Source organism: Diabrotica undecimpunctata, chromosome 7 (assembly GCF_040954645.1).
Source record: "Diabrotica undecimpunctata isolate CICGRU chromosome 7, icDiaUnde3, whole genome shotgun sequence".
NCBI lineage: Eukaryota > Metazoa > Arthropoda > Insecta > Coleoptera > Chrysomelidae > Diabrotica > Diabrotica undecimpunctata.
In genome coordinates, this window is record NC_092809.1 from 157,378,771 (window position 1) to 157,950,849 (window position 572,079).

The 572,079-nt window shown below is 33.2% G+C and overlaps 10 protein-coding genes across 14 annotated transcripts; 4 read left to right on the forward strand and 6 right to left on the reverse strand.

The window, feature by feature from the left end:
* Positions 1-12,531: 12,531 nt before the first annotated feature.
* Positions 12,532-44,830, reverse strand: LOC140447054 (uncharacterized). Its single transcript, XM_072539638.1, has 3 exons — positions 44,564-44,830; positions 18,469-18,802; positions 12,532-13,039 (listed from the first exon to the last, which is right to left on the reverse strand). The coding sequence occupies exons 1-3, from the start codon at positions 44,802-44,804 to the stop codon at positions 12,904-12,906; spliced, it is 711 nt and encodes a 236-aa protein (XP_072395739.1). The 5' UTR covers positions 44,805-44,830; the 3' UTR covers positions 12,532-12,903.
* A 52,806-nt stretch (positions 44,831-97,636) lies between these two features.
* Positions 97,637-153,354, forward strand: LOC140446075 (proton-coupled zinc antiporter SLC30A2-like). 2 transcript variants are annotated; one of them, XM_072538596.1, is made up of 6 exons: positions 97,637-98,155; positions 122,847-122,966; positions 130,335-130,519; positions 133,981-134,112; positions 150,563-150,975; positions 153,118-153,354. In XM_072538596.1, the coding sequence occupies exons 1-6, from the start codon at positions 97,934-97,936 to the stop codon at positions 153,264-153,266; spliced, it is 1,221 nt and encodes a 406-aa protein (XP_072394697.1). In that variant the 5' UTR covers positions 97,637-97,933; the 3' UTR covers positions 153,267-153,354. The 2 variants fall into 2 exon arrangements, with proteins under 2 accessions (XP_072394697.1, XP_072394698.1); XM_072538597.1 differs by lacking the exon at positions 97,637-98,155 and adding an exon at positions 115,489-115,649.
* Positions 140,083-146,208, reverse strand: LOC140446074 (NF-kappa-B-repressing factor-like). Its single transcript, XM_072538595.1, has 2 exons — positions 145,802-146,208; positions 140,083-143,325 (listed from the first exon to the last, which is right to left on the reverse strand). The coding sequence occupies exons 1-2, from the start codon at positions 146,118-146,120 to the stop codon at positions 142,307-142,309; spliced, it is 1,338 nt and encodes a 445-aa protein (XP_072394696.1). The 5' UTR covers positions 146,121-146,208; the 3' UTR covers positions 140,083-142,306.
* Positions 153,355-178,542: 25,188 nt separating the features above from the next.
* On the reverse strand, positions 178,543-312,968 carry vlc (disks large-associated protein 2). Of its 4 annotated transcripts, none has more exons than XM_072538598.1 (9): positions 276,537-276,680; positions 240,243-240,504; positions 234,603-234,903; positions 200,246-200,399; positions 196,785-196,949; positions 195,708-196,060; positions 191,743-192,066; positions 186,245-186,456; positions 178,543-181,792 (listed from the first exon to the last, which is right to left on the reverse strand). In XM_072538598.1, the coding sequence occupies exons 1-9, from the start codon at positions 276,584-276,586 to the stop codon at positions 181,451-181,453; spliced, it is 2,163 nt and encodes a 720-aa protein (XP_072394699.1). In that variant the 5' UTR covers positions 276,587-276,680; the 3' UTR covers positions 178,543-181,450. The 4 variants fall into 4 exon arrangements, with proteins under 4 accessions (XP_072394699.1, XP_072394700.1, XP_072394701.1 ...); XM_072538599.1 differs by lacking the exon at positions 276,537-276,680 and adding an exon at positions 312,798-312,968 and having other exon boundaries at positions 178,554-181,792; positions 240,323-240,504; XM_072538600.1 differs by lacking the exon at positions 234,603-234,903 and having other exon boundaries at positions 178,556-181,792; positions 240,323-240,504; positions 276,537-276,677.
* A 1,579-nt stretch (positions 312,969-314,547) lies between these two features.
* LOC140446078 (U3 small nucleolar RNA-associated protein 6 homolog) lies at positions 314,548-319,362 on the forward strand. Its single transcript, XM_072538602.1, has 3 exons — positions 314,548-315,786; positions 317,343-317,686; positions 318,965-319,362. Exons 1-3 carry the CDS (start codon positions 314,729-314,731, stop codon positions 319,321-319,323), a joined length of 1,761 nt encoding a protein of 586 aa, XP_072394703.1. The 5' UTR covers positions 314,548-314,728; the 3' UTR covers positions 319,324-319,362.
* Positions 319,363-326,933: 7,571 nt separating this feature from the next.
* LOC140446702 (zinc finger MYM-type protein 6-like) lies at positions 326,934-339,311 on the reverse strand. Its single transcript, XM_072539300.1, has 2 exons — positions 339,144-339,311; positions 326,934-327,509 (listed from the first exon to the last, which is right to left on the reverse strand). Exons 1-2 carry the CDS (start codon positions 339,309-339,311, stop codon positions 326,934-326,936), a joined length of 744 nt encoding a protein of 247 aa, XP_072395401.1.
* A 1,234-nt stretch (positions 339,312-340,545) lies between these two features.
* On the reverse strand, positions 340,546-449,720 carry LOC140447055 (uncharacterized). The gene is made up of 6 exons (XM_072539639.1): positions 449,556-449,720; positions 352,517-352,579; positions 351,812-351,973; positions 350,413-350,560; positions 346,262-346,475; positions 340,546-341,244 (listed from the first exon to the last, which is right to left on the reverse strand). The coding sequence occupies exons 1-6, from the start codon at positions 449,718-449,720 to the stop codon at positions 340,968-340,970; spliced, it is 1,029 nt and encodes a 342-aa protein (XP_072395740.1). The 3' UTR covers positions 340,546-340,967.
* Positions 354,397-441,794, forward strand: LOC140446079 (pancreatic triacylglycerol lipase). The gene is made up of 6 exons (XM_072538603.1): positions 354,397-354,760; positions 408,087-408,332; positions 412,498-412,791; positions 425,422-425,604; positions 438,815-438,965; positions 441,051-441,794. Exons 1-6 carry the CDS (start codon positions 354,598-354,600, stop codon positions 441,112-441,114), a joined length of 1,101 nt encoding a protein of 366 aa, XP_072394704.1. The 5' UTR covers positions 354,397-354,597; the 3' UTR covers positions 441,115-441,794.
* A 23,097-nt stretch (positions 449,721-472,817) lies between the features above and the next one.
* Positions 472,818-513,650, forward strand: LOC140446081 (cytochrome P450 6k1-like). The gene is made up of 7 exons (XM_072538605.1): positions 472,818-472,975; positions 481,640-482,017; positions 482,130-482,325; positions 482,584-482,871; positions 496,643-496,849; positions 502,382-502,630; positions 513,419-513,650. The coding sequence occupies exons 2-7, from the start codon at positions 481,640-481,642 to the stop codon at positions 513,580-513,582; spliced, it is 1,482 nt and encodes a 493-aa protein (XP_072394706.1). The 5' UTR covers positions 472,818-472,975; the 3' UTR covers positions 513,583-513,650.
* A 2,073-nt stretch (positions 513,651-515,723) lies between these two features.
* On the reverse strand, positions 515,724-557,052 carry LOC140446080 (cytochrome P450 6k1-like). Its single transcript, XM_072538604.1, has 7 exons — positions 556,858-557,052; positions 537,418-537,795; positions 526,647-526,842; positions 523,882-524,169; positions 519,558-519,764; positions 518,479-518,727; positions 515,724-515,981 (listed from the first exon to the last, which is right to left on the reverse strand). The coding sequence occupies exons 1-7, from the start codon at positions 557,035-557,037 to the stop codon at positions 515,812-515,814; spliced, it is 1,668 nt and encodes a 555-aa protein (XP_072394705.1). The 5' UTR covers positions 557,038-557,052; the 3' UTR covers positions 515,724-515,811.
* Positions 557,053-572,079: the final 15,027 nt, after the last annotated feature.

The window sequence follows — 572,079 nt, forward strand, 5'->3', positions numbered from 1 at the left end:
GTAAACAACTCTTTTTTGTTTTAATGCATTTCATTGACAATAAAAGTAAACAACTTTGTTTTAAAAACGCCATTCAAACAATATTTATTAGCATCTTATGTTGCTCCGAACGGCTCCACTATAGAAAGTTAATGTTGTAGAAAACTACATATTCATATGTATGCACAGTATTATTGTTGTTGGATATAACGAGATCCGCTTATAGCGGAGTAATTACTCTGCCATTTCAGTTCTCGTTATAGAGGGAGTCTACTATATATTTTAGCTAAGTATTGAGTTAGATTGTATGATAACTAATCAAGGATGTATTTAGAGAGGGGCCCATGCCCCCCCCTCCCCGAGGAAAAAAATATAAATTTAAATATTTGTAGTTTCAATTTTAGAGTTTTGAGCGTCTACGTCTGCCGTCCCCCTTCCATCCTTCCATCTGTGATGATGGCCTTCTGCTTCCGGACGAAGATGCTGGACCTAGCAGTGAGTGGAATTTTAATGAATTGTTATGGTTTAATATCGCATCAGGAGATGAGATGTTAAACAAAATCTATCTACAGCATCTTCCCGAGCAACATATATTAGTAGCACCAGTCAAAATCAATTGATAACATATTGTGGTGAAGAAATAATGGAACTAATAATTAATCAGGCTTACAGTGCAAATTATTACTCTGTCATATTTAACGAAAAGACCGACGTGTCCCATGTGCAACAGCTTTCTCTAAGTTTAACATACATACACAATAACAACATTCGTAAAGACTTTGACAAGTTCATTGTAGCTCATGAAAATATAAAAATAATTAAAACAAAAAGAGATATCAAACGATTTCTATCTAGCGAAACCGAATTCAAATCTTTACCACTGTGCTTTCTAAAACTTGCAAAGCAAACAGCTTGATAAATTACTCGGCAAGACTACAGCATAGTCTGGAATGGATTCTTGAGAATCGAAGGAAGATTTGATCTTGCTGGTTTCAGCCTGACGTTTTTCAGAAAATTGTTTTCTCAAACCTGCATATGATAGAAACAATAAATCTGTTGTCTTTTTCTGTTTTTTTTTCTGCCTTTAAAATAACTAATAATAGAGTCAAAGGAAGTTGTTGGTTTCGTATTTTGTACATTTCTCACTTTTCGTTTTTTTTTTTGGTTCTGGTTCTACAATATTGGTGGTGACATTAGCACAAGTAGTAGACTCTTTATTTTTTGTAGGTAACGGTACTTCAGATAGATCATCAAGTTCACTCACTTCGTTATCCGAAACATCTACATCATCATCTTTTGGTACAGTTGAAGAGGATTTCGCAAAAAGCAAGAAAAGTTGGAACATTTTCATACTTTCAGCACATTACCATGTTTTATTTTGTGGAGCTTGCCCAGTTCTTGTTTTGAATACTCTTAAGTATCGCACATAAGAATCACGTAAACTTCTCTACCTTCTCTTCAGTTCCTGACCTAAAAAATATACTGTTTTAGGCTTTTAACAACAGGTGATAGCTTCAGTACAATAGGGCACAGTTATCGTGTTGGATTTTCAACTATTGCTACAATTATAAATAAAGTATGTGAAGCTATACGTAAAAGATTAGCTGAAGATTTTCTAAACATGTGGCAGTTTCCAAACTGCATCGGTGGTTTGGACGGAAAACATATAACTATAAAATGCCCTGGAAAAACCGGGTCAAACCATTTTTGTTATTTGAAAAAATTCTCAATAGTAGGTACTGGTGGCTACTGTTGATGCCAATTACAAATTTATATGAATTGATGTAGGAGGTTACGAGAAAAATAGCGATGGAGGCTTATTTGAAAATTCAAACATGGGCCAGAGATTTGAGGTAGGTTTAACGAATGTTCCTGAAGATAAAAATCTTCCTGGGCAAGTAGAACCTTGTCCACACAGATAAGATGAGGCCTTTGCTTTGAAATCTTTTTTAATATGAATTTTTCCCTACAAACAATCTAGAAAGGACAGACGAAAAGAAAATTATAATGGCGAGTTAGCTCAAAAATGGCGAGTATTTTTTAGGTCAATTGGGAACAAAGTTAAAACGACAACTTCAATTATTGAAACTTGCATTTTGCATAATTTTCTACATACTAAAATAAACCAACAAGGACTAGAGTTTTCAGAAACCGAAGACAGAGCTTTTATTAATATAGAAAGAGACCCAAGGCGTGCAACAATTTAGCATTTTCAACTAGAGAAAAAATTATTAACTAGTTTAATAGTTGAAATGTAAATAAAAACTCTAAATATTAATAACTAAAGTGAATATATAAAAATAATTATTTAAAAAAATAATTAAAGTTAATAAAAACTCTTAAATTAAAATACTTACGGAATTTTTTCATCTCTTGGCCAATTGCACCCCATCCTTCTTTCTAATGTTTTTGTAGTATAATCCTCGTGTGACAAACAAATCATGAAGCATTGGATATTTTTTACCAGTTCTCTTAATTTCTCTGTTGGAACCATTCTAAATTCGCAACCATAACGAGAGAAAACGCAGCCGGCTCCGTTAACAAAATATAAAGCAGAACTAACGTTATCGGTGCGAGATTTCGTCGCACAAATGTGTTGGTTCTCGTTAATCGCCATGGCCGTTCGTCTCGCGAAAATTTCGCATGGCGATGTTGTCGTCGACGCACCGATTAATCGCAGCAATCTGTTCATACCTTAACCATATCTTGATTTGCCGTCTTAACGTATGTTAAGCTTTGTGAGTGGCGTGGCTACATATTTTTATTTGAAAGATATCTCTATAATCTAGATAATTTGAAAGATATCTAGAATAATTTTCTATTATCGTTGAAAAAAGTTGTACAGGTTAAGTAAAGGAAAACAATGAAAAGACTTTTCATATTCAACATGTATATTACAAATATGTACATCTTATATTTAACACTGGTTCAATATTTGGTTTTATTTATTTTAGAGGAGATTAACAATATCTAAATCACAAAATAAATTTGCAGAGTATTTTACAAAATAACCATTTTATATTCACATTTCAACATTTGGTGATTAAATACTGATTATGAATAAGTATAAAGTACTTATGGCTATTAACAGGCTGGAGATTTCAAATCCGAAAACATTTAGAGATGCATTAAAGGAAACTAGTATGTTGAGCACACAAGACAACCCAGAAGAAATGTTGAAAGATTTCAGAAATTATATAGAAACCTCTGTAGAAAGAACCAGAACCGAAAAAAAGATCATCAAAAGAAAACACTGAATGACAAACAGAACGCTGCAACTTCTCGAAGAGCGAAGGAGAATCAAATCTCTATCAAATAGCGAGGTTAAATAGAAAAATTAAAAGAGCATGTAGGGATGATAAAAATAAACATATAAAGAATGCGAAGAACTAGAGAGACATGCAAACCGGTATGAATCCCATGAGCTATATAACAAAGTCCGATATCTATCCAGGGAATTTAAACCAATCACACAAACAATAATGGATCAAAACCAACATATTATAAATGACGAGAAAGGGATTGCGGAGGTATGGAGAAAATATTGACAAAGTCTATATGCAGATGATCCCCGAACGACGAGTTCGCTGCAGAGAGAGAACCAAACATTCTAAGTCAGAGGTAGAAAAAGCAATCAAAAAGTTAAAAAATAGAAAATCTCCTGGCGAAGACCAGATCACCGCAGAAGTTTTAAAAGAGACTGGAGATGTTGGAGTCAATGTTATGCATATGATCTGCAAAAAGATTTGGGAAACCGGAGAGTGGCCCAACAACGGGACAACATCCACTTTCATCCCTATATTCAAAAAAGGAACTCCGCTAGATTGCAGCAACTACAGAACGGTAACCCTAGTCTCCCATGCAAGCAAGTTTCTACTTCATGTAATACATGAAAGATTAAACTATTGCCTCATATATCAGAAGAACAAGCGGGATTTGTCCCAAGAAAAGGCACCAGAGAACACATCCTTAATATCCGACAGCTAATCGAAAAAACTCGTGAATTCAATACTCCTCTGCTTATGTGCTTTTTGTGGATTACACAAAAGTCTTCGATAAAGTCAAATGGCAGCCGCTATGGTCCATACTATCGGAAATGGGAACACCCCACCACGCAATTCAACTAATTAGAAGTCTATATGAAAATAATAAATGCACAGTAAAAATAAACAACACCCATTCCGATCATTTCAGAACAAAGGCCGATGTCAGGCAAGGATGCCTAATCACGCCAACTCTGTTTAATATCTACAGCGAACACATTATGCGAAAAGTACTAGATGGATGGAAGGGTGGAATATCAGTAGGAGGTCCAAAAATCAGTAACTTAAGATAAATGCTGATGACTCTTTAATAAACGCGGCAAATCAAGAAGAAATGGAAGGCATAATGAGATGTCTGGATGAGAAAAGCAAAACATGTAAGTAGATCAAAATAAGACAAAGATCATGATAGTAGATAGAGCTTGGAATAATCTTCAACACATTAAAGACATTGGGGGCTTTGAAGTAGTAAATAGTTTCATATACCTGGGGTTCCTAATAACAAATGACGGAAGGTGTGACAGAGAGATACGTAGAAGGTTGATTATGGCTAGAACAGCTATGATGAAACTGGTAGCAATTTGGAAAAATTCTAGTATAACAATACACACAAAACTAAGGCTGGTAAGGGAGCTCATTTTTCCCATAGCCACATATGCATCCAATTTTTCCCATAGCCTTAGCGGGTCATACAATTCGGTTTTAAGGGAGGACTAGGAACAAGAGAGGCAATTTTATGTTTGAACACCTTAATACAAAACTGTTTAGATCAACGAAAAGATGTCTACCTCACCTTCATCGACTACGAGAAGGCATTTGACAATGTTAAACATGATATCATGATGGAACTATTACATAGGGCCAACATTGACCAGAAGGAGATCAGAATTATTCAGAATCTATACTGGAACCAAATGGCAAAGGTGAGGATTGATTAAGACCAATATACGGATGAATTTGAAATCCGGAAAGGTGTCCGCCAAGGCTGCATACTCTCTCCGATGCTTTTTAATTTATATGTTGAAAATATATTTGCGGAAGCATTAGAAGACACGGAATTAGGCATTAAGGTGAACGGCATACCAATTAGCAACCTACGCTATGCGGACGACACAGTGATTATAACTGATAATTTGGAAGATCAGCAGTTATTACTTGATAGGGTGAATAGCATAGGTAAAAAATATGGCCTCAAAATCAACATTTTGAAAACGAAATATATGGTCATTAGCAAAAACCCTCCAGAAAACCCGATAATATGCATAGGTGACGATCGCATAAAACGCGTGAAAACTTTTAAATACCTTGTCACCACAATCAATGACCAATCGGATCCACAACAAGAGATAAAAACCCGAATACAAATGGCAAGACAAGCTTTTGTGAAATTCAGACCGCTCCTATGTAATCAAAACCTAAATTTCGAAATACGCTACAGAATGGTCAAGTGCTACATATGGTCCATCTTGCTTTATGGCATGGAAACGTGGACTTTGAAAAAAACATCTATCAACAAACTTGAAGCATTTGAAATGTGGTCATTGAGAAGAATGATGCGCATACCTTGGGTGGATAGAGTTCGAAACGATGACGTCCTTAAGAGAGCCGGCGTGGAAAGAGAACTCTTTGAATTAATTAAAAAACGCAAGATTGGTTACCTTGGGCACATATTGAGAGGAGCAAAATATGAAATACCACAGTTAATCCTACAAGGGAAGATCGAAGGTAGGAGAGGAGCCGGCCGCAAACAATTATCCTGGTTAAGGAATATTAAAGAATGGACAGGAATACACAATACAGGCGAGCTGTGTCACGCCGCTAAGAACAGAATTCTAGTAATGAGATAGTCGCCTACGCACTTTGGTGTATGGCATGTTAAGAAGAAGAAGACATATGCATCCGAAACGTGGACCTTAAAGAAAGTGGATAAAAATAAACTAGACGCTTAAAATAGATTTAAGTAAAATTTAAAAAGTTTACGTGTTGTATAGCGGACTTCGCTAGTCGCTTAAATGGATTCTTCCAACTGTTTATTGTCACTAAGAACCACGAACGGCTATTATATACTTCGTGACGGTAATTCCGTGACGCTCGCCTCAGCATTTTACTGTAGAGAAAAAGTAATACAACTCCAGTATGCTTTGCTTCAATATTCTTTTTATAAATTTTAGATAAAATCATATCAAAAATGTTCAAAAGTTAAAATTAAAAAATGTTTACATGTTGTATAACGGACTCACTCGTTGCGTAAATGGACTCTTCCAACTTCTTACAGCGCCTTTCCAATGAGTTTCTGTAGTAGAACTAGCGCCACTTAATACGCTATTTCGTAGCTATTCTTCCTTGATGCTCACCTCATAGCATTTTACTAAATGAAAAAAATAACACAACGGCGTATAGAAGCTTCGCTTCAATAACAGAAAAACTTTATAAGACTGATTTAGATGCAGTTTTGAGTTACTACGCAGCGTGCAAATGATAAATAAAGAAGGTTCACACTATACCCATAAATTATATAAAATAACTTTTAAAGAATGTTTATGATTTGAATTGTTTATCTCCTCTATTTGATATATAATCATACAAGTATAATTTAGTTATTGCACCTTTGTTTGTTTGATAAAATCATATAATAGGAATATTATTATTTTAAAACTCTATGTTTCTACCCAATAATATTGAAACAAATCAAATAATATGTCAAAAATTTACAAAACTGTTAGATTCCCAAAAACACCAAAAAAAAGTTGTTGGATCTCATTAATATTTGATGAAAATCGACATGATACAATTAGACTAGGCGGGATCTGTAGAAATTCAGGCCATAATGGACATTTTTCATAGGAAGCTATTTTTTTGCTGGAATCCCTTCAGGATGTGCCCAATATCGATAATCACGATATGCGCCAGTCGCAAACCCTGTGCTAAATTTTTTATTTAACAAAATCTGAAAACAATTGAAAATTTCTCATGTTTTTGCTCTTATTTTCGTTTATAATTCGGAAAATATTGATCCTAGAAAAAAAATTATAAGAAGTTAAAAGTTTCATTATTCAATTTTACACAATATTTTGTTAGCTAGAAATTGAAAATTTAATGTTTATTTTTGAAAAAATAGCAATAATTGGAAAAAAAGTACAAAAAAATGAAGTTAATCCTTTAAATGTTTTCGACTTTCTAAACTTGACTTACAAGCTCCATATTCCGCCTAGAAAAACTTTTTAATATGTTTAAAACGTGTGCTAAATTTTGTTAAGATCGGTCGGATAGGTTTTGCATAATAATTTTGCAATCCAGCCTACTGGAAAAAAATCGCAAATTTTCAAATTTATAGTAGGCCCTAAATAAGGCCCTCAGATAGATGCAAATTTTTTTACACATAAAAGAAGGCTCAAACTTTCAAACGCTTTTAGTAAAATTCAAATCGGTTCACTAGGAGAGCCTAGAAAAAGTTTTAAACATTTTTTAGGCTTATAAACAAATTGAATAACTTTACGAGCTTTAAACATATCAATTTCAAAATTTATACACTTAAAGAACATTAAAAGACGCTTCTTAAAAAAAAGATACATTCGGCTTACTGGTTGCCGAGATATTGAAGGTCAAGGTCAGACCTGAAGATTCTTGTCCTTCCAAAAAAAGAAAAATACTTTAAAAAAAATTATTGAAGATTGAGTCAAAATAAAGTTTATTTATGAAAAAAAATTTTTTTTTTTCGTTCGCCTTTGTTTTAACAATTTAAATTATTTATTATCAATTTATAAATACATATTTGTTTACTAAAAGTAACAATTTACTTCAATGTATAAATTGCAAGCTCAAAAAAATGCATGAAAAAAAATGCAATTACTTGTTTAACATACAATTTGCAAATTTCCCAATTTTGCAATTAAAAATGGTATTTGAAAATATGATATTTAAAATCCTTGTCGTCCGAGACTCAAAAAAAAAGAGGAAAATTGGTTAACAAGAAGCAGAGGTAATGCAATTTTTAGCGCGCGCTATGATTTTGAACTCGCCGATTCACATTTCGAGTGAATGTCCTCCACTATTAGTGTATGAGTGAATGACCAGTAAAGTTATTCAATTTGTTTATAAGCCTAAAAAATTCTTAAAACTTTAAAAAAATTTCTAGACTCTCCTAGTGAACCGATTTGAATTTTACAAAAAGCGTTTGAAAGTTTGAGCCTTCTTTTATGTGTAAAAAAATTTGCATCTATCTGAGGGCCTCATTTAGGGCCTACTATAAATTTGAAAATTTGCGATTTTTTTTTCAGTAGGCTGGGTTGCAAAATTATTATGCAAAACCTATCCGACCGATCTTAACAAAATTTAGTGTACGTTTTAAACATATTAAAAGGTTTTTCTAGGCGGGATCTGGAGTTTGTAGGTCAAGTTTAGAAAGTCGAAAACATTTAAAGGATTAACTTCATTTTTTTGTACTTTTTTTTCCAATTATTGCTATTTTTTCAACAATAAACATTAAATTTTCAATTTCTAGTTAACAAAATATTGTGTAAAATTTAATAACGAAACTTTTAACTTCGTATAATTTTTTCTCTAGGATCAATATTTTCCGAATTATAAACGAAAATAGGAGCAAAAAAATGAGAAATTTTCAATTTTTTTCAGATTTTGTTAAATAAAAAATTTAGCACAGGGTTTGCAACTGGCGCATATCATGATTATCGATATTGGGCACATCCTGAAGTGATGCCAGCAAAAAAATAGCTTCCTATGGAAAATGTCCAATCCAAAACAGATCCCGCCTAGACTAAATATGAAGTAAAATTTCCGAAAATACCTGATTATGCTCCCTAAGTGGACCATAATTAGGTACTTATTTCAGTTTATTAAATATATTTTGGGAAACAGAGTATTTTTCACAGATATTTTACGTATTAACTCTGCATTTTTATTTAGGTTGTACTATCATTTTTATTGTTTAGCAAGTACTAGCAAACAACGCCGAAAGCTTTCAATTTGATGATTCCTTTTTCCAATTTTTTGAAAATCTACATAGGTTAAAGTAATAAGGTAATAAATTGGTATCTCCTTTATGTAACTAATCAGCTTCAATACAATACTAAAGCGATTTCTGCTGACGAACATTGACAGTCATGATTTATTCTTCTTTTCTCCTTGAAGATTGTCCTCTAAATCGATTTTTACTCTATGATGATATATACAATTATATGTAAATAAAGTATTTAATATAAGTAAAAAATAGCACTTTAGTTTACTTAGTTTCCAGTTGGAAAAAAATCTATTCCAAATGAACAGCTTCTTCTACAAAAAAAGAACATCGGAGGTAGACGTGGCAGAGCCCGAATGGAAAAACTAAGAACGAGATCAATTTTATGATCACTGATAAGAGGCAAAGCGTTAAGGGATGTTACAGTCCTGAACCGCTGCTTATGCTGACGACCTGGCCATTGGCTTCCAAGATAATAGTAAAGAAGCAGGAGAACGAGCTCTAAACGAGGACTTAACTACACTAAGTAACTATTTTAAGAACTGGCGCTTACGTCCTAACACAAGCAAAACTGAAACCTGTCTCTTTCACCTGTCGAATCAACTTGCGGGCGATACTCTCAATGTAACTCTAAATGATACAGCTATCAAACATAACAACAACCCCAAATATCTAGGCGTCACACTTGATAGAACACTCACCTTCAAAAGTCATCTTACAAACACAGCCGGTAAACTAAGAACAAGAAATAACTTAATATCAAAACTTGCTGGAACAACTTGGGGTGCTTCTGCAGATACTCTTCGGACCTCTGCTCTAGCTTTGGTTTTTTCAGTGGCAGAATATTGTGCACCAGTATGGCTAAATAGTGCACATACAAGCAAAATTGATGTCCAACTTAACCAAACCATGAGAATAATCACTTGAACAATAAAATAAACGCCAGTGAGATGGCTGCCTACTCTGAGCAATATTGCTCCACCAGATCTACGCCGTACAGCAGCATTAGTGAGAGAGTACCAGAAAATTGTAGCCAACGTACAATTACCAATACATCAAGATATCCCAGACATCTCAAAAGAGCACCAGCGACTGAGATCTAGAAATCCTCCAATACGATCTGCCCGAAAAATTGGTAATTCCTATGATATACATAGGCAATGGACAACAAGATGGATGCCAACAGTAGAATCGGACTATATTAAGATATCCACCCCAACTCAGGGTTTCATCGGATCAAATCTGCCCCGGTCCACTCGGGCAAGGCTTAATCGTATACGTACCGGATATGGTAAATGTGCTGATTCGCTGTTCAGGTGGGGTCGTGCAGAAAGTCCACAGTGCGATTGCGGGCAATCTAGACAGACCATAAGCCATTGTGTTTCAGACTGCTTGAATCGTGCCTACCGTGGAAACCTCCAGGACTTTGCGGAATGTTCCCCAGAAGCAATTGAATGGCTATGTAAATTGGACATCAATATTTAGTGTCATTCATTCTATCTTTAGTGTTTAAATAATGTATTTAATATATATGTATATATTATTGTATTTGTATATTTATCGTACTATAAAAGTCCATACGCTAAATAAAAAAGTCCTGAACCAGTTTTTAACAGGTAGCGACCACAGAATGTTGAAAACGTCATTAGAAATAGATCTTGGAAGAAAAAGATATCGCATGATCAAAAGGAAATCTACTAATACCTGCACAGAGCCTAATAATATAAATGCTTTTGAAGAACACATCAACACCATTCTCGAAAGCAATAAGAATACATACACAAATAAACTCCCTGAATGACATAATAATAGAAGCTATACAGGAAATCCAGAAGATACACTGTCAAAAGAAACAAAAGCATTAATGTAAGAGATGAGAAAATGCAAAATAAAATCTATTAGGATGGACAACCGAAAGCATAAAAGTGAACAAATCCAACAAAGCATTGAAAAAAACAATAGTATCATAGTTCTCAGGTGACAATTGAAAAATGATAAAAAGAAATAATGGAATTAAAGAATAAAGATGGAAATAGCATCACCAATAAAGATGAATTACTAAGGGTAGGAGAAGATTTCTATACAGAATTGTACAGAAGTGTTGGTCAGATAGCCAAGCGGGCTAGGCGGCCGCTTTTCATTCGCTTCACTTTCGAATGGTTCAGTGGATGTGGGTTCGAGCCCCAGCTTGGTGTACAGAAAAATAAAAAAGATGACATAGTGTACTTGCCATTTTATTACACAAAAAGGACAATCCAACAGTCCTCGAGAATTACTGACCTATATGCCTGCTAAACCACCTCTTAGTTATTCACAAGAATATTAACATAGAGACTGTAAACAAAATTGGATTTTTACCAACCTAGGGAACAGGTAGGATTTAGGAAAAACTTTGACACCAACGACCACATTCACTACACAAAAGGGATTATAGAAAAATCCATCGAATATAACCGACCATTAATAATAGTTTTCGTAGACTTTCGCAAAGCATTCGATACGATAGAAATAAACAGCGTAATGAGAACGTAGGAGGAAAGTCGTATAGATTATCCGCACTCCAAACCAATTGCGAATATATACAACAATGCAATCATGACCGTAAGACTACACAAAGGTACAAAATGTATAAAAGTCAAGAGAGGAATCAGTCAAGGAGACACGTTATCTCTTTCTATCTCAAACTCTTTATTGCAGTCTGGAACATGCTTTCAAAAAATTAGATTGGGACGCCAAAGGAATCACTGTCGACGGCGAAATGATCTCTCACCTACGATTTGTTGACGACATAGTTATTATAACAGATATCTTTAAAATAGATTGAAGCTATACGTACTGAGTTAGATGCCGCCTATAACGAAGTTGATTTGTACAAAAATTTTGGATAGACACAATACATGACAAATTTGGTACCAAGCGAGAATCCAACAGTCAACTGCAAAAAAATAAGATTAGTTCAAAAATATAAATACTTAGGTCATAAACCAAATTGCAAGCGACAATCAAACTGCTGAACTGCAAAGAAGATTCACCTTCTTCACCTTTACCAAAGAAGATCACCGAAACATTATCCTTAGCCTAGGCTACAGCAACCAAACTTAGAATAGCCCAAAGATGAATGAAACGCTCGCTACTTGGACTGACTCTAAGAGACAAAGTTAGAAACGAAGAAATAAGAAGGATAGGCGACACAGATATCATACATAGTGCCTATAGCATGGCTCAAGTGGAACTAGTCGGGCTATGTGGCCAGAATGAATGACAGGTGGTGAACCCAAAAAACTACAGTGTGGATACCACGAGCTGACAGAAAAAGCAAAGGTACACCACCTACATGATGGACAGACGAGGTTAAAAGATTCGCTGGGAATAGCCTCTTGTGTTGAATGATTATTTTCCTTTAACTATTTTCTTTGTTTCTTTGTTAGTGTTTTTTTAGATCTTACCTCCTTCATTATATACGTACACAAGATATTAACATTTTTGTTTTGTAGTTGTAGTGAAGAAATAATTTATTTCTCAACCATGCCATCGACGCCAATATTGTTGTTGTAGAAAAGGTGTATAATAACACATAATTTTAGAAAATACATATGTAAAGTAAAATGCCAAATTAATATTGTTGTCAAAAAGTTTTCAGTGTTTTTGAGAATTTTAAAAATTCGTGGTTATTATACAGGGAATTTCTTATCTCCGTGTCCTATTCGAATATTAAAAAAAATTAAACAAATGTTTAATTATGTACTATTCAAGCAAAAATATAGCAAAGAAATACCCTGTAAATAAAGCTTTTATGAAATTAAATCATCGTACTAACATATCAGTATTCACAAGAAACACATGATCTTTGAGCCGTACTTTTACATCACATCTGAATCACTAGTAGCTATAAATCTAGTTTTATATCTAGTGGGGCGGAGGTTGAGTATGGAATCCATGTAAGTCTAAACCAGCTCTTAATGCTGCATGACTAGCTAATACTCTACCTGCCAAATCACCAAGAGCTCGTTCTAACTGCTGATGCTGACTTCTAACTGCAAATCTGCAATTATTAAGAAAAAAAATATTGTAGAAGGATGTCTTCAATTGTTTAAGAAATAAAAAATAATACACAATGTCGTTCACATAACTTTATTCCTACTTCGTGTCTATCTGTTTATCATCTGTCATCTGTCATTACACCTTGACAGAGCGTCAAACTCAAATAAAAAAGGCTGTAACAATAAGAAACCTACAACTTGGCCAAGCCAACAAGAGCGCCCTGGCTCTTCCATAAACAGAAATACAACTATTTGAAAGTTAATAATAATTATTTTTATTAAAAAATAATACTTTTGTCATAAACATGACAAAAATCATAACATTCATAACCATTTGTCTTTAATTGTTTCTAATAAAGAATATTTATCATAAGCACCTTTCACGAGTTCTTCCTCATAAACGTAATTCATCGTAAGTATAAGTTCTTAATTGTAGACATAATGGGTAATAGACATTAATTGTTTTGCACAAATATTTGTTGTAGTTTCTTAATATAAAGTAAGTAATTTAGTGTGAACAAAAATGTTAATAAAATAAGAATCGTAATATAATAGGTTAAAATACTAAATAAAATTGACAACGTAAATGGATGAAGTCCATAACACACAATGAACCATGAAGTCGTAGTGGAAGACTTAGTTTAGTGTGATGGTTTCATCCATAATCTGATATGATCAGCATCAAATACACCTTCGAATGGTTTCTGAGTCACCTGAAACCCGTTAACATCAGAAATTAGATATATGTCATTTGGTAGTATTTTCTTAATAACATCATCATCAGCCTCTCTCAATCCACTGCTGGACATAGGTCTCCCCTGTTTGTCTTCAAACTGTTCTATCTTGTGCTTGCTGTATCCAGTTTTTGTTGTCTTTCGTAAGTCGTCTTGCCATCGTGTTGGTGGTCTTCCTCTGATACGTTTATCGGCTCTTGGTCTCCATTCAACTAGTTTGCGAGTTCATCTTCCGTCCTTTATTCTGGCAACGTATCCAGCCCATGTCCATTTTAAGTTATAGCTTCTTTCAATGACGTATATGACTTTGGTCTTAGCTCTTAGATCTTCGTTTCTAATCCTGTCTCGCAGAGTGGCCCCTATCATTGATCGCTCCATTCTTCTCTGCGCTACTCTTAGTTTTTGTGCGTTTTTCTTTGTGAGCGATAATGTTTCCCCACCATAGGTCATCACCGGTAGCAGGTAGCACGCATTGGATGAAAACTTTTTTCTTCATATTAGTTGTGATGTCACTCTTAAAAACGTTCCTAAGAGCTCCGTATGCTGCTCATCCTTGTATTATTCTTCATGATACTTCGGTTGTTTGATTGTCTTTACTTATCTTAATTTCGTGACCCAGATATATATATATATATATATATATATATATATATATATATATATATATATATATTTGTCTACCAGTTCTATTTCTTCATTTTGTATTTCAAGGTGTTTACTTGGTACTAAGTTCGTCATATATTTTGTTTTTGCGATATTCATTTTTAAACATATTTTATGACAGGCTGTACTAAGTTCTTCTAACATTTTCTTTATTTGTCCCAAATCGTCTGCAATCAGGACTATATCGTCTGCGTAGCTTAGGTGGTGTAGCGTCTCTCCGTCCACATTTATGAGGGTTTTGATCGCTTTTTCTAGAGCCGATATATATATATATATATATATATATATATATATATATATATATATATATATATATATATATATATATTTATATATATATATATATATATATATATATATATATATATATAAATATATATATATATATATATATATATATATATATATATATATATATATATATATATATATATATATATATATATATATATATTAACCTCGAATATCGGCTATCAATGCGCCTCTCGTTTAGTGCTTCTATAACACTGTCGAGTTCTACTGAGTCTAATACTTTGTGGAAATTTCATTTTGGGAAAAAAATGAGAAAATAAAAGGGAAAAAGCATTCAGGATATTTTGTAGCCGCAATATCAGAAAAGGTGGACGAAACAGAGAGAAATAAAATATTTAAAGAAAGCTCATTCCTTTGCACATGGCTATACATTTACGGTTGAAGATGAAAAGAAGTATACAACTAACATCAGCGATATTATACAAAAACTTCCTCAACCACGCACAGCAGGTTCATCCTCTCGACAATCAAACACATTTATCTTTCCAATATGTTTTGATAAATTTAATTTAGGGTAGTCTGTGTATTATTGGCAGTTTATATTTTCAATATAATTTTTACGAATATTAGGAAGTATTTTTGTTTTACACATTAAATTCTGGTTGTACAGGTACTTCAACTCGTGTCCCTAGGTACAAGTCTTCGTGTCCGTAGGTACAACAGACCGGTTGTTCCTAGGGACACGTACATACATACAAAAAAATGTGATAAAATGTGTAGAAATATATAAGTTGGAAAATTGGCATTTTCCAATTAGCTTTACAAAGGTATGATCAATTGTCCAGATTTTATTATTTTTTAATATCTTTATTTGTCAAATTTATAAAAATCAAATTGTACAAATTGTCCGTAGGTACAACATGTTCCCTATGCATTCATTTGTCAACCATTCTTTAATTTTGTCTACATTCTACGAATAGTTCAGGAAATGAAGCTCGAAAAAAGTTAAAACCTCGCAATTTTTTCGTCCTGCATGGATTGAGTTGAAATTTTAACAGAAGGTAGGTGATAGCCCAAGGATCAAAATCTATATCGAACCGAAGTGCGCTGAAGGGTTTTAGGGGTGAAAACTACCCCTAATTGTCAAAAATTATAAAATAACATATTAAACCTGAATATGGGTAAGATTTGGTTTGAATTATTTAAATAATGATTATTTTATACTTTTGAATAGAGTTCCATCATATTTCAACCCCTAAAAAGCAACCCTTGTTAGAGATTAATGTAAAAAAATTACTAATTCTAAAAAAATGATTTCGCCTTGGATCGATTTGGATAAAAATTTGGATTTAAGCTCAACTCACCCTCTGCTTTATAGTTTATGTCATGCCTATGAACCCTGATTGTTCTTAGGGGTGAAAACTACCCCTAATTTTCAAAAATTGTATAATAACATTACAAATCTTAAGATGAGTGAAATTTGGTTTGGATTAGTTAAATAGTGATTTTTTTATACTTTAAAATACAATTTCATAAATTTTCAACCCCTAAAAATCAATTGTTATGAGTGCTATAGGTGAAAACAATTTTTTGCCAAAATTTTGCAACTTTTCAACTTTTGAAAATCACCCTTTACAACATTGCAGTTTTTATAAACTAATTTAATAGATATAAATTGAAAAAAGTAGAATTAAATACAAAAAAATTTATCAACATAAAAAGGCACCATATATTCTTATACATTTACATAAATAGTTGAAAATAGTTACATTTATAGGTAAAACAATTATAATATTAATTTTATTCGTCATCAATTACATCTTCATCGTGATCTATGTCATCTTCATCTTCTTCAATTATTGGTGGACTATTATTGCACCCTTCACCTGAGCACCCAGAACAAGTAGACTTACAGTATAAACCAACTTTTCTGCACCCACATGAAACGCCGCATCATTTTTTGCATTGGCAAAAAATAATTTTCAAAAGTTCATCGGGTGCAGGTTGTTTGTTCCCCAATCTGTTGCTCTGATATTTTCATTGCCAAGCCACTGTTGAATTTGGTAATAGCATCTTTTTGAATGCTCATCTAAGGCATCAACAGTGGGCAGAAGGGATGATAGCTTAACCGCACAGTTTTTCGTTGTAGCTTTGATGAACTGTTCGAGAAAAGCTTCCAAATCTTTTATTTTTTTTAACTTGGTAAGCTGCGTGTCTTTAACAGTTCCGTACAACATTATTGCACAGTATCTGCCATCTAAAATATCTTCAAGCTTAGCAGTACTACTGTAAAAAATTTCGGCATGTTCCCTCATGCAATAAAATTTTTTACCTTTATTGTAAAAAGCAGATACAGTATCACAGCCAGTAAAAGCATGGGAAAAAGCTATTAATTTTGAACTATCTGGGTACCCTATTTCAAAAAATTAATTGGTTTTTTAACGTATTTCCTTCATTTTTAACGATAGAGTGTTTCTTCGAAAACGATTTTGTAGAGGTTTATAAGAGCTACAAGGATCTGTGAATTAAATCTTTTTGGAACCCTTGGTTTTTAAATGGGGTGAGTTTAAAGGGCTCGAAGAATATTCATTGTACAACAAATCCAAATAAAGGAAAATTTTAGAAAATTTTAAAAAAGCTACAATTTAGTACATTTTATTTTTTTCATATATTCAGTATTTTCGGGGATATTTAAAAAAAGAAGGGTAAAAAATATGAAATTGTAAATCATTTCTCGCTTTAAGCTGTACTTTTTCTAAAACTAAGCATTTTAAATGGGTCAAACTTCTTGGACGTATTAACAATACATGTACAAAGAGAATTGCAGAAGGGTGAAGATCGATTTTAATTATGGGCGTAGTTAGGGGGTTGTTTTCATCGATTTTTTCGTAAAAAAATGAGGTATTGACCTTATTTTCATCATAACTCACTCAATTTTTGAGCTTTTTTTATGATAGGTCTATTTATGCTCTTTAAAAAAGGTTCTATGAGTTTTCTTCCAAAAATGCATCATTTTTTTGATATTTGACTTTGAATCTTTCAAATTTGGCATTTAAAGAAAACCGCTGAACATTGATAGGCCGTATTTCGGTTCCTATTATATCGCAAAAATATTTTAAAAAATGAATTGTATTTGTCTTTTTAAAAGCTACAAATTTGTTTTGTACAATTTTTTTGATACAATGCACCATTTTCGAGTTATTCGCGAAAAATCGATTAAAAACGTCGATTTTTTCGTCTAAAAGTTGTTACTTTCAATCGCGAATAACTTGAAAAATATAAGTTTTACAAAAAAAAATGTATAGAACATTTTTTGTTTAGAATCACTTTTCTAATCGAAACCTGTGGTTAAAACGTAAAAAAAAAATTTCACCCCCGAGATGGGGTGGCAACCACCCCCAAGGCTTTGGCGCACTTTGGTTCGATATAGATTTTGATCCTTAGGCTATTACCTACCTTCTGTTAAAATTTCAAGTCAATCCACGCAGGACGAAAAAATTGCGAGGTGAAATGCTTCATTTCCTGGACTAGAATGACCAACGACAGAAAATCATATAATATAGAAAAAATTAAAGTTCCAATGAATTTCTAAACTATAGATAACTCAGAACAATGAATAATTTATTAGACCTTCATATTTCACAGGGATCTAAATGGGTTTATTTCTTAAACAACATGCAAAATGCACATTGGTTAACATTTTAGGGTTTAAAAAGATCATGTTAATTGAAAATTAAAATTACAAAATGCAACTTTTTTAATTCAGCCTAGAATAAACTTACCTGTTAACATGTACTGGAATGGGTACTACAAGTTTACTTTTCTGGTGGGAATTCTTGACTCCTTGGTGCGGCCCACTACCAAGGCCGGCCTTTACTCTTTTCCACTTCGCTCTTCGATTCTGGAACCAAATTTTAACTTGAACTTCGCTCAATCGAAGTGCAGAGGCTATTTGACTTCGTTCTGTAAGCGAAAGGTATTTTTTCGCATGAAATTCTCTTTCTAGTTCTAATAATTGCTCACTTGTAAACGCCGTACGTCGTCTGCGAGCTTTCGTAGCGGCTGAGCCTTCTGCTGAATGGGATTCATCTAAATCGTCGTCTATATCCGAATTACCTGCAAAGAAACAATGTTTTAAATTATAAATATTTACAATGTGTTAATAAATCATCATCAAGAAATTGTATTTTCACAATTTCACAATTTGACTTTAAAATAAGTTTATTTTGACGTTTCGATTTCCACTCTGGAAATTGGTCTCAAAATACGAAAAATTAATGTGACTGACCTTATTAACCTGACTTAGATTCTGTTAAAAAGATACGCCTAGAAAATGTTGGGGCTACCAGTGTGGCTTCAGTTACCTGGAGGGTCGATAATTGATCAAATATTTACTATTCGACAAATGGTCGAAAATTATTGGAAGAGGTATACCAAATTTTTATAGACTTTAAACAGGGATATGATTCAATTAAAAATACAAGTTCGGCCAAAAATTCTAAATGTTCGGAAATGCTAAACTACCAGACAAAATAAAATTAATTTTTGAAAGCCAATTAAAATACAGAGACCAAACCTACAATTATTGAAGAATTTAGAGTCCACTTGAAGTCTTCTGAAAAGTGCAATCTTTGATGCACAAGAAGATATACCTACGTACAAAAAAACAACATAAATCATGAATGACTTTAATTTAAGATAATAAATTTGATGGAATAACGGAGAAAATTTAAAAAGGAGTAGATGTAAAAGTATAAAGAAACTCAGGCATATGTTTGAACAAAAATTAGAAATGTCAAAGAAGTATGAGTGACGGAGAGAAGCAACGTTCGTAGCCAAAAACAGACACGGAGCCAAGTATACTGATTTCAGAAAATAAATGGCTCTACAGAGATTACAAAATAACAAAGCAGCTAGACCGGATCAGAAGATAGAATATTCTTCTTCTTCAAGTGCCATCTCCGTGGCAGAGGTCGGCAATCATCATAGCTATTCGGACTTTTGAGACGGCTGCTCTGAAAAGTTCATTTGATGTACATCCGCACCACTCTCTCAGGTTGCGCAGCCATGACATTCTACGTCTTCCTATGCTTCTCTTTACCTGGATCTTTCCCTGCATAATCAGTTGGAGCAAGGTGTATTTCTCTCCACGTGTAATATGTCCAAGATATTCCAATTTTCTTGTTTTAATTATATTTTAAATTTATATTTCTTTATTCATCCTTCTCAGAACCTCTTTGTTTGTGACATGTTCTGTCCACGATATTTTCAGAATTCTTCTATACACCCACAGCTCGAATAATTTCAGTTTTTTTATTGATGCCGCATTCAAGGTCCAAGATTGCATTCCATAAAATAAAGTCGAAAAAATATAGCACCTCGCCAACCTAACTCTTAGTTCCAATTTTAAATCCCTTGTACATAGCACTCTTCTCATTTTGTTGAAATTTGTTATAGCCTTTTCTATTCTGATTTTGATCTCCTGAATGTAATCATTTGTGGAGTTAATCATTGTTTCCAGATATGCATGTTTGTCCACTTGTTCAAATTGGTTCCGTTTATTAGAAGATTCTCGTTATTTCTTTGAGTTTTCAATATTCTCATAAATTTCGTCTTCTTGACATTCATTATTAGACCATACTCTTTTCCATACTCCGCTATTCTGGTCACCAGTCTCTGAAGATCTTCAATATTTTCGGCTAATATCACAGTGTCGTCCGCATATCTAATGTTGTTAATCGGAACTTCATTTACCTTTATTCCAGCTGTTTCACCCTCAAGATCGTTTTTCAGAATCTCTTCGGAGTAGGTATTAAAAAGAATTGGCGACAATACGCATCCCTGTCTCACTCCACATCTAATTTCAATTTCTTCTGACAGCTGTTCGTTAACACGTACTTTTGCTCGATGTTTATAGTATAAATTTAAAAACAGTCAATCTTTTTTGATTTCAGGACATTCATTAATTGATTATATCGTACTTTATCGAATGCTTTATTATAGTCAATAAAACAGTTTGTGATATATTCGGTTATGGATGACTTTTAGTAGTAACTTTAGCACATGAGACATCAAGCTAATGGTGCGGTAATCGCTGCATTCTCTTGCGTTTTTCTTTTTGGAAATATAAATAAAAATCAACGTTAACCACTCTTTGGGTAATACATAATAATAAATTTTGTTCAAGAGTGTCACTAAAACATCAATGTGCTTCTCATCTAGAATTTTTATAATTTCTATAGGAAGCATGTCAGGTCCAGGGCTTTTCCCACTCTTTATTGTTTTTAATGCGTGTAATATTTCTTCTTTTGTAATATATGGACCTATTTCTTCTGACGTAAGTTCTATGTGCTCCAGATCTCCTCTTTCATCATCAAACAATTCGTCGATATATTCTGCCCATCTTTGTACTTTCTCGTCTGTATGTATTATAGTAGTCCCGTGTCCATCCAGAATTGCACGAGTGGGATTTTGTTTTCTTTGTCCTGCCAGTTCTTTAACTTTCTTGTGTAGGTTAAACAGATCAAATTTGTTTTGAAGGTCTTCGATCTCTTTGCCTTTCTATTCAAAGTATTTTTCTTTTGTCTGCTTTATCATCTTCCTGATCTCGTGGTTTATCACTGTGTATTTATTGTTGTCTTTGTTTTTAAATTGTCTCCGTTGTTCCATCATATTGAGTATCTCGTCATTCATCCATTTTTCTTTTCTCCTTGCGGAAGTCTTTAGTATTTCTTTACAGGGTTTCAGTAGACAATGTTTTAGTCGATCCCAGTACTCGTCAATATCATTGGTGTTTGTGTTCAATTTGCTGCAGTTCACATGCAGTTAATGTTGAAGGCATTCTTTTACTTTAGGTTCATTAAGTTTTCTTGTGTCTATTGTAGGGATTCTTTGGATGTCTTTTAATATCTTTAAGAGTGAGTATAATCTTGGCGATAAGTGGATTGTGATCTGAGGCCACGTCTGATCCAGGATATGTTTTCACTTCTTTAACAGCATTACAGTATCTTTCATTGATCATAATGTAGTCTATCTGGTTCCTGACTACTTTCTTCGGTGTATCTGCGGGCGATCGCCATGTATGCAATTGTCTGTTTGGTAACTTGAAAAATGTGTTTGTAATAATCAAGTTCTGCTCTTGATAGAGTTGAAACAGATGGTCTCCTCTCTTGTTTTGATTTCCCAGACCACAGTTTCCTAAACACTTTGTCCCTTTTCAATCTTTACATTGAGATCACCTAGTACTATCGTGATTTCTCTGGTTTTCGTTATTCTAAGTGCCTCTTCGATATCTCAGTAAAATAATTTCACTTCTTCTTCATCGGTGTTTGTTGTAGGAGCATAAACTTATATCAAATTCAGTTTGGCATGAGATGTCACCAACTTCAGTACCATTATCCTTTCTGAGATAGGGAAATAGCATTCCACCGCTCTATTAGATTTTTTATTAACTATTACTGCCACGCCGTGTCTGTGTTGGTTATTCCCCCTACCAGAATAATATATTGTGGCTTCGTCTGTTGAAAAACAACCTGAGTTGGGCCACCTGGCCCAGTTCTCTGGAAGAACCGCGTTGAGAATTTAATGTTCGACGTTTCAGTACCCATTTTGGAGCCATTTTCAAGATAAATACAGTTCCTTCCGAGTTCGGGGTCCCAATCTGCCTACTCCCCTCACTCGTGACGTACCAGTATCGTGTTCTGTATAATTACAAGAACCGTCAAACGGCACTGAGGTCTCAATCTGCCTACACCGTGACCCAACTGCATCTATTATTTCTTAATTTCTTCTACTTTTAAATTCATTTTGCCCTAGGCTAACAGCCCCATTATAATTCTCATTTTATTCCTCTTTGCTATTCTCAGCCTTTTTTCTTACATTTTTACTCTAGAAAAAGTTTCAGTGCCATACATCATTACTGGTCCAGTCATTGTTTTGTATGTTTTTATCTTTATGCTGTGTTAGTAATTTGAAATGCAAAATTTATTTTAGTTGTTTGAAAGGTTCTATTCGTTATCATAATCCTTTTATTGATATCACTTGATTCATATCTCATATTTGTCATATTAGACATGACACTCCGAAAATTAAAATTAGCTACTTCTTCAAATTCTATACTTCCTATTCTTAGCATTATATTTACCATTTCCTTGATAAATCTCAATATTTTTGTTTTGTGTCCATGATGATTTGATGTCAATATTAAGAGCGATGTAAATGCAAAAACTCTTATACTGACTGTGGGATACAATGGAATTATTAACAGCGCAATTTTGTCATTACTGGAGGTAATGTGAAGATTTTAAACAGATATTTTCATTATTTTTTTGACAGGCGTTCTTAAGTTAAAATTGGTTTTATGTAATCAATTGAATTATTCTACAGGAACTCACCTCAAAACTACTCACCATTTTTACTAAAGTGTTACTTAAGTGTTTTACTAGAAAAATAATTGTCGAACGATATCTGGATATAAAATAGCATATTTGCATACTTTAGCAAATTGGAGGAAAAATATTTCAGTTATTTAATACGTTGCGGTTTTTCTTTTTCATGGTACTACTAAACCTTATGTTAACAAGAGATGTATGTTATCGTAATAGCCACTACCTGTTTCTTTAAATTATACAACATTCTGTAGACAAAGGTAATAATTTACGAAAATTGATACTTTCATCCTTTAAACAACGTGGTATTACCTTTAACAAGTTCATTTTAGTTAATAAAGGGAAATACACTGATATTAACGACAAAAAAAGTTGTTAAATACGTCAAATTGAAATAATGGTGCTCTGTTACCGTGCAACGCATTCGTGTAAAAGAAAATTACAATGATTGTTATATGCGAAGCCCTTCAAAAAGCATATTACTTTTACTTTTAAACAGACAGGATTGGTTCTTAGGAAGAAAGTTTATTGTTGGTAAAAATTACTTTGGTTAACTCTATGAAAATGATTAAAACTTACTTTAAAGTCTCTACCTTTGCGTCATTTAGATTAAATAACAACTAATTCGGTATAGAGCGGTACGTTATATGTGAATAATTATCTCTATTGCTTACAATTCTTTACAGAAATAGTATTACTTATTAAGTAAAAATAATTTAACAAAAAGAGAAATCAAACGATTTCTACCTGGCGAAACCGAAAAAATGTTGTAAAAATAATTTCTTTTGCCAATTAATATACAACTCTAGGTTATAACAACTCTTTACGTTAAAATAATCTTTTTTGAAAACAATTTCTGGAGTAGAAATTGAAATGTCAAAAACAAACGTAAAATGTACTTTTCATTACAATCAATTGTGCAATCCCATATAAACACAATATTAGCTTTAACATGCCACAAAATAGTTTCTGAACCTCTTTTTTAATTAAATAATTTACAACTGAAATAATTTCACTGTTATTCGCCGAAGAGTAGTATTATACTTTTTTGTAATATAAACGTCATTTTAGCTGATTATTCGCTGAAGAGTATTATATTTTTTTGTACTATGAACGTAATTTTAGCTGATTATTCGCTGAAGAGTATTATATTTTTTTGTACTATGAACGTAATTTTAGCTGATTAATTTAAATTGGACGTTTTGATATTCATGGAAGAAATTATATTTAAACATTCACTGTACAATAATATTAGTCTTGATTACACAAATACAAAAAACATTAAATAAACGAAAATACTTCTATGCGAAGAACGGTAACAAATTAAGTAAATAATCTATGGGAAAAACATAAGGAAGACTTGCCCAGTACCTGAAACTGCCTAGTACCGGACACTGCCCACTACCAGATAGAGTGTGTTCGATAAAGTCCATTGATAGCAGATGTATGCACTCTAGAGGTAAGAGCTCTATGCCACTTCGTTTCATTCTGCAGGCGGCGGTCATTTCGTGAGAGTCTTATAGTAACATTGAGTTGACAGCTTACAGTGATGCCTGGTAAGTAGTTTATTTTCTTATAAAGTGATATAAGGTTCAATGCTCGAATAAATGAAGTTTAATAGAATAAAAGGCAGATATCGAGCACAGTTTTTTTATTAAATCTTGCCCAATTACTTTCGCACCTAGGGCATCTTCAGGGGCACCTGAAATAAGTCAATAAACGTTTTTTCAACTGACGAAAAATTAATTAACTTTGAAAAAACTCGAAGTTGATACAAAATTTCCTCACACTCAAACCTGTCAGTAATAATTTGGGTGTTCGTTTGGGCACATCTGAAGTAGATATAGAGCGTAAATGTTAGAAATATACTAAATAATTTGTGAGATAATGAGTGGTTGACTACAATAAAAAGGTCTACCAAGCACTATCAATACTGTAGAAAAATAGAAATCGAACTATGTAATTGAAATACTTTGAATTAAAAATCAATGAAGCCCATGGTAACACAGTCCCCTACTTTACAACGTCTTCATCTGAACTACCGTTGGCTGTAACAGAAAGATTTGATGCAGTTTTATCTACCTCTTCTGAAAAACCATTAAAATCGTGTTCCACAGTTGCAGTTGAAGTAGTTTCACTGTGACAGCTCTATCTTTACCTACTTACAGCATTTCTAAATCCTACGATGAACTTCAGAGCCCCAAGTCTCTCTTTTTTTAAATTGTGAAGGACAAAGTTTCAACTGTAACAAACGAGGCCAAAAAGAAAATTATTCAAAGAAAGAGACAAAGTGAGAAGAGTGAGGATCTTGACTGAATCTTTTTATAAAGCTATGTTGGAGAAAGCGTTTATGGAATCACAAGATAATATCAAAAATGCAGCAGAGAAAAAAGTAAAGAAAATGAACCCAGCCAGAAAAAACTAAACCAAACAGTTTGAAAAAAGAAAGAAACAAAAGAAGAGTCTTGATGTAAATAGACAACTTTTCTCATCAACGACACCAAGTAGTGGAAGTTTAGAGATGAACACTAAAGAAGGAGAAACTACCGAGTGTCTCATCTGTGGAGAACTACAAATGAAGATTGGGTACAGTGCACTAAATGCAAGAGGTGGGCGCACGTGGCGTGCATGCATCAAGAAAATCTACTTTTTCCAGTGTCAAATTTCTTGCCATTCAGGATCAGGTTATACCAACCAAAAATTATCTGAAATATATCGTCAAACCATCCAACATGTTATCGGAGACTTCTAGGCACTAACTGCAACTGAATATAAGGAACGGCATGACTCAGTAGGGAAGGTCCTCCATCAAGAGATAGCTTTTAAACGGGGACTTCCACAAATAAACCATCTCCCATATTATCAATACGTTCCTAAGAGTATGCTTGAGAATGACAACTGCAAGCTATACTGAGTTCGCACTGTGCTCACAGACCAAACTGTAGCAAGTAATAGACCAGATCTCGTGCTAGTTAATAAACTAATGAGACAAACAACACTAATCGATGTGGCGATACTTAACAACAATAATCTGCGAGTTAAGTGCAAAGAAAAGATCGCCAAGTACAGAGATCTGAAAATAAAAGTAAGGAGACAATGGAAAATGGAAAGTACCCAGACGATACCTATTATTCTTTCTACCACTGGAGTCATTCCAAAGAAACTCCTAGAAAACATAAAAAATTTGGGCATGAAAGAGTCCCACCAGAGCTTAATCCTTTTGATACCGTAGGTATCTAGGATGAGTGCATTTTCCCCTTACAGGGAGTGTGAGCAGTATGGCTAAATCTGGAATAGCTACTCATTTGGTACTGTTAAGTAGACAAAAACGGATATAGAAACTCTTCAGCGAAAAGTACGAACACACCTCACAAAGGCACAAAAACACCATCCTCGAAGTGCAGTAAAAAGAACGACATTACCGCGGTATTTAGGAGGACGAGAACTTATTGATATAAGTGAGCAACTAGAAAAACATATTACTAATTTAAGAAGTGATTCTCAGGTGCAGGCTAACACCGATTCAACTGAGGAAACCAGATATGCGCATAAACCATCTTACTACGGACAAAAAAATGCGCACCTGGATGTGCAAGCCTCTGCACGGGCGACATCTCAATGAGGTCAGTCAAGACCATGTCGACAATATAGCGTCAAACCATTGGCTGGCATCTGGAAAGATGTTCCCTGAAACAGAAGGTTCAGTACTCGCCATTCACGATCAGGTTATGCCAACCAAAAATTACCTAAAATATATCGTCAAAGACCGTCAGGTCCAAAATGACAAATGTCGATATGGATGTCAAGCTTAGGAAACCATCCAACACCTTACCGGGGGCTGCCAGGTATTTGCTGCAACTGAATATAAGGAACGGCACGACTCAGTAGGAAAGATCCTTCATCAAGAGATAGCCATCAAACTGGGACTTTTCCAAACAAACCATCTCCCATATTATCAATACGTTCCTGAAAGTATACTTGAGAATGACAACTACAAGCTATACTACAAGCTAGTTAATAAACTTAAGAGACAAACTTAATAAACAATACTAATTGATGTGGCGATACCCAACAATAATAATCTTCATGTTAAACAGAACAAAAAGATCGCCAAGTACAGGGATATGAAAATTCAAATACAAAGACAGTGGAGAATGGAAAGTACCCAGACAATACCTATTATTATCTCTACTACTGAAGTTATTCCGAAGAACCTCCTAGAAAACATAAAAATACTCTAGGTCTGACTGAACATATCTACAAGACCATGCAGAAAACTGTACTACTCTCAACGTCCAGATGTGTAAAAAAATTTTTGGTAGATACTTCAGCGTACCAAGTCACCTAGGGCTCGATAACATGAAAGAGTCCCACCAGAGCTCAATCCTTTTGAGAGGGAGTGTGAGCCGTATGGCTAAATTTGGATAATAATAATAATAATAATATGTAAATTTTGCAAATATAGAATAGTATTTCATTTATTTGGATAGGTGAGTATATGACACATAATTTTGAAGTATAAAGAATGTTTATTTGTTAGTAAACACAAACACAAACGTTATGATAATTTATCCGACACATTTTTTTTAGATTTAGTTTATTTCGTAAATTAGAGAATAAAAAAAATCTTAAGCTGCCAGAGGGATGGTGTAATGAGTGTAATGATTAAGATTTTCATAATATATGTATTAGAAAGATTAAATAGTATTAAATATTATTTTCCGTCGACCGTCCATTTATGATCAATTTTAACACCCTCAAAATCATTGATTAATGACCCCTATTAATGAATGATTTTCTATTATTGAACGATTTTATTATAGGCAACACAACATACATTGCTTGCATAAATTAATTTAACCACATTTAATGCTCTGTGATTGGCAGTTACCTGTGGTGTAGGCAACCAAACATACCTATTTATATTCCCACTAAAAATTATTTAAAATGAAGTAGCCGCTGTAAGTACTGTCTGTCATTGTATGTCATTATTTATCGTTAAGTAAATAAAAATTTAAACTTAGATATTTTTATTTCTGATAAGTTCGGCTGACGGAAAAGTTTTGTAACGAACTCGTGAATTAAAATGGCGATTAACAATCTCGAACATTAACGCACTCGCTTCGCTCGCGCGTTAATATATCTCAATTGTTAATCGCCCTTATTAATACACTTGTTGGTTAAATAACTATTAATACTTAAGTGTTATCGAGTAGTTTTATAATTATTTTGTAAATGTGAAGTGTCCAAATTCTTGGTACGAGAGCAGAGTAAGCAAACTTTTGTGTGACACTTCTACATTGAATTAAACAACTACATGTTAAAATTGGAATAAACTGGGTGTCCAAAGATATTTTATTCTCCCTTAGCTGCTTAACATTGAAAACACAATTATTATTCAGAAAACTCTAGACACTAGTTAGAAGATCAATAATGTTTCTCAATTTATGTTATAACCAATCAGTAGGTTTATTATAATAGTAGGTATAATTGCACACTTTCCTTTACAAAATGTTTACTTAAAAGTTGAAAATTTCTAAAGATGGTTATCGACTAAAAGATTTCACTAATTACTTCATTATTACTTTTTTCTAGATATATAAAAAATTTAAGGAACATTAAAAAACACGAACTTTAATTATATTTCCTGTTACAGGTAGAGATAGTGCAAACACTCCTGACCACGGCGCAGTAGACGAAATTTGGTTTAGTCCCCACTTCCATGCGAAACGCACTATATTATGCAATGTGAAAGGTAGGACGTTTCAGTTTGGTTAGTATAATTCCACTTATAATAGAACCTTTCTGCCTTTACGTGAATTTTGACTCCATGGTCAGGAGTGTTTGCACTACATAGATTATATTTATTTTATTTTAAGACACAATTTTCAAAATATACTTCTCCACGAAATATGAAATGTGATAAAAATGTTTATCCTGATGTTGGTTCGTTAAATATATAAACGTAATTTCATTTCTACTATAACAAAAATTAATTTCCACGTAACAAAAATAAATCAAATAATTCAATTTTGAAGTTAAGAATTATACTGTTAGACCAGGTAATATTAACGCGACTCCGAATCGCGGGTCATACGCGATTAATTAATAGCTACGTGTTCTCCAACAAACAAGAACCAAGATGTGACAACTGTGATGAAAAATTAACAACCAAACATATATTAGAGAAATGTCCAGCATTAACGCCAAAGCGCATGATCATGACTAAATCTGCACATGCAAATATCCAATTGACTATTGAAGATACTGCAATTGAGAGTGTTAATAACTATACATACTTAGGAACATGGATAACGTCAGATGTAGACCAAACCAAAGAAATTAAGACACAAATTGAAATAGCACGTGCATCATTCATTAAACTTAAAAAGTTTCTTTGTTGTCGGGATATAAGGTTAGAACTACGCCTGAGAATGCTTCGATGTTACGTGTTCTCTACTTCTCTTTATGGCTTGGAAGCGTGGACACTAAAACAAGTCCACCTAAATAAGTTGGCCGCCTTTGAATTTTGGTGTTACAGAAGAATCCTACGAATATCATGGATTCAAAGAATGTATTACAACTTATTATGCAAAGCAAAATCCGAGGAAAGCAAAATGTGGGAAGACGAAGAATATCCTGGCTTAAGAACTTAAGGGAATGATTTGAATGCAGTAGTGCAGAACTTTTTAGAGCGGCAATCAACAGAATCCGCATAGCCATGATGATTTCCAACCTTCGATAGAAGATGGAACGTGAAGAAGAAGCATGTCGTACAATATACCAAACAAACTTAGCGATATTTTAGGTCTACAGTACAATATTTCAAACATAAAAAGTTTCTTAACGTCAATTAACGTTTTAAATGCTATCTAAACTAACATTATAAATATAATACAAATTATTGTTCGCTATCATTGTTTCGCTAATAGCCAATTTGGCTGATGCGATTTTGTTAAAAAAAAATTATACTGTTATGAATAGTGGTAGTTACAAACTCGCCGTTACCAATTGTCTGTTACCATTTGTAGAGTTATCAATTGTCGGATTACGATATTCCTGTCACGAAAGATAATATATCAATCAAAATTAAAGAATTAGAGAATGAAAGGTTCATCTGATCGTTTTCTCATTAGACAAACAGCAACTGCGAAATCTGAAATAAAAAACTCTAAACTAGTTTAATATTTTTTGAACTACTTAACTAAAAACTAATATTTAATAAAATTGATAAACAAATGTATATTTAGGCGTAAAAATTATTCAGAGAGGTTATTATTAAATACGGTTCTGCTACCCTTGGTCCTTAAAGGAAAGCAATAAAGACTGCTTCATTTAATTACAGCATTCAAGTAACAGGAAACGAGAAAATTGATAGTATTACAGTCCGAACCCCTTCAGCAAACCATTATCATATGCATAATTGAACAAAACGACCGAAAATACCATTTGGGTACTTACCACCCAATATTATATTAAGCAGTGGCGTTTCTTGACAATTTTAACGTTTTTGTAAGTTTTATGCATGTGTTTAATAATGTTTACAGTAATAAAAAATATAATAATGTAAAATTTTCATTTATTATAGTTTATCAATTCACCAAAATATCGACAAATAAATGGAAAAGGCATTTCGAAAAACTCTTTGAAAGTCAACTACTGAAACAAGAGGAAGAACAGCTGGAGGATACCGAAAACACAACTACTAATGAATGGCAAATAACAACCGAAATGATTAAATCAACGCTATACAAACTAAAAACCGAAAAGCGCCAGGGTTGGCCGTGAAAAAGGCGATCCCAAAAACTATCACGAATTGTTATGAAATTGATGCAAAAATCATATCGCTAGAACTGGAAAAAATTAGTCAACGATCGATGCGATATTCATTATCCACCAGATAGTGGAAAAGGCAATTCAATTCAACAAACATGCTCACAAGTACTTCATGGACCTTACCAAGGAGTTTGGCAGAGTAAGACTTGCAGATGGCTTAAACTATTAAGATCTAGAAATATAAAACCCCGGATTCAACAATCATTAAATAATTTTTTTTTTTGTGGAATTGACTTTCGTCATTCAGCCAGTCTCGAAAGGTTATAATATATTCCTTAAAAAAGTATACACAGATAAGTACAGATTATTTCTCTCAGACAAATGCACAGCGATATCCCTAAAACGAAATAGACGAATAATTAATAGAAGAACACGTCGAAGGAAAATACAAGGACACTCGCTTCTCGTCTAGGGGTCCGTCAAGACATTTATTTTAACAGACAAACAATACTGGACCACGGATAAGGTATTGTTACATATAGGATAAACAAAGGGTACAAGTCTAATCCTATACACGCTCATGAACATTTTCATGAACGAGTACCAGATTTATAAAGCTATGCATGTGTCTGACAAAAATTCTATAATTAAATTATATATTGTTACAGAACCTATGGCTAACAAGGACTGTATATTATATGGAGCGTATGTATTGCATTTAGTTAATTTTGTATACAGGGAGTTTGAATGCTGAATAAATTTAGGACATTCAAAGAAGATGTGATCGAGGTCACCTAGCTTGCCGCAATGTTTGCAACTATCATCATCGATGACTTTAATTTTAAATAAATGGCATGGGTAGCATGCATGTCCAAAGCGTATTCGATTTATAGTAGTAATATATTTACGAGGAGCTTTGAAATTCTGAAACCAGGTTGTTTGAGGTAGAGTTGGTTGTAAAGAGGTATACCTTTTATGGTTTGTAGAACAGTAATGTTTCCATTGCTCTTTCCATCTAAGTTGCTGATTTTTTTTGAAAATCGTAGTAACATCTGATGTGTTAAGCATATATTTCAACGTAAAGCCAGTTGTTACACTCATTTTAGCCAAGTGATCTACATATTCATTGTGTTTGAGACCAATATGTGCTTTGACCCAAATAAATTTTATGTTGACTCCAGTCGATGATAAATGATACAATCGGTTTTATTTCAAATATGTAGGGGTTGCTAAATGTTGAGGGTAATTCAATGTTTTTTATGCTCTGCAAAACTAAAAGGCAATCTGACAGAATTAAGATATGTCTATTACAGGTGTTTTTAACATATTTCAGAGCTTCAAGTATAGCTATTGATTCCGCTGAAAAGATTGAAAATTCATATGGTAGTTTATACTTGAATTCTACGTTTGTAGCAGGTAAAAAGTATGCGCATCCAGTCCCTTCTGTTGTTTTTGATGCGTCCGTGTATATTACTGTGGCTTCCCTATAATCCTGCAGTAGAGATATTAGAAGATTGCTACTCATAATGGTGTTCTCACTATAAGTGGGTATTATAACCTGAGTTCTGTGGAATAAAGAATAGTAGTCTAAGCTTCTGTCAACCGTGTCCAATTTCTTGAAAAAAATAGGATTATTCTGTAATGTCATGCATAAAGGCGGGGAAGGTTTTTTCTCCCAATATTTGTTTGTAAGATCTGACTCGTTAAGTTGACGGACGCTTGAAAATAACTGGGAGTTAGTTAATAGAATTTTAAGAAGGCTTTTTTCACTTAAAAAATTTCTTCTATTTTCCAGGGGTAGCTCAGCGGCTTCAACATATAAGGGTTGTATAGGGGTTGATCTCATAGCACCCAAACATACCCTCATAATAGAATTTTGAAACGTGTCGATTTTTCTTAAAAGGTTCTTAGAGGCGGAACCATAAAGAGTAGCACCGTAATCTAGAATAGATCGTATATATGCGCGATAAAACAACAAGGATGTTTCTACATCGCAACCCCACCACGTTTTAGTTGTCATTCTGAGGAAATTGCTGCCTTTGTTACATCTATCAAGCATGTACTCTATGTGTTGTCTCCAAGTTAACTTCTTATCCAAAATAAGGCCTAGATATTTGACATGATTTTGAAGCTTAAAACATTGATCGTTCAGAATGATATTTTCATTTGTAGGAATGTTGTGTCTTGTGAAGATAGATACTACTGATTTTTCTATAGATAAATTGAGACCATTCTCTAAGAACCACGAAAAAAGGAATTCACATACTTTGCTAAGGCTTTGTATACAGGTTTCATATTTTTTGTTTTCTGTATAGATGCAGAAATCGTCGGCATACTGTACGATTTTGAATAAACTGTTATTTATTTGGATGTTATGTATGTCAGAGCTGTATATATTGAATAAGATTGGAGATAAAACTGAGCCTTGTGGTATACCTTGATAATTATATCGCGGTCCAATTAGCTTGTTATTATGATCTCTTACATAGATGATCCTCTTTGTGTAAAATCCAATTATTGTATCCACGAATGCGATTGGCATATGAAATAAATTAACCATTTTATTTCTTAAAGTTGACAAGCAAACTGATTCGTATGCTCCCTCAATATCCAAGAATAGTCCTGTTAAATAGTTGTTTCTGGTTAAGGTATTTTGTACATCTACCACAATGGTTGTTAGAGCATTGTTCCAAAGCTTCTTTTATAACCAAACTGATTTTCTGGTAGCAAATTATTTTTTTGTAACCACCAATCCAGTTTAAATTTTATGAGTCTCTCTAGAGTTTTAAATAAATGAAGTTAAAGAAGATTATTATAAGAAATTAAACAGTTGACACGAATCAAATATTTAAGAAAGAATGGATTGATTATCTCACTGAACTATACAAGGTAGAAGACACGGAAGAATTGTCGAACACTCCATAAATAAAAATAAATGAAAATATCGAAAGTACCTCAAGACATACAATCAGCCCTCCAGAAATTAAATGTAGACAAAAGCTAAAATTTGGATAGAATCGAATACAATAACTGACAGAATTTTATTAATCTAGAAAATCCCATACCAATATAGAACTCCAAATGACTGGAGAACTACCACCATGATACTCATTTTTAAAATGGGAGATAAACAGCTTCCAACCAATTATAGAACAATGAACTTACTAGCAAAACATTAAAAATTTACGATAAAGATTATAAGAAACAAGATTAATGGCCTCATATTCCAAGAGGGCAACCAACAAGGATTTCGATAAGGCAGATCTTGCACAGATGCCGACTTTGTCCTTAAGACAAATAAAAGAAAAATCAGTAGAATACCTGCCTGCCAATATATGTTTCATTGATCTAGTGAAGGCATTCGTCGTTCTCTCTCAGTATTTGCCTTTCTTAAGACTTCCCCCTTTCTCACCCTATCTGTCCATCGTAGGCGGAACATTCTTCGCAACGTCCACATTTCGAAGGCCTTCAACTTATTAATGGAAGGTACTCTTAACGTCCATGTTTCCATGCCGTATAAGAATATGGACCATACATAGCATTTAACTATCCTGTAGCGGAGATTGAAGGAAAGATTGCGGTTACATAGTAGCGGTTTAAATTTAATAAAAGCTTGTCTTGCTTGTTTGGTACGGCATTTTATTTCTTGTTGAGGATCCCATTGGTCATTCATCATCATTCCCAAGTATTTAAATGTTTTCACTTGATCAATTGGAGCATTATCTATTTGCAGTTGTATTCTTAAAAGTTCGTTTTTTCTTATTGACATGCATTTAGTTTTTCCAGCATTTATCTTCAAGCCATATATTTTTCCTACGGTGTTTATTTTATTTAACATCAACTGCATATCATGTTCGTTGTCTGTTATTATCGCGGTGTCGTCGGCGTAACGAATGTTATTTATCGGGAATCCGTTTACCTTTATTCCACACAGAGGCACACCAGTGGCTCTGGAAAAATGTTCTCCACATAGAGATTGAAGAGCATAGGAGATAAAATACACCCCTGTCGCACCCCTCTTAAAATTTCAAATTCTTCTGTGTTGGATGATTTGATCAGTCTCACTCTTTTTGATTCCAATAGAGATTCTGAATAGCTCTTATACAAGCCCTTGGTACAGAAATAACTATTTATTATACTTTTAAAATAAGTAAATCTCCTTTAAAGCTGTCTTTTGCAGTTAACCTGAGTTACTTTTGTAAAAGGTAAATTAAGAATAGCTTGGTAGTCAAATAATATAGCTCTAAATCTTATACTATTACATGAAAGGCAATGAATTTGTTAATCATCTTCTAATGAAATTTTATGAATTGAACTTTTATAAAAGTTAAATTTAGTGCATTGATTATTCTATAAACGGATAGAACATTGATTTTTAACTACCATAATCATTTGTATTTCAGTAAGTATTCCTCAATTAAACCTGTTTGCTTTTATTCTCTTTGTTTTTATCCTTTTTAGGCCCCTGTTATTTTATTTCTTCATCCGTTACCACTATTAATACCCCAAAATACATTAATTCATACTTGCATTATATTTTAATTATGTAAGGGCTACAATGGTGCGCCTATGTGTTAAAAGCAGCGATCATTTGAGTGCGTATATCATGAAAATAACAATCATGTAAACTGTTTAATGTAGGGTTTCTGAATAACGAATGAATCGTACAAATACATTCAGCCAGAATATTAAATTGTTATTCACGTCGCTGACTACCCCTTTTGATGATCATGACGTGCAACGCGTCAGATTTGGAGTGTGTCATGTAAATTTAAGGATCTAGAATCGATAAGCGTTTGCGGACTAAAACAGTCGTCTGTTTATATTTAGTAACTTAGATATTATTTTATGATAAATTAATTAACTGTTCACGACTTGCTAATTATTGAGAATTACGATAAATATCAAACTTAAACAAAAATTTAAGTAGTTCTTGTTGAAATTAAGATATATGCAACAGTATATCACATAGCGAATGTTACAAAGAATCAATTATTATTATCTTTAGCCTTACGACTATCATTCCCGTTAATGGGAAAATTCAGTTATCCCAAATACGTACGATATCAAAAATATTGAGCTCTGTATTATTTCTATGTTATCGAGTCTTAGATGACGTGGTATGCTAAAGTTTTTCCCTGAAATTTTCTTAAGAATCTAAACGTCGTGAGCCTTATCGCTTTCTACATGGTTTTATAGAGGTGTTAACTAAGACCCTGATGTTTGACATTCTCTAGGAGGTTCTTCGAAGACACAAAAGTAGTAAAGAGAATAATAATTCTATCTCAAGATCTCTGTATTTGGCAATCTTATAGTATTTAACACGCGAACTATTGTTGCTAGGTATCGCCACTTCAATGATTCAATCAACAAACAAATAAGTATCATTTCTCTTGTAAGTTTATTAACAAGTATAATGTCCGGTCCTCTCTTTGTCAATCATTTTCCATCCACTCCTGAATGTAGGTCTCTCCCAATTGCTTCCATCTTTCTCTATCTTGCGCCAATCTAATCCACTATTTGCCTGCCATTGTTCTTATGTCATCTACCCATCTTTTTTGAGGTCTTCCCATGCTTCTTGTTGTCGTCCTTGGTCTCCATTCTAGAATTCTCTGTGTCCACCTGTTATCATTATATCGGGCTACGTGACCTGCCCAATGAAATGGCGCTGGGCAGGTCACATGTCCAGTCCGGCGTTATCTAACTGCCCCACGAACTATCTGGGCCATTAATCCCAAGTACCTGCTGCTACATCGCCGATAAAGTGGGGGATTAAGTCTTAATGACCTGAAATTCCAAATTTGATTATAGTTGAAAGTAAGAATATAAATATTTTCAGTTATTCACTTCAGTTGCAAGTATTACGGTATAGTTTTGTCCGTTAGTGTTTAACTTTTAAAGGGCGAATATGTTTAATCAAAGGGGAGAACTTTAAGTAATAATTAAAGAATATAAATATTCAAAGGCCCATGTCTCCAAAGATGAAAAAGTTAGATGACGATGCATCAAAAAAGGGTGTCAACAAAAAGTGTACACAAAGAAAGGTGATGAAAATTACGTTATTCTTGAAAAGCGTCGGTGGAGCATAATCATAGTCCAACGTGGAGTTTTATTTGAAGTTGAATTCTGATATCAGGCTAATCTGATATTTTCTATTTGCGTTCGTATTTTAAGCTCATGGACAAGAATAATTTTAAATTAAATTTAAATTTTAAAGCAATTTGCTTAAAACAATTTCTGAATTTAATAGATGACCACGTAAACATAAAGAGTAAGAGGTAACGGGCAATCTTCCGCATTAGAAACCAGCGGCGTTAGGCAAAAATGCTGGTGATAAGTTTACCTATCTGTGGTGATAAGTTTACGGTTCTCCAAAGGATGCAGGTGATAAGTTTGCTATATCTCGAAGGGTCTAATAATTTTAAAGGGGTTTTTTTTACCTCAAATTTCAGGTGAGTATACAGTACATAAAAACCTGACCGAAAATGGCCTAACTATTTGTAACTTATCAACAAGAACCAATATGGTAATGAGTTTAACAAAAACACCCTAAAATACACTAAGTAACGTGGAGATCACCAGATCAGAAAACGTACAGCCAAATTGGTCACATACTAATTAACAAAAGAAAACGATCATCAATGAAGGATGTAAGAACATTTAGAGGTGCGTGTGCAGTTAAATAGAAATGAAACAGAAAACCCTACAGAAGAGATGGAATGTCAATAAATTGCACAATGCTTTATATTATCTAGAAAGAAATATGAAGAGTAAGTAACAGGGCAAATAAGACAGAAATATAGAGCAAAAGATATAACATCAAAATGGGAGACCATTAAAAAATCAATAAATAGAAGAAGCTGAAAACAGGTAGGCAAACACCAGAAGAAAACAAAAAACCTCCAGTATAACCACGTACCTATCTGAAAAAATAACAGAAAAAAAATGCAAGAAAGAATTAAATGGCTGGGAATAGATAAAGGCAAAGAAAACTATAAACAGTTATGAAAGAACGGTAAGAAAATTATTTGACTAAATAAAAGGAGATATAGTAGATGAAACAATGCAAGAAATAGAACAGAAAAGAACATATGGAAACACGAAAATTTTTTATAAAAAATAAAAAAAACGAAAAAATACAAAAGTTAAATAAACGGAATCAAAAATAAAGAGGGAATAGTTACAATACAGGACACTGAATATAAGCAAGTATGAGAAGAGATATACCAGTAAAAGGAAACGGTAGACGAAAAAGAAGCAGACAAAGAAGACATCGAAATCTCAAAAGAGCCAACAAAACGAGAATTGAAGGAAGTTCACATTGAAGAAGAATAAAAATGAAAAAGCTTCTGGTAAAGAAGAGCTGAGAGAAAAAATACTAAAACTAATGAAAAATATATGAAAAGAAAGGAAGATGCCAGCGGACTGGGAGATAGGGCATATAATAACAATGCATAAAAAGGGAGACCAAAAGGGAGAACAAATTTGTGAAAATTATAGAGGAATAACCTTACCAAGTACGACGTATTTTTTTGACTTCCGCCCTACCATTGCCACTATAATGCAATTAAGTTAGTTTGGGGTATAGCCAAAAATGTTTATGGTAAACATGCATTCAAAACAACAGATGACGCTAGCGTTCTTAGTTTATGAAAAGAATCGCTAGAACAAATAAAGGCAGAACAATGGCAAAATTGTATTAGACATACAGAAGATATAACCGTTCAGTATTTTCAAACCGAGCGAGTTATAGATGAGGTCCGGCCTCTAATTATTCGGATAGATAATTCAGATAGTGACGACTCTGATAGTGAAATATCAGACACTGAATAGGACAAATCGTTTGCTAAAAAGAAGTAACAAAAAATAATTCGGGAATCCAATTCAGACTTTATGGTGTTTTAGTAATAATACAAAGAAGATTGTCAAAGATCGCGAAAAGTAAAATCCGACAATAGTAATGTCAATTCACAGAAGGAAGATCGACAATAGACGCTATATTTACATACAAAAAAAAACAAACAATAGAAAAATCGAATAAATATGTACAAATTAGAATTGGAAATACTATTTATCGACTTCAAACAGATATTTGATTCGATTAAAAAGAAAGAACTAATGATGGCACTGGAAAAATTAAAAATCTCACATAAACTCATAAAATTAATAAATATTACAATGAAAACTAACAAAATTAGCATAAAGACGCAAATAACGGAGACAGATTGAACTCATTATAAATGAATGGATAAAACAAGCAGATACCTTATCCACAACACTGTTTAATCTTAGTATTACGAAATACAAACAAAGGGAACATAAGAACAAAAGGTACGCAAATAATCGCCTACACAGACGATATTGTTATTTTTGCAAAAAACAAAAATATAATCAAATAAATGTCAGAAGAAATAAAAGAGCAACGGGAGAAAATGAGACTCAGATTAAATCAAGAAAAGACAAAATATTACGTTTAGGGAAAAACCAATAAAATAAAAAATCAAAATAGACTAACATTATTATACGCTGCAGAAACAATGAAAATGGCTAAAGAATATGAAGTAAACCTGCGAATAATATATACTGGAATAAATCAAAACAGATTAAAACGAATAAAGAAGCAGAACAAATAATTAGGAAAGTAATGAAAAAAGATATCGTGACCAAAATGAAGCAACGTAGATCTATAAGATGGCTAAGTCACATCTAGCGAGTAGTAGATAAAGCAGAGAAATATGCGATAATATAATAAAATTCAGAAGGAAGAAATAAAAGGGGAAGAGCAAGATCAAAGTGGCCGCAAGAAGATGCAGCAAAAAAAAAAGAAGCAAAGACTTTAATTTTCAGCAAAAAAATAGGAAATTCACTCTCGATAAAGGCAAAGGAAAAATGACTGAGAGAAAAATAAAATTTGACGACTAGTCTAACTCGTCAGTAGATATGGAATATGCTGACACTGATAACGATTCAGAGGAAGAAAGAGATTGCATAATCTGCAATGACAGAGGAAAAGATGAGCTATGGTATTGTTGCAGCAGGTGTAAGGGAATGGGCTCACGCTGAATGTACTGGAATGGATAGTCAAGAAGCAAAGGTAAAACAATGGACTTGTGATTGGTGCTTCTAAAAATGTAGGACCTATTATAAGTGTTGCATTAGTTACAGAATAAATGCATTTTACTTTAATTAGAAGAATAATCTGATCTTTCTTGATCCTCCCAAGAAATAGGGTTTGTAATCTGCTGTCATAAAAACATTTCCAAATCGAATATGTTTGCTGATGCTTTGTGTGTATTTTTACATATTTAATCTATTGCAATTTCGAGTTAATACGAAGAAGTAGCTTAAATCACTGGAACCTCGTGAAAATTCTAGAATAATATTATCACCCGTTTTACATTCAGGTGCAAAAAATTCGATCCATGACATATTTTCTATTTATTGCGAATTTTAAAACTCAGTGAGTTATAGGGCATATATAAATTTAGAGAAATCCTCGGGTGAGTACAATTAATAATTTCTATACATTGTTTTTAATTTGTTTTATAACATTTCTTATAAACAATAGGAATTTATGATTCCCTTCAAAATTTAAGTTAGATAAGATGCAAGAAATTAATTTGTTATCGTACTGATTTTAATAACTAGATCAATTTGGTATTCAAACATTTTGAGTTCAGAATTTTTTATTGTATTATAATGACATTAACACCAACAAATGCTACAAAAGCCGTGGCTTTAGTGTCAGATGGTCGTAGCCGCCCAGGTGCTAAGTGTAAGTCGTTGTGCTGTTCAAAGAGCCATTCGGTAGTTTAATCGAAACAGCAGCTACACAACAGAAAGGTCAGGATCAGGCTGACATACAAAAAGACATCTAACTTCAATTGTGCTGTAAAATTGCCCGAATAAAGTCCGAAATATGCCAGCATATTTATTATCCAGAAGACCTCAGCTATCCGTAAATAACTACAGAGCTCGACTTGCTTTTGCACGAAAATTATAATTACGCAGATTGGAGTAATGTTTTGTTCCAGTTTTGTCTAGTTATTGCTTGAGATCACCAATCGGTCGCAAAAGAATCTGGAGAAGACAAGGAAAACGATTGCCCAGTGCAATATTGTCGACAGAATAACCTATCGAGAAGGCCCAATTATGGTTTGAGCAATTTTCGATGACCGTACTGATTTGATTCTTGTGGATGGAGGTTCTATAACACGAGCAAAGTTTACAAGGTTTATAACAAACAGTTTACGCGCATCCACACCGTGTTAGAATCGTGAATAAATACTTAGAAGACATCGGGACTGTCCGTATAAATTGGCCAGCTTCTGGCACCAACTTTAATCCAATCAAAAATCTATGGGACCCACTAGGAAGACGAATTTAAGTCTGTCTATCTCGCCTAAATAACTTAAGCCTAAGCTTAGCGCGGCTCTTTCAACAATCTGGAACGAATTGGACCAACTTCATGTTCAAATTCACAATGCCAAGACATATGCTGATTATTATATTAGAACAGGCCAAGGACCCAAGAAGGAAACCCTATTAAGTATTAATAATAAATGCCATAAACATTATTTTATTATTACTGTTTTTTATCAACAAAGCTACTTTTATTTTTTTCAATTTTCGAATAATAGCATAATATGTATTTACCTATAATTAAATCATTTTTTCGCATAAATTTTGTTTCTTATTTTACATCTAATGTTTCTACTTAAATATATGCCTGTTTTATAAATGTATATATGCCTAGAAACTAGACTCCGACACAAGAGGGATACAATGGACGTTAACCACACTATTATTAGTGTCGTTATTAGGTCAAAGGTTCCAAGATCTGGCTTACCAATTGGAAACACTTTCCACTGAAGCCAATAAAATAGGTTTGAAAATCAATATTAGTAAAACCAAGTCCATGAGAATAAATGCCAGGAACAACACGTTATTTACTATCGACAATATGCAGATTGAAAATGTGGAAAACTTTACGTATCTTGGAAGTGTCATAACAGAAAACGGGGGTACAGAAGACGATATTCGTATGAGGATACGAAAAGCCCAACAAGCTTTCAGCACGCTCAAGCCTGTTCGGAGATCTGGCGAGTATACTACAAGGACAAAGATCCGAATATTCCGATCAAATGTCATGTCTGTTCTACTCTACGGATGTGAAACCTGGAAAGTGACAAACACCCTCACAGACAAACTGCAGGTCTTTGTTAACAATCGTCTACGAAGAATTGTTCGTATATCCTGGCCTAACATCATCAGAAATTAAGATCTGCTACACCTGACCGAACAAAAGAGGGTACAAAATGAAATTAAGTCCAGAAAGTGGGGTTGGATCGGTCACACACTCCGAAAAAATAGTTCCAGTATCGCAAAGACTGCCCAAGAGTGGAGGGCCCTAGACTTCCCCAAGGGAAAAGAAAAAGAGGTCGCCCAGTACAAACTTGGAGAAGATCCATCATGGACGAGATAAGAGGGCAAGGAAAGTCTTGGAATGAGGTGAAGGCCTTAGCGCAAAATAGAACCCGATGGCGCGTTTTCACTGAAGCTCTATGCTCCACTTAGGAGTTCAAGAACCTTGTCTTCTTCGCTATAAAATAATTGCAAATAATTGCGAATTTTTTGCACCTAGGTGTATTAGGTAATTCAAAGATACATCTATAATTAGGTAATATATTCGTTAAAACTTATTAAAAAAATAGACGAAGCAAAATATCCACAAGTATTCGCAGAGATACAGAACAATAGAAAATGATCTGAAAATTGGTACTGAATTTAAAAACAGATATTTTCAATTAATTGTAACTAGCGAAAGCGGCTTTTTATAATAATATTTTCGTTTTTCTAGAAAATATGAATTGATTACACCTTACACATAGGTAAGAAAATTTAGTTTTTTTTAAATTATACCGTTATTGCCTTGAAGCAGATTAAAAACAATTATAACCATTATTCCCAGAACTATCCTAGTAATATATCATTTATGTGTAGGTAATGGTCCAGACATGGTTTCACCAATTATTACATAATGAGGATTTACATTATAGCAAATTAAATATACCTTCCTGACATAAAATACACCGCCATATATCTAAAAGACTAAAGAAAAGAAATATAGAGAAAATATTACAAATAAGAAACAAAACAATGGAAGATGCCTTCAAAAGTAACTTAACACTATTTTTTTTTTTATTTCAACTTTAACGTGCTCGGCTACTATGGCCACTTACACAGGTCATATAACATAAATTTTCATTACACAAACATTAAGTGTTACATTAAGAATATATTACAATAATACGGAATGATAAAAATATGTTATACAATGTCTAAATTAAAATCTAATTATATTTTTTGATATAAGTGTTCATCTCTAAGGAATTGTAGCACAGCTTTTATTTGGTCAGGGTTGTTTAGGATATCTCGTACTTCACTTTTGAGTTTGTATTGTAATCTTCTGGCCGAATGTTGGTGGCATTCAGTGAGAATTGGCAGCTTTGACAGGAGGGACGGATGCTAGAGGACATTAGGTAGCCGTGTGTGAGTTTTGAATGTCCTATCCGAAGTCGTTTTATTACAATGAGATCTCGTCTTGAGAGGGCTGAATAGCCAAATGTAGGCTGACTGGTTATTGACGGTTGTATTTCGTGTAAGATCGAACGGTTAGAGTTCCAATGCTGCTGCCAAAGGAGTCTGGTTCTTCTTTTAGTATATGATTTTAGGTCCTTACAAATTTGAATTTTATCGGTGATTGCAGGTGATGCTTAGCAAGTTTAGCATAGTGATCTGCAGTTTCATTGCCTTCTATACCAATATGAGATGGCAGCCAAATTATGGTAACTGTTATGTTTTGGGACAAGATAATTTGGTAAGATTCTAGGATCTTTTGGACGATTGGATGATCGGTAAATATATTTTTGATAGAATGGATTGCAATATACTAAAAATTCGTCAGTATACTAAAATTTTAATAAACATTGTAGCAACGAATAACATTGGACTACACGAAGTGAGTAAGAGGTTGTCTAAGTCATTATCATTGGACAAATCGTGGAAGATAGGTATAAAGATACAAGGAAAACGAAAAATGTCAGGATTCCAATGATTGTAAACAAAACACATTAAATTTTTTAATAACATATGACTATGGCATAATAATACGCGATTATAAAGGGATAGAGACTGATTAGTTGAAACAATCATCAACTACAAACAAATCCAATTAGACAGCACGTAATATCACAACCGGCGGAAACAAGTGCAGATACCAGAAAACGTAAAAAATTATTGAAGATATAGGTACTATGAAAAATAACGTAAATAAAGAGGATGTAAAAATCTAGGAAATTAGAAAGATGTGCAAAACAAAAACTAAGATGGAATTACCTACTTACGTAGATATAATTTTATAGAAAACGAAACGAACAAAAACAATGGGATAATTACAGAGAGTAGAACAAAAACTTGAAAGGAAGTCTAGCCTTAACTTTAAATTTCTTTTAAATGAAGTAGATACTTAGTTACTAGCCAGCCTAAGTGTAGATTGGTAGACAGAAATAATAAAAATAGTTTTGGAATAAACCAGATACAATTTTGCGCTCGATCATAATTAAAAATGTCACTATTATCTTAAATATCCGCTTAAATAGGTATCAATATTATCTTACGTATATAAAATTACATGCCAATATTAACTACTTACCATCTTTTTGACTTCTGTTCGACAAATCCTGCACTAAGTCCATTTCTACACTTTCCTCAGAATCAGTGTCTTTAATGTTATTATGTACAAACTGATGTTGCGGTTCCCACGGCACAAAATTTGTATTTCTCCGAGGACCACAGTCACTCATAAGAGCTTCAATCGAAAAAGGCCTAGGCACAGGCTTCGTAATTGGCTCACTGTCCGATTTAATCATGATTTGCTCTGATGGCATTTCCATATTTGTTTATACAAATAATTAATCGATTGTTAACGGTTGATATCCGCCAAGCAAGAAGTTAACGAGGTAACTGTTAAAATTGAGCCTGATCGGTGTCCAACGTGGAAACCTCTAGGGTGGGGCTTACGGAGTCCCGCCTTCGCGTCGTAGTTGGAGACCCCTCGGCCAATGACAGAGTAATAATCTCGGTTTTGTTGTAGGGGCTTAATTAGACGTGGAAGAAAATTAGTGTTTAGAGTGCACCTCAATTTGGAGGCTATTATCTGGTATTGACCAATAAAATTTCTATGAATCAATTGATTTAGTGTTGGATTTGTTGCATTGACGTGATTATATTTAGTTGGAGGCTATTTTGTTGGATTGATTTTAATTTAATTTCAGATATTACTGCTAATACTTCTGTCACGGTGATTTTTGCTGTATAAAGTGAATATTTTCATTTTATTTCATCATTTATATTATTTTACATTAATACTGCTTTTAATACCTACCCATTTCAAAATTTCATGAGTGCTTTAATTACTTAATATTTATAATATTAACATACATTTAAATCGATATTTTTGTGTACATATGTATATATATATATATATATATATATATATATATATATATATATATATATATATATATATATATATATATATATATTAATGTGATATCAAGAATTTTAATTTTAAAACTTTACAAAAAAAATATATAAAACATTCTTTAAATTTTTTATTTATGATTTATATCAAACCTTTTAAGTTTGTTATCCCAGGTTTTACTCGTGCTTCAATATCTATACTTTACAGCTGATGGGTTAGGTCCAAAGAATAACGGAATAAAACAACATAATATGATATGAAAATAATGTAATAAAATAAACTGATTAAAATACCTCCAAAAATTATTAGCATACAATGTTTATTAAACAAAATTCGTTCTACGTACGTGAACCTTCAATAATGCATGGATAAAATAATACAATTACAATCTAAAATCCAGCTCATTATTCTACATAAACAAATCAAGTAATATTCAGTGTCCTTCCTAATGCAATTTTGGTATATCGATTGTACCAAGAAAATTTTGTATGAATTATCCAATTCTCTCCACAGCTCCGTGTCCCCTCTCAGAACAAATTTGATCTCCTTCGACTATCGACAACTTATTCACACGTTACTAATATGATATAATATTATTTGATCCAAAATTCTCAAATTGAATATATTATGAATGTTTCTCCCGTTGAAACGCTTCCTCTGCCTTGAGTTGTCAAATTCCTCGTTCTATGCAAAATTAACTATCAGTTCTCAGCAGCCTCCTATGTAATTGGCAATATTAAATAAGATATTGCAATTTACTGTCTTCAATGCTCTCCTTCGAATGCACGTACCTTTCCAATGATGCCAGCCTCTTTTCCTCTCGCCAAACTTAATCTCTCGTTCCAAAATAAACAGCGATACGTAGAATACAAGTAGGAAAAGTTTACTTACAAATTTGTACCAGACCAACTACCGTCGAACACACTTACTTCACCAACTCACAACTTATTCTTTATCACTTATAAGCCCTGGAGACCACCTCGAAAACCAACCATTCGCTTTAAGAAACTGGAACTAACTACCTCTCTCATCTCATCTATCCATCCATCCAACCTCTCATTATACACACCCATCTCACCACTTTCCAAATTCTCGGCCAATCAGAAATTTTCATATCACTCCCCACATAAAATCAGAAATACCTACAAACTTTCCTAATTCATATTATTTCTACAAGGACACTTAATTTCTACTGGGTATTTACAGATTCCGAAAAACCATTTACTTATTAACTATTTTTATTGTCCTGTTTATGGCGCAAACCCGGATTACGGAACACTTTGTGGCTTATGGGAAAAAACCATCGTTAACTTCTATTCATTGTACCCGCACTATCCACTAGTTATATTTATATAAAAGATTATTTATGACTAAGATTACCTTTGGTTAATTCCAGGCAGTTCGGAGTCTTTTTACTTTCTATAATCTCTGAAATATTGATTTCATCGTACATTTAATATTTTTACTCTTCAATTTTGAATACCACAACAATATATATATATTACCAATTCAAAAGAAAACTCAGATCACTACCAAAGGACAATTGATGAAAGAATACATGATCAAATTGATAGCTCTTAATTATTGGATATCATCCTTGATAGTGCCAAATAAATCGGAAGCCCGCAACAACAAAATCAACATAGTAAACTGTCTGATAAAACTAAAATAATGCTAAAACAAAGAAGGGAAATGAAAGTAAGCAGCAGCATACAGAGAATACAATACACAGAACCTTGTAAAACAATGAGAAAAAGTATTAAGGAAGACATAGGAAAATACAATGAAAAACAATGCAATCGAAAACAGGAAAAACTATAAGAAAACAAGAAAATCATTAATCATTGGGAAGAAGCAAATCGTTGCTCTAACAAACGAAAACACCACAATTACAGACAGAAATGAAACAACTCGTAACTAAATTCTATAGTGAACTATACAAAGCCTCTGACACACTTGAAGAAGTAATCAGTAACCAAGAAAATGTACCAGAATTCCTTCCAGAAGAAGTAGAATCTACAATAGCAAAAACGAAAAGCGGTAAAGCAGCTGGAATAGATGGTATAACAGTAAAACTGCTTAAATACGTTGGCAATAAAACCTGGAAAATCTTAGCATGCATATTTACAAACTGTCTAAGATCAATGCATATCAGACCACTCGAATACAGCAAACATATTTCTCATTCAAAAGAAAGGTAGCAAAGAGGATATCAAAACCTACAGATCTATAAGTTTACTACCAATCGTATACAAGATATTCACAAAGATCATTAACAATAGATTAACAAACGCATTAGATGGTGCACAGCCGAGAGAACAAACTGGCTTCAGAAGTGGATTCAGTATCGTAGATCATATTCATCTTCTTCTTCACGTGCCATCTCCGCGACGGAGGTTGGCAATCATCATGGCTATTCTGATCTTAGATGCTGCTGCTCTGAATAATTCAATTGATGTGCATCCGTACCATTCCCTCAAGTTCCGCAACCATGAGATTCTTCTTCTTCCTACACTTCTCTGCCCTGGATTTTCCCTTGTATAATCAATTAAAGTAGGTTGTATCTCTCATTACGCATAACATGCCCCAGGTATTGCAGCTTTCGTGTCTTGATGGTTTCCAATACTTCCATTCTTTTGTTCATTCTTCTCATGACTTCGTTGTTTGTTACATGCTTGGTCCATGATATCTTCAGGATTCTTCTATACACCCACATTTCAAATGCTTCCAACTTTTTGGCAGTCGACGCGTTAAGTGTCCATGCTTCTATCCCATAAAGCAGAGTCAAGAAAATATAACACCTTGCCAGCCTAACTCTCAAGTCCAATTTTAGTTCTCTTGCACAAAGTACCTTTCTCATTTTATTGAAGTTTGTACGTGCTTTCTCTATTCGAACTTTATCATATTCATACACTTCATATTCACATCATATTCATACACTTCGAGAACTAATGAGTAGAGCTAAAGAATGAAATACCGCTAGCATTAACCTTAATAGATGTCGAGAAGGCTTTCGATTCTGTATGTCCCAAGACAGCAATAGAAGCTTTGACAAACATAGAAATAAAATTAAAAAGACAGTCAAGTTTTCATTTCACGTACAAATCGTCTATGTATCTGTTGATACGTATTTCGCTTTAATAAAACTCATCAGAACAGTTATTCATAGGCGTTCTCAACGTGAAAATTAATCTTTTCTGTCTTTGGGAAGCAACGATAAAATGGCTTCGAAACGGACGCAATAGCGACATCTGATATTAAATCCGTAAAATAGTTTCGAAACACAATTCAGATAACTGCCTTAATCTGGAGCCTTCTAAAAATTGCAAGACATAGCCAGACGTTGATAAAGATGTTAAAAGAGACATGGGGAATCTAAATATTCTCTTTAGATTCCCCATGTCTCTTTTAACATCTTTATCAACATCTGGCTATGTCTTGCAATTTTTAGAAGGCTCCAGATTAAGGCAGTTATCTGAATTGTGTTTTGAAACTATTTTACGGATTTAACGTACATAGAAACTTTAGCAAATATATACAGACAAGCAAAACCAAAGGTAAAAATTTATGAAAACACTCCGATCCAGTGTCTATTATAATTTTAATTGGTTTCTCGTTGACAAATCCATCTACAAATTTTAAATTTATTCCAATTCTTTGATCATTATTTTCTGCGAGTTGCAGCAGTTTCCTGCCTGTTGCTCTTCAGTGCTTCTCCTTTCGTCGCTTTGTCCCTCTTCCTAATCTTCTATCTCAGTATTGTTGACCTCTCGCCTATTTTCTCTTATTTTATTTTCGATCTGTTTTAGAATCATAACAATATATATATATATATATATATATATATATATATATATATATATATGTATATATATATATATATGTATATACATATATATATACAATATATATATATATATATATATATATATATATATATATATATATATATATATATATGTCTTTTATATTTTTGGGCTATACACTATAAACAGTATTTTATTTATTACTTCATATATTTATTACAGTGTGCGACAGGGATGTATATTGTCCCCATTATTGTTCAATACATATTCAGAGCACATTATGAACCTAGCGCTAACGGACATAGACCAGGGAATACTTATAAACGGAGAACGATTGAACAACATAAGATACGCTGATAATACTGTCATTTTTGCAGACAGTCTTAAAGGTCTGCAGACACTTGTCTCCAGGGTGGCAGAAGTAAGTAGCAGGTTTGGGCTTAATTTTAACATCAAAAAAATCAAATACATGGTTATAAGCAAAAATAGGATACCACCTGGTCAATTACTAGTTAACCAACAACCTATAACACACATCACCAACTTTTGTTATCTGGGTGCAAACTTAAATAAACAGTGGGACCAATCGACGGAAATTAAGATAAGAATCGAGAAGGCAAGATCAGCTTTCGTCAAAATGAAAAAAATCTTTAACAGCCACGATATAAAATTGGAAATAAAAGTTCGTTTACTAAAATGCTACGTATTCTGCGTTCTTTTATATGGCGTGGAGTCATGGACCTTAACTGAACCATCACTGAAGAGACTCGAAGCATTTGAGATGTGGTGCTATAGACGCATGTTGAGGATTTCTTGGATAGACAGAGTTACCAACAAAGAAGTACTACATAGAATGGGTAAAGAGCGCGAACTAGTCATAACCATAAAATGTCGCAAACTAGAATACCTGGGCCATATAATGCGCAATGAACAACGATACAACCTACTTCGGACCATACTTCAAGTTAAAGTGCATGGGAAAAGAGGTCCAGGACGAAGAAGAATATCCTGCGAAAATGGTTTAACTTAACCACTACCGGACTTTTCAGGGCAGCAGTCAACAAAGTCAGAATAGCCATGTTAGTGTCCAACATCCGTAACGGATAGGCACCATAAGAAGAAGATATTTATTACAGAAGTTCCCGAAGATGATACGTTAAATAAAGAAACAAATATTTCTTTTAATAACAACATTATATTTAAAATTTACATATTTTGTATATCGTTTAAAATTTTGTTCATTCAAATCTCAACTCGCACAACTCTTTGCAACAAAACAACACTTTTCAAAACATGTTCAAATTTTGCAGGGTGTAGATTGGTGAGGTTATATAAAACCGATTTAAGTGTCACACTTATGTCTTACTTATACCGTTGATAGAATATTCGAAAATTTAATCAACCCTTAGGGGTGTACTGATAGAGCCAAGCTTTATCACGAGTGGCAATGTGCCTCAAGAAATCATCGTCCTCTGTTCGATATCGTACCAAAAGTCTTCCATGTATGTCGAGAAGGTTCGCTTTCTAATCTTTCGTCAAGAGGTGGGTAAAATGATTAATTGGGCATTCCTATACGATATTCACATTTTTTTAGTAATTTCGCATATTGTGAGGGGGCAGTCTCATTTGTTTCATGTGTTTCAAACACTTGTTTCATTGGTGCTTGTCTGCGGTCGTATCTCATAGTCTACTCTTGGTCACTGCTCTACACTTCTCTACTCTGCACTGTCTACTCTTGACCATCGGAAAATCTTTTGTGCCAGTCGTAGACTTGGGCCCTCGAAAGCGTTTTTTTAGCGATCTGTTAGTCGACGAAAAATTTAGGCAGGCCCGCGACAAAAATTTAATAAGTAATATTGCTTTGCTCAAAAAAAAATGAGCACCTCTGACTCAGACATGATGTTACTAATGTTACTAACAACCAATCTACTCTGGAGAGCCGAACCGATTTATTCTTTTCCACTTTACATCCCCAACTAAAATATATCAAGACGAAAACACATTACTGACTTCACCTAGAAAATATTCCTTTGTCAAATTTATTTTTGGGCTTCGTTTGGTTCTTGTTAATATAAGAGCCCTGATGACATGTTTAAAGCATTTCTTGTTTTGATTTGTTATCTATACCATAAGCGTTGAAACTCCTAAAGGGGAAGATATTTAAATTGTTGTTGTTGAGTTTATTGATTCCTTTCTTTTGTTTAGTTTTTTAAGAGTAGTGTGTGTAACTATGTAGCGATAACGGTTCGACTTATTACAATCGATGAAATATTAAGGCATAATATTTTTTTTCTGGATTTCGTCCTTTGAGATCTACTATAGACAATGTTTTACATTTAGAAAGTCAAATTAATGAAGCCTTCTGTAACAAACAGAAATGCATAGCTGTTTACTTTGACATCCACAAAGCATTTGACTTAGCATGGTGACACAGAATATTAACAAAGCTGCAGACTTGGAAAATTTAAGGAAACATGTTGGCATTTTTGAATAACTTTCTAAATGAACGAAAATTTTCAGTACGTAGTAATGGAGAACTTTCTAGTATTAAGTCTCAAGACAATGGAACACCACAAGGATCTGTAATTAGCCCTACACTTTTTTTAATACCAATGTTGGTGTTATAAAAAATCTCAAGAGACCTGCACAGGCTAGATTATATGCTGATGATATGATAATGTTTATCAAAAGGAAAAAATATTAACTCGATGGTCAAACTTTTACAAGAAAAGAACTAAATAAAATTGAAAGTTGGTCTAATAGGAATGGATTCTATTTTTCAGCTGACAAGACACAATATATTATTTTTTTTTACGACGAAACTTTAAGTTGGAAACCACATATTAAAAAATTGGCGATATCATGTCAAAATGGTATAAATCTTCTAAAATGTTTAGCCAACAAACAATGGGGTGCTAACGGAGATACTATTACTGTTGTATAGAAGCCTAATCCGATCAAAATTTGACTACGGATGCATTGCATATTCTTCAGCGTCGAAGTCAAATTTAAAAATCTTAGACATTATACACAACAATGCATTACGCATAATCTCTGGAGCTATAGAACAACTCCTGTTGCAAGCCTCGAGTGGGAACTTGGAGAGCCATCATTCCATGGACGACGGAAATTACTTAGTCTATCTTACGCTTTAAAACAATCATCACTGCAACCTGACAACCCTTTTGTTACTCAGTCACCGTTATTAAATATCAATATAAGAACACATTTGCCATTTCAATTAAGGATCAAAAACATTTTAAACTCTATTGAAATTTTTAACTTTCCTTCAACACATTCAGCAAACGTAAACACGTCACCTCCCTGTTTAATACCTTTGCCAACTTTAAATTTAGAACTATTATCTATCATAAATCTGAAACTAATCCACAAATATTTATAAGCAATTATAATAGAATAATTTTGAATAAAATCCTTTATAAAAAGGTATATAAAAAACCCAGTTGGGCTATGTTGAATTGACAAAACGTTTTCGGAATAAGTATTCCATCATCAGTGTCCTAAAATAGTATTTAACCACTTAATTAAAAAGAACATGAAATAATTTAAGTTTTGACTAAGGTTAATGTAAAATGTGGTTTATCATTTATATTATATATATATTATATATTATTCATAATAAATATCTGATTGGATGTTGACAATGTTTATATTCATGAACTTGCAACTCAAGAAGTTTTACATTTTCCAGGTACCAGATGTTGTTTTTTGACATACAGGGCCTAATATAATTGAGTTATAAGTCAATTTTTACATGAACTTTATATCATAATAGTTTTATTTCATTCATTGAATAACATCCTCACATATTAAATATATCAATTCCTATACTTTTTCAAGAACCCAACTTTCCACATGTGTCTAGTTTCCATTTTCCAGGTACCAAATGTTATTAAAACATAAAGGGCCTTATATTAGATTCTTTTCATCACACCACTTGACACTGTATAGTTGGTTGCCTAACTATAATCACATAATTTTCTCACCACAATTTCATTTCACATACATAATTTACAACAATAACATTGGTGGTTGATACTGTTATAATTTTATTTTATTTCAACTTTCACAATTTTAAACAACGTTGGCTTCTGTCTTAAATAGACATATACAGTTACACTGACTGCTCTGTCATAACTTCCGTCATAACCTGCCAAGATTGTCATTTCAATCAGTTGCTTTGATAAAGTCCTCGTAGACATACCGTCTCAGGACTTGCAACTTAATGTAGAGTCATATGTCGCCATGTTACCAATCCAACGGTAACTTTAACATCTTAACTGTAAATTAGACATAATGTAAACTAAATTTCATTTAATAATTTTTAAAGGGTTTTTACCCACATATTTAGTGGCTATATCCATGTATTAACTAGTAAGTATTAACCACATTTTACATTAACCTTAGTCAAAACTTAAATTATTTCATGTTCTTTTTAATTAAGTGGTTAAATACTATTTTAGGACACTGATAATGGAATACTTATTCCGAAAACGTTTTGTCAATTCAACATAGCCCAACTGGGTTTTTTATATACCTTTTTATAAAGGATTTTATTCAAAATTTTTTAATATATGGTATACAGCCAAATACAGGAACTTTGTTTCCTTGTGGATTATAATAGAATACTTTCTTCTTTCCCTGAATATATTCAAGCTTACACAGATGCATCTAAAATAACTTCTAGTGTAGGATCATCATTTGTTATAAAAGACATAATAAGAAGTTTCAAATTGCCTACAAAATCCACTGTGATAACTGGAGAAATGTATGCAATATACAGAGCTCTAAATCACATACAAACAGTCAAACCAGATAAATTCCTTATTATTACTGACTCAATCAATTCCCTCCATATACTGTCAAAAATGTAAACTTGCAACCCTATTACTAAATTAATTAAAAACAAGATGCAGCAGCTGGAAAACAAAACATTAGTCTTCGTGTGGGTACCATCACATATAGGCATTAAAGGAAACGAACTAGCTGATAAAAATGCTCGAGAAATAGCAAATTCCCCAAATATCAGACCGATAATAAAACCATTAGCAGAAGATCTCAATTCGTACTTTAAATAAAAGCTGATATGTAATTGGACTAAATGTTGGGAAGAAAAATCCTCAAAGTTAAAAGAAATTAAACCAAATTTTGGACGATGGAGTCCCTAGCCGTTTCCTTTAGGTTGTATTAACCAGACTCAGATTAGGACACAGCAAACTCACACATGAATATCTCATGAAGAAGGAACCTCAACCAAAATGTACGAGTTGTGACGTGCCGTTAACAGTGAAACACGTATTAACGGAGTGTCCCAAATATAGTGTTGAAAGACTATATATATTTAGGGATTCTACAGTATTCACTGCCTTCCCCCTCTCAACCGTTTCCATATCTCTCTGTTGTTCCATTCTCCATCGTTTAGGCCTCTGTTACTCATGGCGTCGTCTACTTCGTTCCTCCAGGATTTTCGGGGTCGTCCTCTTTTCCTCCTTCCTATGGGGCTCTATTCGGTTATTCTCTTTATCCATCTACTGTCGCTAGTTCTTCTTACATATCCATACCACTTTAGTCTTTTTTGTTCTATATATGTTAGTATGTCTGTTTCCAATGATGTTCTTTGCTTTATTTCGTCATTACTTCTCCTATCCATTCTTGTTACTCTGAAGTATCTTCGCAGGCATTCCATCTCTGTTGCTACTATCTTACTGCTGTTTTTCTTGTTTATGATCCAATTTTCAGCCCCATATGTCATAATACTTAGCACTAATGTTTTATAAATCTGCGTTTTTGTCTTCATATTTAGGTGTCTGTCCCACCATACTGAGTTAAGTTGTCGGATTGCTGTTCTTGTTTGTCCTAATCTTTGTGTAATTTCTTCCTCTGTTGTTGCCTTTTTCGTGATTATAAACCCCAGGTATTTGAATTTATCCGTTCCTTTGATTGTTACGTTGTCATCAATCTGTATGTCTTCTATGTCTTCTTCACTTGTAGATAGGAACTCTGTTTTCGCGAGGTTAATATCTAGGCCAGCCTTGGTATATTCTTCTTGTTTCTTCATCATGTTTCTTCATCATGTAGTTAAGGTCATCTTGGTGTTGTGCAATCACACTTGATTGTCTGCAAAGCTTAACGTATATAGGTATTCGTTCCGTACCGGTACTCCCATGCCTTCACATTTTCTTTTCCATGTAGTCAAGGCTTTCTCTAAGTATATTTTGAATAGGGTTGGAGATGTGGAACAACCCTGCAGGAGCCCTTTTGTTGTGGTGAAGTCTCCTATGATTCTTGTTCCCATTTTAATGGACACTTTATTTTCTTTATACAGAGCTTTTGTGGCTTCTATAAGTTCCGTCTGTATTTCTAATTTGTACATTGCCTCCCATGGTTCTGACCTCGGTACAGAGTCATACGCCTTTCTCAGGTCCACAAATGCCAAGTGTATACCTCTATTTTTTGCTTTTTTCTTTTCCAACAGTTGTTCCAGTGTGTATATGTGGTCTATGCATGATCTTCCTGCCGTGAAGCCTGCCTGATCCTCACCGATTTTGCCTTTTATCGCTTGCTCTATCTTTTCTCGCAGTATCTTCCCATATAATATTCCTATTGATGATATTACGCTTATTCCTCTGTAGTTTTCGCATCGTTTTCTATATTCTTTCTTAAATATAGATGTCATATATGCCTCGGTCCATTCCTTTGAGAGCTGTTCTCCATTTATGGCTTATGAAATATCCCTTGTACCAACCGGTGTAATTTTTTTGATCGGTATTTTATAAGCTCAGCTCACCTGAGTTGAAAGACTAACTAATAAAATTCCATCAGTTATAAGAGATATTTTTACTGAGTGCACCAGTGAAAATATTGTGAAATTTTTAAGAGACTAACATATTGAACCACATATAAGTATGTTATTTATTTGTCATTTGTAATCATTATTGTTTACATTAAATCCATCCGCTGATAACCAATATGGTTGATCCGGCTGCCTTTAAATAAAAAAAATTAATTTTTCATCCTATATTAGTTTATTTTTAAAGAAAAGTTGGCAAACAAAATATACCCCCAAAATTCTTCTTCAATAAAAGGCAACAAAGACAACGAAGTTAAAATAAACTCTAAAAGTCTTAATTAATATTCCTAACAAAATGAATATAATTCCTTGTCGGCAAGTTTATCAAAATTCATTATATTTCACGAAATATACTTGCCACGAAAATACGCTATGCAAATGTAAATGAACCGTCAAGTTGTGGAGTAGAAAAGAAATACAGAACCGTATCTTTCAAAAAGTAGAAAACGTTTTTTGTCAAATATAAAATTTAATATATGTATCACAGTCTTGTTAATATGTCCTAATTTTTTAAATTTAATTACAAATTAATACATTGATGTCTAGTTGCATTTTTATTTATTAATGCACAGAATATTTTAGATCAGCGTGTTTGTTTGCTGCCGCCAAGAAAATTAGTATAGCCAACGCACAATAATCGAGCTGAGCACATCAAGGAGTCTTGGGGTTGATCTAACAATATAAATTGCTTAGGCTGGCCATTACAGTAGAATAGAAACAAAACCAAAATACTGGAAGGCCACAAAATTAAATGGTAAATGTGAACGTGAAAATAAAAAGTTTAAAAAAAATGAACCAAAGAATGATGGTGGTAGGTAGTCAAATAAAGTCCAAGAAAAAAAATAAAACGGAAAGAGGAAATATGTAAATATTGACAAAAATAAGTTTGATGGAAGTGTTAACACCATTGAACGAATCTTAGATAATTCTGTGGTTAGCATTAAATAGGAATTCCTGGTGCGTACGTTTGTTTGAGACGATTGTAAAAGATATTTTTGACAGATATTTAGATATTTTTGAAGTAACAACTCGTGTTAGAACAGGTGTCGGAGAGAATAATATACGACAATAAGAGTTCTTTTATCATACTGATTATATCTTGATACAAAAGATTTATTCTGATAAGTATTTGACTAGATGGAAATTTTGTGTCATTCGTTAATTCAATGTGGTACTCTATAGATGAGTGACATAATGACAACAAAGAATAAAATTATGAATAAATTTATTGGGCAAGGCAAGATGTGGTAGCAGTAGATGTCAAATTGTTTAGAGCGCAACTTAAACGCCCCATAATATAATGATAATCTAAAAATATACGGATTTGAAAGTTCCTGGAAGGAGGGAAGTCAATGAAGGAAATTAATATAAGTATGACACAAGATAGAAACTTATGGAGAAATGTAATTAGGTATACCCATACCACATGAGGATGTAATTGATTACCTTTATAGAAAAATGATTTTATTCAAATCTTATTTTAAATTTCACTCATGCCAATGTTGTTATCTCGAGTATAATTTTCAAGAAGGAAATCTATACTATTATGTATACACAGGAGCGGATGCAGGGCGGTCTAAGAAGCTGTAGACCCTCTCTATTGTATTTAGTCTATAAATATTATTTTTCTACAGTTTTAAAATTTCCCAACTTCAGCAAATGGACGCCGACAATACGAACGTAAATATTTTAAATTACGCAGCACGATTGATTTAAATTATTAATTTAGGCACCAATAAGTTTTCCACATTTTAAACAATGAACAGTAGGTATGTCAGAATGCATTCGCAACGGCCGAGCCTATGTAACAACATTGGAATATTCCGTACAGTTTGTTTGCCATTATACTTTGGTTCGAGTGTAGCGAAACTAACGGTATTGTTACCCTATTCTCATTCCACAATTCTGCCTGGGTAGGTAGTCTGACTAGAATCCAAAAGAAATCATAAACCTTTTCGCAAGAAAATATCCTAGACGACTCTAACTACGTTAAACTGGAGAGTATATTGTAGCGTTTTTAAATAAAACGAGCGGTTCGAATTTATATAAATATATTTATTTATAAGTTTACAGCATCAAAATATCTTAGCAACTAAACTCTACTGATAACATCGTTATATATATACCAAAAGTATTGTTCTAGAATCATCTTGAGTAGTCCCACCTCTAATTCGTTGTTTGACGAGTCGACCTCTCCCGCGCTCGATACATCTGTGGAAAGTTCTCGGCGCTTTCGAGATGCAACCGTTACATGAGCCACGCCGAATGCATGTTCGTAACAATATAATTGATGTTAAGGATTTAAATTTTAGCAAATCAAATTATTCTTTAAGTTGTTTTTTTTTGATAATTATTCAATTTACAATAATAACTACATTTAACTGTAAGTAGGCTATATAATTATTGATTTTGAGGATTTAAATTATGTAATATTATTAATAATAATAATGTGTTGTATGTGGATCATTTTAAATTAATGGCTTCCGTTCTAAACCACGTAGACTAGATGCTAAAACCTGTAAAAACCTTCTCGAATGATGTTAGTACGCCTCTTGCTTTAGACAAGTTCCGTGTTCTAAATATAGTCAGAGGAAAGGTTCAGCCAGAAGGATTCGGTAAGCAGAATGGCTAAAACATTGAGGCCTTGAGAGAAACTGATAAATATAGATATCTCGGAGTAAAGCAAGTGCGAAAAATTGACCATAGGCAAATGAAAACCAAGATAACTACGGAAATTTTACAAAGGGTAAACAGCTGCTTCGTTCACACCTTAACAGTTAAAATTTGTTTAAAACACTAAACAGCTACGCATGTTCTGCGCTTAGCTATTCATTTGGTATGATTAACTGAACCTAGACGAATATAGAAAATCTTCAGCAAGAAGTACGAACACACCTCACGAATGCATAAAAACATCATCCTCGTAGTACAGTTTAAAAAACGATATTACCGCAGTATTTAAACGGAAGGGGACTTATGGATATATGTAAATGAGCAAGTACAAAAATAGATTGCTAAGTTAGATGACATAGCACCGCTTAAATTGAGGGAATCAGATTTGCGCATAAACTACGGCGTCGAACTGTTGCTTGACATTGGGAAAGATGTTCCCTGAAACAGAAGGTTCCTTGCTCGCCATTCAGGATCAGGTTATTCCAACCAAAAATTACCTAAAATATATCGTCAAGACCCTCAGGTCCAAAACTCATGACTTACTAGGAAAGATCCTTAATCAAGAGTTTGCTATTAAACTGGGACTTTTCCAAACCAACCATCTTCCATATTAATTCGTTCCTGGAATATGCTTCAGAATGACAACTACAAGCTGTACTGGAACCGCACTGTACTCGCAGACAAACAATGGCACATAATAGACTAGATCTCATGTAAGTTAATAAATGAACGAAACAAACAACACTAATTGATGTGACAATACCTAACAACAATAATCTGCATGTTAAATATAACAAAAAGAGACGAGCCCAGAAGAAAAAAGAAAAGGTTAAGAGAAACGAATGAATTGCATTCCGCGTGCAAGATGAGCAAAGAAGAAGAAAAAAATAATTTTGACGAAATGATTGTCTGGAATTCCGATCGACGATTAGTCGCTCTTCGTTTGCATTTGTTATTGTCCACGTTTCACTACAATACATTACTACGGGTCGTATGACGGATTTTCTAAGGTTTTGAGGAGCATAAAGACATCTGTTGCCGACTTGTATCCTGTTGTTTATTTCTTGTGATCCGTTATTGTCTTCAGTTATTGTTATTCCAAGATATTTAAAATCTCTTTCGCTTATTAAAACCTCTCGTTTGCTTTCTAAAAATGCTTTTATATGGCTGTTGTGTAACAACGAAACGGATAAGTAAGAAAGTTACTTACGTACTTTTATTTTAAGCAATATTAATATTTTTAAACTCGTCCTGAAAATTTTGCGCCATGCGATTTTTAAAGTTAATCACTTTTTTTGAAAATCCACCCCTGATTTATAGCCATGGGACCAACAAGCTTATAGCTAAGCGGTTTTCTGTGTTCTCATCAAGGGAATTGCGCCCCCAATTAGTCAACGGTTAAATTTCCTATTTATTTTGGCTCACTCACTTAGCAAAGCCTGCAACTCCGACACCGCCTCAGCCCAAGTTTAAAAATGTCCTTGTGAAACAAAGAGCAGATTATTAATTTTATTTTTTATAATTACGAATAGTTTTTACTTTCTAGTACTAGTTTTTACCAATATCTTCCTTAATTTTATATAATTGAGAAAGACATTTATATAATTGATGCATTTCACAAAATTGAGTTAGCTTAAGATGAAATTTTTTTGAAATAAATATTTGAAATACTTATTTCGAAAACTTTATTCTTATTTTATTTCGCTGATAACACTTTATCTTTTATATATCGACACATTTATTGAATAATGTAACAAAATTTGCAACTTTATAGGAAAAAATGCAGAAATAATTTTTTTTCTAACAAATATATTTTTTTACAAATTAAAGGCAGATATCGAGCACAGTTCTTTTCGACAAAGTACTTTTGATCTCAGAGCATCTTCAGGGACATTTTGTTAAAAAATTTGGCTATCCAGCACATTAACTAATTGTTGCGTAACAACAATATTTAATATTCTTATTTAATTTTATATCGTATCATTATATCACACTGTATATTAGTTTAGATTTATAAAATTCTTTTGTACCATCTAATAATCTGTACGGCGCCGATAGCTTGCATTCCAATAACTTTCTAGAAATAAGCTTCTAAAATCATCAAAGAATCATAACAATGAAGGCATTAATGATTTCCAAATTATCGGTTTGAGTAATTCGAAAATTCCCAACATTAACGAAAGTTGAAAAATACCCTTCTCAGGTAATTTTTCTAATAAAAGGAAAGTCGGAGGTATTTTAAATGTAAACATATCCTTTATATACGTCGAGGGGTTCAGGGGAGAGATTTCTAAATGTTAATAAACAGTTAATCATTAAACAATAGTGCGAGACAGATATTTACATAACACCAAGTGCAGGTTGGTTTACTTTTTATAATATAGAATTCTTGTGACCTTTTCGTATTCTTTTGCATTTAACTTTAATTAACTTTGTTTTATTTGTTATTCATTTTTTTAATTTATTGTACCCGTTATCTCGAGATAAGCCCATACACAGCGAAGGAAGATTTCTATAAGCTTTGGTTGAATTTTTTTTTAAATATTATCAGGCTCTCTTCGCTGATAATTTAATTTGTGCATGATTTTATTATACTTAGTGCATTTGTAGAGTTATTTCTTAATCATAATACTGTTTATTTCTATATGTATACAACCATTCATTAATTGATGGTGCATTTTTTACTTGTTTACATACAGCCGCCTATATAATTGTGTTTTTGAATATATTGTTTTGTTTTATCAATGAATTTTATTTCTCGACTCCTAATAAGTTTCCTGATAAAATAATACCTCTAAATATTTGCTTATTACTTTAAATTATTATTATACCTTCGACAAGAAGAAAGATCAGGCTGATTAAGTTTCGTAGGTAAGTAGGTGGACGGAGTCCACCTAATATATTTAGTATTTGTGTATGTAGTGTGTTGACCAAATTTATTTAATAATTAACTGTTGGTATCTTTTCTTGGATTTGGTCTCAGAACCTAAATATATTTCCTTATCTATTTTCGTTTCTAAGGTTTCTTAACTTTCCCCTTAAACCCCAAAAAGTTAAGTGGCGCCCTTTTCTATCTTATCCTATCTATGGTAATTTGACCCATCAATCTTTTTGTTTATTTCTGTATATTTTCTAATACATCTTATGCTGTCCTATCTTTACTTATTTCGTCCATTGGACCCATTTCCGGTTTCAAAAGCTAGTTTCGAACCCACGACTCGCTCTCCACCAACCATCTGGCTGTCGAGTGTCTCCATTGGTGACCTTTCTAGCACCATCCAAAAAAGGTTTTCGAGGTTACAAGGTAATACGTTAGATCAATCCTCACAATAGACTAGACTGGAATAGAATAGACTGAACTGAATCGATGGAGGAAACGGCAAACAGAATTGACTCAGTGTCATCGAATTGAAGGACGTCTGTACGACAAGAGAGAAAATTTACTATAGGAAGCACTATATGAAGATAGATGAATAATGATGAATTGAAATTACACTTCGTTGGATGGAGACAACCGCATGCAACAGGAACCAGAACAATAGTGAATTTGATATTCGATATTTAGACCAGCTAGAGATAAAAAACAGTGGGAGTATTTGCTGAGGAGTGCTACGCGAAAATGGTAGTTAATTGTGAAGGCCAGTGTGGTCTTATTTTCTATACTTTGCTGCTTTCTCCTGACTGAAAAGATTATTTCATAGAAGACCCACATCTCAGCTTTTCTTAGAAAGTAAGCTGGGTTGTTCGACAATAGGAACGAAATTCTTTGTTAAGAGGAAGCATTTCTATTTAACTAAAGAAAGATAATAGGAGCAGGGACAACATACTGTGAGCTACTTCGTTGTTGCGAACAGGTGTGACAAATCGCTCGTTGCTTAATGGTTATTTTTATTGGGTCTAGCAAAGTATATGGACGTAGGTGGCGTGAAAGTAATTTTCTAAGAGGAATAATTGACGAAATTTTAAACATGCTTCAACATACGGCAGTTTCCGTTCTTCATTAATTGCAGGAGCTGGTTGATTTTCATCTTTATCACTTTCTTTCTTTATTTCTTTCTTCTGTTTTTTGCGAATAAAACCAGAAATATTACTATTAAAAAAATAAACGTATATTTGACGTTTCCGTTATCAAAACTGAATGTCACTTTGACATAACTGGAATTAAATCTAATGAATGTTAAAAACAAGCTTGTATGTCGGTACTAATTTCATATCATATTCGGTCTCTCTCTGTTGACAGAACAACCTCATACTGTTCTTTTCGCACTAATTATGCGTGCTATATGCAGTTTTCAGATTACCACTACTATATTATTATATATTGTTGTGATTTGCTCAAACTGTATGTTTATAATATTTATTTTTTTTTAACAAATTAATATGATATCTCAGGGCTCTTTTACTTATTAAAAACAAAACGTGGCTTCAAAGAAATTTTTGCTAGTTGCCTTTGAGGAAAAAAAGATAGACAATAGGAAAATAAAATTACAGCACAATTATGACTTACAAAGCAAATGTTATATTAAAAAATACCAATCAAATATTAAAAGTAAAAATTTTGAATAAACATAAATATACCATATACAATGATTAGAATCAAAATCTCAAACATCCATCATCCACAATTATCAATACAAATTAATTAAGCTTATAATTATGCAAATCTAAAATTTCTTAATTTTAGTGACTCCCGATAAATTATTAACTATTATAATTCTTAATAAAACCTACAAAAAAACGAATAACTCTAATTTAAATAGGTAGTCGTGATTGAAAGTCACTGTTTCTAAAAATGACGAAACTAACCTTTTGTTCACAAAATTGATGACTTCACCTCTCTCTCCTTTGATTGTGCCTTGTCCACCTTGCTCGTACCTTTCAGTTTCTCCAAAATACTCCTGCTAAACTCCTCTGCTCCAAATCTTTACTACATGAATAAACTCCTCTTCTCCAGACACAAGGATATCTCAACTAATCGACTTGGTCCAGTATAAAACTATACATCTGTTTATTACTTACAGCATATCAGTTATTTCTTCTGTCTGCTACCACAGTTGGAACTCTTTCCACCAAACACAAATACAACTTTTCACAATCTAGACTTAAAAAAAAACTTGGCTAATTAGCTACGTCGTCTCCACAAAAAAAAACTATAGTATACTCGCATGATATTCAATTCACAATGCCTTCCTCTCTCTTGCAAAACTCTATCCAAAATCCTTCCATCTCCCTCCTCTTTTTTCTTAAACCACTCAGAACATATCTCTATCCAAACAAATTTTACTTTCTTCAAAGAAAAAAAGCTAACTTTCTCCTATCCAATAATCTGTCGGCCATCTAATAAACATTTTCAATTTCTAGAGAAAAAAGGATAATTACCTCTCACAAACTATTTACAAACCTACCCTATTGTATAATTCTTGGTAATCCATGCAATAGAAAGTTTAAGGTAGAACTGTTTACAAAAATGTCTATTTAAAACTAAACCGTTAGAAAAACCATTATATTGTCTTCTTATTTTCTGGGAATGTCTTTGAACGTATAAAATTCAGTTTCCGAAAAAAAAACACTTTTTAAAACTAATGCTAAACAGTTTAATATACAGGGTGTTTGCGATTTCTGTTGGTCGGTGATTTGATTTTTGTCTTAATATTTTCTATTTGCTTTTTGAAAATTATGGAACCTTATTAATATCTATCGACGCATGCTTTAAGAACTCACACAACTGACATTTTTATTTTATCTTTGATGGCTCACGTTTTCAACAGCTGGCAACCCTAATTTGTGACCATTTTTTCTCAGCCAACCTTATTCATAATATTAAGAAAAAAATTAGCTTTAGTTTGATATAAAAAAAACATGCATATATGTCATGAGCAGCGTATTGTACTTCATTTAAAAAATAAATGAACGAAATAAAATTTTTGTCAAAAATTAATTGTCTGAAAAACTTATTTTATATGGGCAGATATTAAAAACAGAGGTATTAAATGTTATTTATATTATTGCTTTTGTAATGTACCAGATGGCATGGCAAACTTGCCTTAAGGTGTCGAAATACCACAAAATACCTTTTCAACGAAGCTGTTTTTCACTTTTTAACCGCAAATAACATATATAAATTTATGGAGCTAGTCTTTGAGTTAATGATTATCTTATCTTATTAAAAGAAACAAGTAGTAGTTAACCGAACATTTCGAGCTTATTTTGATACATAATTTTATATCTTATGTGGATACGTACCATTTGATTTGTTGAAAAGGTTGATAATGAGTAGGTAAAATTTTATTTATGTCAGTAAAATATAATTATGTAATAATAGCTCCTTGCTGTTATAAATTTCGTTTACAATGTATTGCAGTTCATATGTAAATAACCGTAAAATAGAATTCACATTGTAACGAATGAGATTCTCTAAATTCTTAAAATTTTTTGTTTTCTTGATATTATTTTAAAATAATGATCTGTTTCTATTTATTTAAAATATTTTTTTGTTAAAATTTGGAAAGATCCTCTTTTATTTCATCTATTTGTACTTTCCAGTGCTTCATCATGAGAAGAGTTCCTTGAAACATGTTGGATATACTTTTGGAATGAAAATGTTGTTTAAGTTGAATAATAGTTTAAGTATTTGGGTATATATTTAAAAAATCTAATTTTCGGACAATTTTTAACAAGTTTATGCTATAATACGAGATAATTGTATTTATCCTTTCGTACCAGCCTACCAGCAATTACGAGAGTGGTCTATGATGATTGCAGTCTGTCCTAGCCATCGAAAAAATTAACATCTGTCTCATATCTGAGACGTGTTTTACAAAGGAAAGCTTCATTAGTTTTAAAGGATATAAAGTATACCATAAATTACATCCTGAAAATTCAACTAGAGGAGATAGTGCTATTTTAATAAGTGAGACTACTACATTACCAACAAATTGGACATAAAACAGAAATGTTTCAAGCTACTTCTGATAATGTCGATACCAAGTGTTTTGAGTTTATCGTTACTGCTGTGTATACTCCATCAAGATATATGCTCTAAAAAAAGATCTATCTAGACTTTACAAGGAAAAATGTTATAATTGGTAGTGACTTGCCAAACACACCTACTGGGAGTCACAATCATAACTAAGGACAAGGAACTCCTGTAGGCAGTTAACCAGTTAAATTGTGAAGCATTTTTAATAGGTAAACCAACGTATTGGCCTACAGATACGAACAAAATTCTAAATAAGATTAACTTCTCCTTCACTGGAAATATTTCTGTTAATTATATGCATATTGAGGAAGCATGGGACATGAATTCCGCCACTCTCCCATACTACTCAAATTAAGCGATACAGATATTCAAAATCAGTTATCCCTAAATTAACTCCTTTTTTTACAAAGCTGCAAACTTTGGAAAACATAGAAGGTAGGACACTTAATCCTCTGTAATCCTAGAAAATCCTTGGAAAGATAATAAATGGAAAAATACAAGATGATGTTGGACATCTAATTAGCGAAGACCAAAGTAAATTTACGCCTGGTAGATCTTGCACTGATAACTTGTTTATACTCCAACAATTAATAGAAAATAGAATAGAGATTAGTACCGAAATACAGACCCAGAAAAGGCGTATGATACATTTTCAAGACTTAAATTGTGGCAAGCTTTACAACAACTTGACATTAGTCCATACCTTTTAGGAATAATCACAGAAGTATACAGGGACGACACTACTTACCTAAAAATCGGAAATAGACGTCTTCTTCTCATTGCGCCATCTCCTTTCGAAGGTTGGCGATCCAAATGGCAATTGTAGTTTTGGAAATAGACTATCAGAGCCAATAAAGATAACTAAAGGACTAAGACAAGTATGCAGTATGTCACCCTTACTGTTTAATTTAAATATTGAGGCAGTTCTCCAAAATTGGAAAAACCACTGCCAGGGAATGGGAATCCTCATAGGAAATGACCTACTGTTCTCCCTGAACTTTGCGAATGACCAAGTCGTCCTAGCTCAAGATTCTTATGATCTTGAATTTATGATAAAGCGTTTATACAGAGAATATGTAAAATGGGGGTTACAAGTCAGTATGAAGAAAACACAATATTTAGTTATCAATTTAGATGCAAGGTTTAAAGTGTTAACAAAAAGAAAATAGGGCAAACCATGTTCGAATCAGTTCTTTGTTATGGCTCTGCAGTATGTACAATTAATGCAGACCTGGAGAGAAGATTGTTGGCAGTTGAAATGGATTATTTGAGAAGTACTAGAACATCAAGGCTGGAAAAGAAGACCAATGAATCTATAAGAAAAAACATGAATGCTACAGAAACGGTCATTGACAGAATAGAAAGAAGAGGTGTAAAACGGTTTGGACACCTATTTGAGAATGCCTGACGAACGTTGGCGTTGACTCCAAAAACTTTACAAATGGAATCCCTCTGGAAGAAGAAAAAGACGTAGACGTACAATTATACGATTTCAGACACTTCAGGTAATGTTACATCTTACATGATGTGGGATGAATCAAAGTCTGGACGTTGGGCAAACGAAATGGCTTTAGGATTTTTGAAGTTTGATGAAGCTATAATTAAGAGCGTAAGAGAGATTACTGTGTGGTCCGACAATTGCCCATCCCAGAACAGAAATATGGTAATGGTCATGCTTTACTTTTGGATAATTCACAAGTATCCATAGATAAATTACAAAGTTTATATATCACAGGTTTTTATTACGTGGACATACCGATTTAGAAGTGGACATTGATCATTTTCTTATTGCAAGTGAACGAAAAAAACACCTTTTTTAAAAATCATGCCTCCCTGGGACCGGTAGCTGCTAGCATGACTTTGTTGTCGTTTTAAACCACTCAATGTAATTAATATGAAACTATCCAGCTCCAGCTATTAGCTCCAGCTTATAGTATAGGCATTGCGCGTACCAAACAGTCATATTTCGACCGTCAGATAGAATTGAAGTACAAAGACTATTAATGTACTTTTTTATTTGCCAGCCTCATATCTTTTTAATCGACACATTTTAAAAAAAATTTCACATATGTAAATATTGCTATTTTTTAGCTAAATACGGACACTTTGAATCACGCTAAGAAGAGAAAGTATATGAAAGAGTATTCAGATACGGTTTAACACTTATGAAAAAGAACGGAGTGAAATGTGATGAAATATGTTATCCAACTGGTTGAGAATAGAATTCAATAAGAAAGTGTGGTGGTTTAGTGGCGAGAACTCATTAAGAAAGGAGTCTTCCGCGTATATGTAAAGATTGTGAGAGACATGTATGAGTAAGTACTGAAGAGAAACTTCTATAAGAGTGCCAAATATATTTCAATCTGATTTAAATAATAATAAATATAACGCCATATAAGACTCTTACAGTTATAACATATCTCCATTTTACTTTTTTTGAAAATGCCAACGATATGCCCATGTAAAGATATTTATATATTAATGACAGTAAACCATGAGATATCAGTCATCAATTTTTACTTCTGTCAATTCATTAATGTCAGTGTCCCGTTTTACGTTTTGGTGAATTTATTTATATATTTTAGAATAACTTTTTGTTCCTAATCTTGTACACTTTAGAGTCTTGACAAAGGCAATGGTTACCTGCCGAAACGTTAATTTCAGTGGCATAATAAAATCTAGTTCCAATTTTAATATTATTTATTGAACCCAAACTTGAGAAATACTAATTTTTTATTAAATATAGGATGGTTCAAGAAACTCCATAAAGCAATATAGGGGAGAGGGGGGCAAGTTGTTACATAATTGATTCTATTATTTATTTGGGCAATAGTAGATCTTTTATATGAAAACTAAAATCGGATTAAGGTAGTTGATACATTTACACAAATAATGTTAATTTTAATTTATTTAAAAAATCATATTTAACATTTTGTTATTATCAATTTAACTCAACTTGTAAATTGTAACATACCCCACTACAGGGCAAATTGTTACAGTCCATGGGGTAAGATGTTACAATAGAAAAAAAAATTCTAAAAACTTCCCACAACATTATTTAGTGGTCACAGAAAGAACCCTTGCTTAGCTACAAAAAATATTATAAACATAACACAAAATGAAATAAAATAAAAAATGAAAATCTGAACAAACCTGTTTACAAGAATGTTAAACTAGTCACTATCGGACGAGCAGTGAATACAAATATAAAAGTCATCATCTTTTCCACAAGCAATATGTGCCCACTTTTGACACACAATGCACCGAATCCATTCTTCATTTTTGGACTTCGAAAATGGAGCTAAACATACCAGACACGTCGATTCCTCATCCTCTTCCGAGCTTTCAGAATCTGATTTTTTTAAGGTGTTTTTGGTAATGACGGTCCGTTTCTTACATTTTTTAACAGTAGTTTTTACCTTGTTTCTTGATTCACCTGATATGTTTCTTTTGGTTGCCCCCACATTTTTTTTTCTTTGTCTTGCCTTTTCTTCCTCCTCCAAAGCTGATTTAATGGGAGTATCAGTCAAAACAGCGGAAGTTCTTTTCTTCCGACCCCCTTTGGATTTCCTTGGCATTGCTTTTGGATAAGGCTTCAACTCCTGGGGCGTTATATGAGTAGGTGAATCGACAGGTTCATTTATCGCCAAGTTAAAATCTGTGCTTGTAGAAGGTTGCTGTTGGGAAGGAGTTCTATGTGTTTCGGTGCCAATAGGTGCCGGATCTATGACTACTGTTGCGTTTATAGTTTCTGTTATTGGCCTATTTGTTACCTCTGCAGGCAAGAATTCATCATCTTGAAAAATTTCTCTGTTGTATGGCCAAATTCCTGTCACACTAAATCCTTTTTGTGTATTGAGAGGTGTAACAGCAAGAGGAAATGAATCTTTAAGAACGATAGGTATATCGTAAATGTTCATTACTTTACCGGGATTAGATCTTAACCATGCATCTGCAGCACTATTAAAATATCTTTTAAGTGGGCCAAATACCGTCCTATCAAGCGGCTGCAACTTGTGTGATGTATGTGGCGGGAAACTTAAAAGAACCACTCCATTTTCTTTGCAAAAATTCAACACCGGAATAGACAAATGAGACTCGTGATTATCTAATACCATCAAAATGGGTTTCTCTTTGCTACATCGTACAAACTGGACGAAATGTTTCATAAACAACAAAAAGTTATCACATGTCATCCATCCAGAGGAATGAGACGCACCTACACAACCAGGAGGTCCATTGGCTACCATAACATTTTTGAATTTCTTTCTCGAAAATATTAAAAATGAAGGTACAAAATTTCCAGTTGCGTTGACAGCTAATGCCAAGGTAACAAGTTGACCTCTTTCTCCAGATGTGATAGCACCTACCTGCTTAGTTCCCCTTTTTGCAATGATTTTTGTAGGCCTTTGGACAGTTGTAAGTCCAGTTTCGTCCATATTGTACACTTCTTGGAGCTCAAATTTATATTTATCATAAACTTCGCCGAGATTGTTAAAAAACTGTGACACATTATGACGATTAAACGCGAGTTACAGTACAATGACCGCTACCATCCAGTAAGTTCCACCACGTGGATTCCAACACGAGGCTACCGCTTGAACATTCTGGACTAAATTGCGACGTATTGAACAGCAAGATCAGCAATTAATAAATTATAAAAACACCATGTAAAAATCAATATTTTTCAGTCTGATTTAAAATATAGTCTGATTTAAATTATTATTGTTGTTACTAAAATCTTTGTCAGTCGAAATAAAAGTTTTAATTGTGAAGTTCAGTTTTTAAAAAAGTATTTTTCCCAAGAACATTCATAATTGGCGCAGAGTCAGTACGGAAGTGGAAGAGTCTTTATAGATCCTCGTCACTTTTAAGTGTTTGTCCACTGTTCCAAGAACCAGCCCCAGGGAAACCGTCTGCAGAGTTCACCCGAGGGAATTAGAGAATTAGAATTTAGAAGAAGTCTTCAGGAGCAAAGGAATGCACATCGGCATCGTCTTTATCCTGTAAGCGATTTTATTATTACTTAGAATTAAGAAGATTAGATTTTGAAAGAATTTTTAATAAATCAGACTCCTCTGAGTCCTTAGATTGAATCAGAGCTAAATTAGAAGATAAATAAAACAAAGATTTGAATAGATTAACACAAAGATTAAAGTAATTTAAAAATATCTCCTCTAAGTCCTTAGATTGACTTTAGAGTCAGATTTAGACAAAATTGAATAGCTTAATAAATACTATATATTAATAAACATAGAGATTAATAGATAGAAAATAAGTAGATTAAGATTTATATATTTATATATTGATTATTGAAAATTACTATACCGATTTTTGACTATTGACTATATATTATATTGAAAATTTTTAAAATATGGCAGTTCCACAATTTGACGTTAAAAATTTATGCATTCTTCCAAATTTTGACGGAAATCCAAATGAATTACATGAATTTATTAAAGTTTCTACAATACTTCTAAACCATTATTATGACAGACTTAATGCAGCTAATATACAAAACAAATTTTTGCTTCATGGTATTATCAGTAAATTAACAGGTAGAGCCAAGGAAGTTATATCTGTATATGGATGCGAAAGTTGGGACGAAATAAAAAACGCATTAATTCAAAATTTTGGAGACCAGAGAGACGAAAATTCGCTTACAAGGGATCTAGTAAATTTAAGACAAGGCTCAACAGAATCTATTATGCATTTTTACGAAAAAATCATGGGACTTTTAAGCTGTATTAATAATTACCTAGAATTACATACCATAAATGCCGATATTAAAAGGAGCAAACAAGAATTTTTCCGTCAACAAGCTCTTACAACATTCTTAGCAGGCCTACGAGAACCAATGGGCTCTGTTATCAGAGCAATGAGACCAGGAAGTTTAGCCACGGCAATACAGTACGTACAGGAAGAAAATAATGTTCGATATCTTCAAAAAAATCAAATAAGTCAACCTTCAACATCAGGAAGAAGTGAAAATTATCTATTAAAAATTAAAAATTAACCTCAGAGACAGCAGATGCCTGTACAGATCCAAAAACCATTGTACCAACAGACAAATTTTGCACCTCCACGATGGCAGCAATCAATGAGACAATTCTATCCGCAGAATCAATTTCAGCAACCACATCGGCAACAAAACTTCGATCAATTTAGACAAAATTCAAACCCTCCAGCATTCAGGACCCAGAACCAGTCAAATGTATGGGCACCCAAACCTGGACAGTCAAAACAGTCTAGACCAACACCTATAAGTGGAATATCAGAAACCACAACCAGAGGCCGTCCAAATTTTACACCAAATTACCGAGCACAGCCAAAATTCACCGTAGAAGAACTTTACAATATACAATGCCACGGAGATGAGCAAGAAGAGAATGCCAACTACAATGATTACTACGAACCTGAATACGACAATTTTCTACAAGATACATACGAAAATCAACCAACCGAATACGAAGAAAACATAAATTTTCGAGAGGACCCACCAGAAGCAATCGGAACGTAATCGAACTTCATTCATTTCCCGACAAGAAGGAGCTACCCTACATCGAAATTTCTAAGCCTTCTTTACGACTTTTAATCGATACAGGATCTACAAAGTCATTTCTTAATCCAGAAATAGCTTCTTCATATTTTCCAAGTTACATAAAACATGAACCCTTTGTCGTCACATCAATTTTTCAAAACTATTCCCAAAAATATTGTGCCGAAATTCCTTCATTTTCAGAATTTAATTCTGACAGAAAAATGAAATTTTATCTCTTTAAGTTTCACAAAACTTTCGATGGTCTTATTGGCCTCGACAATCTAAAACTCTTCGAAGCCCAATTAAACTTCCCTAAATCGCTTCTAGTTACAAAAGATTCTACAATCCCCATTAAATATTACGAAACTAATAAAACACAATTTTATTCCATTCATTTGGAAGCAAATTCTATTAGCCAAGTGAAAATTCCTGTCAAAGAAGAAAAAGGAACCATCATTATTCCTACCCAAAAAGTACAAGGCGTCGTAGTACGAGAAGCCCTTACTAACGCCGAGAACCACCTCGCCTGGACCGAAATTGCCAACTTCACGTCAGAACCCATTCATCTTTCTCTTATGGAACCACTCGAAAGCAATAAAATAGACATTCAAGATTTCCATATATATTCCATGGAAACAACCCCCGGACCAGACTACAGACAAGATATCGACGACTTAATTAAAACCGAACATCTTAACGAAGAAGAAGAGGAACAAGTTCGCCACCTATGCCGAAAATTCTCCGATATATTTCACCAACCAGACACTCCTCTCAGCTTTACTAACGAAGTTAAACACCACATCAGAACCAAGGATGAAGAGCCTGTATATACGAAATCATACCGGTATCCGTATGTGCACAAGGAAGAAGTAAAGAAACAAATCTCTTCAATGTTAGAGCAAGGGATCATTCGACCAAGTCAATCGCCATGGTCCTCGCCTATTTGGGTCGTGGCAAAGAAACCAGATTCATCCGGTAAAATAAAGTGGAGAATAGTAGTAGATTATAGAAAGGTCAACGAGAAGACAGTTGACGACCGATACAGAATTCCTCACATTAGCGATATTTTGGACAAATTGGGAAGATGTCAATATTTTACGACCCTCGACTTAGCAAGCGGATTTCACCAAATCGAGATGGCTGAAGAAGACATTCCCAAAACAGCATTTAATGTGGAAAATGGACACTATGAATATTTAAGAATGCCTTTTGGACTTAAGAACGCTCCGTCCACGTTCCAACGTATGATGGACAACGTATTGAAGGGACTTCAAGGAGAAATATGCCTCGTCTATATGGACGACGTAATAGTATATTCAACATCACTACAGGAACATATAGTAAATCTCACAAAAGTATTTCAACGACTCAGAGAAGCCCGACTAAAAATCCAAGTCGACAAATGCGAATTCTTAAAAAAACAAGTTAATTTTCTAGGACACGTAGTCACACAAGAAGGCATAAAACCGAATCCAGCGAAAATTGAAGCAATAGAAAAATATCCAATACCGAAAACAGCAAAAGAAATAAGAGGATTTCTTGGACTACTGGGATATTACAGAAAGTTTATTCGAGACTTCGCAAAAATCACAAAACCTCTAACAAGATGCTTAAAGAAGAATGCAAAGATCGAACATACACCCGAATTCGTAGAATGCTTTGAAACGTGCAGGAAATTATTAATGAATGAGCCATTATTGCAATATCCAGATTTTTCCAAACCGTTTAACCTCACAACAGATGCCAGTAACTTCGCTATCGGTGCAGTACTTTCTCAAGGACCAGTTGGCAGTGATAAACCAATTGCCTTTGCTTCCAGGACACTAAATGAAACCGAAACCAAGTACTCCACAATAGAAAAGGAAATGTTAGCAATGGTGTGGGCAACTAAGTATTTTCGACCTTACCTATTTGGAAGAAAATTTAAAATACTTTCAGACCACCGTCCTTTGCAATATCTATTCTCCCTAAAGGAACCCAACTCCAAACTAGTACGTTGGAGATTAAAATTAGAAGAATTTGACTACGAAGTAATTTACAAAAAAGGCAAAGCTAATACAAATGCGGACGCACTCTCTCGAATCGAAATACACACAAAGGAAACTAAGGACATCGATTCACAAATTAAGGAAGTCTTTGATGATTTAGTAGACATGGAAGACGATGGATGGTCAACGACTAATAATCCAGATGCAGATCGAATAATCGACGAGATTGTAGAAGAAAAAGCAACAGAATTAATTCCAGAAAACATCCCAGAAGATACTGTTGAAAACGAAGATCAAAACATGGACGAAGACGGAAATGAAACAATACATACAGCAGTAGAAAACCCAATTCTTGGTATACCTATTTCAGAAAAACCACTTAACTTCTACAATAACCAAATTATAGTCAAAATCGTCAACTACAATCCACGACCTCCAGCAATTATACAAACCTTTCCGAATAAAAGACGTTATCATATCCAGCTGTCGAAAGATCAGTTAAAAGCTGATACCATAAAAATTTTTAAGGAACACCTCAACCCGAAAAAGAAATATGCAATTTTATTTGAAGCAGAAGAAGAAATTTTTGCAGAAATTTGCGAAATTATCAGGAAAACTTTTAAAAACAACGCATATGACTTAGTAAAGTGCAATCTTTTATTAGAAGATGTTAACCTAGAAGAACAACAAAAAGAGATTATAAAAAACTATCATGAAGGAAAAACGAACCATAGAGGAATAGCTGAAACAGAAAGTCAAATAAGGAAACGATATTACTGGCCTAATATGAAGAAGGACATGGAAGATATCATAAACTTTTGCGATATATGTCAAGAAAATAAATACGATAGACTTCCTCCCAAACCAAAATTTATGGTTACACCAACTCCCACTAAACCACTGGAAATAGTTCACATTGATTTATTCCAGGCTGATGGACAGAAGTTTCTAACCATAATAGACGCATTTTCGAAGTATGGGCAAGCCTACCCAATAAATGGAGGAAATGCAATCAATGTACTCAACGCCCTATTGATTTTTATAACACATCATGGACTCCCAACAATGATAGTAGCCGATAATGGTACGGAATTTAAAAATGGAGTAATACAAGAATTTGTAGACTCTCATAAAATCTCAATCCACTATACAACACCAGAGAATCCGCAATCCAATGGGATGATTGAGAGATTTCATTCTACGTTAATCGAACATCTTCGAATCCTAAGGAACACCAAAGCAAAGCTCTCGATTAAAGAACAAATGCTATACGCTATAATTGGGTACAATAATTCCATACATTCAGCAACGAAGTTAAGACCCATCGACATATTAAACGGACATATCGACGCAAAAGATCCCTTTGACGTTGACATACAGAAAGTAATACTGAACAATTATATCCAAAATCATAGAGAGATAACAAAGGAATTATACAAGGAAGTAAACCAGCAAATACAAGAGAATAAAAATAAAGTCATTGAAAATAGAAATAAATCGAGACAAGACCCTATTACGTATAAACCAAGTACAAAAATCTACACACGGAAAACAGTTACCAGAAATAAATTACTTCCGCGATATTCCGCAAAACATATAAAAAGAAATAACGAAGTGACTGTAAAAACATCAAAAACTACAGTTCACAAGAAAAACATAAAACACCAACCTAAATCAAAAACTAATTCTGAACCTTCCCCACAGGATCACCCTGACGACGGGAGAGGAAGTGAAGATCAAGGACCTGAAAGACAACCCAGGAATAATTCCCCTCAACCTGGGACAAGCAAAGATTCATACTAGTACACACGATTTTATACACCTTTTCAAACTACTACCAATAAAGGAAGAATTAGACAGAATTGAAACCCAGTACGTTGCAGTGACCACAGCAATTCAAAATGGACTTAGCCATCCGTATTTTAGCAGTTTACAAAATTTCGACCAAGCTCTTAGATATCAATTAAAATCAGCTCAAGAAAAATTCTCAACAATTTACCCCTATAGCAGAACAGAAAGAGGGTTAATTAATGGAATAGGAAGCATTATCAAAGCAATTTCTGGAAATCTAGATCAAGATGACGCAGAAAAATACAACAATGCTATAGAAACCTTACAGACGAATCAAGAAAATCTTATAAATCATCTTAATCGTCACATTAGCTTGAACAAGAAGATTATAAAAGAGTTCAACGAAACTATCACATTACTAACACATAACCAAGAAATAATAGCAGAAGAAGTAAATAATATCAGCACGAATCTCAATACATTCATTTTTGACTTCAATCATTATTTGCAAGCAAGGAATGTTCTGGACCAATTAAATTTGACCCTTCAAATTATACTTCAGTTACTTAATGACTTAGAAGAAGCCATTACCTTTTCTCGTGTAAACACTCTCCATAACAGTGTGATCAAGAAAGACGAAATAAAATGGATCATCAATAAAATGCTGGAACACCACAAGGCAGACCAACTTGTGTACATCGAAGAAGAGGACATCCTAAAATACTACGACATCATCAAAGTAGATGCCTATTATTCAAACCGTACTATTATATTTATCCTTCATTTTCCTGTCCTACACCCTGATTCCTTTACTTATTATCATTTATTTCCTATACCTACCGCAAATTCTACTACAATCATTCCTCCGGAACCATATCTCCTCATAAACGAAAAATCCTTTCAATATTTGGAAGAACCATGTGCCCGAATCGACACAAGATATCTTTGCCAAGAGGAAACAATACTAGAAGCAACGAAAACTGATGATTGTATCAAACAAATCCTGCAGTTGAGCACCCAAGAAGCTTCTTGCCAATACACCCCCGTCCAAACTCGAGATGTCATCATTCAAAGATTATCAGACGCCCACTATATAGGAATATTCCCCGAATCAACCAAAATTACAACTCGATGTTCTACAACAAAAATTTTGGGCCTAAAAGGAACTTATCTCATCAATCTTCCGCCAAGATGCGAATTCAAAACCCCAATCCAGAGTTACATAAATTCAAGGACAACCATCCCAGAGCAACCGCTAATGCTTCCCAAAATAAGGACCATAGATATTCAAACAGCGATTAAATTCAAACCATTAAGGATAGATCACATCCCCTTAGACAAACTGCATGAACTCTCTAAGGAAGAGGAACATCTAGAGACAATTAACCCGAAATTATGGAACCATAGCCATAACCATTTTTGGATGACTCCTTTATATATCTTTATTACAATAATCTGCCTCTATATATGTTACAGGTATAAAACAAACAACAAAAAACCCAACTCTAGCGACGAAACTCCAGAAGAGGCCAACTCAACAGTTCTGTTCGTCCCTCACAAAACTTCTTCAGGGGATGGAGTAGTTACAGTACAATGACCGCTACCATCCAGTAAGTTCCACCACGTGGATTCCAACACGAGGCTACCGCTTGAACATTCTGGACTAAATTGCGACGTATTGAACAGCAAGATCAGCAATTAATAAATTATAAAAACACCATGTAAAAATCAATATTTTTCAGTCTGATTTAAAATATAGTCTGATTTAAATTATTATTGTTGTTACTAAAATCTTTGTCAGTCGAAATAAAAGTTTTAATTGTGAAGTTCAGTTTTTAAAAAAGTATTTTTCCCAAGAACATTCATAATTCGCGGTAGCTCGACCCATACTAGTAGCTTCAGGTGTCTGGACTGATAAAGTTCGATGCCTCTTCAAAAATTCATATAGCCAGTCTCTGGAAGCTATTTCATTAACCTTCCAATTTTCCGGAACAGATATTTGGTTGGCTGTTGCATATTGAAATGCAAATTTTCGCAAATCAGAAGTTGTAAGACCGTAATAAATTTTAGCAGAATGCTCAGTATATTCGGCAAGTTCCTCTTCTTCAGCATTGTTAAATATTTTTCTGGCCGTAGCGTAGCCGACTAAGTTCTTGTTACTGTTTTCAGCACCTAAGTTTGATTTTCTTTTCATATAGCGGTGCAATGTCATAAAATTAACTCCATAGCGAGTAGCAGCATCGCTAATTGACAAGTGTTCTTGTAAAACCGATTGCGCCGCCCTTTCAAATTGTTCGGTTGGAATAATACCCCTTGTGGTTTTCTTGGTATACGTTCGCACCATGTTAAGCTCTCTGAAAACAACCAAAACAATTTCATGATAGAAAAATTTAATAAAACCTAATCTGTGTTTCTAACATGCTTTGCGAAAATAAATGTAGGTAGGTATGCTATTCATTACAAACAAATTACTATCTACAAAATATGTCTGATCATAATATTGGATTTTTAGTGAAATCATAAATTATGGTAACCATATTGTAACCATTGTAGGTATTTCGATATATTCTTACATTAACGTGTTCGGGGCAAGTTGTTACAGTAACAACCTGGCCCCAGATTATTGTAACAACTGGCCCCACGTGTACGAAATGAGGTTAAGTCAACATTTTTTGGTAAATATTGAGAATCAATTACTAACAATAGCATGCCAATAACGAGAAATATATACGCTTCAAAACTATATAATACACATATTTATACTACTTACCAATTTCTCACAAATAAAAACAAAAGCCACCTGACAACGGTACAGTTTTAGACCCGAAACCACATTCTAAGCAATATCACTATGATGGATGTCTGACTTGAGTATCAATATCCGTTCACAGATGACGGGTCGGTTGACCCAACTTTACATAAAATATCGGCAACTCATGATACTTGCTGCGTTTTAAAATAATTGTGTAACAACTTGCCCGTGTAACAACTTGCCCCCCTCTCCCCTACTCGATTTCTTGAAATTTAAAATTAGGAAAATTTGAAGTTTGGTAGTGGGATGAATTTGTATGAATGAATGTTGATTGGCTAGAAAGTACTAGGGGAGGAGAATAGGACAGTTGACTTGAAAATTGAACCAGGGGATTTGAATTATTGTGTTTTTAAGATCGAGAACGAGAACTTCACTTTCAGAACAGTGTGTGGAATCGTTATTGTGTTTTTAACAGCCAGAATAAGAAGTCCAGTTTGAGAACAGTGTGTAAAAAAGAAGTATAAGTTTTATGTGTGAGTTTAAGTTGGTGAGCAGATTAGTTAAACCAAACTGTCTTGTAAAAAGTATGATTCATTACTGTTTAAATATGCCCTCATCTTAAATGGATCAAAGACCAATATGGTAACCTTTTCACCTTCTACTGTGCAGATGAGTCCATTAGTAAAACTTGACAATGGGTCAGTGGTAAATAGCCACTCCACTAAGTTGTTAGGTATTTACCTGGATTCTAATTTGTCTTGGAGCTCTCACGTTGAGTATGTAGTGGGAAGATTGTCTGTGCAGTATTATGTTCTATGGCAACTTAGGAATTTTGTCTCTCTGGATATCTTAAAAATTTACTATTTTCCTCATGTACAGCCAATTTTGCAATATTGCTTAGTTTGTTGGGAAAATTGCTCGCGAATTAACGAGGTGCTTGTTCTTCAAAAAAAAAATTATTCCTACCATGACGTTTAGAAGGCGCTTAAATTCCTGTAGACCAGTTTTTAAACAATTAAATATTTTAACTGTAATTTCGCTGTATATTTTTAGTTGTGTTGTTTATGCATAGTCACATAGATGCAATTTTATTGGCAGAAATGATGTTTCCTTAATGAGTGGTTACAATTCTCGTTACAGAAATGATTTAGTGACCCCTGTTCGTCACTTGACCGTTGTAGGCAAGGGTCTTTACACAACATGCGTTCGTTTGTATAATAAATTACCTAATGATGTTAAAGAGTCAAATATTTATGTATTTAAGAGAACAGTTAAGGATTTACTTCCGGTAAACACTTTCTACTCGATAGAGGAATACTGGCAGGCATCTTTTTAAGTTTTATGTTTTTGTGTATATTTTATATGTTTTTATGTTAACTGTATTTATGTACTTATATGCGCGTGTCCATATTGCTCGTTAAACTATGGACTTTCTCCAAGAAGCTGGCGTTAATGTTTTGCCGTGGCCACCCCGTGCTCCGGATTTAAATCCTATCGAACATGTATGGGATATGATGGGATGGAAACTGTCCACTTTGCGGAGGTGCCACAAGCAGACATCGATCATCTCATTTTGTCAATGCCTAGACGTATACAGGAGTGTATTCAGCTACGGGGTCGCCAAACACATTATTACTTGTTCATAAAAATTTTTGACAACGTTATCGTTTCATTCTTGATGTTGCCATGTTGCCAAAAAATTAAGTTCAAGAAATTATTCCTTCTGGGTGTAACACTTCTAATGTCACTGAGTATATATATGCTCACATTTCAAAAAATTGTGTATTTCGGTTTTTGTGACAGTTTTTCTTAAAATAATTCAAAACAAAAAAATGTAATTTCAAATTTTTAATTAACAAAACCCTTTTATAAGTAACGAAAAGAGACAATAATACAATAATGAGACAAATAACTGCCTTGCAACCTCTATAAATATAATTTTTTTAGCCGATAAATTGTCAGTCAAAAAAAACTAACAGCTTATATCAAAACAAATAACTCATTTAAAAGTTTTCCATGACATCATAATATTAACTCGTTTAATTCGATAGGGAACAGCAATAAAGGCAATAAATACATTACCAATTGCTTACAAATTACAGTTTGACGAAGAGCAAGCAGTAATTTTGTGGAGAAACACGATTATTATCATGAATTTTTAACGTGGAAACGGCCACACCGCACTATCAATACTCAATAAAGTAAACTCATAATTATATTATTAATTGTAGTGTCGTTTGGTGGATAAACAGCTAATTACTCGTTGATATGAATGACAAATGCTTGAATTTTCTGTTTATTTCGATAATGAATTCTCAACTAATGATCAAAAGTGGAGAGCCAAACTAATATAAAAAGACTGTGTAAGTTTCGGCCCTATTATTCCATATCTGTAATTTCTGAATATTACATCAAAAATAGCAATATCGAGTTGATTATTGATGAGGTTTTAATCAGAGTTTAATATGCGAATTACTGTCTACTTCTACAATTCTGCATTTGCATCTAGTGGATTGCTTTTTAAAATAACAATATTAACATAAGAAGAGCTAAATAAAATTAATAAGACAATCACAAAGACAATAAGGAAAGACAATAAGGAAAGGAAAGAAACTACAAACTAGAAAAAACTAAACAAGCAATTAGTAAAATAAATATCTGAAAATATTAAGAAGGAGTATACAAAAGGAAAAAGTAGAAATTGACAAATTAAGAAACAGCGCTGGATACGAATCTACGAACAGGAATGAAGTATTAACAGTAGTTGAATAGTTCTACACAGAGCTATACAGATAAGTAGAAACAGATAATATTACTGAACATCCAGTTAGAATAAAAACAGGAGTATTAAACCAAGTATCAGATCTTATGTCTGATATTTCCAAAAAGATAACAGAAATAAAGCGACCAACACTAGCTTAAATTTTTAATCGGATAGGGTACCATGTTGGAGTTCTATAAAGCAGGACTCCCACATGAAGAGCATTTGGCTGATAGTTGTGCCCCTATCTCGCATCATATGGCTATAGGGGGGAAAGGGATGATCTGGAGCATTGGAGCGCGGTGGAGAGGTCCCTGGTAACACGATTCAATACACCTCGCTCCAATGAACTGTTACACCCGAACGTAATTCTAAGGGGTGAACATGTCTCACAGAATCAAAAATAATAGAACCCCAGATCAAGATAAATAATAGTATCCGAAGACATAAAAATTGGTGCAGATAAAATATTACTCGAAAAAATTAAACTACTTTTTAAAATCTGCCTTCACAACGAAAATATTAAACAACGCTGAACTGAGACTATGCTACAATGATTCTACTTTACAAAGCAGGAGACAAAGGCAATTTAAAGAATTATGGACTGACTATGGTTAAAGGAAACTGGAGACTTCAACCAAGAGAACAGGCAGGATTTGGAAAACGTTACGAAACTAATGACCATATACAAAGCATTAAAACGCTAGTAGAGAAAGAAGAAGGATACAGTAAAGCTCCAGTGCAAATATTCAACGATTTTCATAAAGCCTTTAACACAGTTGAGCTAAGTAAGATATTACAGACGCTTAAAGAATGCACACTAGATGGCTAGATTATAGGTATACAAAATTATTATACAATAATACTCCGTCAAGAGTATTTATACTGACAGTAGTCTCATAAAATCAGAACGAGGGTTAGACAAGAAGAACCAATATCACTTAATCTCTTAACGCGGTTCTAGAACATGCTTTTAAAAATTTGGATTGCCTTCTTCTTCTTCGCCTGCCATGTCCTTTAAGACATTGGATTGGTAGACAAAGGGAATAAAAAAGATGGAGAATGTCTAAACTACTTAGATCGACATACGGTACAGGAACTCGTTGTGGCTACAGAAAATGTTAGTTTTTTTTTAAAAAATTTTATTATAAACATCTTGAAAACAAAAATGATTGACAAAGGTAGACAACTAGAACATTAGTATTAGTGGATAAGAAATAGAACTCATAGATAAATACAAATACCTAGGACACAAAATTAGAATAAGCAGTTTAGTAACCTAAGTATACTCGAGTCTACCTAGATTAGTCTTGGGTGGGCAGCGTATAGAAAACTTTTAAAAGTGATTTGCATATATGGATGAAAAGAAAAGCGTTAGATCAATGCGTCATACCAGCGTTGACATAGAATAGAAACACTTATCTCAACAAAAGCTTGAACTATTAAATTAAGAGTCACACAGAGAAGAATAGAACGATCCATGTTAGGAAGAACTCTCCGAGACACAGTAAACAAACGAAGAGATCAGGATAAGAACCAAGGTTACTGACATCATCGAAAGGATGGCCAAACTAAAATGGAGAAGGGTAGGAGTAGGGGTATATGGGCGACGAAAAAAGAGACTATTGGATCGGACAGCAAGAAAAGACAATAAAAGCGTATGTCGACCTTCTACACGATAGACTGACAATTTAAGAAGGCTACTGAAATTGTCAATGTCTTTCGATTTATTTGAAATCTTCATTTTTTGATCTTAGATCTTCTGCTTAGATAATATTAACTATGATTATTATAATTAACGGCATGAAACGAGATCAGTAGCTGATAAAAAAGCTCTATTTAATATTTGTTTTTCGGGCGAATGTTCTTTTTTTCTAAATAGTGCTGTATCATCGACAGAATTCCGTTATTGGGTTGATGAAAATCCTAGAGTTTTTCATGAAATACATACCCAACAGCCATTGAAATTAATCTTAGGGGAATTTATGGTGATCGTATTGTTGGGCTATTGTTTTTGCTCATTGCAATATTACTGTATCCATAATTGTGTATTTATTTCAACGTTTTGCTTCTCCCTTTAAATTTATTTATTTAAACCTATATTTTATTTCTAATTTTTTCATAATATGTTTATTACCTGACTAGAATATGGGTATGTTATCCTCGTTATCATTATACTAATCTAGTCCAAATCACTGATATTGATGATTGCCGTCACGCAAGTACTGTCTGATTTTTTTAAGAAAAAAGTGATTGTGATAAAATTAAAATTAAAATCACTGTTAAAATGGTTTTACTAAAAAAGATCTTTTATTACATGTAAAAAAAGTCTTTTAATACTGATTAATAATATTTTTATTTAATAATTAAACAATAATACACTTTTGTTAATAGTAGTTGCTTTGAACTGGTCTAAAATTTTCCCCTAGGAACAATGATTCCTGTGATATAAGGTCTCAGGGTTGAAGTACTTATGTTTATGTCACGAACCGGATAGTTTATCTCTTCTGGTTTTAGATCTGTCAACTTATATAAAAGTACAAGGCTACTGTAAATCAAGAGATTATTTTAAAACAATCCTGAATGATAATAATACATATTAAAATATCTTTTTTAGACTTGGAAAATGTTTTATTTTGATTAATTTAGGGAAACAGTTAAAAAGAAAATATAAGTAATAGAGTAAGGAGCAAACATTAAAAAAAATTAAATCACAAATAAATTTGGACGACCAAGAGTTATCTTATTCTCTGTGATTGATTTGATAGGGTACTTATTCTGGCGTATTTCTGTCCGCGAAAATAGTGATCATTCCTCGACACCAGTAACTTATGCATAGAAAATGACAATAAGACAGTAAATACTACCAGAAAAAAGAGCCAAGCTAAATTTACTCTGGAAGAAACCAGTGGCAGAATACATTAACAAGATTCATATAACAAAGATTGGAAATGGTAAAACAAAATTCATAGGCTAGCTAATTCTTTACTTTAGAAGAATTTTTATATAAAAACCTTTCTACAAGAGGGCTTTGAGGTGGGTTAATTTGAGGGCTCTACAAAGAGGTAAGTTGACTTGTAGAGCGGGCAATTATATGAACATATATTTATTCAAGAGATATATTTAAGAAATGTATGTAAATGTAGACATTTCTAAAATATATCTCTTGAATAAATAAAAATAAATATAAATAACTTTTAATAATTTAAATAATATAAAACATTACTTTCATTTAACAAACAATCACATATACCTTATTGTCATTATGGTTGACAAATTTGTTCCTCTTTCAGAGCGAATAATGATGATAACTATTAAAAGTAAGATTAATATAAACTTAATACAAGTATACGCTCCTACAAGTAACAGTACAGACAACGAAATTAATGAATTTTACCATGTATTAAAGCAAGCACTAAATAACACAAAAAAACACAAAATTTGTGTAATAATGGGAGACTTCAACGCTAAAGTAGGAGAAAACATAACTCCCGGAGTTACTGGAGGATTCGGTCTTGGGGAAAGAAACGAAAGAGGTGATAGATTGGTGGAGTTCTGCCAAGAGGAAAACTTTGTTATCACCAACACATGTTTTAAACAACCAAAAAGACGTCTCTATACATGGATATCACCGAGAGATGGCCATGGTAGTGTAATGCGTAACCAAATAGATTATATCATGATTAACAATAGATTTCGAAACTCCTGTAAATGTACTAAGACATATCCAAGTGCCGACGCAGCCACCGATCACAATTTACTGGCATCTAGAATCAACCTAAAATTAAAGACAATCAAAAAGCCTTCCATTACAAAGAAATACGATAGACAAAAACTAAAAGAAGAAGAATTTAAACATCACTTTGAACAGACAATGAATGAAAAAATTCGAGACAACATCACACAAGTATACAATGTACCAACAGTCGAAGAAAGATGGGATAACATAAAGAATGGTATCATCGATGCAGCAACGCAAAGTGAAACTGTCACCCATTATAAAAAGCAAGCGTGGATGACAGATGAAATAATCGAAATGATGGACGAAAGAAGACAGCTTAAAAATAGAAATAACTCAGAGTATAAACGAAAGCATAATCTGATTCGAAGAAAAATCAGGGAAGCCAAAGAGTTATGGATGCGAGCAAAATGTGAGGAATTAGAAGAATTGCAACGAAAACATGACGAATTTAACACACATAAGAAAATAAAAGAAGTTACAGTACACAAAAGAAATACACCCATAACATTAACGAATAATGAAGGTCATGCACTATCCCTAGAAGACGAAGTAATGGAGGAATGGGAAAACTACATTAAAGCATTATTTAAGGATGATCGAGGATCACTACCTAACTTAAGTGCAAATACAGGACCATCAATCTTAAACGCTGAAGTGGAAAAAGCCATACACCAAGCCAAAAACAACAAAGCCAGTGGACCAGATCAAATATACAGCGAATGGCTAAAATTACTCTCAAATGACAATATAAAAGAACTCACTGTACTTTTCAATCAAATATATGATACCAGTGAAATTCCATCGGACTGGCTAAAATCGATCTTTATTCCTCTACCTAAGAAACCAAACGTTAAGAAATGTAGCGATTGTAGACTCATTAGTTTAATGAGCCATGCCGTTAAAATACTGTTGCATATTCTTCTAAACCGAATTAACAACAAGTGCGAAGAAATAATTAGTCAAGAGCAGTTCGGGTTCCGGAGATGCCTTGGAACTAGAGAAGCACTATTTTCTATGCAAACACTCCTTCAACGATGTTGGGAGGTAAGAAAACCCGTATATATGTGCTTCATTGATTTTGAAAAGGCATTTGATCGCGTTCAGCATACCAGACTAATTACCGCCTTGCAGAGCATCCAACTAGATGAGAAAGACATCAAACTTATTGCCAAACTTTACTGGAACCAAACAGCCATTATTAATACCAACAACAGAGAATCAAAGCCAATCAGTATTGAACGAGGCGTAAGACAAGGCTGTATACTATCTCCCACCCTCTTTAACGTGTATTCTGAGAATCTATTTAGGGAAGCTTTAAAAGATCAAAAAGGAATTATCATAGGAGGAGAAATAATTAACAATATACGGTACGCCGACGATACTGTGATTCTAGCTGAAAACATCGACGATCTGCAGGAGCTAATCAATAGAGTTAACATGGAATGCACAAATTGGGGACTGTCGATAAATATCGATAAAACTAAATACATGATGACCAGTAAAGTGGATATCGGCGCAACCCAACTGATATTAAACCAACAACCGCTGCAGAGAGTTCAGAGATTCAAATACCTTGGATGTTGGATTACCCAAAATCTAGATCCATCCTTCGAAATTCGATGTAGAATTGAACAGGCAAGAAACTCTATTATCGAATAACTCATTAAATTTGGAAATCCGTGAAAAGTTTACAAGATGTTACGTGTGGTCTGTACTTTTGTATGGATGTGAAACTTGGACTTTAAACGCCGATATCATGAATAAAATCGAGGCGTTTGAGATGTGGTTGTATCGAAGGATACTAAAAATTCCATGGACAAGCAGAACTAGAAACGAAGAAGTTCTTCGAAGAATGGGACATCAACGAACTCTATTAAATATTATTAAGAGGCGTAAACTAGAATATCTTGGACATATAATCAGAGGACCAAGATATGAGTTCCTTCGGCTAATTCTCAACGGTAAAATCGAAGGAAAGAAATGGATAGGACGGAAAAAACTCTCTTGGTTGAAGAATTTGCGGCAGTGGACAGGTTTAACAGCGGACCAATTGCTACACATAGCGCAAGACCGAGATCAGTATAAAAATATTATAAGCATGGTAGTCGCCTACATTCCGTAGGGATATGGCACTCTAAGAAGAAGACATATACCTTATTCCTATTTCATTTGTTAACATCTCTCCCCTCAAGAAACTTCCCCGCTAATTATTAAACAGTTACAATAAAAACCGAAGACCACCCATCATCAGCAATACAGTATAGTTTGAACTATGTTTCCCGAATCATTAACTAATAATTATTGTACCGGCATGTAAGTAGTATTTTGTTTTTTACTAATTGATTACAATTCAATAAATTATCTCTTACCAATTTGTGGGTTTTTACTTTGTCTGCTTAATCAATTTTGTGCATATTAATAAACACAGCCATGTAATATTGGCATAATTACTGTAATTTTTTATTTTTATCTTTATAAAACAGCACCCTAATATGGGCTTTTTATAATTTTAGCATTTCATTTACTTTGTACCATTTGAGCTGAAGATGCTTTGCAAAGTGTAGAAAGCAAAACCGGTCGTTATGGTAGTAAAATTAAATTTATTGTGAGTAAGTCTTATTTTATTTCTTTTACCTTTACACTTTATATGAATTTTTTATTATTTATTTAAGCCATTTTCTGTATTAATAACTCATATAAAATTAAATGTGCGTATCAACAAATTCTCAGTTTTATGTAAGATTTTTAATTGCATTTTTTATATTTTTAAGTACAGATGATAAATAGCTGAAGCCGTTATAGAGTTCGGAAAATGTCTCAAAAGCAAACATCCTTTGGCCTGAAAACTTTTATCTACTGGTCTATTTCTATTATGGTTTGGGGCGGTCATCAGCCATTTGTCACAAACATACCCCAAAACTAGACCCGCATGAGTTAGTGCTTCTTATTCTAGTCGCTACAAATCTACTGTATCATACATTTTTCTGGCAGAAAATTATTTATAGCCCTCTCATTTATTAAGTTATTGTTATTTAAGTGGCAGAATAGAATTTCATAGATTTATTATTTTTGTGATCAACACAAAATGGATGTTCTTGAAAACAGGAAAAACCTGCGGCATATGTACCAATTATCTCTCTTGGCTAAAAAATTATACTGACGAGTTATTTTGTATTTATTCCCATCAGACCATTTTTCTAAAGTTATCAAACAGTTCTTAAAATAACAACCGATTTTCTGTAACTGCAGTAACTGTAATTTGTTCAATTGAGGAACTAGCATTGTACTTTGCATGAAATTATTCACAAGCCTTATGTTTCTTCGACATTTTATTTTAAATAAATTGCACTCCTATTTTTATAATACAGGGTGAGTCATGAGGAACTTTACATACTTCTACCATATGTAGAGTCCCTCAGGGAGCATATCATGTGGCCACTAAAAAATGTCAACTCCTCTTCTTTATTAATTAACAGGGTGATTTGTGTAATTGACCATTTATTTCATTTTACTGTAGTGTTTATACGGCCCATTTGATTTTTTAAATTTTTGCATGATACAGTACACTACTATCAAGCATTCGACTGGTATTAGCTAAACTAAAAAATTCCAGGACTGGCTTTGGAAAAATTAATTTAGGGATTCATATTAAATATTACACCCTGTATAAATTTTTTTTAAAATGCAATAAGTGATTTTCAAACTACATAAATAGCCAATGAAAACGACATATGCGACAATGTTGTCGCACTTTTATTAAATTTTTAGTGAACGATCAAATCTTACCAAAAATAGAACAACCATAATGAAGTATCAAATTATAAGGTATTAATTTAAACAAATGTTATAAATTTCAAACATTTTAATTAAAATGAGTTCCTACAACATAATTCAATACGTAGAAAATTAACATCTTTACTGTCACTTTGTATTATCTCTACGATAGAATCAATTGTTTTTCAATTTTAAATTTTTACTCATAGATCGTATTGGGGCATTATTTTCGATAAATAATAAATTAAATTGATTAAAAAGTCAAACCTCTTGTATGTGTTAGTTTTTGTTGATTGTAAATGATTCAAATTTTATGTCAAATAATAATACATTGCATCAACTGTACTAAATAAAAATAAATCTAAAAAAGTTTAAAATGAAGGTTGGCGTTGACCGTTTGACGTTTCTTGATATTTTATACCCATTGTCATTATTGTCATTATCAATTGTTATTTATGTGTACAAGAATACATATTTTCTGTCATATCTACGTTAAGTACATTGTGTTAGTTTTGGTAGAGCTTTTGTTACTTTCGTTCAAAATGCCACATCAGTTTTCGACCACAGAATATGCAGACATAATATTTGTTTATGGATTCTGTAATGGGAATGGTAGGGCTGCTAGTAGAGAATATCGCAGGAGATTTCCTAATCGTCGAACTCCCAGTCATCCAACATTTGGGTCAGTTTTTAATTATTTGCGAGAAAATGGCACTTTTCCTAGTGGAACAACAGAGCGACATGTAGATGAAGCGCAGGAAGATGACATTGTGGACGCCGTTACTATGAACCCTACAATAAGCACTAGACAAGTAAGTCGAGAACTCAATGTTACTCAATCAAAAGTAAGTAGAGTCTTACAAAAAAATAATCTATACCCATATCACATTCAAATGGTTCAGCGACTACATGCTGGAGATGAGATCGATAGGTTGGAATTTTGTAGATGGATTAACAATAATCGACCAACGCTATACAGGACACTATTTACAGATGAAGCCCAATTTACCAGAGACGGGATAAATAATTCACGAAATTCACATGTGTGGGCAGAAGAAAATCCCCATGCTATTCGAGAACGTTGTTCTCAGTTAAGGTTTTCGGTTAACGTGTGGATTGGTGTCATAAATAACCAATTAGTAGGTCCTCACTTTTTTGATGGTCCTTTAACAGGGCAGGTCTATTTGAACTTTCTACAAAATATTTTGCCGAATTTGCTTGCCAACGCGAACTTTGCTATCCGAGGGATGTATTTTCAGCATGATGGGGCACCCCCACACTTTTTACTGGCAGTGAGACAACGTCTCAATAATGTTTATGGCAACAGGTGGATAGGACCTGCAGGTCCTATTTCGTGGCCTTCAAGATCCCCTGATTTCAATCCCGTTGATTACCATATTTGGGGACGATTGAAGCAACTAGTTTACGCAATGAATATTAATAACCGACAACAATTAATTGATAGAATTATACATTGTTGTAATACTATTAGAAACGATCCCCAGAGCATCCGTAATTCAATACGTCAATTAACAATTCGGCAACAAAAATGTGTACAGGCTGCAGGGTTCCATTTCGAAAATCTATTTTGAATTATTTTTATTTTGTTACCATTATTGTATCTTTTCCAGTTCTAATTTATGGGTTTATCATAACTATGTACATATTTTTAGTTTTTTTTTTAAATTGTTCTTCGTTATTGTTAGTAGTTACTGTTTTTTGTTGTGCAGTGACTCAGTTTATCATTTCAATTAAAATGTTTGAAATTTATAACATTTGTTTAAATTAATACCTTATAATTTGATACTTCATTATGGTTGTTCTATTTTTGGTAAGATTTGATCGTTCACTAAAAATTTAATGAAAGTGCGACAACATTGTCGCATATGTCGTTTTCATTGGCTATTTATGTAGTTTGAAAATCACTTATTGCATTTTAAAAAAATATATACAGGCTGTAATATTTAATACGAATCCCTAAATTAATTTTTCCAAAGCCAGTCCTGGAATTTTTTAGTTTAGCTAATACCAGTCGAATGCTTGATAGTAGTGTACTGTATCATGCAAAAATTAAAAAAATCAAATGAGCCGTATAAACACTACAGTAAAATGAAATAAATGGTCAATTACACAAATCACCCTGTTAATTAATAAAGAAGAGGAGTTGACATTTTTTAGTGGCCTCATGATATGCTCCCTGAGGGACTTTACATATGGTAGAAGTATGTAAAGTTCCTAATGACTCACCCTGTATTACAAGGAAATCTTTTACCACTAGCCCCTTCATATATCAAAATGATTTATTTATTCCATAAAAATGAAATGCCTAATATTTCGGAAAACAGTATCTATGCCCCTGATAATTATTCTCATCACAGGATATATTAAAAAAATACCTAAATCAATTCCCATGATTGTTAGTTACATCATTGTCTTTAATATCCTTATTAATTTTTTATTTCCAAATGATACGTGACTACCGTTTAAGGAGTACTGTAACACAGTCTGTCGGAATTTTGTGAAAATTATTAAAGATGGTCGATGACAACTCATACGTGCCGCAATTCCATTATAATTTCTATTGTTGTAGTAAATTGTCAATTGTTAAACGCTTTATAGTAGAATTGAATCTGATGATGGTTAAATATATTCCATGTCGAAATCAATATTAGTTCGTTCACACCCATTCTCTAATAATTTCTTCATTGGCGTACACCGAAAAATAACCAGTTTTAAAATGAAAAAATATTTTGCCAAATACAACGAAATTAGTACTTAAAAAAATATATTTAAAGGCTTAATCGAGCAATCACCAGTAGGTGGTTGCATGGTTGCAACACTTTACCACATCACCATATAAAAAACTGTGCACTGAGCACTAGTTGATAAGATTATTCAAAAGATATAAAGTAGTTTGATGACCATACCCCACAAGCTCATAAGAACTCGTGTGCTATCCAGTAACAAGCACCTTTTTTCCTTTCAAAGGAAGAGAGCATATCAAAAGACGGCAGTACTGATTCGATGAAGAATGTAGGAATGTTTTGGCAAGAAGAACCAGGGCAAAACTACAAAAAGATAAAGAAAATACCCAAAATGCGATTGAAAACTAAGTGGCAAGAAGAAGGGAAGTGAAAAAAAATTGCAGAAAAAAAAAGAGAACAGCTAGAAAAGCAATTGAAAAACATAGAAAAAGCCTACGTAAACAAAGAAGTAAAGAATTTCTACCACGAAGTTAAGAAATCCAGAGAAACTACAAAGAATAATACACAGTATTGCAGAAACAAAGAAGGCTTACTTCTAGGTGAAACAACAGAAAAATTAAACAGATGGGCGGAATATTTCGAAGATCTATTAAATACAGACCAACAAGAGGAACTTGAGGAAAATGAGAATTGACAAAAAGATGAAGAAGGGACGTGCGAGGAATCAACTTTGAATGAAGTCAAAGAAATAATGAAAGACCTAAAAAATAACAAAAGTGCAGGAGAAAGTGGTATCTCAGCTGAGATTTTTAAAGAAGGTGGCGAAAGATTGAAGGAAAGAATATTTTACTTGACACTAATAATTTGGCAAAAGGAAGAAATGCCGAAACAATGGAATAGCGCTCTTATTTGTCCTATTTATAAAAAAGGAGACAAAACAGAATGCGAAAACTATAGAGGTATAGCACTATTGGGGTAGTCTATAAAATATTTGCAAAAATTATTAGGAAAAGATTAATAAAATATGATAACAAAGGGATTGGAGAATACCAGAGAGGTTTTAGATCAGAAAGAACAACCACTGGTCAAATAAGTATGTTAACATTAATATAAAATAATAGCTACGAACAAAACTTAAGATTACATATTATGCTATTTAAATAAGCATATGACTCCCTAAATCAAACGATGCTATATGAAGCCATGAGAACATTGGAAATGCCAGAAAAGCTTAGAAGAAAGGCTACTGAGAATGACGTTTTATTTTGTTCATATAGTAGTGTTAGATCATTTGAGTAATACCACATCGAAAAAGAACACAACAATTTTAAAACTATTCCATACTCTTGAAATTCCCCGTATATCAAACATAAGTGATTTTAAATTCACGTCGCATGTTCCTGATGATATATCCGAAATCGGTGCACAATTAAATCCTTAAATTCCCTGGATATTTCATAGAATCGTTCTCGCAAACCATAACAGACACGATTGTAAAGTTATCGGGGATACAATAGAGAAACATTAGGCATGAGTGGAGTCAGAATCGCAAACGCATTTGCATAATTTGACAGAGAAATTTACTCCCTGACTAATTTGTGACGCTCGGGGGTGAGTTTATATAACAGACCCATTAAATTCTGCCATAATGCATTCATTGGGGAAAATTAAAATTAAAGCACCGCCGGTTTGGTTTGGATTTTTGCCTGTCACTTTTTGATTTTCACAGTTTTTGTCTGGGGAATGTTGTTCCCGCATTTAAAATGAAACGATAGGGTGATATAAACCCTATAAATGCTGCTTGATGTCCTCTTCTTTTGGTATAATAAAATTATTAGTTACATCAATATACATTAGGAATCTATAATGTATATATATATATATATATATATATATATATATATATATATATATATATATATATACAGGGTGTCTAGAAACTCTCCTGACAAACGAAAACCGGAGATTCCTTAGATAATTTTAAAACGATTTAACTCAATTCACCTAGTCCGAAAATACTTCCTAAGGGAGCTGGAGCTCTTTAAGGATGGCGCCTTGTATGTAATTTTTTTGTAATAAATCCAGAAATCCAAAAGGTACCCGTTTTTATTTAGACGATTTTCCTCCAGAGTTGAATTGATTTGTAGACAAGAAGAAGAGGAGATAAAGGAGAAGCGTAGACAAGAAGAGGAAGAGAAACGTAAACAAGAAAAGAAAGGGGAAAAGAAGAAGCGAAGGGAGGTGAAGGAGAAGAGTAGACAAGAAGAGGAAGAGAGACGTAGAAAAGTAGAGGTAGAATTTATGAATGGTTTATCTTAAATTTACGAAAATTGTAGAATAAATAAATTAGAAGAACAACAGAACAACACAACAAAAAAAAAACGATTTCGAAAATGATTTAGAAAATAAAATAGTACATCAAAATGATTTTAAATTTAATTTAGAAAGACTGAAGTGTTGAAGACTTGAGTTGAATTAGAAAGAAAAATTCATACCCAAGCTTCATCATCTAATACGGTTTTAGTAACTAACTAGCGAACCAACTCGACATCGAGTTTTGATGTAAGTTTTGTTGATATTTAAGAGGGGCGGAGTCTAACGATCCATCGTTTCCGTCGCCTGGTGTAAATGTTCCAAAAATCCTAAAAATAAACTGTATTGACGCCAATTTTTTAAATTGAAAATCGATACAGTAGTTTTTTAGGATTTTCAGGAAGATTTACATTAGGAAACGGAAACAATATGATTGTTAGACTCCGCCCCTCTTAAATAAAAAACGGAAGTAAAACCGGAAGTAACTTTTTTTTTGCATATTTTAGATTGTAAAATCTTTGTATCCTTGTATACCGTAGGCCCTAGATATAGCAGGACTACCCTGTTATACTCCCAAAGCCGCGAAGCGGTATAAAACGGGAGACTATTATTATTATTAGATTGTAAAATGCCACGTTTAAGAAAAAGAAGTCGGTTTGAGAACTCTAACTAACTAACTAACTAAATTTATATTTAAATATTATTTAAATTTAAAAAATACAGAAAACAGTATGATGCTCCGCGCTAGTCTACACTACCGCCTAGTGTTCCACTTTTTTGAGAATACGCCACAATTTTACTTTATAATAAGTTTATTTTTTATTTATTTATTTAAAATAAACCTAATTTAAAGTAAAATTGTGGCTTATTCCCAACAAAATTAATAATATATTTCTAACTAATAAATTAAAAACAAAGTAATGCTTACCTCATTATTTAATTCTTCAAGTATTAAACTCAAAACGTAGTCTAAATCTCTAAATATCAATCACAACATCTCACACACGCTGCACTTGTTGGAAACAGAATACTTTCTAACTACACATAAAAATAAAAAAATACCGACTCATCAGATAGTGTAAAACAGACCCCATAAATTAAAATCGGAGACAGGAGGATCCCAAATTTTGAGTGGTTATTATCGTTATTCCTTAAGTGGAAACACTTGTTGGTGCATTCCAGCATTCGAGAATTGACGCGTTGTTGCATTGTGTATAATATTGAATTCCTATACTTTACTATAGAAAAAATTCATTTTATGGCCGCCATTTTTAAACTGGTTCGAATTTTTTAAATTTTATACCTTAGGGGGAATCTACTCAACAATCTGTTTAATTATTCGAAAAAATGATTCTCCTATCTATCACCGTTTAGGAGGAGTATTGCGCACAAGAAAAGGGCTTAGCCTTTTGGTATATAAGATGTCGAATCTAAACGAACAGCTTCATCATCCTCCATAGTTGAACCAGTCACGATGTCGCTTCGAAGACAGGCAGCAACCGTCTTACAACTTCTTCCCCAGGATGCACCCAGTTATGTCTCTCTCGTTCAAGCTTTAAAGACTAGATATGGCCAGCAGCATCTAAAGTTCGATATCAAAAGCATAATGAAAGCCTGCAAGAATATAAAGCAGATATTAAAAGATTATTGTATTTGGCATACCCTGAGGCACCTAAATATTTTCTGGAACAAATTGATTTACGGGCATTCATAGATGGACTACATGATGTTGAAATGCAACAAGCTCTTTGATTGCAGCATCACCAAACGCTAAATAGAGCACTGGTCTCGCCCAAAATTAAAAGAAATAAGATTTCGAGAAAATAAGAAAGTCACAACCGCAGATAACCAACAGCCTATTTTATCCCAAATTTTAAACATCTTGCAAAATCTTTAACAAAAATCTCGAAATGAAAATAGAAGTTTTAATTACGGCAGAATGGGCATTTGCAAAATAATTGCAGAAGCCGATTATAGGCAAGGACAAAAGAACCAAATAATGAGGTTAGAAAGTCGCCCAGATCGACATTTAGAAGCCCGTCACATAGTCTTACTTGAAATACTAGTAGATATATGTCTCCAAGAAATCGATTTCCTACAACTGACCACAGAACTGAAAAAGATACTCTGGTATCTGAAGTTGCACATCTGAAGGAGCAGCTAGCGATTAGTAAAAATGAAATAGAAAGGTTAAGAGAAAAAGTGTCAATTTTGCAGATTGAACAATTACAGAAATTTCAAGATGCTTTGAACGATGTTAGATCGATGTTACACGATAAGTTAAAAGTCAGTGTCAACCTGAAACATTCGGTTAGCTGCTTCAACTATGGAAATATCTGGATGACTTTCAACTCCATCAAATATTAGTAGGGGAGGATCAGGGGTTCTAAACGAAGAGAAATAGTCAACCTACAAAACAAATGCTTCGTATGTCGTACTACCTTTATTTTTAACAATAGCTTTTGAGCCAGGGGGCAAGTGATCAGATCATTCAGCTTTAAACCTTTTTCCTTTAAAAAGCGCATTCCCGCGATCTACAATTGACACGATTTGCTCCCCATTTAGCAAAAACAATTTGTTGCTCGTGGATTGTCAATCTGCATCCTTTCTTGTCCATATTATGTACTACCAGGTTTATCAAATAGGTTTATCTTGCTTGTAATAGGCATTCCTACCTCAGCTAATCTGTGAATTCTTTCGACAAGATCATTTTCTTGTGCTGCAAATAACACCGGTGACCTTCCAAGCTTTCTTACGGGATTTTATGTTTTATGATGAAGACCTAGCATTAAGCGAGGAATGTTGTATCATTTGGTAGCACCTAGTGGTAGTTGGTAGTATTTCTTAGCTATGGCTTGCAGCGCCGAGCGTAGATCTTCTTCTGACCACTCAGCTCGTTTTCTTGGCATTCTACAAAAGAGTCCCTAATATTGCCATTGGCAATATTAGGAATTATTAGCGATGGCAATATTAGGAACAAATGACGTACAAAAAAAAAATGCGTTTAACCGTTTTTAACTTAAAATTGCATTTTAAATATTCATGCAATTTATAAAATAAGAACCACTGGAGTGTAAGTACTTACCTAAATTTAATTACAGAAATCCAGAAAATTTTAATAGATCTTGTGTAAGGTCGTCAACGGTAAAAACAGATTTATTTATAACGCGGGCTCGAAAAACATATAGCGAGCTTCTACATCTGATATTGTTCTGAAGCTATTTTCTTGTGACATTTTAAAGCAATTATTATTTTTATTAAGAATACGCCACAATTTAAGTTAAAAATGAGTTTAATTCTACATCTGCTGAATACCATAGACTAAAACCAGCGAATAGAAAACACGTTGCTGATAGATAGAGACACTTGCTACTTTTGCCACCTTATGTCCTCTTAGTTGTCTATCTATTAGGATTCGCAAAAAAGGTAAATATTCTCATCTAAAAAATAGGCATATAGTTTTAAATAAATTTAAGTATTTCTTTGTCTATTTAATATCCTATATAATTCAACCAATGGACAAATACAATCATTTTACCTAATAAGAAAACATGAAATATAAGAAAATATTATATGACTATAATATAGGCAAAACCCAAAGCTCATAATAAAGTCAAAGTCACGTGTAGTGGTGTAACAAAAAAATATATTGTGGAAAAGGATGTATTATCGTATTACTTAATTTTTAAACGCTGAAAATTAATTTTAAGTAAGAAAATATAAATTGTGTAATAAATATGTTTCCATATCAGATAAATTATTAAAAGTATGCAACAATCATATAATCTAGCTGCACTTGTGAGGTTATATTTTAGTAAACAATAACTAAGTAAACTTTTTAATATGAACAAATGTGTTCACAAAGAGAACGAAGATTTCCTCTTAGATGATGAAAATTCTAAACAAAGAAAATGCGACAACTGTAGTAGGTTAATTTGGGAAAATGTAAATTCGAATTTGGGTCAAGACTTAACAAATTGTTATAACACTACTGAGGAGTATCAAACCAATATGCTGTCTGAGGAACACTTTGATAATTTGGAGGATTCACCATTGCTCACTAATGTAAGTGTTTATTACTATTTATTTGTTTACTTGTATTTTATTTTTAACATTAGAATAAAGGATGTTTAATAGTGTAATTCAGTTAAGTTTATGTTTTAATAAAACATACTAAAGAAAGTTATTTACACAAATTGCAGACAGCTTTGAACTGTGCATTTTAAAATTATTTACATTATTACCACTACAATGTGTTTTACAATGTTAAGGGGGAAAAAAAGTTTTTTTTTTAATAAAACACTTAAATTTGAACTCAGGTTCACTTTCCCATTACATCAGTATCGTATAATAGTTATAATTGATTTTAAAAGACATTTAAAAAGTTCTAGGCAATTTTTCATGAAAATTATACCAGTGTTATCCTCATGTATACCTAATTATACTTATAAATGTTAAAAAATATTTCATTAATGTTTATTACCTTAATTTTGGGTGACTTTGGCTCTCTAGGGTGACTTTGGTTCATTTTAGGAAAAAGATACTTTAGTAACTAGGCCATTTGTACAATATATTATCAAGTAAATTTCATTATACTGTACCATTAGTACTATAATATGTTGGGAAAAATCTTGGTAATATTATATTAAAAAAAAAAGAATTTCTCATAAGACATTCATTCTCATATCAAAGCCATTTCACATAAGATTTCCTGACTGTAATTTGGCAACCAATAATACTTCTAAGGATATTAAAGATCTGTGAATTCTTAACTACCTAGCATCATTATTTCAGTATAAATATAAACATAGACGCTAAGAAGGTAGGGTGTTATTTGCAAAGTGCTACAGAATTAAACTGTTTTCGGGTGACTTTGGCCCTAGATTTGCAAAGGTGTTATTGCTGCAGCTGGCTGTAGTGAAGTGTCTAAACATAAGATAGTAAAAAAAGCAAAATGTTTAAAGAAAATACAAGATTTTGGATACATTGCAGATACTACATCTAATTCTGCATCTAATGAGAGCAATAGTAATAATGCAGATCTAGAAGAGCTTTTCATTGGAGACTTCATAATTTTATCCTATTACTTCAACAGTTTTCCAGGAAAATTGGATGGATTTGTAAGATGTAATAATAAAGGTTACAGTTTGGTACAAGTAATGGTGCTGGCTAAAAGAGGTTTATGGCAATGACCCGAAATCTACCACTTGGGTAATATTGATTTCACACAGCCATTGGAACTTGGACATAACCAATATTTCTTTCCAGATCTGAAAAAGCTTGTAAATCATTTTATTGTTCATTTTTTGTTAAGAAATGATGATCTATTTGAACCTAAGGCCCTATATAGAGTTTCATGTCAGCTTTTATTTTGTTTAAAATTTAAATAAATATTTTTTATATCTAACAAAATGTGTGTTTCTGATTCATCTTGTAGGGGGACTTAAGCCTAAACAATAATAATCTCAGAGAATAAAAATGTAAAATGTAGCCTTGAAACAAAGTCACCCAACACTAACGGGTGACTTTGCACATTACATTTTTCTTTTTTTATAATAAAATAAAGACTCAAATACAAATAAATTATGAAACATACTTTTATATATAGTGCAGTCATTGAAGCGAAAAATACGGTCTTACCTCCGAATTTTTTTACTGTGAACCGATTTGCATGAAATTTTGGAATTAGGCTTAACCCCTTAATGGAAAAATTGACATTGAGCCATTTTATCGCTAGAAAACATGTCTAATAGTAAGTGATGAAATTGTAAAGTGTTTTCTAACACAATTACCTCATATTAACATCATTTTCAACCCCTTGAAAATCTTACAACCCTTGCAAACAACCCCTAAATTGAAAAAATCACAAAAAATACTTTGGTATGATATAAAAAGATATAAGTATAGAGTAAGTAATATTTTATATTCTCTATAATAATTATCAAATTTTTAACCCCCTTTCAACCCTTGAAAACTACCCCTTGATAAAAAATTGTTTAAAATTTTTTTTTGATAAAATGAAAAGGATTTAAATATTATTCCACACTTTCGAAAATGATTATCCTATTCTTAAGCTTTTCTACCCTTAAAACTGCCCCTAAATTAAAACAGTAAATATATATGATTACATATTTAAAAATAATTTAATTTAGAGTAAATAATTGCCATTTATTGAATAAAATATTTACGATATAGATGAGCCATATTATATATATATATATATATATATATATATATATATATATATATATATATATATACATTACAATAGTTTTGTGTCCCTATTATACTGCGTACTTTCACATTGCTCCAAATATTCACATTCCAAAATTTTCAGTTACTAAGTAGAAAAAAATATGATAAGTTTTTGGACCATAACTCCTTCAATTTTCATGCTATCACAATTTATAAAAAACCATTGTAAAGGTAATTAAGAGAGCTACAACATCCTTTATTGCAATATATAGTAAAAAACCTTTTTCTAAAACGGTGAATGGTTAAAGGGCTTAAGAGAGGCTGTGATTGCGCTGCCACGCGCTCTTTAAACAATCATATCTCCGTCAATTTTTGTTCGACAGAAAAAACAAAAAAACCAAATTGTTTGTCAGAAAAATACCTAAATTTTTTATCCCTACACTTTTATACATATCTGTCGTCATTTTTGAGATATTATGAAAAAAAGGTGGTTTTTTTAAAAATTTGAAATTTTTTTTTAATCGTGTCTTTTTTGAAAAATATGTGTCCTGAAGCAGGCAAACTCATACAATATATCAAACTCTTTATAATAAAGTTAATTCTAGGCGGAATACGATTAATTTTAATTTTGGTGGAAATGGCACTTATGAAACCTATTGATTTAAAAGAAAAAACATTAGATGCTCCTATTATTTGCAATACAGCTCACTTATTTTACGTGCAAAAGACTTTTAATATTGCTCATTTTAAAGCTTATTTCAAGCACTACAAAACCCTTTTTTATTAGAATGCCTAAAATGCATCTGCTCGCCGCTAGATGGCATTGGCCACATCGATTAAATTTCAGACAAAATAAAAAACGGCTTTAATATAGCTCTTTAATATTTAGCTTAATATTACACTTAGAATACTTTATAAAAAACCAAATTGTTTATTTTTTTACCTACTGCAATTTTGTTTTTTATAAAATTTTCGATAAAACGCATATTTTTGGAAATATTTTCAAAAAACCGATGAAAAACATAAAAAAATTGCGAATTTTCAATTGCCAATAACTTGAAAAGTATTGGATTTTTCGAAAAACTTAGTTATTTAAAAAAAAATCACCCCCGAGAAGGGGTGGTAATCATTTTCACTTTTGAAGTTAAGGGTAAGATGAACCTAATTCCAAAATTGTATGCAACTCGGTTCACAGTAAAAAAATTCGGAGCAATAATGCTTCAATGACTGCACTAATATTTAGAAATCTACATTTAAACTTCGCATGTGTACTTAATGTTAACTTTGTTAGTAAATTAATGGCAAAATAAAATGCACTTTCATATGCATAAAATTTCAAACTTCAATATAAAATTAGTTGTGAAAACAACTGTTTATGTAATGTAAATAACTTCTAAATGCAAAAAACAGGACAAAAAAAAACGGCAAAAAATTCAACAATCTGACAGGCACAAGTAAACAAACCAGAAATGTCACAAATTGTACTTAAAATATGAAAATGTCCCCAAGCGTATTTTTTGTATGTAATTATCTCTGAGAGAGATAACTGAATCTCCTTCTGATCGGCCATCATTAACTTCACCTTGAACCAAAGAATTGACATGCACTAACCATATTTATTCATACATATGAAGTGGAACCTCTTCCAATAACACTGGTAACTGATGTACTAAGGGTTTTCTCAGCTCCATCTCACCATTCATATGGCCTTTAAATAAATGTTATCAAATTAGTGGTCACATATATTGAATGTATTAAATATAGATATCTTTATCCTTATAATATATTTTTATGCAAAATGGTTAAGAAATAATTTACTATATTTGTGTTAAAGATGCTAGGTATGATACCAGTAATTTTAAATCACAGAAAACAAAGTCCCCAAACAACTACAAATTAAAATGTAAAGGAACAATTAAGGTCCTACACTATAGTAAGAAGTTTCGCTATAGTTTCGGTAGAACCTACAGTTGCTACCAGAAGGTTAGATGTTACCTTGATACAATAGCCCTGGTAGGTATATAAAAGCTAAATATAAGGTTTATCGTATCTTGATAGATAGTTTATATGTAGCAGGAAGAAAAAAATCTCTCCTTTGCTCTCTGCTGAGTTACTAAATCCACCCAGCAGACATCACAGACGGAGTTTCATTTCTAATAATATCTTGTGGTTAAATTCATGACCTTCTGTAATCAAATTATCGACATTGTGTTTAGTTAGTTTTACGATGTATAAAACTAGTTCTGTATTCCATTATTCGTTTTTTTTTTAACAGTTTTTTCTATCTGAGCTATGTATACTTTTGCGTATATATATATATATATATATATATATATATATATATATATATATATATATATATATATATATATATATATATATATATATATATACCACAAGTGATCTGATGTACTCCTGAAATAATTTTTGGTTTTTTATAGTTACTTTTTAAAAAAAATTAAATGTCTCTTCTGAGGAATCTGTTTTTAGAGTGAGGTATGTTGATGATTTTCTGTGGAAATTAAAAAACAGATTTGCGCTTTTATGTTTCGTTTTATTGAATATATATTTGTATCAAATAAACTACAATTACATATATTTTTTTACTTGCTATGCTGAGTATGTGTTAATTACTTCACGTATTAAAAAAGTGAAAAAGATATATAGTTAGTACATAAAAATTATTTAAATAGCCAACAAAATGTCTCAAGTCGTGACGATCGTGTATTAAGGAAATAAAATAACAGAGTTTTAAAAAACGTAATGATTTCTACATAAAAGATGGTAATTAAAACCTCGTAGGTGACGTACCCATTATCATTAAATTAATTATTATGACGTACATAGTTCACAATACTATACAAATATATTATCTAAATTTCTATTACAGTTTTATTTTACCAATAAAATAAAACTATGTAGGTAATTCAATGTATATATATATTCCGTTCATAGCGTAATCCGCCTTTGGGTTCCCGTTCGCCAAGCCTGTCTATTCTGCCAGTCTTCTTCAGATAGATTTATTGCTGACATTGCTTTTGAAATTTCTTGCATCCATGTTGTTGGTGGTCGTCCTCGTTTTCTTTTGTCTGGTGGTATCCATTCTAATCTTTTTTTTTTTTGGTAGTCTTTCTTCCCCCATGCGTCTAACATGTCCGTACCATGTTAATTGTTGTTTTTCGATGTCTTCTATAATTGAGATCTTTGTACATTCATTTGATTCCTAATGTCCTCATTTCTCATATGTTCTAATCTAGACTTTCCCGCTGCTCTCCTCCAATAATCCATTTCAACTGCCAATAGGTTACCTTTAAATTTTTGTGATAACTGCCATACTTCTGAGCCATAGACGATTACTGGTTTCAATATGGTATTATATATTCTTTTTTTCGTTTCGGGTCTTATACTTTTCTGTCATAGTACTGAATTCAATCCACCTATAACTCGTTTCCCTTTGGTTATTCTGTCTTTTATGGCTTCATCAGTTCTTCCTGTCTTTGTTAGTTTTACCCCCAAATATATACATTGATTGCATTTCTTAATTTTCCCGTCTTCTAAGTCGAGGTCATCTGCAGTATTTTCTCCTCCTATGCAAAGATGGCAGGTAGCGAAGAGATCCAGAGAGTCGACAGATTCACTTACCTCGGAACTACCCTCAACGTACAATGGGACTACGCTCAAGAGATTAGATCCAGAATTGAAATGGCACGGTCTACATTTATTAAGTTGAGATCCTTGCTGTGCTGCAGTGATCTCAGTTTGGGAACCAAGATGCGAATAGTGAGGTGCTACGTTCTTCCAGTGTTACTGTATGGAGTTGAAGCCTGGACACTGACGCAAGCCACTGAAAAACGAATCGAAGCCTTCGAGATGTGGATATACAGAAGGATACTAAAAATATCTTATGTGGACCATGTCACCAACGTTGAGGTCCTACAGCGCATGACAAAAGAAAAAGAAGTGCTTAATTTAATTAAACAACGCAAGCTTGAGTACCTCGGCCACGTGAGGCGGAACGAAGAAAAATATCGAATTCTTCAACTTGTTATGCAGGGTAAAGTATTTGGCAGAAGAGGACCGGAACGCCGTCGTATCTCGTGGTTGAAAAATCTCCGACAATGGTTTGGGATGACCTCAGCGGAGCTGTTTCGCAGAGCAGTCAACAAAACCATGATAGCCTTGATGATCGCCAACATCCGGACCGGATAAGGCACTGAAGAAGAAGAAGAAGATGCAAAGATATTGCGTTTTTTGTAAATTTACTTCGAGGCCTCATTTTTTGTACTCTTCCATTAGTTTTCTAGCCATATACTCCAGGTCTTCCTTGTCTTGGGCAATAACTACCTGGTCATTTGCGTAGTGCAACGTGTATAACATTTCGTCCTCAATAGACAGCCTTATCCCCTTACACTTCTTTTTCCAGTGCCTGAGTGCTTCGTCGATATATATATTGAAATAGTATGGGATATAGACAACAACCTTGCTTCAGTCCTTTTGTTACCTGAAAACCATTAGAAACCTTATTTCCTATTTTAACTTTTGATATTGTGTTGTTATATAGATCTTTAATAGCGTCGATTAGTGGAACGCTGATACTGGTTTTCTCCAATATTTCGCAACAAGCACGGTGTCATATGCTTTTGTTAAATCTACTAAAAGTAAATGCACTTCTCGAGATCTCAGTGTTCTTTTCCCGAGTATTTGGGATATTCAATTCAATTCGATGTATACATTCCTTTTAAATACATATTTACTGGTCTATCACAAATGAATAAACTAAGGTTACAAAGCTACGAGTGTCCAATGGATACTATCTACAAATAGAAACAAGTCAAAAATATTTACATACGTAATTAAAAGTAATATTATTTTATATAATAAAACCACACCAGAACAATTTCGGACATATTGATATTCAGGGGAATATAATCGAATTAATATAAGACTGTCATGTGATAATAGTTAAGCAGTAGTTAAAGACAAGAATATACTGCCAATTGTCTGAATTAATAAAAAAAATTAACACACTATGCGTAAATTAAAAAAAAAATTGAATGAAATAAGACTTATACAATAAATATTCATAGATATAAACGGCAAATTATTGTCTTCTTCTTCTGCTTTTTTTATGTAGACATGATGCTGTCTGTTTTTCAATTGCCTCCAGTAACTTGTCGTTCCATCGTTTTTGTGGTCTCCCTACTAATCGTCTTCCAATTGGGGAACCGTCTCTTGCCGTCTTTACTACCATATTTGTTGTCATTCGGCTTAATATAATCGTTCTATTCTACTTTTCTATTTCTTACTCAGTCCTTGATGTTCTCCACCTTGTATCTACGTCGTATATCTATGCTTCTAACTCTCTCACATAGTGTTTTACTATATATTCAAGTGTTTTCGTCTCTGCTGTTTCTAACATCCTTTTTGCCCTCTCTGTGTCAGGTCGTGTTTCTGCCACGTAGGTCATTATTGGTCTGATGAGTGTTTTGTAAATTCTGCTTTTTTATATTATTTTTTGGATTAGTTGTAATAGTTGTTTAGTCAGATCTGGTCCTTCGTTCTCTAGAAGTTTGTTCGGTATTCTGTCCTCTACTGGTGTTTTTCTATTTTTAATTTCCTCATGCTTCCTTTACCTCTTCCTCCTCAATGGTTCATTATCGTCACCTTTAGTAAATAGGCATCGAAAGAAGGCTATCCGTGTTTTCTTCTGAATGTGTTTCGTTTTTGTTTCGTTTTTCTTAGTTCGTTCATCTCTTTTCTTTGTCCTCTGATAATTCTCCATATTTCTTTTTGTGTTCCGTAGTAGTTTAGTTGATATTCTTCGCATGTAAGAGCAAACAGTTTGGAACCCACCCGTCTTTCGAACCGGCGTGAATTATTGTTATGGGTTTTCATCTATTTGAAGATGCTTTCGTCTGACAGTTTTTACTAGAATCTATCCATCCTTTGCATACTGTACCATGAGTATCAAACCATGTTTCATCCAGATATATGATAGATTTGTTTACTGACTTATACTTCCTAATTTCTGAGAGATACTCAGTTAGTTCTCCAAGTGTGCAGTTTGTGTGATTCCATAACTACTGCTTTTTTGTCTATCTATACTTAAAACTATACTTAAAACCCATTTTAGAAATTACTCTATGGAAGGTGGCACGACTTACATCTATATTTGTTTATTCTTCCTGTAACTTTATCTAACGTAGGAACTGTCTGATTATCATAAAGGGAATATATTATTCTTCTTATAATATCTTGTTGAGTACTGTCCAAATGATGAGACTTAAAATCATTACGTTTTTTTCGTTCTGTCAATGTTTCTTTGCTTACAATATCCTTTATCGACGATATTGGCGTTTTTGTAAGTAAACATTCTTTCACAGCATCTTGTTGGATTAGGCCTTTATCTATTAAAGTATCATACACATTTTTAACTATTTCCTTTGCGTCTAATGATTTTCGATTGTTCATAGTAGATGTCGAGTGATTATTTTTCCACGGACGAAACATATTTGTTACGAACAAACTTCACTAATATACTATACACACGGTACGGTACGGAGGTTGGCAATCATCATAGCTATTTTAATTTTTGAGGCAGTAGCTCTCTAAAGATAACAAAGATAAAGATAAGATAAGATAAGAGATAAGATCTTATCTTTGTCGACTTCCACAAAGCATTTGACACAGTCGGAACAGTTGCTATCTTAAAAGATCAGAATGCAGAATAGATCAAAGGTATGCAAATATTATTCGAAATATATACGAAAATGCGACAACAACCGTTAACCTCCATTGCATGACTGAGAAGATAAAAATTGGCAGAGGGGTGCGGCAGGGAGGTACCTTGTCGCCAAAACTATTTATAACAGTTATGGAGTACGCATTTAAACGGCTAGAGTGGGAATCAAAGGGTATTAGCATCGATGGAAAGATATTCAATCATCTCAGATATACCGATGATATTGTTCTCATAGCAGACAACTTAGGAGAAGCCAGATTATGCTACAACAACTACAGCAAGTAACCCAGAAAGTCGGTTTAAAAATAAACTATGAAAAAACAAAAATGATGACCAATTTCGTCCCCAATGAACTAATAGAAATCGAAAAGTCGCCCATAGAACTTGTGGAAAAATATGTGTATTTGGGTCACGAAATAAGGTTAACGCGAGATAAGTCTGGGTTGGGCTGCATTCGGAAAAATGAGAGACGTATTTAAAACAAATATACCGATCCATTTAAAAAGAAAAGCTTTTAACCAGTGCGTTCTACCAGTCCTCACATACGGAGCAGAAACTTTAACTCTCACAAAAACATCAGCCGAAAAATTGAGAAGGACACAACGAAAGATGGAGAGATCAATGCTTGGAATAAGCTTAAGAAATAGAATAAGAAACGAGGAAGTTCGTAGACGAACCGGAGTGGAAGACATTATCGAACATATTACAAGGCAAAAATGGAGATGGGCAGGACATGTTGAAAGAATAAAAGACGACAGTCGGACAAAAAAATTGCTTGAGTGGAGACCACGGGCTGACAAACGAAGCCGAGGAAGACCCCCAACTCGATTGACCGACGACCTCAAAATAGTCGTGACCAATTGGATAGCAGAGGCACAGAACAGAAGCAGATGGAAAAGTCTAGAGGAGGCCTATGTTCAACAATGGACAACTCAGGGCTGATTGATGATGATGATGATGATGAGCTCTAAAAAGTTGTTTTGAGCTGCATCCAAACCATTCTCTCAGGTTCTTGAGCAATGATTGATACTGCCTATTAATTTTAATTCTCTCAACATAAGCCGTACCTGATTCAACCCTGAACGGTCATGTAGAAATTTAAAACGTGTTTATCTCTTAATAATGGCAATAATACCCCTAATCCATTAACGACGGGAAAGTCAAGGCAATATATTTTGAGACAAGCTATACCTATAGTAAGCAAACCCATACGTTTTCTGTAGAAATTTCGGCGTGGATTTTTAATAAATTTAGTGCGAAATTTTCTCTTACCATTAAAAAGAGCTAAATAATCTAATTATGCTAAATTAGACCAATAATTGTGTCGCAAATTCCTCGGCAGAATTCAGTAGGATCTGGTTACCCATATTAAAAGAGGAAGTTAATAAGTCAATAACATATCGAGGATACATCATTTATGTTTTTTAAATAACAAACATATAAAATCAGAATTGGTGTTTATTGAGAGTAGACTAAATGTAAGACCAAAAATACTTACCATGTTGGGGTAGTATTATGAGGTTTTTTTCATATTTCTGTGCGTTTATTCTCCATAAGTAAAGGATTGTAGTAGTAAAGGAAGTAAGAAAGTCTCAGCCTGAATTTCACTATATGTAGATGCAAAGATGTAGATGTAGATATGCAACTCTAAATGTGCCGCGAGTGGGATTGAACTCATCGGACAAAATACATATTTATGTATGTACAAGTGAGTCTGTACAAAAAATATAATTTACAAATTTATTATGAAACGCTTTATACATAAATCAATTTTTAAATTAAAACAAAATATTAAGTATCCCAAAAAAATTAACTAAACAATTACAACATACTCTCATACAATATACTCTCTTATTAAAAATATAATCTCTGGTTTTTTTCACATATACAGGGTGATCAACTTTTGTGACAAAGTCTGTTATATCTGTTAATATTAGAGATTATAAAAAAATATATTTACAAAAATAAGAGGTAGTTGTAGGTTTTAAATATTTAAAATTACTTAAAAATATACAGGGTCTTCTATAACACTGTATCGGATCAAAGATTTTTTTTTAATGAAAAACCCAGTGTTTAATTTTAAATTTAAAATCCGCTTTACTTCCTACCTACGAAAATACATAAATGTTTTGTATTTACAGGGCATTTCAAAAGTTATAAACTAAATTTCAATGAAAATGGCAACAACTTCAACGCCCTGTATATCTGAAAAGGGGTATAAAAGCAACGATCTGTTGTAGCCATAGTTCTTAAATAATTGTCAAAATTCATAAAAATAGATTTGACTAATACTCTTTAAATCTAATACAGGATAAATCAAAACACAAGTTCACTATTTGCTCAGTATTTTACATGTATCATGCTGTATTTTATACCACCATTATAAACTTAAGTCAATGTAGTTTAATTTGTCCTAAATATTTCTTATGCCTGTGTTTAATAATTTTGGAGATATTTTAAATTTTTGTGGGAAAGGGGTTATTTCATTGATTCAATGAATTATCTTTATTTACTTTACTATTTAGAAATATCTTAATGTAAAGAAAAGAAACAACTTTAAATAAAATGCATGTCAACCAAAACACAAGAGGCATACCATAATACAAGACAATTGAGGAACTCGCGTGCAAAACCGGATATATCCACTTTTTACACAAAATCATGTTTTGGTGGTTTCTGGGTCTAAGCCATGATATCTATAGGTCTACATATAGATTTGCAACTAAAACCGTATGAATCCCTCCAAAATCGTTAATTAGAGTTCGACCTTTGGAGCAAAACTGGTTATATCCAAATTTTGCAGGCAAAAGCGGATATATCCAAATAAACAAGTCTGTGCGTATTCTGTTGCAATTTTTAGTTCGTTACTGACATTGGTTATGATCACACGTGCTTTCAATCGTGCTTAATAAAAGTAGTGTGTTTAAGTTTTACGTTAAAAATTGTATATTATGGAGGAGGATATTAGTGTAAGTGAAGGAAGTGATGGAAGCAGGAAAAGAAAAACACGCGAGAATAAAAGGGAAGCGAGTAAAAGCAAAAGTAAGGTTAGGTATTGTTTTAAAATTGCGATTTTACTAATTTTTTTGTAATTTTAGGTATTTAGATCCCGACCCTAGATTAGAAGGTTTTACACGTCCTTGTAGTCATGATGGTAAAACATATGAATGCTGCAAAGTGAGTACGCAAGATAAGTCTTAGAAAACAGTTTTATAGTAACGAAGAGAAAATCCGCCAGGATATGTTTTTATTATGCAAATATGTGTCTGTTGTGCCAGCTAAATGATGCAGACAAAATAAAGAAATGAAAGAAAGGAACGCAACAGTTTGCTACATGTTAAAGTCTGCTAAAAAAATGGTTAGGGTTTGCAAAACTTTTTTCTCTGCTGTTTTTGGCGTAACTAAACACAGACTTGTCACTGTTACAAAGGTTTTTGAGGAAGGAGGTGTTCCAAGGATAAAAGGGGAGGTGATAGAGTATCCAAGAAAACTGCATCAAAAAAAGAAAAAGTACGACAATTTATTGGTTCTTTGCGTGGTAAAGAAAGCCACTATAATAGAAAAAATTCGAAACGTATATATCTTTCTGCAACTCTTTCTGTGGCAAAGCTGCATAAAATGTATAACAGGCAATGTAATCCTGAAGATCAAGTAACCTACGATATGTTCAGAAATATATTTTTAATGTCGGCTTCTCATCCCCTGCGTCAGATGTGTGTTCCAAGTGCACCAGGTTAATAGAGCAATTAAGATCCACAAGAGACCTACAGCGAACACAAAACCTCATTATGGAGTACCGCGTCCATAGAAAAAGGGCAAACACTTTCTATGAACTCGCCCAAGAAAAACCTGATAATAGCATAACCTTTTGTTTCGACCTTCAGCAAGTTCAACCGCTACCCCGAACACCAATCGGGGATGCGTTTTATTCTCATCAAATTAGTTTGTATGCTTTTTGCTGCGTTCCTATGACGTCTCGTAATCCGATATTCTATGTCTGGACCGAAGATTTGGCTGGAAGAGGGGCCATTCAAATTGGTTCTGCTTTATTTCATCATCTTCAAAGTTTGAATTATGAGGGAGTACATATTCTCAGACTATTCTGCGATGGAAGTGGAGGGCAGAATAAGAATTCACATATCATTCACACCCTAATATATTGGCTTAAAAACCAGTCCCCAGATAATTTGACAGAAATAATAATAACATTTCCAGTCCGAGGACATAGCTTTCTACCTGCGGACCGATCATTCGGTAAAGTTGAGAAAATCTTGAAAATACATAGAAATGTATTCGGAAGTAGGTTCGGTAAAAACACTTGGTTCTGACTGGCAAATGTATGATGTTAAAGAACTGGAAAAAGTGTATAAGAAAATAAATGGAATTTCTGAATGCAAAAAAATCCACTTAAAAAAATTTGTGAATAAAAATAATGAAACTACTATTAAAGTAAAAAAGTTTCAATTTCATCGGTTCACAGCATCAGGTGACACAACTTTTGAGTCGCTTGTCAAGAAGGGAAAATCAGAAAATATACGGCTAAGTATGTTACCATTGAGTAATTCAATACCAGATAAGAAGAAAAAAAGTTTGAATCATTTGATGAAAGAGCATTTTGGTGAAGATCGGCGAAACAGGGAAGACCTTTTGTGGTACAAAAATTTATTAGACAGTAACGGAGAAGAAACCGTAGATATTTCGGAAAATAATGAAACCCAAGAAGATGGAGACAAGCTATGCGATTGCCTGCACGAAGAGACTGCAATACATATTTAAATTTGTTCGTTCTATTTTTGCAAATATTACTTTAACTAACTTGTTTTGTTTATGTAATAAAAAATAAATAATTTTTTTCGCTCACAGTGTGTCATTTTGTGTGCAAAACCGGATATATCCAATGTTTTTTTGCTAATAACGCCGAGTTGTTTACTTTTTTATAAAAAAATATACGTCATTCAGTTAGTCTTCTTCTTCTTCAAGTGCCATCTCCGCGGCGGAGGTCGGCAATCATCATAGCTATTCGAACTTTTGAGACGGCTGCTCTGAAAAGTTCATTTGATGTACATCCGTACCACTCTCTCAGGTTGCGCAGCCATGACATTCTACGCCTCCCTATGCTTCTCTTTCCTTGGATCTTTCCCTGCATGATCAGTGTGAGCAAGGTGATCAAGCAATTCAGTTAGTAAACCCCATTAAATTGAAACTGTTTTCTCAAATTAATATAATTTTTAAATGATCATAAAAAATGATCACTGGGAACACCTTTCGAAAGAAATGGAACATGATTCTTACGGTCTGCAAAAGGAAATATGGTGCTTCATAAGAGGTCAAAGAACGGAGGTAAAGAAACTAATAGAACCAAAACACATACAAAAGGATACGTGGATTGACTACCTAAAAAAGCTATATGCAACTATCAACCAAAATATACTGAGATATTTTGGACACATAACTAGAAGAAGAGAAGGCATGGAGCGAATGATAGTTGAAGTTAACGTAGCCGGTAAAAGATCTAGAAGAAGATCTCCAGTACGATGGTCGGACCAAATAAAGGAGATGACTGGTTACTCATTCTCCGAACGCACAAATTACATGACGCCACTACATCCTTACGAAGGAGAAAATATTACGGAGGAGGTCCATATCATCCAATTCAGTCCAAAACAAGTTGGTAATCATCGACCTACAGCGCTCATCATGGACCGTGATGGTCTGGTCAACGTGGTTCTAAAAAAATATAATCCGATTAGGGCGCTAGCCCAAACTTCACATCAAACATCAAGACTTTTTTGGGATGTATTTGACGCTCTTGGATCTCAACTGGATTGGTATCGTCTCAAATTCAATTCAAATTCGACAATTCTGTTTGTCGACTTACTCAATCATACAAAAATGGGCCCCATGGCTGAAAATGATTTTTCGATCAAAATAAAGGTTAGTTTATAACTGCTCCAGAGCCTATTCAGCGAATACACGTTGTTGTATATGGTCATTTACCTTGAGTGCCATTGTATACTTCATTCACAATTATAAGAACTGACTTATGCAGAATTTAAAAGTATCCCGCTGATAAAGTCGAAGCCATAAAGGGATTTGCCTCTTCAGGTAAATAGTAAAAAGGGCCGGCTTAACGAATTTTATATTTTATTTGTCATTTACATTACATATTTAATTTAAATAAATATCTAGATAATTAAGGGAAAAAATACATAAACTAATGGAGTATTAGAATTAATTAATTATTATATTTTCTGTCTCGATTCTTTATTAAATATATCCAAATTTGAAAGTCATAAACAATTTTTGTTTTGTTAAAAAAATTGCAAGTGAAATAATAAAATGGTGAAGTGAAAATTAAAATGAATTAATATAGATATATACATATAGCTAAATATGATTATATTTTATACCTTATGTAAGGAAAGAAGTGTTTTAATTGTTAGTTAGGTATAAAGTATGTCTGAAAAAGTTGGCAACAAATGGGAAATTTCTTTATTATGAATTTCATGAAAAAAACTATTCTTCATAAACATTTCTGCATTTCATAGAAATCAATAATCAATAATCAAATTTATAAAAGTTTAAGTGGTATACACCGAAAATCAAAAATATTGATTTATGCTTAAAAGTGAAGTGCTTTTAAATTTAGGTGCAGCATAAAATGTTATTTTAATTTGGTTGTAGGAATTAAAAATTATTTTTAAATTTAGATTCATGGCGTTTTAATGATGCATCAGTAGGTGCATTAATTTTTAATTTTATTTCTAATTTACCTTATTCAATATACAAAATCAACAAATAATATAATAGTCTCCCGTTTTATACCGCTGTCGCGGCTTTGGGAGTATAGCAGGGTAGTCTGCTATATCTAGGGCCTACGGTATACAAGGAAGGTAACATGGCCAGTGCTACGCTTCAACCGTCTATTATTACCCCTGGTTTTACCCAAGGTACTCATTTTTATTCAGGCTGAGTCGACCTGGGGCCTATAGACATTTTTAGAATGTCTAGATGTTCTTGCCGGCGGTGGGATTCGAACCCCGGACCACCGGCTTGCGAGGCAAGTATCCTACCGCTTGCGCTACGCAGGCCCTAAAATCAACAAATGCAAAAGTATTTTTTTATTTACTTTTTACTTTAAATGTATTATTTAATTATTAGAAGGCCATGAATCTAAACTTGGACATAATTTTTAATACCTACAAACATTTTAAAATAACATTTTATTGTAAATCTAAATTTAAAATCACTTTCCTCTTCAGTACTTATTAATTAATTATTTTGATTTTCCCTATCTACCACTTAAAATTATCTGTTAATGATTTCTATGTGATGCATAAACTTTAATGAAGAATAATTTTTTTTCGTAAAATTATTAATAAAGAATATTTCCCATTTTTTGCCAACTTTTTCAGACATGAAACGGAAAACTTAAACATAACAAGTCAACATGAATAAATATGAACCTTTTAAAACGAGTAAATCGGTACTCACCGAAGGGACCTCAGACGTTCAGATACAATTAGCGTCTCTTTGTAAAGACAATGAAGTCGACTTTACTAAAGTAACAAGACATTTACTTAACACAGACACTACACAGTACTCCCCTGAGTTAGTGATAAGTTATAGTCTAAAAAAATCATTATGAAATTGACTGGCCAGTGTGAAAACTAGTGCCAATAAAACACAAAACACACACAAAACATTTTCTTCGTTGAGACTTAAAATAATGATTAATAACAATAATTATGGGAAATTTGTATGTTTATAAAAAGAGTTTTTTGACATTATGCTTGAATGATAATATTTGATCTGATTATATATACCTACATACAGTTGTGCTATGCTTGGCTATTATGCCGGTCCTGGCAGCTTTGGTAGCTGTGATAATTATACAACAATAGAGTATTTACAAGGGATTATTCAGTTTTACAGCTGTTATTAAAATAACTTTTATAATGAGACACTAAATTTCTGGATACAGTATACATCCGTCCATTGAATTTTGTACTGGAGCCTGAAGTTGTGGTCTATGAAATGCCGAGAGATAGCGGTGATCTTTTCGACAGATCTTGCGTTTCGTCTCAAAAACACCGCTCTTGATAAAACAATTTTATCATCAGCACGTGTTGTACGCTATATCCATCTACGGTGATTCATATGATTTAGTCTGTTTTATAGTGATTCGTATAACAAACCGAATAAATGACAGCCAAATTTGACAAATGTAGCTTCAAAAATATGGCCGTTACCAACTATGAAAGTTCTGAATTCTCTATTGAAGGACCCTGTATTTATTCGTATTGCTTATTGCTATTATATATAATAACAATTATAACAATTCCCACCGCACTAGCCTACTAACTACCTCATATACATACCTCATTTACAGTTACCAATATAAATCGTTAAAAAATGATTACCTTTAGTAATTAAAGTATTTCATACTACAAATCTTTATCTTTAATCTGAACAGACGACAATATTATTAAAAGTACTTACTTGATAACAATGAATTTAGAACTTCTGAATATAATGTTTTCTTTTTAAAATTCCTAGATAGTGCGTGTAAAAATAAAGCATAAAATAGATTTTAAAAATCATTTGAGAAGTTTTAATATGGTATGTATTCAGTTTTGTATCTATCAATCTTTCATCTTTAACCGAAATTCATAACTGATAATAATATTTTTAATTGGTATAAAACATGTATTTTTGTGTATCTTCTTCTCTAAACTACTTTTACCCGCTAGAGGGTCAAATTTTTTGTTGTGTTGGTGACTATTGTCTTTTTCCATTCTTTTTTGTTTCTCGATATTATTTTTATTTCTGTGCAGTTTATTCTCCTGGGTTTACCTGTTTACATAATTTCATTTAATCCGTTTTGTCTTGGCCTTCCACTCTTTCGTTTCTTTACTATTTTAGTTTCTAACATTCTCTTTAGCCATCATTCGTCTCCCATCCTTTGTACCTGCCCAAACCATTCCAATTGTTTTCTGGTTATTTTACTTATCGATTCTTGCTTGAGTTGTTTTCTTATTTGGTCTCAATGCCAATGAATCAGTCAATGTAAAGAAAAGTTTTTTATTGCCACTACACACCGTCTAGTAGAAATGAAACAATGCTTTATACCAACTTTGAAAACTTTAAGGTATTTTTAAAACGCCAATATTCTCTTTTTTGAAATCTCTTACATTAACCGTTTTTTAAAGAGTTGGCTGTTTCCAATCAATAAATTCAGTCACTACATTTTTGTTATTATTTCTTCTTCTTCTTTAGATGCCGTCTTCTTAGCGAAGGTTGGCGATGACCTTTGCAAAGTCTTCCCTATTTTGGGCTTTCCTTATTAAACTTTGAAAGTCTAATCCTGTCCAATCTTTGATGTTGCGCATCCAGGTCATTTGTCGTCTACCCGGGCCGCGTCTGCCTTCTATTTTCCCTTCTATAATAAGCTGAAGGAAGTTATACATGTCGTGTCTAAATATGTGTCCAAGATAAGACGTTTTACGCTTCTTGACAATTTCTGTGATTTCACGTTCTCTATTCATACGCCTTAAAACTTCTTCATTTCTAACGCGGTCGGTCCATGGAATTTTCAGCATACGACGAAATACCCACATCTCAAAGCTCTCTAAACGTCGTAACGAGCTGACTGTTAACGTCCAAGCTTCCACACCTTGTTATTATTTGCTTTAATTAAATAATAAATTTGTTTTACATTTTTTTTTAGTATGATTTCAAATATTATAAACGACAATTTATTCTTTACGATTTATAAAAAAGAAAATTTAACAACTGTACTATTATTATTACTACAACATATCTACGTGATTACCATTTGTTACAATACATAAATCTGTTATTTTCTCTTATTCTTCCACAAATCGCTATATTTATAAGTCACTCAAACTGTTATGAAAGAACTATTGTATGAAGCCTTGCTGGTTCCTTCAGTGTGAAAAATACACACTTATTTAAACCAGCGGCCTGATACGATTAAATATTTGTGCTGGTCCCATCGGACCAACGCTGCCCATTAAAATAAACTAGTGCTGGTCCGATGGGACCAGTGCGGCAGGGAACGTGTTAACCAAGTAACAAAAAACAAAATTTACATTACACCAGGAGGCCAGGTCAAGGTAGACGAAGAACCGCAAATCAAGTTGAAGATCGCTTTCTTAGGTTACAAGCGGTACGCGATCGTACATTATCAGCACCAGTACTTGTTCAATGATTATATGATGCCCATAGAAACACAGTTTCTGTTTATACCGTTCGAAGACGCTTAAATGAATATGGGTCACGGGACTGACGGGATCTCTATTAACAGCAGATCATCGGAGGCAACTTTTACACTTCGCTCGTGAACATCTTCTTCTTTGTGTGCCGTGCTTGTATTCAAGCGTTGGTTATCGTCATATTGACAAGCTAATGAAATGATTCTCGGTCGGCAGCTAGATGAAACAGTTCCTCGACCGTTCGACCTGTCCATTGTCTAATGTTACGCAGCCAGGACAGTTGTTTTCTTCCGACCCAACGTTTTCCTTCGGTTTTGCCCTGAATGATTAATCGGAGTAAGCGATATTTAGGTCCTCTCATTATATGACCGAAGTATTGGACCTTTCTCATTTTAATAATGTTAATCAATGCTCGCTCTTTGTGCACGGTCTCTAGCACGCGTTCGTTAGATATGTGTGCTGTCCACGGGATTCTGAGCATGCGACTGGTAACACCATAACTCAAACGCTTCCATAGAACAAAGTGGACCAGGCTTAGCACTTCAATACTCTTAGACGTGTGGTCAACGACAGACTTCTACTGCATAATACAGAACGCCAGTTAATAAAGTTTTTCCGTGCGATTTCTATTCTGGTCGAAATTTCCTCGTCACTTTCAACCCTGCAGTCAATCCAGCTACACAGATATCTAAAGTGTTCCACCCTTTCCAGGATTTTGTTATCTAATCTTAGTACTGAGTGTTCGATATTAATTTTTCCGACCACCATCCATTTTGTTTTCTTTGCGTTGATTGTTAAGCCCTTTTCAGTGCATTCGTTGTTTACAGCAGCTGAACATCTTAATTGATCTTAATTTAACAGATACTTATCAGATGGCCGGTCTAACTTCTAAACTTTCGTCTGATGCAAAATAATGCTCGTTCGCACATCGCAAGAATAACACGGGATTACTTGGATGAAGTTAGGAATTGTCTATTACCATGGGCCCCAAGGAGTGCAGACTTAAATCCCATAGAGCATGCATGGGATATTCTGGGACGACGTATTTGACGTAACCATGGTGAGTTTCATGGCTGCGAAATATTCGAGACTGGACAAACATGACTGTAGACGAATTATTCCACGTTGCAAAAGACAGAGAAGCTTTTAAAAATGTGGTCGCCAACCTCCGTTAATGGGGACGGCATAGGAAGAAGAAGAAGAAGATGGTGAGTTTCAAACCATGAATGATTTGAAGCAAGCAGTTCGTGATGAATGAAAGCAAATTCCTCAAGCAGACTTTGCTGCCTTAATCCGAATTATGTCTGATCGAATGAGAGTCGTAATTAGGGCTGGTGGAAGTAATTTTCTTCTTTAAGTTCCGCTCCTATCGGAGATTGGAAGTCATTCTGGCAATTATAATTTTGTTGGTTACGCGCCTGAATAGTTCAATTGAACTGTTGGATTTTTTAAGTGTCCAAGCTTCAACCCCATACAAAAGGGTGGAGAAAATATAACATCGAAGCATTCTTATTCGGAGCGATATATATTGATATCGCGATTACAAAAAAGTTTTCTCATTCTATTAAAAATTGACCGTGCAATTTCAATGCGGCATCTTATTTCTTTTGTCTGATCAGTATCTTCTGTGATCCATGCTCCAAGGTATTTGTTCAATTTCTGTATTATCTAGTACTAGCTTAACTTTAGTACTAGCTGGAAGTAATACACTCTACTAAATATCGTTTTTCATAAAAAAATATTTTTATTTAAAAATGATAATTTTTGTTTCTTTGCAGATTTTCAAATTTTTTTAATGGTTTATTGTTTTTTCTGTGTAATATTCCTGAGTTGTAATATATTTGACTTTTAAATTTTGTTTAATATTAAATACTTGATTGGAAACATCTTAAATTTTTTTAAAACTTCAGTTTTTAGGAAAAATCTGAGTCTCTGGTTAGTTTTGCACCTCAGTGTATAAATAAATGTAATTAGAGAAGCCGACATTGCATTTCTATATATTGTCGAGTAGCCAACCCAATTTCATTCCTTCTGTCTATTCGCTCCGTGCGTGACACAATTGGACCTACCTTTTTACGCATAAATTTTATCAAAAATGTGTGCAAATACATATTGCGTATTTAATTGTGCTAATAATAGCAAAAAGATTAAGTGTAGTTTTAATAGGTTCCCAAAGATTACATATAAATTAGAGAAAAGAAAAAGATGGATCCGTGCTATTAATATGAAAAAGTAAATATCACATAACTTCATTTTTATGCAATTGAAATAGGAAAAATTTAAATAATTTACCTTAAATGATATTTTATAAGGCTTCAAGGCTGCAGAGTGTCTGATGACTTTAGCTTTTATATCTGTTTAGTGCTTTCCATGTGGGATTCGGCAAATTGTGTCCAGCGGCCATTTCCTCTGAGCTCTGAGGGAGCAAAATGTGTTGTAGCTGACGCTTGCCATAGGTGTATTCGGCACGTCTTTGGCTCTTCGGGAAGGCATCGTGATTTTTTCAGAAAGATTTTCCGAGATCTTAATCTACTTGGCTGAAACTGGTGGTCATACAAGGGGTGTCTTCGACCAAATGATAATAATCTTTTTCTTTGCCTTATATGGAAAGTTTTATGAAAATGAAAAAAAATTATCCCGTCTCAATGAAAATTAGAACCATCTGATTGTTTAAAAATATTTTAAATATAAAAAGTACATAAAAACGTTTATATTTTATTTATAGTTTACCCTACATTTGCCGTTAATTATAACAAATATCTCTCTACTGTTTTTAATAAACCTTTATTTGAATTCGGTTTTTCAAGTTATCTCTAAAAAAATAATTGCTTACTAAATAGAATACATACAAATATTGTCAGTTTTATCTTTTATTGGCAATGGAGAACACCTCGGTAAGTTTATTTTGTCGGATCTATCTTTTTACGCTTTTAATTTTTGGATTACCTTTTCTTTTAGCTATAATTTTGTCCCATAGTGGTCTTAGTAGTGAGTTTACGTATCTTTTGCAATGCAAGCTCACCTTTCTTTTGAGTGTTAAGTAAGAACATTTTCTTTCCTTCGTTCTTCATTCTTATTTCCTTCAAATAGTAAAATTATATATCTTTACTGTTGATAACTATGTCCTAAATCTATCTTTTAAACTTTTGATACTGATCTTCAATAACATTTACAATAACTGGCAATCAAATAATTTGCAAATACTAATGAAATCATTTTTTTAGTCCACTTTAATTAATCACGATGTTTCTCTAGCGCGAGGAATGAAAAACAAAATAACAAAGGGATTTATCTTTGTAATGTGAAACATAGCTAATGAAAATGTCATCAGCATCATCATCATTGGTGCTACAGCCCTATAAAAGAGCCTCGACCTTCCCAAGTCTATTACGCCAGTCAGTTCTATCCATTGCCAACTGTTGCCAGTTTGCTGCGCCTATTTGTCTACCATCCTCATCTACACCATCCCTCCATCTGAGTTTTGGTCTACCCCTTTTTCTACTTCCCACAGGTTATCCCACGGGTTATTCTGCTGTGATCTTGCCAGATGTCCTGCCCATCCTAGTCTTCCTATTTTTATAAAGGATACTACGTCTTTACCACAAAATATATGTTTATATCTGTGATATATCTCGTAGTTGTACCTCCTTCTCCAAACACCATTTTTACAGATGCCACCAAATATTCTTCTCAGGATCCTTCGTTCAAATATAAGCAGGATATTTTCATCTGCCTTGGAAATGGTCCATGCCTCCGACCCATATGTCAACACTGGTTGTATAAGGGTTTTGTATATGGTTATTTTTGTTTTTTGACTTAAGTTTCTGCTTCTCATATGTCTACTCAGTCCAAAATAGCATTTGTTTGCTAGGATTATTCTTCGCTTGATTTCTTCCGTCATGACGTTCTCCTTGGTGATCAGGGAGCCTAAGTATGTGAATTTGTCCACCACTTGTAGAATTATCAACCGTGAATTGGTGGCCGATGTTTCTGGCTCTATTGTTGGGTGTTGTTGCCATTATCTTAGTTTTATTTTCATTTACTTGCAGGCCCATATTTTTTGAGGCGTGTGACAAGGTGGTATACATTTCTTCTAACTTGCGTGTTGTGCGGGCAACTAGATCAACATCATCTGCATATGCCAAAATTTGGGATGATTTATTAAAAATGTTTCCTCTGCTGTCTATTTGGGCATCCCTGCCGCCTTTTCCAAAGCTATGTTGAAAAGGAGACACGCCAGCGCATCTCCCTGTCGCAGCCCAACATGCGTTTCAAATGCCTGTGATTGTTCGCCCTGTATTTCGACTTTGCAAACAACTTTACGCATTGTAGCCTTAAAGAATCTTATCAGTTTGTCGGGGATGTGGAATTTATCCATGGCTTCATACAATTTATTTCTTAGGACACTATCATAGGCCGATTTAAAATCTACGAAAAGATGGTATGTGTCGATATTAAATTCATTGGTTTTTTTCCAGTATTTGCCTTAGCACAAAGATCTGGTCTGTTGTTGATCGACCAGGCCTAAAACCACTTTGATATTCGCCAAGAAGCTCCTCTGAATATTCACTCAGGCGACCATATAAAATACTCGAAAATATTTTGTATGCTGTATTAAGGAGGGATATTCCCCTATAGTTTCTACATTCTATTCTAATTCATCGCCCTTTTTGTGTAGCGGGCAAACGATCCCAATACACCACTCTTCTGGGATTTGTTCCTCATTCCAGGCTCTCAGTATGATTTTATATATATATATATATATATATATATATATATATATATATATATATATATATATATATATATATATATATATATATATATATATATATGATTAGTCAGAGTAGCACCTCCACATTTCATAAGTTCCGCGGGTATACCATCACTTCCTGGAGATTTATTATTTTTTAGGTGTTTTATTGCATCCCGTACTTCCCGAATTGATGGAGGCTCCAATGGTGTATTGTTGTTTGCTCCTGGAGATGGTTGATTTGGATCTTCTACTTCGATAGTAAGCAGTTCTTTATAGTGTTCCACCCACCTTTTCAATACTTCTTCTTTTGTATTGAGTATATGCCCCTCCTTATCTTTACATAGTCCGATCCTTGGTTTAAATTCTTTTCTTGCTTTTGAATGCTTTGCTTGAAAATATCAACAAACAAAAAAAGGCAATCGGTTTTAATAGTACAATCTCAGTGCGTTTAAGTAATGGACTAAATAATCTCGGTAATAATCATTCAATAAAACATACAAAAATAGTAGAGACGGATTTAGCAACAAAAGTCAAGAACTAAAACAAGAAAAGATACAAATCATACGGAAGTGAGATGTGGTCAGCCACAAAACTAGAAGACAGGCGGATACAGATACAAGATTCTTCCAGATCAATAATAAATAGATGCTATCTTCATTGAAATCCTATATGAAACCCTATCTTTTGTGACATAAATTCTTTTTAAAATAAAATAATTTTATTTAATTTCGAAAACATTATTTTCATGGAATCTTTTGAAATGAAAAGTGAACTTATATTGTATATTATTAATTACAATTATTTATACTTGTCTTTTAATTTTAGGAATGTTACGAAACTACTATCGAATCGGGGTATCATTGTCACGATGCTTTAAGGTCGTCTGAAGATTCTAGTGCTTGGAAAAAGTTAAGCAGTGCAGCAATATTTTGTGGAGTATTTATGGTAAATATTGATTTTATGTAGTTATAATTTGAGTTCGCAATTAACTTTTGTTGTGGCCTAAATTTTACTTTAGAACAGAATAAATACCAAAAAAAATCAAGTTTTGACATTACGTTAATTAACTTTTTTGCGGTTAATGCAGCTAATCAAGCATTGCGTACCGCAATTTGCGCCGTTACACGCGCTATGAGCAAATCACTCACCATATTTATTTATAACAAATGGTATTGTCTTATCTAATACGATAACCTTGACTATCAAGGAATGCGTTTACATCGTTCATAAGAGGTGATGATTTAGGCGGACGGTATGCTGTGATCCTTAATCGAAGTGACAGTCCTTTTTAGGTGAGGGTACTCCTCACTGCGCGTGAGATCACGTTTTTGTAATTTCAAAGAAGTTTAAGGTATATCTTTAAAACATTATTGATGTTAGGTTAGGAAGCCATTGCCATTTTTATTTTTATCTTTTAGTAAACTGGATCTTCGTCAAGAACCAAGCGACCACTTGTTAATTCGAAATGAAGTAGGTCTCTAGAAAGTAAACGAGAATCTAATAAATGTGCCTCTTATCCTCAGAGGAAGGACCGAAAAGCTGAGACAAAGAACTGAAAGCCAAATTGTGGAAACCCGATTTGTAAAGAACTCACGAAAAATGTTTTTGTAATTCCTGTTATGAAATAGAGGAGGAAGAATCTGTGTAGATACATTAATTATCTTTAGATATGCACATTACCTTTAAAACTTTTCATTTGTTTCTTGATTATCTTATTTATTATCTAATTATATTTGATTTATTTATTCGTTGTTTCTAAACTTTTGATTTACAATATTGCATCATTTTTGTTAAATTAATAAAAATATTTTGGTTGATAAGACTTTCTATTATACGTAAGTATAAACCATTGTAATTTTGTACATGCTGGCATTCATTCTTCCTCGAAATAAGTGGAATTGATATAGTTGAAGGTGACGCTCATACGCGTGTGAATACTTTACAATAGTAGACGCGTGTAACGGCGGGTAAAATAACAAAACTCTGGAATTAAAATCTTCATGGCAATCCTTTTCGTTTATATTTTACGGGGAATACCTCGATTTTATTGTACAATATTTGTTTCAGTTTCGCAACGATACATAAACATTTATTAAATATTAAGACTTTTTGTTAGTTTTCATTCTCCCCGTAGTATATTTAAACGAGATTTGCGTGTACAAGGGTACAGCAGTTTTAAGGGCTAAAGACGAGCCATCTGTTAGATAAGGGACGGATATCTACAAAATCATAGTCGAATTTTATCTCTAAAACCATAAACATGTGTATGGGCGTTTGGGTTAAGAGTACCTGACACTTAGCATCGGTCCTCTGACCGAGAAATTCGTTTTATGCAGAAAAGTTCCATTATGAATTTTGTGGTTCCTGTTGTTCCTCGGTGAAGACATCTTTTGTGATAGCCGGGGTGCTATGTTTTCATTGGGTAAGGAACAATACACCATTAATCAATGTTATTACTGTATATATCAAGTACGTGCATTTGGTATATTTATTTGATATTTGTTTGGAACTTTATCTCATTTGTGCCGCGATTGAACGTTGTCAATTGGACATTTGCATTTGTTTTGTTTTATGTACTATTTACTGTATTCTTATTTTTTTGTATTTTGTCATTACCGATTCTACTTTGAATTGAGTTCATAGAGAGTATAATTCATATATGTTATGTTTGATTGCATTTTGTGTAACTTTATTAACAAGGTTTGTTCATTTTACCACGGATTAAGTATATTATTATATGTGCGCATCTTTTTCACTCGTTAACGTCTAATATCAATGTATGCTTTATTTCTAAACATACTCAATCATAGATCCTTGTTTAGTTATAATTGTATATTGGGTTATGTATATTTATGTTTAATTTCACCTCTTTCTAAAATAGAGTTTTATACAGTCCACTGGCTTTCATTTCTTTTCTTTATTTGAATATACATACCCAATCCGAAAGGGGGAAACCAGCGAGTTCTAGATTGAACAGAATATCATTCCCTCCCCCTTCAGGATGACCCCAATTGTTGTATTGAGGTCATCGTATGTGCAGAACGCAACAATATTGTTATTTTGTTCTTTTTGTTTATCTTTTACGGGGAATTCTTCGACTGTATTGTAAGTCCTTTTTTATTATGTTTTCGTTGTCAGTAATATACAGTTTCGTTGTTAAAGTGGATTCATACTGTAATGACATCAAAAGTTGAAAAAATCCTGAAGCTAGCTTGCAGGAAATTTCTTGCAAATGTTACAACTAGAAGAGTGCATTGAAACGTGTCTTTCCGATTCTTATTTTTGCCGATTGGCTCCAATATAGCCTTGTTATGATTCTGATTTCATTCGAATATATTCCTGCATCTTTGAGGAGTTTTATTAGTTTTTCATGCTTTACAGTATCGAACGCCTTTGAGAAATCTATAACACACAAATACATCCCGACTTATGCCTCTGTATGTTTGTATGAGTACTTGTAAGGAAGAAAATACCCTCTCGGGTCCCAAAACCTCCTTTCAAGCCAAACTAGGTTTCTGTCATCTTTGACTCACATTCTGTGAGTTATCGATAATTTTACTGAATAATTTTGTTATCGTATTTTATCAAACTGATTAGTGGGTATTAATCACAACTCTTTGGATGCGGTTTCTTGGGAATAGTGGTAAATAGTCAGTTGGTCCATTCCTGAGGGAATTTGTCACGATCATATAAGTTGTCGATTAGTGGTAGTACCATATCAATGACAGTTTGTTTCGTAAATCAATTTAAGAAGTTCTCCGTGAATACCGTAGTCCACAGGGTTATATACCATAGGCACAGGTCATGGATGAAATGACCTTTTTGATCTTATCTTTTGTAATAGGCTATCAACCGCTATGCCGCATGGAGGTTCGCTATTTTAAGATAGGTACGAATGTGTTAGACTAGTGTGACCTAGACGTAGTCGTGTGAGAACTATTTGCAAGCGTTTTGAACTCTGCGCTGTTTATGGTCCTAGGTTTGGATTGCGATTAAAACCATTTGCGTTACCATTGACACTTTCGATTTAATATTACCCTATGTGCATTCACACACTATTTCACTGACCGTGACTGCAGCACTCCACGCAGTTTTGTCTTCATCTTCATTACCTTTTATGTTAATGTGTCTATATTTCATATTATTTGCCTATTACTCTAATACTTCCGTGTTTGTTTTCTTTTGCGTACATGCCATTCTAATCATTCTTCGGAAATGCCACACTTCAAATGACTGTAGCGTATTTATGTGCTCTTGCTTAAGTGTCTACTTTTAAGACCATATTATAGTATTAGACTAGGCGGGATCTGTAGAAATTCAGACCATAATGGACATTTTCCATAGGAAGCTATTTTTTTGCTGGAATTCTTTCAGGATATGCCCAATATCGATAATCACGATATGCGCCAGTCGCAAACCCTGTGCTAAATTTTTTATTTAACAAAATCTGAAAACAATTGAAAATTTCTCATTTTTTTGCTCCTATTTTCGTTTATAATTCGGAAAATATTGATCTTAGAGAAAAAATTATAAGAAGTTAAAAGTTTCGTTATTCAATTTTACACAATATTTCGTTAGCTAGAAATTGAAAATTTAACGTTTATTGTTGAAAAAATAGTAATAATTGGAAAAAAAGTACAAAAAAATGGAAGTTAATCCTTTAAATGTTTTCGACTTTCTCAACTTGACCTACAAGCTCCATATTCCGCCTAGAAAAACCTTTTAATATGTTTAAGACGTGTGCTAAATTTTGTTAAGATCGGTCGAATAGGTTTTGCATAATAATTTTGCAATCCAGCCTACTGGAAAAAAATCGCAAATTTTCAAATTTATAGTAGGCCCTAAATAAGGCTCTCAGATAGTTGCAAATTTTTTTACATATAAAGGAAGGCTCGAACTTTCAAACGCTTTTTGTAAAATTCAAATCAGTTCACTAGGAGAGCCTAGAAATTTTTTAAAAGTTTTAAACATTTTTAGGCTATAAACAAATTGAATAACTTTACGAGCTTTAAACATATCAATTTTAAAATTTATACACTTAAAGAACATTAAAAGACGCTTCTTTAAAAAAAAAAGATACATTCGGCTTACTGGTTGCCGAGATATTGAAGGGCAAGGTCAGACCTGAAGATTCTTGTCCTTCCAAAAAAATAAAAAGACTTTAAAAAAAATTATTGAAGATTGAGTCAAAATAAAGTTCATTTATGAAAAAAAAAATTTTTTTTCGTTCGCCTTTGTTTTAACAATTTAAATTATTTATTAACAATTTATAAATACATATTTGTTTACTAAAAGTAACAATTTACTTCAATGTATAAAATGCAAGCTCAAAAAAAATGCATGAAGAAAAAATGCAATTACTTGTTGAACATAAAATTGTTTATTGCAAATTTCCCAATTTTGCAATTAAAAATGGTATTTGAAATCCTTGTCGTCCGAGACATCGGTTAAAAAAAAGGGCAAAATTGGTTAACAACAAGCCGAGATAATGCAATTTTTAGCGCACGCTATGATTTTGAACTCGCCGATTCACATTTCGAGTGAATGTCCCCCACCACCACCTCTCATGCAATCCGATCGACATTTTACGCGAAAACGGTTTTTTATTTGTCTTTTTATGGATGTTGCCATAAAGCGCATTACGTAAAACTTTTCATATAAAAAGTACTTGACAAGACGTGGGTATTTGTTTAAAAACGAGCCCTCTATCACTTATGGTTACACGGCAAATGTATGCCAACTTTGACCTTCAATATTTTGGCAACCAGTAAGCCGAATGTATCTTTTTTTTTAAAGAAGCGTCTTTTAATATTATTTAAGTGTATAAATTTTGAAATTGATATGTTTAAAGCTCGTAAAGTTATTCAATTTGTTTATAAGCCTAATATATATAAAAAATGTTTAAAACTTTAAAACATTTTCTAGGCACTCCTAGTGAACCGATTTGAATTTTACAAAAAGCGTTTAAAAGTTTGAGCCTTCTTTTATGTGTAAAAAAATTTGCAACTATCTGAGGGCTTTATTTAGGCCCTACTATAAATTTGAAAATTTGCAATTTTTTTCCAGTAGGCTGGGTTGCAAAATTATTATGCAAAACCTATCCGACCGTTCTTAACAAAATTTAGCACACCTTTTAAACATATTAAAAGGTTTTTCTAGGCGGAATATGGAGCTTGTAGGTAAAGTTTAGAAAGTCGAAAACATTTAAAGGATTAACTTCATTTTTTTGTACTTTTTTTTCCAATTATTGCTATTTTTTCAACAATAAACATTAAATTTTCAATTTCTAGCTAACGAAATATTGTGTAAAATTGAATAACGAAACTTTTAACTTCTTAAAATTTTTGTCTAAGATCAATATTTTCCGAATTATAAACGAAAATAGGAGCAAAAAAATGAGAAATTTTCAATTGTTTTCAGATTTTGTTAAATAAAAAATTTAGCACAGGGTTTGCGACTGGCGCATATCGTGATTATCGATATTGGGCACATCCTGAAGGGATTCCAGTAAAAAAATAGCTTCCTATGGAAAATGTCCAATCCAAAACAGATCCCGCCTAGACTATATCGAAAACACGTAACAGTGTAACTCAGTTCTAATCTAAGGTCTTTGTTGAAGAGAATGGTTTTTATTTTTAAAAACGCATTTCTTCTTCTGGTTGTTATTTCTGTTGTTTAATGACTATTTTCTGAAATCTAAGTTCCTAGGTATTTGTATTTTTTAACTCTTTCTACAGGGTGTCCAGAAAGTCTCCTGACAAACGAAGACCAGAGATTCCTCAGATAATTTTAAGACTTAACTCAATTCACCTAGTCCGAAAATGTAAACGGGATTTAGTCTGGTCCTACGACTTTGCCATTTTTGCAATGTTTTTTAATGCCAGTTCAATATTTTCTTTTAATATTTTTGAAACTACATCATTTTCTACTACTATTTCCATCTGTTCTGTGCTATTGTCTTTAAGCAACTCTGGTTATCCATTGTTTCTTTTTGTATCTGGTTGGTGTCAGAACTTCTTCGGGCACATTATGCGAAAGAAATTCGGATATTCCGGATGTTACTCAAATATTTGGAAAGAGAGGTCCAGTAAGAAGAAGAATATCCTGGTTAAAGAACCTCAGAACCTAATTCAACACAACATCTGTGCAGCTTTTCCGCGCTGCTGTAGAAAGATAAATATTGCGATGATGGTTATCACCATTCGTCACGGATAGGCACACCAAGAAGAAAGGCAGATCAACAACAGATGCAATTTTCATTATAAGGCTATTGATGAAAAAATAAAGGAATACGAAACAAACGCTCACATGGTGCATCTGAATAAGTTAGCCGCCATTGAATTTTGGTGTTACAGAAGAATTTTACGAATATCATAGACTCAAGAATGTCAAACGCAGAAGTTACTAAAGAATAGGAAATGAAGCTGAAATAATATTGACTATTAAAAGAAGAAAACTTTAGTACGTAGGCCATGTTATGAGAGGGCCAAATTACACATTATTGCAACTTATTATGCAAGGCAATATTTGAGGAAAGCTAAATGTAGGAAAACGAAGACTATCGTGGCTTAAGAACTTAAAGATGTAATCCATCTTCTGTATGATAAAGAAGTTCCCCTAAATATTATAAAAACTTTAAGTGTGTCAGAGAATCTTCAAATTAATCAAACATTTCTAAAATATGTGTTTTACGTATACCTAAGAACAGGAAAATATCATCCGTATAAAATTCATAATGTCCAGGACATCAATTAGGATGTTCCAGATCGTTGAATGCAGTTGTTCGAAGTTCAAGAAGATTGTCGTCGTCTGTTAAGTTGGTAACGCTTGTCAAGAGGTACCTAGGTAGGTGGCAATTTTCACATTTAATTTAAACGAAAAGCAATTTTATTTGTCAAATAAACATTTTTCTGTTTTCTGACAGCAGTAATATCACCCGCGGCTGAAAACCTGACGAGATGGTTTGACCGCTCATTCGCAGAAATCTTTCGTGTAGCAGTTTCCAAAGCTACAATTACCATTTGGACCTCCAACCTTCGAGAGCGCGCAATAATAAGAAGAGTAACATGTATTTTGTATTAAATAAATTACATCAGTACATACTTCTTCGGTAAATTAATTTAATTAAAAAATTCAATATTTTTTGGCCACCCTGCATAAATAATTATGTTAATGTTTATATCACTGAATATAGAATTGTAAAGTCGCCTATTCTCGAAAAAATGAATTTATTTCATAATTTTGTCCCTCACTGTATATAGAAGTGAATACTAAGTTATAAATATATATATATATATATTATATTTTTTGCAGATAGCAGAATTAGTAGGAGGATATCTCGCAGGAAGTTTAGCTGTAATGACGGATGCGGCTCATTTATTTTCGGACTTGATAGGGTTTCTAATATCTTTATTGGCCATATGGGTTGGGAAGAAACCGCCCACAAAACGAATGACCTTTGGTTATTACAGAGCCGAGGTTATAGGTGCTCTTCTTAGGTACGTTTATTTAATGCTTTTAATTAATTATATGCTTGCTGTCATAAATTGTTGTGCTTGTGTTAGGTTGTGTTATTTGCCCAATTATTTCATCTCTCAAAATTCAGAGCGTTCATGATTGTAATGCAGTTTTAAAATTATTACTATTAGAAATCACCGAGCGATTGCCGGTATAAGCAATCCTCCACTTACTGACCAACGACTTCAGGCGGATGAGTTGGTAAGTGGTAGGGCACTCTTTTGTCCCGAGGTTGTGAAATCGGCCTCGAAGGCGGATGAACCAAAGATTTGATCAACGGCATAAGGATGGGGAAGCACTCCATTAAAGATCCACAGCGATACGCCCTAGTCAATCAATCAAGTTTTGAGTTTACCAAAAGATAATGAATTTAAGTGCAGAAAGAATATCAAGATCTGCACATGGAATGTCAAAACTTTATACAAAGCAGGAAAAATCCACAATGCAATACAGGAGATGAAGAGAATGCATATTGAAATCATGGGAATAGCAGAAATGAGATGGCCAGATTCTGGAGAAATAGAAATAGAAGATCACAAGGTATATTACTCGGGAAAAAGTGATGGATCACATGAATATGGAGTCGGAATAATCGTGTCACCCAAAGTTGCCAAATGCCAATATCAGAGAGAGTGATGTTACTACAAGTAGAAGACAACCCTATTAATATCCCCATCATCCAAGTCTATGCTCCCACTGCAGACAAAGGGGAGGAAGAAGCAATTGAGTTCTATCAGAATATCAACAGTATCATATAGAAAATTCCTCGACAGGAAGTTCTCATCATTATGGGCGATTTTAATGCCAAGATTGGGGCTGGAAATAAGACAGTACATTTGGAGCACATGGACTTGGAGTCAGAAACGAGAGAGGAAACCTTCTAGAAAAATTCGCAGAAGACTAGTTGGCACCAACACATTCTTCCAATTACCACCTCGCAAGCTGTACACGTGGAAATCCCTTCAAGACCGACTCAAAGAGGTTCGCGGTATCGCCAAAGCATCTGAACGCTTGCGCGTTCCAGTGGCCGTCATGTTTGTTTTTGATTGAAGTTGTGCCGGTTGCTGGAAGTTTTTAACCCACGAGTTAATTAAATTAACACTTGTGGCACTGAGTAATTTTGTTTAACTTGTAATGCGATCGAAGTATGCGGCAGTAGCGACATGAGAATCATTGTTTTTATAAAAACGTTTTACACAGAACTCGTGTTCCTCTCTCATGAAGCGATTCATTGCGATTACATTTCCAAGAAGCGAGAAACCACACGTTACTGGCCCTGCTTGAATCGCTTGATATCATTACCAACAACATTCCAAAAATGCAAAAATGTATGGTCCACCGAGTATATAAGAGCGGTTTCGTTGCTCACATAAATGCATACATTTAAACTTGCTTGTATATTTATAAGACATTCTCCAATACATCATCTCCGTTGCCTGAAGTCGTTCTCTTGTTCTTTTATTTAACTGCAGAACTTCAGAACATCCGCCAAATAATTGAGAGAATGGTGCCATTAACCTGAAAATCTCGACATAAGACGGACTTTGGTCTTTCAAAGTAACAGATAATATAAAACAATAAAATAAAAATTGAATCATCATCATCCAGCCTCAAGAGTCCACTGCTGAACATAGGCCTCTTCCTCATGTTTCCAACCCCGTCTATCTTGCGCCGCTCTCATCCAATTTTTATTGAGTCTTCTTAAATCGTCAGTCCATCTTGTAGGTGGTCGACCGACGCTTCTCTTGTCTTCCCTTGGCCTCCATTCCAATAACCTCTTTGTCCATCGCCCATCTGTCATTCTGGCTATGTGTCCTGTCCATCTCCATTTTAGTCTGGCTATCTTCTCGATGATGTCAGTTACTCCGGTTCTTCTCCTGATGTCTTCGTTGGTTATTCTGTCTCGCAGAGTTATTCCTAACATGGACCGCTCCATTCTTCTCTGCGTGACTCTCAGTTTGGTAGCTGCTGATTTTGTTAAGGTAAGTGTTTCTGCTCCATACGTCAAGACTGGGAGGACGCACTGATCAAATACCTTTCTCTTTAGGCATGTGGGCAGCTCACTTTTAAAAGTTTCTCTCAGTTTTCCAAATGCTGCCCACCCAAGGCCGATTCTTCTCTTCAGTTCATGAGTCTGGTTATCCCTGCCAATCATAATTTCATGTCCCAGGTATTTATATCTATCTACGAGTTCTATTTCTTTCCCACCAATACTGATGTTCTGGTTGGGTACCAAATTGGTCATGATTTTTGTTTTCGAGATATTTATATTTAAACCTACACTTTCTGTAGTCACAACGAGTTCCTGTACCATCTCTCTTGCCATACCTAGATCTTCAGCTATTATAAGTATATCATCGGCGAAACGTAAGTTGTTTAGATATTCTCCATCTATTTTTATTCCCTTTGTCATCCAATCCAAATTCTTAAAAGCATGTTCTAGCACCGTATTAAAAAGTTTAGGTGACATTGGGTCTCCTTGTCTAACCCCCCGTTCTATTTTTATGCGATTACTGTTAGTATGTAATCTGACAGTGGTTGTTGCCTGCAGGTATATTTTGTATAATAATTTGGTATATCTATAATCTAGCCTGCATTCTTTAAGCGCCTGTAATATTTTGCTTAGCTCAACTGTGTCAAAGGCTTTGTGAAAATCGATAAATATTAGAACTAGAGGTTTATTGTATTCCACTGCTTTCTCTATTAGGGTTTTTATACTTTGTAAATGGTCATTTGTTCCGTAACTTTTTCGGAATCCTGCCTGTTCCCTTGGTTGATAAGTCTCTAATTTTCTTTCCATTCTCTTAACTTGTATTCGCGTAAACAACTTATATATATGGCTGAGGAGGCTAATCGGTCTGTAATTCTCTAAATTTGCTTTGTGTAATAGAATCATAGTAGCGTTGTTCCAGTCTGTTGGAATATTGGCGCTGTGAAGGCAGATATTGAAAAGTTGTTTAATTTTTTCAAGTAATACATCCCCTCCAATTTTTAGTGCTTCTGATACTATTCCGTCTTCACCCGGGGTTCGATTATTTTTCATTTTCTTCAGGGCTTCTTTGATTTCTGATTTTGTTATATCGGGCATTAAATCTGATCCTTGGTTTAATACCCCAGTTTTTAGTGTAATTGGAGGTTCCGTATTGTTATCTTTTTTTCTTGATCTATATAACTCTGTGTAGAACTCTTCGACTATTCTTAATATTTCATCTCTGTTCGTTGTTTCTTCTCCAGTTCTGTTTCTCAGTTTGTTAATTTCTATTTTTCCCTTTTGTACGCTCCTCTTCAAAACTTTCATGTTCTTATTTTGATCTATTGCCTGTTTTGTTTTTTCTACATTGTAGTGAAAATTGAATATATATTTTTATTTCAATTTAACCGCATCAATCACTAAGGATATTAGCGGTATTTATATTTTCTATTAAACATATTTTTCTTACAGTGTCTTAACAATATGGTTATTAACAGCAATTTTATCAGCGATGGCAATCCAGAGGATATATACCAAAGACTACGAAATACAAGCTGATACGATGATGATTATATCAGCATTAGGGCTTGTAGTGAATATTATGTAAGTATTATCTTTTTTTATTACTATTATCAGACATTGCGACACAAATAAATATCTGGGTATGATCATCACAAAAGAAGGGAATGTAGACGACACGATAGAAGAAAGAAATAACAGGCAGAAAAGCAATATACCTTCTACGATCCAATACTAATGTCTCAAAGTGAAGATGATTTACAACGTAGGCTGCGCCAATTTAATATAACTGCCAGAAAATTTAACATGTTCATTTCTCCAAAAAAGACCAAATTCATGGGTATAACAGCAAATTTGCTGAGATATAATTTAGAGGCATCACAGTAGGTATTTTGATATGGAAAATTCCAAATAGAAGTGGAAGATCAACTGAATAGAGTAAACAGAGCCGCAGGTTACCTGAATTAAACAATATGGAGAAATAAAAATATCGGGAAAGAAATAAAAGGAAGAATTTACAAAACAGTGATCAGACAAATAATGACAGCAGAAACAGGACATGACACAGAGAGGACAAAAAGAATGCTGGAAGCAGCAGAGATGAAAACCCTTAGATAAATCAAGAAGCAAGGTGGACAACATCAAGGACTAGTTAAGAAATAGAAAAGTAGAATGGAACGATCATATAAGCTGAATGACGACAAATAGAGTAGTAAAGACGGCGAGGGACGTTTCCCCAATAAGTAGACGATCAGTGGGAAGACCACGGAAACGATGGAACGACAAGTTACTGAAGGTTCATTCAAAAACAGACAGTCATGTCTACACAAAAAGAAGAAGAAGCATCCAAACAATAAATGGCCGTAATGGCACGAGACAACTTACCATCAAACAATGCAGTGGTGACAAACAATATGGGATGCATTTAAATCCTTAAAGTAAAGTGAAAAACTTCTAGTGTAAAATGGCATACAGTGATGAGTGCCTTAAGAACCGGCAAAATAACGCAAAAGATAGAAAACATAATACGTTGTGAAATAAAAAGAGATGAAAGTAGTAGAGGTGGGAAATTATCGATAGAAACCTCTAATTTACATTAAATTACATTAGGACTATCGATAGTTTTCCACCTTTAGACGTTAGCTTATGAGCTAGTTGACTTCAGTCATAATATGACGTCGAACATTTACATGTTTTAAATTTCGCATAAAGTAAAAACTGATTGAAGGCAATAAAACAAATGTAAGTAAACAGTTTAATTAGTAGTAATTTGATAATTAATTCTGTGTTGACGAATACAGAATAACAAGCTATGATAATTCTGTATTGAGAAGAGTGTATGCGACGTCTCAAATCATAGTTTATTATTGATCAATATTTTAATTTTGGATAAAAAAATACTCCTACTTAAACTGTTTTACTTACATTACGTGATACGTATTACTATGACTGAAGTCAACCAGCTCATAAGCTAACGTCTAAAGGTGGGAAATTTTTGGATAATTCTAATGTAATGTAAAGTAAATTATAGGTTTATATCGATAATTTCTCACCTCTACTACTTTCATCTCTTTTTATTTCACGACGTATTATGTTTTCTATCTTTTGCGTTATTTTGCCGGTTCTTAAGGCACTCATCCCTGTATATTTAAAAATTATTTTTATAAAAAATTTAAATTTTTTGAAGGAATTAAAATTTCAGAACGTTTCAGTCTTACCAGATCATCGTCAGTGAAAACATAGTTAGCAATTGAAACTATCCACTTGAAAAGGTGTAATAACCCGTAGATTACATATTAAATGTATTAATTGTATTTTTAATCTATTAAATATTAAGAATTACGTTTAATACATTTAGTAAGTAATCTATGGGTTATTACACCTTTTCAAGTGGCCAGTTTCAATTGCATTGTTGATAAGACTTCTAATGACAGAAAACGTTCTGATGAAATTGTAATCTGTTTGGATTAAATTTTAAATATATACCATTTTACATTAAAATTTTTTGACTTTATTGTAATTTTTTTTTAAACTATGATGTTCAGCCAAACCCTTTTTACTCTTAGATAGTGACATAAAATATAGGGTGTTCTATTTAAAATTACTGAGAAAATAATGTACTTGCGTTTGGACTCACCCTGTATTCGATATAAAGGAAATTAACAATATCAATCATTTTTTAAACTTTTGAGTATCATTAAAAAAATGTGGCAGTAATAAATCATTGTTATTGTGCTCAGGGTAAGCACTAGAACACAGGGCGTTCTATTAAAAAAAAAACCTTTAGTTTGGTCTGCCACTATGTTATCGAATCCTGTATTCTGACTATTTTGTAATATGAACCTCAAAGTTGCCCACAGTTTTTGTTATTAACTTTTATTGCTATCTATTATTATAGCGGATCTACTGAGTTTATCACATTAATCAATCACCCTATATATAAAGGGTGATTGTTCAGAATTTATTTTGAAAAAATAAAAATTAGATATGTATTTCCAAAATATTCGATATTTTTGTCCATGAGTATATATATATTGTGATGATGTAGTATTTGTGAATGATGAGCAATGAGTGTTTTTAATAATATATATATAGGGTTTTTATCGCGGTTCTCAAAGAATTAGTTTGTAAGCACTTTTTGAAATTATCTTTATTATATCTATTATGAAACACACATATATATCTAACATAACCAATGTAAAATTTAAAATAAACTATCTTTAAATTAAAATTCTTATGAAACTAATTAAATTATATAGATAATGTAAATTTTAAACAAACTATCTTTAAAATTGAAATTCTTATGACACTAACTAAATTATATTAACAAAATTTTGTACCTTTCTTTCACTGAATGCCTAAATGAAAATGTTCTCCAAAATAAAGATTTTAATCACCACTCAATGTCTTCGTTCTCAGCCTCGGTTATCCTTGTTTTTGTGAAATTACTTTTTCCAATTATCAGCTTCCACCAATTTAAAATATTTTTCTTCTTAACAGCATTTATATTTATTGTTCTTTTCAATATACCAATATCCAACCACCAAATATATTATATAATTTTAATTTTCAATTAATACTTCTTCCATTATCCAATCACCATTTATACATAACATAATTTTTAATCTTCAATAATATTTTCTTTATATTGTTTCTTAATCTTCATTTAACTCACTATATTGAACATCTGTACCTTCTGACTGACTATCTTGAAACTTACTGAAGAACTAACTGTAACTAACTTTCTTACTAACTCTAACTAGCTTTCTTACTAACTGGACTCGCCATTTTGAATCCAAATCACCGAGTATTTATACCTTTTCAATCTTCCAGAACCATCTGGCAAGAAATCATATTCGATTTGTTCCATTTCCTCCATATCTGAATTTTCTGGAATAGTCCATTTCGCAAACAGGCTATCCTCCGTGATCTAGAGAATTCTTTACTTTTCTATCGAGAATTTTATCGACATTTAGGCCTTTCAGATCAGAATATAAACTTAAATCAGTAACTATATGTAAACTAAACATTTTAAACTAACACATAACCCTATTTCACATTCGCAATTATTATTTTTCTGTCTGTTACTTAAATGTATAGTTGGTTGCCTATGCACATGGCTCACTTAAATATATTTACAATATTATAATTATTAAATATTAAAATAAAACTTTTTACACTTATTATATGCTAATTTCTTAAGAATACCCTCATATAAATAATTTTTATAAAATTCTGTAGTATATAACTTATTAATTAATTTTTTAAACACTATTTTTCCTCCTCCTACGTCCAATATCATTTCAATATATGTATATATATATATATATATATATATATATATATATATATATATATATATATATATATATATACACTCATGGACAAAAATATCGAATATTTTGGAAATACATATCTAATTTTTGTAAGATAGTTCATTCGATTACATGAAATCAACTTTAACTTGAGAATATCCGTCAGAAAAAATCATAGCATGTAATTCGTCTTTAAAAAGACACCCACATGCCATGATGACAGTAAAATTCTCCTGTTAGTGATTCCATAGTAAATCATGAGGAAAAAACCAGAAAAAAAACCTCATAATACTCTTCCGACACGGTAAGTATTTGGTGTTCATTTAGTTTACTCTTAATAAACAACAAATTCTGATTTTATATGTTTGTTATTTAAAAAACATAAATGATGTATCGTCGATATGTTACTGACTTACTAATAGTGGTAGTTTCCTTTTATTAACTTCCTCTTTTAATATGGGTAACCAAATCCTACTGTTCTATTCGGTCGATTGTTGAAAATTCCCTATTTATTAATACATTTTGATGTTTGGCAATATCATTTTAAAGTCGTCTACTTTAAAATATGCAATATATGTCTGAATTGTCAATATAAATGAGTCGGATAAAATTAAATTATTAGAAGAATTTTTCACCAAGTAACAAAAAACACAATTTGTTTAATCTATTAATGTTTGTATTTTGAGAACGATTTCCGAAGTGGAGATTGAAACGGCAATAAACTTCTTTTAACCTTCAATTGTAGCTTATTCCCATTAAAATAGTAATCATGCAATTTGGAGATTTCGCTTAGTTTGCGCGAAGGTGAAAGGCAGATTTGGGTTTTAGAAGAAATTAGGTCTCAGGGAATTCTACAGGTAGTACGCAATCATTGTATTCAAGGCATTGAGTTTATCTTCCACTTTTTCAAAACTGTTTCCTTGAGTAAATATTGTAAGATGGTCAGCATAGAGGAAGTGCTTGGTTTCAGTCGGCGTAGGTTGGTCGTTTATATATATATATATATATATATATATATATATATATATATATATATATATATATATATATATATATATATATATATATATATATTGAAAAGTATTGGTTCAAAAACACTTCCCTGATGAAGGCCGTTGTTTTGAACTCTCCACTTACTTACTTGTCCTCCAGCATGCTTAATTTTGCAGCAAAGACTGCACGATCAGAACAAGATGGCGGTCATTGAGTGTATCGTACAATTTGTAGAACAATGTCTTATTTTATAGGATATAGGCTGCTGTCAGATCTATAAAAATTCGAAGCTGTCTTCAATGTGTTCTTTTAGTGCGAGGACTTGGCCGGTGCAAGATTTGCCGGGTCAGAATCATCCTTGTTGTGGAATGAGGTGCTTGTCAACACGTGAAATAGGTCTATAGTTACTTGGATTTTCCGGGTCCTTCCCTGGTTTTAACAAGGCTATTATTTTAGATTTTCTCCATGATTTTGGAATTTCGCAGGCTTTACAGCACGTGTTATAGGGCCGCAAGATCCATGTTTTGCTCATTGGTCTAGGTGCTTTCTTATGAAGCCTGTTTATATTGTCGTTGAGATCTTTTAGTGTAAATGGAGTTCCTAGGTGGTTTGAGTAGCGACTTGGTTTGCTGTAAACTTGCAAGGTAGTTTATGTTCTTTAGGATCACCGCGAAGTTTTTGAACAAGGTTCCAAGCTATTTTGCTACAGTTTCATGTCCGTATTTTCCAGGGTTTCGATCCACTTTTCCTTTCTAGCTTGCCTCAGCAGTTGGAGTAGGAATGTCCTGCAGTCCACCCTTTCTTGGCTAAAACAGACAGCTGCATAGAGGATTTCGTATGTTCTCATTAGTTCTTTGGACTCACTGGACATCCCGGGAACATATTGTTGTCTACATCAACTGAGGATAACTTTTCTATACAAATAACTATATTTTAAAGTAAAAGTGAAAGAGTGTTTGTAAACTGTATTTATGTACAATTGTAAAGGAGATCTCAGTTGTAGGATCTACACATTTCATGTGCTGTTTTCCCTTTTTTGCTTATATTGCCAATGATCTATCTATCATCTTATATCGTCTTTTATCGTTTTGTCTAATAAAGTGGCATGGGAATTTCGACTTCATTTTACTATTTGCTTATAATAACATATATTAAATTATTAATTAGGAAATGTTCATGTATTAATAGCAGAGGTTATGGTTTCTGAGGAATAACTAAAGGTTTTCGTTTTTACCAGTTACAGCCATAATATTTTATTTCTCTTGAAAAAAAAAACGTTTATTTAGTGAAACAATTACAAAACAAAATCCATTCCTATGAGTAACTGTACAATTTTATATTTTTGTAGAAAGCTAGCCATTGGTCACCTATTTGCATGTTAAGAACATAAATCTTACAAATTTAAAATCCCCGATTCAAGCAAACATTTAGTTTATAATGTAAAATTACTTTGATTTTTAAAACCAAACAAAACAAAAAAGTATACAATATTCGTGTATATACTTCATTACATAACAATCTCACAAATTACGTAAGGAAATAAAACGAGGTCTAAAGAACGGTTATTGTACTATTGTATATAAACTGTGTTCTGTAACATTTGTGTATTTTAAAAATATCAAACTTTTCCGGCTGAAAGTATATAAGATTGTATTATTAAGGCGCTACCATACCCATTGAAAACGTATTTCCGTTATACTCTACTTAAGAATCACCCGATCTCGATGAAATTCCCACAGCCTATGGGAAGTAGTTAAAAAAAAAGTTGTAGTATAAAACATAAAATGTGCGATCCAAAATTGAAAAAAATATTAATATTTTTTACTTTCAAAAAACAAAGCAAATTTTAGAGGTGATTTGGGACATATTTTGTTTTTCAACAAATTTTTTTAAAAAGGTGAAAGAAATGATAAATTAGACTTACAATGAATTTAATTTAACTATCCAGACGACCGGTTTCGCTTACATTCAGGATAGTTTGAACCATGTTCTTTCAACCATCAATTAATAGAGTACCGGCATGTAAGTAATGTTTTATTTATTTGTTCATTCATTAATGTATTACAGTTTAATAGACTATTTTACCAATTTGTTGGTCTTACCTTGTCTGCTTAAACATTTTATTCATTTTGAAAAACCACAGACATGTAATATTGGCATAATTACTGTAATTTATATCATCTATCTTTGTTTATCTTTATTAGACAACACCCTAATATGGGTTTATTATTTCAGCATTTATTTAACTTTGTATCGAGACCTGAAGATGCTTTGCATATTGTAGAAAGCGAAACCGGTCGTCTGGATAGTTAAATTAAATTGATTGTGAGTAAGTCTAATTTATTATTTCTTTTACCTTTTGAAATGGACTCACACAAGCAACACATTCATGATTTAAAATTTTTTTAAATAAACGAGTTTTTCCGGAAATACAATTCGTTTCGACGCACGTTATGGAATAATATATCATCGGTGAATACTGCGTGAAAGTACATAATTCATGTGTATTATTAATTCGTTACAATTTGTGGTTCTATCCCCGCAGGGGGATAAAAGAGGAAATGTTGCGTAGATACACGTGATATGTTAGCGTCTTAAGTAACTTACTGCCTTGAATGTACATATTTTCTATAGATCAATTTCTTAAAACATGCATCTAATTAAAAAACACACCAACACCTGTATATGAAATTTTATAAAATTGTATGAAACAATAGGGATATCTTATTTGCTATTTTGTTTGGCATCGCATTAAAGATTGTTTGGGTAAATATTGGCATTTAACAAAACTAATTGATCTATCAAAATCAATCGATCAAATCAATAACGATGATAGATAGTCTTGTTACAACATTGAAAGAAAACCGGAGACTAAGTGATATTACCTCCCAAAGTGCTTAGCAATGGCCAGTTGCAAAAATTGGTCACATGTAAACAGCAGTTTAAAGAAAACAAAGCGGATGAAGTTCACTGAAGATGGATTAAGTCCGAAAACGTTTGGGATTTTGAAAATTTAATTTGTAATTAAACATACAAATTACAACAGAAGTGTTTTACTTCAGAGTTTTTTATCTTATAGATCTTTTTACATAATTAAAACATACATTTGAATCAAATTAGATTATCCCTAAGAAGATCAAAAATTTTTTTTGGACAATGCTCAGGTGTACTTTTTAATAGTTTTAGAAATCCAATAATTTAAAAACTTAAACTACAATAGCACACACAGTTTATTTGTAAAAAGAATTCTTACAATGTTACACACTTATTAAATATATTAAAAATGCAACTTTCCCAGTTAAAGATAAATAGCTTTAATCTGTTTATGTATTGTGTATGTACAAAATTCAAAATATACATAATTTAATATTAATAGTCTCAATTTAGTTAATGAATTAACATAATGCATCTTTACATTAATTTTCTTAATATTACCACATGCAAACTTACATGAATACCTCATTAATAAACTATTTTTCATCACTTATCCATAAGTGCTGAAACTCGTCTGGTATAGACAAAATATAAGACTCATTTTCAAGACCTGCTCTTAATAATTCTCGAATTAATACCCACTTACTGCATTTTTTGCTAATGGTTATTCTTCTACTATTAAATCCCCCCTCACTCTTAGATTTTAAATGATACTTAGCTGCTATAGAATGAATACGAGCCCTTTCCTCTTTTGTGAAACCAGAATCAAATGCCAGTGTTATGGTTTTTGTCGACTTAGCGTAATCAGCAAGAATTTTGTCGATTTCTTGCATTACACTTTTACCCCCACCTCCTAAACCTTCTCTAGAAATATTTTCAACGATTTTGTCTGCAACACTTTTTTGTTCACCTTGTTCTTTGGTACCGAGTCCTTTTCCACCCCACCCCATTTTTAACATCATTTTCATGGCGACACTATTGCTGTCAACAGTATTATTTTCTGAAATCTCTGTCTTTTTATTATTTATGTCATCCATTGAAACTTCTTCATAGTGCGATTTTGAAGAAATAAAAAAACATTTCATTTTCAAAATATCTAGAGCCATTTCATACAATGCTTCTTTGGCATCTTTCTTTGAAGAATACATGCCCTCACAAATAACTGTATTGTTTATTTTCAATTTAGAAAAGCCTGTTGCTTCATCTCTGTCAATATTCATTACACAATTTTTAACTTGATGTACTGCATTGTTTATCAATACCGGAGGAAGTTCATTATTATTTTGTAGCAATATTAATTCCCCTATTTTGTCAGCCTGACCTTGTACTTCTGATATTAATTTTTCAATTTTTGCTTCCAGTGGACTTAGAGGTTCTGGAACAATGTCATCTGATGATTCCTCTTCTGTATTGCTGGGTCCCTTCCATCTATCATGAGCATCATATCTGTCATTTCGGTTTTTAAAGAATTCTCCTCTGGGTCTATCATATGGTGTCCTTCGTTCCCTAGTAAAATTTCCACGCTCAAAACTGGAACTCTGTTCATTTTGATTACCTACAAATAATTTAAAAATTAATTATTAGTTTATAAAATTCAACAATAGTTTACATCATCAGGGTGCTAAAATGAACAAAATTAGTACAAATTACAAAATAAAAATTATTTTGTATCTTACACTAATTGAGGTTAGTTCTCATAGTGTTTAGAAAATAGAATAAACAACTCATCTGGCTCCTACAAATAATGGCGAAAACTATCCAAAAATTGTTTGTTTTAAAAAACGTTTTTTCACAAAACACTTATTTAAAAAACTTTTTACAGACTACATTTAAATAAAATTATGTTATAAAATCATTATAGAACATGTAGTCATATTATAAAAATTCTAGGTTAAACATATTCTTATCAGAAACAAAACTATTTCAGATAAACTATTTTTATTAGATTTTACTACTTTGAAGTAAGTTTTATACTAATATGACACTCTAATTTAAATTTTACACTGAAATTATATCTCCAAACTTTTCATTCACCTCCAAATTCAAAAGATAGAGTGATATACACTTGTTTGTTTAGTCTTAAGAAAATCTAATAAAATACTATTGTCTGTTTCATGGTTTTTGGCAAATTTGATATTAAAAACCCACTGAACTAACAGTAACATGAAACTGTCTCGTAAATTACCAATGGCAGATAGAAATATATTTTATAAATTAAAATTAATCAGTCACAAATGAATGATGAATATATAAATTGTCAATATTCTCCAGAACCAGAAATAATATTTCCAGGCATTTTTGTTACTGTCACTATGGTTCGACATGTACAAAAAACACTTTATAATTATAATTAACCTCACACATACTGATAAACAGATCGAATGACAATATTAGACAACATTATAATCCTTTTTTTTTTCTTCTGGAAGCCGTTCGTTTTGAACTGGAGGTACTGCAGCCAATTGGCTTATTGTACATCTTTCATTCGTTTATGATACCTATTCCAGAATTTTGAAACTCTTTACTAGCTTATACAGGTCTAGTGAATAGTTACCATATATATTTGGAATCACTTTCGTTGTCTCCAAAAAGTGTTTGCCACCTGCGATCCAATGCCTCTAAGTAATGCAACCTATACTGCTTTTTAATTTAAACAAATGCTTTAAAAATGAGCCATGAGTGACAGCTACTACGAATGTGAATAAAGTAAAAACTTCAGTTTTGAATATTTTGTGCCTTAAGTATAATTTCATTCAACAGACTAAATTTGTGAAATAAATTTTAGTTAGATAAAGTGATGTAACATAAAACTTTATTTGATAGTTAAAATTTGCTGCTTATATCACTAAGTACTGTTTGTTTGAATATCAAGGTAGCAGTTCTGACCAACACATTTTGTGTGGTAGGTAAGATATTCTTACTTCAAGGTTCTTGTTCTGTATTGTTTATTCACTGTGCCTATTATTGACTTCAGAAAAGAAGTTAGATAAAATAAATAAAATATCAGCTGGTAGTTTTACTAAATAATTACAGTTAGTAATATAGCGAAAATATTTTTGGCTAAAGAATTGACATACTATTCCCAATTTAAGGTTACAAAGATCTAATAAAATTATAAATTATTTTTCGAGTTTATAGGATGTGGCCGACAAATATGTATTTGTGATTTTTTGTAAACTAGAGATCAGCCATCATATAACAAACATTATCAAAGCTGATGTGTGCATATGAGACATCAGGAAGAAGCAATTCTAATAAGACCAGAAAAAAATTTATCATAAGGCACTGGCTGTGGAAGATTATATTCCTTAAAGATATCTAATGAGCCATAACAGAATTTCTGCTATAAAAGAATACTAGTGATCTTAATAATAAGTAATAAGCTCACTGCATTCCAAGCCTTTGTATATACTAGCTAGTCAGAAGCGTTATTGACTAAAAGCTGCATGAATAATTCAATATGCTGGAACTGTTAGTAATATAGCGAAAATATTTTTGGCTAAAGAATTGACATACTATCTCCAAGTTAAGGTTGCAAAGATCTAAGAAAATTATAAAGTATTTTTTGAGTTTATATGACGTTGCCTGCAAATATGTATTTGTGATTTTTTATAAACTAGAGATCAGCCATCATGTAACAAACATTATCAAAGCTGATGTGTGTATATGAGACATCAGGAAGAAGCAATTCTAATAAGACCAGAAAAAAATGTATCATAAAACACTGGCTGTGGAAAATTATATTCTTTAAAGATATCTAATGAGCCATAACAGAATTTCTGCTATAAAAGAATACTAGTGATGTTAATGATGTTAATAATAAGTAATAAGCTCACTGTATTCCAAGCCTTTGTATATATTAGCTAGTCAGAAGCGTTATTGCCTATAAGCTGCATTCATAATTCAATATGCTGAAACTATTTCCTTGTGGCACAACAGCTTTTAACAAATATGTCTTTAAGTATAAACCACAAGCTATACAATAAACTCTTTAGATAACTAACATATCAAATAAAGAATTTATTATATACCTGAAATTTGCTTCCAATAACCCCCATCATTATCTTGAGTATTATTGGGCCAGCTTTGCCCCCACACATTACGGTTTTGGTTCCATTGGCCGTTATTTCCATTATTTATCTGTGAAGAACCTCTCTGTCCCATAGTATTGAGTACTGCATTGTATGGTCTATGGGCAGTGTTTTGTAGTGGATTGGATATCCAGGGATTAAAATTGCAGGAATTATTTGAATTAAACTGAGGCTGCCAATGTTTCCTTGAATCATTTCTAAACCTTTGTGAAAACCTGTCCGAATTAGGAGGCCTAAAATTACTTCTATTCCTTTCCATGTTTGTATTTTATTTATTAACTATTATAATATGTATATGCAAACAAACTTTATACAGGTTACATTAAAGACAGCTGACATAAATGACGTTGACGTTAGTTAGTTTCTCATGAAGGAACTAATTGGTTTTAAATTTTTTTAATCGCGTCGTTTCTTTTGAACAACCACTTGAATAAATATTGTTATTCTTTTATTAGGAAATAAAATAATTTTAATATTTAAGTTTTAATACGGAAGTATAATTTTTGACAAAATTTGTTTTTGGTTAAGTTTTTAGTAGTAACATTATTTCACATGGCCACAGACACAGAATAATAAATAAACAGTTGTTTTTTATTCTGTGCTACAGATATGGCCAAAATGTATGTATATTTAAAACTCTTTCTATAAATCATCTTTAAAAACCTTATTTCCATTATTTTATTCTTTTTTACATAATATTTTAAAATATGAACTACATCTCGATTGAAGAATACATATTTTATTTCCATATACGAATTTTCATAGGCACAGAATAATAAACAATCAGGATGCCTACTCTGCTTAAAACAATAAGTAAAAATATGCTTATACTGGCGTTTGACTAATCTTTCCTTTAAGCGCCTCAAATTCTCTTCCATGTCCGTTTTATATATTGACTGTTTTTAATAGTAAATCTCTTTTTGCTTTTAACACCCCAACACGTGTTCTTAGGTTATGTTTCGGCTTTTGTAACTATTATAATGACTCTTCGATATTTGACTTACTTTTTTTTTACTTCTGACACCATGTTTGTTCTACTCTGTGGGCTTTTTGTTATAATAGGCGACTCATTTTTGTATATTTTATGTATTACAAGACAAACTAATACTAATACCAAAGAATATAGACGCTTATAATAAGCGTCTTTATTCTTTGCTAATACATAATTATCTCTAAAGAGCCAAAGACCAGTCTGTCGACTGTCAATGTCTGTCCTTCCCTTTCACTCCCAGGCTTCTTCTATTTGACATGTCACTAATGTTAAGGTATGTTTACAAATATTAAGGTAGATTTAGAAATTAACACAACATAACACTCTTCTACCTCCGGCTTACCCTAAACCTCCCTCTTAAGGGGGGCGGGGACGGAAAAATCGATATTAGGAATCTGTACGCCGCGCGTCGTAGAAAAAAATGTTTCAAACAAGAAATATAGCTGAGATAATTTTAAATTAGCACTTTTTCTGTAGAATGAATCGTTCTCTCAAAAACAACGCTTGAATCGACCGGCGAATTTAAATATCAGTTTATACAGGGTGTTTCAAAAAAAGGTAACCCCGTCTCTAGGGTAGGTAAAAAACTGAAAAATAATTGGGGTTTGCTTAGTAAAAAATTTTTGTAACGCCATCCGTTTTCAAGATACAGGGCGTTAAAGAAAAAAAATTTTACGCAGTTTTTACGATTTTGCCGAAACTACTGGCAACATTGTAATGAAATTTAATACGAATATGTTTTGGAAGCTGATACATCCCATGAATTTGTTTTATATCTGATTCTCATAGAGGGCGCTAGTTACACGGATCGTACTAAGTATTAGTCAATATAACTTTTTTAAGAGTATAATTATTAATCAAAATTTCAAGTAAACTTAAACATCATTCAATTTTACACGAAAAAGTTACTCTTGGTAAAACTCGATACTGTGTGCCGTTTTTGGAATATTTTGATGTGAAAATTATGAAGTAATAATTGATGCTGGTATAAAATAGTTAGTAATTAAACAAAACTCTCAAGAAGAAAATTAAATTAATGACTAAGAACATAAAATAAAATTCAATTACAGTAAGTGTTCAAAATGTCCTCCGTTTTCGCGAATACACAAGTCTATTCTTTTTTCTAAAGATTCCATTAACCTTCTAAACGGTAGGGGATCAGCTATGATGTCATTAAATTGAAGTTGAATTCTTTCTTCCAATTCTTGGCGTGAATTTACCTCTGTAGCATAGACTTTTTCCTTAATATACGACCAAACTGCGTAGTCCAAAGGGTTAAAATCGCATGACCTAGGAGGAAAATGAATCGGAGCTTCTGCACCTCTACCAATCCATCGATTCGGAAAATGATTACTCAACCAATTACGACACCTTCTATCAAAGTGTGGTGAAGCTCCATCGTGCATAAAAAATAAAGATCTTCGCTCGTTTAGCGTTAAATCTTCTAATATCTCGAATAAGGAATTGTTTAAACAATCAAGATACATATCACCATTTAAATTTCCAGGTAGAATATGATAACCTATTAATTTGTTACCTAAAGTTGCTGCCCAAACATTAACTTTAAATGAGTGTTGGTAATGTGATACCCTTTTGACTCGTGGATTCTCATCACACTAGTAGTGTGCATTATGGGAGTTAAACATACCTTGTCGCGTAAAGGTGGCCTCGTCCGTAAAAAGAATGCATTTTAAAAAATTTGGATTGTGGGCTGTCCTTTGTTGCAATGTTTTACAAAAATCCACTCTAACCGGTAGATCATCTGGCAAGATTTCTTGGGCTTGTCTGTAATGATAAGGATGTAATTGCTGTTCTTTCAGTATCCGCCAAGTACTTGAAGAAGAAGAAGTATTTGTTTGTCTTGCTATATTCCTTACGCTAACTGTTGGATCTTGATCAAGTAAATTTAAAATATTATTTTCTTTATTAATTGTTCTTGTTGTTCTTGGTATACCAGAATTTATTTTATTTGGTCTCACATTCCCAGTTTCTCGACAACGTTGTTCAACGGCTCTAAATGTTTTTTTGCTTGGTAAGTTTCTTCTAGGAAACTTTTCTGCATAACGTGTCACAGCTGCACTATAATAGAACATCCTAAACATTCGCCTAAGGTTAATAACATGTCAGTGTATTCAACATTTGAGTACATTTTGATTTAATTTTACAAATAACAAGGTTTCAAAACTCTAATTATTGTTGATTTATCGTCATAACAATCAATAAATGTCAGATTTCCATGGCACACTTGGAGAAAATAGAGGTATACCTATTAGAACTTTATCATTACTACCAGCATCAATTATTACTTCATAATTTTCAAATCAAAATATTCCGAAAACGGTACACAGTATCGAGTTTTACCAAGAGTAACTTTTTCGTGTAAAATTGAATGATGTTTAAGTTTACTTGAAATTTTGATTAATGATTATACTCTTAAAAAAGTTATATTGACTAATACTTAGTACGATCCGTGTAACTAGCGCCCTCTATGAGAATCAGATATAAAAACAAATTCATGGGATATATCAGCTTCCAAAACATATTCGTATAAAATTTCATTACAATGTTGCCAGTAGTTTCGGCAAAATCGTAAAAAATGCGTAAAATTTTTTTTTCCTCAACGCCCTGTATCTTGAAAACGGATGGCGTTACAAAAATTTTTTACTAAGCAAACCCCAATTATTTTTCAGTTTTTTACCTACCCTAGAGACGGGGTTACCTTTTTTGAAACACCCTGTATATTAAATATCATTTTCACAAATCAAAATAAAATGTGTATCAACTCGAAGGTTAAAAATCGGTATCTTTTAATTAGAATGTCCTATCGAAAAAAATCAAACTGCGTTTTAAAAGTAAAGAGTGCAGATTTAGTATGCAATTTTTGTATTTTTTCCGCCAATGAAATCAGTTTTTATAAATCTGTTAAATAGATAGACGTTGCTCGATTTTTGCCATTTTTTACGATTCTCATGAGATCGATAAAATGTATCACTTCCATTGACCGGTCGCTGTGCAATTTCTATTGTTAGAGCCTAATCTTTAAACATAAAATTTAGATTTTTAGTTTAGGTAACAAATTGACATTTGAAATATGTCTAAAAACGCTGAATAGACTGCCGGAGTGATGACGAATTTTTATTGACATCTGTCAGTTTCACTTTCCAAACAAACCTTGTTTAGTGCGGATAATTTGTATTTTTCATTATTTTTTTAAATTTTTTACAGAATCTTTCCGCTTTTTGCAATATCTAAGTATTCTTATAGTTACTACAACAATTTTACAAAGTTGTGTAAATTATAAAGCATGTGGTTTTATAAAAATTGCAATAAAATGCATGTACCAGTAAAGTAAGGTTGGAATTTCTTTAATTTGAACTTTTTAATTATATTTCATAGAAATATAACACCGAATTATGATGGTATCATCATAAAAACACTATACTTAAGAAGAAAAAGCAGCAGAGAAAGCAAAATTTTAACTTCATAGAAATCTTGACATTGGGCAAACCCTGGCTTTTCAACTTTTGTTTGGAAAGTAATAATAACAATATGGCCGCCGTGACGTCGCACTCCGGCTGTCCATTGAAATTTTTATATTACAAAAAAAGCGCTAAAAAAGTTATTTATTGTCTTTATATTAATGAAAATTATAAACACGGTGTAGTTCTAAAATAAACATATTTTTATAGAAATATTTATTTTGTTTTTAGAATGGGTGCTATTCTTCACGGCATCTGTCACACACATTCTCATGGATTATCGAGTCAACATTCGCATTCAGGGTCCTCTTCCTCGAATATAAACCTGCGTGCAGCAACTATTCACGTCCTTGGAGATCTAGTTCAAAGTCTTGGCGTACTTTTAGCTGCTATTATAATAAAATTTGAACCCACTGCGAAGATAGCAGATCCAATCTGTACTATTTTATTTTCAGTAATAGTTATTTGCACGACGGTTAGAGTTGGAAGAGACTCATTCTGGTTTTTACTTGAAGGAAGTCCAGTTGATAGTATAAAATTAAAAAACGAATTAACCAAGTTAGCCGGAATAAAACACGTACATAGTTTACACGCTTGGGCTCTTTCGCCTGGTAAAAATATCATATCAGTGCATTTAGCTGTCGGTAAGTAAATTTATATAAAGTGCATTGCAATTAATTTTTTTTTGTTTAAATATTTTTTTTTGCGAATTACCAAATAGTGATTTTCAATCAATTATTAACTGATAACTCCGATATGGTCCTGTTGGTTTCACATTTTAACGCGATGTTTCGAAAAAGATGAGAAATATTTATCATATAACTCAGCGGTGTACTAAAAAAACGTACATGGTGGCAAAACCCTTTGACAATTGTCGAATATATTGTCCTTGCTAATACTTTTAGGCTAAAAGATTACAGTTAATTCTTCTAGAGAGTTTCATAGTGAAATCAGTATGGATATTATCATCTGTAACTAATCCGTGCTGTACATGCATGTATACTCGTATATGTGTATAATGATGTTCTCTATCCCGACACGGCGACGCGTGCCAATGGCTGATAAGGAACGTCCTATATATAAATGTGCTCGCACCTGCACTGAATTTCCAACGGAAGAAAGTCAGGGCACCCAGTGGGTTAAAAGAATACACCGGACGCCACCAGAAACGAGAAAGAGACAAAATGAGAAGACAGAAATAGATCCAACCCCTTCGGATAAAAAAGAGGTTATGGAATACTCGGACGACGAGAAGACAGATAATTGGCGACTAGTGCTAACAAAGAAAGAGAGACAGAAGCAGCGAAAATAATAATAGTTAAAGCAGCAGTCTAAACAGAAAAACGACGTAGATTAGCGACCAAACCCAATGAACTAATAATCCGCCCGATAGAAAAGGCAAAGTCGTCTTCTTCTTAAAGTGCCTATCCGTTCCGGATGTTGGCGATCATCACGGCTATCTTTACTTTATTTATTGCAGCGCGGAACAGTTCAGTGGTAGTCGTGTTATACCACTTTCGTAAATTTTGAAGCCAGGAAATGCGTCTTCTTCCCGGTCCTCTCTTACCATTTACTTTCCCTTGGAGAATCAGCTGGAGAAGGCCGTAACGTTCTTGATTTCTCATTACATGTTCATCAAAACTAAAAAGTTGGAATATCTAGGACATGTAATGAAAAGGCAAAGTATGCTGAGATATTCTACTGAATCAAGAAGGGCATCCGTGACGAACAGATCCGTTCCACAGTTGATAAGATTCAGAGGACAGTTACTGGGGGCCTGTTGATTATCCTAACTAAGGAGAATACTGATGGAGGTTTAGGGTTAAAGAAAACTATTACTGACTTTCTCAAAAATGACGCTACTGTCATCAGTAAAGGATCGCAAGCAGATCTGGAAATTCGGGATCTTGATATTTTACTTATATTGTAATTGGTATAATATTTGATTAAAAAATTTATTTAAAAATCCAAATGGATTACAATAGTTGATTTTTTTTGTTTAAAATGAACGTTTTTGATCATATGAGTCTTTCTTTAGTGAAGTACTTGTGTTAATAACCGCAAAACCAAACAGTGCGTGAGTTTAAATTGAACTACATACCTACAAGTATTAAATTAAACAACAATGCCGATGAGTATGAATATGTATAACTATCCGGAAGCCTACTGTGTCCCTACTCGAAAAAAACAGAGACTTTTGGTAATTTTTGATATAGGTACATTTTTTGATAAATTTTGTGGAGAGTTAGATTAGTTAGTTTAGTAAAACTGAAACTAGAATTAATTCAGCAGTTATGACTTTTCTTATATATTTGACGAAGCTGTCTTCGCAGACCTAGTAAGGGTTATTGAACTTATTCGAAAGGAAGCTAAGACAATTCCAAGAACCGTATTCTGAATAACGTCTGATTTATTTCGTAAATATTTCTTTGCTGTTGCATCGTATCATTTTGATTAGTGAATAATGAAGTTTATCATTTATTACATGATAAGTATCGGACCGGGTTGTAAATAATAACAACAGTATAGGAAATACTACCGACCTTAATTATCACTCCAAAACGTAATGCAAATAAATATACATTAATTAAACGATCCTCCCGTCTGTCTCGTCCCGTGTTTCTTCCCAGCTGATTGTGACGTAACCGCACTGCATGGTTGCCAATACATCACATTACATATACGATAAAATTTTATTTTTCTGTGTTATATAGTGTATTTTCGAAAAAGGAATACACATTTAGTATATACATACTATTTTTTAATTTTCATTAATTTATTTTTAGATGAATACTGTGATAGGGATGCCTTGTTGAAAAAAGCGGCATCTGCAATACAAAGCCAAATATCCGTTTTAAGTTGTACAATACAAGTGGAAGCCTATAATCACGATTTAATACTTTCTTGTAGTGAATGTCAAAATCTCCAGTGGTGACAAAGTGGTATGAAAATTATTGAGTGTTATGAGAGGACAGGATGAGGCGCTTATTATGTATTAAATTAACTCAGGTTATGTTAGTAAATGTTTTATTTTTATCCTATTTTAACGTTAAAGAGATGATTAAATCCTCTATATTTTCTTTAAACTGCTTAAAGTATTACAGAAACACACTTTTTTTTTGTTGAAACCAAATAATGTTTTTTTTTTTATTTCATCTTATTAATTATTAGAATTTATTAATTATTTGATGTAAAGTAAGCTCCAGAGATATATCGCCTGTTAGCACTCTAGCTTTGTCGAAGATGAGAGCGTGTAATTTCCCATTACAAATAAATGTGATAGTTGGAAAATAACCGAATATATGCATATTAGTACAGTTAAAAACATGTTACGATAAAGAAAAATCCAAAAATAACACGTTCATTTGATATTAGGAATTTTAAATTATTTTGCACAATGTTTTTGAAACATTATTTGGTTTTAAAATTCTCATTTTAGTGATAGTAATTTTTTCAGACTAAACGCATTTTTTTTTTTAAATAAATATCGACCGTCGACAGATCTCTGGAGTTTACTATACAAAATTTATTTTTGGTGTTGATGATAAACAAGTCATGTGCGGTGGTCTCCAAGAAACGTCGTATGTCGCGTATAGCGTTATGCCGCACGCCGCGTCTGTATGCTTGTACAAAAGTTGCACGCTGCGTATGCGTTCAGCGTATAATAAAATACCGCATTCATTATTTTTATTATACAGGGTTGGGATAAAGTATGGAACCAACTAAATATCTTTGAAACAAAAAACTGTATTTATGAAACTTTGTATGCAAGTAGAATGATTTAAAAAATCACTTCAAATAATACAAAAACTCGCCGTTCACCCCCTGACAATATGCAAGCCTATTATTAAATTCGTGAATCACTATTTCCAAGACTTCTCCCTGTAATAATTCACATTCATCAATAATTCTTTGTTTCAAATCTTCCAAACATGTTGACACCTCATGTAAACATGTGATTTTTGATAATACCAAAAAAAATCTAACAGATTCCGGTCGGGAGAACGAGCAGGTCACTCTATGAATTCTCTATGTCTAATCTACCGATTTGGAAAATTCGCATTCCAAAAATTTTTCAACCCGTATGGGTTAAAAACCGTAAAACAAGTTTTTTATCTGCAAAAATATACAGCGTGTTTCATTTATATTAAATAAGTTGAGGGTATTTCCAGTGAAACTGGAAGTAGAGTAGTAACAAAAAATATGGCAATAAATGCATTATGTTTCATTATATTTGCATACAAAATTTCATGAATATCTTCTTTTTCATTTCAAAGATATTCACTCGGTTCCATACTTTATCCTGACCCTGTATAAATCATAAAGACCCGACCTACGGCGTAATAGTATACGAAGCGTGCGGCATTTATTAAAGACCACCGACTTAAAGACCATGCTAGTCAATGTATATACTTACCTCTCTTAGAAATTCCGAAAATTTTAATTATTTTGTAAAAAAATTTATTTAACACTGTAGATTCTTTTATCAGTTGTTGTTCATTGAATTCAAAGAGTTTAAAACAAACTAAGATTCCTTAGTTTAATAATATCACAGGGGTTGGGAAAATAGCACTAATCTTATCATGTGTAATGCACGTTACTGACTAAGTAATACAAATTTTTTTTGGGATATACTTCCGATACAACATCCGGTTGTGGTAATTGTAGCCCAATGGCCCCTATATATTCGCTGGAAAAGCGAAGACAACATAAACAACAACGTAATCAAGACAAATACAAACAGATACATAAAGAAATTCGCCAGAAGGTTAAGAAAGCAAAAGAACGTTGGATGGTGGAAAGGTGCAACGAAATAGAACAATTGCAGGAAAAAGGAGATAGTTTTGGACTACATAAGAAGATCAAAGAAATATCGAATATACACAAAAGCCACCACAGAACAAGAATACGCAACGACAGAAACAAATACATAGAGTCAGAAGAGGAGATAGCAATGGCGTGGAAAGAATACGCAGAAAGACTTTTTAATGACGAAAGACCAACACAACCAACGCGCAAGCTTCCTTCCGAAAACTTATCAGGGCCATCAATAATGCGAAGTGAAATAGAATATGCAGTTAGAACCATAAAGATGCATAAAGCAACAGGTCCAGATGAAATTAATATAGAAGCAATAAAACTAATAGACGAGGAGAATATCGAAATCTTGGTAAAGCTGTTCAATAGAATTTATGATACTGGTTACATTCCGCGAGAATGGCTGCAGTCATCATTTGTGATGATCCCAAAAACAGCTAATGCCAAAAAATGGAATGAACACCGCTTAATCAGTTTAATGAGTCACTTGCTGAAACTCTTCCTTAGGATATTACACTCAAGAATGTACAAGATACTAGAAGAACTTAGCGGGTCAACACAATTCGGTTTTAAGGGAGGACTAGGAACAAGAGAGGCAATTTTATGTTTGAACACCTTAATACAAAACTGTTTAGATCAACGAAAAGATGTCTACCTCACCTTCATCGACTACGAGAAGGCATTTGACAATGTTAAACATGATATCATGATGGAACTACTACATAGGGCCAACATTGACCAGAAGGAGATCAGAATTATTCAGAATCTATACTGGAACCAAATGGCAAAGGTGAGGATTGATCAAGACCAATATATGGATGAATTTGAAATCCGGAAAGGTGTCCGCCAAGGCTGCATACTCTCTCCGATGCTTTTTAATTTATATGTTGAAAATATATTTGCGGAAGCATTAGAAGACACGGAATTAGGCATTAAGGTGAACGGCATACCAATTAGCAACCTACGCTATGCGGACGACACAGTGATTATAACTGATAATTTGGAAAATCAGCAGTTATTACTTGATAGGGTGAATAGCATAGGTAAAAAATATGGCCTCAAAATCAACATTTTGAAAACGAAATATATGGTCATTAGCAGAAACCCTCCAGAAAACCCGATAATATGCTTAGGTGACGATCGCATAAAACGCGTGAAAACTTTTAAATACCTTGGCACCACAATCAATGACCAATCGGATCCACAACAAGAAATAAAAACCCGAATACAAATGGCAAGACAAGCTTTTGTGAAATTCAGACCGCTCCTATGTAATCAAAACCTAAATTTCGAAATACGCTACAGAATGGTCAAGTGCTACATATGGTCCATCTTGCTTTATGGCATGGAAACGTGGACTTTGGAAAAAACATCTATCAACAAACTTGAAGCATTTGAAATGTGGTCATTGAGAAGAATGATGCGCATACCTTGGGTGGATAGAGTTCGAAACGATGACGTCCTTAAGAGAGCCGGCGTGGAAAGAGAACTCTTTGAATTAATTAAAAAACGCAAGATTGGTTACCTTGGGCACATATTGAGAGGAGCAAAATATGAAATACCACAGTTAATCCTACAAGGGAAGATCGAAGGTAGGAGAGGAGCCGGCCGCAAACAATTATCCTGGTTAAGGAATATTAAAGAATGGACAGGAATATACAATACAGGCGAGCTGTGTCACGCCGCCAATAACAGAATTCTAGTAATGAGATAGTCGCCTACGCACTTTGGTGTATGGCATGTTAAGAAGAAGAAGGCCCCTATATATCTACACACACACACACACACACATATATATATATATATATATATATATATATATATATATATATATATATATATACAGTACGTAAATCTTTCAGCTGGAGCTAAGTGTGGCAACCGCGCTTTCTTAAGCCCACTGCTTTCGTCAAGGCCACATGGCCGCAGACTATTTAACTTTTTATTTTTAATTTGACCTTTTTTAGTATCAATTAAGACTCTATTGGGTGTACATCGAGGGAGTTAATTCTGCTAGCTAAATTTACGTAAATAATTAAAAGTTATTGCAATTCTCAACAAAAATAGTAAATATATAAGCCTAATAACGTCGATTTTTAACTGAGATGTGGCAACAGCCGAGTTTGTCACGAAAGTTTTATGAAATTTGAAAATTATGAACTTAAAATTTTATTCTTTCAGTTAGAAAAGAAATAAGAAGACTGTAGATTTGAGATGGCTGTTATTTTAAACTTCTATTACATACCTAATAGTTTTACTCATTACTTAGTCAGCAGACAACACATACAATTTTTAATATAATCTGTAAATATCAATTAAAAGTTGTCACCTAGCAAAAACCACTAGGAATTATGAGCAGTCCTTACCGGGAAAGGATGGAATGGGTATGCTTAAGTGTACAATTAATTGTTTAGTTTGTTTTTGGCTTTTTTGGATTTAATTTCTTCTTTTTTTGAAATTAGACACTGAGATACTAAATATAGGTACAGAAAAAACTAAGAACGTGTTTTCAAGAGTCACGACTATAATTTATTGTAAAGACAATAATATATTAAACAGATTTAGTAGGTAATTCTGAAAATCTTCTTACTTACGTCGCACTTGATGCGACCATATTACCTCTATTTGTAAACGTGCGAACTCCAGGCTGTATCTTATTCGGAGGTGTTTTTCGAGAGTTTCAATGCAATCATTCTGTAAACTCTACACTCTGTACGTAAGACCCATACTTGAATACGCTGGACCAACGTGGTATCCTGATCTGGTTCGAGACAAGACTATGTTGGAAAACGTCCAAAGAAAAGCCACCTGAATTTCTTTGGTACCGAGAAGATCTTCTTATGCAGAAAGACTTAGTATGGCTAACCTAACTTTTTTTTAACTTCGCCGACGACGTGGAGACTTAATTACAACTTTTAAAATACTAAAATTCAATTTTGGAAATCTCGATGAAATGTTTACCGTTAATCAAGATGAACGCCTCAGAGGTCATCAGTTCAAACTGAAGAAAGAAAATTTTTCTACAAGATCAAGGCAGAACTTTTTACCAAATAGAGTTTTTGAGTGCTGAAATAACCTTAACGATAACATTGTCTCTGCTCCCTCTACCAACTCGTTCAAAAACAGACTTGACCGTTTTACATTATAGTTAAAATATTGATTTTCTTTTAAACCAAAAATTGTAATTTTATTTTTTTTTGTAATTTTTGTTTTTTACTAGTAGGTTATTAATGAAATTTCTTTGTTTTGGGGCATAATAGGGACTTAGTTCCTCTGCCCTCGCTTATGTATAATAATAATAATATAACCGTTCCAGGTTTGAATAACTGCTGGTGCTATAAGCGTTTACACATAGTATCAATGCCGTTATCATTTTGATTACGTCATAGTAATTCATTTTTTTACATTTTATATTTAACATTTTTTTTTTAATTTCATCATTTTTCGAGTTGTTGTTTTTAGTTATTTAAATACGAATTTAATTTAATAAACCGGAATAACAAAAAAGTAGCAGGTAAAGACGGGATACCAAAAGAATTACTGAAATATTGTAGAGCAGCAATGACAGAACAATTAACAACATTCATTAATAAAATTATACAACACAATAAAATACCGGATGAATGGAAAACGAGCGAACTAATTCTACTATTTAAAAAAGGAGATAAAAAATAGCAAGAAAACTACAGAGGTATAAATTTGTTAAATACTACGCTAAAACTTACAACTAAAATTTTACAAGTGCTAATAAATCAGAGGATAAGTTTAGCAGATGAACAACAAGGTTTTCGTAGAAGAAGATCGTATACAGATGCAATATTCGTTATAAAGCAAATTACTGAGAAATCGCTAGAGTATAATAGACCAGCATTTCTGTCTCTGATTGATCTAAAGAAAGCGTTTGACAGAGTAAGACTCAAAGATGTAATCCATCTTCTGTATAATAGAGAAGTTCCCCTAAATATTATAAAAACTATCGATAACATCTACCAAAACAACAAAATGGAAGTCAGAATAGATGGACAAGTTACAGAACCTATAAAAAAATGCTACCGGAATAAGACAAGTGGATTCATTGAGCCCCATGCTCTTCAATTTGATCATGGATGAAATCATCAAAACCGTTAACAAAGGAAGAATATACAGAATGGGAAACAAAGGAATCAAAATACTCTGTTACGCAGACGACGCAATAATGATAGCCCAAGATGAATATATTTTGCAAAGACTGGTCCACAGATTTAAAATAAGAGCAAAAGAATTTAATATAACAATCTCATCTCAGAAAACTAAAACAATATTAGTTAGCAAAGAACCAACCAGATGTAAAATAGAAATTGATGGCATCAGCATTAAACAGGTAATGGAAATAAAATACCTGGGAATTACACTGTCTACGAAGTATTATGCGCACCAGAAGACGCATCTCCTGGCTCAATAATCTGAGAAAGTCGTATAATTGCAGTTCCGTCGACTTGTTCAGAGTTGCAATCTCAAAAGTGAAAATAGCTGTGATAATTACCAACCTCCTTAGAGGAGACGGTACCTAAAGAAGAAGAACACTGTCTAGCTATGGAGACCTGGACAAAGGAGCGAGAGATCAAGTGCAAAAAGCAAATAGACTGGTAGGATGCCTTAATAACACTATATAGCGAAACAGACACGTTAACACTGAGATGAAGCCAAGATAGCAGGAGATTCGTCTCCAATCGGTAGAAGAAGTATTGGACTACTGCGCAAAAGATGACGTGACAACTTTCCATAGAGGTATTAATCCGCCAATGAATAAGCAGAATTGCTTATAAAGAGGAAGAAGAAGAACTAATAATGAAGGGAAATAATTGAAAATGTTAAAAATTTGTAGTATCACGTAGCTGCTAAAGCTTTTACAAGTTACATTTTAGATATATAAACTATGAATTCAACGTTTTAATGCATTACGAACTGTATCTAAATAGATATGTCTTTCTTTTATAAAAGAATCTATAATGTTTTTATTTGTGAAGGTTTTCATAGAGACATAACATAATCTGATTTAACATGTTAAAATAAATAAAAAATATTTACTGTGTCGAAATGAAGATCTCAATGTAACAAACATGTAGACTCCCCCTAAATATACTTCAAGGTAAAAATATATGTCTGAATCTCTATCAACTAAATGAACGCTAAAAATTGCATGGTTTATTTGTATATCTATGGAATATTTTGCCAAAGACTTACATTACTTCTACACAGTAGAGTGAAACATAAATCATTTTAATACTAAATCATGAACAAAGACATATTTTAGAATACATTTGTTTAGAAAAACATACATTTTTTTGTTCTTGTATATTATTTCTCAGAAGCAGTACATTATTTAACCCGGTAATTCTTCAAATAGGTAGGTTTTGTATGAAGTTTTTGCTCCAGAAATCGTCTATTCTCCGCCAGTAATAATGCATCCACTTCGCTGTATGTTTGTTTTGATCTACGGGATGTCCTCGGGACTTCGATAGATCTATTATATATGATATCTACGCCAACATTCGATAGAAATTTTATTTGGTCTAGGTATAGCTAGGGCTCTTGTGTTGGGACGAAATACTATCGAAAAATACATGACAGTGCGCCTATACCGTACCAAGGCTATAAACGCAATGGTTTTTGTCAACTCTTTGAGACATATCTTAGGCAATACTTTTATATCTGTACCATACATCCTCTGTAAATGATGGTGGTACCCCTCGGGATTGGAGCCGTAAGGGTAGTAACCGTAGTAGAAATCTCGTGTTAGATAATTCTTCTTATAATTTCAATAAAACTGAAATTGAGCCTCCTGTAATGTATGCCTCCCAAATTGGCTGTATACAGATGATGACATTGTTTTGTTGATCATATGAATTGAGATTTATTGCAATCCCATCTCTATAGTATATTTATTATAATGTTCTAAAACCAATTCTTTGGTTATTTTTTAGCCTTAACCCTCTATGGTACCATGTATATTTAAATATACAAATATTATCTCTCTATCTATCTATATTGCTTTATATCAAGCTTAAAACAAAATTGGTCATTGTATATTCTAAAATACATGTCGCAGCAACTGTATTATGTAGGTTTTCTATAGAAATTCCAAATAACAGCGATAAAGAAAATGGCAACATCGAGGAGGTTGTCTAATGACGTTGCTAGGAGGACCGCCCACTTCAGTGAATTATTTGTGGGGTTTTACGCAGGTAAAAATAGAAATAAAATTTAGTATTTAGTCTTGTAAAGTCTTTTGAATAGCAAGGTGTGTTTTGTGTTTCAATCTTCGACTCGTGAGAAGAAGTAGTGCATATTTTACAACTGTATATTCAAATATACACTGTGCAATAGTGACTGCATTTTTTGGTACTCGGTATTTTTATTTTGATCATGGATCCAACACGTTTTTATGGCAAACAAAAGGAAACAAATATACTTTTATATCTTGATTATAGCAGCGATGATAGCATAACAGATGAAACTTATCTACCAGATATGTTACAAGGTAAGTTTTTTTCCGGCATATTGCAACTTTTTTTAGTAAATTACATCTAGTAGTGATGATGAAACAGTCGAAGGTGAACAATTGAGTCAGCAAGCGGATTCTTCTGATGATGAAGACCGACCGCTACCTCTATCAGACCTAATAAATAATCAAATTCCCATTTGTTCAAATTATGGAAAAAAGAAAATAGTTTTGAAATGGACAAATTCAAAGAATGAGGCAGCTCAAACGCCTCATTGGGGTGCCCACCTACATGATGAAACAGAAGTGAAAACTCCCGTCCAATATTTTTATAAATTAGTTGATAAAGCTTTGTTAGATTATATAGTGGAACAATCAAATTTGTATGCTACACAAACAGATATATCTGGAAACTTTTCTATGGATTCAAAAGATCTGGAACAGTTTTTAGGAGCATGTTTCTATATGTCACTAATATCGGTACCAGGTACTAGAAGGTATTGGAGTAATGCTTGTAGAATTTCTTAAGTCGCTGATGTAATGCCGTTACGAAGATTTGAGCAAATAAAAAAAAATTTACATTTTGCTGATAATCATCAACTACCATCAAATCCGCCAGATCGTGTGTTCAAAATAAGAAACGTGATTAAAATCATAAGGCACAATATGAATTCCATACCAATAGAGCAACATTTATCTGTCGACGAGCAAATTATTCCCTATAAAGGACGTAGCGGACTAAAGCAATATAATCCCAAAAAGCCAAAGAAATGGGGTTACAAATTATTTTGTCTTGCAGGTGCGAGCGGCATAGTATATGATTTTGAGGTTTATTGTGGAGCTCAGAAGCAACCAGATGATTTACCAGATATAAGTACCAGCAGTAATGTTGTTATTCGCTTAGCTGAACGCATACCAAAAAACCAAAACTTTTTGCTATTTTATGACAATTGGTTTTGCAGTCCTGAGTTGCAAATAAAATTATCTGAAAATGGCATCCAGAGTTTGGGTACAGTTCGTACAAACAGGGTTCTCGAAAACAAGCTGCCAGCAGATAAAGTGCTAATGAAGCAAGGTCGAGGGAGTTGTGTGGAAAAGGTTGCTGTCCATAACAGCACAACACTCAGAGTTGTCAAATGGTATGACAATAAGGCAGTGACATTGCTAAGTACATTTGCCAGTGCTTCTCCTGAAACGACTGTCCAGAGGTACGATCGTAAAAAAAGGAAAGTATAACAATAAAATGCCCCAGTATTATTATTTTATATAATAAATTTATGGGGGGAGTGGATTTGATAGATTCTCTCTTGGCACTTTACCGAACAAAGATTCGGTCCAGAAAATATTATCTTAGAATATTTTTTCATCTAATGGACATGAGCGTCATAATTGCTTGGCTTATCTATAGGCGAGCTAGCGATGACTGTGGGATTCCTAAAAAACAACAGCTGTCTTTATATGAGTTCAAGGCAGATGTTGCTCAGTGTTTATGTTGGGCTAGTAAGTTAGCAAAAAGAGGTCGCCCATCCGGCAGTACACCATCATTGGACAAAAAAAAAAAATTATAACTTGTGTCTCCGCAAACGCAGACTGTATTGCTGATAGAATGGACCATTGGCCCCACTATGAAAAAAGACAGGAAGATGTAAGAATAAAAAATGCCAAAAAAATAACAAAAGTCAAATGCACTAAATGTAACTGTTTCCTATGTTTTGTTCCAGACAGACACTGTTTCCTAGATTTTCATCAATAGTTTTAATATTTTTTATTATTAGTAGATTATTTGTAGATATTGTGCCTGCTTTTCTTTATATTATCGTAAGAACCGTCTATAAAAAATCTGTATTGACTAAGGCATAGAATTGCAATTTTTTTTAATAATATATGCACAATGTATATCTGAATATACACTTTTTTTTTCAAAGAAATAAGAACTTTTAAAAATAAATAACTACCTAAAACTAGTCTAAATTACCTTACTTTCCCATATTTACCTTAAAATTTTTTTTGCTGCTGTCTAAAATGGTGTGTGCAATAGGGGGTTAATGGCAATACAAATAAATAAGTAAGTAAATAAGTAATATGATTTATTGTCACTGAAAATTGTACAAATTTTATGGACAAAGCTTATAACAATAAGACAAGAAAGAAGAAAAAAAATCAGAATAAGAATCGTTTGTACTTTTAAATAAAAAAAAACAATCAAATTCTTCCAAACTTAAACATAAAAAATACTACCTAATTAAGAACCTACAAACTTCGTAAAATGTACCCAACAAAAAATAAAAATTAGGAAAGCAGATTAATGAATTAAGGGCTCAAATACAGATTTCTCCTCATATTTTGGAGTAGGGCTGGTGTAATGCTGGCAGAGAAATGAAGTATTTTTGCCCTTAATTCGACTAGGTTTGTGGCCCTTTCAAACTGATGCCTATTAATGTTTTCTTTGAGAAAACCCCAAAAAAAGAAATCGTTAGGCGCTAAGTCACAGGATCTAGCGGGCCATTTAATTGTACCACGTATACTTATCAGTCGATCAGACAACGTTAGATTGAGGAAGTCAATAGTTGCTCTAGAGTTGTAAGCCGAACACCCACCCCTCCTGAAAATTAACGAGAAGCGTCGATCTGCCGGGATGATCTCATTCTGTAAAAGTTGTAAATATTTGGGCCCATTTAGGTTTCCATCGATAAAAAATGGACCGACAATATGATCGCCTAACATCCCAGTCCAAACATTTAACTTTTGCGGATGCTGCGTTCGCACTGCAACACTGAGGTGCTTATTTTTCTGAGAATAATGCAACGGATGGATTGTGTTTTTTATGTAATGAAAATGAAGATTCGGCAGAAAATAAAATATTTTTTAAAAATGTACATTTTCATTCTGTTTATCTAACATAATTTCACAAAACTCCATCCGCCTATAGTTATCTTCCGGAAACAGTTCTTGTGTTGGCTGCATCTTAAAACAGTGACACCCATTCCTTTTGAAAACTCGCTGGATAGTTCGAGCATTCACGTTAACTTCCCTAGCAATTTGTACACTAGTGCAGGGTTTACTAGCTTTCACAAAAGCACAAATATCAATATCCCTGTTTTGACGCTACTCATCGACAGGTCTAATACGTGTTTCATTACCTTCATGACCCTTTTTAAAACTGTTTACACATCCCGAAGTTTGAAAATGTTTAATGGTATTTTTAACTGTTGTAACACTTGGTGGGGGTCTATTTTCGAAGGCAACAATAAATAAATTAATTACTTCACGTATCGAATGACCCTGAAAGTACCATGTTACAAGTTGCACTTTTTCTTGGACGGTATACAACGTAATAGGCATTTTATTAATTATTTGTTTATTATTTCAGAACTTCGTTTGAAATTTTTAATGTCAATGTGACAATTCGTTCCTACTGTGAAATGAATATAGAGGTGGAAACGTGTAACATGTTACAGCGATTGCCGTTGTGTTGTATGGTCAATAAAATAATGTCGTGATCTGTATAGTTCAGCTCGTCTCCAAATTCTAACGTCCATTAATATTTGCGTGTCTGCTGTTAGTTTTTAAATAAAACCATTTTATGGAATGATTTATTAATACCAATTATTAATAACCAATTTAATATCATCAAGATCTGATATGTGTAATGATGTTATTTTCGAAATTTAATTGAATTCAATTTAGACATATATTTTAACTAATCTATGTACTTATTCCTGTTTTTGATAATTTAAGATTTTTGTTGTTTATTAAGTAGAATATATAATGTTAATTTTATTGGTCAGTACAATTTTTTATATTTTGCCTATGGAAAGTGCCTTCTGTTGATAGTTAGTTAGTCTACTTTGAAAATGTCAAGTCAGTTTTAAATCATTCTACAAAAGAGAGAAAAAATGTTTTCATAATTTTGTTAATTTTTTTTTTGTTTTGTGACTTTATATGAAATCAAAATAATTGATTAGATAATAAAATAATTGGACATAGACATCATAGGTAGGTCCACAGAATCTCTGACTGAAGCATTTCGGTCGTTAAGAGCATCTGCACACAGAATGGGACTAAATATAAATGTTCAAAAGACCAAATATATGTGTTGCACTAGGTCAAGCAACCCGACACCTACACGAATAATAATTGATGACCTAGAACTGGAAGGTGTTGACACCTTCATATACTTAGGGTCGCTGCTAACCACAGATAACAACGTCAGTGAAGAAATCAAAAGAAGAATAGTGCTCGCTAATAAGTGTTACTATGGCTTAAGAAGACAGATGGCCTCAAAAATGCCTAGAAAAATTAAACTGACTGTATACAAAACACTAATAAGACCAGTGCTAACATATGGTTCAGAAACTTGGACACTAACACAGAATGACCAAGAATTGCTCAAACGTTTTGAGCGAAAAATACTAAGACGAATATATGGAGGCATAAAAAAACAAGGTTTGTGGCGCAGGTGTTACAATTTTGAGTTGTATAGAAGATTTGGAGAACCTGACGTTGTAAAATTCATTAAGGTAGCACGCCTCAGATGGATAGGTCATGTAATCAGACGCGAGGAAGATGCCATAGTCAGAAAAGTTTTTGACCGAAGAGGGCCGATCGGACAACGAAGAAGAGGAAGGCCGAGTCTTAGGTACCAAGACAACCTAGAAAATGATTTGAAGTCTATCGGAATTAGAGCATGGAGAAGAGTTGCCAGAGACAGGGGCGAATGGAGGATTGTTCTGAAGAAGGCTTTGGCTCATAAAGAGCTGTAACGCCACTGATGATGATGAATAAAATAATTGACTATATCTGATAATAAAATAGTTAACTGCCTATGAAATTAAAGTAATAATTGCAATGTTTTATTGTTGTGCTAATGACCAATTTTTTTTCAGATGACGTTAAAATTTAATAAAACGTAAACTTTTCAAAGTAGGCTGACAATACCTATCCGAAAATGTAACATGTTTAAAAAATAAATAAAGGGAATAATAAAACATGCTGTTTAACGTTTATTTGCCTTAAAAGAGTTGACACAAAAACAAATGATATATCGAATTGTTTTAACACCAAGTTATATTAAAAAAGTAAATTTCACGGTATTGGATAATATTTAAAATATTCTATACTGAATTATATTTAAATATCTTTACTAAAATGTTAACTTTGGTTGTCATTTCCAATACCGAATCTTACTTATAGTCTTGTATAAATCAGCGCGATAAACACTTCAGTATTTTTGTTTAACCTGACCACGCGGCTGAGAAGATTCTGTCCCATCCGATTCAACCCCAGCGCACTGTGGGAGAAGAAGAAGTCTTAGATCAACATCACAGGTACCGTAATTTGATTGCATACACACACAGTATTTATATTAATTGATAAATTTACATATAACTTATTTTCATATTAAAATTATACCAGCACCTAATTAAACAATTATGAGCGAGTGTTTCTCTTATAGAATTTAAAGCTCATTCATTGGTCCTTCAGATCCACATTAAAATTAGTTTAAAGTAATTTATTCAATTAAAAACTTGATCAAATTCTCTGGGGGTGAGATTGATGTCTGCGGTAACCGTTTTGGATGAGGGCTTATTTTAAACTACAGAGCTCAGCGAGTCTACTTACATCATCGCAAGGGCGTATTGATCTGGAGACAAGGGTATTAATGACTGAATTAATTTTTGAAGGTGGATGGTGAGAGTTAGTATGGGTGGGTTTTCGATAGAGTGATGAAAACCTTGGGACTGGTTTTTCTTTATGATTACGTCGAGTAACGGTAGAGATGAATCAGTTTCCACCTCCGTTGTTAACTGGGATGTATACCATTCAGATGAGTTTGAAAAGACACCAAAGTATCCTTGCCAAGAGAGGTTTTATTGATAATGGCTTTTGTTGTTTTCTCCAGAGAGGTTGTTGTATTATTAGGAATTGGTCTGTAGTCTCGAGCATTAATGAGATTTGAGGGTTATAAGAAGAAGTGTTTAGGATGATTTTCATGACATTGCCTTTATCGGCGGGAAGAATGAGTCATTACAGAATTTATTTGTAAAAGAAGATTTAATCTTTTATACATTTCGTATAACCAGAAGACAGAAAACGATATTATTACATCGTTTTTTTTTCATGGCCAACAAAATAGATGGCACCTCTGTATGCTAACCACTGCAGTGGTAAAGATTTAGTAGACATTCGTTGGACTTTCCGAGATTGAATTTGTATCAGCCCGAGTGTCTGATGAAGCAGGGATGCTGAAATAAGTCATAACACTCTATTGATACCGATTCGAGCACGAGAAGTTTAACGAATTTGTCCTTCTAGGCCATATATCTCAGTCAGGAAGATACAAACTCAAACACAAAAAGCCAGCGAATGTGTAATGCTATTTCCACTATTCTAGTGTAAGGTTGCAAAATGCGCGACCTACTTTGGTAGCCTTAAACGAAAACGACTATCGTTTTCTGTCTTTTTGAGTTTGTATCTCATACACGGAAAGTTTTACGAAAATAAATATTAACAGTTTTTTCTATGTTTTATTAGATTTTATTATTATTTTTATTTTGTTTCAGTGGAAAATAAGTTTATCACACACGCATCCACACAACCATAGAACATATGTTATATAGTATACTCACATATGCAAATGGTTCATCACTGAAAACTATTTACTTAACATATTCACAAAAACCTTTCAGTTCTGCAAAATAGTGTCCCACTAATTTATAAAGTATTGGGCTTAGGAGTTTACAATGAAAACAACAAAAAAAGTAGCGTAAATAATTTATTTAATGTAGTTAATATAATAAATAATTATCAAAAATGATATAAGAATGCTGATCGAATGAAAGAGATATAGAGGTGTAATGCAATAAATAAATTGTCATATTTTTAACTTCACCTTAAAAAAACTAACATAGAATATAACATATCTATAGTAATCCCAACTATATTAAAAAATCTCTGTCAACAATACGTACAACATACACCGACTTTTCACAGGGTACATTAACAAATTGAAAATATTACTCCTATTTAACAGCATTTCGATTTTACCTATTTTTTAATAAACACGTTCATTAGCATAACTTTTTAGTTTAGATATCAGTCTTCGTATTTGGTGATATTTTGTCAAATCGCTAAAAAGTGGGAAAAGTTTTGCTATTAATCGGTCAAAATGTTTCTTAATAAATATACACACTGGTTTTAAATTTGCACAGAATTTAGTCTCCTTAATATGTTTTCCTGAAACATCAGCTCTTTAGAAGAACAGTGGTTTTAAACTATTTTAATCTACAAACAGTTTTTATATCTAGCTAACACAAGTTTGTATAACTCTTTTTTCCACCTAACCACATTCCCGTTCGATAGAGTAACTGAGATTTCCCACAGGCGTTATCTAACTGCCCCACGAACTACCTGGAACCATTAATCCCAAGTACCTGTTGCCCCATTGCCAAGAAAGTTGGGGGTTAAGTCTTAATGACCGGAAATTCAAAATTTGATTATAGTTGAAAGTAAGAATATAAAAAATGTTTTCAGTTATTCATTTCAGTTGCAAGTATTACGGTATAGTTTTGTCCGTTAGTGTTTAACTTTTAAATGGCGAATCCAACGACTATGTTTAGTCAAAGGAAGAACTTTTATTAATAATTAATGAATATAAATATTCAAAGACCCATGTCTCCAAAGATGGAAAAGTTAGATGGCGATGCATCAAAAAAGGGTGTCAACAAAAAGTGTACACAAAGGAAGGTGAAGAAAATTACGCTATTCTTAAAAAAGCATCGGTGGAGCATAATCATGTTCCAGATATCCACGTTGACCGGCAAATTTTTAGTAAGTCTACAAAGAGGAAAGCTGTAGAAGATATATGTGAAAGACCTTTAAAGATTGTCCACAAGGAATTGAGGAAAGAAAATTTCAGCAATTTACCGCTGACGACGAAAGACAGTTCTTGCGTTCGAAGAAATATCTATGCTACAAGACGAAAATCCACACCATCATTGCCCAAGTCACAGGAAGAAGTTCTTCAAGTGTTAGTGAACTTAAATTTAAAAACAAATACAGGTGAAAATTTTTATTATCTACGAAAAATAATTCGCTCATGCTTTGGTAATTGGGTTCCTTTTTGAATATAATAAAGTAAAATAAAAAGTATATATATATGTTCACAAAAATATTATCTAAGTACCTAGGTAGCGTGGGGCAGTTCGCTTTTAATTCTACTATAAAACTAACGTGAACTCTACTGGAATCAAAACGCCTCTGTCGGAACTGAAATGGGTGATACTGAAACCATAAACATCCAAAGAGGAGTTAGACAAGGTTGTATATTATCACCATTATTATTCAACTTGTACTCAGAGGACATCTTTGCACATGCTCTAGATGAAGCACAAGAAGGAATAAAAGTCAATGGAAAAATCGTGAACAATATCAGGTATGCCGATGATACAGTACTGATTGCTAGCAGTAAAGAAGAACTACAATTTCTGTTACCATAGTAGTTAGAGAAGGAGAACTAAACGGCCTTAAGGTGAATGTAAAAAAAACCAAAACAATGGTAATTCCAAAAAACAAACACACACCAGTTATAAACATACTAATCACCAACAATCTAGTTGAACAGGTGAAAAAGTTTAAGTATCTAGGCTGTTGGATACATGAAACCTTAGACCAAGAACAAGAGGTTAAATGTAGAATAGAACAGGCAAGAAACACCTTCTTAAAGATGCGACAGTTACTCACTACCCGTAATCTTGATTTGTCCCTACGATACCGCATGATAAAGTGTTATGTATATAGTGTACTATTACACGACGTGGAAGCTTGGACGTTAATAGTCAGCTCGTTACAACGTTTAGAGCGCTTTGAGATGTGGGTATTTCGTCGTATGCTGAAAATTCCATGGACCGACCGCGTTAGAAATGAAGAAGTTTTAAGGCATATGAATAGAGAACGTGAACTCACAGAAATTGTCAAGAAGCGTAAAACGTCTTATCTTACTATACTTACTACGTAAACATATTTAGACACGACAGGTATAACTTCCTTCAGCTTATTATATAAGGGAAAATAGAAGGCAGACGCGGCCCGGGTAGACGACAAATGACCTGGCTGCGCAACATCAAAGATTTTACAGGATTAGACTTTCAAAGTTTAATAAGGAAAGTCCAAAATAGGGAAGACTTTGCAGAGGACATCGCCAACCTTCGCTAAGAGGACGGCACCTAAAGAAGAGAAGAAAAAGAATAAAACTAAACCCATTAAAATTCAGGAGCGTGGGGGAGTTCCTAGTCGTCCCTTCCCACTATTAGTTTCATTACAGAGAGTTGAATCTGTATTTCTAAGGCGCTGAATTTCTAATATTCAACACGAAATATTAGAAACTGTCAGCCTTAAAACCACAGATTTAATTCTCAATTAACAAACAGATATTGTCTATTACTGTTTTTATTTGCTGTTAGGTAGATATATAAATTAGTGGCAAACAAATTCATTTTAAAATTCTTCTGAAGAAGAAGCTGATTTTTCGGAGAAACATGTAAATTTGACTATATTCTGTGGAAATTACAAACTGTGTTGTGTTTTATGAATGAGTGTGTCCTTTAATTTCTTAACTTCAAATATTTTGAATTTTAGACGAACATTTTGACCAACGTATGCATGTTCTTCTACTAATGTGCTAATAAAACCCTGTAGTTGTTACATCTCATTTAAACGGTCAAATGTATAACAAAGAATCTTAATAAAAATTAATAAAAATGCACCAGTAAGTTATAAAAAAGCACTGGGAATGTATCTTCTTTTTTAGTACAATAATTTTTGGTTATTATTGGTAATACATGTTATCAATATTTTTGCTGTTCAGTGTTATTGTTTTATAACTCAGTCTTTGCAGAATTGAAATATAGTTTATAAGATAAAAAGTAAGCTACGAGTATATTACTGATACTTCTAGAAGCAGTACAAACTATTCACCATAAAACCATTGTCAGATTTTTCCGCATATTTATAACCACGTAAACATTTTAGATAATTAAAAAAATTAATACAACAAAACAGCTATCAACCAAATTAATTTATGGTATTAAGAAACTAAATATATCTTTAAATGCCTACATTTATAAATTAAAATTTTGATTATTGTTATTGCCACAACGCATTTGCATAAATCGTATTTATCACATTATATATTTCGAGTATCCAGTCTGGTATAGTAAATAAGGACAGCACACGCAGTACTTAACTTTACTATCTATCATACGTCTACCGATTGCATGACTATGTCAGTGGTGACAAATAATATTGGCTACATTGGAGTCCCTTGGTAAGTTCTACTCAAGAATGAGAGCGTCAATTTGTGTATGGTCCACATTGAAATCGTAGGCTTCACGGCCAGAGTCAGAATTATAGTTTATTCGTCTTCCGGGTTTGGACCGTGTGATTGGTGAGTGACCCAAAAGTGGTTTCATCTCGACGTTTCGCTACAATTGTATGTAGCTTCTTCAGGAGAACAAAAAAGAAAAAGAAAACAAAAGACAGGAAGATGGGTAGTTAGCAACGGTAACTCAGTTACTCAACGCAACCAGAGGCGAATACTAACTACCAATATGGGCATTTGGTCACAGTAACTCAACTACTTAACGCAGCCAGACGTGAATCTCCTGTCCTGGCATTTGGTTTTCACCCTTGGCTGCGTTAAGTAGTTGAGTTACTGTGACCAAATGCCCATCTTGGTAGTTAGTATTCGCCTCTGGTTGCGTTGAGTAACTGAGTTACCGTTGCTAACTTACCATCTTCCTGTCTTTTGTTTTTTTTTTCTTTTTGTTCTCCTGAAGAAGCTACATACAATTGTAGCGAAACGTCGAGATGAACCCACTTTGGGGTCACTCACAAATGACACGGTCCAAACCCGGAAGACGAATAAACTATAAATATGGTCACATTATCAATCAATTTACAATACAACACAGCAGTATAAGGTAAATACTGAGTGTGGATTTTATAATTTGGGGAGCAATAGCCAAACGATTTTACTTTACTAAAATCAACATAGTGTTTAGAAGAGTGTCTCGTAAACAATTAACTAAATCGTCACCAATTTTAGAGTGCAATAAATTAGTCCCGAACAAAAGTGTCATAACTCAAAATTTTTCCAAACCGCACTTATTTACGGAAATATCGTGATACATGATATCAAATCTACAACCAACAAAACCGTAGCAAAGTTACTTTAAAAATTACCTCACAGATGGCGCTTAAAACTATTTTGCTCGGAAGATGTTTCATGAAATTTTCCTTTAAAAACAGTATCAATTCGTGCAAAAGCGTATTATTTCCGATTAACGTTCAGTAATCTTTGCGCAAATTCGAACAAAAGTGCAGTATTTCGTGATACTCATATTGATATTCATTGATCTATTTTCCCGACAAAAGTGAATCATCTGGAATTTATCGGAATTAAGTGTTGTTTAATAGTGGTATGGTTCCGGTCAATAAAGTAATATTTTGAGTTGCTACACTTTTGCACGTAAATTTGTAAACAAGAGTGTTTAGTGTATATATGTATAATAGAGTAATTTTTCGAGTTATTACCGTTTTGCTTGAACATTTGCTATTTTTAAGTTAAACTTATTCCATCAAAAGAGGATATTTTGATTTGCTACAGTTTTTACCGAAGTTAAGTACTACTTAGTTACATTTGATACTAACTGAAGGGCTTAGAATAAAAGGAGTGCAAGTGCAATTTGTGTATGTTCAATGTATTTATCGGATATAGTTGAAGACACATCAGTACAAAAGAATGAAATGTCTTTGGATCAAATGCAATGTTTATCAAAAAATATCCAAACTAAAGGTGCGAGTCATACTAAAGAATCTTATTCTGATATTTCTGAAGATGATGACGATAGTGTGAAAGACCCAAATTACGATAATAATTCTACAAGTTCATCGTCTTAGTCATCTAATACGTCTTCGTCTTCTAGTACGTCCTCGTCTTCTAGTACGTCCGCGTCTTCTGGTACGTCCTCGTCTTCTAGTACGTCCTCGTCCTCACCTGTTCCGCCTTCAACTGGTTTATCTCTGAATGATCAGAATTCCTCTCACGTAACGACAAATGAGAATATGGAAAACACAGCAGACCAAGTACAGAAAAAAAGTTCGGAATAAATATAATTGGCTAAGAAATAAAACCAAAAATTTAAGAAACGCTGGACAGGAGTATTGTTTTCTTGCAAAAAAAAAAATAGTACCAAAGAAATGTATCAAGGACACCTGTGGCGAAAAATGCACTTTTAATTGTAGTACAAACATTACAGAAGATGAACGTCCTGTAATATTTAATGAATTTTACAGTTTGTCGGATCTTAATAGAAAACGTGAATTTATTGCAAGGCATAGTGAATTAATCCAACCAAAGTACTGATATGTCAGAGAAAAAACCGATTGATATTTTGTCAGTTAACCTGAAAAATTGAGGGTCTGCAAAAAATTTTTTAAAGCCACTCTAGATATTAACGATCGAACTATTCAGACCGTACGAGCTAAGCTAACACCTAATGGAACTATTCTCGATGATGGCCATTGAAAACATCACAACCACAAAAAAGTGGACGAAGAAATAAAAGAAAGTGTTAGCAATCATATTATGTGAATACCACGTACAGAGAGCCACTATCTAAGAGCTCAAACAAGTAAGGAGTTCATAGATGGTGGTAAATCAATAGCAGACCTACACAAAGACTATACTATTGTTCGTTCGTACTATTGACGTTAATAGAGCTTATATATAATTAATATTGTCTTCAATTTGCAAAGAAATAAATTTCCAAATAAAGTACCGTAAAATTTTCTTTTGCTGCTCCTGTAAAATTAAGTATTTTTGATTTACAACAGTTTTGTTCGGGATGTGCGACATATATTTCAAGTAATGGTTGTCAAAAGGGTAAGTAGTTGCCAACACATTCCTATTAAAATATCTTTAAAAAAAGCAAAAGGTAAAATAAAAATAATTTTAAAAATCACATCTAGTGCGCAGTGAAAATATCAGACGACTAGTCTAGACTAAATTCCTCAGTAATGACAATGCAAGACTATACAAATACATAAAATCACAGAGAAAAAAAGAGATACCGGCAAATATTGGAAAAATGGAATGGGAAACACACTATAGAGAACTGTTTAAAAAGAAAGACGAGGCTGAAAATGCAGAAAATGAAGAACAAACAGAAAATAGGAATGGAGAACAATCAGAGCCTCCCTCATACAGCGAAGTATTGGCGACCATAAACAGATTAAAGACAAGGAAAGCAGCAGGACCAGACGACATTATAAATGAGTTCTTCAAGAAAGGGGGAGAGGAACTAGCCCACAGAATCCACAACCTAATAGAACGAATATGGGAAGAAGAACGCATGCCGAACGACTGGAATTGTGGTCTGATAACACCAATCCCTAAAAAAGGCGACCAGACGAAATGCACTAACTACAGGGGAATCACGTTATTAAATACAATGTACAAAATATTAACTAATTTGATCAGACAAAGAATAGAAAAAGAAACTAGAACAAAAATAGGTGAATACCAACATGGATTCAGGGAAGGTAAGTCAACAATAGATGCAATACACATTGTAACGCAAATCGTCGAAAAAAGTTACGAGCACGGAATAGATCTACATATACTGTTTATTGACTACAAGCAAGCTTTTGACAGTGTAATAAGGGAGGAGCTAATTAAGGATATGAATCAATTAGGCATCCAAGAAAAACTAATAAGTCTCACGAAAATGACGATGAAGGAATCCAAGGCACGAATCTTAACAAGGGAAGGCCCGTCAGATGAAGTACACATGGAGGTAGGTGTCAGACAGGGAGACTCCCTGTCAACAACATTATTTAACATTGCCATAGAGGGGGCAGTAAGAGCAGCCAAAATTATGGGAACGATTATCGAATCTTCAGCCCAACTGATAGCGTATGCAGACGATATTGCACTGGTTACTAGAGATTTAAAAACCATGCAGAACATAATATTAATACTAGATAAAGAAGCAAAGAAGAGAGGGCTAGTAATAAACCAAAGCAAAACGAAATACCTCAAGTGTTCAAGAGAGAATACGAACATAGAGAAAGAAATTAAGCTTGGTGCATACACATTTGAAAGAGTACACCGTTTTAAATACCTGGGAGTGATGGTGAATGATAGAAATGATAGAACGGATGAAATAAATGAACGCATCCTACTGGGTAACAAAACCTACTGGAATTACCAAAATTTCCTGAAAGAAAAGTACATTAGTAAGAAAACCAAATTAAAAATTTTCAAGACGGCAATCAGGCCAGTGATCACCTATGGTGCAGAGACGATGTGCTTAACACAAAAAGATGAAATGAGGTTGGAAATCCTAGAGAGAAAGATAATTCGACGAATAATGGGACCGGTGGGAATAAGTGTAGGCGAATTTAGAAGATTAACCAATGAAGAAATTAAAGAAGTCATCGAGGGTGAAGACATAATCAAGTTCGTGAAGACGCAAAGGCTCAGGTGGCTGGGACACACAGAAAGAGCTAACCCAGACTCTACCCTAAAGCGAATAACTGGATGGAGACCAACAACAAAGAGACCAAAGGGGAGACCCAAAACAAGATGGAGAGATCAAGTCTTAGGAGACATAAAGAAGCTGAGAATCTACAATTGGAAGGAGCGCTGTAAGGACTGGAAAGAATGGAGGAAAATTGTAGACAGGGCCAAGTCACACACGCTGCTATAATAATAAAAAAAAACAACAGCGGACTGATTCTCCGCAATAAATAAATCAGAGAGCCCAAAAGGGCGGCAAACACTCCGCCAGGAGTGAATAAGCCATGATGATGATGATGAATGTCAAATGTCACTAAAATCGTATTTTTTCTGTTGACTTTTTATCGTCTACTTTTGATGATTGTTTTGAAAATTGACTCACTGGCTATGTATTTGTTTTTGCTCTCTAGGAACTGACACATTAGACGTAAAGATTAAAGTACTACGTGTGAGATAGGCATACAATTAAAAAATGTTTTTAACATATCAAATCTACAATCGCAAATAAAAAAAACAAGTACAGCCATAGACTAAATTATTCGTATGAATCTTTGTTGTCACATATTTAAGTATAAAAAATTATGTAGCTATATCTTTCCTACTAATTTAGTTCTTTGTGATCAATAATAAAACAACGGCATCCTAGAACTCATTTTGATAATTCAAGAACTCATTTGATAAGTCAAGCCGCGTACTTGTAACACCATAAGTTTTGAACATCTTACCGATGACGAAAAACAGATTTAGTAGAAAAAAAACATATATCATGTACTGCTTGAGAAGTTTGGAGCGAGATATAAAACAAAATTGCTGTTCGGTTATCAAGTTTTAGTTTTGTTGATACAATAAAACGTTTTATTAGCTTTGCAGTAAGTGTAATATATTTAGATTGTACAAGTGAGCATATTAAAGTATAAATTAATAGAGTGCAGAAATTTTAATAGCAAAATATTTAGAGGTGAATGTCAAGAAGGTAAAAATTGAACAAGTCAAGAAGAAAATTTCTTTTATAATTTGATTCAACATTTTATCGAGTATTTCTCAGGATAAGTATATAATACAAAGAATAAGTAGATTTTTTAATTTCACAATTATTACAGTAGAACGTCTATTACGACTTCGTCTACGTCTAAGCATTTGTAGTGACATAAATGCAAATTAAAGTTAGGTTTCATGTCGACGTCTTTTTGTGTAGAATACCTATGCACAACTACTCGCGCCCCTGTTTGCTCCAATCCTCCCATCCAACGCACGTTGATTGATTGACATGTAAATCACAGCCAATGCGGTTAAGATGTTTAGTGAGGTTAAGAACTAGTAACCAGCGCTAAAACCAGGTATGTGAAGTGAAGAACTTCTCAATTGTACAAAAAGAGTAGTATTATACCGTTAAGAAACTGGTAGCTCTTGTGAAGGAATTCGACTTGTCTTACTATTTATTATATTATAACGTTCAATGCCATTTGGATGGTTTATCTCCGAAATGTGTGAAGACCTCACCTAACAACAAATAGATCAATCGCTATTACAGGGGTTTAAATGTTAGCGTAACCGAAAACCAAAAAGGGCGACAAGAGAAACTGTAATAATTACCGAGGTATTACTATATCAAGTATTCCTGGAAAGGTATTCGCAAGAATAATAGAAACAAGAATAAAAACCCAAATAGAACCAACTATGGAAGATACACAATGTGGATTCAGGAAGGACAGAAGCACGCAAGACCACATATTCACAATAAGACAAATAGGTGAGAAAGTAATCAATAAAAATAGAGAAATACATATATGCTTTATTGATCTGGAAAAGGCGTTTGACAGAATACAAAGAAAGGATGTATGGAGGACATTAAAGGAAAGAGGAGTTGACAGGATAACAATTGATGTAATAAAGGATATGTACAATAATAATACAAATACGATGAGAACCAACAACGAGGAATCCGAAGAATTTACTACAAGTCAAGGCGTCAAACACGGATGCGTGTTGAGCCCACTGCTGTTCTCAGTGGTACTGGATGAAGCAATAAAAAAAGCCAAGAGAAGAATGAGAAAACTAACATTAGGATACTGGCAAATGAAACAGACTCAACTATCAGAGCTTCTATTTGCAGACGACATGGTTTTGATAGCAGAAAACAGAGAAGACCTACAGAACAACCTTGAAATCCTAGAAGAAGAACTGTCAAACATAAATATGAAAATAAATACAGAGAAAACAAAAACAATGATAATTTCAAATAAGAGAAAGACACACGCAATACAATTAAACGGAAAACAACTAGAACAAGTGGAACATTTTAAATACCTAGGAGCAATAATTGAATCAAACGGTAAACAAGACATGGAAATAAATGAGAGAATGGGACGAACAGGAAGCTTATTTAACACTATGAAAACAACATTTTTGGGGAAAAAAGAAATACCGGAGAAGGTAAAAACGGCAGTCGTTAAATCAGTAGTTAGACCTACAATCATCTATAATAGCGAGTCATGGACATTGACAGGAAGACAAAAATCTCGAGTCAATGCTATGGAAATGAGGTTCCTGAGGAAAATAGCAAACAGAAAGAGGACAGACAAAATACGAAACGAAACAATCAGACAAAACCTAAAACTAGAACCAATAAACGAAAAAATAGTAGAGGGGCAACTAAGATGGTTCGGGCACGTGTGTAGAATGTCGAATGAAAGATTAACAAAACGAGTGTTTGAAACGAGAATGCAAGGGAAAAACAAACGAGGAAGACCAAGAGTTAGGTGGGTAGACGAAATCCGAAAAGAAGTTGAGAAGAAAGGATTGACATGGGAAAGTGCACGAAATCTAACACAAGACCGGATAGCATGGAGACAACAGTGCAAATCTTAACCCCACCAGCCTTACACCTAACGGTAGAAAGGCTTAGGACTAAGTAAGTAAGTAAGTATAACGTTCAATGCCATTTGGATGGTTTATCTCCTAAATGTGTAAAGACCTCACCTAACAACAAATAGATCAATCGCTGTTACAGGGGTTTAAATGTTAGCGTAACCGGATAATAAAGGCACCCAATATGAGAAGCCGCGTTAAAAAAGCTTCTCGTAACCTTTTAGAATTTGCGCCACTCTGTAATGGATTATGAAAATAATCTCCAGGCCTGGATGACCGCTGACATTTTCGCCAGAAGGGTAAGCGCTCGGTATGGGGAAATAACAAAAATTAAAATGCTGATTTTTGGTAGATTTTAGAAGCGTAACTCTGATGTTTTTGTCTCATAACATAAGTTTTGGGCATTGAGACCTGTTGTAAAAACAACCTATTTATAATATTGTAATCGTAATATGGTTATTTTACCAAATTGTACGCCCAGCTCGTCAGCTGTCGTGTTAATGTGTGTTCGACCAGCTCCTTCATAAACTCTCTCCACCCCGCGTTATATACCTTAGGACAGTGCGAATTTGCCTGTCGGCAAGAAAGGACCGGGTGTGTTGTCGAAAAGTGCGTGAGTCATAGATGCGCTAACGGGAACCGGTGTTTTGTGTTAAACCGTTAATAGTTTTGTTTCTCTCAATACTCTGTATTTTTGTAACTGCCTCCTAGCACTGTAAAGCTAATGCTATTTGTATAAATCTTTTTAGTATTATCAGAATTGCGATAATTTCAGTCCTTAAGTTCACTAATAAATCGAAGGGAAAATACGTCTAAGTGTTTTATTGCTTCAGTGGTCCTTAATAAATATTTTAAAGCAATTAGGTGTTCAAGTACGCCTCTCTGAAATGTGGAAAGTTTGGTAATAAATTTATCCTCTCCAACAAGACCAATGGATAAAGACCTGACATCACACTTTTGCAGAAATCTTATTTTAAAAATTATCGAGTGTTTTAACATTGAAGACACTCTGAATATCCAAAGATAACGTTTTCCGGCGCTATTTGACCGATTTGCGATGCGTGGACCAAACTCACGCGGATCATTTTCAACTGCTGTAAAACGCCAGGTTTTTCCGAGCCAATGTAGACTCTACCGTCACCTCAAATGCAGATGACCTACTGCGAACCTTTTAGGCAAGGCTATTGATAAAGTATATTCATTTAGCAAATTCCCATCTGTAAGCAAACGCACGTGTTGATATTCGGCCGCTCATTCGTCAAGAGGCTATTAAATATAATTTATTGCCTTAAGCCAGACGGATTCTCATGTTAAAGATCCAAACTTGCCAGACTGTTTAAATTCAAATTGTAGCGTGTTGCTTTTTAAGTTAATATATTGTGTGTTATATGTACTAGTTATTGTTAAGTTATTTACTGGTCGTGTCATTTAAATGGTATGTTTTTATGCTTTGATAAACTTATGACAATAATACTTCATTCAAAATGTTCACTTTGTTATGTATCTCTCAGTTAATGAATATTTTATTTTAGCAAATTTTTCTTAAATGGGATATTAAATTTTGCACACAATGATTAAATTTCAAGAAATTCAGTTTTAATAGTTTCAAAAGTAAATATTTTTAAAAATCATATAATATACCTCAGTACGACCCTGTTTGGCTTTCACGTGCGTATATTGACAGATGGGAAATTGTAAAATGAATGTAGTTTAGTCAACTACCCACAACATATACCCTGTATCTGTATCGATGATGCTCGACATGTGAAGGACAGTCTTACATAAATGTTCTGCAAAATATCATCGCTATCAGACAAGATAACGACGGCTATACGAACCGGAGGAATTTGTTTCGCTTCGATATAGAATATAGATATAAGAATAAACGATATAGAAAAAAAAAATGGCCACAAACGTAATTCAATAAACAAACAGATGTAATATACAAAAAATCACAGTATTATTTTCCTGATTTGCAATTCGCACATGCGCAATGTTTAACTACTGGTTTAAAAACAATATTAAATTACACGAATGCTCGTGCGTCGTCCGGTTCGTGTGACAAAATGTTGTTCCATTAAAAGTCGTTCTATCCGGATTCTACTGTATATAATAGCAGGTAGTATAAAGTTCAATGTTGTATATTCTCCAAAATAGCTATCTAATATTTAAATATCTTAATAAATTTTAATCAGAACAAAGCATTATTATTTTTAAAAAAATCTGATAATACTTCTTAAATTTTCTTAGGATCTTGAATTGAATGTATTTTTTAAAAATCATCAACAATCATCATGTTTTCATAATTAAAAATTTACCTTCCTAAAATTCACCCCTACCCCTAAAAAAATACCTAAAAAGTTGTCGAATCTCAGCTAGCGTTTTCAGGCACGAAAATTTCGATAGTAGGTTTAGTCTGTTGAGCTGCTTTCATCGCTTTGCGTCTTTCTTCTATCATTTTCTTTCTCTCGATTTCTCTCTGTTTTCTTGCCTCCTCATTTGCAGCTGACGAAGGTCTAGTTCGGGGAGTTAATTTTTTAGGTTTTCCGTTTTGAGGAGTTTTAGTTACAGCCTTGACCGGTTCCTTCCAGTTATTCGCTTTTAGTTCTTCGATTTCCTTAAAGATGGCATCTACTTGGTCCACTTGAAGCATTACCATGTCCCAGAAGCCCTGTAAATCTTCATTTGTAGTAGGGAATGCTTCACCACCCGTCTATATGAAACAGAAAAACATATTAACAATAGTTAATTGAAAGTCAACAATAACGTATTTTTTCGAATCCGAAATAAAACACTGAACACTGGGAGAGCTTCTCAATACAGATGAAAGAAAAGAGATGACGAACTAATAAAAACGACACACATTCAGAAGGAAACATGAGCAAACTACTTTCGATCCCTATTTGCTAAAGATGACGATAATTCTGACGAGATCTGCCTAAATAACTGTTAAAACTAATAGAAAAAATAAAAAAACAAAACAGAATACCACAAGAATGGAGATCAAGCATCCTAATAGCTCTCTTCAAAAAGGGAGACGAACGGACCCGGATAAGTACAGAGGTATTAGCCTATTAAACAGAACCCAAAAACTAACAACCAAAGTGGTATCAAATAAACGGAATGAAAGTGTAACACTAGCAGAAGAACAACAATAGAACAAGGGCGTCCAACAAGCGGTCCGCTGGGTGTATATTTGTGGCTCATGAAGTATATCCACACATTTTTTTATTTTAATGTACAAAAGAACGTTGCCATGTGCGTACTTCATATTATATCTCATATAAGAAAGTATCGCAGTACATATGATTCAACTATCGTGACAATTTCTTCTATGATATATTCGTTTGAACAATCACAATGCTAAGCTGATTTTAAAAAGCGCATCACCGATCTGCTAAAAAAACTCACCGTTGTTAAGTTCGACTATCTATTGGGCTTAACAACAGATGGTTCTCCAGCAATGATTGATAAAATTGATTGAGTAAAAATGAGGCATGCAAAGTTGGTAATAATTCGATGCTAAGGCAGAGACAGGACCTTAAGAAGGCATTTGACAGAGTCAAATTAAAGGACATTAACCACTTATTTTACGCAAAAGAGATAACCCTAGGAATAATCAAAAAGATCGAAAATATCTACCAAAACAACACACTAACAGTAAAAGTAAAAGAAGAACTAACTGGCCCAATTGGAACTGACAATCGGAAAAGACAGGAGGACCCCCTGATATTTTACTATCCGCCAAATCAAAAATATCGTCAGAAAATCAAGGATTATACGAGATTCAATGTGGGAACTGTGACAATTCGTGCATCGGACAGACCAAACGAAGAATCAATGTTAGATGAGAAGTACATCGAAATGCCATCAAAAGCAGAGAAAAACGTCAACTTTTGCACAACATGCCTCAAACACAGGACATACAATAAACCTGAACCAAAGTGAGATGCTAGCTAACATTAAAATTAGACGAAAACGCGAAATCAGAGAATCCACATAAATATAAAAAATCCCAACAGTCTAAACCACAGAGATGATGCTCAAAGGCTTCCAACAACGTGGAACACGGTATTAAAGAAAAAGTCAAAAATACATCAGGCTATAAGACCGGCCAGTAGGACTCCTCCTACCTACACACGGACAGGACCAATCACAAGAAGCCTTGCTAAAGACCGTTAGAGAAAAGCGCGTCTCAATCAGCTATATAAATAACCGCATCGACCATGAGAGTAAGTCTGCCTCAAGCATCAGTAAGAAGCGTTATTAGAACAAGACTATAGTAGCAAGTGCGATATTGCCGAAACCAAAATAATGGTTTTTTTCAAAACCAAAATTATTCAACGCGGAGTCAAACCCGGAAAACCACAGATAGCATATATAACTCCAGCGGAAATATATATATATATATATATATATATATATATATATATATATATATATATATATATATATATAATATATATATATATATATATATATATATAATATATATATATATAATATATATATATATATATATATATATATATATATATATATATATATATATGCTTTCTATTCTATAGACTTGAAATATATACAGACAAGCAAAAGCTAAGATAAAACTTATGAAAATATTCCAGAATTTCCCACTACCAGAGGCGTCCGACAAGGAGACGCAATATCGCCAAAGCTCTTCACTGCAACTCTAGAAAGTATATTCTGCAAAACGAACTGGCAGAACAAGGGCCTATCCTTTGATAAAGAATACTTCAGTCATCTATGATTTGTAAACGATATCGTATTTATTGTAGAGCTAAAAGAACTGATAAGCGACCTAAATGTAGCTAAAAATGAACTTGACAAAAACAATAACCATGTAAAGTTCTCGTCATATAAAACTGGTACACTTTTTTTCCCAATATAAACCTGTGTTTAGATTTGTTCGTGAATCAATTCGTTGTTGCCATCACAGATAACGGAATTGCACTAAATCTAAATAAAAAAGAACGTTCAAAAATGTAAGGTTTTTTAAAAAAACCGTATCTAATAAATTTAATAACCAGAGAGAGAGTTGCGTTAATGCCTAAAATGTTTAAAGGATCCTTAAACGTAGCGTATTGGCACAGGGAACATCGGAATGCATCTACTGTAATTTTATAATGTGTCTGTCTGTCATCGAATGCCATAGTCTGTGGACTAGTACGCATTTCGATGCGCATCGCCCCGCCTCGAATTTTCCCATTGGCTCTTGACCTGGAAATCCCTATTTATCGCGCGAACGGCACATATAAATATTGGCGATTTTCAGGTCAGCCAGGTCAGTCCCTCACGGGCTCTCCGAGAGCTTAGTGCTCTCTGGGCTCTGCTTCCTGCATTTATTCTCCATACTCTGTGGCTGAGAATTGTTTTAACTTAACTTGGTGTTTTTATTTCGACGAAGAAGACCCTTAATTGTTTCCCCGAGGTGACAGCATAACCCTCCTTTTAGCTGATTTCATACAATATTTCGTTGAACTGGCAACGTTGCCCTAGAAATTAAAATGACATATGTGACAAGATCAACTTACACAAACACGATTTTCGGTTATAAGAGTTGTACCAGTTTTTTATGACGCGAACGGTACGAGCTAGTGGATGTCCAAGATGTAATAAACAACACTGTACTTGAAACAGAAGACGAGTATTTATAACTTGAGTTATTTAATACATAAATCTGGCACCTTACTCCCAGAGATCAACAGAAGAATGAAACTGGCTTGGGCAAGTCAAATTGCCATCAAGAGGCCAAGAACAAGTTCAAATTTAAGATAGGATTATGAGAGAAGGAAACAAGCCGGTACAACATGACACAGAAAAGCGAATTTTAGACAATCGTGGGCAGAACTGAAGAACGACTATGTAAGGGAGGTTGCACCATAATCGATAAAATAAGGTAGGCATCAGACTGATCGACCGACCACGACCAACCATCCGACGGCGATCAGCCAACTTTTTTATTTTTAAACTCACATTACTCGATCGTTTTCCATCGACCGACCGTCAAAACGTCAGGAGGCTGTAGCAACATAACCACATTTTTGTAATATTATTTTACTGACATTTTTTTAAAAAGACACCAACAAGGAGAATTATTTGTGCTATATCCCATTCTGTTAAATTTCAAAATTATTATCGCATAAGCAAGCCCAAATATTATAGGTTAATTACAAATTTTGAAATGTCAATGGTCAATGTCATTGCTTAGAGCAGTATAAATGAATGCGAAATGTTCCATATTCATCGACCAACGATCAAAAATTCCAACAAGTCCGAATTTCAAAACTGGACGATCGCGGTCGGTCGCTATAAGTGATGGACGGTCCACCAGTCTGACTCTGCGCATACATTTTCATAGATTCGTAATGTTGGTCGATCGTGGACGGTCGCTTTGGTCGAGCAGTCTGATTCCTCCCTAAGTTTCTAATGATGATGATATATCAAATCAGTCAAAGCATTAATTTTGGATAGATTTTTTCGTTTAAAAACACTTTTATTATGTCAGCGTATACATTTACTAGTGGGTGTAACCTTAGCTAATGATTAGGTGACAAAAAATGAGATATAACCATATAGCCCAGGGAAATAAGCTTTTTTTCGTGACACTCGTCCGGCTAGGCAACCGACAGTTGTTTTGAGTAGTGTGGACCTCTATAACCAGAACCTATATGTTGCCTGCAGTCGATTTTTTCGATAAATTAGAAATAAACAAAATATTTTGTTTATTATCTAATTTATTACAATTCAATGGATTATCTCTTACCAATTTGTTGGTTTTTTACTTTTTCTGCTAAATCAAATTTATGCATATTAATAAACACAGACATGTAATATTGGCATAATTACTATAACCTTTTTGATCTATATCTTTATAAGACAGCACCCTAATATGGGCTTTTTATAATTTCAGCATTTAATTTACTTTGTACCGTTTGACCTGAAGATGCTTTGCAAATTTTAGAAAGCGAAACCGGTCGTTTTGGGTAGTAAAATTAAATTGATTGTAAGTCTAATTTATTTCTTTTACCTATTTGAAATGGACTCACACAAGCAACACATTCATGATTTGAATAACTTATTACCAAAAGTGCAAAATATTGGATTTATTGAGATAAAATTAAAATGATAATAAAATATAAATTACCTGATTAATATTGTTGGTGCATAATCCTTTAAACTGTTGCATCTTCTGTGATACCAACAATCTTGCTTTTCCTGAAGCAGATCTAAGTTTTCCTATAACTTCTTCCGATAAATCAGGAGTTGATATATCATCTTCAACCCTGGCGGCTAATTCCAAAAGTCTTTTATTTTGATCTTCGAGTATTTTTATAAAATAATGACCGTCTTTTTCCACTAAAAAGATTTTAATATTTATTGGGTAGAAAAATATGAGAACTACATTAAATTAATGAAAAAGATTTTAAAAAGCATTTTTTAGAAAAATATAAGATTTAGCAAGTATCGATTTACAGTGGGTGGCCAAATTATTAGGGATACTGCATATATTTTTGTATTTTCTACTTAAAATTATTTTTTTGACCAAAAAAATTGGTGTTCATATCTGTATTTTACTTGGTAATTCTTCTGGTATAACTATTAAAATTTTTGATAAGCGGCAACACTGGCAGACTGCTTATCTATAAAATAATAATTATTGTTGCATCTCAGGTGGTCATCGGCTGTCACCGCAGTGAGGTTTAAAAATATTTGCAAATCGTTTTAAATTGTTTTTGGTCGGTTTTCGTGTCAGATATATTTAACAGGTAAGTAATATTTGTTAGTTAGTAATTTTTGCTACATTTAATGACACGAGTTTATTTAAAAAGATTGTTTAAATTCAAAATTATTTTTTTAGCATGGGCAAAATTGCAGACTTGTCTCCAGGGAAAATTAGAGAAATAAAAACATTATTACTGCACTCGAGGCTTTCCCAGAGAGTTATAGCAACTACTGCAGGTGTTTCAAAGTCTGTAGTTAATCGAATAAAAATAAAAATGAATTCAAACGAGGCATTGGAACCGGGCCGTGTTGGAAAATGTGTCAGGAAAAGGATTACTACTCCTCGTACTGATCGTAAAATTAGGGATATTTGTCTCCAAAATCGTAAAAAGAGTGTGACACATCTGACTACGATGATTAATGATGAAGGAATTAATGTTTCCAGAAGGACAGTACGACGACGACTGGCCGAAGAGAATCTGCTAGGTCGCCGGCCTATGAAAAAACCACGGCTCACCGAAGCCATAAAGAGAAAGAGACTCCAATGGACCAAAGAACACCGAAGTATGACTGTTGAAGACTGGAGTCGAGTAAGTATGACTTTTTTTAACGAATGAAGTTTGTGAACAGCGAATATTATCATTTTTACAGGTATGCTTCTCCGACGAATCAACATTTCAGATTTTGGTGGATAAAAGTGCGTTTGTCCGACGACGTCCTGGGGAGCAGTTCCATCCAGATTGCATTGTGGAGAGAGTTAAACATCCGGTGAGTGTCATGGTGTGGTCTGTAATCTCGGCAAAGGGTATGGGACGCTTATACATCGTGGAAGGGACAATGAGACAGGACCAGTATAAGCGAGTACTTGAAACTCGGCTACTGCCCCAGCTCAAAGAATGGTTCCCTGGTGAAAAAAATTACATTTTTATGCACGATTCTGCACCGTGCCACAAAGCCAGGAGTGTAACTTCATATCTGATCAAAGAAAATATTGCAGTTCTGCCCTGGCCGGGAAACTCACCTGACATGAACCCTATAGAGAGCATGTGGGAGTTAACCAAACGGGAGATCGCCAAAGATGTTATCACCACGAAGCGGCAGTTGATTGAAGCTCTTATTAGAGAATGGCATCATAACCCTAACTTAAAACACAACGCCGGAGTTTGTATTCAGAGCATGCCCCGACGCGTAGAAGCTGTAATTGCAGCAAAGGGTGGCATCACTAAATATTAAAATTAGTCATATTATGTTAAAAAAAATTTTGCGAAAAAAATAAATGGTTTTACTAACAAAACTTAATGTTTTTGTAACCTTAATTTCTCAATCTCTTATACAAAAAATAAATGCAAGCCTTAAAGCCAACAAATTGCAAAAAAAAATCAGTAAAACTAAAAAATTAGAAATCTTTTACTGTCCCTAATAATTTGGCCACCCACTGTAGATAAGTGAAACAATGTGATATATCTATACTGCATTATATATTGTTAAAAACTTCTTTCTAAGAAATCAATATATGATAGTAAGATAAACCTTGAATAAACGATAGTATTGGCATAAAAATGTAGCGAAAATATACAAATAAACTTTATTATAGTTCATAGTTTTAAGAGTACTTACAGAGTACAGTAGTATTTAGTTTAGAATAAACTCTTTTTCTTATTTACAAAAAACCCGCTTTAACCTAATAAGGTTATCAGCAGAACGGTAACAGTTAGTGGGTGTTCTTCTTTTTTAAACAAATGTTCATGAGAAAATTGGCTATGTTCAATTTATAAACTGGTAATAATTATTTGTTTTCGTCTAAATACATCTTTAGTACAAAAATAGAAATCGTGTAATGGAGTATTCAGCACCAAAAGGCATTTGTAAATATTGAATATTCAAGCGGACACGAAATAATCTTAAAAAAATCTCAATTGACTCACAAATTCCTATATTTAAAAAGTTTTAAAGTCGTGATTGATTTTAAAGCCGGTTGTGTTAAGGGAAAATACGATAAAATGAGGTTCTTACGATCATTTTTAATTTTATAGAATATGAGACAGTTGAGATGAGAATATTAGTTTAGTATTTATTGTTATATTATTTCCTAAACTAAATAACAAACTAAAATGACATAAAAAAAATAGGTTTCGAACAATCTTGTGACTTTTAATTCAAACGTCTTTTTTTTTCGTTAAATTTAACAATAATACTTACACATATTTAACGACGACGGCATGTCTAAATAATTCAACAAATTGCAAACTTTAATTATCAAAACAAAACAAATCGCTCAAATTACACTAACGACTGCTACGAAATGATAACATAGGATTCTGATTATTTGGAGACCCAATACATCATGATAAGTACACGCTATTGACCTTGATAGATTAAGGGCTTTACATTATGGATTTAGTTAATAATTAATTGTGTTATACAAGACAATGGGTATTTTATTATTAAATATACACTCATTGTATTAAATTTTTATCAAATATTATATATATATATATATATATATATATATATATATATATATATATATATATATATATATGTATATATATATATATATATGTATATATATATATATATATATATATATATATATATATACATTCCTCATTATCTATATACATTTGTTGTTGTACTTGGTAAAATATTATTATAACTATTATAAAATAGTTTTAAAAAATTATCAATATATTTATTTCTATATGTCTTGTGAGCATATGGCGGATGGTCCATCTTTTTCATTACTTACATATAATTTACAGGACCATGACATTACAACTCACAAAAACAATTTTATCTTCTTTACTGTCTGGTTGCGTCTTATGTATTTACTATTGTTTTCCATTAACGTCTCTTGTTCGCTATCTCTTTCCGCTCAAGAGCTCCAACTCCAACATCTCTTAGATCTTCTATAAAATTGTCATACCACTTTTTCCTTGGGCGCTCTTTCTTCCTTTTCCCTATTGGTCGTCCACTCAAGACCATTTTTGGATTTCTATCTCTATACACTCTTTGCACATGTCCCATGGCATCGATGGGGACATGCATCTTTGTAGTCTTACGAAATTTATGTTGGGCCACTCACACAATACTTCCAATTCGTTATTTGTCCTTCTTTTCCACGCAGTTTCAGTTCTTTTTCCTTTGTAGATTCTTCTCAATATGTGTTGCTTCATATTCTTACTATGATTTCCCATGATTTTCATAACACCTATGTTTCACTGGCATAAGTTCCTCCTCCTCAGTCCTAATCCCTTTTGGGATGTGGTGACACCATCAGGCTTTTACAGCTTTTTCACGATTTCCCTCCATCCTTCCCTATCCTGGGCTAGTTGGTAGGCTTCATGTAACCCTTGGTTAATCAATATTTTTGTTTGATCTACCAATGGCTTGGAGATCTTCCCCTAGGTCTATTTCCTTCAACTCCACCCTCGACTATCAGTTTTTCCATCGTACCTGTTCTTGTAGCAATTTGTTGCTAGATTATATCTTGTTGGTAATTATATCTGGTGTTCAGGTAGATGTGTACTTAGATTTCCCCCTTATCACTGCGAGCTAAACCCCATTGAGCTAATATGGGCACAAGTAAAGGGTGAAGTTGCAAGAAAAAATACCACATATAAATTAAATGACGTAAAAGTTCTTTTCAGCGAAGCACTGAATAGTGTTACATCGGATTCCTGGAAAAATGCTATCAACCATGCAGATGGCATCATACCCAAGATGTGGGAACTAGATTTTATTGTAGAACATCAGCTAGAACCATTGATTATTAATTTAGGTGACGACGAATCTTCATCCGAGGACAGCGATAGTAATTAATGTATTAATTAAGAATAAAGGTAACCTCTTTTTGTCATTTTTTTTTTATTTAAAACGCCCAACAAATGAAAATCGGGCCATTTTTTTTAAATATAGAACTTTAATATCATCATTTTATTGATTATTTAATTTGCATTATTTGCGGCTTCAAACTGATTACTGACAAAATAAATTTTTACATAAAATTATATTGCAACGCAGCAGATTTGATTTTGGTTTAAAGCACGTAATGGTTTAGAAATGACTCATTCGATGGGATTGATTTTAAATAGCGCGAACGAAATCAAGAAGTTTGTTTACTTAAAATGGTTGACAAAACAAAAAAAAAACATTGATCAGCAATCATTACATCGTTGTATGCAGCATGCCTCGTATTATACAGATGATTCGTGTGTATACATGGATTGTTATTGTTTTCGAATCGTCTTTTCAGAAGACGGTAATTAAAATAAAGAAATTTCAATTTTATATGATGTTTCGGACTAGTTGGTCATACTATTCATACTACATAATCAATAATACATTGTAAATTATTACAGCGACAAATATAATTAAGTTTTCAATATGTATATTATGGGTTTTTTTTACATCTTTTTTTTTACTCTATTAAATATTATTAAGAGGCGTAAACTAGAATATCTTGGACATATAATCAGAGGACCAAGATATGAGTTCCTTCGGCTAATTCTCAAAGGTAAAATCGAAGGAAAGAAATGGATAGGACGGAAGAAACTCTCTTGGTTGAGGAATTTGCGGCAGTGGACAGGTTTGACAGCGGACCAATTGCTACACGTAGCGCAAGACCGAGATCAGTATAACAATATTATAAGTATGGTAGTCGCCGACGTTCCGTAGGGATATGGCACTCTAAGAAGATTATGGGTTTTACCGCATTTACTGCTATAATTGTATCTCTCTTCTTGACCTAGTGTAAATCGAACTTATGACGTTGGGAACTGCAACTCGTAACCAGCGCATGGCGTTAACGTGATAATTCTATCTGTTTCGTCATTTTGCCGTAAATTATCGTACAAGTTTTAATTTTCCTATTCATCCTTGCTGAAATCTTACTTTAAAAACGTATAATTAAAAAAATACCTGATCCATTCTTAATATTATTAGCTCCTACAGTTCCGGACTCTTCCTTAACTTCACAGATCGTATCGACTTCATTGACTTTAGAGTGACCATTAGCTTTTATTTCATCTTTTAGTTTTGGTATAGTGATACTTTTTTGGATTGTAGTAGTAGTAACTTCCAAATGTCCTCTCCGAGGGCTTATCACCGGTAATTGAGCTCTGAATTCGGGCCGTAAATGCCTCAAAACTGGAAGAGTAGGACTGCTAGTGCTTTGTTTCATTCCCGGTTCTAGATCGTCCTCTAGTAATTTATCATTCATTGATTTTGAATGCCTTTCACTTCCTACAAAAATAACACAAATTTTAGACATAATTTATTAATGTATTTTAAATTAAAAATCATTAAGTTTTGTAAATTTTCAACAACAAATAGAGAATAAAAAATTGACACAGTGAACCATCTTACTAAATACAAGAAAGTACTAGAGACCTACACTTGTATTTTTAAGTAATTAATTTTTTTATACCTGAGAAATGTCTTAATTGCTGAAATCCAAAACTAAAAAGAAAACGTAACTAATTGCAGATAAATTTAAAGTTACTACAGTATACTCCCTCTATAACTAACACGGTTATTACGAGGTTTTGCTTATAACGAGGTACATTATTATGTCCTGTGAAATTTCTATTGAAATATAATCGTCTATAGCGAGGCAAATTTGGTTATAACGAGAGAAAATAAGATCGAAAAACGTGTTTTTTACGTTTATGACCCGGCTGTGGTTATAAATAAATACCCTTTTTAACTGCCGGCAATAATCTTAACTGCTGCCCGCAATAAACTTCTTTACAATAAATACAAATGTTTCACATCTTTAGAAAATATGATAGAATGATACTAGACAATTTAAAGAAGTCAAGAATGACAGACTTTTTACAATTGCAGAAGCAATAGTTTATGTTATCCTTCAAAATACGCTTTATACATTATGTAGTTGAAAAAAAAAATGTAAGTACAGATTTTTTGTTTTAACGTATATCATTGACAATACAAGTAAAAAAACTTCTTTTTGTTTTAACATATTTCATTGACAATAAAAGTAAACAACTTTTTTTCAAAAACGCCATTCAAACAATATTTAGCATCTTATATTGCTCCGAACGGCTTCACTATAGGAAGCTAATATTTTAGAAATCTACATCTTTATATATATATATATATATATATATATACACAGTATTATTGTTGTCTGATATAACGAGATCGGCTTATAACGAGGCAATTAGTCTGCCATTTCAGTTCTCGTTATAGAGGGAGTCCACTGTATTTATTATCTTTTGAAGAAACTATTGTTTCAGCTAAATATGTTGACTATATTCTTTGAAAATTAAAAAGTGTTATGTTTTATGTTTTATTATAAAACAAAATAACTTCAGAGCAATATAAGTTCTATATCTTAAAGAGAACAGTTATTAGGACACGAGCTACGTTAGTACTAAATGTTACTAAAATTTATATTATTGGAAAGTCTGGACACAAAAAGTGAATTACGATTAAAAATCGCTCTTTATTGATAGTAAAAAGTAGTCGATTTTTAGTACTCACATCAGCAACTGTGTAATCCTTTTATAGAAGAAAGATAATGTTATATATAATTCAGAATTCGGGAATTAAACGTCGGTATAGGTATCGAAGGGGTTGTTCATTTGCTTTAAGAGCAAACCATTAAAATCTCCGTAAATGCCTAAGTGATAGTGACTAATGGGTCACAGCTGATCTAAAAAGTCAGCGAGCTCTGCCAACGGATCCTACCTCCTATATCGTCGAAGACACAAGTCGCGTAATCCCCGGCAATATATGACGTATTATGAGAGTGCGTTATAAAGCAAAAGAAGGAGGGTAAAAGGTGGATTTCGGTGCCTTATAATCGGAACACTCCAACGAACCCTTACCAACCCGCACTGAAGCAGTGTGGTAAGACAACCCTAAGATGAAAACACTTTCAAATCATGGCCCTCATTCTCCGTAGACCAAATGGCCCTGAACTGGGTAGCTTTCGGGATCAAGCCAGAAGGGCAGAGGGTGCTAAGAATCTAAGGAGTCCAAACCGCTTCTTCTTTAAGTTCCATCTTCTATCGAAGGTTGGAAATCATGATGGCTATGCGGGCTGTGTTGACTGCTGCTCTAAAAAGTTCTGCACTACTGCATTCAAACCATTCCCTTAAGTTTTTAAGCCAGGATATTCTTCGTCTTCCCACATTTCGCTTTCCTCTGATTTTGCCTTGCATAATAAGTTGTAATAATGCGTATTTTTGCCCTCTCATCACATGTCCTAAGTACTCAAGTTTTCGTCTTTTGATAGTTAATATTATTTCCGCCCCATTTCCTATCATTCTAGTTACTTCCACGTTTGACATTCTTTGAATCCATGATATTCGTAGGATTATTCTGTAACAAACCTAAACTTCTTCTAAACCATTTTTCTTCTTCTTCTTCTAAACCACAGATTCTTCTGTCTAAACCGCTACCCAAATAAAACAACAACGCTTTAAATACCGACATATAACTGCCTTCTTCTTCTTAACATGCCATACACCAAAGTGCGTAGGCGACTATCTCATTACTAGAATTCTGTTCTTGGCGGCGTGACACAGCTATATATATAACTGCCGCTCGCTATCAAAGCAATCCGGATTTGAAGAAAACGGGAAAAAGGAACTGAAAATATAAAACGGGACGTCGTAGGAACCAGCGAAGTAAGACGGAAAGATGAAGAGCCTTTGCAATTACCGTCAGGAAATCCATTCTATTACCGAGGAACATCAATTTGCAGAACACGCGGTATTGGATTCCTAATCAACAAGAAATGGCAACAAAGAGTAGTAGAAATAACTGGTATCTATATCTCGTATACACAAGACGAAGATGGATCACATACGTACGCTTCGAACTAATGTACTAATGAATAGAGCTAAAGAATATGAAATACCGCTAGCATTAACCTTCATAGATTTCGAGAAGGCTTTCGAGTCTATATATACCAAGGTAGTTATAGAAGCTTTGACCCACCAAGACATTGACAAACCCTACATAGAAACTTTAGCAAATATACACACACAAGCAAAAGCTAAGGTAAACATGTATGAAAACACTCCAGAATTTCCCACTACCAGAGACGTCCGACAAGGAGACGCAATATCACCAAAGCTCTTCACTGCAACTCTAGAAAATATATTCAGCAAAATGAACTGGCAGAACAACGGCCTATCCATTGATGAAGATTACCTCAGCCATCTAAGATTTGTTGACGATATCGTTGGGATTGCTACTAATCCTGCAGAACTGCAAGAAGTTATAAGCGACTTAAATGCAGCTATCAATGAAGTTGGCCTAAAAATGAACTTGGAAAAAACAAAAACCATGTACAACGAGCTAATGGATGTCTAAGATGTAATACAATTAATACATAAATTTGGCTCCTTACTCCCAGAAATCAACAGAAGAATGAAACTGGCTTGGGTATCTTTTGGTAAAAATGCAGTTATATTCAAATCGACGATGCCACTCCACCTGAAGAAAAAAAGCATTCGATCAGTGTATGCTATCAATCATGACATACAGCTGCGAAACTTGGATACGAAAGAAAGAGATAATATCGAAACTGAAAGTGACTTAAAGGTCAATGGAGCGATGTATGCTAGGTATAACAGAGATCGAAAAAGAATAGAATGGATCAGACAGAAAACCGAGGCCACTTATGTAATCCACAGAATTAAATCATTAAAATGGCAGTGGGCGGGATATTTAGGACATAAGGAAACAAGCCGGTACAACATGGCATAGAAAAGCGAATATTAGACAATCGTCGGCAGAAATGAAGAACGAATATATAAGAAAGGCTGCACCATAATCGGTAAAATATACGGAGATTGATGATAATGATGATAATTCACAATTAAAGCTATATATAAAAAACTGTTTACCTGTAGCAGAGCCCCTAGTTTCTGTTTCATACATTCGAGATTTTTGTGGCTTGGTAATAAAAAATCCCTGTGCCAAAGCTCCGGGTCCATAAAGACGTTCCACTCTCTGTTGAATGAATGATTTCGTTTCTGTGCCATTCGTATATTCCTGTTTCATTGCTGTTTCTGATACACATTTTCTTTGACCATTTGTCGCTGTAACGTTGGTAGTTTCAAAACTAACACACTTATTTTGGATACTGTGATGACCATTTTCTAAACAACTATCAGTCGTATCCTTCGAGCTACTTATACTGCTGAATATGCCGGAAGAATAGGATTGTTTACTCATGTACGTAGAGGTCTTTAGAGAACTGAAACAGAAAACACGGGTTAAACCAAAATACACGATAGACTCACGATATAAAAGAATTAAAGAATTAAATTGACTTATTTAACAAAAAATGATTATACGCGTAATTAAACTTAAAAAAAAAGCCAAAATTGCAAATAATAAACTAACAGAAATATTTAAAACTCGTCTAATTGGTCACTGTGTTATATGCATTTTAATATTTTCAACTTCAATTTTTAATTTCAAAATTGAGACAAGAAGTTATACACATTTACATATGAATGAGAGAATGTCACAGTTCAAAATCGGTGTAAATAAAAAAAATTTCTCGGCTTCCAATGGAACAATTTTCTTCTTCAATTTTTTTAATCCGATGTAATTCGAATAGAGGACCTAAATAACGCATTACCAAATATTTTAATTTTTTTATTAATATTCTCGACCAATTTGAGTGGGAGGATAAGTCAATTATTATTACTGAATTTATTCTATTTTCATTTTTTCTGCAAAAATCAGAATGCCACCTCTTACATCCACCCCAAAACAGATCCGCACTGGTCTATTATGTTCTAAGTCAGTAGATTTGAAATATATCGATAAATCTGTCTAAAACCGATATTTACATTCTTTTTCAAGTACTCATACTTCAAGAGAAAATTCGTTTTCAGCAAAAAAACCTAAAAGATGTTTATTTAATTTGTCTCTGTTTTCATAACAGTCGCACTACTTATTTCAAAATATACCTGTAAAATTCATTCCTGTGTTGCGTTAAAGCGTTCTCCATCTTTTGGGATGGTAACGGAACTATATTCGGAGGAGAGAGTAAATTATTTTGTATCGAAAACGTTGCAGGTTTTGCAATAGTTTGCTGGTCACAATCTATCCGGTGTGGAGAAGCATCTCGGGATCTGCAAAAAATAAACAAAATCACTGTTAACCCTTAACTAGTCGCTACATGGTCAAAAAGACCGCACGTATTAAAAATTGCCAATATTTCGGAAAAAAAATTACATTTGGCAACCACGGCCTTCAGTAGCTTACTCATTCGATACAAGGAGCCTCAGTACTAAATCAGAGTAGCGGGAGGATTGTTGATTAGGAGTTATAGCGCAAAGGTCTTAATTTCCGCGCGCGTCTAGTCAGCTTAAAAGTTTTTATAAATCGTTTTATTGTGTTTCTTATCACCTTAAGGTATGTATAAACGCTAGTTTTTTTAAATAATATACTATTATACTTTTGTCTTATTCTTTAGTAACCTTTTGAATATATCTCTCTTTCTTTTACTATGTAATTAGTCATCAAATTTTAAATTACTTTGCAGCAAACTACTATTACGATATTTCATAATTTTCTTTGTTCTATTATTGAGAATCAAATATTAATTTTTTTAAATTTTAAGCTACAGCAAACTTTTATATATAGCTTGTTTGGCTTTATTTTTAGAACGGATTATGAGAAGGAACAAAGAAGACTTTAAGCCCTCACGGAAGAATAACCGCTTGATATAGAATATGACGACGACGATGACGAGAATGAAGTAAATCCGGAAGTTATTGATGAGAGGTCGGAAGATTCGAAAAGCGAACAAGAACAGGATTTAGAGGAAATGGGAGAAGTTTTACTGAATGATGTACAAGAACAAAGTGTTTTTAGGGGAAAAGATGGTACAGTGTGGAGAAAAGAAGAAGCATCAAAGAGAAAACAAAAGGGTACGTATGAGCAAGCCTAATTTAGTAAAACAATCACCTGGGCCTAATAGATTTACGAAAAAGTTGAAAGACATTTATGAAATATGGAGTTATTTCACTGATGAGGGCGTGATTTACATAATTGAAGAATCCACTAATAAATACATTAAAAGTATAGCAAGCCATTTCTCTAGGGAGAGGGATGCAAAACTTACAAACCCATCTGAAATTCGCGCTCTTATAGACTTTTTATATTTGGCAGGGATATGTAAAGCCCATCACCTGAATACAGAAGATATCTGGCAAACTAATGGCGAAGGTATCGAAATATTTAGACTAGTTATGTACTTATAATTAGAAGATAATATAATTATATTATAAGAATTCTGGGCGCAACATTACTCTAGATAATTGGTTTATTAGCATTCCTCTAATAGATATTTAAAAAAAAGAATTTGGATTGACTGGTGGGGATCATTAGAAAGAACAAAAGGGAATGCCCCCTGAATTACTTCAAGGATCTCGTCCTCTAAAATCAAGTATGTTCGCCTTTAGCGATACATGCACCTTAGTGTCGTATATCCCCAAAAAGAAGAAAGTTGTATTGCTTGCTTCAAGTCTACATGATGACGACGCTATAGATAGAGAAACATTTGAACATTATAAACCAGAAATTCTGACGTTTTATAATAAAACAAAAGGCGAGGTTGACGTCGTTGATCAGCTATGCTCCTCTTATGATGTTTCGCGAAAAACAAGACGTTGGCCCATGGTAATTTTGAACACCATACTAAATATCGCAGGCATTAATTCGCTAGTGATTCATGCAAGTAACAACCTTGCTGATAATAAAATGCTTAGAAGAAAATTTTTGAAGCATTTAGCATTTTGTCTTATGGATGAAAATCTACGAGTCCGAGAAACAGTAGACAATTTAAAGAGAGACGTATTAAGGGCATATGTAATATTCCTAACACAGATGGCACTCCAACCTTATCGGAGTAGAAAATAGTTTTTTTAATGTTCTGCCTAGCGTTTTTAACATTAGTTTACTTTTTATATTATTTTGTAATATGTTACTCTAGTTATTAAACCTTAATAAAATCGTGTTTTACTTAAATTGGTTCCGAATACTTTTATTAACACAAACTAAGAAGTATAAGACCAAACGGTCGTTTCGACCGCGCGCGACTACTAATTTTCAAAAATTCCTAGCGACTACTGAAGGGTTAAATAAAGGTCAAGGACGGATCAATGGATAATATTTGGTTTGTTACTGTTCAAAAGTCATTTCTAAGTTTAATAATCTGGGTTTCATTATTTAACTTTAACAGATACTAATTGTAGAAATTTTTACATCTTCCCAAGCTTTTCTTAGTGCAGTAATCTTATTTCAGACGTAATCACAGTTGCAATAAAAAAATCATATACCTATATTTAACTCAAATCTAAGGTCCATTCTGCTTTTTTTACCTATTTCGTTGTGGAGGCGCGACGGCTCGTCGGATCGTGACGTGTGAGGTATCGTCGGAAAGGGGAGGGGTAACGAATACGTTAACAAAAAAAAACAAAGATGGCGGCATTTCCAAAAGGATACTAAGCTTGTAACGTCTAAACAGCTCAACGTATAGCAACGTGCAAGGTATTGATGGAAAGGGGAGGGACCAACATTGCCAAAACGGCACTATATTGTATCCTCGTTGTTATTGGTCCGATTTTGACGTATGAGACGTCAAATGAAAGAGAATGGGATATCGAATATGACAACAATAAAATCAAACATGACAACATTGCTAAAACGGCACTATATCGTATCTTAGTTGTTATTGGTTCAATTACTACGTATGAAGCGGTAAATGAAAGAGGTTGGGCTAATGAATATGTTATCACAAAAAACAAACGCAAAGACAACGCCAAAACGACAACCACGCTATATTAAAATACTTAAACGTAGTTTCAATGCTTAAACATCAGCTAACAGATATCTAACGCGATCTAACATATAGCAGACGTATACCTGACGCTATTTAACTCATATCAGACATATAGCAGACGTATATCAGACGTATAGCAGACGCATATCAGACGTATATCAGTCGTATAGCAGACGTATATCAGACGTATATCAGACGTACATCAGACGTATAGCAGACGTACAGCAGACACAATCTAACGCATAGCAGACGCGATCTAACTCATATCAGACGTATAGCAGATGTATACCAGACGCAAGATGGGACAGAACAATCGCTAAAGAAAATCTCTCGGAAAAACGAAATTTGTCAGAGTAAGAAATGAAAGAATCATAAGAAATTATGTGCGTTAAACACAGAATATTCTGTGTTCTCCTAACTTGTTGTTCGTTTTAGAGAGGCACTGCAGCGTTTATTTGTGACGATGTGGCAGCTTTAGGTTTAAGACTAAGCTGGTTAATGAGTGTTTAATTTCTGGTACATTTAGTTTCCCATTTTAAACCATAAAACCAAAACATAAATTTAATTAATATTAATACTAACCTGGATGCAAGGCGGACTGGATCGTAGTGCGTTGACGTGGAATAACCGTTGACTGTACAAGCAAGACTTAAATAAGACGGCAAATGAGGTTCAGGGGATGGCGACAATATGCTTGCGCTACGTAATGTGCCTGCAGAAGAAGCCTCAGACCAATCTGTAAAAATATGAAATCATCAATATTATATTGCAGTATGAATTATAAATTTAGGTTGAGCAAAAATAGTCCATATTAAAAGTTTGACAAAAAAAGTGCTAAACATGCAATGCTACTGAAGTATATTTGTTTAAAAATTCATTTATTTCATCACAATATATGTAGCAACTAGATGTAATATATAAATGAGTTTTCGTTACGTCTACAGAAAGATTTAAAATTTGATGATTTGTTTTTCGACAGACGTTTGTTGTTATAGCAGGTGGCACTGCAGTCAATTATCTTATTGTACATCTTTCATTCGTATAACCTTCTGGCTCAGGTTTTAGTGTAACGGCTACTTACCTAGGTGGGACCCACGGCCTTACATGACCTCCAAAGTCAGAAATAAATCTAGGAGGGCAAAGTCAGAAAGAAATTTAAGTGAAAATTTGAGTGAAATTTATGTTAAGTTCTGCTAGAATTTAGTTATTTGGGCGATGGGCGGTCCATGGTATGCGCAACATTCTACGGTAGATCCACATTTCAAATGCCGTTATACGCTTTGAATCGGCTTTTTTTATCGTCCAAGTTTCTGAAGCATAGGTGGCTATAAGAAATATCAATGCTCGAATAAGGCGTAATTTTGTGATGTCAGTGTTCTTCAAAATTTTTGTGAGTTTGGCTGTTGACGATCTGGCCATTGTGATGTTGTTAGTATGGCACTGTTAGTAATAACGGAGCCTAAGTAATTAAATTGCCTCACCACTTCGTAACCTGCTATGATTCTTATCTCTGCCTGGATGTTTCTGATTCTATCGATGATCATCACTTTGGTTTTCTGCATATTTATTTTCAAACCATATTCCGTAATCACCGTGCCTAGCCTATTCATAATTTGTTCCAGTTCTTCTGGTGATGACGCCAATAGGACAGTGTCATCAGCATAACGTAGGTTTTTGATTTTTCTTCCTCCTATCGTTGCTCCACCTTGCCATTCCTCAAAAACTTAAAGCATAATATGTTCACTATATACATTGAATAGAATAGGGGATATTATGCATCCCTGTTGAACTCCAGATTTTAATTTGAAGTTTTTCGAAACCACATTATTAACTCTTACATTAGCAGTATTATTTACGTATAGTTTTTGTAATTACTTGAACTATTATCGATGAATACCGATTAATTAGCCTCATGAGCCACACTTTAAAAATACTACTCAAAGTTATTCAACAGCGTATATATAAAAAATGTGAAGAACAATTAGACATCACACAGTTTGGATTTCAAGATGGAATGGGAATAAAAGAGGCATTGTGCGCAATGGCGTTACTATTACCAAAATGCAGGGAATATAATAAAAACGTATTCATATGTTATATAGATTTTCAAAAAGCGCTTGATAGAGTTCAATATGGTTAACTCATACATTGCATTGAAACATACTCATACACCTAGATCCCAAGAATATTAATTGAATGAACAATCTATACTACAATCAAACAACCAACGGTCGTAAGGATGGAAGATAGTGAGAAATTCAAATTCAAGTAGAAATTCAAAGGGGAGTTAGACATGGATGTGTGCTGTCGCCACAATTATTTAATGTGTACTCCCAACAGTCCCAACTAACATTTCAGGAGGCACTATGGGAAAGAACTCAAAATATAAGGATTGGAGGGAGCATCATTAATATGATTTCGCAACTGCAATATGAGGTACAAGCTTTGACTCTGAAAGTTCAATCCGTAAAAAAATTGGAGCCATTCGAAATGTGGTTATATAGGCGTATTCTATGAACATAATTAAAATAAGAACAACATCGTATCTTACGTCGAAACGATAAATATTCTCTTCTACACGTTATCATGCAAGGAAGAGTAGAGGGAAGAAAAGGCTTGAGAAAAAAGAAGAAATCTTGGCTGAGGAATATCAGAGCTTGGACTATCCTTAGTATTGAACAGATATTTCACTTTGAAAAAGATAGGAAAGCGATTAAAGAGGTGATCGCCAACATTCGTTAGAAGATGACACAATAAAAAGAAGAACTATTATCCTTAAACTACAGTGAATTAAAATTTCCTGTTAAATCTTAAAAACGATATCTTTAATAATAATAGACAAATTTTAAAAACACCTAGGTCCTAGTTAAATTCCCGCCTCTCTAAAATACAATATTCAGTTCTAACGATGACAGTAAAGATAATTATTTATGCCTACGTTTAAGGCCGAATAATTACATATGTATAATAAATCACACGAAAATAAATCAGGCATAAAAAGTGAACGGATCATTAAATCAATTTTAATTAACTCACTACATAATACAAATCATGCACGCCAGTTTTGCGAACCAATTTTTTCATTATGAAATAAGATGTAAATCAAGCAAAGCATGTTCTCATTAAAAATATTCATAATTATGGTAAAATTCTCACAGAATTTTAACAAAGAGAAACATTTCTTAAGTGTAGATGACTTGAAGTAAAACGTAAGAGACTTGAATTTCTAATAATACAATACATGTACATGTATACCAGCATTGATAGCTAGTATGAAGTAAAAACTTTGTGACATGGATTGAGATAATAATAAGTGAGGAAATAGGTACACGAAAAGAGAAAAAGATTTCTAGGAACCTTTGGAGCTATAAACAATACAATCGATAAAACAGAAAGGTATATATTAACTAATCGAAAAGGAAGCAAATAATGTGCAGTGCAAGCAGATAGACCGATAAAAATACAAGATTTATTGAACATTTCCCAAAATTTAATCGATTTAAAGAACCTTTAAAAACGCAGTACACGACATAGTTTTCAACATCTTCATAAACAACATGTTCCAAATTAAAACTATCGCGCATTTATTGACCAAATTAACGCACATTTAAACTCAATATACCGATTTACACGACGAGTAACAAGTTTTTGAGCAATTTGGATTTCGGTGTTTATTTATAGGGAAGAAACTAACATCCATCATTAAACTCGGCGGAAAAATTAAGATCAAAATTAAATTAAATCTGTGGACTAGGAACCATGGCATTGCTTTAATGTTTTTTTTTAATTCTCTATAGGTTCTTCTTCTTCTTGATGTGCCTATCCGTTACGAATGTTGGCGATCATCATGGCAATCTTTATCTTATCTGCAGCAGCGCGGAAAAGCTGCACAGATGCTGTATTGAACCAGATTCTGAGGTTCTTTAACCAAGATGTTCTTCTTCTTCCTGGACCTCGTTTTCCAAATATTTTTCCTTGGAGGATTAAAGGAGAACATATCTGGATTCATTTCGCATAATATGTCCGAAGAACTGTAACTTTCGAGATTTGATGGTGGTCAGTACCTCTCGGTTCTTATTCATTCTTCTAAAGACCTCCTCATTTGTGACTCGGCCAGTCCACGGGATCTTAAGTATTCTCCGATATTTTAAATGTTTCCAGTTTTCACATATCTTCGTTTAAGGTCCACGATTCAACACCATAAAAAAGGACAGATAAGACGTAGCATCGCAGCATTCTTACTTTTGTATCAAGAGAGAGGTTGTGATTCTTGAAGAAGGCCCTCATCCGATTGAAGGTGGATCTAGCTTTTCCGATGCGTGCTCTAATCTCCTGGTTGCTGGTCCATTCTTCATTTATTATGGTGCCGAGGTAGTTGTAGTGCGTCACTCTTTCTACAGGGGGATTGGTTGACGTAGCGTTGACCTTCTGTTATCCTTTTCTTGCTAATTATCATAAGCTTTGTCTTCTTAACGTTCATATTGAGTCCATATTGTTGACTGTAATGGCGTGATTTTTTTCATAAGAACTTGTAGGTCTTCTAAGTTGTCCGCAAATACTATGGTGTCATCTGCATATCTGATGTTGTTTAGCCGGTGACCATTTAGTAGAATACCTTTTTCAGTTTCGTGCAAAGCTTCGATAAATATTCTTTCAGAGTACAGATTGAAGATTAGAGGAAACAAAATACAGCCTTGCCTCACTCACGCTTGATTTTCACATAGTCAGTGTGTTCACCTTCAACTCTGAGATTTGCTGTCTGATTTCAGTAAAGATTTCTAATTATTTTCAGATCTTAGTTGTTAATTCCTGCTTCTTTTAGTATTTGCATCATCTTGGCGTGCTGTACTCGATCAAACGCTTTCTCGTAATCAACCACATATGCGTATACGTCGCAGTTGACGTCTCTGCTTCTCTGGAATAAGAGTTGTACTGAGAACAAAGCCTCTCTAGTACCAACAGTATTTGTGAACCCGAACTGTTGGGGAGAAATTTGACTTTCAAACAGCTTGTAGATTCTCTTATGAATTAATTATCTTTAGGAACAATTTTAGGAAATGAATTGAAAGAAAAATTGCAAGAAATATGGGATTCGTTTACATTAGAATTGTGCCAGAACTTGCTAAAAACTATGCATCGAAGAATTGTGGATGAAATTTATTATTATTGTTTAATTACTAGTTTTCGTTACGTTATAAAATATTTTCTATAATTAGGAAATTCAAAAATGTTGTTCGATGCATTAACTTCTTAATTACTATTTAAATGGGAATAAGCCACAATTAAAGGTTAAAGTACGTTTAATATTAACAATATTAACTTCTTAGATTAACCCTTAAGTACCATGGCGAGGTCAAAATTGACCCCCCGCGTTTTTAATGCCAAGTTTCGCTACCGAAACATAGATTGAGCATTGCGCGCTTTCTGCTAATCTTCGACCGGTAGGTGATTTATCGATCTACGAAAATTCCGTTAGTTTATCTGTTACTACTGCAGAATTAGGCACGCATAGGGTCAATTTTGACCCGCTTATGGTATGTGTTTCTAGTGCAATTAACGAGTAATTTGAAATGGCGGGGTGTAGTCGCAATAAACGTCCTCTGACACAGAAAGAACTTGAAGAGGAGGAACAAAAAATTATGGACAATGGACTAGATAGTGACAGTGAGTTTTTAGACCAGGCTAGTGAACACAGTGATCACGAAACAGATAGTGAAGAGGAATGGGACGATGATGACGAAAAAAATTGGCAAATTAATAATTTCGAAACTGGTAGTGAATATTCGGGTGAAGAAAGTGATATAGTTGACTCAAGGGATGTGTTTTATGGCAAAAATAGGTACAAGTGGTCTAAAACTTCTCCCACCTTTTCTCGTACACGTAAGCATAATTTAATTAGTCATTTACCTGGTGGTATTGGAAAAGCTCGAGCTAGTATGCCAGAGAAATCAGTTGATGCTTGGGAATGTATTATTAGCCACGATATATTGTAAGAAATTCTTGAGAAAACCAATGAACAAATAACTAATATGGCTTCTAAATATAATTTACACAATTTATCGTGTCAATATACCAATCATCTTGACATAATTGAATTAAAGGCCTTCTTAGGCTTATTATATTTAGCTGGGGTATTTAAATCCAATAATAAAGATTTAAGGTCTTTATTTGCTACGAATGGTACTGGCCGTGATATATTTCGAGCAACCATGTCACTAAACCGATTTTATTTTTTGCTTGGAAGCCTTTGTTTTGACGACCCAGCTACTAGACAAGAACGTATTGCGCACGGAGATAAACTGGCAGCTATATCCAATATTTTTAATATGTTTATAATTAATTGCCAGTTCAATTATAGCTGTGGTGAATATCTCACAATAGATGAAATGCTTATTGCATTTAGAGGAAGGTGCCAATTCAGGATGTATCTCAAAAATAAGCCAGACAAATACGGTCTGAAAATGCAGTGTTTAGTAGACTCTAAGACACATTATTTGCTAAATGGTTTTATATATACTGGAAAAGATACACGCTGAGCAAATCCAAAAAAGTTATCCATCCCCACTCTAGATGTTTTGACACTTATTCCACCAATTTCTGGTACAAATAGAAACATAACAGCAGATAATTGGTTTTCGTCCATTGAGCTCATAAAAGAACTGAGAAGCCATAAAATTTCATATGTTGGAACTCTAAAAAGAAATAAAAGAGAGGTTCCTGCTGAATTTCAACCCCAAAAAAACAGGCCACCTAATTCTGCCTTATTTGGTTTTACAGGAAGCGAGAGCCTTGTATCTTTTGTTCCAAAGAAAAATCGTGCAGTGTTGTTAGTGTCAACTATGCATCATTCCAATACAATGGTTAATGGAAAGCCTGAGATTATAAATTTTTACAACGAGACAAAAGGTGGGGTGGATTCATTGGATAAGAAATGTGCAATGTGAAATGGCCTCAAGTAATATGGTTTCGCATTTTGGACATTGCAGGATTAAATGCTAACGTAATTTTTAATGGAGTTCAGCAAAATCAAATAATGGAAAGAAGATTGTTTCTAACCACTTTAGGTCAAGAACTTATTAAGGCCCATTTAACTCGTAGAGCTCAGCAAACTTGTTTACCGAGAGAAATTCGTAGTGCCATTTTTTAAAGTTTCCGGACTTCAGGAACCAATGCCTGCCGCAAATCCAGAGCCACAACGACGAAAAAACAGGGGAAGGTGTAAAATATGTCCATATTCCAAAAACCAAAAGAAAGAAAGCTCATCGTGCGATAAATGTCGAGATTTTATTTGCAAAAATCATTCCCGCATACAGATGTTATGCATAAGCTGTGTTGAAAATTAAGGTAAAATCATGCTCGTCATTTTTGAGATACGAAATCTAAATCGATTTTTTTTACTTTAGGTAGGAGCTATGATACCTAGATTTCACCATTGGATATAAAAAAACTGCACATTGTTATTATTTTTCTTATAATTCGAGAAAGTGCATAGCTATGTTAATTTGACTGAATACAAAAGTTTTTTTTAAATAAAGTTATATCTAATTAACCAAATTCGTTTATTTTTATATAAATGTAAAAGTAGCTGTAAACAAAATAATTGAAAATAAAACAAGTTAAAAAAAGAATATTTTTTGATACAAAAAACAATGGGGGTCCAAATTTGACCCTGTCACGGTACAAATGTTACTATTTTTGGCCATGGTAGTTAAGGGTTAAAACTTCTAAAATTTACGCTGTGCTTTTATTTTTGTTCCCTTAAATTTAATTTTCTTATCAATCTAACGTTGGACCAACTGATATGGGAAGGGGCTCGTACCTCTGGGAAGCCATGTTTTATTAATATTGGTGGTAAGTATTAATTATATTAAGTAATATTATGATAATTACATACCTGAACCTTTGCAATACAAAACCACTCTCAATGACACACATAAAACATAAGTATTCCTAGTTACGAATATTTAAATGTAAACTCTCTAATAACCAATCATTTATTTAAAGAATTTGAGAAAGTATGGTTAAACAGTTGGGAAAAAAATATTGGTATATCTTTTAATTACGCAACATTAACACACGATATCATACACGCCGACTCGTACCTATACCGCACACGCTAAATTTTCAACACAACTAATATTTTTTAACTGGTAGGTACTAATAGTACTAACAATTTTGGGGCGTTAGTTAACCTTGAGATGCGCCCACCGATTAAACAATTATGGCTTCAAATTGCCCAAAACAGATAATCTAGTTATGTTAAATAATGAATGAATAATTCGAAATCATTGTAATCTACAATTAGACACAGTATTTATCAATACCACGGATTAAAATAGCTTTTCCAGTTATGTACAATAAGTAGTAGTAAATACAAACAAAAAATCGAATCTATTAATTATCTACATTTAAATTACAATAATAAAATACTTAATGGCTATCGAGAACTAGTCCAAACATAAAAATATATTAAAACACGTAATAGGAAAAATGGAAACAGATAAAGTTGTTGTAATTTATGAAAGTAATATGAACATGAAATAATGGTAATTATCCAAATTCGTAACTATGCCTTTATAGGTTAAGTCGAGAAAGTACAGTAAAAATTGAGCATAAATTTTAATTTGGCAAAAGATTAGGCGTATGGGAAGAATTCGATTTTTTAAATATTCCTATAGAATCTTATTAGATAATAACCTAGATATTTATTCCTCTTTCATCGACTTCGAGAAGGCATTCGACAGGGTCCGACATGAAAAACTAATAGAAGTACTGAGAAACAAAGATATGGACAGACGAGACTTACGAATCATTATCAATCTGTATTGGAATCAAAAGGCCAATATAAAGATAGAAGAACAAAAGTCCGAAAATATAGATATAAAGAGAGGAGTAACACAGGGCTGTGTTCTGTCACCATTACTGTTTAACGTGTACAGTGAAGCCATATTCCAGGAAGCGATAGCGGATCTGGGTGATGGAATCTCTGTAAACGGAAGAATAGTAAATAACATAAGATTCGCTGATGACACCGTTATAATGACAGACACCCTGGAATCGCTACAAGAAGTGGTAAATAGAATTAACGATTATTGCATTAGATACGGACTAAAAATAAATAAGAGAAAAACTAAATTTATGATTTTCTCAAAAACGCAACATGGAAATGAAAGATTAATGATAGAGCAAACCCAAATAGAAAAAGTAGAGACATACAAATATCTGGGAACCTGGGTTGATGACAAAAATGACCAAAGCAGAGAAATCAAAGTCCGAATTGAAACTGCAAGGCAAGCATTTATGAAAATGAAGACAATGCTTACCAACAGAGACCTTCAGTTGCATCTCAGATTGAGGGCTCTAAGATGTTACATATTTTCTATCTTACTATACGGAATGGAAGCTTGGACATTGAAGAAACAACACATAAGAAAAATAGAAGCGTTCGAAATGTGGTGTTACAGAAGAATATTAAAAATTCAATGGGTTCAAAGGATTACCAATGCTGAGGTACTACGACGTCTAAATAAGGAGTTAGAAATTATGAACAGCATTTGGGTCACATAACCAGAGGAAAAAAATATGAGCTGCTGAAAAATATTATGCAAGGAAGAATCCAAGGAAGAAGAATCATAGGAAGAAGACGCATCTCCTGGCTGAGGAACCTTAGAGAATGGTTTAACTGTAGTTCACTACAACTTTTTAGAGCAGCAGCCAACAAAGTGACCATAGCCGTTATGATATCCAACCTCCGATAGGAGATGGAACTTTAAGAAGAAGGAGATAGAATCTTTCGAAAAATCAGTATATGCACATGTTTTTTGGTATGTAACAGTTCTCAAAACTGTTGTTAGTGTGAGCTTCTATTACAGTTTTTAGAGAAATAGATTCATGTTAAACCCTCCATATTAAAAAATAATATTTTTAAAATAAATTGTAAAAACAAAATAATGAATACATGTAATTCTTCTTCTTCTTCTTCTTATGTATACATGACTGTCTGTTTTTCAATGTACCTACAGTAAGTTGTCGTTCCATCGTTTTCGTGGTTTTCCTACTGATCGTATTTCTATTGAGTAACCGTTTCTTGCCCTCTTTACTACTATATATGTTGTCATTCGGCTTATATGATCGGTCCATTCTACTCTTCTATTTCTTGCCCGGTCCTTGATGTTCACCACCTTGCATCTATGTCGTATATCTGTACTTCTAGCTCTGTCCCAGAGTGTCTTACCATCAATTTTTCTAAGTGTTGGCATCAGGAAAGATGCCTCTCCTGATGCCAACCATAATGTAGCCAATCGCATTTATGATACAGGTAAAATACCCCAAGATTGGCTGGAGTCAATATTCATCCCACTACCAAAAAAGCCAAACCCACAACACTGCAATGAGTTCCGTCTGATAAGCCTTATGAGTCATGCAGTAAAAGTCCTACTAAAAATCGTACATAATCGTATCTATAGAAAGTGCGAAACAATCATCGGAGACGATCAGTTTGGATTCAGAGGCGGCATGGGAACGAGAGAAGCCCTGTTCAGTTTACTAGTTCTCGCCCAAAAATGCTACGACCAACAGAAAGATATATTTATATGCTTTATAGACTTCGAAAAAGCATTTGATAGAGTAAGACACGACCCACTATTAGAACGTTTGCAAGAAGTCGGTTTAGATGGAAAAGACATCAAATTCTTAAAAAACTTGTACTGGAACCAAAACGCAAGAGTTAGGATCGAAGGTTCCACATCCGCAGAAGTAGAAATTAGGAGGGGAGTTAGACAAGGATGTGTTCTGTCGCCTCTGCTGTTTAATCTTTACTCCGAGCTTCTATTTAAAGAAGCATTGGAGGATTCCAAGGATGGAGTCAATGTGAATGGCGTAAATATCAACAGTATCAGATACGCCGATGATACAGTGTTAATTGCGGATTCCGACTTAGGTCTACAACGACTCATCGACAAGACCAACTCGACCTGTGAGCAATTTGGTAAAAAAACCAAAGTGATGTCAATCCGAAAAAACCAAAACGTACCTCAACCTTGCACAATAAATGGGCACATTTTAGAACAGGTCAATAGATTTAAGTACCTGGGATGCTGGATCGATAGCAACCTAAATCCTGATCTAGAAATAAGATCGAGAATAGAACAGGCCAGAAAATCTTTCGAAAAAATAAAAAAACTGCTTTGTGATTCTCGAATAAAACTCGAAATTCGACTACGTTTATCAAAATGCTACGTCTGGTCGACTCATCTATATGCAGTTGAAACGTGGACCCTCAAAACATCAACCGTAAATAAATTGGAGGCCTTTGAAATGTGGATCTACCGGAGAATACTCAAAATTTCATGGACATCGCATACCTCAAACGAAGAAGTGCTGCATAGAATAGGCAAGGAAAGAGAACTTTTTAACACAGTAAAAGTTAGAAAAACATCATACCTAGGCCACATACTGAGAAATAATAAGTACCAATATGCCCAACTTATAGTGAAAGGAAAAATCGAGGGAAAGAGAGGCCTAGGAAGGAAAAGACTATCGTGGCTCAGAAATATCCGACAATGGACAGGGCTAAATTTTAAACAGCTAATAAGAACAGCTGAAGATAGAGAAGAGTTTAAAACTGTAGTAGCCAACCTCCATTGAGGAGAGGGCACTTTAAGAAGAAGAAGAAAGAAATTTGACAGGCAAAAACGCTAAGCGAAAAGGTAGACCACGAAAAACATGGGATAGAACCTTAGGAAACATTATAGAAAAAACGGGAACAGCATGGACAGAAGCAAGAATAGTGGCCAGAAATAAGAAGGAATGGGTCAAATTAAATTTGTACATAAGGTAAATATATAATAGAATATTGGTTATTAGATTGTTTGATATTAAATTTGAATTGTATTTGCCTACTCCACTACGTGCTAATAGGGTTTTTGAATATATATATATATATATATATATATATATATATATATATATATATATATATATATATATATATATATTAAGCAATAAAACAGAATTCATTTACCAAAATTTCAACCCGTTAATATCAACTAATATTTGGTTAGTTTTATTGGTAAAGTATAAACGATTTACTCTACTATTAAAATTAATGGTGGAAAATCTACCAGTTAAAGCAATTAGAATACGCTTAAGGTAACGAAACAAGTAAACACAACAAAAAAAACTTTAAAAAACAACCTGTAATTGAATACACTTTTTGCACTCACTCTTGTTTACAGCCAACACGTCAATATTATGCACACTTGATAATTAAACGCACACATGAAAGTCAATACTGGAAGCCATAAATTTGATTAACCCTGTAGAAATTATGGCAAGTAACGGTGCAATGCAGTTCCAAATAGAGAAGTGCCCACGTCCGCAAGCAAAATATTGAATCAACATCCGAATGAAACTATAGACAACGAATTAATGGTACCTATTGCGTTTTCTTCAGGTGACATTTGGAACTGTGGGATTTTTTATTTACACGTGTACAGCGTCGTATCAAGTACGTTTATATAAAGGGGCTAATAAAATAATGGAAATATGTTAAATATTATTATTATTATTCGCATAAAGCATATCAGCCGATTAACTATTTTAGAATTTTTTTAATACAACATTAAAAGAATTGTAATACAGTTAACTATATTTAAGTATTAAAGCTATAACGGTTACTATGCAATTTAATATTTGAATATTAAATAAATAAATAAATAAATAAATATATATATATATATATATATATATATATAATATATATATATATATAAACTAAGGAACACTCGAAGAGTGGTGGGTTTTTCGGTCAGTGGAGAAATAAAAGACAAAGAAGGTGGCTACTTCATCTATTTATTGAAGACGTTTCGCTTTCTACTCAGAAAGTATCATCAGTTCATCTAAAAAGAACAATATGAAAAACCAAACATCCATAGAAAAGTTATAACATGTGTGTTACCTTATAAAGACATGTAGCAGTCAATGATATTAAATGTGTGAAAAAGCTTACGACAATGGACATTTAGAGATCAAGTTGTATAAACAATTAATTGAAACTAGGTACAGTTTACAAATTAACAAACTTAGCACAGCAAAAGAACATGTGATAATCATACATGTATATAAAAAATTATTGTAAAAAACTTAAGTAAAAAACATTAAAATATGTAGAGAACTAGAAAGATCATGATGCACTTCCAACAATATATTATCAGTTACATTTAATTTTGACTTTAGGTAACATTATTGAATAGGTTAAGATTAAAATAATATATTTAAAAGTAAAATGAAGTTACCAGTCTTTAGCTTACTAGGTGCCGCAGGTAAATGAATCTAACAGGTGTAACACCCACGCCAACAACGTGAAAAGACAGTGGCCTTGAGGTCAAAATATGACAGAACAGCAAGGCGAAATACCAAACTCTAGTGCAATAGAGCGGTACATTTAAAGAATATGATAAATTTGGGCGACAACTTGTCATAAAAGCCAAAAAATGAAAGGAAAAGGTGGTTAAGATCACCATTTTCCCCCCAGTGATTGGTTTAGAAAATCAATGAACAAAGCAAGTGAGGTTAATCCAAAATATCATATATTATAATATCTACGTAGTGACTGGTTAGCCAGCCAACAGGTGAAGATTGATTCAACTTCCACAGTTCAAGGTTCATAGCATTTGGAACTGTGAATAAAAAGATTCTATGAATCAGTTTCAATTGATCTCAAAGATGATTGATTGATTTCAAAGATGATATAAGATCAGTTATTCAATGGTTTAACGATTCAAAAATGACTCTTAATGTTAAAAAGTGTGCAGTAGTCTCATATACGCGAAAACTCAATAGTGTTATTGAATATTATTATATTAATGATAATCGAGTTGAGAGAGTGAGTGTTATGAAGGATCTTGGAGCTAAATTCCAAATCAACATCAAGTTCAATATACACTTTTATGAAATAACTAACAGAGCTTATCGTGCTTTGGGTTTTGTCAGTAGAAATCGCAAAAATTTCAGAATAAGCACAATATAAAACTCTATAATGCCCTGGTGAGACCACATATGGAATATGATTAAATCATCTGGTCTCCTACTGCATTTTCAAACTCAGAAATGATTGAAAAAGTGCAAAAACGATTTTTAAGATTTCTATACGTAAGGAAAAATAAGAAATATCTATATGTGGTCTCATACAGGGTAATGTTAGACTCATTTCAGTTGCAGTCACTTGCCACTACAAGTAACATCAGAAAGAAGAAGAAACATCACCAATAAACAATATGTTAAAAATTTGTAATGAAGTATTTAATAGACTGCCTCATGTGGATATATTTAATGTAAAAAGCTGTGAACTTAAGACATTTCCTTTTTTGTGTTTAGGGATAGTCCGTTTTCTTCATTGACTTCTACCACTCTGTCAACCATTTGTTGTAAATCCTCAAGACATTCCGCTAATAAAATAGTGTCGTCGGCAAACCGTATATTATTGATTGGTCGGCCATTTACTTTTATTCCCATAGTTAGTTCCCATAGTGATTTTTTAGGCAAATCTAAAAATGAAGTCCCTGGTCGAGTATCTATAGTTTTTGTGGATAATAAACTTGTTGAAGTTGAAGATGAAGTTTAAATCATCAGCAATTTCATCCCCGCCATAGTGATGAATGAATCACAGTGTAACATTTTTTATCCTCTAAGTATAGGTATATCATAAAAATTTCATAAGGTTTTTATTTAACACTTTGAGATTGCGTTTTAGATTTTCGAACAAGAAAATAATTCAAATTTTTACTTATACTGTCAGATGCCTCTAAGAGGCCAAATCGCTATACTTTTTTTATTTCTCACTTCTCTTTTCATCCGATATAGATTTTGAAATATCCGTATTAAACAACCAGAAAAGGCAAAAACAAAGATCCAAAGTCGAGCACTACAACGTCTTCCACTACAAGATAAATAGATCAGAAGATTCGACACCAAAATATCCAAGGTTAAGGAAACTCACGTTGTTGCGAAAAAAAATATTAAGTCCCTTTTCATTTGAAAGTCGGAAAATCACCCTGATCTAGAGATTTTTGGTTCTAAGCAGCCTAACAGTTTGGTTCGCCCGCCATAAATAAAAGGAGTAGAGTTAGAAGTGTCTTGTGTTTTTAGTTTTGAGGGAAGTATATTAAGGTTACCTTAATTTCTGCTCTACTATTGAAAATAAAAAAAACGTACAAATCACTTCTCTATGACAATGGAAGCGAGATTTAAGCTAGAGCAAGGATTTCAATAAAAAAAACTACCTACTCGTTTGGAAGATGTTTTTAAACACAATAAATAGTCGATCTTGTCTTCCCTTGGCCTCCATTCTAATAACCTCTTTGTCCATCGCCCATCTGTCATTCTGGTTATGTGTCCTGCCCATCTCCATTTTAGTCTGGCTATCTTCTCGATGATGTCAGTCACTCCGGTTCTTCTCCTGATGTCTTCGTTGGTTATTCTGTCTCGCAGAGTTATTCCTAACATGGACCGCTCCATTTTTCTCTGCGTGATTCTCAGTTTGGTAGCTGCTGCTTTTGTTAAGGTTAGGTTAAGGGAAGACAAGAGAAGCGTCGGTCGACCACCTACAAGATGGACTGACGATTTAAGAAGACTCAATAAAAACTGGATAAGAGCGGCGCAAGATAGACGGGGTTGGATACATGAGGAAGAGACCTATGTTCAGCAGTGGACTCTTGAGGCTGGATGATGATGAAATAGTCGATCATCATCAATATAATAAATATGATACACATCACGCAGTGCCGAAATAAATTTCACTTCGTATGGGATTTACATTTCAGACAAAAACCAAAAAAACATCATGATAGATCTAGACAGTAATGTAAATAAAATTGTTGAATTATCTTATTTTTTTCTTCATTCAATTATGAAATATATTTAACATTAAGTGGTCATATATTCGTAGAATAGTATCTGAATGACTAATCATTTTACATTAATGTTTTCACTAAAATAAGTAAAATAGATATATTGTATATCACACTTCATTCCTAAACTAAACATTATTCATTCATAAGATATACTTTATAATCATAGTCACACTCCATATTAATATATTTGACAAGACCTGGTGTAAAAGCCTGATATATGATTATTTTTCATGCAAAATGCACGTGTTTTAAACGTCAGCGTCACTTTAGAATAGGTCAAGATTCAGTCGTAGATAAAACTGCCTACTCAAAAACTATGAATAGTGTATCACAATATTTCGAAACCAGTTTCGTAGGATGCGTAGTTCGAGAAATTGTCGACGAAATAACTCATTTTTCTCTAAGAAAGCTGGATAATATATAGAAATGTTTAAAAAAACATGTTAAAGTAAGTAGGTAAATAACTGGGATACTAAAATTAACATCAATAAAACAATCTGGATGACCAGACTGAAATCCAATCCTAACTACATAATTAGTGGTGTGTAATGAATCTGAGAGGCGATTAAGAAGGTTAAACAATTTAATAAACCTAGAAATGCACCGAGTAATGAATTGTGGAGCAAAAAATATGCAAACCCGTTCTATAAGACATTTATTAATCTCCAGAAACCACTTTGCGATGATGAGCTATGTCAACCAAGACTTCTTGGTGAAGCATATGTCTTAGTAGAGAAATATTTAAAAATCGATCTGAGAAAACTTTAACTTAATGGAAATCAATTTCTCTATAAAACATATATCATCATCAGTGGTGCTACAACCCTAGATGAGTCTCTCTCTTTCAGAGTCTATGTCGCCAGTCGTTTCTGTTCATCGCTAACCGTTGCCAATTTGCTGCTCCGATCATTCTCGCGCCCTCGTCCACACCGTCCGTCCCATCAGAGTGTTGGTGTACCTCTACCCTTATTTCCTACTGGTATCGCCAATAGGCTTCGTCTACCTATTTTTATTAAAGATATTACATTTCTACCATTTACTATTTCTCTAAACTTCTCGTACGGGCGAAATTATATTGCGTTCTCCAAATACCATTCTCACATATTGCAACCATTATTCTTCTTAGTATCTTCCTTTCGAAGACGAGCAGACGGTTTGCATCTGTCTTGGAGGTGGTCCATGTTTCTGACCCATATATTGTCATCGCTGGTATGATGAGTGTTCTATATATTATTAGTTTGATTTTTTGGCTTAAATTTCTATTTTTTAGCTGCTTATTTTTCCAAACGATGATGGACACAGTGGCTCAGATACAGATACAATGCGAGATGACAGATCATTTTAAATAACACAAGGATTAAAATAGGGTGATGGGGCTGGCACCAACACCTTTTAATTTAGCACGTAGAATTTAGTTTAATTTAGTAGAGCAGAACCAAAGCAACAAATGAAAATACGTAGAAGGAACTTAAATCACATGCTAAACAAATAGATCTGTCGATAAAAACAAAAAATACTAAAATCCTAGTACAAAGCCGACCGGAGACAGGAACACGACGTTACCTGATAGTTGACGACTTATAAAAAGTAGATAGATTTATCTATTTAGGAGTCAACATCACAAAAACTCAGATGATGCAGAGCTTAGCAGAAGAATAATCCTAGTCAATACGACATACTTTACTATTAACCAGATATTTAAATCACCACATGTACCTCAAAGGACTAAAATACGAATCTACAAGACCATAATTCGACCTATAGTGAGCTACTGATGTGAAACTTGGATATAGACTAAAAAATCTGTAAACGGCATGTATATCTTTGAAAGTATAGGTACTGAGACGAATACTGTACTGAGAACCGTTATCTCAGAATGTTCGCCTGCACTAGAGCGTCCTCAATGGATAGGCCATGTATTTACAATGTAAGAAAACAGGCTTCCAAAAAACTGTTGAATGTAAGAATGCAGAAGAAGAGACCTATTGGGGGACCGAGAAAGCGATAGGTGGATAGATGAGGACGCAAGAAATTTCCTTGGGAGGAAAAATACTACAGACCGTAACCAATGAAGACGTTTGTTGAGGCAGGATAGAGGCCAGGGCTGCAGAGCCATAGGATGGATGATTTACAGACAAAAAAAAAATCGGTGAGATAGCCAAGCAGGCCAGGCGGATGAATTGCATTCACTTCGATGATCTAGTGGTCGATGGTTCAGATCCTGGTCAGAAAACAAAAGCTAAGGTATCAGTTAAAATTCTAAATTGATCTACTTTTAATAGAATATGCGGAGTATCGGATCGACTTAAGCATGAGCAGTGTGGGGAGAGATGGGAGCTTGAGTCCCGATGTTACTCCATAGATACCTAGCGACCGAGCGCGTACGCTTAAAGACCGGCATATAGTAGTATTATAGACAAAATCATGAAATTTGGCGATCATGGGAATAAAGGAGAGGAATAGAAAGACCTTGAATGAGATGGCATTCTTAAGAAACGTGCTGGAACAAGATGGATGGCCATGAAACTATTGCCTTGCGGCATTTTTATATTACCTACTTTATTTAATTGAAATTAAAAATTCGAGGTAAGATGAAAACGTCAAATATCATGTTTAGCTATAATAGTAGTTATAATTACAATTATGTTTTATTTCCATTAACTGTAACAATTAAGATAGGTGCAAATTACCATGGGGTATGCTATAGTAGTCTGTACTGTCTCTACAAAAAATGAAGTTGATCAACTGAGTAATATTCCCAATACCGATGTGAATCTTGACCATACGACAAACGAAAAGAAAAAAGATGGACGCCACTGAAATGTTCTACTGGAGAAGAATGTTACAAATTCCGTGGACTGTCCATAGGACAAATAATTCAATTTTGAATGAGCTGAAGGTCAGCAAACGGCGCTCCGTTTAACGAAAAAGACTTATTATCCAAGGAAAGGAAAAAGGTGAGGAAGACCTATGCATGAGTTAAAAGAAATAACCAGAGACGAATATCTTTGGAGACGGGCAATACACGACATTACGATGACAACTATCGCTCAGGGGAGTCAGGACTGAAGAGATAGATTACGAAAACAATCTAGAATGCAAACGGCGTATGTGAAATAAAAATGTAACACTACAAAGTAGTGTATTGTATACGAACAGTCACTTAAAGCCAACTTTGACTACCTCACTAACTCTGACAGCATTGAATAACGTCTAAATTTCAGCATTTGTACATTTTTCGGAGACACATGTATTATAGACGGCGGTATTATTTACAATAGATCGATACAAATCTTAGCATACGTTGATGCCATTGGCATGATAGGACGTAGCAAGCGAGATGTTGAGAAATATTTCCTAGAACTGCAAACGGTGGCGAAACAGGTCGGTTCAACGGACAAAATAAGTACATGTAGGTTACTAAGGATCTTATAACAAATGAGGAACGTGAAACATCTTTTGGAAGTCATATCTTTGAACGTGCTGGCAGCTTCACATTAAAGGTCGAATAAACCTTATAAATAGGGCATACTATAGACTCCAAAAACAATTCCACTCAAGAAATATCTAAAAAAACCACTAAAATTATTACATAAAAAACACTGCTAATTCCGGTCCTCACATATGGTACACATGACAGTGCAGACTGACGACATACTCACATGGATAAGAAAAAGACAAAAGATTGGAACCAGCATGCCATCAGAATTAATAACGTAGTACACTGTTGCAAACAAACCGGATATAAACATTTTTACCACCAAATATGAACTGCTAGATACGAATATGAAACTACGGAATATAAAAAAGTCCACAACTAATCCCATCACAAAATATGTATGGCAATCGTATATGTACTATAATAATACAAAAATATATCAGCCTTCTTTTTAAACATAACTTTAAACGATTACTGTACAGACCATTTAAAAAATTGGCGATAAACTTAATATATTCTGAAGCCTATTATAGAAAATATGTATGAATACTTTAATGTCAATGACCAAATTAACAGATAAGAATCATGAATATTTTGCTTTGATATAAGTAAATAATATATTAACCCCACAAATTCAAAATCGGCTATTGTTTCACCCACGCCACTGCCCAAATTTGCTAGACTTATTATGAACATCCTTGGAATTAAAAACTAGTGTCACCAACAAATACTACGAAATTTCACTTTCAATAAATATTGCTTTTATACCTTATTTAAATATTGATAATTATTCATGTATCAATAAATAAAATATCTTTAGTCAGAGTTTATTTATGTATACAAACGTATGTATAGGCAAAATAGGCAATGTCGAACTTATCATCATTCAAAGTTCAACCAATTCGAATCTATTCATCGGCTAAAAATAGGTCATAGTTATATTCACAGAAAAAGAAAAGTAGAAAATATATTTTTTAGACAATTGAGAGTAAAATTTTGTTTAGAAATACTAAAAATAAAAAACATCAGTAAAATAGGAGAAAGTATTAAATCTGAGAATTAACACTATTCCTGGTATTTAAAGGACTTGTATACCTAGCAGTGAGTGGGAGAATAAACTATTATACCTCGATATACGAGCGCTCTAATATACGATATTTTGCTTTGAGATGAGAGCAAGATTTGAGATACGAGGAATCGGTTTTTATTCAAATTCATACCTCTTATTTGACTACTTCTAATTTGTTTTGTAAATAAAAGGTAGTTTTACTGGTAATAGATCTTTACGGCCTCGCCATCAAGATCAGTTTACGGGTCTGTATGTAACTATTACTTGGACCGACAAATTAAATGGTCATTGGAAGTTAAATCCGAAAAAATTTGGATTCTAATACTAACCATATTGCACTCTAGATGTCGATGTAATTTACACTGTGGTGTAAATTTTTACTATAGACCTCAGTCTGTCTGCCTTGATTGTTTCCCTCATTTTCGAAGTATTGTTGATAAGTTGGGTTCGCGTTTTGTGCTTTTTGTACATTACAATATTACATTTATTTTTACAACCATGGGTTCGAAGAAGAAGATGATGACTATTGAACTAAAACGTGAAATCATTCAAAAACATGAGTAAGGTGTACGAGTAACTGACTTGGCGAGGATGTACGGACGTATCACATCAATGATATGTACTGTACTTAAACGGAAGGAGGTGATAAATGGTATAATGCCAGCACAGGGCGTTACAATAATTTCTAAGTTCCGGACTCTTCTCCATGAAAAGATGGAGAAACTACTAATGGTATGACACAGAGGCAACTTTAAGGAGGAACCTTAACACAAAGCATCATATATGAGAAGGCAAGAGCGATTTACGAAGATTTGCTGAAGCAGATTCCACACACTTCCACAAATGATGAATCAGAAGACTCGTTTAAAGCCAGTCGGGGCTGGTTTGACAACTTTAGGAAAATGACCGGCATTCACTCCGTCGTCAGGCATAGTGAGGCAGCAAGTTCGGATGATAAAGTAGCTGAGGTTTACATCAAAACGTTTTCCGAACTGATAGAAGCCAAAGGATACATCCCCCCGCAAGTCTTCAACTGTAACGAGACAGGGCTTTTCTGGAAGAAGATGCCGAATAGGACTTACATAACGGCAGAGGGGAAGACGATGCCAGGTCACAAACCTATAAAAGATAGATTAACTCTACTACTTTGCGACAATGCGAGTGGCGACTGTAAAATCAAACATTTTCCAGTGTACCATTCAGAAAATCCCAGAGCCTTTAAGTCACATAAGATTTAAAAAAAAACTGCCCGTTATGTGGAGGACAAATCCAAAGGCGTGGGTCACCAGGAAAATCTTTGTGGAGTGGATAAACCTAGTGTTTGTCCTTTCTGTTAAAAAATATCTACAGCAAAACAAGCTACCCATGCAAATCCTTCTTGTCCTCGATAATGCCCCTTCTCACCCACCAAATCTCGAAGATGATTTACTCCAAGAGTTCAAGCTTAAAATGATTCTCTACCTACCAGCCAACACCAATCCTCTCTTGTAGCCCATGGATCAGCAAGTGATTTTTAATTTTAAGAAGTTGTATACCAAGCACATTTTTCGGCGCTGCTTTGAGGTGACGGAGAACACAAACCTTACCCTTCGAGAGTTCTGGAAGGACCATTTTAACATAGCAATATGCCTAAGAATTATTGAGCACGCCTGGCTAGGTGTTACAACAAGGACCCTAACCTCTGCATGGAAGAAGCTGTGGCCTCAGGCTGTAGATGAAAGGGCCTGCGAAGGACTGGAACCCGAAGTGTCAGTGGTAGATGAGATTGTTTCTCTTGGAAAATCCATGGGTCTGGAGGTGGATGAGAGATATGTGTTGTTATAATTATAGGTATTGTTACGAACATGCATTCGGCGTGGCCCATGTAACGGTTGCATCTCGAAAGCGCCGAGAACTTTCCACAGATGTATCGAGCGCGGGAGAGGTGGACTCGTCACAACGAATTAGAGGTGGGACTACTCAAGATGATTCTAGAACAATACTTTTGGCATATATATATTATATATATATATATATATATATATATATATATATATATATATATATATATATATATATATATATATATATATGAATGACGATGTTATGAGTAGAGTTTAGTTGTTAAGCCTATCGAACTGTAAACTTATAAATAAATATATTTATACAAATTCGAACCGCCCGTTTTATTTAATCTCGCTACAGTGGTGTCCTGTGTGAGATTTGGTGTGAGAAAATAAATTCAGCAGTGATTGCTAAATAAAAAAAAGACTTTTGAACTTTTGAAAAGTATTGTTCGTCGGGAACAGCCGCGTAGTTCGGTAGTGATCTTTGTAAAAAAAAGAACATTTAAAAAGTACGTGTGTGCCTGATCAAAGATGCTGCTAGTACAACTTTCAGTAAAACAGTTGCGTGAGCAACTAGAAGAACGCGATGAAGACTGCAACGGGTCCAAGAAGATCCTCCAAGAACGACTGAAGAATGTTCTTAACAAGAATGGAGATGACCCAGAGACATTACATTTTCAATCAGCAGAAGAAGCAGTCTTAATTAAGATCGAAGAAAGTTCTAAAAAAATAAATTTGACGACGTCTCGCAAATGATTAAAGTATCTTCTAGAAAAAATGATGATAAATTAGAGAACGTTTCCAAAAGATTCGATGAAACATTCGAAAATGTATCTAGAAGATTCAACGACACTTCACAAATTATTAAAGAAGTAGCTAGACAAAACGACGAGAAACTCTAAAGTTTTCTAGAAGATTTGACGAAGTATGTACTCGAACAATGAGAAATGTTGAAGTCTCTAAAACATTCGATCAGATACAGAAAAATGTAAACAACGTAGAAGAGAAGATCAAACAATTAGAGACCATGATAACTATAACGAAAGTGCTACCACCAGTTAATGCAGTAGTTCTAGATCCGGTAGTAAAAGAAGAAGCACCTAGAGACGAAACGACACATCATATGCGATTCAAATTGCCACCATTTGAGGGAAAGTCTTCTTGGTCCATATACCATAGACAATTTGAAGCTGTAACGACAGCCAATCATATGACAGAACAAGAAAAAGCTGTTTCCTTGACTGCTGCTTTAAGAGGTGATGCTGCGGATATCTTAAGATCGATTCCTAAGGGTCAAGAAAAATGTTACCAGACCCTGTTCACTCGACTAGACAAACGTTACGGAGATGCCCATCTACAACAAGTCTACAAGGCGCAACTAAGAAGTAGAATTCAACGAGCAAATAAAAATTTGCAAGAGTTGCAAGTTTTAGTTGATAAGGTATTACCGAACTGTAAATTTATATTGTTCTGAAGCTATTTTCTTGAGGCATTTTAAATTAATTACTATTTAAATGGGAATAAGCCACAATTAAAGGTTAAAATACGTTTATTGACGTTTCAATTTCCACTTCTGAAATCGTTCTCAAAATACAAACATTAGTAAATTAAACAAATTTTGTTTTTTGTTACTTAGTGAAAAATTCTTCTAATAATTTAATTTTATCTGACTCATCTATATTGACAATTCAGACATACATTATACATTTTAAAGTAGACGACTTTAAAATGATATTGCCAATATTGTTGAGTTGCGTTCCTGGGACGACTTTACTTATAAGATACTTTAACTTAAGAATATCCGCAGAAAAGATCATAACATGTAATTCGTCTTTAAAAAGACAAATACATGCCATGATGACAGTAAATAAACACCAAATTCCTATTTTATATGTTTGTTATTTAAAAAACATAAATGATGTATTCTCTATATGTTACTGACTTGCCAATACTGGTATTTTCCTTTTAATAACTTCCTCTTTCAATATGGGTAACCAGATCCTACTACATTCTGCAGAGGAATTCGCAACACAATTGGTCTCATTTAGCATAATTAGAGCCGCTTCTTTGATTTTTCGCTTTTTACCATCCGTTTCTTTTAGGACTATATTTGAATCATTCCATTGAACCCTATGTTCATTATCCCATGCGTGTTTACATATTTAAGATCTATCAAATTTTCTATTTTTAATATAGGATTGATGTTCACTTATTCTAACATTTAATGGTCTTGATGTTTCACCTAAATAAAACTGATCGCATTCACAAGGTATTTTATAAATGCAATTATAAAAACAACAAACACGTTGAGATCTATTTTGTCCAAAACCAAACCTAACAATGAACAAGAAAGGACAAAGAATTGCATTTATAAAATACCTTGTGAATGCGATCAGTTTTATTTAGGTGAAACATCAAGACCATTAAATGTTAGAATAAGTGAACATCAATTCTATTCTAAAAATAGAGGATTTGATAGATCTCAAATATGTAAACACGCATGGGATAATGAACATAGGGTTCAATGTAATGATTCAAATATAGTCCTAAAAGAAACGGATGGTAAAAAGAGAAAAATCAAAGAAGCGGCTCTAATTATGCTAAATGAGACCAATTGTGTCGCGAATTCCTCGGCAGAATGTAGTAGGATCTGGTTACCCATATTGAAAGAGGAAGTTATTAAAAGGAAAATACCAGTATTGGTAAGTCAGTAACATATAGAGAATACATCATTTATGTTTTTTAAATAACAAACATATAAAATCGGAATTTGGTGTTTTGGAACTTGGAATTTGGAAGGTAAACTAAATGCACGATCAAATACTTACCATGTCGGGATAGTATTATGAGGTTTTTTCCTGGTTTTTCCCTCATAATTTACTATGGAATCACTAACAGGAGAATTTTACTGTCATCATGGCATGTATTTGTCTTTTTAAAGACGAATTACATATTATGATCTTTTCTGACGGATATTCTTAAGTTAAAGTTGATTTCATGTAATCGAATGAACTGTCTTATAAGTAAAGTCGTCCCAGGAACGCAACTCAACAATATTGGCAATATCATTTTAAAGTCGTCTACTTTAAAATGTATAATGTATGTCTGAATTGTCAATATAGATGAGTCAGATAAAATTAAATTATTAGAAAAATTTTTCACTAAGTAACAAAAAACAAAATTTGTTTAATTTACTAATGTTTGTATTTTGAGAACGATTTCCGAAGTGGAAATTGAAACGTCAATAAACGTATTTTATTCTTTAATTGTGGCTTATTCCCATTTAAATAGTAATTAATGTAAACTTATAAATAAATATATTTACGTAAATTCGAACCGCTCGTTTGAGAACTGAATGAGAATGAGAAGTCTGTTTTAAAGTAATTAGGCTAGTTTAAACCTCAAAATAACAGTCACCCGATAAACAGAAGTGTCAAATTTTTGCAAGGTGGTACAAGGAAAGACTAAAGACGTGGTTGGAGACAGACAAAACATGTCCATGAAGGAGATTCAAATTATTTGACCCAAATTAAACACCTTTGTAGAAATATAATAAAAAAAGCAAATGATACTAATGATGAGAACCACAAAATAAATTTCTAGATTCAAAATTAATAGAAAATATATATTATGCGATGTAATTTTAAAAATAGGATATTTAATCCGGATTTATGTTTTAAAAATATCGCAAACTCTATAATTTGCACTCTGGTGACATATTATTTTTATTCCGTTATCTTAAAGGACATAATAGAATATTAAAACAATATGTATAATGATTTTTATACTATAAAATCTAAATTTAATAGAGACAGTTATTTTACATATCTTACCAATTCTTACAAATACTACCAAACTACTCTATTGTTATGGAATACTATGCGTTTATTTCTTCTCCGGACTAACTCTTTGTTTTGGAATTAAACAGAATATATTGACATGTATAAATTTATTATATTAGAGGATGAAAATTACACTCTGCTTGTTATTTCTTAAAACTATGAATATATAAGTTCTGTTATCTACAATTATTTAACGATGTTTCTGGATGGATTTGAGTACAAGAGATTGGACTCAAATATTAATATTAAAATAGCAAATACGGATAGCTTATCGAACAAAGAAATAAGAGAAATAAATTATTATTATTCCATAGATACGAAGTATTAGGTGAATAAACTAGCGAAACTTATTTATTCTAAATAGGAAAATATTTATGAAGAGTATTGATTCTGATTTCTAACAGCAAATAATTATTAGTGATTATACATGAGAACTTTTCATAATTGTAAATAACATATACCAGGTGACTAAAAACTATATAGAAATACATAGATACTTTAATTATCTTACATGTGAGTAGGTAGGTACATTACACCTCCTTTTGTAAGAATGAAAATAATTGTAAAATGAATTTTCATTTAAATGGTATAAAACATTTGTATACATTATTATTTTATTTTAACACATTTAAATAGTTTCTTTTAGTCTCGATAGTCTTTCACTTCGTCTTATCGGTGTAGTCTCTGTGAAACTAGTCTCTTCACACTTTTTGGATTCACTATAATTATTGTCTTTATTATGTTTACAATCTATACTTAAATCTGTCTCATGTACATGTTTTCGTTTACTTTGACATATATTTAGTGTTAAACAATTTGTAATTTGTTGACAACTATGTGACGGATTTCTACGAAATCGTCGGTAAAAATATTTAATTATCCTGTATAAAATATAAAGTAACATACATTTTATCAAAAATAAGATTGCATAAGTGAAATAAGAACTATTTTTTATTGTGTCTGAAAAATTAATATTTGTTTCTGAGGTCATTTTCTCTAAATTATCTAGTTTATGGCTTGCTAAATTTAATGCATCTCGATCGAGATTATTTAATTGTAAGGGAACAAGGTGTAATTTGGATTCATTATTTATCTTAATATCATCACAACAGACTTCTGGAAGGGATAAATCTGGAATGATAGACTGAAAATTACTTTCTTTTGGATTTGAGACAGATATCAAAATAGTTGATCCGGTGTAAGTTTTGCAATTATTCGAAGTAGAAAAAATACCTGTGTTTGAAAGAACAATAGATATTGGCGTACTAGTCTGACAGCTTAAAGTTAAATCTGTTGGTTTGGGTAAAACATATATCCAAGAATTTGGTTTGTTTAATTTATGCCAAATTTCATATTCTGTTTGAATTATACGAGTATCGCAACTAGATGGTATGTTTGTTATTGAAGTTAACAATTCAGTTTCACAAATTGGATTAGTGTGTGTAAATCGGAAAGTATCAGGATTTTTGCAAATAAGTTTTTCTTCATCTAATGAATAACAGTCTTCTAATGTATCAATAGTAACATAAATGTTTCTATTTTCTGAAAGAACAAGATATTTGACAGATGGAAGAATAAAGGTAAGTCTCTTTAATGTTGGATGAATTATAGGAAGAGATATTAGTTTAAAAAGAGAATAAGGAGTATTACTAACCAAAGGTATACTAACCGTAATTAAAATCTTGTTATCAAAATATATATATTTAAGTAAAATGATATCGAAATATTTATGAGCATAATCGATAGTCAATGGAAATGGATAAGTCGATGTACTAGGTAAATGCGTTACCGTTTTAGATAATTCTTGAATTAGTTGCTCAGGTGTTATAACAGAAGGATGAAGGTTATTATTTCTTGCAAATAGAATAACGTTTATTAAAGTAGAATATTCTTGTTGTAATTCTGTTATAAAGAAAGTTAGTAAGGTAAAATGTTCTTCAATTTTTTGTTTTAAATCTAAATTAAAATATTTATTATTCATTTTATCTGTGTAATTGGTAATTGATTCAAAATTTTTATCAAAAATCACTTTGTTTCGGTCTAGATTTGTAATAGAGTTATTAAAATTTGCAATCGTGGCTTTTACTACATGAATTTGTTGTTTTAGTAAATCAAGAAGATGATTTTCGTTACTTTCAGCTTTGTTAATAGCATTATTGAAATTTTCAGCATCATCACTGTCTAAGGTACCGAATAAGGTCCTGAAAACAGATCCAATTGCATTAAATAGAGCGCGTTTTGGTCTAAAATGTTCATGCAGAATTATGTTTTTTAAAGTTTGTTCATCTTGAAAGAGTCTAGGTATGATTTGTCCTAAGAGTTTTAGTGAAGTATCGCATAATCGTAATTCAATAAGAACTGGTTTGTTTTGACACAGTCTTAATGTTTTTTGATAGGTGAGATCTACAAAATTTAATTTGTCTGTAAAAGGTTGTAAAGGAATATGACTTAATATGTTCCAATGAGTTTCAATAAATTGAACATTTTTTATGTGTTCGTAATAGATTCCAGGTGATTTGTTGATAGGAGTATTGGTATATTTCTTGTGAATTTGTTCACTATTTGTCAGCCATATTATTGCATACCTGAAACAAAAGCATGTTTCAATCTATTCATGTGAACTTTTATTGGTTTTTTATTTACTAAAATTGTGCAATTGACAGGAGAATTTATCTCTAGAATTTTATAAGGTCCATTATAATTTTGTGTAAGTTTTTTGGTTTGACCCTTCTTTGTTTGCTCATTTTGGAGATATACTAATTGTCCTTCTAAGAAAACGGTGTCATTAATCTTTTGGTCATAATATTTTTTACTGACTACTTTAGATTCTAATAGATTCGTTTTTGCTAACTCATGAGATTTTCTAAGCTTAAGTGTTAAATTATCTAAATAATCTTCATATGTATATTTGAGTTCTACTGGTCGTATTATACTGCTAGGTAGATTAGGTGTATATCCAAATATTAGTTCATATGGTGTGAATTTGGTTGAAGTATGATTAGTTGTATTATATGAAAACATAGCAAAATCTAGCCATTCGTCCCAATCGGATTGATCAGCTTTAATATAATGTTTAAGGTAGTCTGCTAAAGTAGCGTGACTCCTTTCTAATGCAGCATTTGATTCTGGATGATAAGCAGTACAATTTATATGTCTGATTTTAAAAAGCTTGGCGATTTGAGAAAATAATTTGGAAGTAAAATCTCGGCCTTGATCAGTAACTATTATATCGGGTTTTCCAAACTTGCAAATAAATCCACGAACCAGATTTTCAGCGATAGTCTTGGTTTCATGATTCGGAATTGCATAAGCTTGAGAAAATTTTGTTAAGTCATCTTGTAATGTTAATATGAACTTATTACCTGACTCGGTTAAAGGTAAAGGACCTACTATATCTAAAAATATTTTTTCTAATGGATTTGAGCTTGTTGTTGTTATCTCCATGGGCTTTACGAATTTTTTTCTAACGAGTTTATTTTTCTGACAAGATTCACAGGTTTTTATAAAGTTTTTAATATCATTTTTCATATTATTCCATTTGAAATGTTTTTTTATACGATTGTATGTCCGATGAAAACCAGAGTGTCCAGCCGTAGGACTAGTGTGATTCTCTTGTAATATTGTAGTTATTTCCTCAGGTTCAGGATTTGTTAGTATATCATGATAAATGATAATAGATATATCAGTTTTTCTAAAAATAAATCTAATCATAGATCTAATTTTTCCCCAACTTAATTTATCGTAGCTAAAAGTTATTCTGGGTAGGCAAATTTTTAATATTTTATCGTTTAATAACCAGTCTCTTAATTTTATTAGGGAATTAAATATATCTTCATAAGAGGTATTGTCCCAATAATTATTTTTTATAAATATGTAATAAAAGTTTTTATTTTGATCAGAAATATATATAATGTCATTTAGTCTTGGATTTTTGGCTTTCAATTTTTCTATATGACTGAATTGTTTATTTATTTGTTTCTGAACGATCTCATTAAAATTTAAATCTACGGAAACAAACAATGCTAAATTTTGTGAAAATGATGTAATCTTTTCATTTGTTTCTTTTATATTATCATTTGTTATTAATATAGTTTCGGATTTAGATAAGAACTGTGAATAAGTGTCATTATTTTCTTTACTCATTTTGTTTATTTGTAAGGTGATTGTTGCCGGGTTTTTGTTTTCTTCGCAAATATTTGTTTCAGATATGGTTAAAGGAGGACGACTTAAACAATCAGCATTTTGATTTAATTTACCTGGTTTATAAATAATTTCATAGCTATATTCTTCTAATGCTAATCTCCACCTAACGAGTCTTGATCCGGGATCTTTTACATTAAATAGCCATGTGAGTGGTTTATGATCCGTATAAATGAAAAATTTATTTCCGTACAAATATGGTCTAAAGTGTTTAACACTCCATACAATTGCAAGTAATTCTTTTTCTGTTGTGCTATAGTTTGATTCCGCTTTGTTCAAGGTACGACTAGCATAAGCAATAGGTAAATCATCTGGTACTTTACCTTGAGAAAGTATGGACCCTATTGCATAATTACTAGCATCCGTTGTTAAGACAAAGGGTTTGGTAAAATCTGGATACTGAAGTATTGGTTCTGAACAAAGTATTGATTTCAGGTTCTCAAATGACTGTTGTTGAATGCTTGTCCAATTAAATTCAACATTTTTCCTCAGCAGTTTTGTTAAAGGTTGTGTTAAAGCACTGAAATTTTTTATAAAGCGTCTATAATAACCAGTGAGACCCAAAAAGCTCTTAATATCTTTTTGTGTTCTGGGTATAGGAAAATCTGTAACAGCACATACCTTTTTTTCGTCCGGTTTGACACCAAATTCAGTTATTAAATGTCCTAAATACATTACTTCGCGACGAAAAAATTCGCACTTATCTGGTTGTATTTTTAAGTTGAATGTAGACAATTTTTCGAATACTTCTTTTAATCTTTTATTATGATTTTCTAATGTATCGGCATGAATGACTATATCGTCGAGATAGACAAAACATCTGTAATTTTGTATTCCTGAGAGGACAGTATTCATTAGCCTTTGAAAAATACTGGGAGCATTTTTTAATCCAAATGGCATTCGTGAATATTGATAATGTCCAGACGGAGTTGAGAAAGCAGTCTTTGGAGAATCCTCAGGATCCATTTTGATCTGGTGAAATCCTGATGTTAAATCTATTGTTGAAAAATATTTTGAATGACCCAATTGGTCTAATATATCGACTATATTCGGAAGTGGAAATGAATCTCCTATAGTAATATCATTTAGTCGTCGATAGTCTATAACAATTCGCCATTTCTTCTTTGCTGAAGCATCGGCCTTTTTTGGCACAACCCAAAGGGGCGAATTCCATGGCGAAGTTGATTCTTCGATAATACCTTGATCTAGCATACCTTTTATTTGAGTTTCGACTTCATGTTTGTGTACTTCAGGATACCTGTATGATTTAGTGCTAATAGGTACATTAGAATTTAAAGGAATTTTGCAAGTTATGGCATTTGTACTGGTAAGTTGATCTCCTTCCAGATAAAAGATATGATTGTACTCCTTGCAAATAGAAATTAAAGATGATTTTTCTTCACTATTTAAATGATCTGTTCTCAAGGCATTTTTTAATTTAGCAATTCTGTTAGAATTCGTATTATCTTTATAAGAAGACATTTTTCGTATATTTGCATTGTTTTGTAAATTTGGAATTTTTTCTATTGCTACTTGAATATCGTTTAATTCAACATCCGTTTCAGTAGTGTTTACGATTGAGGTTAAAAAGAAATCATTTTTTACTTTAACAACACTAGGACATAAAAATACACCTTTAAAGATTTCGCGTTCGGGACATAATCCTTCGCTTAATTCATTATTTATTACTTTAATTTGAACAATTGTTTCAGTTCTTGCGGATAGAATAGTTTTATTACTTCTTGAGTTAGAATTAGAGTTTTGATTTAGTATAAGATCGTCTGAACAGGATTTTTCTTCTGAACAGGATTTTGATTTATGATTTCGTGAAGAGTTACAAGTTTTATTTGTGCATATCTCAGTGGATTTTACACATTTTGGACTTGAATTTTCTTTGGATTTAGAGTTAGATTTAGATTGAATTGGATTGGATAGTAGTTCTTCACTACTTAAGGTTATTTGGATATCATTGGTTTCTAAATAAGAATGATCCTCTATGGATTTAGCATCATAAGGAAATATTTCATCGATATTAGAACTTGTCTCGATATTTTGATCTCTCAGAAATTCGTCATTGTCATTGTTTAATGGAGATTTTATATATTCGATTGAAATAGAACAATTTTTAAAGTTTAATTTATTTTCTTTATAATCAATTTGGCATTTATTTATTTCAAAAAAATCGCTACCTAATATACCGTCGAAATGAAGAGGAAAATCGTCTTCTACGACATAGAAAACATGAGTTTGGACAAAATCTTTTATCTTGAAATTTACGTTACAACTACATATAGTTTTATTTGGATTTAAGACATTTTTATCAATGCCTCGTAGAGTAATAGACTTAGAATAAATTTTTGGAATGTTTAGTATTTTTGAATATTTAATTAAAGAAATATCTGCGCCTGTATCGATTAGAAACTTGCAAGAGGATGGATTAGAATTATTTACTAAGGGTAAATCTACATAGGAAGTGACTGAGAAGTTGATGGTTGTGATACGGCCTGAACTGAACGAACTCCTCGAGAATCGACCGTTGGTTGTCGAGGATTCTGGAAGTTTAAAGAATTTGTTGGATTTTTGTTTTTATTGTTAAATTCGCGTTTTCTACATTCTTCTATAACGTGACCTGGTTTTTTGCAGTATCTGCAAAAACGTTGGGAAGTGTTGGTATTTTCTTTTCTTAAGTTTGGAGGAAAATCAGAATTGGAATTTGAATTTGAAGGTTTATAATTTTGATTTTGAGAATTTGACCTTTGAAGATTTGAATTAGGATATTTTGGGTTTTGAAAACTAGAATTTTGAAGATGTCTAACATTTCTATCTGAATTGTTTTTATATCGACAGTTATTTGAGGAATGGTTATTTCGTTTGCAAATATTACAGAATGGTCTGAAAATTTCTTGTCTTGATAACTGTTCTTGTTCTTCGGCAATTGCTATAGCAACAGCTCTTTCTAAGGAATCTGGATTTCGGGCTTTGATTAAAATAGAGAGGTCTTTGTTTAATCCTCTAATAAAGACATTTAGTGCTTGAGTTTTTAAGAGTTTAGTACATGCATTTCTTGCATCTGGAGATAAGTCTGGATCAAGTGTATTTATTAATTTTATATAGCAATTTTCAACTTTATTTGCAAATGACATTACATTTTCACTGGGCATCTGACGTAAGGAATGTAATTCCAATTGCCACTGACCTTCAGTTCGGCGTTCAGAATAAGCATCTAATAAGAAGTCTTTTAAATCTTTCCATTCGTCAAATGTTCTGTTTCTAGTTATGGCCCTAGCTTTATCGGTTAATTTAGTTTCTATAATGGCTAATAAGATGGGTTTGGATTGCGGATTTACTAAATTGTATGCTTTATCACAATTGTCTATGAATTCGTATAATTTTGATTTTGTACCATCAAATCGAATGAGAAGTTTTTCAGCTATTTCAATTGATACTGACATTTTATTTGAATTAGAAGTAGAAGAATTTGAAAGAGAATTTGAGTCGGGAGAAGGTATTTGTTCGTCAAATAAGTTACTTATATCAGGATATAAAGTAGACATACGTTTACAAGATTTTTAAAATATGAGACAGAATTTAAGATAGAATGTACTTACAAGTAGAATATTGTTGTTGGTCGCATAGTCTATTATTCCACGGGTTCACCTCTACTTCCGATGGAACTACAATTGGGTTATGACTGGAACTGGATTTCGAACTGGATGTACTGGACCCCAATGTAATTAGTTGTAGTGGCGATTTTTCCACACTGACAGTTTTTTTTGAATGATTCCTCGAAGGAAACAAGTCAATTCAAAAATTCCTCAGCTCTCCTTCTATCAGCAATCAGAGGAACTCTGCTACTAATATCCCACGTTCTGACACCAAATTTTGTTATGGAATACTATGCGTTTATTTCTTCTCCGGACTAACTCTTTGTTTTGGAATTAAACAGAATATATTGACATGTATAAATTTATTATATTAGAGGATGAAAATTACACTCTGCTTGTTATTTCTTAAAACTATGAATATATAAGTTCTGTTATCTACAATTATTTAACGATGTTTCTGGATGGATTTGAGTACAAGAGATTGGACTCAAATATTAATATTAAAATAGCAAATACGGATAGCTTATCGAACAAAGAAATAAGAGAAATAAATTATTATTATTCCATAGATACGAAGTATTAGGTGAATAAACTAGCGAAACTTATTTATTCTAAATAGGAAAATATTTATGAAGAGTATTGATTCTGATTTCTAACAGCAAATAATTATTAGTGATTATACATGAGAACTTTTCATAATTGTAAATAACATATACCAGGTGACTAAAAACTATATAGAAATACATAGATACTTTAATTATCTTACATGTGAGTAGGTAGGTACATTATACTATTCAGACACATGCAAGATATAATCATCAACAAAAAAATTGAAGCCATTCAAAAAGAAACTAATCACAGAAAAGAAAATAGAAATAAACACCATTTATATTTAAGTAATTTCTGAGTTTGTAAAAAATAATTACGTATCTACCGCTCGGTGTGGTAGTATATAAATATTTTTTGACAACTAGAATTGTTAACAAAAGTGCAATTTAAATTTATACATCTACAAACTACCACAAAAGCCAACAATTCTTCTCAAACCTGAAAAATCGACTGAAGCTTCCACATCCAACGAACAAGTTCCAATCGAGTCCACGGACCTCTCCATGACGTCATTTGGCGCCGTTGTTGACATAACGGCACTAGCTGCTGTGCATCTGGACAAAGGGGACGCCTTCGGCGTCACTACGTCACTGGCGTTGGAGATTTCGTCTTGTTGATCGGCGGCTGTAATAGGGGCCGGATTTCGAGGAAATTGTTCAGAAACTCCTTTGGTTGCGGAGGTGCCAATTGATACCTGTGGACGGATGATATCCACGTGGTGTATGCTGATCGCAGGTACCTTGACCATAAATACGTTTTACGATATTAAATTAAGAGACGACCGGAATGTTTACTAATGATGGCAAAGAAAAGTGTTTTACCACCTGATGTGTCAAAGTACTTATTTACAAAAAGTATTTTTATGAGTTAAATTTTAATTTTTTTTATGTATTAGCATTGAAAATATTTTTTATGCGGTTACATATTTTTATTTACGTTTTATTCTTTTACAAAATTAAATTCCCAAGATATAATGATTTGTTTCAATATAGGTATTCTGATCACGGAACTCAATTATGGTATTTTATTAATTTTGTTTTGAAAGCTTTGCTACTTTGCTTAATACAAACAAAACATGTTTGTTTCAGAACGATTTCCGAACTGGAAATTGAAACGCCAATAAACTTACTTTAACCTTTAATTGTGGCTTATTCCCATTTAAATACTAATTACTTTAAAATGCCACAAGAAAATAGCTTCAAAACACATTTATTTTGTACAATACAGTAGTCCCTCTCTATAACGATTCCTTATATAACCATAATTCCTCTATAACGATGAAAATAGTAAACGTTGGTTGGTTCGTCATAAGAACAATCTATTAATTCTTTCTCTATACAGATATCGTTCTCTCTTTATAGCGATAACTTTTTAGCGTTCAATATTTGATGACAAATGTGTTATTGTGTTCAGAGTTCAGACTACCTGAGTCACGAGTGGCAAGGTGGCTTAAGGAATGCGTCCACCCATTGTACTCTTTCTTATCAGAGAATTAAGTGACTCACGTTTATTGTTCGGGCGGCGTACCTAACTGTTATCATCTATTGACGACTTTTGTTGTCATCTATTGACGACTTTTCATTTCCAGTTTGAGTTGTGTCTTAGTGTGTCAACAGTCAACATGTTTTCGAAAAAGCGTAAAGTACTCTCGGTGGAGGAAAAGTTATCGATAACTCGAGCAATAGAGAAAGGTGAAAAGCAATCGGATGTCGTTCGCCGGACGGGGCTGTCTCAGTCAACTGTGGCTACGATATGGAAGGACAGAAAAAAGTGGCTTAAAGCGGAGATGGAGGGCGGTAGCAGGAAGACGTTGCGGAAACCTCAGCACGAAGATTTAGATCGCGCTATGCTTCAGTGGTTCCAGCAGCAGCGTATGAAACATATTCCACTTTCTAGGCCTGTGGTCAGGACAAAAGCCGAGTTTTTTGAAACTGAACTTGGAATTGAGAATTTCAAGGCATCTGAGGGTTGGCTGAGCAAGTGGAAGCTGCGGCACAAGATCAACTAAGGGCAAATCAGCGGAGAGGCTCGCGATGTTAACAAAAACGTAACGGATGATTGGCTAGAAAACGTGTGGCCTGGACTGAAGGCACGATATGCGTCAGACGACATTTTCAATGCGGATGAGACTGAACAGAACTTAAAATTGAAATTGGAAAAGTGCGTTGGTAGAAAGCTCTCTAAGGAACGCAATACAGTTTTAATGGCCGCTAACATGACAGGTTCGGTGCTTTAAAAAAACCCGCGTTGCTTTAAAAAAATAAAAAATCTACCGATGACCTATAAAGCAAACAAGAGTGCGTGGATGACTTCGGAAATTTTTGAAGAAGCGATAAGAAAGTGGGATATCGAGCTTAAAGGGAAAAAAATTCTTTTGCTTGTAGACAATTGTCCTGCTCATCCTGTACTGCGTGACCTTCAAAACATCGAACTCTGTTTTCTGCCAGCAAACACAACGAGTGTCCTTCAGCTCATGGACCAAAGTGTCATCAAGAGTTTGAAGAGCCATTACAGGAGAAGACTTTTGATGGAATTGGTTGAGAATAATGGAGATCTTAAACTAAACATTCTTGACGCCATCCTAATGATTAGTAAATCCTGGGACGAGGTGACGAGCAATACAATAAAACATTCCTTCAAACAGGCAGGATTGCTGGAAGATCAAGGATTGACTGATGATGAAGATAACCTGCCATTAGATGTTTGGGCCAGACAGTTTGAACTTACTATCACCTACGGACCGGAAGAGCTAACAGATTTTGAAGAAGTTGATGAAAATGTAGCTACAACATCTGGACTTTCTGACAAGGACATCCTGCAAGCAGTTCATGTAGAAGAAGAAAACAGTGACCTGGAAGTGGAAGCAGTGCCAGAACCAGCTCTGACCCCTCAACAGGCATTTTATGCGGCAAATGTACTGCATCGATTCTTCATCCACCAGGAAGACGATATGAGTGCTGTGGAAGATTCGATGCGTCTTCAGGACAAGGTCAGGTCAGTTCTGTGGAAAGAGAAAAGAAGACAGACCAAGGTGACAGACCGCATTTTGTCTCTCTTTGTATAACGATCTCTCCTTATAACGATGAAAATTCCCGGTCCCTGGCATATCGTTATAGAGAGAGAGGACTGTATATGTATTGAAAATACCTAGTTGCAGCTTTTATTTACGTTTTTAGTCGTTGGTGTACAGAATACACCGCGCACGTAGTTACCACTAATGGACAGGCACCCGTAGTTAAAGGTTAAAATGTGACCATATTTTCCTCTTTTATAAAGATCGAACAGCATATTCGCTGCTCCTCTGTGTTATTCGAACTTACATAATTTAAACATTAAACATAATGCCTTTTTTATTCCATCATAATAAACCGATTTACTGTTTTCACCTTTCACTTATTTTCTAGACTTTTTAGTACTAGTTAGCATAAATTGTTAAAAAAATATTTTTTACTACTAATTAACATATTATATATTATCTCCGTCATAATGTGATAAAAGAGTATAATTACTTTACCATAATGGTGAATAGGTTTCTTATAATTAACTTCTGCCTTTTTAGTATCTTCGTTTCGAATAATTTTGGTTTACAATTTCTTTTCCATCATTTTTATATACACAAGCTGGCTTGAATATCTGATAAATTGAAAAACATTTATTTTAGTACATTCGAGTGAAAATCTAACCAATTAATTTAACGTTATATGTTTTACCAACATTTACTGATAATAAACTTCTCAAATGACAGCTACGTTAGTAAAAAGTATGTGTTAGAAAGATAAAGTACTTCATGAATAGGCAATAAACTTATCTCCATGAAATATTATACCATTTAATATACAGAATTAATTTACCATAGTGGTAATACTTTTCTTATAATTAACTTTCGATTTTTAGTGCCTGTTCAAATAATTTTCTTGTAGAATTTCTTTTTCATCACTGACAGTGAGTTACTGAAACTGATCCAAGACAAGCATATTTTCGTACATTTTAGTTAACAACTACTATTGAAAACTTAAAAATTAATACATACAAATACGTTTTACTATTACTAATTGATCATGAAATTCGCAAATAACATCAAGATCAAGATTTCAGTAGCAGAAATTGAAAATTTATACATGCGTAAAAAGGACGTTTTAGCTTAAAATGTCGCTCGAAGTGCATGGGAGGTAGGGTTAGTTAGCCCCAATCCCGCTTGGACGATTTACAAAATATCTCTTACTGCCTCTTCAAAAATGTAAATGGGTCAAATTGCATTTTACATTATAGATCTTTTTAATAAATAAATTGTTTAAAATAAAGAGAACAAATCAAAAGTTTGTAAGAGAAATGTATGTGTAAAGAAATGAAAAGTGCCTATCTACTTAAAATTTTAGAAATTTTGATCGTTTTTTTGCAATTGATTAAGCAAAATATGAACCAATTTTGGTCAAGCATATCAAAAATTATACTCCGTTTAAAAATTACTGATAGCAGAAATTTTATAAAACGGGCAATAGAATATGCAATCCATTTAAGACGACAAAGGGACTACTACAGGGTAGCTCCACAACATCCCCTACCCTGTTCAAAATATTCCTGGAAAAAACCCTGAAACCATGGAAAAGAAAGTGCGAAGGAATGGGTATACCAGTAAGGAACGAATATCTATATACGCTAAGTTTTGCCGACGACCAAATAGTGATCGCACAAGACGAGGATGACCTCAGTTTTATGATGAGAAAACTAGAGAAGGAATATACAAAGAATGGGATGGAAATAAACCTAAAGAAAACTGAATACCTAACAACGGAGAATATAGAAATAAAACAGCTGGAAATAGACGAAGGTAAACAAATCAAAGGAACAGACAAGTATAAGTATTTAGGTTTCATAATATCAAACAAAGGAACAACGGAGGAAGATATAAAAAATAGACTAGGACAAACAAGAGACTGCATACGAAAATTGAACCCGGTACTATGGGATAAGAACATCAGCACGAAAACAAAGAAAAAAATATATAATACCATGACAAGAAGTATCCTCACTTATGGGTGTGAAAATTGGACAATAAATAAGAAAACCAAAAACAAAATGAGAGCAATAGAGATGGAATTCTTAAGGAGAAGCTGCAGAGAGTAACAAGAAGAGATAGAATAAATACCATGGAGATTAAGAGGAGAATGGGAATGAACTCCGACATAATAGACTACATCGAACAGAAGAGGTTAACCTGGTACGGACATGTCAGAAGAGCAGACCAAAATCGGTGGATAAATAGAATATCAGAGTGGAGCCCGATAGGAAGAAGAAAGAGAGGCAGACCCCGAAGATCTTTCAGAGATGAAGTGGACGAAGCAATGAAGTAGAAGAAATCTACAGGAAGGGGACTGGCTAAACAGGAAAAATTGGAGAAAACGGTTGAGTGAAGGAATACAGTGAAAACTGTGGAAATCCTTGTATATATATATATACATAGAAATTTTATGACAGCTCATTTCCACTTTATATTGTCATCGAAGTTTGCCAGGGTAGTTAGTTTCATAAATTCTTGTACAAAACTGAGACAAAAAACGTCGATATTTATAATTTTTTGCTTTTAACAGCCCTGTATAAAGACCGTTGTGATCTTCTGCCATAAGAACTGTGCTATCTGTTATTTCTAAACCGAGTATAAGCATTTTGAAGTCCTTCAAACAGCAAACAAATTTTGAAACTCCCGTCTCCAAATAGAATTACATCAAAAAGGGACGATTTTGGAGTTTTTTTTAAAATTAAAGCATTGTCTCAACACTGTTCTTCCACTTCATCAAAAGTAAAGAAGAAGGGAAGAAGTTAGTTCTCGTGTTTTGTTATAGAATTAAAAGTTATCGAATTCTAATACTGAATTACAATACATTTTCAGTAGTTTTTGAACAAGACTGGATTAATATATTTTACAGCTAGAGACATACAGAGTTTTATTATTTCTTATTAAAAATTTCTGTTCCGAGTTACTGGTGACAGTTTTTACTTAAAATATTCAAGACAGCTTGATTACTACTAACATCAAACACAACAAAAGCAACACCAAACACAAAAGCATTCCAAATGTACCTGGAACCGTCTACCGACACCAACACCACCACCACTCTTCTTTAAAGAAGAATTTCTTCTAACTACAACGTTCTTCTTACCATCCGATATGGATGATCGACGAGACTGTCTACCGCCACCGCTTTCACCCCCAACAAAATCACCCTTTTCGCTAAAGGCGGCAGAAGCGGGTAAAGAACAAGGACGGCGATTTGGTACTGGAGATGTAGGTATTCTCGTCACCCCCAGTAGCAAGACCGTACTAGGTTCTTCTGGAAGATCACTGTGACCAAGAAAACGAAAATGTAGTCTTAACGTTGAACAATAGTTGTAAATAAAATTTTTTTAATACATATACTTTTCATCTAAAATGAATTATTTTCAAAAATATTAAGTACCTATACAGTTTTAATGACTATTATGACTAAAATGAGTACAAGAATGTTTCTATATAAAAAATTAATACGTTCTCTAGATTGTGTTAGTTGAATAATCTCTACTATCTAAATATAATATAAGTTGTGAATTATTAAATATTATGGTCAAGGTTTATATTACAGATTACAGAAAATAGTGATAGCGTCCACCGATAATGGACTCTCTTGTAGACAGTGCAAGAAGAGTCTTATTTTCTGTTGCAGTTTGCGGTACAATCATATCTAGTAATTAATTCAAATATTACTAGCTGTCATAATAGACCGGAAGATATTAATATGAATTAAAATAATATTTCTCAAAATGTTCATCATTAGTCAGCGAATTCCTCTTTTATAGCTTTGAAAATGTATAATACTTATGATAAATCAAGCACTCAGAGTTGGCATAACGATTGAAAGGGTCCAACATGAAGGCATAAGTCCCAAGTTGGATAAGAATTTTCTTAATTATGCCATTTTGCATGTACATAAAAATCATCAATATGTATACATAGCACTAACAGGCCTATACCCTTTTTCAAATTAAAAACGTTGCACGTCACAATTTATATAAAGTGACGTCACTTATATTTAAAATTTCCAGAACGTCAACCTTAGAGTTAAAATTTTACTAACACAGCTAATAATACGAAACCCATACTGAACTGCTCGATCTTTCATAGACGTCAACATGGTATAATAATCAGAAAAATGTAATCATCATTATATTGGGAATTTTAGAATTACATTGATTAAATAACCAAAAACATTTTTGTTATTATTAATAATATAAATTTTATGAAATAACTCTTTAAGTCTAATATTCAACAAAATAATAATTTTAATTAAACATATTAGACAATTGTACGCAACTGATACGGGAATACTTCAAATTTTAATGACAGCTTAGCGTGTGGCAAAATTGTTTAAAGTGTTGCCGCTTTTTTAGAGTAAGAATTTTGTTTATGTTTGTTTATGTTTATGTAAATCTTGAATGACGGGCAATCATTTTTATATGAAAAATTCTATAGTTGACCTAACATGTGTTATTTTTAACCATTTCTTTTTGTCCTAGCTCTTCCAATTTCGAGCTCCATCTATGTTTCGAGCTTCCTCTCCTTTTTTCCTCCAATACTTCTTGCTTTTATCACTTTCAGTATTCTTTCTTGTGCCATTATTTAAATACATACGCCCCATCCACCTAATTCTGTTCACTCTTGCAGCCGTTATACTCGGTTCATTGTACATCGGTCTTAATTCTTGATATGTTCTTTACATTGTACAAAAAATGTTTATGTAAATCTTGAATGACGGGCAATCATTTTTATATGAAAAATTCTATAGTTGACCTAACATGTGTTATTTTTAACCATTTCTTTTTGTCCTAGCTCTTCCAATTTCGAGCTCCATCTATGTTTCGAGCTTCCTCTCCTTTTTTCCTCCAATACTTCTTGCTTTTATCACTTTCAGTATTCTTTCTTGTGCCATTATTTAAATACATACGCCCCATCCACCTAATTCTGTTCACTCTTGCACCCGTTATACTCGGTTCATTGTACATCGGTCTTAATTCTTGATATGTTCTTTACATTGTACAAAAAATGTTTATGTAAATCTTGAGTGACGGGCAATCATTTTTATATGAAAAATTCTATAGTTGACCTAACATGTGTTATTTTTAACCATTTCTTTTTGTCCTAGCTCTTCCAATTTCGAGCTCCATCTACGTTTCGAGCTTCCTCTCCTTTTTTCCTCCAATACTTCTTGCTTTTATCACTTTCAGTATTCTTTCTTGTGCCATTATTTAAATACATACGCCCCATCCACCTAATTCTGTTCACTCTTGCAGCCGTTATACTCGGTTCATTGTACATCGGTCTTAATTCTTGATATGTTCTTTACATTGTACAAAAAATGTTTATGTAAATCTTGAATGACGGACAATCATTTTTATATGAAAAATTCTATAGTTGACCTAACATGTGTTATTTTTAACCATTTCTTTTTGTCCTAGCTCTTCCAATTTCGAGCTCCATCTATGTTTCGAGCTTCCTCTCCTTTTTTCCTCCAATACTTCTTGCTTTTATCACTTTCAGTATTCTTTCTTGTGCCATTATTTAAATACATACGCCCCATCCACCTAATTCTGTTCACTCTTGCAGCCGTTATACTCGGTTCATTGTACATCGGTCTTAATTCTTGATATGTTCTTTACATTGTACAAAAAATGTTTATGTAAATCTTGAATGACGGACAATCATTTTTATATGAAAAATTCTATAGTTGACCTAACATGTGTTATTTTTAACCATTTCTTTTTGTCCTAGCTCTTCCAATTTCGAGCTCCATCTATGTTTCGAGCTTCCTCTCCTTTTTTCCTCCAATACTTCTTGCTTTTATCACTTTCAGTATTCTTTCTTGTGCCATTATTTAAATACATACGCCCCATCCACCTAATTCTGTTCACTCTTGCAGCCGTTATACTCGGTTCATTGTACATCGGTCTTAATTCTTAATATGTTCTTTACATTGTACATCGGTCTTAATTCTTGATATGTTCTTTACATTGTACATCGGTCTTAATTCTTGATATGTTCTTTCCTATTCTCCGTTTACTTGTTTTCAAAACAAAAAAAATCAAATTCTGCTTTAAAGACCCTCCGCGAGTCCTTAGAGAATATCAATAAAAATCGGCATAGGAACCTATCGGAAGATGACCTGCAGCACTGCTTCGCACAGTAGAAGTGGTGTGTAGGGACGCGGAAGATGTATTGAAAGGTGAAAATGAAATTTTTTTAAAATTGTAACCTATATAAAGATTTTATATTATTATCAACAGCATCGGAGAGAGTTGTTACAACTATCTACTTTACCGTGAAATTTCTTGAGAAAAATATTTTTTTAAGCTAATAATAAGAACTAATATTTTGCAACCTTTAAATTCACATTCACATTTCTTTTTGTCCTAGCTCTTCCAATTTCGAGCTCCATCTATGTTTCGAGCTTCCTCTCCTTTTTTCCTTCAATACTTCTTGCTTTCATCACTTTCAGTATTCTTTCTTGTGCCATTATTTAAATACATACGCCCCATCCACCTAATTCTGTTCACTCTTGCAGCCGTTATACTCGGTTCATTGTACATCGGTCTTAATTCTTGATATGTTCTTTACATTGTACATCGGTCTTAATTCTTGATATGTTCTTTACATTGTACATCGATCTTAATTCTTGATATGTTCTTTCCTATTCTCCGTTTACTTGTTTTCAAAACAAAAAAAATCAAATTCTGCTTTAAAGACCCTCCGCGAGTCCTTAGAGAATATAAATAAAAATCGGCATAGGAACCTATCGGAAGATGACCTGCAGCACTGCTTCGCACAGTAGAAGTGGTGTGTAGGGACGCGGAAGATGTATTGAAAGGTGAAAATGAAATTTTTTTAAAATTGTTACCTATATAAAGATTTTATATTATTATCAACAGCCTCGAAACTTATATGCCAGAACTCGTATATAACAGACTACATTAAACAAAGAGATCAACACGACAGTTGGACGGTGATTGACTGCCACTGGGAATTTCGACAAGCGCCAGTGCATTTGCAGTATCTTTTTAAACCTCCTTGAATTTCCTTGAATTTATAAATGGTATCGAAAAGAGTTGTTACAACTATCTACTTTACCTTGATATATCTTGAGAAAAATATTTTTTTAAGCTAATAATAAAAACTAATATTTTCCAACCTTTAAATTCACATTCACATTTACTATATGACATTCCCTACTTTTTAAATTAACTAATGTTTGAAAAAGGTTTTGAAATAAAATTATAAATATGAATGAAGACGTTTATGCAACAATTTATCGAATATATAGTATGCAGAGAACTTACTTAATATAAACACAAACCTTAATATACACATAATATAGTAATGTACGAATTTTAAACAGAACATAGATAGCAAAACGTTGTTGGCATGAAATGAAAAATATTTTATGGTCCAAATTAACATGCATTTAAATTCAAACTCCAGATTGTATGAACATATGAGATTTGTAATGTACACTAACGTATATTGTTTGTTCGTATCACTTTTTATTATAACAATTCCTACACTCCTATTACAATTCCAGTTCTCGGTATTGCACATTACATTGAAATATATATCCCGTATAAGAATTCAAGGTAAGACCAAAGAAACTTAATATTCTCATTAATACATTATAGTTTAAATTTTCCCTAAAAAGCTATAAATATTTTTCGAAATAAGTTGAGATAACTCTAGATTCTTAATAAACAACAACAAAAATATGGTAAATAATTATTTTCCCCCTTTTGTTTTTATGTTATTTTAAACTATAATTTAAAAACTATAACCAAAAAATTGTGAGGTACTCCGGGAATTAGCGAGGAGAAAGACATGGTAGTATAGATTTGTTATCTCTCTCTCTCTCTTGTCGTTTCCTCATTGCTGAGGATCGTGATTTCCTACAATGATCGTCAATTCTCTCCATCTCTTGCGATTTTGGGCTGCTCTCATGGACTCGGAAAACGTCTCTCCAGTGGCTTTCTGTACTTGATCTGACCATCGGATAGGTGAGCGTCCTCTGCCTCTACGTTCTTCTACGTTTCCGCACACAATTAGTCTTTCTAAGTTGTCATTGTCTCTTCTCGCAATGTGGCCAAAAAACTTTAAAACATTTGAAAGACACTGAGAGGAGAGTCTGGTCTGAATGTTTAGCTCTTCGAGAATCGACTGATTGGATCTGTGCTCCGTCCACGAGACGCGTAGCATTCGTCTCCAGCACCACATTTCGAATGCGTCAATCCTTTTCCTATCCTCTGATTTTATTGTCCATGTTTCGGCACCGTCTCATTTTGAGTTTTTTGGATAAAGAGCGGTCCTTCCATATTTTTGACAGTCGACTCATCGCGTTCTTGGCCATCCCTATTCTTCTGCGAATTTCCGTATGGGAGGAGGCTGCATTGCTTAAGGAAGATCCTAGATACGTGAACTCGTCTACTTTCTCGAATTGATTTAAGGCGCCTGTTGTTTGGAGGATATTCGCGTGGTCCACAATCATGATTTTTGTTTTCTGATTATTAATCTTGAGCCCACACTTGTTGCTTTCGGTTTCTACTCTCTTTATCAGTCTCGACATCTCCTCTTCAGATGTTGCTATCAGTGATTTGTTATAGCATACTACAATTGGATGGAAGCTTTAAATGTTATTTTTTAGTATTTTTCATTGTGAATTAATAACAAAAATGTATTGTTTCTATAATTACATTTACAAATAGTTTTTTCTAATTGTTATTTTTGTTCTTTAAATTAACCCAAATATGGACGGTATTATAATCTTCAAAAATGGGCCACTATACAAAATAAAACTAAAAATTTTAAGCTAAACCTAGACTGTGTTGATGCTCAGCATTTTCCAATTTAATTTGACATTTTTGTTTTTCCTCCCAAGTTCCAGTAGACTGCATTATAACCGTTTATTTTTACTCTTCGAGGGATAAGCATAGAACGTTTTTCCAATTAACGTATATGTACCTCTCGTATACAAAAAATTACGTAATGATACCCATTAAATTGAATAATTAGCCTTTCAGACTAATTTTAATTTAGTATACTCTTCAAGCGACCTCGACCGTCGAAAAGCTCTAATCAAAACCTAATCTATTATTTTAATAGTACAGTTAACTTCGGGCGAAATATGTGGACAAGATAAACTATAGCAGATAACGAAAATCAGAACAAACTTATGAACAAATTAAATAATTATTTAGCCTTTCGTCTTTCAGAGTAAGTACTAGCATGAAAATAAAAAAAAATAAGATTGCAGTGTTCTATCTAACCTGACGAAGCTATATATCCAACTATACATACATTATACACACTACAGTGCCAAAAAAATCTTTACACAGTGAATAAAACACACACAATTCAGTTTATTACAATTACAATTGTAATTACAAATTAATAAGGAGTAAAAGACCGTTAAGATTTGATTTCACGTATAGTGCGTCTGTGTATCCGCTCATACGTATTTCGACCTAATAGGCCTCTTCAGAATGGCTTTCACAGTCGCTCTCAACGTGAAAATAAATCTATTCTGTCTTAGGAAGCAACTCTAACATGGCTTCGAATGGACGCAAATAGCGACATCTGATATAAAATCCGTAAACTAATTTTCGAAACCAAATTCAGATTTTTGCTTTAATCTGTACCTTCTAAGAATTGCAAGGCAAAACAGACGTTGATAAAGATGTTATTAGAGACATGGGGAATCTAAAATTTGCATTCCACAACATATCTCCTCAACTAAGCAAAATCCTAGCGAATTGGTCTCTAGTACTCGTACAGAGTATATCGGAATAAAAAGGAAAAGACAATTAAGATTTGATTTCACGTATAGTGCGTCTGTGTATCCGCTTAGTATAAGCGGATATAAATCAAAATTTTTAACTTTTTAGGAGAGCGAAAAAACTTCGATGTTTAGTACATATTTTTTCTTTCTTGGCATTTATTTAATTATTACTATATTCTCATAAATCTAATGAGGTTTCGACATATATATATATATATATATATATATATATATATATATATATATATATATATATATATATATATATATATATATATATATACAGATTCGGCAAATTTTCAACTACCGTATACGTTATTCAGTATGTGGAACAAAGATAACACTAAATTGTTTGAATAGAAGTGAGAGGCAGTCACCATCTCGATGGAGTAGGTATGACTTTTAAACAGTGTTGCTATTATTTCTGTTACATCTTTCCTTCTAAAATTTTAGTCCGATACATGAGTCTAAAATAATATTTAAATCCACTACAGTTCATTGTAGAATAAAAATTAATATTGTCCCAAAAAAATTCCAAAAAAAATAAAGTAGCCACGTAATTGTTATTTTCTAATCGATTTTATCAATTACTTTATTAGTTAACAAAGAACAGTGATTTAAGTAATTTATGTGTGGCAACAAAGCATTATTCCCCTGAAGAGTTTAAAATTTTAAGCAACGCCTTCTTTTACAGTGCGAAGCGGCATAAAAATACACCGATGACCGACAGTAATTATCGGACATTGATGGGGTGCAGTTCTTTGCATAAAATTATTTCGTCGCCAACTTTCCGTCGGTAAATCTTTAAGAAAAACTCAAACACTTATAGGTATTCGAGTTTTAAATATAATTTTTGTAGATTTTTAGCTGTGGTAGCTAGGAAATAAAACAATAATTAACTTAACAAACATTAACTAAATATAAATATTATTTTTATAAGAAAAAAACCAATCAAAAAAATTATTCTAAATAATTAAAATTAAATGCATTTTTAAAAAATCTCTAACCAATTAAATGTTCAAACAAACCACCATTTTAAGCTAAACAAAATCCGAATTTATCAATTAAAGCAAGTCTCATTGCATTTAGCTGATTTGGTTGTACTCGACTACAAAGTTGAACAATTTTTTCTTACAATTCTGCTAAATTGGTGGCTCGTTCGAATTCATGCCGATATAATTTTGATTTTAGTATTCCTAAGAAATAAAATACCAAAGGTGCTAAATCTGGTGATCTAGGGGGCCATTTTATTGTTCCTCGTGTAGAAATTATTCGTCCAGGAAATGTTTGTTCCAAATAATTTGTAACTTCGATTGCATTATGTGCTGGGCAACCATCCTGTTGAAACCAAACATCATCGAAGTTGACCGCAAGGTTTCGAACTGCTGGAATAATCTGATTGCGTAATAAATCTAGATACTTTCGTCCATTCAGATTTCCCGTAATAAAAAATGGACCAATTATATTATCGTTATAAATGCCAGTCCACACATTTAATTTCTTTGGGAATTGTGTTTTCACAGCAATACTCAAATGTTTCTTTTCCCTAGACCAATAGCGGACGACAGATGGATTATGACGTTTATGGATTGTGAATGAAGATTCATCGGAAAACAAAACATTTTTTAAAAAGTTATTGTTTTTAAAAAGCAGCAATAAATAACTGTATTATTTCTACAATAGAATGGTTCCCATGTTCCATGTTCCCTTCCCATCGGAGCCCAAAACCTCTACAACTTAAAATACACAATCTCGATAACTTAAATAAATAATATCAATATTGGCCCTCAGTAACTTAAAGAAATGTTTCCACAATCTCTATAACATAAAATTGTTTACCAATGACAGCTGAACAGCTTACTGTATCATAAGTTTTGATCACTGTTCTAGAAACATCGATTTAGGTACTGTGTGATATCTTGCTTAAATTGAGTTCAAAAAGAAAATTAACAACGCTAACATATGCTGATAAATTAAAAGCTATAGAAGCAGTGAAAAATGGATTCAAAAGAAAAGAAGTTGCGGCTCAGTTTGGAATACACGAGAGTACATTATCAATCATCATAGAAAAAGAAACCGAACTATTGAAAAAACAAGAATCAGGAGACAAAAATTGCAGAATTCCCTAATTTGGAACAGTGTTTGTTTACGTGATTAAAACAGTATCGAAACAAAAACATCAGTATCAGTGGACCCATACTGAAAGAAAAGGCTGTAGAGTTCGCTAATTCACTAAAAATCGATAATTTTAAAGCCAGCAATGGCTGGTTAGAGAAATATTCAATAACGAATGATTTAACCTTAAAAAAATGTGCGGCGAAAGTACGAGCGTAAGCAAATCAGTCTGCCAAGAATGGAAATCTGACTTGCATAATTTAATGAATAATTATGATCCCAATGATGTTTTTAATGCTGATGAAACTGGTCTGTTTTTTAAATGTCTTCCCGAAAAAACATTAACATTCAAAAATAAAAAATGTCATGGAGAAAAACACAGCAAGGAACGACTTATGATTCTGCTTTGTGCAAATTCTACGGGAACAGAAAAACTCAAACCTTTAATTATATAGGTAAGTCAAAAAAACCTCGGTGTTTTGCAGGTTTAAAATCACTACCCATGGATTATGAAGCCAATAAAAAAGCATGGATGACAGCAGAACTTTTTAAAAAATGGCTGATTAATATAGATTAGCAAAGGGCAACTTGAAATAGAAGACGATGAATTTAATGACGACCCACAAACTTCATCTAAGAGCATATCAATCAACGAAGCAAGAGTGCTATAACGACTGTAAGATCATTTATAGAGCAGTGTAGAAACATAAAAGATAACGTATTTTCTTCTCTATGTTATTGAAAATCAAATCGATTTAGAATCTATGAATTGTTTAAAACGAAAGAAAATCACAGACTTTTTTTAGTAGACTATACCTTTAATAATTGCTTTAACTTTTTGTAACGAATATAATAAATGAATGTAGTGTATGTAGTAATGTAGTGTATAATAAATGCCTATATTTTAATGAACTTCTGACCTATATTAATCCATCACAACATAGACCCTTGATAACTTAAAACCTCTGTAACTTAAAATATTTGGTTTTTCCCTTGGAATTTAACTTATCGAGGTTCTACTGTATACGCTTGGCATGTTAATTATTTGTTTTCAACCTTTTACCACGACAGCTAAAAATCAAAGAAATAGACCTTACCTTATTGACCTGACCTTAAACCTGCTGTACAGATAAGCACCGCCTATTCTTTTGAGGGGAAGTCGTAGAGAGGGCAAATGGTTTATACTATTTGCCTGTCTACTGAAGTGCGTTATTTCTTTAGCTCACGCTGTTGTCGCATCTCAATTTCTCAATTCAGTATTCTGTGTTAATTAATCAAGTAGTGATATAATCGTTTAAAAAATAATACTTACATGATTACTTCATGTAAGGTTTGTTGGGGCAATATTAATTTTCATTCTACAATGAACTGTAGTGGATTTAAACATTATGTTACACTCATGTATCCGACTAATGTTTTAGAAGGAGTTATGTTACAGAAATTTCGCAACACTGTTTAAAAATTAGACTCGCTACTCCAACATGCGTTAATTGTGTCTCACTCGTATTCAAACAATTAAGTGTTATCTTTGTTCCACATACTGAATAACGTATACGGTAGTTGAAATCTTGCCGAATCGGTATATATATATATATATATATATATATATATATATATATATATATATATATAAGAAATACTGGATATTATTGACTGTCGATATAAACAAAGAAAGCAGTTTATTAGGGATGCAGTCAGTAGGTTTGGCCGATATGTTTCTGTAACATCCCGGCCAAACCTACTGACTGCATCCCTAATAAACTGCTTTCTTTGTATATATATATATATATTGTGACAATTAGGGTTTATAGAAAATAATTTATAAGTTATATACTACATAATATTAGATATTTGGTTGTTTTAAATAAGTTATATACTAGAGAATTTAATAAAAATATATTTATGTGAGGGCATTTTTAATAAATTAGAATAATAATTGTAAAAAGTTGTATTTTAATTTTGTAAATAGATTTAAGTGAGCCATGTGCTTAGGCAACCAAAAATACTCATTGCTCATCATTCAAACAAAAAACACATCATAACAATATTGGCACCCAACGCGGTGGCTCTCTATTTAAAAGAATTAGTTTGGGAAGATAAGTGCTCTCATATAATTAAATTAATTATCAGTAGAAAGGAAAAATTATAGATTTTATTTTTAATTATATTTGAACAAGTAAAGTCTCAAAATGTCTCAAGGAAAGAAAGGTACAAGAAGCAAAAAGAATGAAGAAGATGTGGAAGTAGAAACACAACCTATACAAGAGGAGAGTTTAGTTCAAGTTCCACAAGATACTGCAGAAATGAATCCAGAAAGAGAGGAAAATGTCAATATGGCAGCTTTGATGTCATTAATGATGCAGATGAACAAGACAATGGAAGAGAATTCAAAAGAAATCAAAGAAGACATGAAAAAAATGGAACAGAAAATGGAAGAGAATTCAAAAGAAATCAAAGAAGACATAAAAAAATTGGAAGAGAATTCAAAAGAAGTCAAAGAAGACATGAAAAAAAATGGAACAGAAATTGGAAGAGAATTATAGAAAATTAGAAAAGAAAATAGAAGATAATAATAATAAAATTGTAAAACAAATGGATAAAAAACTTGAAGCTGCAGAGAAAAAAGTAGCAAATGAAATAAAAAGTATACGGAATGACTACAAGAAACGGATAGACAATGAGAGGACAGAAGTAAAGAGGATTATTCAAGATAATAAGATAGATATAGAACAGAAAATAGAGTTACAGAAATGTAACTTAGAAGTAAAAATTAACGAAGACAGGAGAAACACAGAAGAAAAATTAGACGATATACAACAAAATATCCAAATAAATTGTAATCAAATAAGAAATGTGGAACAGAGAATAGATGATATTTCACAAATGAGAGACATAGGGAGACCTTACTTAAATTTAACAAATGAGACTGGGATTAAATTCTCTGGTAATATAAAAAATTTGCATCCTAGAGTATACATAAATAGTTTAAAACATAAATTAAGATTTGTGAATAATATTAATGATATTAAAGATTATATTAGAGTGACATTAAATGACAATGCAGCAACTTGGTTTGCTAGTATTGAGAATGATTTAGATAATTTTCAAACATTTGAAAATAAATTTTTAAATTATTATTGGGGTGAATTAGAGCAAGCCAAGTTTAGAGAAATTCTATATTTTGGAAAGTATAATCAAAATTTAAAATCAAATATGGTAGATTATGCATTGAAATTGATAACAGTTGCAAAATATTTAGAACCACCACTTAGAGAGGATGAAACAGTCTTAAATGTATCTAGACATTTTGATGCTGATGTTGTGCAAACCGTAACTGTACAAAATATTCAAACAATAGATAGTTTTATTAATTTTATTCAAAGAATACAAAGAGGCAATATGACAATTAATAATAACAACAGAAAAAACAATAATAACTTTCAATATAATAAAAATGATATTCAACAATATAGACAATCATATAACATTAATACTAGGTATGGTAATAATTTACAAAATTTTAATAATAATAACAGTAATCCAAATAGACAGAACTTTAATAATAATACTAGTTATAATAGACAAAATTTTAATAATAATACTAATTATAATAGACAACATTTTAATGACAGTACTAATAATAATAGACAAGATTTTAATAATAGAAGAAATACAGAGCGACCTAACTATAACAGACAGGTAAATTGTGTTCGAAGGAATAGAAGCTGTGAAGACAGGGAACAAAATAGTACAAGGCAGGAAAATGTGAGTAGAAGTCATAGTAGGGAAAGACATAGGACATCAGATCCAAGTGGTCAGATACAATCTGACAATTCTAATAATCAAAATTTTGTGCAGTAAACTTTCTGAATTACAAGTTAGGCCATTGCTATTATGAAAAACCTTCTGAATTTATTTCTTTAGATGAAGAGAAAATTATTGAATCTATTAATTTAATTTATATAAATGCTTTGGCCAAAAATAAAATGATTAAGATTATGATAGATACTGGTTCAGAAAGTACTTTAGTCTCGGAGAATTTTATTTTTAATACATTAAAACTATCAGATATAATAAAGATTCCAAAAATTAAAATTATTGGTGCAAATAATAAGAAGTTGGGTGAAATTGATAAACTAGCCAATTTTAAAATTAATATTCTTAATAAAGAAATTAATATGCAAGGATTTATTGTCAAGGATTTATGTGTTGATATATTAATGGGAAATGATGAATTGGAAAAGAAGAAAGTAAAGATAGATTTTGAAGAAAGAATGGTAACTTTGGAAGGGCAAATAATTAAATTTATGCAGAAAGATGAGGTAGAAGAAGGAATAAGAGTTGATAGGATATTATTAAAAGAAAATAATGATGTTTATGAAGAAGAAATGTATTTTGATGATAGGGAAATGTCCCAAAAGAATGTAAAGAATAATTATTGTAGTGAATATTTAAGGAATGGAAATTTTAAGCAGATGGATGCCTACGAGGCGGAGTGCGTAAAATTGGAAGCAAGGAATAATGAGTACATAATGAAGAATAATTTTATTTGTAAAGAAGAAGATATGATAAAAGTTTTAAATTGCCCTGAAGAATATAAATCAATAGTCATTTCCATATTGCAGCAACACAAGGGACTTGTCAATAAAGAAAATAAAATTGCACAAAATTATATCCATAGTATAAAAGTTAAAGAAGAAAAAGATTTTAAAACAAAATCATACCCAATACCATATAAATACAGAGAAGAAGTAAACAAAACAATTAATAATATGTTAGAAGATGGAATCATTGAGAAGGCAGACACACGTTTTATAAATCCTATAGTAGTAGTACGTAAAAGATCAGGTGAAATCAGGTTATGTTTGGATGCAAGGAATATTAACAAGATTACTGAAAAGCAATTTGAAGCACCAATGAGTATAGATGGAATACTAGGAAGAATTACAGGAATGTCATTTTTCACTAAAATTGATTTACAGCATAGCTTTTGGTTAATACCTCTAGAAAGAAAAAGTAGACAGTATACAGGATTTCAGATAGATGGAGTAGTATATCAATTCAAAGTAGTACCATTTGGACTTCAATCATCTTGCAGTGCTCTATGTAGATGTCTTCATGATATTTTGGATCAATATGAACATTTTGTAATTCACTACATTGATGATATATTAATTTTTTCTAAAACGGCTGAAGATCATGAGAAACACCTAAAAACTATAATAAATAGATTAGACAAAGTTGGACTAAAAATAAATCAAGAAAAATGTACATTTTTTCAAAAAGAAGTCATATATCTAGGTTATAAACTTAACACTAAGGGAATCGAAATGGATCCAGAACGGACACAAGTCATTCAGGAATATAAAACACCACATAATTTAAGAACTTTAAGAGGATTTATTGGAATAATTAATTATTATAAAAGGATGATACCAGATCTAAGTATAAAAGAAATTCCATTACTTGAACTACTGAGAAAAGGTGTAAAATGGAGATGGGATCAGAGAAGAGAACTAGCATTCCAAGAGATTAAAAACATTTTTCTGTCAAATTTGAAAATATACTATCCTGACTATACACAGCCATTCATATTAAGAACAGATGCATCAATAGAGAGATTATCAGGGGTATTATTACAAATACATGATGGGGTCGAATACCCAATACAATTCATTTCAAGAATCACAAAGCCACATGAAAAGGGTTACTCAGTTTCAGAATTAGAACTAGCAAGTATAATACACTGTGTCACAAAATTAAGATTTTATTTGTTGGGTAATGAATTTACAATAGAAACAGATCACCAAGCTTTAACATCTATATTAAATAACAAATATGGAAACAGTAGAATACATCGGTGGAGTCTAATATTGAGTGAATACTCATTTGAAATCAAATACATTTCTGGAAAATCCAATATAGTGGCAGATGCTTTATCAAGGTTAGAAAATACACCACAAAAAGGGCAGCGAACAATAAAAATTGGATTAAATCAATTAGTAGACAGTACTGGATTATATTCTAGAGAAGAAATTATAAGAGATCAGATCAATTTGAGTGAAAAACAAAAAGTCCTTAGGAAAGATGGAGTATATTATAAAATAATAAATGGAATAGAAGTATATGTAATAACTAGAACTTTAGCAAAGAAAATATTGAAAAATTTACATAACAATTATATGCATATTGGTTCAAGAAAGCTATGGATGCTATTTAGGGACAATTATTTTGCAAAGAATGACATAAGTATAGCAAAAGAAATTACTACCCAATGCCCAATATGTCAACTAAACAAAGAAAAGAATTTCAAAAACCAGAACACATATAAATCTAATGTTGTATATGAAAAACTAAATACAGTTTCCATGGATTTTATTTCAAATTTAGTTCTCAGTCCAACAGGAAAAAAGCATATACTAGTGATAGTTGATTTATATACAAAATTTATTAAACTATATCCCTGCTCTAGAACAAATGTTAAAACATTAAAATTATATATTAATCAATTTTTCGAAGAAATAGGACCATTTAGAAATTGCATAATAGATAATGCTACATATTTTAACAACCAAAAATTTCGGACATTTTGTGAGAAAAAGGGAATCAAAATTCATTTTACAAGTATCAGACATCCTCAGGCAAATCCTGCAGAAAGATATATTAAAGAAGTTATAAAATATTTAAGGATACTGTGCCAAAACCAACATGAAACTTGGCAGCAACATATACCACAAGTAGAGTATTTTTTAAATAATACACATAATTTGAATACAGAGGAAGTACCAGAATATTTAATGTTTGGCCATATAGGAAACAGAAAGTGGATTAGTGAATATAATCAGGATATGTTAGAACAAGTAATGCAGAAAGTGAATAACCGAATTAGGAGGAAAGCTGAAAAATATATCAGAAGACAAAATCGAAATATAAAAAAACCAATCACATTTCAAAAAGGAGACCTAGTGTTAATTCGTTCACTTAGAAAAAGTAATGTTAAAGAAAACCGTTGTAAGAAATTACAACCAATGTTTGAAGGTCCATATACAATTGAAAATCAGAATGGACTAAATAGTTATGTGTTAATAGATGCAGAGAACAGACTAAGAGGCATATTTCATATCAACGACATTTTTCAATATCATGAAGAGATTGAATAACATTTTCTACACCTTTAACACAAATATAATAACACTAATAACTTACTGATATATCCATTTTATTCAATAGACTTGATTTGTTAAATGGTAGATGGTAGATTTCATTATTTTGAATCAATTTGACATCATACTTGTTGAATTTTGTATATATGGAAATTAATTTGTACCCTAAAAATCATAATTTGGGGTTAGACACAAAATTGATACTATAATTGCTATAAAAATGTCTTTCTAATATAATAAAGTGAAAAAAAAAAACTTACCAATTTATATTGATGAAGTTATTTTGAATGGAAATAATTCCTATATTTTGTCTATAAATAAACAGAACACCATATCTATTATATTTTTAATTAAGGTTATATTTTATTCTCTGATAAAATCCATTCTCCAATTGACATGACAGTTTGACCATAGAATAGCCGAACTGTGCAGCGTTGTTCTCTGCTTTGACATAGACAGCGAACAGGGATGTATTTAACACATTTTAAATAAAAAAAAAAAAAAAAAATTGATTTATTAAATTTAATAAGGTATGAGAAAATTAATATTTAAAGAAATAATAAGTAAATTATTTATTTTAAATATTATTTTTGGGGTATTGTGACAATTAGGGTTTATAGAAAATAATTTATAAGTTATATACTACATAATATTAGATATTTGGTTGTTTTAAATAAGTTATATACTAGAGAATTTAATAAAAATATATTTATGTGAGGGCATTTTTAATAAATTAGAATAATAATTGTAAAAAGTTGTATTTTAATTTTGTAAATAGATTTAAGTGAGCCATGTGCTTAGGCAACCAAAAATACTCATTGCTCATCATTCAAACAAAAAACACATCATAACAATATATATATATATATATATATATATATATATATATATATATATATATATATATATATATATATGTATATATTACTTCTTTGGTGGATAACTTTCGGGAAAGCGTCTTGCTGAACAAATTGCTCTTCCAAGATATGCCAACGGCAAGAACACACCAAAAACAAGAATTACAAGGAGAATCAGTAGAACTTTTCTATGGGAGATTGCCTTACATCAGGGGTTTATCACCACAGATCACAAACTTCTTCAGACAGTTTAACATAGTGATAGCAAGTTCAGTGTACAAAAGATCGGGGACATACCTCACTCACCTGACAAAAACAATTAAAAAACTGTTAATATAACCTTGTTACATATGAGATATTGACAGAAGATAGCAAGATTTTCAACAAAACAGAAGAATTCTTCTATTCTACTTCTTCCTTTTGAGGCGTCTTTGACATGAAGTTGTAGTTTTTGTTGTTTTTAGATGTTTTTGTGTTGTATTTGTAAAAATACCCTTTTATGTTGTAATGTTTTGATTTACAACTTTAATGATTTTTTTAACATAAATTACTAAATCAAACATTTTAGGTGTTTATAATCTACTAAATCCAAAGCATAGACAACCATTTACTGTGCTAAATTTAAAATCTAATCTTCCCTAATTCGATTTGGCCGCCTCCATTCACGGTTCTCCTCTTAACTGTAAACACACATTTCTTTTATAGCTTCAGTAAACAACTTCCCTACCGAATATATAAGAAAAAAGAAAGTTTATGGGTTTTGATGAAATATTGAGACCCGCGTGCCATGTGTCGAATAAGGAATTACGTACCATGCTATCGCTTCTGCCTTTGTCGTTTAGAACTTTTTTATAACGTCGAGCTTTTATATGCACCACAAGATAATTGGTTACATTCAAACGGATGTTACTGTTAACTCCTATTTAAGAAAAAAATTAAGGCTCCTACGGATCAATAATTTAAAATTATTTCTATTGGGTATGAGTAATATTAGTTTTGCATTTGTAGTTGTTTCCCCCAATTAAATAATATTTAATTAATTTATTATATTAATTACTGTTTAGTAAATTTTACTGAGATTTATTTATTTCATTAGATGCTATTAAATGGGAATAAATTACAGTTGCAAAATTGTCGTTCTCAAAGTTTTATGTTGCTCATAATGGAAAACAATTATTATGTTCTTTAAATATATTAATTTTATTGACTTTTCAAAGTTATTGTTTTATAACATTTCAAAATTATCACTGACTGAATTCTTATATTCCAGAATATTAAACGCATATCATAGTAGGTCTGCCGTTTTATGTTTAAATCATCTGCTAAGCTCTATTATTCTTCGCTGTTGATCCAATGTAAAAAAAATTAAGTAAAAATAAATAACAGCTACAAAATATACTCGTTTAACAACACATTAAATCACAAGAGTTACAAAAAAATGTTTTAAACATTAAATCAAAACTACGAAATATCACACAAGTGAAGTAAGAAATTAATTTATATATACTAAAAAGCTATATTAAAAAACGAAATATATTTTCAAAATCTACGATTTATTTAATGACATTTTGAATTTTTTATAATCAAGATAATACAATAATATATTTAAGTAAATACCTACATTAAAAAACATAATTTTCAATCATTCATTCATTTAAAAGTAAAATAATTATTAATTTTTGTATTTTATTCATCATTCGCCCATAAAGATATTTTACATAATAATAATTGTTTTGTAAAAGGTTCGTTGATACCGAAAGTGCTATTGTGATTAATACGAAATTTTGTGAAAATCTTTCCCTGTATTATCAGCCTTATCAGTTAATATCGCTGTCCACTCATATCGTGTCCCAGATATTGTAACTTTCTTATTTTCTTCTGTGTCCATGCTAGTCTAAGCATCCTCCTGTAACACCACATTTCAAAAGACTGTAACTTATTTATGTGTTCTTGCTTTAATGTCCAGCTTTCAAGTTCATATTGCAGTATCGAAAACACGTAGCATCTCAGTGCTCTTACTCTCAGTTCTAATCTAAGGTCTTTGTTGCAGAGAATTGTTTTCATTTTTACAAACGCATTTCTTGCTATTTGTATCCTGGCTCTTATTTCGGTTGTTTGATCATTATTGTCTGAAATCCAGGTTCCTAGGTATTTGTATTTATCAACCCTTTCTATCGGTACATTTCCCAAATGTATGTTTGTTGGTATATTTGTTTTATTTGTTATTATCATGTATTTGGTCTTTTTATATTCATTTTTAGTCAACATTTTTCACAGAAACTGCTTGTTTTGTTTAGCAGTTGTTCAGCAGAGCTTGCCATAATCACGGTGTCATCTGCATATCTTATGTTGTTAATAGATCTTCCGTTAATTATTATTCCTTCACTTTGAGATAGTAATGCTTCTTCAAAAATGGCTTCACTACATACATTAAATAGTAATGGGGAAATAATACATCCCTGCCTAACTCCTCTCCTGATTTTAATTTCTGGACTGGATTGGTTATCTATTACGATTTGTGCTCTTTGATTCCAGTAGAGGTTTGTTATTATTCGTAAGTCCCTATGGTCTATGTTTTTTGTCTTTAGAATTTGGACTAATTTTTTATGTCTTACTTTGTCAAATGCTTTTTCAAAATCAACGTAACAAACATGCACATCAACATTCATAACCATGCATCTTTGAGCTAACACATTAAAAGCAAATAACGCTTCTTTGGTTCCTAGTCCGTTTCTGAACCCAAACTGACTATCATCTATTTCTTCTTCCAGTTTTTTATTTATATATACGACCATGTATTATTTTCAGGAATAATTTGAGAATGTGACTTATTAGTGATATTATTGTTCTGTATTCACTGCAGTATTTTTAGGGATAGCACAAAAGGTGGAGAGTAACCATTGTTTCGGTATGTGTCCTGTTTTGTATACTGAGTTAAATAAGTCTACTATAATGTCTAAGGTTTCATCATTTATGCATTTTAAGGTTTCTATAGGGATTTGGTCTGGACCTATTGCTTTACCATTTTTACTGTTTTTTAATTCTTTAATTTTTTGTGTGTTAAAACTATCATGTCTTTTCTGGTATTGGTAATTCTGTATTTTATTTGTTTATCCACTTTTTTGTACATCTCATTATCTTTGTTTTTATATTGACGTTTTTCTTCCATTAAATCTAAAATTTCTTCCGTCATCCATTGTTTCTTTTTATATCTGGTTGGCATTAGAATTTCTTTTTGACTTTTATCTATTTCTGTCTTTATTAATAACCATTTTTTATCCTTCTTAGTATTTTGTAGAATTTGTTCTTTAACATTCATTAATCCGTTGTTGATTTCACCTGCCAGGCGTTGCCTTATGTGTGGGTTCCTTAATTTACTTGTATCGATTTTTGCATTTGTTGTTCTTCGTTTTATTATTTTCATTTATAGCCTAATTTTGGTCACTACTGGGTTGTGATCTGCTCCGATGTCGGCACTTAAATAGATTTTTGCGGATATAATTGCGTTCCTGTATCTTTGTCTAACTAATACATAGTCTATTTGGTTTCTTACAATACTCTCTTCTTGATCTGCTGGTGACTTCCAGGTATATAGTCTTCTCTTTGGCATTTTGAATAATGTATTAGCTATAACAAAATTATTCCTTTGGCAAAATTCGATAAGCCTGTCACCCCTTTCGTTTCTGTTGCCCAGACCATATCCTTCTGTACATTCTTCTACTTTTTCTTCCCCAACCTTTAAGTTAAAGTCTCCCATTATAATTGTTACATCTTGCGTTTTAATGGATTTTAAAATGAGAAAGGCTCCAGAAATAGTTCTTAAATATTTTGAATGGACTCTCCCTTTTGTTATTCAGCTTTACAACTTTGGGAAAATTGGGATTTCCGGCAGCAGATTAAATGAAAATATTAATTTTAGACTAACGACTAGCCTTCTATGGTCGTTATTCACTGAAAGATAGCATCCTATAAACAATAATTTGTACATATGGTCAGTTGAATCATTACGTATGTACTTAACCCGAAACCCTTGTAAAATCACCGAATAAACTTTACTACCATTAAGTGTTCCTGCAATTGTTCTTTTATATTCATACTTTCTTTAATGATCCTTGCAAAAGACGATTTATTACATATAAATAGGTGTATAGATATTTCATAAATCAAAACATATTGCTGAAAAAGAGTAGCCCTATTATCCTATGTTCGTGTTCTCAAAAGTATTATAAGAAGAATTCAATCATTCGTTTAGGTTAATTTGTAGCTTTGCGTGACGTTGAAAATGCAATTTTTAGTATGACTTACAGATCAAAGACTAAATTATTTCCTAACTAATGTAGCTGTTGCGTGAGTCGCTGATTTATATTTTATTACAATAGAATGTAAACATAAACGAATTGCTGAAAAATTAGTTCCTCCTCGTAATAATTTTATTGAGATATTTTAACGCGTGAGCGAAGCGAGCGCGTTAATGTTCGAGATTGTTAATCGCCATTTTAATTCATGAGTTCGTTACAAAATTTTTCCGTCGACTGTACTTTTCAGAAACAAAAATATCTTAGTTTAAATTTTTATTTACTTAACGATAAATAATGACATATAATGACAGAAAGTACTTACAGCGGCTACTTCATTTTAAATAATTTTTTAGTGGGAATATAAATAGGTATATTGGTCAAATAAAAGGCATATATCGAGCACAGTTTAATTTAATCTTGCCCAAAAAGCAAGATGAAATTAAACTGTGCTCGATATATGCTTTTTATCTGATCAAAGTTCATTTATCGGAGCATTCAACCTTATATTTAAATAGGTATATGTTTGGTTGCCTACACCACAGGTCACTGCCAATCACAGAGCGTTAAATGTGGTTAAATTAATTTATACAAGCAATGTATGTTGTGTTGCCTATAATGAAATCGTTCATTAATAGAAAATCATTCATTAATAGGGGTCATTAATCAATGATTTTTAGGGTGTTAAAACTAATCATAAATGGACGGTCGACGGAAAAAACAATTTAAATTTTAGTAATAACTGAAGATATTATTACATTACAGTGTATTTATTACAACGGTTATAAATAAAATTAATAACATGTAAAAATTATTAACGAAATTTAAAAAAAATGGAATTAATTTCCTTGCTGTCTTATTAACTACTCGCATTTAAGAATTAATTAAAAGAAAATACGAAACGTGAATTTTGATGTGTTTTGATAAGCTTGATACTTTGTTGTGAACATTTTTAAAAATAAAAGACGTAAATGGGTGTTTTGCATACAATTCTGTGGTCGGGCCAATACATTCCAAAGCTTTCACACAATTCTTACTTAGAGATCTTACTTAAAGTGACTAGGTCTCGCTTCTGTATATCTGGATGGTCATACTTTTTAAAGGCACTTCAATTGCCACCGAAGGAGGTAGTTATTTTTAGCGAAAACAGTTTTAGCCGTAGATAGTCTTATTTTCACTTCTTTGTGTCAAACCATATTTCCTATTTAAGGTAGTCCAAGGTACTTACGTATGGATGTCAGCAAAACGGAGTTATAACCAACGAACATCACAGCGTATGGAATAGAGTTAGAAAGAGTCCACAATATTACCTATTTGGGCGCAAACGTTAACGATAACTGGGATATAAATAAAGAAATAAGAATATTCATTGAAAAAACCACAAGCGCCTTATATAAATTAAAGAAAATTCTAATTAATAGAGATATTACGTTAAACCTTAAAATCAGATTAATACGCTACTAGATATTCTCCACATTGCTGTATGGTATGGAGAGATGGACCCTTACAGAGACATTAATGAAAAAATTGGAGGCCTTTCAGATGTGGATTTATCGACGAGTATTACCGATAAGTTGGATTGATCGAATAAGAAATGAAATAGTTTTACATCGAATGAAAAAGAGCACACAAATTACAAAAACGATAAAAATTCGAAAGTTACATGTAATGAGAGAGAAGATAAGAGATAAAGAAGAACATCCTGGCTCCGAAATCTTCGAGAATGGTACCAAGAGACCACTGCTAATTTATTTAGAGCCGCCTAAACAAAGTTATTACTGCCAATATGATCGCCAACGTTCGATAATCGGACAGGGTATTGAAAGAAGAAGAAGGTACTTACATTTTTTAACCGGTTTTATGGCTTGATTATTTTAGTTTCTACTGAGCTTCTATATGGAGCTGTCTACTAATTCATCACTTCGTTCTGATGTGCAAGCTGAAATATCTTTTCTACATAAATGTTAAACAAAAATGGAGAGAGAATGCAATCCTGTCCAACGCCCCTGCTAATATCTATTTGTTCTGTACACAGACCATTAAGTATAGCTGTTGTTTCATTATCATGTCTTGGCCATCGAGCATAATTTCTCTTACCATATATATCAATAGCTCATGCCTTGTATTGTCAAAAGCCATATATTGTCAAATGAAGGAAATGAAAACATCTTTCCCCTAATGGTAACATTTTTGAACAAACAGCTTCATGCATATGTGTCTTCATAAAAAAGTGTGGGCAGTGTATTTCAAATTATCCAAAATTATTTACTTAACATTCGAAATGTTTTCGGTCCTATAGAATCATTATCAGTAATACTTGACACAAACATACGTGCAGCCACTTATAATATGGGTGTAAAAACTCTAGTTGCATTGTAATACTTATATTAAAATTAAACACATTAAAATTGTACCGATGAATTTGGATTTAACTGGAAGAAGACATCATGACACCATACTTGATAAAGAGTTCACGCTGTATGTTAACCATACAGCGGCTGTTCTCCTAGTACTGGAGTTTGCAAAGACTTTCGGTCCAGAATAAAGCTGCGTTGACATGGGTAGTGAACCACGAACGTGAGCCACGCTTTCGTAAGCTACGCTCTGTGTAAACAAATACATTCGTGAAATACGAAGATTAAATTCTCTTCACGACTCGAAATCATTGCCATCGTAAGAAGATCAAGCTTTTTGGATCGTGTAGTGAGTCGTGAGCAGTGAAAGGTCGAGGACAATATCCACTACAAATTATAATAATAATAATAATAATAAATTGCCTTTATTTAGTCTGTAAAAATTTACAAACAAGAGATACATGAGGCGAAGTCTAGCTAGAGCTACTCCACTTAACCTCAAGTTTACAAAGTCAGTTTGAAATAAGTAGAACATGAAAAAAAAAGATTTATAAATTGACATAAATAATAATATAATACTGAAATGGTAGAAATAGTCATGTGGCTACTAGAAAAATAAGATAAAGAAAATAATTTGTGATGTTATGTGAAAAATGATATTAATGATAAATAAAAACAAAAAAAAATTCTAAAAATTCTAATGGTAACAATTACGACAACAATATACTATATAATAATAATAACATTACTGCGATTGTAGTAAAAATTTCTTATAATGCCGCTTCATGAAATCAAGAGATTTAAACTAGAAGAGAACTATTAAACACTAAAACAGCATTGTAAGTAAACGTGTGTTATGTGTGTTTATAATAAGTATTGAGTTTCCTTTCCTATCTTTATTTCGTTTATTATTGGTAGATATTTCGGCACAGTGTGAATATTATTTTGTAATAAATAAATAAATAAGTAAAATATTATTTTAGTTAATAAAATTAGAAAGAAAAATAGCATTATCCAAAAGCAATGTTTGAATGCATTTTAATAAAATTAATAAAGAGCAACATTGCTGCAATTTTTCCTCCAAAGTTTAAATACATCAGGAAAGACCTCTAATGTGTACGCCCACTTAATACAAAAACATGGTGTAGCTTTTAATCAAGTAAGCAAAAGGAAATAGTGAGAATACGAACAAGAGTGAAGGACATGCATCGAAAAGCAATGAAGTGGCTGATGACGATAAAACTGAGAATAAAAGCAATGAAGTGGCTGATGAAAATAAAACAGAATTTAGATATATGAAATACCGCAATACCTTGTTTGAGTAAATAATGGTTTTACTAACTAGGATAAATTATTTTAGAGCATGACAATTTTGTGGCTTGTTTGAAGACAGACAAAACACCAGAGTGGTATGGCCCACAGAACCTACATACTTCCATGGTGGAGACAGACTCCCTATGTTGAATTCCCATTCAATGAACGTGGGTGAATCAAATCACAACCCAATTTTATTGACCTTCGAAGCAGTAGAAACAAACTGCTTGCAAACCTACACAAGAAAAAACGAACAAGTTATCCTATCGAGGTATCCTAAAATACTATCGAGGCCAGCACCAGAGATAAAGCAACCCACCAGTAAAATGAAGATTCAGAGAAATCAGCAACGAGTTGAAAGAACTAAAAAAGGAAAAAAAAAACAGGATGAGAAGAAGAGCCAACAAAACAAGAACCCAAGAGGACAAAAGAATTGTTAATGAGCGAAATAGGGAAGTCAAAACATAATTAGAAGAACATAGAAACGAAACTTGGGACAACTATATCCAGCAACTAAACCCAAATAAATCTACGTTCTATAAGCTATCTAAAATACTAAGAAAAGATAAAAAACCAATTCCACCTCTATATAAAGAAAATGGAATTGTGTACGCAGAAGAAGACAAAGCGCAAGTTATGAAAAACACGCTAGAAAGAGGATGTAGGAAAAACTAACATCCCGGTGCAGATCTAGACTTCACAGATAAGTGGAAAGAAGATACGGAGCAATAAAAAAAAAAAGAAGGGACAGCATAGGTATTACCCACACCTCCCCTGAATAGATCAGACAGTGATCAAACGCACCAAAGTCAAAAAACCTCCAGGATCGAACCATATTACGAAGATCTATTTAGAGCTCTGAAGAATCTGCCAGCAAAAGCAATGGTATACATAACAAATTTAATCAACATGCAAAGATTAAGACATTTTCCTGACAGATAGAAGGAAGCTCACGTAATAAAGATCGAAAACCCAAGGGAAACCGCACATTTCCACATACTTATTGACCGATAACCTTATTACCAACAATAAGCTAAATTGCAGAGTTAGTCATACTAGCTAGGCTAAAAGAAGAATTAGAAGAAATCGGAACAATACCTGAAGCACAGTTCGGATTCTGATTCAAACGGATCGGAACCCGAAAGGGTTCAATGGAAAGCAGGGGCGGACTAAGGTCTAGGCAACCTAGGCACGTGCCCAGGGCCCGTAATTTTTGGGGCCTGAAAATTAGGTTTTCAATTTTTATAATTAATTATGCCGAGTCGTTTGATAAACAGTTTGATAAAGTCTACAAGTGTTGATGAGCGTTCCCGTGCTTATGCATCCACACCCGCAAGTATCGATGTCGATGTGTCTATAGAGTTTAAAAAGTCAAACGTAGCTATCTAAATCAGTCTCCTGAATTTTACGTATTGTATCTTATGCGAGTTTTGATTGAAAATTGTGCAATTAAAACTTAAGTCCTAGACTTGATTGCAAATAAATTGTTTTGGATTCTTAGTTAATACTTTGTAAAATTCCTAAATATCAAAAACCGATCATCAGTCACTTCAACTACGCCGTAATCTTGAACGCCACAAACACCTTTACTATCCAAAAATGAAAGGAAGGCAAAAAATCCAAAAAGAGGTGGTTCTTATTTTCAAGCTATCAAGAAATATATCGCTGCAAATTACAAAGTAGATGCGGAAAAAAAATGCACCGTTCATCAAAAAATATTTAAAAGCTGCAGTTGCTACTGGATCGTTGGTGTAAACAAAGAAAAGAGCGTCAGGATCTTCAAGTTCCTGATGAATATTTTTCTAATGAATTATACCGCAAACAATAATATTATTTTTTCATTATATTTAAAATATAAAACGAGAATATAAAAAAACACGAGAATATAATTTTTCTACTGATTTCCCTAGATATTCCAGTTGAAAAATAGCGCCCAGTAATTTTTCGATTTTTAAATGCTTCGTTTCCTTGTGTAATATTTTTTATAATGAGGCAAGTGCAAGAGAAATCACTAAAATACAACTAACCGGCATATTTATGTTTCGTGGACTGTAAAAAGCCATTGGTCAGGGGAAAATTAAAGGACGTTATTCACTTATTGGACGCAAGAGAGATATTTCTAGTTATAATAAAAACGCTCGACAATATATACCAGAACAACACAATAACAGTAAAAGTAGAAGAACTAACTGATCCAATTGAAGCTACCAACGGGTTAAGATTTGGTATCCTTTTTCGTTCTTACTTTTTTTTTATTATTTCATCCATGATCAGGTTAAACATAAATACATGTATTTTTATACGTACGTAATGTATTTTGTCTGTCACTCACAATATCTTTTATGAAAAAAATCCAAGTTATAACTTTTAAGTAAGATTTAAGTAGCAAAATTGTTTTTGACCATTGTCCATCATTTTAAGTATAAATAAGTTACACCTCCAGAAGGCATGTTCGTTTTTTATTGGTAAACCAGTTTATCAAATAAATTTCAGCTTTACTCACACACCTGCAAAAAACAATACATTCGACAGCTAGGTATTCGTTAGTGGTGTGACTAGTAAGAAATAGCCGTACCCAAAATTATTGATTCACCAATAAAAATGTAAGAACTTAAAACTAGTTTTACTGATAAGGGCCAGTAAAAAACCTGTCCCAAATTTATTTGACTAATAGCAAGTTTTGGGTGTTATCGATTTGGACGAATCACACTGGTATAATTAGTTATTTTCGAACAATTTTATTTTTAATAAGGAATTAGACATTTTTCGCTAAAGTTATGCAAGATCTGTTGACGACTTTAACAAATATCGTGAAAGCAACAAATTTATTGATAAATTTTTGGGTGATTCTCCCAAAATGTATGTTATGGTAGATTTTCTCGTAGTTTAATAGGTAAAGCATGCGACACCTCATTTCCTAAATAATAAAACTTGGACTACGTTGTTTTCCTTGATAGATTTCTACAAAATTTCTTTGTAGACAAAATAACACTGTATATGAATTCCAAAGTTGTTATTGCACTCCAGCACCATTATTTTATCACCAATTGCTTTAAACAATATATATTTTGATTATTGTTGGAAAGAAGGCCATTATCAAACATACCCTCCGTTACATAGGCAAGTGTTTCAACCTCAAGCAGAAGAATCTGGTATTCTATCCTCAATTTTCCACGGATTAGTAAATTATTTCGGATAGTTTATAATCGTACTGTAAGAAAATATATCATCGAAAGGTTATTAGAAATAGGTGGTGTACAAAATAATCTACTTTTTCGATATCCTTAAATTTGGTAGGTTAAGTTAATTTATTTATTATTTTTATTTATATGCACTGTTTTTAAAGTTAATACACGTTGTTACATGTGATATTTTTATTTAATACCTTCCTAGTCCACAAATTTGAATGTTTTTTGTAGGTATTTTGAGCAAGCCGAAAATGTTGGAAAAAATGACAATATTATTTCTTCCTGCGTGAGTAATACTGGTTGCCTAAACTGGAGGCGAATGAAAATGTAGAACTAGCTAAGAACACAGTCGGAAAATTTTGAGAAAACTCATGTTCAGAACTTAACACGAAGCGTCTATCTCATCGTATTCTGGATCTACAAAGTCTAGTTCAGAAGAAAAATGAAAGCTAGAGGAAAAACTAAACCGAAAAAAACTGCCACCGCTGAAAAATTTTCTGCTACCAGAGGAAAGGTAAAATTTGTAAAGAAAGTAACTAAACATAAAGAAGCAGCATCAAAGACAGAGAAAAAATCGACAAAGGCGAAGAAAGTTGAAAAGAACTCGTCTCCTAAAACTGCGTCACCTTCATCCCCAGTTCCGACTTCCACAGAGGCCAGAGTGAAAACACCAACCAAAGCGAAGAAATCAAATAAAGGCAGTCCTACAAAAAAGACCAAAGGGTCTTTCGAGCTTGTGTTCGAAACTATTATGCAAAAAAAAACCAGCAGGAAAAACCAAGCAATTCCGATTGTGAAGATGAAATAAAAGAAAAAAATATAAATTTAAAATCCTCTCAAAAAAATAATGAAACTAAAAGTTTTTTAAACGACATTGCATTATGGCCAGATACTTAACAGACGCCATTCGAGAGTATTATATAAAAAATTCACTAAACTCAATAAATGAATCTTCGGAATCATCTTCCATTTGATGTAACCAAGGGTCAAAATAAATGACAAGGAAAAGTTAAATGAGATTGGTTGGATTATACTAAAATCAACAACTTACTGTACTATTAAGTCTGTATATTATTTTCCAAGCAAACAACGGTAATGACAAAACGGACGAATGATTGGAAAAATGTATATAAAAAATATCAAGAACATAGAAACTTTTCTGACCACATTATCTGCGGTGATTAGTAAATTTAAAACAATTTTCATGATCGTGATATCAATAACTCTTAATAGAGGAATAAAAATGTTATGAACAAGATTTAAACCTAGCAGAACCGAATACATGAAGTATTACAATAATTTAAGACTTTTATAAGTAAAGAAAATATTATTTCGCCTGTATCCATGTTGTCATTTATTAAGAACAATAATATTATTACCACAATAACAACTTTAAACAAAACTCTGAGAATTTCTTTAACCTTTAAATTTTTCTTTCTTGGAATTTGATAATTAAATAGAATTATATACTATATGCTTTGAAACCAAACACAAAATATGTGTCATGATGACTGAAAAATAGGCCCGGAATTACAATGTTGCCTAGGGCCTGATTTAGCCTTAGTCCGCCATTGATGGAAAGAAACAGAAGCCGCATTTCTAGATGTCAGTAAAGCATTCGACAGAGTCTGGCACGAAGGCCTGCTTTATAAAATGAACCAATATGGTTACAGTGAGGCGATGGCATGTCTTCTCTCGTCATACCTAGCCGACAAACACTCTATCCCTATTTTCGCTATTTTGGGATGCCACTATCTGTACGCTATCTGTATCAATGACGACTCGAGATGAAGAGTTACTGCGAGTCTTTGAAAGAAAAGTATTGAGGACCATATATGGCGGAGTAAACGAACAGGGTCTGTGGAGAAGGCGATATCACTTTGAACTCCATAGACTTTTTGGTGGTGCAGATATTGTGAAGACCATCAAAATAAACCGCCTAAGGTGGGTGGGCCACATTATGCGGATGGATGAGAGTGATCCCACTAAAATAACTATGCTAAACTGGCCGGTCGGAAGAAGAAGAAGGGGGCGACCTAAACTCAGATATGTGGACGATGTACAGGAAGATCTGAGGGAGATTGGACTGAGGGCCTGGAGAAGACAGACACTCGATAGGGAAGGATGGAAGAATGTTTTGAAGCAGGCCAAGGCTCACGAAGGGCTGTAGCGCCAACTGATGATGATGATATCTGTACGCAGTATAATGACCTATGGAGCAGAGGATTGGGTAATAAATAAACGAAACAGGTCCAAAATCACAGCAACTGAAATGGAGTTCATGAGAAGAAGCTGCAGAGTGACAAAAATTGATTGCATCAAAAATAAAACGAAGAATGGCGGTAGAACAAGACATCCTCGGCTACATCGAAGAAAAACGTTTAATTTGGTATGGACATGTGAGAAGAACAGATAAAACAAGGTGGATAGCAAAGATTTCGGATTGGAGTCCAATAGGAGGGAGGAAAAGAGGTAGACCCCGAAGATCATGGAGGGATGAAGTGGACGAGACCATGGAAAGACGAGACCTTAGAGATGGAGAATGGCAGAACAGAAAGGACTGGAGACGTTGGCTGAAAGAAGGAAAACGGCGACAGCTGTAAAAATCCTTGTATAGATAGATAGGTATCTGCCAATATCCATTAACTTTGAGTCGTTCGTTTTTTACATTCTCCTGTTGTGACCTTTATACCTTCGAAAATTTCCATTTCCTGCATGATTTCCCTTCCCACATCTTTCCCCGATCCCAAACTTTCTATTCGATCTAGTTATAATGCTAATTGAGAGAAACACTGAAGCTATATTGATTTTCCAGAATGAAAAAGTTGTTAATAAATGCCAACTTCTGTGTTAATAATATGCAGTAGTACTAGATAAAAAAGATATTACCAAGAAATAATAACAACTAACAGTTTCTGAATCTACAGTATGACGACAGAAGATACGCCACCAAAAAATTTAATTTTCTTTGTTGAACCAATTTATGAAATGCATTTTGTCTTCGACTGGGTTAAAAAATATAGACATTAATACAAACAACAGTTATTAATACCACGCGATACTGTGACATTCAACCCACTTTCACGAACATTCGCAGACAAACTCGTAGATATTATAATACGAACAGTTGGTAATAATGAACGCATTCATCTTAACGATCTTAAATACTGACTAAGAGGATGTAGCATAAAATCTTTAAAAGCGTAATTTACTTTTAATTATTTAGTCTTTATAATTGAAGATATCATTAATGAGTCCTTAAGGAAACACACGAGGGGATATTTCCTGTTCGCCAAATGATGAAATATAATTTCCCCATATATTTAATTGAAATATGTTTTAAAACAGTTGGTGCTATACTCGCGAAGTATTTTATGAGCCAAATAGGAAATAATTGCAAGGCTCTATTTCGCGGCCAATATTTGAATACTTATTAAATATGACATTGTTGTTCCTCTATGGTTTAAATGAGAAACGGTTTTCTGTTATACAAACGATAAACTCTAAAGTCAACTTTCGATGAAAATTTTAAATGCCGTTGCTTTATTGGTCAGAATTTTATATAATCTAATACGAGCCCAAACGCATATGAATTGAACCAAAACCAATATGCAAAATTGCGTATTTTCTAAATTATAATTTTTAAACAATAATGAACATTGTATAATAATGAACACCTGGTTTAAGCTACACCCAAGGAAATTGTACACCTGGAAATGTCCACAGGATTCTGTGGGAAGGATTGTAAGAAATCAGATTTATTACATGCTAGTAAATAAGAGGTATAGGTCAGCTACACGTCTGTCAAAACATACCCGGGGCAGACATAAATTCTGATCATGTACCAGTTGTAGGTAATTTCAAAGTCAGAATGAAGAAGGTTACAAGAAAGTCGATGAAGAAGTATTATGTTAGAAAACTAAAAGATCCCAATGTTCGACTAAAGGTGAGTGGAAACCTCAAAACAACGGTGCTAAAATGCAGAAATGCGGGAACTATAGAGGAAAGTCTGACCATCATACAAGAAACATTGAGAGAAATAAAAGAACAACGCCTGAAGAAAGACACAGAGAAACGGAAATCGTGGATGACCGATGAAATACTTGAACTTATGGATCAGAGAAATAAAAACAAAGAAACCCTCCAAGAATATAAGAGAATACATGCCATCGTCAGAAGAAAGATAAGAGAAACCAAAGAGAAACGAAAAACGGAACAATGTCAAGAAATAGAGGAGTATCAGAGTCGATATCGATAAAGGTGAAGGAAATAGCTGGAAAGTTCCGAAACCGCAACAGAGAAAAAATAACAGATGATGAAGGCAATCTTGCCATAACCAAAGAAGATAAAATCCTTTATGAAAATGATAAAGATAGATATTTCATCTATCTTAATCATTTTCTTTCTATTTAATCATATTTTAGATCGGCTGAGAATTATATGTTCTACAGTAGTTCTTTATAGAATGAACTACCGTATCGACGACTCGATGTAAGTCGCTACAAGTTGCGTTTTTCTGGAAACTTTGTTTTTCCGTGCGGTAGGAACGATTTCTCGAGTACGAATTGACCGATTTTGCTAAAAGTTTGCACAGTTCATCTTTGTAGTATTGTTTCATGATTAAAGAAAGGTATTTTCAATCGATCGACTCGTTCTGGACTTATACGAAAAAAATGTTGAAGTTAAAAACGCTGAATCCGAATAATACTAAAAATCAGGAGACAAAAAACTATATGAAAATTTTCGATGAACTTGCACCGAAATAATCTGCCTACCGCAAAAAAAGGAGGGACGAGGAAAACTGCAGGAAAAAATCAATATGGTATTTACCATCATTATGCAAATATAATAAAGCTTATCCGATCTCAAGAAATAAGGCCAACATATCTCGTAAATTGTTACAGAATACCTTAATACCTCCATAAAAATTCATCATTAGAATACATATTAAATAATAGATGCCTTTGTTTCAAGGACTATTTCACTCATCTTAAAATTTTCACATAATCTGACCAATCACAAACCAAAGACAGCTTGTGTTATCGGGAAAACACCAACTGTCTTTCAATTCTGATTGGTCTATCAGCTTCGTGTTTTCAACGACGTAACCATGGATACCGATCGCAAAGCAAAGTTTGACGTTTGCCAAAAAAATTATTGTAGCTGTATACGTCAAAATGAGTCGTTTCGGTGGTACTTCAAACGAAGTTATAAAGCAAAACATTGAAGAAAATATACCGAGTAACACAAGAAAATCTAAATCTTATATATGGAGACAATTTATGATGTTCTGTGTGGATCGCAACTACAAATTAGATGCAGAAAATAACAACGAGAGACTAACTAAATTCCTTCCTCTCATTCTACTGAATTTTTGACCTATCACTTTGTTCATGAAATAGTCTAATAAAATACCACTAGCGATTTAATTTAGCTTATAAGTCTGTCTTTTATTTCTAAACTCAACTGAGTTTCTTACAGAAAACACCACTCGTCCTACGGACTCGTGGTGTTTTCAAGCAACTCAGTTTCGTTTAGAAGTAAATCGACAGACTTATCGCGAAAATTGAATCACTAGTGGTTTTACTATTGATAATATTGACTGAATATTATCAAGGATAATAGCAAATATTTTAGAGCACAATAAAATTTAAAAGCTAGGTGAATTACTTTAAATTCGCTATTTTAGAGAATTAACCTAATAAGAGTAAGTAATTAAGTTACGTCATACAATGAAATTAAAATTCATAAATGCAATTCCTTTAATTGTACTAAATAGCGAATATATTCACAAAAAGGCTAGTCCCAAAATACCGTATTAGACATGACGTAAATTAAAACTAACCTCAGTAGCAATAATTCACAATTATTCGGGTCATCCACGAAACAGTACTATAGAACAAAAGTTTTCGGAGGACATCTAAGAATATTTGATTAGTGAGACTAGGTAAAATAAAAAGCAAACCAGACATAATTTAATATTCGGTTTTAGATCGACAAATTGGATATAGGACGGTAAATAAATTATTAAAGCTTGATTTCAATAAAAACCTATAAGTTAAATATTATGTTTATATGGGATAACGCTACGATTAATTGCAATGAAAATTGCATTTTTAACTACTGTTTACCATTTATATTTCCCCTCCGGAAATCGTTAGAAAAACAACTTGAAAAACAACTTTCATATAATCCGCTAACAACTTATATTATTTTTCCCACATTTTTAAAATAATCTTTCTTGAGTTTGTTTTTAATTGCCTGTTTCACCTCTGATATTAGAATTTGTATATTTTCATTAGTTGGTTATTATTCATTTATTCTTCCCTATTATCTGTAAATAAGTCCTTGATGTATTTCTCCCAAGTTTGTTCTTCCTCTGATATAATTGGAGTTCTCCTTTAGAGTTTCTTTTGACTTGCGGTTTGTGGTATTCTCTTCCTAGCCCAGTCTGGTTAAAAAAAAAGGTCGAGGATATCTGAAGCTTTTAAGACATAGGTAGGAGTTAATAGGTGACGAATAGATGAAAAAGTACTCGTATTCTTACCTTGCGTTTTTTTTAAACAATAATTTATGGTCACAATTTAATTTTTTGTTATAAGTTTTTTTCCTTACATTTTTTATTGCCGTTTTTTAAATTAAAATTGATAAATAATTTACAAAGATATTTGCAAAAAGCAGTTTTTTTGCACTAATTTATAATTTTTATTAATTTTTTTATTGACGAAATAAAATCTTATAAATACATTTGAACATCGAGAAATTACCGTCTTTTAAATTTGTGCGAAATTTCGCCCCGGTCGGTCAAATAGTTTAAAATTTATTTAATTTATTTATCCCTGAGACTAAATATTTAAACTATTGAACTTGCTCTATTAATGATGCTAGACACATTTAGCAAATTTCATAGGATTCTTTAAGACTTAAACTATCTCAGAAGTTAAATGCATATTGTGTTTTCGTCGAAATTATTTATAAAATAAACGTTTGAAAAAGGGGTATGTTTTTTACTTATAACTTCTATATTTTTCAAGCTACTGACTTGTACGTACAACCATTGGATAGCTGGTAAAAAACACATTAAAAAAAAGCTATGATCAATAGGAACGAAGTTAGGGACTATTTTAAAAAAAATCATATCTTCGTTGTTTATCAACATTAAGAAGTAAAATTTGCACAAATTTTGAATGAAAACCTAAACTTTTTATTTCGTATCACACAACAAAGAGTTAGAGCAAAAGGACAGTAATGTACCTATTGAAAGAAGGGGTGGAGACAGAATTGCAACAAAATTTTTAACTAAGAAGCAAAGTGTTAGGGCTTTTATAATGAAGCTAAAATGTATTAAGTTACATTATTGCCGTAGCAAATCCGAACGGATATATCTAAAAACTTAAACATTACTAAACTCTACCGTTTTTACTCAAGTGATCCGTCAAATGAACCTGTTAAGAGAAGCTTTTTCCTGGAGGTGTCTAAAAAAATTGCAATTTAGGCTTTTGTACACCACGTACAGACATGTTGTCGAAAAATTTTTATCACGAGAGGACAAAATTAAACGATCTGAAGGAGGTAAGAAAGCTAATCTTATATGTCAAAAAAGAATCCACAAGCTACGAGCCAGGGCATTCTAGAATAAGGACAGAAATACCTGTCCTTACCAAAAGTCCCAAACCAGCAGGCAGCTTTTTTCACATGATCTCACTGTCGTTCAGGTATACTCAAAGGCTGCACTTGGGCCTCAGAACTCATTCAGCTATTGCTGGACCAAGGACCAATACGTAAAATCTTCCAGCCATGTAGCCTCTGAAATCCGGCACCGTATATGCCATATATATATATATATCAAAGGTAACTATTGTAAGACTTGTGTGTGACGGATGTAGCGGTCAAAATAAGTACAGGTTTATGCTAACTATGGGCTTGACATGGTGATGCAAGCGAGTTCCAGTGAACATAAAGACAATGGAGCTATTATTCCCTGTTAGAGGATACTCATTTATCCCTCCCGATAGGATATTCGGGTTGATTGAAAGAGAAATAAGTAGAACATACTCCGGTACTTATGTTTTAAAATATGCGTTTAAAAAAATATTTTATATTGAATGGGGATTTGTTAATATATGTATATATGTACTATACTATTTATCTAAATAAACTTATTCCTAAACCTAATTATTATCCAACCAGATAACAAAATAAGCACAGAGAACTTAAAAATAAACCATGTATATAACAAACCTTTTAATCCATTTAGAAATAAAACGATTCAAACGTCGTTTTTTACCCATATTGCCAAGGAAACTCACAATTTTACACGTTAATTTTCCAACGACTCAAAAACTACTACCTAGTGCCTAGTAGTGCACAAAAACCGCGGCGACACAATCTTATTTAGAGCACGAGTTGCAGGCCAACCAACGTTTGGAATTCTCTTTCTCTCTGTTTAAATTTTATTTATAGCCACCCCGAGATAGAAGTATTCGGTAGGATGATGGCACCGAGATTTAGAAGCGACTCTAATCACCGTTTTGGAAAATTAAAAAATAAAAATTAACCTTTTGGCAAGCGACTGAAAGTTGGTCAATCGAAAAAACAACAAAAAAATAAGTCTTGAAAGGGCAAATACCCGAACACAGAGGCGTATCGTTATATTTTATAGAAAATTTTACATAAAAAAATTAGTTTAATTTTATTTGATGGGAAACTATTAATTTTAAGTAATGTACTAAATTTTATTCTATAATGAACAAGCGTTAACATAGATTTGAAGTCACACTGCAACTTGCAAGTTTTATTTGGCTCCTTATTTTATTGGTATTTCTTTTATGAATTCTATTGCTACTTCCTTGATTACAATAATTGTGACCGACCTGCCGATATCAAGATTAAGATGTTTTCCTTCATCAAATCTTGCATACTGCTTTATCGGATAGTTGTAGTTCAGAAATGTCGTGAGTGTTTCTGTCGTGTATGATGAAAAATTAATTAAAACCTAGAATCCACACCGGAATCAAATTGATGGTGATGTAGAACAACAGTGGCAATTCTTTAAAAATGCAATTATCGAACCAAGAAGCAGAGAACTCCCAACAATCAGATGCAAGAAAGGAGATTGGATGACAGAAGAAATCTTGGAAATGATGGAGGACAGAAGGAGGCAAAAGAATATCAATAGCTGCATATTCAAATAAGAAGGAAAATAAGAGAAGCTAAAGAGACTTATTTCGCTGGAAAATGCCAAGAAATAGAAGACTTACAAAACAAATATGATAACTTCAATCTCCATAAGAAAGTTAAAGAATTAGCTGGGGTAGTAAAACAAAAAACCTCAAGCATACTATTGGAAGGAAACATTTTAGTGGAGACAGAACAAAAATTAGGAAGATGGAAAGAATATATAGAGGAATTATTCCATGACCAGAGGCAGGAAAATATATATGAAGATAATCAGAGTAAAGACGAGGGACCCGAAATAACAAAGTCAGAAGTTATGCATGCAGTAAAGTCCATGAAAAATAATAAAACTGCTGGTCCAGATGAAATACCAAGTGAACTGCTAAAACTGGTCAATGGAAAAAACATAGATCTTTTAGTCCAACTACTAAACACAATCTATTCCACTGGAATCATTCCACGTGAAACGCTGACATCAACATTTATTTTTCTACGAAAGAGAGTAAATGCCAAAGAATGTTGTGATTATCGAACAATCAGTCTAACGTCACATACCTTAAAAACCCCGCTAAAAATCATCCATAATAGAATACACGCTAAGCTGGAGATGATTCCCAGTTTGGATTTCGGAGTGGCCACAAGAGTGGCGCTATTTTCTTTTAACGTGCTGACTCAAAGATGTTTGAATGTTAATCGAGATCTTTATGTATGCTTTATAGACTACAACAAGGCATTCGATAAGGTAAAACATGACCGACTTATAGAAGTACTCAAAAACAAAAATCTAGATGTGAGGGATGTAACATTGATATCAAATTTATACTACAGCCAACGATCAAATGTGAAAATTAGAAGAGGTGTCAGAAGAAGTGGAGATAAGGAGAGGGGTCAGACAAGGTTGCATACTGTCGCCGTTATTGTTTAATGCTTATTTTGAAGAAATCATACGATACAGTCATAATATAGCCGACAACTTGGAAGACAAAAAGAATAATAAACAAAATATTAAGATATAGTGGAGAATACGGACTCTCTCTTAACATCAAAAAAACCAAATTCATGAAAATTAGCAAGAATAATACAAACGAAATATTAACGGTAGGCGGCCAGCAGATTGAGAGAGTAAAAAGATATACTTACTTGGGAACGATAATCAAAGGAAATACCGATTATACTGCAGAAATAAGAGTCAGAATTGAAAAAGTACTCTACTATGGGAGCTGAATCATGGACATTAAACCGGAATACAATAAATCGACTTAACGCGTTTGAGTCTTAGATTCGAAAGTGTTTAGGGGTGTATGTGTGTTTATACGGTAGTAAATGTCTCATAATATAGGATGTACATGGAAAGAATGAATAGATGACCAAATATTAAAAATATTGATATTTTTGATAGTGTTGATAGCTAGCTGGTCTCCAAGAATTTGGGAGATAGAAGAAAAACAAGTATGGTGTTTGAGTTTTAGAAATTTGGGAATTACTTTATGGTCTCGGCAGACTTAAAGGAATGTTAAATCACAAAGACGATTCTTACGTAGCAGCACATATATATATATATATATATATATATATATATATATATATATATATATATATATATAGGCCGAAAAAATTCCATTTCTGTTCGCAACTCCGATTCAATTTCAGTCCTAAGTCAACACCATCTTCATATAGGTCAAAAAATTGATTTTGAAAACTCCAAAACCATAACCCATCATCGGCTTCTATTAACGAAGAATTATTCGAGAAACCCTAGAAATTGAAAAAAGGTCAAATTGCCTCAATAAAAGAGATGGCGGCATAGAGACCTCTCATAAAGAAAATGCCGTTCGCCCACCCGCCAATCAAAATCCTACTGTCAGAAATGTTCGCGCCAACCCCCGCACCAATCCCCATGCTAACCTCCACCCAAACCACGTCACCGTCGACGATATAAATGAACCGTCCGCTGATCCCAGTAGCAGTAACGCATTGGTTAGTGATCAGCGTAGTAGTGTGTGGAGCCTCGGGAGACTGAAAACTCGGAAGCCCTGAAGTAAGAAAAAAGAAGTACTTGAGTCATTTGGAAAAGATATAACTATGTTTGGATGGGATGGAGTCAATAAAAAGGGACTATTAGATAGCTATTTTTTACTACTCGAGCTTTCAATTGTGCTTACAAATATTTTCAAATGGTGACATAAAAATATAAAACATATCAAAAAGTGGAACGAATAATTGTAAAAAAGTTGTAACTCGCCAAATAAAATTGGGTTTGTTAAAGAAATTGGCTGCAAAACATATTAAAAAAGAAACATTATTATAAAAATTCTTTGGTGAGATAAATGTTTCTCTTTCTTTTTTGAATACTTTTAAAAAATTATTTGACAAAGTTTTTTAAACAAAAAAAAAAATGAATTTTGATAAATTATAAATAAATTAGAATAGCAACCAATAGAAAATAACTCTTGATGTCATGAATGCCAACTTCTAGTTTATATTTTAATTTATTTTTGACAATTATATTCCCAACATGAAAATTTTGTTAAAAATTCTTTTTTATTTAATGAGAAAAAATAATTTATTTATTATTCACAGATTAATACTATTATTTAAATATTTTCTTCTGGTAGTTATTAAACACATCGAGTTTTTTATATTCTCCATTATATGCACAAGAAATATTAAATCATAACCACATGGAGCAGTCCCGAAAATAGTTCCTAAAAATACGCCACAAGAAGAATGTAGGTAAAGGTAGCCAGTGTAGACTTCTTTATTTTTGTATCAGATTATTTATGAGGACCAAGTGGAAAAACGTCATCGAATGATGAATCATCAGCATCATTTGAATTTCTAAAAATGTTTTAATTTTTATGAAGTATATAAATGGACAGAAACATTAAAGTATCTTGAATAAAAAATAATATATGTCCGACATTAGCACATTCCGGTATGTAAATTCTCTAGATTGGAATAACAAAAAACAAATATTTATAAAGCAACTGACTGTTAACTTTTTAAAGTGTCAACTTCTGTAAAAATATTAATAGTTCAGGAAATCAAGCTCGAAAAAAGTTAAAACCTCGCAATTTTTTCGTCCTGCATGGATTGAGTTGATATTTTAACAGAAGGTAGGTGATAGCCCAAGGATCATAATCTATATCGAACCGAAGTGCGCTGAAGGGTTTTAGGGGTAAAAACTATCCCTAATTGTCAAATATTATAAAATAACATTTTAAACCTGAATATGGGTAAGATTTGGTTTGAATTAGTTAAATAATGATTATTTTATACTTTTGAATAGAGTTCCATCATATTTCAACCCTTAAAAAGCAACCCTTGTTAGAGATTAATGTAAAAAAATTACTAATTCTAAAAAAATGATTTCGCCTTGGATCGATTTGGATAAAAATTTGGATTTAAGCTCAACTCACCCTCTGCTTTATAGTTTATGTCATGCAGATGAACTCTGATTGTTCTTAGGGGTGAAAACTACCCCTAATTTTCAAAAATTGTAAAATAACATTACAAATCTTAAGATGAGTGAAATTTGGTTTGGATTAGTTAAATAGTGATTTTTTATACTTTAAAATACAATTTCATAAATTTTCAACCTTTAAAAATCAATTGTTATGAGTGCTATAGGTGAAAACAATTTTTTGGCAAAATTTTGCAACTTTTCAACTTTTGAAAATCACCCTTTAAAACATTGTAGTTTTTATAAACTAATTTAATAGATATACATTGAAAAAAGTAGAAATAAATACAAAAAAAATTATCAACATAAAAAGGCACCATATATTCTTATACATTTACATAAATAGTTGAAAATATTTACATTTATAGGTAAAACAATTATAATATTAACTTTATTCGTCATCAATTACATCTTCATCGTGATCTATGGCATCCTCATCTTCTTCAATTATTGGTGGACTATTATTGCACCCTTCACCTCAGCACCCAGAACAAGTAGAGTTACAGTATAAACCAACTTTTCTGCACCCACATGAAACGCAGCATCCTTTTTTGTATTGGCAAAAAATAATTTTCAAAAGTTCATCGGGTGCAGGTTGTTTGTTCATGCGTACGGGTAATAACAAACCATCTTTGGAATACCATCCCCAATCTGTTGCTCTGATATTTTCATTGCCAAGCCACTGTTGAATTTGGTAATAGCATCTTTTTGAATGCTCATCTAAGGCATCAACAGTGGGCAGAAGGGATGATAGCTTAACCGCACAGTTTTTCGTTGTAGCTTTGATGAACTGTTCGTACCGCATCTGCTCGAGAAAAGCTTCCAAATCTTTTATTTTTTTTTACCTTGGTAAGCTGTGTGTCTTTAACAGTTCCGTACAACATTATTGCACAGTATCTGCCAGCATCTAAAATATCTTCAAGCTTAGCAGTACTACTGTAAAAAATTTCGGTATGTTCCCTCATGTCCGGTCTTTTTTGAAGAATATCAAAAATTTTTTTTTACCTTTATTGTAAAAAGCAGATACAGTATCACAGCCAGTAAAAGCATGGGAAAAAGCTATTAATTTTGAACTATCTGGGTACCCTATTTCAAAAAATTAATTGGTTTTTTTAACGTATTTCCTTCATTTTTAACGATAGAGTGTTTCTTCAAAAACGATTTTGTAGAGGTTTTTAAGAGCTACAAGGATCTGTGAATTAAATCTTTTTGGAACCCTTGGTTTTTAAATGGGGTGAGTTTAAAGGGCTCGAAAAAGATGGTGCTTGATCGTAAATCGATGCTTTAAACGGCTATTATCTCGCCAAATATTCATTGTACAACAAATCTAAATAAAGGAAAATTTTAGTCGTTAAAAAAGCTACAATTTAGTACATTTTTATTTTTTTCATATATTAGAAGGGTAATTATGGGTCTATAAAGGGTAGAAGGGTATTATGATTATCATCATAAAGAAGGGTAAAAAATATGAAATTGTAAATCGTTTCTCGCTTTAAGCTGTACTTTTTCTAAAACTAAGCATTTTAAATGGGTCAAACTTCTTGGACGTATTAACAATACATGTACAAAGAGAATTGCAGAAGGGTGAAGATCGATTTTAATTATGGGGGTAGTTAGGGGATTGTTTTCATCGATTTTTTCGTAAAAAATGAGGTATTGACCTTATTTTCATCATAACTCACTCAATTTTTGAGCTAGAGTCTTTTTTTATGATAGGTCTATTTATTCTATTTAAAAAAGGTTCTATGAGTTTTCTTCCAAAAATGCATCATTTTCCCGATATTTGACTTTGAATCTTTCAAATTTGGCATTTGAAGAAAACCGCTGAACATTGATAGGCCGTATTTCGGTTCCTATTATATGGCAAAAACATTTTAAAAAATGAATTGTATTTGTCTTTTTAAAAGCTACAAATTTGTTTTCTACAATTTTTTTGATAAAATGCACCATTTTCGAGTTATTCGCGAAAAATCGATTAAAAACGTCGATTTTTTCGTCTAAAAGTTGTTACTTTCAATCGCGAATAACTTGAAAAATATCAGTTTTACAAAAAAAATGTAAAGAAGATTTTTTGTTTAGAATCACTTTTTTAATCGAAACCTGTGGTTAAAACGTAAAAAAAAATTTTCACCCCCCGAGATGGGGTGGCAACCACCCCCAAGGCTTTGGCGCACTTTGGTTGGATATAGATTTTGATCCTTAGGCTATTACCTACCTTCTGTTAAAATTTCAAGTCAATCCACGCAGGACGAAAAAATTGCGAGGTGAAATGCTTCATTTCCTGGACTATAAATAGAACTACGAAACTACAACTAATTCTTTAATTATGTTCTCGTTGAGAATAAAAACCACAAATTCTTTCTTTAACGTCTCGGATTCTAGATCGGGGGCTCTTTCCAAAATGTAATTTTTTGATTGAACTAACGATCTTGTTGTTGCATTGAAAACAAAACAAACAAATTAGAACTGTTCAAATAGGTAGAAAACATTGTTATTAAATAACTTCATAAGAAAAGTGAACGTAAAAACCACAATAATTACCGTGGAATAATCCTAGTATACATCACTGTAGATCTAACAACAAGAATACTAGCAAAGAAAAGAAAGAATAGCATCAGAAAAATGGCACCTATGGTTCAAAACAGGTCAGTGCATTATTTGTAGTAAGACAATTAAAAAATGAACCTCGATTGATTTGCCTTATAGATTTAACTAAAGCATCTGACCGAGTCCAAATATAAGATCTAAAACATTTATTATCTGACAAAAGCATACCAGTGGAAATCATTTAGACAGTGCAAAAAAATAAATAAGGACAACGTAACAAAGTAACTATAAAGCTAAAGGGCCGAAATAGTAGAACCAACTACATATACAACAGACATAAGGCAAGTGAACTCCCTTAATCCTCCCTTATTCAATTTGATACATAGTAATTTCAAAGACCCCATTCGTTACAAATTGGCAATTCAAGACAAAATAATTGGAAACAGGTAACGGAAATAGAGAATGTATAAATTAATAAATTATAGAGAGAAGACATAGAGCAAGAGGTCAAACAACAAATAACTAAAGCGAGCAAAATATATGGATTCCTGGACACTCTATTTTTGGAGAAATCAGTTCATAAAAGAAAGTGAAGATTATTCTGGATACGATGACTTTGTTGGTTGCTATACCTACTATAGATTGCTAATAGCTGTGTGTTGAGGTCTTCTATACCATGCTCTCAAGTTATCAAACCAGGATATTCTTCTTCGTCCTGGGGCCCTTTTTCGTACAATTTTACCTTGCAAAATGCATTGGAGTAGCTCATACGTGCCTTGATTATCTGCCTGCTTACGGCACTTCACGATGTTGACCAAATACGCGGTTGTGTTCAGCCTCCGCAGTACTTCTTCATTGGTGACTTTGTCTCTCCATGATATCTTCAGGATCCTTCTGTATAACCATAGTTCAAAAGCCCGTGGCTTTGAATGGCTGTGAATACAGTAGTGAAAATAGCAAGGAATAAATGACTAACTGAAAGGAGATCAACGGAAAGACCAAGAGAGCGATGGTCAGACAATCGGTGACAGTGAAAAACCTTAAACTGGAAAATAATCCAATAAAAAACAGTAAGAAGAATAAGAAGTTCTTACAATTATATTGTAAATATTTTTCGAAACTTTCTTCTTAGTTATCCCGATGCAAGGAAAAACTTGTGATACTATCACTAGATCGTATTTAGTTTATTACATAATTTTTCTCCAAAATCGACATCAATTTTTTTATTTTATCATTTATTTTATTCTAAACTTCATATAGTGCTCAGAAGTACGATCAATAATTCATCATTATTTACAGATCAGATAAAAAAAAACTCTATATTCTGTCCTCTGGAGCTTGATAGCACAGTACCTCATTATAAATTCAAAAATGTGTCCGAAATACTAGAGGGTCGTTCAAAAAATTTAAGCGACCTGTAAGCATTTCTTCGTTAGAAATGTGTCTTTACTCAATATCTTTGGTTGTATCCTATATAATAATGTATTGTGAAATTCAGGCTATCTCCCATCTAGGGATTCATCATTTTTTAAGTGGAAATATTTTTAAATATAGTCCATTTCCATCATATTGATAGCACATTATGTATGCAAATCCCTAAACTGTTGATACGGGTGACTCAATGAAAAATAGATATTTGTCAACAAGTTTACAGAAGTATGTATATAGGAAAACAATTTTAAATTGAGTATGACCAGTAGGTATAAAGGTTGAAGCAGAATAGAATACAATAGTTTTGAGGGTTACTAATCCCTAAATAAAGTTGCCAGTGTCGGAGTGATGGAGATTAACAGGTACTAATGAATTTGCAAGAAATGAATTTGTTTATTTTATTGGTTATATATAAAATAATTTGTGGCCGTAACGGGGGCCGAATTGTAAAAAAATGAATATTATTTTAATCAAATTCCATTTCAGATTCACTGCTTTCTTCAGAATCTAAGGAATCTTCAACTCCAATGTTAATTATTACCGGTTCCAGCATTGCATCAGTCATATTATCCAAATTCCACATTTTATTTTCTTCCTTGTGAGCATGACTAACAGCATTTTTCCAATTTTCTGGAGTTACTTTTGATAAGGAATGTTCTAATAATTGTTTTAAGTCTTCTAATTTAAAAGTTTTGTTGTTGCGTCTGACTTCACCCTTTACTTGAAACCATATATTTTCTATCGGATTCAGATCACAGTGGTATGGGGGTAAACGTAAAATAATTACATCACGGTTTAATGCCATTTCATCAATTATATATTTTTTATAAGCTGCTTATGTTGCCTTACAATAGGTAATAATTCCTTTTTTGTCGAATTCTCCTTGTACTCAATTGCGTGTTTATCCAACTATTCGATTATCTCTCCTTTTTTCCATGCCGTTGTTGGCAATTTTTCTGCTAGTCTTGAATGGTAACTAGCATTATCCATGACTATGACAGAATTTTTTGGAATTAAATCCAACATTTGCTCAAAATATTCTTCAAAAACGTCAGCAGTTATTTCCTCGTGGTAATCTTTGGTTGATTTTGAGGCAAAACTTAATAATCAACCATTGACAAAACCGTATTAGTTTCCAATATGGGTTATCATGAGTCTGCGTCCTTTTCCAACAGGAATATTGTTTATTCCAGTAGATACACCTTCGATGAATGCCTGACGGGAACTTTTCACATTTGTATCAACCCATAGATATGGTACAGTATGACCTTCATTTAGCCAAGTCTCGTCCAAATAAAAAATTGTTTTCCCTTCTTCTCGGTACTTTTTAATAGTTCTTAGATAATCTCGTCTACAACATACAATGTAATCTTTTTCAATTAAAACGGATTTTCTTCTATTCTTTTGCCAACGAAATCCCATCTCTCTCAATAGTCCCCATAATTTCTTGTTGCTTATGATTGGTAACTCTTCGTTTTCTCTAATTAATGTTTGGATTTTGTCCAATGTTGGAAATTCTTTGTTAAAAAAAAAATGAGTGAACGCTGCGTCTTATCATGTTTTTATGTATTTCTTCAATTTCCAAGGGTTTACTACCTCCACTCTTCTTGGGAGATGAAACAGTTCCTCCTTTTCTTTCTTTTAGGAATCTATAAATTGTTGCTTCTCCAACCCCTGTCATATTTGAACACATGTTAACGATTTCACGAACATTACTTAAAGGGCGTTGATGTACAAGTGCATTGTGTACATTTAATATTATATTTTTCTCTCTTAGACTGAAGGCACCTTTAAAACTACACTTAACCGGGATAAAACCTGTTGTCGACGTCATTTTTAAATGCAAATAACAAAATATCGACACCAAAAACGTAGGTAGGTAAGACATGAACAATGTACATCTACAAACTAAATGGAAGATGCAAACAATTTCTAATTTATATTATTGGCATAAGCTGTAATGTGGTATAAAAACTATCATTAGTGAAGCCTTATCAGTAATTGCAGGTAATCGTTCAAAGAAGGTATTCTTTTTGTGTCAGGCGATAACTTCTATAGAAAACAATAATCACCTTTAAATTACTGTTTACATTAATTTATTTCGTGAAACATTGAATTCTCTCGTTAATCACCCGTGTATAATTAACAATAATCGTGTGGCATATATACCGACGTTTTTTACGCACAAAAAAGGTATAGTGAGATTAGTGGACACTTATTTTACAGAAGATTTTTTAAAAGATAATGAATTGTTGACGGCATCTTAAAATATTAATTTTTTTTATTTATTTCAAAACAAGTATAGGGTGACGCCTATGGTTTTTTGACCTGTTGAGGATTTGCATACATAATGTACTATCAATATGATGGAAAAGGACTATAGACAATCGAAACGTCAAACTCATTATTTTGCTCATAGTTTAGAAACTTGTCTATTTAGAGATTTGATGTCAATAAACAACTTTTTCAGAAAAGAAGATACACACATTGAGATACGCTAAAATAAAATCATTTAATAAACAAAAAAGGTATTGCAACATGAACAACAAAATCGCTGTTTTTGAATATTGTTAATAACTTTTTTATTATTCATAAAAATTTATTTAAATGAACTTGACGGTTTTGTCGTGTTTGATTTTTGTGCAAAAGATGGGCCAAATCATATGTCATATTTAATGACCTCGTATGTAGGTCTGGCTATTAAATACCGAGACTGCTTATGAAAAAGAGTTTTATTTTAAAAAATTATTCTACAATCGAATGCTATCCTTCAATATATTTCCCTTTTTTCGCCACACACCGTTCCATTCGTTTTTTCCATTGGTCAAAGCAATGCTGAAAGTCTTCTTTTGTTAGAGCTTTTAGGAGCTGTGCCGTTTTTCGCTTCACCTCTTCCATCGACCCGAACCGGATTCCTTTTAAGGCAGACTTGATCTTCAAAAACAGGAAAAAGTCACAGGGTGCTAAATCAGGCGAGTACAGCGGATGTTCCAGCACTGGAATGCCTCTAGCGGCTAAATAACGCTTCACAGACAGCGCGTTATGGGCAGGTGCGTTGTCCTGGTGCAACATCCACGGCTTGTTTTTCCACAACTCCGGCCGTTTCTTACGAACTCGAATATACGAATATGTAATTAAACTCCAGGTCATGATGCAATAGTTAGAGAAATACTTAACGAAAACAACGAAGGATAATTGTAGATAAAGACAGTAAAGAAATATATTCAGAGTCGAGTTTCTAAAAGGACAAGGATATATCAGGATTTGATCACGATATAATACTCGTACTGAAAATATTACAGTAAATAGTTCCCACTCCTCATCATTACTAAAAATTAAATTTCGTCCAATAGTATTAACCTAATCTTAAGGAATTGATATTGTTTGGCATGCTAAACTATTTGGCCTTACCTTAATCATTTCAACGTTTTAAGACACACACTATAACTGCACCTTTGACTATAATTTTATTAATTCATTCTTTAATGGTGTTAACTGTAATGATGTGTTTTAAATTTATTCTTCATGACCTAGTTGCGAACTATATTCGACAAAAATATACGCAGCATACAAACGAGCATATTATCAACTGCAATTACATCATTAGAAGTACATCCGTCTTAGGGAAATTCTTTATCATAAAATTTTTTATTATTGTTAATTTTCTTAGAATGTAATAGGTATATAATGGTAGTATAATGTAATAGGCCCTGATTATCGTACAAATCAATAAAGCCTATCAACAAAACTTAATACATCTTATTTCATAGTTTGTAATTGTTTTTAAATAATTTTGCGACACAATGGCTTTAAAAAGAAAAATTTGCCAGTCTTGTAGTCAGATTATATAATATGATAATTATATATTTTTTTTGTTAAGAAGAAACATTGCCGCATCCACCAAAAGGTTATTAGCGGCATTACTCAGTAAACAAAACTTTAAATCTGATACAAAATATTAATTGACCTTAGGAATTTAACAAGTTTTTTACGTGACAGTTTTCTCCTAATAAACCTGGTAGAGTATTTGGTATATTGTTTATTGAACGTTCTCTATGGTATTTTGGACACTCAATTAACAAATGGACGACAGTAAGAGGCGTAACACATAGGTCGCACAGCGGGCGTTCACTGGCCGAAAGTAAATACGAGTGTGTTATCTTAGTGTGTTCTATACGTAGGCACGTTAGAACCGTTTGAATAAACCGTGTACTACTAAAAAACGTTTTGAGATCTTTACATACACTCTCACGCACTAATTCAGATTCCGCACTTGTTGCTGTATCACGAGCACTACTGTCTGCCCCTTCATTGGCGATAATTCCTATATGCGATGGGATCCATATAAATTTAGGAGTTATGTGGTTCTCTTGGGCGATTTGGATGAATGGCTGTTTAGGATACAGATGCTGTATTGCAAGAAGAGAGCTGAGAGAGTCGATGATAAACAGAGGTTTTGAAATTTTTGAGAGGTTTGCATGTTTTAGGGCACGGTACAAAGCAAACAGTTCTCGTTCAAGAATCTCATTTAGTTTGTTTTTGATTAGTATGTTGTTATTGCATTTTTTGGAGAATTCTATTAAAGAGGTGTTGCAATTTGGGATGCTTATCAACCATGGAGTCGGATGTTGGATGTTACAGTGAAATACATCTGGGATTGTTATGTCAAAATTATTCAGAATTGATCTTACTCGTGTTTAATAAGGTTTTCCAGTACGAGGTTTATTAAAGAGAAAGTCAAGATTATTTTTAAAAAAAGTATTTTCGAAGAGTGGATGATCCTTATTAGCAGCTACAGAAGAAGCGTGTGAAAGTGTTAAAAGTGCCCGCCTATATTGCAATGATGGTTCTCCAGTTTCGGAATGTAAGCTTTCCATGGGTGAAGTGTGAAAAGCTCCGAGAACGATCCGAAGTGCAGCATTCTGGATTGTATCTAACGGTTTTAGGGCACTCTTGGTTGCGGAGGCATAAACAACTGAACCGTAATCGAGCTTGGATCCAACTAGTGTTTCATACAGAAGGAGTAGTGTAGAGAAGTCGGAACCCCAGAAACGATTTGATACGGTTTTAAGCAAATTGAGTCCTTTGTTGCATGTCAGCGCCAAGTGTTGTATGTGCTTTTTCCAGGAAAGTTTTTGATCCAGCCACTCACCAAGGAACTCCACGGAGCCTTGGAAGGGAATGATGCCGTTGTGAAGACAAAGGACCGGTGCAATGCATGATTTTTTCGTAAACACCATACCAGCTGTCCCTGCAACGGAGAACTCGAAGCCCGTACCAGCTGTCCATTCATCCAGTTGGGTCAAAAATGTCTGTACTACTCCGCACATAGATTATTCTTGCGCTCCCCCAATGTACGCCACGAAATCGTCGGCATAGAGGCGAGCTTTGAGAGGTTCATGTAATTTGCTCAATATGTTGTCTATGGCAACCGGGAATAGGGTAGGACCAAGTACTGAGCCTTGTGGGGTACCGCCCTCTGCAGTACAAAAATCAGAATAAACGTTATCAACTCTCACTTGGAAAGAAAAATCTTTTAACAAACCCTCGACATAGGCCAATCAGTGTCCTCTAATATTGGATGCGTGCAATTTTTTTAATTATATTGTTCTGAAGCTATTTGAAGACTTTTACATGTACCCACCGGTATTGAGGAAATATGACAATAGCTGAACCTTATTAACAATAGCAGATTATTATTGCAATCCCGTTTAAGACTCTGCCGGGCGTACTTCTGGTAAGATTCTGGGGTATTCGTATGAATTATTTATTTTTTTGTAACAATTTTAGACCCTGAAAATCTGAAGACAAATCTATCACACACATTTTATCGATGGCAGTACAGCACACCGCTAAAAACTTGAAATTAAGACATATCTTTTATTATAAACTTGCCAGCCGCCATTTTTCTAATCCAACAGCTGAGAGCCACGCAGAACGGAACCAATAATCAAGAGGTGTGGAGAATGACAGAAGATGCGAAACTTTAAATATTAGGTAGACACTTACACTTAATTCTTTAAAAATGCATCTATTTCGTAAATAATATGGTTAAAAAACAATTATTAAAACGATTTAATTGAAATATGAAACCCTGGTGAATTAAAGAAGAGGACACAAAATTGGCATTAAGAACTCTATCAAGGTCTCAAGAAAAGTATAGTTAAGGGTTATTATTATGTAATTGAAACAGTGAAAAAAATTTTAAAAATTAAAATGATCAAAATCATTTGAGTTGTTCAAGGTTGAAGAAGTTAGGAATGTGACACATTTACAAGGAATGTATGTAAAGTGCATCTAATTACTGACTATTACCGCACAACAACAATAAATTTTTATTAAAATAATCAACAATCATCTAAGGTGTTAATGGTTGAAGAATTTTTAGAATGTGACACATTGCAAGGAATATGTCTAACATTGTCTAATTAGTGACCGTTATTCTACAAAAATAGCAACAAAGTTAAGGTGTTCTGATGAATTATTAAAGCAACCTTGATATATTCTTGATATATTCTGAGAAAAGAAAGAAGAAGGTACTGAAGAATTCTACCCAATAACTCTGACAGAGGAATCCATAGTAAAGGTGACGTGAAAGTGAAAATCCAACTTGGCGAGGATGTGAGAAAATATCACCCGATTCCTTTCATTAAAAATTAAAAAAAAAAAAACTACGGTATGTTGGCAATTTCGAAACATGTAAGGAAAATATCAGAAACCATCTCAAGGTTGAAGCGAGCCTATGGTTTGAGAGTAAAGAAGATGAATTTCCAATTTTTGTTTTTTTATTACATAAGTATATTAAATATATTTTAATTGCAATACATATTGTTAACTCGCGTGCGAGTTCCAATTCGCTACTAAAAGGAGAGAGTTCCGAGTAAAGAGGGGAGTCATTCGGCGCATCTATAGTTCTTCCCAGTACTCACCGAACACTAAATGGAAGCGTGCTCACTTTGAAGTACCGAAGTTCGCTCCTTAGGCTGCTGAGCAAAACAGGGCAAAAGAATGCCCATTTAGGGCGAATGCTCAATTCTGTGTATGGCTTTAAGAGACAACCTGCTCTTAAAATGTCCTTAGAATACTTGCGACTTACTGAACTACTGAACTTTCAGTTCTTGTCGCTTCAAAAAAATGATAAATTGAAATGTTCACTTATATCCATCTGCTAAGCTCCGCCATGAATAATATCAACAGCCTACTAAACCATAACTTCCTACTGAAAATGTACCGATATTATAGTGTATTTTTATGTATGAGAGAGTAATAAAACAATAAATTATGTATGCAAATCCCTAAACTGTTGATACGGGTGACTCAATGAAAAACAGATATTTGTCAACAAGTTTACAGAAGTATATAGGAAAACAATTTTAAATTGAGTATGACCACCAGGTATAAAGGTTGGAGCAGAATAGAATACAATAGTTGTGAGGGTTACTAATCCCTAAATAAGATTGCCAGTGTCGGAGTGATGGAGGTTAACAGGTACTAATGAATTTGCAAGAAATGTAAGATGTTTATTTTATTGGTTATATATAACCAATAAAAGTTTAATAAGTACCTACCTATTTGCAAAATAAAGTTTAATTCTTTAGATAAAATAAAACGTTTTATTTTATCTATTTGCAAAATAAAGTTTAATTCTTTGCCTATTTGCAAAATAAAGTTTAATTCTTTAGATAAAATAAAACGTTTTATTTTATCTGAAATGAGTGCATTCCACGAAGTAAGGGTTTCAACAATCAAACATTTAATATCTGTAATTCCAGGAATCTACGACAGTAATTGACTAGATAATTACCTTCTAAACTTATTCCACAGAAAATGTGATAGTGGGTTTTTCCATTTTGTATATAGGAAGGTCCAAGTGGCGTATTCAAAATTCTTAACAGTTCACTAAAAGTAAGTACTTCAGTTGCAAGGTGCAGTTTATTGTGTATACTAGTGTTATGGAAAATTTGGAAGTGCCGTGTAAACGCCGAAAAATTGGTCCTCTAACAGTTAATGAAAAAACATTAATATTTAATTGTTTTAAATCATTTACAGACAAACGTTTATGTGAAAGTGTTGATGAGACCGTTGAGTTAGTTAGCAGTACACTTGGTGTTGAGAAATCTACGATTTACAGAGTTATTAAAGAAGAGAAATGTGGTAGTTTTCAAATGCCACGTAATGCTCCAGGGAAACCAAAATTTCAAATAGAATATCATTTTAAAGAAGGACTTCGACGGAAAGTGCATGAATTCTTCTTTAGACAAGAATTTCCAACATTGGATAAAGTTCTTGTCTCAGTTCGAGATGATAAGGATTACCCAGAAATGAGTCGAAGTACGTTATGGAAACTTTTAAAAGAAATAGGCTTCCGCTGGAAAAAGAATCCCAGAAAGTCTATTTTATTAGAAAGAAGCGATATTGTCATATGGAGAAGACATTTTCTAAGAACCATAAAGGAAATGAGAAACCAAAAAAGAAAAATATTTTATCTTGATGAAACATGGATCAACGAGGGTCATACACCAAATAAATTTTGGCAGGATGAAACTGTTACAAGTCAAAGGCACGCTTTTGTAAATAACTTATCTACTGGTTTAAACCCACCATCAGGAAAGGGACGCAGGCTGATAATAGTACACATTGGCAGTTCAGACGGTTTTGTTGAAGGTGGTTTATTAACTTTTGAATCAACTCGTACCGGTGACTACCATGAAGACATGAACGCTGATGTTTTTCAAGAATGGTTCGAACAAATGATAGATCTTCTTCCTAAGAACTGTGTAATAGTAATGGATAATGCAAGTTATCACTCCAGACTTATAGAAGGACTGCCCACAACCAAGTGGTTAAAAAAAGACTTGCAGAATTGGCTGAGTTCAAAAAATATTACGTACCATCCCGGATCTATAAGAAAGGAACTTTATTCGTTGTGTGCCCTTCATAAAGAAAAATTTAAAAAATACGAAATTGATGAAATTGCCAAAAATCGTGGAATGACAGTACTTAGATCCCCACCATATCATTGTGAATTAAACCCGATTGAACTGGTATGGGCACAGATAAAGAGTGAAGTTTCAAGAAAAAATACCACTTTTAAAATTCATGATGTTAAACAGTTGTTTTTGGAGGATGTAAATAATGTAAAACCTGAAAACTGGGAAAAGGCAGTAAATCACACTATTAAAGAAGAGGAAAAAATGTGGAAGCTGGACAATATTACTGATAAAATGATCGAGCCAGTTATTATAAATCTTGGTTCTGAAAGTTCATCTTCTGAATCTGATTTGGATTTGTAACAAGTAGCTGTAAGTTTTATATTAATATTTTTATTCATCTATTTAACATACCTTAGACGGTTTTAAAAACTCTTTTTCTCTTTTGTAATTTTTAAAAATTAAAAAAAATGTGAATTTTTTAAAACCCTTTTTAATGTAGGCCAGTCAGTTCTAATATAGTGTGTGATAAAAGAGGTCACTTTTGTTTACATACACATAACACTTTATAACACTGAAATAATTCATTTATTTTTTTACAATTATTCAAAGTAATTTTTCAATTAATCTTGAGCACGCCCATGGAGTTGTCGGAGCTACCAGTTAAAATTATGCTAATTACTCTCTCGTTCATAAAAATAAACTATAAAAGCATAAAAATATACAGGGTGTTTCATTAAAAATTAGGATTATGGACTATGCCGGACTTGCGTGGATCGCCCTGTACATTTAAATTTATGATTAAAAAGAGCACATTTAAATTTAAAAGTTAACGTGTCCCAGAGTTTTGTATTATTTTCTATAAAAAGGACACAAACAGTTTTATTCCATAAGTGGTTTCCACACTGTATAATGTATAACATAATTATAAAACTTCATATCCGCTTTTAAAGAACTTCGGTTAGGTGTTGAGGTTAACAATACATGCCTCCAAATATGGTCCATACAAATCCACTTTCACCGCTTTAAATAAAACAAATTTCTTCTTACTCACCTGAACTACAGACACAAAAGTCAGATGCACACACCGAAAACTATTCTAGTAAACTAAACAAATATAATCGGCCGGTCGGTCGGTCACCGTCATCTGTGGCAGGTTCGCAATTTCTTATTCTTAAAATAAATGAGAGTCACTACCGATGCCGATAACTGTCATTATATCATTAAACAGATCTATGAACTTGTAATTAAATAAATCGTTACCAGCAAGAAATAAATGGAATTCTTCGTGGTTGCAGACCCGATGTTGCGTTTACAACAGTTGGAGGTCCACTCGGGATCGAGCATTGGCTGAAAGTCGTACCGTTGGTTGCACCGTAAGGTGCTTTACTGACGGTGGTACCGGTGTGTTAAACGCAATTTAGAATAAAAAAAGTGTTAAGGTCACGTCAAAAAAGTATCATCTATAAAAGTTAAATTTTCGATAACCTCTAAAATTTTATTATTTATTGTAAAAATTGAAAAGTATAATTTATGTAAAAATTACTGCTGAATGCCGCTTTGTAAGTGAAACTTAATATAAAAAGACACTTCGAAAATTAATACATACGTAAAAAAATTAAAAAACAAAATGTAAGACGACATGTTAAAACAGTCGTCGTTGCAAACTTGATTTCAGTCACATTTCACGAGCAGAAAGAGAAAGTGGGAGGACAATTATTGTTTAATAGTTTGAAGAAAATACAAAAAACAACTTTCAAAATAATGTCTTACAAAATACTGTTTATGAATTTTGAGTACTACCAACTGTATTACCAACTTGAAATTGAGCGGGAAATTACAAATATTATTTATAACATAAACAATAAAAGGAAAGTAGTATTTAGTAAATAGGTTTAGAAAAAACAACCAAACAAAACAAAACTGAATTAATAACTGAAGTTTGATCAAAACAATTCAATCAATAAAGAAATTTTAAAAAAGAGAAAAGAAAACTCTGAGATGCAAAATAGCTCAGTCACAAGTCAATATAAAATTGTAAATTTTGCTAGGATTCTGGATCTCAGATCTTTTATTCAGATTGTTATTATCACTCTTGCTCTCTAAGAAAGTTCTCTTAAATTTATTTTTCTCTCTGGCTAATATTTTTACATTGTTGAAATCTATCTTATGGTCTAGATCGATAGTATGCTCTGCCAAAGCACAAGTAGGTTTGTTTAATCTACAGTCACTCTTATGAGAAATGATACGACTAGACAGATTCCTTCTAGTCCAGTTACTGTGGCATTTTCCCTTTAAATTTTTTATAACTGCACCGATTTATCTGAAATTTTTACAGTGGGTAGTAAATTACTCAAAAAACATAAGTTATATGGTGCCGATATGTGCTTCTACCCCTGGGGTGGTTGGCACCCCATCTAGGAGGTTGAACTTTTTACACTCAAAATAACCCCGGGAATTGATAAAGAATCAAATTTTAAACAAAAAATGTCATATAAATTCTTTTCGCTAAATTAATAATTTTTGAGTTATACGCACTTGAAAAAGTAAACTTTTCGCAAAAAAGAACATGTTTTCCAATGATTTTGTACGAATAACTCAAAAACAAAGCGTTTTATTGAAAAATCTATAATGAGCAAAAATAAAGCTTATAAAAAAACAAAGAGTTTGCTTTTTTATTAAGTTTTATAAGTACAATACTAAGCGATTTATAATTGTTTGAAGATGACTTTTTGTTTTTGGGATACTATACTCGATGCATTTAACATCAAATATCGGGAAATGGACATCTTTTTTGATAAAAACTCATACAACACTTTTTAAAGAGCTAGAAAAAACCTTTAAAATGAGCTATGTTAAAAGCCATTTCGATTAAAACAAAGCGAAATACGAAGGAAAGAATTTGAATTACTCTAGCGTTTTAAAAAAAAACGAGCAGTATAAGTAACACTATTTCGATCAGAATTGAAATTAAACGTATATCTTCTACAATTCATTTTATTTTAGTGTTATTTATAAGTTTTAAAAGTTTAGTCTGTTTAAAATGCGTATTTTTTGAAAAAATCATGTTTAAATTAAAAAATCTTTTTTTTAATTATCTAAAAATTTACATTTTTTCAAAATAAATCTAAAACTATAAGAGATACGTGAAAAATGGTTCTATACCAAAATGTAGTTTTTTTCTTAACAAACATTATGATTTTTTTATTTTTGTTGTAGCTCGAAAAATAATAAAGATATAGCCAATTGAAGTTTGAGATACAGCGGCTGACACACCTGTAATCAGCACTTTGGCCCTTTACTATTTAAAAAGAAAGAATTTTAACATATTTTAATCTACTTAGTGTTGTAGCTTTTGAAATTACCTTCAAAATATTTTTTTAATGGACACTGTAGCTTAAAAATTAACGGAGTTATTCTAAAAAAATTTTGGAGCATGTTATTTATATTTTGGAGCATCAACTTATTTTCTGTATATATAAATGCTTTATTCAAGTAAGTTCGAAAAACTGGTAACAGACACACTAACACTCACACAAATATGTATATAATACATACATACATACATACATATATATATATATATATATATATATATATATATATATATATATATATATATATATATATATATATATATAGGCACCTCTAAACTGAACATTTGCTTCAGAGAACTAACGAACACAGAGAAGCGACACTCCTTTGAAGTTGCGTGGGCAAGCCGCCAATGAGTGCCAATGACAGGAGTACTTCAGATCTCGAAGACATTTTAGAAGCTGGGAGATACTGTACAATTTTGCTGTATGGCCTTGCCAAAGACACCCACATGAACAAAATGAATAAGGTCGAAGATTATTCATCATTACTTGAACAAATGCGATACGAATCGTTTATTAAAGCCACAACTAAAAATAGTGCAGATAAATTATCATCTCTTGAACCACTGTAAGTGCCCTGAATGAGCATATCAAAAGAGTTTATTTACAAACTCAGATATGGCTTGGAAACAAAGAGATTGATATAACGGATTGGGCATGGTTCAAGAGTGATGATATTTTACAACCAATAAAAATGAAAAGTTCACCTGCACCAGAAGAACTATTGAAACTGATTTTTTGCAATTGCAAAAAGGGTTGCGGCTCAGCGTGTGGCTGTCGTAGACTAGGTCTATTTTGCAATGCTACGTGTGGAACATGCTCTGGCGACAATTGTCAAAACTGTCCTGCAATAGACGAAGAGGTGGAGTTAGAACACGACGAGAATGACGCTTCAGACAATGAATAATTTGATATATTGTAAATCATTTTTATTTTTGTAAATATATTTTGTATACTTTCTAATGTAAAGTATTTTCATGCATAATTTTTTACAATAAAAACATCATGAGTATACTTATTTTTTTATTTAGACATTTACCAAAGAAGAATTTGTTTCGTGAGCATAGAGATGGTTTTTAAGGGTTGAAAATAAGCAACCAATCAAAAAATATTTTATTGATAAGAAAGGAATTTTTGAATATAAATGTACATTAAAAAGTTTTGAAGTTGTTTAAAAATATTTTTTTATATATTTTGACATAGGGGGTAGTTTTTAAGGGTTGAAGTGTTGCAATCAACCAAAATTATTTTATATAAGCAGAGAATTACATTGTAGATGATATAAATGCACTACAAAAGCGTTTGAACCTGTTAAACGATTTTTTACAATTATTTTTATTAAAAGGGGTGGTTTTTAAGATTATTTAAGGGTTGAGAATGTACACAATATCCATTAATATAATTCACAATATTTCAATTACCTAATTTAACACGATTTAAATCCATAAAATGCTTTAATATAAATTTTTTTCATCAATAAGGGGTGATTTCACCCCTTAAAAATAAAAAGCTCACCTATCGCATATATAACTTTTGAAGAGGGAGGTAAGATAAGCCTAATTTTAAATTATTAGCAAAATCGATTCAGTTATAAAAAATTTAGAGGTATTGACCTCTTTTCCTCCACAGTGACTGGAGTATTCCAGTTTTACCAATGTACATGGATGGACATTCAGTACATTGAATGCAATAAACAACATCCGTAGTCTCTAAAGTAGTTAGGGGTTGTTTTATTTTACTATACAGCTGACGTATGGTTTTGATGTTCTTGTTAGCTATTTTGATATTCTTAAATTCTTTGAAAATCTTAGTGAGTTCAACGGTTAGTTTCGGAATATATGGAAGGGCATAAAAATACACACTTGTTGGAGCAGAATTATTTTGTGCTGAGGGCACTGATTGTGACATAGTAATAATGTTATTTCTATTAACAAAAGGAACATTAAAAATTAATTTATTAATCAGTCTTAGAGGATATGACTTTTCAACAAAAATATTACGTAAGAGGTTGAGATCATGTTGGAGATAATCCGGATGTGATAACCTTTTGACACGTTCTTTCATCGCTAGGACTAAATTAGTTTTCAGCCTAGTAACATTTTTAAGGTTAGTTGCAATTTCAGTACATATCATGTTATTTAACGTTGTTATTTATGCCACGAATCTTACATTCGGGTAAGTTTATTATAGCTTTTTTATTGCATCATTCAAATTGTTACAACATAGTAATTTTCTTTGTAGACCTTGATAAAGGTGGCAAAAAAACACCGAAAGCTTGGATTCAGAATAAATAGTACGCCTTAGCAAAGCTCTATTTTTTATTGACTACCACACACAAAAAGAAAAAAGTATTTACATATTTTTTCCAAACTAGATATATATATATATATATATATATATATATATATATATATATATATATATATATATTTATATATATATATATATATATATATATATATATACACTTACATATAATATAGAATATACTACATTTATCATCTAACCTAATTTACATGCTATTTACTATCCAGAACAAAAATTGGATTCTTCTTCTATTCTTTATATCAGTGGTTCCCAACCTTTTTCCCATGATCGCCCCCTTAGACAAGTTTCACCAGTTATGAATACTACAATCGCCCCCCCTCCCCCACCCAATTAAATTGAAACAACTAATGAGTCTATACAAAAGGTAAGTATCCCTATTTATTTATTTTTACATTTCGTAAAATGATAAATGGTTATATGTGTGTAAAAGAATTGTTAATGGCTTCCTTGGGCCTGGTGTCCCTCACATAATCTCTTTATGTCTGGCTCAATGTTGTTTAATAACAACCTCAAATCCCCTCTTTCTATTATGCCGAGCCTATTTCTTTGTCTGTTTTTCAATATACACACAGAACTAAAACCTTTCTCCACTAGATATGTTGTGGGAAATGCCAATAATAATAATTTGATTGCATTCCACAAGATTGGATACACTTTTTTTATCCGCGGCCAAAATCTTTCGTACCCACACTCCCGAAACAAACTTTCAATTTCAATATCTTGTCTCAAATCAATCAAGTTTTCTTGAAGAGAAGGACTTACCGTTGAAACTTCCACGCTGAAAGGATTGATAAACCAAGTTGGCACTTTCAGACTAGTCAAATCTTGGAATCGGGACTGCAGATCTTCTTTCAGTATTTGAAGGTGGAGGCAGTATATTTGAAGATCCTCAGAATCACCACAAGAAGATTTCAAGTTGGGGAATTTGGTCAGATCTCTTCTCTGCATATTTTCTTCAAAAAAAGATAGTTTGTCAATTAATGCTCCGACTACTCCCTTCGCTTTGGCCATATTTATGTTCTTCCCCTGTAGTTGCAGGTTTATTTCATTTAATTTTTGAAAAAAATCTGATAAATAAGCGATGTCATTTCGCTTCTCTTGTAGTTCTGTACTCAGTGTGGGGTCAGTAGTATTAAGAAATTCAATAACAGTATCGATGAGACTGAAGAACCGTCTTGAGCAATTGCCTTTAGAAAGCCAGCGGACTTTCGTATGTAGTAGTAATGTATTAAATATCACATCATTTTCTTCACAAAGTGTACGAAATATTCGATCATTCTTTGGTTTTGCTTTAATTTTATTTACCGCATCTATGACAAGTCGAAGAGAATCGTGTAACCTCCCACTCAAATTCTTGGCAGCCAAATGCTCTCTGTGAATGACGCAGTGAACACACAAAATTCCAGGTACTGCTTGTTTCAGATGTGCAATAAATCCCCGATGGCGTCCTGTCATTGCTGCTGCACCGTCAGTAGCACAGGTGATCATATTTAATAAGGGAACCTCTTTTTCCTCAAAAAATCTCTTAACGACCTCAAATATGAAAGATCCTTTTGTATCAGTAATCAGACTTCTAACAAACAGCATTTCCTCGGCCATTTCTCCATTGTCGTCAATGAATCGGACATATGACAGCAGCAAAGCTGTGCTCTCAGGGTACTCTCGTCAAGTTGCACAGTAAACTCTCTGCTTTTCAATTTGTTGCAGAGAACATCTTCACCGTCCTCTTCAAGTGATCCATAAGCCGAGACGGCTTCACGGCTTCGTTTGACAAAGATTTTGCACAAATGAGACATAATGGTAGATTCTTATTTTCTGACAATTCAATGAATCCATATTTCAAATTCTCCGTTGAGTACTGCCGGCACTTTTTTTTTAGGTGCTGACATTTTGAGAGCAAAACAAAAGAGTAATTAATTACACCTTATTGAGAAGGCAAAGAATAAAAACACTATCTCGCAATTCTCAATAAATAATTATATTGCCACGCGTCGACGTCTCTGTCCGAATTCTAACATTGTGACTAATAATGATTCTAATATTGTGACGCCTCGTGTTCGAAAGATAAGTGGTTATGTCCGAATTGAAAGACAGACTTAACAGTTTCACAAATAAATCACAGTATCTTTATTAAAATAACAATTCACTGAACACAATGACTGTCAGTTGAAACAAAACAACTTTATATACCACACTACAAAACTAGGGAACGAAAGAGTCCACATTTGAAGTGACCACAACCGACAAACGTACTTCTCATCATTCTTATTCCACTTCTCTCTCTTTCTCTTTTGTGCGGATGATCGCACAATACGAAAGCTCGATCAAAGGAGAATGCAGAATTCGTTATAATGTATAATTATAACGATAATGTATAGAATTAAATTGTATTATGATTCATAGCTCTCTGTGACTAGACGAGATGTTTGTGTTATTATTACCTGCATTGGTATACATATATTTACTTTTTATTATCCTATGGATATCCGATCGAAAGTATTGTATTTTTGTTCTCTTTTCTTATTTTTCTCAATTACCCATTTCTCGTTTTCCGGATGCTAAACGCCCCCCTTATTGCCCCCTTTTCTCTGTCGCCCCCCTGAATATCTCAAACCGCCCCCCGGGGGGCGATCGCCCCCAGGTTGGGAATCACTGCTTTATATGTTTTGTCTGTCGTGGGATATGTTCATTAGTAAATTTTTTAACAAAAATGTTTTTCGTATTTTCTAAATGGCTTTATGACTTTAATACAACAGTTAATTGAAAGATTATCGTCCTTTTTTGTACAAATTTCTACCCTTTGACCACTTTCTAATTTAGTGGATAAAGGAACTATTTGTCCATTTATTTTTGCTGTTCTACACCTGTTTTCTGTTAGAGTATGTATAGCATAAGCAAAATCTACAGGAGTAGAGCCGTAAGGTAAACATATAATTTTTCCGTGGGGGGTTAAAGTATAGATATTATCTTTAAATAACTCATTTTTAAAAATAGAAGATATGTTATTATTGATGAGTTCGAGGTTTTTTCTATTTTGTAGTATATATCGTAGTTTCGCGATTTTTCTGTCGTAGTCTGCGTTATACTTTCCCGCTTCTTTATATTTCCAGTGTGCAGCTATACCATATTCCGCAAATTTATGCATTTCAAAAGTTCTGATTTGAATTTCTACACTTTTATCTTCAGGGCCCACAACTACTGTATGAAGACTGCGGTAATTATTTGGTTTAGGGTGGGATATATAATCTTCAAATTCATTAGCAACGGGTTCCCATAATCTATGGACTATACCTAATATTTTGTAACAATCGCTAATAGTACTGACTATTATTCTTACGGCTCTAATATCGTACAAATCATAAAAAGATAGTTTTTTCTTTTGCATTTTTTTATAGACAGAATAAATATGTTTTGGTCTTCCCGCTATTTCTAATTTTACATAATTTTTTTCTAATTCATTTCGTAAAATATTATTAAAATTTTGAATATACTCCAATATTTTTGTTCTATCTTCATTCATCTGTTTCGATATCTTTATATATGCTTCAGGTTTGTAGTGTTTTAATGCTAAATCTTCCAATTGCCATTGTAACTGCCAAATACCTAATCTATTAGCAAGGGGGGCAAAAATATATAAGGTTTCTTTTGCAATTCTTTTCTTAAAAATAGATGTAGATGATAAATTAAAAAATAGTAATGTTGAGGTTCTTAATGCTAATATTATTAAAACTACCCTAAAGTCATCAACTACAGCTAATATCATTTTTCTAATAGTTTCTATCTCTTGCTTTAATTCCTGTTTGTTAGTTTTGTTAGTATTCTGAATAGTAATTGATCTGTATATAGATTGTAATTGATTAAATCCTTCTATTATGTTTAAAACACTAGATCCGGCTATATCTTGAATATTTTCTTTCCAATTTTTATCATATTTATATGAGTAAATACATAAAGTAGCTAATACAGTGTCATTTAATAGGTCTAGTTTATCAATAATATGTGCAGTATAGATAATAATTTCAATAAAAGGTCTTCGAATAATATGACTGATATTTTTAGGATGAATTTTTCTAATATATTTAATGACATTATTAAACTTGGTTAATTCTTTATTACATAACTTTTCTTTATAATTATTAACCCAAGTAGTAGTTACTTCATCAATTTTTACTTTTGTATATTTAGTATTATTATTTTGCATATTGTGTATTAAATTATATTTTGAATGTTATTATTTCCAATATAATCAATGTATTATATAATTTATCGAATGTTAACTGGTAGCTTTATTTCCTAATATTAAATATATTTATAACAAATAAAAAAAATTATAAATAAAATGTACTAGATTTAGAAATTCATTTTTTTTTTAATTTCAAATTAAACTCATTACTTAAATATTATATTTTTAGTTAGAGTAGATAAAGCATATTTCGCAAAATATAAGTAATATTGGTATATAAGTGAAAAAGTATATTTACTATAGTTTTATGTGAGAATAGTTATTAAGAGAATAAGTTTGAAATAAAAATATAGAAAGAACATATTTGCAATTCCAATAAAATTTGATGTAATAATATTAATTAAAATAATGCCAATTGTAAAGTCATAATCCATTCAGAATTTTTGGTTGTTTACCTAAGTGGTTGGTTACTTAAGTTTAAATTATTTTTTGATTTATTTGAAATACTGTAAAAAATAGTAATATTTCCATCCCCTTTACAAAATATAAATACGATTTTTTTATTAGTTATCATAATAAATTTAAATAACAGAATTATTCTTATGCCTTGCTACATACGTCATATAAATTGAACAGCATATTTAGTAACAAATATATAAATAAATTCTTAATAATTTTAGTAGGTACTATCAGCTGTTGGATCATTTCAAGAAATATTTAATATCGAAGGTGATGGTGATGGATAATTATTTTGTTTTTTGATGTAATATGGCAGATTTACATATAACACTAGCGTAGCAAATTACACTAAATAAAATACATTTAATTCCTACATATCTCTAACAAAATTAATGTTCTGCATTAATATTAGAATGATAATGATAAATTGGCTTCTACACACTTTCTTCCGCAAAATGACTTATTCCTGCAAAATGAATAAAGAAGTCAAATTTTTATTGATCAAATAATATGTTTTTACTATAGCTCAATTCTCTACTATTCTTTATTTCATTAGATATTTTTCTGGTATAGAGATTTCGTTGAAAAAGAATTTTCTATTTGTTCATGTTTCTTTAAGGGGACTTTTACTTTCCAAATTGGAAAAAAAGACAAGTTTGAAATATTAACCAAAAAAAAAACCTATTATATTTATGGTCATATTTTTTTCTATTTATTGTTAAGAAGAATTTGAGGTAGGTATACAAAAAAAAAATTTTGACTTTTTTCTGCATGTTGCATGACAAATGTTACATGGGAGACACTTTTCTGCTCCCATGTAACATTTTTTTTAATTCCAACGGGATTCAATTCTTGAGACTACAACTAATAAATATATAAAGTATCAAAAAAAAAAAAATACGTAAACTAATTTTCGAAACCAATTCAGATTTCTGCTTTAATCTGTGCCTTCTAAGAATTGCAATTCAAAACAGAGTTGATAAAGATGTTATCGGAATAAAAAGAAAAGACAGTTAAGATTTGATTTCACGTATAGTACGTCTGTGTATCCGTTTATACGTATTTCACCCTAAAAGGGATCTTCGGAGCGGTTATTCACAAACGCTCTGAACGTGAAAATAATCTTTCCTGTCATATTAGAAGCAACTATAACATGGTTTCGATCTAGACGCAATAGCGACATCTGATAAATAAATCCGTAAACTAATTTTCGAATGAGAAACCAGTTCGCTAAGGATTTTTGCTTAGTTGAGAAGATATGTTATGGAATGCAATTTTAGGTTCCCCCATGTCTCTAATAACATCTTTATCAACGTCTGTTTTAAAATGCAATTCTTAGAAGGCACATATTAAAACAGAAATCTGAATGGGTTTCGAAAATTAGTTTACGGATTTATTACGGATATTTCAGTTATGAAAAATGTGATTTCAAGGAAAAAACGTTTAAAGTACTTTTACTACAACTTTATGAAATAAAATAACCATATTTATTTTTTACCTTTAATCAGCGATTCTTGGTGCATATTGGGTGTATTAGGGGTAGCGGGTGACACTCCTTTACGATCCCGGTAGAGGATAGGCTACTACAGGGCTTGGCGACCCTGCCCCATGCTAGCCCCTGACATCCCTCCATCTCATTCGAGGGAGTCGGGTCCTTATACCCTTTCCTGTCTTTCCCAATTCATCCTCACCTACATCCTTGTCAACTCGCCAACCCGCTCGGCAAGCGTGGCGTTTTAATTGCCATTTTCCCTTCAATATATCCATGTATACATCGAGATTCAAAAATAAAGTACCCCAGGTGGGTAGAGTTTATAACTCAGAATCCCACTCCAATATGGACTGCCTCACGGATTCTGGGGGAGGCAGAAGATCGAAAATACATGACAATAATAAACAAATTAATTCTCAAAAATTTAAATTTGCTACATACAACATTAGAACCATGAGAACGAACGACCATCTAGAGGAATTAGAGCAGGAACTAGGGGCTATTAAATGGGATATTGTAAGCTTATGTGAAACGAGACTTCAAGGAGAGAAAAAGACCACCCTAAAATCTGGGCACACTTTATACCAATATAATTCAGAAGAGAACCACGGTCAAGGAGGAGTGGCTTTCATGGTCAACCGAAGAATAGAACACCAGATTGTAAAATACTCAGCAGTGTCGGAAAGAGTGATATATCTTGTATTAAAACTGAATAAACGATATAGCTTACAAATAATACACTGCTATGCTCCAACTTCCACTGCGGATGACGAGTCAATAGAACAACTCTACGAAGATATAACGCGAGCTAAAGACCTAGAAAAAACACATTATGTTATCATCACCGGAGATTTTAATGCAAAAATAGGGCGGCGAATACCAGGCGACTCAGACTACATAGGAAACTTCGGTCTAGGCAACAGAAACACCAGAGGAGAGACATTAGCAAATTTCATAAGAACCGAAAAAATGTTTTGTCTGAACACGTTCTATAAAAAACAAATACAAAGAAAATGGACATGGCGTAGCCCGAACGGCCATGTTAAGAATGAAATAGATTTTATCCTTTCCAGTGATAGATCAATATGTAAAAACATCGAGGTGCTGAACAAATTTAATACTGGCAGTGACCATAGACTAGTTCGTGCCGATATACATATTAACGTAAAGAGAGAAAGACGAAAACTATTAACAACAAACCCTTTACCGACGGCAGACATCCTAGCCAATAATAAAGAGAAATATCAAGAGGAATTAGCACGGAAACTAGTAGCAAATACCTTTGAGCACAAGAATATAGATGAACTAGCTGAGAAAATAACTAAAGGCATACAAACAGTCACTAAGAAACTTTGTTGCAGAATAAGAAAACAAAAAGAAGCTAAACTAAAACCCGAGACTCTAGAACAGATAGAGAAAAGAAGAAGAACGAACAGAGATAACCCGGACTATAAAGCGCTCAACAGAAGCGTTAAGAAAAATATTCGAAAAGACCTCAGAGCTTATAGAACAAACCAGATTCTTGAAACCAAAGAGAACAATAAGAACATGAAAGTACTAAAAACATGTAAATCCGCTGGCAGGAATAAAATCATAAAGATAAAAGACGACCGTGGAACATTGTGCTCGCATAAGGAAGAGATCGTTAGAGAAATCCGAAAATTTTACGAGAAGCTGTATACTTCTACTATTCCGAACCCCGGTATACCAACAAAACATATCTTAAATGTGGGCTCAGAGGATCTCCCTGAAATAATAACATCAGAAATTAGAGCCGCCCTAAAACAAATGAAAAATGGAAAAACACCAGGAGAAGATAAAATTACTTCAGAGATGCTAAAAATGGGAGGCACTGCATTAGAAGAGGCAATGAGAGCATTACTGAATAAATGCCTATTGGAAGGACAAATACCAAAAGCATGGAAAAATGCGGAAGTCATTCTACTCCATAAAAAAGGAGACGCCGCAAATATAGAAAACTACCGGCCAATAAGCTTGTTGTCACACCTTTACAAACTACTAACCCGAATAATAACAAATAGATTGACAGCTAAGCTAGATGCATACCAACCGGTGGAGCAAGCAGGCTTTCGTAAGGGTTTTAGCACTATCGATCACTTGCAAACAATCCGGACAATTATTGAAAAAACAATAGAGTACAACATACCACTACATCTGGCATTTGTCGATTATCACAAAGCATTCGACAGTATCGAGAAATGGGCTTTCTTAACAGCATTGGACGACGCCAGAGTAGATTCAAGATATGCTGCCCTCCTTAAGAATATATACGATGATGCTACTTTTCACGTAAAAATAGATGATGATCTGGAAACTATGAAAATAGACCTTGGCAAAGGCGTGAGACAGGGTGACACCATCTCACCCAAGTTATTTACTTTGGCATTAGAAAATGTCTTCAAAAAACTAAATTGGGTCGAAAAAGGATTAAAAATAGATGGAGTATATCTTAACCATTTGCGTTTCGCAGACGACATAGTACTAATAAGCACAGATATCCATGAACTAAAATCAATGCTACAAGATTTAAATCACAAATCGAATCAAATATGATTAAAAATGAATCTCGACAAAACAAAGATATTAAGCAACAGCCTAGAAAACATCACGATAGATAACATCAATGTAGAAAAGGTAGAACAATATATATATCTAGGACATGCAATTAAAAACGAAAAGGAAAATCAAACCCTAGAAATTAAAAGAAGGACACAATTATCATGGGCTGCTTTTGGGAAGTTGAGCTTCATTTTAAAAGACAGAAAAATCCCAATACACTTAAAACGAAAAACCTATGACACTTGTATACTACCAGTTGCAACTTATGGATTGGAAACTATGGCAATAACAAGAAAAATGGCTGAACAATTAAGAGTAACTCAACGGGCCATGGAGAGGGCCATGTTAAATATAAGCCTCAGAGACAAAATTCCTAACACCGAAATACGTCGAAGAACTAAAGTAACCGACATCATGGAAAAAATAGCGACATTGAGATGGCAATGGGTAGCACATGTAGCAAGACAAGACACCAACAGATGGTCTCATAAAGTGACATTCTGGAGACCTCGAGAAACAAAAAGAAGCGTGGGAAGACCCAAAAAGAGATGGATAGATGATATAACAGCTGTAGCTGGAAAGCAGTGGATGAGAATTGCAAAAGATAGGGAAGCGTGGAAACAATTGGAGGAGGCCTATGTCCAACAATGGATGAATGAAGGCTGAAGAAGAAGAAGAAGAAGAAGAAGATTGGGTGCCACTGTCAGTGAAAGCTGTAAATGGTTGGTCAAAGCTTTTTTTCGTAACTGTGTCCCCTTTTGTCTTGCTGCTCCTTCTATTGGCTTCAGCCAATGAGGCTCAAATTGAGGCAATGACTCGAGCCTTGAGCTTCGTCAATATTTTCAGACCAACTTGTTGCTATTTCTCCAATTTTTAGTTTTATCCAATTTTGCAGAGGAGCTGAGTAATTTAGAATTATTTTCTGCCGTAAGTAAGCTGATTACCTTTGAATTTTATTTTCATATGCTTATTTAAATGTGTCCCCTTACTTCGACCGTCTTTTAAATGACCACCAAATCCATACTTTTTTTTCCAATTTCCAAAACAACAATAATTTTCGATAAATTTCAATAATATAAAACAAGTTTTAGAAAGCAATTGTTACAGCTGTAACTTCGTTTCTATTTTGAATTTTTTAATAAAATTTTAGGACAATATTTCTATGATAATAAGCAATGTTTTTACGTAAAAAAATAGATTTTTTGAAAATTTAGAAAGTAAAAGTCTCCTTAAGACTCTCAATCAGCATGTGAGCAACGATAAGCTATTCCATTTATTGTTAAAATTATCATTTATTTGTTTCCAATTATAATTATTCCAAAAAACTTTGAGAGTTTTATTAGCAATAACCCTATCATCTCATCAACTATTTTAGAAAATTTTAAACTGTACTATTGATCATAAATATTATATTATTTTATAACTTTAGCCATTTCACCTGCAACTAAATCTGTATTTTATGTCTAAATATCAGTTCTAAGAGTTATCATTCTAGAATGTATTGTTGGTTTGATAAATGAATTCCTAATATCAATTCTGAAAAACATATATCTAAACTAGCAACATTTTTCTTTTCTTCAACTTGAATTGTATTAGTATGACCATAATTAAATGCTATTAATTTATTTATTTAAACTGTAAAAATAAATCTGTCTGTATACTAATTGTGTATTAAGTGGACAGAAGCAAAAAATTCAATTTTTTAAAATTTTTTTTCAGACAAAGAAATCAAATGTTATATGGGTGGTTTCATATCAAATAGTGATCTTTTTCATAGTCAAAATTTTACCTTTAATCAATTAATTTTAACTTTAAAACTCAAATTTGGACATGTCTGCTTTCGTCTGATAACCACACAATTGATAATAACACCATTTCTAAATTTGGTATTTCAGCATTTCTTCACATGCCACCGTTAAACCTGATTATTATTTGTTATTTACCAATATATTCAATAAATTATATATCTGTGTAAGAAGATTATTGTCTTAATATTAGCCAATTTTTGAAGTATTTTACATTTATTAATATACAATAAAAACAAACAATAAAAAAATAAAATGGTGGCTGCTAAAAGAAGCAATCCAACTTCTGAATTTCTTATTCAACCTACATTAAGTATTATAATTAAATTCGATTTTTAATTTGAATTTGAATTGATTTACCTTAACCTTACTTACTATTCTGTAAAATAGTAAGGTTAACTGTAGTCTTAATAAGACTGTTGATATGTTTTGTACTTACTTATATTGAGATTTTGTTATAATTTGAAAATTAAAATCCACTACATTATATATTTCTCACAATGGGTATAAAAATTCAATATTTGTGTAGCAAACTATTAATTATCCAAAATAAGGGATAATTATTAAGCTATTTCAAAAAATAAAATAGTTAATACAAGTTTCTGTAATGCAAGAAATGTAAAAAATAGTCCATTCTATCTGTAATAAATCAAATTTCAATAATATATAAATTATTAACTTATTTATGGCCAAAAAGACCTTATTAACCACTTAATACACAGTTTACTGTAAAAAAATATTTTAAAAAGCACAATAAGTGTATTTTTCATGACAGGGGCTATTAAACAAATATATAATTTTTTTAGTATTTTTATTTTAGTAAATATTTTTTTTTAATATTCTTACTTTCGGAAATTTAATATTTATGTATAATTAAAAGCAAAAACATATGAAGGGAGTAGAATTATAGAAAGGTTATGAATAAAAACAATTTCAAAAAACAGGTCAGAAAAGGTCATAAAACATTTTAATAATGAAAATAAACTAAACTGCAAATATAACACAAAATATCTACTACTTTACAGAAACGAAAATAGACTTAAGTACAGCTACATAGGAATAACACTATATGTTAATTGTGAAAAGGAGAAAAAAATAGTAATTCTAATTCTTGGAAAAAATAAAAATAGAAAAAAAAATTAAATAATAACATAAATAATACATTCCTCATGAATAGGTCAAAAACTGCCATAAAATGTTTGAATAGCAGTGTACCTACACTCTGTGTCAGATGGGATAACTCCTATTAACACTTTAAATTGCAATATACAATATCACAGTTAGGTTAATAACAAAATATTTAGGTTTATTAGGCATTAAATTAAGTTGGTCCATAATTTAAAAAAAGATCACTTAAAAATGACAAGAAAGTGATTAGGTGATTCCTCTTACAAAAACTCGCTACTTTTGAGATAGATGAAACCTTGCAGATTTCTATGGTAAGAATTAGAAACAGGACACAATTTCTATTAAGAAATACACCAAAAGACTTACATAGAGATCAAGTAATGATAAATATTGTTTATGATAGCTGAAATTTTAAAAGTACAAAAAAAGGTGCTAAAAATATAACTTGTTACATATTTTCTTACATGTGTGGATAAAAATTTTGTATTTCCAGAAACTTAACCCTTTTTTATAACAATTACCTATAATCATATGCATATAATACAAGATAGACTTACTGCTGCAATACAGAGACATTCCTCCAGTGCAACAGAGAAAACTAAGGCAAAGCAGTCCCTGCATCTCTGTCTAATAGTCTAATGGGCCGGGTTTATTGACCACATGACCTTCTCATTTGTCATTTGGGTCACATAGTGCAAAAACCTAGCAAATTATAAAGAGATGCAGGGACTGTTTTGCATCAGTTTTCTCTGTCGCCCTGGGGGAACAGGCTGGTATTGCAAGAATCAGTCCATATTGTATTATATGTCTATGCCTATAATATACAATAATAGCCTTTAATCTTTTAAAACAACATTAAAACACATTTTCTGGTGCTTAGAGCAAAAAGCTATAGGTGTATGTACTGTATATTTAAAAATGGGTAAATTCCATTGCTCTTGAGAAAACTCATTTCAATCATAGATATAACTGTACAAAATAATTGGTTTAATGTAAACACTCTTTTCAGACCATATTTAAAGATATCATTTTTACAGCTTGATTCCAGATACTAAAGCCATTATTGAATAACAAAACCTTGGGCAGCAATGATATCTAGGGAAACAATAAGTAATCACAGAGTCAGAAAAACTTCTCACTCAATATTTTTTATTCTATGAATAGTACACAGTACTAATAATTCAATAGAAGGAAGTTTACCAACCTGTCCTAAAATAATAATTGTTGAACTACACAGCAGGTGTCAAAATTAATTTCCATGAATTTAAAAATTAAAAATCTGTAGATGTGCTGGTAGATTGATATATTTACAAGTATATTATGCTTATAAATGCATTATGCACATTACAAGTGAACCAAAATCATTCCATTATTATAATTAAATTAATCATTTGCCCCTTGCCCTAGATTAATACATAATGTAGATTAATTAATTCAAAGCCAAACAGACAATTTCTGTAAGAACCAGACAATATAGAAAAAAGCTTGCAAAAAAGCTGAAACAGTTCACTTAAAAACAACAAAAAGCTCAAGTATGTTTAAAAAACATGATATAGCATGAACCATGACATTTCTTAAATTGTATATTAAATTAGGACTTACCAATATAAAACAAATATCTTGAAATAATTACACGTAATTTTAGAAAACACTACACTTTTTTAAAACAAACACTACAAAAATTAATGTATATCTCGTCTACAAATTGAACTGCCCACAATCATCAATCAGAGACGTAGACATATTAATAAATTTTAATTTTAGTTTATTTTCAAGAAAATGACATTGACAGAATAACAAATTCAGAAGTCGGTAAGACAGATTTCTTTTTCAGTTACGAATTTTAATATACCCAACACTACAATCCTATGAAAGTTAAATCCTATAAATATTGTATGAGCGATTTAAAATTAAAATTTAAAATATTATGAAAACGTACCTAAATATAACTATAAATCGTATTGATGGTGTAAGTATATTCTACAATATATTACACATGCCAATTCTATTAGTTCCAAAATTACTTAAGAAAATTAAGTTGAAGATTACTTTGGAATAAATATTGTTTGTTACTATATTTGAAGAGTATGCCAAATCCTAAGGCACAGAACAAATAACAATAGGAATAGGGAACATCCATAAACTAAGTCATAATTAAGGGGGTGGGGGAACTTTGCTTATTACGAAGGTATACGGTCGGACGTTGGGGGGACATGAATGCACATCCGATGTCGGTTGGTGTATTTCAGTTTATCGCTATTGTTTCTATAAATATAATTTTTACTAGCTCTTATGAAACATTCGTAAATACATTTTTATAGTTAATTTTAAAAAATGTAGAAGTAACATTAAATTAAAAATGAAATATAGGCTCGAATTGAGAAATTTGAGACAAGCTACGACAGAACTGGAATTAAAATTTTTAGAGATTAATAATTTAGTAAATTTGAAATGATTTAATCTATTCTTCGGTACTTTAAAAGTACGACATAAAATATTGCATATTACGTCTGTGGTTGCCGTAAATAAATTAAACCGGGTTAATTTTTCTGTGCACACCAGATAAAATGTCAGTGAACAGCATTGGTTCCGTTTAAAACATGGCTGCTTCCGTCTGCGGGAGAAATGGGGAAAAAGAAGAGGGCGTCCAAAGAAGAAGTGGTTGGAAGCAGTAAAGCAAGACTTGTCAGAAATAGGGCGAGAAATTGGAGGGAGAAAGTAAGGGAGCGAAAAAATTGAGGGAAATAACCAAGTTTTTAGAAGCCAGCGGTCTACAAGGCCTGTAGCACTGTTTTAATATTATATTATTATTTAGTTTTTATTTTGTGTTTTATCAGTTATGTTTATAATATTAGTTTCGATGAATTGTCAAATCTATCCGCTAATCTATCAAAGGGCAATTGACAAAAAAATGTCTATTAACTGCAATTAATTTCGAACGAAACAAATATTTACTCCTTGTTTGCAAACACTTCAAAGCCGAAAATTTTTGTTCCATGGTTAACATTTGCGGCTAAGTTCTGCTTACCTTGTTATTTTTATTTATTCTGCGGCTTGTCCAAGATGCAAGATGTCTCATATTTCATAAAAAGCCTTTATTTCACTTTTTTCTCCGAGTCCCAGAAAAATTGTAAAAAATAGCCTTTTTCGGTGTACTAGATTTTTACCCTGTTTTTATAGTAAAAGTAAAAATTATTTAAGGAAAAGGTCTCAAACTAGATCTCTTTTATTGTCTCAAATATTATAATTATTAAGATCTCAAATTATTACAATTTTGTAATCTGGAACACAGCATAGCATATGTGTCTATGCTGTGTATGGAAGAAGAAAGAAGATCTACAACACCATGACTTATGACAGTTATGTCAAGTGTTGTGATTTTTATTTAACCCTATTTATTTGAACATGTATTTTGTAGTTATTTTCGTTGAATAGTAAATCAAAAAGGTTTTTTAAATCATAGCTAAGTAATTGTACGAATTGTATTAATATAAAACCGAAATTAGCTAGATCAAGCAATTACTGTCGGCACCATGGGTGAAATTGTAGAACGCAGAATGGAATCAATGTCTGAAGAAATACTAGAAATGCGCAGACTTAAACTATTCTCAATACTAGAAACGAAGGAAATTATAAAAAAACGAAAAGCTTTCGAATGCAAGCTGAATGGCGTAGAGAAAAATTTACAACATTTTAAGGATTACATAGATTATGAACTCTCCTTATTAAAAGACATAAAATTAAGAAGAAAGAAATTGAAAATATCTGAAAAGAAAAATAAAATAGAAATAAGAATACTAAAAAATATAAAAAGTCGATATGAAATAGCCTTACAGAGATTTACAAATGAAATGAATCTTCATCTTGAATATTTCAAATTTTGTAGAGAATATAACTTTCATCAAGCTGCATATTTATGTGTTCAGAATATGATTAAAGCTTATGCACATGTTCCTGATATTTGGCAAGTTGCAGCAGCCTGGTATGCCTCCACAGATACTAAGCAATCTTTGGCTCTGATACATAAAGGTATTACAATTCATCCCAGTTCCCAATCATTACAATTAGAAGCTATTCAATTAGAGCTCTTACAAAGACAAAAAAATCAGTGGCCCAGTGATACTCAAGGGGATACCCTAGATGAGGCCTATTACAAAAAAATAGAACAATATATTGATGCTATAGAGAAAAATATTCACGACTATGCTTGTTTAATTGGTATATTGAATATATTAGATCCTCATAGCTTTACGAAAAATATTCAGCACAGAATTATAGAATTGTTAATGTCTAAATATTCCAATGAACCAGATGTATGGCATTTTTTGGCTGAAAGAGAACTCAATGGAAAACACTATCCTTTGCCAGATGAGCTTAGAACTTCAACAAAATTTAAATTACATAGGTCAATAGATAAATATGAACTCGGATTAAAAAAAATTAGCAATGAAAAAAAAGTTGTATTGTGGAAATCTTACCTAGATTTTTTGATAGAAGTAAATGAACAGAAAGATATATCAAACCATCTGATTAAGACTACTTTAAAGGAAAAATTTGAACAAGCTAAGAGGGATTCAGTATTGAATGAAAGGTAAAAAGTAATGCATTTGGTTTCCAACAATTTTTATTATTTTGCAATTTTTATTTTATAACAGTTTATTATTATTAATTATTTTAATTTATCTTGAGTACTAGAGTTATATTATCAAACTTTGAACTGTTTGACATTCCCAAATTGAAATTATCATTATTTTCTTTCTTTTTTGGAAGCTTTCAAAGCTGTACTTGCTGCTCTTCAGCTAATTAGCACATTTTACATATTCTATTGACTATTCCATTAAGTCATTGATATTTTGATAGACCTTGTACCAACACCTAATAGGCCTTTTATGTGGTCCTGTTATACCCTATCTATATTATATCTCTTGTATCAATGTAATATGGAACCCTCTGATAGCAACAGTAAGTTTAACAGAAGGTGCATTACAGTACTGTACTGTAAGTTTTCCTGTAGGACTCTGATTGGCATCATTGGGACCTATTTGGGTCAGGGACAGAGTCAGCAACTAAGTTACCTATCTGCTTATTCCTTCTAAATTTTTCATTCTTTTATTCAGAAGTCACTCATTTCCCAGTGACCATCAGTTTTTGTCTTGTATCCATTTTATACTGTACCAAGATTTTGTCAGGGGTCAAGGGCATACCTTATTCAACATTTTTCACCTTGTGCTATGAATCCCATGGGTCTGATGGTGGTATCTCTCAGGATTAGGGAGCACAGTAGATGCAGAACAAATCTGACACTATGTTCAGGCAGTTGTAGTGTGACTGTTGACTGGTGATTTGGTAGGTGTGCATGTGTGTATGTGTGTTTTGTGTTTAGGTGGATGTATGCACATATGTTTACATGTGAATGTGTGTCATGTTCAATCAACTAATCTATAGTTAATGATGTAACTACAGCACCTATATTCTATTCTGAACTGATTTAAGGATCTTTATTTCGTTAAACTATATTCATACCTGTTATATTGTCCTACATACCTATATGACCTATAAACATTAGGATATTTTGTATTAGGAGTTTACTTCTCTTTCTAGTTGTTGACTTTAAATAGAATATTTATGTTGTTTTCACTACCTATCTATCTTCCCATTGTTATGATGTGGTTAAGTTTTTTTATGGCCTATAGTTTATTTGAATATAGTTTTTAATTTGGACACGGATATTAATATACTTCTTCTGACATTTTTAATCATTCTTTTATCATTTGCAATGCCAAAAATACTTAGGAAAGATTTTTGTCAATCAGGTAAAAACAGCTCCAAAACGGAAAATAGGCTTTCTTAGAAGTATAGATCTATTAGATTAAAGTATGTATACTGTACATAAATATCCTTCAGGACGCAGTGTGGAAAGGTCTATGTTGTCAAACAACCTGTTTGAATTCTCTTATATAAATTTACAGCTTTTCATTTTATATACTTTTCTAAGATTAGACCTTCACAAATATACCTTAATGTATGTATATTATGGGACAGTGGAAATAAGGTGGTATTTCTTAGCATGATTCTGAGATATTAATTTATTACCTATTATTAACATTTATATTTTAAAATTTTTAATTATCTTCCTCCTTATTTTAGGTATTATTTGAATTGGGCAAAATTATATACAGTGGAATCAGACATGTTGCAAATCATTGAGGATGGTTTAATTGCTCTTCCTAATTCAGTGGAACTGTGGAAAATGAAGTTAAGATGCATGATAATGCGAGATGACACAAAAGCATTAAATGTAGAATTTAAAAAGGCACATATGACACTCAAAGAAAAAGCTACTCCACTCTGGATAATTCTTATAAAATATCATGTCTTGTCTTCCCCAGAAAAAGTTGTTGAAACTGTCTACAGAGAAGCTGTACAGCAACACGGATCAATAGCTAATGAATTCAAGGCTGATTTTCTTGAATGGACTGCCATGAATAAAGGTAATTAGGAATAGTTTCTATTTTTCGTGATAGATGTTTGTGTATCTTGGGTATAGAGTGTAGACTATCAGACCATCTTTTTATTGGTCTTCCCAGTTTGAATCTCTTAAGAAGATGTCTAGAACAACTTTAATTTAATAATTTAATGTAGGTAGCAATAATTTACGAAAACAGTTTGGGGTGTCATATAACTGTAACTCTTTTGGTTCAATAAGGAGACGAGCTGAAAATAGAGACGGTTAGAAAGAGAAGCAATTACTTCAACAACATGAAGGAAGAGCAATATCTAGATCCTCCCAGGATAGGGAGTGGTACTATACCATAGTAGTAATACCGTGAAGTAATACCTTAGGGTAGTACTGTGGGGGGAAACAGAGGCAGAAGGGGACGAATTTTAGTCGGTATTGTTTCGTCAGTATAGTATTGTAATATACGAGTCTGACATACCCGGCAGTACATCTAGTTCTGATGATACGTAAAAGTTTTTTCAAACCGAAAAAAAAAACAAACACACACACACCACATAATGCAATTTAACAATTTAATTAATGTTAAATTAATGACATAGTCAGTGTTTCAACTATGGAACCAACCATTTCAAGTTACATAGCCAGTTTGGTTTGACCTAGACTAAACCCTATTCATTCTACAAATTCCCAATCGATGTACGACCTATGTATCATATGATTTTTAAAAATATTTACTTTTGAAACTGTTAGTGTAAGAATTTCTTGAAATTTAATCATTATATCACAATTAAACTAAACTCTAAAAAATAACACGACCAGTAAATAACAACAATAACTATAACATAAATATAACACAATATATTAACTTAAAAATCAACACGATACAATTAGAATTTAAAATGATAGCAAGTTGGGATCTGTACCATGAGAATCTGTCTCGCTTACGGTAATAAATTATATTTTATAGCCTCTTGACGAATGAGACGGCGAATATCAACACGTGCTCATGTTTACTGATGGGAATTTGGTAAACGAATAAACTTTATATTGCCATTTTAAGTAAGGGTCAGTTTTCAATAAATTTTTAAGTAATTTTACTTTTTGCTAATGCTTCGTATCACTTATGATGGTCTGATAGGATCGAAACCGTTAGGAAATTTGTAATCCTTTTGGATATTGTTATAATTTTATTAATTTTGTAAATTATACCAATTACGCTAGAAGTATTACACTTCCATTGTAAGTTTTTTAAATTATGGTATACAGCCAATCACTGTGAATTTTCCCTTTCTATGTTATTATATTTTAGGTATCGAAGATGCAAGAAAGGTTTACCAAGACTTGGCTGTGCTATCTCCATTTTGTAAGGATTTACATATAAAAATGGCTAAACTTGAAGAGACAGAACTAGTTTGCAGTATCAAACACCTGGAACGCTGTCTTTATCTATTATGCGAGCAGTTTGGCAAAGATGATCCGGATTCTTGGATTGTCTTTAGAGATTGTTACTTAAATCATCAAAAGCAGTTTGAAGAAGCTTATCCAACGTTTAATATTAACACCAAACTTGCTGAGATTAGAACAAAGGCTCTTCAAGCTATAGGAGTTAATGGACCAGCTGTAACTGAATTTTTAGACAAATATGATACTGCTTCATTCAATTTATAAATTTCATGAACAGGGAATAAATGTATAAAGTTAAAATAAGTTGTTTGTTTGTAATTACCTTTTCCTAATTGTTCAACTATTAAAAAGGACTGGTCTAACGGAGCAAATATGTGTTAGATGGCTTTGGAGCTTGAGTTATATTTTTATAGTTTAACACCTTGACTGCGTCACGTATCCTAAGGAGCATGTGCGTAATTTTTCAACTGTGCTGTAGTAAAATCGGTCTAACCGTCGCATTTTGCGGTAGCGATAAAAATGGTATTTGTACCTTGTTTTAAGTGTAACAAATAGCTATCGATAGCAAATTTTTAATTCTCGCTACTGTTGTCGGTAATATGAGACATGCCCCCGGAGACACGGGCCGCACATAAACAAAAATTTATTGTTACTATGCGTCCCAGAACCCGGGAGGCATGTGTCATTGCCATTCGTTTCAACTTGTTGGTACTTTTCGCTGTATAGATTCAGTTTCAGTTTATTGGAGTTCATTGAAGTGTGAGCAGTACTTGTTAAAATGTCGAAAAGGGTTGATATAGTGAAACAAAAGGTGATAGAAGTTGCAAATGAGCAAACAATCAGTGATCATAAAAACTTTGGAGAGAGTTCTGAAACAAATACGATTTTAAATGAATTACATGATAATACAGGGTTGATTGAAAGTTATGAAAATTTTAATAATAAAAACGAACCTCAGTTTATACGAACAGAAATAGAACACGAATTGGATAACGAATAGGCCTATGAACTCGATATGGAGAATGAACAGACAGCAACTCAATCTTCATCTGATGCCCACAGTATTGAAGATCCCTTTGACAGTGACGGTTCATTTCTAGATAAAACTTATTTTCCTTAACCTTCTTCATCCTCCGATTTAAATTCTTCTATTGATAGTGATGACGAAATTATTACTACACCATATGAGCAAGTTCCATCAGATAGTAAGAAAGAATACATTAGTTCTTATTGAACCACATGCGGTACAGAAACCAATAGACGTTTTTAGTCATTTCGTAACTGATGAAATATTGGATATTATTGTTAATGAAACCAACATTTATGCTGTTCAACAATTAAGTATGCGACACTCAAGAAAATCCATGTTAAATTTATGGACAGCCACAAACAAAACTGAAATAAGAGCCTTCCTAGGGGTAATAATCGCAATGGACCTCACTCAGATACCACATTTAAATTCATATGGGTCTAAAAATGATATATTTTATAATAAATTTATCGCAAAGGTTTTAACTCGAAACCGCTATTTGCTTTTATTGAAACTTCTTCATTTTGAAAATAATGAGACATCTGATTTATAGATTATGCAAAATAGAAAATTTAGTTACGAAGTTGATTCAAAATTTTCAAAGAATAATGAAGTCCGGCAGCATTCTCGTTATAGATGAATCTATGGTACTTTTCAGAGGGGGACTCGACTTTCGTCAGTACATCCCCAACAAGACTCATAAATATGGAGTGAAACTATACAAACTCTGTTCTCCTGAAGTCTATACTTTCAATGTAAGTATTTACACATGAAAAAATGAACAACAACCAGTTAATGTAGCAGACTCTGAAGCAGTTGTTCTAAAATTACTTCAGTGTATCACAGATAAAGCTGGCAAAATATTATTTGCTGATAACTTTTATTCAAGAATACCTCTCCTTAAAAAATTGTTAGCAGAAAATATGATGTACTGTGGGACTCTAAGGGGAAACAACAAGGAACACCACCTATTTTTAACCAATCCAAGAAGATGAAGCCAACAGAGGTCATTGGAAAAAAGAAAGATGGACTAAGAATTATTAAGTGGATGGATACGAGACCTGTGTTAATGATTTCAAGTGTCCCAGCCCATACTAAACAGTTGATCCAAGAGGAAAGCAGAATGGGCAAAAAGAGGATATTGTGAAACCGAAATGTATAATTGATTGCAACTCTGAAAAGAAAGGCGTACACTATTCTGACCAGGTGTCATCTTACCATACAGTGTTACGTCGAAGCTTGAAATGGTACCGGTAAGAAAAAAAAAAAGTTGTAATTTTAATACCTCTTTTTTATTATTTTTTTTTAGGAAAGTAGTATTTGAGATGATACCCGGAACAGTTATTGTTAATAATTTAATTATATTCAATATGTGCTACGAAACAAAAAGCATTACAGAATTTAGACGTCAGTTAGCTTATAATTTAATACAATCCCCTGAAGAAGAACCACTTCCAAGTGCAAGAGTGCATACTTTTATTAAACCTGAAGGACCTGGAAACGACGAAATCCATGTAGAAGCTGTCGTCAAATATTAAAATCTTCAGGTTTAAGTTACCGTGAAGTGGATAAAAAAGTTCGTAGGATTATAACTTTTTGTTTTCTGATTGCCATGATCAACCTGGATACTGTTTGCCTTGTTTTAATTAGGCACATACTTAATAAGAAGAAGCAGAAATTACCAATCAATTTTAAAATGCGTTTGTTCTGTTTATTTAATATAATATTTGGGGCACACTGAAACAAATGAAATGGTAATAAAAAAATAATAAAAGATAGGTAATATTATTAGGTAATTCAAACCAATCGCTGCTATAATGACAAGTAATGTCTAATATTTGCGATATTAGAAACAAATTATACAAAAATCTAATTTTTCTAAAAAAAAAATGTCATTTGAAAAAAAAAATGATCCACTGTGGAACACTCTCCCCTAGAGTGTACGAACAGCATATACAAGGGACTTGCAAAATATAACGTTAATTTCTTGAAGAAGTGTATTATAATATGATTATATAATAATAATTATAATTGATATACAAGTTGCCGATACTTGTGTCAATAAAAAATTATAGCCGTGTTAATCAAGAAACGAATTTCTAATATGCACAACTTAAAATTGGAAAATAAAACTTCAGACAGATACAGCAGTAAAATACATTATAATTTTATTAATATTGTCAACATTAAAAACATTTCATATTCACTTTGTATAAAAACAAATTCATATTTTTGTACTGATTGAACTTTAGATTATAAATTATATAGATTTACAAATTTTATTGTATTCGCTATTTTGATTTTTGGATATGTTTTTCTACATTCTAAGACATGTTGTTTATACACAGAGTGATATTACGGATCGGAATACGAAACTACTCTCAATAAAGTATTTTTAAAACTTTTAAGTGAAATATTATTTTTCTACTCTAAGTAACTGGACAATACTTGGGAATTTTTTTAAGTTAGCAGAATAAATACAGTGTGGCTATATTGAAATTTGGTTAGGCTCAAATACTAACTTAAATCTCCTAAAAATAACAGTTCACTTTTACAAGAAGTAGTATTATTTTAGAACTACAAAATGAATTATCATATTTTATAGATACAGCTCATGTTATAAATCTGAGATCATTCAAACAGGAACATATAATATATATATATATATATATATATATATATATATATATATATATATATATATATATATATATATATATATATATATATATATATATATATATATATATATATATATATATATATATATATATATATATATATGATTGTGAAATTAATTAGAAAATTAAATAAAATTTCGATTGTAATAAATTCAAATATAATTAACAAACAAAAAAAATTATTGAGTTTTATAATTCATATATTTGGATAATTTTTTATATCCACATGTACTCCTACCTCGTGTGGATATAAAAAATTACTATTACAAAGTGACGACTCCCATTATTTAATAATATACAGAACGAATTGTGAATTTTGCCTGAAATTTCTATTCGTCATAATTTTTGAACGGTAAGGTCGCTGTTTGTCATGTTTTTCTCAAAAGTTACACTACTACCACCTAATTAACTTACTTATTTAAACTAGAAGAAATCAGGCCTAGTTTTAAAAAAATAGTTCCTTTTGTACTTAAAAAATTTCACCCTGTATACTTTTTTTTAATTAATAAGAATTCTACAAATTAGACAAATAGGCAATTAAAATGGCATATCTATTTGACAGAGTGAATCATAAATTAAAAAAAATTAACTTTTCTCTTTCTACTAGTCGTTTTGAATAATATTAAAACATTGCCCTGTATAGTATTTATTTAGTGATTCATCGGTAGTGTCATTTCATTAAATTCTCTATTGTTTCAAATAAAAGAAATACACTTTAAAATTGTTGAGGTTTATAGCAAATTTTCGACATGAAATCAACCTATTTCGATACAAAGTCTTTGTCGGACCATCAAATATTTAATTGACATCAGAGTTAAGGGATCATTTCTAATAATTTCACAAAAATCAAATGAGTTCTTAAAGTGTATTTCCATTTAATCGATAATAAATTTCTTCCAATCGGCCCCATAAGAAATAGTCGACAGTATTATAATTGTAACGGATAGCTCTGTTCGATCGAGCAATACTCGATCCGGGGGCAGGAAGTGACTAATCAATACTTAGTCACGGTACGGTTTGGTCTTAGATCAATACTCTAAGACTAGGTTAGGAAGCTGCTACTAGATCAATTTGCTTGCAGAAGCGGTTAGCCTTCAGTCAATATCCAAAGACCCGGGTTGTTCCTATCAGATCAGTACCCTGGAGAAACTCCCAGGACGGTTGGCCTTTGGTGAATAACCAAGGACTCAATGGAGTTCCCACCAGATCAGTACGTTGTTTAATACCGTTGCCGATGTTCCATCTCCAGCGCGTATCCAGCAAGCCTTAGGCGACAGCTGGTGATGACATTATTACAAAATCAGGCGATCTAGGTGGCCATGCATGAGACCCCCGCGTCCTTTCCACCTATTTCGTGGTGGAGCCCAATGACGTGATGACCAATCGTGCATAAAGTACATATTTCTGGAGGCTACATTGGCTACTAGATTCGCAAAATATTTTGTAAGACATTTAAGTACACAACAACTGTTAACGGGGCAATAAAAAAATATGACCTATTAATTGTCTGTCTATTATTCCTGTCCAACCATTCACTGAAAATGAATAATGCGAACAAGATTAACGGGCCCCATGGGGATTTTCGTTTATCTAAATGTAAAATAGAGTTCTAGAGAAAAGTCAAAGTATGTACCCAAACAATGAAAATGTCAAATTATGATAGCTGCCTAAGATTCACATCTACTTTCACATTAATAGATGGTGAGAAGTAAGTGATACAAATTACTGCAACAATATTTATTTTTGTTTAATTTAGTTTTATTTATGCAGGTTATTTTAAATGTTAATTTTATTTTTCAGTACATCAAAAATCAAATTGATTAATACTGTAGCAATTTCTTTTAAGCAGATGTGTAATAAAATTCTGATAATCGACAGTAAAACGACACTACAGATAAATCATTAAATAAATTATTATCTAGAGCAATGTTTTAGTATTATTCAAAACAAATTGTACCTTTTGAAATTCTGGAAACTGGCAAAAAGGGTAGTATTATTTAAAATGTAGGTATAGCATGAATTGTGGTAGTATTAATGGGTAATTATAAATTAAATAACAACAGGATTTCCTTCTTGGCGGTGAATTATTTCGATAATTATTGTCCTAAGACGGGATAGATTTTGTTTCGATTCAGAACAGCAGCATATGCCGCTCTGATGAGACCTAAAGAGGTTGAAATACGTATAAGCGGCTTGCCGCTGCCCTGCATCGAAACAAAAATCTAATACCGTCATTATATTATAAATTAAATGTTTGTTTAACAAAAAATTATTTTTGCAAGAAAACTTACATTTTATGGTTTACTTTGCCAATTTCAGTCAAAATTCGTCAGCTCATCAATTATTAAGAAATGGGAGCAGACATCTTTTAATAGTCGTTTGTTATTCTGCATATGGGCCTCCACACGGGGTAGGAGTATGTACATTACTCCTTACTTACGTATTCCCTCCCTGCGCGTAAGAGCTCGAAGAGAGCTATTTATCTATTACGGTAACAGAGTGGACTTTACTCCAGGATGTCCATGTATTCATCAGGGAGTTCGTTGCTGGACAAAGTCAGCAATTCAGTGGAGAGGAAGGGGAGTTTTCTTTTGGGATGTCTAATGAATACATTGCTAACGGATGATCAGTTAGTTTTGATGATGTTTTAGACTCTGAAGTTTTGGCTTCGAATGGTTTTGATTTTATAACTGCTGCTCAGAGAGGAGAGCCTCTCATTTATGAGAGATGTTCGATAGTTGATGTATGAGGGGGTACGGGTAGTCGGGGCGTTTGTAGTTTACTCTATGCCAGATTCCCCTTTCCAATCACAGCAATTGTAAGGTCGAGATTGAACATGGCATATATGTTAGCACTATATTCAATCACGGACCTAATGTATGTTTTGTATGTATGTATGACTCTTCTCCTAACCCTGTTACGGGTTATAGCCAGATCAGCCCTCCAGTGTAGTGTCTCTGTGTACACCACTAGGTATTCAATCTGGTTACGGAGCTGGAGCCGATCCCCCCATAGTCTAAGGTCGATTCTTTCGGCTATGTTGTGAATTGTGTAACTGCTGAGATTGGGATGTCTAAAGAGAACCATTTGTGTTTTATTTGGATTAGGTATTACTCTCCATCTCCCGCACCATCTATCTACCTGGTCACTCCCTTTGTTTGATACTTTAAACGATTTTATTAATGAAGCAAACATGAAGAGGAAGAACTGCGTTGGAACATGCACTGGTCGTGCTTGTACAATGTCTTAAAGATTCCAATGTGTACAAGCACTTGACCCATTTTGACCCACAGAGAGGCTCTAGTCTCCAAAGAAGTAATTCCTAAAGACTTTACTGGAAGCGATGAAATCAAGAAAGAATTTAGTAATAAATCTCTGCTTGAATTTTGCAGAAGTGGATCATGCCATTTCTCTACTCAAACAAGAGCATTTCGTATAAGTATTATTGCCGTTTTAACATCAACCTTTGCGATACCGGATTTCTTGCGGTGTCTGCTTTAAAGATCTTGAGTAAATATAGATACAGAACTGAGAGTGGCTATTTGTAATATAAAACTTTCTTTTGAAACACTTTGCTGTACGAGACAGGCCCAAGGGAGTCACTAATAATTATTAAAACTACTTTTAATTTATAAGTACTAAATAAACTCATATTATTAGTTTCATTTGGCATTTGACAGTACCTATTGATACAATCATTTATAATGTTGAAATAGTATGTTAGTCTAAACCAGTGGTTCTCAACCTTTTCACCACTGAGGACTACTTGTACTTGTACACTTTCAGAATTCTTGGCGGACCACTTAGATGTTATTATTAATATTTCCCAATAATAGGTAAAATTAGATGAACACTGAAGTTTTACTAATGAATTTATTATTTACAAAATATATGATGTTTTAGTGTAAAACATCCTCATTTAAACATCCTCATTTTCAGAGATAAAATCTGAAAACAAGTTGAACATTTCAAACGATCCTTTTCCAGCTTCGGACTCCCATAGCAACAATTTTTTGTTAAATGAATCAATTTTTTTCCAAAGGTCAAATGCGGTTTTAGATGGTCCCTGCAGGCCTAGATTCAATATGTTGAGTTGTTCAAAAATATCTGCTAAAAAAGCTTACTGGGCCATGAATTCTCCGTCACGCAGTGTTTCCGCTAAATCAGGTTTTTTCATCAAGATACATACACACTTTTTCCCGAAGTTCATAAAATCTGGCTAAAACCCGGCTCCTGGACAGCCACCGAACTTCGGTATGTAGAAGGAGATTGGAATGGATGGATCCCAAGTCCTCGCATAACAAAGCAAACAATCTCGAACTAAGAGCATTACTTTTTATAAAGTTCACGGTCTTTACCACAGTAGTCAAAACCTTGTTTAGGTTGGGACTTAATCTTTTGGCAGCAAGCATTTCGCGATGAATAATACAGTATGTTAAAACAATATCACGGTTTCCTTCTTCTCTTACAAAACTTGGCAAGCCTGTTTTGTGACCTGTCATTGCCGCGGCACCATCAGAGCAAAGTCCTACACAGTCTTTCCAAGAAAGATTTTTAAGTGTTAAATATCCGTCAATGGCTTTAAAAATGTCTTTTCCGGTTGTGTTACCTTGAAATACAATCGAGGTCAGGAACTCCTCAGATAATTTTTTGTTGTCTTTATCTATGAATCGTATATAAACAAGAAGAATAGCTGTATTGGTAATATCTGTAGATTCCTCAAGTTGTACAGCAAAAATCTTTGAGGAATGAATTTTCTTTAGAAGTTGGAAGATATGGCATCTGATGCCATATCTTCAATTCTCCCACTAACGGTGTCATTGGAAAGAGAAATATTTTGCATTTGCTTAGCGTATTTATCACCATAAATTGCTTTAGTTGCATCTACGATACATGGTAAAACTAATTCCTCACCAACAATAAAGGGTTTTTTGGTTTTTGCCAACAATAAAGGGTTTTTTGGTTTTTGCGATTCTAATTGAAAGTTGATATGATGCCTTCAAAGTAGCTTTATCATAAGTTGAGTATGACTTAAGGATATTTTTTGACGATTTTAGTTCCGTCTCCTTCCTCCTAAAGAAATCTACATGTTTTCCGGCAAAACTTTTATGCTCTGTTTCAAAGTGTCTAGTTAATTTTGCCGGCTTCATTGCCTCATTACTTAATACCTCCGCACAAATTACACATTGTAGTAACTGGACACCAAATTCTTCAATGATTGTAAATCCACATGCTATGTAGTCGGGATTGTACTTACGGTTAGCAACCTTTCTTTTAGGACCAGTTTGAGTTAATATGGTGCTATCACTGGTAATATTACTGATATAACATCCTGCTTTAACGTTGTCACTATCCGTCTTAAAAAACCCGAAAGTTTCATCTGTTTGCTCATTTTAGTAAACTACAATCACCAAGCAAAAAACACGCACGCTCCTCACTTGACAGTTGAGTCAGCACTGAGTCACTGATTAGTGGCGTGGGCGTGATCAAAGACGCACTGTCCTGTACGTACACGACAGCGGCCGACTTAGATTGAGGTTAATGAACCTATGTTCAGGCGCGTTTGGTCGTCTGGAAATGTTTTGAGTTAAAAAATAGGCCGACGCATTAATTGCGTCTCAAGAGCCAAGATTTAAATTAATTATTATTTTATGACTGTTCACTTCTCGGACCACATGAAAACCGTTCGCGGACCACAGGTGGTCCGCAGACCACAGGTTGAGAATCACTGGTCTAAACGTGTACTGTAATTACTTAATCTTTAGTAATAGAATGTATATTATTTTGCTTTTCTTTCTGTGAAATAATTTTTTTTATTAGTTTTTTTATTATGACATGCTGCGCCTCCCACGTTGAGTTCTAGCACCCCCCTAGGAGGCGCACTCCACAGGTTGAGAAACGCTGCTATATGTATACACTAACTGAACCAAGATTTGATAAAAATATCTTTAACACTGCCCTTATATAAACATGTAGTAAAACTAGAGGAAATAGGTCTCTTTTTACTAAAAGTTACTAGTAGAAGCTATATAAAAAATAAATTAATTAATTTGAAAAGTCTTCCTTCAGACCTTTACAATAATTGGATTTACATCACAATAAATTAAAATTAGGTAAAGTCGGTTCGCTATATTTACGCGGGTTTCGAATTAACAAAATTATGCTAATGACTCATTGATAACCAGTTGCAGTAAACGACTTCCCAGAAAATTAGGTAAAAACTGCATTAATGGTCATATTTTAAAATACATTAAAATAACATTAGGGTAGGTATAAATTTGTTACAATATTGCAGTTGAATTGATTCTTTGCCAGTGTTGACATTGTATGTTTGGTGGAAATATTTAAAAATGCCTAGACGTGTGTTAGATGTAGATAGTCTAATTTGTAGTGTACATAAGTATTTTACAGATGAAAAAGAAAATGGCGGTCCTTTAAAATCGGTAATGTCTGTTCAACAACGCGTATGTGATGCTCTAGGAATTAGTGAAACCAAACTAAGAGGAGTATTACAAAATCGCAATAATGAACGGCCGAAAGAAGATCACCGAAAAACTCGCCTATCATTGAAAACGAAAGATATTCCAGATGGAAAAAAATTTGAAATTCGTGATACCATTTATTGAATGCGAGCCAACAAGGACCTTTGACCTTAAATACAATTCTCTCGGAATTAAAAGATAGAAAATTTGACGAAATTGGCAGAACAAGTCTATGGCAAGTGATACATAATTTGGGTTTCAAATTTCAAAAGGAGGATAACAGAAAAGCCCTTTGCAAAAGAAGTTCTGTTGTGCATAAAAGAATTAACTTTATAAGAAAATATTCTAAATTAAAAGAAGAAAGGGCAAATTTTATATATTTAGACGAAACATGGATATTTTCTACGGGTGCAACCAAGAAAATATGGCAAGATGATAACGTAAAGTCTATCAAACATACTGATGGAGAAAGGAAGCGACACATAATTTTACATGCAGGAGGGAAATAGGGTTTTATAGAAGGTGCTGATTTAATATTTTCATCTAAATCAAAATCATGTGACTATCACGATAATATGAATACAGAAATGTTTGTAAAATGGTTACATGAAAAACTTTTCCCAGGTTTAAGTGAGCCCAGCGTAATTATTTTAGATAGTGCACCTTACCATTCTGAACTATTAAACAAAAGTCCAGCGAATTCTTGGACTGTTAATAAAATTAAAGAATGGTTGACAAAGGAACATATACCATTTACACAACATATTTTAAAATCAGAATTATTACGCTTGGCAAATATCCACGCAAAACCAAAAACCTTTGTTGTGGATCAGATTATTGAAAGTTACGGTCATCAAGTTTTACGTCTGCCACCGTATCATTGCCAGTTTAATCCCATCGAATATATATGGGGAATAGCAAAACAATATTATGACAACCATATTGGGCCTAACGGTTATAGCGACGACGCAGTTCGGGAAACTTGGCGAAAGGCACTTTCAATTGTAACTCCAGAAGTGTGGTGCAACTGTATATTCAAGTGCGAGAAACTTATAGAAGATTGGTGGACTCGTGAAAATAAAATAAACGAAATAAGTCCAATCATAATAACAATTAATGGTGATGACAGTGATGATGATGACGATTATGATATTTTTGATGATAATGACTGATTTTCATTTTTGTTGGCAAGTTAAATTTTTTTATTTTTCATTAGAAATTCTCTCCATGGAACAAATATACATAGACCATATTTTCTGTGTGAAGTGTAATATAAAATTATTATTAGGTTTATATTAGCCACATTAGACTCCATTAATGAAGTAATTCTCCTTATTATACTGTCAATTATATAAAAGATTTTCCATTATTATTTAATTAAAAAAAGTTATGGATTATTTTTCATTTCATTTGACCAGTTGATATTTCCCCAAAGAGCAGGTAATTAAAACTGGGTACTTACAATAAAATTTTTATTTCGAAACCCGCGTAAATATAGCGAACCGACTATATAGTTTGTTTCAAGATATAAGAAATTTGGGCTGTTGCTGGTGGTATGACCCAGTCGACCGCAGTATTATAATAATGAACAACACCTATTGATGTTACTAATCTCTCAATCGTCTTTGCGACGGGTAGCAATAGTTTTGGAACAGCTTATTAGGACCGGACTTTATATTATTTACAGAGCTGACTCGTTACCTATCAGTGCAAATAAATGATTAAAATTAAAATTTCTACACAATGTTTCGTATTAAAAAAAATTTTGTTATACACGAATTAGTCATCTTTGGATACTTATCTGATTTACTCATCTGAAATTAAGTTGCTTGGAATCGATTATTATAAACAATTTTTATGTTCAACGGGCTTATTACTTGAATTTTATGGAGTTAGAATAATATCCGTTTCATGTCGTTTTCACTTTAAATAAAATGGAGTTTTGATAATGAAGCTTTCTATCATTAAATAAAGGAAAATTAAAAAATCATTTGCAAATATATTAGTTAAAGATAAAGTATACCTCTTATTATTATTCTCTAGCTTTACACATTATAATTCTCGTGCTAATAGGTATTTGGGTATAATTAGGTATCATTTATTTATCTAGAAAACATAATTTATGAAAAATTATAAAAGGGGGCAAACATATTTAAGTTTAACATTTGCATATTCAGGCAGTTATTTTGTTGCATTTAGATCGGTGATTCATCATCATCATCATCATCCAGCCCCATTTTCACATCCATTGTTGGATATAGGCCTCCTCCAAACGTCTCCAGTTCTCTCTATCTCTAGCTGCTGCAATCCAGTTTGTTTCTATTCTCCTTAGGTCGTCGGTCCATCGGGTGGGTGGTCTGCCTTGACTTCGCTTGTCGGCTCTTGGTCTCCACTCCAATAATCTCTTTGTCCATCTTCCGTCTTCCATTCTGGCACCATGTCCAGCCGACCTCCACTTTTGTTTATTGATTCGCAGTATAATATCGTTTACGCTAGTTCGTCGACGTATCTCCTCATTTCTCACGCGATCTTTCAAGGTCAGGCCCAGTATTGATCTCTCCATTCGCCTTTGTGTTACCCTCAGTTTTTCGGCAGTAGCTTTCGTTAAAGTTAGGGTCTCTGCTCCGTAGGTCAAGACTGGTAAGATGCATTGGTTAAATGCCTCCCTTTTCAGGTGAATTGGGGTATTTGTTTTAAAAATGTCTCTCATCCTTCCATATGCCGCCCATCCCAACGTGATTCGTCTATTTAACTCGCAGGTTTGGTTGTCTCTGGTTATTTTGATTTCATGACCCAAGTATGTGTATTTATCGATTAATTCTACCTTGTTGTTATTGATCTGTATCTCTTCGCTGGGAACCATACTGGTCATCATTTTGGTTTTCTCGAAATTTATCTCCAGCCCAGTTTCTTGTAGTATGTCATTCAGTTCTTGGAGCATGTCTTTGATCTCTCCCAGATTATCTGACAGAAGCACGATATCGTCCGCAAAACGTAGATGGTTTAATCTTTCTCCAGCGATGGATATTCCTTTCTGTTGCCCTGTTAGTCTTTTAAATGCATACTCAAGAACGGTAATGAACAGCTTTGGTGACATGGTATCACCTTGCCTGACTCCCCTTTTTATCTTTATTTTATTAGTTGCTGAATGTAGACTTATGGTTGTTGTGGCATTTTCATATATATTTTTAACTATATTACAATATCTGTGGTCGACCCTGCAATCTTGTAGTGCTCTTAAGATGGACGGTAATTCCACTGTATCAAACGCCTTTTTAAAGTCTACAAATATCAATGGCAAGGGACGGTTATATTCGTTAGTTTTTTCTATCAGTGTTTTTAGGCACTGCAGGTGATCGTTTGTGCCGTAATTAGGGCGGAAACCGGCTTATTCCCGAGGTTGGTAAAAATCCAGCTTTGTCTCTAATCTGTTCGTTATTATTCGGGTGTATAATTTATAAAGATGGTTTAGGAGACTGATTGGTCTGTATCTTTCCAGGTCTGCTATATCTCCCTTCTTGTACAGTTATTGAATTATTCCACTTTGTTGGGATATTTTGATTCCATAGGCATAGATTAAAGAGCTTTTGAATTTTGGTTATTAGTACTGAGCCTCCTATCTTTATCGCTTCCGTGACGATACCGTCCTCCCCCGGAGCTTTGTTATTCTTCATCTTTTTTAGAGCCTTGTAAATTTCGTCCAAGGAGATTTCTGGGATATCTTCGGAACCCTGATTTTGAACCTTCCTCTGCTGATATTCAACTATATCTAAAGTCGATTGGTTGCTATATAATGTCTCATAGAATGATTCCACAATTTGTAACAAATGTTCTCTGTTTGATGTGATGTTGCCATTTCTATCCTTGAGTTTGACTATTTGTTTATTTCCATTTGTGAGTTTGCGTCTCATTATTTTCATACTCTTATTTTCCTCAATAGTTTTGATGATTTTCTCATCTTTGTATTTTCTCAGGTCTTTTCTGATTTCTCTTGATACTTCCTTGTTCATTTTATTTATATCGTCGTTACTAGAGTTTTCGTCGCTTCTCTGTATTCTTCTTTGTTCCATTTTTTTCTGTGTTTCTAGACTAATTTTTTCTTCCTTCACGCTTTTTGGGCAGCATTTCTTTTGAGCTTCTGTTATTGCTTCTACTATTATGTCATTTTGGTGATTAGGTCAAGATTATTCCAGTAAAATGTCAGGAATCGGTGAAGCCACTGCTAAATGTAAAACACACACGTTTACATTTATCTGATGATGCCAAAGAAATTATTAGGAATGTGGAAAATTTGAAATCTTCCTTGAGCACTATTGTTTTTGATATGAATTAAGTACCAAACTTATATAGGTAGAGAAAACTAAAAAAATGGTAGAGTATATTTATAACTATGATTTACCTTGTTAATGCCATTTTTTACAGTCAAGGTAGTATTGCAATCGTTTTAGTCCGAGATCAAAATTTACAATTACAAAGGTATTGACTATTTAAATTCTAATTGACAATAACAGGATAAGTTTAATAATTTAAAATCTATTCTCGGGCTTTTAAAATTCCTAGTTAATCTATCTTAAAACAATTTCATAGTATTAAAAATTTTAAAAATATTACAAAGCTTGTATTGTCGCGGAATGAAAGAAAATAACAAACATTAGAGATTAAATTTTCATTGTCACTTAGGAAGTTAAGTTACCGAAGTATGAGCCTTATTGTAGGCAAAATGTTTATTTAACAAACTATAACCAAAGTTTGAAATAGTTGTCAGTGACGTCACTTGAAAATAAAAACATTTTTTAAAAGCAACCTAAAATATTATCAATATAAATAACAGTGAATTGACAAATAATCTGAAAAGATTACATTTCAGGTACGAAATAGGTCCAGATGCGTTCGTTGCATATGCGGTCAAGGTAATTTTCGTTGCAAAAGCGGTCAATCCAAAATATTTTGGCAGGTAACGTTGGTCAGACATTTTACTTAAAAGCTAGAAATCTAAGAAAGTCGTAAATTAGTAACCACCCGAGTTAATAGCAGGTCCGTTCGACCCTATTGAAATATTTTAATTCGCTTATCTATATTTCGAACAATAGGTAATGAAAACAGTAATGACTAAATCACAATAATCCCCTCATTACGGATTTTTGGAAAGTTTGTATTTGCCTAATTATAAAGGTTGGACACAATACATAATCACAATAAAAAATATATGTACCAGAGTCATTTATCTTAATTTTAAATTAAACCCAAGATACAAACTTAAAATTATACAGGCTTACGCACCAACTACGAGCCACTCGGATGAGGAAGTTTATCAATTTTATGAAGATATCAGAGCAGCTATACAAACTTCAAAAACACATTACACATTGATAATTGGATATTTTAACGCCAAATTGGGATTCAAAGAAGATGATGCAGAATCTGCTATGGGAAACTTTGGATTTGGTGAGAGAAATGAGAGAGGTAACAGGCTTCTTGACTTCTTACATCAGGAAAATCTCTTTGTGATGAACTCATTCTTCGGAAAGAAACCCCAACGTAAGTGGACATGGAAGAGTCCGAACCAATGAACAAAAAATGAGATTGATTTCATAATATCAAATCGGAAAGATATTGTTCAGGATGTAACAGTATTGAATAAATTTTCAACAGGGAGCGACCATAGACTAATTAGAGCAAAAACCACTTTTAACACTAGAGTTGAAAGAACAAAAATGATCCTCAAAAAGAAAAGTGGAAAGTGGCTGTTCCCAGAAGATATAACACTTTACGAAGAAAATATTAAGACTAGTTTGGATACACACGACTTAGAGAATATCAGCATCAATGAAATGAACAATAATATTACCCAAATATTGAAAGAAGCTGAAAAGAAATACTGTCCTCGTCCTGAAAACAATAACAAAAAATTAAGCCACAACACAAAACATCTTCTAGAGGAAAGAAGAAAACTTAGGGAAAATCAGGATCATAACCAAAATGAACTAAGAATTTTGAATAAGAAAATTAAAAAGGAAGTTAGAAAAGATCTGAGACGATACAATACGATGGAAATAACTAGAGTAATAGAAGAAAACAAAAGCTTGAAAGTACTCAAGACAGAGAATGCCCATTGGAAGAAAAAACGTCCACAAATTAAGAAATGAACAGGGGCAAATCATTGAGGATAGAGTTGATGAGGATGAACACGATAGAGAGTTTTTATAGACAACTATACAAAGAACAGCAATGTAACCGGAGTGGATCATTACCAAAGATAATCAATCAGGGATCTGAAATTTTACCGGACGTAACACCCAATGAAGTTCGAAGGTCAGTGCAAGAAATAAAAAACAATAAGTCCCCCGGAGGCGATGAAATAGTGGCAGATGCCTTGAAAGTGGCTGGAAAAAGATTATGGCAGGTCCTTGCCAAACTATTCACTAGATGTTTGCAGGAAGCAATAACACCAACCCAGTGGTATAACGCAGAAATTATCATACTTCATAAAAAAGGGGATGCTACCGACCTCAGGAATTATAGGCCCATAAGTCTACTTTCACATATTTATAAACTATTTACAAAAATAATTACGAAACGACTAGAAAATAAATTGGAATTTTATCAGCCCATAGAACAGGCGGGTTTTAGAAAAGGCTATGGAACAAACGATCACCTACTGGTAATAAAAAATCTTATAGAAAAATGCACTGAATATAATAAACCACTAGCTTTAATATTTGTCGACTATGAAAAGGCATTCGACACCGTAAATCAACAAAAAATGTTGGAAGCCTTGACAGAATGCCGAATTGACTATCGGTATATAAATATAATTAAACACATATACCAAAACGCAACAGCCAGTGTTAGAGTGGGTGATCGTCAAACCCAGATATTCCGGATACAACGTGGAGTACGCCAGGGGGACACCATATCGCTGAAACTGTTCACTACGCTTTTGGAATATATATGTAAAAGGGCAAAACTGACCGACTAGGGCATAAACATAAACGGAGAAAAGCTTAGCCATCTAAGGTTTGCAGATGATATTGTACTAATAGCTGATAGGATATATGAGGCCAAAGAACTTTTAAATCAGCTCTACCTTTCCTCGTTAGAAGGGGGATTGAAAATAAATATATCTAAAACCCAGATGATGACAAATCTTGTAGTCAGCGAAGATATATGCGTAGGAACAACATCCATAGACCAGGTAATGGCTTATAAATACCTAGGTCATGAGATTCGCATAGGAAAAGATAACCAAACCGTTGAGCTTCTCCGTCGTATAAGACTGACTTGGGCAGCCTTCGGCAAGCTGAACCATATTTTCAAATCGTCTGATATACCAATATGCCTTAAAAGAAAAACGTGTAATCAGTGTGTTTTGCCAGTGTTAACTTACGGTGCGGAAACGTTGACCATGACAAGGAGAACAGTTCAAAAGATCCGTGTGTGTCAAAGGGCGATGGAGCGTGCTATGTTGGGCGTTTCACTACGAGACAAGATCCCAAATCGCCAGCTACGACAAAGAACAGGAGTGGCTGATGCAGTAGAGAGAGTAGCAACACTGAAATGGAACTGGGCAGTTCACGTGGCTCGAATGACAGATAATAGATGGACAAAGCGGATACTGGAATGGAGACCAAGAGATGATGCCTACCGAAGCAGAGGTCGTCCACCAACACGTTGGACTGACGATCTAGAACGTTGTCATAGGAATTGGATGCAAGAGGCACAAGATCGAAAGAGATGGAAAATTATGAGGGAGATATATGTCCAGCAGTGGATAAGCGAAGATTGAATGATGATGATGAAAGGTTGGAGGGAGAACTACCAAAATCTAAATATAAGAACAAATGCATATTATTTGTATATTGTTAGTTTGAGAGATTGTTTAGTGCAGTACGTAACAAATTTTAATAATGGAAAATTTTGAAGTGATTGAAACCACTAAGGGAAAACCTTCTGCTCTTCACGCTGGATATCAGTATCGAAAATATAGGAAGAATAAGGAAGATGTGTAACTTGGGTATGTGTAAAAGAACGTCACCACAACTGTAAAGGGAGGATGAAGACAAAACTGACGGAATTATTCGAAGTCAACCAACACACCTGTGTCCTCGATGTAGCTCTCTTAGAAGTAAAAAAGGCTACGTACATTTCAAAAAAGAGAGCTCGAGAAGAAGACACTCCAACCCCAGACATTTACAGGGAAGAGTTCAAAAAACTATTTACAAAAGGACTCGATTTTGTGAGTGAAATTCCTTTGTATGCCTCACGTAAGTCTACAATTTGTCGTTCAAGACATTTACAAACTGGTGTCGGACCAGAACCAGCGTCGTCTATTGAAATAGATATCGCACTGGAAATGTTGACATTAGAAGATAGTCAGAGTTTTTTTGTGTTTTGACGACACTGAAGAAGGAGAAAGAATTTTATATTTTTCGACTTTAAAAGCAAAGGAAACGTTAGAAACAAAAACAGATTTTTTTGTCGACAGTACATTTAAGAGGTCCTCCAAACAGTTTACACAAATATATACCATGCATGTTGATATGGGCAGCACCGACGACGAAACAAGAATTGTTCCTGTGTTGTATGCACTTCTATCAAACAATAAAATGAAAACGTGTAGAAGGCTGTTTACAATACTGACAAAAAAACTAGGAGGATGGAAACCAACAACAGTGACGCTTGATTTTGAAGATGCTATTATTCAAACTCTCAAAACTGTTTTCCCAGATGTAAGACTGCATCGATGCAACTACCATTTTAATCAGTCAATAAATGTGTGGCTTATTTCTCATTAAAATAGTAAATTGCAGAATATGCCACAAAGAAATAGCTTCAGAAAAATATTTTATTTATGTGACACTAAGGTTTATTAAATCAACTATCTTCATTTTTAATTAGTGCACATAATCCCACTCAGCTCTCAAAAGAAGCAAGTCTTTTTATATAAAAATACTTTTTGCCGTAATAAAATTATTAGTAAACGTTTTCTCCTCTTATCAACGTCTGTGGTAAATATTATTTAAATCTTACAAAAATTTGGTTATAGAATTATTCATCTTAGTAGTAGAAAAAGGTACTAAAAAACTATTATTTGTTTATTAGGCAATGACCGCACATGCAACGATAAAATCAACATATTTTTGTATGACCGCAAATGCAACGATAATAGCCGTGCAACACATCTGCAACAACACCCTTAGATACATATGTAAAATTTTTCTCAAGATTCACATGACAAAAATACATTTTAAAACAACTTATTCGACATAAGATTCATTTCAAGCTACTGAATTTTCAGAAAAATTCAATGTATAATTTAGTACAAACTACTCGCCATATTCCTGTGTACATAAAATATAACTTTCTACGTTACTTATTACATCTCACTTCTCTATCAGTAAAAGTAATAGTTATAATATTACGTTAGGAATGTCCTACGATTAATTTTCGCATGAGACTCCTGGTTCGAAAAAATACAAAATTAAATTTCTATTACAAAAAAATTACTTTTGTATTAAAATACACAAATGTGACTTTAAAAGTTTTATTTAATTCAGTTTCTTTCGGTGGTACAAATTTGACTCAAAATTAACTTTAAGAGCTCTCTAATGCAAACTTCAATCTGGAGATCCTCTCTGCTAAACCTAGACTGCAAACTTTGAATAATTTTTGGGTAATTGTCGGTTACTGCAGGTAAATTCTCCACTAATCGTCTGGCCTTACTAGACTCTACAGTGGCTTGTCTCAAATAAGCTATCTTATGATGGATTGTCATGCACTACTTTGAACTGTGACCTAAAAGGAAGCCAATCTTTCAAGTCTCCATTAAATTTCTTGAACTCGATTGGAGGTAATTTAAATTACTTTAAATTACAATATACTTTCAAGTACCGCACTTTCCACTTCACAAAGCTCATTGTACTTTACTTCTAAAAGTTCCCACTGTACGCTAATTTTCTGCCAGGGTCGAGTGTCCACCAGTTCAGCTCCTGCTTTCCGCATTGCTTGTAGAATGGTCTTAAAGGGATTTTGTTCGCTGCCGACAGCTGCCGTCCCCATTTTCGTCACTACCTTGGCTATCAGAAGTGTATGTCGGTTCTTTATTTTCTGTGATTCTCTGACATCTCTGATTTTTTTATTATTTAATTAGAAACAGTATTTTCACTTCTTATAAAAATAATATTGAAATATTTTGTTAATTTTACATGATGCAACTTATTTGAAATTGATATTTATGACCGGATTTGTGGGTTTACCACATCACAGCAGCAATTATTTGGGAGCTTGATGTTATTGGGATAACCGACCCTCTAGAAAAAATGACACGTGAGGTGACGGCCAAAGAGGCTAAGATTTTTTTCTATGAGACTGTACGACGTGACAGAGAAGGCAGGTATGAAGTTATATTACCTTGGTTGAACGGACATCCTTTAATTTCAGATAATTTAGTTGTCGCTAGGAGAAGGTTAGATAATACTTTAAATAAGTTGAAAAGGTCTAATTTGTTTGAATCGTGTAACTTTATATTCAATGAGTGGTCGAACGAGGGTGTGATTGAAATAGTGAATAATCCCGAAGAGAATAATTGCGTGCATTATTTACCTCACAGGCCCATTATTAAAAATAATAGTGAAATCACAAAAATTAGGTCAGTCTTTGACGCATCATCTCATAAACAGGGTTAAATCAGTGATTGGAGGTGGGGCCTAATCTTATTGAACTTATTCCTTCTGTTCTATTACGATTCAGACAACAAAAGATAGAAGTTGTGTCGGATATTCGAAAGGCATTTCTTAAAATTTCTATACATTCAAAGGACAGAGATTTTTTGAGGTTCCTATGGGTGAAGGGTTGTTTTTGGAGTCAATTATAGTCCATTTCTTCTGGGTGCCACTATAGAGTTTCATTTAACAAAGGCGCTGGAGAAATGTTGTAACGATAATCCGTATTCTAAAAACACAATTGAAAAGCTTATTACTGGGGTTTTATGTGAATAATTGTGTGACCAGTGTTACTGATAAAAATGAGTTAAGAGTGTTTGTATCAGAAGCAACCGCACTCATGGAGGAAGCTAAGATGGACTTAAGAGGGTGAGAGGCCTCTGGTAATACAAAAACAGTTGTCCCTGTTCTTGGTCTTCTATGGGACTCTTCAAGAGACACTCTGAAAATCAAAAGCAAAACTTTTCAAGTCACATTTGTGTATTTTAATACAAAAGTAATTTTTTTGTAATAGAAATTTAATTTTGTATTTTTTCGAACCAGGAGTCTCTTGCGAAAATTAATCGTAGGACATTCCTAACGTAATACATAACTTCTTGGTATGTATAAAGTAAAAACTTTAGAGGTACAAAAAAGAAATATGGAGAAATAATGATCGACGTCAACAAAACTATAGGACGGATTATCTCACAGCAACACAATACCTCAGCTTAGATACACATGTTTTACATGCTTGCTGTTTTATTTAATTTTTCAATGTTTAAAAAATTCAATATTTATTCCTATCAAGCAACTTTAACAGCGCTCAAAACTTCAAACTACTACAAAATAAGGACTTTATTATTGCTATCCATTCTCGTTTACGAATATTTGTAACTACCTCCTATGTTATACATTATACAACGAAAATTTAGTTCCAAATATAATCAACTTATTTATTGTAAATCGCTTTGTATGAAATTTTTAAAATTCTCAATAGTAATTTTTAACTGTATTATAGCTTCTCTTCTTTAATGTTTGTACTAGCTTCGGTTAACTGTTCGGCCTTCATTAACTTTTCTTTCAGTTCCATATGTTTCTCAACCAATTCGTTTTTCTTGTTGTCAATTTTTTCTTCACTTTTTGTTCTGTCGCTCCACCATCTTTTATTCTTTTCAATAGGCTTAACACAAACAGGAACTTCGGCGTCATCTTCTTGTGGGATCCGTTCGTATTTATGACCTCTTCTCATGAGTGGTAATTCCAGTTGAGTTACAATTTTTTGTGCACATCTAAAAAAATAATCAGTTATAATCCAATAAACTATAAAAAACTACGAAAAATTATTGGTATTATAATAAACTTATAAAATGTTTTCTTTCGTTTAAGTACTCATATGTAAGACTTCGCTGGATAGTCCATATTAAAAAGAAAAGATAGGAATTAGGTATCTGCTACAAAAAAATATATTGGCTGATAAGAAGAAACTCAGCATTGTCTATACATAACAAACGACTGAAGAATCCTGAAGATATCATGGACCGAGCATGTAACAAACAACGAAGTCATGAGAAGAATCAACAAAAGAATGGAAGTATTGGAGACCATCAAGACACGAAAGCTGCAATACCTGGGGCATGTTATGCGTAATGAGAGATACAACGTACTTCAATTGGTTATACAAGGGAAAATCCAGGGCAAGAGAAGTGTAGGAAGAAGAAGAATCTCATGGTTGCGTAACTTGAGGGAATGGTACGGATGCACATCAATTGAACTATTCAGAGCAGCAGCATCTAAGATCAGAATAGCCATGATGATTGCCAACCTCCGTCGCGGAGATGGCACGTGAAGAAGAAGAAGAACAAACGACTATTATACAGTGATATAAGGTTGAATATTGAATAATATTTTGTATATAGAACTAACTTGCTTATTGATCATAGTGAATGATCAGATAGCAATAATCATAAGATTCCTGTTGGAGTTTTAAATAAGAAAAAAAATGGTTGAATGCTCGAATAATTTTGCAACAACATCCTTGGTTTCTTGTTAACGACTCCTTTAACCACATAGAAGATAAGGTCTCTTGCTTAAAATTCACCAAGAAGACAAATCTTACCAACAAATTCAACCATTTGATTTTGCAAAAACAACATACAAGTACCTACCACAGGTCATCAATTTCATCATAGAGTCTTAAATCTAAGTAACACTAACTTTTCAGAGGATAAATTGTATTTTTTAGGATTAGGCCTTAAGTTTTCTTGTCAGAATTTTAGGTTAACTGACTTAGTACTAGGAGGCAAATTGACACACTTCACAAATTCTTGCATTAGCTTACTTTATCAACAAGAATGTAAGTACAAACGTCATATTCATAGAAATCACCATTCTCTTAAAAAACAAAAGGATTTGCTAAAATCAATTAAACAAAAAATCAATAGAGATTCTCTATTACAGCGGTTCCCAACTAATTTTTCCAAGGACCCCTTCATCAAGGTACTACAATGACGAAGACACCCACTATTTCCTAAAGACCTAAACAAACCTAAAGTTACCTGAAAAGAGCCAAAATATGTGAAAACATAAATCAAACTAGTGCTATTTAGGATTTATTTGTGAAAATACAGGGTACCTACACAAGTACATTATTAGTTTTAATTTTCACTCCTCAATTAATGAGATACGTTGAATTTAACCTTCAAATCTATTATTTCTGTAATGTTAGGTTCCAAACTTGAAACTTTCACTCTGAAATCCGACCGCATGTCAAGCCGATTGCTATATTTGTTTTTCATGAAGCACATGAAAGAAAATTCTTTCTCACACCGACAAGTTGTTGCAAACGGAAGGATTTTTTTCATAGCTTTGTCTCCAAGTTCTTTGTAATCCTTGCGTGCTGTTGCCCAGAAATCTGCTATTTTATTGCCATTAAAAATGTCCTTCATCGTACCACAACTCGACAAATCCATAAGCTTATCTTTTTCTTCTTCTATGAGGCCTTGGATTTGTTCAATTGCTTGACAGCTAAAAGGATTTCGAATCCAACCATCGTCAGGGTCAGGTTCAGAGAAGTATATCCTAAAAGTCGTGGCTAGGCTGCGTAGGTGCTCGGCTGCGTTGATCTTTATCGGATCAAGTAAACTCTGCTCTGAAGACTGCAAGAATTGTTTCAAATTAGGAAAGTTAGTGAACGACTCGTTTTCAATCCTTGCCGCCCACAGCTGGCACTTTTTTACCATAGCACTGATCTTATCTTCAACTTTGAACATGTCTACATTTTTCCCTTGCAAACTTAAGTTTAATACATTCAAGTGTTCAAAAACGTCAGCTAAGTAGGCAGTTGAGCAAAGCCAAGAAAAGTCAGTGAGAACATCTGCGTACTTGGTGTCAAGAAGAAAAACACGAACTTCATCTCTAAGTTCAAACAATTTTGTCAATATCCTCATTCGGGAGAGCCACCTTACTTCCGTATGAATAAGCAGGTGTTCATGCTCACTGCCAATCTCTTTGCACAACAAAGAAAATAATCTGGATTGCAGAGGTCGAGTTTTAATGTAGTTAACGATTTGAACTACTTCGTTAAGTATCTTCTGCAAAGGTTCAGGCACTTCTAGCTACCAATGCTTCGCGATGAATACAACAGTGTGTCAATTTCACCTCAGGAGCTACTGCTTTGACACGAGCTTTGAAGTCCTGCTTTTTGGCCAGCCATTGATTTTGCTCCATCCGTAGACAAGCCCACACATTTTGTCCATGTGACGTCATGTTTATTGAAAAAATCATTCAATGCAGTAAAAATATCTGGCGCTGTTGTGTGAAGTAGTTCGCATGAAAAAAGAAAATCTTCCAATATCTGGTCCTCCCACAAAGATCGAACAAAACACAACATTATTGCTTTTTTTGATATGTCGGTGCTTTCGTCCAATTAAAGAGCAAACATGTCGCTCATGCTAAGTCTGACCAGCAATTTATCTTCAATATTATTGGCCATATCTGAAATTCGTTTTTGGACAGTGTTGATAGAGAGCGGAATAGTACTTATTATCTTAACAGCCGCATCACCCAACATTCTCTTGCATAGAATTATTGCTGATGGTAGTATAAGTTCTTCAGCAATTGTATGGTTTTTTCCACATTTAGCGATAAGCTGAGATACCTCATAAGATGCAAGGGTTGCATTTTCATTTACATTTGCACCATAGTGTTTAGGAATGTTTATAAGAGATCTTTTAAGCTCTCCTAGTTTGTTTTTAAAAAAATCGAATGACTTACTCTTGTACTCTGGATGTTTTGTCTCAAGATGCCGTCGCAGTTTTGCTGGCTTCATACATTTATTTGAAAGGCTTTCTTAGCAAATTACACATTGAGGTTTAGGCTGCTGCTCAGTGCCAGTGAACGGGAAACCCATTTCCAAGTAATCATAGTTGTATTTTCTAATTTTTGCAGCACTGATCTTGGTCGAATTAGGTTTAAGAGACGCCGACGAGTTGGGTTCAAGAGACACTGACAAGTTCAGTTCGACAGTCATTGACTCTTTAACTTTAACATTGAATGCATTTCCTCCCTCTTCGTCTGTAGATCTATCCCGTTTTAACGATCCACATTTTAATCAACGGTCCATAACGTACGAGTAATGTACCTTTCCGTGAAAAACAAAGCTTTAAAATATTGCACAAAATCACACGTTTCAACACGGTCAGGGACCGCACTAGCAATGAACTAACTAACTTACTAACAATAGCCGACTGACATCTCTGAAATGCGAATTGGCTGTATAACTGTAATGCAAACAGACAGCGCTGACAGCGACGCATTTTAACGGCATAAAGCCAAAGTAGGGTCCCATCTAGTTCCAGTGCCAGTGGTGGTGAAGAGAGGAGGCTAAATCTGTATTACACGAAAATATTTTTTTTAGGTATATAAACAAAATTATAGTTAACAATCTAAAATTTGATATAACTTTAAGTTTGCGCGATATATGTTATTAGTTTTAAAGATTTAGAGAGAAAAACTTAGTTTTCGTTCTCCTAAAAAAATTGCAAAATGGACTTATATCGTTTTTCTCCCTGGCTCTTCATATATTTATTTTTATATCTTCCGGACCCCTCAGCCATACCTCGCGGATCCCCAGGGGTCCGCGGACCACCAGTTGGGAACCACTGGCTTAGGCCATAAATCACTAGTCGTAAGATTTGAAGATTTCAAGATACCACTGAGATAAAGCAATCCTAATAAAGCGCGAATTTCAACGGGGTTTGTTAGTAGAAGATAACGTTGTTCGGAAGGAAAGCGAGCTTTTTTAATGCATATTTCACAATTTGTGTACGTCACAACAATTTCTAATAGATCCTCTGTAAAACATAACTGCCACAATTTGTCTATATTCTTTTCATTTCGAGCTGCTCCGTTTGGTCCAGAAAGATGGGTAATTAAATTGTGACGAGATGTTCTTGTATTCTTAGAATGAAAAGGTTTTAGATACCATTTGTGACCGTTCTTTGAATGAATTGTTGTGTTATGTTGCGGACTATCTTTACTTGTAGATGGTTCTGGAGTTTCTACCGCTTCTTCGGTCAAAATTTCTGAATTACGTGTATCAAATTCATCTGCCACATGATATTCAGTTTCCTCCAAATCTTCAGTCTCGCTTTCTTCGCTCTCAATACATGTCACCATCGTCAGTGTTATCCAAAAGCAACTTCTCATGTTCATCATGAGTTAAAGGCTGCATTCTTTTATAAAGATGGTTCATGTTGGGGTTGTACTGGTATTTACCTAGTCAAATACAAAATATGTCTTAGTTTTTAGCAAAATAATAAAATAATCGCTCAGATTTCACAACTTTAAAAAATTGTTTACACGTACCCTCTTGCCTGTGTGATCGTTGTCACTGAACTAAAAGATACTGGAAATACAAGCGATGTATGTGCAGAAACGCTTGAGTACACAGCGATTACATTTTTCACCGGTCATCGGCGACGCCACGTTGTTGTTCTAGGGTTATAATTATTTTAAGTTTGCAAATTTTGTAGCAATAACTAAAATTTTTTTAATTTAGAGCAACTCAATTTGGTTACCAAAAAATCTATATCCAACTTTTCCAATTGTATAGTGCTGTAAAAACCATATTACATATTTGATACTTTTTATACAAACACGTCATAATTTTATTTTAGTTTTGATTCATTAGATTTGAAAAGTCCTCAAAAACAACAATATAATGATTGCCAAAAAGTGATAGTTAAAATCGACAGAGCTTTATAGACTACAGCCACGAAAACATACACTCATTGACGATGTACTTGCCTGATCCTTGTAGAAGCCGGAGGAGCAGTATGCAGAGGACTTTGTCCTGGCATTTCTTTTATTGGAGGTAGACGGTTAACATGATTTTTCTCAGGCCTGCAATAATCTTGTATTTTTATTTTCATTGCGTGTTCTTGAGAACGTTTAATCGCTCCTGTAACAGGTTGCCTGGGGTACGCTCCTAGACATCGACCACTGCAACATGGAGCACTTTCTAAAACAGACAATTTTAACTTTAGTAACTTCAACAAATAAAGAATTTATGAAATGTGAATTGATATTAAAGAAATGGAATTTTGTAAAAAATTGGGCAAAATCAAAAGATATACACAAAGAAAATGTAAAAATTGTTTATCAGTGAAATATTATTTTACTGTTTTTGCTAGTACTATTGTATTATTTTTTAATTGAATTATTGTTTATTTAATAATTTTTCACATCAGCTTTTGCGTGTCTGTTGTCACCTCATTTACCAATCTTCAATCAATCCTTGTACGACTTGTATTCTGCTCTACAATTTGTTATATGGGGCTATTTTTGACAATCTACCGTTCATCTTGACAATCTGCCGATAATTTTTATCACTACATGATTATCCCCAAAGTCTCTGATGTCGATTGAATTCTGAGTAAGGCATATATAACATAGAAGTAAAGGGTTCGGTGCAAAAACCAGTCAACTCTATTTTTTTATAATTTGTAGAAAATTAATAAAAACTTTCCAATATTGTTATTTGTAGGAATTTTTGTAACAAAAAAATTAAGTATTGGTATTGGAAAATTATTTATGACCAAATTGATAACAAAATATTGTTTTGAGACTTCGACAAAAAAATTACAGTCTTGGAGTTGACTGTTTTTTGCACCGAACCTCCAAAAGTACACAAGTAAAGTAACATTATTGCGTTCAGCATTTATTTATCATAAAATAAAAAACCTAACTTTATTTTTTAACTCAAAGCAACTATAAAACAACAAGAAACATAATAGAGACCACAATAAAAATAACAAATAATGTGATAAAAATAAAAAAAAACAACTTTTGAGCAAAAAAAATGGTCAACAGAATATAAAAAAACTAGAAATCTTCAGTTTCAGCTTCGCCACTAACTGGCACTGCCACGGTACGTATTTATCTGCCAAATACATCACATTTCCTATCTTTTGGGGTTTATTTTAAGTGGAAATTTGTTGTACAGTTTAGTACTTGGCCAAACTAAAACTGCCTTAGGTTTCTTGATGACAAATGATGAATATAGCGTGAGACCTGGTGTAACACTACACTGTATTGCTTTACTGTATTTTGTTCGGTTGTAACGTTAAAAACGTCACATCTTTTCGAGATATTCGCCCTCTCTTTTTCTGTCCGGTAGACTAAATATTCTGTTCTATGTTGACAGAAAAGCTAATTCCATTATATAGGAACATCCTATGACATCTGTGCTAACTTCATGCAGTCCCTTCCTACTTATCAACCACCTTTAATGGTATGATTATTTTTTGTTTACCTATAATTGAAATTTATAAAAGAAGGTAGGAATTATAATAAGCTGCATTTTATGGTCTGCAACATTCTTTTGAGTTTATTTTTCTGTATTTATCTACCATATTCACGGTTTATTGGCTGTATTAATTGGCCGTATCATTTTACTGGCCGTACTATGAAAATTTATTGAATCTATTTGAGGACTTAACTACTTAATTGGGAGGCCACATACACACATGGAATAACTGCAGCTCTCAGGAAGACCTAACCGTCTAATTGGGAGGCCACACAAGCAGCCCATTGATGCCATCGTTGCCTTAAGTATCACCGTCACTATATTCATTTTAAAGCATTGGCAGGGTTGATTGTTTAATATTTTTAATAAATATGATTAGTTAAAAATTGTTTCATTTGCTATCAGCTAAGGGTTCATGGTTTGATTTCTAGTTTAAGACAAGACGAACTCATACTTGAGATACTAAGCTAGGCGAAGCATAGACGATAAGCTCCCATGGTTGATTAAAGTATTATTTTTATAATAGTATTTCAATTCTCTTTGGTAGTCTTATCGTTACACGGTCTATTGGAATGCTTCCTACGCTTATCGAAAGGTGACATAATACTATTCGCCGTCAGATTTTTTTTTGCAATCTGAGACCCTCTACTATTTGATACTCCATGCAAAGAACATAATGCCTGTTTGCGTTTTATGGTTTCCTGGCTTTACACACGTAGTGCAACAAAAATATTACCTTATATTTATGGGTGCTGTTTTTTCTCTCCCCTCTCCTGTACTCGTGCGTTTTCTTTGCACCTTTGACACACTATTAATCCTCCTAGATAAATGTCTTGTTTAGTTTCATCTCCCGTACTATAAAATTGCAAAAGTATGTTCTGATTGTGGGTATCGTCTATTTTAGTAAAATATCTTTTTCTACAATGGCAATTTGGTCGAATAGTTTTGTTTTGAATGAGTTTTTTTGCTGAATTAATATATTCTTCCCCTCTAACCTGTTTACTTTTCATAACATTTAGTTTCCATTTTCTTTCCATCCTTATCCATTATTTGCCTTTTTTCTTAACGATGTGAATGTTTGAAGTTTCTGTATAATCAAGCACAAACGTTTTTTGCTGTTCATTACTTTTATGATCAAAAATCAAAATCTATAAATCCATCGTCCGACCATATAACATACGAATGAGAAACGTGGATCATGACCAAAGCAAACGAAGAAAAGCTCAGACGCTTTGAACGAAAAATACTTGAAAAAATTTTCGGAACTTACCATGACATCACCACAAACCAGTATAAGATCAGAACCAATATCGAATTAAAAGCACTCTACAATGACGTCGATATTGTCCAAGAAATTAAATCACAACGACTAAGATGGGCAGGCCACATGCACAGACTGCATAACGAGAGACTTGTAAAACTGGTATGGGAGGAGATTTCCATAGGCAAAAGACAACTTGGACGTCCCATAATGCCATGGAGAGATAACATCCAAGCAGATCTCCGGAAAATGAACATTCCATTTGACCCTAGGTTGATGGAAGACGAAACAAATTGGAAAAAAGTTGTACAGTCAGCCAAAACCCATCCAGGGTTCTAGCGCTACGTGATGATGACGACTTTTCTGGGTACCTTTTTTATTAATAACAAAATGCTTTGATCGCCGTCGACTAGGACCTGCAACATCAGAATCGAAGGAATCCGATAACACCTAGTCAGTCCCAGAATCTGCATATGGGCTTTCCTCACTAAATTTACTACTTGAACTAATACTCATAATACAACGAAGTTTTTTACACTTTATTCGTACCTACCATACACTACTGCAATGTTCAAAACAAATAAATGAATTGCTATGCTATTCCGTTTCCCATCGCCCGTGGCCTGATTTTCCGATGCTACCAATATTACCATTGGTGGCAAGAAATAGTCATTTCCTGGAGTTGACCGATTCTTACACCTAAGTACTCACATTGGTTGATGCAATCAACTCGTCAGCCGATATTTACATTCATATTTGTTAGAGATGGCTGATTACTGCACCAAAAGATGTGCAAACATTGTTCTAAATGATGCATATAAAAACTGAATTTGGGTAAAAAATGGAGTTAACTGGTTTTTGCTCCGAATCCGTTTATTGAACCTTTTAAGATTTTATTTTAGTTTTCTGTGTATCATTTTAGAGCGAAATATGTGTGTCAGCAAGAGATAAATAAGATTCGTTGACTCATAGAGACGTGAAGCTTTTTACTGCTATCTCGTCTTCTGCTCTGATTTTGATTCTACTTATTTTTGTTATTGCCAATTTTAATGTTTTTTTTAGATGTCTAGTGATCCTTGTTTTTAGTTATGTATATATTTTTTGTCTACTTCACTCTGCAGAAAATACTGTCATCGGAAATAATATTATTAACTCCTAAATTAACTGTGAGCATTCTCTATCGGATTCGGATATATCAAGAGTAAGCTGTCTTTGAATTAGACAGCTGACTGAGACGAATTATTTCTTATGGAGAGCTTAATTTTACTCTACTGTTTGTTTGTATTTAATATGTTGAGTCAAATTTCTTTGGATTTAATTATACTAAAGCTAATTATAAAGTAACTTGTGGGCTATGTACTTAAATAATATTCAAGTGACTTCACTAACCTTTGTTGCTGTTATTGGAAGAACTTGATGCGAAAGATATGGATGATCCACCACTACTGACACTATAAAGGCTATCGGATTGCGGTACTGAAGATATTCTAGAAGTGATTGAATAACCACTTGCTGATGTTGGAAGAATTGGTCCAGTCTATAATAAATAATATATAATAGGTGAAAAATATTTCCTATATTAATAAAAATAAATTATGTTACAAAAATAATCAGCAAACTGCCTGTGGTAACGTCTTGCGAATGCCCGGGTAGATATTTGCAAGTTCCAATGTTTCTCCTGGGAGATAAAGGGGTAGAATGCGAAAACATAGAGTTGATTTCAGTTTACTTCAATTAGCCTCTTCTACTCAAATCCGGCTCTCAGCTTCACGCTGGTGTCCCCTGTAAACCGTGGAACCCAACTGGAGATCCGGTATCCAACCCGGGTGGAAAGTTGGGTCGGGAACTTACGAGAACGGGTGAAATGGCCCTCCGAGAAGGGGGTTTGGCCTTGGGTTAACTACCCAACGCTGTAAAAAACCTTTTGCAAATTTAAAAATTTGCACGTGGAACGTAATAAGCCTTTATCAGCCTGGAGCCACAGCTCTGTTCATACAAGAAATGAATAAAGTCAAAGCAGATATCATTGCTTTACAGAAAATGAGGTGGACTAGCTCAGGCATTCTGGAAAAAAAATAACCGCACTACTTACTACAGTGGACATCCTACCCGACACTAAGAACATCGTAATAGCTGGAATACGATTTCCCCATAAAGATATACATAAGGGAACTTAGAAATCTCCTGGTAATGAAGAACTCCTGACTCTGACTGACTCCTGAATTTTGACTCCTGTCAAAAGTCTTTCAACAATTGTGGGCAGCAGATTTAAAGTTAAAGCCGAAGAAATGCCACATATTTCGACAATAAGTAAACTTCTTGGGACATATTGTAGCGAGTAATGGTGTAACAGCTTATCCTGAAAAACTTGCAGCAATTAAGGATTGACCAGTACCAAGGGTTACTGCAGAGCTGGACAGTCGTTCTGGGCCTACATATAGGCTTGCTGACCGGGATGCCCAGATCCAAGAAGAGAGCAGTGTAACGAGCCAGCTTATTTCGACGTATTCCATATAACGGTTGCATCTCGAGACGATGATGTGTGTTCGAGAATGTTTCTGACGTATCGACCGGGTGAGAGATCGAGGCGTCAATACAAGCATAAATAGAGGTGGACTATTCCCGATTATTCTAGTACATATAACTTATAAGCAGCGCTGATATTAGTTTAGTTAGTTGATAAGATTTTATCGTACTGTTAACTTATAAATAAATATATTTATATAAATTAGAACTACTCGTTTTATTGGTCAAACGCCGTTTTCTTGCCGTGAAATTTGAAACTTACCTTAAGCCGTAGAATTTTCGCCCTACAAATCACACATCTTAGAGGAAGAAGCCTTTGGGATACAGCAATCTGGATAGTTTTAACGAAACATTTTCTACATACAACTAGATGTCCACAAGGAGCAGTTTGCATTGTAGCTTTAGCATTGATGCAAATCACGCACTAAAACAATTACGGAAAATATAGTCAGCTAATAAAATACGCTTTGGATTTTTATTTCAATATTTTTATCGATTTTTTATTTCAATATTCACAACTATAAAGCAATCGACAAAAAACCTAATTAGAGTAGTCTATTCAATACAAATAACGCAGGTTTGGAATTTCTTTAAAACAACAGTTTAAACAAAGGGTGTATATAAACCATCGATATGATATAATAGGGATGGAACTATGAATAAGTATTTGCTTTTAAATTAGCTAGTAATAATGGCCGATCTTGTTTTCGGAATGTCAGTGGTTTAAGAAAAAAATTATTTTATAAACATACAATATATAATAACAAATATTTTTTAAAAACATTTTTTAAGTATTTTTTATTTGTCAAAAATAAAATATTTTAATTAATTTGTTAAACTATAAAAACTAGTTTATTAAAATAAAAATCTAGAACTCTATTCTCTTATTAAAAGCATGTAAGTACCGAGCTATAAAAAATTATTAATTAACGGCAAAACTTCGTTATTTGATGTAAACAAATCTTACCTCTTCTTCTTGGCATGTTGCTAATTCTGGCTCCGTTTCGTCAAGTTTATTTAATAGCTTTTCCTAAAATAAAACAAAACCTTTTAATAATCTATTAGTTTGTTTTAATTATTAAAATTTTATATTATAAAATATCTTGTAAACCGTTTTGTTACTAATAGGTTAATTTATGGTCCACATCAAAACTAATATACACCATTGGAAGACGTAGAAGTAAATATGAATCGAGATATCTAAAAAATCGTAATTAGAGGAGGCTTTAAATTAAAAATTCTTTTGGGAGTAGGTAGTAGGTAGGTTATGCATAACCTAACTTGTTTACAATTTTTATTTATTTAAAACACATTTAAAAAAATGCGAAAATCTTAAACATATTCATATGTAACCTTAATAAATTTACGCCATACGTAGAAGAGGTATTTGTTAGGAGTATTCATGGACGTTTATACGTCCATGGGAGTATTATACTACTCAGAAGCAAGGTTATTCAAACATAAATCTCATATTTATCTTCTGGTTATTTTAAAGTAACGAAGCACATCAACACTTATAAAATACTTTGCAATCGAAAACTCCAGTGATCCATTTGTGATTGGTACGTGTGTAGTTGTCTGTCTACCATCGAGCGAGTCCCAAGGTGGTGGATAGGGGAATGGAATGGAATACCGATCCTAGGATCATCAGGTAGGTGGAAAATAAAATATTACTCGTGAACCAAAACATACTAAAGTCCGGCAATGCTAATTGGACTTACGACGACGACTCTGCGAACGAAAAATTCAATTGAGATTAAAAGATGAAATACCCTAACTCTGTACCTAGCTGGAGCACTTACGTCTTTACCAGACATAGCGAACATGTATATAGTAGATGTTGTGGCACTGCAGGCTCTATTTCTTTGTTAAATTAAATAGCCGAATATATGGCCTAGGAGGACAAATTCGTTAAATTTTCCGTGTTCGAATCGGTATCAATATATTCATTCAATTCAACAAAGCGAAAGCAGCTTTTGCTAAAAGATTTAATCTTTTATACAATTCGTATAGGCCAGAGGACAGAAAACAATATTATTAAATCGTTTTCGTTTATGGCCACCAAAGTAGGTGGTACCTCTGTACGTTAACCACTGCAGTGGTAAAGTTTTAGGAGACATTCGTTGGACTTTCCGAGTTTGAATTTGTATCAGTCCGAGTGACTTGATACCGATTCTAGCATAAGGAGTATAACGAATTTGTCCTTCTAGGCCATATATTTGGCCATTCAATTCAACAAAGTGATAGAAGCTTTTGTTAACAGATTTAATCTTTTAAATGTTGTTATCTTATATAGGGCTATAAAATTTACCGTAAGATAAAGTAATAAGTCGGCTATTGTTTGTTAATAGTTTTCGGTTGGTACTTTTGTTGTTTTTTCAGAGACAGTTATTTTGTATGTGCGGGCCTTGGAAATTTACATAACTTGAAAAGGTATAATTTTAGATGCTGAGACGGATTTTTACTACCCCTTCTGTCGATATTTTGTGATCCATTTTTATAAGTTGTATCATTTTTGTATCATTATCAATTCAAAGGTGAGCGAGTAAATATCACTGTCGCAAAAAATGAACATTAAATCAAACTATCGTTGTATTTTATTTTGCAATTATAACTCTCGGCAAACTAATATATATGTACATATACATATAACATTGTTTCTAAAATTGATCAAAAAACAATGCTGAATCAAATTAAGAAAACATGAAAAGGAGAAACCGCTGAATTTGTTAACGATAAAAGATTGTATTTATTTTAACGTCATAATTCCTTTAAAAATACGTCTTTGATTCAATTAAAGGTAATACTGAATTTAACTATTAACAACTAATGATATTTATGTGCATGCCTGGCAGTAGCTTTTTACTCTGTATAAACAAGCATATAATAGGCGAGTACAGACAACGCGTGGTACGCGAGTATCGCATATTAGATTCCGCTGCCGAAAATATCAAATACGTATGTTGGTTACAAGTAAAAACCATATTAAACCTTTTCAATCTACTTAAATCTTTGACTTACTTAACGTTTCAACAACTAAAATTTAAAATGTCGTGGTTATCTCAAGTAGTTGGTATTGCGTTAAATTTGTTGAATACACCGTTTTTGGAATTACAAAGTAATAATTTAACAAGGAATGAAAATTCATATGTTCTGTTTGAAGCTTTAAGAAATTTGAAGGGATCATGCACAACTTACACTTTTGAAATGGGTAAGTACTTAATTTATATAGTCTGTTGGTTTTACGGAGGAAAAACGTTTTGTTCAATTTTAAATTAATTACTATTTATAAGCAAGAATTAAAATAAGTTTATTGACGTTTCAATCTCCACTTCGGAAATCGTTCTCAAAATACAAACATTATTAAATTAAACAAATTTTGTTTTTTGTTACTGGGCAAAGAATTCTTCTAATAATTTAATTTTATCTGACTCGATTATATTGACAATTCGGACATATATTATACATTTTAAAGTAGACGACTTTAAAATGGTATTGCCAATATTGCCGAGTTGCGTTTCTGGGACGACTTTATTGTAAGATATTTTATTCGATTACATGAAATCAATTTCGTTAAAAAGACAACCACATGCCATGTTGAAAGTAAAATTCACTTGTTAGTGATTTCATAGTAAATCATGAGGAAAAACCAGGAAACAAACTTATAGTACTATCCCGAAAAGCTAAGTATTTGGTATTACATTTAGTTTACTCTCAATAAACACCAAATTCGGATTTAATATTTGTTATATGGTACTGACTTACTAATACTGGTATTTTCCTTTTATTAACTTCCTCTTTTAATATGGCTAACCAGATCGTACTGCTTTCTGCCGAGGAATTTGCAAAACAATTTGTCTCATTTAGCATAATTAGAGCCGCTTTTTTGATTTTTCTCTTTTTACCATCTGTTTCTTTTAGAACGGTACTTAAATAATTTCATTGAACGCTATGTTTATTATCCGAAGTGTGTTTACATATTTGAGATCTATCAAACCCTCTATCTTTAATATAATATTGATGTTCACTTATTCTAACATTTAATGGCAATGATGTTTTACCTAAATAAAACTGATCGCATTCACAAGGTATTTTATAAATACAATTCTTTGTTCTTTCCTGTTCATTGTTAGGTTTAGTGTTAGATAAAATAGATCTCAATATGTTTGTTCTTTTAAATGTTGTTGAAATGTTAAATTTATTTTCTATCTTTTTAAGTTTTTCTGATAATCCTTTTATATATGGTATTGTTATTTTTCTATTATTCTTTTTGAATGATCTCGTTCTAAATTGTCCTGTTCTATTCGGTCGATTGTTGAAAATTCTCTATTTATAAACGATAAAGGATAATTATTTTTGAATAAAACAGATATTAACAAATGTTTTTCCTCTAAGAACAAATTTTCGATAGACCAAGCAATTTTGGCTCTATCGTATAAGGATTTACTGATTCCCTTTTTAATATTTATATTTTGATTTGATTTTCTATTTAAATATCTGTTGTATGTTGATTTTCTATACACCTGAGTCTCATATCCAATATCGTTCTTAGAGATTAAAACATCCAGGAAAGGTAGTGTGTTATTATATTATTTTTGCATTAAAAGTGTTTTTGTCTCTTTTTTGTCATTTATATTATTCAGGAATGTGTCCAATAACTCTGATCCATGAGGCCATATTGAATATATATCATCTACATATCTCCACCATACTGTGGGTTTTAAATTTTGTTTAGAAATAATATTTGTTTCAAAATCTTCCATAAATATATCGGCTAATAATGAAGATAAACTAGAGCCCATTGCTAGACCAAAATTTTGTTTATAGAATTCATTATTTAGTTGAACATATATGTATTATCAGTACATAAAGTCAATAAGTCCATTATAGCTGATATATTTAGTCTTGTTCTAGTTGCTAATGTATTATCACTCTCTGATTTTGTCTTGATTATATTCAAAGTCTTATTTAATGGCACATTTGTAAATAAACTATTTATGTCAAAACTTACTAAAATATTATTTGAATTGAATTCAATATTTGATAAATTATTTAAAAAATGTGGTGTATTTTTTATAAATGTGTCATTTTTATTTGCGATAAATGGTTGTACAATATTTAATAAAAATTTTGACAGTTCTCTACAAGAAGAATTCATGTTACTACAAATAGGTATAAGTGGTACATTCGTTTTATAAACTTTTGGTACTCCATAAAAATGAGGGGTCGTTAAACTTGAAAACCTACCCGCGTCAATTACCACGCTGGCCTGTACGCCAACCTTCACCGAAGTCACGTCACCATCGACGGTATAAATGATACTTCCTCTATTCCCAGCACCAGCAATACATTGATTAGTGATTAGTGTAGTAGTGTCTGGGGTCTCGGGAGACTGAGACCTCGGAAGCCCCGAAGAAGACATCGAAGAGGATGGCGAAAGCTCGGCGCAATGATAATTGACGCGGTTTAACCCGGAAGAGTGTAGAGTTTAATATTAATTCCTGTAATAGTATTAATCTTAGCTTCAGTTTTAATATATATATATATATATATATATATATATATATATAAATATATATATATATATATATATATATATATATATAAATATATATATATATATATATATATATATATATATATATATATATATATATATATATATATATATATATATTCTTTTCTATCAACTTCTATTCCATGATCTTTTTTTGACTCTAGACCATTTTACATCTTGGATGTTACACAGAGTTCTAATATCGCAATTATCTTTTTAATACAAATTATTTTAATACTGAAGTAATAAATCCAATATAATCCAACATAAATTGGGGATAGACAGATTACCAGAAATACAAAGAAGAGAATTTATAACACCTTGGTACGCAGTATATTGACCTATGGAGCAGAGAATTGGGTAATAAATAAACGAAACAGGTCCAAAATCAAAGCAACTGAAATGGAGTTCATGAGAAGAAGCTGCAGAGTGACAAAAATGGATCGCATCAGAAATGAGGAGATAAAACGAAGAATGGCAGTAGAGCAAGACATACTCAGCTACATCGAAGAAAAACGTTTAATTTGCTATGGACATGTGAGAAGAACAGAACTTCCAATAGGAAGGAGGAAAAGAGGTAGACCCCGAAGATCATGGAGGGATGAAGTGGACGAGCCCATGGAAAGACGAGACCTTAGAGATGGAGAATGGCAGAACAGAAAGGACTGGAGACGTTGGCTGAAAGAAGGAAGGCGGCGATAGCTGTAACAATCATTTTATAGAGAGATAGATAGATAAATTGAGGAAAAACGCCCTGCTCTTGAACATGTTTTGTCTTAAACAGTGCGTGTAATGATCCTAATGCTTAGCTACTCTTTAACAACCGTTTGTCTATTTCTCTTTCTTCGCATCCTCTATTTCTAACTAGTACTGCAAGGTACTTAAATTCTGTTACCTTCACAAATTTCTACTCTCTATCTTTTTCTCTCATCCGTCCTTAGAGTGATCTATTTATTTTCTTCTGCATTTCCCCCCCTTATTTTCATATACTTGGTTGTTTCCTAAATTTATAGTCAGGCCATATTTTCTAGCTTCTTCGTCAAGTTTTGTGAATATTTTTTGAAGTTCTATTATTGTCAGAAATACCAAGTCATCTACGAAACCTCTACGCTGTTGTCTTTTGTTCAGAATCATTTCGCTTGTTTGGACTTGGCATCTCCAATTTTTTTTTTCTAGTACTAGGTTAACTAAGTCTGTTGACAGGTGGTGTCCCTGTTTTAGTTCTCTAATGACGTGAAACTGATTTGAAAGACTTCCTTCTATCATGACTTTATTGAATGTATTATTTATAGTTATTTAAACTAATCGTATCAGTTTTTCTGTGATCTCATTGCTTCGTATAATCCGTTTTGTGAGACGGAGTCGCAGACCTGTTTAAAATCAATAAGAGTATAATCAAACCTAGATTTTATTCATAACTGTTGTTTTGTAATAACATAAATCTTTGATCGGTTTGTTCTTCCCTGTCTGAAACTAGACTGGTATTCTCTTATTATCTCTGTTTCGTAGGATTTTATTTTACTTCTCATAATACTAATTCATACTACTTCTAATAGAGCGATTCCTCTGTAATTTTCAGTGTTATCACCTTTCCTTTGAATTGGACAGATGAGTGCTGTGTTTCATTCCTCTGGCATTTTTTGTTTGCCATATTTTTGTAAAGTCGAGCTGTCTTTTGCTGCAGTATGTCTCCTAATTTTATTATTTCTGCTGGCAATCTGCTTTCTCTCACACTTTTATTATTTTTAGGTGTCTTATTACCTCCCTCTTCATCGGTTGTTTTGTTTGTTGTTGTTTTATTTCTGGTGGTTGTTATTATATTTCTGTTTTTGTTTGACCTATACATTTTAATATTTCTAATTCTGTCCATCTCTTTAGTTTTTCTGTCTTATCTAACAGTACCGTACCATCTTTATTTCTACAAAGCATTGTGCTTTTATTTTTTCACTCGTGCCTTTTTTACTCCTTGTTAAAAATGTCTAACTTCTTTTGGACATAGCTTTTTTTATTATTTCTAGTTGTTTTTCTAGTAAATTTCTCATCTTTTGACTGCACAACCATTTACTTTTTTTCCTTTTGGTTTTATAATGCTCTTTACTTTTTTCTGTAATATTTCTAATATTTTCATGTTAATTTAATGTAAATTTTTAACTGAGGCATTGAGTACGTTGTCGTGTTTTTCTATAAGGCTATACCTGGTACCTGGCCCATTAAAATGTAATGTTAAGAATCATGTTAATTGTATATTAATCACTGACGCCATCTTATGATATGTGGGTATTGTGCGTTTGTCTACGTTAATTATTTTTGTAAAATTCCTATCGTAAATTAGCATCAGTATAATCGCAACTAAACCTTTACCACATACTAATTTACACTGGCATACTATTTCTATTTTTATTAAGGGCACCATAGATTCAATTGATCATAATATTATGTCGAACTTATCTAAATATGCTTTTACTTAAATAGTCTAACCTATCTATATGATCAAGTGTTCTTAAAAACGAAGCAAATATAATTTATAATATAAAACTTAATTTTTTATTGTTACCTGAATTAAATCAATTTATCGAATAAAACCGAAAAGCGCCATTGTTTTTTTAATAGAACATAACCTTAAGGTAGCAAGTAAACATAACACAAGCAAGTGATCATAAATAGATACATAAAATAATCTGAATGTCTCCTGTTAAGAAAACGAGAAACATGTTCTTATTGAAATAAAATACAATAGATCCGTAACTGATTTTAGAAGCCACAGTGATAGTGATTGCATATTGACAATAGTTACATTTAAGCAAGGAGTTCCCAAACAACCAAGAAAAGGAAAACAACAAAAAAAAACCAAGTAGAGCCGTTTTAAGATAAAGAGGTAGCAAAAAGACCAGAGTAAAAAATAAACAAGAGATTGGGAAGAATCACGATGGCGAATTCAGAGGAGAAATGGAAACTAATACAAACAGCCATGACACAAACGTCAGAAAATAGCATTGAGAAAGCAGAAAAAGAATAGAGAGAACACTGGTTTCAAGAGGACTACAAAAGAATTCAAGCTCAGAGAAACAAAGCAAAAATTTAAAATATTAGAAATAATACAGAAAAAAGCAAAACGCATTATAAAACCAAAGGAGATAAAGTAAATGATTGTGCAGGCAAAAGATGAGAAATTTACTAGAAAAACAACTAGAAATAATAAAAAAAGCTATGACCAAAAAGAAGTTAGACATTTTTAACAAGGAGTAAAAAAGGCACGAGTGACAAAATAAAAGCACAATGTTTTGTAGAAATAAAGATGGTACGGTACTGTTAGAAAAGACAGAAAAACTAAAGAGATGGGCAGAATTAGAAATATTAAAATGTATAGGTCAAACAAAAACAGCAATACAATAACAACCACCAGAAATAAAACAACAGAAAGCAGATTGCCAGCAGAAATATTAAGGAGGAGACATACTACGGCAAAAGATAGCTCGTTTTATTAAAAAAAAAACAGAAAAACAAAAAAATGCCAATGCAATCGCTTTATTAGAAGTTGTATGAATAAGTATTATGAGAAGTAAAATAAAATATTTTACTTCTCATTTACTTTTTACTTCAATTTCTACGAAACAGAGATAATAAGAAAATACCTGATCAACCGATCAAATATTTATGCTAAAATTATTACTAAACAACAGTTATGAACAAAATCTAGGTTTGATTATTCTCCTTATTGATTTTAAACAGGTCTGCCACTCCATCTCGTAAAACGGATTATACGAAGCAATGAGATCACAGAAAAACTGATACGATTAGTTAAAATGACGATAAATAATACATTCAATAAAGTCATGATAGAAGGAAGTCTTTCAAATCAATTTAACGTCGATAGAGAATTAAATGAAAATTGAAATGTGGCTGCACAGACGTATACTAAAAATTCCATGGACGGCTATGCTGACAAATGTGGCAGTCCTCGAGAGAGCAAATGCTGCTCGCGAGCTGCTTGATAACATCAAATGTAGAAAGATGGCCTATTTTGGACACGTAGTAAGGGGAGACCGATATAATATTCTTCAACTTATTATAATGGTTAAAATAGAAGGACGCAGAGAAATTGGTAGAAAGCAGGCCTCTTGGTTGAAGAATATCAGGGAGTGGACAGGAATGAGGAAAGCTGAGCAACTCTTTAAAATAGCTCAAGACAGAGACAGTTTCGCCATGTTAATCGCCAACGTCAAGTGGACTTGATAAGGCACGTTAAGAAGAAGAGAATTAAAACAGGGACACCACCTGTCAACAGACTTAATCAACCTAGTACTAGAAAAAATAATTAGAGGAGCCAAGATCAAACAAGCGGAACGATTCTGAATAAAAGACAACAGCGTAGAGGTTTCGTAGATGACTTGGTATTTCTGATAATAATAGAACTTCAAAAAATATTCACAAAACATGAAGAACCTAGAAAATATGGCCTGACTATAAATTAGGAAAAACCAAGTATATGAAAATAAGAGGGAAAAATGCAGAAGAAAAATAAATGGATCACTCTAAGGACGAATGAGAGTAGAAATTTGTGAAGGTAACAGAATTTAAGTAAAATGCGATAGGCTTTCACGGCCATCGTCTAACTTGTTAAACTGTTTGTTCGGGCTGTTAGGCTGTTGTCTTCTGAGATTAGTTTTCCACGTTTCGCCAACACTAGGGGTTGGCATCTTCCGGAAATGTTACTTCTTCTCTTGTAAGCTGAAACTGATGCCGCGTTGTACTGCTGAGGCCATATTTATATTTTCTATCCGCCTTCCCTCCACTGGTTTCGGCATGAGGGGGGTGTCGTCGTTTTAGTAGCTTTGCTTTCTTCGTGTTTTGCGGGAAGGGTTTTTGTGGATTTTAATATTGGTATCTATGTTTTATTGAGTTTTAGTCCTTCTTCTATCCGATTAAAATTATTTGGGTGCTTATATATCTCCACCGCTTCCCTATACAATCGTGGGTAGTACTGTGATGTTTAATCCAGCATCTGCGTTTCTTCAAACAGTATCCGATGTTCTCCGCTTCCCAAAGCGTGTTCGGCAACGGCAGATTTGTCGATATGTCCTAAACGACAAGGGCTTTTATGTTCGTTTATTCTTGTGTTTGTGTGTCTTTTCGTGGCTCCCACATATACTATTCCCCATGTGCATGGTATTCGGTATACTCCGGCCGTTGCTAATGGGTCGCGTTTGTCCTTCACCGATCTTAAACGGTCCTTGATTTTGTTTTTAGGCTTGAAAATAGTCTTTACATTGGCTATTTTAAGTATTCGCCCAATTCTGTCCGTTACCCCCGATATATAGGACAAGAACACTTTGCCTATACATTATGTTTCTTCGCTTTTTCGCTTTATGTATTTCTCTTCTGGTTTAACCATTAGAGGTGAGCGCTTTTTCAATATGAAGAAGTTCACTTTGCAGATGCTGCGGTTCACAAATTCTCTTCGCTGATGATGATTTGATTTCCTGTTTAGGTATCTGTCCATGTGTGTTTTCGATACACTTTATGTCCTAAGTAACCTTCCTTTCGATTTACTAATTAGTAGTACCTTACAATGGGTAGTGATTATCTATTAAAACCTTTGTTAGCAGGTTTTTTCTTCCTGGAATGCATTTTCATTAGAGCGGATGTTTTGGGCTCTCTAATATAATGATTTGATAATTCTCTTTTTGATCTTTATAATGTGTTTTAAGTGGTAATTTAAATATTTGTTAATGTGCGTTGGTTTTCTGTAAAATTTGGTTGCATATCCTGTATCCCCTTTTGTGATTAACACATTCAGAAAAAAAAGTTGTTGGAGGTAAGTTTTTGTTTTCTTATGTCTTACTTATAAGTAATTTCACAACCAACCCTAATTATGATTTTTTAGATGGCTTTATATATCCTCGTCAGACCCGAGCTTATGCAAAATTAATCAGAGAGCTATTTTATTAATTTCTGATCTAAATGAGTTCCAAATAGGTTATAGAAACAAGTTTTTTTTTCTTAAATATAAAAAAAATATGTACACATATGTGACCGTTGGGTTCATATCACACTATATTAACATGAGTACATTTTACTCGTCATTGTATTAGAGGTAATTAAAAAGAAACATTTTTCGCTAAATAGTGTTTATTCTAGAAAAAGTAATACAAAAAAGATTCTACAGCGTCTAAATATTAAAAAAAAGGTAGATTTATTTCGAATGAAATTTCAGAAAACATTTTCAATATGGCATTAAAACCTAATGTACACATCTGTGAACAAATTTTTTTGATGACTGATAACTTTGCAGAAAGTAAAATTTAAATAACACTGTACAATCTATCTTGTAAATTAATATTGTTCTGAAGCTATTTTCTTGTGGCATTTTAAATAAATTACTATTTAAATGGGAATAAGCCACAATTAAAGATTAAAGTACGTTTATTGACGTTTCAATTTCCACTTCGGAAATCGTTCTCAAAATACAAACATTAGTAAATTAATCCTTAGAAAACGATACAACCAGATTTATTTTTTTCGATGACTGACTTTACATGAAATTTAATAAGATTTTCCTCGTGAAGTATCCGTTTTCTAAACGTCCTCAAAACACAAATTTTGCAGTTCAACTAAATATCAATTTAAAGTATTTCTTACATAAACAAGTAGACATGTGCTTCAAGGAACGACATGTGGCGCCAAATTCAAATTAAGAAACGTACAATGAAAAATATAAATTTTGATTAATTTGTACACGTATGTGTACGAGTGGACCGACGAGAATATTATACTGTATTTAATTGACTAGCACATCTGAATTATATTATATCTATTTATACAAGGGTAATCAATTTTATATGCACGTAATCTTTTAATTGGTAAATAATAAAAAAAATTACTTACTTCATTGGTATTTAAAATAAAAATATTTTACAATAACTGTATTTTATCTGTAATAAAAACTTCTCATTGATGAGCAAATAAACACATATGCAACAAAGTGTATCGAGCGTACAGCATTACATAAAAGATTTCAATAATATAAGGAGAAACTCAATATTAATTGTTGGTTTTGAAAATATCCTAGTTGTTGTTTTCATGGATATTGTGTGTTTCATTCTTAGTAAGTAATCTATAAAACAAGAGTTGTTAAAACATAATGTCACTTTTGTCTAGAGTGGTAAATCTAGCATTTAATGTTATTAGTTTACCATTTTTGGAGGATAATGTGATAGGTGAAGTTCTTAAAAGTGATATACTCTTTTTTCCGTTGGATATAATAAGTAGTATAGGAGAACCATGTAAAACCTTTATGTACAAATTCGGTAAGTCTTTACTTTCATTTAATTTCGGATTTAACATACTTGGAAGAAAATATTAATCATTTCTTCTTCTTCAACTGCCATCTTCGTTCCGAAGGTTGGCGATCATCAGGGCTATACGTATTTTCGAAACTGCTGACCGAAACAATTCGTTGCTGCTACAGCTATACCATTCCCGTAGATTCTTTAGCCAGGAGTTTCGTCTTCTTCCTATGGACCTTTTTCCTGCTATTTTCCCTTGCATAATTATTCGAAGCAGGTCATATCTTTCGCCTCTTGTAATGTGTCCCAAGTATTGCAGTTTTCGTTTTTTGATCGTAAATATGACTTCCTTTTCTTTATTCATTCTTCTCAAGACCTCGACATTTGTGACTCTCTCGGTCCATGATATTCTCAGGATTCTGCGATACATCCACAGTTCAAATGCCTCTAATTTTTTGGTATCAATCTTTTTCAACGTCCATGACTCCATTCCGTAGAACAGCACAGAAAGTACGTAACATCTCATCAGGCGAAGTTTCATTTCAAGGCTCAAATCTCTTCCGCAGAACACTCTCTTCATTTTAGTGAATATGGATCTGGCTTTTTCTATTCTTATTTTGATTTCTGCTGAGCTATCGTTGTCTTCATTTATAAAAGTGCCTAAATATTTGTATTTGCTAACTCGATCGATAATTTCATTGTGTAAATATAAATTTTGGACATTTTGTGTTGATTTCGATATTACCATAAATTTAGTTTTCTTTATGTTCAAAGATAGTCCATATTCTTCGCTGCAGTCTGCTATCTTATTCACCAATGTCTGTAGCTCTTCAAGTGTTTCTGTTTAATCTAACACCATTTATTTTAATACCTACGGATTGCTCAGAGAGTGTTCTATTCATTACGTCATTAATCATTTAAGACATGTTAATCTTATGCGATAAAATAGCATTTTAGTTTTGAATTTGATGCCAATTTTTTTTCTGGTTTTTCATTATACTATATAAGTGGTGTAAATAATACAAGTACATACTAACTAAAAAAAAACTTAACAATGAAATAAAATCTTCTAGAGTAACTAAGGGTTGGTCTCAGAGTTAGCTGGTGTCTTCTGACTAACCTAAATATGGGTGTAGTTTCGAGTAGGGCACATAGCGTCCTCGGAAAGTTAATTCTTTAATCATCGGTAATATGTCGTTTCAATTTATAATTTTAAGCTTTTAATGTGAAATCTAAACACATCTACTGCTTGGAGATGAGGTTATTTAGCAATTACTTCAAACTTCACTGAAGATAGTCTGATGAGACCGAAAACAACTAACAAGTCTGAATAATTTGAATAATTGTTATCTATTTGGATTTTTAAATTTATGCTTTATTAAACATATGCGAAATGTGGCGTATGTTTAATAAAACAGTACCAGTAAACAATTACTAAAGTTTTTACTTCATTATAAAGTTTTTAAACTACTATGGTATACAGCCAACCCGCGGAAACTTTCCCACTTTAAGTTTAATACCAACTAAACAGTTTTGGTTAAAAAACTGGATAAATTAGAACGTATTAACAAATAATGTTCTTTATACAGACTTAAAAAACATGTAACACTTACGAACAAAAATTATTTGTAAACACTTTTTAAATAGGTAGATAAGGTCTTCTTCTTCTTCTTTGTCAACCATTTTCCATCCACTCCTGAATGCATGTCTCTCCCAATTGCTTCCATCTTTCTCTATCTTGCGCCAATCTAATCCACTGTTTGCCTGCCACTGTTCTTATGTCATCTACCCATCTTTTTTGAGGTCTTCGCATGCTTCTTGTTGTCGTCTTTGGTCTCCATTCCAGAATTCTCCGTGTCCACCTGTTGTCATTATATCGGGCTACGTGACCTGCCCAGCGCCATTTCATTTTTGCAATTTCTTCCACAATATCCCTAATCTTCGTTCTATGTCTTATCTCGGTGTTTCTAATCTTGTCTCTTACTGATATTCCAAGCATGATTCGTTCCATTGCTCTTTGCGTTATTATTTTTATAAGATTGTTAGTATAGTTTCTATGATCGTTCCTAATTTCTTTCTTCACGTTTTTGTTTAAACTTTTGAAGCTGTCCGAAGTTCGATCTGTTCTGTTTCGTCTAATAAGGTAGCAGGAGGAATCCTTCTCTCAGCGAGCAGAGGTTTGGTCTCCTAGTGAGTTGAAGGGGTCTCCTGCATTTTTGGGCAGCGAAGTGACCATGCCGCGTGTGTACCTTTGCAATTGGGGCATTTAACATTTTTTATCTGGGGACAGTCTGGGGTTTTATGCTTGCCACTACCGCAATTAGGGCAAGTTGATTTTGACACTCAGAAATCTCGTGCTTGTTTTGGCAGCAACGGCTGCAATATTTGGAGGGAGGGCAGATCATTCTTGGATTGTGAGAAGCCTTACAGGGTCTGATAAGGTCATCTATACAGATACCGTTGATCAGATCGTCTGTGAAGTATTCCTCAGAATCGAGGAACATTCGAACTAGCCTTGTTGCTTTGTTGAATTTTTTGGAGATTATACGATGGAGCGATTTAAAAGGAAGTTCCATCTTATTTAGACTTTCGGTGAGTTCCTCGGTTTTAATTGAGGGGTCTATGTCGGTCACTAAGAGGTGGAACGGTGACGGTTTTTCAATATTGGTGCTTGAGCTTTTATTTGGTCTTGAGTTTTTAGGCTCGATGGTTACTGCTGGATCGCCAGTTCGGTTTTGTAACCTCTTGGCTATATCTTTTGCGTCTAAGGTTTTAGATATCTTGAGATAAGCCAAACGGTCTTTTGCCACTATTTTGAGGTTAATCATAATACCCTTGAAAAGTTCCTGGGTGTTGACTAATTGGAAGAGTTTCCTTTGCGTGTTGTAGGTAGTTGGCATAGTTAAAACTTTGTAGGTAAAACGTTGCGGCCGTTTCTGTTCCAAACTGGTGGTTGGTTGTGAGAGAGTGGTAGCCTCGATATTGGCATGTGGCTGTGGAGTAGCTCTTGAGGTATATGGTACTTAATCTGTAAAGGGGACTGTTACCGTATTATTTGCGGGAGTGGCGGCTGGGGTGGTAGCTTTGGCGGCTTTGGTTTTGATGTTCGTGGCGAATTTTGTTTTCCTTACTTGGTTAGACCTGTAGCGAGTCCTTGGTCTAGAAGTAGTGGTGACTAATTGGGCTACGGTGTCGGATTTATCGCTAGAGTGTTCCTCAGCGATGGTGGGCAGAGAAGGGAATTCCTCCTCATATGAGCTATCGAAGTCCTCATCCGAGATATTCGGATTGAGGGATGGTAGGTGGCATTTTAGGTCTGTTAAAATGTTGTAGCATGCATCAGGATACCTGATAAAGGTTTCCTGGAAAAGAGTGGTAAGACGAGAAACGAAATATTTTTCGCCCTTTGGCTTGTTTAGATTTAGAGATTGTGACACCTTCTGAGGCGATGGTATCTCCGTCCCAGGAGTCGAGGTTCTTCGAGAGCCACGGCCCATGCGTTGGGAAGGAATTTTTCAGAAGAGCGGATTTTTTGTCGGCTTATCTTCATATTTATCGACAACAACGGGAGAACTCCGTTAGGAGATAAGTCTTGATCTTTGCAGGATAAGCTGTAGTGCTCGCTAGGCACTCAACGAACGTTTACGCGAGCTAGCTAGGAAGTCTTCCAAGGGACGTCCAAATAAGCGGTTTTTGCCTCTTTAAAACTACCGCTGCCCGAGAAGAAGCTTCGTGGACATATTCACAAACGTACCGCTGTTGTTGTAATGCTCCAGTGGTTTGTTGCTTGAATTTTTGACTTTCTCTGGTATACTGGTGTTGTTGTAGCTGTTTTTGTGCATTGTTCTTGTTTGGTGCTGTTTTTATTTCTTCTAGGGTGGGTTTGCCGCTATTTACACCTACGTTGCACTAAGAACGTTTTAAGCAGAATCGACCACTGACGTAAAGCAGTCCCTATATATCTGTCTAATGGACCAGGTTTATTAACCACGTGACTCTCTCATTGGTCATTTAGGTCACGTGGTCGTTAAGCCTGGCATATTAGATAGAGATGCAGGGACTGCTTTGTGTCAGTTTTCTCTGTCGCACTGAGAGAACGCGCTGGTATAGCAACGATCAGTCTTTGTTTTATATGTCTATTGTATCAAAGCAATTATAGGTAATATTTATATTGTTTATTTTTATGGATTCTAATAAAAACACACCATTTAAATTTATTCGGTATCGGTAAACTCATACAGCAAAGCTAAAACTATCTTCATCGCTTGAATATGTAACGGTGTATTGAAATTAAATATATCAAGCTGGAATTAACTTTGTGATTTGTATAGTATAATAAACTTTAATTTTTTTTAATGATTTTTCTCATGCATTTTTGATATAATTTGGTATTTGAAAATTGTTGAATAGTATACTGTATATTGTCTTGAATTGTTCCCGAATTTGAATTAATTAGTTGATATGAGTAATATTTCATACAAGAACTCATTCAACAAGATCCACTGTCACACTGTAGCATCCTTATCACACTTATAAATCCATTTTGGATAATTTTAAAATATTATTAAAAATTTTAGACCACTTACCACTTTACAAAGTTTTTACTTCATTGTAAGTTTTGTTTTAAATTAATAATATTATTATAATTGGAGATTATGAATTAACTTTGTTTATAACAAAAGTGTTAAATAATAAATCTCATTATAGGAAGTGGCTAAGTATGCACTTAAAAAAATTTTATGCAACAACCTACTATAATTAGATTTTTTTTAAAAGCTCATTATTATACTTATGATAATCATTAGGATTAAAATAAATATATTAATTTTTTAATTTTTTATACAAAATCCTTAGGGATTTCCTAAAGTAGCGAATAATTAACTGACAACTTATATATTAATTAAAATAATATTAAGTAACCAGTGACACATATGGATAAACCTAACAATTTAGTTTGTTGAACGGCAGTTTCAGTAATACTAAAATGTGGTTCCGTAGTAATCACCTATTTTTTGCGTTCATTTTTTGGGTTTTGTGGTGCAATACTGAATGTTCGCTGTTTCGTGATTTTTTAAAGCATCCAATAGACACAATTAAAAAGGAAGTTAAGTTATTATCACCGGCAGCTTTCATTAGACGCTTTAATAATTCCCACATACCAATGAATTTCTTAAACAATGACTCAATTTTTCCGTTTCATATGTTAAAGCTTTTACAGGATCCATGTCAATTTCTTGCCGTTCACGTTGGTATGTTGTATTTTTTATTTTTAACAGTAATGATTTATAGGGCTGTCATGGGTATTATTTATTATCGATTGGTAATTATTAGATGTAAGCAGTACTATAATTTATCATATTAAAAAATCATTTATTAGTCAAATTTATTTATTAATATAAAACAGATATAAATTCTAGGGAATAAAGTTAATAATTATTTGTTGTATGTATATGAGTCGGGATGGCAATTTTATAGCATCGATTAATATTCAACGAGTAATATGTACAAGTATATGCATATATGCAATTAATAAAATTAGTAGATCACAGTATTTGCTTGCCCAAATTCATTTTATTTTGTAGTGATTCATTTTAGATAGACGCATTGCGAGTCGTGGACTCAAAATAATAGAGATAAGGGTCAAACAACTAGTAAAAAAATATTCAAAATCCTTTGTAAAAGGTATATATTTAAAAACCCAAACGGGCTGTGTTAGACAAAACGTTTTCGGAATCCATCATTCCATCATCGGTGTCTAGGAGTACATGAATGTAGCCACTAAATATATGGGTAAAAACCCGTTAACAAATAATTAGTTACATTTGTTTGACATTATATCTTATAAATAATTAGGATGTTAAAGTTACCGTTGGATTAGGTAACATGGCGACATATGACTCCACGCTGAAGTTGCAAGTCCTGATTACACCGTCTCACACCGGCTTTACAGATCATAAACCATCGTAATTTCTCTCTATTCAACAAAAAAAAAACCCTAAAAATTGAAAGATATTACACATGAATTATGCAGTTTAAAGATTGATACACTGGGAATAAGCGACACAAGATGGACACACTCTGAAGAATGAAATATAAAAAAAAGAGTGATTGAATAAAGAGTAAAGTGATTTAATTAAAACGAACGAATCAATCGCGATTGATTCGTATGTTTTAATTTAATCACTTTAAAGTATTGAACGACCGAATCCCGATAGTTCATAACGATCGAATCGTATGGTGACACAAATCTATTGATCGACCGCCGATGGCGCTGATCGAGATTGAACCAAAACAAAATCGCACAGTCAATACTCTCATTACCTTCGGTCCTAGGTCGTTCCTCACTTGCGATGAGGACCGATATAGGCTATGCGGCTGAATGATTGCGTTCGTTTGAATAATTACAAAATTAAAATACTACATATTGAATTAAGAGCGTAGGTGCAAAATTTCGTGCCAATGTTTTTTAAATGAAAGATACATTATTACCGAGGGCCAAAAGTCCCCGAAAACTTTTATAATGTTCATTTTAGTAAGTTACAGGGGTGAAAAAGAAGAGAAAATTTAGTGTGATTTTTAATTTCAAATATCTCATTCAAAAGAAACTTTTTGTTTATTCTAAGGGTTTTTCGACACTCAGTACTAACGCACTTTCATTGTGCGTTTAAATTTTTCCAAAAATATTTATTAGTTTTCTTAAGATTCGAAAAAAATTAATGCATTTAAAAAGTATTGGACATAAAGGGATTGCCGGTAACAATTTTTCTGATTGCCTTGCTAAAGAAGAAGTTGTGCTTTTTATCAGCCATATTAAATTCGGCAAAAAACATTCTATGGTTTCTCAAACGGCAAAATCGTTTTCAAAATTTTTCGAAAATGCCAAAAAAAACTATAGTGCGACCTAATGAGAAAATGTTTTATACCTTAGGTAAACAAAACTTGTAGCTTCAGAAAACTGAAAGACCGATCATGGGTGTTCGCTCTGAATAATGCTTATTTATATAGCATATCTAATCAGAGAGCCATTCTGCAGTGTACCAGATAGATAGATAGATAGATAGTTTATTTGACTGTAAGTTATAGCAAGGTTTACAGCAAGTCAAAACTAAAATTATAAATATTAAACATTACAAAAAAAATGGAAACAATACGTTAAAAATATTTAAAACATTAAACTACATAAAAACGTACAGTATATACATATAATTAAAATAATATTAAATTTGGTTATGTTGCAGCTTGGGCATTCACAGATACACTCTCGTAATATTCACCTAATGTATAAGCACACATGGTCACTACGTACTCTTTGACTTGGTTTTATAAGCTGTAGTTGAATTGATGTTTTTAAATTTTTGAGAAAGTTGATTATACAGTAGTAAACCAGAGATAGTAGATGACTTCCTACTTATTTCTAAATGTCGATAGGGTACTACAAACTGTCTCTTATTTCTTGTGTTGTGTGTTTATTGTATTTATTCGTAAAAAAGTTTTATTTTTACGAATTAGTATCAATAATTCTAAAATGTAAATTCCATACACTGTTAATATATTTAAATCTCTAAATATTTTTTTACAAGACCAACCATACGGAACACCTGAAATACATATGACAATACGCTTTTTGGCCTTGAAAATGTCCTTTATACTAGAAGAGCCACCCCAGACTGTTATACCGTAACTCATTGTCGATTGTACCTCAGCAAAATAAAAAAGACGAAGGTGTTGCAGACTAAGTATTCTACCCAAATTTCTGAATTGATAACATTTAGAATTGAGTTTTTTACATACATTCCAACAATGAGCCTTAAAAGATAAATGAGAGTCGAAAGTCACTCATAAAAACTTCACATTACTACAACTCAAAACTTACTGGATTACTGGATTACTGGACCAATCAGAGAAGGTCTTCAGTGAGTTTGTTATTTTATCTTGTAAAAAATTTGTCTTTATCGCGATATAACATTGTTGAGTCATCCGCATAAACTGATACAAATGCATCAGACATTACATATGGTAGTTCATTAATATACAAAATAAATAATATCCGGCCCAATATGGAGCCTTGTGGTACTCCATTGTTATTAACAATCGAATCAGACATTGAAATCTTGAAGTTATTTTTCACTTTAACTATTTGGTGCTGGTCTTTCAGATAGGAACCAAACCAACTATGGACAACTCCCCTAACACCATATCTGTACAATCTGTCGAGGAGTTCATCGTGTTGCACACAATCAAAAGCACGACTGAGGTCACAAAAAATGGCAGTGGAATTTTCATTGTTTTCAATGGAGATTAAGACGTCCTCATAGAAACTCTTAATGGCTATGGAAGTAGGAATGGCATTTATTTCGAAATCCATGTTGATGCTTTGTGATTTCATGTTCATTGATATCTAAAAATAATATAAGTTGTTTTAGCATTGCATATTCAATAATCTTTGATATCACAGATGAAACAGACAATGGTCGAAAATTTGACATTAAATCAGGATCACCTTGTTTTAATACCGGTGAAATGATAGAAGTTTTCAGCATACTGGGAAAAACACCAGTATTAAAAGAAGCCTTTATAATGTGAGCAAGTGGTGTCAAAATATACGGAATATACGGAACAACATAAATTTGAACAAGCAGCTGGAATACATCTGGGTTGGTAGCTACATGAAACTATTCCTTGACCGTTAGGATCATTTTTTTCTTTCGTCCCAGCGTTTTTCTTCTATTTTGCCCTAAATAATCAACCTCAGTAATTCAGTAGTAAGCTATCGTTTTTACTTCCAAATTTTCAAAAAGAATTCTCCCAATGTAAGCTTTTGTAAGCCTAGAACGGATACCTGTGCTACCTGTGATTTACTGCACATGTAAACAAAAGATCCTACCTAGAAAGATGTTCAATTTAAGTTCAAACTTCACCACCGAAAAGCTTAAGCAGCTGTAGAAGCAATGAAAAAAAAATCGGTTGCCTGTAAAGTCGGTTTTACGGGCGAAGATTTTACGTGACAACGTCTTTTTCTCGGTAGAATATTTATTGATATGAATATTATTAAATTGCACAATAGGAACAAGGAATTGAATGAAAATAAGAATTGCACAAATTTTAACTATAGAAATATATTTTGTTTACTAAAACATTGTACATGTAAACTTAAACTTAACTAATTTCTATTTGAGTGATTTTGTTGAGGATAGGACGATGATAGGAGAAATATGAAATGAAAGGAAGTGTTTCTGCTGTAATGTGTCTTGCGAAAGTCAAGTCGATGGTTGTTCCTTTTAACGTAGTTGACTTAGAAACGTTTGATACACAATCAAGATTATACGTACATTTCATGAAATTTAGAAACGAGTTGTCTGACTTTATAAACTCAGTTTCTCAACTTTTGTGTCAATCTAACAATTAATCAGTTGAACATTTGAAAATATATTAATTTCTAAAACTTGTAAATTAAAATAATTCATTTTAAATAAAAATGATAATAATATCATTAATATTAATTTAATATTTTTTATTTTATTTAATATTTATTTTATATATTATTTTATATTTTTTATATATTATTTTATATATTATATATTATTATATTATTATTTTATATAATATTTATATTTTATATATTATTTATTTTATATTATATTATTGATCTTATTATTTTCTACAAAATTTATTTGAAAATTTTTTCGATATATCAATTAGTTGCGGAGATATCGATCATTGAAGTTATTGTTTGCTACCAGTATTTTATATATTTATTTTTTTCAGTTATAAAAAATTACTATTTCCAATTGTGTCTACCAAGTATGGTCACATGTATTTGCCTACATATTAAATAATAATAAGTACAGATAATGTTATGTGACGTTCACTTCTGATTATATATATTTTAATATTTTTAATTTTAAAGAATCAATTTGAAAATCAAAACACTTATTCAGATCGAAGGTTCAAATTTTTGCTAAATAAATTTGAAATTAATTAAAATTTGTAAATGTAAATGGTAAAGTTGAAAATTAAAACATTTACTAAAATTGGAATTTGAAATTCTTGCTAAACACAGTTAAATTCTAACTCCGCGCGTGGTGATTGGTCGGTTTAGTTCGTTTGTTTGGTCGCCCTGTTTTGACAGGTTAGAAGTTATAATTTGTTATTTTAAATGTTTGACTAGCAATACGCGCTGTTTCTTCTCAATCGACTGAATTACGATTGATTGCAGAGTGATTTAAACTAATAATTTACTTAACACTATCAACATTTGTCAATAGTATGACATAACCTATAAACTCAGTTTCTCAACTTTTGTGTCAATCTAACAATTAATCAATCAATCATAGTTTACGATAATGAAATATTAGTGTACAATTATTTACCTTTATTGTTGTAGTTGTTGTAAATGACGAATCTAAGCACTCCACATTTTCACTACAGACACAGCTGACGATACTTTCAACGATTTTCACCTTTAGCGATTCAACGCGCCTAATTCTCTAGTGCCGCGCGCAGCGGACCGATCATGTTTGAGTGGGAGAGAGACGCAAGGCATTCGCCGGTCCGGCGGGCCTCTCTCTCGTTCGGCGACTCACTGTAACAGACGTGAGCGGGCGTTACACTTTTTCTTAAATGACTCCGAGCCACAACATAATTTAAGACGTTGTCACGTCAAAAGACCATCAGAATTGTCAGCAACCCACGAGTGACACCATGACAGTTTCTATCGATCTACAGCAGGTCTTATCATTGCCAACTCTAACTCATAGTCAACTGTATTATATGCGACAGCTTTCCAACTACAACCTTTGTGTTCACCTAGGGGACAATAACACTGGCTTCATGTTTTTGTGGCATGAGGGTATAGCAGGACGCGGAGGGAATGAAATTGCGTCGTATGTGTTGAAAGCATCCGCTAATATACAGACACAGAAACGAAAAGTAACAATTTGGAGCAACAACTGTGCTGGACAAAATAAAAATAAAATGTTATTGTTTTTATGGATTTATTTAGTTTCCAAGGGGTATTTCGATAACATAAATCACAAGTATCTAGTATATGGTCATTCATTTATGAGTTGCTACAGGGATTTCGCCCAAATTGAATAGCGAAAAAAGCAAGAGAAGTGTGAGGCACCTATGGATTTGGTAAGAATGATGACAACAGTTGTAACGAAAACACCATTTCTTGTTACATTAATGAACCGTGAGGACTTCTTCGATTTTAGAGTTGCTTCTGAAAATTCAATCAGTACACCCAAGCTTCAAATTTCAAAAGCTCAATGGATCAACATTAACCGACAAAATCCGGGATTATTTAAAATACGAGAAACTCTGAATGAATTGGAAACTTGGAAATCAACAAAGGTTTTAAAGACAAATATTACTATTAACACTATTGCAGGAATGAATCTTCCTAACTTGACCTACCAGAGTAGAATTTCTGAAGCAAAAAAAAACAAAACTTGTTGGCAATGGTTTCCTATTTGAAGAAAGAATTATAAAATTTTTTATGAAGACCTATTTAATCCCAATACTCGTTAGAACCTACATGTTTTGTGTTTTTCTTTATTACTTTCCCCAAAATTTTATATTTTTGTGATGGCACTTAGCACATTCTAAAGTTTTATAGCTGTTTTATTTTTTTTTAGAATTATTTTACAAAAAGTTCGCAAAATTATTTATTGCACAAAAACATAATTTACTTGAATAAACCCATTTTTAATTTGGAGAAAGTTATTTCTAATATATTCATTGTGGAAGAAAAAAAATCGATTATTTTGAAATAATGATTTTGGCATTTACCACATTATTCATTTCAAGTCTTCATTTATACTTATTTTTTAAGAACCATTTTTTAAAGTTGTTTTAATCCTTTTCAGTTGTAAAAACACGACTAACTTTTAAAAACAATATTAAATTTTTAAAACTATCTTTTTATCAAATCAGGAAGATAAAAATCGATTTATCGGATACACCCCTTCAACTCAAAATTACTGCAGATATTGCCTGGTAAAACGGAAAGAAAGTACTTTCGTCCTTCTTTTGTAATGCAATCGATGGAATATGGGTGAGACTTCACAGAAAGTCTGAGGGTTTTTGGCTTTAATCCAATATATCACCTATTATATAAAATTCAAATTGGATGAATTCATATATACATATGCATTATTTTGAATACGTCTTTCATAAACGTTTTTGAAAACGTTGATTACTAAATATAATTTTCTACATTTTACAAAAATTATCACAGGACAATGTATACTAATAAATTAAACTAGACACCTTTTTCTTAATATCTCAATGTTATGATTTTGACTTATACAGTGGGATATCAAATTATTAGAGCCATCTAGTAAAATTCAATTTTTTTACAAAAAGAGTATATAATTGAGCTGTTTACTAAATTAATGCTTTTGTTTTCATTTGATTATCTCTGTAACAATTTATGAAAGTACAATAAATAGTCTTAAGCAGTTGCAACACAGTGTGTTTGGCCATACGTGATTCAAATGCCATTGGTTGTTATAGTGTATTTTTATGTATGAGAGAGTAATAAAACAATAAATTATGTATGCAAATCCCTAAACTGTTGATACGGGTGACTCAATGAAAAACAGATATTTGTCAACAAGTTTACAGAAGTATATAGGAAAACAATTTTAAATTGAGTATGACCACCAGGTATAAAGGTTGGAGCAGAATAGAATACAGTAGTTGTGAGGATTACTAATCCCTAAATAAGGTTGCCAGTGTCGGAGTGATGGAGGTTAACAGGTACTAATGAATTTGCAAGAAATGTAAGATGTTTATTTTATTGGTTATATATAACCAATAACAGTTTAATAAGTACCTACCTATTTGCAAAATAAAGTTTAATTCTTTAGATAAAATAAAACGTTTTATTTTATCTGAAATGAGTGCATTCCACGAAGTAAGGGTTTCAACAATCAAACATTTAATTCTTTAATTCCAGGAATCTACGACAGTAATTGACTAGATAATTACCTTCTAAACTTATTCCACAGAAAATGTGATAGTGGGTTTTTCCATTTTGTATATAGGAAGGTCCAAGTGGCGTATTTAAAATTCTTAACAGTTCACTAAAAGTAGGTACTTCAGTTGCAAGGTGCAGTTTATTGTGTATACTAGTGTTATGGAAAATTTGGAAGTGCCGTGTAAACGCCGAAAAATTGGTCCTCTAACAGTTAATGAAAAACCATTAATATTTAATTGTTTTAAATCATTTACAGACAAACGTTTATGTGAAAGTGTTGATGAGACCGTTGAGTTAGTTAGCAGTACACTTGGTGTTGGGAAATCTACGATTTACAGAGTTATTAAAGAGGAGAAATGTGGTAGTTTTCAAATGCCACGTAATGCTCCAGGGAAACCAAAATTTCAAATAGAATATCATTTTAAAGAAGGACTTCGACGGAAAGTGCATGAATTCTTCTTTAGACAAGAATTTCCAACATTGGATAAAGTTCTTGTCTGAGTTCGAGATGATAAGGATTACCCAGAAATGAGTCGAAGTACGTTATGGAAACTTTTAAAAGAAATAGGCTTCCGCTGGAAAAAGAATCCCAGAAAGTCTATTTTATTAGAAAGAAGCGATATTGTCATATGGAGAAGACATTTTCTAAGAACCATAAAGGAAATGAGAAACCAAAAAAGAAAAATATTTTATCTTGATGAAACATGGATCAACGAGGGTCATACACCAAATAAATTTTGGCAGGATGAAACTGTTACAAGTCAAAGGCACGCTTTTGTAAATAACTTATCTACTGGTTTAAACCCACCATCAGGAAAGGGACGCAGGCTGATAATAGTACACATTAGTAGTTCAGACGGTTTTGTTAAAGGTGGTTTATTAACTTTTGAATCAACTCGTACCGGTGACTACCATGAAGACATGAACGCTGATGTCTTTCAAGAATGGTTCGAACAAATGATAGATCTTCTTCCTAAGAACTGTGTAATAGTAATGGATAATGCAAGTTTTCACTCCAGACTTATAGAAGGACTGCCCACAACCAAGTGGTTAAAAAAAGACTTGCAGAATTGGCTGAGTTCAAAAAATATTACGTACCATCCCGGATCTATAAGAAAGGAACTTTATTCGTTGTGTGCCCTTCATAAAGAAAAATTTAAAAAATACGAAATTGATGAAATTGCCAAAAATCGTGGAATGACAGTACTTAGATCCCCACCATATCATTATGAATTAAACCCGATTGAACTGGTATGGGCACAGATAAAGAGTAAGGTTTCAAGAAAAAATACCACTTTTAAAATTCATGATGTTAAACAGTTGTTTTTGGAGGCTGTAAATAATGTAAAACCTGAAAACTGGGAAAAGGCAGTAAATCACACTATTAAAGAAGAGGAAAAAATGTGGAAGTTGAACAATGTTACTGATAAAATGATCGAGCCAGTTATTATAAATCTTGGTTCTGAAAGTTCATCTTCTGAATCTGATTTGGATTTGTAACAAGTAGCTGTAAGTTTTATATTAATATTTTTATTCATCTATTTAACATACCTTAGACGGTTTTAAAAACTCTTTTTCTCTTTTGTAATTTTTAAAAATTAAAAAAAAATGTGAATTTTTTAAAACCCTTTTTAATGTAGGCCAGTCAGTTCTAATATAGTGTGTGATAAAAGAGGTCACTTTTGTTTACATACACATAACACTTTATAACACTGAAACAATTCATTTATTTTTTACAATTATTCAAAGTAATTTTTCAATTAATCTTGAGCACGCCCATGGAGTGGTCGGAGCTACCAGTTAAAATTATGCTAATTACTTTCTCGTTCATAAAAATAAACTATAGTGCTGTCCAGCCTAGCTTGAAACGCGTGTGTTTGGAGTTATAATTAATAGTTTTCATTGCTCTCTAGTGATATTCTCACAGTAGTATACTATTTTTTGTGAATTGTATGTTCGTTACATCAGTAGTATGAGAACATTATGGAAAAAAGCCAAAGGCATCTCACCAACGAAAATAGCGGAAATAAAATCTTTATTATTGAACACTAATCACTTTAACAGAGAAATAAAATCAATTGTGGTGCCATGAAAACAACACCAACTGCTGCAATGGAGTTGATCATTGATGAGACTGCGCTCAGCGGGTGCAAACCTTGATGTAGGAATGGGACAATTCAGAACTCGTTTCTGGCGGGGAGAGCTGGGTGCGCTACCACTGCTACAGACAGGCTGCGACTCAATTGAACCAAAGTTTGTCTTTAACAAACCCTACAAAATTGAAACAAGACAGTATATGGAGACAAACGTGGCAAATGCCTATTGCATATACACCGATGGCTCCAAAATGAAAGAAGGCTCAGGATGCGGGATATACTCCAGATCACTGAACCTAAGAATAAAGTGGGGTATGGGCAAAAATGCCAGCGTAGTTCAGACAGAACTGACTGGTATCTTCATAGCCGCAAAAGAGATATCCCAAAAAGGTATAGCAGGGAAAACTATAATGATCTGCACAGATAGCAGACAAGCGCTACTAACCTTGAATAGACCACATGTCACATCAGGTTTAGTAATGGAGTGTCACGAGTCACTAACTCAAGCTTCGGATGGTAATACCATCATCCTGAGGTGGGTTAAAGGACACAATAGGAATAAAGGCAACCGCATTGCTGACCAATTATCTAGGAAGGCGGCAGGACTCTTAGGACCTGGTAATCTTTTTGGTTGGTCAACTACAACAATCGCGAAAATTGCCAAATGTCACTTCCATACGCAAACCGTAAAAAGATGGGAAGAAGGGCAAGGATGTAAACTGGGTAACACTTAGTAACCTTGAAGAATCAATATCAAATAAGTACTTGGGACTGACTAGGAAAAACCTACGTTTGACAGTTGTTTTTTTAACTGGTCATTGTCAACTAAGCAAACACCTCCACACACTGGGGCTAGCAGACACACCTCTATGTAGGAAGTGTGAACGAGAAAACAAAACTGTAGAGCATATCCTATGTGAATGACCGGAGTTATCGTTAATACGAGAGTACGCGTTCGGCGAGGTGTGGTCCACACCTGCCCACATAAAGGAGATGTCTCCTGGTAACTTGTCCACCTTCCTAGAAATGGCAGGTAGGACAATGAGCTAAAGGTGACAGCTCCCTGGGAGGATGCACAATGGGTCAATCGTGGCCTAAGTGCTGTGAAACTCAACTCGCCCTCCCTACTCTACAGATACAGAACAAAAACTGTAGCTTCATTAGTTAAAAAGTTTTTTTTTTTAATTTTTGGAAAGATAATATTTTACAGTTAAACTGCTCTTGGAATAAAAAATTTATATTTACATTAAGAACGTACAGTTTTATTTTTTACTTGTTATTTATTAACGAGATTTCATTTATTTAACGACCTAATATAGTGTGTTAACCTTGGCCTTCTCGTTTATTAACAATTTCGCTCATTATTTCTATATTCTTATATTATTATAGTGTATTATATGATACGTGTAGTTATTGCACGCCATTACTTTAAGTGAAACTATTTTAATTTACTCTTAAACAAATTTGGACAAAAAAGTAAAATCATAATTTATTTTTGTTGGTAACAATTATTCTCAAACGTTTTTATTTTTATTTAATTGAATTTAATATCAACTGTTTTAATCATTACCACCAGTCAGAGTATACGTATTTTTCTTTAATATTCTGTAAGATTAGGTAGGGTACATATATAATAAAAATAACAGAACATTGCTACATAGACAACAATTTTGCTACATAGAAATCTCAACTTTATTACATTTTACATTTATCTGCGGAAGCACTTCACAGTTCCTTTATGTCCGGAGTAAGGTTACACTGAAGTAGTTTTCCATTAAAGTGATGGCGAAAAAAGTTTGTTTTGAAAGGAATGGAACAATGTTGACAAAGGAGACGTCTTTTTGGTAACGGATAGTTCTATTTTTATTTCATATAATGATGTGATCTGCCTCATAGGCGCTTATATTTGGTTTATATATTGTTGTGAATTTATTAAAAGGTTCAATATCTATAACACTTACGGACTTAATTTATTTCTTTATTTATATTAATTTATCTGACAATAATTTATTATATCCGTACGTACAAATTCGCGAGCGCGGGTCTTGAGTATTAACTGGCCCTCCATATAAAAATGTTGTATTTATATACGAAATCCTGATATACTAGAACAGCATCGAAAGATCGAGAAGCTTAGCCGGCTCATTCACCATAATTTTGGTTCTAGACTTCCACCGAAATTTCTACAATAAAACAGAATAATTAGTCATAAAAGTTAGGCCAGTATATTTATCGTAACATTGCCCCCCTCTTAAAAGATGGTTCCTCCTGGAACCTTGTCGGGACTGGAACCGGAACTGTATGCTGGTATCGGCAACTGGACCCTCTTTTACAACTTCCAGTTGTATAAAAATGACAAGGGACGGTTTTCTCTCCGCACCAGTAACTATGCGGATTGCAACAGACTAACACCTGGACTTCGGTGTCTTTAAAGATCTCCTCCACCATATTTCGGATAACCCTCCAATCTAATTGGCGGCACTCCAACTTTGACATGGCTAACTTTTGCACGTCGGACTCTAGTACGTGCTCTCTCAATTGAAGTAAGGCTTCCCATACATCTCGGTAGGTAGGTTGGTCACGGGCAGTGTCTTTTGTTACCAGGTAGAAAAGGTAACGTGATGCATCTTGGAGTTTCAAGGTTTTACCGGGAGCTGGCACTTGGCATTGAAGTTCTGCAACTCGACCAAACTTCCTTCGAAAGACGCATGCCAACCCTGGTGCGTCTTTGATACTGGCCGGGATGGTAAGGGCCAGCGAGTAGTCATCGGGGAGCGCGAGTAGATCTTGCTTTTCTTCAGTGGTAACACCATGTCTTGCTTTACCGGTACCTCCATAGGCACCCATGAATTCCTCAAACGTGAGGTCAGACACGTCTTGGACTTGGTTTACTTCCACTTCTTCATCTACGTCGTGGTCACCTTCGAAAGACGCCAGCCGGTTATGGTGTACTATCATCGGCTTTCCCTTCGGAATCTTGCTTATTCGGTAGATGACATCGTTGATCTTCTCCATAATGAGGTATGGACCTTCCCAAAACTGCTGCAATTTGGGAGAACAACCTTTTCGCTTCTTGGGATTATACAGCCATACTTTGTCGTTCTTCTTAAAGCAACCCTTTTCGGCTTGTGTATCGTACCGTTTCTTCATTCGGTCGCTAGCGATCTGAAGGTGGGAACGGACCAACTCATGTACATCGTCCATTCTTCTTCGTAATTCGATCACATAATCTTCACCTGCTACATCTTCTCCAGGTCGACACCCAAATTCTAGATCACAAGGTAGTCGCATTTCGCGTCCGAATAGGACTCTGGCTGGTGTCTGGCCCGTTGATTCGTTAACAGCAGATCTGTAGGCCATTGTGAAGAACGGAAGGTATTGGTCCCAGTCTCGCTGATGATCGGACACCATCTTTGTCAAATACTTGCCAACTGTCCTATTCATTCGTTCTACCATACCATCCGATTGCGGATGATACGCGGTAGTTCTTGTTTTCTTCATGCCTAGTCTATCACATATTCCTTGGAATAGATCACTTTCGAAGTTCCTGCCTTGATCACTATGGATCTCCAAAGGCACTCCAAATCGGCTGATATATTCTTGGATCAACTTATCTGCAACGGTGGCGGCCTTCTGGTCTGGAAGTGCGTAAATCTCGACCCACTTAGTGAAGTAATCCATTACTACCAACATGTACTTGCCCCCATTTTCACTTTCTGGAAATGGCCCTGCAATGTCCAAAGCTATTCTTTCAAACGGGCTTCCAACATTATATTGTCTCATAGGAGCTCTCCTTTTCCGGTGAGGCCCGTTACTCGTAGCACAAATAGTACATTTCTTACACCAGTCTTTTACGTCGTCGGAACTGTTCATCCAATAAAACCGTTCCCGAATTCGCTGAAGGGTTTTCCTTACACCAAAATGCCCTCCCGATGGACTGTCGTGTAACTGACGAAGTACTTCGGCTATTCTGCTCTTTGGGATCACCAACTGTCTTCTTTTCTCTGAACCGTCATCATTTTCCAGGACTCGTTTGAGCAAGCCATCTTCGATGATAAATGAGTCCCACTGGGCCCAATACGTCTTAACTACTGAGCATAGGTTTGATATTTCCTGCCAAGGTGGTCGACGGTTTTCCTCTTTCCATTTTCGGATTTTCTGTATAACTGGATCTCTCTCTTGTTCTTCCCTTATCTTAGTAGGCGTCCAGTCGTCGTTGACAATCGTCGTTCTTAGCACTGCTGCTTCCTTGGATTCCGTTTTGTTGCAGTGGGAACACTCTGCGGGGCATGGCCTTCTGGAAAGAGAATCAGCATTTCTGTGGCTAACTCCGGCTCGGTGCTCAATCTTAAAATCGTATTCTTGGAGTCGTTCGATCCACCTGGCTATCTGACCCTCTGGATTCTTAAACTGCATCAACCACTTAAGGGCGGCATGGTCGGTTCGGATTAAAAACTTCCTTCCATAGAGGTATTGATAGAAGTGCTCTACTGATTTAACTACTGCTAGAAGTTCTCTTCTCGTGACGCAATAATTCCGCTCAGGTTTTGAAAGAACTTTACTAAAATATCCGAGGACTCGTTCCTGTCCTCCTTGAATCTGAGACAGCACTCCTCCAATTCCCACATTACTTGCATCCGTATCTAAGATGAACTCTCCTTCTGGCAGTGGATACCCCAAAATTGGTGCTGTTATTAAATGCTTTTTCAAGGTCTCAAAGGCATTTTGGCAGTCTATATCCCAGCGGTATTCTCTTGCTTCCTCTGTAAGTCGCGTTAATGGCTTAGCGATATCTGCAAACTTCTTAATAAACCTCCGGTAGTAAGTACATAGTCCAAGAAAACTTCTCACTTGATGTTTGTCAGTTGGTTTTGGCCATTCCTTAATGGAATCGATTTTTCCCTTATCCACGGCCACTCCTTCTTTACTGACTATATGACCCAGATAATTGACTTTACCTTGAAATAGCTGGCACTTCTTGGGGTTTAGCATCAATTGGGCAGCTTTAAGTCGATTAAAAACGTTTTCTAAATTCCTCAAATGATCTTCGAATGTCTCCCCCAAGACGATTATGTCATCTAAATAAACCAGGCATGTTTTCCAAGATAACCCTCTCAACACATTTTCCATAAGCCTCTCAAATGTCGCAGGAGCATTACAAAGTCCAAATGGCATAACGTTGAATTGCCACAATCCAGATCCTGTGGTGAAGGCTGTCTTTTCTTTATCGACTGGGTCCATTTCTACCTGCCAGTATCCAGACTTTAAATCTAAAGTAGAAAACAATTTACTTCCAGCCAATGTGTCCAATGTGTCATCGATCCGAGGCAGAGGATAACTATCTTTCTTGGTAACGTTGTTCAGCAAACGGTAATCCACACAGAACCTCGTCGTTCCGTCTTTCTTCTTAACCAGGACCACTGGAGAGACCCATGGACTCGTAGAAGGTTCTATCACCCCGTCTTTCTTCATTTCCTGAACAATCGTTTCAGCTTCCTCTCTCTTCGCCTGTGGTAATCGTCGAGCTGTTTGACGAATTGGCTTAGCATTACCAGTATCAATTTTATGCTTAACAACGGTAGTTCTTCCCGTCTTTCCTCCTTTCGGTACGAAAATATCACGATACTGCCGAATAAATTCCCTTAATTTCCTTTTCTCCATCTGATTTAGAGACTGTCCTGCAACTGCAACCATTTGGTCGAATTTGTCGGTGGAATTATCAGATGTTGTCGCCTGACGGATTATGGATGTCACAGGTACACAAGTTCCTACTTTTGTCTCTTTCTTTATGGTCACTGGGTAGTCGTTGACATTGATAAGTCTCACAGGAATTTCTTTAGCCGAAGTCACCAATTCCTTTCCAATTATGATTCCACGGCCAACCTCATCGTCGTGGTTCCAAGGCTCCATCATAACAGGTCTCCCTTCGTCTACAATTCCCTGTAGTCGCGCTACTATGATCGTTTCGCTTCTCGCAGGCACGACTGTATCTTCTGTAATGGCTGCTTGCACAGTGTTGTCATTATGTGGATGGAGAAATACCTCCTCGTTGCCAACTTTGATTACCTTATTCTTAAAATCCAATTGGAATCCATGCATATTCATTACGTCCATTCCTAATATAACATCCTCTTCGATGTCAGCAACTATAACAGTATGGACAAACTTTTCTGCCCCAATTCCCAATTGTACCTGGATTTCTCCATGAATGTTGGCATTTTCACCTGTAGCGGTCCGAAGTCGTAACCTCGTTGGTAACAGTTTCTTTCGGCTGTTTATAACTGTCGGGCGTATAATGGTTCTGGTCGCTCCGGTATCCACCAACAACGTATGTCTTTTACCATTTATTTCTCCATCTACATATACACTATCTTCACGACATTTCAAAGAAGCTATTAGTATAAGAGGGTCTTTGGAAAAGTTCCGGGTCGAAGCTGCTCCCCTAAAGCCGACTCGTTCTGGTTTTCCTGATGGTGAGTTTCTTGATTTTATGGTCTTCGTTTTCTTGCATGTAATAATTTTCATCATATTAACGAGCTGGTCAAGTTTATCTTCATCTCCTTCCTCTTTTACAGTCCTAACTTTACTGTACCCGCCAGAAGCCTGCGTAGCTGACTCGTATTCGAGGGCGGCGGATAAGACATCAACCAGCGTCTTGTGACGAGCTAATCGCAGTGTTCTCTGCATTTCATGATCACAAAGACCATCAATAAACGTTTGAACGGCCAATTTTTCCATCATGTCTTCGGGAGCTGTTGGATAAGCATATCGTACTAATCTGGCAATATCTACCTCATATTCTTGAAGAGCTTCATCTTTCTTCTGTCTACGATTTTTAAGCTGCGACTGATATACATGCTCCAAATGTTCGTGGCCATATCGCATATTTAACCTCTTCTTCAGTTGTTCGAAATCATCGGTCTCCTCTACGGCTATGGTCTGAAGCACATCTAAGGCATCTCCTCGAAGAGCGATAGTCAGGTTTACAGCCTTTTCTTTTTCAGACCATCCATTCGCTCTTGCAGCTGATTCGAACTGTTTCATGTAGTTGTTCCATGACGATTTTCCGTCGAAAGTTGGGACTTTCACATGGACAGAACCTCCACTTCCTTCAAATTTCGGCCGTATTTCCAACTTACATTTCGTCTCGTCTTCTTTTATCTCCACTGTAATCGGATTGTTACCTCTCTCTGCTGTCCCTGTTTCTTCCATCTTCCTTTCCATCTCTTTAATCTTTTCTTCGAAGGCCAACTTATCGGCAGCAACTTGGTTTTTTAACGAAGATATTCTATCGTCCAGGGCAGACATCTCACAAGTGACTTTAGAGATTTCTGAAGAGATGTTAGCAGAAACTTTGCTTTCCAGGGAAGAAATCTCGTTAGAAACTTTGCTTTCTAAAGAAGCGATGTCGCCGGAAACCTTCGAAATATCGCCAGAAACTTTGTTCTCTAATGATGCGATATCACCGGAAACTTTGGCTACATCACCAGAAACTTTGGCTACATCACCAGAAACTTTGGCTACATCACCAGAAACTTTCGAAATCGACGAGAGGACAGCATCTTCAAATATATAAGTCTCTGGATCTAGTCCTTCTTCTAGCAAAGCGTTCTTTAGTCGTTGGACTAACTCAGCCTTTTTTCCGGTGGAAGCTAATTCTCTGTCTTCAAGATGTCTTCTTAAATTAGTCACTGTCAGCTCATAAATCGTAGCCATTTTCACAATTTATTTTATATTCACTTGTAATTTATTTCCGCAATTTATCTTAAGTATTCCACTGTTCTGACACCATTTGTTGTGAATTTATTAAAAGGTTCAATATCTATAACACTTACGGACTTAATTTATTTCTTTATTTATATTAATTTATCTGACAATAATTTATTATATCCGTACGTACAAATTCGCGAGCGCGGGTCTTGAGTATTAACTGGCCCTCCATATAAAAATGTTGTATTTATATACGAAATCCTGATATACTAGAACAGCATCGAAAGATCGAGAAGCTTAGCCGGCTCATTCACCATAATTTTGGTTCTAGACTTCCACCGAAATTTCTACAATAAAACAGAATAATTAGTCATAAAAGTTAGGCCAGTATATTTATCGTAACAATATTTTGGATTTTTCTATATTATATCCTTTTGTAATGCATTTTTAGATCAATCGTAACCTGCATGTTTTCTACGCACATACACAGATACTTATCATGTGTAATATGGTAATTCCAGTGTACAATAAAGACAAAACTTTTTCAATTAAAATTTTCATCACAGCAAGATTCAAACTCGATTTGGTTCGAACACGCAGGCCCGTTTCTAGGGTAGTGAGCGCCTGCATGCAGGATTTTTTGTGCGTCCCCATATTATGTTTTTAAGATACCTATATCATAACATGTTCTTGTGATATGATTAAAAATACGATATGAATGTAAAAAGAAAAATAAAAGAACCATGTTTGAAAAAAAGGTTTTATTTTCAAATTTAAATGAAGAAAAAAGGTCATTTTAAAACAATATTATTATGTTAGTTAACAGTAAGAAAGAAAACACTCAATTCGCAAATTAATAAGACATTCTGCAATATAACATGAAACAATAACGGAAAGGAGATACTCTCAATGCAAAAAAACTTTATTAAATAATACATATATACCAAGTGAAAAATAATTAAATAAAAAATATTGGAATTACAACATGATACGTCGTGCTTTCACAGATGCAAGCTCATTTATCATTTCATTGTGATCATTGGCTTCACAAATTTTATTTTCAATTGAAATGACTGCCAAATCTGATAGATTTTCTTGGCACATTGACATTCTTAGATAATTTTTTATGAGCTTTAGCTTTGAAAAACTTCTTTCGCCAGATGTCACCGAAATTGGAAGGTTCAGGAATATTCTCAAGGCTATAAATAGATTTGGAAACAAGGATTGTAAATTTTTCTTTGTTATATAATTTAAAATATCTATGGGCGAATCCGAAATTTTGCTAGAGTCTGTGATTGGGTTAAGAACTTTGTATGACAGAATTTCATTATGCAAATCAAGACCATCAATATCTTTGCTTACGTTTCCTTCATGTTGAATTTGTAAAGCTAAATCCAAATCCAACATGATCTTTTAATCACATCAGAATCTAGATTTTGAAAATTACCCAAAAATCCAAATAAATCGTGTGAAATAAATATTAAGATGTTTTATTTCTGTATGGCATTCATTTAAAGTTGTATTTGGATTCTGGACCATTTTACTTACTATATTAACTTTTGTTAACACATCATGCCAAATTATAATAGAAAAAATGAATTTGAACGTTTTAATTTTGTCTAATAGTGACCTTGCTGAATGTTTCGTGTTCATATCTCTTGAATTATCTTCCACCAAATCATGTAAACTTTTACAAATTTCGAGGAATTAAAACCTAAGAGGGCGAATGGCTTTGACTCTGCTTTCCCATCGTGTTTCACTTACTGATTTTAAAGTTCAGTTTGGTACATTCCTTTTTAAAATGTCCCATCTGTAGGGTGAAGCAGAAAAAAATTGAACATCTCCTGAATAATTGAAAAAAAACTAGTCTCATATGAAATTTTAGCTGCATCGTTGACACTTCAATTAAAAGTGTGAGCTGAACAAGACAAAAGCATTGCTCTGGGATTAATTTTTAGAATTTGAGCTTGAAGGCCCACATGCTTGCCAGACATATTTGCCCCATTGTCGTAACCCTGACCTCTCATGTCATCAAGGTTTATTTCAAATTTTGATAATATTTCTTCTTTTAAAAAATTAAAGAGCCCTTCTCCTCTAGTATTTAAAATTTTGAAAAATCCCAGAAAGTGTTCTATAATTTCGACTTCATATGGAGAACAATAAACGAAGCGAATTATGACCGTCAGCTGCTCAACATGGCTAGCATCTGGAGACTCATCCAAAATAATTGAGTAATATTTTGCTGTTCTGAGGCAACTCAGAATTTCTTTCTGAATATTTGTTGAAAATAAATCAATTAATTCATTTTGGAAGTGATTGCTCAGGTAATGAGGCATATTTCGGCACAACCCTTTAGACCTTCGAATATTGCTCAGGTGTTCCATCATAATTGGATCGAATTTAGCAATCATTTCAACTAATTTAAAAAAATTGCCATTATTAGTCTCATAAAGATTCGTACTGTCACCCCTAAAAGCTAAATTTTGGCCAGGTAAATACTGCATAATACAAATCATTCTTTTAATGATTCCACGCCATCGCTGTTTTTCAATTTCATAATATTTTTGTTGCTCTTTATCAATAGTACATTCTTTACTCAAACGCGGCGAGCGGCATTAGACGGCGCTTCGTGTGCTGACACTAATAAAATTGTAGGGTGGTAATTTAATTAGTAATTTTGGTATTATAATAGGGAATAGCAATCGGATGAAGTGATTGCTTTCGCGCTTACCGGGGAAGTACTGAACACTGACTTTTTTTGTTTTAGCAGTGAGAATATTTTTGTAATGTTAACCAAATATTTGGTGCCCCTAAAATTTAGCGCCTGCGTGCGGAGTATTCATTGCATTCCCGCCAGGAACGGCCCTGCGAACACGTTGGTTCGATTGGAACTTAGCTAAGTAATTTGAAACTCTTTTAATTTACGTAAATTCTCGTATTTTATTCACAATTGATAGTTGCTATTTTTCGCTAATGTATTTACAGTCAAAATATTGCATTTTTTCTCCATTATTATTTCTAATATCATTTAACCAGCGAATTCTAAGTTTTATACAAAACATTTCTATTTAAAAAAATTAACTAATAAGTGTAATTACTACACCTACACCGGTGACATCATCCCTACTCCATGTACTTTATAACATGGGTATTTTATAACAAAAATCGACATGTTTTGGGATTTCCCTCAAAACTCGACGGTTCTCGAAATAATGATAATATTCCATAATTTAGCCGTTCACGGTATGTCTATGCATATGCCTGACATTATAGGTTATGATTTTAAAATTGCACAAAAGTAAGAAATAATGTATATGACTTCAATTGTATGGATAGGAAACAAGACAAGGAACTAATTAAGGCTATCTATAAAATGCGTCTTTTAAATGAACTAAAACACCGAAATTCTTTCAACAAAAACCTAAACAAACAATCAACATAACCTAAAACCTATTAATTAATAATAATTAATATATTTATGTTATTATAATATTTAGTAGATTTTAAAATTTACCAGACCCAGAGTTTTTGGATTTTTTTATCTTTTATATTGAGGATCAAGGGCTTTCATTCTGTAGACCCCTTTTCCCATTGAGACATGGAAGATGTTTTTACCATTTTTTTTTGCTTTCGAATAGGGTTTAGCGGCTGCTGTCAAGCATGTTTTAAATTGATTTATTTGGTTTACCCATGGGAACCTAGTAAATGGACGGATACTCTCAACGGACCCTCGCATTAGACTCCCGTTAATGAAACCGCTTCCAATCGGTTGTAAACAAAGCTTCAGAAAATTAGCGACGAAAACTGAAAATCAAGCGCCCCTCAATAAAATACACGAGGCAGTATTTTGAGCCGCTGTTGTCTTTATTTCAATAAAAAAACCTTTATCTGACAATAAACAGATCTGTATTATGCGCTGGTCTTCATTTATAATTACTAGAGGTAAAGTTCACGTTTCTGAATTGGACTAAAACCAGTTTTAAATGTTACGAAGATAAATATAATTACCAAAATAAAACCAATTAAATATATGATGACCTAAGTGGACAAATGGAATATTACAAAAACCATGATTTATCATATTGTGTATAATCTCGATTACCTTCAACACGTTTCTTCTAGTGATGAAGCGACATGTTTTTTATTACTAGTCATGTTTATCAACAATACGTTAGGTACAAATGAGATGAAAACTCAAATAATTCGAAAGTATGCCAATTCCCGCACCCCCTTTAACCCATGAAGGACGAAGTTTTCGAAAATCTTTATTTTACATAAATAATACAAATAACTCTTATGAATGGACAAAACTTACTTAGAAAAAGACAAAAATAATTATTAAATATATTAAAACCTAAAAATATTGCCTGTTGCCAAATGGCAACGCTAGGTTCCTATGGCTACATTAACCGAATGAAATAAAAGTAAAAAATATTCTATGAAATTGAGAGATAATCGGCAAAAAACTTTCTATAGCTGTGTATGAAATTTAACATTACACTTTGTGCACAAACCTACTTCACATTTGGCGCATTTTGTTCTCATGATCGACCTGCATTCTTCACCTGCACACCTATTTTCTTTTTATTTGGTACTGGTTCCAGTAAATGCCCAACTCCATCGTATCTAATATCATCAGACACTCTATGAAAGGAATGACTTGAGAGTGAACTAGACGGTCGGCCCCCTTGTTTTGCAGGCACTCCGTATTTGATCAGATAGGCTTGCACAATTTCACGCCTAAACTCTAAGTGTGTCAACTTGTTGCCGGATTTTTTATGTAGCACCCACGCATTTTGTATAGTCGCATCTAGCATCCAGGTAATCAAGCTCCAGTACCATTTTTTTGCCCTCATTCCTATTCTAAAGCGGTTTATATTTTCGTCCATTAGGTCGGTGCCCCCCATTGCATTATTATATTTACCAATCAGGCATGGACTTTGAACCTGGATGATTTTCTTTTCAGCTTGTGAATATCTTTTCACGAGCGATTGTGGTTCCACCCCATAACATGTTGACGCTACACTTACGACGCTGTTATCCAACCATCTTACAACTATAATACCAGTTTCTCTCTCGAGAATCGACTCTACATCACCCCTTTTGCGTTTCTGCATATTAGCTTTCGATTCTATAGGGCAGTTTTTGGGAATGCGATTTTCCCGTATTGTTCAGGTAAGGCTATAGCCACGATCCTTTATATGTTTCAAAAGGTAGAGGCTCGTAAATAAATTGTCGCAGAAAAATTTGTAGGGTAATCTTGATTTATCATTGGGCAGTTCATCGAGCATTGTGACGAATGGAGCCGCACATGCTCCAAAAACTTTATAATAATGATTATTTGCTTTGGGATCGGTTCCTTGGTACATTTTGAAGCTTACAAGATACCCACTTTTAGTGTTGAGGCACCAAACTTTGTATCCGAAACGAATCGGCTTTCCTTTTATGAACTGTTTACATGAGTGGCGTCCAAAGTATTTCACCATAGATTCGTCGTAATTTAATTCGCCTTCAGGGACGTAATATTCTTTATATTTTTTCTGTAAATAGTCAGCTAAGGGTCTGATTTTGTAATATTTGTCCCTTTCATCGATGGCTTCATTATTTGCAAGGTGGAAAAAACGCCAAATTGTAAGGAACCGATCTCTTCGCATAGCGTTCATGACCATTGCATTACCCATATCGCCTTTCGTATCCCAGTAAAATTTTTTTCCCGGGAGCCAATTATACCCCGATAGAATCAAAATGGCAAAGAAACACCTCATTTCTCCTGCGGAAATTTTGGGGTCGGGAAAGTTCTTCTGTAGTGCATAACTCGTGCATTGGTTGAGAATGTAACTAATTATATCCTCGTCGAAAAATAATTCGAACATCTCGACAGGTGTCAACGTATTGAATGGTTCGTAGCTATATTCTGGGAAACTAGCGGCATTGTCGACCAAATCACCCGTTATCCAATTTAGGGACTCGTATTTAATTTTCTTCACTTGAGAGGTAGTTTGTGGGATGAAACTTCCGCTGCTTTCCTGGGAAATATCCATCGCTTGAACTGCATCTTCTTCGATGTCGTCATCCTCCTTGTCTGCTTCTTCGCCATACATTTGCACCTCAACATTTGCTTCCACCTGTTTTCTAGACAGATTGTCGATGAATCCTCCCCCATCCTCCTCGCCAGAATCTTCATCAGTGAGGTCTCCAATATTTGGGGGCTCAACATAAATATTTCTAACGTTGACGTCATCTTCGTAAACCATGTTCAAAGCTTCTTGTAGAAAGAAACCCCGCCTGAAAAAACAAGATGCCTGTAGATACTAGCGTTGCCATATGGCAAAGCGATGAATAAAAACAAAATATTGTAAAAGATCGCTTTTTTTCAAGGGTTGTCAAATATTCACAGAGGGAAAATGACCTTTCTATTAGAGCATAATTGTTACTTTAGCCACTTAGATGTAATAGTTATTCAGAAGTAATTGACAAATTGAGCTACTTACACAAATCTTATATCCATTTTTACAACTATCAAAAACGGTGACTATAAAATCTCACAAACACCAACGAATTAAGTTTTTGTTAGGTGTATATCTTCAAATCACTTATTTTCTGCAGACCGGCACGTTCTTGGAAACAAAGCAAACTAACATAACCTCAAAATAATAAGATTCGTACGTCAATACCAGTGTTGCCATATGGCAACTCCAGTCCTTCATGGGTTAAACATTAAATGTTTGGACAGATATACATAGAATTTATATTATATATTTTTCCTAATGTCCGTATTTTTTTATAATATTACTAGCGGACCCGACAGACTTCGTTCTGTCAAATAGATTTGGAATGTGGCAGTTTATTTCTTTAATTCTCCTGAACAGAACCGTCACCATGATGATAGGGCGGTGTGTGAGGGTCAGCTCGAGTGATCTAAGTATCTTCGCTTCCACGAACTTTGGCCACCCTTTTGGACCCACTAAAAACCAGGACTGGGATGTATGCCAGAGTGCTTCAAACTAAGAGAGGAACTTAAAGTTCAAACCTGATTGAAAAATAATCTAAAGGGATAGTGGGAACGTAAAGGTGACAAATATTTATAAAGTGAGTGCTTCAATGACAAAATATAGAGATAATTAATTATTTATTATTATTATTAATATAGGGTTAATAACCGATGTAATAAAGAATAATGAAATAAAACGTATATAAGTATTTTCAGTAATCGCTTTATTGTAAATCAAGTGAATCATAATTATTAACAAAAATCTGTTTTATTTTTATTGTAGTGCTTTATGATATACAATGTTTTTTGTTTGATTACCTGGTGAATATACAAACAAATCTGATGGTTTTCCAACACAGGAACAGGCAACATACAATTGACCATGTGAGAAACATGGGTTTTCTAGATTAATACCACACACACCTAATAATTGTCCCTGGGATTTATTTATGGTCATAGCAAAAGCAAGCCGCACTGGAAACTGTAGTCGTTTAAATTCAAATGGTACATCAGTCGGAATCATTGGGATGCGTGGTATCAAAACGTCTTCTCCTTTATACTTTCCTTTCAGAATAAAGTAGAAACCCTCAATTCAGAAGAGTGATTTCATAGTTTAAACGCCGAATATCCTCAAATTTAAATGTACACAGAGGCCCTCGAAAACTGTTTGTTTTCTCGATTGCAATTTGCGTTTCCTCATAAGAAATTACAGAATATATAAAGTAGTATATTTATTTGTGCTTCTCTATAGAAAAACTGACCAGGAGTTGTCGTACAGTGTAGCCAATTCTTGTTCACAAGTAGTAATTATGGTCATACAAAACCTGTATTCTTCCACGCAGCGATTATTACCGTCATAAAAATACCAAAAAATATTATTTTTTCAATAGTAAAAATTAAGTACAAAATTGTAATTAAATAAATTTTGTTTATATGTTTCGTTTCGTTACATATTTAAAATTATAAAATAAAAATCGATATTTTAAAACAATATTTTTCAATCGTTTGGCAACTTTGGAATTAGCAACGGAATTCCGACCCACAGAAATCCGTAAAACTAGTTTTTGTCGAGCAAGTGCCCAGCAACAATAGTTCATTTACATTGGCTTTTCTAAGGGTAGGGCATGTGTTGCATTTTGTGAATATGTTTTATGCGATAAGTTTGTGTTATTGATAAAACGTGTTATTGATAATACGAGTGTTATAGTTTATCGTTTTATAGTAAATTTTTAGTTATATTCTGTGATTATTTGGTTTGAGTTTTATTGGAATTGGACGAAAAACCGAGTTGTTCCAAGAGAAGACAGCAAAATTCTGATGTTGATTCCAAAAATGAAAAGCCGCAAAAGAGACGGAAAATGTTAACGTCCGAAGAGAAGGTAATGATACGAAACGTTTATGAAGGAATTGTCGGCAGAAAAATGGCATTAAATGTTAGCCAAGCGGTCGACATTTATAGCAGTTTAACAAAAGTATCCGTTAGCTGTATTTATCGTGTACTTAAAAATACATCGGAAAATAAAAAGCAAGAAAAAGGTAAAACTAGAGGTAGAAAAAGCATTGTTTTCGATGACGAGACAAGGAATATTATACGTCGAAAAATTCATTCATTTTATTTTCGGAGTGAAATTCCAACACTGAAAAAAAATTCTCAAGAGCTCAAAAACGATGACTCTTTACCCAAGATATCTCATAGGGTCTTAATCAGAACCATGCGCGAAATGAACTTTCGATATGTAAAACGCAACAGAAAAAGTATGCTATTAGAAAAAAATGAAATTATTCTGTGGAGAAGAAAATATTTAGAAGAAATACGAAAAATTCGCAGCACTGGATGCAAAATATATTATTTGGATGAAACCTGGATTAACGAAGGTCATACAGTTGGAAAAGTTTGGCAAGATTTAAATGTCAAAAGTAAACGAGAAGCATTTATAGAAGGCTGGTCTACAGGATTAAAAGCTCCATCAGGAAAGGGACGGCGTTTAATCATCACCCATATAGGAAGTGATACAGGGTTCTTTGATGATGGTTTGCTTCAATTTGAGTCGAAAAAAACAGGTGATTATCATAAAGAAATGACTTCCGAAGTATTTGAGCACTGGTTTAAGAGAATCTTACCAAAACTGGAATCTGGGTCTGTGGTTGTTATGGACAATGCGCCATATCATAGCCGCAGACTAGAACAATTACCGACGACGGCATGGCGGAAAGAGAGAATTCAAGAATGGCTTACAGAAAAGGGGATTGCATACGAAGAATCAATGCTCAAAATTCAACTACTTGACATTGCACGGTTAAGGAAAAGTGAATATCTTAAATATGTTGTGGATGAAACTGCAAAAGATTATGGTGTCAAAGTTCTACGTCTAGCACCTTATCATTGCGAACTTAATCCCATTGAACTTATCTGGGCGCAAGTGAAAGGAAAAGTAGCACGCAATAACAAAACGCTCAAATTAAACGAAGTTAAGGAACTTTTGATTCAAGCAATCCTCCATGTAACTCCAGAGAAATGGGCTAAATGTATAGGCCACATAATTAAAGAAGAATATCGTATGTGGGAACTTGACACTCATGTCAAAGTTTTACTAGAGCCAATTATAATTACACCAGGTGAAGATAATGACAGCGATAGCAGCACTGCATCTTCAGATTTAGACAGCGAATAATATTTTCTAATAGTTTAGTAGGCATCAGCATAAAAAACCAAAAACAAAAAAAAACGAGAAGAACATAGTAAGTGTGTATAGTGTTTGTGTTTAAATAGAATAGTACAATGTTTTGTTACATCCAAAATTATTTTTATTTTGTTTTTATAGAATTTTATTTTATTTTATAGGATTTTATTTTGTTTTGTTTTATACTGTTTAAGTGTTTTGTTTATTTTATTTAATGGGACAATATGGCTCTTGGCGAACACCCATTTAAAAAAAGTGACGCGCCACAAGACATACCTCTCGGGTGGTGTGGAAACTGTCTTACAATTTGTTTTAAAAAAATTTCATTGTGTAACTCTTTAAGGACAGGTCACGTCAAAAGACGTTTTAGCGTAACTTCCGCGACAGCCTGGTGGCATCAGTAAGCTTTCTGCAAAATTACTTGTTTTTTATAGCTTTTTGTTTGTGGCATTCTGTATTTTTAGGAGACTGTATGGAATAAGCCACAAAATATTTATTTATAGGTTTAATTTACTGATTTTTCGATCTCTATATAAAGACATCGTTTTCAAATATAAAAGTGATAGTAATATTTATTTTTCTATGGCTTTTTGCTTGCCGTTCTGTATGTTTAGAAATAATGTTGGGAATAAGTAACAATATATTTAATTGAAATGTTTAATTTACTGACGTTTCGATCTCTATATAAAGAGATCGTTTTCAAATATACAAATGATAGCAATATTTATTTTTCTGTGGCTTTTTGCTTGTGGAATTCCGTATTTTTAGGGAGAATGTTGGAAATAAGCCACAATACATCTATTTACATGTTTATTTTACTGACGTTTCGATCTCTAGTACAGAGACCGTTTTTAAAGTTAAGAAAAAAAAAAGAAAATAATATAAGAATATATAAATATATAATAATAAACAAATAAAATAAATATAACTATAATTTATATCTTTGAAAACGGTCTTTGGATATAGAGATGGAAACTTCAGTAAAAACCTGAAGATAAATATATTGTGGCCTATTTTGAACAATAATATTTAAACAATATAATATAATTATCGTTGAAATAAAAGTGAGTGTACGCCACTGGATTTTCATACGTCTTTCCCCACTTCTACGCCTTTAAACGATGACTCACTCTCATAAATAGTGAAATTAGAGTTTAGTTGCTTCTATCACGTTGTTCAATAATTTTTTTTATCGCTAACCGTGTTCCATTGCAAAAACGCGGTTAATTGATATTTCTCAACATTATAACTACCGATCCAACCTTTAATTGAAGATTGTGAAGTGGCAATCCTGGTAAATCCACCGAGTTTAAAAATTCAGGCGGATAGTTAACGACATCATCTTGGTTAGTAGCCGAATCAACTGATTTATATATCCTCAATTCGGCTGTAGTTTGTTATTGAATTTTGAAATTTAATTCATTTACATCTATGTTTTTTGCAGCCAATATAGCCCGTTCGCTAAACCAATCATGGTTTCTGTAATATTATGATGTGCATTAAAGTCTCCACTAACTAAAAAGGGTTTTTTTTTAATATTAAAAAAAATTTTTCAATCATTTTTAGATATGGATAAACCTGGTTTTGCATAGAGTATATACTTATCTTTTTTTCTCAAATTTAAATAAATGGTAACCTTTTTGCATATCACATTATTTATTTTATAAAATGCTGGAGCTGGAGAAAAGCCTGTACCTCTTTTTAGCAATACAGCCACTCCTCCATATCCATCACTTCTATGTTCTCGTAAAATATTGTACCCTGTGAATTTAACATTTATGTTTGGTTTAAACCAAGTTTCTGACAAGGCTGCTTCCGCAGAATTTTCCATTGCTTTGAGAAAGTTCGATGTCGCCTCTCACAGTGACTTGTGTAACAGTTAAAGAGAGCTGTAAAATACGTAAATTTGTTGCAATAAAAATAATTGTCCTTCCGATAATAAAATTTAGCAAATGCGGACATTAAGAGTAGCCACCAAGATTTTATTAAACGATTTATACAATACTAAATTGGATTTTTCTTATAGGTTTTAAAATCCAATGTGTATCAAACACAACCAGAATACAGAATAATCTAAATATCTTCTGGTAGTGATCAAGATATGTTACAAAAAAGAGAATACTAAAGAAGATGTATCACTGTCAACAAGTAAATAATGAACATCTTGAAACTCTTTGACATTAAAATAAGATTTTAATTACAAATCAGTTAACCTGTTTAAATATGACTTCTTGGTTGTTACATGAAATGTGTTATACAATATTCAATAATTAATTTAATTTTTATATACTAAAGCTATTTCTTCCTTCACTAAGAATCCGTAAATATTGAAACCAAACTTATAAACATTTGAAATCGGTATTTCAAAAAATTATAAATGAGATCCTCTATTATAATTTATATACTAATCCAGTGCATCCCTTATTTGTAATGTCCACGTATAATTTACACAATACCAATTTCTTACCACCAATAAAACCTATTCCACTAATTTTAGCACAGACACTTAATGATATCTCTCTTACACATACCCTTCCTCTTTATCTCCCTCCATCTCCTCCTTGGATCATGTCCACGCCCAAATTTAACACCTCGCTCACCAACTTCGATAAAAATAAACATCCGAAAGAGATCATTATAAATGCATTTAAAGACATTATAGATACAAATAAATACGACCTAATATTATACACGGATGCCTCAAAAAATGACACAGGAGTAGGCTGCTCTGTTACAACCTCTCATTCACTAATTAAGTCATCACTTATACCAGCCAACAGCAGCGTTCATACTGGCGAATTATTTAGTATATTGCAAGCTTTTAACCATATATCTCCACCTAATAAGCAGGTTGCCATATGCACAGACTCTTTAGCATCAATCTATTCTATCAAAAATATATTTACTGATCATCCAATTGTCCAAAAGATCCTAGACTCTTACCAAATTATCTTGTCCCAAAACATAACAGTTACCATAATCTGGCTGCCATCTCATATTGGTATAGAAGGCAATGAAACTGCAGATCACTATGCTAAACTTGCTACAGCATCACCTGAAATCACCGATAAAATTTAAATTTGTAAGGACCTAAAATCATATATTAAAAGAAGAACCAGACTCCTTTGGCAGCAGCATTGGAACTCTAACCGTTCGATCTTACACGAAATACAACCGTCAATAACCAGTCAGCCTACATTTGACTATTCAGCCCTCTCAAGACGAGATCTCATTGTGATAAGACGACTTCGGATAGGACATTCAAAACTCACACACGGCTACCTAATGTCCTCTAGCATCCGTCCCTCCTGTCAAATCTGCCAATCATATTTGACAATCAAACATATTCTCACTGAATGCCATCAACATTTGGCCAGAAGATTACAATACAAACTCAAAAGTGAAGTACGAGATATCCTAAACAACCCTGACCAAATAAAAGCTGTGCTACAATTCCTTAGAAATGAACACTTATATCAAAAAATATAATTAGATTTTAATTTAGACATTGTATAACATATTATTATCATTCCGTATTATTGTAACATATTCTTAATGTAACACTTAATGTTTGTGTAATGAAAATTCATGTTATAGTACCTGTGTAAGTGGCCATAGTAGCCGAGCACGTTAAAGTTGAAATAAAAAAAAAAAAAAAAATTTATATACTTATATACTTATTATACGAATAATAAAATTTAAATTTTAATTTTATAAAATTTTATTTTATAAAGTTTTATTTTACTTTTTTAAATTTTACTGCTGATATATTTTTAAATAGGAATTTTCATTAATTAACTCCTAATTTTCATAAATAAGTAGTTAAGATTGTCACGTGACGGTGAATCGTGCAAAGTTGGAAACTTTTATGACATAGCATTCTGTGATCATTTTAAAAATCGACCTGTCTGAACGTTTTGTTTTTGTTCTAAAAATCGATAAGTTAAAAGGTGGATAACACTTATTCCAGAGCACTGTTTCAGCGACTTTCAAATGTTTACAATCGCGAATGCTATTTGATTGATGGAATTTTACATGAATGGAACCGATCTGAATTTTTATGGAAAATCTCTTATTGACAGATCGTTTATGGATAAACTGGCATTACACACAATATGTGAGTTGTAAACATTTCTTAAACTGGTTTGAAAATGTTAATGATATATGTTATCATTTTACGAAAATAAATTTAAACATGAATAATTTATAAAATGTTAAGTATAACTTTGTCTAAATAATATTTATCTATAATTTTATAGGTAGATACGATAATCTAGATCCCAGTAGTCAGTATATGTATATACAGGGTGGCGCACCGAAAACGAAACAGATGCATTTACTGGCAGATGATTCCTTTTAAAAAAAAACGCTTGGACCCGTCGATTTTGTTATCGAGGGGGAAACAAAATTGGCATAAAATCCCATTAACATTTGCAGCCCCCTAAGCGGGGGTGGCACCATCCCTAAAATCTTAAATGGAAAGGGGGGTCGAATGATCCATCATTTAAAAGGTCTTTCAACTCCCTTTACAATGATGTAAAATTCATGTACTTCAATTCATTAGTTTTGGAGATTTATTGATTTAAAGTTTAAATACATCATCGTAAGAGGAGATCAATACATAGCAGCAAAGTTGTTAAAAAATAAAGAATGAACTGACCTGTCAGCCGAGTAAATGTTGAAAATGACCACCATTACTTTCCATGCAATAATAAAGATTTTGCTGAAAACGTTGCCGGACATTTTGCAATATTTGAGGAGTAATTTGATGGCACTCATTCACAATTCTTTGTCGTAAATCTTCTAAGGATGTTGGCTAAGTAGAATAGATTTTGCTTTTTAAGTAACCCCACAAAAAGAAATTCAAAGGTGATAAGTCTGGCGATCTTGGAGGCCATTCAACGGCACCTCTTCTACCAATCCATTGACCTGGAAAGGTCTGATCTAAATAATGCCGAACTCTTAATGCGTAATGTGGTGGGGCACCATCCTGTTGGAAAATCAACATATTCTCAACGTATCGACCATCATTCTGATTTTCAATTATATCTGTTAGCGCAGGATCTATGGCATTTTGCAGTAATTCCAAATACATTTCACCAGTCAAATTTCCAGGTAAGAAAAAAGGACAAACCAAATGATCGCCAAAAATGCCAGCCCAAACATTTAATTTTTGTGGCTGCTGTGTGTGTACCTCATGGTAAATTCTGGGATTAGAGTCAGACCAATATCGACAATTATGACGATTTACTTCGCCATTTAAAAAAAAGGAACATTCGTCGGAAAAGCAAATGTTAAATAAAAATTGTTCATCGTTTGTAATTCGTTCACTCATAACTTCACAAAATTCTAATCGCTTATCAAAATCGTCTTCATTAAGTTCTTGTACATGGTGAATTTTATACGAATGAAAATTATGGGCCTTTAGAATTCGTTGGATAGTACGTCGACTAACACCACACGAAGTTTGCAATTTGCGGGTACTTAATGTAGGATCTACAATAACTTGCCCTAAAACCCCCACTTCTGTTGCTTCGTTCCTTATAGTATTTTCAATATTACGTTTTTTATTGGCGACTGATCCAGTTTCCCGAAATTTAGCTATAAGTTCTAGAACATATTTTCGGTGCACATTATTGTTCTCATGTCGCTCATTAAAAATTTGTGCTGTTCTATTAGCGCACTGATTATTTCCGAAAAATATTTCAATAATTTTAACCCTTTCTGCCGTGGAATATAGCATGGTTAATTTATGTATAAAGCAATAAATGATATTTTAACAACAAAGATTGGTCAAATCAATCGCAAACTAATGTACTATTTCCTATTTAAAATAAGTACGTGGCATTCTCTACTTATCTTTCTTCAAGAAACAACTTTTTTTGTCACAAAGGACACTTCAATTGCTATTTTTATTATTAATAAACCATGGGCGTAGTAAATAAAAGCATTTACTTATCAAGAAAATGTTTTTACTCAAATTTCTTCTGAAAGAAGTACAAACTAACTTGATGTACCTATTAAAGTCTGCTTTAAACTTTAAATCAATAAATCTCCAAAACTACTGAATTGAAGTACATGAATTTTACATCATTATAAAGGGAGTTGAAAGACCTTTTAAATAATGGATCATTCGACCCCCCTTTTCATTTAAGATTTTAGGGATGATGCCACCCCCGCTTAAGGGGCTGCAAATGTTAAAGTGATTTTATGCCAATTTTGTGTCCCCCTCGAAAACAAAATCGACGGGTCCGAGCGTTTTTTCAAAAAAGGAATCATCTGCCAGTAAATGCCTCTGTTTCGTTTTCGGTGCGCCACACTGTATATGCATATTGTTATGGTAAGAAAAATTTAATTTTAAAATACAGTATCTAAATTGATGAACTTACTCATAACTTTGTTTATCTCAGAACTTACTTCCGTGGCTCAGTATCAATTATGTTGTATTTGCAAGTATGAGGACAAAAAGGAATAAAAATATACACAAACAATACCATATGTACCCTTTATCAATTTATAAAATCATGGAAATTCAAATATACCAGCTGTATTAAAATTACAAAAAAAAACAAGATCATATCATATAATTATTAGTATAAGTAACAACAGATCATATGATCCTAATGTTCTCTCCGGTCCTATAAATTTGAATAAAAAAAAACTGTCTCTATTCAATTCTATATCCAAAAACCAAACTTCGCTCCGAATCTCTGGGCCTATATTTTGTTTTCAATAAAACAAACTAAACTTTATGTTGATTCTACTTATGCTGTTTCTCCACACCTCCTGATCTCGTTTACTCTCGTACCCAAACATATGCGGCCTCGCCTCAAATAATTCTTATATTAAAAGAAAGACAAATTGTAGATTTGAAGATCTCTTCTTACACTGCCACGGCTTTCTGCTGCCACAAACAACTTCACCAACTTTCTTTCACGATTCACCACTTTATCTCGCAACGTCCACACTTTTATTTCTCATCACAGGAAACAACCTTTTCTCTTGTAGTTCTATCTTAGACTCCTCGTTTTTCCTTTTCCAAAAAAAAACCAAACCAACTTTTTTTTCTTCTTACTTCTCAAATCCCTCTCTCGAACCAATCAAATCACTCAAAACAAAAATATTTTACCATATCCTCTCTTTATCTCGTCAAACTTTCTTTGACTCATCATACTGCTTTTTATTAGAATCCACTATCAAATTCCTTTGTCAACAAAACCCTAACGCCCGTTCATTGTTTTTTTTTGAATTGAATAGATAGCTTCCATTTTTATACAATTTGCAGTACCTGGAAAAACCGAAGTTTATTTTCATTATGTAATTTCTCCATAATTCTCATTGCCAGTAACTGTGTTATTAAATATAGCTCTTTTCCCTCGATTCTCTTAAAGAAAATGTCATTTTCACTCTCTGATCTGTTTTTTTCTTTTTCTTCTAACCCCCTTTGGTCTGCACGTATCATATTTAATGAAAATATTCCTTCTTTATTTCATAATGTAATCAGTCCCATATATATTTGAATAGCTTCCTTTCTTCCCGTGTCTTCATCTCGTGTGAGAGCGTCTGCCAATACGTTATCTTTGCCTTTTATATATTTGAACTCGAAATCGCATTTCTGCAATAACAGTATTCTTCGATGGATATTATTTACTAGACGATTTTTCATAGTATGTACCAAAGCGGCGTGATCCATATACTTTGTGAATTTAGCGCCCAAAAGATAGAATTGTAACTTCTCACACAAAATAATACACTTGCAAAGTCTAATTCATACTTTTTATCGTGTGTTTTCGTGACTCTTGACACAAAATATAAAGGAATTTCTTGACTATCTTGTATCTGGGTTAGTACTCAAGCAAATTTTTGGATCGAAGCATCTGTCCGGAGTATAAAAGGGCTCTCATATCTAGGATGGTATACTTTAATTCCCTTGAAAAATTCTTCTTTCAAATGTACAAACGCTTCTTCCTGTTCTTCCTTCCAATTCTATTTTATTCCCTTTTTAAGCAGTTTAATTAAAGGTATTTCTTTTTTGCTAATATCGGAAATCAATTTTTTGAAATAATTTACCATTCCAAGGAAACCCCGCAACATTTTCAAATTTTTCGGCATCCGATAATCATTTATAATCTGCACCCTATCGTCCGCTAGACTAACCCCTTTTGTATCCAATTTAAATCCTAAGTACAAAACTTCCTTGTGGAAAAATTTACACTTTTCAATGTTTAGTTTAAGCCCCTCTTATCTTATTCTTCTAATACAATTTTGATGCGTTTCACATGACTCTGAGAATCCGGAGAAAAACTTAATAAATCGTCTATGTAATGTACAACAAAATGTTCGTCACGATTGAGGATAGTATTTAAAGAGCTCGTACGAGTGCTGCACATGCACTCTGTAATCCGAATGGAACCACCTTGAACCGGTATACGATGCCGTCAATTGAAAAAGCTGTAAAATTTCTACATTTCTCTGCTAATTGTATCAGCCAAAAACTATGTTTCAAATCAATTTTTGAAAATATATATTATGGGTTCCTATTATTCTTCCAAAAATAGCCTCAATATTTAACAGTGATTCATATTGTGATACAGTGTGTTGATTAATGTTTCTCGCATCCAGATATAACTTCAAATCTCCGGTACTTTTCTGCACAATGACGATGGGACTTATACAGGGTGTTTCAAAAAAACGTAACCCCGTCTCTAGGGTAGGTAAAAAACTGAAAAATAATTGGGGTTTGCTTAGTAAAAAATTTTTGTAACGCCATCCGTTTTCAAGATACAGGGCGTTGAAGAAAAAAAATTTTACGCATTTTTTACGATTATGCCGAAACTACTGGCAACATTGTAATGAAATTTTATACGAATATGTTTTGGAAGCTGATACATCCCATGAATTGGTTTTATATCTGATTCTCATAGAGGGCGCTAGTTACACGGATCGTACTAAGTATTAGTCAATATAACTTTTTTAAGAGTATATTTATTAATCAAAATTTCAAGTAAACTTAAACATAATTCAATTTTACACGAAAAAGGTACTCTTGGTAAAACTCGATACTGTGTACCGTTTTCGGAATATTTTGATTTGAAAATTATGAAGTAATAATTGATGCTGGTATAAAATAGTTAGTAATTAAACAAAACTCACAAGAAGAAAATTAAATTAATGACTAAGAACATAAAATAAAATTCAATTACAGTAAGTGTTCAAAATGCCCTCCGTTTTCGCGAATACACAAGTCTATTCTTTTTTCTAAAGATTCCATTAACCTTCTAAACGGTAGGGGATCAGCTATGATGTCATTAAATTGACGTTGAATTTTTTCTTCCAATTCTTGGCGTGAATTTACCTCTGTAGCATAGACTTTTTCCTTAATATACGACCAAACTGCGTAGTCCAAAGGGTTAAATCGCATGACCAAGGAGGCCAATAAATCGGAGCTTCTGCACCTCTACCAATCCATCGATTCGGAAAATGATTACTCAACCAATTACGACACATTCTATCAAAGTGTGGTGGAGCTCCATCGTGCATAAAAAATAAAGATCTTCGCTCGTTTAGCGTTAAATCTTCTAATATCTCGAATAAGGAATTGTTTAAAAAATCAAGATACATATCACCATTTAAATTTCCAGGTAGAATATGATAACCTATTAATTTGTTACCTAATGTTGCTGCCCAAACATTAACTTTAAATGAGTGTTGGTAATGTGATAACCTTTTGACTCATGGATTCTCATCACACCAGTAGTGTGCATTATGGGAGTTAAACATACCTGTCGCGTAAAGGTGGCCTCCGTAAAAAGAATGCATTTTAAAAAATTTGGATTGTGGGCTGTCCTTTGTTGCAATGTTTCACAAAAATCCACTCTAACCGGTAGATCATCTGGCAAGAGCTCTTGGACTTGTCTGTAATGATAAGGATGTAATTGCTGTTCTTTCAGTATCCGCCAAGTACTTGAAGAAGAAGTATTTGTTTGTCTTGCTATATTCCTTACGCTAACTGTTGGATCTTGATCAAGTAAATTTAAAATATTATTTTCTTTATTAATTGTTCTTGGTCTACAAGAATTTATTTTAATTGGTCTCACATTCCCAGTTTCTCAACAACGTCGTTCAACGGCTCTAAATGTTTTTTTACTTGGTAAGTTTCTTCTAGGAAACTTTTCTGCATAACGTGTCACAGCTGCACTAGAACATCCTAAACATTCGCCTAAGGTTAATAACATGTCAGTGTATTCAACATTTGAGTACATTTTGATTTGATTTTACAAATAACAAGGTTTCAAAACTCTAATTATTGTTGATTTATCGTCATAACAATCAATAAATGTCAGATTTCCATGGCACACTTGGAGAAAATAGAGGAATACCTATTAGAACTTTATCATTACTACCAGCATCAATTATTACTTCATAATTTTCAAATCAAAATATTCCGAAAACGGTACACAGTATCGAGTTTTACCAAGAGTACCTTTTTCGTGTAAAATTGAATGATGTTTAAGTTTCCTTGAAATTTTGATTAATAATTATACTCTTAAAAAAGTTATATTGACTAATACATAGTACGATCCGTGTAACTAGCGCCCTCTATGAGAAACAGATATAAAAACAAATTCATGGGATGTATCAGTTTCCAAAACATATTTGTATAAAATTTCATTACAATGTTGCCAGTAGTTTCGCCAAAATCGTAAAAAATGCGTAAAATTTTTTTTTCTTCAACGCCCTGTATCTTGAAAACAGATGGCGTTACAAACATTTTTTATTAAACAAACCCCAATTATTTTTCAGTTTTTTACCTACCCTAGAGACGGGGTTACCTTTTTTTGAAACACCCTGTATATGGAGAATCACACTTCTCAATAATCTTGTCTTTTATCATATTTCAATTTTTTTTAACGTCTTCTCGGTACTTATACGGAATCGGGTAAGCTTTTGAATGAAAATTTTTGATGACGCACTTTACCTACATTAATTACATATTCTTAATCTAAAGAAACAGATGCCTGCATATTCCAATTTCTTTATATTACTGTAAACTCTACTTGTGTCAATGATTACTAGCAATGAGACACGTAAATTATAAATATAAAAAATCGTCTACGGCTACAGTAGTACGGTTGGGGTGTCACCTGAACGGAAGATAAAAGTCGAAAAAGGCTAGCAATTGTTGAATAGTATTTAGATCAATATTATTGGTTAATTCGTTAAAATTTTAGGAGAAAATGAGTTAAAACTCACAGCGCTTGCAAGAGGCTTTTGTCCGAATTGTTGTCCAGCAAACATTCATAGAGACATCCGATTTGTGGCGTATTCAAGAAAATTTCCTAAAGGAATACCTATTGAACATTTACGATCGAGTTATGCTGAAAAAGCAGGTATCGATAAAAATTTACCGACTGTAATATTCATTCATGGATTCTCCGAATCTTCTCCAGGGCACAGTGGAAGAACTGTAATAGATGGTAAGTAAAAAACAAGGATTTGCATATTTTTGAAAGTAAAATAGACATAAAAAGAAACTACATACATAAAAAGTAGACTATTGTTAAATAATTTAGAATCTACCAATACGATTAAGCGGTTATCCTTAAAATCTTCGCATGTAAAGGTTTACTTTGAACTTGACAGGTCTTTGTATCAAAGGTTGTAATAATCCTTCTACGAATTATACAATTTTCTTAAATTTTATATAAAATTTTACATTAAAATTTATATACGTCAAGAATTGACTTTTTTAAATAGTTTTTTAAATAACAAAGTATTTTGTCGATGTACATTGGATATATTTAGTAATTTTATTTTAACTTTTGTCCCGTTTACTTCTATGGTATATTACTTTGTAATGCGGTATTCGCCAAAATAAACAATATCGATATTTAGAATTAGGGTAGCGGGTAGGAACTCCTTTGGATAGTCCTATCAGGGAAAATGAATCAATCCCTGCCCTCCGCAGATTCCAGATGTTTAATGACCCGAGAAACTAGTACCTGCTTTGGGTCGCTTGTCCAGGGTTACGGACGAAGTCCACAACGGCAGCCACGGCGGAGAAGAATACTTTCGGTATTCTTCAGGTAATGCCATGTCCTGAGTTGATCCGCGGGTACTTATTTGGCTATGCCTTATTTGTACCTGTTCTGCATATCTTCAGGAACTTTCCCTATCAGCCATTGGGACGCGTCGTGTCGGGGTTGAGGACTTCCCCGTCTAATTTGTCTTACGCAAAGTACTGAAGGGCCCCTACTCAATTCAAAGCCCCTCCCCCACGCAACTTAAGACCAGCCACACCAATCTAGGATTATGGTTTAAAACTATACTTACAGCCAAGTTTAGTTATTAAAAAGTACTTTAACACCAACGAAATACTTAGAAATATTGTTTATATATCGTTGTATTTAGTTGAAATACTGGTTGAAAGCCAAGTATAAGAGGTGGTAAATTATAGGGTGTAAGGTACACGACAGGGATAAGATTATTTCCGTGTTTCTTCGTATCTGGTATTTTAACTACACTGTAAATACAAATAATAGCATCTATAGGTTGAAATAAACAAAATGCATATGACTGTGAGCAGTATAATTACCGAAAAGAGTAACTTTTTAAAAATAAGTTACAACAAAACGTTATGTCCATAGCTTGCAATCTAACGTCTGAATATCAATTGACAGCATCCGGTCATACGTCATCGGGTGGCAGTGATGCCAGGTATTAATTGTGTTACAGCCATAATTATTTTTACTAATTATAGTTCTATGATTACTAATCAGGTTCTAACAATGTTGAGTGAAGACAATATAGACGCCTTGGGAGATCTTTTTAGTGACATTTATGGGTCCGGTCAAATATCACAGGATTGGCTTCAATAAACCTTTACACCAATCCCAAAAAAAGCCAAACGCTAATAGTTGCGACCAATTCCGAATGATCAGCTTATTGAGCCAGGTCCTAAAACTCATCTTAAAGATAATTCATACAAGAATATACAACAGATGTGAAACAGAGAGACATTAGCCCCACACAGTTCGGTTTCAGACAAGGATTTGGCACAAGAGAAGCACTTTATAGCTTAACTGTCCTACTTCAGAAATGCAGAGATCAGCAAAAAGATGTCTTCCTATGCTTTATAGATTACCAGAAAGCATTCGATTGTGTTAAAGTGGCATCTGTGAGAGTAGGACTGGAACTACATCATATTTCTCAATAAAAAAAGATGTACGACAGGGTTGTGTTCTGTCACCCCTCCTTTTTAATCTTTACTCTGAAACAATTTTTGATAGAGCCTTAAGTGACACTGAAAATGGAATCAAAATCAACGGACAGACTATTAGTAATCTTCGCTATGCTGATGATACAGTCATAATAGCTGATAGCCAAGAAGCGCTACAACGACTAATAGATAAAATAAGCACTGAAGGAGAACGACTGGGCTTGAAGATTAATATAGACAAGACGAAGGTAATGGTGGTTAGCAGAACACGAAATATGCAATTAAATATAAGAGTAAACAATAAGAACATCCAAAAGGTCCTTAAGTTCAGATATCTTGGTAGTTGGATAACTGAAGATCTAGATCCAGACATAGAGATATGTAGCAGGATTGAGCAAGCCAGAACAGCATTTCCTAATATGAGAACCTTGCTAAGTAACAGCAACCTTAACTTAACGCTTCGATATCGCTTTGTAAAATGTTACATTTACTCCATACTGCTATATGGTGTAGTAACCTGGACCATAAAGGCCAATGTGATGACCCGATTGGAGGACTTTGAAATGTGGGTATTTAGAAGACTACTATGGGTATTAAATCGAATGGGCAGAGAACGAGAATTGCTATCAATAATAAAAAAAAGAAAAACTGCTTTTCTAGGTCATATATTTCGAAATTCCAAGTACCAGTTGTTTCTGGTATAATCTACAATAGATTATTAGAATACTCCGAAAATATAATTGGTGATTATCAAAATGAATTCAGACCAAATAGAGCCACTACAGATAACATATTCATACTAAGAACGATACAAGAAAAAGCTTATGAATACGACATAGACCTATATAATATGTATATAGACTTTAAACAAGCTTTTGATAGTGTGAATAGAGACAGAATGCTGGAAGGCTTTTGTAATCTAGGTATACCTAAGAAATACATCAGCCTCATAAAAATGACGTTGCAGGGTTCAAAAGCCGCAGTCAGAGTAGATGGAGAACTGACTCCCCTATTTAACATCAACATGGGAGTAAGACAGGGAGATGCCCTATCAACCATGCTATTCAACCTAGTTCTTGAGGCAGTCATCAGAAAAACCAATATAACCGGCCATATAAACTCCAAATCAGTACAAATTACTGCATATGCAGACGATGTAGCCATCATTAGTAGGAATAAGCCACGACTAATGGAAGTGTTCAAACAAATTGATCCTGAAGCAAGAAAAAGAGGTCTCAAATAAACGAAGCAAAAACGAAGTATATGACAGTCAAAAGAATAACTGACAATGAAAATAATATCACAATAGACAACTATACTATCAAACGAGTGGATGCCTTTACATATCTCGGCACAGAAATCAATCAGAAGAACTCCGTAAGTAGCGAAATTAATGCACGTATTTCCAGCGGGAATCGTACATACTATGCTAATAAAAGATTGATGACATCGAAATTATTAGATAAAAGAACCAAAATGACTATCTACAGAACACTGGTTAGACCCGTAGTAACCTATGGATGTGAAACTTGGGTAATGACGAAAAAAGATGAAGCCCAACTCAGGACATTCGAGAGAAAAATACTGAGAAAAGTATATGGCCCGGTACAAGAGGAAGATGGCACATGGAGAATCAGGAGAAACGACGAGGTTAATGAGTTAAATGAAGGTTATGACATTGTAAGATTTGTGAAAAGTCAAAGACTGTCATGGCTGGGATATGTGCAGAGACAAAGCGATGCAAAAACAACAAAGAAAATGTTACAATGGAAGCCCATAGGAAGGCGAAAAAAAGAAAGGCCCAGAACGAGATGGTTGGATGACGTGGAAGACGACCTGAAAACAATGAACATAAGACAATGGAGAAGAAGGGCACAAGAGAGATCTGAATGGAAGGACATAGCCAGACAGGCAAAGACCCATCCAGGGTTATGATGCCAAAAGAAGAAGAAGAAGAAGTACCAGTTGTTAAATCTTATTATGGAAGGAAAGATTGAGAAAAACGGGGCATCGAAAGAAAGAAATACACATGTACTCCTTAGAGCCACCCAAGACCGAGAGGAGTATGCCAGAATTGTCGCCAACATCCACTAGTTCGATAGGGCACCATAATAAGAAGAAGAATCATAATAATTGAAACGAATGCTTCTACGAGTTTTTGACTAAAACTGATAATTGTGAGACAAACATTTTAAACGAGCATTCAAATGAGGATGACTTGCTATATGCTGCCGTTTGAATTAATTTTAAAAGCTGTAATCTTTCCTTTTTTTTAATGACTACGTCACTTAAACATCATAAAAATTTAGCCTAGTTCAGTTACTCAAAACATTTTTAATTGAAAGTTTATTAGTTCAGAAAATATGTTAAGGACTTGTGCTACATATGACATCGTTTAAACATCTTTTGTTTCTTTCTTCTAGCTTATTTAACTCGTCCCGAACCCCGCAATTTAATTTTGCTTGATTGGTCCGAACTCTCAACTTTTCCGTGGTATCAAACAGCCGTATTAAACGTCAAACATGCAGCGGAAAGTTTGAGGAGATTTATCGAAGTTTTCCATGACAGCGGTGAAATTCCAATCAGGACATTACATGTAATTGGCTTTAGTCTTGGTAGCCACGTCGCAGGAATTGCAGGAAAACTACTTAGATATGGTTTACAAATTCCCCATATAACTGGTCTTGATCCTGCTTTGCCTGAATATTCGCTTACAGGTTTGTAAAAAGGTTTTAAAAATGTTTTCTTATGGCATGTCTAAGTTAAATATTATGATTATACGGGACGGAAATCGTTTAAAAAAAAAAACTTCAAATATAAACCATAAAATATGTAATTTTCATATATTCAAATTTTGTGTATTAATCCCATATAAACATAATATATACAGGTTTGCAGTTTTAATAAATATACAATAAAACAAATATAAATAAAATAAAAATATATTAGGTACAGTCTGTCCCAAACCCTTCCTTCAGTGCGTCACTAATTTTGACGTCATATAGGATTTTAAGAATGTCGAGAATTATTGCATGACATTTTAGTTAAATTTGACAGTTGTAGGATCGTAATCTTTCTTTTTCTAATTGAAAATAATTTAATAATTTTAATATTAGTCTTTGTTCTTTCTCGATATATTTCGGTATATATTTTTATGACAATAAATACAAAATTAAATTTTCACTGTAAAATGTCTGATAATACTAACCTGGAATGACAATTATCAGTTGACATTGTGAAAGTACTGTCACGATCAAGACAATCTGCGTCAAATTATATTTATGCGCATCGTTGATTGGATATCTATTTAGCGTATTCTAAACTCCAACCAATTATACCTCCGTAAGCAGAATTAGCTTTACGATAAATAATTTTCTAAGTTCTATGTATAATAATCACAGATACACGTTTTTTCTGTCACTTCTAGCTTAATGTGTTAGAGAGAATTCGATCAACTATGACGCACTGAAAGAAGGGTTTGAGACGAACTATACATATTTTGTAAGACCAAAAAATAAAATTTACTAAAATTTATCTTGGAATAGTTAATTTACGGTTAAGAAAAATAATTTCATTACGTAAAATAAAAACACATAATAAGAGGGAAAAATAATAAATGAGACTAGAAGTTTTCAGAAGAGGTTTTTTAAAATACTATGAAAAGTTTATTGGTAGTCTGAAATATAAATATAAATATACTTTTGAATTAGGATAAATCGGTTTCTTCGCATGGCATCAGCCACTTATTTGTTGTGAACATCTTCTTTCATGTCCCAGTACATCTTTTTTGACGATAAATGGTTTTAGCCGCTCAAAATCAGAATAGCAACAAAACAACGAATTTATGATAGTGTTATTTCGGGATTTATTTAATTTTTAAATTGAGAATATTTCTGAGTTTCTTTAGTGAGTAGTTTCAACATATCACCGGTAAAAAATAACTCGAAAAATTGAATAGCAGACATGTCGTTATATTTGGAATAATCGCCTTTGGAATAATAAAGCGAGCCATGGTCTCTAAATCACCACTAATTTATGTAGTAGAATTCTTTGTAGAAGTTTGTGATTTGTCCACTCTCTGTACTAATCTCTAGATTTATCGGGCTGAGCCATTGCCGATATAGAAGGTTTTGTTATTAGCGGTTGTACCTCCAGTTGTGAAACATCCTATTCACCCACATAAACTCCAATTAGTACATTGTTTGTTAGCATTATTCCAGCTTCTGCCATTAGCTGCTACCAATAAAATATGGTACACAAAACAAATAATCCGATAAGATACAAAGAAACAGATAAACTGATAAAAAAGAAAAGAGAAGCTAGAGAAAGATGGCTAAGTGAGCAATGCCAGGAGTTGGAACAACTGGAGCGAAAATATGACTTTTTTAATGTACACAAAAAGATTAAAGAAATGACAGGAAGGAGAAGAACAACACAGACAGGACAGATCAAAGATACAGATGGTTTACTCATAACAGATTTACAACAAAAAATGAATCGATGGACAGAATACATATCACAACTTTTTGATGACAAAGATAGACAAGAAATCTCAAACGAATATACAGATGATATAGGGCCTGATATAATCAGAGAAGAAATAGATTATGCAATCAAACAAGCGAAAAGTGGTAAGGCCCCCGGTCCTGATGAAATTCCCGTAGAACTGCTCAAACTTATGGACGATGAATCTATTAAAATACTCCTAGATCTATTTAACACAATATATAGAACTGGAATAATACCTAGGGAATGGCTCCGTTCGACCTTTATACTACTGCCAAAAAAGGCAAATACAAGGGAATGCAGCGAATATCGTACGATAGCTTTGATGAGTCATGCTCTAAAACTGTTCCTGAAAATAATCCATAATAGGATCTATAGGAAATTAGACGTAGACATCAGTAACACTCAGATGGCATTCAGAAAAGGGCTGGGTACAAGGGAGGCTCTGTTTGAAATGAACGTTCTCTCACAGAGATGCTTAGACATGAACCAAGAAATTTACACCTGCTTTATTGATTTCGAAAAGGCCTTTGACAAAGTACAACATGAACCACTAAGACAAATTCTAATAAAGAAAAATATAGACAGCCGAGATATTCGAATTATATGCAACCTATATTGGAATCAGACAGCAAATGTGAAGGTTGAGGGTAGGCTAACAGAAGAAATTCAAATCCGTCGAGGAGTCCGGCAGGGATGCATCTTGTCGCCACTTTTATTTAATCTGTATAGTGAAGCTATTTGTGAACAAGCACTTGAGGAAGAAGATCTTGGTCTGATAATAAATGGTGAGACGATCAACAATATAAGGTATGCTGACGATACGGTTCTCCTAAGGGGAACGCTAGTAGAACTACAACATCTCGTTCAAAGTCTCAATATATACTGTAACAGTTACAGCTTGAAAATTAATTTGAAAAAAACTAAATTTATGGTAATCACGAAATCAAAGAACATCAGAGCTAATCTTGTAATAGACAATACAACGATTGAGCGTGTGTCCTGTTATAAATATCTAGGTGCTTGGATCATAGACGATACTGATCAAACAAAAGAGATTAGATGTAGAATATAAATCGCTAGATCAGTCTTTAATAGAATGCGCAAACTCTTTTGCAATCGTGATATCAATATAAAGTTACGAATACGAATGCTGCGGTGTTATGTCTTTTCTACCCTGTTGTATGGAGTAGAGGCTTGGACACTAAAACAGTTGACCACAAAAAACATCGAAGCTTTCGAGATGTGGTGCTATAGGCGCATTCTCAGAATATCATGGATGGACCGCGTCACTAACACGCAAGTACTCCAAACTTTAGACAAAAGATGCGAAATTCTAAATGAGATAAAAACTAGAAAGATGGAATACTTGGGGCACATTGTGAGATGTGAAAAGTACGAACTTTTAAGAAATATCATGCAGGGCAAAATTAAGGGCAAAAGAAGTGTGGGAAGAAGAAAAATATCGTGGCTTCGTAATCTACGTGAATGGTTCGGGTGTAGTTCGATTGATCTTTTCTTTTTAGGCGCGCTGCTAACAAAGTCGCAGTGGCCATGACGATTTCCAATCTCCGCTAGGAGTGGCACGAGAAGAAGAAGAAGAATAAAATATGTGAGCAAATAAAATATAAAATCCGTTATTATCGATTGCTTGTTACCGATTAAGTTAAACATCATTCTCCTTTCGTCTTCGTTAGCTGAATACTCATCTGGTTCTGCACTTACTTCTGGTGGGGTCATAAATATCTCAGTAACTTGCTGAACCATATCGTCATCATCATTTATCATATTTAATGCTTCGTATAGTAAAAACATTTACTAAAATATCAACCATATATATTGCAACTATTATATATAAACATTTTGTCCTTAAGACCCACGAATACCAAATGATCACTCTAATTTGGGGATTCATATAAAAAAAATAAAATTAATTCAAAATATTTATGCTCAAAACAAATATTTGAGAATACAAATACAATATTGAGAATACAATACAGAACTAGTCCACGAACAATCAATAAGAGAACTATACAAACAACGTCTAGACAAAAAATTAATAGAATTCAGACACGACAACATCGAAGAAATATACGAGCATATAAAGTCGAGTATAAAACAAGCAGCATTCGAAGCCCTTGGAGAGAAAGAACATATAACAAATAAACAGCACTATTATAAATAAATGAACCAACAAAAAGAAAAATTAAAGAAAAAAAGCAACTATCCAGAAACTGGCTAACTACAAACAACGATGAAGTTTATAAAGAATATAGACAGAAAATAGAGAAGTAAAGAAACAAATAACACAACAAAAGAATGAAGAATGGGAAAGAACCTGCTTAAATATTGAAACATACATAGGAGGTACAGGAACTTCGGAGTCATCGAAAGTACTGAGAGGATTGAAACAAAACTCAAAAGAAAAAATTAAATTGGGAAATATACAGGACAAAGAATGGAAGGACTATTACAAGGAACTGTTAGGAACTATTAGTAGAACAAAGACCACAATTCATTGGAAAAGAAAACAGGCGAAGACGAAGCAGATCCCCACAACAAGAAATAGAAATAACAGATAGGGAAATGAAAACGACTATAAAAGCAATCAAAAATAAGAAAGCACCGGGACCTGGAGGCATATCACCTGAGCTTATAAAGTACGGCTCAAAAAAATTACACCGGATGATAAAATGGATATTTTAGAAAGCCATAAATGGATAACAGCTCCCAAAGGAATGGACGGAGGCATATGTGACATCTGTGTTTAAGAAAGGAGATAGAAAACGATGCGAAAACTACAGAGGAATCAGTGTAATCATCATCATCATCACTGGCTCGACAACCCTTTTTGGGTCTTGGCTTGTTCCAGGATTCTTCTCTATTCTGATCTGTTTCGTGCTTTTTTTCTCCAGTTTTTTATTTTTAAGGTTGTTGTATCATTTTTATCGGAATAAGCGTAATATCATCATTAAGATTATAATATGGGAATATACTACAAAAAAAGATAGACGAAGCGATAATAAGCAAAATCGGGGAGGATCAGGCAGGCTTCACGGCAGGAAGATCATGCATAGAGAAAGGCAAAAAGGCAAAAGATAAAAATATACATTTGGCATTTGTGGACCTAAGAAAGGCGTATGACTCTGTACCAAGGTCAGAACTATGGGAGGCAATGTACAAATTAGAAATACAGACGGAACTCATAGAAGCCACAAAAGCTCTGTATAAAGAAAATAAAGTGTCCATTAAAATGGGAACAAGAATCATAGGAGACTTCAACACAACAAAAGAGCTTCTACAGGGTTGTTCCACATCTCCAACCCTATTCAAAATATACTTAGCGAAAGCCTACATGGAAAAGAAAATGCGAAGGCATAAGAGTACCGGTACGAAACCAATACCAACACACGCTAAGATTTGCAGACGATCAAGTAGTGATTGCACAACACCAAGAAGACCTCAGTTACATGATAAAGAAACTACAAAAAGAATATACCAGAGTAGCTATCTATAAGTGAAGAAGACATAGAAGATCTACAGATTAACAACAACGTAACATTCAAAAGAAGGGATAAATTCAAATACTTGGGGTTTATAATCACGAAAAAGGCAACAACAGAGGAAGAAATTAAGCAAAGATTAAAACAAACAAGAACAGCAATCCGACAATTTAACTCAGTATGGTGGGATAGACACCTAAATATGAAGACAAAAACACAGATTTATAAAACATTAGTGCGAAGTATTATGACATATAGGGCTGAAAATTGGAGAAAATAGCAGTAAGATAGTAGCAACAGAGATGGAATGCCTGCAAAGATGCTGCAGAGTTACAAGAATAAATAGGGGAAGTAATGACGAAATAAAGCAAAGAACATAAGTAGAAACAGACATACTAACATATATAGAACAAAAAAGACTAAAGTAGTATGGATATGTAAAAAGAACTAGCGACAGAAGATGGATAAAAAGAATAACCGAATGGAGCCCCATATGAGGGAGGAAAAGAGGACGACCCCGAAGATCCTGGAGGAACGAAGTAGACGACGCCATGAGTAAGAGACGCCTAAACGATGGAGAATGGAACAACAAAGAGAAATGGAATCGGCTGAGCAAGGGAAGGCAGTAAATACTGTAGAATCTCTAAATATATATAAATATATACACAAATATTTGATATATTTACATTAGGTTTATACCAAACTTTTACTAAAATATGCAATACTACTGCGAAAATATACTTACGCCCATCGAACATCCATAATTTCGAATAAAAATAAAAACTATCCAGGAAAAAATATTACACACCAATGAAACACATAGCAGTCATCTTACAAATGAGATAGAATAAAATTTATAATGTCTGTTAACTTTGAAACTAAATAAATTCGAATATCCATTAAAACAACTCCGGTGACGCCACCATAATATTGAGAGGGATTTTGATACCATATGGTATCCGTGGACGCTAATGGGATAAAAACGACCACAAAAGTTAAAATTTTGTTCCAAAATAGTGATGCAGGCCTCATTGCAAATAATATCATCATTATCATAACCGTTCAATCCTGTCAGATTAGGGCAATGCCAAAGGCACATATCAATCCTTTTTGAGGCGGATCAGTCCTTTATACTTTATTTTTTATAAATAACTGTGTCTGTCTGTCTGTCTTTGCAACGCTGGTTATTTGTTTGGACTCTTTTTTTGTTTCTGCATTTTATCTTCTAGTCTGTTACGTTCATTGTGTGTATGTCCTCTTCTGTTTGGTCCCAGCATCTCTTTCTAGTTCTTACTCTATTTCTTGACCCTAATGGGATCCATCTTGTAATTCTTTTTATAATTTCTGTCGGTGTTCTTCTTATTATATATCCCAGCCATTCTAGTCGCATTGCTTCATGTTTTACTATGATTTTGCCTCCCATTTCTTGTTCTATTTCCTTATTCTTTCTTTTTTTTCTTTTCTTTTTAATTTTGTCAAATCGTGTTCGTCATTTTTTGTTATGTCGTCATTTCTATTGCGTAAGTATTTATCTGTCTGATCTATGTCCAGTACAATCTGATTTTTGTCTGTCGGCTAATATTTTTGGATTCAAAAAGATGTTTGTTTCTTTCGAAATCGTGGTATCCCTTTTGAATTCTTTTCTTTATTCTGTTCACTCCTCCATACCCTATGGCCACTTCTAGGTAGTTAAAGTTGGTTACTTCTTTCAGTTGGTGATTTTTGGTTATTAGGGGAGCTCTTCTCCCCTCCGTGTCCAATCTCATGTATTTATGTGTTTATGGCTCTTATTAAGTCTTTTTGTTGTTCTGCTACTAGTGTTAGGTCATCTACATATATAATTATTTGAATTCCATTTGGTCGTCCTGTTTCACTCCATTAATGATGTCGAATTCTTCCGATGTCACTCCATGAAATTTGATTCTTGCTTTGGAGTCCTTAAACACTACTGAGAGCCTGGAATGAGGAACCGAGGAGCCCGCTGCACAAAAAGGGTGATCAATTGGAATGTAGAAACTATAGGGAAATAACCCTCCTTAATACAGCATACAAAATATTTTTGAATATTTTATATCGTCGCCTGAGTGCATATTCAGAGGATCTTCTTGGCGAATATCAGAGTGGTTTTAGGCCTGGTCGATCATCAACAGACCAGATCTTTGTGCTAAGGCAAATACTGAAAAAAACCAATGAATTCAATATCGACACATACCATCTTTTCGTAGATTTTAAATTGGCATATGATAGCGTCCTAAGAAATAAATTGTATGAAGCCATGGATAAATTCCACATCCCCGATAAACTGATAAGATTGGTTAAGGCTACAATGCGTAAAGTTGTTTGCAAAATCGAAATACAGGGCAAACCATCACAGGCATTTGAAACGTATGGTGGGCTGATGCAGGTAATGTTAACCTAGTTGCCCACACAACACGCAAGATAGAAGAAATGTATACCACCTTGTCAAATGCCTTAAAAAATATGGGCCTGCAAGCAAATGAGGAGAAACTAAGATAATGGCATCAACACTCAAGAATAGAGCCAGAAACATCGGCCACCAATTCACGGTCGATAACTCTACCTTTGAAGTGGTAAACAAATTCACATACTTAGGCTCCCTGATCACCAAGGAGAACGTCATGACGGAAGAAATCAAGCGAAGAATAATCCTAGCAAACAAAATACTATTTTGGACTGAGTAGACATATGAGAAGCAGAAACTTAAGCCAAAAAAACAAAAATAACCATATACAAAACCCTTATACAACCAGTGTTGACATATGGGTCGGAGACATGGACCATTTCCAAGGCAGATGAAAATCTTCTGCTTATATTTGAAGGAAGGATCCTGAGAAGAATATTTGGTGGCATCTGTGAAAATGGTGTTTGGAGAAGGAGGTACAACTACGAGATATATCACAGATATAAACATATATTTGGTGGTAAAGACGTAGTATCTCTTATAAAAATAGGAAGACTAAGATGGGCAGGACATCTGGCAAGATCACAGCAGAACAACCCTCCTAGAAGAATCCTTATATCACAACCTGTGAGAAGTAGAAGTAGTAGTAGGCTAAAACTCAGATGGAGGGATGGAGTAGATGAGGATGGTAGAAAAATAGGCTTAGCAAACTGGCAACAGTTGGCAATGGATAGAACTGACTGGCGTAATAAACTTAGGAAGGTTGAGGCTCTTTTATAGGGCTGTAGCACCAATGATGATGATGATGATGGATGGCGTTTATTGTTGATCGTCCTGATCGAAATCCGTTCTGGTAATCACCTAATATTTTCTTTGATTGTGCTTTCAGTTTCTGGTTTATTAAGTTAGCTACGATTTGGTAAGTTGTATTAAGAAGCGTTTTTATAATAGTGATGCAGGTCTTATCCTAAATAGTATAAATGTAAGATAGTTAAAGTAACAATTTTTTTAACAATAGATGGCGATTGGAAATGGGGAAGTAGTTAAGAACATACTTTGTATGTATGTTTTTTTATTATCTATAAATGTTAACTATATTTTACGTAGTAGCAAATATTACCTAATAGTGTGCAGATCACATGTTTATTTAAAATAATAAATCATAATAAAGTATCGGATGTCATTTACCGCCACATGCTAACGATCGTAATAGAGGACACGCAACAATACATCTCACCGTCATCTGGAAAACTGTTTTTCCACGCTCAACCTTCAATTTCTATACCTTTATACATTTTTATTACGAATATATAAATAACTTTATTTTTTTTTATATTGACAGCTATAAATTTACACATCGACGTTTCGTGTTTACAGGGTAAACATAAATTTTGCCTATTTTTAAATATTGGTCTGTTTTACCATTTTAAATTTTAGAATCATAAAGTAATTAATATGCTAAACTTTAATATTTTAGTGGGTAACTGACATGTTTATGTATGTAATACCCATCGAGCAAAAAGACAAGTAATATCATAAATACGAGAGGTGTGTTCAGGGAGTAATTTTTAAATTTTTTTCACCTTGTAATTCTTTTCACAACTGTTGAAAAATCTGGTAGTAAATTAAATAAAAGCTAAAGTAATAAAATGAGTTAACCCTCCGGTGTCCACGCAGCGGCACTCCGTGCCGCAATTTTATTATTTTAATAATTTTTACCAATATTCTTTCGTAAACGCTACTGTCTATTTATATATGTGTACGTGACTATAATATATACCTTAAGTGCCACCATACAATGAATATTGTTGGTCCCTGGGACCAATTTTTTTTTGTAATAGTCTCTCTTTGCTAAGGTATTTTATAATATATTTGAATAATATTTTTGGGTATCTGTCTTTTTTTTTGTGAACTTTGAAAGATTTTTTTGTAGCCCAAGGTTTGTGCCACGCTGCCCAAAAAATTTATATTGCTTCTACGGGGTCATGTGGTACATACGTTGTGCCATGGCACTGCCTGGTATTCAAGGACAAAGTAACCGGGTCGAGAATCAAGCGACTCGTGCAAGCCAGTCTGTTGTTAGCTTCTTAGATGAACAGAGTTTTTGAGAATAGCTGAGTAGTAAAGTGAATGTAAACACGGTGTACGCACAATGGGGCATTACGAAAAAGGGCAAAAACTCATTTTACAGTTGTGGGATGAACTAATGTTGGATGAGGAAAGTGATTGTGTAATAATAAGTAACGTTTATTCGTCTGATGCTTACTCTCCTAGTTCGCAAACTTCGAGTGACTCGGAAGATGAAAATAGCGATGTTGGTGCAGTTTTTGTCCCCAAAAAACGTAAATTATATCAAGTAAATGTTACACTTCTGGAGCATCTTCAAGCACATTAAATAGTTTATTTGCTTCTAATGATGTTGGAAATTTGCCGATTAGCTCACAAACAGGGTCAGATAATACCCATTGAAATTTACAAAATGTAGACAATGTTACGTAATTTCCCAGTACAGAGCTGAAAGTGACCCAGAATATAGAAGTAATCATCAATATGACCTAATTGCCTTGAATAAGTTACAGTGGAATCCTGTTGACGGATAATCTTTTAAGAATTTTGACTTTGATGGAAAAGATCAGGAGTTAAAGCTCAAATCTAGGAAGATTATATAATTAGGGATCCCTATAGTTTTTTTAAGTTATTTGTTTGTGACGAAGTGATTACTCTTATGGTTAACGAAACCAATTTCTTTGGCGAAAGAAGGCTGACACAAAAATCGCGCACCAAAAAGTGGACTCCAACTGATCATCTGGATATGGAGAGGTTTATTGGTATCCTATTATGGATGGGTTTGTGTAAGTTGCCCACTATACGATCGTATTGGATAAAAACCTTTTTATATCAAAATGAAATCAGCCGTCTCATGTCGAGGAACCATTTTGAGAGATTGCTAAGTAAATGGCATTTTAGCGATAATAATAATAATGCTTTTGCAGATGACAGACTTCGCAAAATTACTCTCCTCCTTACAGTTCTTTTAAAAAACTTTAAAAAAGTGTTAAAAAAGTCGGCTGTAACTCTCAGTTGGCTTGTAGATCTGGTACGATTTGGATTTTTGAGAAAGGATTCACGATGATCTGTTTTATTTAAAAATCATCGACATTGTGTTATTAATTTTTAAATTTAAATAAGTTTTAATTAATGTCACCTTAATAATTTCAGACACTATAACAATAGACAATAAGACAACTTAATAAAGTCAGTCGATTAAGGTAGGTTTAAAAATTAACTTTAAAAATGTCACGAAAATGAACAGGAAAGTTTTTGAGCAAGGTGTGCTCAATGTGTGTTATATAAATAATGGTGTAATGTGTGTTATATAACTGTCTACGTCTTCTTACGATTTCCAATCTCTAGTGCTTAGAAAGTGCTTGGAAATCTCTAGTGCTTATCTTCTTTACATCTAAACGTTTCCAAAACTAACACTTTAGTATTTTTAAAGACATCAATAAACGTACAGGTGTATGCCAAGGGTCAAATAATAGAACAGGTAAATTCCATAAAATATTTGGGAACAAATATCAATAACCAGTGTAATCCAAAAAAAGAAATCCTATCAAGAATCGAACAAGCAAGGAAAACATTCATGAGCATGAAAACATTTTTTACAAGATCAGACCTTAGTCTACAGCTTAGAATCCGAATGATCAGATGTTACGTTTTTTCTGTCTTACTGTATGGCTGTGAAAGTTGGACAATGGACTCTGAAATAGAAAAAAGAATAGATGCCTTTGAGATGTATATATACAGACGAATGTTGAGGATTCCATGGGTACAAAGAGTTACTAATGTTGAGGTACTTCGTCGTATGTGTAAACAAAAAGAATTACTAAGAATAATCAAAGGGAGGAAAATGCAATACTTGGGTCATGTGTTGAGAGGCGAAAGATATGAATTACTTCAAGTTATACTGAAAGGAAAAGTACAGGGCAAAAGATCAGTAGGAAGACGCCAGAACTCGTGGCTGAAAGACATGAGGAGATGGTTCGACCGCTTATTCGCAGAAATCTTTCGCGCAGCAGTTTCCAGAACTACAATTGCCATTTGGATCGCCAACCTTAGAAAGTAGATGGCGCAATGAGAAGAAGAAGAAATGCTTTCTAATTTGGCACATATTCATATTTAACCTCCTTTCTTGTCTTATTTATACCTTCTACATCTTCCCTGTGGTATCCAATGTAGTATCTGCTTTGGTAATCGATCTTCTCCCATTCTTTGAACGTGATCGTACCACTTTAGTTGTTTGTATTTTATATGATCAATCATTGTCTTTTAAAGATTCATAAATCTGTGGATATCCTCATTGGTAACTTTTTCTCGACGTGATCTTTCAGCTGACTCCCTCTAGAAGTCCATTTGGTCTGGTATATTCTTTTTTTGATTTTTTTTGGAGACATTTTTGCCCCACCGAACACCGTCCATATTTTTGTCTTGTATTGATTCAACCAGGGCTCTATTTACGATCCTCAGCAGTAACATTTACATTTTTGTACAAAAACTAAAGAAAAATCAGAGTAGCTCAACAAGACAGGCTGATTTTGAAATTCACGATATTAAATAGAGTTCCAAATGTCATTATTAGAGCCGGATGAAATAAAACTGGGTCAAACACGTAACGACAATAAATGTTGTTAGCCTGTTGAGTTTAATATTAATTTTTGTAATATAACCAATCTTCGGTTTAGGTTTAATATATTTGTAATATACATATTCTTTAGTTTAGGTTTAGGTGAATTTTTTCTGGATCTATAATAATATATTTTTGTCAGGCGTGTTTAGTTATTGGTTATTATAAATATAATATCACCAAGACTGAGAAAATAATAACATTTATTTCTTTTAAATATAAATATTTTTAGATTCATCAGAAAGACTTTCAAAAGAATCAGCCGAATACGTTGATATTATCCATACAGATGCTGGAATTTTTGGAATTCCTATTTCAATAGGACATGCTGACTTTTTCCCTAATGGGGGTAGAGCCTTACAGCCTGGATGCCAACCAAGTTATTTGGTTAAACAAAAAATTGTTAACCAAGTGTGTAAGTATTAGTAAAAGTAGTATTATTGATAATAACGTCTCGGTTGCACGGCAGTGGTAAGAACGTCAACTTATTGGACCCAAAAACTCAGAGGCCGTGAGTTCGAGCTCACGGAGAAGCAAATTAGTTGGCTGGAGAACCAAATTAGAAATTCTGATCTTTGCCGGATCTACTGCAGTCGTTCGTATATAATAAGCGACTCTGTAAAGACAATGAAGCCGCCTTTACTTATTAATCCATTAGTTATTATACTAATATTAATGTATTGACTATTAATAAAACTAAAATAAATTGATTGATATTGCTGCAGCTCTTAAGTCGATAGAATCGTGGTCTAACAATATTGGGCTCCAGTTTTCCACCACAAAAACAAAAGCTATACATTTTTCACGAAAATCAAATCCACAAAAGCTCCCACAATTATCCTATAGAATATACAAAAGAAATTAAATTCCTAGGAATGCAAATGGACTCAAAATTAAGTTGGACAAGTCATATACACTCGCTAAGAGTATCGTGCCAAGCTGGACTAAACATTATGAAATCTGTATCACATAAAAATTGGGGAACAGATTTTCCAACTCTAATAAATTTATATAGAGCTTTAATTAGATCAAAACTGGACTGCGGATGTGTTGAGTAAAACACCGCAAAGCAAGCGGAGTTTGCTCCGGAGCAAACCACCACCACTTGGTTTAGGAGCATATTGCACCAGTCTTGTGGAGAGTCTACTCTGTAAAGCTGGAGAGCTAAGCTTAAACCTAAAAAGAAAATACTTATCGTATGTCTCAAATATAAAATCTAACCCAAAAAATCCAGTTCTTCATCAAGCTGTTGCTAACAGGTTCCAGGAGGTCTCTCAAAAAAGAAATAGGGGTCCAGTACCTTTCTATGAACGAGCTAATAGATACTTATTAGATTTTAATATTGAACTAACTCCCATTTATCCTACCTGTGAAATAAATTTATATTTTCCTTGGGTTGTTCCCTCTCCGCTTTATAACCTTAAACTTACAGCATATAAGAAAGATAATGTGATACCCATTTTTTTTAATACTCACTTTCCCCATGTTCTTAAACAGTACAAAAATTACCATTTTATATACGCGGAGGCATCTAAGACCATAAATGGAGTAGGGGCATGCTTTGATATATCATATGAATATTCCATCTATAAATTGTCTCCTAAGACAAGTATTTTTACAGCAGAACTATTTGCCATCGATAAGGCGCGAACCTTTATTCCAGAAAAAAAAACTTCCCAAATCTCTTATAATATCACTGAGTTGTTTGACATCAATTCCTCAGTATATACCAAAACAATTTGACAGTAGAGTTCCTCTGGGTACCGTCACACGTTGGAATAGATGGTAACGAAAAGGCAGATAGTCTAGCTAGGTCCGCAGTAACCAATACAGCTGCATCAGTGGAAAATCTAACGGTGCATTTGGATTTAAAACCTTACTTAAAATCAAAATTGCACGATGTTTGGCAAAACCAATGGAATAGAAGCACCACTAAATTGATAGAAATAAAATCTTCCGTCCTTCCACGGAACTTTTGGCTTTCAAAGCGACAACATCAAGTCCTATTAACACGTCTCAGATTAGGACACACTTCTACAACACATGTATTCTGAAGTAGTTCTTTTGAAGTATTCTCTAATTCGTTATAGATTTGAATACATCGCGGTCGGTACGTGCTCTCTCAGTTTAAAAACTTTCTTAACTGCGTTTTTCTCGAAATTTTGTTTTTCTGTGCGGTAGACACGCTTTTTCGAGAACGAATCGACCGATTTTGCTTAAACTTTGCACAGTTCATCTATATAGTATTGTTTCGTGATTGAACGGAGGGATATTTCATTGATCAACCTGATCTTGTTTTATACGAAAAAAATATTTTAAAAACCATGAGAATCGGAAAATATGAGACGAAAATTCATTCAAATTATTTTAAAACTATAAAATTCATTTTTTTTAGTTCCTTCGTTAAATCACGTAATAATATTATAAAGATGAACTGTGTAAAGTTTCAGTAAAATCGGTCGATCCTTTCTTACGAAATCGTGCCTTCCACACGGAAAACAAAGTTTCGAGACAAAGTTTTTAAACTGAGAGCGCACGTACCGACCGTGCTGTACTCAAATCTCTATAACTCCGGTAGTATTGCTCGAATTTACTTTAAATTTGGTGTGAATACTCTTAAAGTACTATTTCCATCGACCGTCCATTTATGATCAATTTTAACACCCTCAAAATCATTGATTAATGACCCCTTCGGTTGAGGACCGAAAGTACAAGCTGAATATAGCCGCAAATGTCAAAAATATTTGGGTTTCGCATTGTTGGGATGTTTTTATAATGCATATTGTATGCTTCAAATATAAAGAGAGAAAGCTTTTAAAAAGTAGATTTTGATTATACTATTATATGAATTCTGCAATTTTTAATTTATATGAAGCAATAATGAGTAAATATTTGTCTCTTTCGAGATTAATTGCAAACATTTGTTTGCAATCTGGCAACTGCTGATTTGGCGATTGCCAAATCTAACTCCTAATCTATCAAAGGGTAATTGCCAAAATAATTTCTAATGATTAACTGCAATTAATCTTCAAAAAAACAAATATTTACTCATTCTTGTTTTATATAAATTAAAAATTGTAGAACTTACAACATAATATAAACAAAATGTACTTTTCTAAAGCTTTATCTTTTTATATTTGAATCATACAGCATCTACATTATAAAAACATGCTAACACTGCTGTACCGACATTTTTTGTTCCATGTTAACGATTTCATTATAGGCAACACAACATACATTGCTTGCATAAATTAATTAAACGCTCTGTGATTGGCAGTGACCTGTGGTGTAGGCAACTAAACATATACCTATTTATCATCATCATCATCAACTAGCCTCTAACGTCCACTGCTGAACATAGGCCTCTCGCATGCTTTTCCACTTAGTCCAATTTTGCGCCATCTGAATCCAATTTGTAGTCACTCTTTTTATGTCATCTATCCATCTCGTTGGGAGTCGACCTCTATTTCTGTTAGCATGTATTCGGGGTTAGCATGTATTTAAAATTCTTTTTGTCCACCGGTCATCAACTGATCTTGCTACATGACCTGCCCAGTTCCACTTTAGTTTATCCTTTCAATAACGTCTGCTACTCCTGATCTCTTGCGTATAGTAGCATTGGGTATTCTATTACGTAGAGAAATCCCTAACATTATTCTCTCCATTGCCTTTTCCGCACCTTGTAGTTTACTCACTGTTGTTCTTGTGAGTGTTAGGGTTTCTGCGCCGTAGGTTATCACTGGCAAAATACACTGATTAAATAGTTTTCTTTTTAGACACATTGAAATCTTTAGAACGAGAAAAGATAGAGCAAGCGATAAAAGGCAAAATCGGGGAGGATCAGGCAGGCTTCACGGCAGGAAGATCATGCATAGACCACATATACACACTGGAACAACTGTTGGAAAAGAAAAAAGCTAAAAATAGAGATATACACTTGGCATTTGTGGACCTGAGAAAGGCGTATGACTCTGTACCAAGGTCAGAAGTATGGGAGGCAATGTACAAATTAGAAATACAGACGGAACTCATAGAAGCTACAAAAGCTCTGTATAAAGAAAATAAAGTGTCCATTAAAATGGGAACAAGAATCATAGGAGACTTCACCACAACAAAAGGGCTCCTGCAGGGTTGTTCCACATCTCCAACCCTATTCAAAATACACTTAGAGAAAGCCTTGACTACATGGAAAAGAAAATGCGAAGGCATGGGAGTACCGGTACGGAACGAATACCTATATACGTTAAGTTTTGCAGACGATCAAGTAGTGATTGCACAAGACCAAGACGACCTCAGCTACATGATGAAGAAACTACAAGAAGAATATACCAAGGCTGGCCTAGATATTAACCTCGCGAAAACAGAGTACCTATCTACAAGTGAAGAAGACATAGAAGATCTACAGATTGATGACAACGTAACAATCAAAGGAAAGGATAAATTCAAATACTTAGAGTTTATAATCACGAATAAGGCAACAACAGAGGAAGAAATTACACAAAGATTAGGACAAACAAGAACAGCAATCCGACAACTTAACTCAGTATAGTGGGATAGACACCTAAATATGAAGACAAAAACACAGATTTATAAAACATTAGTGCGAAGTATTATGACATATGGGACTGAAAATTGGATCATAAACAAGAAAAACAGCAGTAAGACAGTAGCAACAAAGATGGAATGCCTGCGAAGATGCTGCAGAGTAACAAGAATGGATAGGAGAAGTAATGACGAAATAAAGCAAAGAACATCAATAGAAACAGACATACTAAAATATATAGAACAAAAAAGACTAAAGTGGTACGGACATGTAAGAAGAACTAGCGACAGCAGATGGATAAAGAAAATAACCGAATGGAGCCCCATAGGAAGGAGGAAAAGAGGACGACCCCGAAAATCCTGGAGGAACGAAGTAGATGACGCCATGAGTAAGAGAGGACTAAACGATGGAGAATGGAACAACAGAGAGAGATGGAAACGGTTGAGCGAGGGAAGGCAGTGAATACTGTAGAATCCCTAAATATATATGAAATCTTGGACCGAAAATATCCTTCATCTTTCCAAATTCAGCCCAAGCGAGGTTTATTCTTCTTTTCAGCTCGATTGTTTGGTTGTCTTCACTTATTCTAATCTCATGGTTCAAGTATTTATAGGAGTCAACTGGCTCAATATATTTGTCTTCTACTGACTGTTGAACAGTACTTTCGCTTTCTACAGCATCATCAGGGGCATTTCCTGAAATTTGGGCTATCCAGTAAGCGCAGAATGTAATAAACATGAAAATTAAACATAAAGTTGAACATAACACTACACTAAAACAAGGACAAACATTTTAAAATTATTTAAAATTGTTCTACGCTACATTCTTGTCGGCAACAGGAGAGAGAATGGTATTTAACGGAAATGTTAAGGTGACATGTGACAGGTGACATATATTCATGTGATTCATCAATTTTTCCCGAGTAATATACCTTGTGATCTTCTATTTGTATTTCTCCAGAATCTGGCCATCTCATTTCATGATTTCGATATGCGTTCTCTTCAACTCCTGTATTGCATTGTGGATTTTTCCTGCTTTGTATAAAGTTTTAACATTCCATGTGCAAGAATGCATTTTGATCTTCTTTCTGCACTTCAATTTATTATCTTTTGGTAAACTCAAAACTGTCCTCCCCGGAGACCCGATCGGAGGACTTACTTCGGAATTTATTTTAGTACATGATGCAATCCTTTATTGTAACGATATATTTTGCCTACCATAGGGTATTATTATATAGGGTAGAAAATTGGGGGAAGAAACTACTCGGGTGGAGAAGGGTAAGCAAAATAATCGAAACATATGCGAACGGGCACTCAGGGGTTAGTTGGAGAGCTGGGGTCGTGGATAAGTAAAAGACAAGGGGGTCTGGATTGGGGCAACTACAGAAAAATGATATAAAGGGTCATAAATCTCTTGGGACAAATATAATGAAAATAAACCGGAAACACCTCAAGAAATTTAATATAGGGCGCCACTTGAGGTGCCTAATTATACCTATTACAACCAGCTAGTTGTAATTGGAGATATAATTATTAAACATAAAAAACATATCTTTTTCAAATAAAACTCAAAAAGAAAGGGTTTGTTAAAAAAATAAACAGATGTTAGAAACAAAATTTAACATTTATTTTTGTGTCACCACAAACAGTTACAAAATATAGAGAACATAAAAACACTATTTTAATAGTCACAATTAAAAAAAATACAGAAAAAACTTACAATTGTTAATGGGCGACAATTTGTAGCAGAAATAAATTATTACAAATCAAAAAAATATCTTTTTAAGTGAAACTATGCGTAGTGGTTAACCTTCTTTAAAAAACAAAAACAAAATCTCTAATATGATTAGGTATTTACCAAATGTCAAAAATAGTGCTAACTGTCATATGTTAATACTAAATCTTAAAACTAAGAACAATTAAAATGACAGCAAGCTAGGCCTCGCCCTAACATCTACAATTTTAGTTATTACAATATCTTAAACTTTTATGAATTATGAAACTTTTATTATTAGAAAATGTTCAAACCAAAAAAAATTACCTGGGTTTCACTAAAATTTCTGGGGTTAGGAACTTCACTTAAACTGGAGATTTACTGCCACCCAAAAAACTGCATCTATAGTCTGGAACGACGACAAGGACAAACAAAATTGAGGCTAAAAGTTGGCAGTGGGCACAAACTTCGAAAATCTGCTTCTTTAAAAAACTGGAACCATGTGGGTATTTTTCAAATCTGTTGGAAACGCCGCAAATCTCTTAGATACAAATCTTTTTTTCAACAAATTTGCCGGCTTCTTTAAACCACACACACCGACGTCTGCTCTCAATGACCAATCTTTTCAACCTCATTTTAACTTCACATACAACTGCTACTATGCTATACATTTTCCCATGAAAAAAGGCGAAAAACACAAAACATTACGAATTTGAAGGAAAATTCGGACTCCAATAAAGCTAAACACGCCTTTAACAGCGGCCGGCCTTACCGAGACCGAGAGTGACGAAATTATCTAAAAAAATTGCTCACATCAGTTAGAATAAACAAACCACTTTGGGTATAAACAAAACACAACGGAAATTAAGACGTAGATTAATTTGAAAACGCAATATCGGGCGGTTTGAACAAAGAAATATCGAAGAATTTGCGCCTGTGACATAAATAAACAATAAAATGATTCATGATCGACGGCGGCGGCCTAAAACGAACGAAAGATTATATTGGTTATAAATTGAAGGATACGAACTAAGAAACATTGAAAAAATTCTTCGTTATTATAATGTATATATAAGGGGATTTCAATTAACACATATACGAGCGGATTCCAATAAATTTCAAATGCTACATTATTATTAGGTTATTAGGTAGCTTTAAAAAATATTAAAATATACAGAGCGTTTCATTAAAATTAAAGATTATGAACTATGATAGACTTGTGTGAATCACGATGTACATTAAAATTTATGTTTAAAAAACGCGCATTTTTATTTAAAAGTAGACGTGTCTCAACGTTTTATTAAAATTTTTTGAAATAAGGACACACACGATTTTAGTCCATAAGTGCTTTCCACACTGTATATACCTGAGCGTTTGCATGTGTATGTGTGGCAGGTACATTATTATAATTAATTGTAATTTTAATTAGTTATTTAACCCACAATACTGAATGACTCTTCATTTGAGTACAAGTTTAATCAACAACTTCGTGTTAAAATGTTATTTTTGCCAACGTCCCAAATTTTATGTTATTTAGGCTAATTTGGATTCTGATATGTGATTACTATAAAACGTCACGCAATGCTGTACATAATGAGGAAAACTATCTAGAATTCAATTTGTGGTTTTTGCAATTTATTCTAAATACGTGACTTACTTTTGACAATTTGGCAAGTGTAGTGTTTATATCGCAAATAGTTGTAATTGTCAACACTAGGGACTTTATCATGTTGTTTTAAGTGATCTGTACTTTAAAATCATCTGTTATATTAAACAGGTTGATGGTATTGCCTGACCTTATTTATAGAAGAAAACATTAGTTTCGTTATACTCCAGGATCTTAAACGTACCAGTCAATTTGAAAAATATAAAATGTAATATAAACCTCGCTACATTCATTTGAGTAGATTACATTGCAGCAAAGTTGGTTTATTAGCAGATAGCGATGAAATTAACTCAATTTTTTGTTTTCACTAATGGCTTCAATAAACTTTATTTAGTTTTCCTCAGAATACATATTGCAGTGCCGGCCGGTCAGGGTCGGCAGGGTCAGCAGTGCCGACCCACACCTTTATAGATAATATAGATTTTTTTAATATATAATTTAATCAGTATTTCGATAATTGATTGGGGTAGGTAATACGTTGATGTCATTTGTTTCTGCGAAATAAAAAAATATCTTTGAGATAATAAAGACTAAATTTTATTCATGGTTCTTAGAAGCATTAGTCTAATCTAAGCGTTAAGTAAACCCTGCGTAAGACAATTTTCAAATTAATGATCCGAAATCCGAGATATCTATCCGCCTGTGTGAATTCTTAAAAAGACACGTTTCGGGGTTTCGGCAAGACGATCCCAAGCTTGGGAAACATACATTTCTCTCCTTCCGCGAGCGCGGGATGAAATGTTATTTCGGGCAGGATAAGTACTTAATGGCGCGGATTGGCTTTTCTTTCTGGGATTTATTTTTATTTTCTAAAGTAATACTGTGATAAGTTACCACTTATCACAGTATTACAAATCATCACAAATAGTTTTAAAGGGTTTTTTGATATATTAGAAGATTTTTTTAAATTAAAGTGTAAACAAATTCAGGTACATTAATCTTAAAAATGCAAGCTATGGGAGAAACTGTAAGTATTGATAAATCTGATATTGTAAATTATATTTTGCAAAATGTGTTTTCATCTATTCCATACGAAGAACAAATTGTTATTAAAAATAAGGGGCGTCCTTTGCCTAAAATGTCCCGGCTTACAAATATTAGTAAGGGGATAATGGAAGTGATAGATCATTTTTAGTTAATTGGTACAGCAAGTACTCATGGCTTACCGGGAGTGAAATAAAAAACAAACTTTTCTGTTGGCCTTGCATTTTATTTTCTACAAATAGAGGCAAACATTAAAATCCGTGGTGTGAATTTGGTTACCATCTTCTTCTTCAGTGCCTTATCCGGTCCGGATGTTGGCGATCATCAAGGCTATCATGGTTTTGTTGACTGCTCTGCGAAACAGCTCCGCTGAGGTCATCCCAAACCATTGTCGGAGATTTTTCAACCACGAGATACGACGGCGTCCCGGTCCTCTTCTGCCAAATACTTTACCCTGCATAACAAGTTGAAGAATTCGATATTTTTCTTCGTTCCGCATCACGTGGCCGAGGTACTCAAGCTTACGTTGTTTAATTAAATTAAGCACTTCTTTTTCTTTTGTCATGCGCTGTAGGACCTCAACGTTGGTGACATGGTCCACATAAGATATTTTTAGTATCCTTCTGTATATCCACATCTCGAAGGCTTCGATTCGTTTTTCAGTGGCTTGCGTCAGTGTCCAGGCTTCAACTCCATATAGTAACACTGGAAGAACGTAGCACCTCACTATCCGCATCTTGGTTCCCAAACTGAGATCACTGCAGCACAGCAAGGATCTCAACTTAATAAATGTAGACCGTGCCATTTCAATTCTGGATCTAATCTCTTGAGCGTAGTCCCATTGTACGTTGAGGGTAGTTCCGAGGTAAGTGAATCTGTCGACTCTCTGGATCTCTTCGCTACTTGCCATTAGTGCCCCGGGATCTAAATTTGTACGGCTGACAACCATGAATTTAGTTTTCTTAATATTAAGGTTCAGTCCGTATGATGCGCTCACAGTTCGCACTCGGTCTAGTAAGGCCTGCAGATCGTTTAGGCTGGTTGCTAGTAACACAGTGTCATCGGCGTAGCGGATATTATTGATGTATTCACCGTTCACTTGGATTCCCATGTCTAGGTTTGTGAGGGCTTCATTAAAAATCTCCTCAGAGTATATATTAAAAAGAGTCGGCGATAGCACGCATCCTTGCCTTACTCCTCGCATGATCTTCACTTGGTCGGTCAGTTGGTCTTCGACCTTGACTTGAGCACGCTGGTTCCAGTATAAATTCATGATGATCCGAATGTCCTTCTCATCCAATCCTACTCTTTGTAGTGCGGTGACCATCTTCTGGTGCTGACAACTGTCAAATGCCTTGGCGTAGTCAATAAAACAAATATAGACATCACAACTGACATCGCGGCATCTCTGAAGTAGGACTTGTAAGGTGAAAAGTGCTTCACGTGTACCCATAGAATTGCGGAATCCGAATTGCATTTCACCGACATTTTCTGCCCATTTCTTGTAAATTCTGGCATGTATGATTTTAAGAAAAATTTTAAGTGCATGACTCATAAGACTGATAGTTCGGAAATCTTCGCACGTTTTCGCAGATCGTTTTTTTGGTAGCGTTACAAATGTTGACAATAGCCATTCCTCTGGGATATTACCTGAATCGTATATGGCGTTGAACAGTTTAGTTAACTCCTTCGTGCTCACTTCACTCATCACCTTAATAAGTTCAACGGGTATTTCGTCCGGACCTGTAGCCTTACCATTCTTAGACTGTTTTAAAGCAGCCTTTACCTTGCTTTCTAGAATTGACGGCCCTGTCATGCAATTTATTTCCGGAAGGTTGCCGCGGTCGTCCCAGAAAAGTTCTTCGATATATATTTTCCAGGTAACCAACTTCTCATTCACTGTCGTCGCCAGATTACCGTCTTTATTTATGAGGAGGTGTGTGTTTCTCCTCTTGTATTGACCAGTGGCTTCACGAATCCTTCGGTGGATATTTATATGATCGTGTTTCTCTTGGAGCTCCTCGATTAGTTTACATTTTTCTTGCATCCATGTCTCCTTGGCTCTTCGTATTTCTTTTTTAATTGTCTGGTTGGTTTCTTGGTATTTCTTCGCGTCCCTGTTTTTCATTAATCTTCTTTGTTCCATCATCTGCAGAATGTCATCAGTCATCCATTCTTTATTTTTTACTCTTTTTTTCTTTCTCAGATGTTCTTTTGCCGCATTCAGCATGACGTCTTTGATATAACTCCATTTTTGTTCTACACTCTGTTCTTGTTGTTGAGCCGTTTCTAGTTTTTGTCTCATTGTATCTCTCACGTTCTGACGAACTACGGGGTCTTTTAGAGTGTCATAATCCAGGTTCTGTTTAGGTTTATTTTTGATGAGTTTCTTTAGTTTGAGTTCTATCTGGCCCACTAATGGGTTGTGGTCCGATGAGACGTCTGCTCCTGGGAAGGTCTTCGCCGAAGTCAAGCTGTTCTTGAATCTTTTGTTAATGAGAATAAAGTCTATCTGGTTTCTGATGATATTGCTGGCTGTATCTGCAGGTGACTTCCACGTATAAAGTCGTGGTTAGGTAGTCGTTGGTTGGTTACCATATTTAAAAGAAATTATTTAGGGCGTTACAGAAAAATGATATTTCGAGAGATCATACATATAGCCAGATTAAATTAGATTTATTTAGAAAACAAAATATGTATGTTTTATAAGAAAATGTCCAACGGGAAAATACTATTAAACATAACGAAATTATAAAAAATAATCACGCAGTTTTACGTTGGTTAATTAATATTGTAATTTTTTTTAATTGTCAGGAATTATCAGTTAGGGGACACGATGAATCGGAGCATTCGTTAAATCAAGGTAATTATAGAGAACTAATAAAAATGTTTAAGAAATACGATTTGGAATTTTCTAATTTACTTCCTAATTCGAAGACATTTAGCGGTGTATGTAAAACAATCCAGAATGAATTAATAGAATGAATTAGTTACGTTTTGAGTAACGTTATTGAATCTGAGATTCAGGAAACCATTTGCTTTTCAATAGAAGTAGATGAAACTACCTATATATCATGTCATTCACAATTATTATCAATTGTTGTTCGATACACGTTACGTGGTAATATTTATGAGAGGTTTTTAGGTTTTACAGACGTGAGTAAAAGCCATAAGGCAGAATATATTTTTGGTGTTTTAAAGGACAGATTAAAATTTTTTTATAACAAAAATAAATTGGTAGGGCTAACTTATGACGGCGCTGCCGTGATGTCTGGTGAATTAAATGGTCTCCAGGCAAAAGTTAAAACTATTGCACCGCAAGCTTTATTTACTCACTGTCATGCGCATAGAATGAATTTAGTTTTGCAATATACATGTAAAAAAATTAAAGAATGTCGTCTTTTTTTTCCAGTTTAAGCGGATTTGCTTCATTTTTCTCAAGCTCGCCTAAACGGACTAATGTTTTAGAACAGTTTCGAAAAAAATGCCAACAGTTTTTCAGACGCGATGGAATTTTAAATCTCAGTTAGTTCTCACTGTAGCAGATTTTCGTGAACAGCTTTTGGAAGTTTTTGATTTTATATTGAATGCGACGATTTTGAAAGTGAAGATATCTTCAAGTAAAGCAATCGGTTTGAAAACTTTATTAAAGTTTCATATTTTTAATAATTTTTAGGAAAGTGTTTACCCAAACCTATTTGATATTCAATGTTGTTCAAAATCAGTTAACTGACATTATTCATTCCAGAAATAGAATAACAAAACTGGTGCAAAATCTCAGAGATTTTCGTAATGATAAAAATTTCCAGTATATACGCAGTGACGTTTTGGACTCGCTTGATATTTCCGAACCCCCCAAAAAAGACAAAGGCATGACACAGAAACAGATCTCAAAGAACGAGTATATTTTGAAATTTTGGATACTATTATTATGCAAATAGATACCCGTTTTTCCAATTTTGAAGATTTGCAAATTTTTGACCTCTATGGCGATTCAAAATTTAAAAGTTACGCCAAAGAATTTCCAAGATATTTAAGATATTTATTAGACAGGTTAATTAAAAATTATTCATCATTCTTTAATAAAATAAAATTAGAAAATGAATTGAAAGTTTTATATGCTGATCCAAATATTTTCGGAATGTGGGATAAGTTATGTATAATTTTATATACTGCAATTCATTACAACAAATTGTTACCGGAATTAATAAATTATTGTCATTACGAGATTTGCCTTATCTCAAAAGAATCAAAACGTATTGTCAAAACACCATGAAACAAGAGAGAATGTCAAGCTTGTCTCAAATGTCAATAGAAAAAAACTTTTAAAATTCTCCAAAATTTTACGATGACGTTATAACCCATTTTGCTACTTCCAAACAACGTAGACTAGAGTTTATTTGTAAACATATTTAGGTTCTTAATTTATAGGAAAAAACAAAAAGAAAACAAAAAATCTCCTATGATGATTGAAATCTTTCTATTAGACGGTATACACCTATCTGGGAAGACAAAAAAAACCTTGCCGACCTTGTCTCTAAAACCACGAGCCGCCACTGACATATTGTTATTGTTGGTGTATATTGCCATAATATGATTTACTCATTATAAACATTGTTGATACCAAATATGATAACTACATTTTGTTGTCATATTGGCTTTTAATTTCTCTATTCTAAATATTTAGGCCAACATAATATGAAAATAAACATTTTTTAGTGGCCTGCAGTCATATAAGGGCGTGGAAATTATACTCCGAATCAGTTGTTAATCCTCGTGCATTTCCAGCATCAAGATGTACTCTTTGGCGAGGTCCCAACAAACATTGCGAATTTACTGTGGATGCTTACATGGGATTTCCTAATACAAAGTAAGTTTGACTAGAATATATGAATAAGGTTGAAAGTATATTTTATAAATAAGTATATGGGTTTAGAACGATTTTTGAAGTGGAAATCAAAGCTTTAAAATAAACCTATTTTCAATTAAGTTTGTCGTTAATTTTCATCACTTATTAAAAGCAAAGATCACATTTGGAGTAAATAAACCTAAAAAAGAAAAAGAAGGAAATCAAAGGGAGAAAGAAATACAGAAGAGGTATAACCTAATCAACTAATACCAAGAAAGCGTGAGAGAATTATACAGAAATACATTAAAAAAGTTGTAAAATAAACAATTTAATAATAATAAAGAACATTACACTCACATAAAAAGGGGTCTCCAGGAGGCAGCAACAGAAGCCATTGGATACCAAATCCAGAATAAAAGAAAACTTCCATATTGGTTTGACGAAGAAATAGAACAAGAAGAAAAGAGACCAATATCAAAAATTCTTAAATACAAAGAATATAACGGATAAAATAATCTACAAGGAGTCTCAAGCTAAAGTACGAAAAATGATATGTCGGAAAAAAAATGAAGCATGGCAACAAAAGTGTAACATGATAAATTCACATCTAGGAGGACGAAGAAGCACAAAAAGTTGGAGAGTCTTAAAATCATTACGACAAGATAGGAAGAGAGACAGTATCAACAATAACAATGGATGACTGGGACCAATATTTTGAGAAACTCCTAAGGGAAGATAGATCACAATTTAAAGACAGCAATGAAACACAAAAAATAAATATTATAACTTCGCTCATACGAATAACAACGAAAGAAGTGGAAGATGTATGTAGATCTCTAAAAGATAACAAAGCACCGGGTCCAGGTAACATCCCTACATAAACACGGTACAACCAAACTATATACAAGTTTAGCCAAATTGTTAGAAAACTGAATTAATGGAATGACAACCACAGAGGAGTGGAAGACATCATTCATATCCACTATACACAAAAAAGGCAGAAGAGATGAATGTGACAATTACAGAGGCATTGCCGTGACAAACTCGATCAGTACAAAATACGGAAAAGTAAATAAAAAGAGAATAGACAGCGAATATAAAGACCTAGAGGCTGAGGAACAGGCAGGTTTTAGGGCAGGTAGATCTTCTTCTTCTTATGGTGCCGTGCACCTATAGTGCGTTGGCGAATTATCTTAAGGTCAGACGTCTGTCTTTTGCGGCATGCAAAAGTTCGCCAGTGTTAGTTACGCCTGTCCAGTTCTTTATATTTCGCAGCCACGACATTTGTTTGCGACCTACTCCTCTCTTGCTCTCAATCTTTCCTTGGATAATTACTTGAGGGATTGCGTATTTTCCCCCTCTCAGGATGTGGCCCAGGTATCCAATCTTTCGTGCCTTGATCAAGCTGAGCAATTCTCTCTCAGTATTTGCTCTTCTTAGGACTTCCTCGTTTCTCACCCTATCTGTCCATCGTGTGCGGAACATTCTTCGCAAGGTCCACATTTCGAAGGCTTCCAACGTGTTAATGGAAGATATTTTCAACGTCCATGTCTCCATGCCGTATAACAATATGGACCATACATAGCACTTAACCATTCTGTAACGGAGATTGAAGGATAGATTGCGGTTACAAAGTAGCGGTTTAAATTTAAGAAAAGCTAGATCTACTGTTGACCATTTGCTTTGCATTACACAGATTATTGAAAAGAAAATAGCCGTTAATCAAGAAGTAGATTTATTGTATTTAGACCTACGAAAGGCTTATGATAGCGTACCACGTTATAAATTATCGGAAGCGTTAGAGAAAACAAACATAAGCATGAATTTAATAAATGCGACGAAGGAACTGTACGCTATTGCTAACTCAAAGGTAAATCATCATCTCAGTCATTGATAATTTTGCAGTTTTTGCACTACTTTTGGTACAGTACTTTTACTTTAATTTTTATTGCCTGCTTTTATTACAGATAAATATATTTTTACACAGTCTCACCGAAATACGAGGCGACTTTACAGGAAAACTATTATTTTATTATATATTTTAAATTTTAAAACAGTTGTATTATATTTTGTTACTTATATATTATATTGCAATATCTTTTTTAGTACTACGTTTGGATCATTTTACCTTATAACAAATGGGGAAAAGCCGTATGGTAAACCATATTAGGTTCGAGTTCAAGCTACTTGCCAGGAAATAAACAGATGAAAACTGTTCGAACAAATGATACTTAACCTCAGAAGCAACTGTATTCAAAATAAAATTTTTAAAGTATAAGTCCAAATAACTGAAAAATTTACTGATAAATATTTCAACAAATAAATACAAAATAAAAAAAATTAAAGTTTTCCTTCTTGAAATAAATTGGAGTTTTAGGATGAAATACCTTATGTTCAATGTGCTTAGGCTTTTAAGTGATTATATGTTTTTTGATTTAATTTAGGATAAGTACTTGTTTAAAACTAAGAAACTTAGTTTTTTTGTTTTTTTTTTTACAAAATATTTGCTTGTATATATATTTTTTTGGAATATGTATAAAATACTAACAGTACGAATGTGAACTCGACCCTTCAGCATCATAATATATTCTCAATTTTAAAAGTAAAATATTAAATTTCTAGGTAACTGAACTGAACCACCGATCCATAATTTTAATGGCATTTAAGTAATTTAATTATTACAAGTTGGGACGAGCAAAATTTTATAAAATTATTGTAAATGAGCTTATATGACAAGTAATATGTCATTTAAAATCTTAGTTCAAGTTCCTGTTAAGCATAATATACTCCGCCAAAAAAGTATCGCATCACTTATAAAATTACAAATATTTCTGACAGCATTTGGTTAATTTAAATTATTTCTTTCTGGCCCTTAAGAATATTAATGCTAGAATAAATATTAAAAAGAAATTTGTAAATACAGCTTACTGTTTAAGAAAAAAAAAATGTTAATTGCTATTTTGTCTGGTTCTTATATGATCATTCTTTATTTTCCTTTTGTAAAAAGTATACAGTTTGCGTTAAATCTAAAATTTCGTATTAAATATTAAGTATGGAAGGTCATGACAATATAAATTTAAATTTACGAGAGATCAAGTGGTTAGGATAATTTCCCTCATTGAAGACGGAAGGAGTCAGAGATATGTGGGAAATTTAGTGGGTTTAAAACAGTCGACAGTACCACGAGTGGTAGTAAGGTACCGAGAGACTGGTCTTTATGAAAGACGAGCTGTAACATGTCGGCCAAGAGCAACTACGCATGTGGACAATAGATTTTTAGTCCTTCAGGCTTTGTGTCGAAGACATGTGACTGCAAGTCAAGTTCAACATGACTTAGTCGAGACTCGAAATGTACGTGTGTCTACAGAAACTGTTAGGCACATCTTAAGACAGTCTGGAATTAGGGCCAGAGTAGCTGTTACTGCCCCGAGACTTACAAGGGAACACCGTATAGCACGTCTAACATTTGCAAGAGAGCACGTAAACTGGAATATCGACGACTGGGGTAACATACTCTTTACGGATGAGTCAAGATTTTGTTTATACACTTCGGATCGAAGAGTATCTGTGTGGATAGCAGTGCAATAGCAAAATGTGACCACCGATAAGAATCCGACTATACCAGAACTGCCAAACGACACTGTCAAGATTACAGCATATACAACAGATATATACCGCAAACTGATAAGACATTTACGAGAAGAAGAAATAATTCACCACACTAACCAAATTAAGGAAGAACGCGCCTACAGAGTGGTAAGAAGACACATCCATCACTATATACTCACAATAGATATAACAAAGGAACTAGAAAAAGCCGTCCATAAAGTTCGCAATATAACTAACATTCGACACAGACAAACAAAGGAACACTTATCTTTATTTTTCATACATCTTGAACCCAAAAATAACAACAAAAACATATTCAACCTAGAATTCTTATGTCACATCAAAATAGCAGTCGAGGTACCAAATAAGAGAAACTCATTTATCCAATGCATGCGATGTCAAGCATACGGTTATAGTAAAACATATGACACTAAACCCCATTACTGTGTCAAATTTGGAGGACAACACGATACAAAAGATTGTGAAAAACCTAGAAGCACTCCAACTAAGTGTGCACTATGCAAACAAGATCACCCTGCTAACTATAAGAGCTGTGTAGTCTACAGGGAAACTAGCAGAAAACAGACATATGCAGAAAAGAGGAAACCAACACCCTCGAAGAAGAACATTCAACAGCACACATGTATGTACTGAAACAAATCAGCTAAACACCACTCTACAAAAATATCAAAGAACATATGCAAACGTGACAGCACATCAAACCAACCACGATTCAGAACCTAAAACTAATATAGAGCAACAACTATTAACATTCCAAAACGAGTTCAAGGACGCGTTCTCGCAACTTATAAGTCAAAATAGTATGATACTAAACTTACTAACACAAGTCATTATCCAAAGAAAGTCTTAAACATACTTAGAGTTGCCACCATAAGCAGGAAGTAATTACTTTCTTAAACCTGAATAAAATTGTTGTTCTTCTTATTTTAGAAACCCACTTTACCGATCTAATTACATTCAATATTCCGTTCTATACCACATACAGCACACGCTGGTACAGCGTGTTAGAGCATCCCGATGGTACAGCTCATGGTGGCTCGGCGGTAATCATCCGCAGCTGCACATATCACATCATGTATTGTCGAAATATACAACAGAAAAAATACAAGCAGCAATCGTTCAAGTGAATGCAACGCCATGGCACTTTAACATATCTGCAATGTATAGCGCACCTCGTCACGCAATCTCCACAGATGAATATAAAGCCTTCTTCCAATTACTTGGCAGTAAATTCGTAGCCGGGGGAGACTGGAATGCGAAACACATACGGGCTCAAGACTCACAAAAACAAAAGGTCGTAATCTTCTAAAAGCAATGACCGACAACAACTATGATTTCCACATCAACGGAATCCACACGTACCGGCCGAGTGATCCCAGAAAACTTCCAGATCTACTGGACTACTACATAAGCAAAGAAGTGTCCAGAAACAACTGTCTAATAGAATCCAGCTATGATCTCCCATCAGATCATACACCGGTTATTGTGAGTATTACAGTTATAAACAACCCACCACCTCCTCGACTTACGTCAAAAAACACCAACTGCAGATACAGCTGCTCAATACCTCACCACACGTCTTTTTAGAAAGTACCTTCGTAAGTGAAAACCTTTAAGTGGCTACTTTTCACAAAGGTGGTATGTTTAAGTGACATAATTTTTAGTAGAAGTCACAATTTCCAAGTGTATAATTTTTGTATTAGTATTGCTCCATATTTCATCAAAAAATTACTACATCCAATTTATTAATTTCAAAGATTTCGAGAAAAGCTAAGTTTTTCTGTATTTAAATGTTCTCTCTGCAACATAAAAACTTTGTTTTTGTTTATTTTTAAGCGGTCCTTATAGAATTTATTGTTTTGTAAATCTTCACAATCCTAGATATTTCAGTCATTTCGCAATATCAAATACTTATTTCATGTATTCCTAATGGTCTATCGATTTTTATAAAATTTTAAGTTTCAAGCGAATCAATATAGTGAGTTATACAACTTGAAACATAATTTACGAGAAATAGCTAGAGATATATACCTCGTAACACACTCTACCATCGTAACTTTAATATATTTATAGCTATCTTGGGAGATATTAGAATGTGATTAAATTTTTTTAAAAGCATTTTCGCTGATCCGACGCCTGAACCATATCACTTAACCACTAAAAAATTTATTTTCGAGGCGAATATATTTTATTAAAATACATGTACTTACATTGCTAAAAATTGCTACGTACTACAATATATATACAGGGTACGTCAAACCTCTGGTTTTCTTTTGTTACGGTTAAAGTGTGGAATATAATATATATAAAGAATGTGTATAACAAAAAGATGTGTATTTAATAGGTCTTTAATTTAAAATTATATTCGATTATACAGGGTCAGTCGCAACAACTGAATGAACCAATGTTGTTTTTTTTAAATGTAAAACCCTGTATAATAAAGCATTTTTGATTTTTCTTTTTTAATATAAAGTGTTTATCTAAGGTTTTGCCTAATTCTAAAGTTAATATTTTTAAAAATATTTACATTTTTATTGAGAAAAATGCTCCGAGATTATTGCTGTAAGAAATCTGGTAGTAAATAATACTGAAGAAATTTCTACTTTCATTCGTCAACGTGACAATTGATAATCAGAATTTTATAAAAGATGTAAGCAACTGGGATGTGCTGGAAAACCTTACGCAATATACACAATAAATCACATAAGCCACATGTGAAATGGAATTACTTTAAAGACAAGATGTGCTTCTGCGTTCAAAGTTAAACATAGGCCTCGCATAATTTGTTTCAGTTCTGTTGGTCTTGAGCTTCCTGCAGCCAATTCCCAGCGATTCTTTTGATGTTCGTCGTCTGTCTATCGTGTACGTGGTTTCTTGTGTCTGATGGTGGTATCCACGCTACGCTATAATTCATTGGGTGCATTCCTTGTCCATTCCATTATATTCTGGCCATATGGTTCTCCCACTTCCACTTCAGCTATGCTATGTGCTCTATGACATCTGTGACGTCTGCCCTTCTTCTTATTTCTTTGTTGATATACTTGTATCTGGGAGTCAGTCCACGTAGCGAGCGTTCCATACTTCTTTGTGCTACTCTGATAGGCTACTTTGGGTTGGTTGCTGTGGCCATGGTTAAGAAAAGTGTTTTGGCGCCGTAAATCATGACAGGATCAATATGGGTATATTGATCGATCGTCTTCTTTTTCAAATATTTCAGCATGTTGCCCTTAACGATGTTTAATAGAGCTCCGTATGCGTAGGTAGAAGAGCATTTCGCCTTTGACACTGATTTCTTTGACGTCCCACTCCAATTTTTTTAAAGAATGTTTCAGAACTGCCGTAAACATTTAGGGAGATATCAAGTCCTCTTTGTCTGATTCTTCTTTTGACGAGATACCACTTGTAAAGTTATCGGAAAATGGTCATAGTTATAGAGTGTTACGCAAAAGGATAAAAAGGATGCTTTTAGAAATGCAGTATATGGAAAATTATAAAGGATGCTTATAAAACAATAACGCAGAAAGCAGAGCCTACTGGTACAATGAGGAAATAGATAATCAACATAAAAATTTGTATAAAGAGAGAAAAACCTGAGAATCTACTAAGAAACCTGATCCGTAAATCAAAAAGCGATCAGTGGAATAAACTCTATGAGGAAGAAAAACAAACAGTGTAAGAAGCGAGGTTGTCGTAAAAAAGTAAGGTCTCCTCCAACTCAATGACATACCAATGTAAATCCGAAACAGTTAATAGATGCATTATTTGAAATAAAAGACGGTCATATCGAAAGGTATCTACACCAGAAGATGCTGCACCCTTCACATTCAAGGAATTGCAAGATACCTTCACAGTTCTGAAAAATGGAAAATCTCCTGGACTACATGGAATTCTATAAGCTGTTAAGTGGTGGCGCAAATAAATTACACAAACCACAAAAAGTAGCAAAGGTAATCTTGCTTGCTAAAAAAAGACAAAGAACCAGCCCAGATGAAATTAGATAGGCCAATTGTGCTACAGTATATTTTCGGCAAACTACTGAAGTCCCTTATCAGGAAAAGACTCGTGGAAAAATTAGAGGATAAGAAAGTTATAAGCAACGGGGCAATATGGTTTCCGAAATGTAGGTCTACAGTTCATGCCCTAAACAAGATTAAGTCGATATTGGACCAATGTCCAATATGAAAAAGAGTTCAATAGCGCCGACTTGGGAGTAATATCCATTTATTTAAAAAGAAAAGGCCTATCTAAATATTTTAGTAATATGGTAAATGACTGATTGAAAGAAATTGAACCTTACACGGAGAAGAAACAGATCACATAAAAATACTACGTGGAGTTAGACAGGGATGTATCCTATCGCCGTTGATATTTAATATGTACTCAGAGAAAATTTTTAACGAGGCTCTTTACGAAATAGACTAAGGCATCCTTCTAAATGGTGAAAGAGTAAACAATGTCAGATATACCGACGACACCATGGTGATAGCAGATAGTTTAGAGGGACTTCAGAGGCTAATGGACAGAATAAACGAGTACAGTCAACAGTACGGACTAAACATTAATACCCACAAAACGAAACAAATGATTATCAGCAAGGAGAATATAAATGGGGCTATAAATACATTAATGGGACGCAGATAGAGCGAGTAAAACAGTACTGCTACCTGGGAACTATTATAAACGAACAGTGGAGCAATGTACAGGAAATAAAGTGCCGCATAGGAAAGGCAAGAACGGTCTTTAACAAAATGAGCGCCATCTTCAAAAGTCACAACATATCCCTAGATACAACAATGAGACATTTGAGATGCTATGTTTTCTCTGTGTTGTTATACGGGGCGGAGGCATGGACGCTTACAGACACCACTATTAAAAAACTTGAAGCATTTGAAATGTGGCTTTATAGAAGAATGCTGAGAATATCATGGACAGCAAGGATCACGAACAAGGAAGTTCTAGAAAAAATGAAGAAGGAACCAGAGATTGTGTTTACGATCAAACGCATAAAATTGCAATATTTGGGACACGTTATGAGAAATCAGCACCGTTACTCCCTACTGCAGTCTATATTGCAAGGTAAAGTCAAAGGTAAGCGTGGACACGGTAGAAGGAGAATATCATGGCTGCGGAATTTAAGAACTTGGTTTAAGAAAACCACAACGGAGCTGTTTCGAGCCGCAGCAAGCAAGGTCATGATTGCCAATATGATTTCCAATATTCGAAACGGATAGGAACCAGAAGAAGAAGAAGAACCTTACACAAAGGTAGCGTCAACGCAGGTATTCTGCAGAGATCAGTTCTCGGACCCACCTTATGGAACCTTCTTTATTATGGCGTGCTAAGTGTGGGTCTACCAACGGGATCGATGATACTAGCTTATTCTAACCAATTGGTACTTATATTGTCGACTAAGGATAATAGACCACCTATAGATAGATAATAATGCCACCTATGAAGGTAAATGCATGAATGAATAGAATTATCGAGTAGATGACGTCCTAAAAGCTTCAGATGGCGCCACATAAGAGTAAAGTAATTATAATGAAGGGTCACAGAAATAGATGACCGATTTTCACCTAGAGGTCTTTAAGATTCCTGCGAAAAAGAGCTGAAATACCTAGGGATAACCTAATAATAAAAGTCTTTATCCCTGACTTACTTCTGTGATTCTATTCATTAACTCCTGGAGCACCGTGTCGTCCACGTATTTGATATTGATACATTATCCATTAATTCTGATCCAAAACTGATTTTTGTATGAATTTTCTAGCCACTCCCGTGGGGAGCAAGCAATAGCCAACCACACTACCTTAGGAAAAAAATCAGCAACCACCTATACTACCTTAAATGCACTGACGCACAGAATATAATTTGCAAGCCATTTACCAACATGGGGACAAAATGATTGCTTTAATCTAGATCAACAACCCCTCTTAGCCCAACCAACAACCACCGACAGCGGCTAACTTCCACAAAGATCGGAACCCTTCCTGGAGAACTGAACGATTCCTTCAGAACGAACTAAAGATGAGTACTTTTTTATACTTAAATTATTTTATACCGGCAACCGGCAGAATCTTTAAGTCTCAGTTCAAAAATTTATTTTTGTTTCACATTCATAATAATATGAATTCTGTTTATTATTATTTAATAAATATATATACCTTTACTATGACTTCGTAAGTTTTTTTTTCATTTTCTGTACCTTTCTGGGATTGGTGTGGGGAGAGAATGAACAGGGAACGAACCCAGGGCTGAGCAGTCGGGCAGAGCACCATTCTGATGGATGGAACGGTGGGCGTTTTTCTCTTGAATATCCTTAGGGATATTCGAAGAATTTCTCCCCTCGTTTCTTCCAGCAGTGTGGTGATGCGTAAAGTCCTGGTCTTAATACGAATAGACGTTACACTGGTTTCAAACATGAGGTAGAAATGTTCGGATTTTTACTTTTTGCTTTAAATTAGTTATTTATATTAGTGCTGTATTGTAGAATACCTCTAAAGATAGCTAGAAAATAAATGTTCCTACACAAAGAAAAATACTTTTGTTCCATTCTTAGAAATTCAAAATATGTATGCTAAGTAAAATTGAGTATACCTATTATAAGTATATCTAGTCTAAACAAAATTGAATAAAAAGATAAATGATCTTTTGCCATATTTTTTACTTCACTTTTTTATACTTCCTATGATATTAGTAGTCTTTAGAAATGAAAATACAATGTACTCAAATAACAATTTCCCACCGATTACTATGGCTGGTTAAGTTTCAGTCAGATTATTATTAATGATGGTATTGATTCAATTATGGTACATAATAAGTTTCGCTTTCAAAACGAAATTTACCTATTTTCAACGGGGAAATTTAATTGTAGCTAGTAAGGTCAAAATATCAAATAAAGAATATTGATGTAACAGCTTAAAGTAGAACAGTAAATGAAAAATTTATATAAAAAAGCGTTTTATTAAATGTAATACTTACGATTTTATTGTTTAAATGTAGCAACTCTCTTTCAGCAAGGCGTCTTGTGGCATTCTCCTTTCGTTTTCTTTTATACTGATTGTACTTATAGAATAAATACATTCCAGGAAGAGCTAAAACCACGAATGGTTTCATTAAGGGATTTGGCTTCTGACCTTGCGGCATACTGGAAACTGAAATAAAGATAAAATAATCCACTGTAACATTCAGTGTACATTCAATGTATAATGTTAATGGTACCAATGCAGATTAATTGATTAGTTTAGAGCAGCAAGCTAAAAAATAGAAATAACCATTATGATTGCCAACCTCCGTAGGGAGATGTCATTCCAAGAAGAAGACTGTATAATATCTTTAGATTGTTAATTATAAACTGCACAATAAAAGAATAATAAAAGAAGTATGTATTTTGGAACTATTTTCTGGTAACACTTGTGTTCAATTTTTTACGAGCGCAAAATCACGTCAATTTTCATTTTATTGGGTACATTCCAATCAGTATATAAAATTTCATTTCCCAGTTGCCTGACACTTCCACTGCTTGTATCGGATATGCTACTACGACAAAGTAGGAGTAAGTAGAACATCGCTACTGATCCTTTAAATATAGGTGATGTTGTACTAATCAAAGATGAAGAGACTCTCCCACTCCTTTGGCCTCTGGCAGAATTCAACGAATTGCTCCAAGGTAAAAATTCTCTTGCTCAAACAGGTGTATCCACACCTAAAAGCATATACCTTAAGTTAATAAAAAAAGTAGCTAGGTTACTCTTTTACCAATAAGGACACGTTGAGCCAAATATATAGTTTCGTTAGACTTTAATTTCTCTAGATTTAAAATAGTTCTTAGTTATCTTGGTTTAAACAACAATGTCCCTAATGTATACGATAATGTTCTCGAAGTAACTATTTGATACCCTATCCCAGTGGCGTAACTCTTCTCAACCGCTTCCAGTATGTTCAATTTTTAACATGCAAAAAATCATGTCAATTTTTCGCTGTATTAATTCCCATCATTCTTCACTTCAATTATACAATCATTATCCGACTCCAATAGCAAAAGCAACATCCCGATAGCTATGAAACGAAAGATATTTGACCAATGCGTTCTTCCTATTATGACATAAGGAGCAGAAACTCTCACGATCACAAAAACAACAGCACTAAAAATGCGAGTGGCACAAAGGCGCAGGGAAAGATCAATTCTCGGCGTGACAAAAAAAGACAAAATAAGGAATCAAGACTTAAGGAAAAGAACAGGTATCAGTGATGTCGTCAAACGTATAGCCAAGCTGAAATGAAATTGGGCAGGTCATATAGCGAGACTGAAAGACACGAGATGGACCAGAAAACTAATTGACTGGCGCCCACGAAAAGACAAACGCAGCAGAAGACGACCACCAACACGCTGGATGGACGACATTAGACGAATATCCAACAAATGGCAACAAGAAGCACAGAACTGTGAAGAGTGGAGAAAAATGGGAGACACCTATGTCCACCAGTGGACAGAAGAGGTTGCATGATGATGATGATAATTCTACTCCAACCACTTTTAAATCCCACTTCAACCCCACTCCTTTAGAAATACAGATAGTTGTAAAATAACAAACGAAAAAGACTCTCTCTCACCTGCTGAGTTTCGTTAGCAGCAGACGTACTCTCTCTTCCCTGTTGTTTATCGTTAGCAACACACGTAATCTCTCTACTGTTAACTGCCGCTAACAAAAGACATTCTCCCTCTCCCTAAAGACAGCTTCTCCATACGAAGAACAACCGCGAGTGAAAGCCTGTAAATTCCGTAAATTTTTGTACATATTGCATCGAATAACTTAATAGACCCAAAAAGATATTTGGTGCATAATCGTAATATACTTAAACTCCAAAATGTCAGTAGTATAGTACAATAAATTGAGAACTGTGACGCATACATGTAAGAGAATCTACTAATTTTACAAGAAGAAAATTATGTACTTCGTTTACTAATTCTTCTTCTTAAGGTGCCATGCATTTCTGCGTAGGCGTCCACCGTACATCGTCTTGTCAGGTGAGATGTTAAATATTCTGGATTAAATAATTCTGTTTTTAGCAGCATTGCGAAGCATTTCATAGCTGTGGATTCCTGTCCATTGTCGAATATTGCGCAGCCATGACATTTTTTTACGTCCGAGACCTCTCCTACCCTCTATTTTCCCTTCGAGTATCAGTTGCTGAAAAGTGTATCGTTCTCCTCGTATAATGTGCCCCAAGTATGCAGTCTTCTTACTTTTTACATAATTAAAAAGTTCCCTATCCTGTAAGCCCGCTCTTCTGAGTACTTCCTCATTTCTGACCCTGTCCGTCCATGATATTCTGAGCATTCGACGCAGGCACCACATTTCGAACACTTCAAGTTTGTTAATGGAACTGGCCTTTAACGTTCATGCTTCCATTCCATACAGGAGAACAGGCCACACGTAACACTTAAGCATCTTGTATCGGAGGTTGAAGTCCAATTTGCGATCAGTCAGAAACTTACGAAGTCTCAAAAAAGCATTTCTGGCTTGTTCAACTCTGCTCTTTATTTCATTCTCGGGGTCCCAACCCTCATTCAGCAAACATCCCAAGTATTTGAATTGCCTGACTTGTTCGATTTCTTCTCCAGAGACATATATCTTTGCGTTGGGGTAATCATTTCTACTTATAATCATTGATTTTGTCTTCTTGATATTTATTTTCAAACCCCGAGCTTCACTTGCAAGAGTTAGATCATTCAAAAGGCATTGAAGATCTTCGATGTTATCTGCCACTATGGCTGTATCATCGGCATACCTGATGTTATTAATAAATGTGCCGTTAACTTTAATACCCTTATTAGAGTCTTCCACTGCTTCTGCGAAGGCTTTTTCTACGTATAAATTGAACAGCATTGGAGACAGTATACAACCTTGCCTTACTCCTTTTTTAATGGAGAAATCTTCTGTTTCGTTGGAATTTTGAAGACGTACTGTTGCTGTCTGATTCCAATACAGATTGGCAATGATTCTTATATCCTTTGCATCCAATCCCAACTCTTGTAGGTATTTTATCATCAATTCATGTTTTACATTATCGAATGCTTTCTCGTAATCGATGAAACAGATAAAAACATCCTTTCTTTGATCTAAACAATTCTGTATCAATGTTTGCATACTAAAGATCGCTTCTCTCGTGCCAAGTCCATTTTTGAAACCAAACTGACTCCATCCACTGACCTCTTCACATTTCTTAAACAATCTAGTGTGAAGTATTCTCAGGAAAAGTTTCAAAAAGTGACTCATTAGGCTTATTAGTCGGTGGTCCTTGCAGAAGTTCGCACGTGGTGTTTTTGGTAGGGCGATAAATGTAGATCGAAGCCAATCTTTTGGAATCTGGCCCGTATCGTAGATGTCGTTAAAGAGCTTGACAATAATGTCTACGTTTACTAATAAGTAAATCAAAATAATATGGGTTTAGAGTATACTATTAATTATATAACAGCTGTGTTTATATTTTAGTTATATGTGGTCCTTTAGAGTAAGCAAGAGGTAATAACAGAGATAGTCATGATGCGTTTTAGCAAACTAAAATTTGGCCAGCACAAATTGTCCGAATCAGTGGCGTTTCATAAAAGCATATTAAAAGTCCTGACTTCATCGAAAATTAAATGTGGTTGAGAAATTTATTTTAAAAAATAAAAATAGGTAGATAACAACGTTTTTTTCTACTCATCTATTTGGATAGTTAATTACTAAAAAAACAAATATAGCGATTGTTGGTAAAAACGATTTTATTTATAACTTTTATAATTCAATTCTTTAGGCGTAAACACCGACAAGTGGGTATCTATGCAGGGAGTAACACTGGCAGCATAAATCTCTTGCTGTACTGCCCATCCATAGATATATCTGATACACCTTTTTTTGATATCTTTTCTGGGCCGGGTTTGAACCATCGATCTACTAGATCAGTGTTTTCAATATTTCTGATTTCGCGACCCCTTTACAGTTTGAAATATTCTGGCGATCACCATGTGTCATAGAAAGCCAAAAAAATAATTTAATTAAAAGACTACATACGCTAGGTAATGATTAATTCCTATTTTGGTACATTTACCTGATGTTACCACACCACGGTGAGCAACACGTGAAGGTCTTTTTTCACTTAATATACTAATACAAAGATGCCTGGACGTCAATCAAGATATATACGCATGTTTTATTGACTATAATAAAGCATTCGATAAAGTACGACATAAACAATTAATGAATGTCCTGAAATCAAAGAAGATTGACTACAACGACCTCAGGATCATATCAAATTTATATTATAAACAGCGAGCAAAAGTACGTGTTAACGAACAGCTGTCAAAAGAAATTAAAATTAGATGTGGAGTAAGACAGGGATGCGTATTGTCGCCAATTATTTTTAACGCCTACTCCGAAGAGGTCCTGAAAAAGCTCTTGAAGGTGAAACAGCTGGAATATAGGTAAATGGAGTTCCCATTAACAGCATTAGATATGCGGACGACACTGTGATCTTAGCCGAAAACATTGAAGATCTTCAGAGACTGGTGACCAGAATAGCAGAGTATGGAAAAGAATATGGTCTAACAATGAATGTTAAGAAGACAAAATTTATGAGAATATAAAAAACCCAAAGAAATAACGAGAATCTTCTAATAAACGGAACCAACGTCGAACAAGTGGACAAATATGCATACCTGGGAACAATGATTAACTCAAATCAAAATACGAATAGAAAAGGCTAAAGCAAATTTCAACAAAATGAGAAGAGTGCTATATAACAAGATTTAAAAATGGAACTAAGAGTTAGGTTGGCGAGGTGCTATGCTTTTTCGACTTTATTTTATGGAATGGAATCTTGGACTTTGAATGCGACATCAATGAAAAAACTGAAATCATTTGAGCTTTGGGTGTACAGGAGAATTCTGAAGATATCATGGACAGAACACGTCACAAACAAAGAGGTTCTGGGAAGGACGAATAAAGAAATGGAAATTTTAAATACAGTAAAAACAAGAAAATTAGAATATCTCAGACATGTTACACGTGGAGAGAAATACACATGGCTCCAACTGATTATGCAGGGAAACATCCAAGGAAAGAGAAGCATAGGGAGGCGTAGAATGTCATGGCTGCGCTACCTGAGAGAGTGGTGCGGATGTACATCAAATGAACTTTTCAGAGCACCGTCTCAAAAGTCCGAATAGCTATGATAATTGCCGACCTCCGCCGCGGAGATGGCACTTGAAGAAGAAGAACCCACTGCATTGTCGTTGAGGCGACAGTAAGCGTTCCTTCTGCCGCCACCCGCAGTGTTCTTTTGTTTCAACTCTCATCTCACTCAATTAAGCGCAGTTAATGATGAGTAAGGACGTCATTCTTTTGTTTTTTCGCTTGCTACGCGCCTTTGTAAAATGGATAAATTTCTCAAAAGATCACAGTCTTTAACAACTGGTACGAGTGTCAATAGCGGTGGTGCTAAATAAGACAATGGAAAAAATAGACATTACGATGAGATTTATTTAAAATACTGGTAAAAATTACAGTCATAAAAAAAACCTCAATATTTAATTTGCGGCGATGTTTTTGTTTTATCACCTGAGAGTATTAAATCGTCAAAGCTTATGCGGTACCTCACAACTAAGCATCAAAAAGAAGCTGACACGCCGTTGAATTTCTTTGAATGAAAGTTAAAAGCTTTTAGTCAGCAGGAAAATACTATAATTCAGGTAAGTAATAATATAATAATGATTTCCTAGACTCCACGAAGTGTTATTAAGACCCTCAATGCACTTAAGCGATAACCTTTTTCTTCTTATTTTTTCATTTAGCGTCTCTTGTGGAGGTTGCTGATCAACATGGCTATTTGCACTTTTGAAACTGCTGCGCGGAATACTTCGACCGATGTCATTCCTATCTATTCACCAAGGTTACCTAGCCAAGAAATTCTAATGCAGACCACGCTTTTTTGTCTAGCCATTTTTCCTTACATTATAAGCTAAATAAATTCATATCTTGTGCATTTAGAGACGTGACGAAGGATCTTTAAAAATACAATTTCATGTTCAATATTGAGTCTTTCTAGCACTGCCTGATTTGTGACTCTATCCATCCAGGACACTGAGAATTCGTCTGTACATCCACATTTTAAAGAAAAAACATAACACCTAACCATTCCGCTTTTTAGAGTCATAGAGATAGATGGTGTTACCAACAGCTTTTTCATTTTGATGAACGTGAACGTGAACATGAACGAGTTTCTTCAGAATGTTGGTTTTTCTCGTTGACGAGAGCTCCAAGATATTTGTACCGCGAAACTAACTCAATGACCTATCCATTCAGTATTCACTTAGAGACTATTCGCTTTTATATTGTTTGTTTTATTTTCAGGCATTCAGTGTCAACGAATTAACATTATTGTTAATAAGGCGGCATATCGAGTTGCTAAAGCAGGGGAACCACATACAATTGCCAAAAATATTATTTTGCCAGCAGCACGTGATATGGTTGAAATTATGGCCAATAAGCAGGAGGCAAACAAATTAAAAAACATACCACTTTCTGTCAATAATATTTTACGCAGAATAAATGATATGGCCAAGGATATTCAAGAACAAGTAATCAAAAAATTAAAGAACAGCCAACATTTTGCTTTGCAGTTTAACGATCTACAGATGTTTCCGAATGTGCACAGTTTGTATTATTTGTATCACGGAAAAATCTCATTTTACAAAGCACTATCTGCAAACACTATTGGCTGGTGTTTGTAGATATGTTTTTAGAAAACACTTGCGACTACAATATTGATTGTAAAAAATGTTTCGCTATGACGATGGTGCTAAAGCTATGACTGGCAAATATATCGGACTTATTGCACAATTAAAATCGATAATGCCAAACACATCTTTGACATACTGTTTTCTTCATCGACAGACTCTAGCTGCTAAGGTAGTATCTTCTGACTTCTGATTTTAATGACGTGCTTAAGGAGATAATAAAAATTGTGAATTCTTTTAAAGGTAAAAATTTGCAAACTGGGCTATTCAGAATCTATTATGAAGATATGAGCTTGCTTCATCAAAATCTTCTTTATCACACAGAGGTCAGGTCGCTATCCAAAGAAAAGATATTGGCAAGAGTTCCGAAGCTGAGAGCTGAATTGTTAATGTTCTTACAAGATGAAAGGATGTGCTTGTTCAGTTTTCTTAAAGTGTATCTAATTCTAATGCTATTTTTGAAACGATAATCAAATCATTTCTTAAATAGAGTCTATTTCTCTTGTTAGTTTTAATGTCTACCATTGAAACATCAGTTCACACAAGTATAAAGTAGCGAATTGCACTAATAATTTAAGAGCTTCGCTTGTCAGCTCTGGATATTAGTGTTTTCTTTTTATTCAAATTCATATTTCGTATATTCTGTCAATGTCTTCGTTAGCATCAAATTTGAGCATGTGTTGCGTGTTTTGACCTGCAAAAGGTATTAGTTACCCCTCAATCAGAAGTAAGTACATTTTATTATAAAAGTAAAATTGCAACCTATACGACATAGGTAACAATACGTATACGACATAGGTAACAATAATGGATTCTGTTATGTTTTTTATGAAGGGGTGGCGAGACGTAGACCAAATGAAATTAGTGGTTGCTCGTTAGACTTTCTGAGGACACAAAAAACTAAAGGGGTTAAAAGTGCCATCTTATACTCCGACAATTGTGGGGGGCAAAAAACCGTTTTATTTTCTCCATGTTTGCATATGCAAAATTCTCAACATAAAGATAACACACAGGTTTTTGAAGAAGGGGCATACTCAGAATAATAATAGGAACAAGTTATATCAAATATTGCAGAGCTTTAATATCTCTCAAAAATACATCCGACTGGTAAAAACAACAATGGATTCGTCAATAGCAACTGTCAGAGTCCAAAATGAGCTCACTGAAAACTTTACGATAGTCCAAGGATTAAAGCAAGGAGACGGGTTGGCACCGACACTATTCAACCTGACCTTGGAATATGTGATAACACAGCTGAATATAGGAAGAGGTAATCTCCTAACAAATAAATCAATACAGATTGCCTCCTATGCCGAAGATATCAGCATCATGTCTCGCAGAACAGAAGAGGTGGCAGAAATATATTCACAATTAAAAACAAAGGCAAAAGAGACCGGACTAGAAATAAATATTCAAAACACAAAAAAGTTAATACAGGCAAGAGCTAAGGGAAACAGACGCACAGTTGAATTAGAGGACGATATTGAAACGGTAGAAAGTTTCACATATTTAGGAGTTGCATTAAACACGGATGGAACAGAAGAACCAAAAATCAAAAGAAGAATAGTAAAGGGAAACAAAGCTTATTTTTCACACGATCATGTGTTTCGCTTCAAAAACACACACTGGAGATCGAAAATCAGGGTCTACAAATCTATTATCAGACCAATAGTGTGTTATGCATGCGAGACATGAGTGATGACAGAAGAGACAAAAAGAAAACTGAAAGTCTTCGAAAGAAAAGTCCTAAGAAAGATATTTGGATCTTTTAACGAAAACGGAATATGGAGATCCAGGTATAACCATGAACTCTACCAACTGTTCAAAGAGACACTGATCTCAGAATTCTTTAAACTTCAGAGACTTCGCTGAGCTGATCATGTAGTAAGAATGGAGACAGAAAGATTGCCGAAAAGAGCCCTAGATAGTAAAATGCAGGGCGCAAGCCCAAAAGGAAGGCCACGGAAAAGATGGGAGGATGAAGTGGCAGTGGACGCGCAAAATTTGCTAGACGTGAGAACCTGGAGAAGGTCGGCGCGGGACGAACAAGGTTGGAGGCATAGTTTGGAGGAGGCCAAGGCCCGATTTGGGCTGTAGCGTTATTGGAGATAGAGAGAGAGCATACTCAGAATGAAGGAGATAGTATGCATGCAATAATAGAGACAGCTAAAAAGCGACAGGGTGTTGTCTATACTCCCAGTCAATGGACCACATTAATAAAAATGGCAAAAGTAACTGACCAACTCTACACAGTAAAAAATGTCCCAAGCAGACTTTGTAAAATATTCTGACATGGTAAAAAATCAGAACTGGAGAATGGTCGAAACTTTTAATCCAGTAAAATATAATAAAATGCGGGAATTGTCATGGCTACCAGAAGAACCTAATATTGTTCAATTTAAATAGGATTTTGCAGAAACCTCAAGAATTCTATGTCTAAAAAAATATAGGCCTAGTTAACTTCAAACTTAATCCACTGAGTTGCCGAAACTTTATACTTCTTCGCTACCTGTTAATAGTAAGAAATTGAAAGGTTTATTAGAGCTATGCAGATGTGATCCACCTGCAATTCCTCGTTTGTACCATAACTTCTTTTTTCTTTACAGTCAAAGGAGGAAACACAGACGAAGAATGATTTACATCAAGACTCTAAAAGTTCTAGTAGCAGCGAATCTGAAGAAGATGACTTTAAGTAGAAATAAATGTAACCTATTTTGTGAAATTTAAGATATAATTATAAAGTTCGTATTAAAATGTTTCTTTCAAAATGATCGTATGTCATTTTTTTCCTAAATTGTTCCGACAAAAATGTAGTAACTCATATAAAAAAAGAGAATATATTAAGAAAAAATATAATTGCTTAGTGATCAATTTTCTGAACAGCATAACTACAAAAGTTTTTTAATATTGTTCTGAAGCTATTTTCTTGTGACATTTTAAATTAATTACTATTTAAATGGGAATAAGCCACAATCAAAGGTTAAAATACGTTTATTGACGTTTCAATTTCCACTTCGGAAATCGTTCTCAAAATACAAACATTAGTCAAACTAGAATGCGAATTTTGAGAGGCTCCTGAAAAAATATTAATTTTTGGTGGTTTTCTGAAGATATTGTAATTGAGAATTTATAAGAAGTAGTGTTTAGTGTTTTGTGTGGAAAATTAAGCAGCCAATGTGGTAAGCAGAGACGAATGCCAGTAGAAATAGAGGCATTACTGTAAATACAAACAGATATATTTTCGTTGTGTCTGAGAGGAAGCAGTTTGTTTATCTTGGGGTTTGGAGCTTGTGGTAAAGACATCACGACATTTTCACATACTGTTTGCGAGCAGGGAAATTGATAGGATCCGGGAAGTAAATTGCGATCTGGTCAGGGCACAATCCAAGCAAAGGAACCAATAATTCTTTCTAAAATTTTTATGTTAAGAGATATTTGATTTAGAAATATGTGTAGTTAAATTTTATTGATTATTAAGGGATGTGTGATTTGATGGACGATTGATTATATTTTTTTATTCTATTTATAGTGTATGGTGTAAGATTTATCCTCAACGGAATTTTCAATTAATTGGATATATTTTAAAATAAAGAATAATTCTTATAATATCAGAATTGATTGTCTAGTATTTCTTTTTTTTTTGTTGATCTTTCTTAAATGGAACTAGCAGAAGATACTTTGAAGCCACGTTTTAATTAAAAAAAAAATATATAAAAATTATTTTCAGCCCTGAGATATTTTTTTTGCTTTTGATTTGTTTGATAAAGATAAATTTATTACATTTCAGACTATATAAGTAGATTTACAATTATAAGCAAATCACAACAAATGTTCTCAAAATACAAACTAATGTTTGTATTTTGAGAACGATTTCCGAAGTGGAAATTGAAACGTCAATAAACGTATTTTAACCTTTAATTGTGGCTTATTCCCATTTAAATAGTAATTAATACAAAGTTTTGTTTTTAACAGTTTATTTTTGGATATTTTAGAAACTGTTAACGAGTGTTTATACTTGTAAATTAATTTTCTCAAAACTATCTAAAATGACTTAGTACAGTCTTCGTTGCATGAGTCGAAATAATAACATTAAAAAAAAAAGAGTTTGGAAAAATGACAATGAATGATAGTAGGTAGGATAATAAAGGCAATTAAATTAGAAAACATAATTGTTGCTGTAATATATTGAATTTTTCCACATTGATGCACTCTAAGCTGTTAGATTAGACTTTGCTGATCTCGTGTTTTCCGCTAATTATAAAGCAATTTTAGAGGTAAGTATGAATTAAAATAAATTAAAATCCAATAAACTTGAAACTAAGATAATATAAAGGGTGTAAAAAATTATAGATCTGATATTATTTATATAAAGTATTTCTTAGCATGCATGTAAATTTTCGGTGGTATTTTAGACGTAATTATTCAACTTCTTTGGTATTTAACACTGTCAATTTTTTTGATGCATTACAATCCTTGAACTTTAACTTTAATTAATGCATATTTTGATAGAATTTTAATTTTAATTAGGTATTTAATAACGCTAAGTACTTCTATATAGCAGTTCTTAAACTTTTCTTTTGGGAATCAGTGTAAAGTGTTTTTTGATTGTATTTTCTGTAATAAATTAAACATTATTAGACTGTCCACTGAATATTATAAACCACTAGCTTTAATATTTGTCGACTATGAAAAGGCATTCGACACCGTAAATCAACAAAAAATGTTGGAAGCCTTGACAGAATGTCGAATTGACTATCGGTATATAAATATAATTAAACACATATACCAAAACGCAACAGCCAGTGTTAGAGTGGGTGATCGTCAAACCCAGAAATTCCCGATGCAACGTGGAGTACGCCGGGGGGACACCATATCGCCGAAACTGTTCACTACGCTTTTGGAATATATATGTAAAAGGGCAAAACTGACCGACAAGGGCATAAACATAAACGGAGAAAAGCTTAGCCATTTAAGGTTTGCAGATGATATTGTACTAATAGCTGATATGATAGATGAGGCCAAATTACTTTTAAATCAGCTCTACCTTTCCTCGTTAGAAGAGGGATTTAAAATAAATATATCTAAAACCCAGATGATGACAAATCTTGTAGTCAGCGAAGATATATGCGTAGGAACAAGATCCATAGACCAGGTAATGGCCTGTAAATACCTAGGTCATGAGATTCGCTTAGGAAAAGATAACCAAACCGTTGAGCTTCTCCGTCGTATAAGACTGACTTGGGCAGCCTTCGGCAAGTTGAACCACATTTTCAAATCGTCTGATATACCAATATGCCTTAAAAGAAAAACGTTTAATCAGTGTGTTTTGCCAGTGTTAACTTACGGTGCGGAAACGTTGACCATGACAAGGAGAACAGTTCAAAAGATCCGTGTGTTAAAGGGCGATGGAGCGTGCTATGTTGGGCGTTTCACTACGAGACAAGATCCCAAATCGCCAGCTACGACAAAGAACAGGAGTGGCTGATGCAGTAGAGAGAGTAGCAACACTGAAATGGAACTGGGCAAGTCACGTGGCTCGAATGACAGATAATAGATGGACAAAACGGATACTGGAATGGAGACCAAGAGATGATGCCTACCGAAGCAGAGGTCGTCCACCAACACGTTGGACTGACGATCTAAAACGTTGTCATAGGAATTGGATGCAAGAGGCACAAGATCGAAATAGATGGAAAATTATGAGGAAGATCTATGTCTAGCAGTGGATAAGCGAAGATTGAATGATGATGATGATCATGAGACTGTCCTGTTGCCAAGAGCAAATTATTCAAGAAATCATTCATCCTTATTGGTTAATTGATTTCACAGAATGACCTAGTCTCCAAATGTGAGTTCAATTTTATAAAATATTCTAACCCTTCGACGTATGTGGATATAAATTTATCCTACCACATCGGCAACATAGTGTACCGACTATTACCAATTCAACAGAGTTCATACTTGTACTGCAACCTCTATTGATATAATTTAACTTTAACATAATTTAGTACTTAAAACTCAAACTCACCCAGTCACAAAACAGTGTGAATTGCAAAATAAGAACCTAATACTAATTATTGTTTATTAACACACCACGAGGAAAACCAGAGAGTTTTTTGATATAACAATAAGCCTGAACACTAAAATCTCATCTGCAACTAGATAGTTAATTAGGATTTTAAATGTGTGTAATAGTTTTGTATGACCTTTTTATTTATCACAAACTCACAACCTAAAAAAATGAAAATATTTCAAAAAGTGTTATTCTTTTATAGCCTATTTTTGAGCTTTTAAAATAAAGCTACAAAACATTTTAATATCCTCTTTTCTCCTCCTTCTAGTGAATGTATCCAAAATACTGCAAATATCTCTGTTATATTTGTTTAAGCAATCTATCCTTTACTTTATTTCTATCTATCTATGTAAGAATTTTTGCAGCTGTCGCCGCTTTTCTTCTTTCAGCCAACGTCTCCAGTCCTTTCTGTTCTGCCATTCTTCATCTCTAAGGTCTCATCTTTCCATGGCCACGTCCACTTCATCCCTCCATGATCTTTGGGGTCTACCTCTTTTCCTCCTTCCTATTTGGCTCCAATCCGAAATCTTTGCTATCCATCTTGTATGATCTGTTCTTCTCACATGTCCATACCAAATTAAATGTTTTAATTTGGTATGGACACAATTAAAAGTTTTTCTTTGATGTAACTGGGTATGTCTTGTTCGACTGCCATTCTTCGTTTTATCTCCTCATTTCTGATGCGATCCATTTTTGTCACTCTGTAGCTTCTTTTCATGAACTCCATTTCAGTTGCTGTGATTTTGGACCTGTTTCGTTTATTTATTACCCAATTTTCTGCTCCATAGGTCATTATACTGCATACCAAGGTGTTATAAATTCTCTTCTTTGTATTTCTGGTAATCTGTCTATCCCACAGTACCCCGTTAATTTGTTTAATACATGTTCTTGTCTGTGCTAATCTGCTGGTTATCTCTTGCTCGGTGGTATCTAATAAATATTTGAATTTGTCAGTGCCGTTAATTTCCCTACTATCGTCCATTTCCAAGTTTCTTACTGGTTCTTGCTCTGTTGTTAAATATTCGGTCTTTTCTAGATTTATTTCCAGTCCATTTTTTGTGTATTCCTTTTCTAATTTTCGGAGCATATAGCACAGATCTTTTTCATCTTGAGCCGTCACCAGTTGGTCATCTGCAAAGCTTAATGTGTACAAGAAGCTGTCCCGGATTGGTATTCTCATCTCTTCACATTTCCTTTTCCATGGTTTTAATATTTGTTCGAGGAATATCTTGAACAGTGTCGGAGATGTAGATCATCACTGTAATAAGCCTTTTGTGGTCTTAAATTCGTTGGAGTATTTATTGCCGGTTTTAACTTTTACCTTGTTGTTATTGTAAAGGTTTTTTACGGCTTCTATTAACCTCTGAGTTATTCCGATTTCCTTCATCGTGTTTCATAGTTGTTATCTAGGGACCATGTCATATGCCTTGTTTAAATCTATGAATGCCATGTGTACTGGTCTATTTTTTGCCACTTTTTTTTCAATTAATTATTGGAGTGAAAATATGTGGTTTATGCAAGATCTTCCTGCCGTGAACCCCGCCTGATCTTCTCCGATTTTATTTGAGATAGATTTTTCCAGTTTTTCTTTCAGTATTTGTCCATATAACCTTTACTTTAAGTTGTTCTAATACCCCGTATACCCCATTTATTTAACGTGTTGAAGATTATTCCGAGCTCTGTCTACTATCATCATCTTTATCTTACTCCTATTTAACTTTAGTCCATATGTTTTTCTTTTCTGCTCCAGACATCTCATTATGTCTTTCATTTCTTCTTGATTTATGATAATAAAATATGAGTCATATTTTTGAAATTTTCGTGTAAGTCTTGCTTTATAATCTTGAGATACAGATCTCTTAAAAGGAAAAGTGATATACCTTCTAAATTTATCTATACCTTCATAGATGGCAGTAACAATTAAACTAATGAATGAATAGCTGTTTTTATTAACAGACATTTTGGTGCAAGTCAGACATATACCACTATTCCTGCAACTGTTTGTGAGAAGTGTGGTGTACTTGTAAATCAACCACAACTACATTGTATTTTGTTGAAGATGGATCCTCAATCTGGTAAAGATACAAATAGCGAACCAAGTATATTTCAAAATGCAGGATCTAGTGGAGGAAATATCTAAAGAGTTTATCTAAAGGAAGAGGAAAAGAAATTCTGGCATGGCATATGAAACTAACAGAGGAAAACTAGTTCCTAAGAAGACATTTAGTAACGCAAACTGTAACTGCAGATTGAAATGTGTAGAAAAGGTGTCAGAAGAGTCACGCAAGAATGTGTTTATAACATTTTGGAACTTAAGGTCATTTTCTTGTCAGAATGTATTTTTATGTGGGTTAATTAAACAAATGGCGCCTAAACTTAGGCGCCCTAGAACTGGATCAAGATTGCCTAAGTCAACATGCAAAATTAACTGCTGTTAAAGTATGCAAAAAGTATTTCCTTCACACTTTCCAAATTTCAGATGGCCGGATAACGAGAGCACTTAAAAAATTAAAAATAGGAGATCAACCAGGATCAGACAAACGGGATAGTGGAATACCCATAAATAAAATTACTGTTGAAAAAATGAGTGTTGTCCGGAAACATTTCATCATTCCTTCATACCAGTCTCATTATACTAAAGCTCAAAATCCAAATAGAAAATATTTACCTCCTCACCTTAATATATGTTTTATGTATAACGTATATAGGGAGTACTGCACAGAGGAAAATATTTTACCTGTCAAAGAGCCAATTTACCGTAGATGCTTCAACAATGACTTCAACTTGCACTTTCATGCGTCACGTAAAGACACGTGTTTAAAATGTGACAAGCACAAAATAGAAATGTCCATTTTAGAAGATGGGACAGCAAGACACAACTTGGAAGTACAACATGAACTTCATCTTCAAAAGGCAGCGGCTGCTCGAACATCTATGAAGTTAGATGCAGAAAAGTCAAAGCAAGATCAATTGTTTTATGCCTTCACTTTTGACTTGCAGAAAGCTCTACCGTTTCATGTTCTCACCACTTCTGTGGCTTATTACAAAAGAAACATGTACGTCTACAATCTAGGATGTCATGAGCTATCAAATGATTTAGGCTTTATGTACACATGGAATGAGACAATTGCGTCACGTGGTTCGCAAGAAATAAGTTCTGGTGTTAGAAAACATAATCATTACAAGAGCATCAGCATCAGAATATATCACCATGTATAGTGACAAGTGGGTTTAATAATAAACACCAACAAAACAAAATACATGAAAATAGGTACGCAACCACAAACACTACGGCCATTTGTTATAGAAAATGACGTCATCGAAGCAGTTAACGAATTTGTATACCTGGGAACGCTCGTCAATACTGAAAATGACACTACCGCAGAGATAAACCGCAGAATTTGCACGGCTAATAGATGCTATTTTGGGCTTAATCTCCTTTTTAAATCTACAGTTATATCAAGAAATACAAAAGTAAAACTCTACAAAACAATAATACGCCCAGTCCTAACATATGGTTCAGAAACCTGGACTTTAACAAAAAGCAATGAAAACATGTTAGGATGTTTCGAAAGAAAAATACTAAGGCGCATCTATGGAGCGGTAAATGAAAATGGTGTCTGGAGAAGACGATACAACTTCGAACTCTATAGGATATACCAGGAACCAGATATCGTAAAACACATAAAGATAGGACGTCTGAGGTGGGTAGGCCATGTAATGCGGATGGAGCAAACCGACCCAGCTAGAAAAACGCTCCTTGATAGACCTATTGGTCAAAGAAGAAGAGGAAGACCCAGAACAAGATTCCTAGATAACATAGACCAAGATATGAGAAATATGGAAATACGTGCTTGGCGGAGGAAGGCGATGGATAGGGACGACTGGAGAAAAATTCTTGGGGAGGCTAGGACCCACACAGGGTTGTAAAGCCAAAATGATGATGATGATAGTGACAATTGCACAGGCCAGAATCGTAATTGGAAGTTTGAATTGTGTTTTATGAGATGGCTTTAAAGCAGTGATAAGACCAAAATTATTGACCATAAATTTATGGTAAGTGGTCACTCTTATCTTCCTAATGATTCTGATTGTGGATTCATAGAATCTTACGCAAGAGGAAAGGTCATTTATGTTCTGATAGATTGGCGCTACATAATCGCGAAGCCAAGAAAGAAGAAAGCTTTTTTTGTAACACAAATGTCAGGCCAAGACTTTAAGTCTAAAATCTTGAAGCAGTAATTACAAAGAGAAAAAAAAATGTCACAAACGAACAGGTGTCATGGCTCCATTGAAGCCAGTGAAGAACCATTCATGCTATATTACAAGGAAACTCTTAACGAGACCTTTCCATTTTCTGCTCTATGTCTAAAGTCAGCAAATTGGTCAGGAAAGCCAATTTCATTCAGACAAATTGATCTGTAAAATTTATACCCTAAGGCAAGACCTGTGGCAAAGGAAAAGAAGAGATGTTAGATAATGTTAGATGCAAATGTTAGATTTGCTTTCATACATTCCACCTATCAACCATGCTTACTTTCAGGAACTTGTTGAAACAACAGAAACACAAGATATAGGCCCACTGGATTTAGTTGATATTGATCATGATTGAGATGTTTTATTGCAAAGAAAGAACTTTATGATTGTATTAGTGTAGTTATTTGAGTAAAACATAAAATTTGTACCTAATTTTTTCCTATTTTTTTTTTAATTTTAATTTACAACAAATTAACTTTCTTCAAATGCAGTAACGTAAGTCACTTTAACCCTATAAAATACAACAACAGAACTACATACATGATTTTCAATGATTATCCCATTTAGACAAAGATATCTTCTTGCAATGTACAACAAAAAAAGTGCTAATAATCTATTGTGTAATTTAATATAAAGATTTTAACAAAACCTTTTATTTCTCATAATGCACACAACATGACTTACACTACTTTGGGTTTAAACCCTCATATAATTGAATATAATCTAATAATTAATGTCTTTAATGACCCAGGTGGTTAAAGCGACTATTTTTTGTAAATAAAACACATATTGTGTCTATATGAAGTGTTTATGTTTTCTGAATTATTAAATTACAGATTTTTGTCGATAATCAACTAGAAAATGATAAAATAAGTAAATGTGATTATTCTATGGTTATAAAATGACTAATCAATAGGTGTGGATTTAAATCGTGTATAAAGAGGTGTATCAAGGATTGCTGTAAAATAGGATAGTGTGGTCTTTGCATCTCTCTTTTGTTTAATACAACTGCTACTATATATTATGGAGCTACACCGCTATTCATAGTTTACGAACAGTTAACTTAAATACCGCAATGGGTATATTTTCTTTATAACCACTTTATATATGATCTTATAACTTAGCTATATACCTCCGATAAAAGAAAAAGAGGTTATATTAAATCCAGCCTAATGGAAATAAAACTAGAATTACCTAATCATACATCACTTTACCTTAAAAATATTAATCTTTACAATCCAAAAAAGGACATGAAATGTCTCAAAAAATATGTTAACGTTGTTCGTCTCAAAAAAATTCCCAACAAAAACCGATTAAATCTAATTTTGGCACAAAGCAGCCCTTGGAGGGCGAAGGAAATTGTCCCAGTCAATGCGTACAAAAGAGATAGAAAATCGTATTGTCAAAAACATTGCATTCGGTACGCCCACCATGCGAAAAGCATTCCGACGCTCTTGCCGTTGCGACGCCGCTTCACAACGTACACTGCGGGTTGCCGTTCGATAGGCGAAGAAAGCCCTTTCGAATATGCGCGTTTGAAAGGTAATTGTACACTGTTAAAAATAGGCCAAAATATATTTTTACACCGGTACAAATACTTGGTTTTAATATATTTCTTTCTACTAAGGTGATTTGTTTGATTGAAGAAGAGTTTCTGTGACTTATTTTAACAATACACCAGTAATTTATACAAAAAAATAACTCTATTATACAAATAATTAAACAGAACTCTGTGCTGATAGCGTAAAAGCTCTTTAGACACTATAACAACGTAGGCATGAATCTTAGTGTGAGAACTTAACAAGGCCAGCGTTATACTCCAACCGTATATTACTAACTTATTTAACTTGAGCTTGTAAATGTATTTAACCTTATTATATACCTATATCTTAATAGAAATTAATATAAATGAGCAAGAATATATTCAAGAATTGTTCGATGGTTTTAGAGAGGGTATAAATGAAACACAATTAAAACACGGGACCAGATATAACAAAGACAAAAGTGACAGTTGCAGTAATAGTTATTTATGTACCAAGGGTATTAAATAGATGTTTATGCCCAGAGGGCGACGATGTAAGTCACCCGAGGGCATATACATCTATTAATACCGGCGGTTCATACAAACTTTTATGTCATACTAGTTTATTATTGTGTTTTTATTGCTTAGTTACCAACTTCCTAATAATTCCAAGTAGTCCAGTTACTGTGGCATTTTCCCTTTAAATTTTTTATAACTGCACCGATTTATCTGAAATTTTTACAGTGGGTAGTAAATTACTCAAAGAACATAAGTTATATGGTGCCGATGTGTGCTTTTACCCCTGGGGTGGTTGGCACCCCATCTAGGAGGTTGAACTTTTTACACTTAAAATAACCCCGGAAATTGATATAAAATCAAATTTTAAACAAAAAATGTCATATAAATTTTTTTCGCTAAATTAATACTTTTTGAGTTATACGCACTTGAAAAAGTAAACTTTTCGCAAAAAAGAACATGTTTTCCAATGATTTTGTACGAATAACTCAAAACAAAGCTTTTTATTGAAAAATCTATAATGAGCAAAAATAAAGCTTATAAAAAAACAAAGAGATTGTTCTTTTATTTAGTTTTATAAGTACAATACTAACCGATTTATAATTGTTTGAAGATGACTTTTTGTTTTTGGGATACTATACTCGATGCATTTAACATCAAATATCGGAAAATAGACATCTTTTTTGATAAAAACTCATACAACACTTTCTAAAGAGCTAGAAAAAACCTTTAAAATGAGCTATGTTAAAAGCCATTTCGATTAAAACAAAGCGAAATACGAAGGAAAGAATTTAAATCACTCTAGCGTTTAAAAAAAAAAAACGAGCAGTATAAGTAACACTATTTCGATCAGAATTGAAATTAAACGTATATCTTCTACAATTCATTTTATTTTAGTGTTATTTATAAGTTTTATAAGTTTAGTCTGTTTTTTTGAAAGAATCATGTTTAAATTAAAAAATTTTTTTTTTTCAATTATCTAAAAATTTACATTTTTTCAAAATAAATCTAAAACTATAAGAGATACGTGAAAAATAGTTCTATACCAAAATGTAGTTTTTTTCTTAACAAAAATTATGATTTTTTTATTTTTGTTATAGCTCGAAAAATAATAGAGATATAGCCAAGTGAAGTTTGAGATACAGCGGCTGACAGACCTGTAATCAGCACTTTGGCCCTTTACTATTTAAAAAGAAAGAATTTTAACATATTTTAATCTACTTAGTCTTGTAGCTTTTGAAATTACCTTCAAAATATTTTTTTTAATGGACACTGTAGCTTAAAAATTAACGGAGTTATTCTAAAAAAATTTTGGAGCATGTTATTTATATTTTGGAGCATCAACTTATTTTCTGTATATATAAATGCTTTATTTAAGTATATAATACATACATACATACATACATACATATATATATATATATATATATATATATATATATATATATATATATATATATATATATATATATATATATATATATATATATATATGTTATGTATATAATATAGGCACCTCTAAACTGAACATTTGCTTCAGAGAACTAACGAACACAGAGAAGCGACACTCCTTGGAAGTTGCGTGGGCAAGCCGCCAATGAGTGCCAATGACAGGAGTACTTCAGATCTCGAAGACATTTTAGAAGCTGGAGATACTGTACAATTTTGCTGTATGGCCTTGCCAAAGACACCCACATGAACAAAATGAATAAGGTCGAAGATTATTCATCATTACTTGAACAAATGCGATACGAATCGTTTATTAAAGCCACAACTAAAAATAGTGCAGTTAAATTATCATCTCTTGTACCAACTGTAAGTGCCCTGAATGAGCATATCAAAAGAGTTTATTTACAAACTCAGATATGGCTTGGAAACAAAGAGATTGATATAACGGATTGGGCATGGTTCAAGAGTGATGATATTTTACAACCAATAAATATGAAAAGTTCACCTGCACCAGAAGAACTATTGAAACTGATTTTTTGCAATTGCAAAAAGGGTTGCGGCTCAGCGTGTGGCTGTCGTAGACTAGGTCTATTTTGCAATGCTACGTGTGGAACATGCTCTGGCGACAATTGTCAAAACTGTCCTGCAATAGACGAAGAGGTGGAGTTAGAATACGACGAGAATGACGCCTCAGACAATGAATAATTTGATATATTATAAATAATTTTTATTTTTGTAAATATATTTTTCGTATACTTTCTAATGTAAAGTATTTTCATGCATAATTTTTTACAATAAAAACATCATGAGTATACTTAATTTTTTTATTTAGACATTTACCAAAGGGGAATTTGTTTCGTGAGCATAGAGATGGTTTTTAAGGGTTAAAAATAAGCAACCAATCAAAAAATATTTTATTGATAAGAAAGGAATTTTTGAATATAAATGTACATTAAAAATTTTTGAAGTTGTTTAAAAAGATTTTTTTATACATTTTGACATAGGGGGTAGTTTTTAAGGGTTGAAGTGTTGCAATCAACCAAAATTATTTTATATAAGCAGAGAATTACATTGTAGATGATATAAATGCACTACAAAAGCGTTTGAACCTGTTAAACGATTTTTTACAATTATTTTTATTAAAAGGGGTGGTTTTTAAGATTATTTAAGGGTTAAGAATGTACACAATATCCATTAATATAATTGACAATATTTCAATTACCTAATTTAACACGATTTAAATCCATAAAATGCTTTAATATAATTTTTTTTCATTATTTTCAATAAGGGGTGATTTCACGCTTTAAAAATAAAAAGCTCACCTATCGCATATATAACTTTTGAAGAGGGAGGTAAGATAAGCCTTATTCCAAATTATTAGCAAAATCGATTCAGTTATAAAAAATTTAGAGGTATTGACCTCTTTTCCTCCACAGGACTGGAGTAAAGGTTCTTTTACACTTAAAAGCAGGCTCTGTGCTCTAGTTATATACTTTTAATAGATATTATGAACCTTATAAGGTAAGCAAATACTCTTTTAAGTTTATGTAAGTTTGAAAATCTATCTATATAAAAGGCTATGATGACAAGTCACACCGTTTGTCCAGTAAACTAACGACGCCATATAGGAAAGAAATCTGAACTACAACTACTTCACGGACTTCGCGAAGTTTGCCTTTACATATGCAAAGGGACATTCGAGAGAAAATCGTAGAAATTTCTAGAATCTCCTTCATGGACTTCTCGAATCGTAATGCCAATGAGACAAAGTATTTATTCAAGCTATAAGCATCGTATAGTTTTAATGGTATAAGCGAGAAAATCGCGGACCGATGCTGAAAAATTTTTGCAACTTTCCGAGGCATAATTTTTCTTTTTCACTACCTGCGGTTATGCCTGTTGTCATGGACACTGACCTATTAACATTACATGTTTAAGTTTAATTAATACCTTTGAGGTACTGGTAACACTTATATCACAATTATTAAAAATAAAATCAATATTATCGATTTATAAAAGGCATAAGAGATAAAATCGTAGAATTAAACAAATTTTTTGCAATAAAGAAAAATTAGATTTTCAGAAAAACTCACCCTGGCTCAACTCTTTTGCTTAAATTTGATTTCTTTCTGTTTGTTTCATATGATATTTTCAGTAAACCAAAAAGCATAAGGGATAAAATTATGGTTGAACTTCGTATTGAAATCTAACGGTCTATATGGACTGGCATTGCATTTTCGCAACGCCCTAAATGCGCAATACCATAATTTGTTAATTATAATTATTTGTTGTCATTGGTAATTAAATTATTTATTTAGTTTAGGCACTTATAGAAAAAGTATTTACACCAAATTATTGTAAACACGTTTATGACTTTTCTGATTTTTACAAAACTATTTTCAAGACCATTGCTAACTAAGATTGTGACAATAACTGTATTAATCTATTATATTTGCTAATTTTATTATAGTAATAATTTAGAGATTTCTTACAAAAATATTTTGCAATGAAAGTTATCGGTTCAAAAATATGAAATGTAAATTTGAAAAAAATTACCTCATAATCATAACAAATATGAAATATATTTTAATATCAAATGATATATAAAAAAAGTCATGTGTAATAAATCTTAACCATGTACAAGGTCAATCAAATTCCATTTTGAAGAGTATGTAATTATCTAGTCAAGTTAGTATACAATCAGATATTTGTTGAACAAGTTGATATTAGTTTTTATTTGCAGTATACAAATTGTTTACATATTTTTGAAAATAACTTGGTGATAACTAATAATAAAATTAAAGGTAAGTCAAAAAATTAATTGATTTTAATATTAGAAAGTAGATTATTAACTTAACGCAAGAATTACTTATTTCTACGGATGTAGCTGGTTACGCTTGACTAACTGACTGGTCCTTCAGATTTTGCATTCGTAGATCAACCAGTTACCATATTCAATATATCAGGCCTCAGTAAATATTTTTCATTTTCCTATTGAATTACATATTAATTATTTTTCGTCGAAATAATGTCATACCCCACGATAGTGAAAGTTTTGCAATAAGATATTGAAACGGGAACTAAAAAAAAAACACACACACAAAGGAAGACGATGGATCAAGAAGAATGAATCTGAAAAGCGTGGTGAAACTAAATAGTTAAACAATTATACGCTTTAAGAACAAATTGGTACAATTTTTTGTGCCGTTGAAAAGTAAATGTATTTACCGAAAATTTTATACGAGCTTAAAATCTCATTCTTCTACTAAATATGATGTAAGTGGTAACTGTTCTATAATCGGTCTTGTTATTTATAAATATTGTACGATGGAAGCTAATCCCAATTGTAAAAATGGAGCTAATTTATTTGAAGTTTCGCTCTTCATGATTCCTTTATTGGGAGCTTTCGATCTGGGCTGCAATACAAAAACAAAACAGTATAGACCATTTTACTACTACTAAGGATTTCCACAGTTTTCACTGTCTTCCTTCACTCAACCGGTTTCTCCAATTTTCCCTGTCATTCCAGTCTCCATCTCGCAGGGTTCTTTTCTCCATAGCCTCGTCGATTTCATCTCTGAATGACCTTCGGGGTCTTCCTCTCTTTCTTCTTCCAATCGGGCTCCATTCTGTGATTTTGTTTATCCAGCGTCCTCTGTCCGCTCTTCTGACGTGGCCGTACCAGGATAGTCTCTTCTCCTCTATATAGTCGATTATGTCTGATTGCACTCCCATTCTCCGCTTAATCTCTGCGTTTTCAATTCTGTCTCTTTTTGTAAGTCTACAGCTTCTCCTCAGGAACTCCATTTCTACTGCTCTTATTCTACCTCTATTTCTCTTGTTTATTGTCCAGTTTTCGGACCCATATGTCAGGATACTTCTTGTCAGGGTGTTATATATTCTCTTTTTTGTCTTTATCGTAATGTTCTTATCCCACAACACTGAGTTTAGTTGTCTTATACAGTTTCTTGTTTGTCTCAGTCTGTTGTTTATATCTTCTTCTGTTGTTCCCTGGTTCGATATTATGGTTCCTAAATACTTGAATTTATCTGTTCCATTTATTTGTCTTCCCTCGTCTATCTCTAGGTTTCTCATATCCTTGTTTTCTGTTGTTAGGTATTCGGTTTTCTCTAAGTTTATTTCCATTCCGTTGTTTTTATATTCTTCTTCTAGTTTTCTGAGCATAAAGCTGAGATCTTCTTCATCTTGTGCGATGACTACTTGATCGTCGGCAAAACTTAAGGTGTATAGGTATTCGTCTCTTACTGGTATGCCCATTCCTTCGCACTTTCTCCTCCATGGTTTGAGTGTCTTTTCCAAGAATATTTTAAACAGAGTAGGGGACGTAGCACAGCCTTGTAGAAGTCCTTTTGTCGTCTTAAATGGATTGTAGGCTTTATTTCCACATTTAATAGCTACTTTGTTTTCTTTGTATAGTGCTTTAACTGCTTTTATTAGTGTTTGTCGGATTCCGAGATCATTCATTGCTTCCCATAATTTGACTCTAGGTATTGAGTCATATGCTTTCTTTAGATCAACAAAGGCCAGATGGACCGGTCTACCTTTTGCCATTTTCTTCTCTATCAGTTGTTCTAATGTGTACGTATGATCTAGGCATGATTTTCCTACTGTGAACCCTGCTTGGTCTTCTCCAATTTTTCCTATTATTTCAGTTTCTAGTTTTTCTTTAATAATTTTCCCGTAAAGTCTACCTACCGACGATATTATACTAATTCCTCTGTAGTTTTCACATTTTTTCCTGTTTCCTTTCTTATGTATGGATGTGATGTATGCTTGTGTCCATTCCGCAGGTATTTCTTCTCCATTTAGTCCTCTTTCGAACATTCTATGTAGCATGCGGAATAACTTTTCCGTTCCGTTTTTAATTAGTTCGTTTGGTATTCCTCCGGGTCCTTTGGCTTTTTTGTTCTTCAATGTCTTGATTGCTCTCTTAACTTCTGCCAGGCTTATTTCTATCTGGTCGTATGCCCCATTTCCTGCATGTTCTATATTCTCTTCCTGAAATTGGGGACGGTTTTCTGTAAGTAGTTCTACGTAGTATTCTTGCCACTCGTTTTCACTAATTTTGCCGATCTGGGTTTTCTCTGTCTTATTTCGTTGAAGTGCTTTTAATATTCGCCATGATTCTGAATTTCTCGTTCCTCCGATATGTCGTTCTATCTCTGTGCATGCTTGTTCCCATCGTTCGTTCTTTTCATTTGTTACTCTTTTCTTTACCTCTCTGTTTTTCGCTCTATATAGGTCTAAGTCTTCCTGTTTTTTGGTGTTTAGGTATTTTATGTGTAGTTTTTTCTTTTCTTTTATGCATTTCAATGTGTCTTCCCTTAATTTGATATTCTGATGGGTGTTCCTTTGGTCGTCTTCTCCAAGAGCTTCTAAGGTAGCTGAAATCAGGCAGGTTTTTATGTGTTCATGCATTTCATCTAACGTGTCATATCTGAATTCTTCTAGTTTTTGGTCTAGTCTTCTTTTGTATAAATCTTTTATTGATTCTTCCTGCAATAGATGTAATTTGAGCCTCTTTTCGTTTATTGTCGTTCCCGTTGTAACAATCGATGTATGTTTTTGTTTTGTCCAGATATAGGGGAATTCCATCCATGCCACCACAAGTTTGTGATCTGTTCCACACTCTGCCCCTCTTTTCACTCTGATGTCTTTCACTTTGATGGAGCTTTTGTGGTTCATGATAATGTAGTATAGACCATTTTGTGTTTAATTATTATTTTAGTAATTGCAATAACTTACTGTCTATTTTATCCAAGGATCAAATTTATATTGACCATATAGATACAAACCATCACTGAGGCAGGAAAATATCCTCGTGTGATCCTTGTCACCTGTTGTTTGTCGATTAAAAATCCAACTCCCAAGTCTTGTTTGATAATATAACTCACGGTTTTTGGCCCAATATTCATTTCTCGAGCCATGATTTCTTGTTTTCTGGAAGGATCTTTGTTAATTTTTGAGTTAATAGTGTTAATAATGTGTGGAGCAGGGACCACGCAAGGCCTATTGGATCTTTTACGGTCACTTACTCTTCCCATATCCAAAAAAAATTTAACAATACAGTACATAAAAGCAAGCGTAATATTTACCGGTTTTAGTAATTCAAAAATACGAGCTCTTTCTATTCCACAATTATGAAGAGCAATTTTTATTTGGAGTGGCCCACACACACACACGCAGTGATCAACCCTGCCCCTAGGAACATGTGTATACCATTGTAAAGTGGGTTCCACATGTCCGACGATCAAACCGGTCACACTTTGCTATTGAAGTGATACCTATCTGACCCCCAGGCTTTTCTTCCACCCCTTCTCATCGTGTGACTTACGTGAGGAGGCTTATGATCTGAAAGTTACTTAAGGTGCCCTGGGTAATGAGACACCCTCTGTTTTTAATGACTGTGGTTAGACCACCTAACTGTAGGAGTAGCACATATATCGGCTTTTCTCCCTATTTACTTTACTGACTTTATTGAAGTTACTCTAACTTGACATCGGGACTTGGTGTCCCTAACGAAAAAGAAAAAGCATGTGTTCCGAACAGAGAGCCACCAGCCTGGGCTGATGACTCTCTGTCCAAAAATGTGTGTGCTCTTTCACTCAGCCGCCGAATTGGAAAAATGAATTAGTTCTCGTCGCCGGCTGGGTGTTCAAGTGGGGTCCGGCCACCGAGCCCATGTATGCCGCACATGACCTTGATGCTCAGATTTCGCGTTATTGATTACATGCTAAAGATACTTAAAAATAACCAGGAAGCAATGAAAATGAATGTATCCAAAACACAATACTTACGAATAGCGAAAGAAAACGAAAGAAAATTAATGTAAACAAAAAAGAATACATACGAATAGCAGAAGAAAATGAAGATATAGCGTTGCAATTAAGGCGAATAAGGCAATATATAGAATATAAAGATTTAGAATGTATTATGCCTAAAAAAGGTTCATCTAAGTGTAATATCTGAAGCAAATTTCAACAAGCGATTTGTATTAATGGAAATAAACTTTTTATTTATACTTTTTATTTCCATTAATACAAAATTGACTATGTACAGTGCAATTATAGAGCCAGATTAGAATCTTGGGAGATGACGGGAAAATAAAGAAAACAGTAGACTCAATAGAATTGGATTTTTTCTAAAAATTATGTCAAATTAGGTATTTGAGTGTATCAAACTAGAATACATACAGAATAATGAAAATCGGTGTGCACTAATCGGCTACACAGGACAACCAAAAGAATTTGTGAGGTTTCGGTCAAAAGAGCGGCAGTGCGACAAGTAGTCATCTCTATTAATCATATTTCAAAGACGAATTTGAAGGATTAATTATACTTAATTATTTATTTATAAAAATACGTCTAACCGTACCTATTAATTTTTAATAAAATACAGAATGGTTTTTTTAGTAGTCATGGCCAACTAGTATCTGCTTAAAAACAACCTGTATAAGACATATTGACTACAGAATGACAAGGAATAACCATACAGCGTATTGCATTAATATAGAGATTATTTTATTATTTTTCATATATACTTTTTTCTAAAGCAACATATTTGTTGTTGCCCTTTTATATTACAGTCTTTTCTATTTAGTTTGATATTATGGCTGTATAGACCAGAGAACTAGAGATTTTTCCGTGACATTCGTTGATACTGGTATCTAACAACATTTGGTGATAACAAAATCTAATACAGAAGATATGCAAAGTTTAACTTACTTTTTTACTTATAAACAATATATAAACAATTTAAGATTGCTATTTAATTTTAAATACTAAAGGTAAAGACCACTAAATTATATGGAAAAGTGACATAATTTTATTAAAAAAGCATGGAAAATCCTTTACGGTCCAGTAAACTAATGGCGCCATCTAGGAAAGAAATATGAATTTCCATATTTCAATCATATTTTATTTTTGAAACGATACATTTCATTAATAATACTGTAATAATGACATATTAATAGAAATTATAATTAATTTTAATAATATTTTTAAGGTAGAATTTAATACAAAAAATTTAAAGCTTTATGTTGGTTTAAATATAAAATCTTAATGCCATCTAAACAACGAAATCTGAATTAATTATTTTTTTTTTAAATTGCTAAACATATAAACTACATTCATTTTACAGGGTTGTACTGAGGTGTATTATATGATTTTTAAAAAAGTGGCTTTTTCTGCCTTTATATGTTCGTATATTGCTGTAAGAACATGGGATTCCAATTTTCTAGAATGGTTTTTATTTTCTCTCCTTTTATATTTAGGGACGACTCCAGTCATTTTTAGTGAATTTTGTAATATCTCTCTATTTTTTCTTCTTTATTCAATGAATTGACATAAAAGCTTGTCTACAAATATTTATTTCTTTTAAGCTATTGTCAGTGCTAAAACGTACCCTGTAAGAAGATGCAGCACTTCTCTCAAATTTGCTTAGTCTTTATTTTTCCTAAGCCTTCTTCGGTGAATAGGGAGTACTGTAATCAATCCACGTAAGTATGAGTTCGCCTCATTAATAGAAGTCATTGTGTTAAAATTCTTGAGTACAGTTTTTCTTGTCTCTTTAGGCACATTTTAAAAACATTGTATACGACAATTACAGATTGCACCTACCTCATGATTCTGCAGTCTAATTTTTTTCATGACATCTCTTACATTCTGAAAGCTTTTTCTTCTTTTTTGATCCTTTCTGTCTAGGCACTACTTCAGTCTCATTTGCACTACTTTTGTTTCCTATATTCATTGTTATTTACTTTAAATCACTTGAAAAACAATGAAAACGCTGGCTTAAACGACGAACCTAACTCTAATCTGCGTGTATTATATCAACGTCTATCAGCTGTTTATATGGACTTTACCCTTTTAGGACCTCTGATGAGAACTTTCCCCCTATTGGCGGTGTATGCGTAAATTATAATAAGCATTGTACGGGAACTAGAAGCTTTTTAGACGTGTAACAAGCCACTAACCACACCACTTCTATGTTAAAATTGCTACAAGATGGCACCATCAAATCGATTTATGAAAAATTGCGACTTACCCCTTTTGGACTTGTACCATATACCTGTTACCCCTTGTACCTTTTGTATATATATATATATATATATATATATATATATATATATATATATATATATATATATATATATATATATATAAGAAAAAAGAAGTACTTGTGACTCGTTTGGAACAAATATATAACTGTTTTGGATGGGTTGGAGTCAATAAAAGGGCTATTGGTTAACTATTTTTTTTAATCTCGAGCTTTCAATTGTGTTTACAATTATTATCAAGAGCTAAAAAAGACAAAATACTTACAAGGTTGAACTAAAAAGAAAAAACAATTTTTGTTAACTTACCAAATAAAAATTAGTTTAGTAAGTAAAAATTACTGCTAATACATCTTCAAAATATTTAATATAAAAATGTTTTAATCCAATCAATGTTTCTCCGAAAATTTTTATAATTTTGAAAACATTTTTTTTAATACAAAAATAATTGAATTTATAAATAATGTTTCATGAATTTTGTGTTTAGGAAGTGCCAAAACTAAATCATCTACACAGTATCTCTTAATAAAAGGAATGAAAAAAGTGCCATTACTGATACAATCACTGATAACATTATCCATGACATAGCTACTTAGAATGGGTGAAAGACTAGATCCCATAGGACTACCAAAAATTTGTTTATAAAATACACCATTAAATATAAAAATATTAGAATCAAAAACAAAGTTGATAAGTGTTTTGAAATGTAATATTAGTGTGTTGCGAAATCTCATTCCAATGTTTTTCAACACTACTTATGATTAAATCTAAAGGCAAATTAGTAAAAAGAGATGTTACATCAAAACTAACTAAAACATAATTTTGTGGTAATTGGAAATTATTAATGAAAGAACTAAAATCAAATGAATCTTTAATGTAAAAATTGTTGTTTAAATTATAAGCATTAGTTAAGATGTCAGTAAGGAGCTGTGCTATTGGTCCATTAGGAGGGCATAAAGATGAAACAATTGGTCTCATAGATAAAGTTGGTTTATGTATTTTTGGTAGAGCATAAAACCGTGGAGCATTAGAATTATAAATTTTGAGCTCTTTTGCTTTTTTATTATCAATAAATTTCTTTATGTTTAATTTAGATACTAGACAATTTGCTTTTTGTTGCAAAGTACAAACAGGACTCCTTCTAAGTGTAGTGTAATACTTAGTATCATTTAAGAGTTCTCCAGTTTTTTGTAGATAATCCTCTTTGTACATTACAACAGTTACGTTACCTTTATCGCTTTTGACAATGTAAATTTCAGGATGGTTTTTAAGAAAAAGTTTAGTTTGCACATAGTATTTATTTAAAAAATGATCTTTGACTTCTTTATGCAAAAAGTTTGTAATAACGTTTGTACATTTAGATCTAACAACATCCTTTTGACTATCATTAAGTGGTCTGATTATTGATTCAATATCAGAAAGTAAATTAGGAACTCTAATATCAGATTTGGAAGGACATAAAGAAAATTTAGGTCCTAATGCTAAAAATTTTTTAATTTCAAAAGGAAAATGAATAGATGTTAGATTTTTAAACCATTTTTCTTGAAATTTTATCTTATCAAAAGCTTCAATTTTTAATTTATTGAACTTATTAATTTGTATTTTTTTGATTTTATGAAATTCTGTGTTGTATTTAATTCTTTGTCTATGATTAAATTCATTAAATGTGTGGAAATTTAAGATATTGTAAGCCTTGGTACGTAACTCATGTAATTTTCTTTCAAAAAAGTTAATATCAGCAAAAGCGATTTTAATTTCTAAATTAATAATATTTCTTCCAAACCTGTCACATAATTTCCGAGCATCATGGTGAATATTCCCAGTCCGATGATGTAAAAGGGAATTTACATTAACTAGGCCATTTGTAACATGTCCAGGGAAACATCCATTAGATCAACACTTCAACAAAAAGGTCTTTTGATTGTGTAAAGCAGCAAGTTTGATGGTAATTCTAGTCCACTCCTTCAGAATTCTGACTGTAGATTGCCCATAATCGTTTCGGATGTCATCGAAAAAACCCATATTTTTCTACAAGAATAAGAAAAAAGAAGTACTTGTGACTCGTTTGGAACAAATATATAACTATTTTGGATGGGTTGGAGTCAATAAAAGGGCTATTGGTTAACTATTTTTTTAATCTCGAGCTTTCAATTGTGTTTACAATTATTATCAAGAGCTAAAAAAGACAAATTACTTACAAGGTTGAACTAAAAAGAAAAAAACAATTTTTGTTAACTTACCAAATAAAAATTAGTATATATATATATATATATATATATATATATATATATATATATATATATATATATATATATATATATATATATAAATATATATATATATGTATATAAAATGTGTGTTTAATATAACGTAAATATTCTTTCTTTTTCAGATGCTGATTACTTCTTCCCTTTTCTTAGATTTAGTATTGGTTCTTCTAGTAAGCATATTCCTTCTCTTTAGATATACGTCTAAAAAACAGAAATATTTTGAAAAAAAAGGAGTTTATACACCGAAGATTCAACCAATTTTTGGTCATTTTCTAGACATAGTATTATTGAGAACAACCTTAGCAGAATGGCTAAAGTATTATTACGACCGCATAGATAAGCCATTTTTCGGATTATATGTTTTTGATGATCCCTATTTTGTAATTAAGGATGCTGAGATTGTTAAAAGTGTATTGGTTAAGGATTTCAATAATTTTGTCGATCGAAATGTTGCTGCTCCTGATCATGCTCCTCTTATACAGAACATGATGTTTTTACAAGTAAGTTAAATAGAATTTTCTCTAAATTAAAGGAAAATCTTTTTGATGTAGTAAAACTAAAAACCAATGTCAAACTTTGTGTTTCTTAAATCACAAGAGTAATATTTTGCAGAAAAGTCCGGCTTGGAAAAATGACAGATCCAAATTGACGGTTGCGTTTACTTCCGGTAAACTAAAGGGAATGTTTCCATTACTCAAAAAATCTGTGCGTGACATGACCAGCTTTTTACAGAAAAACAGAAAAGTTATGGAAGCAAAAGATTTTGCTGCGAGATTTAGTACTGACATCATATCTCAATGTGCTTTTGGTAAGTTGTAAAGTAGATGTAAAACTAAGTATCAGAAAGTTATTTGGCTTCTGGTCTCGTAATCTGGAGGTCATTGTTATTATTTTTACATACAAAATGTACACTAGTCATCATTCTAACACGTAATATGCGCTTATTATGCACTCGATCGTTCAAAATAGTTCACTCGTTTGATATTTTCTCACTCTTACGTAAGAAGCTGTTTACAATACTCTTTATATAACACAATATTAAATAATTATAATTGATTCATTTTAGGTATTGATTCTCATTGTTTTGACGAGAGACCTTCTTTATTCAGAAATTATGGTAGAAAGTGCTTCGAGTTTTCACTAAGAAATGCTTTTGCCCAAACGATATATTTTTTTAAACCAAGATGGGCTGAACGAATGAAACTAGAATTTATGCCGAAAGACGCAATGACTTATTTTGCTGATGCATTTACCAAAACTATGAAATCTCGTACAAATAACTCTACTTTCAATGATTTAGTTGATATCCTTAACGACTTAAAAGAGAAAAGAGAGTTAAGTCAAGAAGATGACGGTAAGTAGCTAAGATTTATGTAGTAGGTATTAATTATGTAGAAACAATTTTTCCTTTATATATGATGCTTTTTATGTGGAAAAATAAAATTGCAGAGAGATTTTTGGAGATTTAAAATTTTAAAATTTTCAAATATTTCGGATACCTATAGGTATTTTTAAAATATATCGTAATCCAGTAAAATAAGGCAAAAAAGGGGGCAAACCTCGGAATGAAAGATAATAAGCTGAAAATTTGCATACGTCTTTATTTTGATGGTATAAAACTAACCTCAAAAGTCTCATATAATCACGTGTCCGCGACTTAAGATATTAAAGGTCAAAGTTCACGAAAATGAGTTTTCTGCAAATATCTCGTTTCCCTTACACTTTATGACATTTAAGGTAGTAAGAAAAATTGTAGAATGGAAAATTCTCTTCAATTTTTGTCTGAAGTACTTTTATGTACCTTCAACCCTTCTTAAGATAGAGCGCAAAGAGTGGGGGACCGCTTACCTGTGTATATGGTAACGCGAAGTCAGCCAGTAGGATTCAATAAATAATAAGTTATATAGTTAATTATTCACTTAAAATACTATTATTACCATTAAATTGTTATTATTTATTATTTAATAAACTATATTTATAGATATTAATTATAAAATATATATTTTTTATATAATATTTATTTTATTTTTAACAAACATACAATATTAAATAAAATACTTATCGTCCATATTACTACGAATATTATATCTCGAAATACAAATCTCTTGTACGGCGGTTGCTGTTTCTGCGAAGCTGTAGCAGATGCTCCTTTGTTATATATGACCTAACAAGAAATTTTTTTTTAAAAAAATTGGTAAGGGTAATGCGGAGACAAAATTATATTCATCGAAAAGTTTTGATAAATACCCTCATTCTAAGAAACACATCTTATTTTTACACGCGTTTAGTGGATGTGATATGACTTCTGCGATTTATAGGAAAGGTAAAATATCGTTTATTAAAATGTTCGAAAAAAATCACCATTTACATCAGTCACCTCAACTATTTCAACAAAAAAACTGCTCTGTACAAGAATCCTTTGAAAATGGAGTACGTATTTTCTTAGCAGCGTATAATGCTCCAACATCAGAAGACGATATAGACTCTTTTCGAAACACCCAGTTCATCAAATCAACAAGACTCAACAAACCAGTGCAGTTATCAAGTCTTCCACCTTCAAGTGCAGCAGCTCGTCAGCATATCATTCGTGTCTATTATCAGACCCAAATTTGGTTGGGAAATGATTTAGAACCCCAAGAATTCGGCTGGGTAATGCAAAATGAATTTCTGGAACCAATAACAACATTATTACCGCCAGCACCAGAAGAACTGCTGAATACAATATTTTGCAATTGCAAGAAAGGTTGTGGTTCTAATTGCGGATGCAGGAAATCAGGATTGCAATGTACTTTAATTTGTTGGCAGTGTAATGGACAATCATGTCTAAACGCTTCATCAACTTTAGATGATTTCAATGAAGAAAGTGAATATGCACCTGATATTCTTGAATATTTTTATTCTGATACTTTAATAAACGAGAATGATGATGATGAATCCGATATTGAGCAGTCAGAGGAAGAAGAAGAAGAAGAAGAAGAAGAAGAAAAAGACGATGAAGAAGAAAATTAATACAAAAATATTAACCATACATAATAAAAGAATATATATTATATTTGTAACTTTAATAAATCGATTTGTTGGAAATAAATATATAATTTAAAAAAATAATAAATATGATTGTTTCAGTATTTAATTAAATATAAAAATGATTATTGTTGAATTCTGCACTTGATCTTAATTTATCGTATATACAGCTGTTAAAAATATCATTAAAGTTCATTTGAAATATTTCATTTAATATTGTATGTTTGTTAAAAATAAAATAAATATTATATAAAAAATATATATTTTATAATTAATATCTATAAATATAGTTTATTAAATAATAAATAATAAAAATTTAATGATAATAATAGTATTTTAAGTGAATAATTAACTATATAACTTATTATTTATTGAATCCTACTGGCTGACTTCGCGTTACCGTATACACAGGTAAGCGGTCCCCCACTCTTTGCGCTCTATCTTAAGAAGGGCTGAAGGTACATAAAAGTACTTGAGACAAAAATTGAAGAGAATTTTCCATTCTACAATTTTTCTTACCACCTTAAATGTCATAAAGTGTAAGGGAAACGAGATATTTGCAGAAAACTCATTTTCGTGACTTTTGACCTTAAATATCTTAAGTCGCGGACACGTGATTATATAAGACTTTTGAGGTTAGTTTTATACCATCAAAATAAAGACGTATGCAAATTTTCAGCTTATTATCTTTCATTCCGAGGTTGCATCCTTATTTTACCGGACTATCGGGTATTATGGATATTAGCAATTTAATAATTTTAGCGTGGCCATATTTAATATTCAAAATTTTAAAGATTGCTGATATTTACCCCATGTTCTAATAGGCATTTTTATCCGGAAAATCCTGTTAATTAAAATTTAAACAGTTAGTCGCAAAACAGTGTACATAACTTTTTAACTAAATAGTGCCCCCACCATGGTGGGACCCAGAATGCGATCTGATAATCAATGACAGATAAGAAGCATTAGCAATTATAAACATTCACCAAGCCTTGATAGTAATCTAAAATGTCAGAAAATTGCTGCTCATACTAAAAGGCAGCTGAAACAAAAAGCCAAATCTAGTTGGATCAAATGGTGTTATAATTTTAGCAAAAATACCTCCACTAAAGAAATATGTCCACAAGCCCAAAAAATTAACCTAAAAGCACATAATAATATAACAACCTTCAATGATAACATATTATATGACTTCTTTAATAAAGTTTTTGGTCCATGGGTTCAATATTTTTCTACAAAATCTAAACAAACTCATCAGTAGACTTCGGCAAATATGCAAATAAAAATGTAGAAAATATGCGCATAAATATGCACGTGTTTACCCGAAAATATGCAAATATTTTACAAAATATGCATACAAATAAATAAAAAAATCGTAAAATAGTAACAATTTTATTAAAAAAAAAAGTGTACATAACTAAATATATCCTACTATTCATTAAGATTTACATGTATTTTAAGTAACTACATCATTTTTAAGTATGAATAAACTTATTTAGAATTATGGTAACAATAAATGACCAAGTGGTGTTCAAAATTTTCTAACAAAAACTTGTGGCTTCTGTCTGAGTACATATATTTATATATGGAAAAACTTCGTTCAACATCAACTGATGTAACGGGAGCATTTTTCAAACTAACCAAAACATTTGGTTCTAAATTAATTGTTTTCGAAATATTTCCAGCTAGAACACTGACTACTTCAGAAAGAATATGGTAACCTTTATTTTTTTCCATAGTAGCTTCAAATTTTTTTAAAATATCTTTTCCAATATTACCTCTAACGTTCCGACAACATGACGCAAATTCTTTTATTAATGCTGTACTTTCGAACAATGACAGTTTTGGTGATTCTGAGTAATTGTTTTTTGAACAAAACTAAAATTTGATTTTATAAATGAAAGTTCTTGTTGAAGCAAGTTTCTCTGAAAAGTTTGTTTAGAATCCAAAAGAAATTGGGAACTTTCATCTGTTAAAGTATCAATTATGTTCTTTATTTTAACAAAATGATCTGCATAAAAATTAGCTGCTTCTAACCATGTTCCCCATCGCGTTAAAATAGGTTGTGGTGGAAGAGGAATGTTAGGTAGCATTTCTTTATAAAGTTGAATTCTTATAGGAGATTTAAGAAATACTTTTTTGACACTGGATATCATGGTATTTACAAGAGGAAACTTTTTTCGTATTTCCTCTGCAACTCTGTTTAATCCATGCGTTACACAAGTAACATGTATTAAATCTGGGAAAAATATTTTTAAATTTTGTCCTGCTTTCACCATATAAGGAGCAGCATCCGATAAAATAAGCAGAAATTTATTAGAAGGAATAGTTGTCGGAAGAAAAAAAGTTGCTAATGTTTCTTGTATAAAACGCGAAATTGTTAAAGCATTTGTTTTCTCAAGTTGCTGGCATGAAATAAGATGAGATTTTGGTAAGGTATCTTCTTTAAGATCACCAATCAATAAATGAGCAATATACTTTCCTGAGGAATCAGTGGTTTCGTCTACAGATATGTAAAAATAATTATCTGCAATTTCTTCCTTAATATTAATTAACACCGACGAGTATAGCCCGTTCACATTATTTCTTCTTAGAGACCGATCACTTGGAACATTAAGTTTGCAATATTTTTTTAGAAAAGAACTAAAATTTACATTTGCTAATTTTGAAAGCGGTATGTTTGCAGACACTAATGCGCAACACAAGTCTTCATTAAAAGTTTCTTGCTCATCTAATTTTTTTGAAGTAGATTGGAAACATTTAGCCATTGAAGTTTGATGTTTTCCTCCTATTTTTCCTTTTTTTGCAATGTGTGAAGCAGTTCTCACATGTTGGTGTATCTGAAATTTCTTCTCACATGCTATCTATAAATAAAAATAAAAACCTTTATTTTAACCCAACCTTTAAAATATAAAAATATACAAGGTGTTTTTGGTTAATCAAATAACTGGTTTGGAAAAAAAATCACTCGCTAAGTGTTTTAAATGCAGTATTAATCCACAAATTAGTTTTTGTTACTAACCATTAGTACATCATATAACTTATTTTAAAATTCAACAAAAGTTTTTTTTTTGTTAATTCAATTACAATAAAAAAGTAAAGGTGAAAAATTTTTCTAAATACACACCATTGTATTGTACCATGGACAATTTCTTTTCACTAAAGGAAGCTATTTTTCATTTAAAAACAACCTACGAGTACTAAATTTCAAGTAAATACGTTTATTGGTTTTAAAGTTATTGTTATTATTAACTAAAAGAATTTAATTTTTTTTTAATTTTAACACCCTGTATCTCGAAAAGTAAATAAGTTTGACCCCTCATTAACTATATCGTTTTTTCAATTTTTCGAGAAGTATCTACAGTCAAACGTTGTAAGTGTCATTTGAAAACACCCTGTATGTATGAAATATTAGATATTTAATAGAAAATATTAGATACTTACAATTTTGCCACAGACTGAACAGTAGATTTTTCCCATATCCATAGACAGCTCTTTATAAGGTTTAATCCAAGTTGAAGCACTGGTTGTTTTAGGCATTATAAAATCACAATCTTCCTTTTTGTTACGCACAACGAGTGTTTACGCTTTGAATATCAAAACAAAAATGATTTACAAATCTGAGCATCAAATTAGAAATGTTTAGGTACCTAATTCAATAAACTGGGAGATTTTGGAAAATCCCTAAATTAGGAACAAAACTATTAGCCGTTTACCTGCTGTTAAGATACAATAAATTGTAGATAGATTTGGGGATTAGATCATAAAATGCAAATGAGCGAACCCTTAGCGATTATCCAATAACTGAATGCCTCAGTGACTGAGACTTTCTAAGAATGTTGAGGGCTACTTAAATTGATCTTCTTTGAAATTGTAAATGTTTTGTACCTGTAGAGATTACGTACTTAGATCATTTCTTGATTAAAATGACTACAAAATTTTATACAAGAATTGAAATAAATTGGTATGTTTAAAAATTTTCAAATACAGTATAAAAATCTGAACTTGTATGCACTTTATGCAAACTTTTATACAAATATGCCAAAATATGAAATATTTGCATAAAATATGCACAATATGCAAAATATGCAATATGCATATTTGCCGAAGTCTACTCATCAGCCAAATAATCACTTGTCATTAAAACCTTTTTCTAAAACTGAATTGGACTTTGTTCTTAAAAACCACATTAATACTTCGTGATCGATTCTGGAATCGATCACGTCAAATACTCAATGTCACCCAACCTACCAGATATCACTAAAAATCTTCTTTTTAACGTCTTCAATGATATCATCGAAAATAACATAGTTATCGACTACTTCAAAATAATCTTAGAAATACCAAGAAAGGCTTATAAAATTTAGATTAGATTGGTGGTTAGTGAAAGGGAATTTAGTCTTAGAAAACTCGTTTGGCTACAAAAAAAAATGTTTGAACTCTAGCTAGACGTTATAACAACACTTGTTGCAGAATTACCGTAGATTGCAGAATAACCTAACTAGGAATACCTATTTAGCAGCAATATTCTTGGATATTGAAGGAGCATATAGATTGGTTTGTTTGTTAACGTTAAAATACAAAATAGTAAAATTCTTTTAAATGCCAAAATCAAATTGATTTCGTTTACACAACATATTATCGGTATCTGTACAGACAAGATAATAATAACTTATTTAAGCTAATAAGCTAGGTCCAAAGCTAATAGGATCTTGACATAACTATGACGGTATATCACAAGGCTCAGTATTATCGCCAATCTTATTCAATCTGTACACTTCTAACATACATAATACGCAAATAAACAACATCATATTTAAACGCATACAATATGCAGATGGATATTGTATCTATACGGAAAGCAAGAAATATGAAAAGTAAAGTATTTATAGTTCTCTCTGTCCATGGTTCTTACACTCCAGTCACTGTGGAGGAAAAGAGGTCAATACCTCTAAATTTTTTATAACTGAATCGATTTTGCTAATAATTTGGAATTAGGCTTATCTTACCTCCCTCTTCAAAAGTTATATATGCGATAGGTGAGCTTTTTATTTTTAAAGCGTGAAATCACCCCTTATTGAAAATAATGAAAAAAATTTATATTAAAGCATTTTATGGATTTAAATCGTGTTAAATTAGGTAACTGAAATATTGTCAATTATATTAATGGATATTGTGTACATTCTCAACCCTTAAATAATCTTAAAAACCACCCCTTCTAATAAAAATAATTGTAAAAAATCGTTTAACAGGTTCAAACGCTTTTGTAGTGCATTTATATCATCTACAATGTAATTCTCTGCTTATATAAAATAATTTTGGTTGATTGCAATACTTCAACCCTTAAAAACTACCCCCTATGTCAAAATATATAAAAAAATCTTTTTAAACAACTTCAAAAGTTTTTAATGTACATTTATATTCAAAAATTCCTTTCTTATCAATAAAATATTTTTTGATTGGTTGCTCATTTTCAACCCTTAAAAACCATCTCTATGCTCACGAAACAAATTCCCCTTTGGTAAATGTCTAAATAAAAAAATTAAGTATACTCATGATGTTTTTATTGTAAAAAATTATGCATGAAAATACTTTACATTAGAAAGTATACGAAAAATATATTTACAAAAATAAAAATTATTTATAATATATCAAATTATTCATTGTCTGAAGCGTCATTCTCGTCGTATTCTAACTCCACCTCTTCGTCTATTGCAGGACAGTTTTGACAATTGTCGCCAGAGCATGTTCCACACGTAGCATTGCAAAATAGACCTAGTCTACGACAGCCACACGCTGAGCCGCAACCCTTTTTGCAATTGCAAAAAATCAGTTTCAATAGTTCTTCTGGTGCAGGTGAACTTTTCATTTTTATTGGTTGTAAAATATCATCACTATTGAACCATGCCCAATCCGTTATATCAATCTCTTTGTTTCCAAGCCATATCTGAGTTTGTAAATAAACTCTTTTGATATGCTCATTCAGGGCACTTACAGTTGGTACAAGAGATGATAATTTAACTGCACTATTTTTAGTTGGCTATATCTCTATTATTTTTTGAGCTACAACAAAAATAAAAAAATCATAATGTTTGTTAAGAAAAAAACTACATTTCGGTATATAACCATTTTTCACGTATCTCTTATAGTTTTAGATTTATTTTGAAAAAATGTAAATTTTTAGATAATTAAAAAAAAAAGATTTTTTAATTTAAACATGATTTTTTTAAAAAATACGCATTTTAAACAGACTTAACTTACAAAACTTATAAATAACACTAAAATAAAATGAATTGTAGAAGATATACGTTTAATTTCAATTCTGATCGAAATAGTGTTACTTATACTGCTCGTTTTTTTTAAACGCTAGAGTAATTTAAATTCTTTCCTTCGTATTTCGCTTTGTTTTAATCGAAATGGCTTTTAACATAGCTCATTTTAAAGGTTTTTTCTAGCTCTTTAAAAAGTGTCGTATGAGTTTTTATCAAAAAAGATGTCTATTTTCCGATATTTGATGTTAAATGCATCGAGTATAGTATCCCAAAAACAAAAAGTCATCTTCAAACAATTATAAATCGGTTATTATTGTACTTATAAAACTAAGTAAAAAAACAATCTCTTTGTTTTTTTATAAGCTTTATTTTTGCTCATTATAGATTTTTCAATAAAACGCTTTGTTTTTGAGTTATTCGTACAAAATAATTGGAAAACATGTTCTTTTTTGCGAAAAGTTTACTTTTTCAAGTGCGTATAACTCAAAAAGTATTAATTTAGCGAAAAAAATTTATATGACATTTTTTGTTTAAAATTTGATTCTATATTAATTCCAGGGGTTATTTTAAGTGTAAAAAGTTCAACCTCCTAGATGGGGTGCCAACCACCCCAGGGGTAGAAGCACACATCGGCACCATATAACTTATGTTTTTTGAGTAATTTACTACTCACTGTAAAAATTTCAGATAAATCGGTGCAGTTATAAAAAATTTAAAGGGAAAATGCCACAGTAACTGGACTATTAGAGAACATCTTAAATTAATTAATTGCTAAATCAACAGTATTTGTCCTTAACCTTCGTATAAACCAAAATATATTTAAATAATTAATTGGTTGCTCGTGTGAATCCATTGCAATTTATTTATAATATAGGTAATATAGTAGAGAAATATTAATGGGTACTTTATACTAATATTTTTTATGGTATACTTGCTGCTGCACAGTATCACAGTGAGATACCTACTTAATTCATTTATAAATTAACTTAATGACGAGAAATTGCAAAATATGTATTATCAATTTAATTACAAACAATCAGGGAAACGAATAAGTAACCTTGAGTTTTTTTTGATGACAAAATAATAAACACGAACACTTTAATTCAATCACCAATTATATATTTAATTTAGATTTAAGCATATCTAATGTTTTTGTATGGCTCTATAAAAAACTTTATTAGTATTCACCATCAACACATAACCCAGAAGAACTCATATATACAGGGTGTTTCAAAAAGGTATGTCATAAATTAAATCACGCATTACGGGGACAAAAATAAATTGATTGAATCCAACTTACCTTAGTACAAAAGTGTACACAAAAAAAGTTGAATTTACAAAATAAAAATTGTTTTTTTGCGTGCAGCCTAAATCCCCCCAAACTTTTGAGTACGTTCCAATCAAATGAATTTTGTGGCATCATTAGTTTAACATATTATTTTTAAAACTTTTTTTCCTGTTATCACTTTTTCGAAGAACTAATTTTTTCCTAGTTGACTTTAAAATTACAATAATTAGTTTCTACGGATACAATAATTACAAACAGTTCCATCAATAATAGTCAATAATTTGAAGCTATCATTTATTGTGTGAATAAGATTAATATTAAAAATTTTGATATTACAATGGCCTACACATTTCAGGAAATGGCAGATATGCATTTAACTTTGGGTAAGTTGGATCAAATTAAATTATTATTTCAATAAACTATCGGGAATATCGTACGTGAATGTCAAAAAAATAGTGCAACAGCCGCAAGGCATTATGCAGTAAGATACCCCAATCGAAATACACCCGATAGACGATTATTTCTAACCATTGATCGTCGTTTACGGGAAACGGGTACATTCCAACCGCAAGTTGCTGGAAATCAAAGAAGTCCCTGGAACAAGTACAAGGGTAATAGCTGCTTAACTAAATGTTCGTCACGTAAGGGTTTGGACGCGTTTGAAGGATCAGCTACTTAAACCCTATCACTTAACAACGGTTAAAGAGTTATTGGTTGAAGATTATCCTAAAAGATTGGATTTGCGATTGGTTGTTAATGGAAAATATTTAGTTTACCGACGAGGCTACCTTCAGTAGAAATGGAATAATAAACCATCATAACGAGCACATTTGGACCGACGAAAATCCTCACGCCATAAAAACGATTCATCACCAAAGGACTTTGAAAGTTAATGTTTGGACAAGAATTCTGGATAACAATCTAATAGGCCCAGTATTTCTTCCCAACAATTTAAATGGTTATAATTATTTGCAGTTCTTGGCAAACGATTTACAAGAGTATTTGGAATAAGTGAATATTGCAATAAGGCAAAATATGTGGGTTCTACAAGATGGCGCTCCACCGCATTACAGTAATGAAGTCCTGGAATACCTTTGCAGGCAGTGTCCTGGTCGGTGTATTGGAAGAGGTCGTGACGCACCTATTTCTTGGCCACCCAGAAGTCCAGGTCTTAACCACATGGACTTTTGCTTTTGGGGGTTTATGAAAGAGAAAGTGTATTTTGTAACAATAGAGGATGAATATCAATTAAGAGTTAGAATAATTGAAGCTGCAAATTAATTTCGTCAGAAAAATATGATTTTTCACCGCATTCGGTTTTCCTAATTAAAACGATACCGAATGTGTATTGAAGAAAATGGGGGTAATTTTGAACATTTATTGTAATATTATATTTATAGAGGTTATAGACATTTTTTGTACTTGTTAATTCATGTAAGGCATTTATTTAGTTGCACGTAATTTTTTAAAGGTTAATGAAAAGTGCCGAACTCAATAAAAACTGTTTTTTAAAAAAAGTGATAGGAGGCAAAATTTTTTTAAAAATAAAGTGTTTTTTAAAAAAAGGATTGTTGTGAATTGTGGATTGCAGCATCAATGCTAAAAAGAATTTAAATTTTTAAGCTTTGCATTTTTCAACACCAGAAATTTTCTCAGGGCTCACTTAAGAATTCTAAAAATTTTCGATGTTGTTTCTTCAATTTTAGTTTGCTCTCAAAGCCCTGTATTTTAGCCTAAAAATTGTAAATAACTTTTCCTTGAAGTTCTGCATTTAAGATCATTGATGTGCGGAATCTCATTGAATTGGGTTAAATTATTAAACTCATTTGATTTTTTTAATTTTTGCATGATACAGTACACTACTATCAAGCATTCGACTGGTATTAGCTAAACTAAAAAATTCCAGGACTGGCTTTGGAAAAATTAATTTGGAGATTCGTATTAAATATTACACCCTGTATATATATTTTTTAAAATGCAATAAGTGATTTTCAAACTACATAAATAGCCAATGAAAACGACATATGCGACAATGTTGTCGCACTTTTATTAAATTTTTAGTGAACGATCAAATCTAACCAAAAATAGAACAACCATAATGAAGTATCAAATTATAAGGTAATTAATTTAAACAAATGTTATAAATTTCAAACATTTTAATTGAAATGATAAACTGAGTCACTGCACAACAAAAAACAGTAACTACTAACAATAACGAAGAACAATTTAAAAAAAACTAAAAATATGTACGTAGTTATGATAAACCCATAAATTAGAACTGGAAAAGATACAATAATGGTAACAAAATAAAAATAATTCAAAATAGATTTTCGAAATGGAACCCTGCAGCCTGTACACATTTTTGTTACCGAATTGTTAATTGACGTATTGAATTACGGATACTCTGGGGATCGTTTCTAATAGTATTACAACAATGTATAATTCTATCAATTAATTGTTGTCGGGTATTAATATTCACTGCGTAAACTAGTTGCTTCAATCGTCCCCAAATATGGTAATCAACGGGATTGAAATCAGGGGATCTTGAAGGCCACGAAATAGGACCTGCACGTCCTATCCACCTGTTACCACAAACATTATTGAGATGTTGTTTCACTGCCAGTAAAAAGTGTGGGGGTGCCCCATCATGCTGAAAATACATCCCTCGGATAGCAACGTTCGCGTTGGCAAGCAAATTCGGCAAAATATTTTGTAGAAAGTTCAAATAGACCTGCCCTGTTAAAGGACCATCAAAAAAGTGAGGACCTACTAATTGGTTATTTATGACACCAATCCACACGTTAACCGAAAACCTTAACTGAGAACTTAACTTTTCTCGAATAGCATGGGGATTTTCTTCTGCCCACACATGTGAATTTCGTGAATTATTTATCCCGTCTCTGGTAAATTGGGCTTCATCTGTAAATAGTGTCCTGTATAGCGTTGGTCGATTATTGTTAATCCATTTACAAAATTCCAACCTATCGATCTTATCTCCAGCATGTAGTCGCTGAACCATTTGAATGTGATATGGGTATAGATTATTTTTTTGTAAGACTCTACTTACTTTTGATTGAGTAACATTGAGTTCTCGACTTACTTGTCTAGTGCTTATTGTAGGGTTCATAGTAACGGCGTTCATAATGTCATCTTCCTGCGCTTCATCTACATGTCGCTTTGTTGTTCCACTAGGAAAAGTGCCATTTTCTCGCAAATAATTAAAAACTGACCCAAATGTTGGATGACTGGGAGTTCGACGATTAGGAAATCTCCTGCGATATTCTCTACTAGCAGGCCTACCATTCCCATTACAGAATCCATAAACAAATATTATGTCTGCATATTCTGTGGTCGAAAACTGATGTGGCATTTTGAACGAAAGTAACAAAAGCTCTACCAAAACTAACACAATGTACTTAACGTAGATATGACAGAAGAAATATGTATTCTTGTACACATAAATAACAATTGATAATGACAATAATGACAATGGGTATAAAATATCAAGAAACGTCAAACGGTCAACGCCAACCTTCATTTTAAACTTTTTTAGATTTATTTTTATTTAGTACAGTTGATGCAATGTATTATTATTTGACATAAAATTTTAATCATTTACAATCAACAAAAACTAACACATACAAGAGGTTTGACTTTTTAATTAATTTAATTTATTATTTATCGAAAATAATGCCCCAATACGATCTATGAGTAAAAATTTAAAATTGAAAAACAATTGATTCTATCTTAGAGATAATACAAAGTGACAGTTAAGATGTTAATTTTCTACGTATTAGATTATGTTGTAGGAACTCATTTTAATTAAAATGTTTGAAATTTATAACATTTGTTTAAATTAATACCTTATAATTTGATACTTCATTATGGTTGTTCTATTTTTGGTAAGATTTGATCGTTCACTAAAAATTTAATAAAAGTGCGACAACATTGTCGCATATGTCGTTTTCATTGGCTATTTATATAGTTTGAAAATCACTTATTGCATTTTAAAAAAAAATTATACAAGGTGTAATATTTAATACGATTCCCTAAATTAATTTTTCCAAAGCCAGTCCTGGAATTTTTTAGTTTAGCTAATACCAGTCGAATGCTTGATAGTAGTGAACTGTATCATGCAAAAATTAAATAAATCAAATGAGCCGTATAAACACTACAGTAAAATGAAATAAATCGTCAATTACACAAATCACCCTGTTAATTAATAAAGAAGAGGAGTTGACATTTTTTAGTGGCCACATGATATGCTCCCTGAGGGACTTTACATATGGTAGAAGTATGTAAAGTTCCTCATGACTCACCCTGTATATATTATATAATATTGATTTTGAATGCCTTATATGGAAATTACCAACTGTCCGAAAGTTCATCCAATGCTCCAATCTAAGACTTGCTTTTTTTACGTTTTTTATGGCTCGTTATTATACATTAGAAAATAAATGTATTACTTTGTTTAGAAATATATATTTTAGTTATAGTTATAATAACAATACAAACATATTTAAAACATACATTAATTTTAGATAAGTGTTCTGGTATATCCATACAATTTTTCATTGCTGGATATGAAACAACTAGCAGCGCAATTTCTTTTACTTTGTATGAGTTAGCTAAACAACCAGATATTCAAGAAAAGTTAAGAGAAGAAATAAAGTCAGTTTTAAAAAAACATGGTGATCTTTCTTACGAAGCTGTTCAAGACATGCCGTTTTTGGAGATGTGCCTTCTCGGTAAGAAAAATTGTGTAGTTTATTTTTAAAAAAAATATTTTTTATAATTATTTACTGTAAACAAAAATACAATATGCAATATAAAAAAACATGCTTAAGGTAAAAATTAAACTTTCTGAAGCAACAGAGTTCTTTCACGTCGTTCTTTTGAAACCGTAAGAATAGATTAGAATAAATTAAGCGCAGGAAAATATAACGCAGAAAATATAAATTCAATGGTAATCAATTAACACTATTGATTATTATCATTGAATAAGAAACTAATGTTACGAATCTACTACCCCAAAATTTATTTGCCCCATTAATATTAAGTGCTAGCGCTGTGCAATCATATTTTATCGAACTTTGATAAGGGTAATAAAGTTATCTGTTTGTTTTTTGACTTAGCATGAGCTTTTGAAACTGTAAATCATCCAATACTGCTGGAAAAACTTTATCATAGTGGTGTTAGAGGAACTGCGTTAAAGTGGATCCACACCTTTTTATTAAAAAGGTTTCAAAAAATTAAGGTCAGTGTAAATGGGAATATAATATTTTCTTTAGAAGAAAGTGTCCTCTCTGGAGTTCCATAGGGAAGTATCATTGGCCTTTTTTTATTTTTGATTTTCGTCAATGATTTAAATCAACTGATAAACGATAGCTCTACATGTTTGGTTCGGAATCCATTAGATAATTTTTCTGATGCAAGTGTTCGAGTAGAAAACGTTGAACAGCAATCAGGCTGTTATGTCACTCAATTTTCTGACGATACCACAGTTGCACTAAATTCCAATAATTTTCTTCATGTAGTACAAAAAGCAATCTGTCTTCTAAAAAGTATGACTCATTACTGTTTAAATAATGCCCTAATCTTAAATGGATCAAAGACCAATATGGCAACCTTTTAAGCTTCTACTATGCAGATGAGTCCATTAGTAAAACTTGACAATGTGTCAGTGGTAAATAGCCACTCCACTAAGTTGTTAGGTGTTTACCTGGATTCTAATTTGTCTTGGAGCTCTCACGTTGATTATGTAGTGGGAAGATTGTCTGTGCACTATGTTCTATGGCAACTTAGGAATTTTGTATTCCTAGATACAGTCAATTTTGCAATATTGATTAGTTTGTTGGGGAAATTTCTCGCGAATTAATAAGGTGCTTGTTCTTAAAAAAAATTATTCGTACCATGACGTTTAGAAAGCGCTTGGATTCCTGTAGACCAGTTTTTAAACAATTAAATATTTTAACTGTAATTTCGCTGTATATTTTTAGTTGTGTTGTTTATGTAACGCCACATAGATGCAATTTTATTTGCAGAAATGATGTTTCCTTAATGAGTGGTTACAATTTTCGTTACAGAAATGATTTGGTGACCCCTGTTCGTCACTTGACCGTTGTGGGCAAGAGTACTTACCCAACATGCGTTCGTTTGTATAATAAATTATCTAATTATGTTAAAGAGTCAAATATTTATGTATTTAAGAGGCACAGTTTTATACAACTTTTAAAAACGGTACCGTTGAACGGAACAGTCCAAAAATGTCAATAGATTTATCGCAATCCGAGGAAATGCACAGTTTTATGGATACGTGTATGTTGGTATAGCATTTCTTATAAAAGTATCTTTCTTTTCGATAATTGGCGCTACCATAGACAGCAGATTTAGGTTAGTAGAAGTATCGTAGTTTTATCATCATCCATTCTTTAGGAAATCATGCTAATATTTTGAAAACATTTTAAATTCCTTCAAGAAATTCACACAGAGAATAAACTTCTGCTTTAATCAGCCAGTCTTTACACCAAATGCTACGTTTTTCTTCGCTGTTTTATCTTCTTTAAGGAGAATATTAAACCCACGACAGCTATCACTTCATCGTCAGTCAAAACCGTCGCGAACAACGAAAATGAAATAAAAATTACACATAAAAATTGTTAATTATTAATAAGAAGAGAATTGTACAGTTATAACGGTACCGTTAAATCGTAATGATCTATCGTAGCGTGTATGGTAGTGGAATGAACGACGAACTGTAGAGGAAAGGCTGCAAATATGGGCTGGTCTTGTTATATGGTCTAGGTAGGTTTCACAGCTATTCGTTGCATATCTCTACATTTTGACTATTATTTGGCGAAGTTAAACTATCACCGTAGTAATGGCGCCACAGCGGTAGATATTTCCCAGTTTATAATAATTGTTTCTCAGGCTGCTCAAATAAAGTTAAGGCATAAAACTGTCTTGGGGATGATCTTGAGGACGAGTTAGTTCGTTATATTTTGGAAATGAAAGCAAATTTCATAGATTAACCAGAAAAGATCTTAGGAGGATGGCGTACATCTTAGCTTCCAGGAACAATATCAAACATCTGTTTGGAGGTAATACGGCAGGCAGGTTTTTCCTGCAACGCATATCATAAAGAGCTATCAGCACGACGACCAACGAACTTCATATTCACGAGCAAGAGGCTTTAACAAAGAAAATGTCACATTATTCTTGAATGTTCTGAAAAAAGAATATGACAAACGATTTTACCCACCTAAATGTATCTTCAATATAGACGAGAGAGGTCTTACGGTTATACAAAACAAGATTGCACAGGTAGTAGGCCGAAAAGGGAAACGACAAATTGCATCATTAACTTCTGCTGAAAGGGGCTCTCTGATAACCGCCGTGATATCGATGAGCAGGGCTGGCCAATTCATCCCACCAATGATGATATTTCCACGTAAAAATATTAATCAGCAATGGATAAAAGGAGCTTCAACATTTCATTGACACAGTGAAACCCACAGAAACATTACCAGTCCTGCTTATTATGGATGGTCATTACAGCCATACACGTAGCCATAGATTTAGCTAGAGATAATCATGTCACATAGTAAAGCTTTCGATTTGGTCAACTGGAGTAAAATGTGGCAGGTTTTGTCTAAAATGGGAGTCCCCAATCATCTGATACTGCTAATTAAAAGCCTGTACAATAACAATTATGCCAGAGTTAGAATAAATGGGGAACTAACCGATAGTTTCAGGGTCACAAAGGGCGTGAGACAAGGCTGCATACTAAGCCCAACTCTATTTAACATGTATGGTGAATGGATAATGCGCAAAGCTACTGAGGACTGGAACGGTAGCATCACCATTGGCGGGAAGAAGATTTGCAACTTGAGATATGCAGCTGATACTACTATCCTCGCTAGTTCTGAAGCTGAATTGATTCACCTGCTACAACGGATAGAAGACGTGAGCTTAACGATGGGCCTTAAAATAAAAAGAGATAAAACGAGAATCACGATAATTGACAGAGCTAACAACAATCAAAATCATCTGGTCATGATAAACAATATCGCTGTTATAGATAAATTTGTGTATCTGGGCTCATTAATAACCAACAAAGGAGGCTGTACTAAAGAAATAAAGCGGCGGTCAGCAATCGCAAAAAGCGCTATGGCAAAATTAACAAAAATTTGGAAAAACCATGAAATAACTACCGATACAAAAATGAGACTAGTAAGAAGTCTAGTTTTTCCAGTTTTTACTTATGCATCGGAATGCTGGACCCTTACTGAGAAAGACAAAAAGAACATAGATGTATTTGAGATGTACTGCTGGAGACGAATGTTGAGAATACCATGGGTGGCCCGAAGAACAAATGAATACATACTGGACCAGCTAAACATAAAGAAAAGACTAAGAACACAAATATCAGAACAAATAATAAGCTATTTTGGACATGTGCTTCGAAGAAATGGTCTTGAAAAACTTACCATCCAGGGAAAAGTAGAAGGCAATAGAAATAGAGGTAGATCTCCCACACGATACACGGACCATATTGTTGCTACCATTGGCGCTCCATTGTCAGAATGTGCTAGAATGGCAGAAGATAGAAAAACGTGGAGGAACATTGGGAAATTTAGCTAATAGCTTCATGATATCACGATACCTGCATCAGGTTAACGACTAAGAAGAAGAAGAATTATGTCACTATAATTGTCTTGCCTCCCCATTGCACCCAGAAACTCCAGCCATTGGAAAAAACTTACATGGGTGTTCTTAAGGCTTACTACAGCGAAGAGATCAGGGTCTGGTTGCGCCACAATAATAGTCCACTAAGTGCATTTGATGTGTCAGAGCTCTTTGAAGAGCTTATTTAAAATGCCAAACTTTAGAGATTGGCGTTAATGGATTTAGATCTACAGGAATTTATCCCTTAAACAAAAATATATTTACGTATGTCGATTTCATGGCAGCTGATATTGAAGCAGAAAATACTTCGACAGCCGCACCTGATGATGCGAGTGATGAAGATGGTAAGGTGATCGTCGTTTCAACCGCTGCTGTCAATTCAAATGAGCCTACAAATTCTGATGATAACTCTATCAATTCTAAGAGCACACGAGATTGCTGTTCCAGCCACAATAATGTATCATCTAATTCTGCATCTACATCTACATCTGCAACGCCTTCCAGAAGGCCTTGTGCGGAGCTTGGTGTAAAAAGAAAATTATCTGAGAATAAGCTAGGTCTTCAAGAACATCTCTGCTAACACCATATGATGTTTCTCCTGTGCCAGTATTGGAGAAAAAAACCTCCAATCGTATGTGTAAGCCAAGTAAGTGTTCAGGGATAACCTCTTCACCTTACAAAAATAAATTGATCCAATCTCTCAACAAAGACAAAGGGGAGCAAAACGACGTAGGAAAAGGCAAAGAAAAAAGAAAAGGGAAAGAAATAAAAAAGAAAAACGTTAGCAGGTTACCAAAGTCACAAAGAACCAAAAAAGAAATCGTTTTCTAGTAGCAAGGTTGAGGAGGAATATGTGCCTGCAGATGATGAAAGCGATTGCAATGAGTTTCCTTCTACACAGCCTCCACAAGACGCAGCTGACGTAACGTGTATGTTTCGCGAAGCACTTTTTTCAGAGGATAATCTTGGTGAAATATGGGTCAAGTGCTTCATGTGCCATTTGTGGGCACATAACGAGTGCGCTGGGGCCGAAAAAGAAGAATATGTATGTGACTTTTGCGAATAGTTTTTTCACCTAGTAAAAAAAAAAAAGAAAACTTGAGAAAATCAAACACATACGTCATTGCCTATAAGTTATTTGATATATTGTTTGTATTTTAGATATTAGAATATCTTTGTCACACTTTTATCTCATTTCACACAAATTTAAGACACATTTTTCGGGGTAGGCAATATTTAGGATCATTATTCAAACGACGCAAAAGTACAATTTTTAATGAATTTGGGCAGGTTATAAGTAACTAAATATTTGTATTCTTACGTACCTTTGGAATTAAAAAAGAATTTTTATTTTTTTTTATAAAGAAATACAAAATAGGTAGCCCATATCCTTTCCTCTACAGTTTTAACGGTACAGTTAAATCGTTATCAATTTATCGTAACGTGTATATGTATATATAAAATAGATATAATTTTCATATCTGCAAAATAAATTGGTAAAATTTTCAAAAAAAAATAAAATAAAAAAATAAATAAAATAATAAATAATAAAATAAATATCATATTTGTTTATTGTATTAATTTCTTTTTAGAAACATTAAGAATGTATCCGGTGCTTCCATTTTTGGAACGAAAATGCAACACTGATTATACCATACCAAATACGAATGTGATAATAGAGAGTGGAACATGTGTACTACTTCCAGTTTATGGTCTACAAATGGATGAAAATATTTTCCCAAATCCATTCTCTTACACGCCAGAAAGATTTAATGAAAACTATTATAACTTACGTGGTTCATATTTTCTTCCTTTTGGAGAAGGCCCTCGAGGATGTATAGGTATGTAATTTTATTCAGATACTATGAATAGGTACTAATGTATTATTTAACAAGTATATAATTATATATAATATTCAGAAGGTTAAAATATCCGGCTCCAACTTGTATCAATCAAGAAATAAAGAAATTAACATCAAAAATGAAAAACACTGAGAATGTGAACAGTATTTGGAGCAAAATCAAAGATACTGTTGTAAAAATACAGAAAGAAACTCTATAAAAAAAAAACAAAAAGCCGAAAACCTTGGATAACTCAAAAAATACTGAAAATGATGGAACAAAAACCCAAATAAGTACAGAAAAAAACATAAATTATTAAGAAACAAAATAAAAGAGGCTAAGGAAAAGTGAATGATGGAAACGTGCATCAAGTGAAGGAATTGCAGAAAAAGCATGATCATTATAATTTACATAAAAAAGTGAAAGAATTATCTGGAAAATCACGAACAAATACACCTAACCGATTATTTGGCAAAAACAACAAACCTATTAATAACCCAATTGAAATAAAACAAGTTTGGACTAAATATACTGAAGATCTTTTCATGGACACAAGAACGGAACCAACACAAATTGATAACGAGGAAACTCCAATAATATTAAAATCTAAAGTCCAACATGCTATAAACAACTCAAAATCTGGTAGAGCCCCTGGGCCAGATGAAGTTCATATCGAGCTGATTAAACTCATAGACGAAGACAATTTAAGTGCAATAACTATACTCTTTAACAACATATACAAATCTGGTGAGATACCTACAGAATGGCTGTTATCAACCTTTGTTCCTCTACCAAAAACCAAGAACCTCAAACACTGTAATGACTATAGATTAATCAGCTTAATGTCACACTTATTAAAAACATTTTTAAAGATTATACATCCAAGATTATTCAGAAAGTGCTAAGCGGATATGAGTAATAGACACTTTGGCTTTCGTAACGGCTTCGGAACAGTGGAAGCTCTGTATAGTTTCACAACTCTTGCCCAAAAATGCCGAGACCAACAAAAATATCTATTCGTTGCGTTTATAGACTATGAGAAAGCTTTCGACAAAGTTAAACAACGTCGAAAGAGAAAAGGACTTGACAAAAATGACATTAAAATAGTGAGAAATCTCTATTGGAACCAGCAAGCTGTGGTAACATTAGATGGAAATAGCACGGATGCGCAACAGATAAGTAGAGGTGTGAGACAGGGCTGTGTACTTTTACCATTACTATTTAATATATATTCCGAAGAGTTATTTACGCAAGCACTTAAAAACTGTACAGAAGGGATCAAGATAAATGGTGAAAATATAAATAACATCCGTTATGCTGACGATACAGTTATTATCGCTGAAAGTGAGACAGATCTGCAGACGTTACTAAACACAATTTGTAATACTGGGGAACAGTTTGATTTAACAATAAACACAAAGAAAACAAAAACCATGGTTATCAGTAACAGGGGCAAAGTCATTTCGCTACCGAAGGGTCAAGTTGTTTTGTAGTTGACGGAGGGGGTACATTATGTACCCCATGCATTTTTATAGATTAAATATTAACATAATGCAATAATTTTAGTTAAAACATAATTAAAACCAATGCAAGTATTTTTTATTGAATATAAGTAACAATAAAAAAATATATGGTGTCTTGAAAAAATTAATTATCGTTTTTTTGATTAGCTTTACATTTTGTACATATTATTGTTTGAATTGTTGTGGTTGTTTGATGTTCAGCACAAATAAAGAATTAACAAGAATTGCACGTTTTTCTGCTTTTGCGGTCCTTCTTGCGTGGACAAAGTAAACATCGCCCTGAGGATTTCAAGATGGTGGCGTCGTTTTCGCGATTCTCCCTTGGTGGCGGTGGGCATAATTCGTACATCGCGTTTATAATTCGCTTATGGAATTTTTGTGGACTTTGTAGTCGCCTATCGTTATGGGGCTTTATAAGTTCTTGACCCAGGTTTAGTAAAAATTCTCTGCGTCTGTGAGAAGCTTCATACGCACGAACGGAATTCTTTGTCGTCCACAGTACATATGCATTCAGACCTGCAATGTCTAGAAGATTTTGAAACAAAACAAATGGCCATCTCTTAGAGGCTCTTTTACAAGAATATTCATTTACCATCTTATCCATAGTATCTACGGCACCTTTTGTAGAATTGTAATGCAAGATTATGTCTGGCTTATAATCCGTCTCTTCTCCGCTAATTTTATCGTCGTTATGTTCTGTACTCAATAAAATTACTGCCTTATTCTTTTTAAGAACGTAAGACGCCAGTGTTATTTCCTCAGTGAAAGCAAAAACTGAGGACTTTTCTTGTCTAGAAATATTGGGTAGTAGGGCTGGAGGGATATCCTGCTTGTTTTTTTGAAGTGTTCCACATAATGTTATTTGTCGATCTAGGAGTTGTTTTGCCAAGGGAACACTGGTAAAGAAATTATCAGTAGTGATGCCATAACCAGTTTTTAGAAATGAGACCAAATCAAGTACTACTCTTTTGCCCTGGTCTTTTTCTGGTTTGTTACCATCTTTTTCAGTATAAATCTGAAGGTTAGCAGCATAGATGATTGTTGCATCAACTAGAGCCCATATTTTGATGCCATACTTGGCTGGTTTTGATTTAATGTAGACTCTAAATGGACACTTACCTCTAAAACTTATAAGTTGTTCATCAACAGTTAGATGAGAGTGGCACTTAAAACTTTCTTTACAGTGTTCTACAAACTTTGTAAACACTTCCCTAAAAGCTGCTAGTTTGTCAGAACTTCTACGTTCTTCTCTAGTGTTCAAATCATCGAATCGCATAAGTGAAATTAAATCTAGAAATCGGTCGCCTGACATGGCAGCCGGAAAAATAGATCGACTGTACAAAGGGTTTCGACACCACAAAATGTGCACTGGTTCCCTATAGGCTTTTAGCGCACCCGCCGTAATCAAGAGTCCCAAGACCGCATAAATTTCCACTGAATCAGTGGGCAACCAGGTTCTTGTTTTATTAGGATTTTTCCCATTCCAATCCTGAAAGTATTTCTCCGCTTTCTGGTTTGTACATTTGACGATGATCTCTACAATTTTCTCATCTACAAATAATTTAAAGCAATCACTAGTTTTAGCGACATTTTTAGATTTTTCTGTAAGCCCTGGTTTTTCGAGCTTTCGAGAAAGTTTTTTGTGCGACATCTAGTTTGTCGTAAAGGGCGTATTTTTTAAAACTGTACCATTCTTGGAAATAAATGTGGAATCTACTGCCCCAAAACTGGTTTATCAGAATCATTACTGTCGCTCTCAGATGGCTAAAATATAATAAACTCAAGATAGAAATATCGTACATAAAACAAAAATAAAAATTACCTGCAGAATTTCAGGCTCATATTCCGCTACTTCTAAATTATCATCTAATTCTGAATCATCCGATAAACTATCTCTTTCAGAAAGGTAATCATCATCACTTTCCTCTAACCACTGCACTGCAGTTTCACGATCCTGTCCCTTCCAAAGGTCTAACTTTATTTTTTTCGACATATCGGTAAATCGTGTAATCACAAATGGATAAACTAAAACGGGATAAACTAAAATGGTATGTTAGCACTAAGTCATCCACAGAACTGATTTGTGTGTTATTGCAAACAACAGGTTTGGTGCCGTGCGCAAAACGTCTGGTTTAGTCAGTGGCGTCGACCGCAGTGAACTGTACCGCGGTTGACGGAGGGGGTACAACTTGTACCCCAAGCACAGTGCTGCACTTTTCATAGGTAAAAATATGTCAAATTGAAAACAAATGGTTGGATATGCTTTTACACATCCCAATGAAGAAGTAACTAGAACAGTTAAACAAAATTCCAACATTTTTAAAAATTATTCATGAAAAATCGAATTTGGGGTACAATCTGTACCCCCCTCCGGTAGCGGAAGGTTAAGAGGATCCAGATAAAAAGTGAAGATATTGAGTAAGTGGACAAAATGAAATACTTAGGAGTCTGGATTGCGGAAGATCTGAATACGAAATCAGAAATTTGCTTAAGAATAGAGCAATCAAGAGTAGCCTTTTTGGAAGTAAGGAAATTTCTGAGTAACCAAAGACTCAATCTGCAAATCCGATATCGGATGGTAAAATATTATATCCACTCTATTCTTCTTTATGGTGTCAAAGCCTGGACTGTTAATGTTGACTTAATGAGAAAACTAAAAGCTTTTGAGATGTGGCTTTTTAGGAGAATTTTGAAGATACCATGGACCGATCATATTACTAACGAAATGGTGTTGCACAGAATAGGAAGAAACAGAGAACTTTTGACCACCATTAAAAGACGAAAGACTACATATTTGGGGCACATACTTAGAAATGATAAGTACGAGTTGTTGCAGCTGATTATGAACGGCAAAATCGAAGGAGAAAGGGTCCTGGTAGACGACAAATATCCTTGCTGAAAAACATTTGCGACTGGACTGGGTTAGTGGAAACGGCACTAGAAAAAGGAGATGCATAAATAATTACAATAATATAAATATATTACCTAATTATTTTAAAACAGCATTATGTGTTGAAAAGAAACAAGAAATACAATAATGTTTTTTGCATTATTTGCACAAAAAATTGAAACAAGAACACTTTTTTTAAGCTTGTTTCCGTCCCAATTCATTCTTTTTTCTAACATACAAACCAAACATATGTTTTTTCTTCCTTCTATAAGCCCATAACTAACATCGGTGTTTTCGTTGAGGTTAGTTTCAATAGCGGACATTTCATCCAGTAGTTCTACATCTGTATAGCGACTTCCGTTTTGAACTATGTTTGTGTAATCTGTGTATATACAATATGAGCATTCATCAAGGCACAAACAATAATTCTGTGGGTAATTTCCTGTACCATTTATGCCCTCGTCTCAAGAAATCTGAACACGCTTCTTCTAATCTAATCGACAATCATTTTGGGCTTTTCAATTTCTTTGCCTTTGTACTATTGATCAAGACATCCCTTTTGTCATTCCATTTTAACATTACAACTCCGGAATTATTTTGTAAGGCAATTTTTTCATTTTTTTTAAATTTTTTTCTTGCCAACCTCGGAAAATTTATTTTTCTGTGTGACCGAACACTGCCAACAAAGTGAGTTGTACGGCTGAGCAGTGTGTGACCAAGGGTCACGCTCGTATAATAATTATCTGTAAAGAGAGTACCACTGGTTAACAATCCTTCCATAAGTGGTTTTTTTTAGACTAGAGGCATTTTGAGCACCCCGACTATCTTTTTCACAGTAAATTTTGAGGTCATAAGTGTAGCTGTTTTGTATGAGCAAAGCTGATACATTTGATACCAAATTTGTGTTTTTTATTTTTAATATATCGCTTAAATTTCAAGGGGTGAAGATAAGGTACCATCTTCTCGTCAATACAGACTTTTCTCCTGGAGTAACAATTTGCTGAAATCTAGACATAAGTTTTTGAACCAACGGAGATATTTTGTGAAGACGATCAAAATTCCATGAGTTTGTTTGTGGCGCTGTTTCATTATTGTTGAAGTGAATATTTAAAAATAATTGCTTGAAACAATATATAGACATTTTGTGTCTTATATCTGTAACAAATAAGTAATTTCTGCTCCAATAATCGCATATTCGTGGTGCTTTTAGCTATCCTATCTACATAGTTACTCCAAATATTTCCATTTTTTTTCTAGTTGGTATACAACGTTTGCAATTAGATTTGGTTACAACGGTCGGCAATTTATCTGTTGATCTGCGTATAAATTCGTTTGATCAACTTTATAATTGATCAAGTCATCAGTCACAAATAGCTTAAAAAAGAAATAAGGAGTTTCTGTAAAGTTATTTTAATACTCCAGCATTGCCCCAGAATTCTGAATAGCCTGAGGAAAAGATCACTAGCGTCTTTTGATTGACAGTTTCAAACGAAGTTAAAGTATATTCTTCTACATAATGGCAACAAATATAGAAGGATACCAATTGGGCATTGTACAAAAAAGAATATAAAACAATATGGCTGGTGCTAAAAAACATCAATTAATTTTAAGATGGTGAACTTTCTTCTGGGAAAACAAGGTGGCTACACAAAATATCCTTGTTTTCTTTGTCTTTGGGATAGAAGGAATATTGAAGTAGAAGAAAATGGCGTTCTAGAGATGCTTTAGTTGAAGGAGAAGCTAACGTAGTTAACGAAGCATTGGTCGACCGAGAAAAAATAATATTACCTCCGGTACATATTAAACTAGGGCTGAAGAACCAATTTATGAAGGCCCTAGAAAAGAATCGTCATTTTGAATACTTATCCAGCAAGTTCCCTGCACTTGGTAAAGAAAAACTGAAAGCTGGAGTATTTGATGAGCCTCAGATACGACAACCTATAAAAGATTTGCATTTTAGAGAATCGATGACTGAAATTGAATGTAATGCATGATGCTCTTTTGTGAAAGTTGTGAAAAATTTTTTTGGAAACAATAAATCGGAAAATTAGCGGGATATAGTAAAAGAAATGCTCAACAATTTTAACAAACACGGTTGTCATATGAGTATGAAAGTTCATTACTTCCACAGCCACTTAGACCGTTTCCAACAAAATCTTGATGACCTTAGTGAAGAACAAGGGGAACGCTTCCACAAAGATATCAAAACGATAGAAGATAGGTATCACATGGTAGCGGATTACTGCTGTAGTCTTCAAAGGGACCGTCCTTTTAAAGCCTTTGCAAGAAAATCCGATGAAAGGAATTTTTTAGGTGACGATTTGTGCTGCGATGCTGGTTAGGTTAGATGAAAAGTTAAGTTTTTTTGGCAAAGCAAATCTGGTAGCATTTTTGGAATCAGCAGACCCAAATTACCTAGAAACAGTAAAAAATTTCCAGCAGAAAACTGTGTGTTTACCAGTGATTATTATTTGCTCTGTCTACTTTTTAGACAATTTTTAGATTATTTTTGTTTTTCCGGTGTTGATGTAAAGTCCAAATTCTTGTCAGGCTTAGCCGTTCGGTGATGGTAACCATTTCAATTTCATTTTCTGTTAGTATAAATGTGTCATTTGCGTATCACAGGTTACTAATTTTTCTGCCTCCTTTGTGTAATCTACGAAACAGAGCAGCATTGGTACAACAACAATTGACACAAAATGCAAAGGAAGCATAACGATTCGTAGCATTTGTAAGTTATTACAAAAAACACACAAATTATTTTGCAGAAATATTGTTAGCAATAATATTTTCAACTCGAGACTCGAGACCTATATACACAGGCATTTACATAAACATATATCTATACAATACACCTACACCCTACATTCTATGCACACACATACGAGGGTGAATTGATATAAAACTATCCTTTGATAGAAAAAACAAGAAAAAAACAAGAAACGGCGTCCTTTGAGCCATTTTTTTAGGTTTGAAAACAGGAAAAAAATCGCTGGCGGCAAGAATGCTCTGGGGAATACGGTGGGTGTCCAATTCGTATAATTTAGCCATTGCGACGGTCGATCGGCGAGCCTGTGCATTTTCTTGGTGAAGGAGCACTTTTTTGCGTTCCAAACCGGGGCGTTTTCGACGCAATTCGGCATCGAATCGATCCAATAATGCTGCGTAGTACTCACCATTGATTGTTTTTCTTTTTTCTAAGTAGTCGATGTGGATGATGCCCTTTGCATCCCAGAAAACAGTCGCCATCACTTTGCTGGCTGAATGTGCACTCTTATCCTTCTTCGGCGGCCCTTCGCCGCGTTTGCGCCACGTTTTCGACTGTCCTTTGGTTTCCGGTGTGTAATAGTGCACCCAGATTTCATCAACGGTGATAAACTAGTGAAAAAAATCCTTCGTATCGCGCCGTATCATCGCGAAAAGCGTCTCCGAAGTGGTCACACGTTTTTGGATTTGATCGATTGTCAGCAAACGCGGCACCCATCGCGCGGATAGCTTTTTCATATCCAAATGATGTTGAATAATGTTGTGTACGTGTTCGTAGAAAATGTTTAGGACCTCTATTAACTCGCGGAGCTTAATTCGACGATCTGCCTTAATCATGTCATGTACTTTGTTGATCATTTCCGGCGTGGTGACTTCATTTGGTCTCCCGGGACGCTCATCATCAAAAACACTCGTACGACCACGAACAAATTCAGCCTTCCAAAATTTTACTGTTGCTAACGAAGGTGCAACCTCACCATAAACTTCGTCCAGGTCAGCTTTGATTTTCATATTCGTTTTACCCTTTTGTGGAGGAACTTAATCACCGAATGATACTCGACTGTTTCCATTTCTATGAAAACACAAAAGGCTATAGCTGTATAAGATGGTCAAAATTGCACCATGCTCGATTCAGTTTTGGGTCTGGCCCAAAACTGAATCATATCATGAAAATCTGAAAAATATCATGAAAGCGTATTTTAGTAATACAAAACTGCCTGATTTTTTTCAGATTTTTAGCTTGAAAATTGAGCCCAGGAAAAATATTTGAAATTTTCAGTGATATTTTAGGTTATGTCGAAAATTTTTGGCCAACTTTAAAACAATGGTTTTTTATGGGTTTCTTCCCGTTCTTTCGAATGGCATAGGTATTATTATTATTTTCAACGTAGAAAATGCCTAAAAATAAAAAAAACTGCCTTTTTTGGCATTTTTCTGAAGTTTTTGATTCATAATCTCAAAAATATACACATAAATTAATGATAATTCATATTTTTATATGTATTCTTATCTTTATAATCGAAATAAGCTATTAAAATTATTATTTTTTTCCTACAGCATGCTCCAAAAACCGAAAAACTCCGTTTTTTCGGCGTTGTTTTTAAGCTTTTGCTATATAACATCTAAATTCAGTGTCTAAATGAATGATAATTTACATTTTCACATGTATCTTTCCCTCTACAATCAAAATCAGCTATACAAAGCATTAGTTTTATCTCACAACATTCTGAAAAACCGAAAAACCCCAATTTCTCCATGTTGTTACTACATAACCTCAAAAGCCTCTGAAAAATGAACCATATTTTTGATATCTTTTAATAAATAATTATTACAGCTGATCGTACGCAGGAAAACAAAATATTTTTTTAGAGGTAAATAAAATTCATACATTTACTAATTAACAATCTATATTCAATATTCTATTTTAGATCTAGATACATTGAATGACAGAATAATTACATTTTATTAATCTTCCTCACTATCCTCGTCGATTACCGGATCAATCTCCGTTTCACCAAATATTTCTGAAAGAAATTTAGCTGGTCTAATAATGTCCGATTTGTACCTAGCATTGCTTAAATAATAAATAAATAATAATTATAAATAATTATAATTATATAATAGCAGCAACATGTGAGCAGGATCCAACAGTTCTCAATTCATTAGCACAATCGCACGAGTAAAATTGCATTGTAGCCAATAGATTCTGGCTTGTACTCAATGTAACATTTATAAATTTTTTTTTTAATATGTCTGGATTGTATCAAAACCTTGATAATATTCGGTTTCATTCGGATGTGTTCTAAATTAATTTCGTTTCTATCGTTCAATAACTCAACAATAACAATAACGTAGCTAGGTAACACACAGCTTGGCCTAACTGGTACGTATCCGAAAAGAATATTTTGAGATCTCTCTCGGTCATCTCTGGAAAATCAAGAATTTCTCGCGATGTTATCTTGGTTGTCGTCGTACTTCGTCTATACCACCTTGCTGTTTCAGCTTCTTTAGCGAATGTGTTATTCATTTTACTCTAATTCAACATTCTCTGTATTATTAATTTTTTTAATTCTTCATCTTCTTCTTCATCGCTCTTCTTCTGCTTCTTCTTAGCCTTCTGTCGTCCATGTTTGGATATAGGCCTCTCCCAACTCCTTCCATCGGTCTCTATCCTGAGCAACATATTTCCAATTTGTTCCGGCTATTCTTTTAATGTCATCAACCCATTTCATCTGTGGTCCTTCTTCATCGCTATATAATCATTTTCCATAACGGTTATTAAGGAAACATGCAATTCTGCAATATGCTCCAGCTTTTGGTAACAATTTATTATCCAATTGTTGATGGAGCAGCTTATATTTTTTTCCAAGAATGCCGTGGACAGCTTCTACTACCCATCATAGTTTCGTAACGTAACGAGATTGTCAAAATTGTCAAAGAATGTCAAAAATTTCAGAAAAATGCCAAAAAAGCAGTTTTTTTCAATTTTTAGGCATTTTCCACGTTGAAAATGATAATAATACCTATGCCATTCAAAAGAACGGGAAAATACCCATAAAAAACATTGTTTTAAAGTTGGCCAAAAATTTCCGACATAACCTAAAATATTACTGAAAATTTCAAATATTTTTCCTGGGCTCAATTTTCAAGCTAAAAATCTGAAAAAAATCAGGCAGTTTTGTATTATTAAAATACGCTTTCAAAAATTTTTTCAAATTTTTTGCAGCAATACAGCGTCTAAAAAAAATTCTTTTTTTTTAAATACGTTTTTTCCCATAGCGAAACCCCAGAGGCACCTAGGGACTTGAAAATTTAACTGAGTGAGTTTTTAATTATGTCCTTTCGAATGGCCAGACCCAAAACTGAATCGAGCATGGTGCAATTTTGACTATATTATCCCGCTATAGCCTTTGCTTGCTTTTGACGGCTGTAAAAACCAAACTAATTGTTTTTACAACTTAAAATTTTGAAAGACGTCATGTCATAAATGACAAATGTCAACTCCGAAACCAATTCGGTATCAAGTAGCACCATCTATCAAAGGCTAGTTTAATATCAATATATCTTCGTACAAATATTTCTTTACTAACAAAAAATTTTTATTTTTAGGAGAACGATTTGGGAAACTTAGCGCTAAGATGGCCATCATCACAGTTTTATTAAATAGTAAAGTGACACTTTGTAAGGAGTCACCGAATCCTGTTCGATTCGAACCTAAAAGTTTCCTGTTACAGTCTACTGTTGGTTTACCCATAATGTTTAATCCCATATAATTTAAGTTGCGTATAAATTAAGCATAAAATTTGTTTATTTTTTTTTTAATTAAGATTTGAATCTTTAATTGAGTTTCATTACTATCTTATTTATATTATATTAAAATATCTTCTGTCTACTGCTGATTTTATATCACAAAATATGTAATTAGCGTCATCCGTAGTGATTGAAGTTTCTCCAAATAGACTATATAACTGTCACCATATATCTTAGCCATCAAAGCTCTAAAAGAAGTGAGTCTATAAGAGCATAATAGTCTAAGACTGAAACTTGCTACAGAGAAAACCAAAGCCATCATTCTGAAGAGAAAAAGGAACAGGCAAAGTGGTGAATTGCAATGTGCGGAAGCTGGTCTAACACCCAAGAAACAAGTGAAATACCTAGGAGTGACATTGTCCCAGAATGAAATAAAAGCTCTATGAGAGAAGAGGCTCAAACCTTACTATGGCCGAGAGACGACAGGAAAGAGAAAGGTCAATTGAAAGATAGCAAGAAGAGTGGAACAGCACGGAGGATGTGGCACAGTCGACAAAAATGCTGATCCTGAACATAAGAGATTGGGTGGACTGTGGCCACAGGCGACTGGATTATTTCCTGACGCAGGTGCTCATAGGACACTGGTGTTTTAGGGCCTACCTCTCAAGATTCGGAAAAGCTGACACAGATGAATGCATATACTGTGGACACTCGAACACTGTGATACATACGATGTTATATTGCAATAGATAGATAGTAAAAATAAACAGAATAGAGAAAGAGAGGCAGGTGTGAATTTTGTTAAAGTAAGAGAAATAATTGAGAGAATGATTGAAAATAAATCAGGTTAGACTAGCATACACAACTATATCCGTGCAGTGATCAAGAAAAAAGAAGAGGAAGAAAGACAGCTGGACCAACGGCAGAGGTAAAAGTAGAAAATGCTTTAAGTTGAAGCTTGAAAAGTGGGTCAGACTGTATGGGTTAGAATGCGTGAGTCAGACTAAGGAAGGAGAAAATGCCCGTCTAGGAGTGATGCCGTACTAGGAGCGATGAGGGTGTTCTACGTGCTACCTGGAACGAGACAGGGAGCCTCCTTGCTGATGAATGGAGTGTGGATGTGGATGAATGGAGAATGAATAAATAAAGGTAGTGCTTCAGAAGTGATGTCGGCCTTAAAGTACCTTGGGAATTATCGCCAGGAGTACGTAGAACGAATCCTGCACGAAGGTCAGTCAGGCGGCGTCCTGGACTGAGATATCTTTTAAAGATTCCAGACCATTCTCTATAAAGACGAAAAAAAAACAAGATAACACCGTAACAGATCGAAATGATTGAAATCTATTTAACCCACATAAAACACCACCTACCACTGAAGAGGATGCCCAAGCCATTAAAAAGCTTAAAAATAATAAAACATTACGAACTATTCTAATTTGTAGTAAGCTCTACATAAATGGTGGCCACCGACGCTCTGCTACAAGCACTCTATAAACTTTTACTTCTTCTCTGGCAAAATGAGACTTTACCCTGTGAATGGTCCCAGGCCGTGGTATGCCCGTTACATAAAAACGGCGATCAGCTACAGTGTGACAACTACAGAGATATAACCGTGTTAACAACTGCTTACAAAATACTAGCAACTAGCTACAAGTTTACACTGTTGGCATAGTTGCAAAATACCAGACCGGATTTGTATATTATGTATAGCGGTAACAGGCCTTTAAGGCCCATTGCTGGATGGGTAATTTACGTCGTTTTCTGTTCTTAGCTATCAGCTTCCAATCCCTGATTTCCATCTCTCTGACATCTTCCATCACTACATCCCTCCATTTCTTTCTATCTTCTTCTTTATGCCATTCTCTATCAAATGCCTGCTGTATATCTAGAAACACTCCAGTGCAAAACTTTTTTAGCAAAAAAAGTTGTTTTAATTATATTTACTATTCTGTGGCATTGTTGGTGCAGTATTTTTGCCGCCCTCTCATAATTTGCCGCCATAGGCAGCTGCCTATATGGCCTAATGGATAAAGCGGCCCTCAGTACATTCAAAAACAGTGGTGGGTCCAACGGTTGGATTATCGGATTACGTAAGAAAAGCGTGTTGCCCATATAAGGGTTAAATAATAATTACTAAAAATCAAAATAAAACTTCCTAAGAAAATAGTTTTGGATTTATTTACTTACAGTTACATTGTAGCATCTTTCAGTACATTATATAAAATAAAATAATAATATAATTTTACTCTTTTTTAGTCGCTTATATCACTAAAATTTAAAAATAACGGATCTGCTGAATTCAGTAGAAAACATTTTGGTTCAATTTTAATAACAGCTGGAGTTTTGTCGGTTACTCTGACTTCACTATTTAGTAGAACAGTAATTATCGCAGTTTTTGTGCTGATCATACCGAATCTTTCACCTGAAATAAAATTAGTGTAGTTATTAAAAAAAAAAGGAATAAAACCAATTTATCTTTATACGAAGACGGTTGCGTTTCGATTTAATTTAAGTCTCTTACCACTCCCTAACACGTGTTTCTGGGTCTACCCGTCATCAAAGAGAGTTTGTAAGAAGACTTAAACTAAATCAAAACGCACCGACTACTCTGGCAATTATAGGAAAAACAATTACCAAAGTATGCTACTAGAGACCTCTAGTGAGGAAATATGAAGGTAAATGTGTCGATAGCAATTAAAGTAAATTGTATACCCAAGCTTAATCAAGCCATTCACAGCGATGCTGGCAATATTTATATTCCACTATGCATCAACAATTTACCCATATAAATTACCATCATTATTGTACTCATTGCGTCGAGTAAGGACGATAAATATACGAAGACGGTTGCGTTTCGATTTAATTTAAGTCTCTTACCACTCCCTAACACGTGTTTCTGGGTCTATCCGTCATCAGAGAGAGTTTGTAAGAAGACTCAAACTAAATCAAAACGCACCGACTACTCTGGCAATTATAGGAAAAACAATTACCAAAGTATACTACTACGTGTTCTCAATTTGCTCAATTTCTAATATCCCGAAAAGAAAAATTAATAGTGTGTGGGTCAACCTCTGTGTCACTTTAGTGCTCTAACTCTATTTGAAAGACCTCTTATTAAATTATTGATGAACTGCTGCGGTATACGTTCCCAAATCGCGCGTAATGTATTGGCCAACTGCTCTAAGGTTTTGGGCGGTTGAAGGAGCCTGTTTTGTTGCCTAGACATTTCGGCCCAAACATGTTCAATGCAATTCATATCAGGTGAACACAGTGGCCACTCCATTCTTGTAATGCCATGAGCTTCTATACACTCGTTGACAATTCTCGCACTGTAAGGGCGAGCATTATCATCAATCAGAACAAATTGTTCGCCAATTGCACCAAAAAATGGAACAACTATTGGTACTATGACTCTGTCTCGATATCGTGTAGCAGTCATTGTCTCATTAATTAAGACGACTAAGTCCGTGCGACCGTCAAAACATATGCCTCCCCACACGCAAACGGATCCAACTCCACAAAGAGTGGTTGGGACTCTCAGATTTTCATTGTAACGCTGTCCTCTTTCCCTCCACACCAATATTCGGCCATCATTCGTATACAAAAAAAATCTGGACTCGTCAGTAAAGAGACAATTCCTCCAATTTTCGAAATTCCACTGATAGTGTTCCATCGCCCAGAAATATCTGCATGCACGCTGCTCCCTAGTTAGTCGTGGATGGGTAGCGCGCCGTCTAGCCTTTAAATTGGATGCATGTAACCGTTTTCTGACAGTTGCCTATGCCTGTCTATACCTGAAGATACTGTTAATTCTGGAAGCCGTGAATGTTGACTTTCTTCTTGCCGTCAGAACTACAAAACAGTCTTACCGACGAGTTGTAGATCGTTCTCTTCCTCTTCCATGCCTGTACGTTGCAGATCCAGTTGTTACATACCGATTCCATGCAGGACTTATCGCACTTTGCGACACATTTAGCCTCATAGCAACCTTTTGTTGAGTTATGCCTATGTCGAGACTAATTGCTCGAGCTGCACTAGTTCTAAACGTCTTTGCGGCATAAATTTTTTATAATAAATAGATTTCTTGACTTATTGACAACTGGTAAAGCCAATACAAGCACTTTTATACGAATGATATATTCAGGTTTGGAACAACATGTCTTTCTTTGTACGAGATAAGGGCCGATAAGAATAGGGAGAAAAAAACCACATGCAAAAAATATTGGCAATAAAGATAGCATATAGAGTATAGTACAGGCAATTATTTTAAAAATAGTTTTATATGTTAATTTTAGGAATTTTAAAATTATCCACTTCAATTGTTGAGTAGTGTATATAAAATATTTTGTTAAGAAGTACTACTTCAAGGACTCATTTTAATCAAAAACACTCAAAAACGCAATTCTCTTGTTTAATAGTTATTTACCGTATTAATAAGGGCGATTGTTAATCGCCATTTTAATTCACGAGTTCGTTACAAAACTTTTCCGTCGACCGAACTTTTCAGAAATAAAAATATCTTAGTTTAAATTTTTATTTACTTAACGATAAATAATGACATACAATGACAGACAGTACTTACAGCGGCTATGTCATTTTAAATAATTTTTTAGTTGGAATATAAATAGGTACCTATATGTTTGGTTGCCTACACCACAGGTCACTGCCAATCACAGAGCGTTAAATGTGGTTAAATTATTATACAAGCAATGTATGTTGTGTTGCCTATAATAAAATCGTTCACTAATAGAAAATCATTCATTAATAGGGGTCATTAATCAATGATTTTGAGGGTGTTAAAATTAATCATAAATGAATGGTCGACGGAAAAGTAACTTAAAATGAGAAAAATGTGTTCAGCATTTTAAGTTGTGTGACTTTATCAAATAAAAAATTTTTTATTAAAAAAAAATATTTACCAACACATCGACGTGGTCCATCACCAAAAGGGACAAAATAGGAACCAATTGAGTTATCAAATTTTTGTCTAAACCTTTCAGGATTGTACGTATACGGATCTGGAAAAATTTCTTTATCCAAATGTAAACCGTACAGTGGAATTAGTACTCCTACACCTTTGTCGATAACCACATTAGAATTTGGTATGGAATAATCTGTGTTACATCTTCTATCTAAAAATGGAAGGACTGGATATCTTCGTAATGTTTCTAAAAAAACAATATAATATTAGGTTAAAAATATATGAATATTTATGAATGGAGTTTTTTTGATACTTAAATTCTGAATAGACCTACGGGAAGGAAATCATAATTATAAACATAAATTATTATTTTAAAATAATTATAAGTTTCGTTTAAAAAGAATATCGCAGCTCCGCTAAAAAAGGGTCACAACTCAAAAATCGCCATTATTGAGACGACCATGCTACGAGTATTAAAATAAGTCGTACTTTCTTCTATAAAAGCATCACTCTTATATTTGAACTATTTACCGCGAGATGGCAATGTGACACTTTTGTTTTTTACAGGTTAGCTCAGCATGCATTTCGCTACAATGTCACATTTGACTTTATAACAGTCTACACCTAGTGCTTAATTCTGAAAAAAGTCACATTTAGACTTGTAACAGTTTTTGTGTAAATTATTAGTTATATCTAATTACTGCAATAAGTAAAATACCTACTGTTCTTTTTTGTGTTGTGACAGTTTTTTGAAGTTGTAAACTAGGAAAGTAGTTTTGCATGGTGCGGCAGGGTATTACATTTTAAGTTTAGCCAGTTTTTTTAAATATGTAAGTATATTTTTTTAAACTATTTTTGGAATATGACTGTTCTGCAGAATAACTTAAAAAATAAAACACTAAGTTTAGAATTGTAATGAAAGAAACCGCAAAAATAAAAATGGCGTTATGGCTTTTATGGCATATTAAATGACAACAAGTCGTAGTTTGAGGGTAAATTTGAAATATAAACTCTTCAGTAAGTAATTAATTAAGTAAATAAGTAATTCAGTTTTTTTCAGAAGTAATCAGGTCTTACCATAAATACACATATCCAAGTAGGGTAAATCGTGAACAGTTTCGTAAGTTATCCCACCGTATTCCTTAAGCTTGTTTTTTATTTCTGCTCTTACTTTCTTCTGAATTTCCACATTTTTGGCCAATTCATATAAGGTAAAAGAAATTGTAGTGCTGGTAGTTTCATATCCAGCCAAAAGAAATTGTATCGGTATACCAACAATTAAGTCTAAAATCAAAAAATTCTTAAAATATATTGGAGATAGCACTGAATTTTATATACCAATAATCACATATAATTAAACTTTAAAATTGACTTAATAGCATGAACAAATTAAGTGAAACAGTAAAATTTGTTAAACTAAAATAATATATTGACACCTCCTACGTAAATTATCGTAACCAACAAATTTAGGTTTTCACTTTTTTTCATTTTCATACTTCTAAGCATGTAAACTAACGGCTGGAATAAAATTCAATATTTCTAATAGAACGCCTCCAGAATTAGCATGTAAAATGTCGTATATTTAATTTTGTCGAAGTATACAATCGGCTGGTGTCTGATCGGCCTATGGTGGAGCAGTACGGCAAGAGATAAGGGCTTGCGGCTCGGTGATACTCCTCCATAGATCCCTACCAGAAGGGTGTGACGCCTAAATACCGGTGTATATTATTTATTATACAATCGTTTGTTCTACTACCGATGTTATACAGGGGGTGCAGGCCTCTCGGCGTTACTAACTATTAGTAACCACAGAGTACGTAAAGTGTCAAGCTCCTCGCGTATCAAATTAATTTCAGTATTCTTGTAATTTTTACATTAATCCGTAAGTTTAATAATAGTAATACAAGGCATGTCGTCTCAAGCACATAGAATTATTAATCTCCTAACAAAAGAAAAACAAAGTGATGCAATAGGAAAAATAGAGACCAATGAAAATTCAAAATATGGAAGCAATATTATAGTTAAAAGGCCGTTTCTCTACCATGATGGCCACACATTCCAGCGTGGTAAAGAAATGAGAAACGTAAAATGAGAAACGATGAAGATGCAAGGCCCTCAGTCTCCGGTCTCCGGCAGTCCCTTGTAACTAGGCTATGGTAGCAGTCACGGAGGTAGAGGGACACAGGGTGCTAAGAATATCCGGAGTGGAGCAGACTACCTATATAAACGTCAACGGCAAAGAATATGGTTTATGGCAACATATAACACTAGAACATTGATGGAGGAGGAAATGAAAACGAGCAGAAGCATATAAAATGGGATATACTTGGATTATCTGAAGTACGGCAAAAAGGCGAAGAACAAATGATACTTTCGTCGGGAAATCTATTTCACTATAGAGGAGAATCTTCTAATGGTGGCGTCTGATTTAGGATAAATAAAAAACACTCCAAGAATATACTTACAATAAAAGAGGTAACCAATAACTATACCATACTGATGGGAGACCTAAACGCAACGATATGCCACAAGCAGAATGATTCGGAGTTTGTACTTGGACCTCACGGATATGGCGACAGAAACGAAAAGGGTCAAACTCTTATAGAATTTTTTCTGCAACACAGACTATATGTTATAAAAACCCATTTTAAAAAAAGCCCCCAAAGAAATTGGACTTGGCAATCACCAAATGTCTTGAACAAGAACGAAATTGACTTTATCTTTACTAACAAAAAAGAGAATCAGCGTTGAAAGGTATAAAGAACAGCAAATCACCTGGAGAAAATGGCATTGTAAGTGAAATGCTAAAATTAGGAGGCGAAAGAGTCATAAAAGCTTTAAAAATCCTTTATAATGCCTGTCTCTTTGAAGAAGTTACACCAGAAAAATGGAATAGTGCCATTATGATAATATTGCACAAGAAAAGAGATGTAACAGAAATTGGAAACTACAGACCTATCAGCTTGTTATCTTATTTATATAAGCTCTTTATGAGAATAATTACTAACAGACTGGAATCTAAGCTGGATTTTCACCAACCATTAGAGCAGGCCGGATTTAGGAGTGGCTTTGGAACGAATGACCACCTACAAGTAATAAAATTCTTAATAGAGAAAGTTACAGAATACAACAAGCCATTGATATTATTATTTGTAGACTTTGAGAAAGCGTTTGACTCAGTCCAGCATAGCTTCATGTTAACAGCTCTTACAGAGTGCAATATTGATCATAGGCACACAACTCTTCTTCGGAATATATATAATAGCACAACAACTGCAGTTAGAATGAATTATGGCAACACAAATACATTTCCCTTTGAGAGGGGTATTAGGAAAGGAGATACCATCTCTCCTAAGCTATTCACCGCTTTGTTGCAGAGTACTATGAGAAACAATAATTGGGAGAATATTGAAGTCAACATAAATGGAGAATTTCTGAACAACTTGCAGACGATATAGTCCTTATTGCCGGGTAGATCATGCCTGTCAGCTTCTTCAAGACATTCAGAGCTCGTGTACATGAATTGGACTTAAAATTGATTTTTCCAAAACACAATATATGACCAACCTAGTACTGGCAAAAAACATCTCAACTAACGGCACGCAAATTGAACAGGTGTACAGCTATAAATATCTGGGCCACGAGATTAAATTAGGAAGAGATAATCAAACAACGGAGCTAAATATTAGAATAGGACTGACATGGGCGGCTTACGGAAAACTGCGAGAAGTCTTTAGACCAGATATTCTCGTGTGCTTGAAAAGGAAGGTCTTTGATCAATATGTACTCCCAGTTCTAACGTATGGAGCAGAAATATTGGCTCTCACCAGAAAAATAATCAATAAAATGCAAGTGGCACAGAGAGCGATGGAGAGATCAATGCTGAATATATCCCTCAGAGACAGAGTATCAAATACAATAATTAGGAGAAAAACTGGTGTTACTGACGCAGTTCAAAGGATTACAACATTGAAATGGAACTGGGCGGGGCATGTTGCCAGATTAAAAGATGGAAGGTGGACGAAGAAAACTCTGGAATGGAGACCTAGACACTATCGTAATCGAGGACGTCCTCCAACAAGGCGGTCAGATGACATCAAGCGCATTCAGCACAACTGGAGTCAGGGTGCTTAAGATATAATGCATTGGAATTATTTACGGGAGGCCTATATCCAGCAGTGGACTCAAATCGGCCGATGATAATGATTATAGTTAAAGCAACGCCTTTAATTAAAGAAAATGAAAGAAATGAAGGTATGCATTATTGTGCATTCATATTTTGTAGTAAAATGAGTATTTTAATATATAAACGTAATAATTTTTATCTTTACCAACGAAAAATATCGTAAGGTATATTTACCATACTTTAGGTTGTTTGCATTATTAAAAAAAAATATCGTGTGTGCTAAATAAGATATTTATAAATAAGAAAATAAATAAAAAATATGTCATATGTATATGATACGATGTTTTACGTGGGCGTTTCATATTGTTTTTTTATCATATCTACTACTTGCCATATAAATTTCTTTGTTTAGTTATTTAAGTTACAATATACGTGTCAAAAAATCTTTAAATTTAACTAATTTTATTTTCTTTTTCCAGAATCACCTCTGCCATCGGATGTAGATATGAAAGCAATCAAACAAATTATTTAATACGATATTCAAACGATATTTCAATATCATTCTTCCTTCCCCGTGTTTTGGTAAATATTTATAAATAAAAAATAATAAAAATATTATTTATAGGTACACAATGGTAACTTAATATTGAATTATTTTTAAAATCAATAGAGAACCAGCCAGAAGAAGATAACACAAACATTCCAACCCCAGACTGTGCTAAAAACCATTTAGACTACGATTGTGATAACCACTTTTGTCCTTGGTATTAAAATGCTATATAAAAACCTCAGTCAGCTATTTCATCCACTAAAAAGGTTTCTTGAAAGAATGTAGGTAACATTAGTCGTCGACATGTTGCATCTTGGATTGATAATACAAGAAAGATCCTAAAAAATACAGATATTGTATAACAGTACAACCAGGTTTGTGAAATCATTAAAACCGAAGGGTCTAGAAAATTGTAGACAAAAATGTTCTTCAAAAATCCGTACCGATGAAAGGATTTCCATTTTCAATAAATTTTGGAATTTAGGTAACAGCAAAAAGCAATGGGATTTTATAGCTTCTCAAGTTGACTTTACTTGAGAAAGGGACTCTGCCGAAACTGCTGTAGTGATAAGATTTTATAATAAATTTTGTGGAAGTTTTGAAAACAAAGTTTATTGTTTTATAAAATAAAATTCCATCAAGTAACGGTCGAATCCATCACTTATCAATTTTTTTACTTATTACCATGCACATTTAAGTACTAATTATTTAAAAACATATCTTACTTTCATCATCTTGACTGAGTTCCTTCTTATTTTTTAAATCGTTTATTATATCTATTAAGTCGTTGAATGTATGAGTATCTTGACGGGATTTCATCGTTTCCAGAATCGCAGCTGAGAAATATTCCATTGACTCTTTGGGCATAAATTCTAGTTTTAATTTAGCAGCCCAATCTGGCTTAAAAAAATACATCATCTGCGCAAATGCATTCCTCACTGAAAATTCAAAACATTTTCTGCCATATGCTCGAAATATTGAAGGTGCTTTATCGAAGCAGAAAGATTCAATACCTGCAAAAAGTACAATTAAAAAAATATTTTAAGATTTTTTTACCATTTAAAATAAAAAAACTAGAGTATAGGTACATTTATTTTATCCTATTAATTTGGGGAACTTACACGAGTCTCGAATTAAGTAAATAAGCAACGATTTAACAGACCATGTCAAAAAACTGTCACGCTACAGTTTATTTCTTTTATTTTTAAATATAAGGTTGAATGCTCGAATAAATGAACTTTGATCAAATAAAAGGCATATATCGAGCACAGTTTAATTTAATCTTGCCCAAGTACTTTCGATCCCTAGATCATCTTCAGGGGCATTTCGTCAATTGCGGCCTATCTGACAAGAACAAAATGTCATAAACATATAATTGTACATTACACTACACTACAAAAGGACAAACAAACACTTTAAAATTATTAAAGAAAAGCTACATTGCGTGCCGAAGCCGGAGACAGAATTCTGTTCTATTTTTAGCTTTTCTTTAATAATTTTAAAGTGTTTGTTTGTCCTTTTGTAGTGTAGTGTAATGTAAAATTATATGTTTATGACATTTTGTTCTTGTCAGATAGGCCGCAATTGACGAAATGCCCCTGAAGATGATCTAGGGATCGAAAGTACTTAGGCAAGATTAAATTAAACTGTGCTCGAAATATGCCTTTTATTTGATCAAAGTTCTTTTCGCTAAATTTTGTGAAACACCCAGAATATTGGGGAGAGTTGGGATAGTTGATCCCGGTGGGATACTTAATCCTTATTTTAATTTGGCTCCCAATGATATCGTATTACTGTTCTGTTGATCCACTTGGGAGAGGCCATACTGGTTACTTTGTTTTGACAAATGGCTGCTACTTTAGAACACGCTTGACATTTTAATCAAGATTATTTTATTTTGTGACATTGAAGGTTTATTTTACGCGTGCGAGGTAAGTTATAACAACTTTAATTCGTTTAGTTTATAATTATACTGCCCAAATAGGTGAAACATTTGTACTTTTATCCACTAAATACTAAAACATTGATATTTAAATTGTAACTGTTTTAACCTAAAACTTGCACTTGTTAGAAAAATGTCATTGCAGGGATAGTTGATCCTATTAAATGGGGGATACTTGATCCCAGGATCCCACTTTGTGTTTCTTTTAATCTCGTGTTTAATGTAATTAATTTTATTCATGTTTATTTTTTCAGAAGCCACGTAAGTACTCAACTAAAATAGGAGCATCGAAAAGAGTTCCACCTGATGCAGAAAATGTTAGAGCGGCTGTAAATGCAGTAAAAAATGGAGGAAGCTACAAAGCATCCGCTAGGCAGTTCGGAATAAATGTCATGACATTGAAGAGGTTGTGCAGAAAAAACATGACATCTCTCCCAGGCTACAAGGTGCGCCAGGTTTTTTCACTTGACCAGAAAAAAGAACTTGGTATGTTTTCGAAAGATATGTCCAAGATGTATTACGGTCTTACTGTGGTGCAATTGCGCAAATTGGCATACTCCTATGCTGCAACAAATAGGATATCATATCCCCCTGCCTGGGATAAAACAAAGCAAGCTGGCCGCAACTGGTATCGAGGTTATCTTGATAGAAACCCTGCTCTGTCATAAAGGACACCAGAAGCCACAAGATTGGCATAATGCTCAGCTTTTGTCACACAGTTGGTACATTCTTTAATAAATTAATAAATGTTTATAAACGGTACCAGTTTCCTCCTGAACGTATATGGAATAGTGACGAAACTGGCCTCACTCCTACACAAACCTGCTAAAATAATTGTTGTGAAAGGGTCGAAGCAGGTGGGCAAAATTACATCTGCAGAACGAGATGAACTGGCTATAGTGTGTGCTGGCATCAATTCTGCAGGGGGTCACATGCCTCCTTACATGATATTTCCCAGAAAAAACTGGCAGGACAGGTTTCTAAGCCATGCACCTCCTGGCAGCAATGCAACAACATATCCCAGTGGATGAATGACTTGCTCTGGTTTTCTGAAGTTGTTGACTTCTAGACATAGAGACTTAGATGGTTGGGCTATCTTGCGAGAATGGCAGATGTAAGGTATGCAAAGAACTTGCTTCAGAGACGGGAAGGAAAGAAGATAAGAGAACGGCCACGGAAAAAGTATCTAGAAGCGTGTAAGTAAGACCTACACCTACTGGACAAAAGGAAATGAAGAAAACAGTTGAAAAATTCCTAGCCATGGGTCTCTAGGGTCCGCTGAGCTGTATATATATCTTCCTCTTCTTCCTCTGTATGTAGTTCGACTCTATGATATCATGTGAGACTCTCTACTGCTGCAGCAGTAATTTTGCAGCAGTGGTTATAAAAATGTATCTGCACAAAATACTTGCAAGAAAAAATAATTTTACTGAAAAATATAATAAATTAAAATAATGAAATAAACCTTTTAAATCTAGATATTGGTTTTAATGTACATAGATCATTTTTAATAGTAATAAATGAAAGTAACGACTTTTATACACTTACCAAAAGCACACTGGGAAATAAGGTCAGTAGCAAACAACGCAGCCACTTCCTTTGCATCGACAATAGTTTTGTTTTCATTAATAAATTTCTCCAATTGATTCATTGTATTTTGGACGACAGGAAACATACTTTTTAGTCTTCCAGAAGTAAATGAAACGGATGTTTTTGCTCTATCGTTTTTCCACGCAGGACTTTTCTAATTAAAAACAGAATAATTAATAATATAATATACAAATATAATATTTTAAGTCACATACCGTGGGACTGATAGAAATTCATTCTATATTGTATTAGAAGATATACGTTAATTTAAACTTACATTTCACATGCATCATCCTACATCTGTAAGAAGCATCTTCTTGTTCTTCATGTGCCGTCTCCGCTTCGAAGTTTGGCTATCGTTATTGTTATTTAGATCTTAGAAACAGCCGCCCGGAATAGCTGATTAGAGTTACAAACAAACCACTCTTTTAAATTTTCCAGCCAATATATCTTTCTTTTTCCAATACTTCCTTCCATACTCCTGTCCAAAATAATAAAGTTTTTTGACTTTAGATAGTCAACTATTTTTTTTTCTTTTCTCATTCTTCTGAGTACCTCTACATTTGTTATCTGATCAGTCCAGGGTATTTTCAATATTCTTCTATTAGTATAGAGTTCGAATGCTTTTATTTAGCTGCATTAATATTTATAAGATTTATTCATTGTTCATGTCTTGCCATCATATATTTAGATGAAATCTCCACATCGTCAGAAGAATAAGTAGCTCTATTTTTAAATCTAGTACAGAATCTGGCGAGAATAGATTTATTAAGCTGGCAGACATGATTTTTTGTGTTTGGAATTTGATATGTGTCCTTAGCTAATATGGGTACGTTGATTCTGAATGTGAATTTGGTTTGAGCCCATCACGTCAAGATTTTTTACAAAATTAAAAAAAACCTTGTGAGATATTTGTACTAGCGACAAGAAGTAACTTTTTGATATTTCGTAAATTGTCACAATATCATTAAAAAAGTGTAAAAACAGTCCTGATATATTTTGGTACGTTTGTGGTTATTTAAAGATAGCAAAGCATTAACGAAACATAACAGAATTTAGCAAGTAAGCTTATCATGCTTATTTCGGTGTAAAGCTTAGTGAACAGGATAAAGTTGGTCTCCACACAATGTGGGCTTTCAGTGTGTCGAGATACTGAGTAAATAGACAAAAGGTATCCTTAGCTCTTTACCCTACGGCATTCCTTTGGTATGGAGGGTCCCAAAAAATAAAAAACTAACTTTGACAGGAAATACGTAACTATATATAATTTTTTTATATGCTTTTTCTTTTATCCAGTGCCTAGCTGCTTCACGAAGTAAAAATTTAAAACAATAGTATATTACTTTATGAGGCGGAGAAGCATGACTTTTCTTGACGCGGCAAGTCAAGAAAAGTCGCTTCTTTGCCAAATAAAGTATACTATTTTTTCTTCAAACGTAGCAATTTTCAACCATAAATAGTACAATTCATACGCTATTTTTACTTGAAATTAACTGTGACAACTATCAAAGTCGTCTAGATGTTAGAAATTAAAATAATTAAGTCGTCGGTGGGATTTGCGTCTCCCTGGTTACAGTTGTTTGACAGTTGTTTGCAATTATTAAAGACAGCTTATTGTTGTTGCAACCGCAAGCGCAAATTTAGTGCGAAAATGGAAAACCTAAACGAAATTGAGTTCGCGGCTAATGATGCAGTAGCACGTTTGGGGCCCTCCAAGTCCGGAATAAAGTATCGGTTAGCATACAAGCACTTCCAAGAGTGGTGCGATACAAGAGGAGTACGGCAAGTTACCGAAGACGTTTTACTGGCATATTTTAATATAATGGAAAATGAAAATAAATGGAAATCTTCTACAATGTGGTCACGATACTCTATGATAAAATCCGAGTTGGTTATTAGAAAAAATGTGGATATAAGCAAATTTTTAAAGTTACGTGCCTTTCTGAAAAAAACAAGCGAAGGATATACTGCAAAGAAGTCTAAAGTTTTCACTAAAGACGAGTTTGATAAATTTTTGTTTGAAGCGCTAGATAAGTTGTATTTAGGATTAAAGGTAAAAAAAATTATATTGCAAAGCATGTATAATACTCTACTAAATTATAAAAATATTTCAGATTGTTTTGTTAATTGCGGTTACCGGCGCCTGTCGATGCGACGAAATGGTAAAAATGAAGACTGTGGACATTGAGGATAAAGAAAATGTAATAATTATCAAAATCCCAGACAGTAAAACACGACAAATTAGATATTTTACGATAATTGGTCAAAACTACATTAAACTGTATAAAAAGTATGCATCACTGCGGCCTGAAAATTTCACAGAAAACCGATTTTTTATCAAGTACCAAAATGGAAAGTGTTACCGAAGCGTCATGGGAATACATTCGATCAGCGCAGTAGCCCAAAAAATAGCTAGTTATTTAAATTTAAACGATGCAAGCGCATACACGGGTCACTCTTTACGACGAACTTCAGCAACATTTTTAATTGATGGAGGCGGAAATCTAGAATGCCTCAAACGACATGGGGGCTGGAAATCAAGCACGGTTGCCGAAGGATATATAGAGGATTCAATAAGAAATAAGAACGATAATGCTCAAAAAATTTTAAACCCTCATGATTCGCCAACATCGGGAATGATTGCTGAAAGTTGTTCTCGACCATCAGTATCATCAACAATTACCAATGCGTATCAAGAGTCGGGAACATTTTTGCACGGTTTCAATTTTGCAAATGCCTCATTAACTAATCGTACTTTTAATATTACTATAAATAAAAATGATGTTTAATTGTTTTTAATGACATTTGTATTGTTGCTTTGTGACATGTTTCATATTGTTGCCATGATAACATTTTTCCCTCCGCCGTAAAGAAATGGGAAAAAAAACTGCTGCCGGCGGAGACATCAAACTTTGACAGGATCAAGTTAGATAAGTAATGTCATCATTATTTGACGTTTGAAGAAAAAACAATATTCCGTAATTTGTGTTAACTTTCATAAATTGTTTTAATGTGTTTTTGATTATTTTAAAAGAAAGTAGTATATTTTTTATTATTTACTATGCTTTTTTATAATTTTGCATGTTTTATTTTTATATACGAAAGCGAAATATTTATTTAATGATTATTATTTAAATTTAGAATCCGTAAAAGTGTTTTGATTTGCTGGCGAATAAATCATTTTATCTCGTTCATTTTGTGTGCCTCTAATACTGTCCATCGTTGGTTGTGTTACACCATTATTCAGAAGATATTAGATGCATAAGATGTTTTTCCAAAGGTTACAAAAGTATCAACACATTGCATAATCACTGAAATAGAAGTATTCGAAGGGAATTAGTATTAAAGTATACATTAACTTTAAAACAACAAGCAAAGAAGATGAACTACACTAGTTCTACTTCACTATTCTCCTAATTGGAGATTTTAACAGCCACATAGGAAAGGATGATGAAGATATAGTGGGACGATTCGGAGAAGACGAAATTAGAAACAACAATGGAAGTCGGCTAATCGAAATATGTCGAGAATACGATTTAGCCATAACCAACACAAGATTCCAGCATAAAAACATACATAAATACACATGGGAAGAACCTAGTAGAAACCAAAGATCAATTATTGATTTAATAATAGTAAGAAAAGCCAACAAAACAATAATACAAGATGTAAGAGTATACAGATAAGCAGAATGTGCAAGTAACCACCGATTAGTGCTAGGAAAATTCATATACACGGGAAGACGACAAAAAGACAATGTCCAGAAAGATGAGGAGATGCAAAAAATCGCAAATACGAGGTATAAAGTAGAACTTCTACAACAATTTAGTACTTGAACACTATATCAGAATAGGCTACAGAATATGCTACAGATGAACGAAGAATGGACCCCAACAGAAATGTATCAACACCTAAAGGAAAAAATAAACAAAGCGGCAAACGAAGTGCTGGGTATTGAACAACATAAGAATACATATTTGGAGAAATATAGCGACGACTTAGAAGAGATGATTAAAAGAAAAAAAAGTGCATTTCATAAATGGCTAAACGACAGAACCCCAGGAACACGGGGAGAATATGTTACCCTCAGACAACAAGTTAAACAAAGAATAAAGCTCGAGAAAAACGAATACTGGGAGAGATAGGGTACAACAGATCAACGGAAGCAGGAAAAAAATAAAAAACATCAGAAGTAATAAACGAAGTAAAAATACCATACAGATAATTACATCAAAAGAGTGGACAAAGCATTACACAAAATTATTGCGGGAGGATAGGCCGGAGTATATCTCATACGACCCTGTGACAATAATAACTGAGGAAGTAGAAATCACAGAGGAAGATATAAATAAAGCACTAAAGAAATCCAAAAACAATAAAGCACCAGGACCAGGGAACAAAAAAATGGAACTGCTGAAATATGGAGGCGCAAGGATAGTATCCTTTATACGAATGTTGTTCAATAAAATCGAAGCAGGAGAGAAGATTCCCAATGAGTGGAATTTATCATACATGTCCTCCATTTTCAAAAAAGGTGACAAAAGGTCACCAAATAACTACAGAGGGATCAGTGTAATGCCTTCAATAGCAAGAATCTTTTCATCAGTTATAAAAGAAAAACTAGAACAACACATGGACCATTATAGCGAAGAACAAGCCGGATTCCGAAAAGCCACATCATGTTTAGATAATATATTCATTATGAGACAGGTGATTGAGAAGAACAAAGAAAAAACATTGAAACACATATGACCTTTATCGACTTAGAGAAAGCATACGATAGCGTGCCCAGGAAACAACTATGGGAAGCAATGAGAACAATGCGCGTTAAAGAGAAATGGGTGAATATAACACAAAGACTGTATAAAGAAACACAAGTGCAAATAAAGTTAGGTAATGAAATAACAAAAACAATCACCGCAACAAAAGGCCTCAAACAGGGATGTGGTCTCTCACCTACACTTTTTAACACATATATAGATCAGGCTTTAAAAAGATGGTATAGAAAATGCGGAACAATGGGCATACCAGTACAAGAGAATATAATACATTCACTACTTTTCGATGATGATCAAGTCATTTTTGCACAAGACAGGGAGGATATGAAATATATGATAAGGAAATTAAAGGGAGAATATGAACTTTGGGGACTCCAGGTAAATATGTGCAAGACCAAATACTTATGTATTGGACCCGAGGTTGCAGATTTGAACTTAAGTTTAGAAGAAGAGACTATTAAGAGTTGTAAGGCTTTTAAGTATTTAGGGTCAATGATTAGCCGAGATGGTACTTGTATGAAAGATATAGAAATGAAAATAGCACGGGGAAAACAAGCCACAAGAGCACTTCATGGAGTGATATGGAACAACACTCTAACCAAAGAAAACAAAAAGAGGATCTTTTCAATTCATTACTCAAACAGAGTAATGTTTACATAAAAAGATAAAGAAAAAGATAAACATTCTTATAAGTGAAATTTACATTGTACCATTTTTTTTTATTATAAATAGGATTTCTATATTTTTGCATCCCATTTCAACCATTACTATTTCACACCTTTGTCAAACATCTCAACATTGGGTATGTAATCACATTGATTTAACAATGTCTAATTCCTACGTTATAAATCTTAACCATTTCTTTCCTGGTTGGTAGTAGAAAATGATCTCTTGACCACTTCAGTATCTAAAAACTGCTATTTATTTTTAATGTGTTATAAATACTTATATAGATGTATAGAAAAAACGAATAAGGAGTAATCTTTATAATAAATATGAATTTTAGCCATTTCTACAGAATTGTATATACATAACTTGACTTGTTTAAAATTTTCAATATATGTTTACAAACAACCTTTATCAGACATCAATGTGATTACATATCCAATGTTGAGATGTTTGACAAAGGTGTGAAATAGTAATGGTTGAAATGGGATGCAAAAATATAGAAATCCTATTTATAATTAAAAAAATGGTACAATGTAAATTTCAAATATATTCAATGTAGTATTTTAACTTATAGAAGAGCTTAACAATAAAATAACATTCTTATAAGTGTTGGTAATCTCATGATATGCAAACTGAAAAAGAAAGACAAGAGTAGAATCCCACTACAGCGACAGATATTACTGATCAAAAAGAAGAAACCACAAAAACATTGGTGTCGGTTTTTTTCATTCCTCTTCTTCTTCTTCAGTGCCTTATCCGGTCCGGATGTTGGCGATCATCAAGGCTATCATGGTTTTGTTGACTGCTCTGCGAAACAGCTCCGCTGAGGTCATCCCAAACCATTGTCGGAGATTTTTCAACCACGAGATACGACGGCGTCCCGGTCCTCTTCTGCCAAATACTTTACCCTGCATAACAAGTTGAAGAATTCGATATTTTTCTTCGTTCCGCATCACGTGGCCGAGGTACTCAAGCTTACGTTGTTTAATTAAATTAAGCACTTCTTTTTCTTTTGTCATGCGCTGTAGGACCTCAACGTTGGTGACATGGTCCACATAAGATATTTTTAGTATCCTTCTGTATATCCACATCTCGAAGGCTTCGATTCGTTTTTCAGTGGCTTGCGTCAGTGTCCAGGCTTTAACTCCATATAGTAACACTGGAAGAACGTAGCACCTCACTATCCGCATCTTGGTTCCCAAACTGAGATTACTGCAGCACAGCAAGGATCTCAACTTAATAAAAAAACACATTTCATTCCTCACATTTTTTTTTTTGGAAATAAAGAAATCCCAAAAAAATATTCATGAATATCAGCTTAATTCTTTTTCTTCCTCGTTATAAGCAATTATTCTGCTTGTTCATTGGCGAAATAATGCCACGTTTAACAATAAAAAATAAAAAATATAAGTTACCATAACCAACCAGAAAATAATATATGGAACTATGCAAATAAAATTTTATTAACCCTTAAATGCCCGTGATATGAAAATAACCATAAATGCCCATGTGGGGTCTCCTAGGGACCCCACTAAAATTTTCAATTTAGTAACGTCATTTAGTACTGACTAAAAGGAAAACACGGTTAAAAATAATTTTAAGCATATTTGAATAATTTTTATTTATTTTTCATACAAAATTAACGGCTTTTCTAGAAACAAATTATTTTCAATTCGAACAAAATTAAAATTAAATAATAATATAAGCATATAACTTTTAGTTGCAATTTTTACATACAATAGTTTTTTCTTCTTTTCTGTGCACCTGGCATATAAATTTTTTGCAAAAAGAGCAAACGGTATTCACTTTTCTGTCACAGTTTCGCGGACACTGGTAACAACGAGCACGTTTCTTAGCTAAATGGACGGATTGAGTTGCAACTTCGGTAGTTGGGTTTACCATTGGTATGCCACAATCTTTTAGAGCAGATTTTACATAGGCTTTATGTTTTATATATTTCGCTCTTTTTTCCATGTTGTTTCGAGCAAGCTCAGCCCCTAATTGTAACAGGAAAATACGTCTTCGTGAAAAATTATTTTTCTTCCAATCAGGATTTTTTTCAATGTATAAAATATAGGCATTTAGTGCACATATGTCTATAATATTCATAAAGAGCCTGAATGGCCAACGAGCAGTTCTTCTTTTACAGGAATATTCCCTAATCAGTTTGTCGGCATTATCAACACCACCCTTGGTATTATTATAGTCTAAAATCATCAAGGGTTTGTTTTGAGAGTCTTGACAAATTATATCACTATCGTGTTGACTTGAAAGAAGATGTACCATCCTGTGTATTTTAGGTATGTACGAAACCATAGCTAATTCTTTAGTAAAAGCAAATATTGACGACTCCGCAGGTCTTTTTGTCAAACTTAGTTGTGGTGGTGTATCAGGTTTATTTTTGCGGACGGTCCCAAGTAAAGTAAGGTTTTTAGATAAAAGATATTGAGCAAGAGGAACACTGGTAAAAAAGTTGTCAGTTGTAATTCCTCTCCAACTGCCATGATATGGTTCCACCAGATCTTTCACAACACGAAATCCCTGATTTTTCTCTATTCTACCACCTGGTAGTTTTCCAAGGTACACCTAAAGTTTTGATAAATAAGATGTTTTAACATCCGCGGCAGCCCAAATTTTTATCCCATAGCGGCAAGGTTTTGATTTTATATATGGTCTAAAAGGACACTTTCCTCTAAAACTCACTAACTGTTCGTCAACGATTATATGTTCGTATGGTTCAAAGGCTTTGTCACAGTTAGAGACGAACATGTCCCAAATTAGTCGTATCGCCGCTAACTTATCCTGTTTCTTCCGCTCCACCCTGGTCACTTTGTCATCAAACCTCAAGAAACTCGATAATTCTTCAAATCGGTTCCTAGCGAATGCAGCTGTAAAAAATGACCGGCGTATTGAGGTGTCTGTAGACCATATCTCTCGTGTCGATTCTTTCCCACACCTTAAAGCACCAGCTTTGATAAGTGCTCCTAAAAAGCTATCCAGTTCATTGTTGGTAAGTACCGTCCACTCTTTTTTGTTATTCGGATGTTTTTCGTTCCACTCTTGATAACGCCTAACAGCTTCTTCATTAGTATGAAGGCATATGACATTCTTCATCTCTTCGGTCAAAAATAAATTGAAATAGTCTAAAAACGTGTTGGAATTTTTACTATAGTTTGTTAAGCCTGGATGTACATTTATAATATTTTTTTGTTGCCTCTTGGATCTCACGAAAGGTAGGCTATTCCACTGCATTCCAGATTTGGATGTATATGTTGGACCACTAACCTCACTAATATTATCGTCCACTTCGGTAGGTTCTGCATCTGATTCCTCGTCACTGTTGACTTCTAAATTGTCCTCAGTTTCCGAAACATTTTCCTCAAAAACATCTTGCTCTTCGCTATCTGATTCGTCGGTAATCTCATAGTCGAAATCGGAGTCTGATATCCCTTCTTCTATATTTCGGATAATTTTTTCATGTTCTTGGTCGCTTATTGTCATTTTCATTCTCTTACGGTCCATTTTTCAATGTAAACTGACGAAAAATGTTAAAAATAATAAAAATATTCTGGTGCCTCTAAATGCCAATCGGGGTCACAGCGAGACCCCACTTATCTAAATCTCTCTTACAGACCACTGCACCTCACGAATGTTCGTGGTATACTAACAGAAAACGTAGGAGACACGTCCACACAAATACCTGATTGCGCGGTTGCCAAATGTTTCAAATAAAGATATTATAGCCAAAAATGTATGTCTGGGGTCCCAAAGTGACCCCGATTGGGCATTTAAGGGTTAAGTGAGAATAATATAATCTTTGAATTTTCACCCAAACGAGCTCTCTCAAGACATCTAGCACCGTTGAAACTATTAGGAATAACAATTAACTCAATTTCGACAAGAAATCGAGTTAACTAATTTTTTTTCTGTAGAGTATAGTTGAAATAAAAATTATTTTCGTATTTTTTTGTAAGAACACACCGAGAATATTTATTACATAAAAGTATATAGAGTGAGGGGCAAAATTATAGAATAATTTCATTTTTTTAATAATAGGTGACATTGGAAACAAATCCAGATACAGGTAGATTTTTATTTTTTAATAATGATTTTTTGGCATATTTCATACAACTGGTCATGATGGGCATGATGATATAATCAATGTTTTTTTTTAACCAGAATTTTGAAAGGTTATCTATGTTTCTATTTATAGATATAAATAATAATAACATAATAACAAAATTAGAAATCCTACTTCCTACTTCGTGAAACTAAACTCAAATTTTTACCACTCCACAAATTACAAAGCAGACAGATTGATGAATTAGTCGACATGTGAGTCTACAATTTGTAGTCCACGTGTCGTTTATGACGGTAAAAAGTCTTAGTGAATTAGTTTGTAGTACTCGACTAAGTAAATAAATAAAGCACTAAAACTGTTTTAGATTCAATTTCAATGGAGGGCATCTGCCATCTGCTTATACGCATTTCAACCCTATTAGGTCATATCAGAACGACATATGCAGAGGCTTAGAAGCTTATACGTATTTTAGAGGCTCTGAATCCAAATTAAATCTCTCCCGTCATAGTACACTAATTATAAAAATATACAGACGTTAGGCCATGTAATAAAAACGTTAGAAATTCTAAGATATAATATAGAATAACATAATCTCTTACACAGTGTGGCCAAAAAATATTTAATTTTGGAATTAAAATATCAAATTATCTTTTTTAAATTTTGTAAATTTTGTAGTCTATCGGCGATCTAGATCATTCTCATTAATTTCTTAAACTGTATTGAATTAAATGAGAAATGAATAACTCTCCTCTTTTGTCTACCACCAAAATAATTTCTGCTGTTCTTTTGACTAGTATGTAAAACCAAAAATAAATTCCCATATTAAGCTCATAAATAATAAGCTAAACAGAACTATAGCAAAAAGTAGAGTTTTTAAAAATCTAGTTGGCTTGGATCAAATTTAAGTCAGTTCTTGGAATTTTCCTAAAAGGATTAGTTTATTGCATGAAATAAACAAATAAATAATGGCTTCATTAATTGAAACCCAAAGAATCGTCATGTGACACTAATGTTAAAAATTTCTCGAAAAAATAAATTCAATACATAATTATTTTGCTCCTCACTTTTTTTTGTATATTTGAAGTCGTAAATAACGTGGCATCAGTTTTGACAGAAATTTTATTTTTGAAAAATCTGGAGAATTTTCTTTAAAAAATTACAGAATATTATTTATTTAGATATTAGGATTACACCTACTTACCTGAAAGAACATTAAATTTTGTGTCAAAGGAGAATGGTCAGGGGCAGCAACATTTCTATCCATAAAATTATTAAAATCTTTAATTAATATTTTTTTCACCAAGTCTGCATCTTTAATTACAAACAAGGGTTCATCGAATACGTAAAGTCCAAAAAATGGCTTATCTATAGTATCGTAATAATATTTTAACCATTCTGAAAAACTTATTTTCATTAAAGCCATTTTGAAGAAATGGCCAAATATTGGTTGTACTTTTGGTGTGTATACTCCTTTTTCTTGAAAATATTTTTGTTTTCTTGATATATATAAATATAGGAAGACAATAGAAGTGAATAAAATTATAATTACGTCTAATATGATAGAGGATGACAGCAACATCTGAAAATAAAAAGAAATTATTTCATCTTTAGTAGGGGATTTACAGTTTTTATGTTATGAAACGCATGTTATGCTTAGGAATTGTATCGATTAAGTTTTTGATATAACATGTTCTCATACGTTTAAATCACTCAGCAAATCACTAAATCATATTTTTTATTGCCTAATTAATTAGGACCATTAGTTAGCTTCTATTCAAGTAATAATGAAAGAACGCATGTTGGTAATATACTAAGTGACATAAAATCCGTACACGCATTATAAATTATTATATTAAAGTGAACCTTCTTTACTGGAATTGTATCACTTTCTCTATATGATAAAATGCTGAGGACAGCGTCACTAAAGAACCGCCACGAGGCAGCGTCACGAGTAACGTTAGGAAATAACGGTCTTCACATCGATTAACTTCTTTCTTCTTTTGGTGCTTATTCGTTTCGAATATTGGCGATCATTCTGGCTATAATTATTTTATTAACTTATGCTTTAAATAGATTAGTTGTTGTTGTGGAGAACCATTTCCTTAGGTTTTTTAACCATGATATTCTTTTTCTTCCAATTCCTCGCTTTCCGAATACTTTGCCATGAAGTATTATTTTCAGTAATCTGTATTTAGTTTCGTTTCTCATTATGTGTCCGAGATATTCTAACTTTCTTCTTTTAATCGTATACATCAGTTCTCTTTCTTTCCCATTCTTCGTAGTACAGTCTCGTTGGGTATCTTGTCCGTCCATGATATCCTTAACATTTTTCTCGAAAATTTTGAATAAAATCCTTTATAAAAAGGTATATAAAAAACCCAGTTGGGCTATGTTAAATTGGCAAAACGTTTTCGGAATAAGTATTCCATCATCAGTACCAAGGTAATACATGGATGTAGCCACTAAATATGGGGTTCAAAAAACAGACATAATGTAAACTAAATTTCAATTAGCAATTTTTAAAGGGTTTTTAACCCCATATTTAGTGGCTACATCCATGTATTAACTTGGTACTGATGATGGAATACTTATTCCGAAAACGTTTTGCCAATTTAACATAGCCCAACTGGGTTTTTTATATACCTTTTTATAAAGGATTTTATTCAAAATTTTTAATATATGGTATACAGCCAAACACAGGAACTTAGTTTCCTTGTGGATTTTTCTCGAAGTTCGCGAAGGCTTTAAGTTGTTTCTTCATCGCTTTAGTGAGTGTCCAGGACTCAACTCCGTAGTACAATATCGAGAAGATATAACATCGTAGGAGCCTTACTTTTATCTACAGATTAAGGTCGTGGCTTTTAAAGAGTCTGGCCATGTTGTTGAATGTACTCCTAGCCTTCTCCATTCTACATTTTACTTCTTGTGAGTGATCCCATTGTTCGTTTGGTCCACTGGTGTATTCTTGATTAGCAGTTGGACGTCTCTGATTTTATTTTTGCTGATGACCATAAATTTAGTTTCTGATATGTTTGTAGTCCAAATCTTTTACTAACTTCATTTACTTTGTCTGCAAAAATAACGATGTCAACTGCATATCGGATGATGTTTAGGCGTTCTCTATTTAAAAGGATTCCATATTCGCAAATATTTCCTCTGAATAATGCTAAATAATATAGGTAAAAGTATACATCCTTGTCTAACGCATCGCAGAATCTGGATCGCTTCCATCTGTTCATCTGGAAGATTTGTTTTTATTGTGGCTGATTGGTTCCAGTATAAATTTTGTATTATACGACGGTCTTGTTCATCTATTTGGGTTTTTGTTAGATCATTTTTCGGTGTTGAACTGTGTCAAATGCTTTTTGGTAGTCCACAAAGCAGGTGTAGATATCGCAAGTCATATCTCTGCATCTTTGGAATAATTCTTGTAGTCTAAACAGTGCATCTCTCGTACATCCTTTCATGAATCCAAATTAGACTTATTAGCCTATACTCTCTGCACTTTTCAATCAATGCTGAAACTAGCCAATCTTTTGAAATATTGCCTGTGCCATAGATATTGTTGAAGATTTTACATAGTATTTTTAAGGATTCATCATCAAGAAGTTTAAGAAATTAAGACTGTACTCCATCTGGTCCTGGAGCTCTCCCTTCTTTTAGTTATAAAATTATACCTACGGAAACAGGACCACCTATACTAGTGGCAGAAATAAGAGCAGCCATAATATAACTAAAAAAAAATCTCGAGAGCAGCACATATTAAATATGGATTTTTACGAAATAGCAGTCATAGTAAACATTTAAAAGAGTTCAGTTACAATATAAGGAGAGTAAATTTTTATTTGCATAAATTTTTAAACATAATTGAGCAAATAACGTCACATTATTCATTACAGATTAAAAAAAAATATATGTATATTGACATTACACATTTAAAATATATTAACATTACAAATTAAATATGCTGATCAAGGAGAAGGATAGGCCAGGTACTCCGCCACAGTGTAGGGCTCAATGTCAACTACGAGTTGAAAAACCTTTCTTTTAAAAGCTCTATAGTGCGTTTCCTGTTGAATGTCAGATGGTAGACTATTATAAAATTTAACACACGCATACAAAGGACTTCTCTCTGTTATAGACAATCTGTGAAGTGGCAAATTCAAATTAAGGCTTCTTGTATTATATTCATGATTGGGAAGCAGGTGACAATACAAAGAAAAATTTTTAAAAAGGAACATAATACATTCAAATATATAGATGGCTGAGAAAGTGAGTATATTGAGTGATTTGAATCGGCCTCTACAGGATTCTCCCGCCTTCAATCCTAAGATCACACGGACTGCCTTTTTTTGGACTATAAATACAGTTGAGCTATCTACTGCAGCACCCCAGAAGATTCCCCATATCGCATAATAGAATAAAAGTTTGCATAATATACTGATAGTAAAATCCCCTGGTCTAGATAGCTCTTTAACACCCTTAATGAGTAGCAGGCTCTATTCAGTTTTTTTGTCGTATTTTGTATTTGTTCCCCCCAATTCAGATTCTGGTCAATATGAATACCAAGAAATTTAACTGATCTAGCAGGTTCCGTGTTTTGTGATAGGAAATTAATTGTATCTGGAAACTGCTCTCGTGATTGGCTGGTTCTAAAGTAGACATTATATTATACAGGGTAGCAAAATAAACAATCGATTAAGAATTAAATAAACCAATTAAGAATGTATTGATAAACCTAGGCGAACAACATGGTCTTGGATGTCCCTGGGCTTTCTTCTGATTAGGAGGTCAATATTCTCTTGGGGTATCTTGATCCATACCCTAATTAACTCCTCCCGAAGTGCTCAATTAGTTTGAGGGGTGGCTCTAAATTAAGAAGTTTATGACCTAACATGTCCCACACGTGTTCAATTGGGGATACATCTAGTGATCTCTAAGGATAGGGCAAAAGATTGACCACAACTTATTCAGAGAAGTCCCTAGTAATTTTTAACATATGCAGCATTGCGTAATTCTGCTGATAAATTGGATTTTGGAGCATCTGAAAGTACGGTAAACAATTTCATCAACGTATTGATGAGCTGTCATAGTCCCTCTGTCGAAGATATTAGATGACCATGTATCATAAGTACTGGCACCCCGCACCATAACCCCAACAGTGCGGTGCACATGCCGTTCGACGGAAAACTGTAGATTTCGTCTTTCACTACGTCGTCTTTTATGTATACCTTAACAGAATCCAGATCCATCGCTAAAGATAACCCCATTGCACTCCTGGTCTCAAGCCAATGGTTTTCCGCACCAGTCAAGATGATTACATCAATGTTTAGGGGCAAGACTGAAATAAAAAAACTTAAAAACTGCAAATTTGACGATAACTTGTTCGCATCTTAATTGGTATTGCATGTTCTTCAAACGATTGATTTGCACATCAGCCTTAGGCGATGAAGGATCATGATGCTCAGCGCTAACTGAGATATTTTGGACATATAAGTAGAAGAAGAGAAGGCATAAAGCAAATGATAGTTAAAGGTAACGTATCGGGTAAAAGATCCAGAGGACGATCTCCAGTACGATGGTCGGACCAAATAAAGGAGATGGCTGGTTACTAGTGTTGCCCAAATGCAAGAACAAGACGAGACTTAGACAGTCTTGGTCTTAGTCTTGCGCCAATACACCTGGTCTTGGTCTTGGTCTTGGTATTGCACTCCCGGTCTTGGTCTTGGTCTTGGTCTTGCAGCAAGAGTCTTGCAAGTCTTGCAGTTACCCATTAGCCTATTGCTATTTATTAAACGTTACTAGGGAAGTTTGAAGCCACGATCTTAGCGATCCGTGCCTATGCTCTAACTAACCCAGCCATCTACCATGCCAAATGAAATTCAATCAAACATGGTTAAAACACAAAAAAACCAAATTAATGACATAAACTTGACTGTATTTTAAAGAACATTTTCTGTCTAGAAAGGTATTGATGGACCTCCACCATATATGAAATGGAAATCTTAAAAAAGATTGGTATGTGGCAAAAATCCAAATACAGGTATCAAGGGCACATATTCTTTAGGTGATAAGATAACAAACTATAATCCACTTATTAAAGCAACATAAATGTTATTAACAATCTTAGCTCTACTTTTATATAAAAAACTAACTTGAAAAAATAAAGAATAGGTAAGAAAGTAATGATAATCAAAAGAAGTTATTTTAAATTAAGGAGATATCTACTTAATAAATACATTAATTTACCAAAATAAAGTAGTAGGAATATTTTTTTAGGAACCAGAATTTTGGTTTTTAAGGAAGAAATATTTGTAATTCTTTTTTGTGAAAAGATATTAGATGCTTCCTTAAACCTGAAGTGCTTCTGTTTTTCATTTTCATTTTAACCTTTCTATATAGGCACAATGCAAACAAAGCAATTTGGGATGCATAAATTATTTTGAAAACTCATCAAATTTGCTTTTAGGTCTTTTATATCTATAATTCCAACGCTCACTACTCCGACTATTTTAAAACTATTTGAATCTTTGTCCCCCATGGCAAATTGTAAACTTGTCAAATGAAGTTTAGTGATGTCGAAAAAGTACCTACTACTATAAATGTCCGTTACTATTCAATACCCTAAGTATCTAATAACAAACCGAGAATTATAATATATCGTTACTTCGGTATTTTGTTTACACGGTAAGCTACATTATCTGTTATTAATAAACTTTTGAATATTATCGCGCTCTTTCAGCAAATTTGGTTTAACCGAATGATCTCATCGCACACTCAGCAGAAACAATGTTTAGTCTTAGGCCGATAAGATTTGTTTATTTAGATTCCTCCTAACTAAATTATAATGGGAAAAAAATTGAATTATTAAGTGGGAAGTGGGTGTCCGTAATAATAAGTGTTATAGTTTTTATAGCTAAGGTGACATATTATTTTTAAAAAATTTCGATACGATATTACTATCGACGTATCAATGCAAAATTATTTTATGATTAGAGGGCGGCTATAAATCTGGACAATTAATTTCAGAGTGAAGAAGTCGTATGCTGGAAAAGAATGTACAAACTCTTTTATTTTTACATTGTAATTAGGATCTCTGAGCACGTGTCAAATGTGTTGTTTTTAATGAATATTTTGATTGATGATTTTGATGTATGTTTATGGTATTGTTCGTAATGCGCATAAGTCCAGTTTTTTAAATTTTTATTACATATTTTTTTGCGTCTCATAGAGTCTTTAAACATACACCCGAACTACAATACTCGTTAAAACGACACTCCGTCCTAACTGCAAGACGCAAGAGTCTCGCAGGCTTAGTCTTGTTCTTGCGTAAATCTTGCACGGTCAGTCTTGGTCTTGGTCTTGATAAAATTAGGCGGTCTTGGTCTTGGTCTTGGTCTTGCGAAAACGCAAGAACAAGACCAAGACTGCAAGACCAAGACCGATTTTGGGCAACACTACTGATTACTCATTCTCTGAAGCAAAACAACACGCGTAGGAGAGAGATAATTGGACAGAAATAGTCAAACAAATTACAAGACGCCACTACATCCTTACGAAGGAGAAAATATAGAGAAGGAGGATTTTAATAATCCATCAATGATGTTTTAGATTGTTGTTTTTTAATCTAGGTGACTTTGACATCTTCCTGGTAAAGAGTGCAGGGTTAGGTTACAGATATAAATGAGAAGTAACCCTTCGAAACAACAGAAATGACAATAAGTAGGCTTTGATCAATACTGAAAGATCCGATGTAGAAGCTCTTACCAGATCAGTAACCGGGATCAAACTCGGTTCTCTGTCTTAGTTAAGACTGTGAGACAGAGTAAGGCAGAGAACCTACTGTAAGTGCTGTTGGCGCATGATGCCATCGTTACACCCTCTTTATTACACCTCCTTCACTATAGGTTGGACGAAAACCCATTTCATAAACCGGTCTTGGATGACTATTACGAAAATGAAAATTTGTAGATCTTCGTAATGGTCCCACTAACTCAACTGGTACCAAGAATTTTCTATAAAGAATGGTTGCATCTTTCCTGCTGGTTATATTATCTACGATTGTTTATACTGAAGAAATTTCCTACAGTTTCTAACATAATGTAATATTTGTTTAAATATCTTAAGCCAGTAGTATTTTTGCGCTATTTGGCAAACGGTTTTTGCAATTTCTATATGGTTTGCTGCTATTGGTTTCTACTCGGGTTCGGTTCCTATTCGGTTCTTATCGATTTCTATTCGGATTCGATTGCTATTAGATTCTTATTCGGTTCTTGTCAGTTCTCCGTAGTGTTAGAAAAATCGGGGCACAATAATACTGGAGATGATGGAATTCATCGTTGGACAGGCAATATATATACGACGTACTGTCGTTGCTGAATAAAGCAGCATTTTACTTTTACTCGGAAGCCAATATGCGAGGGGTAGCTCTACTAGACACAAGTCTCAGTAAAACTCAAATTGATTCTAAATCAAAATATATTCAAATAAATATCAAAAATAAAATTAACTTCCACGTAATATTATGTGCAATAAAATAAAAATAAATGAATTCTGGCAAATAAAATCGACGGAGACAAGGTCTAGGTTAGAGGTGACCGATCGATCACAACACGATACCTTGAAATACAGTAAAAAATAATTAAAGTTTTGATCAAACAATAACATAACCTTAAACTATGAACATTTATAGTAAAATCACATTCCTTTGATATTCTTACCTCACAAATTCACAAAAAACAAATAATACCAATCGCACAGACTGAATGTTCGTAACCAAAAGTCCTTATTTATTCTTCAAATAATTAAAAAACCAATATTTTCAACTTCTTATGGGACTAATACACACAAATTGGAAATGTTTTTAAAATCCGCGCCCATTGTGACGTCAGTGCTTAGGTAGTTCATAAAAACTATGCACACAGTAAGGTTAACAACACTTAAATTACATATTGTAGATCTTAAATTGTAAAATTGATTTACACGAGTAGAGATGTTATAGATATAGATATAGAGATGTTATAAAATTTTACTTAAAGTGAAAGCGGTATATTTCTAATCAGTTGAGATAACATAAAATAGAGTTTCAGTCTGCCCGACATGCAAACTATAAAATTTTAAATTAAACCCATATTTCTAATAAAAATGTGCTTTTAATTTGACTGGTGATTTTATTTTTACAACTTTAGTATTGTGTTATTGTTACAAATACAAGTTTGTACACAAATTGTTCGCTGATAAAATATCTTTTGTGATTGATATATTGATATATTGATTGATGAGTTATATTTAAGCAATATTGACCTCACATTAATCAATAATACTAAAGATGTATACCTTGTAAGCTACTATATACTATTTAAATAATTACCTTGGTTTAATGATCGATGTCAAATTATATCTTATTCTATAAGCAAACTTATAACTTTAAATGTATCTTTCCCACGTTTGTATTTGTTTTAAAATAAACACCTTTATTTATCAGTTTTTTCAATTAAAATAACATATCTTATGCGTTATCAGCAGTAATTGTTATTCACTTTTTTTTTATCACCACTCTTCCAATATGTAAATAATTGTGAGGTATAATGATTGCAATTTATACACATTTAATTAGTAAGCAAAAAATGAAAAAAAGGTATTGTTCTAAAGCTATTTTCTTGTGGCATTTTAAAGTATTTACTATTTTATTAAGAGTAAACCACAATTTCAATTTCCTAGGAATTTTCCAATATACACCTGGCAATGCACACCCCAACACACGCACACATAATAGTAGTTTAAATGTAGTAAAAAATAAAAAACTCAAAAAACATGTACACGGAGTGTGTGAGAGCAGTATACACTTGGAAATGCACACTCCATAGTTAAGTTTAGTTTAGTAGTAGTAATTAAGAAAAAACAAAAAAACCGCTCACTGTCTAAACAAAATCACGTCTTCTATCGAACATCGAATGTCATATGCTGTTTCGTCCAAAATTTAATAAACCCAACTTAAAATGTATAAAATCAGGCCTTTTATACCAGCTGTCAGGCAGATCGAATGCTGATCCTATCGCGAATTCCGAGCACCGAGGTCATGTGCGGCATACATGGGCTCGGTGGCCAGACCCTACTCAGATGCTCAGCCGGCGAGGAGAACAAAATTTATTTTGCCAAATCGGCGGCTGAGTGTACGAGCATACACTTTTGTCGGACAGAGAGTCATTAGCCCAGGCTGGTGGCTCTCTGTTCGGAACACACACTTTTTCTTTTTTAGGGACATCAGTCCCGATGTCAAGGTAGAGTAAATTCTCTAGAGTCAGTAAAGTAAATAGGGAGAAAAACCGATATGTGTGCTACCCCTACAGGTAGGTAACTTAACCACCGTCAATACAAACAGAGGGTGTCCCATTACCCAGGGCACCCAAAGTTACTTTCAGATCATAAGCCTCCTCACGTAAGTCACACGCTGAGGAGGTACCACTTCAATAGCGAAGTGTGACCGGTCTGATCTTCGGACATGTGGATCCCACTTTACAATGGTATATACATGTTCCTTAGGGGCAGGGTTGATCACGTGTGTGTGTATGTGTGTGTGTGAGAGAGAGAAGCGAGGTCCGCCAGAGTACTAATCTGGTGGGAACTCCATCGAGTCTTCGGGTATTGACCGACGGCCAACCGTCCTAGGAGAGTTACATCCATACCAATACATCGTCTACGTATCTCCACTAATATAAAAACCCTTTTCGAGTTCGAGTTCGAGTAACGGTCGAATCTATCACATATTCCGTTTTGTTCATGTGCGTGGTAAGCCCCCAATTTTCATATTTTTAGGTTAACTAATTATATAATTCATGTCTTCCTCATCGTTTACCATAATCACTTGATCGTCTGCAAAGGAAAGATTTTTATATACATGTAATTGCTCCTAAAACCTTTTAAAGTACTTCAATCGTATTTAAGGCGGAAATACACGTAATAGACTTCAGTACGCAAGAGTGTTCCAGTTGAGAAATCCATAGAGCAAATGTCAATAGACTTTTAGAGAGCCATGTGACATTAATATTGAAAGTTCCAAAATGCACATTTTAAACTGTTGTGTATAGTACTACACAATAAATTATGCCAAATTACCTTCAGCTACATATATAAAAAAATATATCAGAAACATCCTTAAATGTAAATTTAAAAGTCATTGAAAAATAGTTCAAGATAAACTACTTAATATGTAACGATTTCTGTAATTATCCGAACAATATACTAATGTAAATAATTAGATTAGAGTAAAAATTAATTTAAAAATAATAATAACGAGTAATTATAACGACATAATTTGAATTTAAAAATTTCACATTGCGTCAGAATAACATTAATGTCTAATGTAAATTATTTTTTCACATGATTTTTTAGTATTCATTAAGTATTGCTTTTTTTGACAATATATAATATCGATATCTGACGAGTATTAATCATTTTAGAGATGGTGGAGAAGGGCACGTTTGACGCGTCAGACTGGAAAAAGGGCTTGCTCTTGGTGTCAAACAATAATAGAACCGTTAAAGCAAGGCATACAGAAAAAATTAGTTGGTTATTTATCATTTTTGCACTGACCGTTTTTCGGTCATGTTTGGGGTAGTGGACACCCATACCGTCCCATCTATGGCGTTTGTTCAATCACAAATTAACCCCTTAATTTGTAATCTCACATTATTATTAACTTCTTAATCTATTATAGTTTCACCGTGTATAAGTGACATGGTGAAAATGATATCGAGTAATATTTTAATAATTAAAGTCCATTCACCTGTTAATAAATTGTCGAATAATATATTGTTTCTAATTGAACTTCCTAAGTGTTGCAATGATGGTCTAGATTAAATTGTAATGTAAGCTAATAGTTCAAAAGTTGGTTAGAATCATAGAAGCAATAACCTCTGTGCTGAGGTATGAAATATTTGTGAGAATATAAATTGGGGATTTGAGCTCATTTGACACAGTCAATCATAAGTAGTTACCTAACGAACATTATATTGTGTAATTACCAGTAGCTGTCAATCAATCAACTTCAACAACAATCAACAATCCACAACTTCAACCTTTTATTATACCTATCATCGTCGATCGACAAGAAGCGGACAAAGGGGCATTTACAAACCGATTCGAACCTCAAATCTACGTTCGAATCTTTCCAGGGTTAGAGAATATTATTTCCTTATATTATTCACTGAAATCAAGCCATTCAATAAACATGGCAAGAGTATGTATCATTTTTGATCAAGCTTGACTGAAATCAAGCCATTCAATAAATATCGCAAGAGTATGTACCATTTTTGCACATGTCGTGAAACGGTCATGTTTCGGAAAATATAGGGCGGAAACGCCCCCGAACCAAAAAAAGTCACAGAGGAAAACTGTGGCAGACTTGGTCTAAGAAAGCCGTACAAGAAGTTTCAAGAGAGTATGAATCTCTAAAAAATTTGCCGGCAGGCACTCTAACTAATACGTATTGGGCGCAAATTTATCTGAAATCACATGTCATAATATGAGAAACAGGTTATATTATTTTTGGAATTATTGTTAGACCATTCAAGTTTTATAATTTTTAATTAATTGAAACAGCAAAAAAACTGGATCTATTATAGTTCCGAATAATTATGAATTTAACAGTTATTAAAAACCGCAGAATGACTGTGAACGGTGTCAAGTCGTTGGTGGTTCTCGAGAGGAATCAACAAATAATTTATTTGTCTATTGACAACCTTTTCCGACTTGGAAGCTGAGACGGTCAATTTAAAATCTATTTAATTCTAATTGTGCTTTATCTCTATTAAAGATACTATAAACATTATACACGAACATAGCTTCAGGATAAAACTAAAATAATTGCAGATTGGTCTTCAATGTAACGAGAAAGCAGATGACCAACTAGGAAAAAAAGAGATAGAAAAAAATCGAACATTACACAACTTTTCAATACACTAATCAGAAGATATATAGATTTATATAAAAATTTAAACTAAAATACTATAAAAGTTAAGCTTTAAGTTATTAACCTGTTAAAAATATAAAAAAAAGTAAATGTTTTAAACATGTATTTAAACTTTGATTCTTCTTCTTCAAGTGCCATCTCCGCGGCGGAGGTCGGCAATCATCATAGCTATTCGGACTTTTCGAACTTTAATTAAAATCTGATAAATTTGATTATATATATATATATATATATATATATCTTCTTCTTCTTCTTCTTCTTCGTCTAGCCATTCACGTCCACATCTGAACATAGGCCTCTTCAAGTCTTCCTTTCCATTGTTTTTTATTGTACGCTACTTGTAGCCAATTTTTCCTGGCAGTCCTTTTCAGATCATCTGTCCATCTCATAGGAGGTCTGCCTTTGGGTCTTTTGTGTTGGTATGGTCTCCAGGTTAAAATTGATCTGTGCCATTTGTTTAGATCGCTCCTAGCTACATGTCCAGCGTATTCCCATTTCAACTTTAATGATTTTTGCACCACATCGGTGACTTTGGTTTTCTGTCTTATCCATGTGTTTGTTTTCTTGTCCTTAAGTGATATACCTAGCATTGCTCTTTCCATCGCGTGTTGAGTGACTCTAAGTATATTCATATTCTTTTTTGTGATTGTCCATGTTTGTGCCGCATAAGTTAATATCGGAATAATGCATGCATCAAAAACTTTAGATCTAAGATGTAATTGAATTTGTTGATTTCTGAGTATATAGTTCAGTTTACCGAGTGCTGCCCAAGCTAACTTTCTTCTTCTTTTTATTTCTTCAGTTTGAATTTCTCTATTTTACCCCAACAATTATAGATATATAAATCTACTGAACACTGCATGTAAGCTTGGCACAAAAGTCCTAACCAACAAAATCAATAAACTAACAACTTATCAAATGATCCAAGGATTCAGAGCAGGAAGATCCTGCGTAGATGCCGTATTTATACTAAGACAAATCACAGAAAAGGCCATCAAGTACAATAAACCAGCATATCTATGTTTTAAAGACATGAAAAAGGCTTTCGATCGCATCCAAGTCGAATACGTCTTACATCTACTGTATAAAAAAAACATACCAATGAATATTATACAAACCATCGAAAACATCTACTTTCATAATCGAATACAGGCAAAGATAAATGCAAAACTAACACACTGAATACCAGTACAAAGCAGTGTCAGACAGGGTGGCTTGTTAAGCCCACTTTTCTTTAATATAATAATGAACGAAATAATACAAGCAGTACGTAAAGGTCATGGTTACAGAATAGGAAACAAAGAAATTCAAATATTATGTAATGCAGACGACGCCGCATTAATCGCCTAGACAGAAAACGAGCTCCAAAGATTAACACATATCTTCAATACAACAGCCAAGAAATACAATATGATAATATCAGCAGAAAAAACCAAATGCATGATAACATTTAAACACCCACTACGATGTAAAATCAAAATTGATCGGAAAATAATAAAGCAGGAAGCCACGTTCCTTACTGGTTCAAGGTAAAATTCCCATCTGGGAATAGATATAACTAGTTACGGAGATGTTGAAGAAGAAATACGACAACAAAACTTAAAGGCAAGTAAAGCGGTGGAATCTCTTAATGACACAATCTGGAAGAACAAACACCTAAGACAAGCCACAAAAACAAAAATTTATGAAGCAGCAATTAGACCTAAATTAACATACATGGCGTAGACAACACCTGACACATTTAAAACGAGACGACTACTGGAAACAACAGAGATGAAAATACTCCGACGAATATCAGAGAAAAGTCTGTTGGATAGGAAGAGAAGTGAAAACATAAGAAGAATATGTAATATAAAAGACATAAATGGATGGGTGATAAAACGGAAACAGGAGTGGAACGAACACATTAGTAGAATGGTAGAGGATAGGCTATTGTGAATAGCATGAGATAAATGGACGAAGAAGTATTGGCAGACCAAGAAAAAGATAGTGCGATAATTTAAACAATTTAGGAGGCTAATATTGAAGAAGAAACAGGCTTTAAAGCCTACATACAAGAAGAAAGAAGACGAAGAAGGTCATATGTAAGTAAAAATTATTTGTTTTCAAAAGTGACCAAATTCTTTTGAATTTAAATCATAACATGGTAGAATTATCTAGCTATAAATATCTAGAATTTAGTGTAAATTTGCACATTTCTCATTTTCCATTAATAAATAAAATATTAAGTTTGAAATCGCTACAAATGGTCGATGTAGCCTGCGCAGAAAACGAGCAGCAAAACCCAAGCAATTGATTTTCTAAGTCATTTACCTGGTCTTAGAGACCCTGTTTAGAGACAAAATCCAACACGTGTTTGGCGATGTATTTTTACTGATGATATGATAGAAGAAATAATGAAATGGACAAATGAAAGACTGGCTTTAAAAAGGCAGAAATAAAAAAATGAAGATAAGATGGAAATAAAAGATATCGACAAAACAGAACTTTGGCCACCTGATGAGAGGACAAAAGTACACATTCCTACAAAATATAATGCAAGGAAAAATCCAAGGACGCAGAAATCCAGGCCGTAGAAGAATGTCCTGGATGAGAAATTTAAGAGAGTGGTTTGGCTGTACCACTAACGAATTATTCAAAACAGCAGTAAATAAAATTAGAATCGCCCTAATGATATCCAATCTCCGATAGGAGAGGCATTCAAAGAAGAAGAAGACTGAGGCAAGTATGGATATATGAGTGCCAACTCTGGGACTGTACCAAAGCTAGTAATCTCATTATCCAGAGATTTCAAAAAAAAAGTACTGAGGAACATTGTTGATGCTCCTTGGTATATCCGTAACAGCAACCTTTACCAGGACCTGGGTATGGAAGCTGTGACCGAAGTAATCAAGAGAACAGCAGCAAGTCACGAGAAGACCAGTCATGTGAATGTCGAGGCAATCCAGCTTCTTGACAACACTGAACTAAAGAGAAGACTCATAAGGACAAAACCATTTGAGTTAGTGTAAATGTGTAACAGTTAAGTGTAAAAAGCAGAGCATAGTGCTGTAATGTGCACATTTTAGTTAAAGTGCATAAGTTAATAGATAAAATAAGAGTAAGCCCCTAGATTTAGGTACTTGCTGTGATAATTGATCATTTGTGACAAGATTGCAGTATACAAACACTGCACAGGTATTATACAAAAAATTAATGGTTTTTTATGAGTTTAAAAGGTTGGGGTACGGTTAGACCCCACGTCACCGTTTATATCAAGATTATATTACGTCACTAGTTGAGGGTTAAATCGTTGGTGGTTCTCGAGTGCAATCAAGAAGTTGGTTATTTGTCTTTTAAAAACATTTTCCCAGTTGGAAACTAAAAAGTTAAATGTAAAATCTGTTTAATTCTTATTATGCTTTATCTCTATTAAAGGTAGTAGTTAATATAAAAATTACACAAGAACATAGCTTTAGGACAAAACTTAAATAATTGCAAATTGTGTGTGTGTGTTTGGGACGTATGGTTTCATTCGCCCAATCATGTTTGACTTTGATTCTTGACAACGAATAAAAGAAAATCTATTAATATTTAAAATTTACATTATTAATTTTTTTACAAACTTCAAAAAATTGCAAATTGGTTTCCAATATAATGAAAAATCAGAGGAGCAACTAGCAAAAATCGAGAAGAAAAAATTGAATATTACACAACTTTTCAGCACACCAATTAGAAGATTTATAGAATTATAAACATATAAACTAAAATCCTATAACAGTTAAGCTTTAAATATGCAGGGCTTTATTAATCTATAAAAAATAAAACCATACAAGAAGTGAATGGTTTAAATATGCATTTAAACTTTGGTTAAATATAATTTAAATTTATTTAAGGGCGACATCACAGATATATTATCGAACCAGAGTCAAGTCATCACAGCTATCCAGTTCCTGAAGCTAGAAAACTTACTAAATAATATATAACTATAGTATATCGTCGGTATACTGCGAAAACCAGATAAATGACAAATTTTAAAATATTGAGTTAAGTATACCAAAATTCTCAGGTTTTTCCGCTCTACATACAGGTAAAACCCAATAAATGATACGACTTACCATTCAGCAGATAATTTGTGTGATAAACAAATAAGTACACCTAATCAACTTTTCATTTTCAAATAAAACAATATATCGCTACTTACTTCCATAAAATTAAAGTTCTGTTGCATGTAAAACAAAGTAAGCCCACATATGTTATTATGCCGGACAACAATATATTTCTACTACTGCAAACCATATTCAGTAAAAAGGTGATAAGTGTCATTAATACATTTTACGTGTATGATTTATTAAAATTTCTCTTTCATATCGACTAGTAAAAACCTTTAAGTACACTTACTTCATTCTACCTGAAAACGGGTTGAGTTAAAATTTAGAAATGGTTACTAAGCTAAACCCATAAATGATCTTTATAACACATACACAGATAGAATAACTGAAGACAGCAGTTCAATTCTTGATGATTCTGAGAACAATATAGTTTCAATGATGGAATCCATTTTTGGTAGTGACTTTTCAGATGTAGACCCCACATATCAGCCAAGTGAAGAGGGATCGCTCTCTCTAGGAAGTCTATATGATTTACGCACAGCTGTCTTTGATAGCCTAAATGATGAGAAAAAAAGATACTGAAATAGGTGCACCCACGAACAATTTAGTGTCAACTGAAATAGCTAGTTGGATATTAAATCTACTTCTTGACAAAGTATGGAAAGACGTACGTCCACTAAAACGTCAGAGAAAAGTTAACCCCAAAGATTGGGTAATAAATGTCGCAAAAAGGAGGCGTGCTGAGGGTTTGCCTTATGAGATAAAAAAAAGACCATAGACCAGCAAAATTGCCAAAACCAGTTAATTGTTCAGAGTGCTTTTACAAATGTGCCAATTATTTCAGCGAAGATTACAGACAAAGACTATGTCGTGATTATTGAAAGTTAGAATATGTAGGCCTGAAACATTTTCTTATTGCACGTATTAAAACGGAGCCACCAAAGAGAGTCGTTGCAGTTCGTTGAAGTTTAAAAAACCACGTGCATTTTCCAAAAAGTGTTACTTTTCTTTGAATGGTTAAGACACACAGGTATGTGAGAAATTTTTGTGTAAGACACTTTGTATATCAGCGTCGTTAATACAGGATGTTGTAAGAAAAACTGATATTCTAGGCTGTTATGCAAATACGGATAAAAGAGGCAAGCATACACCGCCAAATAAAACAAGCAGTAAAACCCGGAAAATCGTGAAGGCTCATATTGAGTCTTTTCCAACCATGGGCCCACATTATATTCGCCAAAGTTCAAAGCGTAGATATTTGGACAAAAATTTAAGTATAAGAAAAATGTACCAACTTTTTATAAATGACTGAGCAGAAGAAACTGGAAGGTGTTAGCGAAATTACATATCAAAGAATATTTTCTAACGACTATAATTTAAGCTTTTTTGTTGCTAAAAAAAATCAATGTTTAGTTTGTAATAAATATGATAGGGCTAATCCAACTGACAAATCGGATTTAGAAGACAGTTACAGAGAACATCAGAGAAGAAAAGAAGTATGCAATCTTAAAAAACAAAATGATAAGAAAAGATCTAATGAACAACGGGATTTTGTTTCAATTACTTTCGATCTACAGGCCGTACTACAGATTCCAAGTGGATTGACTGAAAAACTATATTATTCTCGAAAATTATGTATCTACAATTTGTGTGTATATGAAGCCGCATTACCAAATGTAGCTTACTGTTTTGACTGGTCAGAAATTAACGGTAGACAAGGAAGTTCTGAAATAAGATGCATTATACTCCACTACTTATCAAAATGTGTTCCAGAATATGTAAGTGAAATAAAGTTTATTTTCTGATACCTGCAGAAGACAGAATCGTAATCAGCATATTGCAGCCTTACTATTATGGGATGATCAAAACATAGACCATTTAAATATTATTGAACACAAATTTTTAGAGTCTGGACATTCCTATATGAAAGTTTACTCTATGCAGAGTAATATCGAAACCTCTAAAAAACACAGATCTATCTATGCGATGCCAGATTACTTGTCTGTTTTTCAAAATGCAAGAGGAACTAAAAATATCAAGGTTGATGATAAAAAGGATGTATAGAACCATACAAATGTAAAGAAGTTAAATACTACGATTTTGATGATTTAAAAAATTTGTTACACACTTTGATTAAAAACCGGACAAAAGACCAAAACAGCGAAAAAATAATGTGGTTGAAGATAAAAATAATAAGATGCGTGAAAGGAGAGACAAACAGAATCTATTTTAATTATGACATGTCAACAAGCTTCAATTATTTCCTTACTGATACTGCACGGCAGTCAAAAAGAAAAAAGCACGCCAAGTTATCAACTAATACAAGCAATCTTGAAGAACTTAAACGACTTTATGATGCACATTTGCCAATTAGCATAGCAAAAAAGAGAGATTTGGTACAGCTATGGGATAAGGGAGTGATACCAGAGGAATATCACGGGTGATATCGTAATTTGAAAACGGGAAATGATGTAACAGACATCTTGCCAGAGCCTGCTTTCAATGACGAATCGGACGAGGAAGCCTCATAATAATAATATTGTTATTATTATATTCGAAATAAATTTGATTTTTTCTATAAAACTGCCTATCATTCATATAAATAATAACTATAACTACACACAGATGTTAACAAAATTTTCAGGGAAAACCAGTTAAATGTCATAAATATCGACTAATACCTTAAAACATTGCTATTACCTAGTAAAAGCCTCATATCTCGATCACAAAACTGGAAAATATTATACTTGGTTTATTATATTTGTGTTAAATATGTTATTTGAAGAGTAATTGATTTATTTAGATTTACAGGTAAAACCAGGTAAATGATAGCATTTCCAACTTAAATTTAGGATTAGTCAGATAGGTGATTTAACTTTTTCAAACTAATGATAGAATATCATTTAAGATATATGCATCTTTCACTAGAATACCTAATATCAAAAACAGGCTGACTGCTTTATTCACAATAAAAAACTAAACTTTAAAAACGTTTTTTCTCGATTTCGGTATTCCGACATTTACCTGGTTTTCGCAGTATACCGACGATATTATAATATGTAATTGTACCTTATATATAATTGTATCCACGGTGTATTATGTGAATTATTATGTAAATTAAAACGGCGCATGTTAAAATAAGACGAGTTTAATAACTTTGATTTATTTTAATGAACTTTTAAATAAATTTCGACTAATAATCCCTAATATCATATATATAAGTTAAATTCATTTGTTTCAAAACTGACCAAATTATCATTATTAAAAATTTAAAATTAAAGCATAACAAATAATTTTTTACCTATAAATTTGCGTAACACATTTTCCACAACTAAAGAAAATATTAAGTTTGAAGTGAATTAAATCTAAAGAAAGAATATAATATACTAATAAGAAAAAAAGACCAGTAATTATTGTATCACAAAAGATTTAAGAATGATAAGCTTCGGATTAAACACCGAATCGCAAAGATTATACACCAAAAGTGTTCTGCAGGATTATTATAATAAAGGCGATAGATGAAGTATATTTAAAAGCTTAAATATATTTGAAATAAAAAAAAATATTTAAAAATAATTACCTTTCCTTCCACGTACAAATATTTAGAAAAGACAAATAGCAAAAAAAACTGTTCAAACTCTTCAAACCAGTTGTCACTATTTAAGTCAAGGATTCTGCACAACTTATCGCTGGGTTGTGATACCAGCAGCGACCGTCGAGGTAATTTTATACTTAATATAAAATTTACGATTTCCCACATAAGATTAGCATTTAAGGATTAAATAAGTATTCTTATCAGTGGAAAACTCTCTTTTATTTTTTTTAAACTGATTTCTTGTGGTATATCTAAGTTTTTATGGGAATAACCCACAATTGATTGTAATGGCAATTACATTTTCCCTAAAAAAATTTGACGTTTCGATTTCCGTTGCGGAAATCGTTCTCAAAAGAGATTATTAACTAATTTAGTTGAAAAACGGTGTGTATAACCACCAAAATTGTTGACAAGGTTGTCAACAATAACAAGGTTGTGAACCTTCTCAACAATCTTGGCGATTACACATCGTTTTTCGACTAAATTATTTATTGATATGAAAATGATTAAAAATAATAAATAAATTCTATTTTATATTACTAAATAAAGTAAATTTTGAAAATTACTAAAATCACTAAACAAAAGTTTTAAAGAAAAAAATTCATCATCATCATCTTGGTGCTACAGCTTAGAGGGCCTCGACCTTCTCAAGCTTTCTACGCCATTCTGTTCTGTTTATTGCTTGAATTTTCCAGTTGCCGACTGCCATCTTCTCGGCATCTTGTGTTACCCCGTCCATCCACCTCAGCTTTGGTCTATCCCGTCTTCTCATTCCCACGGATTGCGCTGTTAGAATCTTTTTTTATCATGTTCGATTCAGGGGCCCTGGCTACATGTCCTGCCCACTGCAGGCGGTTTCGCTTAATTATAGTGGTAATATCTTTACCACCAAACCTATGCTTGTAGATATTCTGCAGTTCAAAGTTATATCTACGCCTCCATATTCCGTTCTCACAGACCGCTCAGAATATCTTTTTTTCAAAAATCGACAGAGCGGATTCATCTGTTTAGTTAGCGTTCATTCGTCTGATCCATACGTCAGAACGGGGACTATCAGTGTTCTAAAAAGCCTTATACAAGTTTTTTGAGACAGACGTTTGTTAGCTACGTACTTTGATAGACCATGATAATACCTGTTTGCAAATATTATTCGCCTTTTTATTTCCTCAGATGTGTTATTATTGGGGTTAACCGATGTCCCTAAATATATGAACTCTTTGACTGCTATTTCCAGCTCTTGTGTTTGTGTTAGTCGCCATGAATTTGGTTTTATTTTGATTTATATGTAGTCCCATTCGTTCTGCTGCTGCTACTAGCTCGGTTAGGATTTCCGCAGTTCTCGCCCTGATTTTTGTTATAATGTCTACGTCGTCTGCATATGCTAGAATTTGGACTGATCTATTAAATATTGTTCCCCTGCTATTTAAATTAGCGTCTCGTACAACTTTTTCTAACGCGACATTAAAAAGTTGACACGTCAGCACATCTCCCTGCCTTAACCACCTATGTATTTCAAATGGGGTTGACAGTGTCACTTTTATCAAACATATGAGTTTTTTGGAATTCCTAACTTATTCATAGCGTTGTAAAGACTTAGTCTTAAGACATTGTCATATGCCGCTTTAAAATCGACATAAATATGATACATATCTATGATAAACTCTTGCGCTTTTTCGAGGATCTGTCGTAGTGTAAAAATCTGGTTAATGGTTGAACGTCCACGCCTCAATCATACCTGATATTCTCCTAGAAACGTTTCGGTATAAGGCTTTAATCTCTCGTGCAAAATGTTTGACAATATCTTGTATGCTGTATTTAGAAGAGTAATTCCGCGGTAATTATTGCATTCGAATTGGTTTCTCTTTTTGTGTAACGGGTAAATTAAGCCTAAGCTCCATTCTTCAGGCATTTGCTCCTCAGACCAAATTTTACAAACAATTTCTCGCATCACCTTGGTAAGCTGCTCTCCACCGTGCTTAAATAACTCTGCTGGGATGCCATCGCTGCCTGGGAATTTGTGGTTCCTTAGTTTTTCTATAAATATTTTTACTTCATCTACCGAGGGGGGTTCCACGAGTTCCTCATTACCGTATTCCAGCTCTATATTGTTAGCAGGTTCCCCTTCCAGCAACTCTCGAAAGTGCTATACCCATCGTAGCAGGATATCCTCTTTGTTGGTAAGTAAACTACCTTCCTTGTCATTACAATAGTTGATTCTTGGTTTGAATTCTTTTCTTATAATAATTATTTGATGATAAAACTTTCTTGTTTCTCCGTGACTCATATGGCTTTCGAGCCGTTCTAATATGTCATTTTCCGAGTCTTGTTTCTTTTTTCGGTGTATGCGTTTTTCCTCTCTCCTTAAGTTTGTGTATCTATCTATTGTTGTCCTAGTTTTCCATTGTTGCATGGTCTTGCTGTTTTTCTTGTTTATAATCCAATTTTCAGCCCCATATGTCATAATACTTCGCACTAATGTTTTATAAATTTGTGTTTTTGTCTTCATATTTAGCTGTCTATCCCACCATACTGAGTAAAGTTGTCGGGTTGCTATTCTTGTTTATCCTAAACTTTGCTTAATTTCTTCCTTTGTTTTTAACTAACCCCAAGTATTTGAATTTATCCTTTCCATTGATTGTTACGTTGTCGTCAATCTGTAGATCTTCTATGTCTTCTTTACATATAGATAGGTTCTCTGTATTCGCGAGGTTAATATCTAGGCCAGCCTTGGTATATTCTTCTTGTAGTTTTTTAATCATGTAACGGTCTTCTTGGTCTTGTGCAATCACTACTTGATCGTCTCCAAAGCTTAACATATATAGGTATTCGTTTTGTACCGGTACTCTAATGCCTTCGCTTTTTGTTTTTTGCTCTCTATTTTCTTTATACAGAGCTTTTGTAGCTTCTATGAGTTCCGTCTGTATTTCTAATTTGTACATTGCCTCCCATAGTTCTGACTTTGGTACAGAGTCATACGCCTTTCTCAGGTCCACAAATACCAAATGTATATCTCTATTTTTTGTTTTTTTCATTTCCAACAGTTGTTCCAGTGTGTATATGTGATCTATGCATGATCTTCCTGCCGTGAAGCCTGCCTGATCCTACTCGATTTTGCCTTTTATCGCTTGCTCTATCTTTTCTTGCAGTATATTCCCATATAATCTTCCTATTGATAATATTTCGCTTATTCCTCTGTAATTTTCGCATCGTTTTCTATATCCCTTCTTAAATATAGATGTCATATATGCCTCCGTCCATTCCTTTGGGAGCTGTTCTCTATTTATGGCTTTCTGAAATATCAATTTTATTATCCGGTGTAATTTTTTGGAGCCGTTCTTTATAAGCTCAGGTGAGATGTCTCCAGGTCCCGGTGCTTTCCTATTATTGATTGCTTTTATGGCAGTTCTCATTGTTGTTTCTATTCAGCCATTTTCTGTATAGTTGCTTTTTTTCTTCAATTATTATTTTTGTTGGTTCATTTATTTCATAATAGTGCTGTTTATTTGTTATATGTTCTTTCTCTCCAAGGTCTTCGAATGCTGCTTGTTTTATACTCGCCTTTATATGCTCGTATATTTCTTCGATGTTGTCGTGTCTGAATTCTATTAATTTTTGGTCTAGACTTTGTTTGTATAGTTCTCTTATTGATTGTTTTTGGAGTAGTTATATATTGTATTGTATTGTATTGTTAGTAGTTATATATTGTATAGAATACAAGGAAGGCAATTACAATGGTATGGTCACGTGATGAGAATGGAGGAGGAGCGGTGGCCAAAGAAAGCCTTAATGTATGTTCCGCCAGAAAGAAGGAAAAGGGGAAGACCGCCAAATTCCTGGAGAAGAGAAATTACAAAAACAATGCAATCTAGAGGCTTAGAAGAGGGAGATTGGAGAGATAGGAAAAGATGGAGGCTGAAATGCGGGAAGCGGCAATCGCCGTAGGACCCCCGTTATATGATGATGATATATTCTATTGTTTTTCTCTTATAGTGTTCAACGGTTCTTCTGTAGGGGAAGTCATCATATTTGTACTTAGGTTTAAGTACTGCACTGTATTTATTCTCTGCTTTCATCTCACTAATTACCTCTTCTTCAGAAGCTTCTTTGAACATACTTTCAAGTACCACACTTTATACTTCATAAAGCTCAATTTACTTTACTACTAAAAGTTTCCACTGTAAGCTAATTTTCTACCAGGGTCGAGTATCCACCAGTTAGGCTAACAAGCCTTCCAAAACATTAGCAACTTTCGTAAATGCACTAAAAAGCACCATTCTGTGTTTTTTTTTCTGATTCCATTTTTCGCTTAAAAACGTTTACTTTGACCGATGACAAAAACAAAATTATTAACTGGAAAAAAGTTTGCACTATAATAAGCGAAAACAACTAACTTTCAAGCACAATCATTTATAAATTCTGACACGGACGACAAATGTTAGGTTTGAGAAGTCAATCAATTTACTTTCCACGGAGTTTTCTGGATTCGAAATAATCATCATCATCATTGGTGCTACAGCCCTATAAAAGAGCCTCGACCTTCCCAAGTCTATTACGCCAGTCAGTTCTATCCATTGCCAACTGTTGCCAGTTTGCTAAGCCTATTTGTCTACCATCCTCATCTACACCATCCCTCCATCTGAGTTTTGGTCTACCCCTTTTTCTACTTTCCACAGGTTGTGACATAAGGATTCTTCTAGGAGGGTTCTTCTGCTGTGATCTTGCCAGATGTCCTGCCTATCTTAGTCTTCCTATTTTTATAAAGGATACTACGTCTTTACCACCAAATATATGTTTATATCTGTGATATATCTCGTAGTTGTACCTCCTTCTCCAAACACCATTTTCACAGATGCCACCAAATATTCTTCTCAGGATCCTTCTTTCAAACATAAGCAGGAGATTTTCATCTGCCTTGGAAATGGTCCATGCCTCCGACCCATATGTCAACACTGGTTGTATAAGGGTTTTGTATATGGTTATTTTTGTTTTTTGGCTTAAGTTTCGAAAGGATTTTTAGGATTCGAAATAATAAAAAAATTAAATTTCAAGTATAAAAAATTACTTTCGTGTAAAATACACTAGTTTGTGGCTTTAAAGTTAGTTTTATTTCAATACGGTTTAGTTGATGGTGCAAATTCGACTGACATAACATGAAATCCTAATATTAATATTATAATACTCCCTACATTTCCAGACGAAAAAGTCGTTAAATTTAAATAATTCTCACCAGCCCTCCGTCGCTCTGATTGGTAACTAAGTATACATATTAGGCGCTGGTTGACTAACAGATTGATCTTAAATATGGAAAATTGATCTCTAAACCCTCTTTGTTTTAATTTTCGAAACCAAATTCAAGAATTCCGCTTTAATCTGTGCCTTCTAAGAATTGCAAGGCAAAAACAGACGTTGATAAAGGTGTTAAGAGAGACATGGGGAATCTAAAACTTGCATTCCACAACATATCTTTTCAACTAAGCAAAATTCTTAGCGAATTGGTTTCTAGTACTCGTACAGAGTATATCGAAATAACAAGGAAAAGACAGTTAAGATTTTATTTCACGTATAGGGAGCTTGCGCATCCGTTTATACGTATTTCAGCCCAATAGGCATCATCAGAACGGCTTTCGCAAGCGCTCTGAACATGAAATAATTCTTCTCTGTCTTAGGAAGCAACTATAACATGGCTTCGTATAGACGCAATGTAGCGACATCTGATAATAAAATCGTAGACTAATTTTCGAAACCAAATTCAAGAATTCCGCTTTAATCTGTGCCTTCTAAGAATTGCAAGGCAAAAACAGACGTTGATAAAGGTTATTTCGATATACTCTGTACGAGTACTAGAAACCAATTCGCTAAAAATTTTGCTTAGTTGAAAAGATATGTTGTGGAATGTAAGTTTTAGATTCCCCATGTCTCTCTTAACACCTTTATCAACGTCTGTTTTTGCCTTGCAATTCTTAGAAGGCACAGATTAAAGCGGAATTCTTGAATTTGGTTTCGAAAATTAGTCTACGATTTTATTATCAGATGTCGCTACATTGCGTCTATACGAAGCCATGTTATAGTTGCTTCCTAAGACAGAGAAGAATTATTTCACGCTCAGAGCGCTTGCGAAAGCCGTTCTGATGATGCCTATTGGGCTGAAATACGTATAAACGGATGCGCAAGCTCCCTATACGTGAAATAAAATCTTAACTGTCTTTTCCTTGTTATTTCGATATACTCTGTACGAGTACTAGAAACCAATTCGCTAAGAATTTTGCTTAGTTGAAAAGATATGTTGTGGAATGCAAGTTTTAGATTCCCCATGTCTCTCTTAACACTTTTATCAACGTCTGTTTTTGCCTTGCAATTCTTAGAAGGCACAGATTAAAGCGGAATTCTTGAATTTGGTTTCGAAAATTAGTCTACGATTTTATTATCAGATGTCGCTACATTGCGTCTATACGAAGCCATGTTATAGTTGCTTCCTAAGACAGAGAAGAATTATTTCACGTTCAGAGCTCTTGCGAAAGCCGTTCTGATGATGCCTATTGGGCTGAAATACGTATAAACGGATGCGCAAGCTCCCTATACGTGAAATAAAATCTTAACTGTCTTTTCCTTGTTATTTCGATATACTCTGTACGAGTACTAGAAACCAATTCGCTAAGAATTTTGCTTAGTTGAAAAGATATGTTGTGGAATGCAAGTTTTAGATTCCCCATGTCTCTCTTAACACCTTTATCAACGTCTGTTTTTGCCTTGCAATTCTTAGAAGGCACATATTAAAGCGGAATTCTTGAATTTGGTTTCGAAAATTAGTCTACGATTTTATTATCAGATGTCGCTACATTGCGTCTATACGAAGCCATGTTATAGTTGCTTCCTAAGACAGAGAAGAATTATTTCACGTTCAGAGCGCTTGCGAAAGCCGTTCTGATGATGCCTATTGGGCTGAAATACGTATAAACGGATGCGCAAGCTCCCTATACGTGAAATAAAATCTTAACTGTCTTTTTCTTGTTATTTCGATATACTCTGTACGAGTACTAGAAACCAATTCGCTAAGAATTTTGCTTAGTTGAAAAGATATGTTGTGGAATGCAAGTTTTAGATTCCCCATGTCTCTCTTAACACCTTTATCAACGTCTGTTTTTGCCTTGCAATTCTTAGAAGGCACAGATTAAAGCGGAATTCTTGAATTTGGTTTCGAAAATTAGTCTACGATTTTATTATCAGATGTCGCTACATTGCGTCTATACGAAGCCATGTTATAGTTGCTTCCTAAGACAGAGAAGAATTATTTCACGTTCAGAGCTCTTGCGAAAGCCGTTCTGATGATGCCTATTGGGCTGAAATACGTATAAACGGATGCGCAAGCTCCCTATACGTGAAATAAAATCTTAACTGTCTTTTCCTTGTTATTTCGATATACTCTGTACGAGTACTAGAAACCAATTCGCTAAGAATTTTGCTTAGTTGAAAAGATATGTTGTGGAATGCAAGTTTTAGATTCCCCATGTCTCTCTTAACACCTTTATCAACGTCTGTTTTTGCCTTGCAATTCTTAGAAGGCACAGATTAAAGCGGAATTCTTGAATTTGGTTTCGAAAATTAGTCTACGATTTTATTATCAGATGTCGCTACATTGCGTCTATACGAAGCCATGTTATAGTTGCTTCCTAAGACAGAGAAGAATTATTTCACGTTCAGAGCTCTTGCGAAAGCCGTTCTGATGATGCCTATTGGGCTGAAATACGTATAAACGGATGCGCAAGCTCCCTATACGTGAAATAAAATCTTAACTGTCTTTTCCTTGTTATTTCGATATACTCTGTACGAGTACTAGAAACCAATTCGCTAAGAATTTTGCTTAGTTGAAAAGATATGTTGTGGAATGCAAGTTTTAGATTCCCCATGTCTCTCTTAACACCTTTATCAACGTCTGTTTTTGCCTTGCAATTCTTAGAAGGCACACATTAAAGCGGAATTCTTGAATTTGGTTTCGAAAATTAGTCTACGATTTTATTATCAGATGTCGCTACATTGCGTCTATACGAAGCCACGTTATAGTTGCTTCCTAAGACAGAGAAGAATTATTTCACGTTCAGAGCGCTTGCGAAAGCCGTTCTGATGATGCCTATTGGGCTGAAATACGTATAAACGGATGCGCAAGCTCCCTATACGTGAAATAAAATCTTAACTGTCTTTTCCTTCCTCTTTGTTTTATTTTTGTGCAAACCTTAATAAACATGTATAATTTTAAGGTATTTTATAAATTATAACTAATTTCTTTATATTTTGAAGGTCACTTTTAAATATTTTTGTTATTCCAGACTGAATTTTATATGCACCAATTTAAATTGTTATTGTAGAGATAATTTACGACAAAGAAAATATTTAATTTTCTAAGGTTACTTGACCTAACAATTTAACATTTCTTTTTATTTTAATAATTGTAACAATTTTGAAAATATTTACGTAAAATTAAAATCATTATTATATTTAGTACAATGCTTTAAAAATCGCAGCAAAAATAACATATTAATCTAAGCAATGATACGAATACTGATAAAAACCGTTTTGTAAACACGCTGGTAGTATCTACATATATATCGCTAACTTATTGCTTTTGAAATAAAACAAAAATAAAAGTGTTTAGTAAACGGTTTGATCTCATATAAAAAGTGGATAAATGTTTATAAGATTAGACCTCTTGCCTACTCGGTTGTTATTCTCATAGTGGATTTTAATATGTTTTAGTACCAACGAAAAATATTGTTAATATTCTACTATGTTATTTACCAAAAGTATGGATGACTTTAAAAGAACAATTTAAATTGACATCATGCAAAAATACATACAGATTGAACCAATTTAAAACGGAACATACAATTTAATATATGTCTGTTTGAACTGCATTTGAAATAGTGGACCAATATAAAACTTGGACAAAAATAAATCCATACCCGGTGATAGACATTGTATAAAATATCGTTCAACTATCTGTCTCCTTTAAAGGAAAGAGGAGCTTGCCTAATAGTCGGAGAGATAGAGCCGAAATTTTGAACTGATCAGTAATATGACATTTCTCTATTGGAATATATTCATTGTAACTGGGTTAAGACTTTGCCTTACAGGCGGACGCCCCTCGTGGTACAGGGGGTGGCTATACAGGGATGAAGTTGTCATTTAAGTCGGAAAAATTAACGATCGATAATATGGCTGAACATTTGCCCAGAGTAAGATCTTGGTATAACTAGACGAAATCCCAAAGGGCGGACGCGAGAGTGGATACATAAGGGGTGGCGGACAGGGGTGAGGTTGCAATTTTTTGGAGAAAAATTAACGATAAGTAATATGTCCGCCATTTTCATGGCTCATTATTTAGCCCCTAAAAACTCTAAATATAAAAGGGCGGACAGCTGGGTTGGTACAGAGAGCCACAAAACGGGGTCAAATGTACCACTTGCCTGCGCATTTTAGGTCTCGGTAACAATTTTCAAACTGATTTTATTATGATATTTTTATACCGATTGATTTGAAAATTTGTATGCTCACTTCTGTTACTATTCTGAAAAGCGTCAAGTAGAGTTTTCCTCAAAATTTTCCAAAAAAATTTCCATAAATGAAAATTTTCGTAATTTTTTGAGGTAAAATCTAATTTGTAGAATCCTTTCGATTTTCTGTCAGTTATACCATGATTTTTTTCCAAAAATTTTCAAACGATTTTTCCGATAAGAAAAAAAAATTTAGAAAAACTTTAAAAACTTCGTCATTTTTCTTACTCTCACTGATGTCATCACATTCATCATCTTCGTCACTCTTACTTTCAATAATATCACATTCATTATCTGTTTCATTTTCAATCACTACTTCTCGAACTGATTCTGGCATCTGAGGTCCACTAAATAATTTGAATTTATGTTTCATCCTCAAACTCCCAACCATGTTCTTCAACAATCAATTCTGTTGGTACTTTTTTATGAGCATTTGTCCAAATATTTGAAATATAATGAGCTCGCAGTAGATGTTGGTGTAATTCATCTTGACATGGTGGTAAGCTTGAAGCATCGAAATTTTTTAGTTTTTTTTTTAAGGCTCGTTCACATCATGCAACTTACTGCCGGTTAAATAGTGAAACTCTGACATCGTTTACTTTTCTTTTTGGAATTGTTCTCGTCAGTCCTGTTCCATATAAGTGACATATGAAAGTTTCTAAGGTTTCAAAAACTTCATTACAATCGAAGTCTGTTTCACCAAGTTGAATAAAAGCATCTTGAATTACTGATCTAAATGAACGCGCATCATTATTATTTTAATATTTTAAAATAATAATGATGCAAAATAATGTCCAAACAGAATTTGTAAAATTATAATTATCTAATGAAAAAAAATTCAATCAATTTGAAAGAAAAAATATTGAAAATATCTACAAAGTAAATTTCAAAACTTAAAAAATTGATAATTCCACTATTAAATTGATTTTTATTAATAATTATTTGTAAAATGTTAAAGGAATTCTACAAATTGAATTTTACCTATTGATAAATAGGAATAATATATTTTGTAATTGATTATTAATGTAATAATAAATCAAATTTTTCTTATATCTGAACAATCATTATTTATGCAATATAAATTTAAAAACCTTTTTATTGTAATAAAAAATAAGTAAAATTACTATTTGTTATACCAAAAATATTTAATAGTTAACATTATAAAATTACTTTAATTTAATAAAATATCAAACATTTATTCAATTAAAAATTAATTCGTAAAATATTTATATTTAAGAAAAAAATGTGATTTGTAAAGTAAATATGACTTTAGTTTAAAAAAAAAAACATTATCATAATATCATTTTAAAACTACAAAATATTCTATAAAAGATTCAGACGACGACGTAGAGTTTTATCAAATGTTTTAGAAAAGTTTTTCTAAATTTTTTTTTCTTATCGGAAAAATCGTTTGAAAATTTTTGGAAAAAAAAATCATGGTATAACTTACAGAAAATCGAAAGGATTCTACAAATTAGATTTTACCTCAAAAAATTACGAAAATTTTCATTTACGGAAATTTTTTTGGAAAATTTTGAGGAAAACTCTACTTGACGCTTCTCAGAATAGTAACAGAAGTGAGCATATAAATTTTCAAATCAATCGGTATAAAAATATCATAATAAAATCAGTTTGAAAATTGTTACCGAGACCTAAAATGCGCAGGCACGTGGTACATTTGACCCCGTTTTGTGGCTCTCTGTACCAACCCAGCTATCCGCCCTTTTGGATTTAAAGTTTTTAGGGGCTAAATAATGAGCCATAAAAATGGCGGACATATTACTTATCGTTAATTTTTCCCCAAAAAATTGCAATTTCACCCCTGTCCGCCACACCTTATGTATCCACTCTCGCGTCCGCCCTTTGGGATTTCGTCTAGTTGTACCAAGATCTTACTCTGGGCAAATTTTCAGCCATATTATCGATCGTTAATTTTTCCGAAAAAAATGACAACTTCATCCCTGTATAGCCACCCCTTGTACCAAGAGGGGCGTCCGCCTGTAAGGCAAAGTCTTAACCCAGTTACAATGAATATATTCCAATAGAGAAATGTCATATTACTGATCAGTTCAAAATTTCGGCTCTATCTCTTGGACTATAAGGAAGCGATAAGTGGTTTGACAGCATAATAACTGCTTGTGTAGTCTAGTTTTTTCAGTGATTCTAGGCAACCTATTTGGGTGGAGTTTTGACTTGTTCTTGAATGAATTCAGAATCCAGCAGCCCGCTGAAGTATTGGATTTTTATAATATAATTATTTGACAACCTTTTGTTGGCCAACCACCTAGAGCGGAGTTGAGCCGAAATACATTGATAGCGTATGTTCCGTTTTAAATTCGTTCAATCTGTATATAAAGTATGTCCACTGATGGGGTACCCAAGAGTAGAAACATTTTTATTGATATTTTCAGCGAAACATGTTTGCTTAATTTGCAAAAGCGCAAATTAAAACAAAACTCAAGTTTTCTAAAACCCGTTTCACATTACAGTAAATTTTATATAACTCCTTTGTTATCTGTTATAAGAAGTATAACGTGTATTGTAGAGTGCTCTTAGTCCACGTAGAAACCGAATCTGCGGGAGCGGTTTCACAAAATGGACTATGTGATACTTCTTCTAACACTTAAATCTGGTCAACAACTTTTTTGTTTGTTATTTTAGTCACCTTTTCTTTACGTTTTAAGCTAATTTTTTTAGTCTTCTATCATATACTGTGTGATAATAAACTACTAGATCACTTTTTGGATAAACCTTTTGTGCATTTTAAAATTTTTGCTTTAGATACATTTAATCTGATTTAAATATTTTTCATTTTGACTATAGTTCGCTATTTTTAATATTCCTTTCACCATCTTCGATCTAATTGATCAAACTTTTCTACCCTTTGTGCTTTGGGTTTTCCGTTTTCCTAATACCAATTATGTTTTCTTCTCTGTGTCAACCTCTTAAAATGACCTATGTTAGACCTTTTTGTTTGTCACCCGTTATACAGTTTCTTCTTTTCTTTTATTTTTCGGATATCTCGTGGAACCATTAGGAAATCAATGAGATTATCAGTAGTAGTTCAGTTTTGTCGAAATCCACTCTGCTCGTTAACCAGGAGATGATTTTCTTCTATCAGTCGTAGCAATCTTTTGTTAACTATTTTTTCCATGATTTTGCACATTACCGTGGTAAGTGAGATGAGTATGTATGAGGAAATTTTAGTTCGTGCATTATTGGGTTTGAGAAGAGGTATAACTATTGAGTTACTTCAGGAGGTTGGAAAGACATTATTTAACATTATTCGATTAAAAATTTTTAGAAGAACACACTTAGTGTTGTCTGGAAATTTTTCAAAAAATATTAAAGGTATATTATCAGGTCCTAGAGTAGAGTTTTTGGTAGTATTAAGAGCAAAATTAAGTTTATCTAAAGTTAATTGGATATTGAAAGGACTATTATTTTTATCTTCCCAGTCGAACTGATGTTTTTCTGTGATCTTTTTGTGTTGTATAAACTCTTTAGAGTGAGTAAAATTGCTGGAGCATTAATAAATTTATTAATGTTTGTATTTTAAGAATGATTTCCAAAGTGGAGATTGAAATGTCAATAAACTTATTTTAACCTTCAATTGTGGCTTCATGGCTTTTCTTTATGTGGCGTCTCCTCTAAGAAGGTTGGCAACCATCATGGAAATTCGCACTTTCAATACCGCTGTTCTAAAGAGGTCAGCAGAAGTGCAGTTAAACCAAGCTCTTAAATTGTTTAACCAGGAGATGCGTCTTCTTCCGCGACTCCCTCTTCCCTGTATTCTTCCTTGCATTATTAATTGCAACAAGTTATAACGCTCGCCCCTAATGACATGTCCCAGATATTGCAGTTTTATGACTTTAATTGCATTTAAAACCTCGTTATCTTTCCCATTCTTCCCAATACCTCGACATTCGTGACTCTATCCACCCAACTTATTCTTAATATCCTTCTGTAGGCCCATAACTCGAAGGCTTCTAATCTGTCCGAAACATCTTTCTTTGATGTCTTTAATGTCCAAGCCTCCAACCCATAAAGTAATACGGAGAACACATAGCATCTCAGAAGTCTTATCTTTAAAGAAATTGAAATATCCCTATTGCAAAGTAGTTTTTTTAGTTTGTTGAAAAAATTTCTTGCCTGTCCTATTCTTGCCTTCATCTCTTCTGTGTACTCACTATTTTTGTTAATTATTGTAACCAGATATTTATATTTTTCAAACTTGTTTAACTTGTTTTCCATGTATTGCTATGTTTTCTTGGCGCTGTTGGGCTTTTGTAATTACCATAAATTGTGTCTTTTTTATGTTTAGGGACAGTCCGTTTTCTTCACTGACTTCTACTACTCTGTCAACCATTTGTTGTAAATCCTCAAGACCCTTTACTTTTATTCTGATAGTTAGTTCTTCTAGTGCTTCCTGGATTATTTCCTCTTAATACAAATTCTGCTCAATCTGTATTTCATTTGAAAATACGTTTTCTTTTACCACAGCTATCCGATTATAATAGATATCTAAGTTTTTCTTTTCAAGTAATTCGATAAGAAGTTTATGTCTGACCTTATCGAAGGCTTTGTTGTAATCCAAGAAACACATATATACTGGCTTATTGTGGCTGATTTCCATTAAAATAGTAATTACTTTAAAATGTCACACAAAAATAGCCACAATTGAAGGTTAAAATAAGTTTATTGGCGTTTCAATCTCTATTTCGGAAATCGTGGAAAACGTGAAACGTTAATAAACTAATTTTAACCTTCAATTGTGGCTTATTCCCATTAAAATCGTAATGACTTTAAAATACCACAAGAAAATAGCTTCAGAACAATATTCGCCGAATTGTTTTCTTATCTTTTTTGTTAGATTTTGTTTAATTAACAAAATTCTGGATTATTTTCTTAAATATTAATATTGGGTTTATCAAATTCAAATAAAACAAAAACTTATCACTTTAATTTTATTGACTATGCATGTGATTTCAAATTATAATTGGTTTTTTATTTAAATTAACGTATCTCGAGTTGCGGCCATTGACACGGATAAAAAAACGTGTGTTAAATTACATTTAAGCTAAACACAGTCCGCTACAAATCACAATCAGAAATCACTACAATCTATTACGGTATCTGTTTTTTAACTTTTTAACTCATAAATATGATAGAATCTGCAATATTTAAAAAAGTTCATTAAAGCACGGTTAGTCCAGGTTGTGAGGCAGCTTTTGAGGGAAAAATGTTTCTGATTCGGTCTCATTGCGGATTCCTGTTCAAACATTTTCCCTTTAAATAAATTAGATGGGTGCTAGCAGAAATTTTTGGTCAGAAATTGTTAAATAATTTTTTTAACAAATTCCAAAAATCACCTTTTTTGCTCCGGAAAATCTTTTTAGATTTTTTGGATTATTTTAAACACAAAAAGGTCTGGTTTTTGAGTTATAAACAATTTAACATCTGAAAAATGCGAAAATACGTATTTTCGACGCTTACAAACTCATATCGGACACCTAGACCTAAACTGAGACAACTCGAAAAAGGTCATTTTTCAGTAGACGAAAAAAAACGTATTACTGCATTTTTTGTTAGGGAAGTTATAACATTAAATTTAATTTAGATAATAAATAGGTTGTAAAATGTCCCCATTATCTAAACTACA

Excerpts from the sequence above, each read along its gene's own strand:
- LOC140446081 (XM_072538605.1), top strand. The coding sequence starts at position 481,640 with ATGCTGATTACTTCTTCCCTTTTCTTAGATTTAGTATTGGTTCTTCTA. Across the intron at positions 482,018-482,129 it reads AGAACATGATGTTTTTACAA|AAAAGTCCGGCTTGGAAAAA; the intron begins GTAAGTTAAATA and ends AATATTTTGCAG. Across the intron at positions 482,326-482,583 it reads CATATCTCAATGTGCTTTTG|GTATTGATTCTCATTGTTTT; the intron begins GTAAGTTGTAAA and ends GATTCATTTTAG.
- LOC140446079 (XM_072538603.1), top strand. The coding sequence starts at position 354,598 with ATGTCGTGGTTATCTCAAGTAGTTGGTATTGCGTTAAATTTGTTGAAT. Across the intron at positions 408,333-412,497 it reads TGGAAGAACTGTAATAGATG|CTTATTTAACTCGTCCCGAA; the intron begins GTAAGTAAAAAA and ends TCTTTCTTCTAG. Across the intron at positions 425,605-438,814 it reads AAAAATTGTTAACCAAGTGT|TGGCCTGCAGTCATATAAGG; the intron begins GTAAGTATTAGT and ends AACATTTTTTAG.
- LOC140446075 (XM_072538596.1), top strand. The coding sequence starts at position 97,934 with ATGAACAAATGTGTTCACAAAGAGAACGAAGATTTCCTCTTAGATGAT. Across the intron at positions 134,113-150,562 it reads GGGCTTGTAGTGAATATTAT|AATGGGTGCTATTCTTCACG; the intron begins GTAAGTATTATC and ends TTTTGTTTTTAG. Across the intron at positions 150,976-153,117 it reads ATCAGTGCATTTAGCTGTCG|ATGAATACTGTGATAGGGAT; the intron begins GTAAGTAAATTT and ends ATTTATTTTTAG.
- LOC140446074 (XM_072538595.1), bottom strand. The coding sequence starts at position 146,120 with ATGGAAAGGAATAGAAGTAATTTTAGGCCTCCTAATTCGGACAGGTTT. Across the intron at positions 143,326-145,801 it reads TTATTGGAAGCAAATTTCAG|GTAATCAAAATGAACAGAGT; the intron begins GTATATAATAAA and ends AATTATTTGTAG.
- LOC140447054 (XM_072539638.1), bottom strand. The coding sequence starts at position 44,804 with ATGGAAATGCCATCAGAGCAAATCATGATTAAATCGGACAGTGAGCCA. Across the intron at positions 18,803-44,563 it reads GAACAGAAGTCAAAAAGATG|GTAATTCGGATATAGACGAC; the intron begins GTAAGTAGTTAA and ends GTTTCTTTGCAG. Across the intron at positions 13,040-18,468 it reads ATTCCAGTACATGTTAACAG|ATTTGCAGTTAGAAGTCAGC; the intron begins GTAAGTTTATTC and ends TAATAATTGCAG.
- LOC140446078 (XM_072538602.1), top strand. The coding sequence starts at position 314,729 with ATGGGTGAAATTGTAGAACGCAGAATGGAATCAATGTCTGAAGAAATA. Across the intron at positions 315,787-317,342 it reads GATTCAGTATTGAATGAAAG|GTATTATTTGAATTGGGCAA; the intron begins GTAAAAAGTAAT and ends TCCTTATTTTAG. Across the intron at positions 317,687-318,964 it reads ATGGACTGCCATGAATAAAG|GTATCGAAGATGCAAGAAAG; the intron begins GTAATTAGGAAT and ends ATTATATTTTAG.
- vlc (XM_072538598.1), bottom strand. The coding sequence starts at position 276,586 with ATGGGTAAAAAACGACGTTTGAATCGTTTTATTTCTAAATGGATTAAA. Across the intron at positions 192,067-195,707 it reads AACTAGGGGCTCTGCTACAG|GAAGTGAAAGGCATTCAAAA; the intron begins GTAAACAGTTTT and ends TTATTTTTGTAG. Across the intron at positions 181,793-186,244 it reads GCACCAACAATATTAATCAG|ACGGGTGGTGAAGCATTCCC; the intron begins GTAATTTATATT and ends TGTTTCATATAG.
- LOC140446702 (XM_072539300.1), bottom strand. The coding sequence starts at position 339,311 with ATGGGGACGGCAGCTGTCGGCAGCGAACAAAATCCCTTTAAGACCATT. Across the intron at positions 327,510-339,143 it reads TTTGTGAAGTGGAAAGTGCG|ATTTTTGCTGTACAACTTGA; the intron begins GTACTTGAAAGT and ends CATTCCTCAAAG.
- LOC140446080 (XM_072538604.1), bottom strand. The coding sequence starts at position 557,037 with ATGTGGGAAATCGTAAATTTTATATTAAGTATAAAATTACCTCGACGG. Across the intron at positions 537,796-556,857 it reads ATTTGTACGTGGAAGGAAAG|ATGTTGCTGTCATCCTCTAT; the intron begins GTAATTATTTTT and ends TTTTATTTTCAG. Across the intron at positions 515,982-518,478 it reads TGGACCACGTCGATGTGTTG|GTGAAAGATTCGGTATGATC; the intron begins GTAAATATTTTT and ends ATTTTATTTCAG.
- LOC140447055 (XM_072539639.1), bottom strand. The coding sequence starts at position 449,720 with ATGCCGCAAGGTCAGAAGCCAAATCCCTTAATGAAACCATTCGTGGTT. Across the intron at positions 350,561-351,811 it reads CGAAAATTCTACGGCTTAAG|ACTGGACCAATTCTTCCAAC; the intron begins GTAAGTTTCAAA and ends TATTTATTATAG. Across the intron at positions 346,476-350,412 it reads TTCCAATAACAGCAACAAAG|AAAGTGCTCCATGTTGCAGT; the intron begins GTTAGTGAAGTC and ends TGTCTGTTTTAG.